General features: G+C 40.1%; 34 protein-coding genes and 2 pseudogenes across 50 annotated transcripts; 18 read left to right on the plus strand and 18 right to left on the minus strand.

The window, feature by feature from the left end:
- The first annotated feature begins 18,298 nt into the window (after positions 1 to 18,298).
- LOC115784110 (adhesion G protein-coupled receptor E2-like) lies at positions 18,299 to 25,329 on the plus strand. The gene is made up of 18 exons (XM_030735202.1): positions 18,299 to 18,572; positions 20,061 to 20,144; positions 20,452 to 20,592; positions 20,718 to 20,870; positions 20,968 to 21,114; positions 21,317 to 21,354; positions 21,446 to 21,550; positions 21,785 to 21,938; positions 22,133 to 22,255; positions 22,344 to 22,531; positions 22,637 to 22,798; positions 22,896 to 23,090; positions 23,330 to 23,547; positions 23,663 to 23,723; positions 23,813 to 23,904; positions 24,066 to 24,234; positions 24,319 to 24,408; positions 24,689 to 25,329. Exons 1-18 carry the CDS (start codon positions 18,542 to 18,544, stop codon positions 24,743 to 24,745), a joined length of 2,208 nt encoding a protein of 735 aa, XP_030591062.1. The 5' UTR covers positions 18,299 to 18,541; the 3' UTR covers positions 24,746 to 25,329.
- A 1,983-nt stretch (positions 25,330 to 27,312) lies between these two features.
- Positions 27,313 to 32,721, plus strand: LOC115785176 (adhesion G protein-coupled receptor E1-like). Its single transcript, XM_030736668.1, has 19 exons — positions 27,313 to 27,338; positions 28,165 to 28,248; positions 28,557 to 28,697; positions 28,823 to 28,975; positions 29,072 to 29,218; positions 29,421 to 29,458; positions 29,550 to 29,654; positions 29,889 to 30,042; positions 30,237 to 30,359; positions 30,448 to 30,638; positions 30,749 to 30,910; positions 31,006 to 31,200; positions 31,369 to 31,586; positions 31,684 to 31,744; positions 31,837 to 31,928; positions 32,042 to 32,207; positions 32,285 to 32,380; positions 32,484 to 32,562; positions 32,612 to 32,721. Exons 2-19 carry the CDS (start codon positions 28,185 to 28,187, stop codon positions 32,719 to 32,721), a joined length of 2,295 nt encoding a protein of 764 aa, XP_030592528.1. The 5' UTR covers positions 27,313 to 27,338; positions 28,165 to 28,184.
- A 19,944-nt stretch (positions 32,722 to 52,665) lies between these two features.
- ptger1c (prostaglandin E receptor 1c (subtype EP1)) lies at positions 52,666 to 53,897 on the plus strand. The gene is made up of 2 exons (XM_030736669.1): positions 52,666 to 53,520; positions 53,654 to 53,897. The coding sequence occupies exons 1-2, from the start codon at positions 52,666 to 52,668 to the stop codon at positions 53,837 to 53,839; spliced, it is 1,041 nt and encodes a 346-aa protein (XP_030592529.1). The 3' UTR covers positions 53,840 to 53,897.
- Positions 53,898 to 54,168: 271 nt separating this feature from the next.
- On the plus strand, positions 54,169 to 60,499 carry slc27a1a (solute carrier family 27 member 1a). Its single transcript, XM_030735203.1, has 13 exons — positions 54,169 to 54,558; positions 54,879 to 55,046; positions 55,135 to 55,529; positions 56,482 to 56,649; positions 57,273 to 57,342; positions 57,447 to 57,538; positions 57,617 to 57,726; positions 57,841 to 58,050; positions 58,140 to 58,266; positions 58,374 to 58,511; positions 58,931 to 59,095; positions 59,224 to 59,370; positions 59,462 to 60,499. The coding sequence occupies exons 2-13, from the start codon at positions 54,880 to 54,882 to the stop codon at positions 59,617 to 59,619; spliced, it is 1,947 nt and encodes a 648-aa protein (XP_030591063.1). The 5' UTR covers positions 54,169 to 54,558; position 54,879; the 3' UTR covers positions 59,620 to 60,499.
- Positions 60,500 to 60,602: 103 nt separating this feature from the next.
- On the minus strand, positions 60,603 to 63,375 carry trim35-13 (tripartite motif containing 35-13). Its single transcript, XM_030735212.1, has 6 exons — positions 62,974 to 63,375; positions 61,879 to 61,974; positions 61,551 to 61,781; positions 61,428 to 61,450; positions 61,238 to 61,356; positions 60,603 to 61,149 (listed from the first exon to the last, which is right to left on the minus strand). The coding sequence occupies exons 1-6, from the start codon at positions 63,373 to 63,375 to the stop codon at positions 60,611 to 60,613; spliced, it is 1,410 nt and encodes a 469-aa protein (XP_030591072.1). The 3' UTR covers positions 60,603 to 60,610.
- Positions 63,376 to 66,309: 2,934 nt separating this feature from the next.
- vac14 (vac14 homolog (S. cerevisiae)) lies at positions 66,310 to 69,750 on the minus strand. Its single transcript, XM_030735200.1, has one exon. The coding sequence runs from the start codon at positions 69,584 to 69,586 to the stop codon at positions 67,214 to 67,216; it is 2,373 nt and encodes a 790-aa protein (XP_030591060.1). The 5' UTR covers positions 69,587 to 69,750; the 3' UTR covers positions 66,310 to 67,213.
- A 16-nt stretch (positions 69,751 to 69,766) lies between these two features.
- Positions 69,767 to 72,587, plus strand: LOC115784119 (zinc finger protein 239-like). The gene is made up of 4 exons (XM_030735214.1): positions 69,767 to 70,223; positions 70,329 to 70,447; positions 71,099 to 71,204; positions 71,305 to 72,587. The coding sequence occupies exons 1-4, from the start codon at positions 69,947 to 69,949 to the stop codon at positions 72,198 to 72,200; spliced, it is 1,398 nt and encodes a 465-aa protein (XP_030591074.1). The 5' UTR covers positions 69,767 to 69,946; the 3' UTR covers positions 72,201 to 72,587.
- A 94-nt stretch (positions 72,588 to 72,681) lies between these two features.
- LOC115784125 (zinc finger protein 26-like) lies at positions 72,682 to 75,048 on the minus strand. The gene is made up of 4 exons (XM_030735226.1): positions 74,700 to 75,048; positions 74,373 to 74,509; positions 74,159 to 74,264; positions 72,682 to 74,074 (listed from the first exon to the last, which is right to left on the minus strand). The coding sequence occupies exons 1-4, from the start codon at positions 74,962 to 74,964 to the stop codon at positions 73,383 to 73,385; spliced, it is 1,200 nt and encodes a 399-aa protein (XP_030591086.1). The 5' UTR covers positions 74,965 to 75,048; the 3' UTR covers positions 72,682 to 73,382.
- A 1,188-nt stretch (positions 75,049 to 76,236) lies between these two features.
- Positions 76,237 to 78,002, minus strand: LOC115784126 (zinc finger protein 629). Its single transcript, XM_030735227.1, has 4 exons — positions 77,559 to 78,002; positions 77,405 to 77,465; positions 77,223 to 77,316; positions 76,237 to 76,979 (listed from the first exon to the last, which is right to left on the minus strand). Exons 1-4 carry the CDS (start codon positions 77,852 to 77,854, stop codon positions 76,291 to 76,293), a joined length of 1,140 nt encoding a protein of 379 aa, XP_030591087.1. The 5' UTR covers positions 77,855 to 78,002; the 3' UTR covers positions 76,237 to 76,290.
- A 279-nt stretch (positions 78,003 to 78,281) lies between these two features.
- Positions 78,282 to 81,111, plus strand: pgls (6-phosphogluconolactonase). Its single transcript, XM_030735246.1, has 6 exons — positions 78,282 to 78,385; positions 78,690 to 78,974; positions 79,081 to 79,188; positions 79,267 to 79,368; positions 80,052 to 80,192; positions 80,554 to 81,111. The coding sequence occupies exons 2-6, from the start codon at positions 78,711 to 78,713 to the stop codon at positions 80,698 to 80,700; spliced, it is 762 nt and encodes a 253-aa protein (XP_030591106.1). The 5' UTR covers positions 78,282 to 78,385; positions 78,690 to 78,710; the 3' UTR covers positions 80,701 to 81,111.
- Positions 81,112 to 82,702: 1,591 nt separating this feature from the next.
- Positions 82,703 to 90,183, plus strand: colgalt1a (collagen beta(1-O)galactosyltransferase 1a). The gene is made up of 12 exons (XM_030735204.1): positions 82,703 to 83,050; positions 85,525 to 85,635; positions 85,728 to 85,845; positions 86,385 to 86,519; positions 86,618 to 86,822; positions 86,928 to 87,047; positions 87,221 to 87,297; positions 87,415 to 87,521; positions 87,635 to 87,767; positions 87,843 to 87,970; positions 88,104 to 88,310; positions 88,514 to 90,183. The coding sequence occupies exons 1-12, from the start codon at positions 82,827 to 82,829 to the stop codon at positions 88,779 to 88,781; spliced, it is 1,833 nt and encodes a 610-aa protein (XP_030591064.1). The 5' UTR covers positions 82,703 to 82,826; the 3' UTR covers positions 88,782 to 90,183.
- Positions 90,184 to 90,968: 785 nt separating this feature from the next.
- On the plus strand, positions 90,969 to 103,704 carry gmip (GEM interacting protein). Its single transcript, XM_030735260.1, has 21 exons — positions 90,969 to 91,204; positions 92,412 to 92,502; positions 93,029 to 93,113; positions 93,384 to 93,423; positions 95,278 to 95,403; positions 96,596 to 96,657; positions 96,820 to 96,927; positions 97,010 to 97,090; positions 97,484 to 97,645; positions 97,838 to 97,975; positions 98,408 to 98,598; positions 98,894 to 98,976; positions 99,061 to 99,123; positions 99,249 to 99,329; positions 99,431 to 99,573; positions 99,660 to 99,836; positions 99,913 to 100,050; positions 100,329 to 100,528; positions 100,688 to 101,012; positions 101,596 to 101,698; positions 102,477 to 103,704. The coding sequence occupies exons 1-21, from the start codon at positions 91,159 to 91,161 to the stop codon at positions 103,112 to 103,114; spliced, it is 3,081 nt and encodes a 1,026-aa protein (XP_030591120.1). The 5' UTR covers positions 90,969 to 91,158; the 3' UTR covers positions 103,115 to 103,704.
- Positions 103,705 to 104,954: 1,250 nt separating this feature from the next.
- Positions 104,955 to 121,322, plus strand: lmx1al (LIM homeobox transcription factor 1, alpha-like). Of its 2 annotated transcripts, none has more exons than XM_030735225.1 (9): positions 104,955 to 105,055; positions 106,992 to 107,080; positions 107,910 to 108,099; positions 117,864 to 118,096; positions 118,638 to 118,801; positions 118,934 to 119,011; positions 119,096 to 119,216; positions 119,320 to 119,475; positions 119,634 to 121,322. In XM_030735225.1, exons 2-9 carry the CDS (start codon positions 107,020 to 107,022, stop codon positions 119,789 to 119,791), a joined length of 1,161 nt encoding a protein of 386 aa, XP_030591085.1. In that variant the 5' UTR covers positions 104,955 to 105,055; positions 106,992 to 107,019; the 3' UTR covers positions 119,792 to 121,322. The 2 variants fall into 2 exon arrangements, with proteins under 2 accessions (XP_030591085.1, XP_030591084.1); XM_030735224.1 differs by having other exon boundaries at positions 104,959 to 105,163.
- chchd5 (coiled-coil-helix-coiled-coil-helix domain containing 5) lies at positions 119,337 to 123,514 on the minus strand. Of its 2 annotated transcripts, XR_004020273.1 has the most exons (5): positions 123,396 to 123,514; positions 123,060 to 123,200; positions 122,805 to 122,956; positions 122,422 to 122,501; positions 119,337 to 119,470 (listed from the first exon to the last, which is right to left on the minus strand). XR_004020273.1 is itself a non-coding variant. In XM_030735257.1 (4 exons), coding segments are annotated over exons 1-4 (324 nt in total). In that variant the 5' UTR covers positions 123,398 to 123,514; the 3' UTR covers positions 121,704 to 122,472. The 2 variants fall into 2 exon arrangements, 1 of the variants encoding a protein (XP_030591117.1); XM_030735257.1 differs by lacking the exon at positions 119,337 to 119,470 and having other exon boundaries at positions 121,704 to 122,501.
- A 320-nt stretch (positions 123,515 to 123,834) lies between these two features.
- atp13a1 (ATPase 13A1) lies at positions 123,835 to 134,610 on the plus strand. Its single transcript, XM_030735192.1, has 25 exons — positions 123,835 to 124,329; positions 125,544 to 125,633; positions 126,127 to 126,390; positions 126,526 to 126,681; positions 127,544 to 127,613; positions 127,708 to 127,814; positions 127,912 to 128,041; positions 128,145 to 128,200; positions 128,346 to 128,472; positions 128,583 to 128,720; positions 129,095 to 129,215; positions 129,357 to 129,514; positions 129,803 to 129,978; positions 130,056 to 130,166; positions 130,264 to 130,389; positions 130,522 to 130,630; positions 130,744 to 130,937; positions 131,433 to 131,529; positions 131,631 to 131,815; positions 132,057 to 132,171; positions 132,278 to 132,474; positions 132,612 to 132,754; positions 133,402 to 133,513; positions 133,604 to 133,747; positions 133,841 to 134,610. Exons 1-25 carry the CDS (start codon positions 123,976 to 123,978, stop codon positions 133,949 to 133,951), a joined length of 3,591 nt encoding a protein of 1,196 aa, XP_030591052.1. The 5' UTR covers positions 123,835 to 123,975; the 3' UTR covers positions 133,952 to 134,610.
- Positions 134,611 to 137,900: 3,290 nt separating this feature from the next.
- On the minus strand, positions 137,901 to 154,416 carry LOC115784144 (protein FAM49A-like; annotated as a pseudogene).
- dsn1 (DSN1 component of MIS12 kinetochore complex) lies at positions 141,585 to 145,135 on the plus strand. Of its 2 annotated transcripts, none has more exons than XM_030735230.1 (11): positions 141,585 to 141,743; positions 141,994 to 142,030; positions 142,126 to 142,414; positions 142,528 to 142,601; positions 143,062 to 143,134; positions 143,235 to 143,316; positions 143,913 to 143,969; positions 144,080 to 144,151; positions 144,241 to 144,388; positions 144,725 to 144,812; positions 144,915 to 145,135. In XM_030735230.1, the coding sequence occupies exons 1-11, from the start codon at positions 141,640 to 141,642 to the stop codon at positions 144,995 to 144,997; spliced, it is 1,107 nt and encodes a 368-aa protein (XP_030591090.1). In that variant the 5' UTR covers positions 141,585 to 141,639; the 3' UTR covers positions 144,998 to 145,135. The 2 variants fall into 2 exon arrangements, with proteins under 2 accessions (XP_030591090.1, XP_030591092.1); XM_030735232.1 differs by having other exon boundaries at positions 141,599 to 141,743; positions 142,141 to 142,414; positions 144,915 to 145,129.
- On the plus strand, positions 149,751 to 181,763 carry pbx4 (pre-B-cell leukemia transcription factor 4). 5 transcript variants are annotated; one of them, XM_030735215.1, is made up of 10 exons: positions 149,751 to 150,688; positions 152,773 to 152,886; positions 154,385 to 154,458; positions 171,656 to 171,900; positions 172,380 to 172,570; positions 172,747 to 172,882; positions 173,113 to 173,269; positions 175,694 to 175,797; positions 177,476 to 177,562; positions 178,355 to 181,763. In XM_030735215.1, the coding sequence occupies exons 1-10, from the start codon at positions 150,504 to 150,506 to the stop codon at positions 178,442 to 178,444; spliced, it is 1,383 nt and encodes a 460-aa protein (XP_030591075.1). In that variant the 5' UTR covers positions 149,751 to 150,503; the 3' UTR covers positions 178,445 to 181,763. The 5 variants fall into 5 exon arrangements, with proteins under 5 accessions (XP_030591075.1, XP_030591076.1, XP_030591078.1 ...); XM_030735216.1 differs by having other exon boundaries at positions 175,727 to 175,797; XM_030735218.1 differs by lacking the exon at positions 175,694 to 175,797 and having other exon boundaries at positions 149,753 to 150,688.
- A 118-nt stretch (positions 181,764 to 181,881) lies between these two features.
- Positions 181,882 to 192,807, minus strand: lpar2a (lysophosphatidic acid receptor 2a). 3 transcript variants are annotated; one of them, XM_030735233.1, is made up of 5 exons: positions 192,742 to 192,807; positions 188,936 to 189,137; positions 185,761 to 186,498; positions 184,960 to 185,222; positions 181,882 to 182,039 (listed from the first exon to the last, which is right to left on the minus strand). In XM_030735233.1, the coding sequence occupies exons 3-5, from the start codon at positions 186,494 to 186,496 to the stop codon at positions 181,995 to 181,997; spliced, it is 1,044 nt and encodes a 347-aa protein (XP_030591093.1). In that variant the 5' UTR covers positions 186,497 to 186,498; positions 188,936 to 189,137; positions 192,742 to 192,807; the 3' UTR covers positions 181,882 to 181,994. The 3 variants fall into 3 exon arrangements, with proteins under 3 accessions (XP_030591093.1, XP_030591094.1, XP_030591095.1); XM_030735234.1 differs by lacking the exon at positions 192,742 to 192,807 and having other exon boundaries at positions 188,936 to 189,175; XM_030735235.1 differs by lacking the exons at positions 188,936 to 189,137; positions 192,742 to 192,807 and adding an exon at positions 188,649 to 188,698.
- A 4,643-nt stretch (positions 192,808 to 197,450) lies between these two features.
- On the minus strand, positions 197,451 to 230,691 carry brd4 (bromodomain containing 4). Of its 6 annotated transcripts, XM_030735188.1 has the most exons (21): positions 230,621 to 230,659; positions 227,441 to 227,470; positions 225,812 to 225,905; positions 209,257 to 209,632; positions 207,157 to 207,294; positions 206,923 to 207,058; positions 206,180 to 206,514; positions 205,657 to 206,040; positions 205,439 to 205,567; positions 203,997 to 204,227; positions 203,681 to 203,904; positions 202,961 to 203,283; positions 202,548 to 202,643; positions 202,075 to 202,467; positions 200,852 to 201,673; positions 200,628 to 200,734; positions 200,376 to 200,526; positions 200,146 to 200,276; positions 199,820 to 200,025; positions 197,683 to 197,950; positions 197,451 to 197,545 (listed from the first exon to the last, which is right to left on the minus strand). In XM_030735188.1, the coding sequence occupies exons 4-21, from the start codon at positions 209,482 to 209,484 to the stop codon at positions 197,477 to 197,479; spliced, it is 4,371 nt and encodes a 1,456-aa protein (XP_030591048.1). In that variant the 5' UTR covers positions 209,485 to 209,632; positions 225,812 to 225,905; positions 227,441 to 227,470; positions 230,621 to 230,659; the 3' UTR covers positions 197,451 to 197,476. The 6 variants fall into 6 exon arrangements, with proteins under 6 accessions (XP_030591048.1, XP_030591047.1, XP_030591050.1 ...); XM_030735187.1 differs by lacking the exon at positions 227,441 to 227,470 and having other exon boundaries at positions 230,621 to 230,690; XM_030735190.1 differs by lacking the exons at positions 225,812 to 225,905; positions 227,441 to 227,470 and having other exon boundaries at positions 230,621 to 230,691.
- A 2,844-nt stretch (positions 230,692 to 233,535) lies between these two features.
- pet100 (PET100 cytochrome c oxidase chaperone) lies at positions 233,536 to 238,030 on the plus strand. The gene is made up of 4 exons (XM_030735258.1): positions 233,536 to 233,645; positions 233,828 to 233,914; positions 234,031 to 234,063; positions 237,448 to 238,030. Exons 1-4 carry the CDS (start codon positions 233,619 to 233,621, stop codon positions 237,520 to 237,522), a joined length of 222 nt encoding a protein of 73 aa, XP_030591118.1. The 5' UTR covers positions 233,536 to 233,618; the 3' UTR covers positions 237,523 to 238,030.
- A 2,114-nt stretch (positions 238,031 to 240,144) lies between these two features.
- Positions 240,145 to 249,551, plus strand: stxbp2 (syntaxin binding protein 2). 2 transcript variants are annotated; one of them, XM_030735209.1, is made up of 19 exons: positions 240,145 to 240,242; positions 242,378 to 242,427; positions 242,513 to 242,594; positions 242,826 to 242,902; positions 243,012 to 243,087; positions 243,180 to 243,283; positions 243,450 to 243,598; positions 243,688 to 243,772; positions 244,337 to 244,467; positions 244,609 to 244,716; positions 244,834 to 244,891; positions 244,994 to 245,059; positions 245,514 to 245,594; positions 247,112 to 247,253; positions 247,425 to 247,531; positions 247,627 to 247,725; positions 247,824 to 247,909; positions 248,636 to 248,793; positions 248,885 to 249,551. In XM_030735209.1, the coding sequence occupies exons 1-19, from the start codon at positions 240,206 to 240,208 to the stop codon at positions 248,962 to 248,964; spliced, it is 1,776 nt and encodes a 591-aa protein (XP_030591069.1). In that variant the 5' UTR covers positions 240,145 to 240,205; the 3' UTR covers positions 248,965 to 249,551. The 2 variants fall into 2 exon arrangements, with proteins under 2 accessions (XP_030591069.1, XP_030591068.1); XM_030735208.1 differs by having other exon boundaries at positions 240,146 to 240,242; positions 248,633 to 248,793.
- A 1,256-nt stretch (positions 249,552 to 250,807) lies between these two features.
- LOC115784108 (uncharacterized) lies at positions 250,808 to 256,468 on the plus strand. The gene is made up of 15 exons (XM_030735201.1): positions 250,808 to 251,013; positions 251,389 to 251,500; positions 251,593 to 251,684; positions 251,785 to 251,928; positions 252,064 to 252,208; positions 252,390 to 252,550; positions 252,809 to 252,985; positions 253,144 to 253,285; positions 253,435 to 253,604; positions 253,701 to 253,853; positions 254,080 to 254,233; positions 254,325 to 254,476; positions 254,869 to 255,039; positions 255,365 to 255,403; positions 255,491 to 256,468. The coding sequence occupies exons 1-15, from the start codon at positions 250,963 to 250,965 to the stop codon at positions 255,935 to 255,937; spliced, it is 2,310 nt and encodes a 769-aa protein (XP_030591061.1). The 5' UTR covers positions 250,808 to 250,962; the 3' UTR covers positions 255,938 to 256,468.
- Positions 256,469 to 256,622: 154 nt separating this feature from the next.
- On the minus strand, positions 256,623 to 274,192 carry LOC115784092 (myosin heavy chain, fast skeletal muscle-like). The gene is made up of 42 exons (XM_030735178.1): positions 274,155 to 274,192; positions 269,806 to 269,933; positions 269,384 to 269,442; positions 269,038 to 269,258; positions 268,752 to 268,895; positions 268,506 to 268,662; positions 268,388 to 268,415; positions 268,192 to 268,303; positions 268,020 to 268,112; positions 267,874 to 267,937; positions 267,674 to 267,772; positions 266,644 to 266,747; positions 266,413 to 266,551; positions 265,966 to 266,084; positions 265,699 to 265,848; positions 265,444 to 265,614; positions 265,046 to 265,352; positions 264,778 to 264,857; positions 264,600 to 264,687; positions 264,393 to 264,510; positions 264,156 to 264,279; positions 263,935 to 264,071; positions 263,578 to 263,833; positions 263,131 to 263,373; positions 262,815 to 262,991; positions 262,565 to 262,710; positions 262,385 to 262,475; positions 261,901 to 262,290; positions 261,660 to 261,786; positions 261,378 to 261,496; positions 260,903 to 261,099; positions 260,639 to 260,822; positions 260,395 to 260,560; positions 260,176 to 260,300; positions 259,739 to 260,047; positions 259,439 to 259,642; positions 259,180 to 259,305; positions 258,892 to 259,062; positions 258,690 to 258,794; positions 258,512 to 258,607; positions 258,278 to 258,409; positions 256,623 to 256,732 (listed from the first exon to the last, which is right to left on the minus strand). Exons 4-42 carry the CDS (start codon positions 269,239 to 269,241, stop codon positions 256,712 to 256,714), a joined length of 5,823 nt encoding a protein of 1,940 aa, XP_030591038.1. The 5' UTR covers positions 269,242 to 269,258; positions 269,384 to 269,442; positions 269,806 to 269,933; positions 274,155 to 274,192; the 3' UTR covers positions 256,623 to 256,711.
- A 7,167-nt stretch (positions 274,193 to 281,359) lies between these two features.
- On the minus strand, positions 281,360 to 296,372 carry LOC115784102 (myosin heavy chain, fast skeletal muscle-like; annotated as a pseudogene).
- Positions 296,373 to 298,219: 1,847 nt separating this feature from the next.
- On the minus strand, positions 298,220 to 331,906 carry LOC115784094 (myosin heavy chain, fast skeletal muscle). Its single transcript, XM_030735179.1, has 41 exons — positions 331,814 to 331,906; positions 310,920 to 310,964; positions 310,609 to 310,831; positions 310,375 to 310,518; positions 310,132 to 310,288; positions 309,936 to 309,963; positions 309,736 to 309,847; positions 309,553 to 309,645; positions 309,401 to 309,464; positions 308,788 to 308,886; positions 307,969 to 308,072; positions 307,740 to 307,878; positions 307,206 to 307,324; positions 306,943 to 307,092; positions 306,690 to 306,860; positions 306,296 to 306,602; positions 305,840 to 305,913; positions 305,664 to 305,751; positions 305,457 to 305,574; positions 305,217 to 305,340; positions 304,998 to 305,134; positions 304,646 to 304,901; positions 304,208 to 304,450; positions 303,923 to 304,099; positions 303,694 to 303,839; positions 303,501 to 303,591; positions 303,005 to 303,394; positions 302,455 to 302,581; positions 302,207 to 302,325; positions 301,870 to 302,066; positions 301,602 to 301,785; positions 301,346 to 301,511; positions 300,771 to 300,895; positions 300,349 to 300,657; positions 300,062 to 300,265; positions 299,855 to 299,980; positions 299,527 to 299,697; positions 299,310 to 299,414; positions 299,131 to 299,226; positions 298,882 to 299,013; positions 298,220 to 298,344 (listed from the first exon to the last, which is right to left on the minus strand). The coding sequence occupies exons 3-41, from the start codon at positions 310,810 to 310,812 to the stop codon at positions 298,327 to 298,329; spliced, it is 5,814 nt and encodes a 1,937-aa protein (XP_030591039.1). The 5' UTR covers positions 310,813 to 310,831; positions 310,920 to 310,964; positions 331,814 to 331,906; the 3' UTR covers positions 298,220 to 298,326.
- Positions 318,010 to 361,736, minus strand: LOC115784095 (myosin heavy chain, fast skeletal muscle-like). The gene is made up of 41 exons (XM_030735180.1): positions 361,690 to 361,736; positions 332,038 to 332,067; positions 331,728 to 331,950; positions 331,487 to 331,630; positions 331,244 to 331,400; positions 331,045 to 331,072; positions 330,845 to 330,956; positions 330,662 to 330,754; positions 330,510 to 330,573; positions 329,792 to 329,890; positions 327,639 to 327,742; positions 327,410 to 327,548; positions 326,894 to 327,012; positions 326,641 to 326,790; positions 326,388 to 326,558; positions 325,994 to 326,300; positions 325,541 to 325,611; positions 325,365 to 325,452; positions 325,158 to 325,275; positions 324,918 to 325,041; positions 324,699 to 324,835; positions 324,347 to 324,602; positions 323,911 to 324,153; positions 323,637 to 323,813; positions 323,385 to 323,530; positions 323,192 to 323,282; positions 322,703 to 323,092; positions 322,353 to 322,479; positions 321,289 to 321,407; positions 320,932 to 321,128; positions 320,664 to 320,847; positions 320,411 to 320,576; positions 320,160 to 320,284; positions 319,742 to 320,050; positions 319,455 to 319,658; positions 319,248 to 319,373; positions 318,990 to 319,160; positions 318,756 to 318,860; positions 318,577 to 318,672; positions 318,329 to 318,460; positions 318,010 to 318,127 (listed from the first exon to the last, which is right to left on the minus strand). The coding sequence occupies exons 3-41, from the start codon at positions 331,929 to 331,931 to the stop codon at positions 318,110 to 318,112; spliced, it is 5,811 nt and encodes a 1,936-aa protein (XP_030591040.1). The 5' UTR covers positions 331,932 to 331,950; positions 332,038 to 332,067; positions 361,690 to 361,736; the 3' UTR covers positions 318,010 to 318,109.
- LOC115784096 (myosin heavy chain, fast skeletal muscle-like) lies at positions 345,628 to 361,814 on the minus strand. Its single transcript, XM_030735181.1, has 39 exons — positions 361,610 to 361,814; positions 361,369 to 361,512; positions 361,126 to 361,282; positions 360,927 to 360,954; positions 360,727 to 360,838; positions 360,544 to 360,636; positions 360,392 to 360,455; positions 359,921 to 360,019; positions 355,603 to 355,706; positions 355,371 to 355,509; positions 354,439 to 354,557; positions 354,174 to 354,323; positions 353,921 to 354,091; positions 353,527 to 353,833; positions 353,074 to 353,144; positions 352,898 to 352,985; positions 352,691 to 352,808; positions 352,449 to 352,572; positions 352,220 to 352,356; positions 351,868 to 352,123; positions 351,432 to 351,674; positions 351,158 to 351,334; positions 350,906 to 351,051; positions 350,713 to 350,803; positions 350,224 to 350,613; positions 349,874 to 350,000; positions 348,808 to 348,926; positions 348,465 to 348,661; positions 348,197 to 348,380; positions 347,947 to 348,112; positions 347,696 to 347,820; positions 347,274 to 347,582; positions 346,986 to 347,189; positions 346,779 to 346,904; positions 346,521 to 346,691; positions 346,304 to 346,408; positions 346,125 to 346,220; positions 345,867 to 345,998; positions 345,628 to 345,664 (listed from the first exon to the last, which is right to left on the minus strand). The coding sequence occupies exons 1-39, from the start codon at positions 361,811 to 361,813 to the stop codon at positions 345,647 to 345,649; spliced, it is 5,811 nt and encodes a 1,936-aa protein (XP_030591041.1). The 5' UTR covers position 361,814; the 3' UTR covers positions 345,628 to 345,646.
- Positions 361,815 to 385,123: 23,309 nt separating this feature from the next.
- On the minus strand, positions 385,124 to 398,751 carry LOC115784097 (myosin heavy chain, fast skeletal muscle-like). Its single transcript, XM_030735183.1, has 39 exons — positions 398,529 to 398,751; positions 398,288 to 398,431; positions 398,045 to 398,201; positions 397,829 to 397,856; positions 397,629 to 397,740; positions 397,446 to 397,538; positions 397,294 to 397,357; positions 396,823 to 396,921; positions 394,275 to 394,378; positions 394,043 to 394,181; positions 393,104 to 393,222; positions 392,839 to 392,988; positions 392,586 to 392,756; positions 392,192 to 392,498; positions 391,739 to 391,809; positions 391,561 to 391,648; positions 391,356 to 391,473; positions 391,114 to 391,237; positions 390,885 to 391,021; positions 390,521 to 390,776; positions 390,085 to 390,327; positions 389,811 to 389,987; positions 389,560 to 389,705; positions 389,367 to 389,457; positions 388,878 to 389,267; positions 388,635 to 388,761; positions 388,387 to 388,505; positions 388,036 to 388,232; positions 387,768 to 387,951; positions 387,518 to 387,683; positions 387,267 to 387,391; positions 386,844 to 387,152; positions 386,549 to 386,752; positions 386,342 to 386,467; positions 386,084 to 386,254; positions 385,879 to 385,983; positions 385,700 to 385,795; positions 385,454 to 385,585; positions 385,124 to 385,251 (listed from the first exon to the last, which is right to left on the minus strand). Exons 1-39 carry the CDS (start codon positions 398,730 to 398,732, stop codon positions 385,234 to 385,236), a joined length of 5,811 nt encoding a protein of 1,936 aa, XP_030591043.1. The 5' UTR covers positions 398,733 to 398,751; the 3' UTR covers positions 385,124 to 385,233.
- A 13,038-nt stretch (positions 398,752 to 411,789) lies between these two features.
- Positions 411,790 to 423,092, minus strand: LOC115784098 (myosin heavy chain, fast skeletal muscle-like). The gene is made up of 39 exons (XM_030735184.1): positions 422,874 to 423,092; positions 422,619 to 422,762; positions 422,286 to 422,442; positions 422,098 to 422,125; positions 421,907 to 422,018; positions 421,722 to 421,814; positions 421,579 to 421,642; positions 421,393 to 421,491; positions 421,214 to 421,317; positions 420,976 to 421,114; positions 420,742 to 420,860; positions 420,489 to 420,638; positions 420,239 to 420,409; positions 419,845 to 420,151; positions 419,359 to 419,429; positions 419,182 to 419,269; positions 418,963 to 419,080; positions 418,709 to 418,832; positions 418,492 to 418,628; positions 418,143 to 418,398; positions 417,713 to 417,955; positions 417,408 to 417,584; positions 417,160 to 417,305; positions 416,967 to 417,057; positions 416,471 to 416,860; positions 416,151 to 416,277; positions 415,157 to 415,275; positions 414,803 to 414,999; positions 414,535 to 414,718; positions 414,282 to 414,447; positions 413,908 to 414,032; positions 413,486 to 413,794; positions 413,196 to 413,399; positions 412,989 to 413,114; positions 412,660 to 412,830; positions 412,461 to 412,565; positions 412,282 to 412,377; positions 412,032 to 412,163; positions 411,790 to 411,833 (listed from the first exon to the last, which is right to left on the minus strand). Exons 1-39 carry the CDS (start codon positions 423,075 to 423,077, stop codon positions 411,816 to 411,818), a joined length of 5,811 nt encoding a protein of 1,936 aa, XP_030591044.1. The 5' UTR covers positions 423,078 to 423,092; the 3' UTR covers positions 411,790 to 411,815.
- Positions 423,093 to 426,215: 3,123 nt separating this feature from the next.
- xab2 (XPA binding protein 2) lies at positions 426,216 to 432,243 on the plus strand. Its single transcript, XM_030735199.1, has 19 exons — positions 426,216 to 426,347; positions 426,613 to 426,761; positions 426,924 to 427,047; positions 427,160 to 427,357; positions 427,793 to 427,927; positions 428,030 to 428,194; positions 428,361 to 428,505; positions 428,589 to 428,740; positions 428,880 to 428,999; positions 429,083 to 429,214; positions 429,637 to 429,768; positions 429,904 to 430,017; positions 430,103 to 430,265; positions 430,383 to 430,573; positions 431,082 to 431,204; positions 431,302 to 431,473; positions 431,624 to 431,750; positions 431,880 to 431,983; positions 432,080 to 432,243. The coding sequence occupies exons 1-19, from the start codon at positions 426,312 to 426,314 to the stop codon at positions 432,139 to 432,141; spliced, it is 2,544 nt and encodes an 847-aa protein (XP_030591059.1). The 5' UTR covers positions 426,216 to 426,311; the 3' UTR covers positions 432,142 to 432,243.
- A 2,195-nt stretch (positions 432,244 to 434,438) lies between these two features.
- camsap3 (calmodulin regulated spectrin-associated protein family, member 3) lies at positions 434,439 to 459,269 on the plus strand. The gene is given in 23 exon segments (XM_030735259.1): positions 434,439 to 434,912; positions 441,524 to 441,544; positions 441,547 to 441,600; positions 441,603 to 441,672; positions 441,674 to 441,714; positions 441,717 to 441,781; positions 448,151 to 448,291; positions 448,552 to 448,638; positions 450,359 to 450,391; positions 451,204 to 451,342; positions 451,424 to 451,563; positions 451,664 to 451,748; positions 451,872 to 451,914; positions 452,006 to 452,065; positions 452,330 to 452,372; positions 452,374 to 452,399; positions 452,491 to 454,603; positions 454,717 to 454,841; positions 455,148 to 455,440; positions 455,537 to 455,630; positions 455,947 to 456,071; positions 456,166 to 456,284; positions 456,952 to 459,269. Coding segments are annotated over 23 exon segments (4,350 nt in total). The 5' UTR covers positions 434,439 to 434,779; the 3' UTR covers positions 457,252 to 459,269.
- Positions 459,270 to 459,510: 241 nt separating this feature from the next.
- Positions 459,511 to 464,277, minus strand: nr5a5 (nuclear receptor subfamily 5, group A, member 5). Its single transcript, XM_030735210.1, has 7 exons — positions 464,070 to 464,277; positions 463,139 to 463,254; positions 461,726 to 461,867; positions 460,663 to 461,420; positions 460,360 to 460,479; positions 460,128 to 460,275; positions 459,511 to 460,031 (listed from the first exon to the last, which is right to left on the minus strand). The coding sequence occupies exons 1-7, from the start codon at positions 464,167 to 464,169 to the stop codon at positions 459,784 to 459,786; spliced, it is 1,632 nt and encodes a 543-aa protein (XP_030591070.1). The 5' UTR covers positions 464,170 to 464,277; the 3' UTR covers positions 459,511 to 459,783.
- A 1,729-nt stretch (positions 464,278 to 466,006) lies between these two features.
- Positions 466,007 to 467,845, minus strand: soul5 (heme-binding protein soul5). Its single transcript, XM_030735252.1, has 7 exons — positions 467,754 to 467,845; positions 467,568 to 467,627; positions 467,362 to 467,443; positions 467,148 to 467,268; positions 466,633 to 466,769; positions 466,368 to 466,531; positions 466,007 to 466,230 (listed from the first exon to the last, which is right to left on the minus strand). Coding segments are annotated over exons 1-7 (666 nt in total). The 5' UTR covers positions 467,756 to 467,845; the 3' UTR covers positions 466,007 to 466,130.
- A 2,767-nt stretch (positions 467,846 to 470,612) lies between these two features.
- Positions 470,613 to 473,815, plus strand: LOC115784136 (retinol dehydrogenase 8). Its single transcript, XM_030735245.1, has 7 exons — positions 470,613 to 470,764; positions 471,953 to 472,110; positions 472,206 to 472,367; positions 472,465 to 472,644; positions 472,736 to 472,829; positions 472,992 to 473,175; positions 473,298 to 473,815. The coding sequence occupies exons 2-7, from the start codon at positions 472,014 to 472,016 to the stop codon at positions 473,505 to 473,507; spliced, it is 927 nt and encodes a 308-aa protein (XP_030591105.1). The 5' UTR covers positions 470,613 to 470,764; positions 471,953 to 472,013; the 3' UTR covers positions 473,508 to 473,815.
- A 370-nt stretch (positions 473,816 to 474,185) lies between these two features.
- On the minus strand, positions 474,186 to 503,673 carry notch3 (notch receptor 3). Of its 2 annotated transcripts, XM_030735177.1 has the most exons (33): positions 503,428 to 503,672; positions 502,021 to 502,093; positions 491,464 to 491,606; positions 491,031 to 491,366; positions 490,360 to 490,482; positions 490,045 to 490,278; positions 489,804 to 489,959; positions 489,517 to 489,702; positions 487,922 to 488,035; positions 486,336 to 486,449; positions 485,240 to 485,473; positions 484,163 to 484,273; positions 483,864 to 484,056; positions 483,532 to 483,677; positions 483,037 to 483,270; positions 482,785 to 482,937; positions 482,429 to 482,657; positions 482,118 to 482,319; positions 481,854 to 482,010; positions 481,573 to 481,757; positions 481,335 to 481,467; positions 481,001 to 481,258; positions 480,777 to 480,889; positions 480,134 to 480,663; positions 479,715 to 480,041; positions 479,484 to 479,623; positions 479,177 to 479,399; positions 478,945 to 479,035; positions 478,684 to 478,852; positions 478,266 to 478,570; positions 477,995 to 478,142; positions 477,767 to 477,864; positions 474,186 to 477,666 (listed from the first exon to the last, which is right to left on the minus strand). In XM_030735177.1, the coding sequence occupies exons 1-33, from the start codon at positions 503,486 to 503,488 to the stop codon at positions 476,191 to 476,193; spliced, it is 7,395 nt and encodes a 2,464-aa protein (XP_030591037.1). In that variant the 5' UTR covers positions 503,489 to 503,672; the 3' UTR covers positions 474,186 to 476,190. The 2 variants fall into 2 exon arrangements, 1 of the variants encoding a protein (XP_030591037.1); XR_004020272.1 differs by lacking the exons at positions 474,186 to 477,666; positions 477,767 to 477,864; positions 477,995 to 478,142; positions 478,266 to 478,570 and having other exon boundaries at positions 478,807 to 478,852; positions 479,177 to 479,287; positions 503,428 to 503,673.
- Positions 503,674 to 533,110: the final 29,437 nt, after the last annotated feature.

Below are 533,110 nucleotides of genomic sequence, written 5' to 3' on the forward strand. Positions count from 1 at the left end.
TCTTCAATGGTGAATCTTGACATGCAGGAATTCAAGTCAAATAGACAGCTTAAAAAGTCAAAGACCCTTTTCTATGATGTATGTAGGTTGTTGAGGTTGTAAAAAAAATAGATTCTCAAATAAAATGAAAAGGTAGTTCAGTTAAAATTTACTCAAACCCACATTAAAGTGTTATATTTTAATCTGGGGGTGGAGGTGAGGTCTAGCTCTTTTCAGTATTCACTATACATTAGGTTCAAACCATGAACTTGCATTAAAGGAAAAAAGAGAACCTGCACAATTATTATACAGAATTAAATTCTTGCATAGAAGAACACAGCCTGCAGCACAGTGGTTGTTGATGATGTTCTTCTTAAAAGGCTGTAACAGTGTTTATGTACCCACCACTCTGCAGGGCATTCTGTTAAACTTGTGCACCACAAAATTCTCCACCATCTCACTGCACTCCTCAAATTCAGACATTTTAAATTACAAATGTGATAGAATTGTAAAAAAGAAACAAAAACAGGAAGATCACCTGATTACAGGACCCACAATGGGCCTTTTACTGTAACTGATACACCCAGCATGCACCTGTCGAACAGCATCACATCGTGGGCGTGTTTGATTTGGTTAAAATAGCGGTGGTTCACTCAGTCAGGAGCTCTGTCCTCCTGGGGCTAAAGACACAACAACAGCTTCTGCTAATGAACTGGCTCCATTTTGTTCCATGTTTCCAGAAGACTAGCTCAAAATAAGCAACTCAAAAGGAGTCACAGAATGAGACTATTGTTCATAATAATAATAATAATAATAATAAACCTTTCTCACAGTAGTAAGAGCATATGGGATTCATTAGTTCCACCTGCTTCCTTTGTTGTTGACATAAAAAAAAAAATATCGGACATGAAGTGTCATGTTGAGCTGAGCAAAACAGTATTACACAGTGTTTAAAATGAAGCACTGTAAATATTTAAATATGATTAATATGCCATATCTGTATAAAGAAATGCACTTACAGTAGGGTTGCCTGCAAATCAAATTGCTCAGTATGATTAGATAAATGTCTTGGTGCAAGACTGTGGAGGAAGCTGTAAGTTTACAGTTCTTGAATAGAGACCCTGTAAATTAGTAGTCAGCTTGGGTAATGGTACTTAACAGTGACATGCTGTGTGAGAATCTCAGTGCATACTGTCTAATAATCCAATGCAATATCCAAACTAACAGTCTGAAAGAGTCCCCTTTGGACCTGGGTGGTTAGAGGGGGTGTTAACATAAAACGTGGTTTTATCATTTGCCTGAAAGCAGCCCTCTGGCTTTAGAGCTTTACATGTAAACCAGCACTGTGTTTAAAATACTTAAGTCAGCATATTTAAGAGTTTTCTTTAAACTTGCTGAATATGCTGAGTTAATGGATCCACCTTAATTTCCAGCCCAACAGCACTAGTTAAATTGTTTTTTCTTTCCACTGTGCACTTGATAAGACTAATTCTCAACACTGAAAATTATCTTTCATCTAATATAGTCTCTACTGAGAAATTGACTGGCCTAATCTGCACCACCAAGTAGAGTTTCAATCTTTTTTTTAAGGCAATCAAACATCTGAATTTCCCCAGGCATAAGAGATGCATTATTGCATATAGCAAGATCCATAGATTGTGAGAATAAAAATGCATGGTGGCACAGAAGTCAGATTTGGACCAGATATTTAAATACAACAACTGAAATGATGCACGCCAGATGTCTCCAAGATTTGCAACTTAATTTGCCAGCCCAGTGAATGAGTAGTGGGGGGGAAATGAGTAAAAGTGTAGTACCTATATTTCTCCACTAGATTATGCAACTTCACCGTGACAAAACATTCACACTGAGCACTAACACGCCATTTTGGCACTAAGAAAATTTTGGACATGTTTCTGTCCAGACAGAGCAGATTTAAAGTATGTTTTAACAATAATGATGATATTTTCTGTCTGTAAAGTCAAGAAAAAATTACCATGTTTCATCATAATTTGATTTGTTTTGACTTATTCATTAACAATCGGCGAGTATTTGGGTGACTTTGCTGGATTAAACATAAATGACTTTTAGGAGCTTTTCATACAGCAGAGATCAAATGACTGAAAGAACAGGATAGTAAAGCATACATTTGCTTAATAAAATGCAACTAAGATCTTCTTCTAAACTTATTGTTTCCTCCCTCTATGTCATTATTCTGCTTTTCATCCCTTTTCTTCACTTTTAAATTTGCATTAATTTCACCAAAAGACCAACAAGCACAAAAAGAGATTATGTAACAAACCGGAACACAAGCTGCAACCAAAAAAAGTTTCCTAACTTCCCCCCACCCCTGATATCAGCACTTTATAAAAGCTTAGGTCGTACAGTAGGTGTGAAAAGATGGTGACACCATGAGCACACTTCCTCTATATACATGAGAGCTATTTTTTCACAGCTATAAAAGGAAAAGTCTCTTTGCACATATTGTGACACCAGTCAGTACAGAATGGCAGCGTTGAACGCTGCATTCAGAAACTCTGGGACTCATTATGAATAGCCTTTCAACATTTATTCATGTCAAAATTACCCACATGTTCTAAGATTAACACTAAATCAAGTTGTCAACCGTACAAACGTAAAAAAAAAAAAATGAAAGGAAGTCAGGATTAGACCTGCCACTCAGTCCTTGTATGTACAGCTAAACACATAGACCGTGATACGAGCTTTAAAAAAATAATGATCAAACTATTAGCCTAAGCAATTAAATGAAAGAGTAAGCAATGTAATTTCAGCAACATTTTCACAATAAAATGTGGGTGAAAACGTAAGTTATTTGGTGTTTTAGTGGTTCATTTAGAGGTCTACATGTGCCGAATTCCCCAGTTGTGATATCTATTTAGTTGCTAACCTCAACCACATCCTGTGTGTCATAGGTTTGATACTGCAAGGCTAAAAGTGATGAAAACAATATTGACCCTGTACTTTTACTATTACTTTTTGAAAAAGAAATGTGAATAGTTTTAGAATGATTTTTTTGTTTGTTTGTTTGTTTTATTTCCTGAATGCATGACTTAAGAAAACAATTTAATACAAAGAAAATACATATTCTGTTTGCCTAGGTTTAGTGTTAGGGTCGGGGTTGTCACTGATGGTAACTCGACACCTCAGAGAACCAAAAAGAAACAGATTTTGAGACACCAACAAGCTATTGAATTGGTTACATTAAATGTTACAGTTTTGCCTCTCTTCTGTTACAAGTAAGGAGTAGAAGGGTTGTTTGAACAAAACGTTCTTGTAGAAGAAGGAAAGCAGAAGAGAAAGGAGGAAGTGGAAATTTAACAGTAAAGCCATTTTTAGCATTTTATTTACACAGACAGCTACAAACTGGGATATATGGTAAAAATGTATTTTTATTTCATGAACATTAAAGCAGTTAGATAAAGGAAACACATCTGAACACCAGAGGTGGGAAGTAACGAAGTACAAATACTTCGTTACTGTACTTAAGTAGATTTTTCAGGTATCTGTACTTTACTTAAGTATTTATTTTTCTGACTACTTTTTACTTTTACTCCCTACATTTTTACACAAGTATCTTTACTTTCTACTTCTTACATTTTCAAACAGACTCGTTACTTTTTAACACGTCAGAAGAAGTTTGCATTTCCGGTCAGTGCGCCGTCAAACATCAAACGATCTGAGCCTAAACGGAGGAATAATAACACATTAGAGACAATCGTACTGGCGTATCCTCCATCATCGGGGCTTATCTCGTACAAAGGGATTAAATACGCAAACCCATATAATTAATGTATCATTTATAGCGCTATAATCAGGGGTTACAGCGGGCCGGACCGAGTCCGTAAGTTGCGCTGCGGCACATAAACAGCTTAGCTAGCGCTACTGAAGAGGAGCGAGCATGAAGGGAGTAACGTGTGGCAGGTAAATGCAACGTTTCTAAATGCTCAACAAATATCAGCAAACACACAAAGTGTGTGCAGTTTGTTACACAGCTAGCTAAAAGAAGAGCTGCTGTATTTCAGGGAGAGCAAAGAGAGAGAAGTTCACTCAGAGATGGAGAAAGAGGACAGGAGAGGAAGAAGAGAGGTTAGAATTAAAGGTAAGGACTGGAAAATAAACTGAAGTATGCTGACTTTGTGTAATTCAAAGATTCTATGAAAATACTACAGTTTAGGTTAGCTTGTTGTACTGTATTTACAGTAAAGCTCTGTGTTGGTGCACAGAGACTGTGTTCATGGTCAGAGTTACAGGTTACATCAGTGCAGCAGAGATGAGTTTGAATCAAAGCTGCTGATGCTGAGATTCATTCACTGAATCCAACATTTCTACAGCCTGTATGCTGTCAGTGTAGGGGATGGAGATCAGCTCAGAGAGCTGTGAAATACTGGGTTACATCTTTGTGAGTTCACTTCATCCACACAGAGCAGTAAACCTCAGAGCAGCAGCAGCAGGTCAGCTGATCACAGCCTGCACACCAACATCATTTACTGCAGCTCACAATAGAAAGTTGTGATTCTTCTCCCCATGCAGAGACACTACAGCTGATCTTAGGGTTCCTCCACCTTCTGAATCCCACTGTAACCCCTGAGTATCCTCATGTTGGTGTTTAGGTGGAGACACAGTCACCCTCTACTATGGAGGACACAGAGAACAGAGCTGTGTTTAAATTCCCTTTCACAGTTTGTGTCCTACATAACAGTTTCAAGCTGAGTGCATTCATTAGAATTAAAATTTAGATTGGAATAACGTTTGTATTCTCATGTAATATTATTTTATATTATTACAATAATATGTAATGAGGTTCGGTTAGTTTTACACAAAAATAGCTTGTAGAAACATCCTCCAAAGAACTACTTTTACTTTCTTACTTTGAGTACATTTCAGAGCCTGTACTTTTTTACTTTTACTTAAGTAGAGAAGTTGAACCAGTACTTCGACTTTTACTAAAGTATTTTTTAACATAAGTACTTGTACTTCTACTTAAGTACAGAATGTCAGTACTTTTGCCACCTCTGCTGAACACTAAGACACTGTTTTAACTTCTCATAGTCAAACTTTTTTGATTAAACTACATTGTGCTCATCTAATTGTCACTGCAATCTAGATTGTTAGACCACGTCACACATGGCACTAACGGTGATCACAGAGGGCTGAAACAAGTAGAAATATTTACTGTAAAAACATCAACCTGATTAATGTTGAATTATTGTTTGCCAAGCTTTTTAACTCTGTGTTATCAAAAATCTTTGAAGATCGATAATGAATTAACACAACCATTTCCTGACTATGCTTATTGTTGGCCCAACTTGCTATAACTCCCTTAGTCAAATCAACAGATTATATTGCACTCTTACAATCCTGGGATATACATCATGAATGAACACATCAATTCGAGTTGCGCCAGCAAATTACCTACAGTTGGAAATCTGGTTCGTCCATTCAAGGGAACACATGGAATCAATTCCTTTGACAAGAGGAACAAACAAGTACGTAAAGTAAATACTAGAACACATTTTCTTTTGAATATAAACAGCAATTATTTTTGAAATATTACGTTTTGGTCCTCTAGTTTTATTCACGCTATCAGATTACCAGGCAACTGTTCCCAGCTGCTAACTGCTTTTAAATGCCGGTAGAATTGCAACCACATAAAATAGAGCAATAATTTATAAATAAATAAAACCAGAGGACTTACACTCACATATAATGCATTCAGTGTGTCCCAGAGCACTGTATATTTCCTCTAACACAGTGGTTCTCAAATCCAGGCCTCGTGGCCCAGTGTCCTGCAGGTTTTAGATGTCTGTCTGCTTCAACACACCTGAGTCCTGAGTCCTGGAGGCCTGGATTTGAGAACCACTGCTCTAACAGGTGCGCAAAAATCTCGAAAGTGCTAACAACAGAAGCATGTAGAGCTGTGGCATTTCTGTATCTACCATAATATGTAGATACAGAAAATGGTTTTCAATTTCTTTATGGGTTGGTGCACTTTTTAGCTACCTTATGTAGTTACTATGGATTTCCTTCATACATATTATTATAATTAGGGTTCTGAGGATTCTATTAATGTATAGTGAGTTGCAGTATTCCACAAGATTGTTCTACAGTATGTATAACTGTAAAGATATGGTCTGGTCATGACACAAACACCCACGTAATCATAACACAAAATGGTTGGTTTGTATAACCATGCGTCCTTTTTTTTTTTTCCCCCCACACAATTTTGAATTTCGCATGCCTATAGCGAACCTATAGAGCTCATCTTGAAATAGCAAATATGTTTGGCACAACAGTGCATTCAGATCACAATTCTGTTTGCAAGATCTGCCAGACATGACAGGCTTTAAAAAAAAAAAAAAAAGATATGGTCTGGCAGACTTGTTCTATTATAGGTCTTAAAGGGCTACACTCCTCCACCTCAAGTGGCGACTCATCCCTGAGCACTCCACCCTTTTTTGGCTCAGGGCCACGGCCTCAGACTTAGAGGTGCTAATTCTCATACCAGCCACTTCACAATCGGCGGTCAACTGTTCCACTGCGAGCTGGAGGCCCCCACCTGATGAAGCCAATAGGACTGCATCATCCGCACAAAAGCAGAGATGACCTTCTGAGGCCACCGAAGCAGAAGCCTGTCAAAGGGCAGCCCTGGTGGAGTCCAACACCCACTGGGAACAAGTCTGACTTATTGCCGGTGACCAAGCTCTCATTCCGGTTGTACAGGGACTGAATGGACCCCAACATCAGGTCAGACACCCCATACTCCAACAGCACCCCCCACAGGATATCCCAAGGGATGTGGTTGAATGCCTTCTCCAAGTCCACAAAACACATGTAGACTGGATGGGCAAACTCCCACGCACACTCGAAAGTCCTCGTGAGGATGAAGAGCTGGTCCAGCGTTCTGTAACCAGGATGAAAACTGCATTGTTCCTCTTGAATCTGAGGTTCTACTAGGATGGGATGTAAGGAAAAATTACATCTTAAAGAAGGTCCCCATCTTTAAGATGTCATTTTTTTAAATTACAAAAGAAAAAATTTAGTTTAAACTGTAGTTATGTTGTTATTTTAACACAAGATCACTGAAAGCTAGAAGGTGGGTTTAAAAATAAATCTTTTTCTTTTTCAGTGTTAGAATTTTTAACAAATAGTTTTCCAGCTTCCTTGACATTTGTGCTTTGCTTGGCAACAGCACTACAAACCCTCACCTTTCTGAGCTGATCCAATCAAACTTCACTACCATGATTTAAGACAAATCAATCAATCAATCAAAATACTTATTATCCTCGAGGGGCAAATTGCAGCCAACAGCAAGAATAAATAAATGAGTAAAACAATCAAACATACAACACATACAACCAAGGACACAATCATCTAAAAGAATTCAAAATGTTAATAGTATTGAGAATAAATGAGAATTCAAATCTGTTTGTTCTGCAGTGTGGCAGAGAGTACCTCCTTCTTGAAGGCAATAACTGATACTTTGAGGACAGGGGGTGAGTGCTGTCACCCCGAATCCTTTCTGCCTTTTGGGCGGCTCTGACCCAGTTTCACAACGTTCTCTAACCTTCTTTTGTTCTTGATGCTCAGAGAACCAAACCAACAGATTAAAGAAAAAGTTCAAACAGGCTCAATAAAACAAGAATAAAACATTTTCATAAAAATGTTATCCAAATGGTGGAAAATGAGAAAAGAAGGAAAAGCAATGGATACTTCCTGAGAAAAACAGTTGGTGTAATGTGTGTTGCTTGAATTTGCTTAAGCTACATTATATAGGTTATGTTGCTGTGCTCTTTAATACACCAGAGTCATGGTAGTGAGCTATGCTTAGCTAAATCTACTTTCAGCCAGATAGAAACTAAATGTACAGACTAGGGTTTGATTTTCACGTCTACCTCAATTTCTTCCCAGCAACAGCAACGTTTCCCCGCCCACACACTTACACATCTAGAAAGTTCTAGATCAGCAATCAAGTAAACAAGAGCAGCATGAAACTCAAGAGACAAATATCACAATGTGAATTTTTTTTTTCTGTAAATTAATACTTTCCTTATGTTGTGTAACAGGAGTTGTGGGCTTTGTTTGGAGAAGAAAGTACAAAATGCGGTTCTTCAAAGATGGCACAGACAATAGCTAATGGTAATAGCAAGTTCATTTAGCAAATTAGTCCGGGTACTAACAGAGTCACAGACATGCATTTTCTGACTGACCCATTTATCAAATACGATTTGATTTTTAAACCATTTGTTGCATAAATCATCAGCAGTTTTACTGTTTTTCAGGTTAGGATTAGATTAAGCATTTAGTATTTCTCCAATTCTTTTCCCTGAAGTGCAAAGTGTCACATTATGTCACCAAAATGTGATTGATCAGTTTGAATGTTGGTTCTAGAAAAAAATAATTATGTTGCTGTAGGAACAACACCAATACTGACACAGAGATATCAGACTGTTAGTGGGACCTCCGTTTAGTGATATATTTTTTTATTGCCCTGTTTGTCCTTCTTATTGAAGTTACCTGTTCAATAATAAGTTAACTCGCATTTTTCTCTGTATAAATAAAGCCAGTCTGACCTGTCAGATATTTTGAGACTTGTTTGACTGTTCAGCACACTTTGGAGCTGATGCTTGTCTTCTGTAAAAGGAATATGCAAAGGCATGGAAAAACACACTTCATTCTTTAAGGACCTTTTGCTGGACCTGCTCCCATCATTCCACAGGTTTGATGCTGATTCGATATGTAATTTATGTTTCTTACTGCTGTCTTATGGTTAGTATTCAGACATTTTTACTGCTATCACCTTATGAAATCCTGTTCTATTGTTTGTCTTTTTACAAATTTGTTTAACATAAAAAAGAGTCTTGGTGGTTGTGGCCAGTGTTGTCCTGTTTTCATGTTTCATGTTAAAAACAATTTCAACCCAATTTCAAAAGGGTTGAAATTGAATTAATAAAGAAAGAAGTGGCAGAGTTTAATGGTTTAATGCACTCTTAGCAAAAAATATTGATTAGACTTCTCTTAAATAGTGTGCACCAAGGGTACCTCAATCTGCTGAGATCATGCAACGCCTGTGTAGATGAACAGATGATTACCTTCACAGGCTGGTGTCCTGTATGGCAGCTTGTGCCAGGGAAACCAAATCCCACAACTCCAGGGCTCTAGCTTACACAGTATCCATATAAAGGAGGGTGGGTGCTGTCACTTTGTCCCTACTCAGGCTGTTCGAAAGCTGGTATCTCCTCCTCCAAGCTGTCACCTTCCTGCTCTAATGTCTAGACCTCCTCCACCTCATCTCCTGAAGGCTCTAACTCCCCTTCCCCTTCTGCCTCTTTCAGCCCTCTGCTTCCTGAAGTATGGGCATAGGTTGAAAATGGGAGGTAGTGAGTCCTGTTGTCCGCCACAAAGGACAATGAATAAGACTTTTGTTTTGAAGGGGTTAAAATGATTTTACATTTCTGAAATCTTAAGAATCTCACATTGAAGAAACAAGTTGATTTTTAGTGACGCAAAAATAATATCTGTAAAAAAAACGTATTGCTAAACTTCCCTTGTTGCATGAAATGCGGATGCTACAATTTCCAGATTTTGAAACGAAGGTTAATCTGCTCTGTTAAACACACACCCACAAATGTGGCATCAGCATAAAGCGCAGGATGTCCTCAAGAATCAAATAAATGGCATAAAGCGTGCTTAGCGTGCAGGTCTCAGACTCAGGCCCCCTACAGAGGAAAAAAATGAACCGCTGGGTCTTAGGAGGCTATATTCATCAGTGTAAGACACAGACACGAAACCAAAACATTCAGACTCCATTTTGACCTCTAGGTTCAGGGTAGGTCAGGAAGTTGTTGAGACAGCTGGGCCACATTCAGGTCCCTCCTCATTGTTTGAGAATCCAGAAAGAAACTAAGAAAAACAAACACAACTAACACAAAACACACAAAATTCTGTAATTATACTAGCTTGTTATGGGCAGGAAGGTAACAAGATAACAGGATAAGCCCTGGATGCTTGCCAAGATCATTCTTGGTAAAAATCACTCTGTGAAAAAGAAGCCAAAATTAAACAGTACTGTAGGAAGACAGTCAGCCAACTCAAGTGGAACAGATTCAATGCTTGAATACAAAGTATGTACGAAGGCACGCCTGAGCTCTGAACTCATTACTGCTCATGTGGATTTTCCATGTTAGGCACAGATTTGATTGTGGTATGCAAAATATCCTCCCTCAGAAACATCCTTACCCACAAACCCTGACATTGACCATAATTGGTACTGTACATGCGGGCTAGGTACATCACATTAGTACTCAGGTGTGTCCCCTTGTTGCACTGACATGCTTGATTTTCCATTAAATATCAGATACTTTCAAGTTTTTTGTGAAATTGTATCGGTTTTGTTTCAATAAGATGTAGTGCTCCCAATTTAGATCTGTTCTGTGTACACCTATTAACTCATTATTGTAGGCTAGGTTTAATTATTGAAGAATTAAAAAAGAGCTTAGCCAAATTAATTTGGCTAGGGTCCACCAAATATTTGTGTGGGTCTGTAAGATGATCTGTGCATGCCTGTTATTTGTGAGCCTTTATTCATCCCTGCTATGGCATACCTGGATTTGTAAAAGAGAAACACACACATCCAAAAATTAACCGGGGTGCTGGATCCAAGCAAAACTCAATAAAAAAAGGAGGAGGTCCACACACCAAAGAGCTCCTACTGTAAACCTGGATACCTGGATTTGTAGCCATTTCTGTAAATACCTCACATCATGTTTTGTGGGCTCAAGCCCATTGAGGAACAGGGTGTTGAAACTCAGTGCCTCTGCAAGTTGCTCACTTAAAAAGTCCTCATTGTGTGGGTCAACTCTCATTCCATGTATTATTCTTCATTTTCCCATGTTTTTGAGAACCTCTTTCATGCTGCTGTCCACACATTCAGTGTAGTGGATGAACACAGAAGGTGATAATTTGCTCAGTTTCAGGACTGAGCCACTCTGCCATAGTCTACCAGAGGTCGTGTGTGTGTGCTGTTTCTATTTTTGTTGTAACAGGTTGGGGAAAGGGAATTGAAGAACACACCTCTCTTCTTATTCTTACGGGGTGGCTGTGGCTCAGGAGGTAGAGTAGGTCACCTACTAATCAGAAGGTTGGCAGTTTGATTCCTGGCTGCTCTGGGCTGCATACCAAAGTATCCTTGGGCAAGATACTGAACCCCAAGTTGCTCTCTGATGCAAGCATTGGAGTGTGAATGTGCCTGAATGGTAGACAGTAAGCACTTAGCTTAGCTTCAAATGGAAGTGCTTGTTTGAATGGGTGAATGCAAACGTGTTGCATAAGCGCTTTGAGTGTTCAGTTAGAGTAGAAAAGTGCCATATAAGAACTAGTCCATTTACCATTTATTTCTCAGCTTGTATATCCTCAGTTCTTTTCCTCACCGCCTCTCCAACCAGTGTCAGTACCTTCACCAGAAATGCAAGCAGAAGAGGTGAGGAAGAGACATGAGGAGAGAGAGGAGTCCAGTCAGCATCATTCTAGTGATACAACATCTTTATTTTAGAGCCTCATTTTAATGTGATGCCAATTAAAAGAGGTGTTGCAAATTTGTATCATACTGTATGTCCATTGTCTTTTCCACTGCTGTGTCTCATGATCTCTGAAAGATGAGAATAACATCACTCATAACCAAAGGTGGCAAAAGTACAGCCATTCTTTACTTAAGTAGAAGTATAGACACTTGTCTTAAAAAATACTCTGGTAAAAGTTGAAGTACTGATTCAACTGCTTTACTAAAATAAAAGTGAAAAAGTACATACTGTTAAATGTACTCAAAATAAGAAAGTGAAAGTAGCTCTTTGAAGGACGTTTCTACCATTATGCAAAGCTAACTGAACCTTGTGCTAAATTAATGTAATAATAATAATACAATGTTATTATATGATAATTCAATCTAAATTTGAATTCTAATGCATGTGTTCAGCTTAAATCTGTTATGTAGAACATGAAGAAGCTCTATTTGCTGTTAACAACATTCTAGAGGGTATCTCTGCCTAAAAATTAGTCTAATCAGGGGTTAAAGTGAGATTCAGCAGGTGGGGGGAACCCTAAGATTGGTTATAGTTGCGTGAGGAAAAGAATCACAACTTTCTATTGTGAGCTCCAGTAGATTTTCTTTCTGTGCAGGCTGTGATCAGCTGAGCTGTGCTGCTGCTGCCAATCTTTGTTGATTTACACAACTGAATTCAATGAGATGTGACCCAGTATCTTGGCTGATTTTCATCCCCTACACTGACAATATACGGCTTATAATTTCTTTATACTGACAGTTTACAGCTGGTGTAAAGGTTGAATTCAGTGAATTAATCTAAGCATCGTCAGCTTATATTCAAATTCATCTCTGCTACACTTGTAACATAACTCTGACCAATAACATCACAGCTGCTGTGCAACAGTCCAACACAGAGCTTTACTGTACATGTAAATTCATCACATAACAATAAACTAAGTTCAGTAACGAAGTACAGATACTTCGTTACTTCCCACCTCTGCTGATGACAACTTAAATATTTCCTTTTACTAAGTGTCACAGTGTAAAATGTACAAATATCCACTGTTTTTTGTCACAAATGGTGAAGCAGAGAAAGTTTGATCACATACTTGATCATCTTAAATAACTAAAACTTAAGAATACAAAGAAATGCTCAGTTTATAGTCCTTGTGATTTATATATTCCAGCTTTTTTGTTGCTCTTTTTCTATGCAGCACAGGTAAAACCACTTACAAACGCATACACCTGTACCTCCTCAGTCATCACTTATCCAGCAAGCCTCCTCTGCCCTCCAGATGCAAGACATACTCTAAAATGCCAAACTGAAATTAATTTTGGGTCTCAAGATACAGAAGCGATAGGAGCCACAAAATTGAGAAATGAGATGAGGCCTCTGACATTAGGTAAATGGAATAAACAAATTGGCTGGGATTATTGTTATTTGGTTCCTCCTTGTTGCAGATTTTCTGATGGTAGTCAAAGTAGCCCCTGACTAACTAGCATGTTCAAATTCATACCATAGATGCATCCACATCTGAGACAACTTAGCTGTTACCATAATAGTGCCAATCACAGAAAGTGGCAGTACTCTCAGTGATTTATATTTATTATGATTTTAGCATTTCTTAATCCTGGTTCTTACCTAGACATTTTCAAGTGACTAAGGCTCATATGCACCCCATTGAGATCTACTGAGACCTGGTAATTATGTGAGCTGTTGACTTCCAGGGGATTTGTGCCACCTACTGCCAAGTTGCTGAGGGGTGGCACTGGCAGCTGACTGTTTTTCTTTTTTTCAGTCACTGAAAGCATCTTTTCATGCTTTAGTTTAAAAGTAAATGTGATCCAATCCAAATTCTGCATTTGCAAGCTGCTAAAGGGAAAGTTATTTTAGTTCAGTTTTTTAACCCTTGGAAAATTATGGGCATTGACAATAGGACCTGTGTGTTATCTTGGTGATTCAATGTTTGGAGAGTGACATGTTTGTGAGATGTTCAAATCAGCTAAATGGTGTGCCGGAGGCAGGGTTTGTTGTGTCTGGCACCGCTTGTTTCCTTGTATCATAATAAATAAGGGTAAATTAGCATGAAGGTACTGAGGAAGACTCTGGTTTGGGGGTATTCTGATGTCCCTGAGTAACAGTCCTGTGGTTCAGAGTGAGGGCTAAGAAGTGAACTAACGGCACTATTTTGAAGGGGTCTTACCGTGGTTACGTGTGCTCTGTGGTTGTGAATCCAGCATGGTGGACAGAGGACAGCGGGGAATGAGACCTCTTGGTCTTCTGCTTTCTGACTGGCCGACCTCTACTCCTGGCCCTTACACCCCTCGGCTTCAGCTACAAATGTCAGTTTCGCACCACATTTACCACACGAAGTGTGGCAAAAGCCAAAGCTCGCAAATTTGTGAATTTGTGACTCGAGAGCAATTGGGTAGTTTTATTGATTTGAGGGATTGTAATCACAGCGTTTGGTTCTAAGTAGCAAACAAAATAAATAAATATGAGTCAGATTTGAATTAAAAGTTTGCAGCTTTCAGTTTATTGTATAAATATCAATCTGCACATTTGTGAATTTTTCTGTAAATTTAGAACACGTGTGTGAAAAATGTTACAAGTGAAAACAAAAGTTCGAACTTTTTCTACACATTTTATTTTACACTTTCTCACATTTTGCAACACATTTACCTTCATAGATTCTTGGTGTCATCATCATAAATGTACACAGGGTTTCCTGTTGTTATTGACAGCCATCTTCTAAAAACAGCTCCAGATTCCCATCTTCATCAGCTACATTTTAATTTACTCTGTGTTTTTAGTCAAACCCAACACTAATGCTTAATAACCTGCCTCACCAAACAGCTAAAGTACAAGCAACTACACAGTGGCTGAGCTGTAGTACAGAAAGCTGCACTCAAAGGTGCAACGATATGGTAATTTAAATATGACAGGATGTTAATTAGTTTTGCAGGAACTTACTGATGTGGATTTTTTTTTTAAAGATAGCTGTAGCAGTAGTTTCTCCAGACTGAATATGAGCTCTTTGATTATTTACAGTAAGGGCCCAATATCTCAGACCTGACTCCACGCTCATTTAATGTCTATTACTTTTTAATTTACACTTAATTTTGTTAGAGGGAGCACTAGAAAGAATTTGTTAATTATCTTACTAGCTGAAGAAATTAATAACTTCTTGTTCAGAGAAATTCTCAGGCAGTGTTTTTTTTTCTTCTTTTTTTTAAATAGGTTATGCTAACATCAGATCATTTCCATGTTTCTCTTCATGCATCCTGTGTGGTATCCCAGTCCCTAAAGGCCTCCATGCTCCCAGATGTACAAAGCTCAATTTTCCTCACTGTTAAAAGTGTTCAGCATTTCTATAATAACCCTGCCTATCAATGTACTTTAGAACAGCGTTGAAAATGACCTTGTCATTGTCAGCTGGAAACAAGTCTGAAAAATTTGCAGTTTGTTCTGTTTCATTAGACTGCTATCACAACATGATGCCATTTCCTCCGATTTTCAGAGCTAAACTAACAGTGGTCCTCCATGGTAATCGGAACATTCGGGGTAGTGAACCCCAAACTGGGAGAATGGCTCCAGCAGATTCCAGGAACGTCATCCAAGATCCCTGTGCAGAAGAGTGAAGTCCGGGGAACATTTAAGATACTGCGCAGGACCTTCAAGCTCCTAGGCCATATCAAGTTGGCTACAAAGACTGCCCACAGGGCAACATATGTATATGTATATGTGTGTGTGTGTATATATATATATATTAGGGGTGGGACTCAATTAAAAAAATTAATCTAATTAATTAGGAGCTTTGTAATTAATTAATCGAAATTAATCGCATTTTAATCACATTTCAATATTTAACATGAGAAATATTAATTTAAGATTGGTTGATGAATGAATCAATATACATAAGCTTAAACTTCAAAATATTGTTTATTTTCCCAGCAGTCTACTACACAGACCAACGAAGGGTGGAAGTGCTCCTGTGATAAGCAAACTCCTGAAATTAAAGTTAAGCATATACTATTTACTGTAACTTTTTCTCCTTTTTGTGGTTTAATTTTAAGTCTTTTATTGAAAATAAGCTGTTAAAACAAGCATGACACATTTCAAAATCAAGGAATACAGCTGAGCAAATGATTAATTTCCAACTATATTAAGTGAGACATTATTGTTGAATAAATCTATCCAGTTACAATGCTTAACTTTAATTTCAGGAGTTTGCTTATCACAGGAGCACTTCCACCCTTTGTTGGTCTGTGTAGTAAACTGGTGGGAAAATAAACAAAATTTTGAAGTTTAAGTTTATGTATATTGATTCATTCATCAACCAAACTTAAATTAATATTTCTCATGTCAAATATTGAAATGCGATTAATTTCGATTAATTACAAAGCTTGTAATTAATTCGATTAATTTTTTTAATCGAGTCCCACCCCTAATATATATATACACAGTTTATCACAAAAGTGAGTACACCCCTCACATTTCTGCAGATATTTAAGTATATCTTTTCATGGGACAACACTGACAAAAAGACACTTTGACACAATGAAAAGTAGTCTGTGTGCAGCTTATATAACAGTGTAAATTTATTCTTCCCTCAAAATAACTCAATATACAGCTATTAATGTCTAAACCAGCAGCAACAAAAGTGAGCACACCCCTAAGAGACTACACCCGTAAATGTCCAAATTGAGCACTGCTTGTCATTTCGCCTCCAAAATGTCATGTGACTCATTAGTGTTACTAGGTCTCAGGTGTGCATAGGGAGCAGGTGTGTTCAATTTTGTAGTGCAGCTCTCACACTCTCTCATACTGGTCACTGAAAGTTCCAACATGGCACCTCATGACAAAGAACTCTCTGAGGACCTTAAAAGATGAATTGTTGCTCTACATGAAGACTGTTATATAAGCTGCACACAGACTACTTTTCATTGTGTCAAAGTGTCATTTTGTCAGTGTTTTATATATATATATATATATATATATATATATATGTGTATGTATGTATGTGTGTATTAGGGGTGGGACTCGATTAAAAAAATTAATCGAATTAATTACAAGCTTTGTAATTAATTAATCAAAATTAATCGCATTTTAATTGCATTTCAATATTTGACATGAGAAATATTAATTTAAGTTTGGTTGATGAATGAATCAATATACATAAGCTTAAACTTCAAAATTTTGTTTATTTTCCCACCAGTCTACTACACAGACCAACGAAGGATGGAAGTGCTCCTGTGATAAGCAAACTCCTGAAATTAAAGTTAAGCATCATAACTGGACAGTTTTCTTCAACATTAATGACTCACTTGTTATAGTTGGAAATTAATCATTCTCTCAGCTGTATTCCTTGATGTTGAAATGTGTCATGCTTGTTTTAACAGCTTATTTTGAATAAAATAATTAAAATTAAACCACAAAAAGGAGAAAAAGTTCGTTTTCCGTTTAACCAGCTGCTTTTACACAGCTGGGCTTCACACTCACGGTTGCTAGGCGACATGAGCTACGCAGAGGTGACGGCAGGTGACGCTGATATGAAGGCCAGCCGCTCACTTCCTCCCTTTGCGGTCTTCGTGGGCTCTGAAGGAAGTGGGCCGGGTCCTTCGCAGGATGCGGCCCCTGAATTTGGACATTGTGCGTCGATATAATCTGTATGCCTGGAACTCGTGCACTGAGAAACGTTCCACGGTGCAAAGTGCATTAAAATGCGTTAAAATTTTTAATTCGTTAATTTCCCCGTAATTAATTAATCGAAATTAACGCGTTAAAGTCCCAGCCCTAGTGTGTATATATATTTATATATGTATGTATATATATATATATATATATACACACACACACACACACATGTGCAAAGAAGAAAAGAACATCAAGTTCCCTCACAGAGTTTCCAAAGCTATGTTTCCTGCTGTTACTCAGAATGCAGTGTAACAGGAAACTCATAAAGATTTTGGTTTGTAGAAGCAGATGGTATATTTTTGGTGTTGTCATTCAGTACTGTATGCATTTATCCATGGCCCTAGTGCTTAATCTGTCCTTTTATTGAATCAAAGTGCAGTAAGCCTCCACTCTGGGAATGGGAAATTAAATACAGACTATATACTATGTACAGGAAACAAAATAGTAGAAGCCTTCTTTGTTTAATTCTTTCTAAATAAAGCTAAATGCTGTTACCATTGTTATATTGTGTAAAAAAGATGTGGTCAGGGGCAAAAGCTATGTATATGTCATCATCATAATCAGCACACTGTGGGACTATGGTAGGATATGCCAGCCAGCAGGACACTGTAAAACAATAACTAGCCTCACAATCTAAAGTCTTAACCCCCGTCTGCCCCCAGGGTACACTCTGTGTAACTGAGGAGAAAGATCGAATGACAAGTGAGCTAAGGCAAAATGAGAAACATAAATTATCAGTGTTGAGTAATGTAGAGTAATGTAGAGTATTGGTCTGAAATCAAGTGAGCTGTCATAAATACTGGGCTTCCTCTGTCACCACACCCCAACAAAAACAGCAGTTCCTAAAAAGAAAGCTTCTGGTTTTACTCCCATAGAAAAAACCTCTGCGTCAGAGGCCCAATCTTTTGTGTGTGTGTGTGCGTGTGTGTGTGTGTGTGCAAGTGTGTGTGAGTAAGAGAGAAAGACACACACACACAGGGAGAGAGAGAGAGAGAGAGAGAGAGAGCCCTCCCACCTCAAATTTAGTCATCTCAGTGTATCACTTCAGCAGTCAGACAGGCAGATAGAAGGGTTAGGTCATTCTATGAGATGTGTGTTGTTGGAGAGGGCTTCAGTCATTGAGTTATTTGTTTGCTGGAATCAGCATAAACTTTAGCTACTTTGGGTAGATTTATATACATTGTTTTGGTTTTTTTTTCACTTCACAGAAGAGGCTGGGACCACCTAAAAGTAGATAATTCTCAGGTTTACGTCTGCATTGGTTTAACTTTCTTTAAACAGATAAGGACTCTGTTTGCTTCTTCATCATGACAGGAAGATGGAACCTTCTTGTACTGGGTGAGTCACATATGTCACATATGTAGAGATGGAAAGGAAAATATTCTGTTTGAACAATGTTTTAAAAAGGGGGGAAGTGGGGGTGACTCCAGGATGACATTTTAGACAAAAATTACCTGACATTTTCAGTTAGCTAGTGGACTGATTGTTTTGTTGCTTTGTTTAGCTGCTTATTATTGAGATAAAGTGCCAGTACAGTGTCACTGACAAACTTTAAGTGAAAAAATGTTCTTTCAATTTTTCTCATTTGTTTTGACTCGTTTCTTGCATCCACATCTTCTAAGTTATAATGGCAAATGTCAGCTGTGTCATGAGACATCACAACCATGTCACATGCCTACAAAAGGGGGCCAGCAAACAAATTACATTCATGCTATAAAAGCCTAGTTATTACTTTCTCATTGACACTGACTGCTTATTGTGCTATACATGAAGTCTTAATTCATTCCTGTCACCTGGTAGATATTGCAAACATTTCGATAATCATTTCTGAACGTAGAGTGACAGGGTGGGATTGCAATTGTTCATTAGACCATAGAGAGTGGTTAGTACTACTGCCTCACAGTGAGATGGTCAGGGATTCAAACCCAGGAAGGGCCCATTTGTGAAGAGTTTGACTGACCCCCTTGTGCATGTGCATAAGTTTTCATAAGGACCTGTAGTTTATCTTCCCATTAAAATACGTCAGCTCAGGGCCCAGGACACTCTTAGAAAAGAAATTCTCAGAAGTTTCACTGGTTAAAAACTAATCTTAAAGTGACCATTTCACATAATGTTTCTTCTCCCCATCTTACACCATCGTTTAATAAAGTTATATTTAGTTATCTTGAAATCCTTTTGTAGCATTTAGCGTTGTTTGAACTTCTCCAAGGATATTTTACTGAGTCTAATTAAGTCAGAAAACAAATGGCAAATTTTTGCTGTGTCTAGCAACCAACAGTTTAAATTGCCAACAGTTGTCTCTCAAGGGAAAATAAACTGTAAAAACACCAACAAAGATGGTGTTTTTACAACCCCCAAAAATGACAAGATGTGATATTCCTCATCAGATTGAGCTTCCTAATTAACAATAAATGGGTTATTTGTTTTAAAGATTACACAAACCTTCTTTGTGTTTTTAAACAGCCAACTTTATATTAGACCCATGGAGTCATTTAGGAAAACTGACACTCTCGCAGATGTAATAAAATTTTATTTTTGTGCTATGCATGTAATATTTCCTCACTCATAGGAAACCCAGTTCTCCAGACACCAATGTGCTTTTCATTTTGAATTACATTTCAGATGCAGGAACAATCTGAGGAAATGAGGACAGAAAATGAGGGCATTTATTTTTGCTGCAGAGACTTTTTAAACTCACAACAATTTTGGTTCAACTTAAATGATAAAATTTTAATAAGAAAAAACACAAGAATGAATCAGAATAGATTCATATTAAAGAGGTACTGAACTACACTATAGGCTGACAGTTCTCTGCTTGTTTTTCAGTTCTTTTCCTCTGCCTAATCATGGGGCATTCAGTACCCTGCCCTGATGGATTTAGCTGCAATACGAAGAAAACAGTTTTCACAGGTATGAAAAAGAAACTTATCTAACACTTAACCAGTAATGGAAAAAATGCATGTTGGTCAATGTGTGCATCTTCTTTTCTATTTGAATATAAATATAATATAAATTAAATATATAATGTAAAATTTGTTTAATGAATTTTATGAAATAATATAAAACAAACACAAATCTGTAACCTTTCTTTCACTGCTATCAAACGTTTGATTTTCTGATTTTCAGGCCATTTTTATTTTTAGGTCCATATCAAATTCATATTGAAGCACATATTTGAGCAAATACATCATTTCACATTCTTGTTTCATGATTTAAGACATAAACGAATGTGAAGATTACAACCCATGTGGAGATAATACGATCTGCAAGAACACAAATGGGAGCTACTACTGCCAGTGTCAGGATGGCTTTAGGTCACCAACAGGGGAGGTGAATTTTACAGATGGTGGATGCAAAGGTAAGTCATCTTCAGTTAATGAGGGCAACAACTCTGGTTGGTTTGGAGAAAGTTTGTCATGGTGTCATTACTTATGTAAATATGGAAGTTCTGTTCCTTTTTTTCTCTTTCTTTTTTGATTAAAGATATCCAAGAATGTTTGGAAATCACAAACATCTGTGGACCTAACGCCAAATGTAACAATGCAATCCCCTATTACTTGTGCATCTGTAACGATGGATTCATTTCTACCACTGGGAAGAAAAACTTTAGTCGTGATGAAAATGCTTCATGTGAAGGTAAAATGTTAGAGTGATCTATTCTGTGTTTAAGATGATGGCTGAGGTTTTTTTTTTTTAATCTCAGCTCCTAAATGTCTTCTTCCTGTTCATCTAGATATTGATGAATGTCAGAGAGAAAATGTCTGTGGTCACAATGCTTCCTGTATAAACACACGAGGCAGCTATTACTGTGTCTGCAATGCTGGCTTTGAACTAAAATCTGGCAGATTCATCTTCTCAGGGAATCTGGAGCAATGTGAAGGTGAGGGCTGCAAGTATGACATAATGCACCAAAATATGTATCATATGTATATTTAATTGGATAGAACAAAATTAATAGATCCATATTCTTTCATAAAATGACGAGCCCCTCATCTATTTCTAACTAGTACCCTTCCCAGCAAATGCTTACATAATGGATATAGTTACTGGCAATTTTAATTAATCAATCTTTGTTTCCTCAGCATTAAACTGTGATGTTTTCAAAGACATGCTGGAAGAGGTAACTCCACACTACAAAGCATCAAAGTTCAGCATATATTAAAAAGCATTTCTCACATTTTTGTTCCATCCACCATAAATCTCATTCCTAGAAATTTCCCATTGTGAAGCAGCTCAAAAAACTCTATCTGCAACTCACAGAGAGCAAAAATCAGAACCAATCTGATCAGATGAGCTGGAAGGAAGAATTCCTGAAGGTACCACTAAATTTAGTAAACTATAATCCTATGACAAAAAACAACCCCTCAAGTTCCTTGAAATCAGGGCAGAAACAGGATGCTGTACCTTTTTCAAGTTTTGTCACCTGGTATTCAGATGTCTCATAGACTGTTTATGTTGACTGATGGTAATATACAGCCTGAATGTCTGCATCAGCCTGACTCTGTTTCCTTTTTCTTTTGTTTCTCATGGTCTACTCTCCTGGCCTGTAGACATTGTTGTCTGCGATAGATGAGTTCTTGTCCAGTGGTGTCCTCAATGACAAAAGGAAAGTCTCCACCTTTCTGGATTTGGTAGAGACAGCTCTGAGGCTAACTGCTCGCTTCATAAAGAGTCCAGGGGAAAACAGAACTTCCACTCACACAGGTTCGTAAAAATTAGCATAAAGTAAATCAGCAGATTTTTTCAGTATTAGTTTATTGCTCATTATTGAAAGGTAGACATGTTTAAATATAACAGGGTTTTCCCAACAGCTTGTACATTTAATTTTAATTACCTTTTCTGCAGCATTATTAAACAAGTAATGCAAGTTTAAAAACTTAATCATTTATCTGTTTCAGAGCTGGAAATGGTCACACATAAGGGACCTATTATACCCAAAGGAAACACAGTCTTATCAACTAAGCATGCTAAGTTGGATATCCAGATGGAGATAGCTGCTGGAGATCCCGCCGATTATCTTGGTAATGACATGCCAACAAATACCACATTTCTAACCAATGTCATCAGGTTATTGTCCACTCCGACAATATTCTCCTGTTATTGTTACAGGCTTTTCAGCAGTGTCCTTGATGAGCTATTCAAACCTGGAAAACTCTACACAGTTCTTTGATGGGATGAAACCACAAAAGAACCAGAGCTTTAAGATAAACTCCAAAGTGGTCACTGTCACTGTCAGTAACAGAAACACAAGCCACCTCAAAACGCCAGTCAAACTAACTCTGTACCACCTACAACAGGTAAAGGAGAAGCTATTTCTCATGTTTGCAGATTGTGTTATAATCCTTTTTGTCAAACAGGTATGGCATAATGGTCAATATCTCTGGTGTATATTTGTTTAACAGAAAACTCAAATGCACAGCTGTGTGTTCTGGGATTCCTCACTGAAAGGAGGATCATGGTCTGATCGTGGCTGCAGTGTGGTGGAGTCAAACCTGAATTACACTGTGTGCTCCTGTAACCACCTGAGCAGCTTTGCTGTACTCATGTCCCTCTATGAGATTGAGGTTACAACTAATTATTCATACCATAGTTCAGAATTTATATTAGTTTAAACTTAAGTCCATTTTCATCAAATAATGTTACCCTTCCTTTCCACAATAGAATAAGTTTGAGTTGCAGCTGATCACCTGGGTGGGCCTGTCCCTTTCACTGATTTGCTTATTCATCTGTATCCTGACGTTCTCGATGATCCACTCCATTAAAAGCCCAAGAACCACCATCCACCTGCATCTCTGCATCAGCCTCTTCATTGCAAACCTTGTCTTTCTAGCAGGCATCTCTCAGACAGCAAACAAGGTAATATTAACTCAACATGCCATCAACATGAATGTGTAAGTAGAAGTTTCTGCCACATTCAAATAGAGCGGAGAACTAGACACTAAGTTACAGCAAAGCTACCGAATGATTCATGTGGGTGCTGAAGATATATATACACCATTTTGGAATTTCTCACTATTTCTTTAACCTCATTTTATCCCATTATTCTTGCCCCCTATAACTGCTGTCACCCTGATCCTCATCTGTTTCCCCATTAGGTTGGCTGCGCAGTGGTAGCAGGGGTTCTGCATTTCTCCTACCTGGCAGCATTTTGCTGGATGTGTCTGGAGGGCATTCAACTGTTCAGGATGGTTGTCCTCGTCTTCAACACCAACTTCAAAACCCTCTACATGATGGCAGGTGGCTATGGTGTTCCAGCTGTTATTGTTGCGATCTCTGCCATAGCTAATTCTGAGGGATATGGCACTGAGAGATAGTAAGTTTCCTCTATTCCATCTGCTGATAGTCATATTGCTCTATCGTTAATTCAAGTTTGAATTTCTGGTTATATTAGCAAACAGCCTGCTGAAAACTCTTGATGTGTATTTCAGCTGTTGGCTAAATCTGGGATTAATTTGGAGTTTCTTTGGCCCTGCCTGTGTCATCATCATTGTAAGTATTTAGGAAAATAATTGATCTAAAGGATGTCCAAAATAGTGACTTTAGTTATTTTTTTAAGCCTCTTCTCTTTTGTCTTCCAGATAAACATTTTCTTCTTTCTTATAACTGTGTGGAAATTAGCACTTAAGTTCTCAAGTTTGAACCCTGACCTTGACAACCTGCACAAAATAAAGTAAGTCACAACTAAACCTCAAGCTGCCCACTCTAAAAAAGCCATGTGGAAAGCATGATGTCATCTACTACAGCCTCACCCACATACCTCACAAATGCAATTTACTGCTTCACCCAAGTACCTCACAAATGACATGTATGTCTCTTTGTTGCCTCCTGCAGGGCATTCACCATTACTGCAGTGGCTCAGCTGTGTGTGTTGGGAATCATGTGGATTTTTGGTTGTTTCCAGTTTGAAGAAAGCACTATAACCATGTCTTACCTGTTCACCATTTTTGGCAGTCTTCAGGGTGTTATGCTCTTTGTCATGCATTGTCTGTTTTCCAAACAGGTTAGTCATATTTCTCTCAAGAGTAAAGAAAAGGGTCTGCTGCCTCTAGTGATGTCCAAAACTCAAATTCTGTTCTGATTCTAGGTGAGAGAAGAATATGAAAACATCCTCACCAGATTTTGTGTGCCTCGGAAGAAGAGCTACAAAGAGTTCAGTTACTCCAGCAAAGCTCAAGTAAGCAGCTCCTTATACTGTTCCTGTGAGTGTGTGTGTGTGTGTGTGTGTGTATGTGTGTGTGTGTGCGCGCGCGTGTGCGTGTGCGTGCGAAGTTAAAACAAACATTTTGTATGCATATTGATAGAATAGCTTAATAATTTCATCTTTAACACTTTCAAAAAGGAAGCCTAATTCTTCCCCAGGAGTTGGAGTCAGTAAAATAGTAACCTGTCCTATAATTACACATTTGATGTGTTTTTCACAGCTGATTGAATTGCCCCCTTTTTGTCATCCTCAGGGATCCAAGAGCACTCAGGACACGGGAGAGTCTCATATTTCAGAAGCTAAACAGTGACTTGGGGGTAAAGTCTGACTTGCTGGAGACTGGTCTTTCAGTCACTGAGACATATTGACATTGCACTTACCTGTATAGCCGGGGCGCCTGTTTGCTTCACTGAAAAATTTTGTAGATATTATCTTTCTTCACTATGTGTGAGCCTTTGCATTTTAAGTTACTGCACTATCTATTAAAATCATTACCACTTGCAAAGTCCTTATAAATGAAGCATTCTGTTAAGGTTATCAAACAAGCAGTGATGTGAGAAGTTTTGGAAAAAAGTAAATCTACGAATATTAAAAATATTCACATATGGAAAAATGTTTTCTTATTATGATAATACTGTAAAGACCTGTTGTATCAGGTTAATCTAATGATGCTCATTCTGTAATTCAGGTACTTCATTCAATGAGCAATATAGATACATTTCCTACAAAGCACTTTCTTTGACCACTGTCTTCAAGCTATTAAAAATGACCTACAATAAGAGGACAATTATGAAACAGAAATATTTTAAATGTACAGTTGCATTGCCAAGCAATTTCCCTGTGTTTTCATACTTGACTGCACCTCTGCTCTATGTTTACTATGACAATATTTTAGAGGATTGTAAGATGAGTTGGGGGGGGGGGGGGGGGGGGGTGGGGGGGGGGGGGTATTACAGTTTATTTTGTTTGTTTTTGTTCCAGTTTGCATTTTACTTCTCTATTGGTGTAAATTGTTTAAAATTGTGGTCTTTATTAAGTTTTGCATATTTTCTCCTGAAAGCTTTAACATAAATAAATATTCTTATATACTTCATGTTTAAGGGCTCTGGATAGTGATTTTAAAATTATTGCATTTGATATGGAGAATGAACTAGCAACACACACCAGAAGGACAACCTTTTATTATTATTATTATTATTAATATTATGTCAGAATACAAACATCTAATTGAATATAGCTTAACGTTAGCCACCACTACATAACATAGGCTACAACTTATGGTGCCATTTTCCCATGTTTACCATGTAATTTCAATGTCTTTTCTGAAATGAGGAGTATAATTTACCTAAATATATTTAATTAGTAGAGAGGAGACAATACTCTAAGTCATTTTTAGTCATTTTTATGCATTTTAGAGAAAAAGGCAAATAATGTTTCCCCGTCATAGATTGTGATACACTGTAATATTGGTACACATGGTGTAGTCACTACTGTACTGCAGTACTGTCATATTACATGAAGTGCTGTCCTGTCTTTCCTGCATTGTTATTATAAATGTAAAACAAACACACACACACACACACACACACACACTCACAGCTGCCCCTGGGTCAATAAACGGAAGTCTCAACAGGTGCTTCCACTCTTTATTTCCAAACTTCATTATGCACCATGAAAACTTAAAAACAGATACAAAAAAAACAATCACTTTATTTACAATACATTATCAAAAGGAAAACTTACAACTATAACAAAAACTCAAGCCACTTACAACAAGGCAAACGTACCTCGTTCCGTCACCGAGGGGTGCTATATTACGGGGAGACATCATCTGTAAGGCTGCCCGTCACCTTAAGACTAATAATAAAACAATAAAATCCTTAAAATACAACACATGCAATTTAGAAAAGGGGAAGATACAAATTCAAACCGATAACTCACCAAGCAAACATCCAACCGAGGAAAAGGAAACCACGGGGAAACCGGACACCACGCCACACCAAACAAGCAAAATGAGGCAAAGCATGCCGACAGAAAGCAGCTCAGGACCATCAAACCTAATTTCTTCTTCGCAGGTCCTTCACCTCCTCTCCAGCACACACACCGCCTCCCATGGCCACTCCAAGACAATTCGGTGTCAGTTACACACACACACACACACACACACACACACACACAGTACCAGTATAAGGAGCTGCTTACTTATGTGTCTATTTTTGGTTTCTGTCACAAGCATTCAGAAAAGCAACAGATGTGCCTGATTCTGCTGGAAGTTTCTTTCTTCCTTCCCACTTTTATCAAGTGCTTGCTCATAGAGGGTCATTTTGATTAGTGTGTTTTCACTGGAATTAATGTATGGTGTTAACCTTTAGTATAAAGCCCCTCGAGGCAACTGTTTGTTGTGATTTGGTGCTATACAAATAGAATAGAATAGAATAGAATAAGGAGAAATTACACCAGAACTTGTGTGGTGGATTCTGAAGTGCTGCCTTACTCTTCCTGCAAAGCTACATAATCTCACAAAGTAACCATATATAGTCCAAAAGGTGTGAAATAGAAAGAGATAAACATGTCAGCTAGTCAGCATAGTGACACTTTCAGATGTTAATAGTTGATAAAAAAAATTTTGAAGGGAGGAGAGAAGACACAGACAGCCAGAAAGAGAAAACGAGGAGGCCATTCTGTGTAATGTGAGATATTCTTTAAGTTCCCAGCATTTTTATATCTATGTTTTTCTGGTATTGCAGATATATTTTTACTTTACAATTCTTTAGTTAAAGAAGCACTTTCAGACAATCTGAAAGTAGATAATTTCCAGGTTTATATTTCTATTGATTTAATCATCTTTATAGAGATTTGGATACTGTTTAATATGACGAGCAAGTGGATCCTCCTGATACTGGGTGAGTCATATCTATCATACATCTGCACAAGGCTAGGAATAGAAAAATATTTATAAAAAGATAAATGTTATGTGCCTTGAGAAAGAACAGTTACATACAAACCTTTAAAAGTGTTTTGTACGTTTCCCATATGAGATCTAATCTAAGATCACAATTTTTTAAAAGTGATATTTTACAATGGCTATCTCAGTCAATTACAAGTGGACCAAATCCTAGTAATAGAGCAGTACAAGCACATGTGTTATATGTCCTATAAATGAAATGAAAGATCACCTTCCACAACGAGTCTGTCTAAAACCTCTTCTTCCTCCTCCTTGAGTACATAATTGCTTCTTTCCATGTTCAGATATGATAGTCGCTGAGTCATGATTCATTGCTATCAACTGACACATAGTTTGTCAATTTATCAGAAATCACAAAGATTCTGCATTTAAAAAATTAGGATTATGTCAGACCCACATGACCCTATATGAAAGATGCATGTGGGTCTGACAGATTTGATAGTGATAGAGCTCAGTTCAGATAAAATAATTATAGGAGGTGATTTTAGCATCCATGTAGATGCTGAAAATGACAGCCTTAACTCTGCATTTAATTTATTATTAGACTTAAAAAGTAATTAATGTCAGTTATCTCATTAATAGCTTTATACAACTTTGGCTACTGTGGCTCCTCTGAAAAAGAAAACCAAAAATCAGAAGTGCTTGACTCTGTGGAATAACTACCTAATTCTTGAAACTTCAAATAGTAAAGCAGTCAGGTTAAATTCATATTAAAGAGGTACTGAACTACACTATAGGCTGACAGTTCTCTGCTTGTTTTTCAGTTCTTTTCCTCTGCCTAATCATGGGGCATTCAGTACCCTGCCCTGATGGATTTAGCTGCAATAGGAAGAAAACAGTTTTCACAGGTATGAAAAAGAAACTTATCTAACACTTAACCAGTAATGGAAAAAATGCATGTTGGTCAATGTGTGCATCTTCTTTTCTATTTGAATATAAATATAATATAAATTAAATATATAATGTAAAATTTGTTTAATGAATTTTATGAAATAATATAAAACAAACACAAATCTGTAACCTTTCTTTCACTGCTATCAAACATTTGATTTTCTGATTTTCAGGCCATTTTTATTTTTAGGTCCATATCAAATTCATATTGAAGCACATATTTGAGCAAATACATCATTTCACATTCTTGTTTCATGATTTTAAGACATAAACGAATGTGAAGATTACAACTCATGTGGAGATAATACGATCTGCAAGAACACAAATGGGAGCTACTACTGCCAGTGTCAGGATGGCTTTAGGTCACCAACAGGGGAGGTGAATTTTACAGTTGGTGGATGCAAAGGTAAGTCATCTTCAGTTAATGAGGGCAACAACTCTGGTTGGTTTGGAGAAAGTTTGTCATGGAGTCATTACTTATGTAAATATGGAAGTTCTGTTCCTTTTTTTCTCTTTCTTGTTTAATTAAAGATATCCAAGAATGTTCGGAAATCACAAACATCTGTGGACCTAACGCCAAATGTGACAATGCAATCCCCTATTACTTGTGCATTTGTAATGATGGATTCATTTCTACCACTGGGAAGAAAAACTTTAGTCGTGATGAAAATGCTTCATGTGAAGGTAAAATGTTAGAGTGATCTATTCTGTGTTTAAGATGATGGCTGAGGTTTTTTTTTTTAATCTCAGCTCCTAAATGTCTTCTTCCTGTTCATCTAGATATTGATGAATGTCAGAGAGAAAATGTCTGTGGTCACAATGCTTCCTGTATAAACACACAAGGCAGCTATTACTGTGTCTGTAATGCTGGCTTTGAACTAAAATCTGGCAGATTCATCTTCTCAGGGAATCTGGAGCAATGTGAAGGTGAGGGCTGCAAGTATGACATAATGCACCAAAATATGTATCATATGTATATTTATTTGGATAGAACAAAATTAATAGATCCATATTCTTTCATAAAATGACGAGCCCCTCATCTATTTCTAACTAGTACCCTTCCCAGCAAATGCTTACATAATGGATATAGTTACTGGCAATTTTAATTAATCAATCTTTGTTTCCTCAGCATTAAACTGTGATGTTTTCAAAGACATGCTGGAAGAGGTAACTCCACACTACAAAGCATCAAAGTTCAGCATATATTAAAAAGCATTTCTCACATTTTTGTTCCATCCACCATAAATCTCATTCCTAGAAATTTCCCATTGTGAAGCAGCTCAAAAAACTCTGTCTGCAACTCACAGAGAGCAAAAATCAGAACCAATCTGATCAGATGAGCTGGAAGGAAGAATTCCTGAAGGTACCACTAAATTTAGTAAACTATAATCCTATGACAAAAAACAACCCCTCAAGTTCCTTGAAATCAGGGCAGAAACAGGATGCTGTACCTTTTTCAAGTTTTGTCACCTGGTATTCAGATGTCTCATAGACTGTTTATGTTGACTGATGGTAATATACAGCCTGAATGTCTGCATCAGCCTGACTCTGTTTCCTTTTTCTTTTGTTTCTCATGGTCTACTCTCCTGGCCTGTAGACATTGTTGTCTGCGATAGATGAGCTCTTGTCCAGTGGTGTCCTCAATGACAAAAGGAAAGTCTCCACCTTTCTGGATTTGGTAGAGACAGCTCTGAGGCTAACTGCTCCCTTCATAAAGAGTCCAGGGGAAAACAGAACTTCCACTCACACAGGTTCGTAAAAATTAGCATAAAGTAAATCAGCAGATTTTTTCAGTATTAGTTTATTGCTCATTATTGAAAGGTAGACATGTTTAAATATAACAGGGTTTTCCCAACAGCTTGTACATTTAATTTTAATTACCTTTTCTGCAGCATTATTAAACAAGTAATGCAAGTTTAAAAACTTAATCATTTATCTGTTTCAGAGCTGGAAATGGTCACACATAAGGGACCTATTATACCCAAAGGAAACACAGTCTTATCAACTAAGCATGCTAAGTTGGATATCCAGATGGAGATAGCTGCTGGAGATCCCGCCGATTATCTTGGTAATGACATGCCAACAAATACCACATTTCTAACCAATGTCATCAGGTTATTGTCCACTCCGACAATATTCTCCTGTTATTGTTACAGGCTTTTCAGCAGTGTCCTTGATGAGCTATTCAAACCTGGGAAACTCTACAGGTGACTTCTCTGATGGGACGAAATTGCAAAAGAACCAGAGCTTTAAGATAAACTCCAAAGTGGTGACTGTCACTGTCAGTAACAGAAACACAAGCCACCTCACAAAGCCAGTCAAACTAACTTTGCGCCACCTACAACAGGTAAAGGGGAGAAGTTATTTCTCACGATTGCTGTTTCAGATTGTGATAATCACCTTTGCCAAACAAATAATACCAGTTGACCAATATCTATGATGTATATTTGCTTACAGGCAAATCATACATCCCACGTCTGTGTGTTCTGGGATTCAGAGGAAGGAGGATCATGGTCTGATCGTGGCTGCAGTGTGATGGAGTCAAATCTGGAATATACTTTGTGTTCCTGTAACCACCTGGGGACCTTTGCTATATTCACGGCTTTCTATGAGATTGAGGTTAAAACTGATTAACCATAATGCTTAAACTTTGGAATTTATAATAGTTTAACAATTAATCCACTTTCATGTATATTCATTCCTTTTCCCAACAGGACAAGTTTGAGTTGCAGCTGATCATCTGGGTTGGCCTGTCACTTTCACTGATTTGCTTACTCTTCTGTATCCTGACTTTCTCAATGATGCACTCCATTAAAAGCCCAAGAACCACCATCCATCTGCATCTCTGCATCAATCTCTTCATTGCTAACCTACTTTTTCTAGCAGGAATTTCTCACATGGTGAATCAGGTAAAAACAGGGTTTGCTGCTCAGATGAAAGCAGATGTAGATTTTAGTTGTAACTTGGATGGTGTTGAAAACTGAGGAAAGGATCAGAAGCTGTGGCTATTTTTCATTTAGCCACTTTAGCTGGTTTCCAAATCTAGTCAGGTAACATATCACCTCTTTTCCCATTAGGATGGCTGTGCAGTGGTAACAGCAATCCTGCATTTCTGCTATCTGGTGGCATTTTGCTGGATATGTCTGGACAGTGTACAACTTTTCAGGATGATAGTTCTTGTCTCCAATGTCAACTTTAAAATGCTTTATATGATGGCAGGTGGCTATGGAGTGCCAGCACTTATTGTTGCCATCTCTGTCTTTGCTAATTACCAGGCATATGGCACTGACAGATAGTAAGATTCCTCTATTCAACCTACTCATAATCCTATCATTTTATCATTAATTCATCCTTGAATCTCTGTTTATTTTAACTCTTAATATGCATTTCAGTTGTTGGCTAAGCGTGGGATTCATTTGGAATTTTTTTGGTCCTGCATGTGCTGTCATCATTGTAAGTATTTAGGAAAAAATATTTAAGTTAAGCAATGTTTTAAAAAAAAATAGCTACAGTTATCTTTAAACATAAGCTTGTTTGTTTTTCAGATAAACATTTTCTTCTTTTTCATCACTGTGTGGAAGCTAGCACAGAAGTTCTCAAGTGTAAACCCTGACCTGGATGACATACACAAAATAGAGTAAGTCACCAGTAACCCGCAAGCTGCACACAATTCAATTCAGTTCAAAGAGAGAGAGGTTATACCAAAGATACCAGCAAATAGCCTGCATGTGTCTTTGTTGTTTCCTGCAGGGCATTCACCATTAATGCAGTGGCTCAGCTGTTTGTGTTGGGCAACGTGTGGATCTTTGGTCGTGTGCTGTTTCAACAAAACCGTACAGCCATGTCTTTCCTCACCATCTTTGGCAGCCTTGAAGGCGTTACACTCTTCATTGTATATTGTCTCTTTTCCAGTCAGGTTAGTCATGTTCGTGATGAAGTGAAGAACAAGGTTGTTGTCTCTTGGTAAAAATTCATTTATATCCTGATATTTAGGTGAGGGAAGAGTACAAATGCATCCTGTCCAGGATTTGTGCTCCTTGGAAGAAGAGAGACACAAAATCTTGCTACTCCTCCTCCAGAAAAGCTCGTGTAAGCAGATATTTATGCAAATTAACAGCACAGCTTAACATTTGGTCTGCAGTAGCACTGCCATAGACTCAGTGGGGTTAAGTTCATGAAGTTTCATTTTCAGCACCTTCAAAACTTGACTGTTTACCATTGTTTGGAGAACATGAAGGGCAACAGCTTTGAAGTGGATAAAAACTTTGCTTGTATGAAAGATGTTGTTTTTCATGACTGTCTTCATTTTGACATCCTCAGGTTTCCGTGAATGCCAAGGATACAAGAGTCTCATATTTGAGGAGCTAGACAGTGACCTGGGACAAAAGTCTAATTTGCTGAAGAGCTCTGCTTCAGACTTTCAGACATAGTGCTTTCACATTTGTAGTCAATGTACAATACTGCTTTCTGCAATTTTCTCAAGTCATTATTTACACATCTTTGTCAAATAATACAGCGTGTAACTCTTTTTTTAGTGTTTCATATCTGAAGAAATATATACAGCATGAAGGTCCTGGTAATTCTTAGCTTTTAATGATTTCTATGCAGTGTTCTTTTCCAGGGTAGAATGATTGTATATTGTACATTTTTAATAAGCAAGTTGCAATTTGACCAGATGCTATTGGTAGCTATCAATAAGTTGGCTGGATGTTTAACCACTCTTCTTGGCAGAATTGGTAGAGTTCATTTAAATTGGTTGGTTTTGTGGCAGAGACAGAGTTCTTAAAGGTCACAATAGGGCTGAGGTCAGGACTTTGGGAAAAATATTTCAGAAGATTAATCGTTGCCTAATTTTTCCATTTTAAAACCAGTTTTGATGTGTTTCGGGGATCATTGTCCTGTTGGAACATCCACTTGTGTCCAAGTTTCAGTCATCTAGATATTTATTTGAGGTGAAGTTGAAGAATTTGGAGGTCATCCTCCTCCTTCATTATCACATCAATTTTTTGCCATGTAGCGGTACCACTGTCAGAAAACCAGCCCCAGAGCATAATGGTACCACAAGTACACTTGGCAGTTGTTACAGTGTTATTATGCCAACTAACTCAAGTCTTGGTGGTTTCTGGATTGTTCCTGAATATGCTAACCAATTTCATCTCATCTGATGGTGACTGTTTAGGTCTTCTTCCAGACCTTGGCAATGTGGTAACACAACTGAATAACTTGTTCTTGTGTGCAATTATTTGAAATGATCTTTTTAAGAAGATTAAAATGTTGCGTGCCTTGAGAAAGAACAGTTACATACAAACCTTTAATAGCTTTTTGTACATATTTCCCATATGAGAAACAATTTCTGCATTTTTGTTGCACTGTACTTGTGAAATATATAATGACAATGAATTGATTAAATTGAATCTAATGTAATTTTTTAAAAGTGATTTTTTATGATAGCACAGATCTGCACATCTAAATGTTCAAGAATATGTTATACATATGTATAACAGTCATAGTGTAATGGATCATTTTGCATGTGACTCATACAATTAAAGAATGTTTGACAGTTTTGACCAGCAAGTCTTGTGCAAGTAATTTTTTTGCAAACTGCAGACAGTTGTATATACTCTTGCACACTGTCAAGATAAACCAGGATAAGACTCAAACTTGACAGATAACCATCTGTGACAGTGAAGTCTCAAACCAGAGAGTTCTGTCGATGTGGAGGGGGATTATCAAGTTCTGGAGTGCAGTGCATCAGTCACCAAGTAAAGAATGGCTGAAGAGGTTTTGGGAAAACCATAAAGCAACTGAAACAGGAGCGAGCCATAGCTAAATCTGCTTTTACCAAGCAAGCTAACTTCCTGAGCAGAGGAGCTCGCAATATGACTGAGATGGAAATGCGAGTGGAGTTTAATAGGCTCACCTCTGAAGCAAGACACATCAGTGAGGCTAATGAGGACTACAGAGCTGGTCTACTAACAGACATAGAAGCCAGAGCTGATAAACATGATGACGTGGAACTTGATGCGCAACAAGAAGCTGATCTGGAGAAAACTATTAATGACTCTGAATTAAGATTGGAGAAAGTGAGGAAAATAGTTTGATGCAACTTGTGGTCAAGATATGGTCAAGAAGAGCCCAGCACTGCAATTCAGGAGGCAGAAATAGCTTGTGATGATGCTGCTGCAATAAATGTCTCAGTGGTGAATCAAAGTGCATATGAGACACAAGTGACCTTTGTGGAGAAGCTGATCCAAGATGCAATTAAAATCCTAGTAGCCTGGGAAATTTGGATTCCAGCAGAAGACAAAGGCAGTGTAGAAGGCAGAGTAAAGCATCTTAAAGCAACAGGTAATAAATTTCAAAAAAGGAGGGCACCTGGGTGGCATAGTGGTGAAGCCGGCGACCACATACACACGCCGCGTTGCGGTGGGGTGGCGCGGGTTCGCGTCCCGGCCCGTCACCAATTTGCCCGCGAGTCTTCCCCCGTATCTTTCCCCCATTTCCTGTCACTCTCCACTGTAGACAAAAGCCGCTATGGCCAAAAATGCAAAAAAAAAAAAAAAAAGGAAAGCAAAGTTTGTCAGAGCACAAAGTACTGAAGAAGAAAAAAATTGATTTGAAGCAGCTCAAGGAGCCACCTCAAATATGGTGATCACTCAAGCCCATTGTCAGATTGAAGCCCATTAGTCTTCCCAAATTTTATGGTTGTAAGAAAAACTTCCAAAGATGGAGAAAAAACTGGGAAACTCTGCAAAAGCAAGGAGAGCCAACCAGTTCAGGTGAGGTTAAAAAGTCCCAATTAATAGAGAGTGTGGATGGAAGAATTTGTTGTGAATTGCACTTGTCAACATACAATAGAGCTGATGAGATATTCCAAGTACTGGAAAACAGATATGGAAACAAGTCCACTAATGCGCTGGAGATAATTGAGGAATCTGAGAAGATTCTAGTCCTGAAAGTTAACCAGCCAAGAAAAGTGATTGACTTAATACAGGCAGTTGAATAGGCCCTAATTGACCTCACAGAGCTTGGAAATGTTGGAGATATTAAGAACCCCCTGGTCACTAAGTCCATTGAGAGTAAACTCCCTGATTCTTTAAAGAGAGACTGGTTGGTCTTCATGGGCAATCCTGCAAATGGAGTTACCCAGACAATCATTTCGACAGTCTATTCAAGTTTCTGAAAACACAAGAGGAAATACTGGAATGACTAGAGCAGCTTGGAGTAAATGAAAAACAGACTGAAAAGAAATTGGAAAGGTTAACATGCCCTTCACTCACACTCCAAGGAAAAACCAAGGGTGGCTTGTCTGTGGAGACACAAAGCATGAAGAGAAAGTGTTCTTTTGCAGACAGTTCAAAGGCATGAAAGTATCTGAGAAGCTTGATGTTTTAAAGAAGTTACGAGCATGCACAAGGTGTTTGAGACATCATGAAGAGAATGGTGGATGTATCTGTGCAGGAAGACTGTAAAAAGGAAGCTCCTCAGATCATCATTGCCTCCTCTGTCCAAAAGGAGAATCCAGGAGGAATGATATGGATAAAAACAGGAGAAAATCCAAGGTTACAGAGGAACAAGAGAGAAATGGCAGAAAAACGCAAAAGAGCATTCTCAAATTTGGCTGCATCCACAAACAGCACCAGAAGTGAAACCCCTGGGCTTATGGAGAACTAAAAGAGCCACCTGTTATCCTGATGTTGTTGGAGGTCACTGCTAATGCAGGCCAAAGAACTGGAACCCTAATTGATTTGGCTTCAGACACCAACTATACCTCACCTCAAAGGTGAGAAGATAACATTAATTGTCCATGGAGTTGGAGGAATGGCAATAAAAGTCAAAACAAAAGGATACTTTTTAAAAGTGAGAGTTAAAACTACAGCAGGAACAGAAAAAGCACACCAGCTCATCTGCTATGGTCTCAATGAGACTGCAAAAGTGTACAGAGTTATCCAGCCACAACAACTAAAGAAGTTCTTCCCAGAAATTGACTTGGAGGATTTAAAAAGAACAGACATTGTTGAACTGCTCATCAGCCACAGAGAAGGCTAACTCGCACCACAAACAATCAAGGTAGTGGGAGACCTTGTGTTATGGGACAGCCCTCTTGGAAAAACTGTGGGAGGAGCTCACCCTGATCTCTGTGAAGAAATGGATGTAGCAGCACAAAGGTCAGAAACACACTTTGCTTGCTCCATGCAAACAGCTGCGGTGAAATATGAAGAAGTCAGTGTCATAACCCAGGGAGGGCCGGTCTGTGTTTTTGTGTTTGTGAGTCGTTGGCTGTCCAGCAGAGATGGAGAGGGGTTTTCAGGCGTCTCCACCTCTGGGCAGATACGTGGGCGTGGCTCCACCACACCTGTGATGGATCAAGGCATCAGGTGGAACTACTTAAGCTGCCAGCGGACATTCACTCGTCGCTGGATCATTGACTACTTCCAAGTTAGTGTCGGCTCCTTCGGTGACTTCCTGTCGTGTGTTCCCAGACTTACCTGTTTTTTCGCTTTTCGCCTTCCCCAGATCTCCGTGTCGGCTCCTGCCTTCGCTCCCTGGAAATCCTGCTCTCCGCTCGCCACGCCGTTCCACGCCGTGCCACCGCTGATCCTCGGGACCGTTCCACCTGCCTGCTCACTCACCTGCCTGGCCTCTCCTCTCCCCTTGGCCTCTCTGTCGCGCTCGCCACCAGCTGTTTCCCACAAAATCCCGGACCTGCTTCCCTTCACACATTCTCACTACCACTGTAAATAAACTTGCACTCTGCTCTCATCAGTTACCGCCTGTGTGTCTTCTCCTTCTCAGTTGTGACAGAATGATCCAGCCACAATCGGACACCGCGGAGGCTGATCCCATCAGCAGGACTTTGGCCAACCAGGAAGAGACCCTCCAGCGCCATGACCACATGCTTCGCCTGATCACAAGCCAACTCAGTGCTACCACTCAACACCTGGCTGACTTACGGGGTATGTTGGAACCCACTGTGTTATCTGCCATGCCTCACCAGCCCGATTCATCTGCCCCGCCGCCGGCACCGTCGGGTAGTGTCAGCCTCCGCATCCGAAGCCACCGGAACACCGGAGAAAGCCCTGCCCACTCCTGAGGTATTCCATGGTGAGCTAGGGAAGTGTGGAGGATTCTAACCCAGTGTTCACTAGTTTTCAGACAGCAAAGACTCGCCTACGCTTCAGACTGCGCAAAAATTGATTTATGGTCAACCTGTTCCGGGGAAGGGCGGTTGGAGTGGGGCACGCTGTTTTACGAGGTAACCCCGACCTGTCTTTCCCCACTTTCCTGTCTCGCTTTAAAGAAGTTTTTGACAAGGGATCCTGCCCCGAGGCTGCGGCTCAGAGATTGGTCAATCTGCGGCAGGGCAGACAGCGTATGGCGGATTTTTTCCGTGGACTTCCGCATTCTCGCCGAGGAAGCCGGCTGGGAGGAGAGAGCGCTCAGAGGAGTATTTTTGAATAGCATTAGTGACGACCTCAAATATGAACTTGCAACCCGCGATTTACCTCTTTCTCTGGAGGCGGTAATTTCACTGTGTATTCGGCTAGACGATCGCCTGAGAGCACGGCGGACCCCGGGCAACTACGACTCCCAGCATGCCTTTCACCGCGCTGCTTCCGGTGACCGGAGAGGATCCCCGGAGGATGACGCCAGGCGCACGGCGACTCCTGGTGGCGCGGAGGAGCAACCCATGCAGCTTGGACGGGCCAGATGTCTGCTTTGGAACGACGACGGAGATGGGAGGCAGGGGAATGCATGTATTGTGCAAGATGGGTCACTTCATCGCTTCCTGTCCTGTCGCCCAAAAGGTCGTGTCCGTCAGTAAAGGTGGGGGGTACTGGCGGGCCAACTTAACTCTTGTTCCTCCCTGCCGAGATTCACGCTCCAGGCAAAGCTTGAGCTTCCCTCCGGTTCCCACACGGCGTTGGCATTAATAGATTCTGGGGCTGAGCAAAATCTTATGGATTCCGCCCTCGCCCAGCAGTGGGATGTTCCATCCATAGCCTTGCCCACTCCGCTCCGGGTCTCGGCACTTGACGGCGCTGCTCTCTCTGTTATCACTCACAAGACCCAGCCACTCTCCCTCACCCTGTCGGGTAACCATTCAGAACATTTGTCATTTTTCTTTTTTGATTCACAACAGACTCCCATCGTCCTTGGCTTTCCGTGGTTACAGTTGCATAACCCCCATATCAATTGGACAACTCGAAGCATCGCAGGGTGGAGCGAGCGGTGCCACCAGCATTGTCTCCGGTCCGCACGCCCTCTGTTAACCGCTCGTCCACGCCCAGGGGGGAGACAAAATCCGATCTGTCTGGGGTGCCCTCAGCCTATCACGATCTGGCTGAGGTGTTCAGTAAGGACCGGGCCGTCTCTTTGCCTCCTCACAGACCCTACGATTGCGCCATCAATCTCGTGCCTGGGCTCCCTATCCATCCAGCAGACTCTCTACAGCCTTTCTCAGCATGAAGGGATGCCATGGACCGGTATATTACCGAAGCCCAGGCAGCTGGCCTCATTCGGCCCGTCCACTTCTCCCATGGCCGCTGGATTCTTCTTCGTGTCAAAGGAAAGACAAGTCTCTCCGCCCCTGTATTGACTACCGGGGCCTCAATGCTATCACTGTTCGTAATAAGTATCCACTGCCACTCCTCACCTCCGCTTTTGAGCTCCTACAGGGGGCGACCGTCTTCACTAAACTGGACCTCCGGAACGCCCTATCATCTCGTTCGCATACAAGAAGGAGATGAATGGAAGACAGCTTTCAACACCCATCTCGGTCACTTCGAGTACCTCGTGATGCCCTTCGGGTTGACCAATGCCCCGGCAGTGTTCCAGGCCCTCGTTAACGACGTCCTTAGGGACTTCATTAACCACTTTGTGTTCGTTTACTTGGATGACATCCTGATTTTCTCTCCCTCGTTGCAGGAGCACAGGAAGCACGTTTCGGCTGGTGTTGCAGCGGCTGTTGGAGAACCGGTTGTTTGTGAAAGGAGAGAAGTGCGAATTTCACGTTGAGTCTGTCTCCTTTTTGGGTTACATCATTGGAAGGGGCGACTGGAAGCTGACCCGGTTAAGGTTACAGGCGGTTCTGGATTGGCCCGAGCCATCGGATCGGAAACAGCTACAGCGTTTTCTCGGATTCGCTAATTTCTATCGCCGCTTCATTAAGGACTTTAGCACCATCACCATGCTCTTACTTCTCTCACCTCTCCCAAGTTGCCTTTCAGGTGGACCTCGGCTGCGGCTGGTGCTTTCTCTTTTCTGAAGAATCGGTTCGCCTCCGCTCCGGTTCTCATCCAGCCTGACCTGTCCAGGGCCTTCGTGGTGGAGGTGGATGCATCCGACGTGGGAGTGGGGGCAGTCCTTTCTCAACAGGCCACAGGTGGCCTTCGACCCTGTGCTTTTTTTTCCCGTCGCCTCTCGCCAGCTGAGCAGAACTACGATGTGGGGGATCGGGAACTGTTGGCCATCAAGTTGGCTTTGGAGGAATGGCGGCACTGGCTGGAGGGCGCGACCCATCCATTCCTGGTGTGGACGGACCACAAGAATCTGGCATATCTCCGGTCCGCTAAGCGCCTTAATGCGCGACAAGCCAGGTGGGCCTTGTTTTTCACTCGCTTCAACTTCACCATCTCCTACAGGCCTGGGTCAGGAATGTGAAGCCCGACGCCTTATCTCGACAATTCTGCTCCTCGGACCACTCTGCCCAGCCGGAGTTATCGTGCCTCCCTCCTGCGTTGTCGGCACCCTCACCTGGGAGATCGAGTCCGCCGTTCGAGCGGCTCTCCAGGCCGAACCAGACCCTGGCACCGGACCCCCCCAATCGCCTCTATGTGCCCTCCCAGGTTCGGGCCCGGGTTCTGCAGTGGGCACATACAGCTAGATTCACCTGTCATCCCGGAGCTAATCGCATGGTCTCCTTTCTCCAGCGCTATTTTTGGTGGCCCACGCTGATCAAGGAGACCGTGAGTACGTGGCAGCATGCAGTGTCTGTGCACAGAATAAACCATTGTTGTCTTCTCCCTCTGGTCTCCTTAGGCCGCTGCCTACTCCCAAGCGACCATGGTCCCACATAGCGCTGGACTTTATCACTGGCCTCCCTCCTTCAGAAGGGAATACCGTTGTCTTGACCATCATAGACCGTTTTTCCAAGGCAGCTCACTTCATCGCCTTGCCCAAGCTTCCTTCCGCCCTGGAAACAGCACAACTCCTGACCAACCATGTCTTCCGACTACATGGAATTCCTGAAGATATAGTGTCCGATCGGGGGCCCCAATTCACATCCCGGGTGTGGAAGGCGTTCTGCGAATCCCTCGGAGCTAAGGTGAGCCTCTCCTCTGGTACCATCCACAGACCAACGGCCAGACCGAACGTGCCAACCAGGAGTTAGAGGCAGCTTTGCGGTTGCGTGGCATCTTCCAATCAGGCCACCTGGAGCTCTCATCTACCTTGGATTGAGTACGCGCACAACTCTCTCTCTTCCACCGGCACGGGCATGTCCCCGTTGAAAGCTGCCTCAGGGTTTTCAACCACATCTTCTTCCTGCCATCGAAGAGGACCTCACCATTCCCTCAGTCCAACATCACCTTCGTCGCTGTCGTCGGGTATGGAAGGCCACCCACGCTGCTCTTCTCGGACCAAAGAGCGGAACAAGCGGATTGCTGATCGCCACCGGACCCCTGCACCAGACTACCAGCCGGGTCAGCAGGTATGGCTGTCCACTAAGAATGTTCCAGTACGTGTGGAGTCTCGGAAGCTCGCTCCAACCTTCCTTGGGCCGTTCGAGATTGAGTCTATTGTCAATCCTGTGTCTGTCCGTCTAAAGTTGCCTCGTAACATGCGCATCCCACAACGTCTTCATGTTTCGCAACTCAAACCTGTCTCCTCCAGTCCTTTGTGCCCCCCGTCTGGTTCTCCTCCCCCCGCTCGGATTATTGACGGCCAGCAGGTCTACACTATCCGTCGCCTTATGGACGCACGTCGCCGTGGGCGCGGGTTACCAGTTTTTGGTGGACTGGGAGGGCTACGGTCCTGAGGAACGGTCCTGGGTGTCCCAGGCTAACGTCTTGGATAAAGGCATGGTGCGGGACTTCCGGAGACGGTATCCAGAGAAGTTTCGGTCGCCTGGAGGCTCCGTTGAGGGGGGGGTACTGTCATAACCCAGGGAGGGCCGGTCTGTGTTTTTGTGTTTGTGAGTCGTTGGCTGTCCAGCAGAGATGGAGAGGGGTTTTCAGGCGTCTCCACCTCTGGGCAGATACGTGGGCGTGGCTCCACCACACCTGTGATGGATCAAGGCATCAGGTGGAACTACTTAAGCTGCCAGCGGACATTCACTCGTCGCTGGATCATTGACTACTTCCAAGTTAGTGTCGGCTCCTTCGGTGACTTCCTGTCGTGTGTTCCCAGACTTACCTGTTTTTTCGCTTTTCGCCTTCCCCAGATCTCCGTGTCGGCTCCTGCCTTCGCTCCCTGGAAATCCTGCTCTCCGCTCGCCACGCCGTTCCACGCCGTGCCACGCTGATCCTCGGGACCGTTCCAACCTGCTGCTCACTCACCTGCCTGGCCTCTCCTCCTCCCCTTGGCCTCTCTGCTCGCCGCTCGCCACCAGCTGTTTCCCACAAATCCCCGGACCTGCTTCCCTTCACACATTCTCACTACCACTGTAATAAACTTGCACTCTGCTCTCATCAGTTACCGCCTGTGTGTCTTCTCCTTCTCAGTTGTGGACAGTCAGAGCAGGATGCATAGCCGTTAGCAATGCTTGAAACAGCAAAGCTCCCAGTGTTTGCTCCTTGGAAGAGGAACAGAGAATTCTGGAAAAGGATAGCTATTGTTGATGACATTTTGACCTCTGACAACGACCCAAAACGGTTGAAAAAAAAAAAATGCAAGCAAAGTTGAGGAGATCTGCAGGCTGGAGGATTCTTTCTGAAACCACGGGTTCTATCAGGCCAAAGTGGGAGGCAGGAGGATTGTCCAGATGTACCTTTTCCATCACCTAAGAAGAAGGTCCTGATACTCCCTAACCAGATGAGAGAGGAGGATAATAAGACCTTAGGAATTGGATATTTGCTGAAAGAAGATAAATTATATGTGATGACCACAATCAACTTCTCAAAAAGAAGAAAGAAAAATGAGATTAGGCCAAGATTGTGTGAAGAGGATGTGAAAGAAAAACACCACAAATCCCCTCACTAGGAGAAGGAGCTCCTCAGCCAGGTAGCTGGCCTCTATGATCCTATTGGCCTAGTCATACCCACCAAACAGACAGGAGCCATTCTTGTCAGGAAAGCTTTCCAAGAAGCTAGAAGTGGAGGTAATTTGGGTGACACTTGGGATCAACCACTGGGAGAGGAAGCAGTCCAACTGTTCCGGGAATATGTGCGCCTTGGCCAAATTATGTTCCACAGAAGCCTGACCCCACCTGGGTGGATTGGAAAACCTCTAGGAATTACCTTTTTCGATGGAAGTGACAAAAGTTATGGTGCTATAGTGTACTTCAGATGGGAGACAGCGCAAGGAATCCAAGTAAGACTTGCGGAATCCAAAGCAAAACTTACCCCCCGCTAGACCAAAAAGGAGACCCAGTCAATGCTGAAATATGTGGGGCAGTCTTTGCAGCTCGACTAAGGAAATACATTGAAAAGCACAGCAGGATGGAAATTCATGGATGGTACCACCTACTGGACAGCCAAACTGTGCTGGGAGCATTTCACCGTGACATTTATGGGTACCAGACACTTTTGCAAACAGAGTTGGGTAAATTCAAAAGGCTGGACCTGTCACAGATTGGTGGTGGATACCAGGAGACCTCAACATAGCAGATAGTATTACAAGAGTAGCAGCTCCTGAGGACCTTCAAGAAGAATCAGTGGCAAAATGGGCCTAGATTTCTCTACCAACCTATCGAAGAGTGGCCAGTAAAATCGCCTGATTAAATTTGTCAGAGTTCTTGCATGGGTGAGAAGTACTGTTGCAAAAATGGAAACTCGTACTGGGGAGCCAGGATCTGCACAGAGGTTAAGTGAAAATAAAACTCTCAAAGGAAGAAGCCAAACAAGAAGCCAGCCAAGCTGTACTGACCGTTGCAGAGTGTGAGGATGCACTGAAAGATCTTTTCCTTGCTGCACAAGAGGGTGCTACATTCAGTGACACCAACCTTAACAGACTAGTTGTGGAAATGCCAGCAAGTTATGGGTGATCTCCCACCAGAGCAGACGCAACCAGCAAGACCATTTGAATACACAGCAATGGACCTATTCAGGCCCTATGAAGTGAAAGATGAGACTTGTAAAAAAGTGAGACTAAAGGTGTGGGGCATCATCTTCTGCTGTATGGCATCCCAAGCTATACATGCAGATCTTGTAAGCGATCAGTCAACTTAAGGGTTTTTGCTAGCCTACCAACGATTCACTGCTCTAAGAGGACATCCAAAAAAGCTACGATCAGATGCTGGGAAAAACTTTACTGGAGCTAAACCTGCTCTTGCTGACCTTTATCTGGTTTTAGACCAGCTGGATAAAGCACAAATCCAAAACAAAGTCATAAAACATGGGACAGAATGGAGCTGGAAAATCCACCCTGCAGACTCTCCTCACAGGAATGGAGCTGCTGATGCTGGGGTAAAAGCTGTCAAACGGGCACTGCACAACCTAGGAGGAGATGGAGTTTTTACATGGCAGCTAACCTGGCAAATGAAAGACCTATAGATGCCAGAACTCAAAGTTGTAAGGACTCCATAACTTACATAACTCCAAATTCTCTTCTGCTTGGGAGGGCTAGACCAAGAGGTGACCAAGAGTTATTCATTCAAGAGACTGAGACTCATCCAAGCTGAGGTGGATAGATTTTGGAAAACGTGGAGTCAGCTTGCTGGACCAAATTTATTAATCAGAAGTAAGTGGCATTCAAGAGAGCGAAATGTAGCTATTGGAGACATCATTTGGCTTGCAGACCAAAATGCATTAAGGGGTCAATACAAGCTCGCAAGAGTGGTCGGTGTGAACAGTGACAAGAAAGGAATTGTAAGAGATGCGCGTGTAAGAACCTTCCCAAGTTACCCGGTGCCTACTGTGAAGTCTGGAGGACAAGCAAGCAAAAAAAGCAAAGAAACCTGCAACCAAGATACCTTCTACAATCCTTCACAGAGACATCAGGCGTATAATTGTCCTAATGCCAGTAGAAGAACAAGGAAATCTACACTAATACAGAGTCAAACTGTGGAATATGCTTTAGTTTTGACCTCCTTGGGTTCAAGAACCAGGAGGTCAAGTGGGAGGTGTCAAGATAAACCAGGATAAGACTCAAAATGGGTTTACTGACCACCCGGTTGCAGTGCGACTCTCACTGAAGCAAGCCCTCCTGTTACTCCATTCCCTGCCTCTCTCGCAGTAGGTAATTCCATTCACCTGTGCAGCTCACTGTTTCACTTACACCAAGGACAAAGACCTGCAGCTCACAGCTCCCACAAAAGACACCACTGGTATGGTAAAATGTTCATTTAAATAGACAATATTCTTTGGATGAATGTAGGACAAAGTTAAAGTTTATTTAAGGAATATTTGATAATGTGTGTTACTACTTGCACTGAATATAATTTATATTTAAGAGATATTTTAAGGCCATCTCATTAATTGATTGAACATTAATTCATGAATGACCCAGATAAATTTTAATCTGCAGAACTTTTTTATTTGAGTAAGATGCAATAAATATTTAAATGTGTAAAGTTAAAATTGTTTAATGGACCAAATGACTTAAGAAAAATGTTTAGAGAAATAAATGTTCATCTTGCTAAAAGTAGTGCCTTTATCAATCATGTATTTTAAAACAAATCTTTTTCAGGGTGCAGTGAATTTGTTATAATTTGATGTTTAATGTGCATGTCTGTTATCTGTTATCTATAAGACTATAAGGTTATCAGCTACTCGGCCCTACTCATCCATTAATCCACTTGCTCATTTGCCACTACACCTAATGCTTGCAGCTCTTAAAACTGAGTTGAGTTGTCCCAGCATCCTTTTGTGTGGAGCCAGCCTTTTTCAAGTTTGGGCAGGAGCTGAAGGAAGTTTTAAAAAACTTGACACACACACATGTTAATACATAATTACAGTACACTGAATCCTGCATGAAATAACCATGCAGGATTTAACCCTGTTAAATGTGGAGAATTTATTTTTTTTTTTTTGCACTCCTGGCAAGAAAGATGACATGCTTCCTGAAGGGCAACAATTATATCAATACAAGCTGCCAGAAAGCTGTTTTTCCAGTATATCAAAAATTTATCCACAATCTGGATCCAGGGCTCAAACTCTGGCATGGCAGATCAGACTCATTGCCTTACAGCAAGATAAGTGGAGTGTGCTGATTACACTGTAAATTTTTGGAATTTGGTGGAGAAAACAGATTGGGAATAGAAAGCCCCAAATGCCACCTTTTTGGATGGATTGAATGAAACAATGAAGAGTGAATTAGCTGCTAAACATCTGCCTACTTCCCTTGTTTCTCTTATCTCAGTTTGTACAAGGGTTGATGATCAGTTGGTTTCCGGCAGTGTTTCCCCAGAGGGACCGGAGAGAAGAGTAAATGTGTTGGAGGAAAATGTGGAGCAACCCATGCAGCTTGGCTGAGCATATCTCTCTCCCCCTCTGAGAGGTCCAGAAAAATTTCTGCAGGTGAGTGTAATGTCGTAGGAGAGGACACTCAATTGAAACTTGCCTGCAGCAGCCAAAAGACAATGCCCAGCAGCAATGGTGGGCAGGCAAGATTAAAGAAAGCTCTCTACCAAACTTTTTCTTCTGGCTAAAATAACTTTTCAGTTTGTTTCCTGCTCTCTCCAAGCATTAATAGATTTCAGAGTGAAACAAAATTTTTTTTGGACCATAGTTTGGCAATTGAACTGAACATCCCACTTGAGGAACTTCCTTAACCACTGCAGTTAAACAACTTTAAATGGAACAAATCTTCCGGATATAATATTCCAGATATAATTCACCATACTGTGCCAATTACCCTCTTGGGTAATAATTCAGAACAGATTCAATTTTAACTGTTTGTACCACCCAACACACAGTCTAGGACATCCCTGGCTAAACAAACACAGTTCACAGATAGACTAGTCTCATAGCATTTCCCATTATTATCGGTGTTGTCTTAAGTCAGCATCTCCTCCCAGCAAATCTGTTCCACCACCTGTATTATCTGTCAACGTTTACTTAATGTTTCGCAAATGTGCAGATCATTTTCATCTATACCATGTTAGTTGTCCAGAGAGCTGGATTCAATTATCTTAACATCATTTCAAGTTAATTGTTTTGTCAGTAATAAAATGATTTTAGCATCTAAAGTTTTATCATCTCAGTAAAAGCTTCCTACTTTTCCACATAAACACGGTGGTGATATTTTATCCATTATCTAACAGCACCAATAATTGTTGCTGTTAGATGTCTCATCTTCCAACAATACATTTTCTCTTCTGTCTCCTCCACTCCTTTGATCTCGTTTTTCTGCAGGTTAATTTGTGCAGCTTGTTTAATGTCAAACCTCTATAGTCACTAACAGCATGGCTTCTCTACCTGTCCCTCCTGCACTTTCCTGCTCGGTGTGTCAGTGTGTTTCACTACTTCTCGACTTCCATTAATAAGAATGATACCTGTTATCAATGTAACCTGTTTGTGCCTGGGATTGCTGAACATGAATGATGAGCTCTTGTCCAGTGCAGTTCTCAATTATAAAAGGAAAGTTTCAAACTTTCTGGACTTAATGGGAAATGTTCTGAGCCTCATAGGACTCTTCACTGCCGTTTCAAGGATTAATATCTAGTCCACTCACACAGGTTAAACAGAAAGTAGATCACTTGATTTTTTTTTTTTTTTTGACCATTTGATAATTAGAATTCAGCAAGCAATGCATGTTAAGAAAAGTTTGTCTGCTTCCAGAGCTGGATATGCTTGTTCATTAGGGGCCTGTTGTACCCAAAGGAAATGCAACTTTATCAACTAAGCATGCTAATTTGGACATCCAAATGAAGATAGCTGCTGGAGATCCTGCCTATTACCCCAGTAATGGCATGCCAACAAATACCACATTTCTAACTAATTTCATCAGGTTATCACCTACTCCAATTATATCTCCTTTTATTGTTACAGGCTTTTCAGCAGTGTCCTTGATGAGCCATTCAAACCTGGAAAACTCTAAAGATGGCTTCTTTGATGGGATGAAACTATAAAAGAACCAGAGCTTTAAATAAACTCTGACATGGTGACTTCACTGTCAGTAACAGAAACAGAAGCCACCTCACAAAGCCAGTCAAATTAACTTTGTACCACCTCATGAAACAGGTAGGAGGAGGAGGCTATGACTCATGTTTGCTGTTTAAGAACACCTTTGCCAAATAAGAATGGCCAATATCTCTGTTATAAATTTAACAGACAAATCAAGCAAATATGTGCATGTTCCGGGAATCCTCAGAGGAAGGAGGATCATGGACGCAGTGTGGTGGAGTCAAAATTGGATACTTTGTGTTCCTGTAAGCACATGGGGACCTTTGCTATAGTCACTGCTCTCAATGAAATCGAGGTTAAAACTGATTAACCATATTTAAACATACCGCTATCGCATTTTTGTCAAGACATTTTTGCAAGTGAATTCATTCATCACATAAATAATTTCAGAAAAATATTTCAAATGTTTTAAGATTTCATATCCAAAGAAATGCAAGCTTTGGACCCAAATTATGATGTTTTTCTATGGACTTTTTTTTTTTTTTTTATCCTTAAAACACAATTAAATAATTTGTAAATCAAGGATATTTTTCAAATACAATATAGACCAAAAAAAAAAAGTCTAGTTGTTAAACTGACAAATTTGATTGTTTGTGAAAAATAAGATCGTTTTGAACTTGATCCCACACATTGCAAAAAAATAGGAGAGGGGTAAAAAAAGATTGAAGTTGTGTAACGCTAAAAACTATTGCAGTAATTATTCTCCTCAGTTCTGCAACACTTCCAGTGTTTATAAAAGAGGAAATGCAAAACATTAAATTCAAAATGAGTCTCATTAATGAGCTCTCAGAAAATAATTACTAGTTCAATTTCAATGACATTTTCCTTCTTTCCCTCTCCTGTTTCCTGTGCCTGAGGGTTCAACTTTAAAGACTAAAACAGCTATACTTACAGAGGAAATGGGAGACTGTCTCCGCTTCCTTCCTGTTTATGTGAGATCACAGATAAGGTCTCAAAAACAACTCAGAATTGGTTTATGAATGATGGTGTTTATCATTGCAAATTCCTTGTTTAGAAATTTATAAAGCTAAGAAGCTTCAATATCAATGTTTGTGCTTTCCTCTTTGAACATATTTAAATATTATTTTTAGATCTAAAATATCAGGCTGTTCAGCATATGGCAGCGCACCTCTGAAGTGCCATTCCAAACTCTTCTGATGATTTTTGTCTGGCTCAGGTGATGTTGGATTTTGAGGAATAAAAGTTAGAAATGTCAATGTCTGGTTATTTTCCAGCATTTGGGTTGACACTCCTGAAATGAGAGATCCACTCTGATTAGCAGTAATCAGTAGATTGAAGGACATGTCCATATGGGGAAGGACAGCATGCAGAGAGAAAACTGTTTGTTTGTTTGTTTGTTTGTTTGTTTGTTTGTTTGTTTGTTTGTTTGTTTGTTTGTTTGTTTGTTTGTTTGTTTGTTTGTTTGTGTGTGTTGGGGGGCTGAACTAGGCAGGAGGAGAAACTTTCAGAAGGGCAAGAAAAAAATGAGGGAGGGGAATGAAAGCAATGTCTATAGGCAATTGTGATAATACTGTGATGTGGCACATCAGACTGCTGTGCTAGCAAGAGGCACATTCATCTTCCTTCATTTACTTTGAGATATCCCAAACAGTCCGGTTTTCATCCGGAGTCATCTGAAGGTAAGTTACTGGCAATTTACTTCATAGAAATAATACCATATGTCTAGACGCATTCCTCTCGACTAAAACCATTAACAGGGGAACAGTGGCCAGACCATGTCAAGGCATTTTTTATTTTACCCGAAAAAAAGAACTGAACAAAAGAATCAAAGCCTCGCTTGGTTTTAAGAAACAGAACCATAATCTATCCATAGTAAGCTGAATCCTCTCTGAAAACTTTATTTCATCACTAGTGACATCTTCCCAGTACTGAGTATAACCCCTAAATTCCTTCAAAGCATGTAATTCCTCTAATTATCTCAGGCTCAGTGAAGCTGAGATTATTCATATTCACTAAAGTTCTAGTTGATCTTTGTTTTTTGTTAATCTGTCACCTAAAACTTCAACAGTTTATGTATAAATAATACAGCTAAATCAGTTGTTTAGTTTAAAATGAAATGGATCCTGATTTTTTTTTTTTTCCTGCAATTTCTATTTTTTTTTTTTTCCTGTTACATGCAAGCGAAAGAAAGTTTGCATAGGAATCTATATGTAGTCGTGAAAAACTATACACCCCATGATTCAGTGGCTTATACAACCACCTTCAATTAAAAGTAATCGTACGACTTTATCACTGTCTCACATCATATTGGAGCAATTTTAGCCAACTTTACAGCACTGCTTCAGTTCATTGAGGTTTGTGGGCATTTATTTATGAATAGCTCTCTTAAGATCCCACCACAGCATTTCAGTTGAGTTGAGGTCTGGATTTTGGCTGGGCCATTGTAATACCTTGATTCCTTTCTTTTTCAGCCATTCTGTTGTAGATTTCCTGGTGAGCTTGGAATCTTTAGAGCTTGAAAAAAGGCAAATGGACTTCTTTAGGTTTTTGAAGATGTTTAAGACTACCGTGGTCTGGATGACTGAGAACCTACACAGACATGTGTTTGGAATCACTGAATGACTCAATTTAGGCCAAGCTTCAGGTGTTCAATAGATGGCCTCATAGAGTGGTATGCAAAAGTTTGGGCACCCCTGATAATTTCCATGATTTTCCTTTATAAATCATTGGTTGTTCGGATCAGCAATTTCATTTAAATATATAGCAGATGAACACAGGGATATTTGAGAAATGAAGTGACATCAATATTTGATAGATCCTCCTTTTGCAGAAATAACAGCCTCTAAATGTTTCCTATAGCTTCCAATGAGAGTCTGGATTCTGGTTGAAGGTATTTTGGACCATTCGTCTTTACAAAACATCTCCAGTTCAGTCAGGTTTGATGGTTTCCGAGCATGGACAGCCCGCTTTAAATCACACCGCAGATTTTCAATAACGTTCAGGTCTGGGGTCTGAGATGGCCGTTCCTGAATGTTGTACTTGTTCCTCTGCATGAATGCTTTAGTAGATTTTGAGCAGTGTTTAGGGTCGTTGTCTTGTTGAAGTATCGAGGCCCCGGCACAACGGGTCTTTGCCCCGGTCTTTCACTGATTCTGGAACATTGTTCTCAAGAAACTGCTGATATTGACTTAAACCCGTGCGACCCCTCAAGTCCACAGCACCTTATTCCAAATTGAAGCTGGCTTGTCCAAATGTGCTTTAGCAAACCTCAAGCAACTCTGTTTGTGACGTGTGCGCAGAAAAGACTTCTGCGTTACTCTCCCATACAGCCTCTGCTTGTGCAAAGTGCGCTGAACAGTTGAATGATGCACAGTGACACCATCTGCAGCAAGATGATGTTGTAGGTCTTTGGAGCTGCTCTGTGGGTTGACTATGACTGTTCACGCCATCCTTCGTCTCTGCCTATCTGAGATTTTTCTCTTAACTAGCACTGTGCCTGTGGTCTTCCATTTCCTCACTATGTTCCTCACAGTGGAAACTGACAGCTGAAATCTCTGAGATAGCTTTTTGGATCCTTCCACTAAACCGTGATGTTGAACAATCTTTGTTTTCAGGTCATTTGAGAGTTGTTTTGAGGCTCCCATGTTGCCACCTTTCAGAGAAGATGCAAAGAGGAGAAACACTTGCAATTGGCCACCTTAACCCTTTGTCATAATTGGATTGACTTATGTAGGTCAAGGGTCAATGAGCTTACAAAACAAATTCCAATAATTAGTGCTAAAGGTATTCAAATCAATAAAACGACAAGGGTGCCCGAACTTATGCACCTGCCTAATTTTGTTTAATTATTGCACACTTTTTGTAAATCCTATAAACTTCATTTCATTTCTCAAATATCACTGCGTTCGTCTGCTATATGATATATTTAACTGAAACTGCTGATCCGAACAACCAATGATTTATAAAGGAAAATTGTGAAAATTATCAGGGGTGCCCAAACTTTTGCATACCACTGTACGTGACTCTAGAATACTTTGGTATACAGAGGTGTTCATTTTTGATTCACTGACTGCAAAGTGCCCAGGTCCTGTGGCTGCAAAACAAATACAAATCATCACCTATCCACCACCGTGCTTGACAGTTGGTATGAGGGTTTTTTGCTGGTATGCTGTTCTTGGATTTTGCCATTTCAACATGCCTTGTCAAAGTTGTCTACTTTAGTCTCATCTGTCCAAATGACGTGCCACATCAAAGTGGAGATGTGAGACCAAACCTAAGCCATGTTGTTTGTTTTGTTTTATGTGAGAGAAGATAGGCCTGGCAACTCTTCCAAGCAAGTCACATTTGTTCAGGTTATTTTCTAATTGTACTGTCATGAACTTTAATATTTAACATGCTCACTGAGCCCCATAGAGTCTGATATATAGCTCTTAAACTTTTTACTATTTCTCTGAGCTTTACGCAGTCTGAATATGGGGTACATTTGCTGAGACACTCCTGGAAAGATTGGCAGCTGTCTTGAATGTTTTCCTCTTGTGAATAATCTTTCTTACTGTAAAATTGTCAAATTGTTTTAAAAGGGCTTTATAATGCTTTCCAGATTCATGGGGGATGCAATTTGACTTGTCCTGAATCTAAAAGTTGAAATGTAACTAAATATCAAATTCCAAAACAAAGAAAATTTGTTGTGTAAAGTTTTAACTAAATTGACAATTATCTCAAAAAATAAACAATTTTACATTTAAAACAATGGCACCCACCTTTTCTAACGGACACACAAAGTGAGGCATTATTCTAATAGTTTGGCCAAAAACTAAAGTACAAGGAGAAATGGTGCAGTGAGTTACACAGTCAAACAAGGTTTTGTTAAGCAGAGATTGAGCTCCCAGAAAGACTAAAAAAAAATTAATGAGCAAGGTGATGTGACAGGTGAAAAGCTGAAAAGTAGAAACAGCTTGAAAAAGGAGAAAAGCATTTTTGGGTTTTTTTGGGTTTTTTTTGGCATGTCTGTGATTTAGTTGAGAAACCTTTTAGATGGCAAAACAGTTTGACATAAAGGGCATTAGCTAAAAAATTGTAGACTTTAACTAATGCATGTTTTGTAACTTTTCCTGTAATTTTCTGTAGATGTCCGTGAAGATGATGACCACTTGCCAGCCCAATCAGACATGTCACCAGCCAAACTGTAGCACCGCACCTCCCATTCAAGATTTGGGCTTAGCAATATCCTGTTTCACAATGTTATTTGGCACCATCTCGAACCTTGCTGCACTGGGCATCCTGGCTAAGTCCCGTCTCAGATTCTGCCGCCAGTCCAAAGCGCCATTCCTAATTCTAACAGTGGCTTTGCTTTTGGCTGACCTAGGAGGTCATGTGATCCTTGGTTCCTTTGCAATGTATCTCCATATAAGTCGCAGGAACAAAATAGAGGCATTACAATCCAGCGTGACACTCTGTAATGTTTTTGGAGCAAATATGGTGTTTTTTGGCCTGTGCCCTTTGCTGTTTGGTTGTGCCATGGCAGTGGAGCGCTGTGTGGCCATCACTAAACCTTTTCGTGTTTACGTTATTACAGTGGCTCATGTGGGACGGGTCATGTTATTGCTGTCCTCTCTGGCACTTGTTCTGGCAGTTCTGCCTTTATTTATTATGGAGACTTATACAATCCAATATCCATGCACCTGGTGTTTTTTGCGTGTTACTTATCCACATTGTGATGCTGACAATTACCCGGCTTTGATTTTCTCATGTCTGGGTCTCTCTGCGCTCACCCTTTCACTGTTCAGCAACACCAAGAGTGTTGCTGCATTGATGCGGGCCAGAATGAGGACCCTAAATGCTAAAACAAATTCCACAGCCCGCTGTGCTCGTCGTGTATCATGTGCATCATCATCTTCACTGTTTTTTTCATTGGACGTGGAGGTAATGGTGCAATTGGTCGTCATCACTGTCGTTTCCTGTGTCTGCTGGAGCCCTTTCCTTGTAAGTACTGCTTTGATTATTTTAAAGATTTTTCTAGAACCATTCAGATATGCTGTATTTTAATATTTGATTAATAAGTGATACAGAATAAATAACACAAGTGATTATTTTCTCCCTTTTTTCTACATTGTAGATTCAAATTATTGTGATGCAGTTCAAGCAAAGCAGAACCTCATATCAAGAGCAAGAGAGATTCATTCATCTGGCCCTACGTATAGCCTCCTGGAATCAGATCTTAGACCCTTGGGTTTACATCTTACTCAGGAAGACAGTGCTCTTTAGATTTTATGAACAGAGACGCACACTGACAAGAAAATAGTTCCGCAGTTTGCATTAATTATGTTACTGTATAGTCTGTATAGAGCAAATAGATACTTTCCCTTTATCCAACAAGCCTATAGCTTATTTACACAAGCAATTGGTGAATAAGAGATGGAAACGGACTTAAACTACATTTCACAACATTTAGTTAGTAGTCTGTACCGGTTCTGTCATCAATAGCAGCCACTTGCAGGGTGGACAATGGGGCGGTGTTAGTTTGGGCCAATCAAAATTGAGAAAAGCTTGACGAGCAGTGAGTTTAACAAATGGCCGAGCTACTGGAGAAGGTTAACGCCCGTGGTGGGCGGTGCTCCTGTGGCAGCGACTCTATTCAATATGGAGTACAGAAAATAGCAGCATTCAGCTGGAGTTTGACTGTTCTCGTTGACATTTGTGCCGCTCGGGTACAAATGGTACTTTTTGTCTTATAGCGAAGACGCTACTGGACTCGTTAACGTATGTTTGAGATATTTATAAATATACTTTAAATAAACTAATAAATACTTGTGCACAACTACGTTGTGAGTAGTAAAAGTGTGGTAAAGAAAAAAGAAAACTACGGATTTTCCTGAAAACGCGTCATTGTGGATCTTCTCGTCGCTCCCAACAAACAGCTGGAGGACGATTTGAATTAACGCTTGTTTTCAAAATAAGTGTGCCCACCGGCGGGGTTATCGGGTGAAAGGTCACTGGTACTTCTGTCTAACTGACCTGTAGGTAAGTTGTGCCTTTTAAGTTTTAGTAAACATTGGTTTCCTAAATTGTGTCTGTCTGTATAGACTGCTTAAGTTTTAGCCAAATTCCCTGTAAAAACTTAATATCCGCTTAGGACTGTACTGTGTTTTTTTTTTTTTTTTTTTTCCCTCCAAGTTATAAACTGTAAAAGCTCCCCGTGTACACTAGTGTGTAGCTGCTTGTGTGTATCAACCCCGCAACTGTAGTACTTTAAGCCTCCTGAGTGGAGTTCATGTAGGCTTTAGCTCAAGCCAGTTCTTTTTGTTTAAAGCCCCGTGTTTCTCCTTTTACACTGTGACAAGAATGCACAATGCAGCGAGTGTTTCAGCCTCTCTGGGGTCCCTGGGACTGTGTCGTCTCTTCGGGGTGTCCTGGCCCTGGAGTCTGGCAGCAGGCCTTGGGATATATCTGGGAACAAGAAGCTGGAAATACTTCTACATTGCAGCACGCACAGCCAAGAGAGACCTCAAGTAAGTTAACTACATCTAAATAAAGTTGTGATGCATATGGATATACATCTATGTGCTTAGATCTGCTTTCTCCTCTCACACCCCTCAGTGGCCTGTATGTGCTCTTGAGAGTCAAGCTGGCTTTATGGCGCTACATGCACGGTGGAAGCAATATTCCTTCCATTTTTGCCCAGACAGTGAAACTCCACCCAAATAAACCAGCGCTCATCTATGAGGCCACTGGGGAAGCGTGGACCTTCACCCAACTGGACGAGATCTCAAATGCAGTGGGCCATTGGGCGAGAGGTCAAGGATGGGCCCCCGGAGATGTTGTGGCCCTTTTCATGGAAAGCCGGCCATTGCAGGTGGCCCTTTGGCTGGGTTTGGCTAAAGTTGGAGTGGAGGCTGCGCTCATCAACTTTAGCCTCCGCTGTGATCCCCTGCTGCACTGTATTGGGGTGTCAGAGTCACGGGCGATTGTGTTTGGAGCTGAGCTTGCTGACGGTAAGAATGTGTCAAACAATGTAGATCATGAAATGAGCATTCGTCTTTCTTTTCTTTTTTTTTATTTTGCATAAATGGAGCAGTTTAAATAAATCTGTTATAGTATTATACTGTATATTCTTATTCTGCAAGGCAGATGTGTGTTGTGTTTGCATCCACAGTACAACTAGCCTCAGCTACAGATTTCAGGTTTGATATCTTATCTGTAACAGTACAGTAGATGGTTATCTTAGATGGTGACCCATTGTTAACATTTAAGTTGTTTGTAAAACAAACACTGATAATGACAGTGCCTCTGAAATGTAATGAGTGGGACCTGTTGTTGGTGCCCACACTACCAGTGAAATCGTCTTTGTGAAGTTAGTTAGCACAGTGTAAACCCAGCTTATAAAAATAAAACACAATACCTGATATAAATTTGGCTGATCCATCCTTCAGTTGTGCATCCTTGAGCCCCCTTATAGATGTTTTCTAGTGCTATTTTTAGATTGCTCAGTGGAAGTCCCTTTCTGACCAAGTGGCATGGATCCCATGAGTCTCAAACTTGCACAGAGACAAAACATGCAGGAAATTTTTGGCTGCACCAAGACAAGCATATTCCAGTGATTAGGCTGTCTGCAACTTTGTCTACTATACCAAAATGGAATTCAAGTCAAAGGGCTGCTGGTTTGACATACTGGAGGAGATCCAGCGAGCTTCACAGAAGGCCAAGTTTTCAGAACATAAGTTTTTAGTATCAGTCTAAAAATAGCACCTGTGCTGAAAGTGGTGAATTACTACCCAAGGTTATGACCTTGAAGTAGTTAAATTAAAATCAGGTATGGGTGTTGCACAACTTCATGATCACACCCCATAGTAACAACATGTTCTGATGCACTTTAAGAGAGTCTGAACTGACCTGATCTGTATCCTCTTTTTATATATAACTTTTATTCTTCTTCCCGAATGCCAGCCATGTCGGAGGTCAGTTCCACTATCAGTCAGTCCATGGTACGGTTTTGTACAGGAGACCTCAGTGCAGAACGGCTGGCCTGTCTTGCTGCTCAACCTCTGGACCCTATTTTAGCTGCTGCACCTAAACATCCCCCTCTGCCTTGCATTCCCCCCAAAAGCATGAATGGTGAGTACTCAGCTCTGACTCTGACACTTAATCTGTATGTTAATGAGTGACTCTATTTCAGATACCTTCTTAAACAATTTCCTTACACTGTGTGTAGCTGTTAACCTTTGGTTTTTGGTTGATTCTGAATTCCAAAAGCGTATGCTTCATAGTAATTCATTTTTCTACACCACTCTCTGGTTTCTCAACTAAAATTGCTTTCCAGTAATTTTATATCTTGAGCCTGATAAAGAAAATACTTGGCTAATAATGTGAGTCATTTTATGACTTGTATTCATTTTTCTTTAGACAGCTGTCTGGAGCAGATAAGAATGACTTGCCTGCAGGATACTGTCTGGATATTAATAAATCATTTCCTAGACCAGTGGAAAATCTGTCTTAGATGAATTAAAATATAAGTCAGCATTAAAGGTGTGAGCTTCAGATACACCTTACATAACAATCCAGATGAAATTACCAAGAAAAATATTAGGTTAGGTAGAAATGATGACTGCATTTTAATGTGTTTCTAATGCCTTGGTTTTCTAAATGCCATTCTAGCAATGAATTAAACACTGTCCAGACACGTGCATGTATTCTAAATTTGCAGGGTGCATTTTTGCTCTATTTATTCTCTTTTGTAGACCGCCTATTTTATATTTACACCTCCGGGACCACAGGATTGCCCAAGGCTGCCATTGTGGTTCACAGTCGGTATGTTTTCTTTTAAGGACCACCAAAAAAAAAAAAAAAAAGTCTTTCTTCAAAGATATAGCAGTTGACATTTATTTGAGAATCTCTTTGTTTTTCTATGACAGCTATTACAGAATTGCTGCTTTTGGGTATTTTGCCTTTCGCATGCGCCCCGACGACATTGTCTATGACTGCCTGCCTCTCTATCACTCAGCAGGTATGTGATGCTAGTCTACAGCTTTTGATGAATACAGTTTCAGCTTCTAGGTTTGATCAAGCTTTCTTTTCTTGCCAGGTAACATTATTGGAGTTGGTCAATGTCTGATCCATGGCCTCACTGTTGTAGTGAAGAAAAAGTTCTCTGCCAGCCGCTTCTGGGAAGATTGTATTAAGTACAATTGCACTGTAAGCACCTATTGATTTCATCACTATGACATTTATTCAAATTATTATTCATTTATTCAAAAACATTCATTTTAAACAAGACTTTTGTTTTTTTTTTTTCCCCCTCCCTTGTAGGTGGTGCAGTATATTGGGGAGATCTGCCGCTACCTCTTGTCTCAGCCAGTGCGGCCAGCTGAGAAGCAACATAAAGTTCGGCTTGCTGTGGGTAACGGATTACGCCCCAGTGTTTGGGAAGCCTTCATGGAGCGTTTTGGGGTGGGGCAGATTGGCGAGTTCTATGGGGCAACTGAGTGCAACTGCAGTATCGCTAACATGGATGGCAAGGTGAGCAACTGGCATGTAAATTTACATGCATGTCATCACTAATACAAAATGTTAATTGCATCAGAGTTTAGCTAGTTCTGTCCTGCTAGGTGGGAGCCTGTGGATTCAACAGTCGTATTCTCCCCAATGTGTACCCCATCCGTCTGGTGAGGGTTGATGAAGACACCATGGAACTTGTTCGAGACAGCCGTGGCCTCTGTGTGCCTTGCCGCCCTGGTAATAAACATTTATACTGCAATTATGACTTTGGTTAATGTATTTTTGGACTTTAACTGGGACTAGTCATCTTAAACTGCACAGTTATAGTCCTCCGTGCCTTACAGGGGAGCCCGGCCTTCTGGTAGGCCGCATCAACCAGCAGGACCCATTAAGGCGTTTTGATGGCTATGCTAATCAGGATGCCACAAAGAAGAAGATAGCTCACAATGTCTTCAAAAAAAATGATTCTGCATATTTATCAGGTTAGAAATCATTTTTATTTGACTAACCTATGAAGAAGTCATCGTCTCTTTCTTCTCAACAAACATTTGTGAAGTCTGTTCAGTCCGTTTTGGCAGGAACCGGGTTAAGTTGAGTGTCTGTCATGTTTGTCATTCAGATCAGCTGTTGTCATTGCTCTCTGTTGCTTGGCAAAATCATCAAAAACCCTATACAATGATGATGATGTCTCACAAAAGCCTTTGATAACAAAGTTTATATATAAACATATATTGTGACATGCACCTTTGCTACCTCTGATATAATGATACAATAAACCTGAATGTTTCAAGTGTTCTAGATGATTATTATTATTCACAAAATCTTGGAAGTTTAAGCAACTCTTTCATCAGTGCTGAGTAGGTGTAAAGCTGGCAGTTACTCTGCTTTACCTTCACCCCAGGTGACGTTCTAGTGATGGATGAGCTGGGCTACATGTACTTCCGGGATCGCAGTGGGGACACCTTCCGCTGGCGAGGGGAAAATGTCTCCACCACCGAGGTGGAGGGTATACTTAGTAACCTTCTGGGTCAAACTGATGTTGCAGTCTATGGTGTGGCAGTGCCGGGTAATTTTTTTTTATTTATTATCATTAACTGTCTTTAGCATTACATTGGGACCATGTAGTTTCCCTTTATTGCATATTGATTTTGGAAAAAACTCAACACTATAACCATTTATACCCATGGTCACCAGGTGTGGAAGGTAAGGCAGGCATGGCTGCCATTGCAGACCCCACGGGGACCTTTGACTGCAGCAGTTTCTTGCAGAATATCCAACGAGCTCTTCCTCCTTACGCTCGCCCTATGTTCCTGAGAGTCTCCCCACATGTTGACACCACAGGTAAACTGTTCCTGTAGCTCTCCTTCTATGCTATTAATGATGACTTCATATGAAACAAATATTTACAATGTATCTCAACATTTCTGTATAGGTACATTTAAAATTCAGAAAACCAGGCTGCAGAGAGAGGGATTCGACCCACGACTCACAACTGACAAGATCTACTTTTTAAATGCCAGAGCTGCACATTACGAGGCCATGGATGAGGAGCTATACAGTTCCATAGTAGAAGGAAGAATGTCTTTATGACCTGGAGATCGTACCAGGGCAATCAGGGTGCCTTACTTAACCAGATTCTGTTCAGAGAACAAGTAACATGCATATGGCTGTGTCTGCGTCAGTCAGCCTTGATGCACCACAGTCACAGGGAATAGAGTTGAGGGGGCTACTTAAAATAGAGAGTACTGTTACAGATGATGTTTTAACACTGTATAAGTAACACACCAGGACATGATGTGTGGGCATTTATTCCTTTTAATAGCTTCTTTTTATATTTTAAATGAAAACCTCATAAAGCCTCTAAGCATCACCACACATAGAGTGGATACCTCCCACAAATTTGGAGTAGAAATGTTAAAGTGGATAGGAAATAAGGGTAGTGTCAGGTTAAACTTTCTTAAAACTATGCTGCAAGATTAATTCTGTATAGGTTTAAACAATACTATTGTGTTATTGCTGTGTGTTTGAATGAGGCTAAGAGACCAGACTTCAACATGCAGTGTATGTGGCTACTAGATCAAACACTAACCATAGAATCTTAGATATTTTTAATGCAATGGGAAACTAATCCTACTTCTCGAACTTCTGAAGACTGGCACTAGTTTACAAATATACCAACATTATTGTTGTATGTGCCTTTTATGAAACTCAGATCTGTATTTAATGACTTTTTTTAGGCGTATGCTCAAATGCTCGTGGGAAGAAGTATTTTCTTCATGCAATACTAAGTCATGTCTAATGACTGTCTTTATGTAAAGAGTCTCATTAGTGTTATAATGTATAGTTGTAAAGATTGTGAAGATATTTGCAATAATGGATCTATTGATATTACTTTTCTGTTGTAACTCAAATGTTTTAAAGTGTGTCTGTTTCAAGCAATTTATTAAAAACTCTTTGGAGGTTGCTTTAATATCCTACTGTAACCTGGATCATTATTACGATCTCTTGCAAAAAGAGAGACCATTTCTTCATGATTTTTTTTTTTTTTAACATAATTTTGTACGTTTGTCGTCAAGTTGAATTACTGGTCCGTTGATAAGGATATCCTTGTGGGTATAATTTTCAGTGGATGCTCTTTGCAGGCAGTGCAAAAGTAAGGAAAGGCTCTTGGTGTGACAACATTTGTGAAGGTGTAGAGAGGTGTTCTCTCTCTAGGGTCGTAAAAGGTCACTTTACCTCGGTCCATGTCTAAAACCACTCTTATCACATCAGGCTTCTTGGTCATGTTGAGTGGCTCCCACGGTGCTGTGCAGGCCTTATGTTCTCCATTGCGAAACCTTATAGTCCAGAATCCCTCTGCTGGTGTTAGTATGTGTTTACCCTTCCTGTTGATTGACTCACTGGCTACTCCCACCACCCAGTAGGTGTTGTCATTCACCTCCATATCCCAGCTATGGCGTCCAGAGGAATAGCCCTCAGCAGCCAACATCTCAGCACTGACATCAAAGCGTTCTGGGTTGTCTGGCAGCTTGAAAATCTGGGTAGAGTTCTGCACAACTGTGAGATCCTCAGAGAGGATGAAGCAGCTAGCTGCTGTATTGGGATCCAGAATCACAGGATCTTGAGGGAGTAAGTTAGAAGTTGATAATGTGACAGAAAAAAAGTACAACAGTAAAACTGGCAAGCAATTTTTTTCGGTGAAACTCACTGTATTTAACTATCTTCTTCATCCTCTCCCACACTTTGTATTTCAGAGAGCCCACGTGCTTGGCCACATCAATCAGAGCACCATAAATCATTTGGGGATCAGGACAACTTTGCCAAGTTCTGAAAAAAATACTTGTGCAGTTAATTTGTGAATATTGTCAGTAACCCCAAATAAATGTGGTAGCACTTACCTTCTTATTGTTTCCTTGTATTTCTGAAAGTAAAATTGAAGAGAATAACTTATCACATGATACCTATAAATATATAGAAAGTTCCCTTTACAGTCAGCTTCTCATTCTAATTGCCTGCTCTACCTTAAGAAATGGGATATCTTGAGTTGTCATCTCCTGTTCAACTAATTTGATGGTGTTGGAAATAGATGCTATTTCATCGCTGAGCTCCTCAATCCTCTGGTTAATCATCCGATTCTTCTGATCCTCCTCAGCCTTTAAATCACAAAGTCTGGCAGCCTCCTGCTCTTTAAGGAAACAGTGAAGGGCCTCAAATTCCTCTTTGATCTGTGTTTCAGTATGTTCAGCTTGGTTCTGGAAAGACACATGATTGATGAGTAATCATTGCTTTTACGCTTTAGCTCTTTTTGAAGTTCAAAGCAACATTTGGCACTGATGGAACTGACAATACCTTGACATGTTCTGCCATTTCCTCACAGTCCATTATTGCCTTCTTGTACAGCTGTAACTTCTCTTTCAAAGGGAAGAGTGCACTCTTCAGTTCCTCCTAAAAAAATTTTTTAAAAAAGGTCAAGGACAGGACATCAACTCTTTAAAACAAGGTCGCTCTGGCAGGTGGCCAAGCTGTCAACACAATGTGGGGCTTTCAGCTGCTGCATACCCTTCCATGGCAGCATTCCATGTCAATGCAAAGCCGCACATTACAGCAGCATCAGTTTTAAAGGACAAATCTCTGCAGAAGGATTTATTTCCCTGGTAACACAAGCAAAATCAAGCTTAGAGTCCAAAATAGGAATATAATATAGCCTCCCATAGATTTTTTTTTTTTTTTCCAGATAAGTACTAAATGTTTCCTGGTCTTGAGACTAAGCGTAGGAAGACAGGAACAGAGTTAATGTGGTGTCAGAGAAACTGTGTGGGAGTCGAGTTTCAGTTTTTTCAGCACAGCAATAGCAACAGTAAACCAAATATATAAAGCTATTATTAGAATGTTAATAAGCTCTGCCACAAAAAAAAACCTTCACACATAACGTATCAGCATATCAGACTCAGAGAAATACAAAAGGAAACTAAGAACTAATGAAAAATACAGCAAATTATTTTTTAATGTTGACAAGATTTAATTTAAAATAATGCTCTGGTGCAAAGTGTCACATTTGCTGTTTATGAGATGATAAATAGTCTTTGAGGTTAATTTGATAAATCTGAAAAATCTGCAAACTAAAGGGTCAGATTGTTAATTCAATTCAATTTTATTTCTATAGCACCAAATCACAACATCAGTGGCCTCAACGCACTTTATATTGTAAGGTAAAGACCCTACAATAATGATTGTCAAATTAAATAAATCATATTTTAATTATAAAGGCTTAACCTCACTATTGTTGACCTTAGGTTGCACTCAGTCAAGACTGTACACGTGTAAGTGTAATTTACTTTGCAAACACTGTTGCTAATTGTTCAACAAACATTTTGTCATTATTCATTCCATCATTTGCAGATAAAAATAATTTTTCACAAGGTCCTATGACCTTAACATGCCTACCTTGCAGTCATGAGCACCTTCCCCAATGGCATAGAGCCGGTGCCCAGAGTGTGCAGCTGCTTTCCCACACAGACCACAAATTGGCTCCAAGTCTTCCAGACAGAAGAGTGTGAGCTTTTCTCCATGCTCTTGACAAGCCTCTGGGTCATTCTTGCTTCTGTCCTTCTTGAAGGATTCACAGGCCTTCTCCAGCACAGTGCTCACCACTATTTGATCCATGGAGGAACGGCGCCAGCACAAAGGACAGTAGTGTGAATCCCCGCTGTCTTGTGTGTCCCAGCTGTCTTTCAGACAGGCTTTACAGAATTTGTGTCTGCAAGTGAGCACCACAGGCTTACTGAGAATAAGTCCACAAATTGGACAGGAAAGGTCATCCTCAGTATGAGCACGTCTGGTGGCCATTCTTCTTCACACTGCTTTGACGATATAACAGGATTCAAAGCCACTCCCATGTCCCTGGAAGGCTACTTCATCTTAACCTCAGAAATAAGTGTTAATGTCTCAGCTCACACAGGCATGTTGTGTTGTGTTGTGCATGCATATTGCACGTTATCAAATAAACACCACCCCTCAGAAAAAAAAAAATCACTTTATTAAAGCGATTTTATCTATTCAGTTGGCCACAAATAATATAATCCCAGGGATGACAGAAGGGAGCATGGTGATGATAGAATAGCTGTACCCTCGGTGAGCTTCTCATTACACTTATGTTATTATCACTTCTGGTTATCTGAGAAGTTTCTGAAGTCTGTGTGTAATAAAAGAGGTGACAAACAATGTCCAAAATAAGACTCAGGGTGAAGGTATAAATAGAAAGAAGTTGTGGCCACTGGAACATTTTTTCACTGTCAAGTTTAGCTTTGGACGTGATTATTTTAGTAAATGATACATCATATTTCCATATCCCTCATGGTATCCCTTATATTTCAAAAGCAAGTTGTGTATACAGTCGCATGGCTGTCCTGAAGGTTGATTTGTCCATTTTAAATATATATAAAAGTAAGCTGACCTTGTTTGTACTGTAACCCAATCATTTCTTGTTATAATGGCTGCTTCACCAAAATAGGTTGAGTGTGTTGATGGGAAGAAGGTGCAGGGAATATAATATTGCCATTTTAGTCTGATTACTGACATTTATAGATTTCCTTGTAATTTGCATTCTAATTATTATGATAGTGGGGTATATGTTTTGGCCTGAAAATGATTTTATTTCTTCTTCAAGTCCACATTTCCCTATAAAGCCTCCTAATGCATTACAGCAAACTATGTGAACTTTAAGATTAATTTGGTCATGAACGTATAATGAAGAGAGTGAAATCTTATTTTAAGCCACCCGCCCTCCTGTTGAGCTGCCAAAGTGAAATTTTGATTTGTGCCCATGCCAGTACCAGGGCAGCAGGTCAGACACTAATAGTAACATCCAACTGACAAGAGCCAACAGACCCAACCCAAACACACACATAGTGTGTATATATATGTTACAGCCATGTTAGATTTATGATGGCTCTGTAGAATCATGTTTCAGCTGTTTTCAATGACCCTCACTTGAAAATGATTTCTAAATGGATGAGATCATATTAATTAGGAAAGTACATGATTACTGCTTTGCTCTGGGAGTTTATGTTTTTACTCACATGATGAGGCTAAAAGATATTACAGTTCACAGACTACTAAGCCATGGGGAGGATCATGAAGTGTTTTAGCAACTATTGCAAATTGTATGGGTTTTCTATTTTTTCAGGAGGAAAGCCAGTCCTATAAAGTTACATTCTGTATTTGTCTTGACTAACATTGTAAAAGAAAGCAAGCTAATCCATCAGCACATTTGGGGAATTTCCATTTTCATTCTTCATGTCTTACAATCCTTACATTACAAATGCCAGCTTTATGGGATACACTTGTGTCCCATAAAGGCCTGATCTGTGGCACATACAGCACACAATCTCCAGATCAGATACACAGAGCAGTAAAAAAGCCACGTGCTTCACACGATTCGTGGGAAAGGCCAAACGTGTCTTTAAAGCAGAGAGGACACTTGCAGTTAGCAAGGCTTTTCCACGTGCATTGCAAGAGGAATCATCCATGCAGTACAGACAGGTTTTTCCAGGTAGTAAGATCTGCATCACTGCTGGACTTTTTATACCCTTGCAGCCAAAGAGAGCTGAAGAGCCTGGCTACAGGGTCTTTAGTTTCACCATAAATTAACACATATTAAAAGAAGGCTTCAAACTAGGGTAATGAAAATTGAAAGGATGCACATATTAAATGAAAATATCCCCCTTGTATATATGTGGTGGAGAAAAAAAAGCAATATGAGCCACAATGATTAAGTGAAAAGTGTTTTTAAGTGGCCCTGCAATATACTGGCAACCTGTTCAGGATGTACCCTACTTCTGGCTCTATGACAGCTGGGATAAGCTTCAGCCCCTCTGTAACCCTGAACAGGATAGATAGGATATTTTTAAGTGACTTTAATTAAAAAGTGCTGTTCTGCAGCCTTTAATTGAGATGCTGCCGGCTTTCAGTGAAGCACAAAGATCAGACAAAATTACTTTGGCCTCCAGTAACACAGGAATCTTGAAGTCATTTTTGACCAGGATATGTCCTTTAATGCACATATTAAACAAATATCTAGGACCATTTGTTTTGCATTTGCACATAAAATTAGAAACATTCTGTCTCAGAGTGATACTGAAAAGCTAATTAATACATGTATTACATCTAGGCTGGACTATTTTAATTCATTACTATCAGACTGGCCTAAAATCTCCCTGAAAAGCCTTCAGCTGATCCAAAATGCTGCAGCTAGAGTACTGACAGGGACTAGGAAGAGAGAGCATATTTTTCCCATGTTGGCTTCTCTTCATTGGTTCCCTGTTAAATCCAGAACTGAATTTAAAAATCCTTCTTTTTACATACAAGGCCTTGAATCATCAGGCCCCACCTCATCTTAAAGACTTCACAGTACTGTACCACCCCAATAGAGAACCTCGCTTTCAGATTGCTGGCTTACTTGTGGTTTCAATGGTATTTAAAAGTGGAACAGGAAGCAGAGCCTTCAGCTTTCAGGCCCCTCTTCTGTGGAACCAGCTCCCAGTCAAGATTCAGGAGACAGACACCCTCCTACTTTTAAGATTAGGCTTAAAATTTTCCTGGATCAGGTGACCCTGAACCATCCCTTAGTTACACTGCAATAGACCCAGGCTGCTGGGGGTTCCCATGATGTACTGAGTGTTTCTTCTTCACTCACCTCTTTTCACTCTCTGTGTTACACACACACACACACATACTAATTTTTGATATTATTTTATATTTTATTATTTTTAATCACATGGCTATAGTTTAATGTATGAATTTCGAGGGGAAAAAAATGAAATGTTTCTATTCACATGGTCCACTTTAATAATTTTCACATGGGAATGACAAAAGTGCAAAAAATAAGGCAAACATCAATAAGAAAACAGAATGAACACTGTACCAAAAAGCATAAGAAGGAAATGGAATTAAATGCTGAAGGTGTGTAAGTTATCTGATCATTTGAAACAGAGGGGTGCCCATACATGGGTCTACCCGCAACATATACCATTCATCAGTTCCTTCAAGTTTAACATCTCAGTTTAGCTCAGTCAACACCCAACAATTTCATTTCTTTTCTGCCTAAAGTCAGATTAAGGCCAACCTGAACACGAGCTCTAGTAGTGCTGCTAAACAGAATATATCATAAAAATGCATTAACTCATATGGAAATTGAATTACATAAGTGCACAATTTAACTCTGAGTAAATTATTCAGTTAAATGATTGTCAGTTTAACATGAAACATTGCAAATGTTTAATTTACCTTTAAAAGAAAAGTCGGCTGACAGGGTATGAAAGGAACTCAGAATATGGTCATATTGTGACCAGTATTAGATGACTGGTGAACAACTATGTACATTTTCCATACTAAATTTACACAGAACAAAGTAACTATTAATTTGCCTTGTTATAGTGAGACATGTATTAAATATGCATTCTGCTTAAAATCATAGACATATCAGAATTAATTTTTTTATCTTTTATCTTAACCCAGTGTTTTACTGTGTAACATTTATAACTGTACTTACTATTTATATACTATTTGGCTTCGGTAACACTTCTTATCTTCCCCAGTACAACCATATTGCTATTTCTCTGCTTGACATTTGTCTTACACTTTCTTCTCACTGCCTTCAATCAGAGGTCACTATGGCATAATAACTTCACATCAGCTTCCTGTCAGGGTGATCAGAGGCGCGTCCAGAACGCTGGTGTCGGACCTCAAGGTGTTTACTCTGGACACGGTCAAAATGCTGGAGCAGCTCGCTGTAATCCACCTGAGAATGAGAGGCACGTCTGGAAGCCACTTGCTGTTTAGAGTCCATATACTTGGATTCATCTACAGTCCTCATGAGCTCTGGGTTGGGGACACAACTCAGGCGATGGGAGAGGAGCTGAAAGGCCTGGCTCTGAGGCAGCAGCATCAGCAGACCATACAGTGCCTTTATCAGGTATGGGTTGTTCTCCACATCAAGGAGCTGCAGACGCAGGTATGTAAAAATGGGGCTTTCGATGAGCTGTACAAGCTTGTCAACCTCCATCAGAAAGTCAACCGTAACCTCCAGATTTCCAAACTTTTGGATCAGATCATAAGCATGCTTGTAGTTCTGTGTGAGGAAACAAAGTGAGACAGTGGCCACAGGGTTGTGGCACCAGGAACGATACAGGCAGCAAAACAAAGTACAGCTCTCCTGAGTGTGCAGTTCTTTCAGCTGGTTGCGCAACTCAAAGAGTTCAGCAGAGGTGAGCAGAATGGTGTTGAGTGTCTGAACCATAGTGGAGGCAAATTTAAGGTCCTCCTCCTTCAGCAAGATGTCAGCCATGGAGTGGAAGATATTCTCTGCATGAAGCAACAGACACAACTGTCTGATGATGAAAGCTCCTCTGTTCTCCAAAAGCTTTCTCTCCAGACTGAAACGCTTCAGCAGGTTGATCATGAACTTGTAAAAATAGGAATTCATGCTGGGAGTAGAGGGGGATGAGTCCACTGCCTTGGATCCTGTGCTGGGCTGCTGTCCAGGCTTCACACCCTCTGGCACCTTGAGCACCACCTTATTGTCAGTGCTGTCACAAGAGGAAGCTTGGTCTGTTTGGCCAGCAGGGGATGATGCTATCTCAGCTAAGACTTCCAGATCCTTTAGTATGACCTCATCTGACTCATCAGACAGGGTTTTTAGTAGCATGGGAAACAGACTGTCTGTGTGGCGGAACATTTTGCGTGGTGTCTTGATGTAGAGGTGATAAAGCCATTTAAGCACAGCTATGCGGGTCATCATTCCAGTGGAGGAGTCATGAAGGTGGCGATCCAACACCTGAACAATGCCATCCAGGTCCAGAGTTACTTGAGGCCTATCAGCAGTTGCTGGTGTGAAGAAACTAATATTACTGAAATCAGCAGACTCCTGAGATGCATTCAGCATATCATTGCTGTCTGTTTCCGTTTTGGGCTTGTCGTTTTCCTTGGATGGTGACTCTGTGCTTCCACGTCTTTCTTCCTCCTCTTCTTCATCATCTTCAGGAGTCACCAGTTTCATTAGACTGTGATTACAAGCACTGGCTGCTTCTTTTGTATTCTTCTTTCTGTCATCATAGGAAAGGCAAGGCAGAACTGCAGTCAGGATGCCAGAAGAGTATGGAAGCATCACTCTGCCTGCTAGCTGGATGAACTCCCTCATCCATGTCATAGCTGTCAGCTGGATCAGATCATTTGTGAGTTTGGTCTCATCGGCAGCCTGGCAGTGGATGACCAGTATGTTGGCCATCTCAGCAAATTTCACAGTGGAGGGAGTCTTCTTAATCTCCTTTAGAAACTCTCCCAGCACAACCTCACACATCTTTCGAATCTCTTTGCTATTGTCTCCCATGATCTGGAAGAGCCCATCCAGGATCTCAGGGAGATAGTCTAACAGGTGGATGTCTGGCACAGACTCCAGAACATGAATCCAAGAAATTATAAACTGCCTGGCATACTGATTATTGGAATAGATTCTCTCTCTTAACAGTGGAACAAATGCCACTAAGTCAAAACTGTTGCTTTCAGTGACTATGTCTTTCAGTAGTCTATCCAGGAGTTCAGATCCACTTTTTACATTTGGGTCAGGATCTGCTGCAAGTTTACTCAGACCATCAAAAAGCAGGTTGAAGTGGGGAAGCACAGCTCCCCTGGCTACTTTGACTATGTTATAGAGGGCCTCACAAGCATAGTAGCGCAAACGACTGTCTGAGTCATTGAAGCACGTGAGTACAGGCTCAATGAGCTCCTTCAGATACAGACCCGAATCTTTTCCGAGGGCGATGGAGCAAGCTGCCCGTCCAATGAGACCCCCCTTCCGGCTGTGAGGGTGCTGTGAGAGGGCAAACTCCGAGGCTAAAATCTGGATCACATGCCTGATTTGAGTGGCGTTGTTCTGAGCCACAAACTCCCGCACCAGCTTCTCAATCTCTAGAGCTGCGACTTTCCTCTTTTCGTACAGTTTATCATTCAGCGCCCGGACGATGTTGGGCGTCAACGGCGAAAAGTCTTTCTCTGTGTTCATATTCGCGGCTGCGGTTGTCCCGGATCCGGTCTGCTCAAATCTACGATGATGCGCGAGAAAACGTGTTGTATTTATGTCAATTTAGTGAAGGAAAAGACAGCAGTTTCTGCTTTCATTTGCAAAACCAGGAAGCGTACTAATACAGCGCAGCTGACCGGTTACATCCACCGGAAATACGTCACAGTTGCAACATTTATTTGGGTCCCGCTTTGTGTGTGTACCGTTACCTCAAATTAGCTTGATTAGCTACGCGTCCAGCCAATGAGCGTTTTCATTTTCTTTGGTTGCTAACGACTTCGCGCGTTGAATTTTAAGCATACTTTCTTAAAGCTGTTTTTGTCGTAGCCACCATCAGCAGCGATGGCGAGCCGCCGCTCTTTTCACTCGCAGCTCTCGTCCATCATGGAGACGATGGCCAAGTCTGCCCTGAGCCAGGTCTGCAAACTGGTGGATGAAGACTCGGCTGAGCTGCGGCAGGAACTGTCTCGGCTCCTGTTTGCAAATTCAGCCCTGGCAGAGAAAGTAAACAGCCTAGAGTGCGAGCTGACTATAGTGAGAAGCGACGCTCCTAGTTTGTGTAAAAGTTATCGCAGCGTGGGTGTGCAAACTGTGTGCTTCAGAGATGAGGAGGCTGCTGGTAGCTGAATTTCTTAGCAAACGCAGATCTGATTTGGTGAACACCGTCGCTCTTGTATTTCATTGGGTGTTTGTGTCATGCTTTTATTGTTTGACTTTTCTTTAGTGCCTGGACCTCCCACCATAGAGGGGATCTTTGGAAAAGACTGGTGCATGAATCTGTGGAAAGACAGAGACCCGTACAGTCTGCAGAGATACACAGATTCACCACAGTCTCCTGATAAGGTGAGAGCAAAATCGGGAGTGAAGTATTTGATGTTTTCATGGTTATGATCAATTAATAACTGTGTTTGTAGACACACAGATAATACATGGATTTAAATATACAATAATGATCACCAGAGCACACAAGACTGTCTTCACATTGTTGCAATATGAAATTCTGTTTACGCATACTGAAAAAAAAAAAGATATTTTAATAATAAAATGTAAACAGAGTAATGGTAAAATGTAAAAGTATTACCAGTACAATTGGAATCATACTGGAACATTTATATTATTAAACAAAATCAAAACACATGCATTTCTGCCAGTGTTTTCTAGAGAGGACTGTAAAACACCTTTTAGTAAAAGGGCAGTCAGATATTTCTTGCTAAGCAGGGCGTACCTGTGCAAAAGTCCTGAACCCTCATAGTTACATGATTAACTGAACTGCTCTTGTTAATTAATGTGCATTGCCCCTTTTAAAAAAAAAACAAACATAAGCATTTAGATATATCACATTAAAGGCTGCATCTAATATTTTCTTTTTTTTTTCTTTTTGCTTATCAATAAGTAAACTTCATCCTTAGTTAGAACTGATAAAGCGGAGCCATTACAAAACATGTTGCTGTATGAAACTACAATTTAAGACAGGATTTTTTTTCTGTTTTGTAGTCTGTTACAGAAATAGCCGACCAAATAACTATGACTGAGATCAAAGAAGAGGACTATGAAGGGGATGCTGCCAGTAGCTGCCAGCAGGAAACACTCAACACAGAAGGTAAGTTATGGAAGAAGAACATACCCAGGGGATTACACCCTCCAGATGTAGCAGCTTTAGAAGCTTTTTGATTGTTTGAATTTTTGCTTTCATGCAACAGAACATGAAGACAGCATGGCTGAGGAAGTGGAGCAACTTTCAGTTGATTACATGTTCGATGGCAGCTCTTGCAGCCTATCCTTTGATCAGGATGGAGAACAGGTTGTGTCTACAGATGGTCTTGAAGAACCACCTGTGCAGATGGTATCCATCAGTGATACAGAAGAAGCTTTCAGCACTCATATCATTCCAATCGAGGAGGATGATGATGATGAGGAGGAGGATGATGATGTTCAGTTTGTTCAAGAAAGTCAGCAGAAGCCAACAATAAACACTGCAATTGGTCCCAGCCATGACGAGCAGGAAACAATGCCAGAAGACAGTACAGAAAAAAACTCTGCTCTGGAGAAAGATTCACACAATGACTTTAATGTTCTTAATGTAGAAACTTCCAGAGATCAAAACAGAGAGCGATTTACTTGTCAAATATGTAACAGGACATTCTTTCACAAGGGTACTCTAACACACCACATGAAGTCACACAAGTCAAACTTTTGCAGCATCTGTAAGCAACATTTTCCTCACAGAAACAAGTTAAACTCACACAGCTGCCTGCCTCCAGTTCCCTCTCACAGAGTCACTAAGTCATGCGAGTTGTGTGGGAAGAGCTTTGCCAATCCATCGGCTCTGAGGATTCACTATGTTGTCCACACAGGAGAGAAACCCCACAGGTGCAGCTTATGTGGGAAAGGGTTTACCCAGAAAGGTAATCTGAAGTGTCATCTGCGCATCCATACAGGGGAGAGACCATTTCGCTGTGTTAAATGTGGGAAGACCTTCACACAGAAGGTGAACCTCAACCATCATTTAATGGCACATATAAATCGAGAGGTTGTAGGAGAGAGGCCCATAGCTAGGAGACATGTTAAGAACATGATCGCAGAAATCCGTCAGTAACAAACTGAAGTGCAGGATCAGCAACTTATTAACTTTGATGCCTCTTGTACTGTACTGCATCTTGTACTTTAGCATAAAGGTAGTTAATGTCATGTCTATGACATGTAGTCTGTAGTGTTGTGCTTAAAAAAATCTTGTGTGGGGAAAATATTTTAGTAGTTCAGTGTTTTGTCTTTACAATAAAATTCAAATGTTCACACTGTGATATAATTTCTTACATTTAATTTCTCCTTTTGAATTTTTTTTGGGTCTAAAACTGAAGTTGGACTTATCAGTTTGTGTCTTTTCATATTCTACTTGAATGAACCAAGTATGTGTAACAAGACGTTGTGAAGGACATGCAGATGTGAGTACAAAGGGGAGAAGTATGGAGCCTTTCTTTCTTTGGTAAGGATAATTCACTGAGCTGGGTCAGCATAGACCATTCAGGGTAAATATTACAGGAACATTTGTGCTAAATCTCTGTTTAGGCATTAAGACAGTTCAACACAATAAAAATATTTATTGCAAACAGTAACACTATTTAAACTTGACCAGTTTTTGCAACTTATTCAAATATATGACCAACACATTTTTTTAATACCAATAAATTCTTTTTCAAAGAAACAAGCATCCACACTGCCTAAAAATTAGTCAAGGCATATGTGAAATATAAAACATGACACAAACTGATTTACTCCATTTCTACTTTGATTTGAAGAGGTAGTTTGACGGTTTATGCTACATGTGTGCAAATCAAAGAGAACCTGTTTAAAGTAATTCTTTTGGCACCATCTTAGACAAGCCTTTTGTGGTCTGAAACATGAGGTATGTCGACATGTTATACATGCATGGATGAAAAGGCAGTGAATTTTTTTTTTTTTTTGTTGGATTTTTTTTGCAATGGATTAGAAATTATGTCTCATCTCTGATATTTCCTTAAGCATGATGTGAAATGTCTTGAGGACTGCGACCAGTCAAACTGAATCCCAACAGTCCATTAAAAAAAGGGACATATTTTCCATACTGTTGTTGGCTGTTGCTGAATTTGCCTTTGTAGCAAAGCTAAAGGCATGCCAAATAATGAGCAGTAATGATACCCATATGGGTACTAAAGTTGGCTTTGTAATAGAGTGAGTATTATGTAATAGAATACAATATATATATATATATATATATTTTTTTTTTAATCCATGTTGAGGTTTAAATAGACATGTTGGCAGATGAGCCACCGTGTGTGGCACTGAGAGCACTTCTGTCAAAAGCTTCTGGTTTGACTGGCAAATTGAAACACCGGTGGTGATTTAAACCATACTTGTATGCGTAACATTTCCCACAGTCCACACAGCTATAAGGCTTTACACCCGTGTGTGTCCGGATATGAATATTCAAAGAGCTTTTCTGAGAAAAACTTTTTCCACAATCTGGACAGCTGTACGGTTTTTCACCTGAGTGTACACGTTGGTGCAGTTTCAGGTATGTCTTCTGTGCAAACCTCTTTCCACACACTGAGCAGCTGAAGGGCTTCTCACCTGAGTGTCGCCTAATGTGGACTTTCAGGCTGCTTAAATAGTTGAATATTTTTCCACAAAATAAACACTCAAATCGTTTGGTTGGCTTCACCGTTTTTTCCTGAAGGGTGAGTTCTTTGGTTGCACTCATGTGGATACTGTTCGTATAGTCTGAGTATTCTGTGGCAACTGAAGGAGGATTTGTGTTGTCAACCAGCGCACTCATCGTTGCATCGTCTATTAACTTGTCCATAATTGTTGGCTGTGTGCGTTGATGTATTTCACTGTCAGACGTCATGGAGAAGTTGTTCAACTCCCCAGAGTGAATTTGCAGATCATCAACTGATCTTTGAAGCATGCTGTCCTCTTCAAACATCCCAACAACTGTCAAAAAAAAAAAGATAAATACTGTAAAAACACTCAGGATTATAATGACTTGTGTTTGGTTTCTTTTTAATATGCACCTACTTTTTCTGTTATCTGTGAGCCTCCTCTGCTGTCCAATGGGATAATCATCATATGTCTCCTCCTTGACAAAAATTAGATCAGGTTCTCTTTCCATCATATTGACTCCCTACCAACAAAAAAGTGACAAGCAGGTATGAATGCAACACTCACTCAGTAAGCTCGCTACATGATAGAAATGCAAAAAGTAAACCAAGATTGTAAGCAATTCACCAACCGGTGCTCCCATGCTGGTCGTAGCAGCAATCTCCACTGGTTCTCTTCTTTGAGAGGGCAGCTTCTCTTCTCTCCACAGGTCCATGCACCAGTCTTTCCCAAAAACTCCATCGATGGCTGGAGCAGATTGATGTTGTTCTGGAAGAAGACAGACACGTAAAATTGGGACTTATTACAGAATGATGATCACCAGTACACACAGCATTAACGCAGCTGAGATGATATGCGATAGAGCTACTCAGTCTACTGTAACGCTAGCTTCATACTATAAATATCATGCAGGATGTGGAAGCCCCCTTGTATGCATCAGTCTGCACCGATTTCTTACCTGCAGGATACCGGCGGCTGACGCTGTTGTTGACATGTTCAGGGTACGTCTGTGCCTCCCTCGCTGCTCTCAGCTGGACCTCCAGTGAGTAACACCTCTTCTTCAGCGCCTCATTCTCCGTCTTGTGCAGAGATATCTCGGTGTGAAGGACGGAGGAGCACTCGTCAGCCAGATTGCCTATTTCGACCAGAGCCGCCTTTGTTAGCTTGTCCAGAATCGTGGCCAGCTGCGTCCGAAAACTGCGGTTTGCGGTGTCGCACATCATTTCGTCAGAGAAGCTCGGTATTTGGAAATACTGACAGGATTCCCGACGTAGCAACGCAGCTCCTTTAATCAAATCTGAAATGTACAGCTGTGCCGCAAGGGATTGTGGGAACACGCTTTGCCCCCCCCAAGCAGCTAAAGACAGCACACGCTGCAAAAATAAACACGACTTTAAAATACGTTTTCAACAGATACCGATGTTTTATGTGCTTATTATATCTGCATATGTGATAATAAAGGCATTTCTTCAAAAACAGACCCCCCCTGCCAACCTCTGCACTGCACAGTCCATGTAATCAGCAACTCTTCACTGGCAACTGACAGCTGTGAATTTATATACTGCGAGCAAAGTCTAAACAAATACATTTATATTTTAGTTTTATTCTTACAGTGTCTCTGCTTGTTTATAGTGTATAGTTCAGTGCCATGTTTAGCGTGTCACTTAAAATTTGCAGCACAACTTTCTTGCCAACACAATAAATATTGATATGAATTTCAACATATTATTACTATGTATAAATATTGATTCATTTATAATGTGGTTATTACAATTAACAGTACCAACTGAGACAATTGTATTAATAGAGCTTTTTAAACCACTCTACTGGAATTCCTGCCCTCTAGTGGTAACAATGATGAACTTTCGCATCCTTAATTTTGTATTTACAAAGATTAATATATAAATCTAATTTTTGTTGTTGAGTGCCTTGATAATATAGGTGGGAAGCACAGTGATGCAGTGGTTAGCACTGTTTCCTCTCAGCAAGAAGGTCCTGGGTTGCACTGGTTAGCTGGGGACCTTCTGTGTGACGTTTGTATGTTCACCCTGTGCCTGTGGGGATTCCTTCCACGTACTCTGGCTTCCTCACAGTCCAAAGACATGCATGGGTTAGATTAAGTGGTTGTCTGGTTATCTGTGCAATAGACTGGTGACTTGTCCAGGGAATGCCACACCTTTTCTATGACAGCTGGGATAGGCTACCAGAGAAACAGAAAACCTTTTGTGTGTGTGTGTGTGTGTGTATAATTAAAATAAATAAACACATCATGACATAAGATGTTCTCAGTGGTGTAGGGAACTTGCTTTTCTGTTGAACAGGTCACAAAATTCAGTTATAATTCAAGCAATGTATTTGGCTTGGAGACTTACTTATGTTTTTCCTGACTTAAAAATGTAGTTCAGAGTAAAGATTTATTCAGAAAACACAGTAAATGCATAAAAAATTTGAAATCATTTGAAAAGCAACTGACCAGAACTCAATACTGGAGCAAAGTTAACTTTATTTTTCAGGAAAAAGAGAAGTTACATATGGTGGTGGTTTGTGTTTTAAGTGGTTCCATTTACAAATGTTCCACTAAATGTTGGTGCACTGGATTCACTTCCATATACGTTTAAAGTAGGATCTAGATGTACTGCAAGATGTTTTTTGAGATTACAGTTCTTTGTAAAGCCCTTGCCACATTTGATACAAACAAAGGGTTTTTCTCCAGTGTGTGTGCGCTGATGCATATCGAGCGTGCATTTCTGAATAAAACCCTTTCCACAAACAGGACAACGATACGGCTTCTCCCCTGTGTGCGTGCGCTGGTGTGTGTACAGGTGTCCTTTTTGTGCATATCGCTTTCCACACAGCGTGCATCTGAACGGCTTCTCCCCAGTATGGCTTCTCTGGTGTATTTCAAGCTGACTAAAGCATCTGAAGCTCTTGCCACACTGCAAGCAGCCAAACCTCTTAGCAACTGAGTTCCTCAAGTTGTGAAGCTTCATATTCCTGAGCACACTTAAGCTTTGGGAGGTTATATTTTGAGCCAAGCTTTTCCCAACTTCTAGGGTTGTGTCTGCAGGTGTAAGCTGTGGATTCCAGTGTGTTTCCCTCCTCGTCGTTTCACTGAGAGATGAGTGGGAGCTCAGAGTCACAAAGCTATCAGTAAACAGAGGCTGCTGGTGGTCTGTTATGGGTTTGGGATGCTGCATCACATTTGGACTCTTCTGGGTGTCTGTGACTGTTTCTCTTCCTGTTGAAAGCAGATGTACATATGAAAATTCAATTTTATTTTTATAAAAATGACCTTGATGATAACAGATTTCACAATTATGATAAATCAGTCCAACTGCAATGAGCATGAAGGTACTCTAGGTAATTCAAAGTCCTTTTAATGGCACAAAAACCTATTGTCCTGGCTTATGATTTGTGCATGTATTTTACATACTGCTGTGCAACCTAAAATAATAAATAAATGTATAGTCACTGTTCTTACGGGTCCCGTCTTGTTCAGTGTTTCCACTGTCCACCTCAGATGGCTCTTCTTTCACCACTATCAGTTCTGGCTGCTCTTTGGGTGGGTTTGGAAGCTAATAAGAAAAAGGCACCTGTTACAAACACTGGACCCAGAACAACAGGCTATGATAACATAATAATGTATGGTCACTGCAGACTTACTTCTGTTTCACCTTGATGCAAACTGCCTGTCTCAGTAGAGAAACTTTCCCACAGGCTTTCACTAGGATGCAAAAACATTAAGAATAAACACACGATGCCAGGAGACGACAGCAAGCGCCTAAACGCCATACTACACAAGAATCAACAAGCCTACCTTTTAACTGAAGGTCTTGTCGTTTCATGCTCCAATACTCCGTTTTCCAAACCGTACCTTGTAACTAAGCACGCTTCTGTCGCATCCTGCCTACCCCCCTGTGCGATATAAAGCAATTTCTCCATCAGCTGCAGTTTCTCTGTAAGCGAGGCGATTTCGTTTCGCCCGCGAGTTATCTCTATCTTCAGCATCTTCGACTCAATCTCCACCAGTTTGCTTATTTCCATTACAGCTGTTTTGGATAACGCATCCATGATGGAGACGAGCTGTGTCTGGAAAGAGAAGACTGTCGACATGATTTTGTTTTTGGTTTTTTTCCTGTGACACAGCAGATGCACGCGAATGAGTTGTTGCTGTCACGAGGTCTCAATGGTCACTGTAAAAATGTTGCAATGTAACGCAGGAGAAGAGCTGTGTACGTATGCCTCCGAGATGCGCGTGAGTGTCGCTCCAAAACTCGAATGGGCTCAAGTAGGTGCAGTGTTGCCACCTGTCGGTTGGGAGGAAACATTGCAGTCATACACAAAACTAGAAAATCAGCTTTAATATTGACAAATATTCCTCGTTTGACATCGGCATCGGGGCTAGGCGTTGTTCTCTAAAAATTCCCAAAACCTCCGCGGTTATTTGCTCATTAGAACTTTGTTTACTTTTTAAAAACAATAGTTGTTGTTGGGGACTACATTAACCACAATGCAGCGCGGTATCAGCCAGAATGTAATTGGCGGGTGAAAACTCGCTTCAGGAAGTAGTGCGCTGAATTACATTTACCCATTTGCCGACTCAAAATACTCATGATAATCTGCTGTTGAGACTGCAACTACAAGGTAAAGTAATTTCGCTAGAGTTAAAGATTGGCATGCGAGTCTAATTGGTTTAAGATGTCAGGAAATAATCACTGCTTCTTCCTCCTGACAGGTGCTCTTGCATTAACCTGTTGTGGTTAGTAGCTCTTCTTTTTGAACAGTGTAATCACAAGAGGAGCCAATTAAGTTTTTTTTTAAGCCAATTAAAATTAAATATATAAACGACTATGTAAATAATATTTACAGAGATATCGTGGTGACTTGCAAAACTGTTTGGTAACTGACTTCCTTACATGTTGCTCAATTTTTTTTTCTCTCTTGTCAGTCCTTCTCACACAGCGCTGTCATGGCTGGAAGAAGAGTCCTGGTCTTCCCCTCCTCAGCTGAGCTCGGTCCAGTGTTGGCCCACCTGGTGACTTCACGGGCTGAGAAGGCCATCAGCTCTCATAGCAGGTTCACTCTGGGTCTCTCTGGAGGAAGCCTTGTGTCCATGCTTAGCAAAGAGCTGCTCGCCCTGTCAGAGCTAGACTGCAGCAAGTGGGTTGTTGGTTTCTGCGACGAGCGACTGGTTTCCTTTGATGATCCAGAGAGCACCTACGGACTGTACAAGGTTTCTGTGGATTCCTGTTTGTTTGTTGGCTTGTGTTGTGTTAACATAAATGTATCTTGTTCTGTTACGTTTGGATAAACTGCAAAACCTTTCTTCTTTTTTACAGAGTCAGTTGTTTTCCAAGATCAACATCCCTGATAGTGGGATCTTAACGATTGACTGTTCTCTGCCAGTGAGCGAGTGTGCTGAGGATTATACACGTAAACTGAAAGAGGTACATATCAATCAAAGGCTTTCAGATTTTAGTATCTGCAGAATTTTTAACACATTATTTTGCTGCTAAAACACACAGGCTTTCCCAGGTGATGACATCCCTGTGTTTGACCTATTGCTGCTGGGTATGGGGCCTGATGGACACACTTGTTCTCTCTTCCCAGACCATCCTCTTCTGGAGGTGAGGGGCACTGCTTTAGTGAACAGTCGTCTTCTACAATAGACATCTGTTGAATTCTTATAAAACAGAGTGAGTGCAGACACAAAATTACAGCTTTTTTGGGAAGGAATGATTCATCCATTCGTCTATGATCCTATAAATTCTGTGCTCGGATGTGCTCTTAGTCATTAAAATGCAAGAGATTGGGGAATTTTGTAGTTATTTTGTATAAAAGGCCTATCAAACACATTATTTGACCTAACTCTGGCACAGCATTTGCGGAGGCATGTCTGAGTTTGCTTTTAGATGTGGTTTCCTAATTAGCTAGTCTAAAAGAACAATGTCTCAGCATTTTTAAAGTCACTCCCTTGACAGTGCATGGATAATCATTGGGTTTTATGATGGCAAAGCTTGGATTTTATGGTCTTCACTGTCATCCCTCATTAGATGTGTGAGAAAATCTGCTTCATGTTACATTATCCACTTTCCCAGACAGGGATTAAACTTAGAGTTCAACTAAAATAAAAAATTTAAATGAATATTTCCAGTGGAAAAATGAATGATTTTAGCTTAATTCATGTCTGAGAATCTGAGTCTTCATGTTTGATAGTTTGTATGAAAATGTACGCGTTGGTTGTGGTTCTCACATTGTCACTTTTTGGTGCAGTGATTAATGATTGCCTTTGGGTGTACCCCATATTCAGGAAACCAAGAAGATTGTGGCTCCTATCAGCGACTCTCCCAAACCACCACCACAACGTGTAACTATGACTTTCCCAGTGGTGAACTCTGCACGTTGTGTGGCTTTTGTATCAACTGGAGGAAGCAAAGCGCCAGTTTTGAAGGTAACACTTTGGGGCATTTACTGAACATGCACATTTCGAATTCTTAACACCCTACTATTTCCGTAACACAATAAATAAACGTTGACTAGGTTGATACACATGTGACAAAAATGAGACACAATAAGAAACGAGGGTCATTCGGTTAAGTCGAATGGTCTGGGGAAATGCTGATAGAACTAAAAATAAGCCAAATATATGAATATAAGCACAGATTACTGCTTTTATTCATTTACAACTGACAAAGAATTTTTTAGATAGCAGTACCTGTATAACCCACTAGCCCATCATAAATACAGTTCATACTACTTAGTTTTGTAATAGTGTTATTGTAACACATGAATCTTTTCCTTGTTATCCGCAGGAAGTGCTGGAGGGTAGAGAAGGTTCAGCATTTCCAGCAGCACGAGTTGTACCAACCAAGGGCGAGCTGTTCTGGTTTATTGATGACCCGGCAGCTGCCTCCTTAACTATCCAGGTAGAGAGGCTTGGCTCAGGAGCCAAACTGTAGAGCTGTCTGCCTAATGAAGGCTGGAATTCAGCATTATGTTAAGACCTCAATGAAGAGTCCGGAAAATAGTACAGAACATTCCTAAATAGGTGAGGTAGTCAGTTGAGTTTACAGGTATGATCACACAAAAATTAAGCACCCTGTAGTAACACAGCACTTACTGGATGTTTGTGTGTGTGTGTGTGTGTGGCTGGCTGTGGGGGCAGTACTGCTGAGGTACCTTTATTAAAGTTTAAACTCTTCTTCCATTCAAAATGCATGTTGCTTATCATTCCCTGTGCATAATAATCCATCTGCAGACAATAGAAATTTCATTCAGTTGTTCAGCAATATATTCAAGTGTGATGTAGAAGCTTTTGATTAAAAGACATCTGAGTAAACTTTTATATAATAAAGCTGTCTTTTTCTTTCTTTTGGACATGTTTTTTTTTAAGCATTTCAAAACATGGCTGGAGGGATATCAACATTTGGATTTTCTTGACTGTATGAATGTTTAATGAAAAAGTCAATTAATCTGACCAAGATATTATATCAATTTATTGTAATCATCTGTAAAACAACAAATTAAGTTATAAACCTGCAGTACTGTTGAAAAGGTCTTGAACCACCCCTCATTTCTTTAAATTTGCAAAGATTTATTGAAACATACAAATATAAGTTAAAATATAGTATTTAAGGCAAAAACAGAGTTTGTACAATTCTAAAGAGCTTGAAAGTCAGTATTTGGTATGACCACCTAAGATCCCCAACAACACTGGCTGAAATGCAGCCCCAGACCATGGCAGAGCCTCCACCATGTTTTACAGATAGCTGTCGACACTCACTGTTGCACCTTTCTCCTGACGACAGCCTCTGTACTGTTAACAATTTGAACCAAAAATTTTTAATTTGTATTTCACTTTGTGAGACCTGTTGATGGTAATTTTTTTTTTTTTTTTTTAGTCCAGTTCTTGTGTAATGTGGCATACCTCAGCCTAAGATTAAGACCCCCTCTCCAGCCTGTGAAAATTTGTGGGTTGGGCAAAGAGGTGGTAACAAAATATACGTTTACAACTAGATTGAATACAGATGAGCTATACAAATTTCTTTTTGTTAAGAAAACTAAGGTCTCTTGACATCTGCAGTAAAATGCTAAAGATGTTCTATCAGTCTGTGGTGGCAAGTGTGCTGTTCTAGTCAGCAGCCTGCTGGGGTGGCAGCATCAGAAACAAGGATGCAAGGAGACGGGACAAACTAGTGAGGAAAGCTGGCTCTGTAATCGGAGCCAGACTGGACATGCTGGGGGAGATGGTGAAAAAATGCACACTCAAGACTTTAGAAGCCATCCTGGTCAGCTCTGATCACCCACTTTATAACATCTTTATGGTACATGGTTGTGAAATGGAGAGATACAGAAAATCATTTGTACCCACAGCCATCAGGCTTTTCAATTTTCATTCACATATGAATTTCCCTCTGGGATCAATAAAGTTACTCTTATTCTCTGTAGATAGTTTTTTAGCCCTGCCACTTCTTCTGTCTAAAGATACAATAAAAATTCTTTGCTAAGTTGTCTATTATGTATCAAATGGTTTAACAAACAAAAAAAAAAACATTCTACTGAAAATGTTCAAGTACAAGGACTGGACCGAAAATGTGTGAAAAAGGAAACAATGTTGGGATGTGTTCTTAGTTCTCCAGGCTTTCTGAAGCCTGGAGAACTATTGCTGAAGACCACTTTGAAACATTACATTAAAGTCTGTCTCCTTGGAAGCAAAATATAATATATATAATATGAGTGCTGGCCCAAGACCTTTGCACAGTACTGTATAACATACAGTACTGTATTTGGAACCTGGGTGCTGCTTATCAAGCATCCACAAGCAATTAAAAATGAAAACGTAAATTGTGCATTTGTCCTTTGTGTTTATTGTGCTGCGGGGCCTGCATTAAACCATCCCCTTTAACGTCTAAGCAAACCCCACCCCTCTAGAGCTCAACCTCACACTGCTTTTGCATCAGGGGCTGCTGCACAGACTTTGCCTGTCTGTGATGACGGCACAAAGTGAAGAGACAATTTTCTATAGCTCATCACGGGCCACAATCAACCTATAAATTATTATTATATTACACAATTTGTTGTCGCAATGCGCCGCCTCGCTGGCCTCACCGCCGCCCTGCTCCTCCTGCTCCTGTCCTGCTGCAGTCCTGTCCGGGGGTATTTTGCGGAGGAGCGCTGGAACCCCGAATCTCCGCTCCTCGCTCCCCGGGTTCTTCTTGCCCTCATTTGCAGAAACTCCGAACACTCCTTGCCGTATTTCCTGGGTACTATTGAGCGCCTCAACTACCCCAAGGACCGTATGGCACTATGGTAAGTTGTTATTGGGAAATGTTAGATGTTGCAGGCTGTTAAACAGCTAAAAGTGAAACTAATTCCAGTTTTTGTCATAGGTCTCTTACTGAAAAATATCCAAAGAAGAATACTTTTCTGATTGATTAATGAAGGGGAAGAAAAGGGGTGGACCCGCAGAGATTGACGGGATAACAAAATGGCTTTGAAAACTAAGCGAAGTTGTGTTGCGCAGAGTTCATTACGGATTAAAAAGAAAGAAAGAAATGTCGGAAAAAACTCAACAAGCATAATTACAGGAACGAACGAAAGGAGAACTCAAACAACGAGCATAAAAAGGAGTAGGCAGTATTTTTTAAAGTCAGAGGTGGGGCCAGAAGCGAGCACATCTGTTCATTAGAGTAGTCGTGTATTGTATTGATCTGTATACGTGGAGGGGAGGGAACGACTCAGCTTTGACCACGAGGGGAGCTGTATGAGCTCACAAAACCTACCAACGTGAGTCTGCTGTACAAGCATGCATACGGGTGATACATTAAAGTAAATCCCAACATAAAGTGTTTGAGCAGACTGTTCTCCCATAGGGATGTTTCGTCTTAAGATAACGGTGCTGAGGCAGAACAATGAATTCATTTGTAGTAACATATTATAGCCACCGGATCCCTTCACCCCCTCACAGGGTTCAAAGTTTTCCCTTTGTCACCCATCTTTAGCTTTAAGCTTATTCCATTTTCTATGTACCCATGCCCATATCTTGTACTCTTCCTGACTGCTAGTTAATCTTTTATTCCCCTCTGTTATCCTGTAATAAATCAGTTACATTTTACAGACCGGAGATCTCATCTGACAAAACAATTGTCCCTATTTGTGAAAGTTTTTCTGACATTATTATATGTGAAACAGACCACCTAATAAGGACATTCTGCCCAGTTCATCTATTATAATCCTTTACAATTGAATGCTGAGGGAAAAAAGCTGACACGGTACAGTTTGATCATTAAGCTTCTTCTACATAAAGGCCACCCTTACATATTGACTCTGCATGATAAATGATTATGAAGACTTAAACCCAGTTCTCAGCAGTTTTAATGGTTGACATATGTTTCTCTGACATATGGTTGACATATGAAACATATGTTTCTATTGACCACATTTTAGACCTAACATCTTTGCACCCTCTGGCCTAAATGATGATTTTTCCAAGCTCATTTTCTAGTACTTATGCAAACTCATGTTATAAGCAATTTAGTCATCTGTCAGTCAAGCTCAGGCAAAATAAGTAGGTGAAGGAAAGATGTTTCTTACCATATACCTAATGAACATGCTCCAACAGCCCACCCGCACTTGTACCCTCAGTGCTAAGCTTTGAATGACTACCTGAAGGGCTCAGAGAGGTGTGGTCTTCATTCACTATCCTGACGAACAAGTTTCACCTCATCAAGGAGCTTTATATAAGAGAGTGTGTTAAATTCCTTTTTTGTTTAGTAGTGTGCAAACTCTTCTGGAAATATATTGCCGGTAAGAACAGTCTTGTTTGACACACGAGAAATTACATCTGTAAAAAGCAAACAACTGCGTGATGTTTATATAAACACATACATGTTGTATACATTTAGCTGGAGCCTTTTGCAGCTGTAATTGAAATCTTTGGTGTGTTATGCCTGCATTTCTACTCCACTACAGAAACGATTGCTGAGATGGAAGTGGCAAAATGGAAGTAGGGCAAAACTATGTTCTTTAATAAACATTTGTTTTATCTGAGCACAAAAACTAAAAACTTTGTAATTTAGATTGTGGGGAACTGGAAGGATGGGGTAATGAAAAAAAAATACTTCAGCAAGGAGCTGCAGTGTTTACACAGATCCATGGGGACTTTTCATCAGAATCTTTTCTAGTACTAATCCAGTGCCAGAATGCAAGCACAGCTGGCTGTAGAGAGGTGTGTTGTAGCAGCAAATACTTTTGGCCTACATGTCCAAGAAATGAAGGCTGCTGGAATTTGTGCTGTTCTGTAGTATCATTTCTTGGCTTTTCAGATTTAGATCAAACATGCAAGCAGTCTAACTTGGGTTCATTTGCCTCACACACAGCCTTAGTCAGTTTAAAGGAGTTCCTTCCTTGTCTGTTGCTACAGATGTTTCACTTCTGCAATGTTGTTTCTGTTCTGTTAATATTTCCTTTATACACACCTTCTTGATGTTGACCTAAAGTGTTTTTTTTTTTTTTTCTTTTTTAGGGGAGTTGTTTACTTTTGTGCATTTTGTGATGCTGGTGTCACTTACACTTCCCACAGTTTGTATATAATGCCTTTACAAAAAGTGAACACAGGACTATTGTTATTTGATTCTTGGTTTTGTCCTTCCCTCATGTCTCAACATGAACACAATCTGGCACCAGGCCTTTTTTCAACCACTGTTACAGTTTTCCTCTTTTTATCTAGGTTGTTGATGAATACACTTCTTTCTGAGCATTTACATTTCTTTGTATATTGACAGGGTAGCAACAGATCATAACGAGGACAACACCACAACCATTCTGCGTGACTGGCTTGTAAAGGTACAGAACCTTTACCATTATGTGGAGTGGAGGCCAAAAGAGGAACCCAGGTTTGTTATTTTAAAGATGAAATTACATAGTGCTCAAAGAGCTCACAAAGCCCACGATATCAGTTTAATTAACATTTAAATGTCTTGTGTAGAAATTATGACGATGAGGAAGGTCCAAAACACTGGACAGATCCCCGTTACGAGCATGTTATGAAGCTTCGGCAAGCAGCGCTGGAGTCTGCTCGTGAGATGTGGGCAGACTTCTTTATGGTGGGTAAACAAAACTACTCTTTACAGTTACAAAAAGAAAGAGAAGAACGCTCAAAATGTTTATTATAAGCACTGAGCCACGCTGTTTTTAACATTCAATAATTAAAGCATAAGAAAAAGTACAGAATTGAATCCAAAACGCCACCAAAACTGTAATTTAAGAGGGATACAGACTGTTAAAACTTTATCCAGTTATGTTTCTTATGGTTAAAGTTCATCTTTCAGTCTAGTTCATCTGGACACGTGAATCTTAAATGCACATTTCTATTTGTATTCCCCAGCCCAGCCCACATTGTCTAGATTCAGCAGGGTATAATTCTGAACTGGAGTTCATCCAAAATTGCAATAATTTGTGCTCTTAATTTTACATCAGAACTTTCTCTCTTAAAAACAGAATTGTGGTCAGGGATCACTCAGTTTTGTTGCCTCATTTAACCGACATGAGTTGTTAAGCACTTCTTCTCAAGAAGTTAGTGTATGGTTTCCTCTGCATACACCTTGACTCTTCACAATCCCTTTTTCTTATGTGCCTTGTGTAGCTAGCAGATTGTGACAACCTTCTCATCAATTCCAATGTCCTCTGGGAGCTCATGAAACAGAATAAGACCATCATTGCTCCCATGCTTGAATCTCGTGCAGCCTACTCAAACTTTTGGTGTGGAATGACTTCCCAGGTACTGTCATGATCACTGAGAATACTTGCTTGTGTATGTCAGATGTTTTAAAAATGCTCTAAACTGCTATAAACTGCTAACCAACTCTCATTGTCCAGGGTTACTATAAGAGGACCCCTGCCTACATACCCATTAGGAAGCAGGCACGGAAGGGCTGTTTTGCTGTTCCTATGGTGCACTCCACATTCCTAATAGACCTCAGGAAAGAGGCCTCCAGGCAGCTGGCCTTTCACCCACCACACCCGGACTACAGCTGGGCTTTTGATGACATTATTGTGTTTGCATTCTCTGCTCGGATGGCAGGTATTTTGACAATTTCTAGCTGAAATCCTAAATATTTGTCAGTGAACCTTTTACCCTAGATAATGTAGCTCCAGATTAAGTTTTTCTGTCCTGTATTCTCTGTAGAGGTTCAAATGTTTGTATGTAACAAGGAGACCTATGGATACTTCCCTGTGCCACTACGCTCCCACAATACTTTGCAAGATGAAGTGGACAGCTTCTTACACACCATGTTAGAAGTTAATGGTGAGTGGCCTGCATTCTGGCTTAGAGCTGTACTTTTGAAACCCACTCACACTTTTCCACTGGCTTTAAGTCTTAATCTGCTTTCTGCTGCTTTATCTAATAATAACTTTCAGCATGAGTTTCTATATATCATTTATACCATTTCTGCATCCATCTTCCCTCTGACTATGTAGTACGAAATCCCCCGGTGATGCCGTCCAAATACATAAGTGTTCCTAGAAAACAACCTGACAAAATGGGCTTTGATGAGGTAAGAAGTGATGTGAAGATGGAAACTGCAAAAATGGCCAACTATCCATTTCTGTGCTGAAATCCTCCCCCTGCTGTTGAAATCTGTAATTACACTGACTGGCTCCACTTTGTGTAGGTGTTCATGATAAACTTGCAGAGGCGGAGTGACCGCAGAGAGCGTATGCTGAGGGCATTATACCAGCAGGAGATTGCTTCTAAGGTTGTTAATGCTGTAGATGGAAAGTAAGCGAACTCTGTCACCAGATGCTTTTCACTTATTTACTATTTAGTAACCACAGCTCCTTTCCGCTTCTTATTATCATTTTGTCACAATTCTACTTCTCTCTCTATTTCAGAGCAATGAATGTGAGTGAAGTTCATACTATGGGCATCCATATGCTTCCTGGATACAGTGACCCTTATCATGGTCGTCCACTGACAAAGGGGGAGCTGGGATGCTTTCTTTCCCACTATAACATCTGGAAAGAGGTAAACCAAGAAGCCAAGTATTTGAACATTTGCAAACCAGACAGATGGGTGACTTAATGATGTCTCTGGCCTTAGATTGTGGAACGAGGTCTGCACACATCTTTAGTGATAGAAGATGATTTGCGCTTTGAGGTCTTCTTCAAACGTCGCTTGATGAATTTAATGAATGAGGTGGAGCATGAAGGTCTAGATTGGGATCTCATGTAAGTTTTTACTTCTGTCTTAATGATATATTTTACTCATTGGTACAGAGTTTGCAAATTCTTATAAGCATTCCTTTCTCTCTTTGTGCGTGTGTGTGTGTTTTTTGTTGTTGCTGTTTTTCTTTTCTTTTAGTTATATTGGTCGAAAGAGAATGCAAGTGGATCACCCGGAGAAAGCAGTGCCGAATATACATAACTTAGTGGAGGCAGACTATTCATATTGGACACTAGGATATATGATATCGCTACAGGGTGCACAGAAGCTTTTAAAAGCAGAACCACTGAAGAGGATTTTGCCAGTGGATGAGTTTCTTCCTATCATGTACAATAAACACCCTGTGTAAGTATTAACCCCAACTAGCCACAGAATATTGTGTGAAGATTGATGAGAACTAAAACTGAATCCATGTTACAATGAGTTTGAAACATAACAAAATACTAAAAAAAAAAAAAAAAATTCTAAAGGCTTTCTTACTGCACTGCACTTCTGCTCAGGAGTCTTATCTTTTTTTTTTTTTTCCCTTGACCTTTCCTCTTCCCCAGATCTGATTATATGGAACAGTTTGAAACCAGGGACCTGCTGGCATTTTCCGCAGAGCCTCTCCTTGTGTATCCAACCCACTATACAGGCGACCCAGGATACATCAGTGACACTGAGACCTCCACTGTGTGGGACAATGACAAGATCCGTACAGACTGGGACAGAGCACGTTCAGGGAAAAGTCATGAGCAGGCTGAAATCAGCACAGAGGCCCAGAACTCAGATGTGCTTCAGTCCCCTTTGGACAGTACAGCACGGGATGAGCTATGAGAGAAAGGGACCAAGAGCCTTGGAAAAATGTAAAGGTCCATAAAACACACCACCTTGGTTTGTAATCATGTTCCATCTTTGACAGTTTTGATTTTTGCATCATAGCAGGGATGTGGTATCAAAAAAAATATAGAACAATTTAATTTATCAGAAGTGACAAGTTATAAAGGGACCATGTATGTCATGTTTTCTATCGTGGTCAGTTTTTAACTTTATAAAAGGCACTAGACTTGCCATTTGGAATGGCATTTGCAGTACCCACCTCCTGTCTGTCATACAGAAATAAAAATGTGTACTGATAAAGAATTAAACTGGACTGTTGCATTTCAGTGACACTAATTTGACATTAGACTGTGAAATGTGTTTTTGTCAAGGCTACAAATGAACTTGGCTACAACAACACTGACTCCACGCCACAGAGCAAAATTAAGGTGTTTTAAATCAGCCTATGCAAAAAGTTGGAATTGGCAGTACTGTAGAGACTTATGGCAAAATTCTATCAAAGTGACAAAATTCAGAATCATAGATTTGCAGGAATACTGAGGCAAATATAACACAAGTGCATTTTGTTGCTCATTTTGTGTTTTATTTTTTATTTTGTTTTGTCCTGCATGTTTGTTCTGCAGACTACTCTGGTAATTCCACAAACCACCTTATGATGCATACATGAGACGAACCACCCTACAAAGTATAACTCTAAAAGGGTTATACCACTGGCCCACATCCGAATGCACATCAGCCTCTTCACTACCTCTCTTCCACAGATGCGGTGCTGGTACCAGTCCAAGTTCTGCTTTGGTTTCTTGTGAGAAAGAGCACACATTTAGATAATTTTGGGAACCAAACCTTACATATCCTTACGTAGCTTATGATTATGTAGCGTTATGTAGTGAATTTAGGGTATTTTCCATGTGAATAAAATTAGTGCACCCAGGCTGGCCACTGTGGGCTGCATATATGAATAACCTGTGAATTTTTTGTGGCAGCCCTTCTCATTACCACTGATGTCCATTGTTCTAATTTTGGGACCATCAGTTTTGTGGTGGTGTGAATGCGTTTGTCTTTTTTTTTTTTTTTTTGGTGGAACTCCGTGAAACTGGTTCTAGATTAAGCACCAGCACTGCATTGGTGGAAAAGGGCTACACATTGAACTGATCTGAGATGGAACTGCAAACTGAATGTTGAACACTTTGAGTTGGGTAGTCTTGAATTGTCTTATCATAAGAGAAGTGCGGATCGTTGTGCTTCTAACAGTATACTCATTGTGCCATGGTTTCCCTCATCATATGCACAGATTACTGGAGAAGCTGATTTCTATGGAGTACTGATGGGAGCTATTCACTCACTAATTGTGCACAAAAATGTTAATGGTACTGGTGCCAACAAAAAATAAAATGTTTTATTTTTAAGACTTCTGTCATTATATGCATATTATTATATTGGTGTAACCAATTTTCTTAATTAATGTTCACTGTGTAAATATTAGTTATGACATGTTCATTGTAAGTAATGAAATGTTGTATGTGGCATGGTGTGGTATGATTTACTGTAGCCTATGACACAGTAGCATTTTCTCATCATTGACACATTGTGTCCTCTGACCTGCATGCAGATTGGCTCATTTACATCTAATGCATTGTAGTCACTGAAAAACACATGGCGTACACTAGCTGCTAACTTCTAAGTTGATTATTTTTTGGTTTCCTTGAAGATGTTGCTCAACTGACTTTCTGATCTAGGTTTTAAGTGCATGTGCAGATGTAGCATATTTAGGAGTATATTTTGGTCTTAGTCATGCTGTAGCAATTAATATTCAACTGCACTTAATGTAGAGTCCAGGACCTCATTAGAGATTATTTAAAATGATCCAAATTAGGCTGAATTAGGTAACTTAAATTTGCACTGAATCAATGTCTTTTGAAGAATCAATTACACCTATCAAGTACTTTATTTAGCATATACTATTTTTTAATGGATTGATTTTACCAAGTTACATATTCTGAAGTATAATTATTACATTGCAGCGATACATCCAATATTTCTTGACAATGCAAACTTATCACAGTGGTACCTTTTCACTATATATGGTTAGACAGCGTAGGTGGGGCCTCCAGTGACTGTAAGATATGCTTCCTCTTCCCCTCGATGATGAAAACACTGGCCAGCCTTCACTCTACCAGAGGAAGATCAGTTTTAAGAACTTAGATATCAGCAACCTTGGAGCTCGACTTTATGTCACTGTGTTTAAACTACAGCGCTGATTTCCTACCATTTCAAATACGCTGTGTTTTACTGTGTACTGTATAGTTTGGCCCTGATTCCAAATTATGTTTGAGAGGTGTTGGTAGGGCCTGCCTGCTGTGGAAATAGAGCAGAAATGGATGAAGATTTAGTGGTAAACAAGGATTCTACTCAAGGCACAGGTGAGCACAAATAAAGTAGATATGTGGTAAATTTGAGTAAGTGGTGACCTTTACTCTTAATATCAGCTTACCCTCCGTGTTTAAATGAAACTTAATTTTTTTTTAAGTTTGCTCTTAAAACTTTGTACCATTGATGGATATTTTTCTTGATTTGCAAAACTGACTTTTTAACAGATGAATATTGTCTTGGTTTGTGTTACTGGAAATCTGCTGACAATAGTGTAGCGCCATTATGACATGGGTATTCATGTGGGTGCATGCAGACACTGCATGCATAAAGTGCCTTTCAGAGAGTTTCTGTTGCTGTGCGGCATCCTTCTTGTTAGTGAACTTCCTGAACTCTTTTTTTAACTCCATTTGACTTCTGTTTTTTTATTCAGCAGAATTGACCTCCCAAATAAGCCAAGACTGTTAGCTTATGATGTCTTTGGGACTTTTGTGGCATTTGGCAACACTTTACATTTAATTAGAAGCTAGACATGTTTGCAATACACTTGAAACCTTCTATTCAGAAGCTTTTTGCTTGTGTAACCTCAGTTCATGAATATAACTATTACACATCTTGCAGGTAAACAGCAAACAAAACAGTCAAAGTTAAGTGCAACTGGACTGCAAAACTGTTCAAATTTTGCTGAAACATCTTACTTTCCTGTCAGCTCTCATTCTTGAGCTGAAACACTAGTGGTGTGAAAAACAAGGGCTCTATGTTCACGATGGGACGTGACAAAACTGCAAGCAGGATGTGGTTGACCAAAATGGAGGCACCTCTGAAAAAAAAAAAAAAGATTTCTTTTTTACATTTGTTACACCTATTGTAAATTATCAGTGTTCAACTTTCTGCTATGTCAGAGGGTTAAAAGCTGTTAGCATGCAAGTTTTACCAGCAAAATGCATCACTTTTAGTTCACATTCAGCGCAAATGCTGTCAGATATGATTTTATGAGAAACTACGTTTGATTTTTTTTCTACTGTACTTTTAGTACAGTTATCTTATTGTATGTTTGCAATGTACAAAAAGTTGGCATATACTAAATTTTCATTTGATCTTTAAGTTTACACAGAATATTGGTGGTGTGTTAAAATATGCATCTCTGTATAGTTTGTGCTGGGCGGAGTGTCACATTTCAGGATCTCTGTACAACATAAACACAATGGTAAGACTGTCAAATTGTTTTATGTATCTTCGCTTTTTCATTTTTCTTTTCAGATGTAAATAAGGTGCATCATAAATCTGAAACCAAGAGATACAGTGAGATCTTCCGAGATTTTGATAATCTTGATTTATCCTTCCTCCCTTCGTAAGTATTACCTCAAGCATCTCTTTTCTCCTGCATCACTCTGCTTCTCAGAAAAACAGTGATCAGCGAGCTATTATTTAAAATGCTCCAGAGCTGGCTAATGATAAGAAGCCCTGAAGGAATTAATTATTAATTTATTTTTCAGCAACTGACTGAGTTCATCAACATGAACTCAGTCAGTTATGTGTGATCTTTTGGTATATTTTTCTAATTCAAGCTTTTAAATAAATGTAATTTCCCCTGCCAGCATTGCCATGTCTCTCTTAATCTACCTTGAGTCTGACTCAGATTTTATGAGAAGCACTGACTGAAAACTGCTTACTTTTCCAAAAAATTACAGCATTTATTTAAAGCAGAGTTGCAGCAGTGGATATAGTTCAAATAAATGAACCAAACCTTAAATTGTTCTTAAGAGGCTTGTTTGTAGTACTAAAAAGCCCATTAACATATGCTGGTAGTATATTTCTTGACAAACTGTTGTTTGACTGTTTATGGTTTTCTCCAAATACATTCATTCTGTGTTCAGTTCAGGGGATGATCTGCTGGCAGAGATTGACTCCAAGCCCATCTCAGCAGAAAGTGCAGAGACCACAGAGCAACATGATGTGACTGTAAGAAATAAATGCCTTTAAAAGTAATAAAAGGCCTACTTAAGCCTGTTATTTATGTTCTTGTATATGTCAAAGTTTAGCTGAGACTTATTTTCTAAACTACTGCTTCCACTGACAGTAGAAACTGTCTATTTTTTTGGGGGGGGGGGGGGGGGGGGGGCAACTTAGAGAATATTAAATATAGATTTTTAGGGGATTAGTTGTGCTTTGATAGACTTGTAAAGTAGAATCAAATTTTTCCACCAGTTTGAATATGCATTTTGTCCACAGATATGTGCTGAATCCAATGACGTGGATGGAAACCAGACAGGTATGATTTGTGTAACAGAAAGGCTAAAAGAGAACAAATTAGTATGCCTTTGTTTATATGCACTTTGGTGTGGGTCAGTGTATGTTTGGCTGTTCTAAACTGCAAAGCCCTGCTTTTATAAAATCAATACAGCATTCCTTGATATTGTATGTCAAGCAAACTATTACTGAAGTGGTTTATTCACCTGCTTACCTTAGCACAGACCATTCTGTGACTGATAGGATGGCATATGCTGCCTGTGACACTTAATAAATAATCTTCTTCAACCTTTATTTATTCTCTCATAATTAGCTGTGAGTTGTAACCGTCCCCCTGTAACAAGATTAGGATAAAGGGACAGGATTAAAGCAGGGGACAGCTGCTCTCAGTTTTTACATTAGAGACCAGAGGAAAACACAGTTATACAGAAATCTTATGTTACATAGTCTAAGGCATAAATATAGGGGAGATGGAAATGTACTAGACTTACTCATAGTCTACAGCAAGACTTTGGGCTAAGTGCACAAACTTCAGTTTGACTCAAATTATAGGAACATGGTAAGATAAGAAATTACGGAGGCTTACAGTGTTAAAATAAGAAGTGGGCAATATCAAACTTATTCTTGCACCATAGAAATTCTTCTCAAGGACACCTCTCCCAACCTACCTTAGCCTACTTGTTCTCTCACACGCCAGGAGGTAAACCTGACTCAATGCTCCTCTAAAGCCTGTCACTGCAATCTGGACTTGACTTGGATAATCCTCAATCCAAGTGCTTGAGCTCCAACCAACTGATTTCTGAAAGTGCTCAGAGCTGTCCCTAACCCAGAGCATAGAGAGGAAAGGCTAAGAGAGGTCACCCTTAGCACACAACCTAACATATCTCTGGAATTGCATGTTTCATTTTTTTTTGGACTGTGCTTGATGACAGAAGAAAGTATGGTTGGATTTTTTTTCCCTACCACTCTTAACTGGATTTGGCAGCTATCTAAAAAGGGAGGAGCAGTATAAAATCTGCGTGTCTAAGTGAGGAACTTGAGAAAGTTTTCTTTCTGGTGTAACCTGCGTGCTTATTTTGAAGCACTGCACAGTGGACTGTTAGAAGAAGTGAAAGTTGTTAAAGTGCATAAAAAAGAAAAAATTATAGCATATATTTGCAAATGTTGTGCTGGAAGTGGAACACGGTGAGAAAGGGAGAAACAGAACATAATGTGGGGAGCTTTTGACAGACCATGTGACTGTTACATATACATCATCCACCCTGTATTGGTGTGACTCACAGAGGAAGAAGACCAGTTGTCATTAACGCCCAGCCTGGGTGACCACAGTAGAGCAATAACAACATGCTGGTATGTGTTCTCACAGCATGGCTTGTGTTTCTGTGAACAGGTGTGAGAGGGCGGGGCCAGGCACAGAGGGGAAGAGGGGAGAGGAGGGAAGTTATTTGGAAGCAGTTTGTTTTGGGGCCGTCCTCTCTCTAGTTACATCCTTTTTGTGTCAACTGTGAGACACAGGACTGATTTCAGATTTTTTTTTTTTTAACAAACAAACTAAAGTATATTTCAGTATACGTGCTAGAGTTTGCTGTCACCTCCTGGAAACCACAGGACCTTTACTCTGAGGAGCAGCTATGACTTGCCATATGAAGTCATTGTTTCCTATTTTGGGTTTGTTCTTTTTTTTTCTGGCATTTGATTTTTGATCATTTTTAACTTGTCACTTTGAAACAGATTGAATGTTTCCTTGAGATTAAGGGCTATTTAAGTTTTTCTGGAGAGTCGAGCTGTAGGGTGTTGCCCCATGGATACAGTGTGATTCCTGGGTACAGTTTCAAGTGCAAAGAGCCTATAGTTATGCTGATGTACTCCCTCACAGTCCAAGAAGCAGACTTGGCCCTCTGTCGCTGTGATGATGGAGTGGAGACAGCATTGCAGTACGCCAAGTTGTGGTGCCGGTATGCCAAAGACCTTCTTGCCTGGATGGAGAAGAGAATCAGCTTGGGTAAATACACAACTGAGTAAAGGAAATAGTAGTGTAACATGCAAATTATTGTCATATCGTAGAGATGGTGTATTTGAATATAAACTGCACTCAGAACAGGAATAGTTGGGTTGCTTACAAAATGCTAATGTGTGATGTGTACAATATGGAATGAAAATAATTTTTTCCACTGTGAAGTCACTAGTCTTAGAACAGTGCCAACATTTATCGGAGAGAAGACTTTGAAGAGTGGATTGTTGCTTCGTTTCATCCATCAAGAAAAAAAGATCATAATATGTGAATGTTTGAGCTGGTAGCACCAAGTAATATGCATTACCTCCCTGCATTATTTCTCTCAAAGAGGATGTAAGCTTGTGCAGTGTTCCCAGAAAGCTACACACACACACACACACACACACACACACACACACACACACACACACACACACACACACACACACACACACACTCACAAATAAAAAGGATTAAAGAGCAGATTAGCTGAAAAGAAGAGGGCAATAAAAGACATTGCATGCCTTTAGAGTGCATACTGATTACCCCTGAATCTTTATAGATTCCCAGCATCCAGACAGTGATGTCAAGGATATCGATTCTATTGGTATTATTCAAAACACACAGCAGCAGTTACCAACCTCAAGTGTGTAAGGACATGAGTTAGCTAATGGTAACAGATGAGTAATGCTGGGTGAAGCTCAGCCCCAAAGTAGTGATTACACATAGTAAAGCAACACATTGAGTTTGCTAACAGTATGGCGCCCATTGCTCAAAGAGAGCAGTCATGAGTGAGCACATACATTCAAACCGAAATCAACCGGGTTCATTTCCTGTTGCAGTTCTTGAACTGATGCAAAATGCAAACCACAGGTATTTTTAACCAAATTAATTCCTCTTTTAAGATCAAAATAGACACAGGTCAGATATAACCATACTGCAAGTTCTAGTTAATCTGGAGATGTTATCTGAACTTTCAGTAAACATCAGGGATATAAAAAGACTTGGAAGCTAGGTGATGTCACCAAGTTTGACCAAATGGAGCTCTTAGAATCAGTTTGAGGCTACCCACCAGTAGTGACCTTCAGTATTTGGGAGAATTTCAGCAGATTCTGCTTGTCTTGTTTTTGATCTTGAAGTACCATAACTTGTGTTAAATGTAAGTTAAAGAAAAAAATTTGGTAATTTTTTTTTTTCACAGAACAAGAATTTGCAAAAAATGTAATGAAGACAGCTGAAGGGGCAAAGATCAGTGTACAACAGGTATAGTTTTGTTTACTGGATACTTGACAAAACCTGTGACAGTGATTGCCACAGTACATTACAATTAGTTATAATGGTTCCCAGAATAGATTGTGTGGCAGTTCCCTTTCTTAGTTATATTTACTGTATGAAACCTGTCTAAATTTGGTCTTGTCTATACAGGAAATGATGCCATTACAGTCCATCTACACACAGGCTCTAGAGCAAGAGATCAAAAATGGACTGAATGCCAGAAGGACCTGTGATCTGCTGCATAGTCGCTGTTACCAGGTATAGAAGTCAATTAAAGCATGCACAACCTTCTCTGTCTTTTATACAGAGATGTGTTAAATACAGTTTCTCTGTCCCAAAGGCCTTGGCTGCAAAGAGAAATGAGATTGATCAGTGGCGCAGAGAATTTAAAGAGCAGTGGGCAAAAGAACAAAAGAAGATGGTAAGTGAATAATCAATCCTGGTATTGGTTGAAATTAAGAAGAGTTTATTGCACTGTTGGCTACCTTGTTGGTACCTATAAAAGTCATGTTAGCCTGCACATGGACACAGTAAAATTGCCATCATAATCACTACATTTTGTCTCAGTCTCCTCTGTCTGCATATTTTTATTCATCTCACATTAGTATCTGTGTGTAAATTGTATAATCCATGATAGGTATACTTGTTCGTATGTTCTGTATGTATTATTTTGAAACAATGTATATGTGTTTTGTCTGTTATGGATGTAACCAGTATGTTTGGCATCTTGTATGTTGTGTTAAAATTAGTGTCAATAATAAACCAAACTAAACTGTGTTTTTCCCCTCTATGTATCACTGTTTCTTGTTTTCAGAATGATGCAGTGACAGCTTACAAAAAGGCCAGGCACCAGTACTTCCAGCGCTGTGATGAGCTAGAAAAGGCGAAAGCTGTCTCTGCTAAAGCTGCAGATGATATAGTTGGAAGCAAAACACTAGATAAGAGGAGGAAGTCTAAAGATGAGGCCCAGAGTAAGGTGAATGAATCTCGTTAATGCACTAAATACTGTATAATCTAAAGTTCTAAATTTTCAATAGACAAAAAGTATATTTTTTGGTATGCTTGTAATGTCTCATAAGACAATAGAAAAAGAGGAAGACACACACACACACACACACACACACACAGATTGTATAGCTCCTCTCAAGTTTTCTTTCTGTCTCCACAGGTGTTAGAGGCAGAGTTGGTGTACAAACAGAGTGTAACTGAGGCAAAGATCCACCAAGATGAGTTAGTGAAGGCCAAAGAGCGAATCATTTCACACATTCGCAAGCTCATCTTTCAGGGAGACACTGTGCTCAAGGAGGTCAGTATTTAACAAAAAACAAGTGAGAGTAAGTTTTGGTATAAATATGGGATTATAAGGTGTCTTGGGAAACTAGACATACATTTACAGGATCATCAGATAAGAACAGTTTAATGGTTGAAGAGAATGCCGCAGCCTTAGTACTAGTTATTAATCAACTTCTAAGTTAATTAATACAAATCTTTCCTTGAAAATAATAATCTAACCAAACAGTGATTTATGTTTTGCATCTTTTTTTTATTCAGTATAAAGATTGTAAAAAAATACCATGTTTTACTACAATAAAAGGTTCATTTTAATCTTTTTTCTTCTTTTTCTTTTGTATATGAAAAGAAAATAGCAAGCAGAACGCTACTCTGAAATTTTACATCACTTTTGTTGATGAAAAAAATTGAAGCATTGTCTCCACATCATGTCTTCTCTCTGCATCAGGTCACAGTCAACATGTTCTACTTCCAGCGCCAGCAGGCAGAGCCTGTTCCCCTTTGCTATCACAACCTGGAAGAAACGTGCAGGGCCCAGGAGTCTGGCGTGCCCTATCTCCAGTACATTCTCAACAAGCCTCGCCATGAGCAGGGTCTCCAAAAATTTACCTTCCAGGAGTATGTTCCTCAGGGTAAAGGGTACGTTAAAGGGCCTAGCTGCTGCTTCTTTTTCTGTGATGTCTACTGCAGATAAAATATATGGTATATTTTTAAATAACAAGGTGAATATTTATGAAAATCTGTCAGTAGGCATAGATATAGCTTAGTGCCTATCCTTGCTAAAAATAGGATAGACTTTTTAGTTTATATATATATATATATATATATATATATATATATATATATATATATATATATATATATATATATATATATATATAAATTACCCCTTTTCTCATTAAAATAATTCTTTCAATCTGTTTTTTATTTAAAGCAACAAAAGAAAAACTGGCACTCTCAGCTCTCTATCAGACTCACTCATGACAGATGATAAGGATAGACGATCCAGTGATTGCAGTAAGGGCTCCGCATAATTACACTTTTATATATTAACAAATTAATCCTTCTCTTTAATAATATTTCTGTGTTGGTTCACTTCAGGGAAAATCGGGTATAGTGACAGTGAGAGTATCGGAGGCAGCTCGGAATCCCTGTCCAGCCCTGGTAGGCACAGGCATACATTTTTTTCTCTAACTTTCTATTTACATGCATCTCAACACCTTGTGGAACTTAACATGTTTCATTTTCCTTGCACTGTGTTTTTGCTCTGTGGGAATATATAACTGAAGCTAGGAGGCAGGGTAAAACCGCATCCACTCTGACAGTGTCATCGGACGACCTAGACGACCGGGATGCAGTTTCAGAATCAGGTTTTTTACCTCCTTTTCCTTTCATAAACAGAATATGTTACAAGAGTATTTTTTTTTTTTTATCTGATACCCATAAATCTATCTTCTCCACCTCCCTGCAGAGTACACTGATGGTCAGCCAGTCAAAGTGCGACAGATTTCTCGAGCTGCACTGTCTCATCGACTCAAGAAAATGAAAAGTAAAATGGTCAAATGCAAGCAGTGTGAGAACTACATTGTTGTCAGTGGGGTTGAATGTGAAGAGGTATGATTCCACGTTTGACAAATATATTGTAACATGGTTTCCCTGAGATCATTAATGAGATCTGTTCTTTCCTATCACACATTCAGTGCGGCCTGGCTTTGCACAGGAAGTGTATGGAGGTGTGTCAGCTAGAATGTGAGCACAAGAAGGGATCTGTCTTTGGAGTAGACCTCTCTCTGCTGCCACGTGACAGGCCAGATGAGGTGCCCTTTGTAGTGCTTCGCTGCACATCTGAGATTGAGAGCCGTGCTCTCTCTGTCCAGGTATTATTTATCCTCACACTGGTTGAAACACATTGGTTGTCAAATGTGAACAGTGATCTAATAATCTGTTTTTTAGGGGGTGTATCGTGTGAGTGGATCCAAGCCTCGCATTCAGAAGCTTTTCCACACCTTTGAAACACAAAAAGAGCAGGTGGACCTCTCAGACCTCTCACCACATGATATTACCTCTGTCCTTAAGCACTTCTTTAAAGAGGTACAGGAGTCATTTAAATATGAACATTATTGCATTTGTTAGGCTGACTGTAAGATAAATTAGTGTTTAAGATATGATATACAGTACAATTCAAAATTTTAGACAAAGGTAAAGTAAGAACGTTTGCGATCTGTGTTGCATGCTTCAGAATGAAACTCATTTGAGATGGATCAAATCTAAATATCTAAAGTTACTTAATGTTTTGCACAGTTCAAGTTAAGTTCAATGTAGGTTTTCTCTCATATCTCAGTGAATATTTTCAATATTATCTCTTCCAGCTCCCCGAACCCTTATTAACATTTGACCTGTACAATGATTTCATCACGGTGGGAAAAGCTATTCAGCACCTGAATGATGGGGATATGTCACCAGAGCCTAAGGAGATCATGGACATCATTGACAACCTGCAAAGGCTACTAGAGAAACTTCCTCCATATTGCTACAGCACCTTGCAGCACACTTTGTCTCACCTTCAAAAGTGAGCATGCTCTGGGACAACAGACCTCTCTAGTTAAACTTGGCCTAACCCTTTTCATAGATTGCATTTGCTTAATTGTACACTGGAGCAATGACTTTGACTTCTATGTCAGATTTTACCTGAGCTTTCCTTGAATTTGTCTCCTGTGTGTTTTTACAGAGTTTCAGAGAACTATGAGAACAAGATGTCTCCCAGTAATTTGGGCATTGTTTTTGGGCCAACGTTATTGCGCCCTCTAGTGTCAACAGACATGCCAATGATTGCCCTCTTGGAGACCAACTACCAGGCGGTGCTTGTTGAGTTCCTCATCACATACCACGACAAAATTTTCGGCCTGCAACAGGGATCCCATACACCCCCTCCCCCACCCCCCACTGCGCCTCTGCCAGTCACCCCTCCCAGAGCTTCCTGCCCTTTGGATGGGGTAGTTTATCCAGACTCAGAACATGAAACCTCCTCCAAAGAGCGGCCACGCTCGCTAGAAGTAAGTATTTCAGTGCCTTCCAGCTCAGCATTCACAACTTATTTAAAGAGCTCCTTTTTCAAAAGTCACCTTCATTTTAAAATAAATCAGCAGCAGTTGCTTAGCTTTCACACCATGCTGAGAGAGTATGCACTTACCTGTTTTTTTAAGCGCCTTAGCACTTGCCAACTTAACCTCGCGTTTATTCCATTAGGATTAACAAGATCCTCACGAACAGCTACTGCATTTCTCCTGCTTTCTGTGCTCTGAACTGCATAACCTTCTTTCTAGCTTTTATTTTGCACATTACACTGCTCTTTCTTGTAAAATAAACAAATAAATAAATAAAATTTACTTAATTGTGGATGTTTACCTAGGCTGCAACTAATGACTTAAAAGCACCAAACTAATATCACCTCTCTTTAGGGGAGTAATACTACTCAATCTGTTCAAAAAGGCTTTCATTTGGTATATTACATTTGTGCCAGATTAAAAAATACAGACTCATCCCAAGTATTCATCCCCCAGTAGGAATCATATAATGTAGTGCTGTAGGTTTAGATGTGGTCTTAAATCCACCACTCAACTTGTGTCATTCCAACAGAGTCGAACAATCAAGAGAGAGTCAAGCGAGGGTTATATATCTGACAAGTCTTCGTCCAATGAGGCAGTGGACCAGCTCAGCACTGAAGCCAATGAGAGAGCAGGTAGGCGAGACATAGTGATAGAGAAGTTACTCCTGACTAGAGCAGGTCAGCAAATTAATTAATCCATAGTGTTTATGTCCTGTGAAACTTAAAGATTTAGGAGTTTTAAGTTGCCAGTACAATGAGTTATATCTTGTCAGTTTGTAGTTTTGCTACTTGAGGGTATTTAAGCAAACGTTTTGGAGATCTTGTAGGTATTACCAAACAGCTCCCAAGTTGTTTACTTTATTTCTCCCGCAGAGGTGGTTTGTTCTAAATTACAGTTACGCAGTAGCTTAGTTTCCGAGCATGAGATACTTTGGGTGTAAAATATGTTTGTTTTTTTAATTTCTTTAAAAATTAGACTTGCTTTTCATGTCAGTTCTGTAAAAACTGGCTGAATCCAGTTGAGGTTTTGTTAGGGATAGTGTTCACAGTATTAAACAAATGATGTGTGATTTTAATTATAATAATTTCTCGTGGAAAATTCTTGCCTTGAAATTTGAGTTTTGGTAAAAATTTTGACAACACACTTACAAAATTAGAGTTTGGGTTTTCTGGGTTTGGAAAGTCAGGCTCTAACCTTTCTCTGCTTGCTGTACTCTCGCTGTGTTTCTTCTCTGTGACTACAACAGCAGCTTCAAGGCTACTCACTTCAAGTCAGTGCTGTATATACAGTAGTTTTAGTCTGCTCTGTATAAACAGCTTATGATAGTTTTTGCAGCATTATAATCAACAACTGGTGTTTGAATTACTTTACTTTGTAAATAAAATGCCTGTCCTCCTTCTCCTATAACAGTCCTGGCTATGAGAGAGGTATCAAGTGATCCTCAGTATGAGTCGGTAGGAGAAGCTACCTCCGATTTAGGGGTCCAGCCATACTACCGTTTCACCAGACAGCCTGTGAAGTATCACCGACATCATAATCCAGGAACCCGAGTCTGCAACCCAGGTCGTGTAGCCAGACAGGCTGCACCTCAAGTGAGGAGCCACACAGGAAGTGCAGACAGCAGCCGCAGCTCCTCTCCAGAGCCAGGGGCACAAAGACTCTCCCAGAACATAGATATCCACTATGAGAACACTCTCGAGCCACAGCAGGTCACCTTTGCCACAGAGAGTAAAATGGATGTCCCACCAAGCCCTCGTGAGGTTGTGCAGTACATGCTGGGCCTGGACTCTATGTTTACACCACATTCAGCTGCAACATCATCGGGTACAACACAGCCATCTGCTAAGGAGGTGACAGGAGGGTGTCAAACAGATCACAATATTAATCAGAGCAGTAATAAACAGAGTACTGGACAGAGTCACAACCTGTGTCAGTCACCTAAGACAATTCCTGTTGAGAAAAATATTACCTCACCAGCCCAGAAGATCCTGTCTGGTCTAAAGCTGAGACGCAGCCACTCAGGGAAGGATGAGCAGCTCTTTGTCTGAGGAAAGATAAAAATCTGCTGACGGTTCACTGAAATGCATTCACACACAGCAGAGGACTTTGTTAATAACAACAGATGCTTCTATAAATATTACTGTTATTATGCCATTATTATCAATAGAAAATGTTCACATTTTAGGCTGGAACACAAAACTTAACTGTCTTTAGTAACAAAACCTACTGAACTAACATTTGAAACACAGGGAAAAGTTCAGTCCTGATGCCTGGTTGGATTACCACTTAATCTTCTTTAGATTTTGATCTTCTGATAATCCAGCAGTTCACTAGGCAGACCAAACACAAGATGTTTATTATTTTTTAATTAGTTCTTGTGTTTTGAATGTAATTAGCAGGTGAGTTAAGAGATATAAACTAACACCCAAGTATAAATGTTTTTTCCTGAACAAACTGCAATGAATATTGTTGTAAGATAATTCTGTTTTATATTTGTTGTGCTTTTCAAATATTTTCAAATGAAAATTTTTGTGGTCCATGAACAAATACATTATTTTGCCAAAATTATTCACTCACCCATCCAAATCATTGAATTCAGGTGTTCCAGTCACTTCCTCAGTTTGAAAGAATGGGTCGTTCTCAGGATCTCACTGAATTCCAGCATGGTACTGTGATAGGATGTCACCTGTTTAACAAGTCTAGTTGTGAAATTTCCTCACTACTAAATATTCCACAGTCAGCTGTTGGTGGTATTATAGCAAAGTGGAAGTGACTGGGAACAACAGCAACCCAGCCACGAAGTGATAAGCCACATAAAATCATAGAGTGGGGTCAGCAGATGCTGAGGCCCATAGTGCATGGAGGTCACCAACTTTCTGCAGATTCAATCACTGCAGACCTCCATACTTCATGTGGCCTTCAGATTAGTGCACCAGTGCATAAAGCAAGGTCCATAAAGACATGGATGAGTGAGTTTGGTGTGGAAGAACTTGACTGGCCTGCACAGAGTCCTACCTCAACCCGACAGAACACCTTTGGGATAACTTAGTGGATAACATCAATGTCTGACCTCACAAATGTGCTTCCGGAAGAATGGAAGAAATTTCCATAAACTCACTTCTAAACCTTGTGGAAAGTGTGTTGAAGAGTTGAAGCTGTTATAGCTGCAAAGGACGGGCCAAAATCATATTAAACCCAATGAATTAAGAATAGGATGTTACTCAAATTCATATGCATGGGAAGGCAGATGAGCAAATACTTTTGGCAATATAGTGTATATGCCTTCAATGATGTCCCCAATCTTAACACTGATCAGTTTTAGTTCAATGCACCTTTCCCGTTTTAACACAAGGGGGCGGTCTTCTCTCAGTATGTGGGAAAAGCATGCCAGACACAATAGTGAAAAAAGCAATAAACCTTTTATCTTTAATCGTACCACTCTGTGTTTGGACATGCCACTTTTGAATTCAGCCAGCCTTTTAATGCCTAAACCTGTTTCATTTTACAGTCTTCTGTAAGTAAGTGGAGTGAGGCAACATTGTGTGATGTCTAGGAGTAAAGTGCCATCATCTTCATTCGGCTTTGTTCTTTTTATATTTTTTACTCCAAATTTAACCAGTTTTGGTGTGTAATACAGCAAAACCTTAAATATGTTTTCCCGTATGGAGGGAGCTGATGTGTCACCACAAGTTGTTTCACCTTAGCTGTGCCCTTTTAAGTCTCCGTGTAACCTTGAACAGAATTGTAAAAGATCCTCCCCATCTGAGTTATCAATAGGCTGTATTATCACTCATCTTCCCTCATCATTTTCCGCACCTTCTCCCTCCCTCGTTTTCTGTCCATCTCCTCCCTCTGCGCCTTTTTACGCACAAAACAAATCAGAGCGCACACACGGCTCCCGGAGAAAACTGGAGAGACAATAGGCAGTACTTCGGATCATCATGGTATTTGGATTTTTACCGTAGGCAAGAAGCTCGGCGCTTTGTGAGGTACAGGTGGATAATCTGCGATCGCGTCTGTTCATTTACTAGTCGAAAGTTTCCCCAGGTTTTAATGTTGCCAACCGAGATTTCAGGAGGAGTGTGTTTCACCTCAAGGTAGGTCTCCGCAACTCAAGAACAGGTTGTCAGTGAAGGCGGACTTGTGATTTCCAAATAACCGTGTTGCTTGAATTTGATGTGTTTCTTGTTCCAGCTGCAGCGCGTGCTTAGGTTCAGCATTGTTAGGTATCTTTTTACAAATACATGAGATAATAGATTAAATCAGAGTGACCATGTTATCTGATAAGTTTTATGATCTTTGATTTGATATATTGGCACAAGCCTGTAAAATAGTCTTAAAGTATGATGTGAACGACAGCCAACTTTGCTTAGGAAACTGTGACGCTTTTAGGGGACAAATATCACATTAGTTTTCAGCAGTTTTTAGCTTGATTCGAACAGCAATCACACCCACAACTCAAATTTGCCTTTTTAAAAATTTTTGATAGCTCGAGGGATTTGACTTTTCCCAGTTTTCAGCCAATTATTACACGCTGTTTATTTATTAACAAATCTCTGAGAATAGAAAGGTTGCTTGTTGCCATTACACAGAGAGAGGGTTCTTAGCATTACTTGGAACAGTCAACTTTAAAGAAAGATGTGTTCATCCTCATAAATATGCCAGTTATATTTTCGTTAATTGTAGCTCCAGGTGTCTCACGGGAAATCCGGGAATCGGTTTTATTTCAATAATGATGATCAGGGTACCGGCTTTTTGCGTCAACGTATAATTATTGATCTTTTACACAAATGTGTCATAAATATATTCAACCCGCAATTAGGAAAAGTGCCAAATCAGATTAGTTGTATTTACATAAGTCATTTGGAGTTATCTGATTACTTAATTTTCTAAGGCAACAGCCCATTTTATAGTCCCTGTGTTTTACAGGTTCACCTTACAGACCCCACCCCCGCCCCCAAAAGTAGAAGTCAGTAGGATTCCTTACACTTACCACAATGACAATAAAATAGACAAATCTAGTGTTATTCATTTAAAATATAGACTATCATTGTATCGTTGTACATTGCACAAAATACTAGAGTCTGATGACACCAGTACTGAGAAACATCTGCGTGCAGAAAAATCAAAAAAAGTTTTCGTCAGCGTTTCCAAAACTAATCTGAATCTTTCGTTGTTTTTATTTATTTTTTTCTGTCTTCTTTAATTTTGGTTTATTTGTTAAAGGAAATTAATAAAATACAAAATGCCCTCTGCTTATTTTAAAGCTACACCTGTCATAATCCGTTTTGCTCTAACGGGTCAATTTTACAAATTAGATTTACTGTAAAGAATAAAATTGCACATTTTACAAGAAACTTGATCACCTATATGGATTTAAAATAATTTCAACACAAAAATTAAACCAGAGATACACTATTTTTGCTTGTATAACAAATAGAGCTTACATATATTTTTTTAAGCTTTTTTTTAATTATAATTTAAAAACAATAAAATGCATGATGTTTAAAAAAAACTAGCTTGCACTTTTTAATAATATAATATATAATGCATACAGTTATGGCTGTGTGCTAATTGATAAGTTCGTAATTCTATGTTCATATGTAGTTCCTTTCATTTAGAATTTTTGTTATAAGAGAAACGTGTTTCAAATTTTCTGTTTTAATCAGTTTTTTCTGCATTTAATGAGCTGAATGTAATCCAAGCTCTGTGCGTGTGTGTGAGATTCAGTCTAATTTTAAATCATGTCGACATAGATTGTCCTATAAAATAATAATAATAATAATAATAATAAACAATTTTTAAAAATCCAGGTGACTGCTTTGGCCTGCACTTTCTCTTACTAATTCCCTTATTTTGAGGTTGATTTATTGCAGCATGGTTCCGCTGATATCTTAGAGAGAAATTTTTCATTTTTGTCTCTAGCGATCACACTGAGGGGAGGAGAGAAGGGATGAAAACAGAGGAGAGCCAGCAGTCCTGTCTGCAGCAGCCTCCATCCTCCACGCCTTTCGGTAAGTCTGACAACAGACACACTCTCGATGAATATAATAAATGTTATCACAAGTTGAACGTTTGTAATTAACTTATCATTTAAAAAAAAAAAAAAGACCACAAATAAAATTACCAAAGCATATGTTCATGTCCACTTTATCCGCGGTTTTAAGTCCTGAATGTCTTTAGGAATATCCTATAGACATTCAGGACTAAGTTCATATTAGGAGAATATATTATTTAAAAAAATATATATCCATGTTGATGCAGTCTCAGAGCCATCACAACATTAGGCTATTGTGGGAATACTGAACCTACCATATGAGAAACAAAACATAAAATCATATTCTATCATATTCTATAACATATGACTTATGTTACCCTGACCTCAGAATTAAATTAATATAATAATAGCAACAACAACCGACTTTACACTGTCAACACCTTTCGAGTCTAATATGCCAATATGAATGTAAATATTTCAAGCAGCTCATGCCCATAAAGTCGAGTTAGGAATGAAATAAATATCCAGATGTTCTTAATTTTTAATTGAGAAAATTAATATCAAAAACTGGGGTCGCCATAAACCTTTTTTCCTAAGTATGTGTCTTTCATTTTGCATCCATGCTAAAGAGGACATCAGTTTTCATATCCTAGATGACAGGAAGCATATACACACGATTTGGTATATTAAGCAAAATGTGTTTTTAGTGCCTTATTGATGACCGTGAAAATTTAGAAGCAGGCTGTTTTTTATTTAAGGCTGGAGTCACTGCGGAAACTTGGCCAGTATCCTGACTTTGGTCTTCTTTCAATCTCTCTGTCCATGCTCTGATATGCTCCCTTCAGGTCCAGAGTACAGAGGAGGAGGTGAGGTGTGTGCGGGCTGCGAGTCTCCCATCGCCGACCGCTTCCTGCTGCGCGTGAATGAGCGTTCCTGGCACGAGACCTGTGTCAAGTGCGCCGTGTGTTTAAGCGCGCTCACTGGGACTTGTTACAGCCGGGACCGCCTGCTGTATTGCAAGCACGACTATGAAAAGTAAAAACACACACACACACACACACACACACACACACACACACACACACACACACACACACACACACACACACACACACACAGTTCAAGGATAACATGGGCTACAAATTTAGGTTGGAAAATTTCCAGTAACTAAAAGAAGCGTTATCTCATGCTGAAAACAAATTCCATAATCTGCAAAAAATATACAGTCGCACAATAATTGCAACAGTTAACTGTATCTCGAAATGTAATTTTTTTTACTTCCCAAATGTGTTACTGCACGTTCACTTACGGAGACTATTTTAGACATTTTAGTTTCACTCAGTAAGAAACGAGTTAAAGTGATGTCACCCAGTCTCCTTATGTGACTTTAAACTGCTATACACAAAAAATGTGACACACTAATCTAGTAAGACGTGCTGATGTGATATGATTGTTTCTTGTTTTGTTTTGTTTTTTTGTTTTTTTTTTGTTTTTGTTTGTTTGTTTGTTTGCTTGTTTGTTTGTTTTTTGGGGGGGGGGGGGGGGTTCAAGTAAAACTTCTGTTTAAAACAGATGAGGAACATTATATTCTACATCTATTGAAAGTCTCCTGTTAGACTTAACAGCATCTATCAGTGTGCCAGCAAAAGATGCAGTACAATGTTAATCACTGTAAGAGCACTTGTCATTTAAATTCTGAAAAATTAATGTAGGTGTCAAGAAAGAAGATTATTTAGAGTGTACAAATGACCTGCACATAAATCAGTCCTCACACTGAACAAATCTGGTTAAATAATATTAATGAAACTTTAACGACTTAGCTGGAGAAGGCAGAGTTATGAAGGTGAGAATCATAAAGTAGGAAATATATGCTGCATGTTGTACCAATGTTTGAAAAAACTTCATGAATTTCTAAAACAGAAATTTATGTAATTACCAACTAAACATGTAGAGGCCTTGAAATTGACAATTTTATCAGTCCCACACTATCATTACAGACAAGGATAGATTTGTGTGTCAAACCCAATTAATTTCAACATACCCAGAGGTTCAGTGTGCTTATTATTTAAACTTTTATGTATTTACCAACACCAAACTTTAGATGTGAAATTTGACCTCATGTATGTATCTAAAACTAAGATTTGCATTACACTTACATAGAATATATTCATTTTTGGTAGCAGTTTTAGTAGATTATTGTTTCTTATTTATTGATCAAGACTTTTCACAAAGGCAAAAACTGCCCTCCCAAAATTTAAATTCTTGCTTTATATGACTATTTCCATCGTGTTTAAGTTCATAATCTTATTTGAACCAACACCCATTGCCACTGCTATTCAGTATCTTACAGTACAGCATCTGGACACACTACATTACAATATATTGCAATTTAAAAGTTATGTTTTGTGTTTGATGGCTCTCTCTATGTACATTTTTGTGGCCACTACATTTTTACTTTGGCTGCTTGGTGTGTGCTGCGGTCAGTGGGTGTGCCTGCAATGGGAGCTCCAGGGATGGACAGCTTAAGGACAAGTCTGCAGCTTGTTATCATTGTTATGAAAAGTGTCAGACGGCATCCAGCAGCACAGACTCTCCCACTGTACCTGACATCTGGAGGAGAGAGAGAGAGGGAGAGACAGGGGAACTGTGATGAAAGCCCATTGTGTGATGTCTATCTGGAAAAATGAGTGGAAAACGTGGCGGCAATAGCTTACCATAAGTGAAGAACTGGGCTCATTTTCAGTGATGGAATGAAAAAGTATATTTGCTCTCATTGTGTAATGACTGCAATTGCAGACCCAAATTAGCAGTCAGAGGCTCATTCACTATGTTGTTGATTTAGTCCCCTATACATTGCATATGCCTTGTTGCCTTGTTGTGTGAGTCGGTGCCAGACTTGGCACGCAGTAATGCCTGTGACCTTCAGCGGATAGGCAACAATGTCTCCTTGTTTTCCCTGCAGTCTGTCCATCAGCGCCTTACACTACACAATCCCCCACCACCACCTCCCACAACCATCTAGAGCAGGTGTGTGTGCTGTAACAGATAACCATGTCCAAGAATTTGGAATGTGCATAAGAATCTTAGGGGAATTTGTCTAATTATTAGTGGATACTTTCTTTTGACCCTGTGTTTGAGTATCAGTTTGATACCTGCGTCAGACAAGAAAAGGCTCATCATTTCAGTGATGTCACTGCACACTGATGAGTTTACTTTGTCAGAAATTCTAAGGAATTACTGACAAAGTAAACTCATCAGTGTGCAGTGACATCACTGCACACTGATGAGCAGTGATGTCACTGCACACTGATGCAGTAAACTCATCAAAGTAAACTCATCAAAGTAAACTCATCAGTGTGCAGTGATGAGTTTACTTTGTCAGAAATTCTAAGGAATTAAATTAACTGAATTCACTGAAAAATGTGTGAATGGAATACATTAACAGAAAGGCAGCATCTTACAGGCTTTTAAGCTCATACTGGGATTTTTATTATTGGGGTGCTTTCCTTGTGCAGATCTCTGGCTATTCCTGAATATAAAAATGAATTTAAAAAATGTTTTTAATTCATTTTTTGCTTTGATTACATCACACCAGACAAAGACAACAAAGACAAGCAGACCTCTCCTCGATGACTCCTTAGCAAAATCTAAAGGCACTGTACTGCTGTACTGTACTGGACTGCTACTCTGATCATCTGTTTGCGTGTGCTTGTTTGTTATATTTTTTTTTAATATTTGAAATAGAAACAAATATAAAATTGATTTGTGGGTGGGAATATATTTTTAATTACTCTAGCTGGTCTTCATGAAAAAAAAATGCAAATTCAAATGAGAAATCTAATTTTCAAATGTGACCCATCCTCCACCCTGATTCATGTGGACTTAACTGCCTCCAAGGCAAAGGTTTGTTCAGCATTTGCATGTTTAATGCTTTTGAAGGATACATTGCTTCAGAATTGTTCTACTCTGATGATCAAAAGCCAATGTAGGGTTTCAAAGTTTCATGATTTTTTTTATTTTATTTTAAATGGTTTGGGTGAAATCGTAGTCTGCATATTTCTGGGAATGCACGTTATCATTCACGTTAAGTATTTGGACATAAATTAGCATGTCATTGCCATTCATTAAGAATAAAATAAAATAAAATAAAATAAAATAAAATAAAATAAAATAAAATAAAATAAAATAAAATAAAATAAAACTGGAGGTATGCCTTTTCAATAGCGCCGGTTTTAAATTTCCCTGGTCTCAATCTGTTATGGAAATGAGGGGATTTAGACACAATAAACTCAAGTGCATCTTGTGGATTTTTCTTGTGGATTTATTTTTGTTTTGAAACCTTGAGAAATTCTCTGGAACTCCATCCTGTTATGGACCAGATGTTCAGCATGAGGCGTTAGAATAAGTCTTCCCTGCACACAAATTCCCTTAAGGTTGTTTTCATGCACAGGCACAATACATTGCATTTACTGGCACAATGGACAGAGTTATAGAAATCTGGACAGAAAAAAAGTTTACATCTGAGGAAGTGACTGTTTTCTAAAAATCTAAATGAAATTTTGGACTTTTCTGACAAAATTATTAACAGTAAAGCCTGCCAGTTGTATATTAGCACAGTTTGCTTTAAACTAAAAACAGACCTCTTTAGAAGTTACAGGAAGATGAAATAGCATTCTGATTGAAAGCTGTTTAGCAAATGGACAAGTAGAAATAATGAGCACCCTCATTCTGTGCTTTTCAAACAGGCATGATCTTATAGCTGGCCCTTATGATTCCTTGTCAAAGTGACGAGTATAAGACCAGTGTTCTCTCCTCAATAGTACTGAGCCCAAACAGAACTGAGGGTATTCTGGCTGTGAGAAGCCTACAAACTCCCTTGAAAGCCACATAAAGGCAGCTCCAGCTCTTTGAAAAAAAGGTCACAAGGGTGGATATTCACTAAAACCTTGAGTTTAATACCTCACGCTGTGGGGTGGAGGGCACAGAGACTACATCTAAGTTTACAAACCCTCTCACCACAGACAGAGAGGGGGAGGCCCTGCCGCCACAGTTATGGAATCATCCTCTGCTGACCAGGAGTTATACGTGAGTCTAACACTTAATGACCTGAAAGAGTATCCTCTCAGGTTATAGTGCATTTATATGAGTGAACCTCTAAGTCTGAGGATAGAAATTGCATCTTTTACGCATTCTCTCTTCTATACCTCCACCCCACCAACCATTTCTCTCCCTATCTCTCTATCCTTTACCTCATTCATCACTGTCTGCTTTGTAATAATATTTCTCTATTCCAAACCTCATTTCCTTCTTGTTGAGATTGATAGCAGCGATGACACCAAACAGTTTATCTCCCCGTTTATCCCTTGTTTTCTCTTAATCGCACACCCCCCACCCCCCCAGTGCCTCTTTGTCTCTCAGGAGGGGAATAGGAGGAGGTGGCAGTGTGGCTGATTGGGTACAGTGCTAATTGCCCAGCTCTCTCTGACTGTCCTGTTTTGACAGGTCTGATACTGGGCTGCAGGGAAATACTATTACAGATAATTATGCAATAATATGTCAGAGGGAATACAAACCCTTATTCCTATCAGCCTAACTCTTTTTAATGAGTCACTGTTGATAAATAAAAAATAAGTCTGAATACTGAAACTTTTACAATTTTAAAACATGTCAACCAAAATAGAGTTTAATATTACTTGCTTATTTGGTTGCAACTATGAAAATACCTTTATACAAAAAGACTTCAATCATCTGTCTTTTTAGGAACCAAGTCATGTCTGCATGGAGGTGGCAGCAGAAATCTGAGCAATTTTAGGTTAAATAACTGAAAATTTCAGCTCATGGAATGAATCTTCAAAGGAAAGGAAAGTTTATAGCTCAGTGTGGGTGTAGGTAAATGTAGCTTCACTTAAAGCTGTACGTAATATAGGCATGCAATTCTGAAAAGTTGAAGCACTCCTCTCTCACCCAAGAGTCTTATATTAGCTACACCTGCAGCTCAACAGATGATGGCTGGAGACTTGCCAGATGAGAATAAAGTGCAGATAGATGAGTTTTTGTGCTTTGATTGTGTGCTGTTGAAAAACAGTCTGATTTGACAGTATAAAAGAAAGAGCATCAGGGAGAACTTTCACTGATGGAGAAAGGGTTTAAAATGGGTTAAAGAAGGTAAGGACAAGGTGTGTGAGAGTTTTAAGGATGGAACAGCCTCAGGCTGGGGCAGATTTTTGCCTGTGTATGTGTGTGTGAGATGATGGTGATGGGGTGGAGGGTGGGGGTGGGGGGGTGGGGGGTGATATTGCCACTGTTTTTGCATAATGTGAGATGAGACCCCATCATCTTTCCTCCCCCACAACAATTTTATAACAGACAGCTAATAAATGTTTCATGGCAGAACAAGCTGCTCGCCTCAGCTTTATTAAATCTGAGATAATAAAAGCAGAGAGGGAGAGGAAAAAAAGAGAGTGCGAATAGGGGGTCGCACCAGAGAGGGAGAGATAGGGAGATCGGCGTAGACTTCTCGCAAATCGACCGGCTGTATCTCCTGTTTCTGGGGCAACGGGTCTCGCTGTCCCCCGCCACCCCCTCCCTGCTGCTTCCCGCTCCGCCAGAGACAGACAGGAAATGAGAAACGGGCAGACAGGATATTGCGTTCTGGTGGCCTGGGGATTAACTGTTTTATCTAAACTAACACACACCCACTCACTCACGCACACAAACACACATCTATATCCTGACACATAGCATTCATTCTTGGTAGCATCAGGTGTAGCTCACAGCCGCACACCCAGAGACACATATCATGCAGACTATGCACATCATGCAGGTATTTGGTTGTTACTTTACACAAGTTAAGGCTTGAATATTATAAGCATCAGTGCTGTTCTCATGTAGCGCTGGTCATTACCAGTGTGAACAATTTACTGCAAGAGTCACAACATGTAACTTTATAACTGTGAGAGTGCCTTTAAGGATATAACTGCCTCTAAAGATATATTCCATGTACTGTTGACCCTTGTGTCCATTAAATAACAAGTATTATATACATGTTGCACATTTTTCAGAGCACTCATTGACCTTGTTACTTCACTGATGCATGGATGGATGTGGTGCACAGATGCAGCATCTGTCACTGTTTTATTGATGTTTGTACCCAGGCACCTTATCTATGTTTACACTAACTGTGCATATTTGTGTTTATATGTGCATGTGACTGTATATATAGCAGTGTGCATGCAGGCATGACTTTACTATATATATATATATATATATATATATATATATATATATATATATATATATATATATATATATATATATATATATATATATATATATCTTTAAACCTGTGTATTTCTCTATGAGTGTGAGTGAGTGGTGGCAGGGTAGCAAGTATCGTGGGGAATGCTGGGAGATTTTAATAACACAGAAGCAGTGCAGGGAGATTTAATAAAAGGAGATGATGTGATTACTGAACCCTGGCTCTGAGCCATTTTGCTTCACAGAGCAATATCCGCCAAAAGTGCACACACACAATTCCACAAAAACACACACACACACACACACACACGCGCGCGCGCGCGCACACACACAGACATCTAAGAAATTGATACTAAACACAATACAACTTAAAACTAAGATTGATGCATATCATTTGTACTTTTTGCATCTATAACGTGAATCCTCTATTATACCTTCATTGTCACACACTACGATCATATATGTGGGAATCACAAGCTAGTACATCTAAACCTCTGCTTATCACACCTTGCGAGTAAGAGATGCATCTTAAACTATAGGTCAAAAATTAAAATGAGTGACTGTGATGGATCTTTGATGAGCCATGCTTTCAAGGTGAAAGTTAAATTTATCCAAGTTAGGTTCTTTTGGTCTTGCTTATGTATAAATGACCCAAACCTACTGCAATAAGAGAAACTCCATAAAAGAGGGTTAGTGTAACCAAACATGTACCTGTATAAATATTCATCAGTTATGAAAGCAAGCGCAACAACTGCAATTGCTCTGAGACACATACATATTTATGGAATGATTGTATTGCAGTCCAGACAATGTCATGCTTGTCACAGCTCACAGGCAAAACAATGCCACATGACACAGCTTAGGGAGGTGATGAAGATTCTGTTATGCTGTTTGTATGCCTGGGATCTGCAATAAACAAAAGGAAAAGACCTGATTATACCAATACTTACAATACAGCACCTTTTTCTTCCTCTCTACACTTGATCTCGTAATCAGTGAGCTTGTAATTAGCCATGCCCCCTAACCCCTCCAAAATCCATGGCATTGAGCATAAAGTTGCCTAGAGCCAATCTTCCTGATGTTTTTTATATCGCAAGCTCTAAAGGTTGATCATTACCTTCAGCCTTTTGTGAGCACTTGCATCTCCATTCTTTTCAGTCATGTATATATCATATTATTACTTAATTAAAGTAAAGCCCTCTAAATCCAAAGCAAAGGCTTTTTTTAAACTATCCATTCTCTAAGCTTCCAGCACAGCTGTTCCTTAATATACAACAGCTGTTTGACTCCTAATTTTCACTTTTTTTTGCAGTGTATGAATTAAAAATTTAAAAATTAAAAAACAAAAATAACTATATAACACTCAGCACATACCAGGAACACAATTTTAACAACCACAGCATAGAAAGTCTTTATGCCAATTAATGCTTCAAAATAATGCATTCAGATACACTGACAAATTTACTCAAGCAGTGGAAGCTGCAGTGTGTGTGGCCGTGTTTGACTAAAATCTATAAATCCTGTAAAGTTAAATTCACCTTAATCGTATGACTGCTCTCTATCCGTCATGCCTGTAGTGATTTTTTTTTTTTTGGAAGCTGCACCCTGGTCAGGTCCATGTGTGAATGATACTTCTATTAGAGGGATTATACTGATCTACTTACAGACCCCCCTCTGTGGCAGTTGCCCCAAGTTTCCTTTATTTGCCATGTTGAGTAAATTCCTACCGTGCTGTGTACACCCCTGATTAGGGAGTGTGGGACTTAACCACCAACCTCATCAATCTTATGTCAAGCAACCCTGACGATTCTGTTTTGTTGTTTTTTGTTCCCAGTGAAAGGAAGTATTTGAGATGCTGAGAGTAAGGCAGTACAGAGCGTTGTGATGATTGTGCTTTTTGTGACATACATGATCTATACCACATACTATGATTGACATGTGGGTTATGGCAGGAATTTTACAGTGGAAGCCTCTTTCTAAAATGCAATGTAACGTTACTGCAGCAAAGTAATTTAAAGACATTTAGTCAAACACAAGTTCCTATCATAACAGTCTTTGTATGGTTGCTTATAGGAATATTGTGTTTGCTTTATGATGTTAAGTTAGCGACACTGTCATTTGGGGAATTTGGGGAGCGTTTGGCAGATGGATTGAGAAAGATTAGCTGTAGCAGCTGCGTTTGGGACAGAATCACAGATTAGGCACTCTAATGTGCAGACCTGGCTCCTTCTTTACTCTCCAGATTTGGGCAGCAACACCTTCCTATCACTCAGTCAGGGAGCGTCAACACTTCAGTCTTCATCCCTTCTTCCCCCCATTGCCTCCCTTCTTAACAGGGTTTGTGTTTTGTTGTGGTGCTATTTCTGTATCCCATGAACCTTTATCTTTTTTACAGCCATGCTCAGGCTTCCTGTTAACTCTTCCCACTGAAGACTTGTAATGATGCTCCAGTGTATATAAAATATTTCTTGAGCATAAATGTTTTGCACCATCACCATGATGATATGGTGAATGTGGGTAACTATCCAAGACCAGGCTAGGTTTACTGATACTCGATGGGTGTGTGTGTGTGTGTGTGTGTGTGTGTGTGTGTGTGTGTGTGTGTGTGTGTGTGTGTGTGTGTGTGTGTGTGTGTGTGTGTGTGTGTGTGTGTGTGTGTTTTAGTGTGCATAAGTGAGAGGAGAGAGATTAACCCCATGCTATCCCCAATCCCTGGTTATGAGTTTACAGCGTCTGTCTGGCCATCTCACTGTTTAAACAACAATCTAATTAATCCTGTCTTTATTAGTTTCAGTGAACTGGGGAGGCAGGCTGGGAGGGCATGAGGGAGAACTGGGAATGCTGGCAGAAAGTACTAAATACTGAGGAGGGAAGGGGAGGAAAGCAAGTGCAAGAGCAGGGATTTGAGAGGAATTTAATGGCAAAGATTTGAGCCCTGTGAATAGAAATAAGGATGTGCAAGAGATTGTCATGTGGGAGAGAAAGTGAAGGGTTGTAACATAGCACAGGAAGAGAGATGGAGGGACAAAAGAAGGAAAGTGGTCATGGGGGAAAGTAATAACCTGAGAAAGACTGTTTTAAGCTTTATTCATTGAGCTAAATACGTAAATTGTCACCAGTATATGGACAGACTGGAGTTCACTCCACCAAAGAGATCTTAACATTTAAGGATTTCAATGGGGAAAGATTCACAACAGACTGCTCTCTTATAAGAAGCTAACTACTGCCCCCTACTGCCAGAATATAGAAAATAAAAAAAATAATAATAATACAGACTACTGTAACCCATCTTAACAGATGTTCACCTTGTTGCACTGTGAATTGGGTAATGCTTATACAACCTTTAATTAAGAGACTATGCTAATCTTCAAAATCATTGGAGCTGAGGGTAAATGTGTCAGAGCTTCTTGTTTGCGCCTCAGCCTTTAATTAATTCACTTCTTATTCTAAGTTGCTATACTGTTATCATTGCCATGTTTTATAGTTTATGTAGGTATCCATAAAATTATAAACCATATATGTATGTTTCTGAACCCCTCCAGGCTGTTTGTAAGAAAGTGCAGTGCCTGCTTGCAAGTCATTGGACGTTCTGAGCTGATAATGCGTGTGCTAGGCCAGGTGTACCACCTGGGTTGCTTCAGCTGCTGTGAGTGTGAACGCCGGCTGCAGAGAGGTGATGAGTTTGTGCTGAAAGAAGGCCAGCTGCTCTGCCGCATGGACTATGAAAAGGAGAGGGAAATGCTGGCTGCTATTAGCCCCACACCAACTGAATCAGGTAAAGCAGGTTTCTTCTGAGGGTACTTTGATTGAAAAACACATAATGAAGGTCAAAGTTACTTTTCTTGGGAAAATTATTTTTTTTTTACACTTATGCATTTAGACCAAATCCATAACTTTTATCCACTTTAAATCAGTGAACTGAAGGAAAATTCTTAATATTTAAGGCAAAGGAGGTTTAAGTCTCAAGCTTCTCCCAAAGTCAGGAAGTATGAAATATGTAGACAATCCCTAAATCTCAGGTTTAAGTGTGTTGTTGATCACTGGGGTGATATACAACTCAAATGCTTAGTTAAATAATTATAATGGCATAGCTGAAAAATGTGGCAATAACACCTCAATTTTAAATAAAGGCACCATTACTGAATTTCAAATAGTGCCACTTCTATAGAAATGTTTTGATTTGCAATTGAGGATAGTTTTCAGCAGTGAACCTCCAGTGGAATGGAACAAATGGGTACTGGACACCCTAGAGACAATTTTTTCAAATGTTACTACTCACAGGCAGTTGGTCTGATTGTTCTGCTTACCTTGCTCAGTAAAAAGTGAGGATGAAGATGGTGGAGGAGGCTCTGGTGGGGGAAAAGGCAGTGATGAAGGCAAGGAGCACAAGCGTTCAAAACGACCACGCACTATCTTGACCACACAGCAGCGGCGCGCTTTCAAGGCCTCCTTTGAAGTGTCAGCCAAACCATGCCGCAAGGTGGGTGGATCAGCTTGTCTTGTCGGTATGCCACAAGATACACCTGGTCATGCCTTCCAAACTTCATGGGGCTGTGGTGTTTGACACTGCGAAGTTAAGATTTTAAAAATAATTAAAAACTCTTACCTGTAGGTGAGAGAGACGCTGGCTGCAGAGACTGGGCTGACAGTGCGTGTTGTGCAGGTGTGGTTTCAAAACCAGAGAGCCAAGGTAAGGTTTTATATATTTCCTGAAGACATGTTTGATTTAGGACAGAAAGAGGAAATTCATACAGTGTGTGCTTTTGTGCATTAGATGAAAAAGTTAGCTCGCCGACAGCAACAGCAGCAGCAGCAGCAGCAGGAGCAAGAGCAGCTAGGAGGCACCAGGAGGGGACCAAGCAGAGGGGGCCGTCAAAGCAATGACGACAGCGAGGGTAAGAGCTTTGAGTACCAGTGCAAAACCAAGATAGAAAGAAAGACAGAAGGACCGCTATGGTTAAAGGTTTTTTGTTTTTGTTTTGTTTTATTTTTACATAGATGGATCTAGTACCCACGGCATGGATGGGATGCTGGGATATCCATCTCTACCACGTCAGCAGCTTCTTGCTCTGGATCCCAACATTTATGGTGGAGAGCCATTTCGACATGGGCTTACGCCACCTCAATTGAATAGCGAGCAGCTCCACTCCTATGGTATGACAAGAAGACAAAGCTAAAAGTTTAAAAAAAAAAAAAAAAATGTCTTCCCACCTTTATACTTAACAGTGGGATTTTTGTTTCTAAATTTTCTTTGCTCTAACTAAACACTATTCCACTTTAGCTGTCCAAACTCTCTTTCCTTTTGACTGCAGACTCAGAGACAGTGTTCCATGACCTGGACAGCGATGGAAGCCTTGGTCACCTTGGTGACTGCCTCTTAGCAACAGGGGAGGGCGGTCTCCTGGCAGGGCGAGTGGGAAACCCCATCGACCGTCTCTACTCCATGCAGAACTCCTATTTCACCTCCTGACCCTTATAAACTGTCACTCGTTCCCCTCCTGTTTCACCTTTCACCTCAGAGATGCAGCTAATGGAGTCTCTCCATCAACATGCCTGTGGGACCATTCTCCATGAAACACCCTTCAGCCGAACATGCTTACGAGCTTTTATCACAGGCTAACATCACCACGAGTTAGACATAGTCATAATATCAATTTGCAGCAGATTAGCTTAGTGTTCTCACATCTTTCCTAGATAAGAATCACATGCTGGAAATACAGACACTGTAAATGTCCAAGATAAAGGACCTAAGTTTATTCTGCTGTATTTACGTAATGTTTAATGAAAAACATTTCATGGCACTTTCCAACAAAAAAAAATGAAGAAACTTATCATACCTATCAATATGTATATCACCAAGTACAGACAATAATTGGTTGTTGAAAGTGAATTCATCAATCAAATCACATATAATTAGCAGTCCTGGCAGGTCTGATGGGCAGCTGAGGGTTTAAAATAAATTAGTATATTGTATTACTTTTTTTGTTTTGCCAGGACTAGTTATTGTGTGAATGACTGCACCATATACAGCACTGTATATGGATTGGAGTACAGTTTTGCTCTCAGGTTAGTGTGTATGTTTGTGGAACCTGAGCCACAACTCAGGATATTGTGCTGGATAGGAGGACAATTTAACTTGCCCAGTGACTTCAAGGACAGAGATTACAAAGAAAAAGAAACTAACTTTGTGAAAAATGAATATTTCAAACTGTATCCTTAGTTTTTCATAATGCATGACTGGTAAAATATGGACCAAAAAAATTGAGCATTTAGCTAATAACACTACAGGGTCATTTCAAGAGCCTTATGCGGAAACAGGGTTATTTAAGTGATTATTGTTTTAGTTTTCCTTACTCTTTTATAATGTGATCATTCAAAAACAGTGCAGCAAATTTCAACTCTTTGGTTTATAATTCCCCAAATTAAGGATAATAGGCACATGAAGGTACTCCAAATGTAAATGTGTGTATGACTGTGTTATAATTAACTGTTGTAGTCACAAACTGTAATAATTTCCTTCTCAGAAAGTCACATTAGGTAGGCATTTTGTATCTTATGATGTGATAATCAGATAATATTTAAACTGTAGCATGATATTTATGTGCCACAAGTAGGTATGAAGAAATAGCCTCCAAATTCAAGTTGGATAGCAAGTGTTACAGAAGGCATCGGGATCAGAATTACAAAGTGGTGCAGAATAAAATAGGATTAGGGTGAAACTCTTTTCATTTAGAAGCCAGTAATTGGCTACAGCCTGTGTCATTCCTACACGACATTATGTTTGACTCTGATAACTGACTCATGGTGTTTTTAAAGTGATAATATTGTGAATGTAACTTATTTGTGCAGTAGATGAGATCTTATCTTACTTTTTTGATCAGTGACTGCCAGGTGATGTGCTTTGAATGTAATGTTGCCGTATCTTCAATACAATCTGCGGTTTCGTCTTTGAAGTACACTTGGCTTATTTGTCCTAAATACAATAAATGATGACGCATTTATCACTTGCTCAAATGGTATGAACCAAAGATACACTTTAAAGGAAAGGAATCTGTTTCCCTCAGTCTCTCCACTCAAAACTTTAATAACTCAACCAGAAAATGTCTGTTCTGCTTAGTGGTCACAGGGTTCATAACTCAACATCCTCCCTCTGTCTCTTTCAGTTGTCCTGCTGATTAAAGCTGAACAGCCTTCTCCTTTCTTCCCAGACTCCCTATTGCTCAGTTACTGAGTAGCCAGGAGAGTTTGTGTGGGAGCAATACATTCCAGTTTAATATTTGACTCTGACTCAGACCTGGAGAGGGCAAGGGTGGGAGGAATAGGCACAAGAAACAGAAACAATGGAGGATGACAACTCCAGATGGGTATTAGAAGTCTAAGGTCATTTTTTAATGAAATAGTTCAATAAAAAAGCAGTACACACCTGAGTTTCTCACATAAAGAAGCATAAATCATATTTTTAAATGCCAACAAGACTTACATGAAAAGTTAGCGAATGATACAGCAATGAAATATTCTACAAGAACCATCTAACCCACAGTACTTTGGCATCAATCTGCTATTTTTGAAGTTAGTCACACTGAGCCACATTAAGAAAACAGATACAGTGCTGTGAAAAGGTGCCCCCCTTCCTGGTTTCTTTTTTCATTTTTGTCACATGTTTCAGATCATCAAATAAGTTTAATATTAGACAAAGATAATCAGACTAAATATTAAATGCAGTTTGATCTGATACACACCAGAAAGTCCACCTTTGAATGGCTCAAAAAAAAAAAAAAATTTAGATTTTGGAGTGGCCTAGTCACAGTCCAGACTTAAATCTGATTGAGATGCTTTGGCATGACCTTAAACAGGCTGCTCACACTTGAAAACCCTCAAATGTGGCTGAATTAAAACAAATCTGCAAAAATGAGTGGACCAGAATTTCTCCACAGTGATTCATTACCAGCAATTGCAAATGCTTCATTGCAGTTCTTGCTGCCAAGGGTAGCACAACCAGTTATTAGGTTGGAAGGGGGCAAATACTTTTCCATAGCACTGTATTCTATCAGTCACTGTACATACAGCAACATGGCTGGGATGCATTTGAAACCAGCCCACCTGTGGTGGTGTGGAGACAGGTGCTTTCAGGTAATGGAGGACGTCTTAATGCTAAGATGGCTGAGATACCGGATTTGTGGCTGGAAAAAAGAAAACGAATATTTTGCTTTAGTTGTCAACATACCAACATCTCATGCAATATTATTACTATTTTTGCAAACATGGTAACCCTGTGTGTTTTCAAATGTTTTGTATTATGATGCCCAGTGGACGCATGAAAAACCAGCATACACAAGCCAGTTTCATAAAAGAAACACTCTTCCTCCTTCAAGAGACAAGGAGAAGGCTTAAAAACATGCACGACTAAATCGCTTAAATTTTAACTGACAGCTTGTATACATGTTACTTTAAGATGTGTATGGCCAGTTTTGTGAAATACTTACCCACTCCACTGAGGTCCACTGTCTCTGCACAGCCCAGAAAGCGAGCCACATGTGGTGAGCAGGAGGCAGGTTTGTCCTGGTTTTCTCTCAAGCAGCGCTCAAACTCCACAAACTCCTTGGAACAGTCCTGCCTGATCTTCTGGATCACCGGGCTTAACACATTCAGGGGTTAGATTAAAATATGCCTTGAAAATATTTACAGGAGGATGCCAGACTCACATGGGTGAGAATGAGGGAACAAATAAATGGACTTACTGTGATGATGTACACTGTGCAACCTTTATCTTCAGCTCGTGACACGTCTGCTGCCATGTTGATGGATTGGAGGCCACACATGACCCATATGCCTCCATTTCTTTATGGCAGTACTTTGCAGTTATATCCATAGCAGCTTGCCTTAAAGGTAACAGATGTATTCAAACCAGTGCACGAGTATGGATAAGTACTATGGTCCGTGTGTGTGGTAAATCGAAAGCAGTATAGTAGTTTCCTAAAGGGTGCAGCAAATACTTTGTAATTATAGTTACATCTACTTCTGTATTTAGGAAATATAACGTATACATTGTGTAACTGATTATTTAAAATTCTTACATGTTGCTGTTTTATGGTGTTTGAAACGAAGAAGCTGATCAGCCAAGGTTATACCACCGGTACTTCTGCATGTGGAACAACGTCTGTGAGGGAACAGCGATGTGCACGCCCACTACCATTTCATTTGATGGAAGTAAAATGTTTCTATAATGTTATTGGTTCAGGTTTGCATCAGTCACCTACTCTGGCTACTCGCTTGCAATGGCTCCCTTTCATTAAAGGGACAGCCACTTTTCGATTTAGCTACAAGTGAAATCTGCAGTTTGCCAGATAGACCTCTTTATTTACAGTCGTTATTATGTTTCCTCTAAACAACTCATTTTAAATGCATTTCAAGACAAAAATTTAAAAAATAAAATAAAAAAAATCCCGGTTCAATCGTGTTGTGCCAGCTATAACATTACGTGTCTTTGCGTGGTTACGTATGCGGAAGCCACGGTCGGGGGAACGAGCGATTCAGTAAACGGGCTCTGAAGGCAGAACCTCGTACTGTTCCTTGTGTAGAGTCGTATTTTCAGAGGCTGCAGTACGACGGGTGGTGGTGGATGATAGAGGGGGCCAGAGGGGTGAGCACAGTACAATGAACGACACCAAGAAAGACGGGAGTATGGCTGCAGACAGAATCCGGGGACCGGGTGAGCTGCAAATGGCCCCCTCTGTGAACCATAACCAGCATGACAGCAGCACCGGCGATGAGCTGGTGAGCTCGGTGACGCTGTACAGGCGAAGGCCCCGACTGCTCCACGGCACTGTGCTCCCGTTTCTGACTGTTCTCTACCCAGGCTGGCTGTATGTATGGCTAGCAGTGTACGGTGCCTCAGAGTATCCGGAGGCAGGCCTCCTGGCGTTAGCTGCTATCGGGATCGCGCACGTCCTCACAGCGCTCTCCGGTTATTGGTCTGTGCACGCGCACTGTTGGCTCACTTGTGCAAAGGTAAACATGAAAAAATAATAAATACACTTTAACAGCCTGCTGCTATCCCGATAGAGTTCACTGTCTTACCCTTCTGTGTTTTACTCTGATGTCAAAGGTCAGGGATATCATGAACTCAAGTACAGGTACAGACTTGATTTCGTATCCGAAACCAGCGAAACAGGACAGGTTATCTGGGATATAATCACTGCACTTACGCATGAATTACCAAACTTTCTCCTCACTTCTCTCACAAAAGACCATTTTAAATTTTCACAAAACATTTTTACCTTCGTTTAAAATTGTAAGCATATCTTTGGACGTTGTAAAACTGGTGTAAAAACCTATGTGACTTTAGTTTAATTAATACTCCTTTCAAGCAAATCTTACCAATGGAAGATTTTGTAGTACTGACTTGTTAGTGGTAGTTTACAAGGGAAAATTTCATGACTTAATAGTAGGATTGACACCTATAATTGGTGGCTCAGAATGAGCCTTTAGGAGGTGACTATGCATGTGAGTGAGGTTACCTTATTTCACAAAAAGATATGCACAATCTGGTTATTTTTATCCATCTGACAATTAAAAATGGAACCCCTTTTTAACTGAAGTGCTTAAAAAAACGTTTTTTAAAGTGTGATTTTCATTTAGATCTCTGTAAAACTATTCTTCCATCCATTCATTTTCTTCCACTTCCAGGGTTGCAAGGGGGCTGAAGCCTATCCCAGCTGTCATAGGGTGAAAGGCAGGGTACACCCTGGACAGGTTGCAAATTTTAAAACCTCGTTGGTAAATGAAATTAGCAGAATTAGCATGTTATCGTTTTTTTGTTTCTTTGGTTTTTTTTGGTTTTTTGCATTTAGTAAGCAATTGCATAAGAATAGTTTTCATTTACAAAATGAAAGTATATCTGTCAATAATGTAATCAACTTTTGTAGTCAGACATAAAATTAAGTATGTTTTCACATTGGGATCCTAATATAGCTCACTGGGTTGAATCAGCCCTGAAGCTATTTATTGTGTGTCTTGCCCCTGTTCTCTCCCCAGCTTTCCTGTGTTTCCTCTCCACTGTCCTAACACAACACAAAGGCTAAAAGCCCCCCAAAATGTACTATATATATATATATTTCACATTCTGCCTGAAATTCATGTTGTCAGGGCATGCCTTATTTGAGAGGGAGTTCCCTCTCAAATAAGGGACACTTCTAAAGTCTGTGAATTTTGTGTTTATGCAGGAACCAGACCCGGTAAAAGCAACGCTGGCAAAGGTTATGCCTACCCCCAACAACGGGTCTGCTGAGCTAGTAGCACTACAGAGGGACCAGGTCAGTTCACAAAATTTAATCCTGGTATCACCAAAGTTGTATGATCTGGAGCATGTTCCCTGTTGACAAATCCCAAGATTTTGATGCAACACTGTCTCCTTTATCACCAGTGCTACTTATATTTGAATCTTATGGGCAAGTATTTGTTCTTTCTTTAGGCAAGGACAATAATTTAAATGACTTACAGACTTTAAATGGGGAAGTGCTATTATGCTGTCGCTGCAGTCTTGACAGAGTGCTCAGGGTTGGGTTCGCTTTTATACCAGGTTCACTGGTGACAAGCCATTTTCAGTTTGTAGGGGAAAGGGCACCAGATTGTTGGGTCTTTGTCTAAAATATTCCCCCATTTGAAAAGATTAAATAGTACATCGACACACTTATAGAGATTTGTTCATTTATTAATTGTGAAGTGCTATATATGAGCTATAATTTGACATGACATAAAAGTGTAAAGAATATTTTACAATTTACAAACTCTTATTCTGTCCCACAGGATGAAAATGGGGAAAGAATTCTATCTTTTGAGTTTCAAAAGATCCGCTACATCTTTGACTACAAAGAAAAGAAATGTTTCCTTCCAATAGCATTTCCCATAAGCAACCCAATGGGCTACTTTCAATCCTGGCGTGGCTACCAGGAAGAAACTGAGCTCAAAGCTGCAGAAAAGCAGTATGGCACCAATCGGGCTGAGATGGTTGTTCCAGATTTTCTAGAGCTCTTCAAAGAAAGGGCCACAGCTCCCTTTTTTGTTTTCCAGGTATGTCTGTATGCATGCGGAAGTATTAATAATTTGACTGGTTTTATAGTTAAAAAAAAAAAAGAAAAAACAAGTTAGCATATACCAATATTATCTGCTTTTATGTATAGTTATGTTTTTTCTGCTATCCATCAGGTATTCTGTGTGGGGCTCTGGTGTCTGGATGAGTACTGGTACTACAGTGTTTTTACACTGTTCATGCTGGTGGCGTTCGAGGCCTCTCTGGTCCAGCAGCAAATGAGGAATATGTCAGAGATTCGCCGCATGGGAAACAAGCCCTACATGATTCAGGTAGCATTGATGGATTTTATCACTTTGTATAATGTTTTTAAAGTTATAAAAAATAAACCCATTATCTCAAGTGCAGCGGACAAGCCAAAAAACCCTGCAAATAACCCTGATTATCTTGTAATGTGTCACCATCTAAAATATATTAGACAGTAAATGAACAGTCGGTTCTTATGGTTAATGTGTTGGCTGTGGGATAATACGAAGTTCTAAAGACCTGAGTTATTATAACCTCCTGAGACCTGAGCTCCTGTTTGTGATGCATTTTTAATTTCTCCTAGATATTTGTGATTAGATGGACCTGATATGTATATAAACTAAGCTTCCTCTTTGAACAGGAAGTTGTATTTTGTTACATAGTTGTTACATACTTTTGTGGGGAAAAAATGTCCTCAGATGTGGACAGTGGGATTATTTTATAGCATAACACAACTAAAACAACATGACTTAACAAAGTATAGAACACTATTGAGCAGAACGAAGTATAAGGTGCAGCAAAGCCAAAATGTAATTTCTCTGTATGTGTACGCAGGGTCTCAGGAGGTTAATAACAGCCACTTAATCAGTGGCTAGCAGGTACCGACATTGGTCTGACAAGGGACAAATCATGAACTAGGGTCAGGGTGTTGGAACATATCTGATCCATCGTTATTTTAACCTTTTGTAGAGTTCTAGCCTTGGTTGAGTCAAGCTTTGGTGGCATACTAAACACCAACAAAATATTACTCAAGGGTTGTTGTAATGTTTTGGCTGATCAATGCATTTCCAAAGTATTTAAAGCAGCCCATTAAATAATAATTTATAATAATTTAATAATTTATTAAATTTATTAAATAATAATTTAAATACATTTGTTCTGTAACAGGTATACCGCAACAGGAAATGGAGACCTATATCTAGTGATGAACTTGTCCCTGGAGACCTTGTGTCAATTGGTGAGTGTCCAGTCAATGTCTTCATGATTTCTCATCACAAAAATCTGCTTTATTCTGTTTAGGTGTGGTTAAATGTATATTCTCTACTTTCTAGGACGCTCACCACAAGACAACTTGGTCCCATGTGATGTGTTGCTGCTTAGGGGCCGTTGCATTGTGGATGAGGCCATGCTAACTGGAGAATCTGTGCCCCAGATGAAGGTTAGAAACATATGTAAACAATTACACTGTGTAATTTTTCAAAATGGCATTTGCCTTTGTGTGGCTCAATTAATTGCTAACAATATGTGGTGATCAGGAGCCAGTGGAGGACTTGGACCCAGAAAGAATTCTGGATCTTCAGACAGACTCTCGCCTCCATGTCATCTCTGGTGGGACAAAAGTGGTTCAGCATACGCCCCCTTTAAAGGCCAGTGCTGGGCTCAAACGTAAGTCCTAATTCCTCATTTCATTTATCTGTAAGCAATAGCATGTGTTTTGTATCTTTTTAAAATGAGGTGCATACTTTAAAGTCTTCTTCTTTATGTGCAGCTGTAGACAATGGCTGTGTAGCCTACGTACTGAGAACAGGATTCTACACCTCTCAGGTCAGGAATCTGCTTAATGCATTCACATTTTTATGCTTCTTTATCGTTGCCATGAATTTTAATTCTAGTTTTGATAACATTTTAAAATCCATGTTGTGTCAGACGTGAAACTTTATTGACTGTACGTTGCCAAACTTTCCTCCAGGGTAAACTGTTAAGAACCATTCTCTTTGGTGTGAAGAGAGTGACGGCAAACAATCTGGAGACCTTCATCTTCATTCTCTTCCTTCTTGTGTTTGCCATTGCAGCAGCTGTTTATGTGTGGGTTGAAGGTGAGGGGCCATGAATGAGCTCAATGAGATTTAACTCATAGCTAACAACTGATGTTTCTGGAATAAGTTGTATCTAAATAATGAATTTATGCTTTGCATCACCATGTTAGGGACCAAGGATGTCAGCAGGAACCGATACAAGCTCTTTCTGGAGTGCACGCTTATCCTCACCTCAGTGGTTCCACCAGAACTCCCCATAGAGCTTTCTCTAGCAGTTAACACATCTCTTATTGCCCTGGCTAAACTTTGTAAGTCTGTGTGTGAGTCACTTCTATTTGCTTGATGAATAAAGATATGCACTGCAGCCTTATTATCAATCAGGAACATAGCTAAATCAGGTTGGTTGGATATTAAACTAATTTTATGATGCCAGTTCCCTAGCAAAAAAGTGTATGTCATGCCTGATTCCACAAGTCCACAGTTGTGAGTATGCATGTGATATGGACAATCTCTTGCTGTCTGCTACATGTGAGAACAATCTGGACATTGGCTGCAATTACTCTCAATTCTCCCAGTATTGTTCAGGACTCATGTATTAAAATGAAGACATGGAAGGGTTAGCTAATAATGCAGACCTTGTAACAGCAGTGTTTCTTTCAAGTCTTCTTTTTCTACTCCTCAGATGTATTTTGCACAGAGCCCTTCAGGATACCATTTGCCGGGAAAGTGGAGATTTGCTGTTTTGATAAAACAGGAACACTCACCAGTGATAGTCTGGTAGTACGAGGAGTAGCAGGCCTTAGGTAAACCCTTCATACGACTATTGCTGTTTTGCCATTGCAGCAGAGATTGTGAAGCACAATCACAAAGCATACTGTGCTATGCTTTAGGTTGGTAAATATTTACATACATTTACATTATGTGGAGCTTCTGTTTTACAACAGAGAGGGGAAGGAGGTGATGCCTGTATCTGAGATTCCAGTTGAGACACACAGGGTGGTAGCCACCTGTCACTCACTGGTCACTATGGATGATGGACAGCTAGTTGGAGATCCACTAGAGAAGGCCATGCTGACTGCTGCTGAATGGACCCTTACAAAAGGTACCGGGAAAAAAATCCCCTCAGATGTACAGTGTTGGGAAACGGCTTGTGTGTGACAGAACATTTATAGTGTATAGTCAATTTTTTGTTAAGTAATGTTTCCCAAATTTGCACGTGTTTCCAGTTTGCATTTCAATATGTCAGGTTCCATCAAACCTGTTGTGTTGAGCTTGTCGTCTATCTTAGAGCTGTGCTGTTTTTCTGACCGTTGCACTTTCACAGCAAATGTTAGTATTTGGGTACATCTGTCCTTTACAGCACAATGCTAACTCTTGTGTCTTTGACCAGATGAAAAGGTATTCCCACGAGGCATCAGAACCCAGGGTCTTAAGATCCATCAACGTTTCCATTTTGCCAGCGCTTTAAAGAGGATGTCTGTCCTGGCCTCATATGAGAAACTGGGCTCCACTGAACTCTGCTACATATCAACTGTCAAGGGTGCTCCAGAGACACTCAGAGGAATGGTACATGCTGACATCCTTAAAAAAAATTAATATCTTGTAGCCTAATCAAGTCTATCCTAACATGGCTGTGATTGTAGTTTGCAGAATGTCCTGCAAGTTATGACCAAGTACACAAGGAAATGTCACGAGAAGGGGCTAGGGTGCTGGCGTTGGGCTACAAAGAAATGGGACACCTCAGTCATCAGCAGGTTCTTATTTTATTTTCCTCAAAATGTCAAATATTGTCTTATCTGAGAATAAATTTGTTTGAAACTAACTAGATTTTTGGGGGTGGGGATCACATAGGTTCGGGAGATGAGTCGTGATACTCTGGAGTGTGGCCTTCATTTTGCTGGGTTCATGGTTGTGTCTTGTCCACTCAAGAATGACAGCAAGGCTGTCATCAGAGAGATCCAAGAAGCTTCTCATCATGTAAATAAGCAGATGATGCAAAATTGCATAAATGTACTCAGCACTGTTTTTAAGATGGTTAATACTTCGCTCTCTCTCTCTCTCTCTCCCCCCCCCCCCCCCCCCCCTCCCTCCCTCCCTCCCTCCCTCCAGGTTGTGATGATCACAGGTGACAACCCTTTAACAGCATGCCATGTAGCAAGAGAGCTCCACTTCATCCAGAAAGAACACACACTTATATTACAGCCAAGCTCTAGTCAAGGTAGGACAAATATTACTTTACAGAATTACATGTGTCACTCAAATAATGCCATAGGTGTTTTGGCCAAGAACACAAAATGCAGAGTTATGTATTTAAATTGTTCTATTTTCCAGGTAAATGGCAGTGGGAATCCATTGACGGCAGCGTGTATGTGCCACTGCCCCCTCCATCCATTTCTTCTTTTGTACGTGAGTTTGACTTGTGTGTAACAGGAGAAGGGCTTGCCAGATTGAGCTGTGATCCCCAGCTACTCCACACCCTGTTGCCTCACATACAAGTGTTTGCTCGTGTCAGTCCAAAACAGAAGGTAGGTCATTAAGCACCTACCCTTAATGGTGTTGTGTTTCATACTTTTTTTTTTTTTTTTTTAAGAGAAATTTATCTCTGGGTTACATTTAGTGTGCCATTCTGTGCGTTTTTACAGTCATGGGAAAGTAGCTAAACAAGTTTCCCAAAAAATGGAGTTGGATAACAGAAAATGGTTACCTATGTCAAGCTGCAGTGCTCAGTGTGTCAGGATTTTTGTGAAAGAGTAAAACCGTATTTGTTTATTAATAGTAATAAGAATATTACAGTGGGATCCATGACAGAGTACAGGCTGGTGGTAGTTTCAGTAGTCTGCATTAACAGTACAACCAAAACAGAGGCATAGCACCTGTTTTTTTTTTGTTTTGTTTTTTTTTATTGTTTTGAGAGGTAGCTGGAACAAATCTGATTAGATTTCTCCAGGGTTTGTTGAAATGGATTTTAGAAAATACTGACAGTGAATGTAACAGTACTTTATCCATCCATTGTGTTTTAGGAATTTGTGATCACCAGTCTGAAGGGGTTGGGTTATGTGACACTGATGTGCGGTGATGGTACAAATGATGTGGGAGCTCTCAAACATGCCCACATAGGTAAGATTCATTAGCTACCATAACTGAGTTACCATTTATGACACCATCAGACTGCAATGATTACCTTTTTTTTTTTTCCTCTTTCTTCCCCTCTCCCTCAGGTGTTGCACTATTGGCCAATGCCCCTGAGCGCATGCCTGAAAAAAAGAAACGGGGCAGAGAAAAGGAGTCATCCACATCAGAAACCAGACCTTTACCGCCTGTCAGTTCAGGAGCCAAGCTGAGCTCCAGGGCTGCTAGACAACGGGTGATGGCCCAGAGAGAAGAGCAGCTTGCAGCACAAAAAGTGTGTGTCTGTAATTTGTATATAATACAAATTACTCTTCTTGAAACTCATTTATATTCATTAGTCTACTGAATGTGGCATGCTTGTCTGACCTGCTATTCTAACCTTTTCTGTAATTATCTATCTTAGGGGAATTAAAAAAAAAAAAAAAGCTATTCCTAAAAAAAGATCATTAACTTGCATTTTATTTGAATAAGAGTTGTAGTACACTGGTCTTAATGTCAGGATTTTTCTGGAACAGGAGAGGATCAGTCAAGTCTTGCGGGAACTTGAAGAGGATCAGGTACAAGTAGTGAAACTAGGTGATGCCTCGATTGCTGCCCCCTTCACTTCAAAACTCTCTTCCATACAGTGCAGTAAGTTACACGTCCTTGTGATTTCAACTCTTGCCATAGTCAAAAACGATCGAACCATAAAGCTGCTTCCAATTTCTGAAACCTTTCGCTTTGTGTTTGCCCCCAGTCTGCCATGTAATAAAGCAAGGCCGTTGCACTCTGGTAACAACACTCCAGATGTTCAAGATCCTCGCTCTCAATGCTCTAGTGCTGGCCTACAGTCAGTCTGTGCTCTACCTCGAGGGAGTGAAGTTCAGTGATTTCCAAGCAACTCTACAAGGTCTTCTTTTGGCTGGATGCTTCCTCTTCATCTCTAGGTCAAAGGTGAGAATTTATATGGTTAAAAAAAAAATGACCTGATTGCTCTCAGAACATAATATTTAAAATTTTTTCTTCTAACATTTGTCTACTGGTTTAGATTACAGCCAAACTAAGAACCTCTTTTCCTTCTGTTTATCCAGCCACTGAAAACATTGTCTCGAGAGCGGCCCTTACCAAACATCTTCAATCTATATACAGTGTTGACTGTGCTCCTGCAGTTTGCTGTTCACTTCTGCAGCCTTGTGTACCTGTACAAAGAGGCGCAAAGCAGAAGTCCACCCAGGTAAATCAGAGAGAGAGAATGAGACCAAAAAAAACCCAACTCACTTCTACGTTTATGGTTTACAGTTTTCAGACATGGTTTGTCCTTTAATTCTTTCACAGATATATTTCAGATGTACATTTGGATTACATCTCATTAGATTATACTGTTTTTCTTTCCAAAAATCAGATGAAACTGAATTTCCTATCAGTAATAAGTACTTAAACTGGGAAATTCAGTCATGTTACTTCACTTTTTACTTTCCAAAATGCATGTTATAGAAGTGAATATAAAATGTTTTAATTACCTTTTAAAGAGCTTACTGCACAAGTCTTCAAGCTACTCTAAAGAGCTTCTAAATTTTAGTAAGGCACTGCTTATCCTGAGGTGCTCTGACCACTCTTCTTATATGTGCTAAAGACTCAAAATGGCAATGTGTTCACTGTAAGGGCTGTAAGGGACTCTGGAACAGCTTTACTGAGGATCTCTTTTGCCTTTTAAACACATTTTTACCATTTCACATATCCTGGTTTAAGCTGCTTACCTTTGATTTCAGTTTCAGATTTACACCTCATTATCTTATATTGTTTTATTTTATAGTTTTGTAATGTTTCATTATTAACTTTTTTTTTTTCTTTTTCATTTTACTTGTCTCCTCTCTTTTGCAGAGTGGACCAATTTGTAGATCTGTATAAAGAGTTTGAACCAAGTCTAATTAACAGCACCGTGTACATAATGTCAATGGCCATGCAGATGGCCACCTTTGCCATTAACTACAAGGTATTTATCCTTAATACTATTAATAGTTATTATCTCTGCATTTTTAAAGTGTTTATATAAGGCTCAAAGCTTTGTTTTTGTGCATGATAGGGTCACCCCTTCATGGAGTCTCTTAGTGAGAATCGACCACTACTGTGGAGTATCGCTTTGTCAGGTTTAGCAATTGTGGGACTTCTTACTGGATCCTCCCCAGAATTCAATGAACAGTTTGCACTTGTAGATATTCCAACTGAGGTGAGCTGTCATTATTTTACCATGCATTGCTTTGTTTTAATATCCTTGTAGTAATGACATACCTCCCAATCTAACCTGTCTATTTCCTTGCAGTTCAAATTTATCATTGCCCAGGTTCTGGTGGTGGACTTTGTTGCTGCTCTGCTGGTGGACCGTGTCTTGCAGTTCCTGCTGGGCAAAGGAACTCTCAGGCTGCCTTCTTAAATTCAGTGCCAACAGCAACTACTGCCTTTACCACCCAAACTGTAAAGGGAGAGATGATGTTGGAAGGGGAAGAAAATGAAAAGCTGTTGTGAAAAACACGGGACAGCTGAGACAGTCATGGCGTACAATACAGCACACTGTGTATCGCTTCCTTTGTCCTCTCTGCCCTCCCCCTTAACCATTTGTGTTTCTGTATTTTCATCAACTCTGTGTTGAATTGTTTTAATTCTTTTCTTTATGACTCGTTTTTTTCACATTTTTCTTTCCTATCTGTTCCTCACCACTGTTACAATACGCCATGAAGACAGCAGTATTGAGTGGAGTGTGAGACTGTGCCAGCCCAGAGTGAAACACACAGGCACAAAAAGGGGCATTCTCCAAGAGAATTGGGAACGTGTTGTGGATTTTTTTGATTCCCCTCCTTGATTTTGTAAAAAGTGAAAACATCTTTAACAGACTTATAAAGACTTAATACAAATTATGAGGTCTACCACGTGTTTTGTCAAGGATGAGCATGTCCAACTGGTTAGGAATAACCCTGTTCCTGAAGATAGGTAAGTGAAACATCCTCAGGGTACAATGTAAATGTACAAAGAGAGACTTTATTGAAACCATTTTTTTATGGGATTTAAGACACTGACCAAAAAAAAATGTGCCATTTCACTGAGCTTCAGCTGATCAAAGATGAGTGGAAGCTTATGAACTTTTTGTTTACTTGCTGACAAACATGTTGTTATAGAAGACCACCCATATATAACTTTTCATCTTAATATGAAGTTACATAAACTTTCGATGATCAAAGTCAAGCATCTTCAACAAACTGCCATTCTCAAAAAATATTTGATTGCACTGTGAATCAAGTACAATACTAAGTACTCAAAGAAATGGCCCTTTACTGGGCCATGAAATCTAAAATGTACTTAATAATGACTTTCCTTCAGTGATATATAAAACTACAAAAAATATACAATCACAGCTGTCTGAAAAATTGGCTTTAGCTTTCCATCAGCTGATTTTCTGCTCAACTAATAGAAAGAGACATATATTAGATTTAAACATGGTCAGTAGTAATCTTCTCATTGCCATGGTTTTATAGTTAAAAATGAATATAAGCCCTAAATAACTGTATTTGTGTTTCTTAAACTTATTAATCAGGGGACATTTTAGCCCTTTGAAATGTAACTTATAGTCCAACTATTTTTGAAAAGCACTTTTTTTAAAAAAAATTTGGAAAAAAAATCTTTGGAACTGTTGAATTTGTTTATATTTGAATTTTAAGCATTTTGTATTGTTTTGTTTATGAATTTTGCATACAATTTAATATATTCTTACCACACATGTACACTTGGTTAACATGAAGGAGATTTTGCGATTATTATAATACATTACAACCAGGGCACAAGAGACCTAAAATTGAACTGTTAAAAAAAAAAAAAAAATGAAAAAGCTTTTTCATACACCACAGTGGAGCAGAGTTTCACTAGAAGTACTAGATAAAGACTGGAGTGTCTGGGAGGGAAATGTTGGTTCCATTATGGTATATGGTTTGCTACAAACAAAATCTGACTAAATGTTTATATATGACTAGATGTGTGGGAGAGGGGTGGATGCAATTTAAAATAGCTGAAACCTAATTTGCTGAATCAGCTTAAACAGCTGAAAGGCAAAATGGCTCAAATTCTCAATGAAGTGCCTAAATTTAACATAATTTGATGAACAAGCTTAATTGCAGAAAAAAAAATTAACATCACTAACTGCCTGCTTCATGTGTCTGAATTTGAATCCACCAATTAAAAACAAGCAGCTTCAAGCTATCTTCAGAGACAGAGACACAGAAGAAAATCCTGCTGATCTACCCATAAACAGCAGGTTACCACACAAAAACCTTTTTACACTAGTATGAGCACAAGATGTTACTGAAGCAGGACGTTGCAGTACCAGCACGGTGCAATATTTAATCTCCAGGAAGCAACTTTCTCCCGCTTTTCTGTTGATTTTCAGTGATTTAAATGATACTATGGGCCTATTCCAGGAAGCAGGTTTAGCTAAAAAAAAAACTGGTGGATCTGACCTAACTTGATCGTAGGTTAGGTTCTCAGGTTTTATCCAACAAACTCTCTGACTCCTCCCCTCCTGTTGCACCTGATCTACTTGTCTGACACTCCCATTCATTCCTTATTCATGAAGTTGCTGTCAGAGCGTCGGGAGCGAATTCATATGCAGATGTTTATGTTCCTACAAGCACTGAAATCCCAGTTAGATGTTACATGACAGTCATGGAGACAGCAATGCCACGGATTTATAATGAGCTCAGCTGTCAGACAGTTATATCACACTGATCTGCATGAAGCTTTAGACAGAACACACTGATCAGTGATCAATGATCAATCATTGGTGCTGTAAAAGGTCACAGGTGGAAAAAAATGTCTGGATCCTTGAGATGATGTGAATGTTTGAGTGAAGATGAGGCTGAAATTATTTTAAGACTTCAAAACTGAACTGAATGGATTTAAAATGAAATGCTGTCAACATGAAAGTGATGGTGTCTGAAATTCAGAGTATGAATCTCAACATATTTTCCAGTGAAAATCACCTAAATCTGTGATCATAGGCTCCATAACAGATCAGTAAAAAAAGTCTGGATCCACCTGCACAGCAGGAGGATCCAAACGGATCAGGATCATGTATTCAGACTAGATAAGGCCCAGATCCAGTTCAGGCTCCAGTCATTTCCCAGCTCATCCAGTGCAGATCATAGTGGTCCATAATGGCTTCATTTTTCCAATACGATCTGCATTATTTAAAATGTCTCATCCTTCCAAAACTGTACTGAAACATTTAAAACTTTTAACACTAACTCAGTGAAATATCTCTGCTGTGGCTGTCAGCGAGCTGTTATCTATCAGTGAAGCTGATCTTAGATCAGATTAGAAACGGTTAAACTGGAAATATTAAAGTAGTTTTTCTGTAAATCTCATTTTTATCCAGTAATGGCAGAAATAATAAAATGCTCCATTAAAAAGTTAATAAAGCAGGCTGCTATTCCAGCAATAGATTCCATTTGCACTGAATAATTATTTAAACAATTAAATGGTCATAAACTGAACTGTCATAAACAGCACAAACTCCACATTTTTAGCTTCACTTTCTGTCTCCTGCATTTTGTCCGTCAGGCTGCAGCTCAATAATTAGATTTGATGAGTCAAATGTAAAATCAGGATTCAGCTTCATCTGATGGAAATTCAAGTTGTGTAAATAACGACAGCAGTCAGAAATTTTTTATAACAAACTTTTATTCTGCCTATGATGATGACAGAGTCGGTCAAGATGATTAAAGAGACTCATGCTCCACACTGACACGTGCGATCCTCTATCCATCGTATTCAAATAGCGGCTCTGCTCTTTATTTACCCTTTGCCATGGTGAATCCTGGTGTCAGCGCTCCACTAATGATGGCAGGGGTGCACTCAAACTGAAGTTCTAATGTGTACAGGTGAGGATTCAGGTGATTCCTCACAGGAATCATGTTTTTAAAACATATTTGCTGAGTCTCATATTTGGTTGTATAGAAATATAATTTCTAGGACATTGAAATCAAATTAAAATAAATTTAAAAAACTAATTATCTGTAAATGTGTATATGTTCATATATACTGTATAAGAAAGAAAGAGAATTTAAAAACTAAAAGAGCTGAAATTCTTCAGTGAGTGATGATGTCATCACTCTGAAAGCTTCCAATACAAATTTCAGAAGCCGTCTAGTTCATAAAACTTAAACTGTCACTGTTTGAAAAATGGGAGCAATATCAAAAATATGAGTAATACCTGAAACAGCTCAAGGTCTTGAGATCCTTTTAAATAATGTAAACATATACATCTTATCTGAGGACAGAGCCGTGATCATCTTCATATCTATTTATATATATATTTATATAAGAAGGAGCAAATATTACTGGAGCATCGCTCAGATGTTCTTGGGAGTATTCTCGTCATTCAGGTGTTTTGTGGTGAATCTGAGGAGGAAAAAAGAAGATCAAAGTGGGACATTAGTGCAACAACAACAATGCAGTCTGAAGATCAAAAAGTCCACCAACATCAGGTCCAAATTTCACATTCCATGAGGTCTTCATTTTTTGTTAAATAGGCCTGACTTTTAAACTGAGAAGAATAAATTAGCACAGCCTGCTAACAGAGTAATGACAGTTTCTAATCAACCCAGTGTGATATCATAATAAGGAGCCTGGGAGGTTAGAGACCAGCCAGTGTCCAACTGGATGTTTGCCTCCAACAGAAGTGTGAAAATGTTTACTATTTGCCCTTACCTCGGCAGAAGCGCATTAAGATATACAACTTCCAAAATGGATACATAGCATGAGTCATCAATAAGACTGCTGTCAGTATCTTGTTTATAATCAGAATCAAATAGTAGCAAATCCACACAAGAATACTCATTCAGAATCCAAAGCAGAGTTCTTTAACCTACTTGAGTGCATTCAGGAAGCATTCTACATTGTCTGCTGGCTGATCCTTCAGCACTTTTATGCAGCCTTTCATCTGAAAACAAATCAATATTGTCAGCAAATCAAAAGCTGCAAATCCTACTTTACTACTGTGTGTGTGTGTGTGTGTGTGTGTGTGTGTGTGTGTGTGTGTGTGTGTGTGTGTGTGTGCGCGCGCGCGCGTGCGCACATCTTACATCTATCTTGGAGGACTTGTTGGAGGCGCTGTTGGGGTGGACATGGTCGTACAGAATGATGACTCCAACCATGACTCTCATGCAAAATAAAAGAGTGTCCTCACTGCTGAAACAGCTTGAATACTCTCTAGATACACAGAAAGAGAGAGAGAGTAACGAGATTAGAGTAGAATCACAAAATCAGACAGATGTATGTCTACACTGTGGAGATATGTGTCTAAGCTGGTGTGCAGATTTATGAATGCGTGTGCTCATACTGTGTGTGAAGACTGAACCAGTGTCCTTGTAGTCTTTATACATCATCAGGGCTCTCAACCAGACTTTAAGATGTTCTCTTTAAATGAAAATGATTCAAAGTTGCAGTTTTGGGAAGCACATGGTGTCAGTTTGTTTCTTATCAAGGTGAAAAAACTGGATGGAAAATGTTGCTGTGGGGACAGAGATTTAAGTCGCAGTTGCACTTTTGAGTTATTTTTTGAACCTTTAAGGCTCATGAGCATGTTTCTGACTGTGTGTGTGTGTGTGTGTGTGTGTGAGAGAGAGAGAGAATCCTAACTCACGGTGTCTCTAGCATGACTTTACAGACTGAGGCAGTCTGTTGTGTTCTCCAGTGGAAGAGTCTTGTTCTGAACAAAGTACAAATCACATAATATCACAAAGGCTTGTGACTGATGGTTATTGGTAATGAGCCAGCAGTGGTCGTTACAAATATTTTCAGACCTGAAATACAAATGGAGGCTGTGGAATAAAAGACCAACTTTAGGCATTAATCTCTAGCCATGATTCTGTTGTGCAGCAGATAACATCGTATGAACGTGTAGAAGTCGACTTTAGAAGTCTGCAAGTCAGTATTTTATTGGATTTATTTATTTATTTATTTTTTGCAAACAGGGGTGTGGGGTGTCACAGTAAGTAAGTAATACTGTTTGTTTCAGTCACGTGTCGTGGATGGACCCCTTACACTCCTCACTGCTTAACAACAAACAAGCTCTCTTAGTCAGACTGGTCACAGTCATGTGCTGTCAGCACTCTTACCTCTGTCACAAAGTTTGTGGATGCATTGCTGAGTGTTTTCAGCATGGGCGTGGCCTCCGCGTAGGACAGAGACATCCTGTTAGCCATCTCATTGTTGACTTCACTCTCAATGTCCAACTGTGGGTGCAGAAACAAACAGGAGGCTCCAGTTTTACTCCACATTGATGGGTGTCATGTAGCCTTCAATAAAGCTACCGAGCAGAACCATCTAGACTGCAAACATCAGGTCAGTTACCAGGTTTAGTTTGGAAACCCAAATCTGATCAGTTTGTTCTTTTTCCTGACTCTGGTTAAACAATTAAAAAAAAAGTGTCCCCACTCTCTTCATGTGTGTCCTGTTTAGATTGAGTATGCACTCAACACACAAATAGATCTAAAACATGAAAGCTCACAACTCACATTCATGTTGTTTATCTGGTTTCTACTGATGGTCCTTCTGTAGTAGCTGAAGTCATTCTGGATGGCAGGATTTCTCATCTAAGAGAAAACAAGTGGGCAAGTTAACATTTAGCCATCACATTTGCATACACAAATATTTTATATACAGTATGAGTCATGACTTATGACAAGACTGAGTGTGTGTATGAGTTTAAAGCAGTATGCATCATGTATACTCCAGTTTCAACAGGGGACTTCTGATTTACAGGAGCATTGTTGGGGTAAACATCTCAGGCAAGAGCTGATTGTTATCTTTAGTTATTGCTGAACAAAATGAGATGCACCACAGAGTGCTTTTGTCAAGTAACATGGATTTAATTTAAAAATAATATTGCCAGCAGTTAGGAAATGCCATAAGAGACTGAGCCGGTTTAAAAAAGCATGAACACATTACCCCAGTCCTGTCATCCCTTCACTGGCTCCCTGTCCGTTTTAGAATCGATTTTAAGATTTTATTGCTTACTTTTAAAGCCTTAAATGGACTGGCACCTTTGTATCTGTCTGAGCTGCTTCACTGTCACACCCCTGTAAGAGCTCTGAGGTCATCGAACCAGCTGCTCTTACAGAGGCCTAAAACTAGACTAAAACAGAGAGGTGATCGAGCTTTTGCAGCAGCAGCACCAAAGCTATGGAACGATCTACCTCTCCATATCCGCACAGCTCAGACGATACACACATTTAAATCTCTATTAAAAACACATTTCTTTCCTTGGCATTTGGCTGCAGTGCTACCTCCTTTTAGATGATTGTTTTATGGTATTTTTATGGTACTTGTTTTAAACGTTTTAATTTTTAATTTTCTTATGTTATTTATTGTTCTTAATGTCTTTATTTATTTATTTTTATTTTATTATTTTATTTATTTATTTATATATTTTTATTTTTATTTAGTATAGTCCTTGGGGTTACAGATCTTGTACAGCACTTTGGTCAACGTCGTTGTTTTAAATGTGCTTTATAAATAAACTTGACTTGACTTGACTTGAGCAAAAGGCCTAAAATTCTGAAGTCACAAAGCATTAAATCCTCAGCTAAACATCAGAAATCTAACCAGTGTGTACAAAGAAGGCCATGTCTGGAGCTGAGCTTTTGAAATTGGGCAACCCTAGTATGTCGAGGTTGATCGGAGGGGTCAGAACTTGTAGCCTGAATTTCTACATGACCAAGGTACCTCTCTAGACTAACATATGTCACTATATTATAGGCGTCTTATGAAGCCTCATATTTGACTTCTCTTTGATCTTTAGTGTGTAAAATCTTCCGACACATCAATTTAGGAACATGCAAAATATATGCCCTGTGACTAGATATGTTTTGTGTCTTACACGGAGCCTTTGCATTTCCGGTGCATCACGTACCTCCTAATGGCCTCACAAAGTTAAACATTTTTCTTTTGTTTGCAGAAAAGCAAAACTTATTGAATTATATTTATCTCTCGCGTGACTTTTGAAATAAATATAATTCCATAAAAAAACATTGCGATATCGTCAGTGTATGTTAGCGCCACAATACATTTCCCATGCTGCTTAGTTCCTTTGAGGGGTGTGGTTTGTTGGGCGCGCTGTGTGAAGAACGATTTGAAATAAAAATGGCGGAAAAGGATTTGGAAGTTGGATACGACCGGTATGTATCTTGCTTTTTAACGGCTGACAAGCAGTTTTACCGTAAACAGGTTTTGATGAATTAAGAAAATGCAGTATTTGTGGTTAAAGGTTTATGACCGATAGAGTTTTGCTGAAAGAAAATCACTGTGATCTGTGGTTGCTTTGGAATTTAAACGTGCGAGCGACATTCTTAATAGAAATGTAGCTAAATGATGCTAATATTTTGTATATGTAACGTTTACTTGTTCATTCGCAAAATTTTCTCTCAGCTGCGGAAATGTCGCCTTCGTTGACAGTCAGAATGAGGTAAGGCGTTTTTAACTTAAATTTAAGCTAATAAGATATCAGTGAATCATAGATGTGTGCAGCAGAGGGCCATTCGTTCTAAATTTAATGTTCAGTTTCTGTATACCAAGGCCAACCCAGGGAAACAGTCATCGAAAAGATGCTCCTCCACAAGTCCCGGCAAATGTCCCCCACCCAAGTCTCCCCGTACCGATGTGATATCACCCACAACGGAGACACCCGGTGTAGCAAAAGGGCAGCAAGACACAGACGTACAAGAATTGCAGACAGAAAACAGTGATGGATCTACAGGTTCCTCTGTCAGCCCCACTGCACACAGGAAATCCTGGAGGAGGGGTACCATGAGCCGAAGATTTCTCCATGTCCTTCCCAAGCCATATCAGGGTGAGATGTGAGAATTTCTGCCGATTGTAATCGGTAAAGTATGTTCATGAAGTGTTTTTTGTTTGTTTGTTTTTCTCCCACAATATAAGTACTTATTTCTGTGTTTACCACAGCTTTGTGTGGAAACATAAGTACATCCTTGTCACAGCATGAGAGGCTCATGAAATTAATGGAGGCTTCAATGAAGGTATGACCATAAGTACATTAACTGTAACGAATTGAAAATTTAAATAACTAGGAGCAGTGCTGCTTTACTGTTCATCTCACCGCTAAAGCTTGGGGGGGGGGGGGGGGGGGGTTGTCTTTGTTTTTTCAAACCTACCACAGATTTGGAAAGGTGAGTGATTAAATTGATAAATAAACCCATTTGTGTTACTAAATGGCAGGACCATTTGTTATTGGCCATAAACACTAAAACATTCAAAAAGGTTTGAAATATATAATGATAAATGTGAACTAGCAGATTTTACACATTAATAATAAGTGGTAAGAGCAAATTCTCACATTAACTGAAACAGATTCAAATCATTCAGCATAAGAAATGGTAAAGTCACAATTGACTGCAAGAGACTTGCTTGCATTACGTTAGTGGGACACATGCAGTAAATCGCCAAGGTTCTCTGTCTAATCACCTATTTTATCCTTAGTTGGTGATAGGAAGAACTCAAAATCAGATTCAGTCGGTGCCAGAGGCCTCACTGGAGACTTTTCAAAAACAAGGTTGGTGGTCATTTGATATGCATTGCACTTAGTGCTCTTTAGTATTTTATGATGCAGAAATACTTATTTCTCTTTATGTTCCTGGCTTTTCTTGGTATAGTTGAGCACATCCAGAAAGAGTGGGGTTTCCTGGCCAAAAGCACGCGTAGTGAACCACATCAACAACCTTGTAGTGCATCCAGGTATTGTAGTTGTTTTTTTAAAAAAAATTTTTCTTTTTTTTTTCGTTTTTTTACCTCCACCAAGGAGGTATGTTTTTGGTAGCATTTGCACATGTTTGTGCGCGTATGTCGTTCTATGTAAACATGATAGCTCGATGCTTTAATGTCTGCCTTTCTTTCAAGTTGACCCCAGAATGTGTTATATCTTTAAAGAAATTGCTGTCAAAAGAAAGAGAACAATCTGCCTAGTTAGTTAGAAATATACTGTATTATATAATAAGCTCAAGATATTCATGTTCATCTATTTACAAATCAGTACCTGTTATCCATTGCCCACTTCTACATAATGTTTGTGTAATCAAAGTAAACATATGTCATGCTATGGTTATCTGATTTTTACTGCACTGCAAACTTAAAGTGCATTTAAAAGGAACAAAGAAAACAAAATAAATATATACAAAGTACAGTACTATTCCCTTTAAAAGTAAATGCTGCCCTGGCAGAGGTTTTCACTCTGAGTGCTTCTTGTTTGTATCAGTACTCTTTATGGGTATATTAATAATTTCTTTGTTCTTGCCTACTGATTATGGTGTATTTTTGCCTCTGTTTGCTTTCAGATCTAGTAACCCTGCAGTGGAAAAAGCCATGGAAAAATACCGAAGGGCCATTAACAGGCATGTTGTTCTTGTTAACTTTATGCCCTTCTATCCATTTATTGACATTAATTACCAGACAGGTACAATAAAAACAACATTAAAGTTTTCAACTATCCCTTGTGTTTTAGGCTCCAGGCTGAAGGTGAGTCTTGGGAGGCACTGCTGAGCAAACACCAAAACAAAGCAAAGGAACTGGAAAGGTGAACATGTTTGTTCTTGTTGAGGAAGACTATCACTGCTGGATTAATTCTCTTAAGTTTTTTAGTAATCTGCTCTTTATTCATTGCAGGAAGGTGGAGCACAGCCAACAGACAGGTTTATCACTAGACCCTGCATCAGTGGCCCAATCCTCACAACACTTTTTCATAGAGAGTAAACCTGACTACCAGACTGTCCTCTATAGACAGCAACCCCTGCTTCACACAGTGTCCATAATTGTATGTTGGAATTTTTTATTATTACTATTGTCACTCGAAAACCTGAAAAATGTTAGCCACACATCCTTGATTAAGCACACTGGCAGCTTTTGAACTTGACATATAAACTTTAACTCTTAATGCTGCTTAGATTTCATTATGATCATTAATTATTTATGATAAATAAACCCTGGCAAGATTGTAAGAACCTTTACATGACTAGTCAGATAGGAAGGCATCAAATCAGTTGCAAACCTCTTAACTTCAGAAGTATTTTGATTTGCTTTATAAATGCTATGTAATCAAGTATTCATTTTGTTTTGGTTTGGGTTTTTTGTTTGTTGTTTTTGCTTATAGATGGATACTCAGTGCAAGATGGTTAGAGAGCTTCTGTCCATCAAAACACACTCACAGTTATTGGTGAAGGAAACAAGTGTCCGACTGGGTAATGGTTTTATTTGTCTTTACTTTTTTCTGTAGAATCATTTTGGCGCATTCATCAAGGGTATGGTGAATTAATTGTCAGTATGATTTCTTTTTCTATCAGCGGCAGAAGCGGGATTCCAAGATCTTTCATCCGACCTGCTCAGGAATCTTATGGCAGCACCTTTATCCTCTGCAACTACATAGCCACTCTGGTGAGAGGCAATCATAAGCAGTATGGGACTGCCTGTATAAATAAAGGTTAAATTTAAATAAAAAAAAAAGTATATCATGCAGTGGACCATGGCTTTTTTCAGGGTTCCCGCGGGGTAGTAAAAGGTAGTAAATTAAATGAAGTCAAATTAAGGCTAGTAAAAGGTAGTAAACAGAATTTGACTTGGTAGTAAATTTTTCATCACCCCTTCAATATATTTTGATCTTTCCATTGATATAGACTTTTTGTTTTAAGTTCGTTTAACTATAAGATCTGTATAGAAATATAACTACTCAGCAGGACCTGAGCTGACGTTGACGAGCGGTTCCACTGTCCGATCTGCTGTGCGCATGCGCGGAGTCATTTTGCGCCTCGTCATGGGAAAATGTAGTTTTCACAACTTTGGCTCGATGACCCGGCAAAGACTGGCTTAACCCTCCGGAGTACACGGACGCGCTGGCGCGTCAAAATGACCGCCGACTTTAGATGACATAGCATCGGGACGCTGCTGCCATGAATCGAAAGTGCAGACTTCAAACTATGTACCAGTTTTTAAATGACGTTGATAGGCCAAGTAAAACCAGAGTTATGCCCAATAATTTACGTCATACTTTTTCCTGTATATTGTCTTCACCTTCGATGCGCGTTTTGTGCAGAAATAAACGGCGAAAATGTGAGTTTCGCTAACAGGAAGTGCTTGCTAATAAAAACAAAACAAAATAACTCCCGACAACCCCTTTCCTATTGGTGGAAAAATCAACCAATCAGAAAATAATAACATAATAATAATAATAGCATCGGTAACACGATGCATTTGGGTGCATTTGGCTGCTGCGGAGCAGGTGAAAAAGTGGTAAAAGAGACATTACTGGCAAGTTTTGCCTGTGATGGGCCCCTCAGTCTTGTGGAGGACAGAAAGTGTTTTTTGAGGTGGCATAAATAATTTGTGTAGCATCTTAATGTGAGTCCTGATTGCTCTGCAAATAGTTGTACACAAAAACACCTGAGGCCTTTCCTGCATTTTAATGTGAATAATTGTATTTAACTTTATTATTTACTATACTTTTACACAAGTTTTGCAAATTTACAACTTATATTTGCATTTTAATTGTAAAAAGAATTCGTTAAGCATGTTTCTGATTTTTACAGTAAAAAAAATTACTTTTTTTCTACTCTGAATTTATTTTTTTATGTGATTGTAAGTCCAATGTCTTAATACAGTATGTCAGAATGAAAGAATAACTGTACAGTCACACACATGAGGTCGTGCTGGGAAAAAAAATAAAACAAACAAGGCAAGGTAAACAGTTTCTAAGGTCAACTATGAAGCTAAAAACAAAAGTAGTCAAAAATGGCCAAATATACCCCAGACCCCAGAGGGTTAAGCCGGTCATGGGGAATGATCGAGAGGCGTTTTGTAAAGTATCCAGAAAAAATATAAATTTGACATGAAACAGTGTGACGGCGATTAAATCACATCGAGCATCCACCATTCACCAGCAGCGGATTTGCACCTATGGAGCAGATTCCTATTTTGTTTTTTGGTGCTACACAAAGCACTGCAACTGCAACCTCAAGGTCAGCTACGAGCATTGCCGTCACACCTCAGCAGCAAACCAGTATTCCAAGATTTTATTGGAAAATAAAATAATCGGCTTGTGAAACTTGAATTTCATTGCATTTTGTTTATATTCTTAAAAAAACTAATTTAGATAGATTCAACTCATTGTCATTGTGCGCACAAGGCACACAATGAAATGATTGTTCCAGATCACTCATCCAGAGACGAGCATCTGCGGTCATGCAGCCAGAGCCCGGCACTACCGTTAGGCAATGTGATTTAAGTGTCTTGCCCAAGGACACAACGCAGCACAGGGACAGGGACTCAAACCGGCAACCCACTGGCTGCAAGACAGGCGCCTACCTACTGCGCCACTTTTTTAAATGTGTTTGGAATATTAATGTGTATGAGGTCTTAGTCAAGACAAAGTCACAGTTACACCTTCAAGTAAGTGGGATACAGTTTTGTCTTTGGTGAGAGATGGGTGATCATCTTACATGGCTTAGTGCTGTGAATCCACCGCTACCCCAAAAAAGGCTGCTGTTCGATTTCATCCTGGTAGTAAAAATATTTTAGAGGTAGTAAAATTAGGTAGTAAAAGGTAGTAAATTTAACTCTAGGATTCCTGTATAAACCCTGTTTTTTGACTTGAATTTGATGCTTGTATGTCTCTTTGTTAATTTAACCTGTATGTGATTTTTCTTTCTTTGATGTCTTGCTTTATAAAAAAGTAAACTTCTGTTTTCCAAGTCAAATAAAACTTTAAGTCAGTAGGAGAAATTGTAGTAGGCGTTGTCCAGGTAATGCTTGTACTTGACCAGCAGATGGCAATAGCTGGCTATATTAAATTGTGATATGCTTGTTGAATGGCCAGGGCCGATTTTCCTGTTAAGGTTTTAAAAAAGTGCATTCTCACCTGTAAAACCTGTAACTGTTCAGACGAGACTGCTGTCTCATAAGAAAAACAGAAGTTTGTGAAACATTGCCACAATCCTGCAAAATAAAGGTTACCGCTCAAAATAAACATGAAGAAATTCACACCTCTGGAGCTGATAGCCTGTCTGAGGTGATTTGTATCAAAGTCAAAACTAATATTACCTTTATTAAATGAAAAGTAATGAGGTATATTTGATGTGACATTTTTGAAGTGGTTTGGCTATTACTATGTTACACTAATTATTCTCAACAATAATAAAAATAATTCAAGTATACATGGTGTTCCTAAAAAGCAAGTCTGTCAGTAAACCTATGCAGAAATGAGCTACATTAGCAGTATTAATTTACTTGCACTACAGGAAGGCACTTAATACACGTGGAGTTTCATCTGGAATTATTCAGTTCTGTTCATATGCTCATCCTCAGTCACATCTATTCTCCTTTCGATGCCGCATCTATTTCATCAGTGTCCCCTGACCATTCGGGAGGAGGCCCCTCCCCCACAGTGACTCACCCCCAGCTCTTGCGTTTGGCTTGGTCACTGATGCAGAACGAAGCTTTGACATTGTACCAGTCAGTCAAAGCTTTGTTCGCTGTCTCTCCAATGTCTTGGACTCATTTACTCATTAATGTTCATGCTTAATTTGCTTCTCTGATGACTACAGCAAGAACCCCACCCCCCCACCTTTGCCAGTAATAAATAAGAGTAAATGACTTCCTCTGATTTGCAGTTGTGATCTCCAGCACGGAGTATGGTGAATTTTCCATGTGAATGTATTCAGGAGAGTGATGCTTGTCCCTGTGCTCTCTAGCATAGGAACAAGCAAAGAGAAGACAAGTGGGGTTGTGACCGTGAGAGCTGTGAGTAAGGGAGGACGGTGCACAGCAGGAGAGATCGATTCTTATTTAGATGAAAATGAGGCTTGATGCTTGTGGGGTGAGAGGAGGGCAGCTTTAGCATCCAAATGAATAGAAGTTTCACAGAAATGATCCTTAAATGAATGACCAACAATAAAACACACAAAGTTAACAAAGCCAGTGACAGTCTTTTTACTGTCAAGGAAGGTCTCCTGACAGTGACGGAAAATGACTTTAGGGGCCAGTCACTTGTATGTGTGTATGACACACTGCTGCTTTCAAAAAAAAAAAAAAAAATCAGTAACTGGCATGATAGAAGTGTTTGATTTTGGTGCAGTGCCAGCTTAAAGATAGATTTTATAACTAGTTATACAGGTTTACTTATTGTTTGTAGACTACTATTAGAAGCAAAACGAGTTCATTGACCTGTTATATATTTGTTATTCTGTTTAAACCCAAAAGTTTATATGGTTGGAGGTCTGGTTGTGAAAAAGACAACTTTGTAAGAGCTCCACTGTGTATAACCCACAAGAAGCCTGAACTATGACTTGTACTGCATGCACATGCAAAGACCAATTACTGTGTAGGTTTACTGTATACTCTATTCTTGTTGTCTCTAACTTTAGATTGATTAGCTACAGATTGTGGTAGATGGATGGTTGGAGAGTCAGCATAAACCACTGCCAGTTTGGTCTATAGTCCCTCATGCACACCCATCATCTCTTCTCAGTATAGCAAAGCTGGCTGCAACTCTCCTCCACATCCATTCAGTCAGCCATTCGTCTTGGAAAGCTGTCTCTCTGATCTGAGTGATAAACTACAGCAGAATTGCCCAGTTTGCAAAAAACAAGGACACTTGTTTTCAATCTGCTGTCAACATTTTCATACTGAAAACTGATGGGTTGTTTCATTCATAGGGGGTTTAGGACAGTGATATTTTAAGCTGGGGCTGTTCTGTTTTAGGATTTAATATTGCACTTGAAATTGGCATACATATATAGACATAATTTAATTGACTTTTAGGCATGCCTTGATACAGTGTGACACCAGCACACAAAGAGCAAATAATTCTTTTAGTTCACTTATTCATGGGCAAGAATAAGCTGTGGCTTTTCATTAGCATGCACCTGCATACTTTGCTCTTGGTCTACCAAATATAACATGGGACAATCACTGAGGCTGCACCACCTTATTTATTTATGTACCACCTTATTATTATTTACATATTATGTGTACATCAGTGTGTACAGTACACCATCCCTGCCATTTAAAAGTGTGATTTTACCTAATGTAAAAAAAGAAGCGTTAACCAATTACAATAGGACAAGCAGTTCTGATGACGTAAGGGGCTATCAATTTGTAAAGGTCGTGTATGAGATGAGCTTGGTCACCTGAAGGAATAACGCAGTTCTAGTATTTGGAAGTCTGTGTTCTAAATATAATGTAGTGGTGTAGTGGGGTTATCTATATCATTAGCCTTCTTTCCTGTTGTAGTTTATAGCCTGCCAACGGACCCACCCGCTAGCTCGCGCTCTGTGGTGCTATGAGTTTAATGGTCAAGGCGACTCACACCACTCGCGCAGATAAGAACATCCCACGTACTCGCGCGACATCAACAACAATGGCAAACCTTAGTCTGTTTTGGTAGGAGATTTCTGATTGGAGCTACACGATCTGAAACTCTCTATTAATCCAGTTTAATTTTTTTTTTCTTGAATTGACGGATATTATTTTAATACCAACGTGTCTGTCTGTGGTTTTATTATTTTTTTTCCCGCTTTACATTTTTTTTCGACAATGTGCGAGACGCTGCTGGCAAGCTCACACAATCTGTGCATGTGTGTCCCTGCTGCTGCTTTTCTGCTGGGCTACGGCTACTAACCTAGCTGCTTTTCACTCGGTGGTTAGCTAACTTTAGCCTGGCCGCGTTTATTGACTGGAGGGGAAAAAGACAAGCGAATGTAAAGCGTATTTGTATAGTCTGTTTTATGACAACAGCCCCCAATTATTTGCTGATCGTCATTGTCGGTACCGTAAGAGGTGTTGTATGATTTGTCGTAGAAAATACTTTGCTGGCTAGCTAATAGGCTAGCTATTTGTGTGTATTCTTCGACGGAGGAAAACGGCGAGTTTCCTTTGAAAGTATGGATGACCAGACCAGGATGATGACGGGTCTCACCGGACTAGGTGGACTACCACAACCCGATGTTGGTGACCCAGACTCGGTCAGAAAACAACAGTCCCTCGGTCAGCCTCAACAAGACATTGGGGATATCCTACAGCAAATAATGGCCATCACTGACGAAAGCCTGGACGAAGCACAGGCCAGGTAAGACAACCGAAGAGCCATTTTCCACACATGATAGCTAAGCTAAAGTGAGTTGTATGTCTTATTTTTGGGCTCAAGCGTTTGTGTGAAACGTTCACGTAAGGTAATGCGTAATTGCAACATTAATGCAACTTTATGTTACAGTGTATTTCGCAGCTAAACCTGTAACGAAAAAGTAGATTTAGTTACAGAATGTCTCTTGAGCACTCACATTACAGTGTTGTAGTTTGTAAGAAGCTCTTTGTTACTTTAGATTGGGCTTTTTTGCAAACTGTGGTTTGTATACATGCCCATATGGTTGAACGTTGCAACTCTATCGTTAATCTTAACTGGTTTGTCAATTAAGTATCAGATTAAGAACTATCATTTGTGGGTCAGTCGTAGCCGTTTGAAACGCAAATGTAGACACTTTACTGCAGCGTTACCTGTACTTCCGTTTTATGGAGTAATTGGTTTTGAAAGAAGTAGAATAAATAGTTTTTAATAACTCTCACATATATTCCACTGCATCATAGGAAAATATATAAAGCAGTGGCGCCGATTGTCAAAATGATCAAGAAGTAAAAATGCTTTTTAAGATGGTGGATGTTTTGCAAGTTGCTACGTTTAAGTAAAATGATGTCTTTTCTGGTCATGATGCCAAAGCTTTCATACATTTTAAACAATACTATACTAAATTAGATTACAATAATTATCAATGTGTATCTGAAATGATGTTTACATCAAATTAGTGTCAGTAAAATTAGGTATTGAAGTGCAAATGAGTGGATAAATTAAGATAAAGGATTAGTCAATTTTACAGACTAGCCAAGTGACAGCAATTACTCTTTGAAATGATGCATCACATAATGTTTGTGTTAGAGGTATCTTTTTAGGCATGATTCCTATAGAAAGTGTGTGTTGCAGTGACTGACTGACCCACATTCATTTGCCATGTGGCTTGATGAGCACAAGGTCAGTTTCAAAAGAAGCGTCAGTATTTCAACAATAGACAAGCGTCCACTGCAAGACTGTGGCCACAGTGTGATGTGTCATTAGCTAGTGATTTTCCACCCAACATTTGACCACCTGGTTCTCTTAATTAATTCACTCCTCTTTCACTCCCTCCCTCCCTGGTGTTCATCCTTTTCATTGTGTGCTGGGTGCAATCAATTCTCCTATAATGTGTACGCGAGTGCAGCTGTCCGCAAATCGAGTTTCTATTAATGAGATGGTGGTGAGGGGGAGGGATGATGCTATACTGGCAGCTTATGATCACTGGGATATTACCTTTCTTCACTAAAAGTTGGATGACTTAATTGGGCCTCATTTCATTAATGGAAATAGTTTTACATTACTGTATTTCTTGTTTAGGTTTCATTTTTTTTTTCTCCCCACCCCATTTCTTCAACTTAAAATTTTTGCTGAAATTTAAAAAGGGTTGAATCATTCTCTGTAGGATAATGTATAAAATAAGTATTTATATTTAAAAAGGCAATTCTAGTGTTGGAAATCGTGTAACACAGTTATTTTGAGGTGTTAACAGTGTTTTCTGCAAAACAAATTAAAGGTGTGGCTGCTTGCGGAAGTGCCAGAGGTGTCCCTGCCTGTGTGCTTGTATTGATCTAAACTCCTGCTAATAACAGTCTGGCAAATATAAGGGAATTCTGAAGAGAAAAACATCTTCAGAACAGTACGCTCAGCATTAGCTGAAAGTCTGGCTTGCAGTAAGTGTGTATTTATTTGGCTGTTTTCTAATTTACATCTCAGGTAACAGACTAAAATATAATCAGATTTAGGCCAACACGGACCATGTTGATACACATAGATTTGCTATTACGTAGCAGATGCCATGGCTGTTATCAACATAATTCTTAACTCTGACAAAGTTTGCCACCCACACATCATCACACATCGTTCCTTCAGTTATGAGCCACTAATTACTGTGTGAGGGGGCTGTCATGTGATCATGACATCCCTGTCATGCAGGGTGGCAGTGTGTTGGGATGGGGAGTGGCCAGGGCAGTGCAAGAACTCGGTGTTGCAGAGTACACTTCCTGCGCACCATCCACCCTCATCCTCTCACCCTGTTGCCATATGTTCAGATACTGGCCAGAGGAATCGCCGGCGCATTGGGGTGGATCAGACGACCCCACAGAGGGAGGGAGAGCAGGGGGGGGCATGGCAGGGGGTGGCCTGCCACTCAACTTCCAGCACAGGTCAGTACAGGACCGCATGAGCACCCCCTTCTCCCCCTCGTGCTCATACCCACCATGCTGAAGGCAGCCCTCCCCCCAACTCAAATCCAGCAGTGACTGAATTGGTAGATAAAATTACACATTTCGTGCTAGACACATAACTTACACACATAACAGCTTGCACAGTAGGTGCACTATTTTCTAGTCCCCTCATTAATACTGCAGTGAAAATTCACAACTGGAATTGGTGTTGAGGTCAGGTGTAGCCCAATCATATTCATCTGTGGTTGTTATGAATGTGTCATCAGTGATGTTGTTTTGGAAAGAAATGCTTTATTTTTAAGGGCGATCACATTTCATGCACATTAGTAACAGAGGCTTCATGCTGATTTTGTTGTTTATCACCGAAATTAACTGTATATTGCACATGTAATTACATATCAAAGTTGTTGTCATTGAAACCAGTTTTTGCTCTAAATGGTGACTGAGGTGATTTGTGGAACTCCGCATTGAACACATATAAATGGATTTATTAATTTTTAGGACTAATCATTAAAAATACACAGGGTGCACGAACTTACAGTGGTTATTACAAGATAATTAAATATTGCAAGAGCACTGAAGGGGCATTATGAACACCTCTATGATCATCTCAACATGATTAACAGGGCATAGTAGTGTATTGCTTTCTTACTGAAATTAACATATTTTTGTTAATTATAGAAATGTGAAAAATATATACTTTTGAACTATAGCTCCATATGTGCCCGGCAACTAATAGACTCACTGTTTCTGCTTTAACTGGTGTAATTGTACACTCTCAGTACAACAGTTTATATAAGAGACAATAGTGTAAAGTCATTTAGGGTTGAAGTAGTATCAGGGTTTATCTCCATCCTTGCAGTTTTTTAATAAGCTGTATGGGTGTGTGGGTGCATAGATGTTTTTTTTTTTTGCCAGGAAATTCTGTTGCAGAGGTGTTGTGATTATTTGATTACATTGAAGTGTATAAGTTTTGCCTTATCTCATTTAAGTGCTGTTAGCCTGTCTGGCAATAAAGAGAATGCCTCTGATTAAATTAAAATTGCATCTTAATCCTAGTCATCTCTATCAACTCACTACTTTCATGGAACAAGTATTTCTCTAAGAGGTAGAAATTGGATTAGTGTGTATTAACTCTGAAATCTGGTGCTCAGTAATGATGACCTTGAGGTTTGGCATCATTACCTGCCCCATAGTGCAAAGCATTCAAATGACAACATTACTCTTGCTAGTTTGGATTGATGCATCAGGGATGTTTTTTTTTGCACTGACAAAGGCATTTGGCTACTGAAAATGCCTTTTAAACAACATGACTGTCCTGCTGAGTTGCACAACATTCTTGAAATGCTCTTTCCTTAATACATACGGCTCTTTTACCTGTTTTATGGAGGAGGACATGGAATGCCTTGAGATGGAGGTCTGTTTATTGTAATCCTCCTCGCTCTCTCCCCCTCTTATTCCCTCTTCTCTTTTATAGGAAGCATGCCCTGAACTGTCACAGAATGAAGCCAGCCCTCTTCAGTGTTCTCTGTGAGATCAAAGAGAAGACGGGTAAGTTTCTACTTCACTTCTTCACTGTGTTCTCCACTCCGCACGAATTAGCATAGTGTTGAAATATGGTGTGCCTTTCCTCAGGTTCCCCAGTACCGAGATACCTTTTTAGTAGTGCCACGCACAACTGTATTGGTATTATTCATTGCCAGTTATTTAGCATATAGCATTGTGTATGTTTTGGTTCAAATATGCATTTGTGTTTTATGTTTTGGTCTTGTATTTATAGTAGCTCATCTTATTTTTGGCTACTTTCCAGACTTCACTCTGAGCAGCTGAAACTATTCTTAGTGGATTAGTGCCTTTGAAACTTGAGTCTGACAGCAGAACGTTTTGCAGAACACGCTAACAACTGTTATCTTAGACTGCAACTTGGTTACCAATTTTGAGTTCTAGTACCACAGTACTGCTTAGCATTTTTACATTTTGACAAATTCCCATCTTAAATAGTGAACATTTCTGACAAAATGTATGAACCAGTGGCTCTCTCAGTTGATTTGATGTCAGCAATTTTTGTTATATTAAGGCAGGCAGGGGGAAGACCTGCAACCACTAGTACAAACCACTATACCACATTTAAATAATCAGACCTGTTCCAGATAGAAAGCTTATGCACAGCTGTTCAAAAGCTGGCAGATATGAAAAACTTCACAGGGGCTATTGCCTTACAGTCAAATTGTTATGCTATTTCAGTACAAAGATTTTCTTCCCTACACCACTTTATAAAAACTGCTACACCACACAATGTAGGGTAATTGTGTATTGGGAATAAATTGCTATGCATGTAAATGCAGTACCCTTACCCAAACACAGCATAAAAAGCTACTACTGTGACACCATCTTAAATAATAATGCTGACTTTCAAATAGACATAATCAAATGGAAATTATTACGTATGTACCTGTGTATTCATAGTAAACATACGGCTTATTCTCATCTTGTTAGCTATTCCAGTCAGCTATCTGACAGATTTTAGTGTTGTTCAAAGGAGGAGGCCAGGGATGGATGGCAGATTGATGGTTATGTTAGTGTGAATGGTGTGGGTTTTTGAATCCTCTCCCCCTGACTCCCTCTGTCAGTTTCTCTCCCTTCTTATGTTCTATGTGTTTTTCTCTCTTTCGCTGTCCCTTCTTGTGTATCTTTTAAGTGTAATCCTCTCTTGTTCAAATACAATTTGAAAATGCTGCACTGCTGCCTGTTGTGGCCCTCTGTCAATAATGTATTATTGCTCTCCAGTGATTGGAGAAAAGTAAAGGCTGGCTTGAGTGAGTGGGGCAGGGTACACTGTTTCCCAGGCAACCAGTGGTCTTATTTACCCTAATGCCATTCACTTTGATTTTCACATTTAGTCTCCCAGCAAACTACAGCGAGGGTCTGTGAGTACTTGTACAGTAAGCTGAGCAGAAAAACAGACCAAGGCATAGAGGCAGGTTAACAATAGATTCCTGCTTGAGGTGAATATGCCAACAATGAGATATAGAGATCTGTGGCTTTGCCTGTACTCTGCTGGCCATCTGCCACAAAGTGCTCTCCTAACTGCGCTGTGTACCTGCTTTGACATTTCACTGCTACTCAGACCCCCTGTAGGCCCCATTGTCTGCCTCTGGAATGTGAATTGACTTCTCTTCATTGCAGCTTGTGAAAGACCCAGTCAGTAGTCCTTTAGTATCTCCACCGATTTTCTGCAGTGTTTTCTCACTAACAAACATACACTTGAGTTGGCACACCCACATACACACTGTCTTCCTTGCACATATACTCGCACACCAAACAGGGATAAAAGCGAACTCAGTCTTGGGTCTACTCCTACTGCCTCGGTCTTGTCCTCTCCCCCTCCCTCCCTCTGCCTCGCTCCCATTCTTGAAAGAGAAGACTTGCTCTGAACTCGGGGCTTTGATATGGTAATGTAATGGTGGTGGTGGAGGAGGGGAGGTGGGGCATGGGGGATGGGAGGTGAATTCCTTTGAGTGCTGCAGTTGGTTAGATTGTTTTCATTGTAAAGGAAATGTTCTGCGCAAATGCCAGTATCCCCCACCCTCCCAGCGACAACCACCCCAAAACACCCCACATTTTCAACAGTGCATGCGTTGTCCTGAGCTTGCACATTAAACAGGACCTCAGTCTGTGTGAAATGTGATTCTTGGTAATACCTTTTTAAAGATACACTTTAAAAATGAATTAAAGTACTTGGAAAGAGACTAGAAATTATCAAAGTTGAGAGCCAGTGGCTTTGCTTCAACTCAGTTCTGTTCCCCCTTGCTCTCATGGGTATTTGCTGTAAAAATAGCTCTTGGTGCAATGGGACAGCTTATGCCAAAATCTCTCACAAGCTACTGCAGTTCACTCTCAGAAGTTTTTTTTTTTTTAATTATTCAGTTCGGGCATGTTTCAGGCATTTCTCCTCACTTTTATGCATTCCTTGTGCTTTACACATGACAACAGTGAATCTGTCACTCACTCTGTTTTGATAACCTTCTCAAGTCCCTGTTTTTCAAGTATGAACATTCACAGTTGTTTATTTTTGGAAATGTTTTAAATAAAAACAAAAATAGAGTTTCAAGTGAAATCGAGCTGTATAGTTTTTAGGCAAGGAGACTGCACCGGCATTATGAGCTTCTCACTCCTCCAGCTCACTTGGACAAATTCACACCCCAGCACTTGCAACTCTTCTTGATAAGCTGTCTGATAAACAACTCTGTGGCATAATGCCATGAGCTAGCTGTTTACAAATGGTGGCAAACTAACTAGCATCCTATCTGGCTAAGACTGAAATTGCTGGCTGTGTGTTGCCCCTAACCGAGTCACATTTCTCAGGATATCCATGCATCTATTATCCACTGTTATGGACCATCTATCCCTTCAGCAGCAACAGCAAGGATTTAACAGCAAGGCCAGTAGCCAGTGCGATGCTAACTTGAGCCAGTTGGTTCCTCTATTAGGTGCCCAGTTGTGCCAGTATTTCAACAATGTGTTAGGGGAACTGGTTAATTGCTGTTTGGCTCTACCACATGTCCAGTCCCATCTCTCTGCACATTTTCTGGGTTATTTACTTTTTTGAATAGAAGACACATTGCCTCATTTTTAGGTGTTTTTTTTTTTTAATTCATATCAATGTTTAATAATTATGAAGCTTTTTAAAAGAAAATTGGTTGTTGTCAGCAAACACCAGCTTATTGTTGAATCCTTAAGTTCCTTAATGAAATTATTGTATGACATTTATTCAGCTCACCCAAGTCTTTGCATTAAATACCATTTCTGAATCCAAACGAACCCAGTTACATATTAAGTGAATTACTACCTGCCTGTATTTGTAAAAACGGTAAAACAACACCATTAAGGTGCCGTTTACACGAAGCCGTTTTCACTGGAAACGGTGTCGTTTTGATGCGTTTCAGCCTTTCGTTTACACGATGGCGTTTCAGAAACGATCCGCGTTTACACGAGGACATGTGAAACGATGAAAACGATGTAGTTCCCATGCCAGGCCACAAGTTGGCGTTGGTTTTCTCTTTGCAGTTTGTTTACGCAAGACGCGCATGCGTGGAGTGACACAGTAGGTAGTGCGGCAAATTGTTCATTACTTACAAAACGGCCAATGTGAGAGGTTTTGTGTGGACAGATGATGAGGTTGGATCGCTGCTGCACACAACGCTGAATTACAAAACGGTAAAAACACAGGAAAAGCATAAGAAGCACTCGTGAATCCGCGAGTACTGTTTATCAGTTTGCGCGTGCGCGAAAAACTGGCCGTCGCAACCATAGTGCGCATGTGCGAGTCGAGCGTTTTCAAATCACCCCGGTTTCAAGTGTTTACACGAAAACGCAAGCCGGTGCGTTTCTGAAACGCTCCACTCTGGACCCCGTTTCTGAAACACATCGTTTTCACTCTGTTGTCGTGTAAACAGAAGGGCGAAACGCATCAAAACGACACCGTTGTCGTGTAAACGCAAGGCCGAAACGCATCAAAACGACACCGTTTCAAAATGAAAACGGTCTCGTGTAAACGGCACCTAAATGTCACATGTAGTTGTTACATGTTTATTCGCCACCAACATAAACACCTTATAAACTTGAGAAATCTAACTTCAATTTGCAACACTTTCTGTTGTGGAGCTGGCCATGCATAAAATTTAACAACAGAATGTCACACAGTGGTATAATCAAGTTGGTAATATTCCCAAGGGATTTAAGGGAAAATCCCTTTCAGAATCACATGAATGATTTATATGTTTGTATTCTACAGACTGAGTACAGTTCTTCAAAGTCTAGTGAATCACATGCCTCATTAAAGAGACTTAATTATTATTAGTTTTCAGAGAGCCCATTTTTGAACAGAGCCATAACATTTTATGAGTTGTTAGGAACCTGAGGGAAGTATTTTATTATTTTTTATGAGGGGAAGAATGCAATATTTTAAACCCAAAAGCATGAAGAAGATAAGAAATTGTTTGTGGCTAAAATGTAATCTAGATGAAACTACCAAACCTATATTTTCAGTTTTACCATCAGGCAATCCACCCCTGTGCTGTCACCAACTTCTCACTTGATCAAAAATCTGGGATTTCTCTTTTAAAGAGTTTATTCCATAATTACATTCACTATGCAGTGGTACAGGACTATCAGATTGGCTTTTCAGGAATCTGCTTTGAATTGTGTTGTCCTGCCAGTCAATTGTTTTTTTTTTTTTCTTTGCCCTGCTCGTTTGCAGAAAGGGATGAAAAAAGATAAGGTTGTGTGTTGAGGGGGTGCAGGAGCGATACAGGGAGATTGATGAGGCAGTAAGAGCAGGAGTAATTACGCGGTGTCCATTCCCCAAGCCAGATTGGCAGACGGCTAATATCACACAGACCCCTGGCCCTGACAGACACCCCCACCCCACACATACATAGCCCAACTCTAACTGGAGAGTCAGAGCACCCCAACCTTCAGCAGGGGCCTAATGGTGTGCAGGCCAGTGGATTTTCCAATGTGTTTTTTCTGAAGAAGATGGGATTCTGACAAGGGTTGTCACCAATGGGAGTGGTTTATCTTTGGTGGATATGAGAATTTTCACTAGTTGGACAGCATTATCAGCATGGATTGCATAGTTATGTGTGCACTTCCTTTTTTTCCCAGCCTGATCCCAGTTTGAGTTACACAATTTACACATTATTGCCAGAACAGTGGGTTTATTAGAAGAGTTGAGACCACTGGACAATATGGAACAAGCATTTGGCCATATGCTTCACTGTTAAAACTGCTATGGTTACTTTATGTTTGAAGCCAGATAACCAGCAGAACTGCAAGTTGTTTGCTCTAAAATTGTTAAGGGTTACTTACTAAAACAGAAACACTTGTAATTACGTACATACTGGTGATAGACCCTGCTAGTCCCCAGAATAGGTGTTATGCCAAACAAGGTAACCCATCAGTGTTGGTTGAGGATCATTAGCAGGGAAGTCTCCTACCTCTCATTTGCCCTCCCTCTCAGCATGCGTGCACCTCACTTTTCTTTTAGGGTTTGCTCTTAAAGGAAGCCGGCATCTCTTTAATTAAAGATATGTAAATGTGGTCTCAGCTGGATTGCACTAGTTTGGTGGTGGTGGGGTGGGCGAGTGTCTGAGCCCAGCTCCTAATCCTGACTAATTAACAATTAATTACAATTGATGGGTGCCTTCCACCCCTCTGCAGCAGTGCTCATTGCTGTCCCAGACAGTATGTTTGTATATTTCACACCATGTCATAAATGCAGGGGAGAAATAGAAACATCAGGGCTGGTGGAGGGAGGGGGTATGCTTTCCACCCCAAGATTAGCAATATGCATTGGGTTGCTGCCTTCATTAGTGTAGGTAGTTATTGTACAATTGTTGGTTAATGTACATTTAAGCCATATTCAGGGAGCATGATTGGTATGTGTTTCAGTGTCAGTTTGTAATGTAGATTAATCTTTGTGTGCGTGTAGGTTAACAGACTCAGTCGATAGTGCTGAAAAAAAGCCACTGCTATATTCTTATGACCAGCCATACATATTATAGGCACAGTAGTTTTATTCCTCACAAGGCTGGAACTTTGAACCTGTTCAGACTAACCATGTAGCCTCACTTCGTTCTAGCATCATCTGACTGTGTCATAATGCTTGTTCACTTGTTATAAATGGGCACTGCTCTTCTGATCTATCGCTTAATTGCCACCTAATTTGCATAACAGTGCAAATTAACGACCTCTCAAATGAGCGTTCATTTTTCACAAAGTCTTTAGGAGCTCCTTAAGAGTCTGTGCTAATGAGCACAGGAGGCAGCTGGCCTGATGAGAGTTGACTGGGGAAAGATCCTACAGTGCTATAACAAGCCTCCTGCTTAGGTGCTCTTCGTCATCCTCCTCTTCCTCCTGTGACATTTGGAAATTTTTTTCTTCCATGTCTGTCTTTTGTTATATACAGAAGTGCATTGGACTCAGGATATCATATTAGAGAATTGCTCAGTTATGCTTAATATGCACTTTTATACATTACAAATTTTAGCTATTACCTAATTGCCAATAAAATGTTGTATAGAAAAAGATCTTGTATCATTCACTTTTATGGCAGTTTGACTTATGTTTTGTCAAATGACCAGCTGTGAGCAAATACCACTATAGTCACTGCAGCTCAAAGTATGCATGCTTAATGTCTGTGTTATGTGGATGAGCTATCTGGATGACCCCCCCCCCCCCAAAAAAAAAAAAAAAAAATTATGAAAATGTACAATAAAAGATATTTTGTGATGAGATTTGGGTAACAAATAAGACTATTTCCAAATTTCAATAATTTTAGACGTTCATCATGCCGCCAGGATGATGAACGTCTGATAATTCATTAATTTAAAAAAACAACACATTATTGCGCTTTATTGTGCTTTTACAATGTAATTTTACAGGTGTTCCTTGAACTTTATACTGGTATGGAGCAAGGTTATTATAGTTAATGAAAACGAGCAAAATAATGAAAACTAAAATTGAAAAAGACATTGTCGTTAACTGAAATAAATAAAAACTATAATTAGGAAAAAAAGATAACTAACTAAAACTGTATTGTAGGTTACTAACTAAAACGAACTGAAATTATAGATAAAATGACCTTTGTTTTTGTTTTCGTTATTTTATTTAAAAGCCTTGTGGATTTTTTTCCGCTCTAGTAGTTTAAGCTGGGAGCGTCATCAAGCAACTGTGCGTGTGCATGTGCATGTGCGTGCATGCACCGCGCTGGTCCGCAAAGTAATGGCAGCGGTCTGCCAAGAAAGCAGCAGAGTCCCATAAGGGGTTTCTTTGAATATGATAGAGAGACAGATAGAAGCGAGTGTCTTGTGGATGATGAAAAATGTGCGGAGCACTTCTTAAGGGGAAAAAACACCAACATCAAAGTCCACCTGAGAAGTGCGCACAAGGCATCTACGGAAAGCCAAAGAGGGGGAAAAAGTCCCAGTCTGCACTGCATATAAAATACCAGCATGCGCAAGGTAATTAACATACATAATCCAGCTACACAGGCATAATATGTTGGCCACTTGCGTAGGTTGTGTACAGAAGCCGCAAAGACCCAGAAAGTCTAATTAGCGAGCATCTAACCAAGCTAGCTCTCTGAGCAGCTCCAAAACAGTACCCGCTTCATGTAGTGGATAACATCAGGATGCAGCTGGATTTGAGCTTTGATTCCTTCAAAGAGTTCAGTTTGTTTTTGTCAAACATTCACTGCGTTCTGATGTTATACACCACATGTAGGTGTTGTTAATCTACTGCACTGACGCTGAAGTTTATTGTAGAGTTTAGTGGGTTTTGGAGTTTGTCTTTATGTTTCTCCCTGTCGATGTTCATCTGTGTCTTTGATATTACACACATTTATCACGTAACGCTGCTGTCTTGTGAACAGTTGGTTGTTGAATAAAAATTTTTAAATGGTATCTTTTGTCAATTGTGTTTTTGTTTTGTTTTTTTATTGCACAATAGTCACTCTTGCACCTTGAATCTTGCACCTGACAAACTATGAAAAAAGTAAAACTAATACTAAAACTAATGAAAACTAAGCATTAACCAAAACTAAAAATTCATAAAAACGAGTAAAACCACTCTGAAAACGAACTAAAACTAACTGAATTAGAGGGGGGAAAGTAAAAACGAACTAAAATTAAACTATAATGTAAAATCCAAAACTATAATAACCTTGGTATGGAGGTAGCCAAATAATAAATCATATGCGATGTTGAAATTGGACTGGGCAAAACAATGAAATCTGGACACCAAGACAGTTACAGGCAGCTGTTAATGGTTCTTCCACAGGTTCATCTGTAGAAACGTAGAAACTTCTAGGTATGATCTGTGATCTCTTTCTGTACTCTTCATTCAAGCTAAACTAAGCTGTGAGTGACTTGGGTAGGGGCTAAAATGCACCACTGTCAAGGAAAGGGCTGTGCTTGATTGATAACTCAAACAAAACGAGAGCTTTGTGTTGATGATGCAAAAAAGCAAATGTTTATCCAGATTATCTTGTCTTCATAATTGTTGGAAGCCAAAATTGTAAATAAAATTCAAATCTGAAACATTGTCCAGCCCTAACTCACAGGTTAAATTTTAAATTGAAGTTGGGTCAAAATTATATTTCTAAGGCATGTAAAATATGCTATATATATATATATATATATATATCTATCTATCTCAGGGAAATTATTGTAATTATTCACCTAAACTACACATATTGATAGATGTAGAGAAAAGCATTGTTGATCTTTCATTAAATAACCACGCAATTGATATCCCTCAGTGTTTGTGTTGTATTTGTTGTTGTCTTTGCTCAAGTGTCCAAGCCTCTCTGTTTAGTTAATTAAGGGCTGATTGATGATGTGTTGGACTGAAGTGTTGTGTTTGCCCAAGGTGTGAATTCTCCAATTCACACGTTTGTAAAATCACAGTGTGTTTACTTTGAATGCTTACCTGTGTGTGTGCGTGTGTGTCAGAGTGGGGGGCTGTGTGCAACAGGGCTCTGATGAACTACACAAACAGATGCTGATTAGTGTGAGCTGCTTAAAGTAGAAATGGACATATGGATTGGGCTCATTAAAGCCCCATTCAGATGTACACTCCTTTCTATTAATCTGATGGCATCTGAACGTGTCAGTTTCATGTCTGAATGAACACCCTGGTCACTTAAAATGTAAAAGCTGAAACACAGTCTTACTAGGGGCCTTGGAATTTTTGTGAAAACTCTTAAGTTTTTTTTTTAACCCCAAAAAGAGGGAAACTGGATTATTATTTATTTTATTCCATAAAAGAGTAAACTTAAACTCGGGGTCAGGTGCTGGAGTAATTGTTAAAGAAAGCCTGTCAGTGAGCAGGTTAGTTTTAACAAAACCAGACTCTTTCTTTGTCCTCCACTTCTCTGCTCCTGCTGACAGCTGATATCCAACCACAGACACATTGAAATTGTGATTAAATGTTAGTCCACTTTTTTGATTAGTCTCAGTTATACACAGCCACAGGCGACGTTCTTGGGACGTTGTGGATTTATTCTTAGCTCCAAAAAGAAAAAAAGGTTTATAACACAGCAGCTGACATTAAAGCAGTTCCCAGGTTGTCAGTAAGTAACTCTAGACTGTATCATTTACCATATTTTGCTGTTTCACTGTTTAATGAATCATATCTACATAAAGCTTTAGACACATAAGACACTCGTCAGTGATCAGACATGTCATGTTGTGACAAAATCAAACCAAATCAATATATCTTATTGAGTTACAGGTAAATGAATATATTTAAAAATGTAATTAGTATGATATAAGCTATTAAAGGTTCATGACTGAATGGACTTATTGAAAAGAAATGTAATGGAGTGAATTTTCACTCCATTACATTGTACATTGGTGTACAATGTAATGGACATTGGTGTTTGTACATATTGTACATTGGTGTTTACCTTTAATCTCTACTCCTCCCTTATTCCTAGGGCAACTCTTTAAAAAATTGCTACAGGTATTCATTGGGCAAATCTATACAAAATGCTGCAGATGAATTTCAGATTTTTGACTTTATTTTGTACGATTTTTTTTTTTTTTTTTTTTTTTTTTTTAATTTTCAAGAAGTACTGTAGATTGATTGACTTCAGTCGCTACTCCTCCCTTATTTTGTTGGCCAATTCTTCTGAAACTTGGGATGAGTATTCATTAGGCAGAATGCTCCAGAGAGATTTTAATTTATTTACTTTTTAACAAATTTTCAACATTTGTAAAAAATACAAAAGTTTGTATCAGCTCAATGATGACATTAGTTTCCATTCCAATATATCAGTATTTCCCAAACTTTTCACAATGAGTACCACCTCAGAAAATATGTGGCTATTCAAGTACCACCATTATGACTGGTATAAAAATTGATTTCCGGTGTTTGCCAGGAAATGATTCCCTGTATTTAAACTGTTGTAAATGACTTGCTGACCTATGTGATCTGTGAAAAATGTAAAAAAAAAAAAAATCTCTCATGAGTTATATCAAGTTATTATGAGTGAGAAAAAACATTTTTGTCATTAGGTAGAAGCTACTTTTACATATTCTTTAACATTTTAATTGACATTAAAAATGTATTTTAAAGAGAAATCTGGCCAAGAGGGCAGCAGAAATGACAACAGATATAACCTTACAGTTCTATAAAGGTATTCAAAGTGGCCAAAAAGGACTGGATTAATTGTTATGTAGGTACAATAACACAGTCATAAAGATATTTTCAAAACCGGTAATTTCTTCATTTTATATAGAAGTCATTCATAAATCCTGTTGACCTCACTCTTTTTACCAATAGAAGCGAACACATTACACATAAAAGTGCTTAGAAATGTCAGAAATCACTTTGACAGATGATCACTTTTTGGCACATTATTGGTACCTCCCAACCAACATGTGGTTATTACGGTAATTTTACTCATGCTGTCACAGAAAGCCCACGAATTTGCTCTTTTGTCCCTCCACGCACACACAACACATATTTCAAACGTGTCAGCGGCGATATGCTCGCTTAGGCTAGCCTGTTACCTGTTTAGCCTGTTGGATGGTGTAAAAAATTTTCAGCAAAGACAAAACCTAGTTTAAGCTAAATTTCACTGATCACGTTGTTCAGCATTTAAAAAAAAAAAAAATATATATATATATATATATATATATTTTTTTTTTTTTTTTTTTTAAAGAGTTATTTAATCTTAAAAAAAAAAAAGTCATGGAGACTTCCTATGTACTACTAGAGAGAGTGGTACCGCCAGTGGTATGCGTACCACAGTTTGAGAAAGACTGCAGTATGTCACATATTGTACAAGTGGAACACTTGATGGTGTGGCTCTATAGGCCAACAGGTCTCTTGCATCAGCTTGCCTTCATATTTCTAGCTAGGATTTAAAATGCAGGATCTGCTCTCTGTCTTTTTTTTTTTTTTCTCCTTCTCATTACCCATGCAGGAACTCAACTGTGGGTGAGATATACTCAACAAATTTAGATCAGCTTTTCTGGAAGTGAAATCGCAGAGTTCAGGTTTAAGTGAAATTCAGAGTTCAGGTTTACAGTTTGTTAAGCCTGCTCTCTGGAAGAGGCCACATGTTGTATCTGCTAGCATTTCTTCTTTTCATTATCTAAAATGCAGGTTTGAATGGATAAGCATAACAGGGGACTTATACTTATGTGTTAAATCTACACCGCAGGTATGTTGTAACCGCAAACCCTACTGAAACCCTACGCTGTAAGCTGATGTGCACCTCCCTGGAAATGTAACTACACTCGCCGTGTCCACAGTTTGCACAGGTACAATTGCTAGCAACGGCACTGGCCACTTGCGTAGGCTGCATCGTAGGCTCTAGAGTTGATTTCCCACAGCAGGATAAATTAAGCGTGAAATGATGTACTGATATAGGACTGTCTCTCTTTGTGAGATGCTCAGCTCACTAAAAAACATGATTATTTTGGCGAGGGATTTTTATTAATAACATCCTAATATTTTCACAACTTACATCTAGCACTGCCTATTAGGTTTAGTAAGTTCAAATTTACTTAACATTTGCTTTTACTTAATGAATAATTGAAGTAGAATCCAATCTAATTGACACTTTGTCAAAGAAGCCAATGGTGTGGCTGAATTTTGTTAAAACAGATGAGTGTAAACTTTGCAAACAGCTGTTTGCATATCAACAATCAAAAAAAAAAAACATAGCCTCACTTGTATGAGTTAAGGTGAACCTCTAACTTTTGTCTTGATGATGTGAGGCTTTGAGTACAAACATTGCTGTATGTGTGTGTCACATGCCAGTGGCAGCCACTGTTCACAATCTCATGATGGAAACTGTTGAACTTATTTCTCAGAACATGAGGCCTGTTAGTGTTATTCCTCAATAGTTCTTTTGCTGGAAACACCAGTTGCTATTTTTTCAGAAGTCATATGAAAATAGACAAGTACAAACTGGCCAGTTTGACTTCAGTATAAAATGCCAAGATTGAAATTATTTAAGGCAAATGTGCCACACATACAATGGCTCCCTGTCATTGTTGGTTTTATTTAAATGAAACTTGATATAAGTGTAACATATGGCTGAATGGAGGGGAACATGTCATCACTTTAACAGATTCATGAACCCTGTAATAATATGTATCAGAAAAGAGCCAAATTTACCATATCCTGCAAAACACTCCATTTTTTGGAAGAATAGATATTTTTTTGTGTAGAACTACATTGCTTTTCCTTCTTTTTTCCTTTTTGTTTGTTTTTTTTTTTGTTTTGTTTTGTTTTGTTTTTACAGCATCCATTCAGCAAGAAAAAAAAAAGACATCAGGAAGTGATTAATTTTTAATGCTAGTCTTTACAGTTTGAATGTAATTTTTCCATCTGCCTAAGGGACAAATTTGTTCACACGTCTTATTTTTTTTCCTTATTGAGCAACCCTTTTCAATTTTTTTCAATTTTTTTATTTTTTTTTTACCAAAATTGCATGGTAAATCAAAATGCTTCATGCACAAAAGAACTTAGTTGTGAATTTTGGCATTAATCATTCATTATAACTTATGGTTTTGTAATAAAATAGCTTTTGGCATCAAGGCCACTAGTTGTGATATTGGCTTTCAATATTGCATTTATGGATAATGATCTGAATGTAATTAAGACAAAGTTTGTATTTTACTCGATGTATTGTAAAAGACTTTAATGAAACTGCTCTCTTTAACAGTACACCTCACTGTTTTTTCTGCAGAATGAAAGTCAAACTCATCCAACACCAGATAATTGGGAGTCAGTTCCAGTTTCATCAAACTTATGTTTACTGTGCTGTTCTTTAATAAATTATATGTATCTTTTATGAAATCAAGTCAGTCAACCTGGAGGATTTTCAGCTGCTGTTTGGTGTCATGCATGGTTCAAGCAGAAGTTTATTTTTTCCCCTAAGGTATTGTTTATTTTTCCACTTCATAAAATGGTGAAAGAGTAGTTTTAATATAGGTAGATTGGCCCTACTTCTTATTTTCCTTCAGTGTATTTGAGCTGCACGGGTGCTATTTTATCTCTTGCAGTCAGTTTTGGTCTCTATACATGGGTTTACCTATCATAACACCAGAGCTGCTGCTGAGATTTGTTTCTGCATTTTTATAAGTCAAATTTGCATATTTATGTAGCAACTTTTTTTTCATTGTAAAAAAAAAAAAAATCTTTCTGTGGGCCATTCTCTTTATCTGAATTCTCTGTAATGAAAGGAAAAACTGATGTTTTCACAGTCCTATCTTTTCTCCCTTTCTGGCTCTCTCGCTCTGGCACGTCTGTACTCTGGATTCTGTATATTTGTGGCCCCTGTCTCTTTCTCTCTCACACACACATCTTCTCCTGTGACTCCTTTTTTCAATTCTCCTTGGTTCTCCTTCTACCCTCTCTCCTTACCTTTTTTCCCCCTTTTTTCCCTTCTCTATCCTTCTCTCTCTCCCGCTCCCTTGCTCTCTCCCAGTGAAAGGCTGAGAATACCCAAGGGAGCTGATGCAATTAAAATGCTAATCCTGTCTGTCTACAGAGAGAGGGAGAAGGAGGGGGGGGCTGACAGCATGAGGGATTGCGGCTCACATGGAGAACTCGACTGAAATGGAGAACAGGGGAGGGGGGGGGCACTGGGGGAGGTGTCGGGTGGGGGTGCGCTGAAAGGGAGGGGGAGGGGATGTGTGTTGGGGAGACAGAGTGAAAAAGGGGATGCTAGCGAGGGAAAAGACAGACAAGGATAAAGCTTGTGCTGTGAGCTGAGCAATGATATACTGATTACGTTTAAGCCTTATCTATGCCTATGTGTGGAAGGCATTACAGTTAATGTACAGCGCTGCACTACTGGTTAGGTTGTTCACCCTTACCTGCAGCACTTCATATATTGTGTGTTGTGTCTGCACAGCACACCATTTCCACATTGGCTGTGCAGAAATGAGAATGATTATGTATGCAGTGAAAGCCCAGCTGGATACCCTGAATATTTCATAGTATGTGTTGCTCGCTTCGTCTCTCAATACCACACCGCCCAACTTGGCTGGTAACGTGTGCATAATAGTGTGATTTCTAAGATCTTTGAATGCAGGCTATGGGCCTTAAGCAGTCTTACTACTTTTTTTTTTTTTAAGGGGAATTTAACTATCATTACTTATAGCACTGCTGCGTTTTAGCCTGTCAGTAATAGACCCAGTCCAGTATTTGATCAAATGGAAACACTGTTTAGGTTCTAATATCCAGCCAGTTTTCAGACATGTAAAATATTTATAACTCATATATCCAGTTTTGAGGAGGCCTATTGTTAGTTTCAGAGTCAAGGACTTTCTGTATTCTTTTTGTGATTTTTTTTTTTTTTTTAAACATATCTGTGTCATATGGTTCTCTTCTGTGTGGCATCTTAACTTATCTTAACAGATGCTATAATACCACTAGACCAGTAGACTGTGCATGAGTGCGATTCTGGGTAATCACAGCTTAATTTGAGTAATTAGGGGAATGTAGGGGCATTAGGCTACAGCTGGGGGCCATAATGAGTGGGGGCAAAAGGGAGGGAGAGAGGTGAGAAGCTTCAAGAGCCACAGTTGCCCCTCTTCACTGTAGGTCAGTTGTACATTTCAGTAAATGGGCTGTAAAGAACAAAACATAACTACATATAAACAAACTCTTTATAAGCATACTTAAACTTAAGCCAATATCAGTGTTGCCTAAGCATTAGTTTAATGGATACAAAAGATATTTTGTCGTTGATATGCAATTTGGCTATACTTCACGTGGTTAAAAATTGTACAGATCATCCGTGAATTACAGAAAGAAAGAGAGAAAAAGAGGAGGGAAAGAGATGGGCGAATCAGGGTCATTAGTTCAGGCGACTGGGTCTGCTGCATTCCTGAGCCCTGAGATGGGGGAGCAGCAGAGCAGGAATGTGCCTTGGAGAGAGAAGAGACCTAAGCAGAGGGAAAAGAAAAAGGCAAGAAGGAACAAGAAAAAAGTGAGGGGTAGGAAATGGGGAAAGTTGGACACTTGGCTACTTACGGCCTTGTAAAATGGTGGAACAGACTCATTTATCAAAATGAAGTTATGAAAAAAGGAGGGAAAAAACTCATTTGCTCCATCGCACTTGGAAAATTTAAGCAAAACTGTTTTTGTCCTCATTTCTTCACATCTGTTACCCTAGACTACAGCTCTACTCATTTGTTAGCTCTGACTTCTCCACAGCTGCGTAAAACTTGTTTTTCATTGTGACCCTTAAAGACTCACAAGTAAAGATTCATAGGACTCACAAGATAAGCTCTGAATGTGTGAGTTCAACCACCTTTTGAACTTTGATACACTTTGACAAACTAGCATAATCCTTAAGGAGTACAAGTACCTAATGCCTCTCAGTTTTCACTGGGATTAATCTTGTCATCCATATTGGTAGCTTCTGTCTCATCCAAGATTCTGCTTGATTTCATCACTGTTTTCAGTTAGGTTTTTTCATTTAGTCTGCAGTTACAAAGATCAACATAAATGTGGGCATAGTATTGTTTTTATATGTGACTATGAACCTGTTTCTACAATCATAATGAGAAAAAAAAATCATTAAAAAAATATATATATAAATTTAATTTAAGGGGGGGGTCATCTTTAAATGCCTTGATTTCTGTGAAATTCTTTATAATTCTTTATATATTTTTATAGTGATGAAAAACATAGAAAAGTGAGGGTTTTTTTTTATCATTTATGCTTCAACAATTCAGTGGCTGTTTAAAAAATATTAACAGATTTTTTTTCCATTGATGTCAGACATTTATCACAGTGGTTGCCACATTTTTCTCATTCACTCAGTGAATCACTGCAATACAAAAATGATCTGTAATTCATACATTAATGTACTGTATCTGATGTCTCAAAAATAAGATTTTCCAAATAACTGGATTGTTTGTAAATACTGTGCTCAAGACATTACATTTTGATGTCAAGTTTCTACTCTTACTTTCTGAAGTTGAATGATTGAGAGGCAAAAAAAAGGGCAAGTGCAATTGAATTTAGTTAAGTGTTAAAAGCTTCAGGCTCTCAAGAAAAGATGGCTGTCTAGAGTTAAAACTTTTCTGTAACAAAGGTGTCTTTAAGGGAGTGAGTGTGTGTGTGTGTGTGTGTGTGTGTGTGTGTGTGTGTGTGTGTGTGTGTGTGTGTGTGTGTGTGTGTGTGTGTGTGTGTGAGGGGGGGAGAGAGATGAGAGCATGGCTGCAGGCTGACAGAGGTCCTGGTATAATACAGTGGTGGAGAACAGCGACTGATAACTATACTTATGGCCACTGGGGCTCATAGTGACAGCACATGCACTCCTATTACTGGTCCCATGCCTCATGCCCTTATCTCTGGCAGTGTGCCACACAGAGACCACAGTGCCCTCTGCTGTTGATTTAGAGGAAGTTCAGGCTTATTGAGAATTCAGTCAGGCATTCATAGCTATGACTCAGGGGAGAAACTTGTGACTGGGTTTTGACAGTACTGCACTTCTTTGAATTTTAGCAGTGATAGATTGTCTTTCTGTGCATTCCTATAAGCCACAGCATGTTCCTTGGGAAATTGTGTGGTCTGTCACTTTTAAAACTTTTTTTAACCAACAGGTTTTCTTAAATCTAGATGAGTTGTAGTTTGGGCAGGTGTTTTCTCATACAGGTAAATGCTAACTTTACCTGTCTAAATGCTGTTCCCACTTGCTTATCTCCAGTGCTGAGTATACGAGGCGTGCAGGAGGAGGACCCCCCAGATCCCCAGATCATGCGGTTGGACAACATGCTGTTAGCAGAGGGTGTGTCGGGACCAGAAAAGGGTGGAGGATCAGCTGCAGCGGCTGCAGCTGCTGCAGCAGCAGGAGGCTCGCCCACCGACAGCAGCATCGAACACTCAGACTACAGAGCCAAACTTGCCCAGATCCGCCAGATATATCATTCTGAGCTGGAGAAGTATGAGCAGGTTTGTGCTGAATGTACTTAAGGGGCATGCATATGTGGACACATTCTTTGTGTGTACACTATAAAACATTTTGGCAACCCTTGACAGCAAGAAGAAGAGCATCTTTGTTTAGTGTTTGGCCAAACATAAGATAAAGGAAAACCAAGATAAGTGTGTGGAACTGCTCATCAAGACTAGTGATGTTTAATAGAGTACATGTGACAGTGCATACGTATGGTGTGCACAACAAGTGTCCAGTCTACTTTTCTAGTAATTAGATACAGAAAGCATGAACTGGCCCTTATTATGTGACATTAAGGCTCTAATTTAATTTTTTAAACAAATTTATGTATTTAATAATTACAATTAAATAGTGTTATTCAGAGGAGTCTGACAGCTGAGGCCTCAAAACTATCACACTGTGCAGAGTTTGTGCTTTGTCCTTCTTTTTACAATAGTATTCAACTACTCTCTCTCTCCCCCCTCTCTCTTTGTTCCAGGCCTGTAGTGAGTTCACCAACCATGTAATGAACCTGCTGAGAGAGCAGTCTCGCACACGGCCCATCTCTCCCAAGGAGATTGAGCGCATGGTGGCCATAATCCACCGCAAGTTCAGCTCCATTCAGATGCAGCTCAAACAGAGCACCTGTGAGGCCGTGATGATTTTGCGCTCACGCTTCCTTGATGCCAGGTCTGTCTGTGTGGGTCTATCTGGCTACTGTCTATTTGTCTGTTTATTGTCTGTTTGGCTGAATTGATCTGAGAACTTGGAAGTCGTAGTTTTATCAGATGTACATTCCAAAGATACTGGTCATTATCTCAATCTCTCTTTCTCTTTGGCTCTTTCTCTATCTGTCTCTCCCTCAGACGCAAGAGGCGTAACTTTAACAAGCAAGCTACAGAGGTGCTGAATGAGTATTTCTACTCCCACCTTTCTAATCCTTACCCTAGTGAGGAAGCCAAGGAGGAACTGGCCAAAAAGTGTGGGATCACGGTGTCTCAGGTGACTTGCCAACATAACTGTTATCCAGTATAGAGAAGATACTGTAGCTGTTTTATAAGAGCAGTGGTTATATGGTTATTAAACCTAGGTGTCTATACTTAATTTAAAAGAACTAAAACTATTAAGCTAAGCAACTCACATGATTTTTTTTTTCTTGTTAAAAGTTTTTTTTTTTCTTTCATTAAGGGTGCACAGCACATAAATGCATATGACATCTGTCTGGCCCTCAGGTCTCTAATTGGTTTGGCAACAAGAGAATACGTTACAAGAAGAACATTGGTAAGTTTCAGGAGGAAGCAAACCTCTACGCAGTTAAAACAGCGGTGGATGCAGCCAATGTGTCAGCGCAGGCTAGCCAGGCTAACTCTCCAGCAACGCCCAACTCAGGTACCACATGCTCAATTTCTTCTACCTGCAGGGGCTGCCCCTTCTTATTAACAGGCTTCACTTCCTATACACAAGCTTTTGTTCTCGCATAACTGAACCACAGAACGAGTGTATAGTGGCTTGATAGTTCAAAGGAAAAACCACACTGAAAACTGCAAATGAGCTCTCACTCAGCTACCACACTGAGTCTTTGTAGTTCTGTGAAATTATCTTGTAGAAAAAAAATTATATATGCTGATACACATTAGATTACTTATAATAATCAGTATTGTGGCAGCAAGCCAGAAGCCAAAGATAGTACCCAGTACATTAGTATGTTCTCAAGGTGACACAGAAGTACATTTAGCATTTAGAAAATTTGGACATGTACCTACAGCATTTTTTTTCAGAGAACCTTGCTTATCCCAGTATTTTACAAGAAAGTATTTGCTTGTATTGTTTTCTGAGAAGTTCCTTCACCAGTCTGTTTAAGTGATCATATTCTGCCATTCAGACATAAATTACCTTTTGATGGAATGAGCCACAGTACTCATATAATATTATGAGCGAGATTTGACAGGATATAAAATGACATAACGCATTAGGTTAGGTTTTATTACCACAGTTGCTGTATTTTTATAGTTTTTTTTTTTTATTAAAATATGTAGTATGTAGTATATGTAGTAATGGAAATGCATCCATACAAACTTGGGTAAACTTTAGTAATTGCATTTAACAACTAGTAGGGACAGTAGTAAACTGTAGCTTATAAAACATGACTCTAATATTAGAGCTCACCTGTCTGAAGTGATGTATAAAATGTAATTTGCTGTTAGAAACTGTCTGACCCTGTCTCAATATTTGAGATGATTTATTACAAGTATTTAGGGAAGTTACTGCATTTTTGCAGTGTGTATAAATGGAAATAGTCGTGGATGGTTTCTTCTGCTGTCTGATGCTGCTGCTATACAACTGAGAAGAAAGACTTCTAGAAATAGCTGGATGCACTAAACTAACTTCTGCTACTGGTAATGTTTTGTCAAAATCCAGATTTTAGTCATAACCTTTAATCTTAGATTTTGTTAATCTGATCTGTTAGACTCTGTCTTCATTATGGAAAAGTTTGGGCAGAGTGTGGCCATGAGACAGAGACTGAAAGCGGGTGTTTAACAGCAAAAGTTGTTTATTTTATTTTATTGCTGGCATGCATTATCTAAAACTATCATGTCTTTTTAGTGGAGCAACTCATGATGGTCAAGCAACATTCATGCAGTCTGTTACTGTGACTCTGTACATTTTTGCATCATGTTGGAAGTTTTACTTCATTCATAAATATACATACATAAAGCCTGACTTCATAAGATTGCCATTGTGATTTTAAGTTTAAGGCAGGGGTGCCCAAACTCCCGGCCCGCGGGCCGGTTCCAGCCCTGCCCCTACTTCCGGTCAGCGAATTGATGTCAAAAATAACATACAATTTGGCCCTTTAAGTTACTTTTTTGACATTTCGCTTAACCCTAATTGGAGGGGAAGGCGAAATGTCAAAAAAGTAACTTAAAGGGCCAAATTGTATGTTATTTTTTACATTAATTCGCTTTCCAGAAGTAGGGGGTGGAAGTGGCCCGTGGGCCGAGTTTGGGCACCCCTGGTTTAAGCTGACAAAAATGCACAGACACAAAGCTAACAGTTCAGATGCTGTCAGCCAGAAAGTAGAGCATATTAGAAAGGTGTTTTCTTGACACACTGACATTGAAACAAATGATTCCCATAATTCATTAGGCTTCTTGTTTAAAAAAAATGTTTAAAGCTTTCAGTGAACCACAACAAAAGCAGTTAAACAATTACACACATATGACATATGTGTCTATATGATATAGTGGTCTCAATTTACAAAGCAACCTTAGTGGGCAAGGTAGGTAGAGGTTTTAATTCATTTAATCACTTTTTTTCTTGGGACTTCGGTGCACTGGACCATAAATTCTCCTTTGAGCTTCAACATTTGGCTTTATTTCTTCTGATAAAACACAGTCATGGAATAAATGCGTGTGTCTGTGTCATCATTTCCATCCAGACTAAAATACAGTACTGGAGTTTTCAAATTTAAACTGGGCCCATTGCATTTTCAAAAATAAACGGTGCTGAAATACCAGTTTAGTGTGGACATTACACACAAAGATAACAAAACCCACATGTTTGAAAGCAATAGTCTATTGGTGTCAGCGTACCCTAAGTGAACATGTTGCATCAGTTAGTGTACACGACATACGTATGCTGAGGAGAATCTTCGTTTTAGGGTTTATAAAAATTAGTTATTTAAAATAAGGTCACTGAAAACTGTAACAGTGACCCTGATTTTTCAAAGCGTTGTCCCTGACCAGTGGTAACCTTTTGATTTCATTGCACTATGGTGGGGCTGATTAGCTATTGGATATACATTGCCTGCAGGGTCACCAGGGTCATTCAGCTTGTCTCACACAGGCGACACCTACCTTGGCCTACGTTCCCTCAACGGGGAGGGTCTCAACATCGCCCCTTCTCTACAGCCTCAGGTATGCATTGAGGACAGCTGTGCAATTGGCAGTTGCCCTCAATGCTGTTAACCTAGCCACCCCACTTCCCCAGATATCTTCCTTTAGGCTAGCTCCTTTTGACCTCTCCTCAGATCCTGTCCTGACTTTGTCTTTATCACCAACGACTCCTGCCCCACACAAACAGACCATTCTTTGCTATGTACAGGAAACCTTGAGGCACTTTACTCAAGAGTTTGTTTGTTTGTGACTACTGAAATGTATGTTCTCATTACCCTCTGTAGTTAAATGTAGTCCCTATTACATATTCAGCAAACATAGAACCAGGTTCAGTATGGAAACACTGTAGGGCCATCAAGGTTCTTCATGATGTTGTCTTCATGCAGATGGAATATTCCTACAAATCCAGGCTGGGGATTGATCCTATAGTCCCTCTGGTTAATCATCAGTTTCTTTACCTCTAGGTTGTCCTGTATTTCCAAGTGTATCACAGCATCCTGCCTTTTTCAGTCCTTGTGTCCCCCAAATGTTTCAAACGTCCCATATCTCTCTATAAAACCCATTTCCCAAAATGTTGGGACACCATGTAAAATGTAAGCAAAAACAGAATGCAGGGATCTGCAGATAATTTAAGCCCTATATTTAAATGAGAATAGTACAAAGGCAGCATGTCAGATGTTGAAATGGAGACAGGGTATGTTTATGACTGTTGCATCACCTCTTCTCCAGTTGCTGTAGTTTTGAAAAAGAATTGTTTACTCATTTGTGCTTGATATAGTATTTCAGTTGCTCAACATTTCAGGGCTTCCTTTGTTGTATGTTTTGTTTTATAATCTGCCAGGTGTTTTCAGTGGGTAACAGATCTGGACTGCAGGCAGGGCAGGTCGGCATCTGGACTCTTTTATTATGGAGCTATGCTGTTGTAATGCATGCAAAATGTGGTTTGGCACTGTCGTTCTAAAATAAACAAGGCTTTCCTTGAAAGGGACACTGCTTGGATGGAAGCATATGTTGCTACAAACATGTACATATGTTAATGACTTGTTGCCAATCAAACCTATTAGTTTATGGGATTTTCCATGAGGTTTTCTTGCCCTTTTACTGTATTTTGTTACTCTGTGCCAATAAAAATCTCAATTACAGTATTCAATATGTTGTCTTCATATAGTTTTGCAATTATTTAAATTCTATATAAGTGAAATCATTGCATTCTGTTTTATTTGCATTTTAGACAGAATCCTAACATTTTGGAAAATATGTTGAATTCACACCCACACTCATGTAGATGCAGAAGAACTTTCTTCACTGTGAATTGTTTTTGTTATTTGTTTGTTTAAAGAAGTGTCATTGTATTGTTTTGGCTGGATCCACAGATTTCTTCTGTTCAGGACTAGTATATAAATAGGTGCAAGACTGCCTTTTGGCTTCAGCTGCAGTCTTTCATTCAGAGCATAAGTGGTTTAACAGTCATGAAGTTGATTGGTGAGACACAAATTTTAGTGCTCACACTGAAACAAGATAGTAGAGGAGCTTTATTTTTGAGTAACACAATCTGGTTCTGATGCATACAGGAGAGGTTTGTGGATGCTATAACTTCCCTGGTCATTCTGTGGTCGTCTGCATAAAAACAGTGATTTAAATATTTGTCTAATTGTGCTAAAGTGTGTGTGTGTGTGTGTCAATGTTTTGCTTCTGATAGGTGGATACCCTGCACCCTGTTACACACCTGACGGGCGGCTATGAGGAGTTGTCAGGTAGTGGCCTCTACACCCCTCATCGCCTGGATGTGAGTACCAACTTAAAATTCGTCATGTGGTGTAGCTCATCAATAAGTATTTGGCTTGTCAGGACACCGAGCTGTAGAGTGCTCTTATTAAAGTATATAACAGTTTAATTTTGAAATTGTCCACTTTAATTTTAAATGTGTTGATGAAATCCAAGCACTTTTCTTTGTGTTTTAGTTCCCTTTTGTTTTAAAGCTGTTACTTGAGGCTAAAAAAATATGATTAAATCTAGTCGTGTAAACTGAAACATAAATTTTGCAAGTGCATGGTTTAGGCTTCAGGCAGGAAAACTAACAGCAGGGAAAGGGAAAAATTTTTAACATAGTGCTATGTCCTCCAGTCTATGGGGTTGTCGGTGCTAGTAATTTTTGCAAATGTGTGTGGAAATTTGTGAAAGTCACATTTTTCAAAAAATGATATAATTTCTCTATTTATGTATTATATTATGACATTTGTAGTTTTTAAATTAAACAAAGACTAAATGTTTTGCAAATATTGCACTCTTTTTACACTTTAGAACAGGTTTGTAACTTTACTTCAATAATACCCTCAAAGAAGCAACCTGCTGCAATTGTAAGAGACTTTAAACAGGGTAGAGTTGTGGAAAACATGTTTTGGAGGTATGCAACTGGATTTCTGAGAAACTTGAATTCAGTCAGGAAGCTGCAGTGCTATGTTTAACAGGTGAAATTTTTTTCTTGAGGGTGCATTCTTTGAATAGTAAGCATAAATGTAGCTGATTTAGATTGCTATTTATTTTCACACAGAATCTTCACTTCTGTAACTTTTTGCAGGCTAACAGCTGGCAGGACACCACCAACCCCCCCTCGGTTACCTCCCCTCCCGGTCCTCCTGGCAGTGTCCACTCTGACACCTCCAACTGATTTGGTGGCTCTTCCTGCTATCACTTCAGTCCCACTGCAGTTTGCTCCGACTACCATCTTCGGTCCCCATTTTTTTCACTACTTTTTTGTCTCTCAACTAGATGGCCACACGAGGCTGTATTTGCATTTCATAAACACACTGTGCTGGAACACAGGACAGCTGAACAGTAGGAGGACTTCTCCATCCAGCTCCACTCTTATGCTCAAAGCTTCATAACTCAGAATGGAAAGGGGGATGGAGTTTACTGAGGCTGAGAAAACATGCTCTATTAAGGACTTTTCTGAAGACCACTCACACAGCTGTGTAGATGATCATGATGTCTGTACATTATGTGTATATGCACGTTAACTTCACACAGTACTCACACAGTTTGTTCATGTGCTGGTGACCTCTGCACTTAACCCTTTGCTTTGGAAAACTGTGTGTGATTGCCTGTATCTTTTGAAGCCTTGGCATTTGACAGCCAAACTGTTGATACGGATCACCAGGGAGCTCTGCTCACCTTGCTCGTACCAAAGTGCTGCCCCAGTAGTTGTCAACACATCTGTTCCTCCAAGATCACCCTCTGCCAACTCAACACAAGACACTGTTGTATCTTCCAGTGCTTATAGCTTGATGTTTCATTCTGTTGGAGATTTCAAAGACCCTTCCATAACATAAACTTCACAACTTTACAGTCGTTTTCATATTGAGCTGACATAAAAGATGTGTCAAGCACAAAAGTTAGCATCCTTGTTATGGGTGTCTCTACCTGTAAAAGGGTAGTTAAGGGGATCACTGTTCTAAACCAGGCAGGACAAGTGATAATAGGGCTGATGAGAAAAGAAGGAAAGGGCAGAGAGAGGAGAACATCTTTGGTTGAGTGGATGTAACTAATAGCCCTTTTTGTTGCTAACCAATAGAGGGTGTTGGTAGATGGCTTGTAGACTTTACTTCTTGCTTTCTGTCCACTAGTTTATTTGATTGTAGGCTATTTTCTAATGCTGTTTCACCAAGAATGCACCAGCCACCACCAAAAATTTGCTCAATAAAGCATCTAAGTGATGATAAAAGAAGGGTGGAAAGAGTTTGGGGCATTGATGTGTTATTGGGACAAAAACGTGTCATGAAAATAGAAACGTGACTGTCTTCCATGCATGTAGGACTTCTAGGCGTGATATTGTTTTCATTTAACCTTCCAAGTTTTTAGCTTCATTTTTATTAACAAAAAATAAAGGGTATAATTATTACAGTCAGACCAAAAAGGAAAAAAGTGCATCATGTATTGCTATGACGTGTGTGTCTCTGTGTGGGCGTGTGTACAGTGTTCTTGGGATGTCTTAGTCAAACTGGCTGGTGCCCTCTGACCTTTGTAAACCTAGAGACTGGGTGCTTCCACCAGCCGATGACACACCAGACGGGGTTTCGCTGAGATCTTCTTCCCCATCTTCAAACATTTAAGCTTGTGAGCCTGAGGCAACACACTACAACCGTCTGTTGTACCAAAACCAAAAATATCAAGTCCAGTAATGTAATAATGCTACTCTGTCTCTAAAGTTGGTGCACAGCCACCTTCTCAGTTTTAGGAGAGGAGGGAATTATATTTGTATCTGTGTCTCTGTGTGCTGTTGTCATGCCTCAGTTGATTTGATTTTTGGGGCTTTTTGTTGTGGGGCTTCATGGGTGGGGTGAGTAGTGTTGTATCACACTTGTAATTTGATTGTGAGCATAGAAGGAATGCTCTCCTTTTTACCCATATTTTAATATCTTCTGGTAAAACCATGGTTATTTTATCTTTAGTTATATGGCCAATTGGGCAAGGGCTTCTCTCTCTCCTCTGTTACCAAAAAAGAGGCAGTCCTGGGTGTAGCAAAACTCTTAACCCACATTTAAGATAACCCTGCAACATTTTGGGTGATTTTCATTCTTTGGAACTATTTTATACATTAGCTATTATGTGAATAACAAAGCATTTTTGATAGTAAGGTAAAGCCTTATGAAGATTTAAGTGTCAGTCAAGACTTTGTTGAAGCATATGTTACAGAACAAAACTTGAGCTTGAACGCTGATCATGTGATATCCCCGAGTACTTGTTTTGTTACTCATTGCAGTTCATATGACTGTATCTTATAAATAATGTTATTGCCACACCAAATTATCACGCCCCCGCCTTTTTCTACCTGTTGTAATGGATGTCACTGTACAGTTTGTGTAATGTTTTAGTAATTTTTTTTTTTTCGTATATAAGTTTTAATGTTTGGTTGAAATGCCTGTTTATTTTTGGCCTTTGTGTCACAGGATTCACAATAATTATCAGTTTGAAATATTATTTAGGTCTTTTGTTACATAACTGGGTTGAAATGTATGCTATACAGATGTAACATTTGGTGCTGTGGAAAGATAACCGTATGAACTGAGGTTAACATTTTATTTCGTATATTGATTTATGGACCCACTTCTTAATCCTCTCCAAGTTTCCTCATTTATACAGTCACTTTTCCAGATATTCAATGCTAAATTTTTACCTTCTCAAAACATTCCAAGAAACAGAAAATTGCAGTTTATATAGTGGCAAAAGGAGCTTTGACATTTAGTAAAATGTGTGAAATTGTTTCTCTGAGCATTAATAAGCATCTCAGTTGAATCTAAGGTGCAGATACCACATTTATCAGTAAAGAAAACATGCAAACAGAAGCTGATGCTTTTCATATTTCACTTTAATGCAAAAGTTTTCCATTTAATCTGAAGATCTGAACTTTGTGTGCCACACTTGCCATTCACCCTAAAATGAGTACAGCAGAAATATACTTAAATACAACAATGCTAATACATACATTGCATATCCCCGTTATATATTACAGTAGTGCTGTAATGTATAAATAAAATACCAAACTCAATCATATTTCTCTCAATTATTTTTTGGATTTTGTGACTAAATGACTTCCACAGCACCAAATGGCTTCTTAACCCTTTGATTTCTTTGGTTTTATTAGTATATTTGTATCTCCCTTCTTTCCCTTGTATTTACCCCTCTCTCTACCTCTGTCTTTCCATTTCTCTTGTATATAACCCCCACTGTTTTCAGACTTGTGAGTCTGTATGAACTCCTTTTATACCTCAACTTTAGAATTGTTCTAGAAAGAGTAAAACAAAAACGAAGAATATGACAAATTGTAGTGTTCTTATTAGAAATTAATAAAATGATTTAGTGTGAAATTTTTTTTTTTTTTTTTTTTCCCCCCAGTATTTGATTTCAGATTTTAGGAGTGTTTCATTTTATAATTTGTCACAAATGCTCTTGTGATAGTCAAATGTAATAAAAGGAGAGATTGCACCATCTGATGATTGTGAATCTGTTAGTTTCGTGGTGACTACAGAAAACACTAGTGAGGAGATCTTTTTGTAACGAATAAAACCCAAAAAATTTATTGAGTCTTTAATTCGGATCAAGCCTTGCAGAAATTAGCTGTCTAGCAGAATAAACATATACATCTTGCTTATATTACAGTATTTTTGAACTACCATTGTAACCTGGACACTGACCAGGTGTTGTCTTTTCGTGTTGTCATCCTAACACATGGTCTCTCCTGACTTCAGGTCACAGTCAAGATTTCCCTATAAGAAAGAAAATAATTTGAATGTAACATGACAGAAAAAGTAGGTTTTGAATTTCAAGAGTGTCAGAAAAGTACACTGCTCAGAAAAATAAAGGGAACACTCAAATAACATCCTAGATCTGAATGAATGAAATATTCTCATTGAATACTTTGTTCTGTACAAAGTTGAATGTGCTGACAAAATCACACAAAACTCATCAGTGGAAATCAAATTTATTAACCAATGGAGGCCTGGATTTGGAGTCACATGCAAAATTAAAGTGGAAAAATACACTACAGGCTGATCCAACTTTGATCTAATGTCCTTAAAGCAAGTCAAAATGAGGCTCGGTATTGTGTGTGGCCCCAACGTGCCTGTATGACCTCCCTACAGTGCCTGGGCATGCTCTTGATGAGGTGGCGGATGGTCTCCTGAGGGATCTCCTCCCAGACCTGGACTAAAGCATCCGCCAACTCCTGGACAGTCTGTGGTGCAACGTGACGTTGGTGGATGGAGCGGGACGTGATGTCCCAGATGTGCTCAATCAGATTCAGGTCTGGGGAACGGGCGAGCCAGTCCATAGCTTCAATGCCTTCATCTTGCAGGAACTGCTGACACACTCCACCCACATGAGGTCTAGCATTGTCCTGCATTAGGAGGAACCCAGGGCCAACCGCACCAACATATGGTTTACAAGGGGTCTGAGGATCTCACCTCGGTGCCTAATGGCAGTCAAGCTACCTCTGGTGAGCACACGGAGGGCTGTGCGGCCCTCCAAAGAAATGCCACCCCACACCCTTACTGACCCACTGCCAAACCAGTCATGCTGAAGGATGTTGCAGGCAGCAGATCGCTCTCCACGGCGTCTCCAGACTCTGTCACATGTGCTCAGTGTGAACCTGCTTTCATCTGTGAAGAGCACAGGGCGCCAGTGGCGAATTTGCCAATCCTGGTGTTCTCTGGCAAATGCCAAGCATCCTGCACGGTGTTGGGATGTGAGCACAACCCCCATCTGTGGACGTCGGGCCCTCATACCATGCTCATGGAGTTGGTTTCTAACCATTTGTGCAGACACATGCGCATTTGTGGCCTGCTGAAGGTCATTTTGCAGGGCTCTGGCAGTGCTCCTCTTGTTCCTCCTTGCACAAAGGCAGAGGTAGCGGTCCTGCTGCTGGGTTGTTGCCCTCCTACGACCTCCTCCATGTCTCCTGGTGTACTGGCCTGTCTCCTGGTAGCGCCTCCAGCCTCTGGACACTACGCTGGCAAACACAGCAAACCTTCTTGCCACAGATCGCATTGATGTGCCATCCTGGATGAGCTGCACTACCTGAGCCACTTGTGTGGGTTGTAGAGTCTGTCTCATGCTACCACGAGTGTGAAAGCATCACCAACATTCAGAAGTGACCAAAACATCAGCCAGAAAGCATAGGTACTGAGAAGTGGTCTGTGGTCCCCACCTGCAGAACCACTCCTTTATTGAGTGTGTCTTGTTAATTGCCAATAATTTCCACCTGTTGTCTATTCCATTTGCACAACAGCATGTGAAATTGATTGTCAATCAGTGATGCTTCCTAAGTGGACAGTTTGATTTCACAGAAGTTTGATTTACTTGGAGTTATATTGTGTTGTTTAAGTGTTCCCTTTATATTTTTTTTTGAGCAGTGTATATTATTCTAGGGTCTTTACCTTACAATATAAAACACCTTATAAATAAAATTTAGCTGAATTTTATAATCACATAGACTCAAATTTTACATTTACCAATTCTGTGCAGGTCTTCCCCTCAACCACTTTTACAAGACCAGGATTAAAAGAAGATTTCTCGGTACCTTATCAGGGCTCTCTTCCAGAAAGCAGGTTTACTGGAAACTCAAGTTGATCCTAAGATGTGGCAAACACTAGGTTTTCTGTTCCAGAAACAGCTAATTACAAGTAACAGACTAAAGCAAACCTGCTCACTGGCAGGCGTCAGTTTCTCTGACTCCTCCCCCATTTGCATGAAGCAAAACACATTGAAGATTCATTTGTTGTGTTGTAATCAGTCACACTTATGAAAAAAGTCACAGTTTGCATGTTGTTTGGAGATGATGTAAATATTTGAGGGATGATGGGTGAGCTAAAACAGATCCTAAAACTGGATTAAATTGTCCTTTTTAGCCATAATGTCACACAATTCCAGGTGGCTGTGGCTCAGGTAACAGCGCGGGTTGTCTACCAATTGAAAAGTTGGTGGATCAATCACTGACTCTAATCTGTGTTTAACTATCCTTGGACAAGATACTGAACCCCAAGTTGCCCTTGATGCATCCATCAGTCTGTGTGTGAATGGTATAGATACAAGCACTGTATGAATGTGTGACCAAGTAAATAAGACTTCTAGTAGAAAGCACTTTGAGTGCTCCAATTGAGTAGAAATGTACCATACAAGTCCCAGTCCATTTACTTTTTTCACATTCATTTCTCAGGCTAATGAAATAAAACTGGAGGCTCTGCTCCTTATTTACCGGTTGCCATGGTGAATCTTGATATCAGAAAGTTGGCTTTCATATAAACATAGTCACAGTGGACTGAACTGACACTGATCAAACTTCTGAACTGAAACCTCCGAGCACAGGGTTAGACTCCGATTTTGCGGAACCTGCTATGTGGAACAAGGCCCAGAACAGGAAACCCAAAAACGCTTTTATGCATTATATTAGAAACTTGCATGTCCAGCAAATGAAAATGAAAACTTGCATGATTCACTGAAAGGAAGTGTGAGAAATCTCAAATTGAGCCAGAAGCAATGAGCAATAATCTGAAGTTGGAACAAAGTACCACAAATATTAATATAAGCCTGTTTTAAGTGCTTTGAGGGTCTAAAGTTTACATTTCACAGGTTGCACCACCAGGTCAAAAATCGTCTGTGTAACAGTAATATGCTAATAAGTGAGGGTACCTCTGGTATTGAAGTGCTCCTTCTAACAAGTGAATGTTCTCTCTGCTGAGGAGCACCTCTCCGACACAGACAGCACAGAATCCACTTGAACGTCTTCCGCATCTCGTCATCCCGCAGGGAATAGATGATAGGATTGACCAGAGAGTTGCACTCGGCTATGACCAAACAGTATTTCTCATAGTGGCTGGCATGACTGCCTTTACCCAGTAGTCCATCCAGTAAGAGAGTCACGAGGCCGGGTGTCCAGCAGATTACAAAGGCACCTGCAGAGATGTGGACTGTTGATGAGAACCGGAAAGACTCCCTAAAGATGTGATGTAATATGACACCAGAGTCTCTTGGGTCATATTTTTATCTCGATTGCTTAGTTTCAAGGCTAGCTGCCAGACAAACATATTTACCTCCAGGAGATGAGTCACCTGAAGAAAGAGGTTTACTATGACGAGAAATGCACTTCAGTTTTACTGGAAAGTCCTAACAACGTTTCAGCTTAAAAGACCAGTAATAATCAGGCATGATCTGACAAACAAAAGCTGCAAAACTGGTTGGTAGATGGCAGGGTGTACACACGCGAAGCATTATAACTCAGATCAGTGAGATAAAGCACACCAACAATAGTCATCTTTACTACAAAAAACAATCCTGAAAGTTCACATGAAACAGTGAAGTAAAATCAGGTAAAGCCATTAAACTTTGCTGAGTAACTCTGAAAATAATGCTGCCAATAACTGCAAGCATTTTAATATTTTGTATAGTGCACAAGTGTATTTTAAGAGTGCTTCTAAGTAAACAGCTTCTCACCCAGAACCATGGAGATTGTTTTCATCAGGTTGACAATAGCCTGTTGTCGCATCTTGGAGGTGTGTTGAGACGTGTTCTCACTTTGGTATCTCACATAGATGAAGATACGAGCGTACACGGCCACCATAATGAAGAAAGTGAGCAGGTTGAGAATTGCCCAGAAGACAAGGAAGCGGCGGCTGTAGAGCGGCGCAACAGTGGAGCAGTCCTCAAGATCACACTCACAGTTCCAAAATGTCGGCACGAGGCCCATGATGATACCTATGGCCCATATGCAGACTATCAATAACACCACACGCCGCTTGGGCATATTGCTGTGAAGCTGCATGGTGATGATGGTCTGGTGTCGCTCCACAGCTACAGCAAGGAGGTTGGCAACAGAGGCTGTGAGGCTGATGTCAATCAAAGCCCCACGGACATACCACTGCTGCTTGGTAAGTGTTCTGGTCCAGGGGCCTGTGTTCAACATCAGGTTGGTATAGGCAATACCTGCAAACAGATCTGCTGCAGCCATGTTGCCAAGGAGGTAGTAGATGGGAAAGTGGAAGCGGCGGTTCATAAAAATGGCTACCATCACCAGCAGGTTGGCCAGGAGTACAATAACACATACTGTCAAGCCCAGTCCAATGACAATATAGTCCCGTGTATTCCATCCCACACTGATCTTCTTAGCCACAAGGTTGTAGAAGAAGGTGACATTGTGGCTGTAGTCACAGGTATTACTTTCTGTGGCCATACCTGCAGACCCAAAGCAGATGCTGAAGGATAATACAAGAAGTGAGTCAACAGGAAACAAAGAACATTTCAACATAAAGTACTGTGCAAAAGTCTTAAGCAACTCCTCTCTTTATATTTTGCTAAGAAAACAGAAAATGAGATCAATAGGCTTATTGAAACATATGCAAACATAAATGAAAACAGTACATAATTGTACAAACTTTGTTTTTGCCTTAAGAGCTTGAAAGTCAATTTTTGGCATGACCACCTTTAATTTTTCAACACAGCCTGAACTCTCTGAGGAAGCTTTCTTCTAATTCCTTTAAGCAGTCTTCAGGAAAAGTTCTCCAGGTTTCTTAAACGACATTCAAAGCTCTTCTTTGGATGTTGGCTGCCTTTTGTTCTGTTCTCTGCCAAGATGATCCCACACTGCTTCAATAATGTTGAGGTCTGGGCTCTGGGGAGGCCGATCCATGACTGATAGTGTTCTATTGTGCGTTTTTCTATCTGGGTATGCTTTTACTGCACTGGCAGTGAAGCCTTTGCCAATCAGCTGCTTTCTAAATGGTATTGCATGATGGATCAAAATCTGACAGTACATATCAGTGTTCATAATGCCATCAATTTTGACAAGATCCCCAACACCACTGACTAAAATGCAGCCCCAAACCATGAAAGAGCCTCCACTGTGTTTCACAGATGGCTGTCGATACTGTTGTACCTCTCCCTTGACCTCTTCTGTGCGTGTTGACGATGATTTGAACCAAAAATTTCAAATTTGGATTTATCGCTCCATCAGACCTGTTGCCACTGATGTTCAGTCCATTTCTTGTGTAATTTGGCATACCTCAGCATTTCTTCTCAGCTTTCCCTCCTTAAGAATGGCTTCTTCACCCTTCCACTGAGACCATTTCTGATGAAGCTTCAGTAAACAGTAGATGATCAACTGGTCAAGAGGTCCTGTGTCAGGTCTTCCCTATTTCTTAAGGACATGACTGTTAGATACTGTTCATCTGCTGAAGATAGTTTTTAAAGCCTGTCACTTCTTTTGTTTTCCAGTTGTCCAGTTTGCTTTTCTTTTTTTCTTTTGTAAGTACACTGCAAGCATCAAGATGTGCCACATTTTCCTCTAGTATCTCTTTAGGAATCACATTTTTGGTGCAAAAATACAATTTTATGCTTGTCAAATTGAGTTATCCTTTGCATTTTTTTTTTTTTTTTTTTTGTAGATTCAACTAAAGAAGTGGGAACAAATTGTGTTTTTGGCACAGGCTGTTAGTAACAAAATGTCTAAAGATACAATTTTAAAATTGGTTCTTTGCTAAGTTTTCTATTGTAGACTCAACACTGGGTCATCCAGTGAGTTATGTGAATTTTTTAGGCTTAAATAATTCATTCAATTCAGCATTAAGCTTAACAAAAACATTCCTCTGAAAATGGTCAGGTAAGGAAAAAGCAACCAATGTCTAAAAACAAACTTTGAAAGACGTTTAGAAGAATCACTGCTTAAATCTGCCTCCTTGGAAGCAAAATATAAACAAAGTGGCTCAAGACTTATGCAGTTCCCTTTTCTCAGATATGAAACTTTTATAAACTTTACGTTATAAAAACTATAAAACAAGAATTTGCTTTTTCTTACACACAAACATTAGAAGGAAATAATGTCCAGAACTCAGGCATGCAGGCAGATCATTTCTCAGAATCTACATTGTTATAACGGTTTCTGTTTACCAACACAAACCTATATTAGTGCATCATATATTTAGCATTAAACAGTAGTAGTTATTGTAGTAAAAGTCGGTGCTATACGTGCGTAATGTACATTTGCAGCTGGAGGACTTCTTTTTCAAACACTTCTGTGGTAAATATCATCCGTTATTTATTTTATTTATTTATTTGCCTTCATTAGTTTTTCTTTAGTTCGTTATATCAGAACAGCGAACTTGAAATGAAAGTGTTTTTTTTTTTCTTTCTCACTGCTCTCACTTTCATACTCCGTGAAACTGCACTTCTTTCTTTTTTTTAAAGTCCGTGTCTAACTCGTGGTACACCGAGCAGCGACGTTTCTACATCCAGAGCTGGACTGGATTGGAAATTGTCTCGTGGACGTGCAATGGTTGAGAAAAAAAATTAATAATAATATATATATTTTTTAAAGTAGTAGGAACTACGTTACGGGGAAAAAAATGCGCAGGTTATGCGCGTTTGTGCGCACACGGGTCGTGTTGTGAATCCAGAGTTTCAGGTGTGCGTCTAGCGTTTCATATTCTGGTCCTCTGTCTGGGACAACAACAGTTGGGATTAAAGGATATAAAAGTGGGAAAGTAAAATATTCCCGTTAATACAACGTGTTCAGACCTGAAGTGAAGTTAGCTATGTGCCACTGATACCCGCCTGTGTCACTTAATCTCATGCAGATTTTGCTTACAAATGAGAAGTTTAACAAAATGAAATTTACCGTCTCTTTTAGCGCGTCCTCCATTCAGACAGGTCCGATATGAAACAGGAGGTGTTAGGTGCCATCGGAAAAAAACAGAAGATCCTTTGGTTGGCTTCACCGTTGACTGTCCACGCCACGCAACATGTTCAAGCCGACGCCTTGAAAAATGAGGATCAGCTGGACCTGACGGACAGGTATCAGCGCTGCCTCCACGTACAGCCTGAAAAGTCGGACAACACAAACTTTGTTTGTGGATAAATCTGAACTAAATTTGAAGTAGGTAGCTTTAGCATCAACTGAAGTGTTTGATCACTTTTTTTTTTTTTTTAAAGTTAGTCTTTGGGGGGAGGAGGAAAAAGCTGCCCCCAAAGAGTCGGTGCTACATATGAAGCAAGCAGTGACTTGTTAATCGGTCACGAGGCCATCCAGTAATTCAGAGGAAAGGGAGAAACAACGCAACTGAGATTTGACTGAGATATGGAGAGGTTAAATTCTTAATTTGCAGTGGCAATAAATACACTGGGGGAAGAATCTATAGCGACAACAACACTGTTGTTAATAACCTGGACTAAATGATCGTTTTAGCGCACCTTTGTTGATAGAGTATTTGTGTTTTTAGGTTATTTAATTTTGAAAGTATTTGTACGATGCTTGTGTTTGATTGAATCGCGAAAGTTCACTGACACTCAGTGTCCGCGGTGATGGGCTGTAGCCGGGGTTATTATCCCTGCACCATCATAATGTTGCTCCAGGTCCAGAAATGAAACAGATCCATCGCGCTGATGTAATGTAAATGTAATGTAAAAGTGACCACCTGACTCAAATGTCAACTTTAAAACTGTATAGTATCAAAGGTAAAGATTTGCACAAAGTGGGTGGATCTGTCGTGTTGTGTACTATTCTGTGCGTCCACAGATCCGTGAGAAGTTTGCCCTCAGGGCTTTCTGAGGAAAAAAAAAGTTGTCTAAGCCATGTTTGCGAAAGCATGTCTATAGACCTAAATTTTGCTGCTTAAATTTAACCACATTACAAATGAAAACTGTCAAAACAAATGAGTCTAAAAGCAGTGAGTCAGCAATGACTTTTCACACAGGATCCAAACCCCAGACTCTCAGGTGAAACTGATCCATTTATCTACTCTGCTCCTCACACTGTGCTGCTCTTTAAATCATCAAACCTGATTACATATCTTCTCATAATCAGTTTCAAGGTGACAGAATATTTTTGTCTTTTTAAGTCTGTTTGTTTATGACTGTATCTGAAATCTCCTAATCGATGTTCCTCCAGGACCATCATCGCAGCTGACCGTCAATGTTGTCATGTTATGACCAGAAATGCTGTCAGATATCAAGATACGCCTCACAATCCAAATGGGTTTCCATGCAAAGTCCAGCACCCTGAAACTCTGGAAAGTTAAGGGAGCGCCTCAGGCAGCAGAGAATAGATGTGATGATGAGGAAAATGCAATGCTGTAAAAGACTAAGCCATTGCATGCAATGTATAACTGGCAGATTTGAAGAGGTGACTGACATCAATATGCCCTACCAGTGGCTAGGAAAAGCCAACCTGAAGAATAGCACAGAGAGGCAAGTATAGCGCCGCACACAGGACCCAGGGTGCAAGCTGCGCAAATAAGGTGTCCCTAGGGGACACAAGACTAAAACATGCTGAAACATCTGGTTGGACTTCAAGCAGCTGCTGCAAGACACAGCGGTCTCTGAATAAGCGAAAGGGGCAATCCCATTTGTCCCGGCTGAAGGAAGAGCTGGAAGAGATGTGGAAGGCGATGTCCTGTGGTAGAGTAGATCCTGTGGTAAAATGAGCAGTAGGGTCTGAGATCTGTATAGATGAGTGTAGTAAGATGCTCTTAAAGTGTAATATACACAGTAAATGTTATGATTGTATACAGAATTTGGAAATATTAATCACTTGGTGCAATTTCTTATTAATTTAATAATGCATAATTATCATTAAAAGCAAAGACGGTGGTAGAAGTATAGTTCGGTATTATTGATAGAAAAGTCGCCAAGTGGCGTTGCTTGCTGTTTTCTGCCCTCTTGTGGTCATTTGCGGAACTGCGTTGGCCTATGACAACTGGGATAGGCTTCAGGCCTTGTGGCCCTGAACTGGATAAACGGAAGTAAATGGACGGACGGACTGTGGCGCATTTCATCCATTATAATCTAGCAAACGTCACGTTATAAAGTGAGCATAATTATTTGAATATTTACTTTTTATACTTTTAAGCGTTTTACTAAAAGAATGTTTATGCTAGAATAAATCACTGCTGTATGAGGTGAGCTTTCATCCAGAGGTAGAGCCTTGAGTTACTAGATTTGGAAAGCAAAATGGCATTACTCATCAGCTCTGCAGCATTAAACTAGTCAACTGTTGCTGATTTATATAACAATCACATTGACAATTCAATGTACAGAGATGTATAGACTGAAACGAAAGGCAATATTGATTTTATAGGTTTGTTCTTACGTTATTTCAGTAAACAGTCCCATACTGTCGCTGTATATATATCAGTGAGTGTAGAAAACGGAAAATTGTATACATTTGTATGAATGTGGGACCAAAATGAAATTATGTCGATTAATTTAACATAATAACTAATAAATATAACTGGATAAATAACAATCACATTTACGAAGATTTATACAATTAATGATTAGCTTTTATAGCATATTTATATTTGTTTGTTACTGTTATTTTGAAATTAAGTACCGGAAATGTTAGGCTATTCTAAATTTGTATTGACGGTTAATTTATGTACGACCATGATGTAGTTCCTCATGTTGACCGCCAGAGGGCAGTGAATGTTCAAATTAAACATACGGCATAGGTGTTATCTTTGACAACACCTTAGGAAACAAGTGAGCAGCCAAAAGAACAATAAATATAGAGTTCATCTATAGTGTAGTGGTTAACACACTCTTGCCAAGCCAAAGACTGCTGATTCGACATCAGACGGAAGTATTCTTTTCAATTCAATTTTATTTATAAAGCACCAAATCACATCATGCAGTCACCTCAAGGCGCTGTTTGTACAAATCCACTTTGGGGTTGTCTCCCGTAAAGATTCTGACAAATCAAACAGGCGGAGCGACCCTCTGTGACAAGCGAGCAGCCCAAAGGAGCTTCAAATTTAAAATATAAGTTGATAACTACAAATCAAATGCACAACAATTTATATAGTTTATTAGTTGATTTCACCGAGTTGTCTACTAATTTTATTTTGAAATTAAGTTACGGAAATGTTAGGCTATTCTAAATTTCTATTGACGGTTAACTGATGCGTTACCATGATGTAGTTCCTCATGTAGACCGCCAGAGGGCAGTGAACGTTCAAATCAAACATACGGCTCTGTTATCTGTAACAACACCTTAGGAAACAGGGACCGTTGAATTAGTGTCATTTACAATAATAAACATTCACTACCCTCTGGCGGCCAAAATTAGGAACTACAGCACATTAAAACGTCAAACTACCGTTAATACTATTTTAAAATATGCTAACAATTTCCGGTAATTAATTTCAAAATAAAATTAGTAGACAACTCGGTGAAATCAACTAATAAATTCGTACAATTCCCCCAAAGGGGGTTTGTACATTTATTATATTTATTGTTCTTTTGGCTGCTCCCTTATTTTAGCAATCCAAACAAAAACAGTTATTACGGCGTGTGTCAGTCCATTAATACAGTTTAATACGCTTCTCTAGGAAAAATCTGCTAGAAGTGACCTAAACTTAAAAAAACTTAAAAAATATATATTAATAACACAGCTTAATAACTGTGATGCGCTTCTCTAATAAATACCTGGTAGAAGGGACCTCAACAGCAATCTTTATTAACATTTCTGATAATCGCGTTGAGTCTGACTTGTTCGTCCTGACTGTAATTACGCACTGCGACTAATTTATACGCAGTTCATTAATGTGACTACTAGAGGGCACGGAAAAGGACTACGTTGGTCATCGATTTTAGAATCAAGTCAGACACAATACCATATTATCACTTCCGACTGGTAACTTCAAAATAAAACAACCTAAGCGTCTACTTCCTAATATTAGTAAACTGTAAATAACGAATTAAAAATTATCAGTCTAGGATGAGCGGATGAGCTGGCAGCTTGGGTTTGCATCCCGACCTGTGGCCATTTGTCTTCCCCATCTCTCACTCTTTCCCCACTGCACACTGTTGAATAAAGCCACAAAAGGCCAAAATAATAATAATAAATCAGTCTAAAGAAGCCGTAGGTATCATTACAGCAAGAACCGTGGGAACACTGCTTCTCCAGTGTTAGAGTTTCACTTTGTTACAGTAATCTAGTCAGTGCAGCATCTCCTTAGCTTAACAAACAGTTACAGCATCCTGCAACAGCAGGTGAAAACATGCTGATGTGCACCATCAACACTATATTGCCAAAATTATTTGCTTGTCTGCCTTCACATGCTTATGAATGCGGGTAACATCCCACTCTTAATCCATAAGGTTTAATATGATGTCAGTCCACCCTTTGCAGCTATAACATCTTCAAATCTTCTGGGAAGGCTTTCCACAAGATTTAGGAATCTTTGACCATTGTTCCAGAAGTGCATTTGTGAGGTCAGACACTGATGTTGCAGCGGTACTGCGAGGCCTCGCTCGCAGTACCGCTGTAATTCATCCCAAAGGTGTTCTACCAGGCTGAGGTCAGGACTCTGTGCAGGCCAGTCAAGTTCTTCCAGACCAAACTCACTCACTTGGTTTGTGCGCTGGTGTGCAGTCATCTTGGAACAGGAAGGGGCCATTCACAACTGTTCCCATAAAGTTAGGAGCATAAAATTGTCCAAAATGCCTTGGTATGCTGAAGCATTAACAGTTCCTTTCACCGGAATTAAGGGGCCAAGTCTAACTCCTGAAAAACAACCCCACACCACAATCCTGCTGTCACCAAACTTTACACTTGGCACAACGCAGTCAGGAAAGTACTGTTGTCCTGGCAAACCCAGCCTCATTCATGAGATTGCCAGAGAGAGAAGCATGATTCATCACTCCCGAGGACATGTCTCCACTGCTCTAGAGTCCAGTGGTGGTGTGCTTTACACCACTGCATCTGACACTTTGCATTGCGATTAGTGATGTAAGGCTCGGATGTAGCTGTTTGGCCATGGAAACCGATTCCATGAAGCTCTCCACGCAGTGTTCTTGAGCTAATCTGAAGGCCACATGAAGTTTGGAGGTCTGTAACAACTGACTATGTGCTTCAGCATCCGCTGACCCTGCTCTGTTATTTTATGTGGTCTACCACTTCATGGCTGAGTTGCTGTTGTTCCCAGTCACTTCCACTTTTGTTATAATACCACTAACAGTTGACTGTGGAATATTTAGTAGTGAGGAAATTCATGACTGGACTTGTTGCACAGGTGGCATCCTATCACGGTATGATGCTGGAATTCACTGAGCTCCTGAGAGTGACCCATTCTTTAACAAATGTTTGTAGAAGCAGTCTGCATGCCTAGATGCTTGGTTTATACACCTGTGGCCATGGAAGTGATTGGAACACCTGAATTCAGTGATTTGGATGGATGAGTGAATACTTTTGGCAATATAGTGTAATCAGAGAAAATGCTAAAAGAACTGTTACAACAGCAGTTCTTTTCAGAGTTTTTGTTCATACCTGTTAGATCTTTTCTTAATGCAGAGCTCAACATATAATCATACACAATTTAATCATTTTCATACATACAGGAGAAAGCTACAATAGAAAAAAAAATGCATCCTAATCTATTTTACGCCAAGTGTCACAGCTACCTCCTGTATTCCTGAAATTGAAAAAGAAAGAAAGAAAGAAAAAAAACCCCAATATTGACCGACCTCTGTGCGTGGGAAAATCAGGGTAAAACTTGCATCAAATATAACACATATACAAATATATATAAAGAGCACTACAAATCTTGACCTGTAGATTTTCTGTATCAAAGTATTGTTACTATTGTTTCTCTGCCTGCAGCTCCCTGTTGACACTGAGCTGCACACCAACTCCAAGAGACATTTCATACAGTAAGAGTCTGAAAAGGGCAGAATTTTGTTTATTTTTTTTATTTTCTATAAAAAAAGAGATGAGTTTATTCAATGAGCATAACAGACTTAATCAGAGACCTCGATAGACCACTCACATACAATAATCGAGGAAAATGTCTGAACAAAAACCCCCAAACAGAACAAATGTAACACAAAATAAGATACCTGAATAAAGCAAACTCTGGGCTGAGCTGCAGGTCAGCACATTCTCCATAAAACTCATGGCACAGTTATTGTGAGAAAGAAAAAAAAAAAGGAATGACATTTTTTTTTACCCTTTCAAAACCAATCTAATAATAAAATTATATAGTTATATATGGTGGACTTCATAGAAATTAAAAGATGTGACTCAAGCACAGAAACGAGTTCTCCTGAAGTACTCGCCATCTTTTTATTCTCCTCATTAACAGACTGCTTATCTACATCGGGAAACATCATCTCCCTGCACCACACACTAAGAAAAAAAACTGAACCAAAACACACACACACACACACACACAACCATCCAAATTTACACAGTCACACTCACAAACCAGACTCAAACGCTAGTGTGGCGACACTGAAACAGATCTATGTAAAATATGCTGATTGAACAAAATGAGAAAGTAGTTGTCAGGTGTGTACACTCATAGAAGTCCAGCTAAAACTAACTTTAAAACCCGAATTCTGGTAACGGGTAAATTATAAAACGCTGTCTTTTCCTTTTTTATGACTTTTGTCTTTTTTTTCCTCCCCCTCTTTTTTTTTTTTCCTTTTTCTTTTTTATACACAAACTCCTTCAAAAGAAAAAAAAAAAAAAAAATCTCCCACCCCACTTAAATATTACACCGCCCACTGCTGACTCGCCCCTTTCTAAACCCCGTCAAAGTGTAATATAAGCCAACAAGAACTGCAATACAATACAGGCACTGGAGAAAAAAAAAAAAACACCATAAGAGACACGCAGAGAGGACGAGAGGTGTTCGGATTTCAGCCCGTCCCTGCTCCAACAAATGTCCCCGAGAACAGAATTAGAAGAATCACATCCACAATTTTATCAAACAAGAACAAAGAGAGAAATCAAAACTGTTTTTTTCAGCATTTTCCATTTCTTGACTTTTGCAAATCATTTCTTTTTAGTTTATACTGTCGACACTGTGCCCTTAGTGAACTAGATTCAATGTGAAAAAAACCAAACAGGGAGCTCTTTCCGGTCCTGTCAACTATTTTACTAACCTGATTCAAGGAACAGCTACAGAAAGGTGTTTGTCTAATTCCCCTGATTGTCCCCTTCTCTGCCCTAATCCTTTACGCAAGATCAGAGGGAACACCGAGGAGGGCTTGACTGATCCAGTAGTGACTGCTGTGATCCGGCCAATCGTATAGACTTCTCCAACAGTATGTCTAAAAGTGTAACACGAACGATGGTGCAACATATGTAGTGAAAACTCCAAACTAAAGCTTAGAAATGACCGGACTCTCGCCCTCTTCTGCTACCGGTTTCCTACTGTAGCTCTCAATTAAAAATACAAGGCAAGATGAAAAAACCCTAACTGACTCTGTCTTTGATAAATACTTGCTGAAACTATGATAATGCATATATTAAGGGGGGGGGTTTCCACTAGCTACCAAAAATGTTTTAGGACAAGTAATTTAGCATAAAAGATATTGGGGTTGTTTGGCATAGATGTAGCTGGCGGAGTGTGTTGGTGAGAAGATTCAAAGAGGAAGGAGAAAAAAAAAAAAGATTCAAAATAAACAGTTATTGTAGTATAAGAAAATACTTCTTTACAGTAGATACTAGATAATGAAAAAAGGTCTGCACTGCTCCTAGCCTTGTCTGCAAACGTTATTGGTTTGTCCGTGTGTGCAGGCCACAGAAGAAATGGTCAGTTTAGGAAAAAGAGGTGTAAGGCAAACTGTACCTTCTCTGCTGAGAAATATACATGATTTACAGTATGGAAGCCCCCCACCCCCACCCCACCCCCCCAAAAAAGTTCATATTTTCACTTACAAGAAACAAAACAGAACATAAAAGTCCAGTCTTCTTCTTCACCAACTCAGACATCTGGCAGTTTCTCAGTGTCTCTGCAGTCTGTCCGAACATTATCAGAGGGATGTCTTCACGCTTGCAGTTACTGTTGTGCCCACAGACACACAAGCACACACTGTAAGAACCAAGTGTGACAAAGGCAACACTGCTAACAGGGGTCCGCTTTCTCTGCGATATCAGCCAGGTAATGCTAAATATCCAGGAAACGGCATCCAAAACAATGAGACTCATCCCCGTGTGATATGTGTGTGTGTTTAGTCCACATAGGCAAACCAAGCTGTGACCGCCCGTCCAGTGTTTGTACTCAGTCTCAACAGGACCCGTCACGTACAGTCCGTGTCCCTCCGTGGTGCATGGTTGCCAGATTCTTATTTTAGTGGAAGTTTACATAATCTATTTTTCTATTTGTTTTCTATTATTTTTTTTTTTGCAGTTTCGTTTCAGTTGCTCTTCTTCTCAAAACAGGTTCTCCTCAAAGATAGCCATTAAGTCACTTTGGAAGTTCATGTCAATAGTTGCTGCCATCTGGAGAGAGAAAAGAACAACAGCCATTAATGCTCATTGCTATTGTTGATGTTCAAACAGTTCACTATCTTTTGTATTACATGGTAGGTAGTACTCCAAAGATGCAAGGAATGTTAAACCTAGGAGAATCATCTCACCGCTTCTCGTCTCCTCCTCTCCTGCTCTCGGCGGCGGGCTAGCTCCCTCTGTTGGTCTAACTGGTTCTGTGTGGTGGGCTGAGGCGGTGTGGGAGGCTGAGGAGGCTGCTGAATGGCGGCCGGCTGAGACTCCTGCTGCACTGATTGCTGTTGCTGTTGTTGTGAAGGAGCCTGAATGTGCTGCTGCTGCTGCTGCTGCTCAAGACGTCTGCGAGGCTCCTCATGCACCCTTCTGCTTGTCTCCATGACCTCCTCTTCATCCCGACCTCTGGAAAGCATTCAGAGCAATAGTCAAACGCTCAGCATGTGGCTGAAGGGGGTTCATACCTGCCTTAGAGATGTCCTCACATGTATATGTGATGTTCCCTCCTGGGTGTTTCACATGAGACTTAAAGCCCATAAAAACAAGATCACCATAAAAAATTACTACAGGCATGCATATAATTTTATATAAGATTGTTTTATTTAGAGAAAACCTGCCGCTAAGTGCAGCTAGGCTTTAAATTTGGGATGTGTTTAGGAGAAAAGATTTTGATAAGGCCCCCGTTTGTTGTTCCTTATTACTGAGCAGTTCAACATCTAGCTAAAAAAATTAAAAGCTAATTCTGTGGCCTCTTGCATGACAAACAGAGGGCAGAAGCGGAGGATCGTCACACTAATAATTAATAATATTCTATGATAACCTTGTCAAATTTTAGCACTGTTGAATCAACTTCCTCTGCTTCTGTGGCCCTTCAGTTCACTTTTACTTCTCTGTGGCTACTGTAGTCATAAAATATGGCCACAAGAGGGCACACAATATCATATTATAGTCTAGGAATTCACAATTTGTATTAAACATCAAGCAGCCCAAATAGATATATGCAGCCATTCAAATGCATTTTGCATATAATTTATGCTGACAGGGACTTTGGAGAGATCATATTTCTCCCATACTCACGTTTCTTATACACTTGTATTGACTGCTTTTTTTGCATTTGCGCAATATTTCTAAAATAAAAAAAAAAAACATCCTGTCTCAGAGTGATGCTGAAATGCTAATTCATGCATTTAAGCTAGACTATTGTAATTCATTATTATCAGGCTGTCCTAAAAGCTCCCCGAAAAGTCTTCAGCTGATCCAAAATGCTGCAGCTAGAGTACTGACAGGGACTAGAAAGAGAGAGCAGATTTCCCCCTCATTGGCTTCTCTTCATTGGCTCCCTGTTAAATCCAGAATTGAATTGAAAATTCTTCTCACATACAAGGTCTTGAATAATCAGGCCCCATCTTATCTTCAAGACCTCACAGTACTGTATCACCCCAATAGAGCACTTTGCTCTCAGACTGCTGGCTTACTTGTGGTTCCTCGGATACTTAAGAGTAGAATGGGAGGCAGAGCCTTCAGCTTTCAGGCCCCTCTTCTGTGGAACCAGCTCCCAGCTTGGATTCAGGAGACAGACACCCTCTCTATTTTTAAGATTAAGCTTAAAACTTTCCTTTATGATAAAGCTTATAGTTAGGGTTGGAGGGCCACTCCTGAACAGGAGTGGCCCCATAATGCACTGAGTGTTTCTTTTCACTCTGTTTATACACCACTCCACATTTAATCAGTTATTATAAATCTCTCTCTCTTTTCCACAGCATGTCTTTTGTCCTGCCTCTCTCCCCTCAACCCCGACCGGTTGCAGCAGATGACTGCTCCCCCGAGCCTGGCTCTGCTGGAAGGTTCTTCCTGTTTTCCTTCCCACTGTCGCCAAGTGCTTGCTCATAGGGGGTCGTCTGATTGTTGTCTCCCCCGTAGGGTTTTTACCTTACAATATAAAATACCTTGAGGTGTTGTTGTGATTTTGCACTATATAAATAAAATTGAATTGAGTTGAATTATTAATGGTCCTGTCAGCATCACACAACTTAATAATTACAGTAACTTAATTTAATGTCTGTTGGGTAAGCTCCTCCTTCTGGTAGAAATACGATTTCTTTAAGGACCACACTGCTATAAACCTGCACTGATGCAGTAGTCTGTCACACATTTTATATTCTGTCATAATTTAGCTTTTTTAAAGCAGAGATACAATAAATATAGGACATGAATCTCATCTCAATTATTGTTGCTTTTTGTCCCCTTGTATTCCAGTATTCTTGAAAATCTCACCGTAGTTTGTCCTGCTCTCTGCGTAGCCTGTCTTTTTCTGCCTGCTCAGCTTGGGCCTTCAGGGCCTTCTCCCTCTCTTCTTTCTCCCGAGCAGCACGACGGAACTGTTCAAAACTGTCGCTCGAAGATTTCACTGCTGATAATGGCGTAGACGTGGATTTTTGTGCCAGACTGGCCCATGAGCCCATATTCTTCAGTTTCACCTCCTGAGGAAGCACAGAGAAATCAAATCAAAATATTGCTGCCAGATGAAAACTTTTTTGGGGTCACATTCAAGATATATAGGTGTATGAGTTAGTTTTAAAAAAACTTCCTCTTGCACCCACCTGTACCTTTTTGGGGGCAGTAGGGGCCTTGGACTCCTGCTTGAACTTATCCTTGTCTTGCAAAGAGGTGGGTGGCCCGCTGGGCTCAGAGGAGCGGATGACAGGTCGCGAGCTGTCCATGGACTTCACATCTGCTCAACACAGGCATAATCAATATCCTGTGCACATTCTCAATACTTAATTGCATTTTAAGTCAAAGGAAATACAAAAAGAAGTTCAGGAGATCTTACTCTGTTGGCTGTGGCTTGGTTGACAGGGCTTGCTATCCGGATGTTTATGATGATCTGGTCTCATTGCAGGATTAAATGGCTCCCCTCTCATCACTGGTGATGGAGGAGGTTTCTCTTCCTTTAACCCACCTTGGCTCCCAGGGGCCCTTTGCTGCATGGCAAGCAAATGGAGTCAACATCAGACTTTATTTAGGCCTTGCACTCCACTCTCCCAATCAAAAATTGTTGCCAACCTGATACAAAATTTCTAACCTTTTTGGGCTGCATGTTGTGAGGTGGAGACTGGTGAGACACAGGAGGATACTGGTGAAGTTGCGGAGAATTCATCAAGAGAGGGGATGGGTTGTCCCTCATATGACCTGTCAACAGTAGAAAGGGAAATAAACCTTCTGCCAACATGATTAATTTGCAAAGAACAAAATGCCCTAATAATCCAAGTAACACAATATATTTCTGTCCAATTTTGTCAGACCAACCCGTGTTGTAAGGGTCAGCCTTGGCTGGGCGGGGGGAAGGCTGCTCTTGCTGCTGCTGCTGCTGTTGCTGGATGATCTGCTGTGTTTTATTGGTGGGCATAGACACTTTGTGTTGTGATCCCTGGGACTGAGCAGCGAGTCCAGGACCCTGTTGGTAGTTCACTTGCTGCTGCTGTGGTTGCTGTTGTTGTTGCTGAGTGTGTTGCATATGGCGGGCATGGTGTAGGGGAATCTGTTGGGGAATGGTCTGATGTGATGGGGCTGACTGAGCCTGGGACTGAACAGGGTGCTGGGTAGGAGGCAAGGCAGTCTGAGAGGACAGCTGAGATTGTGTCTGAACAGACTGTAGGAGGGAAGGCTGTCCTGGCTGTTGCTGTTGCTGTTGCTGACGGGCCTGTGCCTGGAGCGATTGCATGGACTGCTGGGTCTGACGTGTTTGCTGAAACTGCTGTAGGTATAATTGTACTTGGTTTATTGGCGTTGTAGATCCTGGCTCTTCATCATCCTCCAGCAGCATCTGGGGAGGCTGAGAAGACAACAAGCCTTGGGGTGTGAGTGTTGGGGGGGACATGGGCCGTTGGTGCAGGGGTTGAGTAGAGTGAAGGATCTGAGGGGGGAGCTGGTGTTGTGGTGGCGGTGGTGGTGGTGGTGCTGTTGACTGGGGCTGGGGCTGGGGCTGGAGCTGGACCTGCTGTTGCTGCAGAGCTGGCTGCTGCTGTTGCTGCTGCTGAGGTGGCGCTGGTTGCTGAGGGGGCTTAGGATGAAGTGGGGCTGCCTTGTGACTGGGCCGAGAAGGCTGCTGAGGCATGGAACTGTGTAAGGCTAAAGTTAGAAGAAACAAAACATTATTAGTATGAATTTGTTGACAAAAATAAAATTTTTAGCATATGTGCTCTATTGGAACATATTTAGTCTCATCTGCCAATAAGTATAAAAAGATAAAAGATCAAAATTTAAAAAATCTAATATTCAACAGTTTGTGGAACAAATATTAACTTTATTTTCAAAAGTTAGGAGCAGAATACTGAAAACTGTAGCTTTAAAAAGAAAAAAAAAAAAGGTGAACTACAAATAGTCTGATCATTTTAAAAATGGCATCACAACTGTAAGACTGCAGGAGCCGTTAGTGTACAGGGAAAGTGCAGCTGTATCTTCAGAATTAATAATCTAGATAACTATTAGTACTGGAACTGCCAAAGACCAGCCCCTGCATAAAGCCTTACCTGGAGATGGGAGGACGGAATGCTGGTTGAGGAAAGGATGTGTCTCAGGGGACACTGGCCCAGCAGAATGAGTGTTGAGATGAGGAGGTACAGGTGAGGAGGAGGAGTTGCCTGCGTGGTGGGACATGTGCATGATGGGCTGGCCGAAAGGTGGCAGGGAGTCGAAGCTAGTCTCCAGTAACTGAGAAGACTCCAGAGCAGCAACAGGGGGTGCCATGAAGCCTGCAGGAGATGGCTGGTGGTGGTGGTGCTGCTGCTGCTTCATCTGACTGCTGGACTGAAGGCCTACTTGAGACTGATGTGTAGCCTGAGCAGGGCCAGTCTGAACATGAGAATGTGTCTTCTTCCCCTCCTTTGCAGACTGGTTCTTCTTTTTCTGCTGTTTTATCATTCCTGGAAATATAAACATGTAGATTTGGTGCTTTTTCTTTTGGAATATGGAAATCTGAAAGGTCATATTTGCAGTAACTCACCTGGCCCCTCAATTTCACTGTCTGAGCTGGAGCCACTGCTCTCTGAAGAAGATCCAGTCTTTTTAGAGGTAGCTACGGACTCCACAGTCTTCTCGACTACAAAAACAACAAACATGTTCATGCATTTCCAGATTCAAGCACCAAATTTTTTTTTTTACTAACCCTTCAGTAAATGGCAAATAACACACATCTCCCCTTGCTGATTTCATACAATAGTTTATTTATTGTTAGAAATGCTTACTGTTTTCTTGCCCAACAATAAAGATTAAGAAGAGTATGTATCAGTGAGTGCTAGCATTCTGTTTGTTCTCATATATGTAAACACTGAACATCTGATGCATTATTTAAAGATCTGGAGTACAGTGCAATGCTTTTTAAAAATTATAATAAATATATAATATACAGCGACTTACCTGAAACCCTTTTCTTCTTGCGGAGGCAGGAAGACACATATCTCTCCAGCTCACGCAAAGTGGAAGGCTTTAGCGTCTCAAAGTCAATCTCAATCTCATCAGGGTTTGAATTTTTGAGTGAGGGCTCTCTGGACTGGATAATATGCACTACGCGGCCAAGCTTATCACCAGGAAGCTTGTTGATGTCCAAACTTAGCTGCCTCTTCTCCTCGTATGTCATAGGTTTGCACTTTTCCCCTGTTACTGATGACCCAGTGGCTCCTAGGTCATCCTCCACACTAGGAACAGGCTGTAAGTTGGCAGGTTTCATGGTCTCCTTTTTGCTACAGAGGCAAAACCCAAAAAATGTAATTTACTAATTTGCAACACTGAATAGCCTCTATTAAATTAGTAGCCTTTTACAAGTGTTTTACATTTAAAAACAGATGAGCCTAAACAATTACAGATGAAGAACAAAACTCTAAACACGCATATATTTGTGTCCATTTAAAGTTACCAACAAATAATCTTTGAATACAACAATCAACCTTTTAAGACTTGTACTTTACAAGAACATATGTAATAAATGTCCTTGAATAACAAAGCCTCTCAGGACTTATTTAAAACATAAGAAGCAGTACGCAAAATAGAGTAAGGGTAATAAAGGACTGTGAAATACCAAGCTGATTATTATTATTATAAAGTTTTTGTTCAACTTTTCGGAGAAAGTTTAATACCAACCCGGGTTTCTTCTTGGGAACAATCTCTTTGTTGCTATTGTTACTGGTCTTATTTTTCTTGGACAGCTGTGAAAGAGGTGTAGCATCCTGGATCTCATCGACAGGCACGCTTCCTTTCTTTTTATGCTTATCTTTTTTCTTCTCTTTCTTTTCCTTTTCTTTTCTCTTTGGTTTGCTTGCTTGTGGTTGGGAGAGGGCAGCCAACTGCTCGTGGACAGCCTTCAACTGTATGAAGAAATTAGAGCAGTTCTCAACAAACGTTTACAGGGTCTGGAAAACAACTTTGGCACTACCTTGAAATTTCTCTAACCACTGACCTGTTCCTGCAGCTCTGCCAACCTCTGGGCTCTTTCCTCTTCAGAATCATCAGTGGAAGACTCAGACTCAGAGGAGGAGTCACTGGAGCTGTCTGAAGATGAGGCGACGTGGGCCAGAGGAGGCTGAGGCTTAACAGGGGCAGGGTGATGAAGTGCAGGAGCAGGGGCAGAAACCAAAGGCTTGCTTTCTGGTTCATCTGGCATCTTGGCAAAGCGCATTTCAAAGACATCCTTCAAAATAAAAAGAAGCAAATATACTATCAAAATCAGCATTTACACACACACACACACACACACACACACACACACACACACACACACACACACACACACACACACACACAAATTACTTGGGCACGGTGCTGAGGTATATTGGTACATTTGCCAAATTTTTTTTGGGCTAGTCCCCTCCCTGTTATTTTAAAGGTCCTTCCTTTCTGTCCTTTTTAACTAGCTCACTGGCAGGGAGGCTACTGTGGCTACCATTGATTTATCTCCAGAGATTCCAACCATGCACTGCTGCATGTACTCTATGTCCACTGTCTTGAACAGCAGCTTCCTGTCCAACTACAGGATGAGACACTTACTGGAAAAGCAGATGATTATACTACTCTTTCTTTGTTGTTTTTTTTTCCTTTTTGCAGAGGAATACTGTTTAAAATATCAAATAAATAAATGAAATAACTTGAAAGGCTAGTGGTATACTGGTCATTTAATCACAGTTTTACTACAGAGTGTGTGGTTTCCTCTATGAATGGAGCAGCCATTACAGCCCACTGACCCTCCTGCATTTATACTTTGTCCAGTCAGATTGTAAACTGGTTTATCCTGGTAATGCTTCATTAACAGGTTAGGGGCAAACTGTATACAAAGTGTGTACTTCCTTTTGTGTGCAAACACACAAACACCCCCCCCCCCCCCCCCCGCCCCCCCCAAATAAATAAATAAATCAGCGGGAAACAATGGCACTTGTCATGTATTTGTGGTATTTGTGTAAAAACAGAATAAAATAAAATTATAACAACAAATATTAACACAGAGTTGAGAGAAAAACTGACTGAGCATTTGAAAACATGACCAAAAATGTAAAAAATTCTCAAACAGTTAAAAAAATAAACAAAAAACACTGCAAACATCACCTCTAGGCATGGAGTGAAAAAACGTGATTTTAAGGAAAAAAAACAAAAACCTAAAGTTAAACAATAGTTAAGTTTCCTAAAAAAAAAAAAAAAAAAAAAAAAAGTGTGTTCTACTGTACACAGTATTTTTATGCAAGTGTTCCATACAATTTGTTTAAAATTGATTTTTCTGTGAAATATAATCAAAAACAACAATGGGAGCTAAACAAACTGCTCTTAAATGAGATACTTTAAGACTAATAAAACTCTACTAATATTCTGTCTCACTTCTTTTTTAATATAACAATAATGACATGTACGTACCTGTAGTTTGCGAGCCATGGCTACCACCTCATGGTCTGGTGGATTATATTTGTAACAGTTGGAAAACATTAATCGCACATCAGCAGCAAATTCCTGGGGATCCCGGTATTGCCTGTTCTCCAGCTTGGCCTATTAAATACACCAAGGGGAATTAATTACTTGCATTGCAAAAAAAATGCACCCGCTTCAGTTTCTCTGAAAATGTGTTTTCTGCACACCTTAATGCTGCTGAGGTCCATTGGATGTTTGATGATATCATGGTAATCGTGTAGTCCCAGTGCATCCACATCAACTGGTTTGTAAAATGGCCAGGCATAAGCAGCATGTTTCTTGGACAGCATCTCTCTAACCAGACTGGCACAATACCCCAGCTGATCCTGTGGTTTGGGGCTATGACCTCCACTTGGTCCGCTCAGTCCCATCCCCAAGCCTATGTGATGCTGAGAGTCTGGAGCCTCCTTTTTCATCAGTTTCGTAGGCCGAGTACTCTCTCGCCTGGGTAGTGTCTTCCCAGACTTGGATTCTGCTGGTGATGACTCACTCAGCTGGTCGTTTGCAGTAGGCGTTGTAGTGTCTGCTTTCCTTTTTTGGCTTTTTCTTTGCTGGATAGCAGTAAAATAAATGAAAAGGAAAGCAAATTAATTGATTATTATAACTTATCTACATATGTCTAATACTCCCAAGCATGGTTAAACATATGCCTTTCTGTCCAAAACATATCACTGTATCAGGTCTACTCACTTTGGTCATGGAGATCTGCAGCATGGGGGCAGTGCTCTGGATGGATGCTGGGGGAAGAGAGGTCTGAGCAGGGGTAGGCACAGAAGTCATTACAGGAACTTGAGGTGGGCATTCTTGCTGGCCCAGGGAGTAGGGAGCTCCAAGCTGTGGGGCATGGCTGGGTAACGTTGGGGGCACATGACCTGGCAGGGCCTGCATCAAAGGCTGGGGAGGTAGTGAAGGTGGGCCCTGCACTGGTCCACGAGTTTGGGGTCCTATTGGAAGGGTTGACAGACCACGTGTTTGAGGAGTTGCAGACAAAGGATCAATGATGGCCCCGGGTTTCAAGTTCAGACCTGTGAGAGAACAAAACACTTTTTCTCTCATGACAGTTTGGGATCAAATGCTGTTGTTGCAAACAAAATTACAAAGAATATCTGGGAGTTTTGCACACTCTCGGGTCTTAATAATCAAGTTCTGGTCCAAATAAAGGTCTATCCATGTGCACAAAGAAATGAAAATACACATAATACAGCACTATATTGCCATCACAATATAGTGCTTACATGATTACTCAGGGCTTAGAAAAAAACATGTTGATTCATTAACCTTTAAAAAGAGAAGAAATGTGTCCTTTCAATAGATGCATTTCCTTGAACCTTTAATATAATTCAGCTAAAAAAAAAAAGAAATCCGTAAATAAAGGGTGAGAACTAAACAATCTCACAGAGAGCAGCTCTAAGAAAATGTACTAAAATCCATACCTCCTTCTCTCCGGCCCCGGCCCCGTCCCTTTCCTGTCATGACAACAATCTCAGTTTCTTCCTGTGGCATTTCTGAAACTTTCTGTAGGAAAACCTTCTCAAGAGCCTCAGCCATTAACACTATATCATCTCCAGGCTGCAAAGAGAGAAACACACTCTTAGGTAAAGCGGAACCATATCAGCATTACTGGAATATTATGATTAGAAAAAGGCTGTGGGGTACAACTATATTACCTTGTTATATATGTAGCAATTGGTAAACATTGTGTTGAAGTCTTGGATACATTCTTGGGCATTCCAGTAGTAACTATTCTCAAGCCTTTTCTTGATTGTTCCCATGTCCATAGGATTTTTGATTATTGTGTAGTAGTCCTGAAATGTTGGAGAGAAGTTGGTCAGAAAGAATTTTGGAGAGCACACTTTTCAATTCTTGATTCTTTACTGGTATGAAACAATAATGAAACACTGTTAATGAAATTTAACAGAGCTGGTGGTAGATTCAATTGTGTTCTTGCCAGCATAATTACAAAAAACATCTGTGAGTTATGCGCACGCTCTTAAGTCTTTATAAGTTTAAATCACGTTCTTTTCCAAAGTAAATCCATGTGCATGCTGAAATAAAAATAGGCAATTTAGTGGTACAGACGCCAAGTAGGACTGTTTGATTGGCAAAATCATAATCACAATTGTTTTGGTAAATACTGAGAGTCATATTATTTAAGATAACTACTCAGGGTTTGGAAAAATTGTGGATTCATTAAACTTAAAAAAAAAAAAAAAAAGGGAAGAAATGTCTTTTCCATTAAACTTTAAATATAATTCAACTGAAAAACAAAATAAATTAAAGCTGTAAGCACTGACGTTAGGGTCCTCACACCCAGGCGCACATCTAGTCATGCTGCTGTTCGCGGTCGCTACAGTCAGGAGCGTCACGGGTCACCTGACTCATTTTAGCTCAGTAGGCTACTCAGATATTGTGTCATTCAGCCACTGAATGTCTCCTGTGCCCACTAGGTGGCGTGGCAAGTGCCCATAAATTACATGTCATGCTGCTGCACCCTACAATGAAAATTTTATGATCATGGGATGAAAATGATAAGTCTACTGCTCATTTCCTGTTCCCATTAGATGTCGCTACAACTATCATTGAATGGTGTCACATGGATCTTTTCGGGGTGGACCTTTATTACGTGTGAGAAGTTTGGGCCAGAATGGATAATGTATGTGTGAATGACAGCAAATAAAAACTTCATGGCGAATGATCGAAATAAAAACTCACCAGTTTCACAGTTTAGATTCACCTATACCTTTAGTTTAGACTGACCAAATATGAGGTTGATCCCCATTAAAACCCTAGGAGTAGTTAGAAAAATTATGATGGCTGGAAATTGGTAAAATTGACTAATTAGTTCAAAATAGGGGACTTCCTGTTGGGTGTAGGCATCCCTCCAAAAGGATTTTTTTGTGCGTCTTGACGTGTTACTTACCAAATTTCATATATGTACGTGAAATACACCGGCAGGGCCTGAATTAAAGCTGGCCCTGTAGACCCATTTTGTGTGTGCAAAGTTTCATGAGTTTTCAAGCATGTTTAGGACACCAGAAAGGCAATTCATTTGTCAGAATAATAAATGGGGCGATTACAATAGGGCCTTCACACGCTCAGTGCTCGGGCCCTAATAAATGAACAGAACTAAGCCTGCCACAATCTGGAGGGAAGTGAATTTAGACTTTTAAAGAGGTGCAAAACAAAGGCATGTGAAGAAGAAACAGCCTTTATTGTCCCACAGAGGGGAAATTTGGGTGTAACAGCAGCCGCAGTTATTATAAATATAAATAAAGATATAATAATTCACACTATTCACATATTATTATATGTGCTGAAAGGTAAAGACGAAAGAACAGAATATAGCACATTAACTATTTAATCTGTTATCTTGTTCTCATGTTTGGTGAAAGACAAAATTATAAGTGAAATTAAAATTTGATTAACTGCACTGTCCTAAAGCCAAGGGTGATATAGTGTGTGTTTCTAAGATGACTTTGTACTGTCAAAGGACAAAAGCAACAATCTAAATTCTAAAAGGAAGAAAAGAGCCTTAGTATCTCATTCATGTACATAATGCATGACTGCTGTGTGCAGAGCTATGCAGAGAAGAGCTCTAGTAGGTTTGCATGCATTTATAAATCATAGCAAATTACAATAAGGTAGTAGGGAAGTTGGCTTCTGCAGATGCTGGGCTGACCTAGTGGCAGTTTGTATGAGACCTCTGATCTGTCTATTAAAGCTTAAAGGAGTGCAGCATTGTATGGTAAAACAAAGCTAATACTTACAGGCAGGTTGAGTTTGACTGCATCCACTGGTGCATGAAAAGGCCAGGCAAACTGGTGCTTCCACAGGGTTTTCACCACCACTTTCAGCAGGTACTGCAGCTGATTGGTCTGGCGCTTTGGCCTGTTGGGATTGATGAATTCTGGGGCTGTGGGGTTGGACAGTTGATGGACCTGCCCCTGGCTGCTGCTGCCGCCCGACATCTGCGCTGTGTCCAGGCCGTCCCCCATTCTGATAAGGCAGGGCGTGGGCTCGGGCCCCGGAGCTGGAGCAGGGGCAGGGGTAGTGGTGTTGGCAGGACACCAGTTTAATCTTGGCCCCGGCACAGACTCCACTGACAGAGCACCGCTAATCCCATTGCACTCCTCACTGGACTCTCTAGGGAGAGAGAAAAGCACTGTAATTAGCAAGACCATAAACAAAATCTTAGTTAAATTTAAGGCCTTTGTTACATAGCCAATAACAACATTTTATTAGAATAATACTTCAAGGCAAAGTTTAGTTAGACCCTTTATACCATACTTAATATAATCAAATAAATAAAAGAACTGCAAAGGCTAGTGGTGTACTGGTCATGTAATCACTACACAATATGGTGGTTTCTTCAAGTCTGATTGTGAGCAGTAATGCTTCATTAATAGGTTGGGGAAGAAATATCTACAAATCCAGCAAAGTTTATTAAATTACTATCACATTAGTCTGTGTGACTTTGAAAATCTGGCTCTGAAAAATAACATATTTTTGATGGCCAGTGAATTAAATGATTTTTTTGTAAAAGTCTTTCATCACTAAATATGTTCAATAGTTTAACTACCTTTGCATAACAGAAAAGAACATATATTACCTGTAGTTAATTACAAAGATTTGGGGGGGGGCTAAAGCACAAACGGGTGTTGTAGACATAAATTAAACTGATTAAAGCACAAATTTAAATTTGACCAAAGCCTCTCAGTGGCATAATTGCAGTTCTAATCAAAGTGCTTGCTGAATTATTTACTACATATTAAACCCTCATAACTAAACAAATGTTTGAACTGAAACCTAACTTCTCTTTCAAACTCTTCTTCACCTCCAGTTTTTATGCAGCTACTTTTGGCTGGTTTTCATGTTAAACTGACAACAGTATTACAAGACTGTACAATCCTGAAATTATCCTCACATTTAATCAACTGTGAAACTGTAAAAAGTTAAATGCAAACTGGAAATGGATAAGGCTCACTTTCAAAGTATCAGCGCTCCAGCCAATATGTTTCAAAATGTGGATCTTTTGCTTTGAAGGTCAGCTAGTAGTTAACGAGCATTTGCAGACAAACATGAAAAACAACCAGCAACCAAAGCAATCACTGGGAGGTTTTTTAATGCAGCACCTTTGGTTGTTTGTATCACATATGAATTGTTCAGTTATAGAAAATTACACTTCTAAAACCTTCTCAGCTTTTCTTTTTTCCATATTTATCTCACTTTTCTTTTTATCTATTTTTGGTCTGTGTACACATAAGAAAATTGTCCCTAATTATATGTAACCAAGGTAGCAATAGATACAATGTAAAATACACCTAGAGCTGCAACTCATTAACTAATCTACTGGTTATTTTGTCAGTAACACAGCCCACATCATTTAATTTCTTTTATGGTTTCAAACTGTCAGTTAAAAAATATGATGTTCTAGTGCCACCAACTCACAAATTTTCCTCTTAACTAATAAATGAACAACACAATTCAAATGAATAAAAAATGCCCTGCCTCAATTGGCACAAAAATGTTTTTCTATTTGTTAATAGAAATTTAATTTCCAAAAAGGCATCCCAATCACAGGCAGTAATTTATGACTGATGATATAAAGTGTTGATTATGGCTTACAATATAAAAATAAGTACCGTCTCTTGCTCTCTCTCTCAAATTGTTTCAGTTTTGTTTTCACATGGGTATTGCTGTAGTGGACCTTTGTGTTCCCACTCGGTCTCAAGACCTGGGAGTGCTTGGGGATGTGGGTGGGCAGGAGTGGAGAGCAAAGGAGCGTTAGTGACATCTGGCAGCCGAGGGACTGTCTGTTCCACCACTCACTCTGTCCTACATAATGTCCTCTCCCAGGCAGTCAGGGGCATTACATTGAAATTACACACAAAGGCTGTTAAGACAACAGCATGGCTAAAAAAAAAAAAATAATCCAGAAATTACAGAGTAAAAATAGAACAGCAGCAGCATTCTGGGGGAAAAAACGCTGATCATTAGGTTGTGTATTCAAGCCTCTACTAGAAACAAGCCTTCCAGTCTGGTACTCTGAAATCCACCCCCACAACAAGGGCCTTCAAAGATAAACACACACCACTGTATTAATCTGTGACTAATCTCATTCTTCATGAGTCAGTTTCTGAGAAGAAGGAAGCAGTTTGCACCACACATGATCACTGTGTTGGCCTCCAGAGTGGAGAATCTGAGTAACTGCCAGTATGTTGAATGACCACAACCAATCACACATGAAAAGAAACAGTACTGGCACACCTGAGATGGTACATTTGTAGCTGGAGGCAAATACCATATAAATAATAAGTTTATTTGATCTTTATTGTGATGTCACATTAATGTTAAAAATACATTTCATTAGCTTCAAACTCACATTTTTATAGGGTCATTATTTTAACTGTGAGAAGAGACAACAAGGTGACATTCACAGGTGGGCAGGCCTTCACAGGTGGGCAGGCCTGAACAGGTGAGGTAAGATTGAAATAATCGTTGACTAATCGACTAATCAAAAAATAATTGACAGATTTGTCAACTACCAAAATAATCTTTAGTTGTAGCCCTACTTACCACCAATACATTTATTAAACTACAACATTTCAGTGCTATTGACTTTCATCAGGTACCTGACTGTAATTTGCGAGAGTTGCATTTAATTGTTTTTGTGGAATATTTCCTCCAATGCACCCGTCACAGATATTTTAAATTAGTAGTGGCACATAATAAAAATGAAATTAAAAAATATTTTCTATCCGAGCTGTTGCATCTTGGGTTGAGCTTTTTAAGCAGTTGCTTACAGCCCTGCTGTGTCACCAAGTAACCACATATTTGCATATTTTACGAAGCATTGTATTTTTTTTTTTTTTTTTTGAGGATGTTAAAGTAGCTGTCTTTTCACTAAATCATCATCTGAGGCTGAAAGGGGGCTGTCAGACATGTCTGAGCTTGTCTTGTGTGCTAGGGAAAGTAAATGGCATCTATAATCAATGATATCATGATATGATACTTTTATATCATTTAAAAATCACCCAGTGATCTTTTGCTTGGTAGGCAAATGTGTAAACTACTACACTAGAGCCACTCCTGGCAGCTGTGAATTGTAGAACAAAAGTCAAACTCATTGTAGAGGACCTTTTGCACACCAGAATCCCACACAAACTTTTTTCTGCTGTTTCTACACTGTGCTCAGACTCAGAAAAAAAATACAGCTGCACTGATGCTGAAAATGCTGTTGAAGGATGTTAGTAGAGCATTATGAATACTGACACAGTTCTAATGACAGCTATTGCACAACACTGTAAAGGTGTTGGTACTATTATTTTTGCTTAATTTCAGAGCCTGCATTATCTTCAGTACATTTCTACTTTTATGTTTCAAGCAACCTTTATGTATATCTAACTGACCTCCAAATGAGGGCTGAACAGCACTCATTGTCAAAGACATGAAAAAAATATTTACTTGGAAACTCAAACGCCATCAACTTCATATAACATTGGCAGAATCAGGTAGGGACACTTTCCAAAGTTGTACTTTCTCACAGGTAGCACCTAACAGGAGGTAGTCTGCTTCAGCAGCATTTTCATTTATGCAATTATTAATTTGATTTAGGTGAAGGAGCTGCCTTAAGGGGAGCTTGCAGGAAGCAGAACACAGGAAGCACGCTCACTCAATGTGAATTCACTAAGTGGTTACCTGCTCTGTTCTCACATTAAATCAGCACAATCTGGCATCGTGCAGACTGGAAGACAGCAGGCAAGTCAAAGAAGTTTAGCGTGTGATTTGACTGCAGCCAACATTTGCATTCTCACATGCACCTCTGTCAGGCAGTGTCTTGAAAAGTTGAAGGCTGCAGTGCTTCCCAGATCTTCCCAGATGCAAAGCAACTGAAAAATAATATTAATACATTCACTGCAGTCCTGAATTTTTCTAAATATTATCTATGAGAGTTCCTTCTGTGCTTCCTTCTGAATGGTCTACTCAGACACATTCAACTATTTTTTTCTTTCACACAGCCCCTATCTGGCTTTATATTTATATATTTATATTTACGTGTCCCTCATCATCATCACTAGACATGCAGTAAAATGTATGCATTTAAAGAAAATGAATCCCAAGTTTGAAAGCAGAATGCCTACACAACAACTGAACACCCAAATAGTCTGGCCACACTCTAAATGCCACAGGAAAATAATTCACCTAGTAAAACCAGAATAACAACATTTGGGTAAGTTATCAGGAAGTGTGGGTAAGTCATGAGAAAGATCAGTTTGTCCTCACTGTCAACATGACACAGTTACAATTAGAACTGTAAACAGGTGGGTGACATGCATTTGTACAATTTGCCAAAGTGTCTTCTCTATACACTCATAAATGAATATTAGTCTCATATTGCCCCATTAATTAATTTCACACTTTGCATAACTTTTTTGGATACAAGTGTCACAGTACATGTCTATTGACAATGATGTCATTCATGCTTATGTCAACATGAAGAAGCCTTTTTTTGTATTTAACATGAAATTGTGTTAGGATGGAGGTAGGTGATATACCTTAAAATTAGGGGTGTATTCTTTAGGTCAACTGATGAATATGCTCATAAGTGTTTTGAAATGTTTTTACAACTTTAAAGTTGCCCAACCTGAGACTGCTAGACCTGATTTATTTAATGTTTACATTAACTTAACTGACACCATGGCTAAGAAAGAATGACCCCTTTCTATGAGAACAGATGGCCAATAGGTCAACTGTAAACATTAAAAACAGCAGTTTGCATATCACAGCTAAACAACCAAAAGTCTTCTCTAAAAATGGTTGCCTAATTTGTCTGCTTTAAGAATGCAACTTATTTTGTGTGTTAACAGACTGAAAAATATTTGTTTGGTCTAGTAATAATTTTTTATAAAGTAGCCACATCCAGCAACAGCTCTGAAACCTGAAGGTTCTTGGAATCTGATAGCTACTACAGTTATGTTGTTCAGTTATACATAATGTATAGTAGTCAAGAATTCAGGCTAAATGAAAAAGCTGGAGGGAAGATGAAGATGAAGCAAGACAAACAAGAAGCAGTGAAGGATGAATGCATTTACCAGAAACATGGGCAGGTATACCACAGATGGCTCATGAAGTCGTCTTTAAGAATCAAGTTTTATATATATAATAAAAAATAAATAAATTAATTTAAAAAAAAGTAGACAAATGAACCTCCACTCACTGGCCGACAATGCTGCACAGAGCAAAGCATCCTTTTATACACATAGATACAGGCTGACAGTGCAGAACAGCTCATTAAAAATCAGCAATAAGCACACCAATAGTGGCAATAATTGACATTACAGCACTGTAACAATGGCAGGTGTAAACAAACTTAACACACAGACAGATGTAAGATGGGAGAACAAGAATAACACCTCCTTAAGATACAGAAATCTGCAGTACAAATATACTAGCAAACCCCTGTGCTACACATGGGAGAAAGGGAACATACTCACACTGTGATCATTGTAGTACGATTTAATGAAGTAATACTATCAAATATCTGTGCTGCTGCCACTGATGCTAGTTTGTCTGGTGCCTATAATCTGCTGGTCCTTGGTGTTCCTTAATATTCATTTTCACAAGCATGAATGCTGACATGAAAGCTCAAGTCTAACTGATAAAGTTCATGTTTTGCATGTAGAGTTTACACATATTTTGTTTTTCTTGTGTATCTTCCACTCTTTTTTGTGGATCTGTGAGAAAAATTAAGATGCAAGACTGTCCCCCCATTGCCTATCTATACAAAGATAGATGGGGCTTAGCTATTAAAGTGACTCAAGTGTGTAACCTTAATTTGATCAAGCTCATGTGTTCCAACAATAATAAAATCTTAATGATGATACTTGGCTAGCCTGCAAGTTTCAGCTGACACCACATTTGTGAGCTCATAACAATACCATGCATTATTTGTTTACTCTTTAGAAACTACTGTGCTATGAGCATTAACTTTTCATTACTGTTACTATTTATTACTGAGAAGGCTTTCCACAAGGTTTAGTTATGTGTTCATGGGAAATTTTGACCATTGTTCCAGAAGCGCATTTGTGAGGTCAGACACTGATGTTGGACAGGGAAGGCCTGGCTCGCAGCACTGCTCTAATTCATCCTAAAGATGTTCTACAGGGTTGAGGGCAGAACTCTGTTCAGGCCAGTCATATTCATGCACAGGAAACTCACTCATCCATGTCTTCATGGTCCTTGTGGAACAGGCCCCAAACTGTCCCCACAAAGTTGGGAGCATGATATTGTCCAAAATGTCTTTGTATGCTGAAACATTAAGAGTTCCTTTCACTGAAACTAAGGGTCTGAGTCTAGTTCCTGAAAAACAACCCCACACTAAAATCCCGCTATCTACCAAACTTTATACTTGGCACAAGGCAGTCAGACAAGTACTGTTCACCTGGCAGCCTCCAAACCCAAATGGAGAAGCATGATTTGTCACTTCAAAGAGCACATCTCTGATTTTACGTGGCCTACCACTTTATAACAGAGCTCTCATTGCCAATTGTTTCCACTTTGTTAAAATACCACAGATCACTTGAATATTTAGCAGCAAGGAATTTTCACAACTAAATTTGTTGCACAGGTGGCATCCTATTACAGAACCACACTGGAATTCACTGAGCTCCTGAGAGCAACCCCTTCTTTCACAGATGTTTGTAGAAGCAGTCTACATGCCTAGGTGCTTGGTTTTATACACCTTTGGCCATGGAAGTGATTGGAACACCTGAATTCAACGATTTGGATAGGTGAGTGAATACTTTTGGCAATATAGTCAGGGTTCTAGCCAGCGGTTGATCGCCTGCACCATGCTGAGGTTGCCTTGAGCTGGGCTGAGACCTTCACTTCACTTTGCAATATTTTTCTGGTAATTTATAAATTTCACTCAAACGGGTAAGTATGCTGATTGCTTTCAGAAAGCCATAATGTCATGTAAGACCTTTGACTCAAAAAGGTCCAAGAGAGGAACGAGCCTCATCTAGTCTTTTTAAAAGCTCCTTTGTTGCACATTTCTTGGCATCTCCAATTCTTAAAAACCATAAGGCACTGTTATTTAATAACAGTACAATGATTTGGTTTGTGACCTGCTGATCATTTGCACTCAACGAGACAGAAACAACAAACATGGACAAGGTTTCTGTTCTTTGTAATTTAAAACACCGCAAGTGCTGTTGGCCAAAAATTTGGGAAGGAAACCTGCTCGGCCTGTTTTGTCTGGTTCCCTTTACATTTAAGAAGGAACCAGTAAAGTGAACTAAGTAAAATAAAGCTTTTATTTGATCGACCCTTTTTTTTTTTTTTTAACTTTTTTTTCACCTATATAACTGGCCTTAAAACATGAATGACAGATAGTGTTTCCCACAGATTTATATTCAATTTGTGAAGGGAGTGGGTATCCCTCTGTAAGTAAGTACGTACAAAAAAGGCACCTGCCTTTTCTTAAATGATCAAAAAGTGCTGATAATAAGTTTCTCCTTTCTCTGTATCAGACAGGAGAGTGTCCTGGATGACCACTTGATAGTGCTAATGGCCGCATCCGCTTGCAAACTGCGATCCACTCCAATAGCTAACAGTTGTAATTCTCAGCACGGTGCCATGCTGGGTGATCAGCCATTGGCTAGAACCCTATTGGAGTGCAGCTTGCAAGAGCAGAACAAGAACTACTCCTGTAGTCTAAGACAGTGGAGTTGCGAGTCTGTTTAACTGTGGGAGGGGAACGCTAGAACAGCAGCCAACAAACCTGCCAGTAAGATCAACACAAGGGAATGGGCTGAGACTAGCCAATTATGAACAACTGAACATTCAAAATAAGAGCAAAGGGGGTTGTCCACTAGTAAACTGATTGTGGATGGCATCGTAGAGATGAAAAAATAAAAATGCTAAAACCTGTAACCAAATATACCTTGGCAGACCACACAATTGAAGTCTATGTGCAGGACACGCTGAAATAGGAATAGTACAAATTAGTTTATATATTATTTTATTTTCTTATTCTCCAGTCAATGATTTATTTTTTTTTTTGATTCACTGATTTATTTTCCAACAAGTCACAACACAATCATATTTGGCCAATCAGCTTTCTAATTTTTACAATGCCAAATACACCACACAGACTATGGGTTCTCAGAGGTTTTGATGACAGAGAGATTGCATATGAATAAGGGGCGTATATGAAAGCTTTGTTAGTATTTGTAATGTATCTGTTGTGCTGTTTAGATTTTTTTCACCAGTAAGGGCTGATTTAAACTTCTGATGTGAATTTTTGTAAAGCCCATAATGTAACCTACGCAAGTGGTCGAAGCTGTTGCCAGCATTCACTGCACGTGGTGTTAATTGCTTTGTACCTTGTGACTTTTTTTTCCCTACTGGGTTCCCTCTATTTGTTGTGCTCAATTTTTGCTTTTTTGTTTTGGTTTTTTGAGGCAAATGTATTTGTCCCTCAAGTTTTTCCACACTGAACATTCCAGCAGTTTCTGCAATCTCCATTGGCACCACCATGAGAACCCTAGCTTTAGTCAAATGCAAGAGAAAAACTAAGCCCAAAGCCAGGTAGTAATATTCAGTTACACAAAACGCAATCACTACATCATGTAAGACAACAACCTCTTATTTCAAGACCAGTTATAAATGCGGCATATACACAAAACAATGCCTGAAAGAGGCCAGTTCCCTTTTCCTGACATAAAGCGTGAACATCCAAGGTACCAAAACATACCAAAACCTACACATTTGGATTCTGTAAATAAGCAGTCTGGATATAAAGCCAGGAACAGCTCTCACAGTTATTAACCTGCATGTCTTCATGATGAGTGCTTATTTTAATGAGGGCCAAGGCCACAATAAAAATTCAAATAAATCATTCTCACTAATGTTTAATTTTCAAATGATATCCCTGGGCAGAGGGATTCCACTGTTTGTTACGATTAGTTGGGAAAGTTTTGGATCAGTCAGTCTTGCTTTATATACACTGTGGTGACACTTGCGCTGATAGATGACATAAGGACATCATGACTTGAAAAACCAGTGATTCAGTCACATTTTTATAAATAAAAATTCTTGTTTTTCAGTGGGTGATTAGAGGGCAGGATAAGAGGCTTATTCACATACATTTTAGATTGAGTGCAATTTTCTCCAATCTCATTGTACATCCTGTATAATGACAATAAAGCCATTCTATTCTATTCTATTCTATTCTATTTTAAAAGGGGACACTGTGCACAGGTGTGCATATGCACAACTTTTTTCAATCTGACTTGTTTTTGTGGGTGCCATTTTCAGCTTTTTTTGGTTTTGTTTTGTTTTTTGCTCTCATATGATTATAGTTTGGATACTACACACTTCTTATAAATGACATCCAAGATCTCTGTGCAGCAAATATGGCATTAAAGCCAAATGTTAAAATACAAATTATGCTAACTAAACATGTGATCAGATTTCATTAATATTAAATAATATTAAATATTAAGAAGCATTTTCTTGATTTTTTTTAGCTTGATTTTTTTTTAGCTTGATTTAAAGTTAAGTAACACTTAACACTTTGATGTCAACAGTGCCATGACATTCAACTTGTCTATTAAAGAAATTTATATAAACCAGTTTGAATCACCCACTCTGCTGGTTTAATGGAAATATTTGCATGCGAGACTAATCAAGTCTGCAAGTCCCTAACACAGGTCAATCAAGAAGCTTACTTCCTGTTGCTACATTGTTTACACTGCTATTGGGTCTGGAATAATAGTTGACCTTTGACCTGGACCGCAGACTGCTGTGGAATTTTTTTCTTGAGAGGAAGTGGTTCTGCTTACTTTGGTGGGGGCTCCTACATGTGGCATCACTGACTGTCCTACATAAAAAAGTCAAGCACAACACAATGCAGCAAGACATTAGTGCCCCCTATGAAAGTAAGCTATTAATCATTTATGTATAGAGGTGGGGGCAATTTTAAGCAAAAAGGCCTGCAGATTCCACTAAAAACCCTCACTAAGTGTTAGAATCCTGACCTGTGTTGCCTGAAAGCAGGAAAATAAATAATTAATTGAACTACACTGGCAAGGCCAAGAACACCACTCCAGCTCATACACCAACCTTTTCAGTCTTATACAAAAACCAATGCCAGCTCTTCTCCAGGAAGCATCTCCACTCTAATGCTACTGTCTGGTGTCAGCTAATTTTCAGGTTTATACTGATTTCACTGATATTTTTTTTATTATTATTGGTCTGTTTACGCTCTTGTTACCTACTTCCTTTAATTTTCCTTTCAATTAGCAAAATGAGAAATATAAGTATATTTTTATTTTATAAAACTCAACTGTATATGGATTTACTAAGTTTCAGGTTGGGTCTAAATGTGAACAAAAGGGGATTAAGCAAAGAGGAAAGGCTCGTTAGTCCTCTTAAAGTCAAATATAGACTAAGGTTGTTTAATTATAGCAAAAATTACAACCATAATTATTTTGGTCACTATTGTAACTCTGAATATTTAAAAGCATTATTCCTTACCTTAAACATCACATAGTTATTAAAGGTTTAAGAAAAACATTGCACACAGTGTAAATGTTTTAATAGTTACTAATGATAACCTTTATCCATTAAACCATTGTACAGGGGACTTATGCATGATAACGATCGTTAACTGGCATTAGCTACCATTAGCTTGCCTCTATCTCATCCATTGTTGTGTTGTTTTTTAAGTCTCATACAAATTACGTCAAGAGACTACTGCCCGCGTTGCTACATCGACTCCACCCACATTGAGATGGTGCTTAATTACAGCAAAACAAAACCGTGGCGAGTTGTGCCGAATCGAGTTGACCCATGCTAAGTAGGTACTAATGGAAATGCGGCATTAGGTGGCACCAGGCCGCAGCAGGCAACTGTACAGCAACCTTAGGGTGAACAACAGAAAGCCAACTGCTACCACAAACTGACCAGGAAAAATACCAGAAAAAATCCAGAGACAAAAGGAGCTGCAAGTGTAGGTTTCAATTAAGGAACCCTTGAAAGGTTTGCTTCCTATAAATGGATCTTCTTGACTGGCTCTCTTTAAGTAATTTTGGAGTTGTACTCATCAACTCAATTTGAACTTTTAGCGCACCGCTGTAAGGCAAACATGTGCACTTGATTTATAGCAAAACAATTAAGAGATCCACATCAAAGACAAACATAAAAGATTGTTTTTATTTGTTTTTTTCCCCCAAATTATTTGCTTCACATTATATTTGACAGCCAAAATTGTAACTGAGATTAATATCTGATTAATCACCCAGCCCTAACCTAAGTGAGTATATGTACCAAAAATGAATGAGATAATCACCAAGGCACATGACAGTTAAATGATGTTTCATAAGGAATAATTAAAGAATAAAGAATAATTAAGAATTTAAGTGAACACGCATTACACTTGAAACAAGCCATAAACAAACATGATAACTTGATTGATTGATTGATAACTTGCTGCCAATTCAACAAGAAAAAAAAAGAAGTACACAGTATGTCCAATTGGTATAGTGCTCCCTTACTGAAGTAACTCTGGAAGATGGCTCAAAAGAAAAAACAAATGTTGCCAATGTTTCTATGGTAACGATCCAACACTTTTTGGCCAATGCACTGTATTTTTACCCTAGCTGGTTCCAAGTGCTAGTTTTGGATGTTTACCAATTTAACAGTAACCAGCCATAACCTGTGCTTCTTCTGTTTCAAGACATATAAAAAGACAAACAACTTGGTCTTTGTTTACATTTGTTCTATGTGTTTTTGAAATACAAGTCATGTCTTTTTAATAATTCAATGAAAGGTCACACATACAAAGTTGTTCCCCCTGTGCTGATTACAAGGGTTTGCTACATGAGTCATAAGCACACACACCGACTGAAATAGACTAACCATGAGTCACACGTAACAGGAAAAGGCAAGAATAATGTTGTCTCTTTCAAGTTACACTTCCAGCTGGTTAGGATAAGCAAGCCAAACCCTGCCAGGAATCAAGAGACATTTCTACTACTGTCTCTCTCTCTCTCTCTCTCTCTCTCACACACACACACACACACACACACACACACACACACACACACACACACACACACACACACACACACACACACACACACACACACACACACACACACACACACACACCTCCAGTCTTCCTCTGTACTCCCCCTTCCTTTCTCTCTGGCCAGGAGGTAGGTTCATGGCTTCTGACTGAAATCTGGATACCAGTACTATTTATAATAACACTGAAGCCTCTAAACCTCCACACAGAATTGCGGTGCTCTGTCCCATAAAACTCAAGACAGTTTGAACCACATGATAGTCCCAAGAACCATAACTCCAGGCTGTCCTTATTGTTTCCTACTAAACTTCTTAACTGTGTACTCAAATTGATAACACTTTGTAAATATAAGATTGTAAAGACTTCATTAAGTATCAGAGAGAAAAATGCAAAATCGTCTACATAACCAGATAACATTACCTTTTAACAGAGACTGAATGCGCAATTTTTTCCAGGAGGGTATCCAGTATTTGGAAATCCAGTAAATCGTTTGACTTGGCATGCATCTTGTAATCCATTTATGAACTTCACTAAACAGAAAGAGAAAGCAAAAACCAAAATAGGGCCCAGAAGAATTACAGAGAAGTTCGTTTTTCCTTTTGTTCCATCCAAAAAAACAAGTAAGATTTATTCTTCAGGCTCGAGTATGTATCCTAAAATCCCACAGAACACAGTGAGTAATCCGTAGTGTAGTCCAAGTGGAGTTTGAGGGTGGCTGTTCCAGGAAAAAAAAGTCCCCAGCCTGGAAACAGTAGGTCCAGGCGGGAGGACAGGCTGTTGGAAACCTACAGCCGGCAGGGCTGTGTTAGCTGTGTGAACCGGTCCTCTCTCTACCCCATCCCCCTCTCAACAGTACAACAGCCCAGTTGCCAGAGGCTCTTCGTTCCATTGTGTGTCCTCTCCAGGGCCTCCCCAACTTAAATGGTCACAAGCAGCAAGCAAGATGTATACAAAAATGAGAGGGGAAGGCGAAAGAGAGGAGTGAGTTCTAATAAAATCCAAGAGAAACACTTTATTCCTTTAGGTCCCGCTCTCACCCACTCTAACGCAGGCAGACCAGCATGCAGTTACTCAACAGTAAAAATGGCTCAACTGCTTCCTCATTCAGCAAGCCTCAGCCCAGACACCCCTCCCTCCCTCCCTCCTACTGTTTGTTCATTCCACCCCTCCCCACTTTCCCCATCAATGGCTTGAGGTCCATCCTCTCTCTCTCTCTCTCTCTCTCTCTCTCTTCCCCTTCTAGTACACCTTTAAGACCCCACCCCCTTCCTGTCTTTTTCTCAGTCCATTTCATTATGCTCCACCCCCACACACTCTTTGCCCTTATAGTAATCTTGCGTATGACTTCCCCCCACCAGTCTAAGGGACTCCTTTATCTGTACTCTATCCTCTCCCCATCTAGTACTCACATTGATATTGTGGCAGAACTACTATTTTTTTTTTTGGGGGGGAGAGGAAAAAACAATTTGATACTGTGCTAGATCTATGACGCAGACTTTGTAGTCCTAGTGAGTGGCTCAAAAGGGAGATAAACTCATGACTGAATCAGAGCTTGAATTTAAGTGCAGGTTTGCAATTATTGCACATAACTTAGTTCATTCCCATAAACTTTGCCCTTATATTGTGGAAAATTCCTGCAAACACTGAGAATATTAGATGAGATAGCATCACTGCAAAAAATGGGACGGCTTTCTGAAAGCGCTGCAGGAGTGGAACTATTGGAACTATTGGAGCGTTCCAGCTGAAGTTGGAATTTCTGATTTCTCACTCAGAATTTTCAACTGGAACACCCCCTCAAGTCAGGATTCCAACTTGGAAAGTCAGAGCAGCCTCTCCAGCCCCTAACTTACCAATCCAGGATGGCAGCTGTGCACTTAAACATTTGTGAAATTGTAAAACTTTAATTCTGTAAAGCCACTGTTGTGTATTTGTGATTCCTTAAATAAGTCATAAGCAGATCACTGACCAGGCTCTATAGACCCTTTTACTGTTTGTAAACAATGATGACGTAGGTAGCGATGCGCACACATTTTGGAAACGGAAATACGGCGGAGTTCAATAGCGTTTCAATCTACGAGAAGGGATTATCAACGAAAGATCGTGAAAACTACCTCCAAAAATTAATTTTGACCACCGGCAACTGACTCCGATCCCTGTGGTACGTTCGCAAGTGGCCCAGTATCCGTGGGCGGATATATATGTGTATTTGGTGGAGAAACCCAGTGTATACACCAGAGAGAAGTTGCAGCACACAAGTCACTGGATGCTTAGAATTATGTTGTTTGTGGCTTTGTACTGAACGCCAAATATCATGACGTAAACTCGGAGTTTTGTGTCCGTAGTCCCCTGGAGGTGGTTATGACCCTCTATTGATCATGTGCGTGAACACATGTGCCCAGGTGTGAAGGGGGCGTGGGTCATATTTAATCAGTGGTTTCAGTTGAAACCAATTTAGGACTCCGCTCCATTGTTTCCTGTGGCCTATTGAGGTCACTGGAACAAGGGTGTGAATCGGGGTTGAGACGTCTGGGAAGGGAGCTCAGGACAGCACTGTAAGCGGGGGAAAGTTGGTGACGTAATCCACCTCCTCTGTTCAATGATGGTTGTTCACAGTGGACATAGATGGCTTCTTTCACTCCTCTTTCAATAGACATGATAGCACATGATCAATAGAGGGTCATAACCACCTCCAGGGGACTACGCCCACAGGGGTTTAAGTACTTGGGTCTCTCCACCATTTGGTTGAGAACTGAAGAAGCCTTTCGGATGAGAGGTGAAACGTCTTCAAGAAACAAAAAGAAGTCCAGTCGCCTTTTTCAGCTCCAGAGACCAATATACCCAATGTATTACCTGAAGCAAGATGACCCCTGACCTTATACTTGTCAATCAATTTTAAGTCTCATATGCATGGAAAGGTAGACACTTTCAAAACTGGTTAGATGTCAAAACACTGACATCAGACAAGTAAAAAAGCCTCTGTGCAAAATGACTTATGAGTGCAATGCAAAATGTCTGTTTTTGCCAAATAAAACAACCAGCAGCACTTTAGTGCAACAATCAGACAATGATAGTGTCCTCACAGACTCACTTCCCAGTCCACGTGCCATATGCACCATTCCCAGAGACAATACAGCAGCTGCTAGAGTGACAAAGCTCCATAACCTACACCGATACAGAGAAGGCCAAACCAATGGCTACAACACTGGAAGGGTGGGGGAGATCATATTCAGTCACAGCAAAGAAAGAAGGGAGGGAGGGAGAGATGATAGAAGGAGGAAGGGGGAAAGCAAAAGGACAGGCTTGCATTTAGACTGGGGGTTGGGGCAACAGAAGAGGCAGCAGCGCACACGGATTCTGTATGAAAGTCTGAGAGTGCTTCCATTAATCATCAGAGTACTGGAATGGCCAAAATCTACAGGGACCAAAAATGGAGAAGACATGAAACAGGCAATTTTCCAACTTGACAAGGAGTTATGTACACTGAGTTTAGAGGAGATATTCCCCCCAAAATACAAATAGAAAAAAGATGGCGAAAGAGCTACTTAGTAGTAACAAACTAAAGCATTTTTTGTTATTTGGGGAATTAATAATCGAACAAAGCCTGCCTCTGCAGTAAAATGTTGCATTTTATACCCAGAAGTCCTCATCAAATCATCTTATCATTCAACAGCCTAGCTACAACAAGCATTTCCATATCTTTTAACTGTAATGTACAGGCCTGCATACTGTTTAGATTAGTACACAACACTACTGAGTTGAGATGCACTAGTTTGTCAGCTGAAACAGTTTTTTTTTCTTTCCCTGGCATAAAGAGGGGGTTAACTAAAAATAAAATCCGTATTAGTTCAGAATTTCATTTCATGTCATCCCACCTAGTCAATCTTCTACAAAATCTGGGCACGGAATGTTTAATTCCAATGTAAGGCTACTTTATATATGAAGTTTGCTCTGTTATCTTAGACTGCTACTTAGTTTTAAGCACTTAGGTCATGACACAGGAATTTTGGTGGAGAAAATGTATCTTCTGCCTTCTAGCTTCTGCCACTGTGCCTGGAGAACTATATCTCTTGCAAACATTGTTTCTCTTTGCATGTGTACCCCTAAGGCCTGATTTGGACTTCTGCATCGGGTCTTTGCATGGCCTATGTACATAACCAGAAACCCCTCTGAACCCTACATTGTAACCTAGGATGTAGCCTGACGTGAACTTCTCGATAAATTTAACTAACCGTTGGGTCGACGCAGCCCACAAGGATTGCGATTGGCCTGTTGAGCATGGTCAATTCCTCCCGTCCATTTCCAGCTACTCTTTTGCCGCAGTTTCTGAACAGTGAGAGAATAACAATCAGGAATAATAATCAAAGCATCGATATAAGGACTCACAAATGTCAAGCAAATTCCTGGAGGGAGACTGCTGAAACTATCGGAGTGGATGGGAGGGAACGTACAAAAAAGTGGAAAAACTAGAGGGACAAATATATCTGCACCCAAAAAAATAAAAAAAATAAACTGACCACGGCAAAGAGCGAGGACCAAGGATGGAAAAAAAAAACCTAGCATTTTATTTGTTTCTATTGGCTGGCACTGCATGTAAAATTGTGGGACATGACCACACAATAATTAACACACAATGTATCGTGCACAACCATAAATGCTGGCAGCAACGTTGGCCACTTATGTAGGTTACATACTTAGGCCCCTCAAAGACCTAGAGCAGAAGTCTAAATCAGGCCTAACAGGTACTCTGAAGTGATGCAATAGTTGGGCATTTTCATTCTACTTGGTTTCAATAGATGATGGATCCCTATTTGCAAGTTGAAGTAAAATACACATTTTTTTCCTATTTGGATCTGCAAAGTTATTGGTCCTTTGCATATAGATTCCATAAAGCATTTGTCTGTTCACTTTTTTTAATGCTAAAATTAAGAGCTATTATTACGGCTTAAATGATTAGTATTTTACTAGTGTTCACACTTTTGTATGGAAATTGCCAGTGCTGTATTCAAATGTTTGACCAATCAATATACACTTAAGCCTGGATCAATTACATCACCCAAAGTTTCTTTCATGCTGACAAAATTGGCTACTCCATAACAGGAGATTTAAAATCTACTAAAAATGAAGTTCTACAAACTAAAATGGTCTCCAGTTTATGTAATGCAGACCCTGAAAAAAGGGGTCCCCACTGAACTGCAATATTTATTATTTAATATTTATCTATGAAAAAAGTTTCTGAGGTCTCAAAATACTTAATGTCTCCAAGGTAGGCATAACTACTGTTCTGCTATTATTTTACACTAACCTCTGGAGAAAAGCATTAACAGACTTATGGATAAATATGGGTACTGATAAATAGTGTCAGCATTGATATTGGTATAAAATCCCAACAATACTCATCCTTGGCTGCAATGAACTACTCCATGCCACTCTGCCAGTATTTTCTGTTAGAAATAAATACAACATGGACACACATCCTAATACCTTATTTCACAAGAAGGGAGTTTTCTCAAATATAAAAAATATCCTAGATTAAATAATCAAGTAATCCTCACCCCCACACCCCCCCCCCAAAAAAAGAATCTCTACCTTATACCTTCAAATCTTTTGAAGTTCACTGAAATTAATTTATAGATTTTTTCCAGTTAAGACAAAAATAATTACAGATTTTTGATAGATTATACTAATACTTTCCTCTTCAACCTTACAACATAGAGAACGTCTTAATGGTCTGAGAAAAGCTTACTGCAAACTACCTGCTTAGCACCAAACAGCTTGAGACACTGGCTAGCTGATCATCATAGTGGAGCGCAAAAGACACGACACCAACCACCACCACCACCACCACCACCACCACCTACCTAACAATTCCTCCATGAGTCGGAAGAGACCTAAAAAAGCAGAAAGACTGCAATTACTGGATGTACATCTACCAGGTAGGTGGTGACTAGGGTTGCAACGATTCCTTGAGTAACTCGAATAAATTGATTATAAAAAAATCCTCGCCACAAATTTATTGCTTTAACGCTTTGTTTAAACTCTGCAGCAATCAGGTGTCTCCACGTAAGTGGAGCGTTTCACCCACATTAGCAGCAGTTCTTCATTTTCAGCAGCCCCCAGTTTTTCAACAAAAACACTGATAACACAACAGCAGCAGCTGTTTTACGTGCAGTCTGTCTGCACACGCATGGCATGCGCAAAGATGTGGAGCTGTTACTGAGACGTGAGCGCAGGTGGATTTTTTCCAAAGCAGCAGCGCATTTTCCTGTAACCACTATTAAAACCTGTACTGGGAAACAGCTGAAGGAGCCCCTCATCAACCACCTGATCAGCAAGTGTCAACGTGAAGAAAGGAAGACTTTGTAGCTGCTCCCTCCACCGCTGTTTGTTTCACACAGCAAAAAATCTGCAGTTAAACTACGGAAGTTATAATATGCAGTGTTAATAAGACTAACATATTTCTTATCTGATTTTTTGATTAATCTATGGAATAATTGATTACTAAAATAATCAATAGTTGCAGACCTAGTAGAGACATGGAGATATAACTGCTTTATGTGTAAACTGTTTGCCATATCAGTTTAAAGGATGATGTTCAATCTCTGGAGCTTGAAAAAGGCGACTGGACTTCTTTTTGTTTCTTGAAGACGTTTCACCTCTCATCCGAAAGGCTTCTTCAGATGAGAGGTGAAACGTCTTCAAGAAACAAAAAGAAGTCCAGTCGCCTTTTTCAAGCTCCAGAGACTACTATGACCTGGATGACTGAGAATCTACACAGACACGATGATGTTCAATGCCGTGTTCACAACTTGTGAAGCAAACAGTTTTCACACTACCCAATATACAACCATCATCAATGCATCATCATTCACAAATTTCATTTATGCTCCCCTGCCTAACCTTATGAGCAGTTCTGTTGAATACTGAACTCCAAGTAAATCAAGATATTTTATTCCATACTACAGACTTAAAGGTAAAATTCATAACAGACGTTAAAAAAAAAAAAAGTTAACACAAGAAAGAGCATGTTTCTTAGCTATGACATTTCTGCCATTTTTTTGTGGACTGCATAAATGAAGACAACAGATATAGTTACAGATGACAAAGTGCTATGACAGACAGCTATACAACCAAATAATAAGTTGCTTTGACATGCAATGGAACAGTGAATAAAAATCTAAAAATTATATGGGTGACAAAAATAAACCTCTACATCAAAAATTACCCCCCCCCCCCCCCAAAAAAAAGAAGCAAAAAACACTGGTTGTCAGGAAACATTATAAAGTATTAATATTGTGTATTCAGTCCCAATATGACAAAGTGTAATAAACTGACTAACCCAAAAAGTTAATGTTGTAAGCTAATAACATTCCTGCTAGTGATTCAAAAGAAATAAATGAAGGAGATACATTTTGTTTGCTTCCTCATTTGTTCTCAAAACCACACTCTCGTTTTCATCTAGGGGTCATTTACAACTAGGCCAAGGATGTTGTTACCATGGCAACTAAACCAGAAAAAATAGGACCCAAAAAGGTGCAAGAAAAGTATGTTCAGCTCTGAGAATATATCTGATACTGACTACCTGGTAACGCAAAGGACTTTCACCCAGTCTTTCATTGCAAATGTATGGTGCAGTTGATCAGTTTAGACAAGGAAATTTAATTAAGAGTAATTTGATCAATAGTTCAGCCCTGTGAACTTGTTTGATTTACTCATTACTCAGTAACTAGCCTTTGACCCAGCTGATCCTATTTATTTACACACAAGATGTAGACAATGGGAACACCCCTTAGGTCTAAATGGTGATAAGTTAATCATAAAATCTACCCACGGTTTTTATAGTATCCCAATAGGTAAAGATCAAGACAACAGCCTGACAGCACACTGCTCAAAGAAAATGTAAAGAAAATCCATACGTGATAACCAATAAGCTAGAGCTTTAAAATTCTTCATTAAGATTAAGATTTAAGATAGTGTTTATTCGTCACATGCGCAGTTATACACAGTACAATGCACAGTTAAATGTATTTTGTACCTGCAACCATATATACACACACATATAAATAAGAAGAATAAAAATGACTTGATGATTAGTCACCTTTAGGGAAAGAAGCCTGTCCAAATAACCATTTTTAGGTTATTGCCTTGTATACCGTCACCCACATGAATCCCTAAGTACTACAAAAATTAAAACTTTTTAAAAATCAAATGCCAAGTTTCACGTCTGTAAAGCCTTAGAAGGATTAGCTAAGTAACGGGCCTCAGCATGAGCAATCTCTGAAAGAAACCAGTCGGATGAATGCCCCTGCTTTTTGTCTATAATACTCAAACACATCTGTCTGGGATGGCAACTATTACCAGATGTGGTGAATAAAACGAAAAAATGCACAGTAATGACTGCTGGCGAGCAACAATCGTCGAGGAGCCAAGATCCTAACGTTAGGCCATAGGGCATAGATAACTGCCTGGGTTTCGTAATGGACGTCAGTGCCATGCACAGCATAACATAAAACAGTCGAAGACGAAGGCTTTTTGTTTCCGAGATCACGGCAGCAAGCTTAGGAAATGTACATTAGGGTTGTGTTTTTTAGTTATCCGCTCAACTGACCGCATTCCCAGCAAAAGCCCCAGTCAGTGTGCGCCATCATCACCGTCACGGCGTCACCGTCTCCCACAACACAAGACAGTCGACAAGCAAACTAGCAATAGATGCAAAACACGGTGGTCGCATCATTATTTATTGAAATATTTTTAACGTAATTGGGGCCAGCAGTGGGTGAGACAGACAATGAGTGTCAGACAGACACACGATGTAGGTGCAGTTATTGTGTCTCTTAATACACAACTACCAACTAGCTTTAGCTAGCAAGCTAGCTACCAAGAACAGGCCGCCGTGCAGGAGAACGGTCTCAGTGGGCGCCGGTCATCAGTGCTATCTCTCAGGCCTTCTTACCGCTGTTACCATGTCTTTTGCCGGCTACTCATTCAGTTGACGCAAATAATATGACTGGCACAACAATGTTTCAAACAACAGCGTTTACCTGGATTTATCAGGTTGCCAGGGCGCGCGGGATCTTTCTCTCCGAGGATCCTGAACACCTCTCGTTGTTGATGACGTCACGCGTAGGTCTTCAGATGAGGACGTAAAGAGCGCATCACGGACATCACGGACTGCAACCTCAGCGTCAACTGGGGAGATCCTGCATGTGTCGCCCCTGATCCCATGCAGACCGCGTTAGTAAACTGTTTTTCCTGTACTAGTAGCATGCTCCAGGGAAACATGCTGTCCAATCCAGCTACGGTTTGTTAATGATATTTACTGGAAACAAACAAAACAAAATTGATGAAGTTATAAGGGTCAAAGGTCGTTCTAAGAAATAAGATTAAATTGATCCATAAATTCTATCCAGTTAATCATTTCTTACAAAAATTAAAGAATGAAAATTTCCAGAAACTTGTTCCTAATTATTTTGGGCTTGTTATTTTACATATGGGTTGTGGAAGAATGTTTTTATAGCCGATAACATCTTTTCTAAATTTGCTCTTTACTACAGAAATATTATATTTGGTTGCTGTGATTATTGTGACCATAATGCTGCTGATTTTATATTATTAATCTTATGGTTCTTCTTGTTGGTTCCACATTCTCAACTGTAAAATTATGAACAAAAAGCCAGATTTTTTTTCTTGTCCTGCTGTAACTCAATGATTTGTTTGTATGCTTTAACAACATATGGATATTCTGTTACCTTTCTTGGTTACTTAAAAGTTTCAAATAAAGCTTGGAAAAAAAAATGCGTCAGCTGAGATTTTGCATTATAAGGAATAGATTATATTAAGGGTTGAAGCTGCAACTAAATGTTGCTTAAATAAACTTAAATTTGTGTGTGGTCCATTATTTCTTTGCTGTAACGATGCTTCTGCAGTAAATCTTATACCATTGGAAAGCCTGTTTATTTCCCCTTAAATGGTGCCACATTTGTAAGGAAAACGCATTTGTAGGTTGAGTAGCAGAGTTGGGAATGTGGGCTGCGCCCATAAAGAATGTGCCAAATTTTCTCTCCCAATGTCAAACAGCTTATTCTGATGCTGACTCTTGTTTGGTGTCATTTATTGGATTGGATGATTGAAGTTTTAAGAAACAAGACATATCAGCAATTTAACAATTTATTAGCTTGGCTGTTTTAAATTCTGTTCCACAAAAACTTTAACATTGGCCATAATTCAAGAATGACGTGACCTAGAATGTTCAAATTCACAACATAGATGCATCTTCTAAAATTCAGATGAGTTTGAATCTTGGTATCCTTGACCTAAGTGTAAAGGTCAGAGGTCAAGTTTTTCTTTTTTAAATCTTGTAAACGCAATAAATTGAGAACGATCTCACCTAGAATGTTCAAATTCTAACCATAAATGCATCTACTAAATATCTCGTACAACTTTGAATCTCAGTGACCTTGACCTCAAGGTAAAGGGCAGAGATCAAGTTCCACAAAAACTTTAATGTTGGCATTAACTACAGAACGATGTGACCTAGGATGTTCAAATTCACACTATAGATACATCTACTAAAAATCTTGGATGAATTCCAATCCCCTTAACCTCAAGCTAAAGGTCAGAGGTCAAGTTTTCTGATGCGTTAACTCCAGAATGATCTCACCTATGCTGTTTAAATTCACACCATAGATGTATACTGTTCAAACTAGACCCATCAAACTTCACACACTTCTTCACTTACTTCACTATAACAACAATTTCAGCAATTTCCCTGTTACAAATGCCAATTTTTGGCACCCACTCAGCGGTGCTCATGTTCAGCATGTAGCATGTAGTAGAACCATATACAGCCACAATAGCCTGGTACCTCCTCCTCATGCTGGTCACCAGTTCAGTCACACACTGCTGGGGGATGGCATCCCAGTCTTCAACCAGCATTTGTCAGCCGATGTGGTTGTGTTGGTCTCTTTGGCATGAACAGCATACCCACACTGATCCCACAAGTGTTCAGTGGGGTTGAGATCAGGACCGCAGGCAGGTCATTCCATCCCCTCCGCTCCCAAATTCTAGTGGTAATCTCTGATAAACCCTCACTCTGTGGAGGCAAGTGTTGTCATTTTGTTATTAGCAATTGTCAGCACCTGGGGTAGCAGAAACTCAAAACAAGAGTCAATACCAGCATAAGCTGATCGGCATTGGCAGAGAAGATTTGGCAAGTTTTTCACAAGTGCAAACCAGATATTCAACTCTGTTGCTCAATTCTTACACATGTGGCACCATTTAAAGGATATAAACAAGCTTTCCAACGCTATAAGATTTGTACTGTCAAATGTTATGTTGCACTGTGCAGTAGTCAAATAATTTAGTAATTTTCACAGCTCATCCATATGTCTGTGTAGATTTTCAGTCATCCAGGTCATAGTAGCCTCTGGAGCTAGAAAAAATGACGAATGGACTACTTTCATCTGAAAGGCTTCTTCATCCACATGGCATATTTGCAGGCGTCAGAAGATAAATTGAGCAGAAAACTACTCATGATGTACCATTTTGCCCCCACCGTTCAGTTTTATTTGTGTAAAATTAGAGTTACTGCTAAACTACCACTATCCACTGCTCAACCTTTTAATTTTTAAAACTGAAAAGTGAATTTTTATTTTTGCATTACAATCACTATTCAGGTCGGACTAGTTAACATTATCTGAAATATCTGCTTGGAAATATTACCTAAAATTGACTGATAAAACTGCATCTGAACAGAATCGGTAGTTTGGAGCCCCTCTGTGGACAACCCGAGTTTATCATACAAACGAAGTGCGCTGTAAAAGTGTGTTTATTTAAAACAAATTTTATGTTATCGAGAAGCCAAAATGTATAATATGCAGTATATTACAGTATATGTAGCTGTTAAAAATATTCTTTTACTACCCAAACGCATGCGCCATGGCTTTCTAATGCTCGACGCCATTAACCCGGAAGTAGTTTCAAGGTCTTTGCTTATGGAGGAAGTTTAGGTAACGTCGCTTATCCATAGTCAGCGTGAAAATGGGTGTTAAAATAGAGTTGTTTCGAGTAAGTATGATGTATTTTATAATAAGGCTGTGGACTTTTGATGTTTTTAAGGTCTGAAACGTAAAACATTCTAAGTTGTTGGTTTTCTTTCGATCTAGCTAGCCGTTTTCATTATGCTAACATTATGGGTACAGTTTTCACTCTTAAGTTAAAGACTGGTCTGTGTTATTTGTTTTGAGCAGATGATGCTGTATCTCTCCTTTCCCGTGGCCATGTTTTGGATCTCAAACCAAGCAGAGTACTTTGAAGAATATATAGTGAAGAGAAAGGTTAGGAAGTCGTTTAAAGTTTTATGTCATGGATATCAGTCCTCTCTAGATAAGTATTCTTATTAAATATTCTTAATGTTTGTGTCTTTCTCTATGCCTTTTTTTACGGTATACAGAGGGAAATTTTCCCCCCTGACGAGGTCTCGCAGGTAAGAACTTGTTTGCTGTCAACACACACCAAGAACTGTATTTTTCATATCAGAATTTAACGCATTTAGGAATCACTCACAATGTAGGCTGGGAAAAAACAAGTTAATTGCTGAATTTAATAACTTGTAGAACCTGAATGGAAAAAAATATATTTTAGCATTGTGTATTGATGTCTTTAGGTATTTTGCTATTACTTTGTGGTACTTTTCACCTCTATAAGGATTCTATGTTATGATCTTTGGACAAGACCCACTCTTAGGGAGTAACAGGAGTCCTGAATTTTATAGGGGCTGAAAAACATCCTTTTCTTAAGTGCATAAAAATGCTTTGTAACCTTTCTCATGTTGTGTATCTGTAATGATTCTTCTAGGACCCTGTGAACATTTCTGTGATTGAGTCATGGTTCACACCAACCAGTCCTTCTTGAGATGTGCAGAATTAGTCAGTAACTAGACTTTGTGTGCTTTTATTTATAAGGAGGGGCATCTCACATTCAGTCTCGTTCTAAGTTAGACTCAGTCACTGCATACACAATTGTGTATATCACTTTCTATAGTTATATATTGCACTGTAATATTAATTTGACATCTCCTACTTTAAAAGATTATGTAGGCAGAAGATGGATTTTTTTTTCCCCCACCAAAATTCCTGTATTGTGACCAAAGGGGTTACAGTACATGACTCCAAATAACTTTTGGAAATGTTGCTAGCACAGACATTCAGATACTTTTTTCTAGTCTGGACTAATGATGACTGAGTGTGTGAAAAGGAAACTAAATTTTATGAGTAATCATTGCAAAAAAGTCTTGTTTACAAATAGCAGCGCATTTGCAAACTTTACTTGTACTGTATTTGTACACTGAATGCTAGTGTGTAAACTGCATTTACACACTGATATTCAGAATTTTGTCAAACTACAATCCCGGGTCCTAAAAAGTTTGGATATTGTGTAAAATAAAATTGAATAAAAATTGAATATGATGATTTGTATCATAAAACCATATTTTGTTCACAATATAACTTAGAAAACATATCAAATGTTTAAACTGAGATATTTTACTAGTTCATGAAAAATAATAGCTCATTTTTATTTTGATGGCAGCAGCATGTCTCAGAAAAGTTGGGACAGGGGCAACAAGGCTGGGAAAGTAAGTGGTACTAAAAAGAAACAGCTGGAGGAACTTTGTGCAACAAATTAACATTGGCAGCATGTATCATCTGAGTAAAATGGATCTCAAATTTGTGGAATAGTAATGTTTAAATAATCTTCCTTTAGGTAAAATTGCAAATACTTTGAATATGTCATCATCAACAGTACATGCAGTGCACACATTCATACTCCAATGAACATATCGGAGAGCAACTTGGGGTTGGAGGATACTTTGGCATGTAGACTGGAGCAGCCAGGAATCAAACCACCAACCTTCCGATTAGCAGATGACCTGCTGTACCTCCTGAGCTACTAAGTGAATCCAGATAAGAAAAATATTTCCTTGGTATGTTGAACCCGCTTTATAGTACAGGACCCCAGACCTTTCACCAGTTGAAATCATTTGGCACATCATGTGACAGAGACCCAGGACTCTTGAACACTTAGAATCCCATATAAGACAAGAATGGGACGACATTCTTCTCCCAAAAGTCCAGCAGCTTGTTTCCAGATGGACTGTACAGACTGTTAAAAGAAGAGGGAATGCTACACATTGATAAACATTGCCCTGTCCCAACTTTTTTAAGACATGTTGCTGCTATCAAATTCAAAATAACCTTTTTTTTTTTTTTTTTTTTTTTCTTGGTGGTACATTTTCTCATTTTAGGCATTTGATATGTTTTCTATGTTGTGAATAAAATATGGATTTATGAGATTTGCAAATCATTGCATTCTGTTTTTATTGACATTTTACGTGCTTTCCCAAGCTTTCTGGAATTCGGGTTGTAATTAAAAAAATTTTTTTTTTTTAATTTTTAAATGTATGTCTTAAATTAAGTCTCTGGAGCTTGAAAAAAAGTCAACTGGACTTCTTTAACGTTTCTTGAAGATGTTTCACCTTTTATCCAAAAGGCTTCTTCAGTTCTAAAACCAATGGTGGAGAGTCCCAGGTATTTAAACCCCAGTGGAGATTGTTCCCTGAAGGTCTTTGTTGACCCACTAAATGTCGTTAAATCGCGGGGAGCGCTGAGTCGTTCTGTATGGAAACGCAGCTTATGTGCATAATCACATGTGCCAAAGAGTGAAAAAGGCCTGAGTCATTACAATGAGTGGTTTCGAGTGAAACCACTCATTGACCTATTGAGGTCACCTGAAGAAAGGTGTGAGTGGGGGTTGAGGTACCTGGGAAGGAAGCTCAGGACTGCATTGTAAATTAGGGACAGTTGGTGTCATAAAAAAATTAATTTGTTTCCAGTGAACAGCTCTTGAGTGCTACCAAAAACTGAAAAATCGTGTCAATTTCATAGAAAAGAGGCCTTTTAGGCAAATAGGTTAATTTGCAGTTTTCCTGCAGAGATTGAAATAGATTTAAAAAAACAAAAACTTACAGACCCTTTATCTGCTCAAAGGCAGGTTATGGAACAAACTATTTTACTATGTCTTCTGATGTGCTATATCAACAATGTACATTTTGCTATCAGTATTGGAAGAAAAGGCAACTAGCAAAAGTGAAGCATTTATGGTTGGTCAGAGATTTATTCTATAGTCAGTTAACAATCCAGAGTTGCAGAAGAAAAGAACTTGACCAGCAGAGCCTCCAAACTTTAACCACATTGACCTGGTTTGGTATGAACTGGACAGAAGGGTAAAAGCAAAGCAGCCTACAAGTTTTTTTGTTGTTGTTTTTGTTTTAAAATTGTTTTCATTTAGGGCAGCATGGTGGCATGGTCTTAGCACTGTTGCCTCACGGCGAATAGGTTCTGAGTTTGAATCCGCCTTAGCCGGAGCCTTTTTGTGTGGAATTTGCATGTTCTCCCCGTGTTTGTGTGGGTTTTCTCTGGGTTCTCCTGTTTTCTCCCACAGTCCAAAGACATGCATTTACTGGGGTTAGGCTAATTGGTGATTCTAAATTGCCCATAGGTGTGAATATGAGTAGTTGTCTATCTGTGTTGGCCCTGCAACAGGCTGGCGACCTGTACAGGGTGTACCCTGCCTCTCGCCCTATGATAGCTGGGATAGGCTCCAGCCCCCCTGCGACCCTGAACTGGATAAGCGGAAGAGAATGGATGGATTTACATCTTGAACCAACAGTTGTATTTTTAAATATTTATTTTTGTCATTAGGTCATGTCTTTGAACTGTTTAAAAAGAACTGTGTTTTTACAAAGCCTGTTTAGAACTACTGCTGCACAGCACTTTATTTGATGATAGTTGTTCTGTATATCTATTTTCAGAGGAAAGAGTTGGAGGACTTCAAGGAGCGAATGCGTGTTCGTAAGGAACAGCGACTATTGAAGTCTGAGAACTGAAGATTACATTCTGCAGAAAAGGATTTCCCAGTAGGAGTTCCTATTAGCAATGATGTCGAACTGTTTGGCAGTGAGTTTTGGGGCCCAAGAAGACCAGTTGGACTGGAGTATAGCCATGTCATGTTGGAAATCTCTGCTAGATTAACTCATCCCAAAGGTGTGCTGGGCAATAATTATTCATGCCTAATAAACTTATTGTGCTTTTATTTTCATGCAGCTTTTTTCTCATGGAATTTTTCAAATGTTAGAATTGTTATTTGAGCTGCTGTGATTACACTGTCATACACTGTCAAAATAAATATTGAGCTGTATGTCAGGTTAAATCTATTGTTGTATTATGATTTATTTACAAGGTGCAGTGCCTAAAGTGTTTTCACCTTGTTGTTGTGTTTTTGTTTTGTTTTGTTTTTTTAGTGTTTTTTACAACATTGTATTCCAGGAGATGGAATTATGTCATAGGTGTTCACACTGATGAACAGAAATAAATATTAAATGTTAAACCATTCTACATAAACTCCTTTCAGTTGACCATAAAAACACTTATTGTATACTGAAGTATTTGTCACTTTTAAAATAATATTTAATAGAATAAACCATGGTATTTTTTGCTGCATTGGATTTTATTAGTGTGATACAAATTTATATCAAGTCATAGTTCACCTACAGAGTGCAGCAACTTCATCTTTTGTGGCTTTTATTTTTTGATATATATATATATATATAGCCTCTTTCCACTCAGACATTAGTGTACATACATTATGAATATTTCTCAGCAACAGTTTTATTACAAGAGTAGAGTTACTTTTTTTTACATCGTAGAGATGCTGAATATCTTTATGATCACTTTACAGATGCAGTTTTATCAAAAATTCTCACATCTTGAGGCAAATTGTAAATTTGGTCAACCTCTTGGGCTTGGAGGTGCAAAGAACTTTTTTCCTTGTGTTTCTTGGTAGTTGAATTTTTTTGGTTTAAAGAGAACAAAGAATGGTATCACAGAACATATGGTATATGTTGTATATCACAACATATGGTATATCACACAGAACATATACCATATGTTCTGTGTGATATACCATATGTTCTGTGTGATAAATTAATCAAATCAAATTTAACATTTCTTACAAGACACAATGCACTAAGGCGGAGTCAAAAAATGAAAACAAAGGGTGGATGGCAACAAAATACATAACCTGGCATAAAGTAACTACTGATGAAATGAGGTACTTTCCAGTTAGGAAACTGCTTGTAGAATGATGATAGTTGGGGATTTTTGTTTAAGTGGTTAGAATTTATAAGTCCATTTTCCATGAATCACTCTGTGGGTGAGAATTTGCACTGATTATGCACATATTTAGCACATTGTTTTTATTTTTGGTTTCTTACTTATGTTTTATGTATTAAAATAAAATGGGTAACAATAGCTTTACGGCAGCACGGTGGTGCAGTGGTTAGCTCTACTGCCTCACAGTTAGAATACCATCTGGATGGCCTGGATTCAATTCCACCTTGGCCTAGGCCTCTCCCTCTCTGTGTGGAGTTTGCATGTTCTTCCCGTGCTTGCGTGGGTTTCCTCCCACATTCCAAAGACATGCAATTGCCCATAGGTGTGAAAGGTTGTTTGTCTCTCTGTGTTGGCCCTGCGACAGGCTGGCGACCTGTTCAGGGTGTACCCTGCCTCTTGCCCTATGACAGCTGGGATAGGCTCCAGTGACCCTGAACAGGATGAGTGGAAGCGAATGGATGGATGGATGGAATAGCTTTATATGAAGATGCATCTTATGTTATCCAGCATTCTTATTCTAAGGTGATGCCACCCACAAAGTGACTACTGATTTGGACTGGACTTTCCACTGGACCTGTGGGAGATATTTTAGCTTCCCTTGCAACACTTACAGATTGTACATCTTTAGGAAAGGCTTGATGCTCTAGTGAACCATATTTCCTTAGAGGATTGTTTCTGTACTGCCCAGTGTTTAGTTACCACTTATTTTATTAAGAGGTGAGACTTGTTCTCACATCCTGAAGATTTTAAATCATAAATCATTTTGAAGGAGATGTATCAAATGGAAATGGGATCTCATGAGTATAAATATTTACTTCTGAGAGAGCCAGCAGCTGAACATTTCATCAGTGGTGCTGAAGTGCTGACACATTTCCCCCTTGGCTCATCAGATCATACCCTCAAATATATTTGGCAGTGCTACACAGCCAACAGGCTGTCTCACAGCTGTCTCCTAACCCACTGGCAAGAGTGTGTGGATTTCTTTCGTACAACTGTTTAGCTTTTAAAACTGTAATTCATTTTTAAATCCAAGATTCAAGCAGTAAGTGCTCTTCCCTTTGTGACAGTAGATGTAAATGACTGAAGCCAATCAATGGTATGTTGATATTACTAACGTATGGAACCAACAAAACGACCATAGAAAGGCTTGCTAATGATATTATATCCCATTGTTTAAGGCTAAAATAACTCAGAATTAATGCAGTTTAGGATGTTCCTACATGTTTTATTTTTTTAAAACCATATAACCACAAAAAACAAAAACGAAACACAAACACAAACAAAAACGAGACTCTTGTAATGGCGTCCTTTTGACAGTAGGGTGCAGTATTTTGCTTTTTAAAGTTTCGTGCTTCGACCATACGGAAGTGACCGACTGTCCAGAACGCTGCTGTCAAGATGGCACCGAGTGGGCTGAAAGCTGTAGTCGGAGAAAGTAAGTGACATATTCATTGTATCTAATCTATCAGTTAGACTCAATTGGCTGTTTTTTGAACGTTTCTCGCTGTATTTTGAAAGAACTGGCGTTCAATTTATTAAAGATAACTGTGTTGTGCATGACGGTTCACAACTGTTTTCTTCCTGCTTCACTCCTAATCTAATGTGGTAACGTTACCAAAGGAATTGATGTTATCGTTTTAAAAGGCACGTATGTTAACTACTATTATTGTGTTTCACGTGTTGGTAAAAATATTTACTGACGGGGAATTGTTTTTTTTATTTTTTATTTTTGTGACAACAGCCAGACCTGAAAGCAAAAAGTGGTGACGTTAGTGAAGTGTTGACAGTCCAAGTTGCAGGCTGACGCACTCTAGCTAATCTGAAAGGAAGTCTAGTAACTTCGCTTGTGATTATGCTAAATCATCTGGAACATTTAGGTTGTAATGCTTCTACAAGTCACAACTTTTGTTACAGATAACTTTTAGAACAGTGTGTTGAAAGCCCCCCGCCCCAGGCTCATTTAGTAATACGTATTTGTAGGCCTACATGTGATAATGTTCTATTATGTTAAGTGTTTACATTGTTCGCAACGGTTTCACTGTATCAAATGTTTAAAGATATCCGAGACTGTAAATTTTGTTCTAGTATAGAGTAGCACTGCAATGTGAACAGATTTTTTTTTAACAATAATACATTTTATTAATTAATTTTAATAATAATTGATCATTTCTGAAACCAATCACCTGTGTACTGAAAATACTTGAGTAAGACTGGCTCTATTCACCTCGGGGAACAGACAGCACTGATTTGCTTATTGTTTGTACTAGACAACCCATTTGTTTTTGAGTTTGGGTTTACATGGATTCATCTCACATTTCCACTAATGTGACATGCATCCCTTAAACAGTCTGGAAAAAGGAAGAAGTGCTGTCATGTGGCCTTCTTTTATGAGTTATTATCTCCTATCCACACAAACTGACCCACTGGAGTATGCCTCACCAAAAATACAAAGTCTCATTTCAATATTGGACTCGGAGCAGTGACAGAATAAACCCTCATAAGCAAGTTTCCATACAGATTTGGTACATTTTAAGATTTAACAAACTTCTTCCAATGAATCATCTTTTCCAGGTCTCTGTAAGAGGGGAAAAACAAACAAACATTACAAGCCAGTGATGAAGATCACAGTTGGTCCAAAAACCTCAATTCTTTTCTTTCTCTCAAAAGTCCTGATCCAGATTAAACATTTATATTAAGTATCCACCATAACATTCAGGAACCCTACCAGCATCAAAGTATTTTACACCAATCATTGCGAATAGGGAACACAATTTTTTTTTTCTTTATGAACTTCCATAACAAGCGAATTATATCAATTATCAAATTAATTAATGGGAAAACAGTCGGTCTTAGGGAGTCACAACTATGTTTTTACATAGTTGTGACTCCCTAAGACCGACTGTTTAAATGGGTGGTTAAACAAGGAAATGATGACATCACATTAGTGTAGTTGTACTTTTTATATTTTCTTTCTTTTGTGCCTTAGTTATTTGTTATGGGATGCAAGGAACCCTTTTGAGAACAGTAAAACACAGCATGAAACTCTCAGCTTGGCTGTTTGTTTTACCAGATGCACCACACCTTGTGCTTAGGAAGTCACAGGAACAATTATGCTTCTGTCTATATAAGACCAGGAAGTTGCACCCAACTGAGTTTGCAACTGTAGGTGTTGAATATGCGCTGTTGTTGTTGTTGTGTATGTGTGTGTGTTCTTTTTTTTTTTTTTTTCTTTTTTTTTTAAAGTTCCTGTTTTCTGAATTAGCCATTTTTGAGAGTAGAGCTGACCTCTGGCTTTTATCATTGTTAAGTAAACAAAAGCCTTTCAGTGAAGGCTTCATTCAGTGAAGTTCTTTGGAAACTGTCACATATGCCACACTTCATGAAAAGCATATATTACCAATGAATGCTGCAGCAAAACTCTAGAATATTGTGAATCATGTTTCTCAAAGTATTTTTTTATCATTATTTTACTTTTGTTATACAAACACTTTTTTGTGTGCTGAGCTAGATATATTCCTTCAGAGGTTATTGGTTGTTCTTGTATCAAAAATCAATCTTTTTCATCTGCAGAAATCATCAGTGGTGTAATCAAGAGTGTGAAAAAGGATGGCGAGTGGAAGGTAATGGAAAGTACAAAAGAACAAATTTCCCTGACTTTGTTGCACTGAATTCATAACCACTGTGTAGCCCATGTCTTTATTGTAGGTTCTCATTGTGGATCACATGACCACACGAATTCTGTCCTCATGCTGCAAGATGTCTGAGATTTTGGCAGAAGGGGTGACCAGTAAGTATGGAGATAATTCATATTCTTTAAAATGTGGCAGAGTTGCATGAATGAGAGATTGACAGGTATTTATTTATTTTTACTGTGAATAGTATAGCTGTTGAGGTATAAAATGTGCCAACTTAATTCCCTACATTTTCTACATATAGTATGATCTGCTGCTATGTCACATCGCTCTGTTACACCCTTAAGTGACACTGAAGCAATCTTACTTCCTTTTCTGTTTTTCAGTTGTGGAGGACATCAATAAACGCAGAGAGCCCATCTCCAGTTTGGAAGCCATTTATTTAATTACTCCATCTGAAAAGGTTATCTGTTGTATTTTGTTTGACAGAGTTCCATCTTTTAAGGTTACAATATGTTCAAGATTTTTCTCACGTGCTTAATATTTTAAAGGTAAATGTGTTTTAATTACAGTCAGTTCGTGGTCTCATTGGTGACTTCAAAGATGCAGCCTTTACATACAAAGCAGCACACATCTTCTTCACTGACAGTAAGAGTGGGAATAATATATGGGAAATGTATTTAACATTTATTTTCAGACTTCCAGTGGAAAATACTTTAAAAACACTTTTGTTTGTGTAGCTTGTCCAGATGCTCTCTTTGCTGAGATTGGGAGATCCAGAGTTTCCAAATTTGTCAAGACTTTAAAAGAGATCAATGTTGCTTTTCTGCCATATGAGTCTCAGGTGGGTAAGGTGTCAGGTGTCTGTAGCTCCTGAATGCTTCCTTTTGTTCTGCAATTAATCAAAAAATTTGTATGGCATAAAGATAAATGTTTCCCAAACCCACAAGTGATCATAGTAATATTCTCTGTGGGTTTATCACTATGGGCTTTTCCTCTCATCCCTGCAGGTTTTCTCGCTGGATGACCCAACCTCCTTGTACTCCTTCTACAGTTCTCAGGCAAATGAAGCAAAAGATAAAATGCTGGAAAATGTGGCAGAGCAGATTGCGACACTGTGTGACACTCTCAAGGAGTACCCTGCAGTTCGTTACCGCAAGTATGGAAGCCTTGCATGAGACTATATAGAAGTTAGTTTCCTACTGAATTTATTTGCCGATTTAAAGTTGCATACCACTTTATTTTTAGGGGACCTGAGGAGAATGCCAGACTGGCTGAAGAGGTCTACCAGCGCCTCATTGCTCACAAAGCTGAAAACCCAAGCATGGGAGAGGTTGGAAGTACTTTGTCTTCACTCACTTGAATTCTTACATGCTCTGCTGTATCATTTCAAATCTTTCATGAAAAATCGTGAACAAGGTTTTTAACTACTTTCTCCTGCTAAATCTTTCTCATATAAGAGAATAAATCTCTGTTGGGATTCTGCAGCTCTTCGGCTTAACAGGTTGTGAATATTTCTTTGGTTTCTGGGATTTATTTCCTGATGATTATTTTTCCTCATACTTTGCTGGACCTGTCCTTTTTTCCTTTTTTCCCTTCTCTTCTGTTTTTCTTAGCTGACATTTCCTTGCTCCTGAGATGAGCCTTCACAGGCATGTATTACTGTTCTCTTTTTGCCTCTGTGCATGTCAGGCACATTATCTCAGTATGCTGTTCACATTTCCTTTTTTTTTTTTTTTTTTGCATCTGGCATTGTTACTAAATTATGGTAATTGCACTGCATGATGTTGGAACATATTATTAACATGTACTTTCAAATAGACAATTTATTAAATAAATCTGTTAAATCAGATATTCAAAAGTATCAGAAAATAGCCTTAATTTTCATTGTGTTTAGGGTCCAGATAAGGCGCGATCACAGCTAATAATTGTTGATCGTGGATTTGATCCCATCTCACCTGTACTTCATGAGTTGACCTTCCAAGCAATGGCTTACGATTTGCTTGACATCAAACAGGACATCTATAGGTTAGTGAGCATCTAACGTTACACTAGCTACTGTCTGGTTTGTGTCCTCTCTTTGGCATACCATTTCCTCATAGTCATTTGTGAGATTATTTATTTATTTATTTATTGTGTGTTTCTGATTTTTTTTTTTTTAACATTAAGTTATCAGACAACTGGCATTGGGAACGCAAAAGAGAAAGACGTGTTACTTGATGAAGATGATGAACTCTGGGTTCAGCTCAGACACATGCACATTGCAGATGTCACTAAGTATGTTTGTCACAGTAACATTTCTATGATTATTAAAATTTGTTTGCACAGTGGTATTGTAATCCAGTAAGAGTTTTCCTTTACTGGGCATTCTAATTTTCCAATCCATTTTTGCAGGAAGGTGACAGAGCTTCTTCGCACATTTTGTGAGAGCAAGAGGATGTGCACTGACAATGTGAGTGTTATGTATATTACTGCTTCAGGTGTCCATGGTAGAACATTAATACTGTTTTTGTTTTATGCTGGCATTTTGGTGAAAATGTTACTTTTTTTTCAGGCCAATATAAAAGATCTGTCTCAGATATTAAAGAAGATGCCGCAGTATCAGAAGGAGCTGAGCATGGTGAGTTAGTTAAAAAATACAAAACAAACAAAAATAAATCTGTTTAACTTGTACTATCATCATTTGTTTATTGTTTTCCTTTATCCGATTGTAAAAGTCATCTCTGTTCAGTTTAGCTAGGATTTTACTGATAAGAATAGTGAAAAAATTTTTTTCCAAGATTTTGCACATATTTTATTAAGATGCATTTCTGATGATAAATTGAACATGGTTTAGACCACAGTTTTTTATTTTGTCTCAGTAAGCTTTCAAAACCAGGCCAAAAAAGTTGCCCACATTCTAGTTGTAGACTGACCATCATGACAGGACTCCCCAGAAAGGAGCTGGGGTAGCTCCAGAAATCAGAGTTGTCAGTCTTGCTTATATTTCAAAATGGTCTTATTCCTTTTTATATATAATGTTATATATCTTAGGCAATCATTAGTAATGAATTTTAATGCAATTTCCTTTACAGTACTCCACTCACTTGCACCTAGCTGAGGCTTGTATGAAGAAATTCAAGACCTCGCTTGACAAACTTTGTGAAGTGGAGCAGGTTAGTATCCCGTGTACAACTGAATGTTTTGTATTTAGAAGTTTGACTCTTCTAGATGAACACTTTTTTTTTTTTTTTTTTTACCAATGCATTTTTTTTAATACACTGTGGAAGTCCATTTCTATCTTTTGTAATCAAAAAATGTAATCAAAATGATGATGATAATCTCTATATGTGAGGAGTTTGGCACCCTAGTTGAACCTGATATATATTTTTTTTAACATGAATTATGATGCAGTGCTGCCAGAACAGTCTGTAATAATTCTATCACATAGGAATAAACTAAAATGGCACAATGCATTACACTGACTGAGTATCTTAGACCGAATGCCTAACATGGAATTACTACATCCACTCATCACATCAAGTGACCTGAAATTGACAGTGTCTTTGTAACTCCTATGCTCCTCTTCTTCTGCCATTGTGATCTGTTGATATTTATTCAAGAAAAATTGTAATATTTCATAAGAAGCTTTATTCTGGGCATTAACATCAATGTGTAATGCAGAAGATGGTGTTATGTCATTTTTGTAAGTTTGTGTGCTCTCTCTGGCATACCAAAGGCATGTAATAACACAGATGTACCACTTGGTACAGTAGAAGTCCTTCCATCGGCCAGAACCAGGAAAGAAGCCAGAGTCCAGACCAGAGCCAAACCCCAGTGGTTTAGTTTTATGTGCCAGACATGCCTTGTCTCCCTGAGGGGACACATTCTGCTATATCTAGTCCAGAATCAGATGAGTGACAAGCACATGGGAAATTATAAGCTATGCATGGCTGTGGCATTATGAGGTGCAAGTGTTAATGGAGCCTTTTTGTATGAGTAAATCACTCAACTGCACTAATGGATTGTCGGCATGTCTGAAAGCTGCCTCTTTAATCCGTTGGGCATGTTTTGGCTCTTAAGATGTACCGTATAAGCCAAATGGCAACAGTTCTATATCTGCTGTCGTTTGTTCTACATTGTTTTGAAACCCAATACAAATGCATGTGTGTAATGTTGTAAACAAATTTATCTTTCAGTTGCTCACAATGTTTGCGGATGGTGTTAACAAGGCTTAGTCCATATTATGTTGGGAAATCACAGAGTACCCAGGCGGCCATTCATTGAAGGATTACAAAAAGGGAACTCCCAGAGCTACACATAGCTAGTACAAAACCCCAAGTCAACCCCAAGTATTCAATATTTATCAGTATTTTGACATAACTATATATATATGTGTGTGTGTGTGTGTGTGTGTGTATAAAACAGAAATTACAATTTCATCGAGTAAAAAACTTCTACACTTCATCTAATGCCAGCGGTAGTTAAGTGAAAGCAACGGAGTAATGGTGCTATTGCGGTAGTTTTGCAGCAGTATCGTGGTCATGAAGGAGAATACATGGTAAGGGAAAAATGGAATAAAGTGGTATCATTCTCCTCTGTTAACTGCCTTGTGGGATGACTGTCAGCTGATTTAAGTTGATGATTAAAATTTCAATAAAAGTTGATCGTAAACTACGGTTGTCTTCCACAGGACCTTGCAATGGGAGCAAATGCAGATGGGGAACCTCTAAAAGATGCCATGAAGAGCATTGTTCCTGTGCTTCTAGACAATGACGTTGGTGCCTATGACAAAATCCGCATCATACTGCTGTTCATATTCCACAAGAAGAAAGGTGTGCTCCTGTCGCAGCTTTTTGTTTGGCTTATTAAAATCTAATTTTAAACAGTAATTTTGTTTTGTGCAGAAGCATGCAGGTGCAACTGTTTATCAGGGAACCTTTGTTTACAGTGACAAAGATCATTATAGCAAACACTTTTTTCATTAAGTCTGGTTGTTAATTCAGGAATCGGGGAGGAGAACCTTGCCAAACTCATCCAGCATGCAAACATACAAACCGACAAAAGCATTATTTACAACCTGCAGAACCTGGGCTGTAATATTATAGCTGGGGTAAGTTGGAATACAGTCTAATGTTGTGGAACTGTGCTTTTTATTATTATTATTATTTTTTAAACAGAATATCTTACATACGTATTGTTTTTCAGGGTCGCAATGCTGGGAAAACACTGCCAGATCGTAAGGAGCGCACAGAAAGCACGTACCAGCTTTCTAGGTGGACACCCGTCATCAAGGACATCATGGAGGTATTCATGCTTAAATGACATTTCAGATGTCACTGGCAAACCTGCACATCTTTGTTCACATCACAACTTTTTATACCATCTGTGTTTCTGTACCACAGAATGCCATAGAGGACAAACTGGACAAAAAGCAGTGGCCATTCATTGCTGAACCTGCACCCATCAACACAACTCAGACTGCAGTCAGGTGGGTGCAGAAAACAGAAAAGTTACATTATGAAAATGCACATTGTTACTTTTTTTAATGTTATAGTTCACAAATATATAGATTTATATGAAGGAAAACAGTTGATGACTAATTTACAAGGAGGAATCCTTAAGTTTGTCAAGCTAACGTTAGTTGGAACATTTGCCCAGCATTTTACTTATATATATTTATTTATTTATTCATACAGCAACAACAATTGTAAGTGGGATAAATGACAGATAATGTTATGAAATAAAAGCTTTTATCCCTTCAAATGAGTTGGAGTCAAGCTTTTGACAAAGTGAAGTAGAGCTTAAAGGGGAAATTTCAGACATTTTTGAATACTCTATAATCCTCTAGGGAATTCCCATCATAATGATGGTGCTTATCCAGACCAGATCTAGCTTTACTCATAATCTGTAGAATGCACAATGCTTTCTACTTCTTTTTAAGCAAAGTGCAGAATTAACAATTAGTAGTAGATATAAATAGCTCTATAATATAGTCTGTTAATATAAAACTTAACAGTTACTGAAAGGATTTTTGCATTCATACTTATTCATAAAGGTGAATTTCCTGACAGCACTGTATCAAAAAGAAGTATTGTATGACAATTGGATTAACTGTTGTTTGACATAATTAATGATAGATCATTAATAACTTGCAGAAAGTGAGGTCTAGTTTTAGTAATAGTTATATGTTGCTCAATCATTTCTTTTACAGCAGTGCACGTTTTGGACACTGGCACAAAAATAAATCTCCAACTGAGTATCGCTCTGGCCCTCGGCTGATTGTTTTTGTGATTGGTGGCGTGTCATACTCTGAGATGCGTTGTGCTTATGAAGTCACTCGAGCCACTGATGGGAAGTGGGAAGTGCTGATTGGTAAGCAATTGCTATTGAAGAACTGATGATTGTTGAACCTGACTGTTGAACCTCTGTTTAAATCTTTTGTTTGTTTGTTTTCCCTTGACAGGATCATCTAACATCCTGACTCCAACCAGTTTCCTCAATGACTTGAAGACTTTGGACCAAGTTCCAAATCCTGATCCGTAACTCCCAAGTCAGGAATAAAATACTGGAGTAGGAGTCTGGAAATGATATGTTGCTGGTATACTGTTTAGGTTCTGACATCACCAAGGATGTTAGATGTAGCCATGTAAGGGAGCAGTTGTGATTATTCTATTATAGAGTGCGCTTTGCTTTGTAGTTAGGTGGGCTCTGTGTACTGTTGTGATTGAAATTGTATTTAAATAGTAAATTAAACAATATTTTGATTATTGTACTATTCATATTTAAACTCTTAATTTTGTTCTAATTGCCTAGTTATGTAGTCATAAATTACACAATTGCTACAGAAATAGAACACCTCATATCAGATTTCTTAATTCAAGTATATTTTAGCTGCACACAGTGGAAGCACATATTGTATATAGATTTACATTAAGTAGGTAAAATATATTCTCCCTCTAGGCAACCCCTCTCCCTTGTTTAAAATTTTAAACGTCTCAGAAATAATGTCTCAACTGCTGTGTTATCTGGCACATTTACTAGATAATTTAACATATTGCTGGGAGTTAGAGTGGTGGGTGCTTGTTTATTTGTTGTTTGAAAATGAGCAATAAAGGCAAAATTCAGTTGAATTTTTCTTGATTCTTTTCCATAGGACTTTCAGTCTACATTTATATGCTTCCTTAATATTGTTTGGCTAAAAAAAAAAAAAAAAGTACTAGAAAATACTAGACAAGTTTGCTAGTATACTCTGTATACATTATATGGCCAGAAGTATTAACTCACCCATCCAAATCATTGAATTCAGGTGTATAAAACCAAGCACCTAGGCATGCAGACTGCTTCTACAAACATTTGTGAAAAAATGGGTCGCTCTCAGGAACTCAGTGAATTCCAGCAGGTGTAATAGGATGCCACCTGTGCAACAAGTCCGGTTGTGATATTTCATTGCTACTAAATATTCCACAGTCAACTGTTAATGGTATTATAACAAAGTGGAAGTGACTGGGAATGATAGCAACTCAGCCATGAAGAGGTAGGCCATGTAAAATGACAGAAGGGGAGTTAGTGGATGCTGAGGTACATAGTGCACAGAAGTCACCAATTTTCTGCAGTCAACCGCTACAAACTTCGTGTGGCCTTCAGACACTGCATAGAGAGACTCATGGAATGGGTTTTTTGCACACCAGTGCACACCAGTGCACACCAGTGCACAAAGCATAGTCCAAGACACTGATGAGGGAATTTGGTGTGGAAGAACTTGACTGGCCTGCACAGCATCCTGGCTTCAACCCGACAGAACTCCTTTGGCACGAATTAGAGCAGAGACTTTGAGCCAGGCCTTCTAGTCTAACATCAGCGTCTGACCTCAAAAATGTGCTCCTGGAAGAATGGTCAAAAATTCACATAAACACACTCCGCAACTTTGTGAAAAGCCGCCTCAGAAAAATTGAAGCTATTATAGCCGAAAAGGGTGGGTTGATATCATATTAAACCCTATGGATTAAGAATGGGATGCCACTCAAGTTCATATGCATTTGAAGACAGATTAGTGAATACTTTTGGCAATATAGTGTACATAACTAAAATAATTAAAATCTCTTAATTGTTCTCTTTGGCACACACACACACACACACACACACATATATATATAAATATATATATAAAATGAGAAAGTGGGTCTTCAAAATGTAAACATGAACTTTAAATAAAGTGTTGGGTCAGGAAGGAAAGCATGCATACCTACCAGGAAAAAAGATCATCCCTCTCCATGCTGAGGATTATGTTTTCATCTGGGATTACAGATGGTAATATGAAGAACAGGGCAGGCGCTGAGGTCTTAATGGCAATGGGTTAATACTGGGGACTAAACTATTAAAACCCTTCTTCTGCTTCATATCCAGTACACATGGGGAAAAGCATCACTCTGTATCATTTCTTTTATGCATATAATAGTTCAACAATATTCCAGTTGTAGAAGAGCTCTTTTATAACACTTTTTGCATCTAGTTTGGAGTTGGGGTCTTTTTTTTTTTTGAATAATGGCAGCTACTGGAATGGATTTGAAATCAGAACCTTCTGACACTGTGCTGGTAGGACGTCTGCAGTGTAAAACTGATTTCTGTTCTCTTGTTCCAGTTATAGAGGGAGGTGTATAGTCATTAGATTTTAGACAGAAATTTAATCTTAATTCTGTAAATTAGTAAAAGTAATTCATATTATTGTTTTAGTTTGTGATAGATGCATCTATTAATGTGATATACTGTAATTATTTTGATTTTGATGTTTTGTTAGATTTACTGAACCTTTATGGAGATTGGAAAGAGCTTAGCCATTAGAAATAATTCTTTTTACATTAAGATTTACATTTGACCTTGAACCAGAATGGCTCAATAAAAGCAGTTTATGTTGAGAAACTATAACATGACAGTCAGTTGTGTCATTTTTAAAAACTCCATGTTTAACAGGAATCCCCAGAACTAGAGCAGATTCTGGACATAATGAGTTACTCAAAGCGTGGACGAATGGACGAACAGTGTTGCTCTCTAAGTCCTGCTAAAATGCACACTACACCTGCAGGTTGGGATGGTGCAAATATCATGGTACGGTGTATAGCCACTTTTTTTTTTTTATAGCTTGATTATTGATTGCTTTGTTCCTACTTCCCACAGGCTCAAAAGATGAGAGGTCCTCCCATACCTTGGTTAAAAAACAGGGACAATACCTTGACCCGCATTTATCATTGCCTGGATTTAACTACCAGGTACTAGACAAGTGACTGCAAAATGATGAGGCATAGTCCTGTACAGATAGGATAAATTAATGATATAAGTCAACTCCAAAATATGACCTGTTTTCCTCAGGAAACTGGATGCAATAACCATCATGCCTCTGCACCTCATATCTCTGTGACTGAGAGTCGTCCAGATAGAAACAGGAAGCATCTGTCGGTTCCAGTCAACCAATTACAGGTTCCTTCTCAACGTGAATGCTCAAATTCTATAAAGGTCTGTTCTATTCAAATGTGTTATTCTGGTAGTAATTACTACAGATTTGTTCTGTTGACTTGTTTAATTCCATATAAGCACAAAGTTCACCAATTGTTTGAAACCTTTTACTATTTACTATACTAACCTAAAAAGTCAGAATCACTTGATGAACAACTAAACTTCTTGGAGATGATTACCGATGGCCAGCGTGGACGCATGGAGGACCAGTGCTGCTCATTGGATCCTAGCAAGAGTGCTCCTTGCACACCCAGATACACAGAGAGAAAGCCTGTTGCAAGTATGTTAAACATTGCAGAAAATTCAGTAATGCTGGGCATTTTAATAAATAACCATCATTTAAAATGTCCTTTTCTTTAGCAGTTTTGAATCTGACTGAACTTGAGTGCTCCAGTTTCAGACAGGTTGAATATTTATATTAAAAATTTGTATTATTTTATTGCTGTATTTTTTTTTATCAGTTTCAGATCCTGAAATGTTCTTCAATCTGCTGGCTAACACTCAGAGCCAACGGCTTGACGACCAGCGAGTGTCTCTTCCATCATTACCAGGATTACAGAATGAAAATGTGAATTCTACTGCCGATTCAAGCTACTTGTGTTACATGGTCTCTAAAGTTCAAGTAAGGAATTTTCTTTGTTAAACAAGAAAGTAAGAAGTACCAAAATGTTGCATTGAAGATGTTGACTGTTTTCATGGGAATGTCATATTAAAACACTTAATATGAGATGTATTTTCCCAAGCTTTGAAAGTGCCAATATGTAATTTTTAATATGTCAGCCCAGCTGACAGAGTGGCTTTCTAGTTAAGTTTAACAACATTCTTTTAGGCATTTATAGTTGGCCTACTGATCAAAAATGCTGGCCTGATACATTTTCAGGACTCCAGAATGGATGACCAAAGGTGTTCATTACCTCCAATCCTACCCCCAGAGACACTGTGCTCATCAGACAAGGATCAGCGTAAATCTGGATTGAGCCCGTCATGTTCAGACTCCTTCAACTCCCGTTCAAACGTAAAACGACCAAAAAGTAAGGATGAAACATGTCAAAAACAGGTATGTCCTCAAGTCAGTGCTATCACGTTTAACTCAAAGAAATTGCATTAAATGACATTCGCACTAAACAATGAGGTCTTGTATGCCTATTTCTTTTCCATGTCATTTATGTTTCTCATTATTCATTGACTCAACTAAATTCACATTATCCCATCTAGCTCTTGACTCCAGCTGAACAGGAAGATTTTTTTACCTTAATTAGTAATTCCTACCGTGGCCGAATGGATGAGCAGCGATGCGTTTTAAATGCTACTCCTCAGTCCACACCCAACCATTTCAGTCAGAGTGAAAACCCCCAAGGTCAGAATACAGAAAGTTTTCATTCCTGATTTTTGCATTTCATGTTTTTCCCAATGAAAACTTAATTGGTTTTGCATGTTGTTATACAACACTGTGCACCTTTCTTCATGAAGCTAACGTTCATTTTTTCCCTAACATCCAATGCCCAGATTCTGATAATTTCTTCAGCTTGCTGGCGAGCTCTCAGGGTCGACGGCTGGACGACCAGAGAGTGTCGCTTCCTTCATTACCTGGGATACAGAATGGAGGTACCACATTAACACCAACTGCTGCTGAGATGGATGCAAGCTACTTGTGTTACCTGGTTTCCAAAGTCCAGGTTGGCCCCATACATAGCATTACAAAAAGTTAATAGTTTTTGTTTCTTTGTCAAGTATTTTTTGCAGATGTAGATTTATCAGTTTGCTTTGATCAGGGCTCAAGGATGGATGAACAGAGATGTTCTGCACCCCACATCTTCCAGAGTCTGGGCTCCCCTTCATCACAGTGTGAAGTGTCAAGTGCATCTGGTAAACCTCTTCAGAGGTCTACCTCCTTAAACCGTGCCAAAACTGAACAGCGTTGGCAGGTCATTGTTCACATACCACATATCGTTCATCTTATAGTTTCACCAGTTCTTTTCCATGCCCTGTAATGTTATAACTGTTAATAAAAGTTAAGTGATGGATTAGAAGGTTTATCCTCCAGTCCAAGAAATAATGTGGTTATCATGATTATTTAGTGGTACTCACTGTTTGCTGTTTTTTGAGAGTTGTCCCACTTCTTATGGCTTATCATTCTGTAAACCCTTTTAGGAAGCTTCTGCCGCTGAACAGGAGCAGTTCCTTAAAATGATAAGTCGTGTACAAAGTGGACGCATGGAAGAGCAACGTTGCTTTTTACAACCCAGCAGAAGCACACCTTCCTCACCTACACACAATGGGAGTGCTTTAAATAATGTACCCATAGGTCCGAAAAATGCATAGTGCCCTTGAGGCCAGATATATATATATATTTGAGATGTCAGTCAGATGTCATAACTCTTGCTTCTTCGTCACAGGTGCAGAAGCTGAAGCTGAAGCATTCTTCAAAATCATCACCTCCAGTCAGTCACGACTAGATGATCAGTGTGCTGTACTTCCCACCCTGCCAGGGATAAGTGGAAATTCTGAAGGAAAAGAAATAAGTAGACATACAAAGGCTGAAATCCCAGTAAGTTACACAACATCTAAATTAGTGGTAGTATGAAATTTAAGAGGAGTGTAGAAACGTGTGATAAATGCCATGTAGCTCTCTCTGTATGTCATACTTGGAAAGCTCCCGATTAGTGTTCAACCATTAAATTAATTTGTAAATGACCCATTATGTAATTCTTGGCCTATCTCTTGTAAGCCTTGACTTGTGTCTACAGTTCTGTAACTAGATTATCATGTCAGACATTTTTTTTCATGGCTGCAAATTCAGATACAGCTCCATCAAAAACATGTTATTATCAGTAAACAGCTTTAACAACATCCTACCATTGATTGTATTTTAATAAATCACAGCTATAGTTGCAAAACACTTGGAAGTGCAGTAGTCTTGTCTGATTTTTGTTCTGCAAGGTCTCTCCACCACCACAGATCACAGTGGCTAAATGTACACCATCGACTTCAAAGAAGAACTGTTCCAGACCTACGTCACAACCTCAAATGGCTTGTGGAGAGTCCGGCTCCACCAAGGCCTTACCCAGCTCTGCTTCATTTGTCCCTGAGAAGTCTAATTTCCCAGCTAAGGTAAATTGTTCACTTGTTCAGTTTTCATTACATTCAAGTGTACTGTGAGGAAAAATATATAATATCCAGAAGCAATGTAAACACACAAGTAGATTACAAGAATTTACCAGTCTTTCTAATCTCTAAAAAAAGATCTAACTTATTTCCAGCTTTTAGAATTTTAAATATTCAGTTCTTCAGTTTTATGTTTCTGTTTGGAGTAAATGGATCCTTCTTTCCTGAAGCCTCTTAAATTTGAAATACAAAGACTGAAATCCCAGCAAATGAAAACTGATAATAGATGCTGAAACACTGTTAGAGTTCAATGACATGTGACATGTTGCAGGTGACAGTGAGTGTATCCGTGAGCTTCACACCTCAGGAGGTAAGCTGTACAATAATTGATTACCCAAAGGTATCGCCTTAATAAAAGAAGTGCTTTCAATACTTACTCTACTTTTTTCTGACAAAGGAACAGAAGAATGCCAATGAGCCAATTACATTTCCAGAGGTCTACCTAACTCTCGGAGCCCCAGGGGACAGCCTTGTGATCCCTCTGAGTCCAGTATGTGGCAGACCCCTGTCCTTTGACTTAAACCTTGTTCCAAAAGAAGATGTTAAGTCTAGGCGTCACTCTCCAAGCCATTCCAGTCCCAGAAAAAAAAACTCAATGCCATCTCCTAACAAAGGTGCAACCAGTAAAGCATATCCTGTAACTGCAAGCTCACATGAACAGGGCAAACTTACCAACCATATCAATCCAGATGTAGAGCACTTCTCCCTGGCTCAGCAAGAGAAAGAAATGGCTCAACAAGGACAAAAAGGGAAAGGGGACCCTGGAAAGGGCCGGGAAAAGGCACAGCAAGGAAAGGGAAAGGGGGCTATAAAAAAAGATATGAAGAATGGTGGCAATAAATAATAATGTGTTAAGCCACATTGTAAATTATGTAGTGAGAAAAATTATGGGATATAAATGTGAAAACAATCATGAACAACAAAATTGTATTTGTATTTTTAGAAATTCTTGTTAGAAATTAAATGGATTCTATTTTTATTGGGTAATTTGAATGATACTCCTTTGCTAGCTAAATATACAGTACATACCGTCTATTATGTTTTGAGCGTTGCAGGTTTTCCATTATATAAATGCAGTATATACTATTCTATTTTTTTCTGTCAATTATAATTGTAATCTTAAATTAAACCACTGGTCTGGTAAACTGTGTGAAGGTGTAAACCCCCCCCACCCCCACCCCCCAACATGATTAAAAAAATCCCAATTAAAAACAAAAATACCAAAAGTAAATGAGCAATAATTAATTTTGGTCTGACTGAAATGGTTAAATACAGTTATATGTAATTCTTTTTAAATGAGCCTTTATTGCCATAGAAGAGACAAGACAGGAAAGCGGGGGGAGTGACCAGGGGAGGACCTACAGTGCATGGACATGGGGAGGATTTGAACCTGGGCCTCGCCATTTAGCCTCGAACCATATGGGTCACATGCTCAAACCAGTGAATAGAACTGGTACCCCAGTTTTATGTAATACTTATCTAGGATAACTTGGTCACATAAAGTGGAATATCTCAAGGAAACACAACACTTTAGAATTTTTCAACATTTATTGAAGATTTACAGAGAAACATGTTCATATTCTATGAACTTTTAAATGCTGCAGCCAGATTGTTTTTCTTATTCAGCAGAGTCGCTTCCCTGAAAGCAAGAGAGAAATATATATTACATGGAATCAGTGCATGTAGGGATATATTATAGTCAGTCTGTGATAATAGATAAAGTATAGGGAAAATTTATGGTAGGATACTTAGGGTGATGCTTGGATTTGTCATCAGCAATAAAATGGAAGTGTGCCCTACAAGTTGGCATTAACTTATCTACTTTTAGAATTAGAAAGTAAAAATCAATATTCAGATGAAAAACACCAGTCAGGTATAAGAAGAAGAAGAAGAAGAAGAAGAAGAAACAGCCTTTATTGTCCCACAGAGGGGAAATTTGGGTGTAACAGCAGCCGCAGTTATTATAAATATAAATAAAGATATAATATAATGTATAACATTATGACCACCTGCCTAATCTTGTGTTGGTCACCCTATTGCTGCCAAAACAGCCCTGACCCATCAAGACACTAGACCCCTGAAGGTGTGACGTGCTATTTGGCACCAAGATGTTGGCAACAGATCCTTTAAGTCCTGTAAGTTGCGAGGTGGGGCCTCCATGGATTGGACTTTTATGTCCAGCACATCTCACAGATGCTTGATTAGACTGAGATCTGGGGAATTTGGAGGCCAGGTTACCACCTCAAACTCATTGTCCTTGTGCTCCTTAAACCATTTCTGAATGATTTTTTGCTTTGTATTTTTCAGAAAATGTAAACCTTTATTTAACCAGGAAAACAGATTAAGAACAATTTCTTATTTACAACTGCAGCCTTGTAGCAGGGTGCAGTATCCTCCTGAAAGAGACCATAGCTATTTGGGAATATTGTTTCCATAAAAGGGTCTACGTGGTCTGCAACAATGCTTAGGTAGGTGGTACGTATCGAAGTAACATCCACATGGATGGGCAGGACCCAGAGCATTGCCCAAAGTGTCACACTGCCTCTGCCAGCTTGCCTTCTTCCCTTAGTGCATCCTAGTGCCAGGTGGTCCTGACCATCCATGTGATGTAAAAGAAAAGGTGATTCAAACCGGGATACCTTCTTCCATTGCTCCGTGGTCTAGTTCTGATGCTCACGTGCTGATTGCAGCTATGCAGGCCCAAACTGTGATGCACTGTATTCTGACAACTTCCTATGAGCACCAGCATGAAATTCTTTGGCATTCTGAGATACAGTAGCTCATCTGTTGGATCGGAGCACACGGGCCAGCCTTAGTCTCCCACCTATGACCCTGTCACTGGTTCATCACTGTTCCTTCTTTGGATCACGTTTGATTGATGCTGACCACTGCAGACTGGAAACACCCCACAAGAGCTGCAGTTTTGGAGATGCTCTGACCCAGTTGTCTAGCCATCGCAATTTGGCCCTTGTCAAACTCACTCAAATCCTTACCTTTACCTTTTTTCTGCTTCTAACATATCAACTTGGAAGACAAAATGTTTACTTTCTCCCTAATATATCCCACCCACTAACAGTTGAAGAGATAATCAATGTTATTCAGTTCACCTGTCAGTGGTAATAATGTTATCAGTGGATATGCATATGGTTAAGATGAAATACTGCCAAAGAGAATAAAATACCACCTTTCCAACTTCACGACTCTTGGCTCTCAGCTTATTGACCTGGGACTCAGCAATGTCAGCGCGCTCCTGAGCTTCCTCTAGCTCATGCTGGACCTTTCTCAGTCTGGATATATGTGTGTTCGCCTGCTCTTCCTGGAAGGATTTTAAGTTATATTAGTTATTAATGATAATATTATTATTGATCATTAACTCCAACGGTAAATGTCACATTATCAGTTAATGCAGGTCACTTACAGCTTCCTCAGCCTGTCTCTTGTAAGCCTTGACTTTGAGTTGCAGCTTGTCCACCAGATCCTGAAGTCTGATCACATTCTTCTTGTCTTCCTCAGTCTACATAGATAATAACTGTTATTTAAGTGTGTAAGCAGAAGTAAAGAGTAAATATGCTTGTTTTTGGCAAAATAAGATTTACCTGGTAGGTGAGCTCCTTCACTCTCCTCTCATATTTACGAACTCCTTTAACAGCTTCAACTCCACGTCTCTGCTCAGCTTCGAGTTCAGCTTCCAGTTCACGCACCTTTAATGTCATGATAAACAATCAGCTTTGCATGAATGTGATGTAATCAAAGCGTTATTTTATATTTAAAGCAATAGAATTTATACACAGTTCATACCCTGGACTCCAGTTTCTGGAGCTGCTTCTTGCCACCCTTCATGGCGAGGTTCTCTGCCTCATCCAGACGGTGCTGTAGGTCCTTGACTGTGACCTCCAGGTTCTTCTTCATCCTTTCCAGGTGAGCACTGGTGTCCTGCTCCTTCTTCAGCTCCTCAGCCATCATGGCAGCCTAAAATAATTTTTTCAATTTAATCAATTCATTTAATAATCTATAATAAACTTTATATTATGAATACAAGGAAGTGACGCATTCAACAGAACAGAATAGTTAGAGATTTAAACTCACATCAGTGATAGCCTTTTTGGCTTTGTCCTCGGCATTTCTTGCTTCCTGCACAGCATCATCCACCTCACTCTGGATCTGCACAAAATCAGCCTCCAGCTTCTTCTTGGTGTTCAGAAGGCTGGTGTTCTGAAGGTTTAGGAGAAATTGTGTAGTGTAAATATGTTGTAAGTTAACATATTGTATATTTACAGTAAATGTATAATGTATTTATTAATTCACATTACATTACATTAAATTTCTCTTGAAGCTAAAAACAAACCTGAGAGTGAAGCAGTCCAACGCGCTCACTGGCATCTACCAACTCCTGCTCAGCCACTTTGCGTCCTCTCTCTGTCTGCTCCAGAGCGACTCTCAGCTCCTCAATTTCAGCAATCATCAGACCATTTCTGCGCTCCACCATGGCGACCTGCTCCTTCATGTCTTCCTGTCCTCTGACAGCATCATCAAGGTGCAGCTGGGCATCCTGATTAAATAAATAAAGAAATAGGTACATGTTCTATTTTTTCAAATGATCTAAAAGAAGTAAGAAACAAACAAACCAAACGATCTACAAACTCACCTTAAGTTGTCCCTGGACATTCCTCAGTTGTTTCTGGGCTTCAGCAGCCTGCCTGTTGGCATGGCTCAGCTGAATCTCCATCTCATTCAGATCTCCCTCCATCTTCTTCTTGACTCTCAGGGCATCATTCCTGCTCCTGACCTCAGCATCAAGAGTGCTCTGCATGGAGTCAATCACCCTCTGGCTGTTCCTCTTGATCTGCTCCATCTCCTCATCCTTCTCTGCCAGCTTCCTGTCAATCTCACTTTTGACCTGGTTGAGCTCAAGCTGAACACGGAGAATCTTGGATTCTTCATGCTCCAGAGTGCCCTGCGAGAAAAGTAAGCTAAGTACCAAGTGACTATTCTTGCATGATACTGAAACATATTTGATATCAGCAAAATAAATATCAGTGTTAAAGAATCATCAAAAAAAATTGTTTATATAAAAGTTTAAACCTCAGCTTCTTCAAGGGCAGTCTGAATTTCAGCCTTTTCACTTTCTATGGCTTTCTTGGCCTTTTCCAGCTCATGGATGCTCTTTCCAGTTTCACCAATTTGTTCAGTCAGATCAGAAATCTCCTCTACACAGTAAATACAAGAAAGATTAGCAATCTCATTCTTCACAACAGGTGATAAATCGTTATCTGTGTTGAATGCAGATATCAGTTGACATACGCTGCAGATTTTTGTTCTCTCTCTTCATGGTTTCCAGCTGATCCAGAGCCTCTTCATAAGAGTTCTTCATCTTAAATAGTTCTGTGCTGAGAGAACGAGCTTCCTTTTGGGCTCCTTCCAACTCTGCCTGGCTCTCCTCATACTTCTGTTTCCATTCAGCTAAGACCTAGAAGTATATAGGTTGGAAATTTAGTTTGGGACTGGTTTAGTATTGTGTTGAGTTATTGTGTTTTCCACCACTTACCTTATCAAAGTTTCTTTGCTTCTTGTCAAGGTTGGCAGCCAGAGCATTAGCTCTCTCCACATCAATCATGAGGTCCTCCACTTCACCCTGCAGCCTCTGCTTGGTCTTCTCCAAAGATGCACACTTGGAGTTCACAGCCTCAATGGACTCCTCAGCCTCCTGCAGGCGCTGGGCAAGCTTTTTCCTGGATTGGGCAAAGATTTGCTTATATTAATTCTATTAAAATACGGAACCTTTATTCATAAAAAAGTATAAAAACTATACTTGGCCTCCTCCAGCTCTTCAGTGCGCTGGATAGCATCAGTCTCATATTTGGATCGCCATTGAGCCACCTCACTGTTGGCCTTGGACATTGCTCGTTGCAGTTCGGCCTTGGCCTCCTGCTCCTCTTCAAACTGCTCTCGGAGCAGATCACAGTCATGACGGGCTGCCTGAAGAGCATGAGCCAGGGCGTTCTTGGCCTGTGTTTTAATTATAAGAAGTTTTACCTAATAAATGGCTTTTCTTTTCTTTTTCCTCTCAGTGGGAATATTGAAAAAGCATAATGTTGTTACAAGTGCAAAAATCTAAAAGTTGCTCTTTGATCATACTGATATTTAAAATAGGATCACTGCCTTTTAAACTTTAAATTAAGGAACTTGGATTCTGTGATGTGCCCACTTGCACCATCATTTTGCAGTGGTCTGTTAAAATGTATGTAATGCTGGACATAATACTTCTTTAGTATGACATTTGGTACCTTCACTTCCTCCTCAATATGTCTCTTAATCTCCTCAATCTGTTGAGTGTAAGCTTGTTTGCCTCTGGTGAGCTGGGAAATAAGTGCTTCCTTCTCCTCAAGCTGGCGAGAAAACTCACCTGGACAAAGCAGGTTAAAGAAAAGTAGTCTTTTCATCACATAAAAATCACAATGTGTTTTAAACACAAAAACCATCATTGTTTTGAAAAATATAAAAATAAACAGTTTAGAACAGCTACTAATAAACATACAAGTAAACATTTTATATCTTTGGATACACACCATTTTCAGTTTGTAGTCTTGCCCTCTGTGCACCCATGTCATTAAGTTGGCGAACATTCTCATCATTTTTGGACTTGATTTCACTTAATTGGTCTTCAAGAGTTCGGCACATTTTTTCCAGATTGGCCTATAATTGGCAAATAATTGTCATAACTCAAATCAGTGGAGATATCACTACTGTCCTCTTTCATTATTTAGATAGCTACTCAAATCTTATTTTTTTTCTGAAAATATTGTATACCTTTGCTTTAGCAACAGCCTCCATGTTGCTGGAGAGATCATCAATCTCCATCTTGTACTCGCTCTTCTCCTTCTCCAGCTTCTGCTTGACACGCTGGAGGTTGTCAATCTGCTCTCCCAGCTCTGCAACACTGTCAGCCTGCTTCTTGCGGAGAGCTGCTGCTGTGGCTTCATGCTGCAGAGTTGCTTCTTCAAGATCACGACGCAGTTTCTGGAACTCAGCCTCTCGCTTCTTGTTCATCTCAATCTGAGCGGCTGTTGCTCCACCAGCTTCCTCGAGCCTCTCGCTGATCTCCTCAAGCTCCCGGGAGAGGTCAGCTCTCTGCTTCTCTACCTTAGCCCGAGCAGCCCTCTCAGCCTCAATCTCCTCTTCCAGCTCCTCAATACGAGCCTTGATTTGATAGAAATAACATGAGTTAGTCTAAAACACCATTACATGTTGTTTTAGACTAACTGAGTGTAATATTCATGTAAAATGGCATTACTTGGAGTTCCTTAATCTTCTTCTGAAGCTGAGCACCAAGGGATTGTTCATCTTCGATCTTGCTGAGGAGCTGGCTGATTTCAAAGTCCTTCCTGCAAGTAGAGAGCAAAAAGAAATGTTTCTGGCAGTTCTTCTGAATGTGAATGTAGTAATTTTATCAATAACTTATTTGTCCTCTTACTTCTTGATTTTTTCCTCTGATTGCTGCTTGTCATTCTCCAGATCCATTATGGATTCCTGGGCCAGTTTCAGATCTCCCTCAAGCTTCCTCTTGGCTCTCTCAAGGTCCATGCGGAGCTTCTTCTCTTGCTCCAGTGAGCCCTCAAGCTGTAAGACAATGACAGTTGATTTGAGTGGTTTGAAAGACAATCATTCAGTACCAACAGTCTTTTTAATAAAAAATAAAAGCATCATGATAATAGTTTTCTTACATCATCAACTTGCTGTTCCAGCTTTGTCTTGGACTTGGTCAGAGTGTTGACTTTGTCCTCCTCTGCCTGGAGATCATCCAGTGTTTGCTGATGGGCCTCTTGGAGGGCTTTCTTCTCCTTGGTTAACTTGGCAATTGACTCATCCTGAGATGCCATCTCCTCTGTCAGGTTTTTCACCTGAAATAATGTGTAAATATTAAGTGATATTTCTTCCCAAAATAGAATAAATATTTGAAAGTTTCATCAATGTTGTGGCTTAAAAAGGCACAACATTAATGTTTCTTTCAGGTAAGAAGACTATCAGTATGAACTGAACCTTGTTTTCTGTGGCATGCTTCTCCTTCTCCACTTTGGCCAAGGTGAGCTCCAAGTCATCAATGTCCTTCTTCAGCTCAGAACATTCATCCTCCAGCTTCCTCTTCTTGGCAGTCAGCTCAGCATTGATTTCCTCTTCATCCTCCAGTCTCTCACTTGTCTCTTTGAGTTTGGCCTCCAGCTGGATCTTGCTCTTAATGAGCCCCTCACACCTTTCCTCAGCATCAGAGAGATTCTCAACTTCCTATAATACATGTTGAACAGACAATAATATCTTATTTAGTGTTGTCATGTAGATTGACATTTGCTAATTATTTATTTTGTAAAACTGCACTGTTGTTATGGCACATACACAATTAGAGGATGAGAAAAGTGTGTGGCCTTTTTATATCTAAGCCACATACATGAAATATAGATGTTAGATAGTCACAGTTTTGTTTCTACTCACTGCAGCCACTTGAAGTTGCAGGTCATTCTTCTCCTGCAGCAGGGCCACCATCTTCTCCTCCAGTTCTTTCTTCTTGGCCAGGGCAGTAGCCAGGTCTGTCTGCATCTTCTCATAGTTCTCCTTCATCTGAGCCAACTCCTTTTCAGTCTCAGCACTTTTCAGAAGAGGCTTGATCTTGAAGTACAGATGCATCCATGGCCAGTTCTTGACATTCATGAATGAACGGATGTTGTACTGGATGCTGAAGATAGCATCTCTACAAAAACAACACTAATTACTATAATTTATTAAAATGTTTTTGGTTAACATCACATTATATTTAATTGGTAATTTCATATATTGGTTAGAGAATCATACCTCCTCTCCATCATCTTAACAAACTCTTTCCTCATGAGGAATCCTCTGCAGAGAGCCTGAGTCATGGTCACCAGCTCAGCCAGTTTCTCATCTCTCATCTCCTCAAGGGTACCCAGCAGACCAGCTTTGAAGAACACCTGTGTTGATGTGAAACAAATTAGTCACCAGTTCATATGTATACAGCAAGAGTTTGTAGAGGTCGTGATAATGTCAAAGTTTACCTTAGTGTGACCAAACTTGTACTGTGTGTGATCCACATCAATGGAGCCAAGCAGCTTCTCTGAAGCTTTCTTGTTGTCGATGAACTGTCCCTCAGGGATGACACTGGCATTCAATACTTTGTATCTGCAAGAGAGAATCATGTTGTTACTTAGATTTTTCTTCCATCTTATATAAGTTTGCTCTTTACAATAACAATAAAATAATTTTGGCTTGCTAATATAGTAATGTGCTGTCACCTCTGCTTGAAGTCACCATAGAGGATTCTGCTGGGGAAACCCTTTCTGCAGATTCTGATGCCCTCCAGTACACCATTACACCTCAGCTGGTGGATGACCAAATGATTTTCCATGAGACCTGAGAGTTGAAAATTCATATAATTTACAACATTCATTTATATCACTGTGTAACATTTTGTGAAATTAGTATGACTGTGCACTTTTTACCTGGGGTCTTTGTCTCATTGGGAATCAGGCAACGGACAAAGTGAGGATGAGTGCTCCTTAGGTTGGTCATCAGCTTGCCCAGATTCTCCTGATGGGGAATATATTTAAACAAACCTCAGCTGCAAAAATAATCCAATAAATTTCAATAAGATCTTGATTTTTGTGGTGGTTCAAATACCCTGAAAAGAGCTGACACAGTCTGGAAAGAACCACCCTTCTTCTTTCCACCACCCTTCTTGCCACCACCACCAGAAGCATCTGTTTTCCAATACATTTATATAATTAACAGAACTTAATATATAATGTTATAGTGACTGTTACAGACATTTAATTTCTAAATAATATTTCAACCAAATATTTAACTTGATTCAACTTGATTTCCTAGAGGAAAGACATTTAATTAGTATTCACAGATTGTTGTGTTTTTTACATTATTAACTTCCTACCATCAGCTGAAGCATGGGATGCATACAGGAAGCACAGCAGTTTGTTTGAAGACTTCTGGTAGAGCTGAACAACTGAGTCATTCAGTGGGTCCTTGTTCTTGTCCAGCCAGCCAGTGATATTATAGTCCACTGTACCGGCATAGTGAACCAGGGAGAAGTGGGCCTCAGCCTTGCCCTTTGCAGGCTTTGGCTTCTCAAATGCCTTGCTCTTGCCAAGATGCTGATCATACAGCTTGTTCTTGAAAGAAGTGTCTGTAGCTTTGGGGAACATGCACTCCTCTTCAAGAATGGAGAAGATGCCCATTGGCTGAAAAGACAAGTCATATTCCGGAAAAATCAATATTTTAGGACCTAGTCAGAAACTGGCATTTTAATCCTGACTGGTGAATTTATCTTACCTTCTCGATGAGCTCAATGCAGGCAGCCAAGTCCATACCAAAGTCAATGAACTCCCAGTGAATGCCTTCTTTCTTGTACTCCTCTTGCTCCAGGACAAACATGTGGTGGTTGAAGAACTGTTGCAGTTTCTCATTGGTGAAGTTGATGCAGAGTTGCTCCAAGCTGTTGAACTATGGTAATAAAAATGTGTTTAATATCATGACAAAAATCATATTTTCCGTAAATCTGATCACACGTTTTTTTTAAATACTCACATCGAAGATCTCAAATCCAGCGATATCCAGCACTCCAATGAAGAACTGTCTGGGCTGCTTTGTGTCCAGCATCTCATTGATACGGACAACCATCCACAAGAACATTTTCTCATAGACAGATTTGCACAGAGCCGAGACAGCATTGTTGACCTAGAAGAAGAGAATTCAACACTCATCTAACCTCCCAGATACTGCTGTAATATAAAGGTATTTTAGAAGTTAAACTGTATTTACAATTTTTTATTCTTTTAATTTTTAAAAAATTACCTGTGGGACAGTCTGACCTTTGGTCACAAACTCATTGCCGACCTTTACTCTTGGGTAGCACAGAGCTTTCAGCATATCAGCTGAGTTGAGACCCATGAGGTAGGCGATTTTATCAGCCACTGATTGGGAAAACAAAAATGTTTCATAATCTAACAAAGGAATATCAACACTATGAACTAAACTAAAACACATTAATAGCAGTGCTAAAGTTCTATCTTGCATTTTATGAAAAAGTATAGACAGGTCCCGCCACTAACTCTGTAATACTTATTTGATGTCAATTTATCTGTTTGGGACTGCTTAATGATATGGATGTCATCATAGATCTAAAAGTTACTATATCTTTTTACATATCAGAATGTTAAATCACAGACTTTCATTCTGTTCAGTATGGTTTAATGTGAATTACTGCATGAAGATTTAATATTACAAAATGAATTCAATTACCCTCAGTGCCATCAGGTTCAGCCTGCTCCTCACGCTGCTTCTGCTTGAATTTCATGTTGCCATGATGCATCACAGCACCGGTCAGCTTGTAGATGCCTATCTTCTCATCGGCACTGAACCCTAAGATGTCAATAGCAGTCTGCAAGGCAAGCACAGAAAAACCTTTAAAAAAATTGTTATTCTAACAGTGTGCCTTTATTCTACACATTACCATGTGTAGAATCAACTTACATCTGTTGCAATGAACTCCTCCACGTCATTGATACTTTTGACTGTGATTTCACCTTGACTGATCATTGGATAGTCATAAGGATTTGTGGTGATTAGAAGAGCCTCTAGAAGAAAGCAGAAGAAATGCATAAGTACGACATGTTTATTTCCTTTGTTTTTTTTTAAGTGTGCAAGATTAGTGAGTGACATAATGATTTATTTAAAACAGAGAAGAAAGTGACATGTTTAATCTGCTGGCAATAAGTAATTTAAATAATATAAGGAATAAACAAGAATGTTTATATACATTTGCATGTGTTAGAGCCCTGACTTCAGTTCAGGAGATGAGGCTTGAAGTGAGAAGAAAAAGTATGAAGTGGAAATGAGGAAGCAGAGAAAGCAGTGGTGGTGGAGTAGAAAGACATAATGAGAAAGAGATTATAAAAATACACCTATACAAATCTTAAACAGTCGTATATAGTTTGAAAGAGCTATTTGTTACCTTTAAATTGAAAGTAACTTATAAGGTGTACTACATATTTGGCCAGTCTTTAGTCACATATATAAAATGCAATTAGGCAGAATATCGATATCCATCTTGGCGACTGTATTCGAGATGTTGGGGCAACATGGCAGGTTCCGCAAACTGGCACCAGCTGTGAAAGCCGCCATTGATTAGAATTGATTCATTCTAAGTACATGAGACTACACCAGTTTATTACACATTAATCAATGCATATTTATGAGTACAATATTTTTTTGTATTAAATAACATTAAAAAATTACTTACTCTACCTTTAAGAATTATTGTTGTAGATAAATGGATTCCATATTAAGTCAGTACATTGTGTTTTAATTAATGCAGATAATTTTTTCAATGATAAGTGTTCTGTTAATAAATTTCCCCAAAATGTTATATTGATTATGCTTCTTGACTACCAGGTCAAGAGGATTGTTTTATTTGCAATGACAAGGGCTATGGACAGTAAATTCCTGGATGTTTTGCTTACTTATATTTATTAATTTTGTATAGTGTTATTGTGTCACATACCTAGGAGCTCAGACTTGTGCCCAGTCATCAGCTGATAGAAGATATGGTAGCTTCTCTCAGCAGACAACTGGAATGTGACACGGGATTTTTCCAGCAGATCTGTGAATATTTGTTGGATAGTAAGTGCGATGATCAAACAGTGTAAGACAACACATTTATACACTACTATTAAATACAAAAGGGAGATAACTATAACTTACATGTTTCAATATCAGCTGAGGCTAGCTTTCCAGTGGAGCCAAAGTGAATTCTGATGAATTTACCCTGAACAGTCACCACAAAATGTTAGACTGGATATCAGCAGGAGTAAGAAAATTAGGTGACCGTCCAGAACATGAATACTTACAAAACGAGAGGAGTTGTCATTCCTCACAGTCTTGGCATTTCCATAGGCCTCCAGCAGAGGGTTAGCTGCAATGATTTGATCTTCCAGTGAACCCTACACAGAGACATTAAACAGCTATAGAAAAGTAGCAGCAACATCACCTGTGGAAAAGGTATTCAACACACAATTTTACCTGCATTTTTCCATGTGCTGACTCAGCTTTCTTAGCTCCAGCTACTGCAATTGTTGCAAAATACTGGATGACACGCTTGGTGTTGACAGTCTTCCCTGCACCGGATTCTCCACTGGGGAATTAAAGCATGATGTACTTTACATTATAATTTTCAACTTCCTGAAAAAGTGTTCTTGTAATGCTGTATTATACTCACGTAATGAGGATAGACTGATTCTCACGATCTAAAATATAAGAGTACGCTCACATTAAAACTATAGTTGATATTCCTCATTGTCCCGTAGACCTGAATCTTGAATTAGCTTTGATCTTACCAGTGAGCATGAACTGATAGGCATTATCAGAGATGGAGAAAATGTGTGGTGGCGCCTCAATCCTTTTCTTGCCTCTGTATGCCACGACAACACGAGCGTCATACACAGGAAGCCACTTGTAGGGATTCACGACGACACAGAACAGGCCTGAATAAGTCTGTAATATCAAAGATACATAAACATAATTAGATTTGATACTTGGGATTTAAAGATTCAAGCACACTATATTATAAGGTTGAAACTTACATAGATCATCCATGATGCAAAACGCTCTTTGAGGTTATACAGCACGGCGGGCTCATTAAGATGGGTCATCATGGCCATATCCTCGATTTTATCAAACTTCGGAGGATTCATAGGGTGGATGTCATCCTCTTTTACAGTGACAGTCTACATAGGAAAAACAATAAAGTAAACAATCAAACAAAAACAAACAAAAAACTGACTAAAATACTACATTATGTAATGCACAAAATTCATCTATTTCCTAAGAAAGCTGAGGAATTTTTTTTTTTAAGCACCATTTACTTACCTTTCCTGCAAGTGTCTCAACTGTTGCTTTGCCACCCTCTCTTTTGATGAGTTTACCTTTGACATACATCTCATCAGAATCAGTCACAAAGTAGGCTGTTTTGGCATCAAAAGGAGTGTTCTGAGCCTCTAGCCTCTCTTTCTCAGGCTTTCGGAGGTAAATGGCCGCAGGGCCATAGGCCTCCATCTCCGCGTCTGTGCTCATGATGGAACTTTAGGGGGCTGAAATTGAGAGGTTGATGGATTTAGTTTCTCTTGCATTTGTTTTCATAAATTTACTATGGTGTTGGGTGTCAGATTAAACATGTGAATTGTGTGAATATCACTGAAAATACACTATAATGTACCTTTTTTAGTCAGAAGATGGAAACTCTCAGTTCTGTTGCTTGGACCCTACTAAAAAAAACTGTAAAATTCAGATCCCTGTTAGTTTCAATATATGTACATTTTACTGTCTAGCATCATATTTGTCTGTAGAATTTGTTATTTAACAAGGTTAACAATATTATTACTACTATAACTGTTATTCCAATCCATCCATCCATCCATCCATCCATCCATCCATCCATCCATCCATCCATCCTTTTCCACTTATCCTGTTCAACAACAACAACAACAACAACAATAATAATAATAATAATATTAATAATAATAATAATAAAAGCTGAATAGTTTTAAAAACATTAAAATTGGCAATGCCAGAGATGCCAAAGCTGTGATAAATTTGTGTTTCATAATATAAGTAACTGAAGTTAATACTTGTACTTACCTGAGTTGGAAGCCTACCAGCTGCTGACAGAGACTGAAGCACCCTCTTTTATAGAGGGAGAACTTTTTTCATTAGTAGGTGTGCCTTGCTTAGTTTGGTCATGTCTTCTTGTCATGTTGCTGTTAATCCTGTAACAGCGACAGTTGCCGTGATTAAACTGCTTTGCAAGCACATTTGTAACAGAAGGTATTTCCTTGTCGCCAAACTTGGCAGTCAAAGGACACAGTGATGATGAAAGATTGTAAAAAAAAAAATAGCAAGAAGATATTTTACATTTTATAAAATATGATGTACAAGGTGTCTTATTGTACATCTCTTAATTTAGATGCATACACTACTGTTCATATAAAAGATAAATTAAATCTATAAATGAGCATTATTTATCTATTTTTTTGAGTAATGCATTTTTTTTTAAATTATTATTTCCAAATGTCAATGGTGTACAGTTGCTGTTCACACAGGTCAGATTTGTGGGGGGTGTGGGGGGCAACAAGTCAACAACTGTTCCATGAAACAGGGTCAAAATATTCCATGTAGGTCCACTGATACAAAAACATTTTAGTTTCAACAGAGTATGAACAGATTAGTCGGTCTTTTTCTCTCTTTCTTTTTTTCTCATCTTTCTCACTCTTTCCCTTCTAAAGCATATTAATATTTTTGAACAATTTATTTTTCTATTATTTTAGTATTTAACAGTACATCATCAGATGTAACCATGTAACTTGTAGAACAGTTGCTGGGCATGTATCAAAGATTCTAACCATAGAAAATATAGTCTTATAATATTGAATTAACATAAATGTCTGTCACGTTCCCGTTTCTCTACACTGTTATTATTAATCATCCTACTGGAACATGCCATGACACAGGCCATGGGTTTGGAGAAGCATGTAAATGTCACTGGTGTACAGTTGCAGGACAAGCACACATCTCAGATGTCTGAGATGAGACTGAGCGCCATTCCATAAAAGCTTAGGACAGATTACATATCGTCTTGGAATGGAGTGGATGAACAGTTGCCATCTAGGATGGGATAAGACCCAAAATAAGACCTGTGGCAATAAACAAGATTTTAGAGATGCCAGAACTGTAATAGTAACATGAAAGAAAACTATATAAAGGACAATTTTTAAATCTAAGGCTTAGCTTAATAGTAAGTTAATAAAGGTAAATAAATGACAATTATGTAGATGTCTTTTCAAAACTGATTTTGTTTGTTTTCTTTCCTTTTTGTATTTAGCCATCTTTTGTTCTTCAAAAGAGATGACCTTGAGGTATGTCATCTATACAACCTCAATCAGGTTTGCTACAAGCGTGTTGCACACATGCTTTCCAGGTAAGGTCAAATGTCTTCAGTTTTTATTTTCAGTCAACCTAAATAGCATGTATCCAACATGCTGTTCAAGACATAACAGGGTCAAAGGTCTTTGTCATTCTTTCAATCAGCTTGCCCGAGGTAAATCTTTGTATTCATGATTTTAATATATAGTTATGTTTTAGTACTATTTCTCAGTCTGCATATATCAAGCAGTCATGCAAATATGAATCTCTCCTTCTATCTAAGTTAATTTATCAGCAATTTTTTTATTTACTAAAACAAAAAATGTTTTACTATTGGTAAATAAAGATGTGTGCTGGGCTACTTTGAATACACATCGTCTCTTACCTCTGGTGACAAAATGTAACAGCTGCTACAAATACACGCAATTGACAAATTACAGGAAAAAACACGGATACTTGATCCAGTGACTTTGTTCTGCTTTGGAAGCTATTTTGCTAGCAAGGTTTGGGTCACCTCAGGGGGAGGGGTTGCATTGTAAATCACCACAAAGTTGGTCTAAGTGATCACCTTTATCCAGTGATGAAACATTTATATCCTGATGGGACAGAATGGGAAGTGTCTTCTTCCAGGATGACAATGCCAAGAGGTATGCCAAGAGGGATCTGTATGCCAAGAGGGATCAGCTAATGGTTTGATGAGAGTGAAAATGATATGAATCACATCTCAACTCAGTGGAATAACTATGGAAGATTTTAGCCATCAATAAAACACCAAATGAGACAGTCCTTTTAGTATTCTATACAGTTTAAACTCACCTAACTAGGACATAGCGAATAGAAAAAGACTTTTTTTTTCGAGGGTGGAGATGGGTACATGTGGAGATAGACTGTAATAACTAACATTCTCCTTTGTTTGTCCTTGCAGATGCTTATAGATGACCCCCTGCACTAAGCCCTAAATTGAGATAAAACATGGCAACCATGTGTGGCAAGGAGGAGCCTAAGAAGCTTTAAAAGGGTGTTGCATTCGACAGGGTGGTAACACTGGGAGAGCTATAGGGAGTGTGGTTTTAGCCCTCTGTTTTCTTTCTTTGATTTTAATTCTTGTTTTATGCTTTGAAAAAAAAAAAAGCACAAACGGAACAGGGGAACATTTCGGGCGCTCCCTTTATAAGGCTCAAATTTCAGGTGATTCTGTTTCACAATGTAACTTAACAGTCTAACATGAAATGCAATAACTTGTGAAGGGGTACAGAAATACAAGAAGGAAAAAGAAAGTTTGAGGAGGTGAGACTAATTAGCTTTCTGTGTGTGCTTGTCAATGTTTTTTGCACAAGACCATAAGCTAATACTAATTAGCATGCATGCTGGAACTAGAGGTTTCTTCATGTTCAAATAATCCTGATTATATTGTATATATTGATGTTTTCATCATTTATGATCTGTTGTAAGATGTACAGAGGTACAGCTGTAACTGTGCTTGCCTTCTTGCAGATGCTCAGAATGTTTCCCATGAAATTAGAAAAACATTTCAGCTATTTGAATGAGAAAAGAAACAGATAACTGCAGCTTGCCAAATGAGTCAGTTATTCATTAGAGACACACTGACAGCTGTGCTGAAAGGACTATAACTCCTGTATGTCATATGATATCTTTCTGCTGTTGGGTATGCGCACTACAATGCCCAAGCTAACCCCTAAAAAGTATTGGCTCACAAATTCACAACCTGCTAGTGGACAGTGATCTCATAAATAGCATCTGTCCCAGCGTCCACCAACACCTGTGCTTCCTGTGCTGCCGAACACAAGAGCCCCTTTATCTGCTGATAATTAATCTTCCCTGAATGCAGTATACAGTTACAGCCATGTCCTTCACATTGTAATGTTTAGTTGTAGCAGTCACCACAGCTGTGCCACAAATGAAAACAAAGCATTGAGGAAAACAATTTTCTTACATTATACACTCTTCAAAGATACCACAATAAAAAAATATTGATAATTAATACAATGATGAGGAACATTGTACTAGTTATCAGTCGTTTTACAAAAAACTTGTGTTTTACTAAATAGTTTCTTGTGCTAATTTTTAAAAACACATTTAATAAAATCTCTCTGACAAGAACTCTTTGAATGTGGCTTTGTAAGAAAAACGCTGCAGTATCAAGAAAATCTTTAATTAATGTGAACATATAGCACATTTTTTCAGATTTTTAACATTTTATGAACTCTGTATAACTATCCATCAGATGTTGTCTACTACTTAGTCTAAGACTGATACTCTTCTTAAATCTCATTGGAGCACTTCAGTTACTACTAGCCTATGTGACCTTTGATGTGAGCCTGGCCTCATTTCAAGTAAGTCACTCAGCGCTGTGTTTACAAGTCTCTGTTGGCAACAAATACTGGCCATAAATTTTAAGCGCTATTAAGATTCCTATTAATTTGTCCTGACTGTTGCATGGCTGAGCTTTCATAACACTGACCATACTGGCCAACAAGTAGCCACAAGAGATTACTTGAATTCTTGCAATGATTTTCAGCTTGTACTAAGCCAATTGTCATTCCAGAACAGTGAGTGTGTTACTGTTATGAGTGCCTTTGACTCCCTGTTAAGTCCTGCCGCATCCTCAAGCAATAACCTGACAGTGGTTACAGTTGAGAAAGTTTTTTATTACAGACTGTTTTATTTATGTTTAACCAGTTCTTCTAATAATAATAGTAGATTGAAAAAACAAACAAACCTGTTCTTTCAAGCTACCCTGGGAAATGTGAGTCTAGCAAATTGTGATTTGCTGAAAATTTGTTTCAGTGTATTAAATTATGAAATGATTAACCCATGGCAGCATTAGATTAAAATCTTTAGCCATCAGCAAAAGATGTGTGTACGATTCTATTGTCATTATTAGCAACCATCTAAAAAGTTACCATTCCAGATTCACCACTTTTGATTCTCAGCCTGTTGACCTGGACCTCAGAAATATCAGTGCATTCTCTAACTTCTTTGAGCTCAAGCTGGACATGTAAGTGTTGGCGTACTAATCCTGTAAAAAGGTTTACAGTAATACTCACTTGTTTTTCACAGGAAACGTAATTGTTCCAGCTTTGACAGATTCTGAAGTCTATTTTGATTCTTCTTGTTGTAATGAGTCGACACAGATACAGCACCGTAAGTGAAAGAAAAAAAAATCAACAAATTTGATTTTAGTTTTCAGTTTCATCATAAATTATATGATAGGTGAGCGCTTTCACACTCCTCCTGCATTTGCAGTTACATTGAAAGCTTGTTTCTGCTCAGCTTCAAGTTCATGCACCTGTGAGATACAACAATAAACAAGCAATAAAAAAAAAAATAACAGCATCATTTATACATAAAGTGCATATTCTTTACTCAAATTGCTTGAGCTGTTTCTTGCCCCTGTTCATGGTGATATTTTCTTCATCCCCTTGTTTAAATGATGACCTATTTTCTAATTACAGCTTAATTTGAAAGCTGGTAACTAATTATTACATTATCACAAATGTATCATAACTGTAGCCTGCAGTTGGTTAAAATGAAAAATATAATTGAGGCGAAATCTTTACAGGATCATTGAATGTGCTAAACAAGGATATTATTAAAAGTGAAGGTTTAGAAAAAAAAAAAAGTTCATGTAAAGTTGATGTTTTATTTTTTATTTTGTAACTGTGATACAGTCCATTTTGTGTTTGCCATTAAAATTGTCTTTGTCCCTGACAGTTTCCTGGTAAAGGTCGGGTCTACAGTGATTCTGAAGCTATTTTCTCTGCTAACACAAATTATATTGCATTGGTGAGTTAATGCCCAACATATGGTAATAGTTATATTAAAGTGCAGTTTGTCTTTGCCTCAGTTAACTTGTGCTTACAGCATTAACAAATTAGTGCTTTGATACTAGCCAAATACTAAATTAGCCTTTTCACACATCAAGTGTGCCAGCTGTTAAAATAAACAAAAATATATCTGTTGGAGTTTGATAGAAAGTGACTTATCTGTTCTGTATACTGGTGAGTTCACAAAATTGTTTTATAATGTATATATCCATGACTGTATATTTAAAACTACACTTTAGCAATTTCTTTTTGTCTTTGGTGCTTGTTTGCTGTGTGTATGCATTAGATATTTGAATTTGGTTTTACAAAATGGATGAAATTACTTATAGGGAATTTATAATTTAAATTATTATATAACTATATATATAAATATAAATTATGGAACATAAAGCCAAATTATACTTAAACTATATTATGAGATCAGTAATGTATATTTTTTTCAATAAGCATAAGTGTAATTAAATTGTAACTTTACTCATAGGTCAGGTTTTTGAGTTGGAAATCAGAGATATAGTATTAAGAAACCTTGTGGTGTCCCAGCTTGCATGAAGCTGAACCATATCCTATGTACCAGAAGTATGGTAAGACCAAACTGTTCCTCAATAAGGATCAAATAAGACCAGATGTCAGTAATCATTTTGGCACTCTCCTCAGTGTCACATATGTACAATAGCGCCCACCAGAGTTCAGGTCTTTTCATTCAGCCTGGACATGTGAGTGACGTGTGTTGGCCTGCTTCTTTTGGGAAGGATTTACAGAGGTACTGACTTGGTGGACCCAGCTGAAGCAAATTTGTCATGTAATTGTAGTTGACTTACAGCCTCTTGAGCCTGTCTCTTGTAAGCCTTGAATTTGAGTTGCAGATTGTCCACCAGTCTGGTCACATTATTCTTGTCCTCTTCTGTCTGCACAGAACAAGAATTGTAAGTGAAATGGAATTTACACAAGAAATTAACTAATTTTTAGTTAGATAATAAATCACCTGGTAGGTTAGTGTCATGTCCTGGGCCGTTGGCCCAGCGTTTTGTGTTAGTTTATTTCCTGAGTGTGTCCTCCCAGTAGGTTGATGTCTTGTGTTTCCTAGTGTTGTGATATGTCTGCGTCTCTGTCCTGAGTCTGTGCCTGTTGTTTAGTCAGTATGTTCCTTGGTTTGTCACTTCCTGTTTATTTTGACAGTCTGGTTTTCCTGTGCTTTGTGTTCAGCTTTGCTTCCCCTGTGTAATTAGTTTCATTTGCCTCACCTGTTGTTCCCTGCTGTTTCCTGATTACCCAGTGTGTATTTAAGCCCTCAGTTTCCATGTGTTCCTTGTCGCGTCGTTGATGTTGTGTGCCCGTGTGTTCCCTGTGTTTGACCGTCGTCTCCCTTCCAAGATTTTTGTATTTGTTTTTCCCCTGCTTAAATAAATCCCTTTTAAGTTACGCTGACTTCTGGAGTCCTTCGTGTCAGCCATTCCTCGCCTGTTTCCTCCCCGGCCATGACAGAACGACGCGACCAGACTATGGACCCCGCGGATACCAGGAGCCCCTCCGAGCAAGAGGAAGTGATTTTGGAGCTCATAGATCTCTCCAGGAACATCATTCATGCCACTGATGAACCCCGTCAGATTATTCAGGCAATTTTCTGCTGCAGACTTTTTTCTTCCTCCACTTGGCTCCTCACCCATCCTGACACTGCCTCCCTTGCCCATTCCATAATCATGCTCCGGAAAAACTTACAAGCTAAACTGTATAATATTGGTCGCCCTGTCCAGGGCAAAGACACAACCTTTTTCCTCCAAGCCATCACTAATTCACCTCTCCTGCAGCCGGTCATCTCACCTCCGTCGTCTCCTCCGCACCACTGCAGCTCAGCACCACAGGCGCTGCCTCGCTTTCCGGATCCGCCGTCATCCCTTCAACTCACCTCTCCCACCTCGTCATTTTCATCCTTTCACCCACAGCCCACCGCCTCCCCAGACCTCTCTTGGCTGCCAGATGATGTGGAGATTATTGATTCACCTCTGCTGGTGGACATCCTGGATGCTGAGAATCGTGCTTCCCACTCCAACAGAACGCGAAGGAAGCAGCGCTCCCGGCGTCGCCGTGCTCCTCCCCAGCCACTCTCGCCTCAGTCAGCTGTAGCGCCTGCTCAGTCGCAGTCTTCCCAGTCAGCTGTAGCTCCAGCTCCCCCTCAGTCGCAGTCTTCCCAGTCAGCTGTAGCTCCAGCTCCCCCTCAGTCGCAGTGTTCCAAGTCAGCTGTAGCTCCAGCTCCCCCTCAGTCGCAGTGTTCCAAGTCAGCTGTAGCTCCAGCTCCCCCTCAGTCGCAGTGTTCCAAGTCAGCTGTAGCTCCAGCTCCCCCTCAGTCGCAGTGTTCCAAGTCAGCTGTAGCTCCAGCTCCCCCTCAGTCGCAGTGTTCCAAGTCAGCTGTAGCTCCAGCTTCCCCTCAGTCGCAGTGTTCCAAGTCAGCTGTAGCTCCAGCTCCCCCTCAGTCACAGTGTTCCATGTCAGCTGTAGCTCCAGCTCCCCCTCAGTCGCAGTGTTCCATGTCAGCTGTAGCTCCAGCTCCTCCTCAGTCGCAGTCCCAGACCCCTCAGTTAGCTCCAGCTCCCTCTGTTCACCCTGCTCCAGCTCCCTTAGCTCCAGCTTCCCCTGCACCTGTACCTGTTCGGCGGGTGGGGGCAGCCACGGACGGGCTGACCTCGGCACTCGCACCTGTTCCGCGGGTGGGGGCGGCCACGGCCGGGCTGACCTCGGCACTCGCACCTGTTCCGCGGGTGGGGGCGGCCACGGACGGGCTGACCTCGGCACTCGCACCTGTTCCGCGGGTGGGGGCGGCCACGGACGGGCTGACCTCGGCACTCGCACCTGTTCCGCGGGTGGGGGCGGCCACGGACGGGCTGACCTCGGCACTCGCACCTGTTCCGCGGGTGGGGGCGGCCACGGACGGGCTGACCTCGGCACTCGCACCTGTTCCGCGGGTGGGGGCGGCCACGGACGGGCTGACCTCGGCACTCGCACCTGTTCCGCGGGTGGGGGCAGCCAGGTCCAAGCCTTCGCATCGGTTTTCTGTGTTAGCTGCAGCAGCAGGGTCTCAGTCAGCTCTAGCTCCAGTCGCTCTCCCTCGCCTTCAGTCAGCTCCAGTAACTCTTCCTCGGTCCCCAGTGTCAGCTGTTTCAGTGCCCTCTCAGTCAGTTCCCTCAGCCCCTGTCTTAGTTCCTTCGGTTTTGGTCCCAGTTCCCTCAGCTCCTGCTCCTTCTGTAGCTCCAGTAGTGTCAGCTCCCTCTCAGGCCCCAGTGTCAGCTAGCTCTCGGTCTGTTTCCACGCAGCCAGATCTCCCTAGCTCTCGGTCTGTTTCCACGCAGCCAGATCTCCCTAGCTCTCGGTCTGTTTCCACGCAGCCAGATCTCCCTAGCTCTCGGTCTGTTTCCACGCAGCCAGATCTCCCTAGCTCTCGGTCTGTTTCCACGCAGCCAGATCTCCCTAGCTCTCGGTCTGTTTCCACGCAGCCAGATCTCCCTAGCTCTCGGTCTGTTTCCACGCAGCCAGATCTCCCTAGCGCTCGGTCTGCTTCCACGCAGCCAGATCTCCCTAGCTCGCGGTCTGTTTCCACGCAGCCAGATCTCCCTAGCTCGCGGTCTGTTTCCACGCAGCCAGTCGTCTCCCGGCCTGCTTCCACGCAGCCAGTCGTCTCCCGGCCTGCTTCCACGCAGCCAGTCGTCTCCCGGCCTGCTTCCACGCAGCCAGTCGTCTCCCGGCCTGCTTCCACGCAGCCAGTCGTCTCCCGGCCTGCTTCCACGCAGCCAGTCGTCTCCCGGCCTGCTTCCACGCAGCCAGTCGTCTCCCGGCCTGCTTCCACGCAGTCCCCTGCACCTCGGCTATTCCCCGAGCAGCCCCTGCTGCTCAATAAAGCAGCAGTGTGCCCTGTTCCGCGGTCCCAGCCTACGCATCCGGTGCCTCACTATGTAGGCCCCGTTCAGCCCATGGGCTCAGCTCAGTCCGAGCCGATGGGGGTCTCCGCTCAGTCCGAGCCAGGGGGTCCCGCTCAGTCCGAGCGCTCCGCGCCAGAGGGTCCCGCTCAGTCCGAGCCGATGGGGGTCTCCGCTCAGTCCGAGCCAGGGGGTCCCGCTCAGTCCGAGCGCTCCGCGCCAGAGGGTCCCGCTCAGTCCGAGCCGATGGGGGTCTCCGCTCAGTCCGAGCCAGGGGGTCCCGCTCAGTCCGAGCGCTCCGCGCCAGAGGGTCCCGCTCAGTCCGAGCCGATGGGGGTCTCCGCTCAGTCCGAGCGCTCCGCGCCAGAGGGTCCCGCTCGGTCCGAGCCTATGGGGGTCTCCGCTCAGTCCGAGCCCGGGGGTCCCGCTCAGGCCGAGCACTCCGCGCCAGAGGGTCCCGCTCAGTCCGAGCCGATGGGGGTCTCCGCTCAGTCCGAGCGCTCCGCGCCAGAGGGTCCCGCTCAGTCCGAGCCGATGGGGGTCTCCGCTCAGTCCGAGCGCTCCGCGCCAGAGGGTCCCGCTCAGTCCGAGCCGATGGGGGTCTCCGCTCAGTCCGAGCCCGGGGGTCCCGCTCAGTCCGAGCGCTCCGCGCCAGAGGGTCCCGCTCAGTCCGAGCGCTCCGCGCACGAGGGTCCCGCTCAGTCCGAGCCGATGGGGGTCTCCGCTCAGTCCGAGCGCTCCGCGCCAGGGGGTCCCGCTCAGTCCGAGCCGGTGGGGGTCTCTGCTCAGTCCGAGCGCTCCACGTCACCCGAGGGTTCCCCACCAGAGCCCGGGGTCGCCCTTCTCCGCCGCCGCATGCCCCGCGGTCGGCCTCCAGTGTCTGCTCCCCGTCGCCGCCGCCGCATGCCCCGCGGTCGGCCTCCAGTGACCCCTCCTCGTCGCCGCCGCCGCTGGGAGCGCGGTCGGCCTCCAGTGACCCCTCCTCGTCGCCGCCGCCACTGGGAGCGCGGTCGGCCTCCAGTGACCCCTCCTCGTCGCCGCCGCATGCCGCGCGGTCGGCCTCCAGTGTCTTCTCCTCGTCTCCGCCGCCGCCGCTGGAAGCACGGTCAGCCTCCGGTGCCTGCTCCCCGTCGCCGCCGCCGCTGGGAGCGCGGTCGGCCTCCAGTGACTCCTCCTCGTCGCCGCCGCCGCTGGGAGCGCGGTCGGCCTCCAGTGACTCCTCCTTGTCGCCGCCGCCGCCGCTGGGAGCGCGGTCGGCCTCCAGTGACTCCTCCTCGTCGTCGCCGCCGCCGCTGGGAGCGCGGTCGGCCTCCAGTGACTCCTCCTCGTCGTCGCCGCTGGGAGCGCGGTCGGCCTCCAGTGACTCCTCCTCGTCGTCGCCGCTGGGAGCGCGGTCGGCCTCCAGTGACTCCCCCTCGTCGTCGCCGCCGCCGCTGGGAGCGCGGTCGGCCTCCAGTGATTCCTTCTCGTCCTCGCCGCCGCCGCCGCTGGGAGCGCGGTCGGCCTCCCTCGTTGGGACTTTGCTTTGTGGCCCCTTGGCCTCTGCGGCCTCCTGAACTGTGTGTTTTTTGTTTTGGATTTCCCACTGACTCCCCTGAACTGTGGACTGTTTTTTCCCCTGCTGTTTTTGTTTTGTCATAGCTCCTGGACTGTTCCTTGTTTCGACCCCCTGTTTTGGACATTGGAGCTCTCCGGCCTTGTGCCGTCGCTTTTTGTTTCATCCGGTTGTTTTTTTTGTTTTCTCATCCCCGTGTTTTTGCTCTGGTTTTTGGACTGTATTCAGCTTGTGCCATTGCTTTTCTTTGTTCGGTTCCTTGTGCTTATTGTTTTTTGCCCTTGTGCTCTACCCTTGCTCCAGTGCTTCCTTGTGTTTTTGGGTTTGTTCCTGACTTTGTTTGCTCCCTGTCTGTTTTTGTTTCGGGCCCTCCTTCCTGGTCCCCCGCCTCCCGCCCTGGTCTGGTTTTGTTTCTTGTTTTGGCCGTCGGGAGCCGGCCTTTGAGGGGGGGGTACTGTCATGTCCTGGGCCGTTGGCCCAGCGTTTTGTGTTAGTTTATTTCCTGAGTGTGTCCTCCCAGTAGGTTGATGTCTTGTGTTTCCTAGTGTTGTGATATGTCTGCGTCTCTGTCCTGAGTCTGTGCCTGTTGTTTAGTCAGTATGTTCCTTGGTTTGTCACTTCCTGTTTATTTTGACAGTCTGGTTTTCCTGTGCTTTGTGTTCAGCTTTGCTTCCCCTGTGTAATTAGTTTCATTTGCCTCACCTGTTGTTCCCTGCTGTTTCCTCTTGCCCTGATTACCCAGTGTGTATTTAAGCCCTCAGTTTCCATGTGTTCCTTGTCGCGTCGTTGATGTTGTGTGCCCGTGTGTTCCCTGTGTTTGACCGTCGTCTCCCTTCCAAGATTTTTGTATTTGTTTTTCCCCTGCTTAAATAAATCCCTTTTAAGTTACGCTGACTTCTGGAGTCCTTCATGTCAGCCATTCCTCGCCTGTTTCCTCCCCGGCCATGACAGTTAGCTTCTTTACTTGCCTTCATATTAGCAGATTCCTTTAATGGCATCAGCTCCACATTTCTGTTCAGCTTCCAGTTCACACACCTGTGAGATACAACACATATAAACCCTAACGATTATTCTCAAATGTCACCATACTTCATGTGCAGTTCATACAGTTCATACACCTCACTCAGTACTGGGGATTATATCCAGATTATATTGTTCTGGTCTGTTGTTACTGTTTTGTTTGGTGTCGGTTATCTGATTGGATGATTGAATTCTGAAGAAACAAGACATATTGGCATTTTAAAAAATTTATTCATTTAACAAAGAGAGTCAATGTGGAAGAACCATACACAGCCCCAACAGCCTGTCACCTCCTCCTCATGCTATTCACCTGCTTGGTCACACACTGCTGTGGGATGGCATCCCGTTCTTCATTTCCGTCCTCTTCACTCCCAAATTCTGGAGGTAGTCTCTAAAAAAACCCTGCTCGGTGGGGCGAGCATTGTCATCTTGGAGGATAGTTTGGTTCCAAACTGTGGAGATATGGGATTACCACTGGTTGCAGAATCTCGCATTAAAATCTCTGCATTGAGATTGCCTCCAATGATGACAAGCCTGATTGTCGACACCTGGGGTATCAGAAGCTCAAAACAAGTGTCAATAGCAGAATAACCTGTTTGGCACTCAAAATTTCAAATCTGTTCTACATTAATATTGACATAGCAAAATAGAGATTTCAGTATACTGAACCAATAAAAACAAGAAAAAGAAAGCCTTTTTGGCTTTCTCCTCAGCATTTCTTGCTTCTTGAACTGCATCATCCACCGCACCCTGAACCTGGACAAGGTCAGCCTCCAGCTTCTTCTTGGTGTTCAAAAGACTGGTGTTCTGAAAGTTTAAGAAAATATATTTATGATAAAATAATGGATTATTAGATTTTATTCATGGCATCTCAGTTTTTTGCTAATAACTTCTGTGTGTGGTGAGGTCTCACTAATTTGGGATGCCTGAAACAGTTCGAGCCTGGTAAAACCCAGTTCAACCATGATGACCTGTCTTCTGTTGGCGCTTTTGTGATATTCATTTATGAAAGGCCTCAATAACAGCCTACCTGGCTGTTGATTGGTATGAGAAGCTGTGTAAGGATTAGAGCTTCAAAACTAGATGACCTTGCCTGCTGTAAAATGTTGAAAATATTGATGTCTCCTGTTTGATACCAAGCATTGTTCCAAAACATCTGCATATAGAAACTCTAGTCTAATCATAATATCTACAACAGCATTTTTGTTTTATTTTTATTTTTATGGGTCAACATTTATTTTTTTATTGGTTTATTTATTAAACTTCAGTTGACTTCTGTATTATTTTATGTTTATTTTTTCCATTCCTGAAATGTATTAACAGTGGTCCACATATGTAAAGCATAGTGTAACTTTGTTTTAAAAAGCAACATCTTAAGAGTTTTTATTACATTATTGTGAACTAGAAGCACTCAGAGAGCGCAAACCTCCACCAAGGCCATAGGGTCACTGACGCTGTAATACGTGTATCTAAATGCTGTGAAATAATGTTTCATCTTTCCCAGACAACAATAACCCCCTATCCCGCAATAGTGAAGAATCCTTAAAAAAATTGCTGAATCCAGATCGTGATCCGGATCACCGCCAAAATTTAATCACTTCTTCCTCTTGTTATTTCCAACTACTCCACAAAATTTCATCGAAATCCGTTCATTACTTTTGGAGTAATTCTGCTGACAAACAAACAAACAAACAGACAAACAAACCAATGTGACCGAAAACATAACCTCCTTGGCGGAGGTAATAATAATAATAATAATGTAATGTATAGTAATGAATACCAACCTGAGAGTGAAGCAGTCCAACACGCTCACTGGCATCTACCAACTCCTCAGCCACTTTGCATCCTCTCTCTGTCTGCTCCACAGCGGCTCTCAGCTCCTCGATCTCAGCAACCATCAGACCATTTCTGCGCTCCACCATGGCGACCTGCTCCCTCATGTCTTCCTGTCCTCTGAGAGCATCATCAAGGTGCAGCTGGGCATCCTGATTAAATAAATAATGGAATAGGTACATATTCTATTTTTTCAAATGATCTAAAAGAAGTAAGAAACAAACAAACCAAAAACAAAAACTCACCTTAAGTTGTCCCTGGACATTCCTCAGTTGTTTCTGGGCCTCAGCAGCCTGCCTGTTGGCATGGCTCAGCTGAATCTCCATCTCATTCAGATCTCCCTCCATCTTCTTCTTGACTCTCAGGGCATCATTCAGAATCAGAATCAGAATCAGAATCAGAAGGTTTTTATTGCCATATGGGTGAACAGGTTCACAGCATTAGGAAATTGCTGCGGTACTTCGTGCTTACAGAAAAAAACAAATAAGTATAAAAACTATAAGACAATATACAAGTATACAAATTGCAAATATACAGAGATATTAGAGCTATAACTATAACACAATATTACAAAATTACAAAATATACAGTGCCTGCTCCTGACCTCAGCATCAAGAGTGCTCTGCATGGAGTCAATCACCCTCTGGCTGTTCCTCTTGATCTGCTCCATCTCCTCATCCTTCTCTGCCAGCTTCCTGTCAATCTCACTTTTGATCTGGTTGAGCTCAAGCTGAACACGGAGAATCTTGGATTCTTCATGCTCCAGAGTGCCCTTTGAATAATTAAAACAATTGCTATTAAAGATCACTTAATAATTAATTAATACTGAATTGTACAGGAAAGCACTGATTTGATTTATTTCTTATTTATTTGTTTATATTTCTTTTTTTTAACAATATGTATAAAGCATTACCTCAGCTTCCTCCAGTGCTGCCTGGATTTCTGTTTTTTCAGTCTCCACAGTCTTTTTTGCTTTCTCTAGTTCATGGACATTAGAAAATTAGAAAAAGAAACAAAATTATTGTTATTACCTTCCCTCTAGATCTATATTATTTGACATTTGTCCTAAAATTATGGGTGCATATGCTGCAGGTTCTTGTTCACTCTCTTCATGGTCTCCAGCTGATCCAGAGCCTCCTCGTAGGAGTTCTTCATCTTAAACAATTCAGGGCTGAGACAAAGAGCTTCCTTTTGGGCTCCTTCCAGCTCTGCCTGACTCTCCTCAAACTTCTGTTTCCATTCTGCCAGGATCTGAAATTATTTAGATTATTTAAAAATATTAATAACAGAGAATTTTTGATATTTTCTTTGGGCATGTTATGCTTTCTATCAGTTTATGTTATCAAAGTTCCTCTGCTTCTTGTCAAGGTTGGCAGCCAGAGCATTAGCTCTCTCCACATCAATCATGAGGTCCTCCACCTCACCCTGCAGCCTCTGCTTGGTCTTCTCTAAAGAGGCACACTTGGAGTTGACAGCCTCAATGGACTCCTCAGCCTCCTGCAGGCGCTGGGCAAACTTTTTCCTGTTGTCAAAAGAATTTTGAATCTTTTAAAAAGCAAAACATTTGATTGAAACAAGCTTAAACAATGAAATGATCAAGACTTACTTGGCCTCCTCCAGTTCCTCAGTGCGCTGGATAGCATCAGTCTCATATTTGGATCTCCACTGAGCCACCTCACTGTTGGCCTTGGACATTCCTCGCTGTAACTCAGCCTTGGCCTCCTGCTCCTCCTCAAACTGCTCTCTGAGCAGATCACAGTCATGGCGTGCTGACTGAACAGCATGAGCCAGGGCGTTCTTGGCCTAAAACATAGCATTAAATGCATGAAATTGAAGGAAATGTAATGATCAGAATTGTGCAAACCTGCTTGTACTGTACACATACATTTAACGAGGTTATTCATTTTATGCATTGACTAAAAAAAGCAGAAGAGGGCTCATAACCAGGGGACTTTGCATTTCATGGTCAGTACCTAAACTGTCAAAGTTAGTTTTTATTTCTTCCTTAAGGGAGACAATCAGAGGATGAGAAAAGTGTGTGGCCTTTTTACATCCAACCCACATACATGAAATCTAGATGTTATATAGTCACAGTTTTGTTTCTACTTACTGCAGCCACTTGAAGTTGCAGGTCATTCTTCTCCTGCAGCAGGGCCACCATCTTCTCCTCCAGTTCCTTCTTCTTGGCCAGGGCAGCAGCCATGTCTGTCTGCATCTTCTCATAGTTCTCCTTCATGTTCTGGAGCTCCTTCTCAGTCTCAGCACTCTTCAGAAGAGGCTTGATCTTGAAGTACAGTTTCAGCCATGGCCAGTTCTTGACATTCATGAATGAACGGATGTTGTACTGGATGGAGTAGATAGATTCTCTAAAAACCAAACATGAAAGTGTTACTTTGAATGTAGTGGGATCTTATTGTTAGAAAAGCAATCCAAAATAAAACACTTGTGTATACTAGTATGATAATGTTACCTCCTCTCCATCATCTTAACAAACTCTTTCCTCATGATGTATCCTCTGCAGAGAGCCTGAGTCATGGTCACCAGCTCAGCCAGTTTCTCATCTCTCATCTCCTCAAGGGTACCCAGCAGACCAGCTTTGAAGAACACCTATTTTATCATGTAAAAACATACTGTAGGTACAAGCACAAATGGACAGTAGTTTTTATACCCATTAATGTATTGAATTGTACCTTAGTGTGGCCAAACTTGTACTGTGTGTGATCCACATCAATGGAGCCAAGCAGCTTCTCTGAAGCTTTCTTGTTGTCAATGAACTGTCCCTCTGGGATGACACTGGCATTCAATACTCTGTATCTGCAACAGAGAATTATGTTGCAGATTTTTCTGCCATCGCGTCCAAGTTTGCTCTTTACAATTACAATGAAATAGTTTTGGCTTGCTAATATAGTAATGTGCTGTCACCTCTGCTTGAAGTCACCATAGAGGATTCTGTTGGGGAAACCCTTTCTGCAGATTCTGATGCCCTCCAGTACACCATTACACCTCAGCTGGTGGATGACCAGGTAGTTCTCCATAAGACCTGAGAGTCAGAAATTTATATAAATTCATATCTGTCTTTGCATCACTCTTTAACTTTTAGTGCAGTTACTATGGTTGTGGGTGTTTTACCTGGAGTCTTTGTCTCATTGGGAATCAGGCAACGGACGAAGTGAGGATGAGTGCTCCTTAAGTTGGTCATCAGCTTGCCCAGATTCTCCTGTAGATCAGCATCACTGGAAAATAGGTTAATAATATTTAAACGTGAGTTTAAAATTTTTCCTAAAATGTAAATCTATACAATACTTAAACGTGGATTTTTAAATTGTTTTTGTAAAATATAAATCTATACATACTCTGAAAAGAGCAGACACAGTCTGGAAGGAACCACCCTTTTTCTTACTACCCTTCTTGCCACCACCACCACCACCACTAGCCTCTGTTTTCATAAACAGTGAATTTTATTAGAGGGACTGTATAAAGATTGTAATAGTGTAGTGTTTTAACTATTAAATGCACTGCATTGAGCAGTAACTTAAAATGTGTATTAGGTACATCTAAATGTACCTCATATAAAATGTTGAAACACACGAACTGATCACTTCCCTCACAGTAAATGGTTTCACAGTTGTATGGATTTTTCAGACTATACATATAACAGTTATTAGAGAGATGTATATCATCTGTACTGGACACTGGAGTTTTTTTTTTTTTGATTACTCAGATCACTCTTATTTCTTACCCTCAGCTGAGGCATGGGCTACATACAGCAAGCACAACAATTTGAAGACTTCTGGTAGAGCTGGACAACTGAGTCATTCAGTGGGTCCTTGTTCTTGTCCAGCCAGCCAGTGATATTATAGTCCACTGTACCAGCATAGTGATCCAGGGAGAAGTGGGCCTCAGCCTTGCCCTTTGCAGGCTTTGGCTTCTCAAAGCACTTGGTCTTGCCAAGATGCTGATCATGCAGCTTGTTCTTGAAAGTTGTGTCAGAGGCCTTGGGGAACATGCACTCCTCTTCAAAGATGGAGAAGATGCCCATTGGCTGAGAACAAGTTACACATTATTTTAAAATTTCAAGGGAGGCAACATTTGCATCTACACATACTTTTCTTCCAGAGTAGCAGCTTACCTTCTCAATAAGCTCAATACAGGCAGCCAAGTCCATACCAAAGTCAATGAACTCCCAGTCAGTGCCTTCTTTCTTGTACTCCTCTTGCTCCAGGACAAACATGTGGTGGTTGAAGAACTGTTGCAGTTTCTCATTGGTGAAATTGATGCAAAGTTGCTCCAAGCTGTTGAACTGTAATTACACAAAGGTATTTAAATTTATCCTAAAATTGTTTTTTTTTTTTCAAAACCACTTTTATATTTCTCAACTGCTCACATTGAAGATCTCAAATCCAGCGATATCCAGCACTCCAATGAAGAACTGCCTAGGCTGCTTTGTGTCCAGCATCTCATTGATACGGATAACCATCCACAAGAACATTTTCTCATAGATAGATTTACACAGCGCTGAGACAGCATTGTTGACCTAGGAGAAGAGAATTTATCATTACACAAAACCCCATGAGTACAGCTATAATGTCTTAGATTATAAACATAATATGGCATTATTAGCAAGATTTTTCTTTTAAAAATGTAATTTTTTCTTTTAGTCTTTTTTAAATTACCTGTGGTACCGTTTGACCTTTGGTCACAAACTCATTGCCGACTTTAACTCTTGGGTAGCACAGAGCTTTCAGCATATCAGCTGAGTTCAGGCCCATGAGGTATGCAATCTTATCAGCCACTGTTGGGGAAAAAAATACCCCGACAGTCCATATCAGTAATACTCAATAAATATACATTATTTCAAAGATTATTTCCAATAAAAATTTTTCACAATGAAAATTATATTTTTTGTCAGTTACCCTCAGTGCCATCAGGTTCAGCCTGCTCCTCACGCTGCTTCTGCTTGAATTTCATGTTGCCATGATGCATCACAGCACCGGTCAGCTTGTAGATGTTTATCTTCTCATCAGCACTAAAGCCCAAGATGTCAATAGCAGTCTGCAAAACATAAGCATGAAATCAATATATTTTCTGAAAATGAAAAGAGATTTATGGTTTAGGATAAGAATGCAAAGTCAAATGTGATTTTACATCAGTTGCAATGAACTCCTCCACATCATTGATGCTCTTGACAGTGATTTCACCCTGACTGATCATTGGGTAGTCATAGGGGTTGGTCGTAATTGAAGAGCCTCTAAAACCAGAAATAAAGTTCATCATGTTTTGCTGAGATATTGCTTATAATACGTTTAAAATTCAAATTCACATTTCCTATTAACATACCCAGGATCTCAGGCTTGTGGCCAGTCATCAGCTGATAGAAGATATGGTAGCTCCTCTCAGCAGACAACTGGAAGGTGACACGGGACTTCTCCAGCAGATCTAAGAATAACAAATTCATTTGGAGAGTGCAGACATGAGACATCACAGACTAAGATTTTAAAGTTAAGCCTACAGCATGGCTCATACATCCATTTGTTTTTTTAGCTTATCCGAACACAATCATTGGTGTTTTCTGAACTTTTTCAGTTCTGTTACATTATAATTAAGGTTGGTGATTCACAGTATGCCTGATCCTTTTCTTCTTATACTATAAATGTTGTGTCTAGCTGAAACATATTCCTATATATAATTACACACATTATAATGTGTGTAATTATATATAGGAATATATATGGCAGGAAGCATTGCCAGACCAACAGATGGCAGTCAGTCACTGCATCATATACATTATCTTTGCTCTAAACACCCTGTTCTCATTCATACCTGTGCATCACCACAAAATTGCTTCTACTTAATGTTAATTACACCAATCTCTGGTATATAAGTGTAAGTAAGTCTTACATGTTTCAATATCAGCTGAAGCCAGCTTGCCAGTAGTGCCGAAGTGAATCCTGATGAATTTACCCTAGAGAGGCAGATCTTTATTAGCATTACCTTTTATGAGAGGAAGTCTTAAATGTCTTAAGGAGTTGTCATTTCTCACAGTCTTGGCATTGCCGTAGGCCTCCAGCAGAGGCTTGGCAGCAACAATCTGCTCCTCAAGTGAGCCCTGCAAGAAGATATTGTAGTTATGTGAGCTGAACTTCCAAAAATGATCTTTTCCTGTCACAAAATAGTTTGATCCTTAATCATGAATCTACCTGCATTTTGCCAGGTGTTGGCTCAGCCTTCTTTGCTCCAAGAGCTGCAATTGCTGCAAAGTACTGAATGACACGTTTGGTGTTGACAGTCTTTCCTGCACAAGATTCTCCACTGGGGGACACATTGTTAAACTTTGGTATTTTAAAATTTACACTATATATTTATACTGCACACAGATTTGTAATCTACTCACGTAATCAGGACAGACTGGTTCTCACCATCTAAATTCAAAACATACAAGCTTCACATGAGTTCTGCTTTCATCATTTTTTGAATCTTGAAGTTAGAATTAAATTGTTTAATTTATTAAAGTACCTAAGTGTTAACAAACTATTTTTGCAAAAACACAGTGACCATTTTTTAAGAAGAAGCCTTTAATCTGTATTTAAAAGTTAAATTTGTATTTAAAAGTGTTAATAGTTAACTGATCTTTACCAGTGAGCATGAACTGATAGGCATTGTCAGAGATGGAGAAGATGTGGGGTGGAGCCTCAATCCTCTTCTTTCCTCTGTATGCTGCTACACATACAGCATCATACACAGGAAGCCACTTGTAGGGATTGACGACAGCGCAGAACAACCCAGAGTAGGTCTGTCGTGATAGAGGATAAACTATATTTGAATATGTACAGACCAGTATGATATTTTCATTTCACTCACAGCAAAGTGAAAACCTACGTAGATCATCCATGATGCATAACGCTCTTTGAGGTTAAACAGCACAGCTGGCTCATTAAGGTGGGTCATCATGGCCATGTCCTCAATCTTATCGAACTTTGGAGGGTTCATAGGATGGATGTCATCCTCTTTCACAGTGACCGTCTGGAGTGAAAATAAAGATTAGGTACACAATGTCATCTTTCACAATTAGGCTCAGTATATTAAACAGATAAATAAATAGATTATTCATCTACCTTTCCTCCTTCTGTGTCAACGGTGGTTTTACCACCTTCCTTCTTGGTAAGTTTACCCTTGACATACATCTCATCAGCATCTGTCACAAAGAAGGCCGTCTTGGCATCAAATGGAGCAGTCTGGGCCTCAATCCTCTCCTTTTCTGGCTTGCGGAGGTAAATGGCCGCCGGGCCATACTGCTCCATCTCCGCATCTGTGCTCATGGTGGCACTTTAATGGACACTGAAAATATGACCGACAAATAAATCTTGTGTTTATTACACAAGCCACAAATAATCTCCATCACTCTTGTTATATGGAATTTACCTCTGCTGATGCAAACAGAAATTCCTTGGTTTCCTGCATATGTCAAGGTGCTATAAAATAAGGTTAAAGGGAGATCAATGCAAGTTTTACATTGTTTTGTAAGTATTTTAAATATTTCAATAATCTACTAAAAAAAACCCAAATGTATACAAAAATGCAGACATTAGTAAAATAATTGAAGTAACTGAACACCACAGCATGCAATTTTCTAACATAATTAACACATATAATAATGCAACAGAAACACTGTAGAGGAATATTTTAATGTACTCACCTGCTTTCGATGCCTGTCAGTTAGAGCAAATGTCCAGAGCTGCTGCTTTTATACACAATGGCTGCGCTTCCTCAGCATTTTGCTCTCTACTCAGTTTGGCCAGGAATGTCTGACACCTTGCTGCTTGATATTGATATGACCAAAAATATGTTATTTAACATATTTCATTTTCTACATATGCAATTAAAAATTTACAAAGGTTTATTAAAAGTGCATGTACAGTTGAGTTGTTGTTTTAAATAAAAGGACAAATACAGAATTATACAGTCAAGTGTATATCACACTAATTACATTATACTTGAATTGGATCAAAGTTTTTTTGAGTTACTCAAATGTGTCTTTCCTAATACAACAGAAATATAGCAAAGCTATTCTCACAATCAATATTGCTGAGTGTCTTAATGAAATAAAAATGATGCCAATGTAATTTGGTTCATATATTTTTGAAGGCTATTATGCTCATAAATACTGAGCACACCAGTAATTTCCACAATATATCTAGTAAATTACAACATTGAATGGCATAGTTTGTGGGTTATTTATTGGATTAAATGTTGAAGGTAAACTGATATTAAGTTGACACAGTTTATATTAAGCTCCTGTGTGTCCTATAATTTAATATCACAGCCAGTAATGAGTTTTAAATTTGGAGAAGTCTTGAAATGCCACTGGTGTACAATTACAGGACAGAAACATCTTAGACATCTGAAATTAAATTCACGTCAGAGTTAATGCCAGACAAGTATTATATATCGCTCCTGGGAAGAGAGTTTAAGAAGGACTGCCAGCTCAGATATTTAATAAAACTGTTTGTTATAAATACCATTAATGTGTTTCTGTGAGGGAAAACATATGCATGCAGTTTTTTAGTTTCAATTTTGATGTACCAAGTAAGTGATAAATAATTTAAAGAAGAGAAAGCCTGGGATCATAGCCAGGATAACCATTCATTTCCAAGTTTTGCACATACTTGGCTTAATATTTGCAGTCTTACCAGCAGGTCAGGAGGTATTACTGTGGTTGAAAATAAATCTAGCAAAGGGAAGGAGGAGTAATCTGTGCTTGGCATAAGACAAAGATATATTTATAGGACACATTTAGATATGTTGTTAACAACATATCCCAACTTCAGAGAGATTTATTGTCTCACCTTATCTATTTATCTTATCTATTTAAGTATTTTCATGAAAAAGTATGTGTGTATAAGGTAAGGTAAATCCATTTTAATGTATCAAGTAAAAAATGCTGTGTGTGTTCAGTGTAATTCCTAGAGTTGGTAGAATTTCAAGAAAAGTGCAGCCAAGCAAAACAGGAAAATGACTTATTTGCTCTGTTTTTTTGTTTATAAACCCTGGTGTTACAGAGGAACACATTAAAAACAATGCAGCCTAATGTTGCAGTGTTTTGCTAGGTGTACAGTATCAAGTGTTTAATGTCTTATTACATTTGTGAAATACTACCATAGTCCGACTGTAGTCATAGTTTTATGAGCAGATATGAGTCACTTTGAGAGAAATGAAAAAGAGAATGAGAAATTTCATAAGTAAGATGGAACCACTAACGCTCCCTTAGGAAACACAATATAAATGGCTACTGTACTATCACCTGCTACCTATGGAGGCCACTAACAAGCATGTAGTTTACATTTCACTAAATTCTCATTCTTTTTTTTAAAAAACGTTTTACTTACAAATCCAGTCATAAGGTGTCTCTGATACCTTCAGCATTCACAAAGCCTTACACGCTTACGAGACAAAGAGAAGTTCCTTTCATCACAGTAAGTGTGAGGTTATGGTTTACTCTGAAATCAAATACTGTGCCACAAAGACGGATCTGAGGCCAAGCACTGTTAAATCCTCCTGGGTAATGACCTGTAAGAGAATCACTATGACCACTAACCATGTGACATTAACCAGTCTGGCATTCTGGATATGTGACAATGCATGATGAAGTGAATAAAGTCCCGGTCACACAGGCCTTGAGACTGGTGGACACATGATGTAAGTGCACTTGTACTGCAACATCATAGTTTAGTATTTTGCAGCAGTTCAGTAATATTACTGTGATAATGTTCAAGGATTTCATGTCTCTTTTCTTCACAGGACCAAGTCCAGTTAACACAGGGTTCTGGGACAGGTAGGTGTTTTTCAGGTTACAGAGTCAGATAATTAGATTCTGATTTCATGCAGGTTATTTATACTCATATGGACTGGGTTATGTGTTAAGAATGAAAGGATATCATATTGTTTGATGAAAATGAAACTTATCAACCTACAGAGGGCTGAATTCAAAGACACCCCAAAAAAGTGAAAAGTTTTTACAGCAGGCTAGTCCTTTTTGCTAAAATTTCATTGCAGCAACTCAAAATGGTACTCAGTAGTTTGCATGGCCCCCATGTGTTTGTATGTATGCTTGACAATGTTATGGTATGCACCTAACGAGACAGTGGATGGTGTCCTGGGGGATCCTCTCCCAGATCTGGACCAGGGCATCACTGAGCTCCTGGACAGTTTGAGGTGTAAACTGCCAGCATCCATACGGATTGAAACATAATGTCCCAGAGGTGTTCAATTGGATTTAGTTTGGGCAAGCATGGGGGTCAGTCATTGGTATCAATTCCTTCATCCTTCAGGAACTGCGTGCATGCTCTCACCACATGAGGCCAGGCATTGTCATGCACCAGGAGGAACTCAGAACCCACTGCACCAGTGTAGGGTCCAAGGATTTCATCCTGATACCTAATGGCAGTCAGGGTGCCATTGCCTAGCCTGTAGAGGTTTAAGCATTCCAGTCCCAGCCATGCAGAACAATGTTACAGGCAGCATAACATTCTCCATGGCTTCTCCAGACCCTTTCACGTTTGTCACATTTGCTCATGGTCGATCTGCTCTTATCTGTGAAAAGCACAGTGCACCAGTGGTGGACCTGCCATTTCTGGTATTCTATTGCAAATGCAGCAGTGGCCTACTGGAGGTCACTGGCAATGCTCATCCTGTTCCTCCTTGCACAGCGGAGCAGACACCGGTCCTGCTGATGGGTTACAGCTCTTCTGTGGTACTGTCCAGCTCTCCTAGAGTAACTGCCTGTCTCCTGGAATCTCATCCATGCTCTTGAGATTATGCTGGGAGACACAACAAACCTTCCGCTAATGAAATATATTGATGTGCCATCCTGGAAGAGTTGGACTGCCTGTGCAATTTCTGTAGGGACCAGGAATCTCCTCATGCCACCAGTAAACCCTAGCCAAATGCAAAATTTGTGAAAAAACATTCAGAAAAGATGAGGGAAAAATGTCAGTAGCCTCCACCTGTGAATCCATTGATGTTTTGAGGGTTGTCTAATTGTTGCCCCTCTAGTACACCTATTGTAATTTCATTAACACCAAAGCAGCTGAAACTGTCTTAACAACCTCCCCTGCTACTTATCTGACCAGATCAATATCCCAGAGGTTTAACGCTATACTCAGATTAAAAAGTGTTCCTTCAATTTCTTTTTCAGCAGTTTATTTTCATCTTTCCCTTTCTCTTTCTCCACTGCAAGAACCTAAAATAATGAAAATGTCTTTTAGTTGCATCCCATCTACACTAACATTGTTACTTTGACACTATCAATTGTAAATATGAATGTGTACCTGAACTTTGAGTTTTGAATATTTAAGGAGAGACTTTATAGCTATAATTTACATAATATGCTATACAATTTTTAATAAAAAGATTTAAATAATTCAAATTAAGTCACTGCAACACCCCAACCCACCCCGCCCCCACCCCGCCCAACTTTAAAACTGATCACTGACAAAAGTTTAGATTTCTTTTTCCTTCTGTTATCTATGTGTGCTTAAGGTAAAAATGTTTACTTGTAACACCATTAGCCTATGTATGTACGGAAGCCTGACATTTGCTTTTATAAAAATACATAATCAAAAATCTCTTTACATTTAACATGAGATATGCTGTGGAGGCGTATCAGATTTTGTGATGACAGTGTATAATTTATTTGATGACTTGTTCTCCAGTTCTCCAGAGTCCTGCTAATGACTTCTATATTTGACTGAGGTGTGTTGAAGCAGAGACACATCTAAAACCTACAGGACAGGGGCTCTCGAGGCCTGGAGTTGAAGAGCCCTGGTGTACAGCATATTCAAAAATAGAAAGGCACTAGCGAGTGTGGCCTTATGTGTCAGTAAGCATAAACAGATGACAGAAGCTTCTGGAGCACATATATGGTAGTCCATATGCCTCTGAGGGTGGGTGATTTAATTGGTAATGTATGACTTATTCTAAAATGTGGCAGACACAGCTATTTGTCTATCAAATTAATTTAGAATGTATTGCTCATACAGAAAGTGTTTGAAGAAACTTTTGGGTGAAATACATGTTTTAGCTTTGCTTTCTTATGGTAACAATAGCATTTTGTTTGTAAGGCTTTCTGTACTGTCCATGTTTGGCAACAGTTCAAAAATGCTTTGTTTCAAAGGAGCAGAGGTGGCAAAAGTACTGACATTCTGTACTTAAGTAGAAGTACAAGTACTTGTGTTAAAAAATACTTTGGTAAAAGTCGAAGTACTGGTTCAACTTCTTTACTTAAGTAAAAGTAAAAATGTACAGGCTCTGAAATTTACTCAAAGTAAGAAAGTAAAAGTAGCTCTTTGGAGGACGTTTCTACCTGCTATTTTTGTGTAAAGCTAACTGAACCTTATTATATATTATTGTAATAATATAAAATAATACATGAGAACACAAACGTTATTCCATCTAAATTTTAATTCTAATGAATGTACTCAGCTTGAATCACAAACTGTGAAAGGGAATTTAAACACAGCTCTATTCTCTGTGTCCTCCATAGCAGAGGGTGACTGTGTCTCCACCTAAACACCAACATGAGGATACTCAGGGGTTACAGTGGGATTCAGAAGGTGGAGGAACCCTAAGATCAGCTGTAGTGTCTCTGCATGGGGAGAAGAATCACAGCTTTCTATTGTGAGCTGCAGTAAATGATGTTGGTGTGCAGGCTGTGATCAGCTGACCTGCTGCTGCTGCTCTGAGGTTTACTGCTCTGTGTGGATGAACTGAACTCACAAAGATGTAACCCAGTATTTCACAGCTATCTCAGCTGATCTCCATCCCCTACACTGACAGCATACAGGCTGTAGAAATGTTGGATTCAGTGAATGAATCTCAGCATCAGCAGCTTTGATTCAAACTCATCTCTGCTGCACTGATGTAACCTGTAACTCTGACCATGAACACAAACACTGTGCTCCAGTCCAACACAGAGCTTTACTGTAAATACAGTACAACAAGCTAACCTGTTTATCACACACTAAACTGCAGTATTTTCATACAATCTTTGAATAACACAAAGTCAGCATACTTCAGTTTGTTTTCCAGTCCTTACCTTTAATTCTAACCTCTCTTCTTCCTCTCCTGTCCTCTTTCTCCATCTCTGAGTGAACTTCTCTCTCTTTGCTCTCCCTGAAATGCAGCAGCTCTTTTTTTAGCTAGCAGACACACTGTGTGACAAACTGCACACACTTTGTGTGTTTGCTGATATTTGTTGAGCATTTAGAAACGTTGCATTTACCTGCCACACGTTACTCCCTTCATGCTCGCTCCTCTTCAGTAGCGCTAGCTAAGCTGTTTATGTGCCGCGAGCATAACTTACGGACTCGGTCCGGCCCGCTGTAACCCCTGATTATAGCGCTATAAATGAGACATTAATTACATGGGTTTGTGTATTTAATCCCTTTGTACCCGATAAGCCCCGGTGATGGAGGATGCGCCAGTACGACTGTCTCCTATATGTTAATATTCCTCCGGCTCAGATCGCTTGATGACTGACGGCGAACTGACCGAAAACGCAAACTTCTCCCTGACGTGTTAAAAAGTAACGAGTCTGTTTTGAAAATGTAAGAAGTAGAAAGTACCGATACTTGTGTAAAAATGTAGGGAGTAAAAGTAAAAAGTACTCAGAAAAATAAATACTCAAGTAAAGTACAGATACCTAAAAAATCTACTTAAGTACAGTAACGAAGTATTTGTACTTCGTTACTTCCCACCTCTGCAAAGGAGGCATAGTATGGCATGCTTAACTTATAGTCAGTATGTTTACATTATTTTCTCAGGTTTCACTTAATTTCAGAGCAACAGGAATGAATGATTTAGAGATGATTAACTTAAAAAGTTGGATTTTTCAGGATCGTAATGGTATTACAACAGTAACTCAGTTTTCACACTTGCACTGCTTTGAAATTTAAATTCACTTTCACAAGCTAACTGTGGATTTCTCTCTCTTTTTTGCCTTGTAGTTTCAGCAGTAACTGAATTACTACTCAGTAATGCAGCAATGCAGCTGTGGGAAGCTCACTATCCAGACAAATAGTTTGTTTGGTCATTTTATTATCAACCCATGTGCTGTTCAGTCTCAATGATTTATTTTTTTGTAATTGCACTAGCATGTTCAGCTTAATTTGAGTATGAAGTAGAGTGTATTGAGTTTTTCCTAATAATGTAGTCTACAAGTAGAACTTTAATCTAAAGACTCTAAATGGTGGACTGTTGTACAGCTTTTCATAAAATTGAGCAATATGTTTTATGACAACTGTGGGCACAACTTTTAAAAGTCCCAGAAACATAAAACCTATGTAAACTATTTTATATAATCTAGATGAATATAATATAATTTATTCTTGAAAGATGAACAATTCTTTTTTTCCCCATTGCAGTACATGATGTCACTGCTCACTGGGTTGAGCAGGTGACATCATGTACCAAAAGGCTACTGCAGGAGCCCAGGTTTGATTCCACCCTATTTCCTGGGTGTCATCCCCCAACTTTTTCTGCCTCAAGTCCTGCCTACTCTACTGTCCTGTCGAAAAGAAACTTAAAAACAAATGAGTATCTACAAATGAGATTTATTTTGTGTTATGTATAATACAGAAAGTATTTTTTAATTGTTAAAAAAAGGGGTTGTTAGTTCTTATTATCCAATCATCTGTATAAGTGATGTGACAGTGGGAATTAATTGTGGTTAATATTTTGCCTGTTATTTATGCTTAATGATGGCTCTTATTTTCTGCTCTGTAAAATTTGGTACCTTTTAAAGATAAAGATAAAACTAGAACACTAGGAGGAACACTCAGCAGTGTGGCTCTCATTTGACAGTACAATGTCCTATAAGTATGAATCATGTTTATTCTGAAGAAACTATTGTGTTGAACATTGTATTTCCAGGTGTGACTTATGTAGTCAAGAGAGTAAATAATACATAACAAATACAATTAAATCATAATGAAAGCGTTTATTGAATTAATGCATCACAAGCAGTCAGTTCAACAGCTGGTTCATATTTTATGAACACTGTCAAAAGGTTTCAAAAGGACGTCTCTTATTCAGCACTTTCACCCTGGAAAAAATCATGAAAAATACAATTATTCAAGACATACAGAATTAACAACATTTGCACAACGTTCACTACTCTCTTCTCCTGACTACCTCACTGTGCTATAGTAGTACATTCAGTAAATCTGGTACATAACTCCCCGCTGTTCAATAACTGGCACTTGTGCAATATTTTGTATATTTTGTATATTTGTTACTTTTATTTATTCCCCTGTAAGTCCTTGTATTTGTTTGATATGCATATACATACTGGTTTTACAGTATTTTTTCTTATTTTCTTGTTTAAGTTCAAGGCACTGAACTGTGGCAGCTGCTACATTTTCGTCATACTCCGTGTTTGATGACAATAAAAACTTTCTATTCTATTTTTATTATATTCTACAATTTATCCCATGTAGTTTTGCACAAGCATCTGCACCTTCAAAATCAAAGGTGCAAATACTAGCAAATAAATACTGTACTAAACACTATAAAGATCTTCTATCAAACAACACCAGTGAACAAAGTAAAATTTTGTGTAAAATGTGTTTATATAAATTACCTTTCCAACATCACGACTCTTTGCTCTGAGTTTGTTGACCTGAGATTCAGCGATGTCAGCACGCTCCTGAGCTTCCTCCATCTCATGCTGGACCTTTCTCAGTCTGGACAGGTGGGTGTTGGCCTGTTCCTCCTGTTCAGTGTTACAGTATGTTGGATTTAAAAAAAAATATTTGATCACATATGTTGGATTCATTTATGCCATTAAGTTGTGCTTCCCATCTGTAAAATCACACAACATTTTACTCACAGCCTCCTCAGCCTGTCTCTTGTAAGCCTTGACTTTGAGCTGCAGCTTGTCCACCAGATCCTGAAGTCTGATCACATTCTTCTTGTCCTCCTCAGTCTACATAGATAACAAACTGTTACTGATGGCAAGAGAAGAAAGAATTTAGGAACCTGTGAATATTTAGATCAATGTGTAATTACCTGGTAGGTGAGCTCCTTCACTCTCCTCTCATATTTGCGGACTCCTTTAACAGCATCAGCTCCACGTCTCTGCTCAGCTTCAAGTTCAGTTTCCAGTTCACGCACCTTTAATGCCATGACAAATAATCAGTTTTAAAAAAATATGAGAGTACAGATAATGAAATCAAATTTTTTTCTTATACATAAAAATTTGTTAAACTTTATATACAGTTCATACCCTGGACTCCAGTTTCTGGAGCTGCTTCTTGCCACCCTTCATGGCGAGGTTCTCTGCCTCATCCAGACGGTGCTGTAGGTCCTTGACTGTGACCTCCAGGTTCTTCTTCATCCTTTCCAGGTGAGCACTGGTGTCCTGCTCCTTCTTCAGCTCCTCAGCCATCATGGCAGCCTAGAATTATTTTTTCCATTCAATCACTTCATTTAAAAATGTATAATAAACTTTATGTTATCAATACAGCCTAAAATGTTGGGCAGTGTTGCCATTATTGATCAAGCATGAACAAAAATCTTGCATAGAAAAGAAGGCTCGTAAAGTAATAACTTACATCAGTGATAGCCTTTTTGGCTTTGTCCTCAGCATTTCTTGCTTCTTGAACTGCATCATCCACCTCACCCTGAACCTGGACAAGGTCAGCCTCCAGCTTCTTCTTGGTGTTCAACAGGCTGGTGTTCTGAATAGGACGACAATATTTTAATGATGTGATTCTCAGTTTCTGATGTCACAAAGGTCTTGTATAGTAATGAATACCAACCTGAGAGTGAAGCAGTCCAACACGCTCACTGGCATCTACCAACTCCTGCTCAGCCACTTTGCGTCCTCTCTCTGTCTGCTCCAGAGCGACTCTCAGCTCCTCGATCTCAGCAACCATCAGACCATTTCTGCGCTCCACCATGGCGACCTGCTCCTTCATGTCTTCCTGTCCTCTGACAGCATCATCAAGGTGCAGCTGGGCATCCTGATAAGAAACAAACAAAAAGAACAATTAACATTGTAATCTCTTCGTTTTTTCCTTTTAAACCAAATGATCTACAAACTCACCTTAAGTTGTCCCTGGACATTCCTCAGTTGTTTCTGGGCCTCAGCAGCCTGCCTGTTGGCATGGCTCAGCTGAATCTCCATCTCATTCAGATCTCCCTCCATCTTCTTCTTGACTCTCAGGGCATCATTCCTGCTCCTGACCTCAGCATCAAGAGTGCTCTGCATGGAGTCAATCACCCTCTGGCTGTTCCTCTTGATCTGCTCCATCTCCTCATCCTTCTCCGCCAGCTTCCTGTCAATCTCACTTTTGACCTGGTTGAGCTCAAGCTGAACACGAAGAATCTTGGCCTCTTCGTGCTCCAGAGTGCCCTTTAAATCATTTAAATAGTCATGTTAAAAAATGTAATTAAAACAAATACTGGACAAAAGGTGTCTTTATTCATTTCATAACTAACAAAGTCATGTTTTATAAAATCCATTACCTCAGCTTCCTCCAGTGCTGTCTGGATTTCAGACTTCTCAGTCTCAACAGTCTTCTTGGCTTTTTCCAGCTCATGGATGCTCTTTCCAGTTTCACCAATCTGCTCAGTCAGATCTGAGATCTCCTCTACAGAGCAAACACAGCCAAGAGTTATAGTACTGAGAGCTGATATATGCAAATATTTTTGCCACATACACTCCTGATCAAAATCTTAAGACCAGTTAAAAAATTGCAAGAATTTGCATTTTGCACTATTGGATATTAAGAAGGTTCTAAGTAGAGCTTCACAATGCTGAAAGAAGAAATTGGCGCAAGGGACAAAAACTTTTGAGCAGGGAATTTTTTGAAAACTGCATTTACACTCAAACATGATTTTTTTCAGCTGATCAAAAGTTAAGACCATAGCCTTTAAAAGCGAAAAGCTGTTCAAAAATTTGGATTCCATGTCATTTTCTGTCAAATATTTAAACTGTCAAGACCTCCTGATGGCAAAAGCAAAAATGCTCACTGACTTTGAATGTGGAAGGATTGTTGAAGATTTTGATCAGGAGTGTATCTATAGCAAGATAAACTTACGCTGCAGGTTCTTGTTCTCTCTCTTCATGGTCTCCAGCTGATCCAGAGCCTCTTCATATGAGTTCTTCATCTTGAACAATTCAGTGCTGAGAGAACGAGCTTCTTTTTGGGCTCCTTCCAGCTCTGCCTGACCCTCCTCATACTTCTGTTTCCATTCAGCCAGCACCTATATTTATATAGATTTATTAAAGCATTAGTTATTATTATTATGGGTGTTTCCCTCTTCTGATGATACTGGTTTTGTTTAAAACTTTACCTTATCAAAGTTCCTCTGCTTCTTGTCAAGGTTGGCAGCCAGAGCATTAGCTCTCTCCACATCAATCATGAGGTCCTCCACCTCACCCTGCAGCCTCTGCTTGGTCTTCTCCAAAGATGCACACTTGGAGTTGACAGCCTCAATGGACTCCTCAGCCTCCTGCAGGCGCTGGGCAAGCTTTTTCCTGTTGTCAAAAGATTTTTGTATTTGTTAAAAATCAAAACATTTGAAAGAAACAAGCTTAAACAATGAAAAGATCATGACTTACTTGGCCTCCTCCAGTTCCTCAGTGCGCTGGATAGCATCAGTCTCATATTTGGATCTCCACTGAGCCACCTCACTGTTGGCCTTGGACATTCCTCGCTGCAACTCAGCTTTGGCCTCCTGCTCCTCCTCAAACTGCTCTCTGAGCAGATCACAGTCATGGCGTGCTGACTGAACAGCATGAGCCAGGGCGTTCTTGGCCTTTTGAACACACAATCAATGTCAGATGGACAATTTTAATGATCAAATTAGAAGAAATGTTTGTGATGATTGCTAATAAACCTTTTTATCATTTGGTTAGTAAGTGCAGTTATATTAAAGAAGATATAAACAGTTCAAACCTTCACTTCCTCCTCAACATGTCTCTTCAGCTCCTCAATCTGCTGAGTGAAGGCCTGCTTGCCCCTTGTGAGCTGAGAAACAAGAGCTTCTTTCTCCTCAAGCTGACGAGAAAACTCACCTGTAATTAACACACAGGTATTAAGCCCAGTTTGTTTAATGTCACCCACTGATTGATTGTAGTTCTAGGTCACCTATGTGTATCTAATATTCCCACTGACACACTATTTTTTTGTTACATGTCACTTACCATTCTCTGTCTGAAGTCTTGCTCTCTGTGCATTAACGTCATTCAGTTGGCGAACGTTCTCATCGTTTTTGGCTTTGAGCTCACTTAGCTGATCCTCGAGAGTCCTGCACATTTTCTCCAAGTTGCCCTGTCAACAAGTTTTTTTTCTTTAATTTAGAAACAAGATTTATAGCATTTAAATATAGAGGTTCAATCTGGGATAAATAAAGCTTTGTCATAATAAGTATGTGTGTATATGTAAATGTGGGTATTGACACTGATATATATATTTATGTATATAGTGCTTATGTATATGTGTATAGTTTTTTGCTATTTTATTTTATTCTATTTAATTTTAGTTTTTAGTTTAGTTATTTGTTCTTACTCATCCTTTTCATTTTTTCTCTGTATTGAGCTGCTGTAATGCACAAATTTCCCCGTCGTGGGATTATTAAAGTTTTATCTTATCTTATCTTATCTTATGTCCATGTTAAAAGTTCATGAATATCTGCTTTTAAAGTCCTGAAATGTGAAAGACGAGAACTCTGTTGTTTATAAGCAATGTCCACACCTTTGCTTTAGCAACAGCCTCCATGTTGCTGGTGAGGTCATCAATCTCCATCTTGTACTCGCTCTTCTCCTTCTCCAGCTTCTGCTTGACACGCTGGAGGTTGTCAATCTGCTCTCCCAGCTCTGCAACACTGTCAGCCTGCTTCTTGCGGAGAGCTGCTGCTGTGGCTTCATGCTGCAGAGTTGATTCTTCAAGATCGCGACGCAGTTTCTGGAACTCAGCCTCTCGCTTCTTGTTCATCTCAATCTGAGCGGCTGTTGCTCCACCAGCTTCCTCGAGCCTCTCGCTGATCTCCTCAAGCTCCCGGGAGAGGTCAGCTCTCTGCTTCTCTACTTTAGCCCGAGCAGCCCTCTCAGCCTCAATCTCCTCTTCCAGCTCCTCAATACGAGCCTAGATTGAAGTTTAATATTAATAGGGCAATCACCTGGAACCTACACAGAAGCATGTTTTTAATAATAATCAACAATATTAATGATTACCAGCTTATTAGTGATACCTGAAGTTCCTTGATCTTCTTTTGAAGTTGAGCACCAAGGGACTGTTCATCCTCAATCTTGCTGAGAAGCTGGCTGATTTCAAAGTCTTTCCTTGATGCAGAAACCAAGAGAGGTTTTACCATCACAGTCCATATGATTGTTGGAGCACAATGTGTGAAAAGAGCATTATTAACAACAATTAGCAAACCCTACTTCTTGATTTTCTCATCCGATTGCTGCTTGTCATTCTCCAGATCCATTATGGATTCCTGGGCCAGTTTCAGATCTCCCTCAAGCTTCCTCTTGGCTCTCTCAAGGTCCATGCGGAGCTTCTTCTCTTGCTCCAGTGAGCCCTCAAGCTGTAAGACAATGACAGTTGATTTGAGTGATTTGAACAATCTTTCCATAAAAAATAAAAGCTTCATGATAATAGTTTTCCTACATCATCAACTTGCTGTTCCAGCTTCGTCTTGGACTTGGTCAGAGTGTTGACTTTGTCCTCCTCTGCCTGGAGATCATCCAGTGTTTGCTGATGGGCCTCTTGGAGGGCTTTCTTCTCCTTTGTTAACTTGGCAATTGACTCATCTTGAGATGCCATCTCCTCTGTCAGGTTTTTCACCTGAAATGTTGAGTAAATATGATAAAGATTTGAAAGTTTCACATGGCCTAAAAAGGCCACAACATTAATGTTTCTTTCAGCTAAAAAGACTATGAACATGAACTGAACCTTGTTTTCTGTGGCATGCTTCTCCTTCTCCACTTTGGCCAAGGTGAGCTCCAAGTCATCAATGTCCTTCTTCAGCTCAGAACATTCATCCTCCAGCTTCCTCTTCTTGGCAGTCAGCTCAGCATTGACTTCCTCTTCATCCTCCAGTCTCTCACTTGTCTCTTTGAGTTTGGCCTCCAGCTGGATCTTGCTCTTAATGAGCCCCTCACACCTTTCCTCAGCATCAGAGAGATTCTCAACTTCCTATAGTACATGTTGAACAGACAATAATATCTTATTTAGTGTTGTGTTGTAGATTTAATTATTAATTTACTAAAATTACAGTTTTATTGTGACACATACACAATCAGAGGATGAGAAAAGTGTGTGGCCTTTTTACATCCAACCCACATACATGAACTATAGATGTTATAGAGTCACAGTTTTGTTTCTACTTACTGCAGCCACTTGAAGTTGCAGGTCATTCTTCTCCTGCAGCAGGCTCACCATCTTCTCCTCCAGTTCCTTCTTCTTGGCCAGGGCAGCAGCCAGGTCTGTCTGCATCTTCTCATAGTTCTCCTTCATGTTCTGGAGCTCCTTCTCAGTCTCAGCACTCTTCAGAAGAGGCTTGATCTTGAAGTACAGTTTCAGCCATGGCCAGTTCTTGACATTCATGAATGAACGGATGTTGTACTGGATGGAGTAGATAGATTCTCTAAAAACCAAACATGAAGGCATTACTTTGAGTGTAGTGTGCTCTTATTGTAACAAAGGTGATCCAAATTAGAACACTTGTGTATGATAATGTTACCTCCTCTGCATCATCTTAACAAACTCTTTCCTCATGACGTATCCTCTGCAGAGAGCCTGAGTCATGGTCACCAGCTCAGCCAGTTTCTCATCTCTCATCTCCTCAAGGGTACCCAGCAGACCAGCTTTGAAGAACACCTATTTTATCATGTAAATAAATAAATAATGTAATGGAGTGCAAATGGACACTCTTTATGCCTATAAATATATTGAAATGTACCTTAGTGTGGCCAAACATGTACTGTGTGTGATCCACATCAATGGAGCCAAGCAGCTTCTCTGAAGCTTTCTTGTTGTCAATGAACTGTCCCTCTGGGATGACACTGGCATTCAGTACTTTGTATCTGTAAGAGAATTATGGTTTTACTCATTGGCATTTCAGCTTTTATTATGATGTTCTCCATAATAGTTTTTCACATCAACTTAAACAAATCTATTCCTCCTAAACTGAAATTGTCACCTCTGCTTAAAGTCACCATAGAGGATTCTGCTGGGGAAACCCTTTCTGCAGATTCTGATGCCCTCCAGTACACCATTACACCTCAGCTGGTGGATGACCAGGTAGTTCTCCATAAGACCTGAGAGTCAGAAATTTATATAAATTCATATCTGTCTTTGCATCACTCTGTAACACTTAGTGCAGTTAGTACACTTGTTTCCTTTTTACCTGGGGTCTTTGACTCATTGGGAATCAGGCAACGGACAAAGTGAGGATGAGTGCTCCTTAAGTTGGTCATCAGCTTGCCCAGATTCTCCTGTAGATCATAATCATTAGATAATATGTTAACAATATTTAAACATGGATTTTTAAATAGTTTTTCTAAAATATAAATATATACATACTCTGAAAAGAGCAGACACAGTCTGGAAGGAACCACCCTTCTTCTTACCACCCTTTTTGCCACCACCAGCAGCCTCTGTTTTCAGAAACAGTGAATTTGATTAGTTAGCCTGAATAAATATTGTAAAGGTGTAGTGTAGTGTTTGATGAATGACAAAATTCAGGTGTCTTAAAAAAGTGTAACAGGCAGTTTCATACCTCTGAAAATAAACAAAATGTTCCTCATCTAAAATATCAAAATACACAGTGATTACATCCCTTACAGTAAATCTTATTTCAGTCACTGTCTTGTAGCTTTAAAAGAAAATAATATATGAGGTATTTATTAGAAATGCCTTTTTACAAATGTGTGCATTTTTCACACTATAGATATTAGTCTGCAGTATGCACATCATAGTTATATCATCTGTACTGGATACTGGAGTTTTTTGATTACTCAGATCACTCTTATGTCTTACCCTCAGCTCCGCCATGGGCTGCATACAGCAAGCACAACAGTTTGTTTGAAGACTTCTGGTAGAGCTGAACAACTGAGTCATTCAGTGGGTCCTTGTTCTTGTCCAGCCAGCCAGTGATATTATAGTCCACTGTACCGGCATAGTGAACCAGGGAGAAGTGGGCCTCAGCCTTGCCCTTTGCAGGCTTTGGCTTCTCAAAGCACTTGGTCTTGCCAAGATGCTGATCATGCAGCTTGTTCTTGAAAGTTGTGTCAGAGGCCTTGGGGAACATGCACTCCTCTTCAAGGATGGAGAAGATGCCCATTGGCTGAGAACAAGTGACATATTATATTAAAATTTTAAGGGAGTGAACATATGCATTTACATGTACATTTCTTCAAGAGTACTTACTTACCTTCTCAATGAGCTCAATGCAGGCAGCCAAGTCCATACCAAAGTCAATGAACTCCCAGTGAATGCCTTCTTTCTTGTACTCCTCTTGCTCCAGGACAAACATGTGGTGGTTGAAGAACTGTTGCAGTTTCTCATTGGTGAAGTTGATGCAGAGTTGCTCCAAGCTGTTGAACTGTAATTACACAAAGGTATTTAATTTCATGGCAAGACAGTGTTTAACTTGAAAAGGGCTGAGGTATTGTTCAACTGCTCACATCGAAGATCTCAAATCCAGCGATATCCAGCACTCCAATGAAGAATTGTCTGGGCTGCTTTGTGTCCAGCATCTCATTGATACGGACAACCATCCACAAGAACATTTTCTCATAGATAGATTTACACAGAGCCGAGACAGCATTGTTGACCTAGAAAAACATGTTTTTTTCACAACAAGGACAATAATAATAATAAGAAATGGTGATATATCAAATTGCAAATATTTAAAATGTAATTTTTTCTTTTAGTCTTTTTTAATTACCTGTGGTACCGTCTGACCTTTGGTCACCATCTCATTGCCGACTTTGACTCTTGGGTAGCACAGAGCTTTCAGCATGTCAGCTGAGTTCAGGCCCAAGAGGTATGCGATTTTATCAGCCACTGAAGAGAAAAAAGCACAATCCATACTACACTGTGGTTACACAGCAAACTGTCAGATCATCTATACAGGAAGGAACAGAGCACTGTGTATTTTCTGAGGAGGCTGTGGTTTCTTAACATCTGCAGGAAATTCCTGGAAATGTTTTATCACACTGTCACAGCAAGTGTCCTGTTTTACACCGTGGTGTGCTGGTGGGAAGCAGCAAATTCAGGAAGGACACATACAGGCTAGACAAACTGTTGAAGCGAGCCGGCTCTGTGGTCGGCATGAAACTGGGCTCCCTTGTGACAGTGGTAGAGAAGTGGACTATGGACAAACTGCTGGACATCAGGGATCTCTAATCTACATTATTTCAAATGTTTTTTCCACTACAGGAAATCTTCACATTGAGAATTATTTTATTTTGTCAGTTACCCTCAGTGCCATCAGGTTCAGCCTGCTCCTCACGCTGCTTCTGCTTGAATTTCATGTTGCCATGATGCATCACAGCACCGGTCAGCTTGTAGATGCTTATCTTCTCATCAGCATTAAAGCCCAAGATGTCAATAGCAGTCTGCAAAACATAAGCATGAAAGTAACATATATATTCTGAAAATGAAAAGAGATTGATGGTTAAGGATAAGAAAGTCAAATGTGATTTTACATCAGTTGCAATGAACTCCTCCACATCATTGATGCTCTTGACAGTGATTTCACCCTGACTGATCATTGGGTAGTCATAGGGGTTGGTCGTAATCAGAAGAGCCTCTGTAAAACACAATAACCAACATGAATGAGATTTTCTCAGGATATTGTCTTTAATGTTTCCAGAGGTGGAACAGGAGGCAGATCCTTCATCTATCAGGCTTCTTTCCTGTGGAACCAGCTCCCAGTTTAGATTCAGGAGAACGACACCTGCTATACTTTACTTTTTTTATGCAGTTAATAGTTAGCCCTCTATGGCATGATTTTTTATCTTAGGAGGAAAAAAAAGACTTCCATCCCAGACAAAATCTCAAAACCACACCTACCTCAAATTCATTGGTCAAAGGCTCAGGGTGCTGGGAGACTTGCAATGATTCCCTGAATATTTCTTCTCCACTCCCGTCTTTTTACTCTTGATTTGTTTGTATGCCACTACTGCATGCCCATTAATTTGGTCTAATCTAATCTTTGTCTCTTTATACCCTCTATTTCTGTCTTCTCTTTCCTCTCTGAGCCTGGTCCTGTCTGAGTTTTCACCTTTTTTCCTTTTTTCTTTTCTTACTTCCCATCTTTGCAAAGTCGTTATTAATCTGAAATTGTCTCATTGCCTGTTGGTGTTTTCTCTCTGATAATGGTTTTCACTTTACAATATAAAATATAATGCTGTATAAAATTTTATACTGCAATAAATAAAATGTAAATCTATTAATGCTAACATGGCTGTAATTGAATTCAGTCACATCAACTTAATATCATAAAAAAAATGAAGTTGTCATACCCAGGAGCTCAGGCTTGTGGCCAGTCATCAGCTGATAGAAGATATGGTAGCTCCTCTCAGCAGACAATTGGAAGGTGACACGGGACTTTTCCAGCAGATCTAAGAACAGATTCAGACATTCATGACAGAGTAACATGTTATATCAAGCTGACAGCATGGATCATTCATCCTTCCATTTTCTTATCTTATGCAAACACTTACTTTTTTATACCACAAACATTATGTGGAGCTGAAATCTGTTCCTACATATAGTTACACACATCATAATCACAAATTTTCACTGCTGCCAGACCAACATCACTTCTTAGCTCCTGGTCATATATATTAGCTTGGCTGTGACCACACTGAACTCATGCATATCTGTACTTCACCACAGTATATAAAATTCTTTATACTTAGAGTTAAGTACCCCATCTCTGGTACGTAAGTCTACGTATATCTAATCTTATGCTTCAGATGTATTGTGTCCAACTGAATACATAAAATTTGAATTTTTTCTTTGAATGCAACAGAAAATAAAACTATTTTCTCATAGCTTGAATAAATTTGATTGCATAATTAAGTACAATTTCTAGCACAGATAACTGTAATTTAAACTGTGATTCAAACTTACACGTTTCAATATCAGCTGAAGCCAGCTTGCCACTAGTGCCGAAGTGAATCCTGATGAATTTACCCTGGAGAGGCAGATCTTTATCAGCATTACCTTTTATGAGAGGAAGTCATAAATGTCTCTCTTTCATTATCTCACTCTTAGTCACTTACAAAACGAGAGGAGTTGTCATTTCTCACAGTCTTGGCATTGCCGTAGGCCTCCAGCAGAGGGTTGGCAGCAACAATCTGATCCTCAAGTGAGCCCTGCAAGAAGATATTGTAGTTATGTGAGCTGAACTTCCAAAAATTATTTTTTCCTGGCACAAATTGTTTGATCCTAAATCATGAATCTACCTGCATTTTGCCAGGTGTTGGCTCAGCCTTCTTTGCTCCAAGAGCTGCAATTGTTGCAAAGTACTGAATGACACGTTTGGTGTTGACAGTCTTTCCTGCACCAGATTCTCCACTGGGGGACACATTGTTAAATTTCAACTTTGGTATTTTAAAATTTACACTATATATTTATACTGCACACAGATTTGTATTCTACTCACGTAATCAGGACAGACTGGTTCTCACGATCTAAATTAAAAACATAGATGCTTCACATGAGTTCTGCTTTCATTATTTCTTAGATAAGCTGAGGACTCATTCATTTATTAACTAATTATCTGAATAGAAATTGACTATTGTAATAAACTGTGAGTGTTTAATTTGCATTTGAATGTTTTAATTGTAAATTGATCTTACCAGTGAGCATGGCCTGATAGCCATTGTCAGAGATGGAGAAGATGTGGGGTGGAGCCTCAATCCTCTTCTTTCCTCTGTATGCTCCTACACATGTAGCATCATACACAGGAAGCCACTTGTAGGGATTGACGACAACGCAGAACAACCCAGAGTAGGTCTGTCGTTATAGAGGATAAACTATATTTGAGTATGTACAGAGCAGCATGATATGTTTATTTCACGCACAGCAAAGTGAAAACCTACGTAGATCATCCATGATGCATAACGCTCTTTGAGGTTAAACAGCACAGCTGGTTCATTAAGGTGGGTCATCATGGCCATGTCCTCAATCTTATCGAACTTTGGAGGGTTTCTAGGATGGATTTCATCCTCTTTCACAGTGACCGTCTGGATAAAAATTAAAGTTTAGTTACACACATACACATTTGGGCTCTCTATATTAAACAGATAAATAAAGCACATAGATTATTCATCTACCTTTCCTCCTTCTGTCTCAACAGTGGCTTTACCACCCTCCTTCTTGGTAAGTTTACCCTTGACATACATCTCATCAGCATCTGTCACAAAGAAGGCCGTCTTGGCATCAAATGGAGCAGTCTGGGCCTCAATCCTCTCCTTTTCTGGCTTCCGGAGGTAAATGGCCGCCGGGCCATACTGCTCCATCTCCGCGTCTGTGCTCATTTTGGCACTTTAATGGACACTGAAAATATGATGATCAACACATAAGTCGTATTGTTTTTCTATAACCCACAATTAAACCCCATCATTTTTTAAAAAATGTAATTTACCTCAGCTGATGTAAACAGAAATTTCTTCGTATCCTGTGTATGTCAAGGTGCTATAAAAACAAGATTAAAGATATATCCATGTAAATTTTGCATTTAATTTTAAGTATGTCAAAGATTTAAAAATATGTTAAAATGCAAAATGTTTAGAAAAATGTGGAATTAAAAAAATAGTTGATGTAACTGAACACTAAAAGATTAATTAACACATATAATAATAGAGATATGGTAGAGGAATATTTTACTGTACTCACCTGCCTAAGATGCCTGACAGTGAGAGCAATCGTCCAGAGCTGCTGCTTTTATACACAACTGCTCTGCCTCTTCAGCATTTGTGCTTCACTCAATTTGGTCAGGAATCTCTGACACCTTAATGCTTGATATTGATATGGTCAAAAATAAATTAATTATCATATTTCACTTTCTATATATCTAATGAACATTTTGCAAAACTTTATTAAAAGTGCATGTTCAGTTTAGTTCATACTTTAACTGCATCAAGAATATTTATATATAACTCAAATACTTCTTTTCTAATACAACAGAAAATACATCTAAACTATGTTGACAGTCAAGAGAGCTTTGTTCCCTATTAAAAGAAAATGCCAATGTAATTTGGTTTATACATTTCTACCATACCATGGTTTTTTATGAAGCACTTTAAAACAACCACAACTGACACAAAGTGCTGTACATTAAAACACAAATAAATAACAATTAAGTTAAATTAAATTAGTTAGTTTAAATTAAAAAAAAAAGTTTCTGAAAGTGATTATGCTCATAAATATTGAGCACAGCAGTAATGTCCACTAAATATCTAGTGGTAAATTGCAACAGTGTATTGCATGGTTTGTGGATTATTTATTGCAATAAATCTTCAAGGTAAACTGATATTAAGTTGACACAGTTTATACTGAGCTCATGTGTGTCATATTAATTTAATATCACAGCCAGCAACGAGTTTTAAATTTGGAGAAGTCTTGAAATGTCACTGGTGTAAAGTTACAGGGCATAAAAGTCTCAGACATCTGAAATAAAATTCAGGGTCAGATTTTCAGTTAATGCCAGCTGAGTGTTATGTATCTCTACTGGGAAGACAGTTTTAGGATGACTGACCAGTACAGATAATTTAATGTAGAAAAATGCTTGCTACAAATACCATTTGTGTGTTTCTGTAAGGAAAAGAAGATACAACCTTTAAGTTTCAATTTTGATGTACCGAGTAAATGATAAATGATTTAAGGAATGAAAAGTCTGGGATCATAGCCAGGATTAACTTTCATTTCCAAGTTTTGCACATACTTGGCTTAATATTTGCCATCTTAATAGCAGGTCAGGAGGTACTATCATGGTCGAAAATAAATCCAGCAAAGGGAAGGGGGAGCAATTTGTGTTTGGCAGAAGGAAAGGATATATTTATAGGACACATTTAGATATGCTGTTCACATCATATCCCAACTTGAAAGGGATATATCATCTCAATTAATTATTTTCTTTATTAATTTTTATGTTTTACTTTTCAGATTTATTTTGCTGAAAAAGTATGGATGTATAGGTAAGGGATCAAGTATAATATGTTCAATATAATTTTAGTTAGGCATAATTGCAAAAAAAAAAAATATATATATAGAGTAGACACATGATTAAGGAGAAGCTACAACCACAACAGGAAAAATATCTGACTTGCTTTGCTTCTTTTTAGCCCTGCCATTACAGAAGAGCACATTACAGTCAAGGCAGTCTAATCTTGTAGTGTTTGATAGATGTCGAGATATCAAATGATCAACGTTTTTGTCATGGATCTGTTGTCCAGCATTGAGTTTTTTTTGGACTTTAAAGTTTTGTTAATTTAATTCTTTGTGATCTTTGGTTTGTTTGAGGTTTATATTTACTTCATGTATTCTATAATGTACTTAGTTTTGTTTCTAGTTCCCAGTTGTTTTAGTGTTTGGTTCTTCCCTCAGTGTCCCTTCGTCCTGTGTCAAGTCTCCTGTGTTAAGTTCTTTCATTTGTCTGTTTTCCCCTGTTTTATTTGTCTCACTTCCTTTTTTATATCGAGAGTGGTATTCTCTGTCCATTGCTTTTAGTTTTGCTCCTTGTGTCTTATCTGTTGTTCGTAATTGAGACATGGGGTGGAGTTGGAGATTCATCTTTTTTTGGTGAACCTTTCCATGTGACTTCTCCAATACCAACACCCCAAGATGCATTGGAAGCGGAAGCGGGGTGGCTTTGGTTTTTAAGAACTGATTTAAAGTTCAGATGTTTCAGTTTGGTTTTACGTCTTTTCATATCACCATATCACATCTTTCTGTGACGAGAAGCAGGCAGCACCGAAGGAGAGAAGCTGGAAGGCGGAGAGTCAGGTGACAATGTGAAGCCGCTGAGCCTAATCCCTGGAAGCTCGGGCGGCGGCTGAGCGGCTGTCACGGCGTGGCTGTCGTGACGAGGCTGGTGAGTGAAGCAGGGGCTGCTGAGAAGGGGAGCATGGCGAGCAGCGACGCCGAGGTCCCTTTCCCCAGCTGGGACCCCCCAAGGCGAGGTGGGATCCATGGAACGCCAGCTCGTCCTCCTGATTAAACCACGGCTTTTCCCACTCTAAAGCCCGCAGGTAAACACTCAGGGCTCACTGTCGCTCAAACCAGATTGAGTGTGCTGGGTCCATTGTATGTTCGCGTCCTTCTGTCATGTGTGAGCGGTGTGGCGAGCAGGATGGACCCAAATGCAGAACTCCGAAGGCAGGACTGAATTAAAGTGATGATACAAAACTGAGGTTGATGAAGTGACAGCAAAACAGGAACAAAACCACACCTTCATGAGAGAAGACGTGACAAGGAACAGAGCAAACACAGGGGCTTAAATACACACAGGAGGTAACGTTGGGAAACAAAAAACAGCTAGGGAACACAGGGCACAGGTGAATGGAATCTAACAAATTAAACAGGGGAAGCGAAACTAGACATGACACACAGGGAGCACTGGACTATCAAACTAAAACAGGAAGTGCAGACTAAACACAATGAGGAAATAACATGGACAAGAGGCCAATAACTAATAAACGCTGAACACCGAGACGTGGAAAGGGAAGAAAAGGATATAAAACCCTAACTAAACTCAAAACCATAACAACCTGAAGACCCATATGAAAGAAACCAAATAAACATAATTAGAGATATAACAAAACATAACCAAAAGAACACACAAAAAAAAAAAAAATACAATTTAAAGCTGTGTTTTCCTTCTTCCTTTTCATCCCTGGAAAACTGGGGAAAGAGTATTGCATCTCTCCAAAACAGCATCTTTTATGCTTTTAAATCAAAATTTGATGGTCAACTGTGTCAAATACAGAACTGAACTCTAATAATACTAACACAGAACAATCTCTTGCATCAGAGACCATTAAATTGTTGTGCTCACGTTTTTTGTAGGACAAAATGTGCTACAAAAACACGGAGAGGCAGGGGAGTGGACGACCGGAGCCAGAAAAAGCCCACCCACTCGGAGTTCCTTAAACTCAGGCTCGGGAGGGTAGCGGCGTTGCTGGGGACCTTTCCAGAATGCCGGTCCTCCGAAAGCCAGGCGAGAGCCGCTGTACAAATCCATATCTGCGGGGTCCATACTGGTCGCGTCGTACTGTCACGGATCAGCTGTGTGGCAGGCAGGAAGGAGGACCCCAACGCAGGATACGCCGGACAGGTAGGAAATAACTCTGCTTTATTAGGCAGGGCTAACAAAGGCACGAACAAAATCAACACAGGGAAAAATGACAGAGGCACACAGCACAGGGAAACGAAGAGCAAGACGAGGATAAGACAACAGGCACTGAAAACACGGGGCCTAAATACACAGGAGGATAACGAGGGAAGTGGAAACAGCTGGGAACACAGGTGACGCTAACTACAAGGACAGGACCACAGAAAGCAAAACTGAACACAACAGACAGAGACAGGACAACTATCAACATAAAACATTAAGTAACTTCAAATCAATCAAATCTAATCAAATCAAATCAATCAAATCAAAATCAAATCAAGGTTTATTTGTCACATACCTGGTCATACACAGTACAACTGGCAGTGAAATGCTTTTGTGACTTACATAGTACACACCGACTTGACACCTGACGATATGACAGAGGGATAACTGACACCAGCACAACAGAACACAGGGGAACAGAAACAGTGAACCCATAATAAAACAGAAGTAATTGTTGACCTTAACAATTATTGGCCTATCTCCAACCTTCCTTTTCTCTGTAAAATCTTGGAAACAGCAGTGGCCACCCAACTCCAGCAACATGGCTAACCATAACCTCTATGAACCTTTACAATCTGGTTTCAGGGCAAACCACAGCACTGAGAATGCACTCATTAAAGTAATGACCTTATTATTGCTGCTGACTCTGGCCATATCAGCCTCATCTTCCTGGACCTCTCTGTAGCTTTTGACACCATTTCTCATACTATCCTTCTTACCCATCTATCCAGCTAGCTTGGTCTCACTGGCACTGCATTCTCCTGGTTTCAGTCCTGCCTCTGCAACCGTATACAGTTTGTCACAGTGGGAGGCTGCTGCTCCACCTCTGCTCTAGTTAACCATGGTGTGCCTCAGAATTCTGTGCTTGGATGCCTTCTCTTCACCATCTACATGCTCCCCCTTGGTCATCTGTCGCCATGGTCTCTGTTTTTATTCCTACACTGATGACACTCAACTCTATCTTAGTACCAAACCCTCCTCTCAGCTCCTCCCTCAATCCCTTGTCAGTTGTCTGCATGAAATCAAAACCTGGATGTCATTTAATCTACTTAGTCTAAACAGTAATAAAACAGAGCTCTTTGTTGTGCCCCCCCAAAGTCCTACTTCATAAATTTGGAGACCTACTCATTGATGTAGATGGTTCCCCCACATCACCTTCACCAGATATTTACAACTTGGATGTCATCTTAGACTCCACTCTTTCATTCAAGAATCATATCAAATTGGTCATTAAAATGATGAACATCTCTAGACTCCGGCCTTTACTTACTGATTCTATAATAGAGACCCTCATCCATGCTTTTGTCACCACCTGGCTGGACTACTGTAATGGGGTCTTGTTCGGGATCTCTGGCAAAAGCCCTTGACAGGCTCCAGTATGTCCAGAATTCAGCTGCCAGGTTTTTAACCCACACTAAGGTCTGGCAACACATCACCCCCACCCTTATTAAGCTACATTGCCTCCCGGTAAAGTCTTGCCTTGTGTACAAGATCCTTCTCCTCACTTACAAATCCCTCAATGCACTGGCCCCTCAGTATTTGTCTTACTTCTTGCACCCATACAAACAGCCTCAGACACTTTGGTTTTCAGCCATGGGTTTGCTTTTTGTCGCGGACCAATCTCCATACCTTTGGGGACAGAGCCTTCACTGTGGCAGCCCCTACTCTCTGGAACTCTCTCCCTTCTCAGTTTTGCAATATCCCATTACTGGACACTTTTAAGAAACTGTTGAAAAATCATCTGTTCAAAAAGGCCTTTAATTGCTAGTTTGTTTGTTTTTTGTTCGTTTGTTTTTTTTGTCCAGCATCCTTGGGTTTCTTGAAAGGTGCTATATAAATTTAAGTTATTATTACTATTATTATTATTAAGACCCTGAGATACTTAAACCCCTCCACTTGGGGCAGTAAATCCATCCTGAACTGGAGTTGGCACTCCACCCTTTTCCAGCTGAAGACCATGGCCTTAGGCTTAGAGATGTTAATTCTCATACAAGCCGCTTCACATTCGGCTGCGAACCATTCCAGTGCGAGCTGGAGGCCATCACCTCATGAAGCCAAAAGAACCACATCATCCGCAAAAATCAGAGATGAGCTTGCCTGAACTTGCTGCTTCTCATTGAGGGCACACTGGTTCTAGAGCCATGCTTTGAGGGGAGCCCAACTATATCTTGCCGGTATCTCTCAACCTTATGCACTAGCTCAGGCTCCTTCCTCGCCAGAGAGGTGACATTCCATGTCCCAATACCCAGCCTCACTTAAAAATGCTATCCAGAAATATATAATCAAATAAAATACTAATTTATACTATGTATAATATTGGAAGCATTTTTTAATGGGTAAGGAAAAAAAATGTTAAAAATTTTGTGTTAAATCTGGACTCATCAGACGACATGACCTTCTTCCATTGCTCCAGAGTCCAATCTTTATGCTCCCTAGCAAACTGAAGCCTTTTTTTCCGGTTAGCCTCAGTGATTAGTGGTTTTCTTAAGGCTACACAGCTGTTCAGTCCCAATCCCTTGAGTTCCCTTTGCATTGTGCATGTGGAAATACTCTTTCACTATTAAACATAGCCCTGAGTGCTACTGTTGTTTTTTGTCAATCTGATTTCACCAAACATTTAAGTGATCGCTGATCACGATCATTCAGGATTTTTTTCCGGCCACATTTCTTCCTCGAAGACAATGGGTCCCCACTATCCTTCCAGTTTTTAATAATGCGTTGAACAGTTCTTAACCCAATTTTAGTAGTTTCTGCAATCTTCCTAGATGTTCTGATCCATGCCAATGATTTGACCCTTCTCAAACAGACTGACATCTTTTCCACAACCACGTAATGGTCTTTTGACATGGTTATTTAAGAAATGAGAAGCAACTCATTTCACCAGTTGGGTTTAAATAACTTGCTGCCAGCTGAAAGATAATTGCCCATGCAGTAATTATCCAATAGGAGGCTTGTATCTATTTGCTTAGTTAAATCCAGGTGGAAACTTTTTTTTTTTGGCCAGGCAGTGTATGATGATGTCTGTGATTGTAAATCCATTAAAAGCTTTTTTTCTCGACAAAAAAAATACTTGATTCATACTTTGTCTGATACTGAAATCAGTTTTTAATGGTTAAGGAAAAAATGTTGAATAACCCAATTATCACTGATGCTGATGCTAGGGGGAACACTCAGTATTAGTGATAAACCGGATGAATTGTTGTCCTCATTTGACAGGACAATGTCCTGTAGGTATGAAACATAATTATTCTAGGGAAAGTACTGTGTTGAACCATTGCATTTCCCAGTGTGACCTTTGTAGAATAGAGAGTAAATTGTACTGAATAAACATCATGAAACCATAATGAACAAATTTATTGAATTAATAGATCATAAGCAGACAATTCAACAGCTAATTCATATTTTATGAACACTGTCAAAAGGTTCCAAAAGGATGTCTCTTATTCAGCACTTTCACCCTGGAAAAAAACATGAAAAATACAATAATTAAACACAGATTATTAACAACATTTAAAGAATTTACCCCATGTAGTTTTGCACAAGTATCTACACTATCTTCTATCTTCAATCCAGAGCGAATGAATAATATAAAGACCTTCTATCAAACAACACCAGTGAACACAGATAAATTTTGTGTAAAATGTGTTTACATAAATTACCTTTCCAACATCACGACTCTTTGCTCTGAGTTTGTTGACCTGAGATTCAGCAATGTCAGCACGCTCCTGAGCTTCCTCCATCTCATGCTGGACCTTTCTCAGTCTGGACAGGTGGGTGTTGGCCTGTTCCTCCTGTTCAGTGTTACAGTATGTTGGATTTTTAAAAAATATTTGATTACATATGTTGGATTCATTTATGCCATTAAGTTGTGCTTCCCATCTGTAAAATCACACAACATTGTACTCACAGCCTCCTCAGCCTGTCTCTTGTAAGCCTTGACTTTGAGCTGCAGCTTGTCCACCAGATCCTGAAGTCTGATCACATTCTTCTTGTCCTCCTCAGTCTACATAGATAACAAACTGTTACTGATGGCAAGAGAAGAAAGAATTTAGGAACCTGTGAATATTTAGATCAATGTGTAATTACCTGGTAGGTGAGCTCCTTCACTCTCCTCTCATATTTGCGGACTCCTTTAACAGCATCAGCTCCACGTCTCTGCTCAGCTTCAAGTTCAGTTTCCAGTTCACGCACCTTTAATGCCACGAAAAATAATCAGTTTTAAAAAAACATGAGATAATAGACCAAAAAGGTGGAGTTTATGTGATAAAATGTTAAATCTTATACTTAAAACAATTGTTAGCCTTTATATACAGTTCATACCCTGGACTCCAGTTTCTGGAGCTGCTTCTTGCCACCCTTCATGGCGAGGTTCTCTGCCTCATCCAGACGGTGCTGTAGGTCCTTGACTGTGACCTCCAGGTTCTTCTTCATCCTTTCCAGGTGAGCACTGGTGTCCTGCTCCTTCTTCAGCTCCTCAGCCATCATGGCAGCCTAAAATGTTGGGCAGTGTTGCCATTATTGATAAAGCATGAACAAGAATCTTGCATAGAAAAGAAGGCTCGTAAAGTAATAACTTACATCAGTGATAGCCTTTTTGGCTTTGTCCTCAGCATTTCTTGCTTCTTGAACTGCATCATCCACCTCACCCTGAACTTGGACAAGGTCAGCCTCCAGCTTCTTCTTGGTGTTCAACAGGCTGGTGTTCTGAATAGGACGACAATATTTTAATGATGTGATTCTCAGTTTCTGATGTCACAAAGGTCTTGTATAGTAATGAATACCAACCTGAGAGTGAAGCAGTCCAACGCGCTCACTGGCATCTACCAACTCCTGCTCAGCCACTTTGCGTCCTCTCTCTGTCTGCTCCAGAGCGACTCTCAGCTCCTCGATCTCAGCAACCATCAGACCATTTCTGCGCTCCACCATGGCGACCTGCTCCCTCATGTCTTCCTGTCCTCTGACAGCATCATCAAGGTGCAGCTGGGCATCCTGATAAGAAACAAACAAAAAGAACAATTAACATTGTAATCTCTTCGTTTTTTCCTTTTAAACCAAATGATCTACAAACTCACCTTAAGTTGTCCCTGGACATTCCTCAGTTGTTTCTGGGCCTCAGCAGCCTGCCTGTTGGCATGGCTCAGCTGAATCTCCATCTCATTCAGATCTCCCTCCATCTTCTTCTTGACTCTCAGGGCATCATTCCTGCTCCTGACCTCAGCATCAAGAGTGCTCTGCATGGAGTCAATCACCCTCTGGCTGTTCCTCTTGATCTGCTCCATCTCCTCATCCTTCTCTGCCAGCTTCCTGTCAATCTCACTTTTGACCTGGTTGAGCTCAAGCTGAACACGAAGAATCTTGGCCTCCTCATGCTCCAGAGTGCCCTTTAAATCATTTAAACAGGTTAAAAAATGTAATTAAAACAAATACTGGACAAAAGGTGTCTTTATTCATTTCATAACAAACAAAATCAGCTTTTATAAAATCCATTACCTCAGCTTCCTCCAGTGCTGTCTGGATTTCAGACTTCTCAGTCTCAACAGTCTTCTTGGCTTTTTCCAGCTCATGGATGCTCTTTCCAGTCTCACCAATCTGCTCAGTCAGATCTGAGATCTCCTCTACAGAGCAAACACAGCCAAGAGTTAGAATACTAACAGATGATATATGCAAACAAAAGAAATCATACCAATAGATGTCACAATATTAGTATCATATGCATATGAGCTATAGCAAGCTAAACTTACGCTGCAGGTTCTTGTTCTCTCTCTTCATGGTCTCCAGGTGATCCAGAGCCTCTTCATATGAGTTCTTCATCTTGAACAATTCAGTGCTGAGAGAACGAGCTTCTTTTTGGGCTCCTTCCAGCTCTGCCTGACCCTCCTCATACTTCTGTTTCCATTCAGCCAGCACCTATATTTATATAGATTCATGAAAGCATTAGTTATCATTATGGGTGTTTCCCTCTTCTGATGATACTGGTTTTGTTTAAAACTTTACCTTATCAAAGTTCCTCTGCTTCTTGTCAAGGTTGGCAGCCAGAGCATTAGCTCTCTCCACATCAATCATGAGGTCCTCCACCTCACCCTGCAGCCTCTGCTTGGTCTTCTCCAAAGAGGCACACTTGGAGTTGACAGCCTCAATGGACTCCTCAGCCTCCTGCAGGCGCTGGGCAAGCTTTTTCCTGTTGCCAAAAGATTTTTGTATTTGTTAAAAAGCAAAACATTTGATAGAAACAAGCTTAAACAATGAAATGATCATGACTTACTTGGCCTCCTCCAGTTCCTCAGTGCGCTGGATAGCATCAGTCTCATATTTGGATCTCCACTGAGCCACCTCACTGTTGGCCTTGGACATTCCTCGCTGCAACTCAGCTTTGGCCTCCTGCTCCTCCTCAAACTGCTCTCTGAGCAGATCACAGTCATGGCGTGCTGACTGAACAGCATGAGCCAGGGCGTTCTTGGCCTTTTGAACACACAATCAATGTCAGATGGACAATTTTAATGATGGAATGAATTTTGCATCCAGTGCTGTGTGAAGAAAAATGTTTATGGTGATTGTTTAAAAATTTTATAATTTGGTTAGTAAGTGCAATTACATTAAAGAAGATATAAACAGTTCAAACCTTCACTTCCTCCTCAACATGTCTCTTCAGCTCCTCAATCTGCTGAGTGAAGGCCTGCTTGCCTCTTGTGAGCTGAGAAACAAGAGCTTCTTTCTCCTCAAGCTGACGAGAAAACTCACCTGTAATTAACACACAGGTATTAAGCTGAGCTTTATGTTCCCTATTGGTTGGAGTTTTAGGTCACCTCTATGTGACCAAAATATTAAATTGTGTAAACCTGATGAACCCACCAACAGACTAGTATTTTTTTATCAGTCTTTGTACTGGTATTTTATTAGTATTTTACTAGTATTTCTGTTTTTGGTAGCATTTGCATGCATGTCATTCATTGTGTCTGTAGACACGATAGCTCAAAAAGTTTGTAATGAATTCTGATGCAACAGTGTAAGGGTGTAGAGTGGGGTCATGTTAACAATCCATTAAAATTTGGCTTACATCCACCAAGCTCTTCAAGGTCAACTTAATGATTTATTGGTTGAAAATGGACAAAAAGCCTAATAACTTAGAAACTGATTCTTACAAGTTTGGTGTGTATTGTGAACATATAGAAAGTGGCATGTAAAGACATTATAAAACTGTAATGTCACATTTGACCTCTGACCTCTCCTTCAAGGTCAATAGATTGATCTGAAGGTCAAAGTGATAGCAATGCTATACAGAGATATTTCGAAATATATTTCTTTCTTCCATTGTTTGTATTGACAACATTTAGGCATATAGGAAATAATATATGGGGATTCTAAATATCATGTCACGTTGGACCATTGACCGCTCTTTAAGGTCAAATAAGGTAAAATTTCATAAACTGTCTTTTGTCTTTAAAATTCCGGTTAAAATTCTACTGCATTTGTTGTATTTGCAACATTTAGGAATTGAAACTGGTATATGGGGAGTCTAAATATCACATTATGATTTGCATCCAAAAATCATGTCACATTTTACATTTTACATCTATATATGTTGCACTTGTTTTTACTGCACTAATTTCTTAAAGTGCACATAAAGAGAAAACGAAATGAAGATACACAAAATTCTCAGACTGAGTGTAATTTTTGGTCACTTACCATTCTCTGTCTGAAGTCTTGCTCTCTGTGCATTAACGTCATTCAGTTGGCGAACATTCTCATCGTTTTTGGCTTTGAGCTCACTTAGCTGATCCTCAACGGTCCTGCACATTTTCTCCAAGTTGCCCTGTCAACAATTTTATGTTTTATTTAGAAACAAGATTTATAACATTTAAATATAGAAGTTAACATTTGTACATTAAATTTGAATTTTTCCTCAAATCTGGGATAAATAAAGCTCTGTCATAATAAGTATGATGATGCCCATGTTAAAAGTTCATTAATATCTGCTTTTAAAGTCCTGAAATGTGAAAGATGAGAACTCTGTTGTTTATAAGCAATGTCCACACCTTTGCTTTAGCAACAGCCTCCATGTTGCTGGTGAGGTCATCAATCTCCATCTTGTACTCGCTCTTCTCCTTCTCCAGCTTCTGCTTGACACGCTGGAGGTTGTCAATCTGCTCTCCCAGCTCTGCAACGCTGTCAGCCTGCTTCTTGCGGAGAGCTGCTGCTGTGGCTTCATGCTGCAGAGTTGATTCTTCAAGATCGCGACGCAGTTTCTGGAACTCAGCCTCTCGCTTCTTGTTCATCTCAATCTGAGCGGCTGTTGCTCCACCAGCTTCCTCGAGCCTCTCGCTGATCTCCTCAAGCTCCCGGGAGAGGTCAGCTCTCTGCTTCTCTACTTTAGCCCGAGCAGCCCTCTCAGCCTCAATCTCCTCTTCCAGCTCCTCAATACGAGCCTAGATTGAAGTTTAATATTAATAGGGCAATCACCTGGAACCTACACAGAAGCATGTTTTTAATAATGAACAATATCAATCAATAATGATTAGTGATACCTGAAGTTCCTTGATCTTCTTTTGAAGTTGAGCACCAAGGGATTGTTCATCCTCAATCTTGCTGAGAAGCTGGCTGATTTCAAAGTCTTTCCTTGATGCAGAAACCAAGAGAGGTTTTACCATCACAGTCAATATGATTGTTGGAGTGCAATGTGTGAAAAGAGCATTATTAACAATAATAAACAACTCCTACTTCTTGATTTTCTCATCCGATTGCTGCTTGTCATTCTCCAGATCCATTATGGATTCCTGGGCCAGTTTCAGATCTCCCTCAAGCTTCCTCTTGGCTCTCTCAAGGTCCATGCGGAGCTTCTTCTCTTGCTCCAGTGAGCCCTCAAGCTGTAAGACAATGACAGTTGATTTGAGTGGTTTGAAAGACAATAATTCAGTACCAACAGTCTTTTCAGTTAAAAAAACAAAAGCATCATGATAATAGTTTTCTTACATCATCAACTTGCTGTTCCAGCTTTGTCTTGGCTTTGGTCAGAGTGTTGACTTTGTCCTCCTCTGCCTGGAGATCATCCAGTGTTTGCTGATGGGCCTCTTGGAGAGCTTTCTTCTCCTTTGTTAACTTAGCAATTGATTCATCTTGAGATGCCATCTCCTCTGTCAGGTTTTTCACCTGAAATATTGATTAAATATGAAAAATATCTGATAAATATTTGGAAACTTCAAGTGGCCTATAAGGCCGCAAGAAAGCCTATGAATATGAACTGAACCTTGTTTTCTGTGGCATGCTTCTCCTTCTCCACTTTGGCCAAGGTGAGCTCCAAGTCATCAATGTCCTTCTTCAGCTCAGAACATTCATCCTCCAGCTTCCTCTTCTTGGCAGTCAGCTCAGCATTGACTTCCTCTTCATCCTCCAGTCTCTCACTTGTCTCTTTGAGTTTGGCCTCCAGCTGGATCTTGCTCTTAATGAGCCCCTCACACCTTTCCTCAGCATCAGAGAGATTCTCAACTTCCTATAATACATGTTGAACAGACAATTATATCTTATTTAGTGTTTTTGTGTATATTGAATTATTAATTCAGTAAAATTAGTTTTGTTATGACACATACACAATCAGAGGATGAGACACCCATGTGGCCTTTTTATATCTAAGCCACATACATGAACTATAGATGTTATAGAGTCACAGTTTTGTTTCTACTTACTGCAGCCACTTGAAGTTGCAGGTCATTCTTCTCCTGCAGCAGGCTCACCATCTTCTCCTCCAGTTCCTTCTTCTTGGCCAGGGCAGCAGCCAGGTCTGTCTGCATCTTCTCATAGTTCTCCTTCATGTTCTGGAGCTCCTTCTCAGTCTCAGCACTCTTCAGAAGAGGCTTGATCTTGAAGTACAGTTTCAGCCATGGCCAGTTCTTGACATTCATGAATGAACGGATGTTGTACTGGATGGAGTAGATAGATTCTCTAAAAACCAAACATGAAGGCATTACTTTGAGTGTAGTGTGCTCTTATTGTAACAAAGGTGATCCAAATTAGAACACTTGTGTATGATAATGTTACCTCCTCTGCATCATCTTAACAAACTCTTTCCTCATGACGTATCCTCTGCAGAGAGCCTGAGTCATGGTCACCAGCTCAGCCAGTTTCTCATCTCTCATCTCCTCTAGGGTACCCAGCAGACCAGCTTTGAAGAACACCTATTTTATCATGTAAATAAATAAATAATGTAATGGAGTGCAAATGGACACTCTTTATGCCTATAAATATATTGAAATGTACCTTAGTGTGGCCAAACATGTACTGTGTGTGATCCACATCAATGGAGCCAAGCAGCTTCTCTGAAGCTTTCTTGTTGTCAATGAACTGTCCCTCTGGGATGACACTGGCATTCAGTACTTTGTATCTGTAAGAGAATTATGGTTTTACTCATTGGCATTTCAGCTTTTATTATGATGTTCTCCATAATAGTTTTTCACATCGACTTAAACAAATCTGTTCTTCCTAAACTGAAATTGTCACCTCTGCTTAAAGTCACCATAGAGGATTCTGCTGGGGAAACCCTTTCTGCAGATTCTGATGCCCTCCAGTACACCATTACACCTCAGCTGGTGGATGACCAGGTAGTTCTCCATAAGACCTGAGAGTCAGAAATTTATATAAATTCATATCTGTCTTTGCATCACTCTGTAACACTTAGTGCAGTTAGTACACTTGTTTCCTTTTTACCTGGGGTCTTTGACTCATTGGGAATCAGGCAACGGACAAAGTGAGGATGAGTGCTCCTTAAGTTGGTCATCAGCTTGCCCAGATTCTCCTGTAGATCATAATCATTAGATAATATGTTAACAATATTTAAACATGGATTTTTAAATAGTTTTTCTAAAATATAAATATATACATACTCTGAAAAGAGCAGACACAGTCTGGAAGGAACCACCCTTCTTCTTACCACCCTTTTTGCCACCAGCAGCCTCTGTTTTCAGAAACAGTGAATTTGATTAGTTAGACTGAATAAATATTGTAAAGGTGTAGTGTAGTGTTTGATGAATGACAAAATTCAGGTGTCTTAAAAAAGTGTAACAGGCAGTTTCATACCTCTGAAAATAAACAAAATGTTCCTCATCTAAAATATCAAAATACACAGTGATTACATCCCTTACAGTAAATCTTATTTCAGTCACTGTCTTGTAGCTTTAAAAGAAAATAATATATGAGGTATTTATTAGAAATGCCTTTTTACAAATGTGTGCATTTTTCACACTATAGATATTAGTCTGCAGTATGCACATCATAGTTATATCATCTGTACTGGATACTGGAGTTTTTTGATTACTCAGATCACTCTTATGTCTTACCCTCAGCTCCGCCATGGGCTGCATACAGCAAGCACAACAGTTTGTTTGAAGACTTCTGGTAGAGCTGAACAACTGAGTCATTCAGTGGGTCCTTGTTCTTGTCCAGCCAGCCAGTGATATTATAGTCCACTGTACCGGCATAGTGAACCAGGGAGAAGTGGGCCTCAGCCTTGCCCTTTGCAGGCTTTGGCTTCTCAAAGCACTTGGTCTTGCCAAGATGCTGATCATGCAGCTTGTTCTTGAAAGTTGTGTCAGAGGCCTTGGGGAACATGCACTCCTCTTCAAGGATGGAGAAGATGCCCATTGGCTGAGAACAAGTTTCATATTATATTAAAATTTCAAGGGAGGCAACATTTGCACCTACATGTACATTTCTTCAAGAGTACTTACTTACCTTCTCAATAAGCTCAATGCAGGCAGCCAAGTCCATACCAAAGTCAATGAACTCCCAGTGAATGCCTTCTTTCTTGTACTCCTCTTGCTCCAGGACAAACATGTGGTGGTTGAAGAACTGTTGCAGTTTCTCATTGGTGAAGTTGATGCAGAGTTGCTCCAAGCTGTTGAACTGTAATTACACAAAGGTATTTAATTTCATGGCAAGACAGTGTTTAACTTGAAAAGTGCTGAGATATTGTTCAACTGCTCACATCGAAGATCTCAAATCCAGCGATATCCAGCACTCCAATGAAGAATTGTCTGGGCTGCTTTGTGTCCAGCATCTCATTGATACGGATAACCATCCACAAGAACATTTTCTCATAGATAGATTTACACAGAGCCGAGACAGCATTGTTGACCTAGGAGAAGAGAATTTTGATTTACTTTTCTCAATAATAATAATACAATAATATCTGTTCATATGTCAAAATGCTAATCTTTTAAAAATTTTCTTCTAATTACCTGTGGTACGGTCTGACCTTTGGTCACCATCTCATTGCCGACTTTGACTCTTGGGTAGCACAGAGCTTTCAGCATGTCAGCTGAGTTCAGGCCCAAGAGGTATGCAATTTTATCAGCCACTGAAGAGAAAAAAGCACAATACATATTACACTGTGGTTACACAGCAAACTGTCAGATCATCTGTACGGGAAAGAAGAGAGCACTTTGTACGATCTGAGGAGGCTGTGGTCTTTTAACATCTGCAGGAAACTCCTGGAGATGTTTTATCACACTGTCATAGCAAGTGTCCTGTTTTACACCGTGGTATGCTGGGGGGGGGGGGGGGGGGGGGGGGGGGGGGGGGCAGCACATCCAGGAAGGACACATATAGGCTAGACAAACTGTTCAGGCAGGCTGGCTCTGTGATCAGCATGAAACTGGGCTCTCTTGTGAAATTGGCAGGGAAGTGGACTCTCTAATCTACATTATTTCAAATGTTTTTTCCACTACATGAAATTATATTATTTTGTCAGTTACCCTCAGTGCCATCAGGTTCAGCCTGCTCCTCACGCTGCTTCTGCTTGAATTTCATGTTGCCATGATGCATCACAGCACCGGTCAGCTTGTAGATGCTTATCTTCTCATCAGCATTAAAGCCCAAGATGTCAATAGCAGTCTGCAAAACATAAGCATGAAAGTAACATATATATTCTGAAAATGAAAAGAGATTGATGGTTAAGGATAAGAAAGTCAAATGTGATTTTACATCAGTTGCAATGAACTCCTCCACATCATTGATGCTCTTGACAGTGATTTCACCCTGACTGATCATTGGGTAGTCATAGGGGTTGGTCGTAATCAGAAGAGCCTCTGTAAAACACAATAACCAACATGAATGAGATTTTCTCAGGATATTGTCTTTAATGTTTCCAGAAGTGGAACAGGAGGCAGATCCTTCATCTATCAGGCTTCTTTCCTGTGGAACCAGCTCCCAGTTTAGATTCAGGAGAACGACACCTGCTATACTTTACTTTTTTAAATGTGGTTTAATGTTAGCCCTCTATGGCATGATTTTTTTATATTATCAGGAAAAAAAGAAAACAATTTTAACAATTGTTATTATAACAAACATCAAATGTGAATGTTTATCAATCACTGGCTTAGAGATTAGGTGCACTGTGCATTTGTGTTTCTGAATTTGAGTACTAAAGCTCATATGGGCCTGACTAGGGTGAGGCTTTCTGGTGGAAAGCCAGCATGGTGGACCTGCACCCAGAGCCTGAGTAGTTGGAGAACACCTGGTCCTGAGGGTGGGAGGGTTTGAGAAACTTCATGTGCTTGACGGCCCCCATTGGCTGTGCTGTGGACCACCATCCTGCGACAGGGGATTTGTCATAGGACAGCCAAGACAGACAGGGTATTTTAGTCTCACTGCTGAATGGTCATACCCAGGGGGAAGTGCCACCTCCACCCCCCCACCGCTCCATGCCAGAAGCAGGACCCCAACCAGGAATAAAGGCGAGCCTGCAGGGTGCAGGAGCCAACCGCCTGAAGGCGTAGGCAAGGGGGCCAAATTCCAAGGCCCATATTTCCAGACACCCATCTCCCAAAGATTCTGGAGACCATGGATTCGTCTGGTTTATCCCTTTAACAGGCTCCATGCACAGGGTTAAAACAGACCATGCTGTGGCCCTGGCTCAAGACTGGTGCTCACCATCACCTGGTGATATTGCCACTATGGTGCCCCAGCACGGTTCCTTTGATTGTCTTACTGTTGCCTGGGAAAATTGCTGCCACAAGACCCTAGCAGGATCTCTGTCACGTAGAAAAACTGGATCCCTGAACTCCAGTAGGCCCTGGGGACCCACACCCTGCCTTGCCCTGTGGAACCGCAAGCCAACTACCAAGAACCCTGACCTCCAGCAGGCCCCGGGGGCCCACATCCTGCTTTGCCCCTGGGAACCACAAGAGGACCACTGGAAACCTTGACCTCCATCTTTTTCTCTTCATTGACAGACTCATTGTCACCAGACAAGACATCTGTCTGATGACAATTAGGAATCATAAAATTAGAGCTGGTCATAGCCTAAATGATGGATCATGTTCCGTACTGCCACAGAACGTTTGTGTATCCATTTCCAGTGAGTAATAGTAGATAATAGAGCAAATAGAGCACATCTCCATACATGAGCATAAAATTTTTCAAACAAGTGGTCTACCTGCACAGTGTTGCCCTGAGGCAACGACTGAAACACTATCTTCACTCAATCAAATATGCTTTTTTTACATATTCATGCATATTACGGATATTTTTTGTGCAATGTTATTTAAATTTATACATGTTGAAAAGTGAAATTTATCTGACCTTCTGCTGGCAGTGTGTGCAAGCTGGCTATGGCCCCAAAAAGGACTTCCACCCCAGACAAAAGCTCAAAACAACACCTACCTCAAATTCACTGGTCAAAGTCTTATCATCAGACGTTGTGAACTCCTGATTTACTTAAAAAAATTTAGGGGGGGGGGGGGGGGGGGGGGGCAAGGGGTCAAAGGCTCAGGGTGCTGAGAGACTTGCTATGGTGTACTGACAATTTCTTCTCCACTCGCCTCTTTTCACTCCTGATTTGTTTGTATGCCACTACGGCATGCAATAAATTTGGTCTAATCTCTCCTGTAGTTTTTCCTTGCCTCTTTATACCCTCTATTTCTGTCTTCTCTATTTCTTTTTCTCTTCTCTGAGCCTGGTCCTGTCTGAGTTTTTTCCTTTTTTTCTTTCTTCCCATCTTTTCTAAGTGCTTGTTCATTGGAAATTGTCTCATTGTCTGTTGGTGTTTTCTCTCTGATAATGGTTTTCACCTTATAATATAAAATATAATGCTATATAAAATTTAATACTGCAATAAATGAAATGTAAAACGATACCCAGGAGCTCAGGCTTGTGGCCAGTCATCAGCTGATAGAAGATATGGTAGCTCCTCTCAGCAGACAACTGGAAGGTGACACGGGACTTCTCCAGCAGATCTAAGAACAGATTCAGTTGGAGAGTGTAGACATTCATGACAGAGTAACATGTTATATCAAGCTGACAGCATGGATCATTCATCCATCCATTTTTTTAGCTTCTGCAAACACAGTCATGGGGATGCTTTGAACTTTTTCAATTCTATTTTGGTTTAATAATACCATTGGTGAGTCACAGAATGCCTATCTTCACCTTCTTATACCACAAACATTATGTGGAGCTGAAATCTGTTCCTACATATAATTACACACATCATAATCACTCTGCGTTACACCAGGAAGTGTTGCCAGACCAACATCACTTCTTAGCTCCTGGTCATACTGTATATATTAGCTTGGCTGTGACCACACTTTTTTCATGCATATCTGTACTTCACCACAGTATATAAAATTCTTTATACTTAGAGTTAAGTACCCCATCTCTGGTACGTAAGTCTACGTATATCTAATCTTATGCTTCAGATGTATTGTGTCCAACTGAATACATAAAATTTGATTTTTTTCTTTGAATGCAACAGAAAATAAAACTATTTTCTCATAGCTTGAATAAATTTGATTGCATAATTAAGTACAATTTCTAGCACAGATAACTGTAATTTAAACTGTGATTCAAACTTACACGTTTCAATATCAGCTGAACTCAGCTTGCCAGTAGTGCCGAAGTGAATCCTGATGAATTTACCCTGGAGAGGCAGATCTTTATTAGCATTACCTTTTATGAGAGGAAGTCATAAATGTCTCTCTTTCATTATCTCACTCTTAGTCACTTACAAAACGAGAGGAGTTGTCATTTCTCACAGTCTTGGCATTGCCGTAGGCCTCCAGCAGAGGGTTGGCAGCAACAATCTGATCCTCAAGTGAGCCCTGCAAGAAGATATTGTAGTTATGTGAGCTGAACTTCCAAAAATGATTTTTTCCTGGCACAAATAGTTTGATCCTAAATCATGAATCTACCTGCATTTTGCCAGGTGTTGGCTCAGCCTTCTTTGCTCCAAGAGCTGCAATTGTTGCAAAGTACTGGATGACACGTTTGGTGTTGACAGTCTTTCCTGCACCAGATTCTCCACTGGGGGACACATTGTTAAATTTCAACTTTGGTATTGTAAAGTTTACACTATATATTTATACTGCACACAGATTTGTATTCTACTCACGTAATCAGGACAGACTGGTTCTCACGATCTAAATTCAAAACATACAAGCTTCACATGAGTTCTGCTTTCATTATTTCTTAGACAAGCTAAGGATTAATTCATTTATTATCTAATTATTTGAATAAAAATGAATGACTACTGTAATAAACTGTAAGCTTTTAATTTGCATTTGAATGTTTTAATTGTAAATGGATCTTACCAGTGAGCATGGCCTGATAGCCATTGTCAGAGATGGAGAAGATGTGGGGTGGAGCCTCAATCCTCTTCTTTCCTCTGTATGCTGCTACACATGTAGCATCATACACAGGAAGCCACTTGTAGGGATTGACGACAACGCAGAACAACCCAGAGTAGGTCTGTCGTTATAGAGGATAAACTATATTTGAGTATGTACAGAGCAGCATGATATGTTTATTTCACGCACAGCAAAGTGAAAACCTACGTAGATCATCCATGATGCATAACGCTCTTTGAGGTTAAACAGCACAGCTGGTTCATTAAGGTGGGTCATCATGGCCATGTCCTCAATCTTATCGAACTTTGGAGGGTTCCTAGGATGGATTTCATCCTCTTTCACAGTGACTGTCTGAATAGAAATTTAAGATTAGTTACACAACGTCATCTTTCACAATTAGGCTCTCTATATTAAACAGATAAATAAAGCACATAGATTATTCATCTACCTTTCCTCCATCTGTCTCAACAGTGGCTTTACCACCCTCCTTCTTGGTAAGTTTACCCTTGACATACATCTCATCAGCATCTGTCACAAAGAAGGCCGTCTTGGCATCAAATGGAGCAGTCTGGGCCTCAATCCTCTCCTTTTCTGGCTTCCGGAGGTAAATGGCCGCCGGGCCATACTGCTCCATCTCCGCGTCTGTGCTCATTTTGGCACTTTAATGGACACTGAAAATATGATGATCAACACATAAGTCATATTGTTTTTCTATAACCCACAATTAAACCCCATTATTTTTTTTTTATGGAAATTACCTCAGTTGTGAACAGAAATTTCTTTGTATCCTGTGTATGTCAAGGTGCTTTAAAAACAAGATTAAAGATACATCCATGTAAATTTTGCATTGATTTTTGAGTATGTCAAAGATTTAAAAATATGTTAAAATTCAAAATGTTTATAAAAATGTGGAAGTGAGAAAAATATTTGATCAAAAGATTAATCAACAGATATAATAACAGAAATATGGTAGAGGAATATTTTACTGTACTCACCTGCCTAAGATGCCTGACAGTGAGAGCAATCGTCCAGAGCTGCTGCTTTTATACACAACTGCTCTGCCTCTTCAGCATTTGTGCTTCACTCAATTTGGTCAGGAATGTCTGACACCTTAATGCTTGATATTGATATGGTCAAAAATAAATTAATTATCATGTTTCATTTTCTATATATCTAATGAACATTTTGCAAAACTTTATTAAAAGTGCATGTTCAGTTTAGTTCATACTTTAACTGCATCGAGAATATTTATATATAACTCAAATACTTCTTTTCTAATACAACAGAAAATACATCTAATTTATGTCAAGAGAGCTTTGTTCCCTATTAAAAGAAAATGCCAATGTAATTTGGCTTATTCATTTCTGAAAATGATTATGCTCATAAATATTGAGCACAGCAGTAATGTCCACCAAACATTTAGTGGTAAATTACACCAGTGTATTGCATGGTTTTTGGATTATTTATTGCAATGAATCTTGAAGGTAAACTCATATTAAGTTGAAACAGTTTATACTAAGCTCATGTGTGTCATATTAATTTAATATCACAGCTAGCAATGAGATTTAAATTTGGAGAAGTCTTGAAATGTCACTCGTGTAAAGTTACAGGGCATAATAGTCTCAGACATCTGAAATAAAATTCATGGTCAGATTTTCAGTTAATGCCAGACAAGTGTTATATATCTCTACTGGGAAGAGAGTTTAAGGATGACTGACCAGTACAGATAATTTAATGCAGAAAAATGTTTGTTACAAATACCATTTGTGTGCTTCTGTAAGGAAAAAAAAAAGATACAACCTTTAAGTTACAGTTTTGACATATTGAGTAAGTGATGAATGATTTAAGGAATGGAAAGTCTGGGATCATAGCCAGGATTAACTTTCATATCCAGGTTTTGCACATACTTGGCTTAATATTTGCCATCTTAATAGCAGGTCAACAGGTACTATCATGGTCGAAAATAAATCCAGCAAAGGGAAGGGGGAGCAATTTGTGTTCGGCAGAAGAGAAGGATATATTTATAGGACACACTTAGATATGGTGTTAACACCATATCCCAGCTTGAAAGAGATATATCATTTCAATTAATTAATTTTCTTTATTCATTTTTATGTTTTACTTTTCAGATTTATTTTGCTGAAAAAGTATGGATGTATAGGTAAGGGATAAAGTACAATATGTTCACTATAATTCTATTTAGGCAGAAATGAAAAAATAAATAAATCAACACAGAGTAGACACATGATTAAGGAGGAGCTACAACCCAAACAGGAAACATATCTGACTTGCTTTGCTTCTTTTTAGCCCTGCCATTACAGAAGAGCACATTACAGTCAAGACAGGCTAATCTTTTAGTGCTTTGCTAGGTGTACAATATCAAGTGATCAATGTTTTTGTCATGGGCCTGGATCTGTTGTCCAGTGTTGAGGTTTTTTTGGACTTTGAAGTTTTGTTAATTTGATTCTTTGTGATCTCTGGTTTGTTTGAGGTTTATATTTACTTCACATATACTATAGTGCACTTAGTTTTGTTTCTAGTTCCCAGTTGTTTTAGTGTTTGGTTCGTCCCTCAGTGTCCCTTCGTCCTGTGTCAAGTCTCCTGTGTTAAGTTCTTTCATTTGCCTGTTTCACTTCCTGTTTCATTTTGAGAGTGGTATTCTCTGTGCATTGTTTTAAGTTTTGCTTCTTGTGTCTCATCTGTTGTTCTTAATTGAGACATGGGCTGGAGTTGGAGATTCATCTGTTTTTGGTGAACTTTTCCATGTGACTTCTCCAATATCAGCACCTCCAAGATGCATTGGAAGAGGAAGCGGGGTGGCTTTGGTTTTTAAGAATTGATTTAAAGTTCAGATGTTTCAGTTTGGTTTTAAGTCTTTTCATGCCACTGAATCTGTACTACTGAGGGTTTTTAATGATATTCTTTTAGGGACTATGTGATCCTAGTTTTACTAGATTTAACAACTGCTTGTGATACAGTGAATGACAGTATTTTAATTTCTTGTCTAGAGCATTGTACAGGTATTCATGTTCTTATGTTTAGTTACTGCCTGTTACCTGCCAGCAATAAAAGCTGTGTTTAAGTTTTCTTCCGCCTCCGAGTTCTACATTTTGGGTCCACTTCATGCCTGCCTCACTACTGGATCATGACAGTTGTAATCCAGCCTCTACTTAAAATATCAAACGTTGATGCTAAGTGGCTTATCTCCACATTGTCATTCATTTCAAGAGTGATAGAAAAAGTTGTCATGTCACAACTGCTGCCTTTCCTGAGATACTAGAACCATTTGGGCTTCAGAGCTGTTCATAGCACTGAAACAGCTTTGTTAAAAGTGACCAGTGACCTGTAACTCACCTTAGATTCAAGTGGTAATGTAGCCCTGATCATGTTGGACCTTAGAACTGCTTTTGATATCGAGGCTCATAACATTCTCTTGGCTTGCCTCAAACACTGGGTTGGTGTTAAGGGTACAGCTCTTCACTAGTTCAGTTCCTGTCTTAAGGACAGGACTTCCTTTGTGTCTGTTGATCTTTTTTTTCTCATCCTCTGCCCTTTTCTTGTGGGGTCCCTCAGTGGTCAATCCTGGGCCAGTCCTCTTCTGTTTGTATCTGCTTCCACTTGGTATTATTATTGTAAGACATAACTCCTTTCATTTCAATGCCGATGACTGACAGCTTTACCTTTCACCTCATCTCAGGATTCTCTACAGCCTCTATTTAACATAAAAGATATTAAAGGCTGGATGACTAATAACTTTCTCCAGTTAAACAGTGACAAAACTGAGGTTATCATCTTCAGTCCATCCAGAATTAGACGTGCTTTTGCTGGCAATTTAGATCATCTCACCCCATATTTAAAGCGTCATGCAAAAGAGCTGAATGTCTTTTTCTGACTCAGAGATTTGCTTTAACAAACAAATTTGTTCTGTTGTCAAAATAGCTATTCACAATTAAGAACCATTGCCAAATTCAAATGTTTTTTTGTTTTTTCATCATCTGGAAAAAGTAATTCATGTCTTTATTGCTTCTTGTCTGGATTATTGTAACTCCCTTTACTTTGTGTCTTTTAACACATTTGCAGGTGGTGTGGAATTCACCAGCTAGACTGCTAATCACTCCACCCCAGTCCTAGCCTCGCTGCATTGGCTTCCTGTTCAATATAGAATTCAGTTTAATTTTATTTTTAAGGCAGTTTTTACTGGCCAGGCCCCATCTTATTTTTACTGGTCCAAACTAAATGAGGACCGCTAACACCAAAGAGTCTGGGGACAAGGGGAATGACCTGCCCATCACCGGGGTGAGGTCACTGAGGTGGTTAAACAACTCCTTGGTGGCAGGGCCACCAGGAGATTCGCCCTGAGTTCCTGAAGGCTCTGGATGCTGTAGGGCTGTCTTGGTCGACACGCCTCTGCAACATTGCGTGGAGATCTGGGGCAGTGCCATTGGATTGGCAGACTGGGGTGGTGGTCCCCATCTTTAAGAAGGGAAACCGGAGGGTGTGCTCCAACTTTCGGGGGATCACACTCCTCAGCCTCCTCGTTAAGGTCTATGCCAGGGTGCTGTAAAGGAGGGTCCGCCTGTTAGTCGAACCTTGGATCCAAGAGGAACAATGCGGTTTTTGTCCTGGTCGAGGATATTCGAGTGTGCGTAGGAGTTTGCCAAACCAGTCTACACGTGCTTTGTGGTCTTGGAGAAGGCATTCAACCGTGTCCCTCGGGGTATCCTGTGGGAGGTCCTGGGGGAGTATGGGGTGTCTGGCTCGTTGTTGCGGGCCATTCACTCTCTGTACAATCACAGTGAGAGCTTGGTCCGTATAGCCAGTAATACGTCCGATTTGTTTGCTGTGGGTGTTGGACTCCGTCAGGGCTGCCCTTGGTCACCGATTCTGTTCATAATTTTTATGGTCAGAATTTCTAGGTGTAGCCAGGTGGCGGAAGGCTGCTTCCTTGGTGGCCTCAGAGTCTCATCTCTGCTCTTTGCAGATGACGCATTCCTTTTGGCTTCATCAGGGGGTGACCTCCAGCTTGCAGTGGAATGGTTTGCAGCCGAGTGTGAAGCAGCTGGCATGAGAATCAGCACCTCTAAGTCTGAGGCCATGGTCCTCAGCCAGAAAAGGGTGGAGTGCCCTCTCCGGCTCAGGGACGAGTTCCTGCCCCAAGTGGAGGAGTTCAAGTATCTTGGGGTCTTGTTCACGAGTGATTGGAGAAGGGAGCGGGCGATCGACAGATGGATTGGGGCTGCTTCTGCAGTGATGTGGACGCTGCACCAGTCTGTCATGGTGAAGAGGGAGCTTAGTGTAAAAGCGAAGCTGTCAATCTACATTCCTACCCTTACCTATGGCCACGAGTTTTGGGTAGTGGCCGAAAGAATAAGATTGTGAATACAAGCGGCAGAAAGCAGTTTCCTTCGAAGGGTGGCTGGCCTCTCCCTTAGAGATAAGGTGAGGAGTGCGGTCATCCGGGAGGGGCTCAGAGTAGAGCCGCTGCTCCTCCACATCGAAAGGAGCCAGTTGAGGTTGCTCGGGCATCTAATTAGAATGCCTCCTGGCCACCTCTTGGGTGAGGTGTTCTGGGCATGATCCCACCGGGAGGAGGCCCCGTGGTAGACCCAGGAAACGTTGGGGAGATTATATCTCTCGGCTGGCCTGGGAACGCCTTGGGGTCCCTCCAGATGAGCTGGAGGAGGTGGCTGGGGAGAGGGAAGCCTGGGCTTCTCTGCTTAGGCTCCTGGCTTCGTGTCCTGGCCCCGGATAAGCGGAAGAGAATGGATGGATGGATGGAAGTTTGAAATTTTAGGGATACAACAGTATTACATCAACAGTGACAATTTTATGTCTACACCTATTGTGCCTTCAAATTCATTTTTTTTTAACCCTTTCATTTATCACGGGGACGAGGGGGATGATTCGCCCATCACTGGGGTGAGGTCACTGAGGTGGTTAATTAACTCCTTGGTGGCAGGGCCCCTGTGGTGGATGAGATTCACCCTGAGTTCCTGAAGGCTCTGGATGTTGTAGGGCTATCTTGGCTGAGACGTCTCTGCAACATCACATCGAGATCTGGGGCGGTGCCATTGGATTAGTGGACCGTGGTGGTGGCCCCCATCTTTTAAGTAGGGAGACCGGAGGGTGTGCTCCAACTATTGGAGGATCACGCTCCTCAGCCTCCCTGGTAAGGTCTATGCCTAGGTGCTGGAAAGGAGGGTCCGTCCGTTAGTCGAACTTCAAATTCAAGAGGAACAATGTGGTTTTCGTCCTGCTCACGGAATGCTGGACCAGCTCTTCATCCTCTTGAAGAGGTGGCTTAGTGGTGAAGCCGGCAAACACATACACATGCCGCGGTGCGGGCGGTGCGGGTTCGAGTCCCTGCCTGTTGCCAATTTTCCCGTGTGTCTTACCCTGTATCTTTCCCCCATTTCCTCTCTCTCTTCCCTGCCAATAAAAGCTGCTGTGGCTAAAAATGCAAAAAAAAAAAAAATGTTCAAGTGTGCGTGGGAGTTTGCCCATACAGTTTACATGTGTTTTGTGGACTTTGAGAAGTCATTCCACTGCGTCCCTCAGGGTATCCTATGGGAGGGCCTGCGGGAGTCTGGGGTGTCTGGCCCATTGTTGCAGGCCATTCAGTCCCTATACAGCCCCACTGAGAGCTTGGTCTGTATTGCCAGCAATAAGTCTGACTCATTTCCTGTGGGTGTTGGACTTTGCCAGGGCTGTCCTTTGTCACAGATTTTGTTCATAATTTTTATGGACAGAATTTCTAGGTGTAGTCAAGTGGCGGAAGGCTTTCGCCTTGGTGGCCTCAGAATCTCATCTCTGCTCTTTGCGGATGATGCTGTCCTATTGGCTTCAAAAGGTGATGGCCTCCAGCTCGCAGTGGAACAGTTCGCAGTCGAGTGTGAATTGGCTGGCATGAGAATTAGCACCTCTAAATTTGAGGCCATGGTCCTCAGCCGGAAAAGGATGGAGTGCCCACTCTGACTCAGGGACAAGTTGCTGCCCCAGGTGGAGGAGTTCCAGTATCTTGGGGTCTTATTCACAAGTGACGGGAGAAGGTAACTGGAGAATGACAGACAGATCGGGACTGCGTCTGCAGTGATGTGGATGCTGCTCCTACGTTGTCCCCGGTATATACATCAAAGCTCCCTCTTCAAGTCTGTGTGCTTAGAACATCATAATTCCTCTATACTGCCTGACGTACACTTGGATAATGTCATCCCTGTACTGTCTGGCAGGTGCTCCAGTAGGCAACAAGGACTTCATTGCAAATCTAAAGGGTGCATCCTGAGCAATTTACATCCTCTGGCTTGCATAGACAGCGCCATTCCGGTCACATCTGCCTCATGATCAGCTCTCAACAGTGCATCTTTCATGCTGCTGAATGCCCGTTCACTCAACAATAAAGCACTACTAATCCACAATATCATCACTAACAGGAACTTTGACTTCCTTTTCCTAACAGAGATGTGACAAAATCAACAGTTTTTTTTCTCACTCAATCAAGCCACTCCCCCTGGCTTTGTGTACATTCAGAAACCTTGCTCCAAAGGTCTTGGTGGTGGGGTAGCTGCAGAGGTGGCCAAAGTACTGACATTCTGTACTTAAGTAGAAGTACAAGTACTTGTGTTAAAAACTACTCTGGTAAAAGTTGAAGTACTGGTTCAACTTCTGTACTCGAGTAAAAGTAAAAAAGTACAGGCTCTGAAATCTACTCAAAGTAAGAAAGTAAAAGTAGCTCCTTGGAGGATGTTTCTACCTCTTTCTTACATCTTTCTCCATCTGAGTGAAGTTATTGCTCATTCTTTGCTGTCCCTTAAAATACAGCAGCTGTTCTTATAGCTAGCAGACACACTGTGTGACAAACTGCAGACACTTTTTTTTGTCCTTTACGTTTTCAGTCATTTATTTTCCTCACTGTTCCGGTGTTGTGCCAAAAAGTGATCGTCTGCCAAAAAGTGATTGCTAGAAAATGATTGCCCGTATTTAAACTGTGTAAATGACTTGCTGACCTATCTGTGAAAAATATGTCAAACATTTCTCTCGTCAATGATATCAAGTAATTTTGAGTAAGAAACAACATTTCTGTCACAAGGTAGACGCTGCAATCAGTTTTTGGCAGTGACTTTTATATATTCTTTATTTATCAGGGTAAAAACTGTGATCGGTCAGATTTTAAAGAGAGATCTGGCCAAGAGAGCAGCAGAAATCAGAACAATTATAACATTACACTCTATAAAGATTTTAAGTGACCAAAGAGGACTCGATTTATTATAATGTACGTGCAATAATGCAGAGTCATAAACATAATTGAAAAACAGGTCATTTCTTCATTTTAAATTTAAGCCCTTCATAAATCCTATTGACTACACTCTATTCACCAATATAAGCAAAGACATTACACATAAAAGCACATAGAAACATCGAAAATCACTTTATGGCAGACGATCACTTTTTGATACAACACCGGAAATGCAAACGTTTCTCAGAGGCATTAAACCTAAAGTAACAAGCTTGTTTTGAAAATGTAATAAGTAGAAAGTACAGATCCTTGTGTAAAAATGTAGGGAGTAAAAGTAAAAAGTTGTCAGAAAAATAAATACTCAAGTAAAGTACAGATAGCTGATAAATCTACTTAAGTACAGTAATGAAGTATTTGTACTTCGTTACTGTCCACCTCTGGTTAGCTGTTATACACCGAGCCGACATCCTGGTTAAAGAACTACCACTACCTAGTATCACCTCTTTTGAGAGTCTTGTTGTTACTCTGGCTGGATCCACACAGCTCCAAACTGTCCTTATCTACTGCCCCCCTAAAGTCTCTACTTGCTTCATGTCTGAGCTGTCTGAGTTTCTTACCTCTATCAGTTCCAATGTCTCCAGCCACACTCCTACTTGGTGACTTCAGTATTCATGTTGACTCCAATAGCTGTCAATTCCTCTCTCTGTTGGACTGCTTTAATTTCACGCAGCACTTTAAAGTTCCCACTCACTTCAGAGGCCACACATTGGATCTAGTTTGCTGTAAAGGCATAATCCCTTCCAACCTGAAGTGCCTGGACCTTGCTGTCTCCCACCACTTTGCTGTCTGCTTCTTTGTTCCTGTACCTCTGCACAGGCCATGTGCCAAATGGACCATCACAAACAGGAAGATCAAGACTATTAATGCATTGGCCTTGAACAACCCATTTGGCCTCTGACCTCCCCTCCTCCCAATATCAAGGCTGATGGGCTTGTTGACCATTATAACTCTGCCCTATGATGCAGCTTTAACTCCCTTGCACTCACCAAAACCCGGACTGTCTCTTTCACCTGCTCTGCCCCATGGTTCACAATAGAACTCCGTGTCCTAAAGACCACCTGCCACCGTCTTGAGAGACTATACAAAAGATCTGGTCTCACTGTCCATCTAGAGCTGGGTTGGGCAAACTTTTTGGCTCTGGGACCACAATGACCTTTTGAAATTTGACAGACGGGCCGGGCCAGCACCAGATGCATACATATCAGAATCAGAATCAGAATCAGAATCTTTATTGTCATTGTACACAGAAGTTGCACAACGAAATTTAAAATGCATTCCTTTCTAGGTGCCTCAGACAATAAATAATAAAATAATAAAAATATGAGTGATAAAAATGATTACTAAAATACAGTGCACAATAGTAAATTAACAGACGAATCTAGCCCCAATACACACACCAACGCACGCACACAGTCAGCACTACCACCCCACATCACTGTCCAAACCACACAGAGTTCAGTTCAATGATAGCCCTGGCATAAAAGCTGTTCCTCAGTCTGTTTGTTCTGGCCTTCATTGTCCTGAAACGTCTGCCTGATGGCAGTAGCTGAAACAAGGAGTGTCCAGGGTGTGAGGGGTCCTGGAGGATGTTCTGTGCCCTCCTCTGGCAGCGGGCATTGAACAGTTCCTGGAGGGAGGGCAGGGGACAGCCTATGATCTTTTGAGCCGTGTTGATGATTCGCTGGAGTGTTTTCCTGTCTGCTGCTGTGCAGCTGTTGAACCACACGCACAGACAGTAGGTCAGGATGCTCTCTACACAGCAACGGTAGAAGGACACCAGCAGATTCTGGGTCAGATGGTTGCTCCTAAGAACCCTCAGGAAATGCAGTCTCTGTTGGGCCTTCCTGACAATGCTGGTCGTATTGATACTCCAGGTCAAATCATCCTGCAGATGTACTCCCAGGAACCTAAAATCTGAAACCAGCTCCACTTCATCCCCCTCGATGAACAGAGGTTGAATGACATGTGTTGTCCTCCTAAAGTCTACTACCATCTCCTTTGTCTTAGTGGTGTTCAGGATCAAGTTATTCTCACTGCACCACCTTGACAGCCGCTGCACCTCGTCCCGGTATGCTGACTCATCCCCGCCTGATATGAGCCCCACCACAGTGGTGTCATCCGCAAACTTAATGATGCAGTTACTGGCATGTATGGAGGTGCAGTCATGTGTGTAGAGGGTGAAGAGTAGGGGACTCAGCACACAGCCCTGTGGAGAGCCGGTGCTGAGGCTGATGGCTGAAGAGAGGTGGGGACCTACTCTTACCCTCTGGGAACGGTCTGTCAGGAAGTCCTTGATCCAAAGACAGGTGGAGCGTGGTATCCCCAGATCTGACAGTTTAGTCACCAGTCTGCCAGGAAGGATGGTGTTAAACGCCGAGCTGAAGTCCACAAAGAGCAGCCGAGCGTAGTTCCCCCCCTGCTCCAGGTGAGAGAAGGCAGAGTGGAGGGCCGTGGCAATGGCGTCCTCTGTGGACCGGTTGGCTCTGTAGGCAAACTGGTGGGGGTCTAGTCTGGGAGAGAGACTGGAGATGACGTGAGCCCGGACAAGCTTTTCAAAGCACTTCATAACAATTGGTGTTAGTGCTACTGGCCTGTAGTCATTCAAACCTCTGATAGTGTTCTTCTTGGGGATGGGGACGATAATGGAGGACTTCAGGCAGGAAGGGACAGCAGCCTGGCTCAGGGACTGGTTAAAAATGCTGGTAAAAATACCAGCCAGCTGAGCCGCACAGACCTTCAGTATCCGTCCAGAGACACCATCGGGCCCCACAGCTTTCCTGGGGTTCACAGTTTCCAGCATACGCCTCACCTCTTGCTCTTGCAGCCTGAGGATGCTGCTGCTGCCTGCTGAGGGATGTTGGATGGCTGTCTCTGATTGCTGTACCTCAAAGCGTGCAAAGAAGCTGTTCAGCTCCTCTGCCAGATTGATGTTACGCTGATCAACTAACAGGCTGGGTTTGTAGTTCAAAATATGCCGAACCCCTTGCCACACCTGCCTGAAGTCGTGGCTCTGGAAACAGTCCTCAATCCTCCTCTTATACACAGCCTTGGCCTCCCTGATGCCCCTCTTCAAGTTGGCTCTGGCAGCGCTGTAAAGCACCCCATCACCAGCTCTGAAGGCGATGTTCCTTTCTCTGAGTAAGCTCTGCACCTTTCCATTCATCCATGGCTTTCTATTTGGAAAAACCCGGATATTCTTGTCCACAGTTACAGTGTCGGTGCAGAACTTGATGTAGTCCAGAACAGCCGAGGTATACTGCTCCAGGTCCTGGTGCTTGAATACGTCCCAGTCAGTTGTTTCAAAGCAGTCCTGCAGCTGTTGAGAGGCACCTTCAGGCCAGGTCTGAACAGTCTTAGATGTAGAAAGAGCAGTTTTGCTGAGGGGGGTGTATGCTGGAATCATAAGCAGGGACAGATGGTCTGACTGGCCCAGATGTGGCAGTGGCACAGCCCTGAAACCCAGCTTGATGTTAGAGTAGACTTTATCCAGTGTGTTGTTCCCTCTTGTAGGGCATTTAACATGCTGATGGAACTTGGGTAGAACAGTCTTTAAATCGACATGGTTAAAGTCTCCTGCAATGATGTGTACAGCCTCAGGATATCTGCTCTGTTGACTGCAAACCGTGTTATGTAAGAGACTAACAGCCGAGTTAGCATTAGCATCAGGGGGAAGATAAACAACAGTGATCAAAACAGCTGTAAACTCACGGGGCAGATAGATGGGCCTGCATTTAACAGTCATGTACTCCAGGTCCGGAGAGCAGTGGCTGTTCACAGTCATACTGTCTGTACACCAGCTGTTGTTTACATACAAGCACACACCCCCTCCTCTGCTCTTACCGGAGGTCCGCATTCTGTCATGCCGGTGCGTTGTCCTGCCGGCTAGCTCGATGGCTGCATCAGGAATGGATGAATGAAGCCAGGTCTCAGTGAAGAGCAAAACGCAGCAGTCCTTCACGGTCCTGTTTGTAGCCACCAGCAGTCTCAACTCATCCATTTTATTCGGGAGTGATCTTACATTGGCGAGGAAAACACTGGGTAACGGAGGTCTATGAGGCCGTTTACGTAGCCTCTCCAAAACGCCAGCTCTGCCGCCTCTTTTCTGCCTCCTTTCTCTGCGCCGTCTCCGTCTGCGACCCCCCCTCACAGGGATGATGAACCACAAAGAGCCAGGTGGTCTGGCGATGTCCACCGGGATGTTGTGAGAGTGGAGGAAGTCAGCCGTAACCGCCTGCTCACTTTGTGCTCCTATATGTAGGAGTTCGTGCCGTCTGTATGTTATAATGTCCGCCCGACATAATGGTGATGTGTTGAGCCACAGTTGAAGCACACATAACAACATACACAATTTCACAGAGCACCGAAAAGGAGAGCACTGAGCCGCTGCGACTATGCGCGCCGCCATCTTGAAACATAAACATAAAAAAAAGGCATTACCGTGTTAATACTGTTAATGTTAATAGTGGGAACAGTGTTGTTTTTGCCAGTGCATCAAAGTCTGGTGTTAGTTTTGTTGTACAGTAGCAATTCTCAGAATCCTTGACATCAGTCATAATTATATGATTTAATTTGGGCAATTCTGTACCAATCTTCGGCGGTCTGGATTAAAAAGACCAACGGGCCGGGTCAGCCTCGGACACTGGTTTTCAGCCATGGGTCTGCTCTTTGTCGCTCGCACCAACCTCCATACCTTTGGGGACAGAGCCTTCAGTGTGGCAGCCCCTACTCTCTGGAACTCTCTCCCTTCTCAGTTTTGCAATACCCCATCACTGGACACTTTTAAGAAGTTGTTGAAAAATCACCTGTTCAAAAAGACCTTCAACTCCTAGTTTGTTTGTTTTTTTGTCCAGCATCCTTGGGTTTTGTGAAAGGTGCTATATAAATCTAAGTTATTATTATTATTATTAAGACCCTGAGATACTTAAGCTCCTCCAGCTGGGGCAGTAAATCCATCCTGAACTGGAGTTGGCATTCCACCCTTTTCCAGCTGAAGACCATGGCCTTAGACTTACAGATGCTAATTCTAATACCAGCCGCTTCACACTTGGCTGCGAACCATTCCAGTGCAAGCTGGAGGCCATCACCTCACGAAGCCAACAGAACCACATCATCCGCTAAAAGCAGAGATGAGCTCGCCTGAACTTGCCGCCTCTCATCAAGGGCAGTTCCAGACTGGAGTCCACACTGGTTCCAGAGCCATGCATTGAGGGGAGCCCAACTATATCTATCTCTCAACCTTATGCACTAGCTCAGGCTCCTACCCCACCAGAGAGGTGACATTCCATGTCCCAATAACCAGCCTCACTTAAAAATGCTATCCAGAAATATATAATCAAATAAAATACTAATTTATACTACTGTATGTGTAATATTGGAAGCATTTTTTAATGGGTAAGGAAAAAAATGTTGAAAGTTTGTGTTATCCAACCATTTGTTTAGTTGATGTGACAACAAGAATAATTGTGGTTCTGAATGAATATTTTGTTCATTATGATGCATTTATGTTTACATTTTTTTAGTTTCTGTGAACTGTTGTTCCTTTTAAAGGTTAAGCAAACCCTGCTTTCACTAATGCCAAAAGCTAAGAGGAACACTCAGCAGAAGTGCGTCCCCATTTGACAGGAAAATGTCCTGTAGGTTCTTTTCCATTGTCAATATATGATGTCTGTGTTTGTAAGTCCATTAAAAACATTTACAAATAAAATATTTAATTCATATGTTGTCTAATACTGAAATCAATTTTTAATGGTTAAAGAAAAAAAATGTTGAATAACCCAATTATCACTGATGCTGATGCTAGCATGCTAGCAACTCAGCATTAGTGATAACCGGATGAAGTGTCATTTGACAGGACAATGTCCTGTAGGTATGAATCATGATTATTCTAGGAAAACTACTGTGTTGAACATTGCATTTCCCAGTGCAACTTTTGTAGAATAGAGAGTAAATTGTACTGAATAAACATCATCAAATCATAATGAACAAGTTTATTGAATTAATAAATCATAAGCAGACAATCCAACAGGTAGTTCATATTTTATGAACACTGTCAAAAGGTTCCAAAAGGATGTCTCTTATTCAGCACTTTCACCCTGGAAAAAAAAAAGAAAAATACAATTATTAAACACATAGATTATTAACAACATTTAAACAATTTATTCCATGTAGTTTTGCACAAGTATCTACACTATCTTCTATCTTCAATCCAGAGCAAAGAATAATATAAAGATCTTCTATCAAACAACAGCAGTGAACAAAGTAATATTTTGTGTAAAATGTGTTTACATAAATTACCTTTCCAACATCACGACTCTTTGCTCTGAGTTTGTTGACCTGAGATTCAGCAATGTCAGCACGCTCCTGAGCTTCCTCCATCTCATGCTGGACCTTTCTCAGTCTGGACAGGTGGGTGTTGGCCTGTTCCTCCTGTTCAGTGTTACAGTATGTTGGATTTTTTTTTTTTTTTTTTTTTTTAATATCTGATCATATATGGTAGATTTGTTTAAGGAAGTTGTGCTTCCCATCTGTAAAATCACACAACATTTTACTCACAGCCTCCTCAGCCTGTCTCTTGTAAGCCTTGACTTTGAGCTGCAGCTTGTCCACCAGATCCTGAAGTCTGATCACATTCTTCTTGTCCTCCTCAGTCTACATAGATAACAAACTGTTACTGATGGCAAGAGAAGAAAGAATTTAGGAACCTGTGAATATTTAGATCAATGTGTAATTACCTGGTAGGTGAGCTCCTTCACTCTCCTCTCATATTTGCGGACTCCTTTAACAGCATCAGCTCCACGTCTCTGCTCAGCTTCAAGTTCAGTTTCCAGTTCACGCACCTTTAATGCCATGACAAATAATCAGTTTTAAATAAATATGAGAGTACAGATAATGAAATCAATTTTTTTTCTTATACTTAAATAATTGTTAAACTTTATATACAGTTCATACCCTGGACTCCAGTTTCTGGAGCTGCTTCTTGCCACCCTTCATGGCGAGGTTCTCTGCCTCATCCAGACGGTGCTGTAGGTCCTTGACTGTGACCTCCAGGTTCTTCTTCATTCTTTCCAGGTGAGCACTGGTGTCCTGCTCCTTCTTCAGCTCCTCAGCCATCATGGCAGCCTAAAATGTTGGGCAGTTTTGCCGTTATTGATCAAGCATGAACAAGAATCTTGCTTAGAAAAGAAGGCTCGTAAAGTAATAACTTACATCAGTGATAGCCTTTTTGGCTTTGTCCTCAGCATTTCTTGCTTCTTGAACTGCATCATCCACCTCACCCTGAACTTGGACAAGGTCAGCCTCCAGCTTCTTCTTGGTGTTCAAAAGGCTGGTGTTCTGAATAGGACGACAATATTTTAATGATGTGATTCTCAGTTTCTGATGTCACAAAGGTCTTGTATAGTAATGAATACCAACCTGAGAGTGAAGCAGTCCAACACGCTCACTGGCATCTACCAACTCCTGCTCAGCCACTTTGCGTCCTCTCTCTGTCTGCTCCAGAGCGACTCTCAGCTCCTCGATCTCAGCAACCATCAGACCATTTCTGCGCTCCACCATGGCGACCTGCTCCCTCATGTCTTCCTGTCCTCTGACAGCATCATCAAGGTGCAGCTGGGCATCCTGATAAGAAGCAAACAAAAAGAACAATTAACATTGTAATCTCTTCGTTTTTTTCCTTTTAAACCAGATGATCTACAAACTCACCTTAAGTTGTCCCTGGACATTCCTCAGTTGTTTCTGGGCCTCAGCAGCCTGCCTGTTGGCATGGCTCAGCTGAATCTCCATCTCATTCAGATCTCCCTCCATCTTCTTCTTGACTCTCAGGGCATCATTCCTGCTCCTGACCTCAGCATCAAGAGTGCTCTGCATGGAGTCAATCACCCTCTGGCTGTTCCTCTTGATCTGCTCCATCTCCTCATCCTTCTCTGCCAGCTTCCTGTCAATCTCACTTTTGACCTGGTTGAGCTCAAGCTGAACACGAAGAATCTTGGCCTCCTCATGCTCCAGAGTGCCCTTTAAATCATTTAAATAGTCATGTTAAAAAATGCAATTAAAACAAATACTGAACAAAAGGTGTCATTATTTATTTCATAACAAACAAAATCAGCTTTTATAAAATCCATTACCTCAGCTTCCTCCAGTGCTGTCTGGATTTCAGACTTCTCAGTCTCAACAGTCTTCTTGGCTTTTTCCAGCTCATGGATGCTCTTTCCAGTCTCACCAATCTGCTCAGTCAGATCTGAGATCTCCTCTACAGAGCAAACACAGCCAAGAGTTAGAATACTAACAGATGATATATGCAAACAAAAGAAATCATACCAATAGATGTCACAATATTAGTATCATATGCATATGAGCTATAGCAAGCTAAACTTACGCTGCAGGTTCTTGTTCTCTCTCTTCATGGTCTCCAGGTGATCCAGAGCCTCTTCATATGAGTTCTTCATCTTGAACAATTCAGTGCTGAGAGACCGAGCTTCTTTTTGGGCTCCTTCCAGCTCTGCCTGACCCTCCTCATACTTCTGTTTCCATTCAGCCAGCACCTATATTTATATAGATTCATGAAATAATTAGTTATTATGGGTGTTTCCCTCTTCTGATGATACTGGTTTTGTTTAAAACTTTACCTTATCAAAGTTCCTCTGCTTCTTGTCAAGGTTGGCAGCCAGAGCATTAGCTCTCTCCACATCAATCATGAGGTCCTCCACCTCACCCTGCAGCCTCTGCTTGGTCTTCTCCAAAGAGGCACACTTGGAGTTGACAGCCTCAATGGACTCCTCAGCCTCCTGCAGGCGCTGGGCAAGCTTTTTCCTGTTGTCAAAAGATTTTTGTATTTGTTAAAAATCAAAACATTTGAAAGAAACAAGCTTAAACAATGAAAAGATCATGACTTACTTGGCCTCCTCCAGTTCCTCAGTGCGCTGGATAGCATCAGTCTCATATTTGGATCTCCACTGAGCCACCTCACTGTTGGCCTTGGACATTCCTCGCTGTAACTCAGCTTTGGCCTCCTGCTCCTCCTCAAACTGCTCTCTGAGCAGATCACAGTCATGGCGTGCTGACTGAACAGCATGAGCCAGGGCGTTCTTGGCCTTTTGAACACACAATCAATGTCAGATGGACAATTTTAATGATGGAATGAATTTTGCATGAGAAAATGTTTATGGTGATTGTTTAAAAATTTTATAATTTAGTTAGTAAGTGCAATTACATTAAAGAAGATATAAACAGTTCAAACCTTCACTTCCTCCTCAACATGTCTCTTCAGCTCCTCAATCTGCTGAGTGAAGGCCTGCTTGCCTCTTGTGAGCTGAGAAACAAGAGCTTCTTTCTCCTCAAGCTGACGAGAAAACTCACCTGTAATTAACACACAGGTATTAAGCTGAGCTTTATGTTCCCTATTGGTTGGAGTTTTAGGTCACCTCTATGTGACCAAAATATTAAATTGTGTAAACCTGATGAACCCACCAACAGACTAGTATTTTTTTTATCAGTCTTTGTACTGGTATTTTACTAGTATTTTACTAGTATTTCTGTTTTTGGTAGCATTTGCATGCATGTCATTCATTATGTCTGTAAACACGATACCTCAAAAAGTTTGTAATGAATTCTGATGCAACAGTGTAAGGGTGTAGAGTGGGGTCATGTTAACAATCCATTAAAATTTGGCTTACATCCACCAAGCTCTTCAAGGTCAACTTAATGACTTATTGGTTGAAAATGGACAAAAAGCCTAATAACTTAGAAACTGATTCTTACAAGTTTGGTGTGTATTGTGAACACATAGAAAGTGGCATGTAAAGACATTATAAAACTGTAATGTCACATTTGACCTCTGACCTCTCCTTCAAGGTCAATAGATTGATCTGATGGTCAAAGTGATAGCAATGCTATACAGAGATATTTTGAAATATATTTCTTTCTTCCATTGTTTGTATTGACAACATTTAGGCATATAGGAAATAATATATGGGGATTCTAAATATCATGTCACCTTGGACCATTGACCGCTTCTTTAAGGTCAAAATAAGGTAAAATTTCATAAACTGTCTTTTGTCTTTAAAATTCCACTTAAAATTCTACTGCTTTTGTTGTATTTGCAACATTTAGGAATTGAAACTGGTATATGGGGAGTCTAAATATCACATTATGATTTGCATCCAAAAATCATGTCACATTTTACATTTTACATCTATATATGTTGCACTTGTTTTTACTGCACTAATTTCTTAAAGTGCACATAAAGAGAAAACAAAATGAAGATACACAAAATTCTCAGATTGAGTGTATTGTTTGTCACTTACCATTCTCTGTCTGAAGTCTTGCTCTCTGTGCATTAACGTCATTCAGTTGGCGAACATTCTCATCGTTTTTGGCTTTGAGCTCACTTAGCTGATCCTCAACGGTCCTGCACATTTTCTCCAAGTTGCCCTGTCAACAATTTTATGTTTTATTTAGAAACAAGATTTATAACATTTAAATATAGAAGTTAACATTTGTACATTAAATTTGAATTTTTCCTCAAATCTGGGATAAATAAAGCTTTGTCATAATAAGTATGATTATGTCCATGTTAAAAGTTCATTAATATCTGCTTTTAAAGTCCTGAAATGTGAAAGACGAGAACTCTGTTGTTTATAAGCAATGTCCACACCTTTGCTTTAGCAACAGCCTCCATGTTGCTGGTGAGGTCATCAATCTCCATCTTGTACTCGCTCTTCTCCTTCTCCAGCTTCTGCTTGACACGCTGGAGGTTGTCAATCTGCTCTCCCAGCTCTGCAACGCTGTCAGCCTGCTTCTTGCGGAGAGCTGCTGCTGTGGCTTCATGCTGCAGAGTTGATTCTTCAAGATCGCGACGCAGTTTCTGGAACTCAGCCTCTCGCTTCTTGTTCATCTCAATCTGAGCGGCTGTTGCTCCACCAGCTTCCTCGAGCCTCTCGCTGATCTCCTCAAGCTCTCGGGAGAGGTCAGCTCTCTGCTTCTCTACTTTAGCCCGAGCAGCCCTCTCAGCCTCAATCTCCTCTTCCAGCTCCTCAATACGAGCCTAGATTGAAGTTTAATATTAATAGGGCAATCACCTGGAACCTACACAGAAACATGTTTTTAATAATGAACAATATCAATCAATAATGATTAGTGATACCTGAAGTTCCTTGATCTTCTTTTGAAGTTGAGCACCAAGGGATTGTTCATCCTCAATCTTGCTGAGAAGCTGGCTGATTTCAAAGTCTTTCCTTGATGCAGAAACCAAGAGAGGTTTTACCATCACAGTCAATATGATTGTTGGAGTGCAATGTGTGAAAAGAGCATTATTAACAATAATAAACAACTCCTACTTCTTGATTTTCTCATCCGATTGCTGCTTGTCATTCTCCAGATCCATTATGGATTCCTGGGCCAGTTTCAGATCTCCCTCAAGCTTCCTCTTGGCTCTCTCAAGGTCCATGCGGAGCTTCTTCTCTTGCTCCAGTGAGCCCTCAAGCTGCAAGACAATGACAGTTGATTTGAGTGGTTTGAAAGACAATAATTCAGTACCAACAGTCTTTTCAGTTAAAAAAACAAAAGCATCATGATAATAGTTTTCTTACATCATCAACTTGCTGTTCCAGCTTTGTCTTGGCTTTGGTCAGAGTGTTGACTTTGTCCTCCTCTGCCTGGAGATCATCCAGTGTTTGCTGATGGGCCTCTTGGAGAGCTTTCTTCTCCTTTGTTAACTTAGCAATTGATTCATCTTGAGATGCCATCTCCTCTGTCAGGTTTTTCACCTGAAATATTGATTAAATATGAAAAATATCTGATAAATATTTGGAAACTTCAAGTGGCCTATAAGGCCGCAAGAAAGCCTATGAACATGAACTGAACCTTGTTTTCTGTGGCATGCTTCTCCTTCTCCACTTTGGCCAAGGTGAGCTCCAAGTCATCAATGTCCTTCTTCAGCTCAGAACATTCATCCTCCAGCTTCCTCTTCTTGGCAGTCAGCTCAGCATTGACTTCCTCTTCATCCTCCAGTCTCTCACTTGTCTCTTTGAGTTTGGCCTCCAGCTGGATCTTGCTCTTAATGAGCCCCTCACACCTTTCCTCAGCATCAGAGAGATTCTCAACTTCCTATAATACATGTTGAACAGACAATTATATCTTATTTAGTGTTTTTGTGTATATTGAATTATTAATTCAGTAAAATTAGTTTTGTTATGGCACATACACAATCAGAGGATGAGACACCCATGTGGCCTTTTTATATCTAAGCCACATACATGAACTATAGATGTTATAGAGTCACAGTTTTGTTTCTACTTACTGCAGCCACTTGAAGTTGCAGGTCATTCTTCTCCTGCAGCAGGCTCACCATCTTCTCCTCCAGTTCCTTCTTCTTGGCCAGGGCAGCAGCCAGGTCTGTCTGCATCTTCTCATAGTTCTCCTTCATGTTCTGGAGCTCCTTCTCAGTCTCAGCACTCTTCAGAAGAGGCTTGATCTTGAAGTACAGTTTCAGCCATGGCCAGTTCTTGACATTCATGAATGAACGGATGTTGTACTGGATGGAGTAGATAGATTCTCTAAAAACCAAACATGAAGGCATTACTTTGAGTGTAGTGTGCTCTTATTGTAACAAAGGTGATCCAAATTAGAACACTTGTGTATGATAATGTTACCTCCTCTGCATCATCTTAACAAACTCTTTCCTCATGACGTATCCTCTGCAGAGAGCCTGAGTCATGGTCACCAGCTCAGCCAGTTTCTCATCTCTCATCTCCTCAAGGGTACCCAGCAGACCAGCTTTGAAGAACACCTATTTTATCATGTAACAAATAAATGCATAAATAATAATGTAATGGAGTGCAAATGGACACTCTTTATGCCTATAAATATATTGAAATGTACCTTAGTGTGCCCAAACATGTACTGTGTGTGATCCACATCAATGGAGCCAAGCAGCTTCTCTGAAGCTTTCTTGTTGTCAATGAACTGTCCCTCTGGGATGACACTGGCATTCAGTACTTTGTATCTGTGAGAGAGAATTATGGTTTTACTCATTGGCATTTCAGCTTTTATTATGATGTTCTCCATAATAGTTTTTCACATCAACTTAAACAAATCTATTCCTCCTAAACTGAAATTGTCACCTCTGCTTAAAGTCACCATAGAGGATTCTGCTGGGGAAACCCTTTCTGCAGATTCTGATGCCCTCCAGTACACCATTACACCTCAGCTGGTGGATGACCAGGTAGTTCTCCATAAGACCTGAGAGTCAGAAATTTATATAAATTCATATCTGTCTTTGCATCACTCTGTAACACTTAGTGCAGTTAGTACACTTGTTTCCTTTTTACCTGGGGTCTTTGTCTCATTGGGAATCAGGCAACGGACAAAGTGAGGATGAGTGCTCCTTAAGTTGGTCATCAGCTTGCCCAGATTCTCCTGTAGATCAGCATCATTAGATAATATGTTAACAATATTTAAACATAGATTTTTAAGTTGTTTTTGTAAAATATAAATATATACATACTCTGAAAAGAGCAGACACAGTCTGGAAGGAACCACCCTTCTTCTTACCACCCTTTTTGCCACCACCAGCCTCTGTTTTCAGAAACAGTGAATTTGATTAGTGAGACTGAATAAATATTGTAAAGGTGTAGTGTAGTGTTTGATGAATGACAAAATTCAGGTGTCTTAAAAAAGTGTAACAGGCAGTTTTATACCCCTGAATATAAACTAAATGTTCCTCATCTAAAATATCAAAATACACAGTGATTACATCCCTTACAGTAAACCTTATTTCAGTCACTGTCTTGTAGCTTTAAAAGAAAATAATATATGAGTCATTTATTAGAAATGCCTTTTTACAAATGTGTGCATTTTTCACACTATAGATATTAGTCTGCAGTATGCACATCATAGTTATATCATCTGTACTGGATACTGGAGTTTTTTGATTACTCAATTCACTCTTATGTCTTACCCTCAGCTCCAGCATGGGCTACATACAGTAAGCACAACAGTTTGTTTGAAGACTTCTGGTAGAGCTGAACAACTGAGTCATTCAGTGGGTCCTTGTTCTTGTCCAGCCAGCCAGTGATATTATAGTCCACTGTACCGGCATAGTGAACCAGGGAGAAGTGGGCCTCAGCCTTGCCCTTTGCAGGCTTTGGCTTCTCAAAGCACTTGGTCTTGCCAAGATGCTGATCATGCAGCTTGTTCTTGAAAGTTGTGTCAGAGGCCTTGGGGAACATGCACTCCTCTTCAAGGATGGAGAAGATGCCCATTGGCTGAGAACAAGTTTCATATTATATTAAAATTTCAAGGGAGGCAACATTTGCACCTACATGTACATTTCTTCAAGAGTACTTACTTACCTTCTCAATAAGCTCAATGCAGGCAGCCAAGTCCATACCAAAGTCAATGAACTCCCAGTGAATGCCTTCTTTCTTGTACTCCTCTTGCTCCAGGACAAACATGTGGTGGTTGAAGAACTGTTGCAGTTTCTCATTGGTGAAGTTGATGCAGAGTTGCTCCAAGCTGTTGAACTGTAATTACACAAAGGTATTTAATTTCATGGCAAGACAGTGTTTAACTTGAAAAGTGCTGAGATATTGTTCAACTGCTCACATCAAAGATCTCAAATCCAGCGATATCCAGCACTCCAATGAAGAACTGTCTGGGCTGCTTTGTGTCCAGCATCTCATTGATACGGACAACCATCCACAAGAACATTTTCTCATAGATAGATTTACACAGAGCCGAGACAGCATTGTTGACCTAGGAGAAGAGAATTAAAATTTATTTTTCACAGTAATAATAATAATAATAATAATACAATAATATATGTTCATATGTCAAAATGCTAATCTTTTAAAAAATTTCCTATAATTACCTGTGGGACAGTCTGACCTTTGGTCACCATCTCATTGCCGACTTTGACTCTTGGGTAGCACAGAGCTTTCAGCATGTCAGCGGAGTTCAGGCCCAAGAGGTATGCGATTTTATCAGCCACTAAAGAGAAAAAAGCACAATACATACTACACTGTGGTTACACAGCAAGCTGGACTGGACATGCAACACAGATCATCTGTACATAAAGGAACAGAGCACATTGTACTTTCTGAGGAGGCTGTGGTCTTTTAACATCTGCAGGAAACTCCTGGAGACATTTTATCACTGTCAAAGCAAGTGTCCTGTTTTACACCGTGGTGTGCTGGGGGGTGTGGGTGGGGGGGGGGGGGGGGGTGGACGCAGCACATCCAGGAAGGACACATCCAGGCTAGAGAAACCGATTAGGTTGATCGGCACTGTGGTCGGCATGAAATTGGACTCTCTCATGACAGTGGCAGAGAAGTGGACTATGGACAAACTACTGGACATCATGGATGATGCCAGTCACCCTCTGCACACTGTCATCAGCAACCAGAGGTGCCTGTTCAGTGACAGACTGCTTCTTCCCAAGGGTAGGACTAACAGACTGAAAAACTCCTACATCCCTCACATGATCAGACTGTACAACTTGGGGGTGGGGGGGTAACAAGAGGACAGAGGGGGCGGGGGGAAGCAGCAGGAGGAGCCTGACCACAACACAACATAAACAAATACCTGCCTGTTTTATTATTTATTTATTCATATGTTTGTTTATCGTGACTTCTGCTGTGTTGTGGGCCAATATCATCTGTAAAAGGTGCTAGTGGAACTTTAATTTCCCTGACAGAATCTTCTTAAAAGGATTAATAAAGTTTTATCTAACCTATAATCTACATTATGTTTTTTCCACTACAGGATACCTTCACAATGAAAATTATATTTTTTGTCCATTACCCTCAGTGCCATCAGGTTCAGCCTGCTCCTCACGCTGCTTCTGCTTGAATTTCATGTTGCCATGATGCATCACAGCACCGGTCAGCTTGTAGATGTTTATCTTCTCATCAGCAGTGAAGCCCAAGATGTCAATAGCAGTCTGCAAAACATAAGCATGAAATCAATATATATCCTGAAAATGAAAAGAGATTTATGGTTAAGGATAAGAATGCAAAGTCAAGTATGATTTTACATCTGTTGCAATGAATTCCTCCACATCATTGATGCTCTTGACAGTGATTTCACCCTGACTGATCATTGGGTAGTCATAGGGGTTGGTTGTAATCAGAAGAGCCTCTGTAAAACACAATAACCAAAATGAATGAGATTTTCTCAGGCTATTGCCTTTAATGTACCCAGAAGTGGAATAAGAGGCAGATCCTTCATCTATCAGGCTCCTTTCCTGTGGAATTGGCTCCCAGGTCAGATTTGGGAGACAGACACCCTCTATACTTTCAATATTCAGCTTAAAACTTTATTTTTTTAATCAGCTTATAGTTAGGACTGGACCAGGTGACCATGAAGCATCTTTTAGTTATGAAGGGGTTCTATAGCACATGTGTCAAACTCAAGGCCTGCAATTTTATTACATACTGCCCGCGAGATAATTTCATATGGTTATTATTAATGGCCCGCCGGTAAATAGCACTCCCAGCACTTATACTACAAATCCCACAATGCGCTGCAACATCTGCCACGCAGGCCAAGATCTGTACATTAAGCCATTTTCGGTGTTGCCAGTGACACACTGATAAGTGATCGGTCGATATAAACATCGGTCAGCACTTTTTACAGCGACATTTAAGTTAGTCTGACCCCCCAAAAATGGCCAAACTAAAAGTGGAAAACAGGGATTTTCAAAACAGGAGAGGAGCTGATCGCTGACATCGGAGGTAAACCATCTATCTCTTTTCCCTGCCTGTGATGTGCGGGGAGAAGAGCGGATTGGTCCGACAATGTGGGAGAAGATGCAGAGGGAGACCTGCACAGGTGAGCTGACAGTGCATCACTGCGTCAAACACCAGGAAACTGCGCAGCAATGTCCTGAAGACAGAACGTGACATAACACAGACAGTGAATTTTATAAGAGGCAAAGGTTTAAATCACCGGCAGTTTCTGTCTTTTCTGGAGGAAATAGCTTCTGAATTTGGTGACGTGTCTTATCACACAGGTGCGATGAGCTGCCTGAGGAAATCTATCAAGTTCATGGAAAGTAAAGGGTAAGACTCAGCAGGGCTCCGGAATGAAAGGTGGCTGTGTAATATAATGAAGCATCTTAATGCTTTAAACCTGCAGCTTCAGGTACGGGACCGCGTGATTACGCACGTGTATGACGCAGTGAAAGCTTTTCAAGTCAAGTTGCACCTTTTTTTTTCTTTTTTTCTTTTTTATTTATATAGCGCCAAATCACAACAAACTGTCGCCTCAAGGCGCTTTGTATTGTGGGTAAAGACCCTACAATAATACAGAGAAAACCCAACAGTCAAAACGACCCCCTATGAGCAAGCACTTGGTGACAGTGGAAAGGAAAAACTCCCTTTTAACAGGAAGAAACCTCCAGCAGAACCAGGCTCAGGGAGGGGCAGTCATCTGCCGCGACCGGTTGGGCTGAGGGGAGAGAAAGACATGCTGTGGAAGAGAGCCAGAGATTAATATCAATTAATGATTAAATGCAGAGTGGAGTATAAACAAAGTAAATAAGGTGAATGAGAAACAGTGCATTATGTGAACCCCCCAGCAGACTAGGCCTATAGCAGCATAACTAAGGGATGGTTCAGGGTCACCTGATCCAGCCCTAACTATAAGCTTTATCATAAAGGAAAGTTTTAAGCCTAATCTTAAAAATAGAGAGGGTGTCTGTCTCCCGAATCCAAGCTGGAAGCTGGTTCCACAGAAGAGGCGCCTGAAAGCTGAAGGCTCTGCCTCCCATTCTACTCTTAAGTATCCTAGGAACCACAAGTAAGCCAGCAGTCTGAGAGCGAAGTGCTCTATTGGGGTGATATGGTACTATGAGGTCTTTGAGATAAGATGGTGCCTGATTATTCAAGACCTTGTATGTGAGGAGAAGAATTTTAAATTCTATTCTAGATTTAACAGGGAGCCAATGAAGAGAAGCCAATATGGGAGAAATCTGCTCTCTCTTTCTAGTCCCTGTCAGTACTCTAGCTGCAGCATTTTGGATCAGCTGAAGGCTTTTCAGGGAGCTTTTAGGACAGCCTGATAATAATGAATTACAATAGTCCACCCTAGAAGTAATAAATGCATGAATTAGCTTTTCAGCATCACTCTGAGACAGGATGTTTCTAATTTTAGAAATATTGCGCAAATGCAAAAAAGCGGTCCTGCATATTTGTTTAATATGTGCATTGAAGGACATATCCTGGTCAAAAATGACTCCAAGATTTCTCACAGAGTTACTGGAGGCCAATGTAATGCCATCCAGAGTAAGTATCTGGTTAGACACCATGTTTCTAAGATTTGTGGGGCCGAGAACAAGAATTTCAGTTTTATCTGAATTTAGAAGCAGGAAATTAGAGGTCATCCAGGCCTTAATATCTTTAAGACATTCCTGCAGTTTAACTAATTGATGTGTGTCATCTGGCTTCATTGATAGGTAAAGCTGAGTATCATCTGCATAACAATGAAAATTGATGCAGTGCTTTCTAATAATACTGCCTAAGGGAAGCATGTATAATGTAAATAAAATTGGTCCTAGCACAGAACCCTGTGGAACTCCATAATTAACCTTAGTGTGTGAAGAAGACTCCCCATTTACATGAACAAATTGGAGTCTATGAGATAAATATGATTCAAACCACTGCAGTGCAGTACCTTTAATACCTATAGCAAGCTCTAATCTCTGTAATAAAATGTTATGGTCAACAGTATCAAAAGCTGCACTGAGGTCCAACAGGACAAGTACAGAGATGAGTCCACTGTCAGAGGCTGTAAGAAGATCATTTGTAACCTTCACTAATGCTGTTTCTGTACTGTGATGAATTCTGAAACCTGACTGAAACTCTTCAAGTAAACCGTTCCTCTGCAGATGATCAGTTAGCTGTTTTACAACTACTCTTTCAAGAATCTTTGAGAGAAAAGGAAGGTTGGAGATTGGCCTATAATTAGCTAAGGCAGCTGGGTCAAGTGATGGCTTTTTAAGTAGAGGTTTAATTACAGCCACCTTGAAGGTCTGTGGTACATAGCCAACTAATAAAGACTGATTGATCATTTTTAAGATTGAAGCATCAATAATTGGAAAGACTTCTTTGAACAGTCTAGTAGGAATGGGATCTAATAAACATGTTGCTGGTTTGGAGGAAGTAACTATTGAAGTTAACTCAGAAAGATCAACTGGAGCAAAAGAGTCAAAACAAATACCAGCAGTGCTGAAAGCAGCCGAACATGAAGAATAATCTTTGAGATGGTTATAAATAATTTTTTCTCTAATGTCTAAAATTTTATTTGTAAAGAAATCCATGAAGTCACTACTAGTTAACGTGAAAGGAATACTCGGCTCTACAGAGCTCTGACTCTTTGTCAGCCTGGCTACAGTGCTGAAAACAAACCTGGGGTTGTTCTTATTTTCTTCAATTAATGATGAATAGCGGCACAGATGCAAAAAAGAAATTTATGCCACTTTCCATGTTGCCAAAAACGAAATTCAGACTAGGTCTCCACTGCTATGTTTGCAGCTGTGCTTTTTGCGGAGAAACTGGACACACTGCGCAGTTTACGCAGCGTTTTTCCGACTCGGAAGTGCAGAAATTCACATCACAGTTTTTACCTGAAAAAATCTGCAAATTTTCAGCAGCTTGAAATATTCTCATTTTCCCTGATGTTATTTTTGAAGAAAAATATGATTTTTATATTTTATTTAATGTATTGAGAAAAAGTTGCTGTTTTCTGACCATTCAAGTTCGTATTGCCGATTTAAATATTTTCAGTTTTAGACTGTTCAATAAATGTTAATCCTCTTTGGCTTAGACTTGCAATTTTGGCCCATCCTGTGATTGAGTTTGACACCCCTGTTCTGTAGGCTCAGGATACTGGGAGACTTGCTATGATGTACTGAATTTCTTCTCCACTCCCCTCTTTTCACTCCTGATTTGTTTGTATGCCACTACTGCAAATTTGGTCTACTCTCTCCTGTAGTTTTTTCCTTGTCTCTCTGTGCTCTCCTTTTCTCTCTTCTCTTTCCCCCCATCACAAAACTGATCATGATAAATTGCTGACCCTCTCTGAGCCTGGTCCTGTCTGATTTTTTTCTTGTCAAAATTAAGTTTTTCATTACCATCTTTGCCAAGTGCTTGTACATCAGAAATTGTCTCATTGTCTGTTGGTGTTTTCTGTCTGATAATGTATGGTTTTCACCTTACAATATAAAATATAATGCTGTATAAAATATAATACTGCAATATAAATCTATTGCCTTTAATATGTGCTGTACAAATAAAATTTAATTGAATTCAGTCACATTCAGTTAATGTCATAAAAAATCGAAGTTGTCATACCCAGGAGCTCAGGCTTGTGGCCAGTCATAAGCTGATAGAAGATATGGTAGCTCCTCTCAGCAGACAACTGGAAGGTGACACGGGACTTCTCCAGCAGATCTAAGAACAGATTCAGTTGGAGAGTGTAGACACGAGGGATGACAGAGTAACATGTTATATCAAGCTGACAGCATGGATCATTCATTCATCCATTTTCTTAGCTTGTGCAAACACAGTCATGGGGGTGCTTTGAACTTTTTCAGTTCTATTTTGGTTTAATAATACCATTGTTGAGTCACAGAATGCCTGATCTTCACCTTCTTATACCACAAACGTTATGTGGAGCAGAAATATGTTCCTCCATATAATTACACACATCATAATAGCTCTGCATTACACCAGGAAGTGTTGCCAGATCAACATCACTTGCTAGTTCCCTGCTCACATATATTAATGTGGCTGCAATCCATTTAAGTGAATAATTAAACTTACATGTTTCAATATCAGCTGAACTCAGCTTGCCAGTAGTGCCGAAGTGAATCCTGATGAATTTACCCTGGAGAGGCAGATCTTTATTAGCATTACCTTTTATGAGAGGAAGTCTTAAATGTCTCTCTTTCACTATCTCACTCTTAGTCACTTACAAAACGAGAGGAGTTGTCATTTCTCACAGTCTTGGCATTGCCGTAGGCCTCCAGCAGAGGGTTGGCAGCAACAATCTGATCCTCAAGTGAGCCCTGCAAGAAGATATTGTAGTTATGTGAGCTGAACTTCCAAAAATTATTTTTTCCTGGCACAAATAGTTTGATCCTAAATCATGAGTCTACCTGCATTTTGCCAGGTGTTGGCTCAGCCTTCTTTGCTCCAAGAGCTGCAATTGTTGCAAAGTACTGGATGACACGTTTGGTGTTGACAGTCTTTCCTGCACCAGATTCTCCACTGGGGGACACATTGTTAAATTTCAACTTTGATATTTTAAAGTTTACACTATATATTTATACTGCACACAGATTTGTATTCTACTCACGTAATCAGGACAGACTGGTTCTCACGATCTAAATTAAAAACATACAAGCTTCACATGAGTTCTGCTTTCATTATTTCTTAGACAAGCTAAGGATTAATTCATTTATTAACTAATTATTTGAATAAAAATGAATGACTACTGTAATAAACTGTAAGCCTTTAATTTGCATTTGAATGTTTTAATTGCAAATTGATCTTACCAGTGAGCATGGCCTGATAGCCATTGTCAGAGATGGAGAAGATGTGGGGTGGAGCCTCAATCCTCTTCTTTCCTCTGTATGCTGCTACACATGTAGCATCATACACAGGAAGCCACTTGTAGGGATTGACGACAACGCAGAACAACCCAGAGTAGGTCTGTCGTTATAGAGGATAAACTATATTTGAGTATGTACAGAGCAGCATGATATGTTTATTTCACGCACAGCAAAGTGAAAACCTACGTAGATCATCCATGATGCATAACGCTCTTTGAGGTTAAACAGCACAGCTGGTTCATTAAGGTGGGTCATCATGGCCATGTCCTCAATCTTATCGAACTTTGGAGGGTTCATAGCGTGGATTTCATCCTCTTTCACAGTGACCGTCTGGATAGAAATTAAAGATTAGTTACACAACGTCATCTTTCACACTTGGGTTCTATATATTAAACAGATAAATAAAGCACATAGATTATTCATCTACCTTTCCTCCTAGTGTCTCAACGGTGGCTTTACCACCCTCCTTCTTGACAAGTTTACCCTTGACATACATCTCATCAGCATCTGTCACAAAGAAGGCCGTCTTGGCATCAAATGGAGCAGTCTGGGCCTCAATCCTCTCCCTTTCTGGCTTCCGGAGGTAAATGGCCGCCGGGCCATACTGCTCCATCTCCGCGTCTGTGCTCATTTTGGCACTTTAATGGACACTGAAAATATGACCGAACAAAATATAAGTCATATTGTTTTTCTATAAACCACAATTAAACCCCATAATTTTTTTATGGAATTTACCTCTGCTGATGTAAACAGAAATTTCTTCGTATCCTGTGTATGTCAAGGTGCTATAAAAACAAGATTAAAGATACATTCGTGTAAATTTTGCATTGATTTTTAAGTATGTCAAAGAACACTAAAAGATTAATCAACACATATAATAACAGAAATATGGTAGAGGAATATTTTACTGTACTCACCTGCCTAAGATGCCTGACAGTGAGAGCAATCGTCCAGAGCTGCTGCTTTTATACACAACTGCTCTGCCTCTTCAGCATTTGCGCTTCACTCAATTTGGTCAGGAATCTCTGACACCTTAATGCTTGATATTGATATGGTCAAAAATAAATTAATTATCATGTTTCATTTTTTATATATCTAATGAACATTTTGCAGAGCTTTATTAAAAGTGCATGTTCAGTTTAGTTCATACTTTAACTGCATCGAGAATATTTATATATAACTCAAATGCTTCTTCTCTAATACAACAGAAAATACATCTAATTTATGTCAAGAGAGCTTTGTTCCCTATTAAGTGAAAATGCCAATGTAATGTGGTTTATACATTTCTGAAAGTGATTATGCTAAGAAATATTGAGCACCGCAGTAATGTCCACAAAATCTCTAGTGGTAATTTACACCAGTGTATTGCATGGTTTGTGGATTATTTATTCCAATGAATCTTGATGGTAAACTCATATTAAGTTCATACAGTTTATACTGAGCTCATGTGTGTCATATTAATTTAATATCACAGCCAGTAATGAGATTTAAATTTGGAGAAGTCTTGAAATGTCACTGGTGTAAAGTTACAGGGCATAAAAGTCTCAGACATCTGAAATAAAATTCATGGTCAGATTTTCAGTTAATGCCAGACATCGCTCCTGGGAAGAGAGTTTAAGGATGACTGACCAGTACAGATAATTTAATGCAGAAAAATGCTTGTTACAAATACCATTTGTGTGCTTCTGTAAGGAAAAAAAGATACAACCTTTAAGTTACAGTTTTGACATATTGAGTAAGTGATAAATAATTTAAGGAATGGAAAGTCTGGGATCATAGCCAGGATTAACTTTCATTTCCAAGTTTTGCACATACTTGGCTTAATATTTGCCATCTTAATAGCAGGTCAGGAGGTACTATCATGGTCGAAAATAAATCCAGTTAAGGGAACGGGCTGCAATTTATGTTTGGCAGAAGAAAAGGATATATTTATAGGACACATTTAGATATGTTAATGCCATATCCCACTTTGAAAAAGATACGTAATCTCAGTTAATTATTTTTCTTTATTCATTTTTATATCTTACTTTTCAGATTTATTTTGCTGAAAAAGTATGGATGTATAGGAAAAGGATCAAGTACAATGTGCTCACTAAAATTCTAGTTAGGCAGAATTGGAAAAATCAAACAACAACAAAAAAAAATACAGAGTAGACATATGATTAAGGAGGAGCTACAACCAAAACAGGAAAAATATCTGACTTGGTCTGCTTCTTTTTAGCCCTGCCATTACAGAAGAGCACATTACAGTCAAGGCAGTCTAATCTTGTAGTGCTTTGCTAGGTGTACAATATCAAGTGATCAATGTTTTTGTCATGGATCTGTTTTTTGGACTTTGAAGTTTTGTTAATTTAATTTTTTGTGATTTCTGGTTTCTTTGAGGTTTATATTCATTTCACATGTACTATAGTGTACTTAGTTTTGTTTCTAGTTCCCAGTTGTTTTAGTGTTTGGTTCGTCCCTCAGTGTCCCTTCGTCCTGTGTCAAGTCTCCTGTGTTAAGTTCTTTAATTTGTCTGTTTTCCCCTCTTTAGTTGTCTCACTTCTTTTTTTATATTCAGAGTGGTATTCTCTGTGTGTTGTTTTGCTTCTTGTGTCTCATCTGTTGTTCTTAATTGAGACATGGGCTGGAGCTGGAGATTCACCTTTTTTTGGTGAAGCTTTCCATGTGACTTCTCCAATACCAACACCCCAAGATGCATTGGAAGAGGAAGCGGGGTGGCTTTGGTTTTTAAGAATTGATTTAAAGTCCAGATGTTTCAGTTTGGTTTTAAGTCTTTTCATGTCACTGAATCTGTACTACTGAGGGTTTTTAATGATATTCTTTCAGCTGCAGACTCTGGGGACTATGTGATCCTAGTTTTACTAGATTTAACAGCTGCTTGTCATACAGTGAATGACAGTATTTTAATTTCTTGTCTAGAGCATTGTGCAGGTATTCATGTTCTTATGTTTAGTTACTGCCTGTTACCTGCCAGCAATAAAAGCTGTGTTTAAGTTTTCTTCTACCTCTGAGTTCTGCTTCATGCCTGCCTCACACTGTAAACCCAGATTTTGATTCCACTTAAAAATATTGAGTTCATATTACTTAAAATTGCCTAGAATGTGAACATTACTTGTTAATGCTGAGTAGACTGTACTTTTTGATGGTCTATCTTATTGTAATCATGTGTTTGAGTTCAAACAAACTTAATATCATCAAGTTTTGCACCTGCTAAAAATCTAGTTTATACCAGTTTAAACAGACTGGATCAACACACAGCTGTATGGTGGGATGATGGTTAGCAGTGCTACCTCACAGGTAGAATGCCATCTAGAAGGTCTGGGTTCAATTCCGGTTTGGCCCAGGCCTCTCGCTGTTTGGAATAGTAGACATTTGGTGTTTTTGTTCACAACGCTCTCTCGTATAGTTTTTTTTATTGTTCCATGGACAAATGTTATTTGTAAATGTTAATATACCAGCATTCAGCAGGGCTGAGTTTTATCATGTTCATTGACCAAATTTTAAACAGACACAATTCAACACTGTAAAAAATATTTGTGTTACTGGGCAGCATGGTGGTGTGGTAGTTAGCACTGCTGCCTCACAGCTAGAATAGCTATCTGATAGTTTGGGTTCAATTCCACCTTAGACCGGGACTCTTGCTGTGTGGAGTTTGTGTATTCTCCCTGTGTCTGTGTGGGTTTCCTCCCATCTGAAGACATGCAGTTACTGGGGTCAGGTTAATTGGTCTCTCTAAATTGCCCACAGGTGTGAATGGTTGTCTGTGTCAGCCCTGCAACAGGCTGGTGACCTGTACGGGGTGTACCCTGCATCTTACTGCCTTGTCAGCTGGGATAGGCTCCAGGCCCCACCACCCCCACACAATCATGAAAAGGATAGGGGGAATTGATTGATCAAAAGACTTTTTTTTTAATGAACTATAAAATATAAGTTTGGTTAATTAGAACATACAGTTTAGTTCAATTGAAATGGAGTAGTGCTTACTTAACAGGCTGAGTTAAATAGACTGTTTCATTACTTAAAAAATTTAAGGCAATGAGTTACCTTGGTTTTTTAAGTAGATTCAACTTATCCGAGCTTACAGTGCACTACTGGATCATGACAGCTATAATCCAGCCTCTACTTAAAAAATCAAATGTTGATGCTAAGTGCCTTATCTCTACATTGTCATTCATTTCAAGAGTGATAGAACAAGTGGTCATGTCACAACTGCTGCCTTTCCTGAACTTAAATGAGATACTCGAACCATTTGGGCTTCAATGCTGTTCATAGCACTGAAACCGCTTTGTTAAAAGTGACCAGTGACCTGTAACTCACCTTAGATTCAAGTGGTAATTTAGCCCTGATCATGTTGGACCTTAGAACTGCTTTTGATATCGAGGCTCATAACATTCTCTTGGCTTGCCTCAAACGCTGGGTTGGTGTTAAGGGTACAGCTCTTCACTAGTTCAGTTCCTGTCTTAAGGACAGGACTTTCTTGTGACTGTTCATCTTTTTTTTTTCTCATCCTCTGCCTGTTTCTTGTGGGGTCCTTCAGTGGTCTCTTCTGGGCCAGTCCTCTTCTGTTTGTATCTGCTTCCACTTGGTATTATTATTTTAAGACATAACAACTCCTTTCATGTCTATGTCAATGACTGACAGCTTTACCTTTTACCTAATCTCAGGATTCTCTACAGCCTCTATTTAACATAAAAGATATTAAAGGCTGGATGACTAATAACTTTCAGTGACAAACAGTGACAAAACTGAGGTTATCATCTTCAGTCCATCTAAAATTAGATGTGCTTTTGCTGGCAATTTAGTTCATCTCACAAGGTAGCTACAGCTACCTTAGCTCAGGAGGTAAGTTGGCTGTAATGCGTCTCATCTGGATTATTGCAACTCCCTTTATTTGTGTCACCATTTGCAGATGGTGCAGAATTCAGCAGCGAGACTGCTAACTGGCACTAAAAAAATAAGAGCCTACCACTCCAGTCCTAACCTTACTGCACTGGCTTCCTGTCCAATTTAGAATTCAGATTGCTTACATGTCCTAAGGTCATGTCTCGAGCAAAAATGTGACAGAACATTTGCAATTGCTGTGCCACGGTTGTGGAATCAGTTACCGCTTGATTAAAAAAAAAAAGAAAAAAAGAGTGCACTCTATCTCTACTTTTAAGTCTAGCCTCAAAACCCACCTTTACTCTCTGACCTTTCCAACCTTCCTTGAGTTTTTGGGAAAATTAATTGCTCACCCCTGTACTACAGGGAGCCAGCTCATTTGTGGAAACTATAGATCTGAATTTACTAATATTTCTTAGGTGGAACAAACAGGATTTGGAGAGCTTGGTTACTTGGGTATCAAAGGACAGCAACTGATCAAAGGTAACCCCTACATTACATGTCCACATGGCCACATTTTTTAGGGGCATCAACCAGAACATCTGTCTTTTCATTACTGAGCTGCAGAAGGTGTTTTGCTATCTAAATCCTGACAGCATTAAGACAGTCAGCTAGTGTAGATAATTTATATAGCTCAACAAGTAGTTGAAGATCATCAGAACACACAAAAAAAGGTAATTGATATTAAAACTTTCAATAATCTGTCCCAGGCATAGCAGATATAAAGCAAGGGCCCAAGAACTGAGTCCTGTGCAATTCCAGAGGACAGAGAGAAGGAAACTGACACAATGTCTCAAACAGAAACAGTGACATTTGTTTGTATAAGATAGAACTTGTTAAGGTGGTACCTGAAATAACCAGGTTAGAGGTTCTGCATGTATGGGTATTAACCTATTAGATATTTACAGAAACTGCTTAAGCCAGTGGAGTAGGTTTGCCTAGCTCTACTGCCTGCTGATCCAGATGCTGACCCCACTATCCTCTGCTGTCTTGACCTACCAGCAACCCCAATAGTTAAGTGTAATCAGCAGTCACATCTGGTCACAATAGCCCTCCTCATATGATCTGGTGCTCTTGGGATGATGGCTAGGTGATTTTTTAATGGCCAGGAAAAACAGGCCTCAAGGATCTACAGTATTTACATTTTAAGGCCTAGAGTGACCTGTAAGATCCATTAAAGAGTTATAAAAAGGTTATATTCCAATGGAAGATTCTTTAATCGCTGCTTGAAATAATCCAAATGGAAAAGGTAACAATCCAGTACAAGATCCTACAATCCCTTTTAGGATATAACCAACCAGGCAAAAATAAATGAAGAAGAAAAAACAAAAAATTATAATACAATTTATAAGTTGCTGGAAGATGGTTAATTCTCTGTAGCTCCCCATTGCAATTTAAAGCTGTGGACTTCTTCAGATGTTATCTTCCTTTTCATTCCAGGGAAGCCAGGGAAAGAACATTGTATCTCTCCAAAACAGCATTATCTATGCTTGTTATGACTCTTAATCAGAATTTGATGGTCAGCTGTGTCAAATACAGACCTGAAGTCTAATAATGCCAACACAGAACAATCTCTTGCATCAGACACCATCCCTTGGTCACCAGTGCTGGTGTGCACATAGTGCAAGATGCATTGAGCCCAATGCCGCTAGGATTGAGGCTGGTCGAGGGAACTAAGCCTCAACAAATTCTTTGGAATGGATGGAAAATGTAAGTAGTTATGAATTTGTGTGGAGAAGTTAAATGGCCTATTTAAGATTACAAAAACTGTTCAGAAATCATCAACTTGTACTGTTTTTTTTTTTTTAAACTTTGTTTGTTTTGTGATATTTGTCATAAGTTTGATGATTGGATTAGATGTCCAACAAGTTGCATTTTATTTAGCTACCAGGTATGCCTTTAGCGACTGGTATTGATTTGACATTGACCCTGCATGCCATATGAATGAACTCACTTGAGCATGATTTGTGGTTGTAATTTTTGAAAAAGGGGAGAAAAGAGGGGTAAAGTTAAAAAAAAAACAAAATACAAAAAGAAAACAACCTCTATTTATCTTAGTAGAATGTGGTTAACTCGTATATTATGATATGAAATGATCAATCAGTGAATGTTACCTGACAGTGCTCTCATTCAGGATTGTTTGATTTTCACCTTTGCACTACGCCTTACTGTGGTCATACTGCAATAAAGCAAAGGATGGAAGGCTGCCCTCACTATTTTTAGAGGCTGGGACTCTCAGTCTCTCTCCAAGTTTGTCTGTCATAGTCTGCACACATCTTCTGCTCTCCCCTCCTCCACTGAATGATTCACTGTGTGGGTGGCTTAGTTTGAAAAATAAGAACTAAGAAAAAACTAAATGAAGACCACTAACATCAAAAACAAGAAGATAGCAGGTCTCTCTGGTTGAATAGTAGGTAACAGGGTGCAGACCACTGCCAGTGGAGGGAGGTGTATAGCATGCAGGTGCTGTGAAGTCAATGACATCTAAACCTAATGAGTAGCAGCCTGGCTTACAACCCATCAAGAAATGAGAAGCTGGCTTTAATATTACAACTTTTCTTGAAGTCATCAGGCAAGAGACATACTTGCAGTCATTTCTAAAGTATAGCCAATAAACTGACTTTCAAAAAAAGTACGAAAAAACTTTTTTTGAAGTAAAATTTTAAGAAATTGAAATTAAAATGACTTTTAAGAAAGACAGATTTCACAGGCTTGTGGGAACCCTGATTAAACAGCATCAAAATTACAAAAATACATTGTGAATTATCATGTCCAATGTAAAATAACATGAAAAAACAGGACCTGTTAATAAACATAAAATTGTCATCTTTTTAAAGAAAATTAGGTATTAGATATTTCAGTTGGGCATGAGATGTGCTGTGGGGGAGATATCAGATTTTATTAGGGGCCTGTATAATTAATTTGATGACTGCCCACATTTTCAGTTGAAGAAGGCTGTACAGCATGATCATAAATAGAAAGGCACCAGCAAGTGTAGCATGACAGAGTCTTCTAGGGAACATATAAGGTGGTCCATGTGCCTGTGTAGTTGGCTGGGTTAATCAGTGGAAGAAACTTGCATGTAAGCATGTTTTAGCTGTTCTTGCTTGATGAAAACTCAAAAAATGTTTTGCTTCAAAGGAGATATAGTATGGTATGCTTAACTTACTGTCAGAGGTCAGAGCAATAGGAATTAGTGATTTAGAGAGAAATAAAATAAAAAAGGTTGAAATTTTAGGGATACAACAGTATTACATCAACAGTGACACAGTTTTATGTCTACACTTATTGTCCCTTCAAATTCAGCTTTTTTTTTAACCCTTTCATTTATCATGGGGACGAGGGAGATGATTTGCCCATCACTGGGGGGTGAGGTCACTGAGGTGGTTAAACAACTCCTTGGTGGCAGGGCCCCTGAGGTGGATGAGATTCACCGTGAGTTCTTGAAGGCTCTGGATGTTGTAGGGCTGTCTTAGCTGACACGCCTCTGCAACATCACATGGAGATCTGGGGCAGTGCCACTGGATTGGCGGACCCTGGTGGTGGCCCCCATTTTTAACCCCCTTAACTGGTCGCTCCAAAATCACCAAAAACGCCCGAAAAAGCATACCCAAATTAAATCAGCTGCTGTTCCTGAACTCTTTGGAGTACATGCAAAAGCTTGGTCTCTTTGTGAAGAAGACAAGCTATATTTTTCATTTTTGCAGTCAAAAATGCTGTAACTGTAATGAGTATGTAGCTATTAAGTTTTGAACAGTTTTTATATAACTACACACTGAGTGTAGAAGGCATGGATTGGAAAATACAATGAAACTGTAGAATGAAGTCTTTTCAACGTGTATTACAAATTTTATCAAGATAGCACAAAAACCTACTGTTTTGTAAAGGTTTTTGTGTGTTGATCTCAGGCATGGTCTCACATGTGCCATTTGGAGACTCCAAGGGGCAAATGTCAGCCAGCCTTTGATATACAAACTTCAAATGGCTGTAACTCCTCAATGCCTCAACATACAGTCATCAATGAGGGCTCTAATCAAAGATACTACCCTGAGGAATCCTCTGCTATACACAAATTTAGTACAAATACAAGTACAAATTAATTATAATTATAGACATATAAATCAGAGGTTGCCCTAATTTGTAAAAGAAGGAAAATGTTAGGCCTTCATTCACAAGCTCACAAGCTTCACAATGCATTTCAAGTTCACATTACATACATATTTGCATCTAAACGGCATATAATACGAGGACGAGCTGAGAACAAAAAGTTACACATACCATGAATCGCCTTCAGAGTACAGCTGTTCATTTGTGGGATTTTGCAGCGATAAAACCGGTCGAATCAGCGACAAAATCCTCTAATAAATAATCCACTCTCGTGAGTCATTTAGTCACTTCACTGAATAAATATAGTCTGTTTTTGATGCATTCTGACAATCCGTTGGCGAGAAAAAGTATTGTAAACACTTTACGCATAACGCCACACACACTTTTACTTCCTGCTCAGTTTCACGCATGGAGGACGCACTGACTACGCAGGGAGTTTATACATTCATGTGAAAACACACCCCATAGCGCCATATACCCATGTGTCAGGAATTTTATTGGCTATACAGCTGTGGTTTTGAATTTTGGGTCAGAGGTGACCAATCAGAACAATTGGAGAACATTTGGGGCATGTCCAGAGAAGTCACATGACGCTGTCTGGTTATTATTGGCTCTGGAAAACCCATTTCATAACATGATTGGCCAAATAAGGTGTCAATCCAATTCTGAGGGTCTAGTCTGTCATATAAAAGCATCATAAGTTACTGTGACACTATGAGGCTTCAAATTTGGAAAGCACTACAAACGGCCCGCGGGCTCCCTGGTAAGTTCTATGCCTAGGTACTGGAAAGGAGGGTCCGTCCATTTGTCGAACCTCAGATTCAAGAGGAACAATGTGGTTTTCGTCCTGGTCACGGAATGCTGGACCAGCTCTTCTTCCTCTTGAGAATGTTCAAGTGTGCGTGGGAGTTTGCCCATGCAGTTTACATGTGTTTTGTGGACTTAGAGAAGGCATTCGACTGCGTCCCTCGGAGTATCCTGTGGGAGGTGCTGCGGGAGTATGGGGTGTCTGGTCCGTTGTTGCGGGCCATTCAGTCCCTATACAGCCCCAGTGAGAGCTTGGTCCGTATTGCCAGCAATAAGTTGGACTCGTTTCCTGTGGGTGTTGGACTTTGTCACAGATTTTGTTCATCTTGCCATCTTGCTTCAGGCCTGCCTGCCTGCCCTCCTGAAAGAAGCATCACATCATTCCAGCCATCTGCCTCTCCCTCTGGACTTTGTTGTGCTGCTCCCCACATAAGCTCCACCTCCGCTGCCTCCTTACATAGAATAGAATAGAATAGAATGGAATGCCTTTATTGTCATTATACAGGATGTACAATGAGATTGGAGGGCCACTCCTGTTCAGTGCCATGTAACAGAAAATCAAACTCTCTAAATGAAAATAAAAATATTACAAAAATATTATAATCTAGTATAATCAATATGATCAAGAGATATACAGAAAATAAACAATGTGTAAAACATACAAAAAATAGAATGTATAAAAATTAGGGGTGGGACTTTAACGCGTTAATTTCGATTAATTAATTACGGGGAAATTAACGCGTTAAAAATTTTAACGCATTTTAATCGCACTTTGCACCGTGGAACGTTTCTCAGTGCACGAGTTCCCGGCATACAGATTATATCGACGCACAATGTCCAAATTAGGGGCCGCATCCTGCGAAGGACCCGGCCCACGTCTTTCGCAGCCCACGAACACCACAAAGGCCGGAAGTGAGCAGCTAGCCTTCATATCAGCTGCTGTCACCTCTGCGTAGCTCATGTCGCCTAGCAACCGTGAGTGCGAAGCACAGCTGTGTAAAAGCAGCTGGTTAAACGGAGAACGAACTTTTTCTCCTTTTTGTGGTTTAATTTTAAGTCTTTAATTCAAAATAAGCTGTTAAAACAAGCATAACACATTTCAACATCAAGGAATACAGCTGAGCGAATGATTAATTTCCAACTATAACAAGTGAGACATTAATGTTGAATAAAACTATCCAGTTATGATGCTTAACTTTAATTTCAGGAGTTTGCTTATCACAGGAGCACTTCCACCCTTCATTGGTCTGTGTAGTAGACTGGTGGGAAAATGAACAAAATTTTGAAGTTTAAGCTTATGTATATTGATTCATTCATCAACTAAACTTAAATTAATATTTCTCATGTCAAATATTGAAATGCGATTAAAATGCGATTAATTTCGATTAATTAATTACAAAGCTTGTAATTAATTCGATTAATTTTTTTAATCGAGTCCCACCCCTAATAAAAATATATACATACATACCTACATTGGTGCATCTGTACATTGTAAGAAAGTAAATGCGTGTATACATATAATAATGAAGATGATGAATATTGCACTTGGTGAATGAATATTGCACTAGTGAATGAATACTGGATATTACACAATATAGGAATGTTAGATATTGTTCAGTATGAATGATATAATATTGCACAGAGATGTGGGTGTTGCACAGTTACAGTGGGTGAGTGTGTGAGTTCAGGGTGGTGATTGCTCTGGCGAAGAAACTGTTCCTGAGTCTGTTTGTTCTGGCTTTGATGCACCTGTAGCGCCTGCCAGAGGGCAGCAGGTCAAACAGGTCAAAGCCAGGGTGTGAGCTGTCCTTGATGATGTTCCTGGCTCTGCTGATGCAGCGGGAGGTGTAGATGTCCATCAGGGAGGGGAGAGGGCAGCCAACGATTCTTTGTGCTGTCTTGACTACCCTCTGAAGCCTGACCCTGTCTGCCTCAGTGCAGTGTACATTCATGTAATGCTTGCTCCAGTTCATAATGCATCTCTCCTTCTCCCTCCATCTAGACCGGCCCCTCGGCATTTAAATTGCTTATCTCAATATAGTCCTGCCTCTGTCCGTGTCTGCACTTGGGTTCACCTTTGCTGTAGTCCTGGTTGTGACACTGACGTGCTCTTGGATAATGTCATCCTCTCCGTACTGTCTGGCAGGCGCTCCAGTAGGCAACAAGGACTTCATTGCAAATCTAAAGGATGCATCCTGAGCAATTAACATCCTCTGGCTTGCATAGACAGTGCCATTCCTGTCACATCTGCCTCACAATCAGCTCTCAACAGTGCATCTTTCATGCTGCTGAATAGGGCTGCAACGATTAGTCGACACTGTCAACAATAATCGACAATAAATATAGTTGACGACGAATTTAATTGTCGCTAATAGTTGTTTATTATTACTGGTGATTTTTTTTTTAACATAGTGAGACATCTTCCTGTCCGTCAATCTCTGGCGAGCTTCACACATGCGCAATTCGGTTGTTAAGTGATGACGTAGAATTCCATTTCCGGGTCCAAACTGTCACGTGATCAATTGCCGCAATGCTATGTCCCTGGTTGTTTTAACTTGAAAAAAACACTCAGCTGTGATTTTACCGATGAGAAAGAGAAGCGGAAATGGCTGCAGTTAATAAGGTATGTTACAATCATCTTTAATAATGACCAGTCATTGGTTATACCATTGCTTTTTATTTAGAAGCATTTGGGCCCGGAAATGACGTCAGACTTAAAGCCCGGCTAGCATTCAACGGCACGTTTAGTGATGGGGGATACTGGTGAAACTGTGCCAACTTTGTTATACAGGGACGAAAAAGTACTATACAGTGAACCCTGGTTATAACGCGCTTCACCTCTCGTGGCCTCGCTGTTTCACGGATTTTTTAGTGCAGTTTTTTTTTTTTTAATAACTTTATTTATCAATTTTCACAGCGCATTCTTTACAGCATTCAAGATTTATACATCGCTGTCCACTCTAATATATAAAACCCATACATGAAACAAAAACAAAACAAAAAAAAAAAAGAAAAAAAAAACACTCACAAAAAGCAAAAAAGACAAATGAAAATGCAAAAATGTGTTCTCTTTACAGCCAACTAAAAGGATATATCAGTAGTTTAGCTATGATGGGGTACTCATCCTTAATGTTTCCATGTATTGTACAAATGGTTGCCATGCCTTAACAAATCTAGCAGTTGAACCTGCCAATGTGCATCTCTTTTAGTGCAGTTTTTTATGCTTTTTTTTTTTTTTTAACAGTGTATGAAAGTGCATCGTGTTCTGCGTCCTGATTGGCTGTCAATCAATCTCCTCCGTCCCTCGTCTCTGTCCAGTACAGAATGTGTTCGGCTTGAAAACAGGTTTTGATCTTTGGTTTCGTTCTATAGTACTGTATAATAATTGTAAAAAATAAAGCTGACTACTTCGTGGATTTCGCCTATCGCGGGTTATTTTTGGAACATAACCCCCGCGATAAACGAGGGTTCACTGTATTTCTTTTTTTTTTTTGGAAAAATGGAACATTAAAGTTATATCAGCAGCAAACCTGATTAAAAGTTTTGAATGAAGTATGTGTTTACTACCACATTTTAAATAACCTTATGCAAAATGTAACAGCTGATAGCTAAATAAGTGCCATTTCATAATTATGTGATTCATAATCCGATTAGTCGACTAATCGTTTCAATAGTCAATGACTAATCGACTATCAAAATAGTTGTTAGATGCAGCCCTACTGCTGAATGCCCATTCACTCAACACTAAAGCACCACTAATCCACAATATCATCACTAACAGGAACTTTGACTTCCTTTTTCTAACAGAGACATGGCAAAATCAACAGGTTTTTTCTCACTCAACCAAGCCACTTTGTGTACATTCAGAAATTTTGTTCCAAGGGTCGGGGTGGTGGGTTAGCTGTTACACATCGAGCCGACATTCTGGTTAAATATCTACCACTACCTAGTATCACCTCTTTTGAGAGTCTTGTTGTTACTCTGGCTGGATCCACACAGCTCCAAATTGTCCTTATCTACCTCCCCCTAAAGTCTCTACTTGCTTCATGTCTCAGTTGTCTGAGTTTCTTACCTCTGTCGCTTCCAAGTCTCCAGCCACACTCGTGCTTTGTGACTTCAGTATTCATGTTGACTCCAATAGCTGTCCATTCGCTAGGGAATTCCTCTCTCTGTTGGACTGCTTTAATTTCACACAGCACATTAAAGTTCCCACTCATGTCAGAGGCCACACATTGGATCTAGTTTGCTCTAAAGACATAACCCCTTCCAACCTGAAGTGCCTGGACCTTGCTGTCTCCCACCACTTTGCTGTCTGCTTCTTTGTTCCTGTACCTCTGCACAGGCCATGTGCCAAATGTACCATCACAAACAGGAACATCAAAACTATTAGTGCATTGGTCCTGAACAACCTGACAGCAACCCATGGTTGATGGGCTTGTTGACCATTATAACTCTGCCTTATGATGCAGCTTTAACTCCCTTGCACTCACCAAAACCCAGACTGTCTCTTTCACCTGCTCTGCCCCATGGTTCCCAATAGAACTCCGTGTCCTAAAGACCACCTGCCGCCAACTTTAGAGGCTATACAAAAGATCTGGTCTCACTGTCCATCTAGAGCAGGGGTGGGCAAACTTTTTGGCTCTGGGGCCACACTGACTTTTTGAAAATTGACAGACGGGCCGGGCCAGCACCAGATGCATACATATTAAACATAAACATTAAAAAATGCATTACAGTGTTAATACTTACATTTACTTTTAGTGGGAACAGTGTTGTTTTTGCCAGTGCATCAAAGTCTGGTGTTAGTTTTGTTGTAGCAATTCTCAGAATCCTTGACATAAGTCATAATTATGATATGATTTAATTTGGGCAATTCTGTACCAATCTTCGGCGGGCTAGATTAAAAAGACCAACAGGCCGGGTGTGGCCCACTGGCCATAGTTTGCCCACCCCTGATCTAGAGGCTTATAAAGACCAGGTGAGGTCCTATAAAGATGCTCTTTCCCAGACCAAAACTCATTATTACTCCTCTCTCATCGCATTGCAGATTGCTGTTCTCCACCATCAACTGGTTACTTCACCCCATTGATCTACCACATCTTTCAAATCCCCCTGACTTCAGTCACAAGTTCCTGGACTTTTTTCCAAGAAAAAGTTAACTCTATTCATCGACACCTCCTGGCACCTGTACATCCATTGCTGGATCTCATCCCCCCTGCTCCACATTTATCTCACTGCTCCTTTTTCTCCTTCTCGTCTGTAAATTCCTCCCAGATTATGAAGTGGATATCTTTGGCTAAAGCCTCCACCTGTACTCTCGACCCCATGCAGACAGCGTTGGTGAAGACGTGTACCTACTCTATGCCCCCTTATAGTCAATATCATCAACTCTTTGCTGGAGTCAAGAGTGGTACCCTCCAGCTTTAAAACTGCCTCAGTAACTCCAATTCTCAAGAAGCCAGGTCTTGACCCTGATGACCTTAACAATTATTGGCCTATCACCAACCTTCCTTTTCTCAGTAAAATCTTGGAAAGAACAGTGGCCACCCAACTCCAACAACATATGGCTAACCATAACCTCTATGAACCTTTACAATCTGGCTTCAGAGCACACACAATGACCTTCTTATTGCCGCTGACTCTGGCCATATCAGCATCCTCATCCTTATGGACCTATCTGTAGCTTTTGCCACCATTTCTCATACTATCATTCTTACCCATCTATTGAGCTATCTTGGTCTCACTGGCACTGCACTCTCCTGGTTTCAGTCCTACCTCTCCAGCCATACACAGTTTGCCACAGTGGGAGGCTGCTGCTCCACCTCTGCTCCAGTTAACCACAGCGTGCCTCAGGGTTCTGTGCTTGGACCCCTTCTCTTCACCATCTACATGCTCCCTCTTAGTCATATCATCTATTGCCATGGTCTCTGTTTTTATTCCTACACTGATGACAACTCTATCTTAGTACCAAACCCTCCTCTCAGCCCCCCCCCCCCCCCCTCCAAATCCCTTGTCAGTTGTCTGCATGAAATCAAAACCTGGATGTCATTTACTCTACTTAAGCTAAACAGCAATAAAACAGAGCTCTTGGTTGTGGCCCCCAAAGCCCTACTTCAATTTGGAGACCTACTCATTGATGTAGATGGTTCCCCCATCTCAACTTCACCAGATGTTTACAACTTGGGTGTCGTCTTAGACGCCACACTTTCATTCAAGAATTATATCAAATTGGTTATTAAAACAGCTTTTTTCCACCTTATGAACATCTCTAGACTCTTTACTTACTGATTCTATAGCAGAGACCCTTATCCATGCTTTTGTTACCACCTGGCTGGACTACTGTAATGGGGTCTTGTTCGGGATCTCTGGCAAAACCCTGGACAGGCTCCACTATGTCCAGAATTCAGCTGCCAGGTTTTTAACCCACACTAAGGTCTGGCAACAAATCACCCCCACCCTTATTAAGCTACATTGGCTCCCGGTAAAGTCTCGCATTGTGTACAAGATCCTTCTCCTCACTTGCAAATCCCTCAATGCCCTGGCCTCTCAGTATTTGTCCGACCTCTTGCACCCATACAAACCTCGGACACTTTGGTTTTCAGCCATGGGTCTGCTCTTTGTCACTCGCACCAACCTCCATACCTTTGGGGACAGAGCCTTCAGTGTGGCAGCCCCTACTCTCTGGAACTCTCTCCCTTCTCAGTTTTGCAATACCCCATCACTGGACTCTTTTAAGAAACTGTTGAAAAATCACCTGTTCAAAAAGGCCTTCAATTCCTAATTTTTTGGTTGTTTGTTTGTCCAGTTTCTTGAAAGGCGCTATATAAATCTAAGTTAATGTTAATAGTGGGAACAGTGTTGTTTTTGCCAGTGCATCAAAGTCTGGTGTTAATTTTGTTGTAGCAATTCTCAGAATCCTTGACATCAGTCATAATTATATGATTTAATTTGGGCAATTCTGTACCAATCTTCGGCGGTCTGGATTAAAAAGACTAACGGGCCGGGTCAGCCTCGGACACTTTGGTTTTCAGCCATGGGTCTGCTCTTTGTCGCTCGCACCAACCTCCATACCTTTGGGGACAGAGCCTTCAGTGTGGCAGCCCCTACTCTCTGGAACTCTCTCTAGAGCAAAGTTGTGCAACTGTGCATTTGATTGGATATTTTCCAAGCTTGTCCCGCCCTGTCCCAAAATTAAATGAGTTCTGATTGGATGTCGTCCCCACCAAGGATTTTTGTCTCGTTTTCATTCGTTGACGAAAGTGTTAGTTAATTTCGTCATCGTTTTTCTCCTTTTAGGTAGTTTTAATTTAGTTATTGTCCCGTTTTCGTCATGAAAAAAGGGTCGTTGACGAGAACTATGACGAAAATATTTTGTCAATGAAATTAAGACTGCTGGGCTGATGTGTTTGTAGCCCTTACTGATGAAAAAGAGCCCGGTAAAGTCTCGCATTGTGTACAAGATCCTTCTCCTCACTTGCAAATCCCTCAATGCCCTGGCCTCTCAGTATTTGTCCGACCTCTTGCACCCATACAAACCTCGGACACTTTGGTTTTCAGCCATGGGTCTGCTCTTTGTCACTCGCACCAACCTCCATACCTTTGGGGACAGAGCCTTCAGTGTGGCAGCCCCTACTCTCTGGAACTCTCTCCCTTCTCAGTTTTGCAATACCCCATCACTGGACTCTTTTAAGAAACTGTTGAAAAATCACCTGTTCAAAAAGGCCTTCAATTCCTAATTTTTTGGTTGTTTGTTTGTCCAGTTTCTTGAAAGGCGCTATATAAATCTAAGTTAATGTTAATAGTGGGAACAGTGTTGTTTTTGCCAGTGCATCAAAGTCTGGTGTTAATTTTGTTGTAGCAATTCTCAGAATCCTTGACATCAGTCATAATTATATGATTTAATTTGGGCAATTCTGTACCAATCTTCGGCGGTCTGGATTAAAAGACTAACGGGCCGGGTCAGCCTCGGACACTTTGGTTTTCAGCCATGGGTCTGCTCTTTGTCGCTCGCACCAACCTCCATACCTTTGGGGACAGAGCCTTCAGTGTGGCAGCCCCTACTCTCTGGAACTCTCTCTAGAGCAAAGTTGTGCAACTGTGCATTTGATTGGATATTTTCCAGGCTTGTCCCGCCCTGTCCCAAAATTAAATGAGTTCTGATTGGATGTCGTCCCCACCAAGGATTTTTGTCTCGTTTTCATTCGTTGACGAAAGTGTTAGTTAATTTCGTCATCGTTTTTCTCCTTTTAGGTAGTTTTTTTTTTTTTTTTTTTTTTTTTTTTTTTTTCTTTTTTTTTTTTTTTTTTAGCCTGTCATGTCTGGTAGATCTTGCAAGCAGAACTGTGATCTGAATGCGTTGTTGTACCAAACATATTTGCTATTTCAAGATGAGCTCTATAGGTTCTCAATAGGCTCTTCTTGTTGTTGTTTTAACCCTTTATTTTATTTATCTGAGTTATTTTTCCACATACTATGTAACAGCCAGAGCTGACAGGCTGAAGAAGAGGAAAATAAAGAGAAGAAAAAGGGAGAGAGAAAGGGAGCAAAAAAAAAAAGGGGAAAGAGCACAAGTCTATTAATCAGATACTTCATCACTTTAACATATAAAAAAAAATACTATCAATACTTGCAAAAATAAATTTGTGTGTGAAAAACAAAACTAACAAAGCATGTTACGCACACCAACAATTTTGTTGAGTTGTGATTGAGTGGGCGTTTGTGTCTGTGTCATGTTTGTGTCTGTGTCATGGAACGTACTTACCAATGAGGGCAAAACGCTGCAGCTCCACCCATCAGAAGCCAGAGGCAGGTACGGAAAGCCCCCAGAACCCCAGGCCACCAGCAGCCCACCACGGGCCAGGAAGACCCCCGGCCACTCAGTCCAAAGACAACCGCACACCTACCCCAGCAGACGGGAGAGGGTGGTCTCAGACGGAGCCCCCCCAGTCGAGGAGCGAGGGCTCCAGGGAACCCAAGGCGATGAGAAGCCAGCCCCCCCCCAGCGGCCAGCCCCCTGCACTGGCCGGCGGCAGGGCTCCCGGGCCCACGGCACCCAAGGACCGCCCGACCCTCCACAGAGCCCCCCCCCACGCCGAAGAAGCCAACGCAGCCCCGCACCGCACCCCCAAGGGGGGCAGGCCAGTACCCACGCCAGAACACCCAGCCCCACCCAGGAACCCCGAGGCACCCCCATCCCAGGGGGGTAGGGGGGAGGAGGCAACCAGCAAGGAGCGGCCAGGAGGCAAGGCACAAGGCCCAGACCCAGGTCCAGCCATACATACAAACACACCCAGACCCCCGTGTACACATTTATACACAGATACTCATACATGCCCATACATACTTACCCACACACAGATATGCCATACATACACATTCACTCACCCACCCATACTCACGGAGACGGTGACAAATACACAAAGACACACATTCATCCATAGCTACCCACCCTCTGAAGGCGGGGCAAGTGGAAACCACCCCAGGGCCAACAGCGACCCCAGGACGCCACCAGCCCGGTCCCCAAGGAACCACCCGACCCCTACCCCGGGCGAGACGCAAGAAATCGGGGTGTAAGATGACCCATCCACCCCTCCTCCTCCCCAACTTGTAGGTCTATGTGTTAATGTTTGTGAGTGAATGAGGTGTATAGGGTGCAGTTAAAATTGAGGGGACAGTTATGCCACAAGCGCCAACTGTTGGTCGTCAGCGCTTGCCCACACTGCCCCCCCAAAACCCTCCATGTCTAAAGTGCAAATAAAATTTGGAGACAGACAGTGACGAGGATCCGAGTGGGGCCACCTCAGCGGCCCATCTCATCAACCTCTGAGTAACATGCCTGCCCCAAAGGTCCTATGTGTATCAGGGTGTAAGTGTGTATGTGTTGTGAGTTATAATGACTAAAGTGCAATTAAAACGGAGAGGCAAGTGGTGGTGCAGCTCTCCACGTGGCCTCTCCATCCTACATCTGTGAGTGATGTGTATTCTGTGTGTGTGTGTGTGTGTGTTTGTGTATGGGGAGGGGGAGGGGGGGGGGGGCATATGACCAGGAAAAATCCTGGAAGAAGAGAGCCAGCTGGCCGCTGGCTCAATAGGCACCCCGACCTCCCACACCCCAGCACAGGGCAGGGGGAGGTGAGCCCGGGGCCGCGGTGACAGCATCCCGGAGCACTGCAGCACCCGAGGTTGGCGCCCTCGCCCCCACCGCAGAGGGCGGCCCGCTCCTCCTAGATGCCCATTCACTCAACAATAGACACAAACAGGCGACAGGACATACTGGCCTGGGCATGGAAATGCAGTGCCCAGTCCCCCCCAACCACCCCACCGCGGCCCCATCCCCCACCCCACCCCCCTGCAATGCAGGCACCCCAGGGCCCCAAAAGCGTAGACCGGACATCCCGACGTCAGGCCAACCCACCCCACCCGGCGGCGCGGCCGGGACAGCAGAGGCCCCCCCCGCGCCAGGGGGGGCCCACCGGGAGCCGGCGCGGCCCCAGTGCCGGGGCCCCAGACCCCAGCCCCCAAGCCATACAGGGAAGACCAGCCAACCGACCGAGGGCCGGCACCACCCCCCCAAGCACCCCGCCCACACCCCAGGACCGAAGGCAGCACCATCCAAGCCCCCACCACCATCAACCAGGACAGGCACACAGACATCACCAGAAGGTCGCCCCAGGACCCCAGCCCCAGGAGGCTACCAGCTACCCAGGCCCCCGGAGTCCCCCCCCACCCCCCCACAAAGCACATCAGGAGCAGAGCCCGCAGCCCACCACCCCCACTAAGTAATGGAGCTGAGCAGTGGGAACCAAAGAGAGTCAAATTCCTCCAATTTGTTTTTAGAAGAAGCAGACATTCTCTCTAAACTAACATGATCTACTAATAAATTTCTGTACTGAGTAATACATAGTTTATTTTTTGTCTTCCAGTTCATGAGGATCATCTTCTTAGCGATGCACAAGGCAGTAAGAACTATGTGTGATATATTTAACTCCATAATTAATTCACTGACATCACCTAAGATGCATAGTCTGGGGGAAGTTGGGATATGACAGCTAAACCATGTGGATAGATCTTCACAAATCCTCTGCCAAAATCTCTGAACTGGTACACAAGACCACAGAGCGTGTAGATGATTATCCTCTGAATTGCTTGTACAGTGGGTGCATATGTTTGAGTGTGTAAGGCCCATTTGGAACATCCTTTGTCCAGTGTAGTATGTTCTATGGAGAATCTTATATTGTACAAGTTGTATTTGGGGTCTTTTAGTCATTTTGAAGATATTTAAACATATTTCTGTCCATAAATTTTGATCCAGGTTGACAGAAAGATCACGCTCCCATTTTGTAATTGGGAGGGAAACTGAATCATCAGTTTTTATTAATAATTTATATAATTTTGATAACAATTTTGGGGTACAGAGGTTAAGAAATTCTGTTACCCAAGTAGGCATTTCTAGATTCAATTGATTAAGGTTAAATCTTCCCTGTAGGACGGACTTAACTTGTTGATATTCCAGAAATCTACCGTTGCCAATTCTATATTTTGATATAAGTTCTTGGAACGTGATAAAATTTCCATCTTGGATAATATGTTCTAAGTTATTTATACCCTTATCACGCCATAACGGAAAATTCAGCATTTTCTTTTTCTGACAAATATCTGGATTGTTCCAAATGGGTGTTAGTTTACAGGGGATGAGTGAAGACTTAGTTATTTTTAAAAATTCCCACCAGGCTGTCAGAGAGGTATTTATACTAAGGACTTTATAGCAGTTATGATGTTTAATACTGGAACTAATGAAAGGTAAATCTGAGATTTTTATTTTTCCACAAAACGCCTGTTCTAGATCCAGCCATGGGTTGTCTAATGAGTTGGATTTGATCCACTTTGAAATATACTGCAATCTACTGCTTAAGAAATAGTAATAAAAGTTTGGTAATTCTAGACCTCCACTGTGTTTTGGCTTTTGTAAAGTTTTTAAGCTTATTCTTGACGGTTTGTTTTTCCATAAAAATTTTGAGATGTTTGAATCTAGTGACTTGAACCAAGGAATAGAAGGTTTATTAGGGATCAATGAAAATAGATAATTAATTTTTGGTAAAACCATCATTTTAATGGCAGCAACTCTCCCCATAAGTGATATAGGTAAACTGTTCCAACGTGTGAGATCATCCTCTATTGTTTTTAATAAGGGGATATGATTTAATCGTACCAAGTCTGAGAGCCTGGCGGAAAAATTTATGCCTAAATATCTAATATTTCCTGACTTTAGTGGGGTCCTAGAGGTTCTCTGGAAATTACAATTCAGAGGCAAAACTGTTGATTTACTCCAATTGATAGAGTAATCAGATATAGATGAGAACTTATCTATCAGTGTGATAGTCTTCAAAAGAGAGCCTTGTGAATTCCCAAGGAAAAGTAATACATCATCAGCATAAAGGCTAAGTTTATGGTCCATATTTTCAGTTTGAATCCCTTTAATATTTGCATTTTGACGGATTGCTGCTGCTAGCGGCTCAATGAAAATTACAAAAAGAGAGGGAGAGAGTGGGCAGCCCTGCCTAGTGCCCCTCTGCAGACTGAAACTTTGTGAAATGAGATCATTTGTCCTAACACGCGCATTCGGAGAGCTGTGTAGTGTTCTGATCCAGTTTATAAAGGATGAACCGAATCCAAATTTTTGCAGAACTGCTAGTAAGAATTTCCAATTTACCCGATCAAATGCTTTCTCTGCATCTAAAGACACGATTGTCGTCTCTAATTTGTTAATAGAACAATAGTCTATTATATTTATCAGTCGACGTGTATTATTGGCTGAGTGCCGACCCTTGATAAAGCCTGTTTGATCTGGATGTACAATAAATGGAGTAATACTTTCTAATCTTTTGGCAAGGGCTTTGCAAATTATTTTAAGATCTACATTAATGAGAGAGATTGGCCTGTAGCTGGATGGGAGTGTGGGGTCTTTGCCTGGTTTAAGAAGCAGGCTAATGTTAGCAGAGTTTAAGGTTGGAGATAAGATGTGGTCATTCTGAATCTGAGTTACCATTCTGAAAAAAATGGGAGCTAGCTCAGACCAAAATTCTTTATAAAACTCGGCTGGAAAACCATCTGGGCCTGGGGCTTTATTATTTGGGAGATGCTGTAGGGCTTCACTAAGTTCAGACAATGAAAGAGGTAAATCCAGAGCTGCAGCCTGGCTGTCATTTAGTTTTGGTAGATTTATATTATTAAGAAATTCTTCAATTTCAGTATCAGATGGGTTAATCTGTGGTGAATATAAGGCTTCATAGAAGTCTCTGAAAGAGTTATTTATTTGTTGTGGGTCATGAGTAATAATACCAGTCGAGTCTTTAATAGAAAAAATAGCTGTTTTTTCTTTATTCAGTTTTAATTGCTTGGCCAGGAATTTTCCAGATTTATTTCCATGCTCAAAGTTTTCCAAACGCAGCCTCTGCAACATAAATTGTGTCCTTTTATCAATTATTTCATTTAGCTCCAGTTTCAGTTTCCTCAGGCTGATAATTGTATGTTCTTGTGGTGAAGCGGCATAAGCAGTTTCTAAAGATTTAATTTTTTGTTCTAATTCTAACACAAGTGCTTTTTCTTTATTTTTCCTATGCGAGCAGTAAGATATTATTTTGCCAGGATTTTTGTCTCGTTTTCATTCGTTGACGAAAGTGTTAGTTAATTTCGTCATCGTTTTTCTCCTTTTAGGTAGTTTTAATTTAGTTATTGTCCCGTTTTCGTCATGAAAAAAGGGTCGTTGACGAGAACTATGACGAAAATATTTCGTCAATGAAATTAAGACTGCTGGGCTGATGTGTTTGTAGCCCTTACTGATGAAAAAGAGCCAGCTCCTGTCATTCACTTCAAAGAACCAGCTCTTAGAGCAAACGTTCGCGACCGACCATCACTGTCTGCACCTGTGGCCGCGCGAGCGCTGCTGTGCTTAATTGTGTAAAAAAAAAAAAAAAAAAGAAGAACTTGTCATCACCGGCCGGTTCAGCCTGGAAACGACCGGATGGCCACCACGCCCCTGCCTGTATGTATGAATCATGATTATTCTAGCGAAACTACTGTGTTGAACATTGCATTTCCCAGTGTGACTTTTGTAGAATAGAGAATAAATTGTACTGAATAAACATCATGAAATCATAATGAACAAGTTTATTGAATTAATACATCATAAGCAGACAATTCAACAGCTAGTTCATATTTTATGAACACTGTCAAATGGTCCCAAAAGGATGTCTCTTATTCAGCACTTTCACCCTGGAAAAAAACATGAAAAATACAATTATTAAACAGATAGATTATTAACAACATTCAAGCAATTATCTCATGTAGTTTTGCACAAGTATCTGCACTATCTTCTATCTTCAACCCAAAGCAAATGAATAATATAAAGACCTTCTATCAAACAACAGCAGTCAACAAAGTAAAATTTTGTGTAAAATGTGTTTACATAAATTACCTTTCCAACATCACGACTCTTTGCTCTGAGTTTGTTGACCTGAGATTCAGCAATGTCAGCACGCTCCTGAGCTTCCTCCATCTCATGCTGAACCTTTCTCAGTCTGGACAGGTGGGTGTTGGCCTGTTCCTCCTGTTCAGTGTTACAGTATGTTGGATTTTTTAAATATTTGATCACATATGTTGGATTGATTAATGTCATTAAATTGTGATTCCCATCTGTAAAATCACAAAACATTGTACTCACAGCCTCCTCAGCCTGTCTCTTGTAAGCCTTGACTTTGAGCTGCAGCTTGTCCACCAGATCCTGGAGTCTGATCACATTCTTCTTGTCCTCCTCAGTCTACATAGATAACAAACTGTTACTGATGGCAAGAGAAGAAAGAATTTAGGAACCTGTGAATATTTAGATCAATGTGTAATTACCTGGTAGGTGAGCTCCTTCACTCTCCTCTCATATTTGCGGACTCCTTTAACAGCATCAGCTCCACGTCTCTGCTCAGCTTCAAGTTCAGTTTCCAGTTCACGCACCTTTAATGCCATGAAAAATAATCAGTTTTAAATAAATATGAGAGTACAGATAATGAAATATATACATAAATAATTGTTAAACTTTATATACAGTTCATACCCTGGACTCCAGTTTCTGGAGCTGCTTCTTGCCACCCTTCATGGCGAGGTTCTCTGCCTCATCCAGACGGTGCTGTAGGTCCTTGACTGTGACCTCCAGGTTCTTCTTCATCCTTTCCAGGTGAGCACTGGTGTCCTGCTCCTTCTTCAGCTCTTCAGCCATCATGGCAGCCTAAAATGTTGGGCAGTTTTGCCATTATTGATAAAGCATGAACAAAAATCTTGCATAGAAAAGAAGGCTTGTAAAGTAATAACTTACATCAGTGATAGCCTTTTTGGCTTTGTCCTCAGCATTTCTTGCTTCTTGAACTGCATCATCCACCTCACCCTGAACTTGGACAAAGTCAGCCTCCAGCTTCTTCTTGGTGTTCATCAGGCTGGTGTTCTGAATTGGATGACAATATTTTAATGATGTGATTCTCAGTTTCTGATGTCACAAAGGTCTTGTATAGTAATGAATACCAACCTGAGAGTGAAGCAGTGCAACGCGCTCACTGGCATCTACCAACTCCTGCTCAGCCACTTTGCGTCCTCTCTCTGTCTGCTCCAGAGCGACTCTCAGTTCCTCGATCTCAGCAACCATCAGACCATTTCTGCGCTCCACCATGGCGACCTGCTCCTTCATGTCTTCCTGTCCTCTGAGAGCATCATCCAGGTGTAGCTGGGCATCCTGATAAGAAGCAAACAAAAATGAACAAAACCAATTAACATTTTAATCTCTTCGTTTTTTTCCTTTTAAACCGAACAATCTACAAACTCACCTTAAGTTGTCCCTGGACATTCCTCAGTTGTTTCTGGGCCTCAGCAGCCTGCCTGTTGGCATGGCTCAGCTGAATCTCCATCTCATTCAAATCTCCCTCCATCTTCTTCTTGACTCTCAGGGCATCATTCCTGCTCCTGACCTCAGCATCAAGAGTGCTCTGCATTGAGTCAATCACCCTCTGGCTGTTCCTCTTGATCTGCTCCATCTCCTCATCCTTCTCTGCCAGCTTCCTGTCAATCTCACTTTTGACCTGGTTGAGCTCAAGCTGAACACGAAGAATCTTGGCCTCCTCATGCTCCAGAGTGCCCTTTAAATCATTTAAATAGTCATGTTAAAAAAATGTAATTAAAAAAAGTAGTAGAGAAAAAGCATCTTTATTCATTTCATAACAAACAAAGTCAGCTTTTATAAAATCCATTACCTCAGCTTCCTCCAGTGCTGCCTGAATTTCAGACTTCTCAGTCTCAACAGTCTTCTTGGCTTTTTCCAGCTCATGGATGGTCTTTCCAGTTTCACCAATCTGCTCAGTCAGATCTGAGATCTCCTCTACAGAGCAAACACAGCCAAGAGTTAGAATACTCAGAGCTGATATATGCAAACAAAAGAAATTATACCAATAGAAGTCACAATATTAGTATCCTATGCATATGATCCATAGCAAGATAAACTTACGCTGCAGGTTCTTGTTCTCTCTCTTCATGGTCTCCAGGTGATCCAGAGCCTCTTCATAGGAGTTCTTCATCTTGAACAATTCAGTGCTGAGAGAACGAGCTTCTTTTTGGGCTCCTTCCAGCTCTGCCTGACCCTCCTCATACTTCTGTTTCCATTCAGCCAGCACCTATATTTATATAGATTCATGAAATAATTAGTTATTATGGGTGTTTCCCTCTTCTGATGATACTGGTTTTGTTTAACACTTTACCTTATCAAAGTTCCTCTGCTTCTTGTCAAGGTTGGCAGCCAGAGCATTAGCTCTCTCCACATCAATCATGAGGTCCTCCACCTCACCCTGCAGCCTCTGCTTGGTCTTCTCCAAAGAGGCACACTTGGAGTTGACAGCCTCAATGGACTCCTCAGCCTCCTGCAGGCGCTGGGCAAGCTTTTTCCTGTTGTCAAAAGATTTTTGTATTTTTTAAAAAGCAAAACATTTGATAGAAACAAGCTTAAAAAATGAAAAGATCATGACTTACTTGGCCTCCTCCAGTTCCTCAGTGCGCTGGATAGCATCAGTCTCATATTTGGATCTCCACTGAGCCACCTCACTGTTGGCCTTGGACATTCCTCGCTGCAACTCAGCTTTGGCCTCCTGCTCCTCCTCAAACTGCTCTCTGAGCAGATCACAGTCATGGCGTGCTGACTGAACAGCATGAGCCAGGGCGTTCTTGGCCTTTTGAACACACAATCAATGTCAGATGGACAATTTTAATGATGGAATGACTTTTACATCTAGTGCTGTGTGAAGAAGAAGTGATTGTTTAAAACCTTTCTGTTGTTTGGTTAGTAAGTGCAGTTATATTAAAGAAGATATAAACAGTTCAAACCTTCACTTCCTCCTCAACATGTCTCTTCAGCTCCTCAATCTGCTGAGTGAAGGCCTGCTTGCCCCTTGTGAGCTGAGAAACAAGAGCTTCTTTCTCCTCAAGCTGACGAGAAAACTCACCTGTAATAAACACTCATGCATTAAGCCCAGTTTGTTTAATGTCACCTACAGAATGTTTGTAGTTTTAGGTCACCTCCTTTTGACAACTATCTCCACTGACATACTTGTTTTTTGTTACATGTCACTTACCATTCTCTGTCTGAAGTCTTGCTCTCTGTGCATTAATGTCATTCAGTTGGCGAACGTTCTCATCATTTTTGGCTTTGAGCTCACTTAGCTGATCCTCGAGAGTCCTGCACATTTTCTCCAAGTTGCCCTACAGCAGCAAAATGTAACATATGTTGTAGATTTCCTTAAGTTCAAAACTGGAAAATTTATTAATTACAGTTCATATTTCTGAGCATGAAAATGAAAAGTAAATCAATAATTCACCTTTGCTTTAGCAACAGCCTCCATGTTGCTGGAGAGATCATCAATCTCCATCTTGTACTCGCTCTTCTCCTTCTCCAGCTTCTGCTTGACACGCTGGAGGTTGTCAATCTGCTCTCCCAGCTCTGCAACACTGTCAGCCTGCTTCTTGCGGAGAGCTGCTGCTGTGGCTTCATGCTGCAGAGTTGATTCTTCAAGATCACGACGCAGTTTCTGGAACTCAGCCTCTCGCTTCTTGTTCATCTCAATCTGAGCGGCTGTTGCTCCACCAGCTTCCTCGAGCCTCTCGCTGATCTCCTCAAGCTCCCGGGAGAGGTCAGCTCTCTGCTTCTCTACTTTAGCCCGAGCAGCCCTCTCAGCCTCAATCTCCTCTTCCAGCTCCTCAATACGAGCCTAGATTGAAGTTTAATATTAATAGGGCAATCACCTGGAACCTACACAGAAGCATGTTTTTAATAATGAACAATATTAATCAATAATAATTAGTGATACCTGAAGTTCCTTGATCTTCTTTTGAAGTTGAGCACCAAGGGACTGTTCATCCTCAATCTTGCTGAGAAGCTGGCTGATTTCAAAGTCTTTCCTTGATGCAGAAACCAAGAGAGGTTTTACCATCACAGTCCATATGATTGTTGGAGCGCAATGTGTGAAAAGAGCATTATTAACAATAATAAACAACTCCTACTTCTTGATTTTCTCATCCGATTGCTGCTTGTCATTCTCCAGATCCATTATGGATTCCTGGGCCAGTTTCAGATCTCCCTCAAGCTTCCTCTTGGCTCTCTCAAGGTCCATGCGGAGCTTCTTCTCTTGCTCCAGTGAACCCTCAAGCTGCAAGACAATGACAGTTGATTTAAGTGGTTTGAAAGACAATAATTCAGTACCAACAATCTTTTTAATAAAAAAATAAAAGCATCATGATAATAGTTTTCTTACATCATCAACTTGCTGTTCCAGCTTTGTCTTGGCTTTGGTCAGAGTGTTGACTTTGTCCTCCTCTGCCTGGAGATCATCCAGTGTTTGCTGATGGGCCTCTTGGAGGGCTTTCTTCTCCTTGGTTAACTTGGCAATTGACTCATCCTGAGATGCCATCTCCTCTGTCAGGTTTTTCACCTGAAATATTGAGTAAATATGATAAATATTTGATAAATATTTGGAAGTTTCAAGTGGCCTATAAGGCCGCAAGAAAGACTATGAACATGAACTGAACCTTGTTTTCTGTGGCATGCTTCTCTTTCTCCACTTTGGCCAAGGTGAGCTCCAAGTCATCAATGTCCTTCTTCAGCTCAGAACATTCATCCTCCAGCTTCCTCTTCTTGGCAGTCAGCTCAGCATTCATTTCCTCTTCATCCTCCAGTCTCTCACTTGTCTCTTTGAGTTTGGCCTCCAGCTGGATCTTGCTCTTAATGAGCCCCTCACACCTTTCCTCAGCATCAGAGAGATTCTCAACTTCCTATAATACATGTTGAACAGACAATAATATCTTATTTAGTGTTTTTGTGTATATTGAATTATTAATTCAGTAAAATTAGTTTTGTTATGACACATACACAATCAGAGGATGAGACACCCATGTGGCCTTTTTATATCTAAGCCACATACATGAAATATAGATGTTAGATAGTCACAGTTTTGTTTCTACTTACTGCAGCCACTTGAAGTTGCAGGTCATTCTTCTCCTGCAGCAGGCTCACCATCTTCTCCTCCAGTTCCTTCTTCTTGGCCAGGGCAGTAGCCAGGTCTGTCTGCATCTTCTCATAGTTCTCCTTCATGTTCTGGAGCTCCTTCTCAGTCTCAGCACTCTTCAGAAGAGGCTTGATCTTGAAGTACAGTTTCAGCCATGGCCAGTTCTTGACATTCATGAATGAACGGATGTTGTACTGGATGCTGAAGATAGATTCTCTAAAAACCAAACATGAAGGTGTTACTTTGAATGTAGCGGGCTCTTACAGTATATATATATATAAGGAAGGCAATCCAAAATAGAACACTTGTGTATGATAATGTTACCTCCTCTCCATCATCTTAACAAACTCTTTCCTCATGACGTATCCTCTGCAGAGAGCCTGAGTCATGGTCACCAGCTCAGCCAGTTTCTCATCTCTCATCTCCTCAAGGGTACCCAGCAGACCAGCTTTGAAGAACACCTATTTTATCATGTAACAAATAAATGCATAAATAATAATCTAATGGAGTGCAAATGGACACTCTTTATGCCCATAAATATATTGAAATGTACCTTAGTGTGCCCAAACATGTACTGTGTGTGATCCACATCAATGGAGCCAAGCAGCTTCTCTGAAGCTTTCTTGTTGTCAATGAACTGTCCCTCTGGGATGACACTGGCATTCAGTACTTTGTATCTGTGAGAGAGAATTATGGTTTTACTCATTGGCATTTCAGCTTTTATTATGATGTTCTCCATAATAGTTTTTCACATCAACTTAAACAAATCTGTTCCTCCTAAAGTGAACTTGTCACCTCTGCTTAAAGTCACCATAGAGGATTCTGCTGGGGAAACCCTTTCTGCAGATTCTGATGCCCTCCAGTACACCATTACACCTCAGCTGGTGGATGACCAGGGAGTTCTCCATAAGACCTGAGTCAGAAATTAATATAATTTCATATCTTTCTTTGCATCAGTGTGTCACACTTAGTGCAGTTATTACACTTGTTTGGTTTTTACCTGGAGTCTTTGTCTCATTGGGAATCAGGCAACGGACAAAGTGAGGATGAGTGCTCCTTAAGTTGGTCATCAGCTTGGCCAGATTCTCCTGTAGATTTTAGCATCATTAGATAATATATTAACAATATTTAAACATGGATTTTTAAATAGTTTTTCTAAAATATAAATATATACATACTCTGAAAAGAGCAGACACAGTCTGGAAGGAACCACCCTTCTTCTTACCACCCTTTTTGCCACCACCAGCCTCTGTTTTCAGAAACAGTGAATTTCATTAGTGAGACTGAATAAATATTGTAAAGGTGTAGTGTAGTGTTTGATGAATGACAAAATTCAGGTGTCTTAAAAAAGTGTAATAGGCAGTTTTATACCCCTGAATATAAACTAAGTGTTCTTCATCTAAAATATCAAAATACACAGTGATTACATCCCTTACAGTAAACCTTATTTCAGTCACTGTCTTGTAGCTTTAAAAGAAAATAATATATGAGTCATTTATTAGAAATGCCTTTTTACAAATGTGTGCATTTTTCACACTATAGATATTAGTCTGCAGTATGCACATCATAGTTATATCATCTGTACTGGATACTGGAGTTTTTTGATTACTCAGATCACTCTTATGTCTTACCCTCAGCTCCAGCATGGGCTACATACAGCAAGCACAACAGTTTGTTTGAAGACTTCTGGTAGAGCTGAACAACTGAGTCATTCAGTGGGTCCTTGTTCTTGTCCAGCCAGCCAGTGATATTATAGTCCACTGTACCGGCATAGTGAACCAGGGAGAAGTGGGCCTCAGCCTTGCCCTTTGCAGGCTTTGGCTTCTCAAAGCACTTGGTCTTGCCAAGATGCTGATCATGCAGCTTGTTCTTGAAAGTTGTGTCAGAGGCCTTGGGGAACATGCACTCCTCTTCAAGGATGGAGAAGATGCCCATTGGCTGAGAACAAGTTTCATATTATATTAAAATTTCAAGGGAGGCAACATTTGCATCTACACATACATTTCTTCAAGAGTACTTACTTACCTTCTCAATAAGCTCAATGCAGGCAGCCAAGTCCATACCAAAGTCAATGAACTCCCAGTGAATGCCTTCTTTCTTGTACTCCTCTTGCTCCAGGACAAACATGTGGTGGTTGAAGAACTGTTGCAGTTTCTCATTGGTGAAGTTGATGCAGAGTTGCTCCAAGCTGTTGAACTGTAATTACACAAAGGTATTTAATTTCATGGCAAGACAGTGTTTAACTTGAAAAGTGCTGAGATATTGTTCAACTGCTCACATCAAAGATCTCAAATCCAGCGATATCCAGCACTCCAATGAAGAACTGTCTGGGCTGCTTTGTGTCCAGCATCTCATTGATACGGACAACCATCCACAAGAACATTTTCTCATAGATAGATTTACACAGAGCCGAGACAGCATTGTTGACCTAGGAGAAGAGAATTAAAATTTATTTTTCACAGTAATAATAATAATAATAATAATACAATAATATATGTTCATATGTCAAAATGCTAATCTTTTAAAAAATTTCCTATAATTACCTGTGGGACAGTCTGACCTTTGGTCACCATCTCATTGCCGACTTTGACTCTTGGGTAGCACAGAGCTTTCAGCATGTCAGCGGAGTTCAGGCCCAAGAGGTATGCGATTTTATCAGCCACTAAAGAGAAAAAAGCACAATACATATTACACTGTGGTTACACAGCAAGCTGGACTGGACATGCAACACAGATCATCTGTACATAAAGGAACAGAGCACATTGTACTTTCTGAGGAGGCTGTGGTCTTTTAACATCTGCAGGAAACTCCTGGAGACATTTTATCACTGTCAAAGCAAGTGTCCTGTTTTACATCGTGGTGTGCTGGGGGGTGTGGGGGTGGGGGGGGGGGGGGGGGGGGGGGGGGGGACGCAGCACATCCAGGAAGGACACATCCAGGCTAGAGAAACCGATTAGGTTGGTCGGCACTGTGGTCGGCATGAAATTGGACTCTCTCATGACAGTGGCAGAGAAGTGGACTATGGACAAACTACTGGACATCATGGATGATGCCAGTCACCCTCTGCACACTGTCATCAGCAACCAGAGGTGCCTTTTCAGTGACAGACTGCTTCTTCCCAAGGGTAGGACTAACAGACTGAAAAACTCCTACGTCCCTCACACGATCAGACTGTACAACTTGGGGGTGGGGGGGTAACAAGAGGACAGAGGGGGCGGGGGGGGAGCAGCAGGAGGAGCCTGACCACAACATAAACAAATACCTGCCTGTTTTATTATTTATTTATTCATATGTTTGTTTATCGTGACTTCTGCTGTGTTGTGGGCCAATATCATCTGTAAAAGGTGCTAGTGGAACTTTAATTTCCCTGACAGAATCTTCCTAAAAGGATTAATAAAGTTTTATCTAACCTCTAATCTACATTATGTTTTTTCCACTACAGGATACCTTCACAATGAAAATTATACTATTTTGTCCATTACCCTCAGTGCCATCAGGTTCAGCCTGCTCCTCACGCTGCTTCTGCTTGAATTTCATGTTGCCATGATGCATCACAGCACCGGTCAGCTTGTAGATGTTTATCTTCTCATCAGCAGTGAAGCCCAAGATGTCAATAGCAGTCTGCAAAACATAAGCATGAAATCAATATATATCCTGAAAATGAAAAGAGATTTATGGTTAAGGATAAGAATGCAAAGTCAAGTATGATTTTACATCTGTTGCAATGAACTCCTCCACATCATTGATGCTCTTGACAGTGATTTCACCCTGACTGATCATTGGGTAGTCGTAGGGGTTGGTTGTAATCAGAAGAGCCTCTGTAAAACACAATAACCAAAATGAATGAGATTTTCTCAGGCTATTGCCTTTAATGTACCCAGAAGTGGAATAAGAGGCAGATCCTTCATCTATCAGGCTCCTTTCCTGTGGAATTGGCTCCCAGGTCAGATTTGGGAGACAGACACCCTCTATACTTTCAATATTCAGCTTAAAACTTTATTTTTTTTAATCAGCTTATAGTTAGGACTGGACCAGGTGACCATGAAGCATCTTTTAGTTATGAAGGGGTTCTATAGCACATGTGTCAAACTCAAGGCCTGCAATTTTATTACATACTGCCCGCGAGATAATTTCATATGGTTATTATTAATGGCCCGCCGGTAAATAGCGCTCCCAGCACTTATACTACAAATCCCACAATGCACTGCAACATCTGCCACGCAGGCCAAGATCTGTACATTAAGCCATTTTCGGTGTTGCCAGTGACACACTGATAAGTGATCGGTCGATATAAACATCGGTCAGCACTTTTTACAGCGACATTTAAGTTAGTCTGACCCCCCCAAAAATGGCCAAACTCCATCCATCCATCCATCCATCCATCCATCCATTCGCTTCCGCACATCCTGTTAAGGGTCGCGGGGGGGCTGGAGCCTATCCCAGCTGTCACAGGGCGAGAGGCAGGGTACACCCTGAACAGGTCGCCAGCCTGTTGCAGGGCCAACACAGAGGGACAGACAACCTTTCACACTCACATTCACGCGCTCATTCACACCTATGGGCAATTTAGATTAGCCAATTAACCTAACCCCAGTAAGTGCATGTCTTTGGAATGTGGGAGGAAACCGGAGTACCCGGAGGAAACCCACGCAAGCACGGGGAGAACATGCAAACTCCACACAGAGAGAGGGAGAGGCCTGGGCCAAGGTGGAATCGAACCCAGGCCTTCCAGATGGTATTCTAACTGTGAGGCAGCAGTGCTAACCACTACGCCACCGTGCTGAAAATGGCCAAACTAAAAGTGGAAAACAGGGATTTTCAAAACAGGAGAGGAGCTGATCGCTGACATCGGAGGTAAACCATCTATCTCTTTTCCCTGCCTGTGATGTGCGGGGAGAAGAGCGGATTGGTCCGACGATGTGGGAGAAGATGCAGAGGGAGACCTGCACAGGTGAGCTGACAGTGCATCACTGCGTCAAACACCAGGAAACTGCGCAGCAATGTCCTGAAGACAGAACGCGACATAACACAGACAGTGAATTTTATAAGAGGCAAAGGTTTAAATCACCGGCAGTTTCTGTCTTTTCTGGAGGAAATAGCTTCTGAATTTGGTGACGTGTCTTATCACACAGGTGCGATGAGCTGCCTGAGGAAATCTATCAAGTTCATGGAAAGTAAAGGGTAAGACTCAGCAGGGCTCCGGAATGAAAGGTGGCTGTGTAATATAATGAAGCATCTTAATGCTTTAAACCTGCAGCTTCAGGTACGGGACCGCGTGATTACGCACGTGTATGACGCAGTGAAAGCTTTTCAAGTCAAGTTGCACCTGCCAGCGGCACAGATGCAAAAAAGAAATTTATGCCACTTTCCATGTTGCCAAAAACGAAATTCAGACTAGGTCTCCACTGCTATGTTTGCAGCTGTGCTTTTTGCTGAGAAACTGGACACACTGCGCAGTTTACGCAGCGTTTTTCCGACTCGGAAGTGCAGAAATTCACATCACAGTTTTTACCTGAAAAAATCTGCAAATTTTCAGCAGCTTGAAATATTCTCATTTTCCCTGATGTTAGTTTTGAAGAAAAATATGATTTTTATATTTTATTTAATGTGTTGAGAAAAAGTTGCTGTTTTCTGACCATTGCTGTTTTTCTGACCATTTTCTGACCATTCAAGTTCGTATTGCTGATTTAAATATTTTCAGTTTTAGACTGTTCAATAAATGTTAATCCTCTTTGGCTTAGACTTAGACTGTGTTTGCAATTTTGGCCCGTCCTGTGATTGAGTTTGACACCCCTGTTCTGTAGGCTCGGGATACTGGGAGACTTGCTATGATGTACTGAATTTCTTCTCCACTCCCCTCTTTTCACTCCTGATTTGTTTGTATGCCACTACTGCAAATTTGGTCTACTCTCTCCTGTAGTTTTTTCCTTGTCTCTCTGTGCTCTCCTTTTCTCTCTTCTCTTTCCCCCCATCACAAAACTGATCATGATAAATTGCTGACCCTCTCTGAGCCTTGTCCTGTCTGATTTTTTTCTTGTCAAAATTAAGTTTTTCATTACCATCTTTGCCAAGTGCTTGTACATCAGAAATTGTCTCATTGTCTGTTGGTGTTTTCTGTCTGATAATGTATGGTTTTCACCTTACAATATAAAATATAATACTGCAATATAAATCTATTGCCTTTAATATGTGCTGTACAAATAAAATTTAATTGAATTCAGTCACATTCAGTTAATGTCATAAAAAATCGAAGTTGTCATACCCAGGAGCTCAGGCTTGTGGCCAGTCATCAGCTGATAGAAGATATGGTAGCTCCTCTCAGCAGACAACTGGAAGGTGACACGGGACTTCTCCAGCAGATCTAAGAACAGATTCAGTTGGAGAGTGTAGACACGAGGGATGACAGAGTAACATGTTATATCAAGCTGACAGCATGGATCATTCATTCATCCATTTTCTTAGCTTGTGCAAACACAGTCATGGGGGTGCTTTGAACTTTTTCAGTTCTATTTTGGTTTAATAATACCATTGTTGAGTCACAGTATGCCTGATCTTCACCTTCTTATACCACAAATGTTATGTGGAGTTGAAATATGTTCCTCCATATAATTACACACATCATAATCACTCTGCGTTACACCAGGAAGTGTTGCCAGATCAACATCACTTGCTAGTTCCCTGCTCACATATATTAATGTGGCTGCAATCCATTTAAGTGAATAATTAAACTTACATGTTTCAATATCAGCTGAACTCAGCTTGCCAGTAGTGCCGAAGTGAATCCTGATGAATTTACCCTGGAGAGGCAGATCTTTATTAGCATTACCTTTTAAGAGAGGAAGTCTTAAATGTCTCTCTTTCATTATCTCACTCTTAGTCACTTACAAAACGAGAGGAGTTGTCATTTCTCACAGTCTTGGCATTGCCGTAGGCCTCCAGCAGAGGGTTGGCAGCAACAATCTGATCCTCAAGTGAGCCCTGCAAGAAGATATTGTAGTTATGTGAGCTGAACTTCCAAAAATTATTTTTTCCTGGCACAAATAGTTTGATCCTAAATCATGAATCTACCTGCATTTTGCCAGGTGTTGGCTCAGCCTTCTTTGCTCCAAGAGCTGCAATTGTTGCAAAGTACTGGATGACACGTTTGGTGTTGACAGTCTTTCCTGCACCAGATTCTCCACTGGGGGACACATTGTTAAATTTCAACTTTGGTATTTTAAAGTTTACACTATATATTTATACTGCACACAGATTTGTATTCTACTCACGTAATCAGGACAGACTGGTTCTCACGATCTAAATTCAAAACATACAAGCTTCACATGAGTTCTGCTTTCATTATTTCTTAGATAAAAGGATGAATTTGTTTATTTGCAGTCATAAGTGCTAAGAAACTAATTATTTGAATAAAAATGAATGACTACTGTAATAAACTGTAAGCCTTTAATTTGCATTTGAATGTTTTAATTGTAAATGGATCTTACCAGTGAGCATGAACTGATAGGCATTGTCAGAGATGGAGAAGATGTGGGGTGGAGCCTCAATCCTCTTCTTTCCTCTGTATGCTCCTACACATGTAGCATCATAAACAGGAAGCCACTTGTAGGGATTGACGACAACGCAGAACAACCCAGAGTAGGTCTGTCGTTATAGAGGATAAACTATATTTGAGTATGTACAGAGCAGCATGATATGTTTATTTCACACACAGCAAAGTGAAAACCTACGTAGATCATCCATGATGCATAACGCTCTTTGAGGTTAAACAGCACAGCTGGTTCATTAAGGTGGGTCATCATGGCCATGTCCTCAATCTTATCGAACTTTGGAGGGTTCATAGCGTGGATGTCATCCTCTTTCACAGTGACCGTCTGGATAGAAATTAAAGATTAGTTACACAACGTCATCTTTCACAATTAGGCTCTCTATATTAAACAGATAAATAAAGCACATAGATTATTCATCTACCTTTCCCCCTAGTGTCTCAACGGTGGCTTTACCACCCTCCTTCTTGACAAGTTTACCCTTGACATACATCTCCTCAGGATCTGTCACAAAGAAGGCCGTCTTGGCATCAAATGGAGCAGTCTGGGCCTCAATCCTCTCCCTTTCTGGCTTCCGGAGGTAAATGGCCGCCGCGCCATACTGCTCCATCTCCGCGTCTGTGCTCATTTTGGCACTTTAATGGAGACTGAAAATATGACCGAACAAAACATAAGTCAAATGTTTATTACACAACCCTTAATTAATCTCCTTCATTTTTGTTTTATGGAATTTACCTCAGCTGATGCAAATAGAGATTCTTTGGTATCCTGTGTTTGTCAAGGTGCTAAAAAATAATATTAAAAGTAGATGCAAGTTTTACATTAAAGATTTCAAAATGTATTAAAATACAAACCATATAGAAAAATTTGGATGTCAGTAAAATAATTGAAGTAACTGAACAATATAGGATGCAATCTATTAATTAACATATATAATAACAGAAACATGGTAGAAGAACCTTTTACTGTACTAACCTGCCTTAGATGCCTCTCAGTTAGAGCAAACCCCCAGAGCTGCTGCTTTTATACACAACGGCTCTGCCTCTTCAGCATTTGTGCTTCACTCAATTTGGTCAGGCATGTCTGACACCTTACTGCTTGATATTGATATGGTCAAAAATAAATTGATTATCACGTTTCCTTTTTCACATTTGGAAGAAAATGTATGTATACATGTATGTATGTATGTATGTATGTATGGAATTAACATTTTACCAGGCTTCTTTAAATTGCATGTAGTTTAGTTATTTTACAAATATAGGATTATACAGTTAAATATAATGTCAGATTAAGTACACTTACACTTAACTTAAACTCCATCAACAGTATTTTTGGGTAACTCAAATCCTTTTTTTTTTTTTTTAAATACAACAGAAACATATCAAAACTGTCTTGACAGTCAATATATCTGTATTCCCTATTGAAAATAAAAAAGTCAGTGTAATAGATATATTTTTGAAGGTGATTATGGTCAGAAACAGCAAAATAATATTGCTCATAACATACCTAATTATTAATTATAAAGTGCACTGCATGTTCCACTCAATTTTCAGATTCAAATAACATTAAGCTGACGCAGTCTGTACTCAGTGCATGTGTGTCCTATAAACTTTGATATGATAGCCAGCCAGTAATGAGATTTAAATTTGGAGAAGTCTTGAAATGTCACTGGTATACAGTTGCAGGACATAAACATCTCAGACATCTGAAATAAAATTCAGGCTCAGACTTTGTGGTAAAGCGAGACAAGTGTTGTATATCTCTTGGGACCAGAGTTTAAAGATGACTGACCAACTCAGATAATTTAATATTAGAAAAATGTTTGCTAAAAGTCCCAGTAATGTGTTTTTATAAGGCAAAAAATAAAGCTACAGTGTTTGGTTTTCATTTTTGATTTACTGAGGATGTGATAAATGATTTAAGGAGAGGAAAGACTGGAATCTTAGCCGGTATTAATGCCTTGTTCCAAGTTTTGCACAGAGTTGGCTTAATATGTTCCATCTTACCAGCAGATCACAAGGTAATAAGGTCAAATATAAATCCAGCAAAGGGATGGAGGAGCGATTTCTGTTTGGCATAGGAGAAGGATATATTTATAGAACACATTTAGAATGTTAACACTATTTCCCAATTTGAAACAAATATATCATCTTGATTTAATTCCATCTAAGTTTCTGTTCAAATTTCAAATTTATTTTACTAAAAAGTCTGTGTATAGGTAAGGTAAGTCCACTTTTAAAGATCAAGTACAATGCACTGTGCATATTCACTATCATTCCTAGAGTCGGATACAATTACAAGAAAAGTGCAGAGTAGACACAAGGGATTAACAAGGCGCTACAACTGAAATAGGAAAATGACTGCAGTCAAGTTGTTGTGCTTTGCTACATGGTGTTATGATGAATAGGCTTCGTGTGCTTGCTTATTTTCAAGGTACTCTCAGTTTGGTTGTTTTAGGGTTCCTTTATTCATAATTTTACTGATAGTTACACTCATAAAATGTTTGGGTGTAATAACTCAATTTTGTGTATCTAGAACCACAAAATCAAATAATTCAAATCCAGATATATTTTTCCAATTTACTGTGCTTAATGTTGTTTTAGTAAATGCAAACTGATTAAATTAGTAATTTTAGCTAAAATGAGTATAAATTTCTTAGTTAACTCATGTTAGTTGTACTTAAATAATTATGTATGCCTCAGTTTTGTTTTCTACCTTTAGCTTCATTAAATGGTTTATTTCCTACATGTTAAAATTATGGTCCATTTACTTATTAGCATTATTAATTGATTTTTTCTAAACAAAAACAAGAAAACCAGACAAAACAATTAAACAACTCAGACTTTAATATGCAACATTTAACAATAACATCTTTGAAAAAAAAATGCAGTTTTCACAGATAATACCATTCCTTCAATAAATCAGGTATTTGTGAAATATACATTGCTTTTCTCACCAGTGGCTGTATTAATATTTCAATCCTTCACTCATTTGCTTATCTTGATCATATTGGCCTGGGTTAGCCGTGATAGCTCATGTAATGTCTGCTTTTATCTTGTTGAGTTTGGTTTATAATTATAATAATCTACTTTTCATTTTTGATTATATCAAGTGTGAAATGAGTTTTTACGTGTATTCCAACATAAAGTTAATGGAGTTACCTTTTTAAAAATATCTATAAAATGTTTTTGTTATTAAAATATACTGTTAATTATAGATCTTATCAAGTACATACATATTGATCAGATATGATTCCACATACAATTATGTATTTAATGAATATGGACATTGAAAGAGTTGCACTTAATAAAATTATAGCTTTACTTTGTACAATAATGTCATAATACTGCTGTACTATGGTGTAACCCAGTAGAGAAAACAACTATTTCCCTCATTTGTTTTAATGTACACATTTTATTTTGAAAAACACATTTTTGAAAAAAAAGAGGAAGTGGTGATCCTCTCTTGTTTAATTGACATCCTATTTAATCTACCTGACAAAACCCCTGTACAAAAAAATTACAAAAACAAGTGGAAAGGGAAATTAAAATTGCCAAGAAAAATTATAAGAACAAAGTTGAGTGCATTCTCAAAACGGGTAAATCTCAGCCTGCTTGGGAAGGGGTGAAATCTGTTATGGGGTTGAAATCAAGGAATCTGAACAAGTGTTCAGTTTCCTCCGTGGCAAAGCTGATGCTGAACAGTCAGCTGAATTCAATGATTTTAGCGATGAGCTAGTAGTTTTTAGGAATTATGTTGTTTTACCCATATAATTTTTTAGCCAGATCATGAGTGAGGTAAACAGGAACAAGGATTCAAAATTATTTCACAACATAAAAGAAAGGAAGAGTCCTGGTCCTGATGGATTGGAGGTCAGATCCTTAAGAACTACTCTGAGCAGCTGGCCGACATTTTTTGTTTTATTTTTTCAGCATCCCTCTCGATTCACAGTGTCCCTCACATTTGGAAGGACTCATTGATCGTTCCTGTACCCAAAGTTAATGCTCCAAGATCACTAAACAACTACAGACCAGTTCAGGCTCACTTCATTTGTTATGAAAACATTTGAAAGAAGTGTAAAAAAAAAAAAAAAAAAAAAAAGCATTGTTGACTGTAGTTCAGACTGATCTGGATCCCTTACAGTTTGCCTATAGGTCTGTTGGGGGATGGATGCTATTAGTACCTTGCTAAATGTGACCCTGTAACACCTGGAGGGTACTAGGAGCTTGGTGCGACTGCTATTTATTGACTTCTCATCTGCTTTTAATTGTTTCCAAGCAAATATTTTAGGAATAAATTCTAAATATCAGTCCCAGACTAAAATGTGGGTTGTTGGACCTTTTAACAAATACGTCACAATGTATGAGAGTCAATGGTGTTTTATCAAATGTTCTTTAATCATTCACTGGATCCCCTCAAGGTTGTGTTTTATCACCTCTTTTACTTGTTGTATATACAAATGGTTAGAGCCAGCACAATAGGCATCACAAAATGATTTGCTGATGACTCTGCTGTCCTCTCTACAGTGAGCCATGGAGACTCATGGCCCAGTGGTTGATGATGTTATACAGCGGTGTAAGTCTTCCTTCCTTGATATTTCTCCTGTAACCTTCAATAACCAATTAGTTGAGGTGGTTAATCAGTATAAGTAACTCGGCACCCTGATTGATGATAAACTCACATTTGACCCACAGGTTGATGAATAGAATAGAATAGAAACAGCCTTTAATGTCCCGCAAAGGGGAAATTCCAGAGTACCAGCAGCAACAGATATAAAGGTTCACACAAGAAGTCCTTAAAAATGTTAAAAACAGTAAAATTTAAAATAAAAAAAAATAAAAAAAAAACAACTTTGACAATGGCATTAATAATAATAATATACAGACTATATCGGATGTGCAACTGAGTGAAAAAGTGCAATAACAGCAGAATGTTATTTAAGAGTAAATAAGAACAGAGTAAATGATTGTGCAAATGCCAACACTGATGTAATAGCTATTGATTTTGTTGGGAGCAGTGATGGTTATAAAGTCTTACAGCTGCTGGGAGGAAGGATCTGCGGTAACACTCCTTTGTGCATTTAGGATGCAACAGTCTGTCACTGAAGGCGCTCTTCAGTTCAGCAACAGCTTCATGCATGGGGTGGGAGACATTGTCCATCAATAATGTTATTTTGGTCCTTCTGTCCCCCACCACCTGCGCTGGGTTGAGAGGACCAGAGACACACAGAGCTGGCGTTCCTGATGAGCTTATCTAACTGCTTTCTCTCTGCTGTATATAAGCTGCTGCTCCAAGATACTACAGCATTGAAGATGGCTGATGCTACAACAAAGTCATAGAAGGTCTTCAGGAGCTCCCCCTGCCCTCCAAAAGACCTCAGCCTTCTCAGCAGGTAGAGTCTGCTCTGACCCTTCCTGTAAAGTGCATCAGTGTTGTGAGTCCAGTCCAATTTCTTATTCAGGTGAACACCCAGGTACTTATAAGAGTCCACTATCTCAATGTCCACTCCTTGGATGTTTACCAGTGTTAGTGTGGTGGGTCTGTGCCTGCGGAAATCCACCACCAGCTCTTTAGTTTTAGCAGTGTTAATCAGGAGGTGGTTTCGCTGGCACCAGTCCACAAAGTTCTGAGTCCACTGTCTGTACTCTGAGTCAACCTCAACTGTGATGAGGCCAACTATGGCAGAGTCATCAGAGATCTTCTGTAGATGGCAGCATGGGTAGTTGATGGAAAAGTCTGCAGTGTAAAGGGTGAAGAGGAATGGTGCCAGCACAGTTCCCGGTGGGGCCCCTGTACTGCAGTGTGATGCAGCGATGCAGTGTGCAAGAAAGCAGAGATTTTTTTATCGCAAGCTCCAAAATTTTTATGTTGAGCATACTTTTGTGAGAATGTTTTATCTTTCTTTTATAGAATCCTTGTTAACTTTTTCTCTAATGTGTTGTATGGGCATTTAAATTTGATGAATAGAAATCTTCTTGCTAAACTATGCAGCAAGATTGCAGAGGTTTCCCTGAACAACCTGGGGGATATGTACAAGGTCAGGGCCCGAATAAAAGCCCATCCACCCCAACCCCACCCCCACCCCCAAGGCCCTATGTGTATAGTGATGTGACATGAGCCATAATAACTATAGTGTAATTAAAAAGCAGGGGCAGGTCACTATGCAGCTACGTGAATGGCCCTACCCACTGTATCCCCCACCCCCAAAACCCTACGTGTGTGACTGTGTTTGAGGGAGTGGAGGAATAAGGGTCAGAATACATAAGACAGGGAAGTAGAGGACTACCTCTCAAAGAATGTCATTTACAACCCAGCACCATTAGAATTCCCCAGAGAATACCAGTAGCGGATGATCTGGAACTGGCATCCCGTTCTCTTCTCTTGATTCACACAGGTTCACACAATTTAAGGGAAAGAAGACCACAAGACTGCCAACTGCCTGCTGAAAGTGTTCTTCTCTTTTTCATCTTTTACTGGGATTTATCTTGCAGAGACATCTGTTGAATTAAATTTAAAAAATGAACAAACAAACAAAAAATACTTAGTAATCAGTGACTAAACTTGGACTTTAATGCAAAATATGCTTTTTATATATTCCAACAAACATGTAAGAAGACAACAAATTGGTGGAAATTTGCAAAGAGCATGTTTGTGGTTATTCCTGCATCAGAGTAGTGTGTCTGTCCAAAGAGGTTAGGTGAAGTGGTAACTCCAAATTATTGGATTTTTAATAATTCATGTGTCATTTGGCATACCTCAGCATCTTCTGTAGACTGTTTTTTAGTCCTACCTTTTGTTCTTTTGCTGCTAGTAACAAAGTGCTTAAAGATACAATTTAAAATAGGTTATTTGGTAACTTGCCTGTTATGTGTCCACACAACACTGGTTCATCCATTGATTTAGATAGCTTTTTATGCTTGAATGATTCATAGGTCAGTATTAAATGGCTTAACAAACAGAAAACCCCCAAAAAAAGCCTATCTGAAAATGGTCGGGTACAAGAACTGGATTGAAAATGAATGAAGAAGCAGCCAATGTCCAAATAAAAAGTTTTAAAGACCTTCAGAACGCCTGGAGAATTATTTCTCCATACCACATTAAAAGAGATATACTGTACCAACCAGTCAAACTTTTGGACACACCTTCTAATTCAGTGGTTTTTCATTATTTAAAAATTGTCTGCATTGTAGATCAATATTAAAGTCATCCAAACTATAAAGAAATACATATGGAATTATTTAGTAAACAAAAAAGAGTTAAAAAAACCTCTTGCTTAGATGACAGCGTTGAACTTTTTTTTTTTTTTTTTTTTGCGTTGAACATTTTGGCATTTTCTCAGTCAGCTTCATGAGGTAGTCACCTGGAATGGCTTTCAGTTAACAGCTGTGCCTGTCAAGAGTTAATTTCTTGCCTTCTTAATGTGTTTGAGAAAATCAGCTGTGTTGTGAAAAGGTAGAGTTGGAAGACCAAGAGTTACCTCTGTTGCATAGGATTTTTTTTTCTTCAGCTCCTCAGCAAAGATGGACTCACTTTTCTTCTCTCCCCAGCCCTTCTTTTTTATCCTGCTTTACTGCTTTGCTGCTTAAAGCCTCTCTTCACAAAGCTTCCGAACTAGAATTTATAATTATGGATCTGGTCAGCTGGTCTCTCAATGCCATTATTTTGATCAAATTTTCACCATGAGGAAATTGGGGAAAGGAGAACCCTATTCCCTCTTATTCAATTGACATTCCCGGCTGACTACGTTATGGATTCCTGTGTGAGTGGAAGATGACGTGCCTGGCCGTACTGTTGATGGAGGACACACACATTCGGCTTATTGACACTAGGATTTCTCTGAATTGGACCTGGAGACACCTGGCTTGTCATTATAATTCAGGAAGTCTGGGCAGCTGTTGGGCCGTGGTAAGGCTGCTTATGACGAGTTATGCAGAAAGGTACAGACTCAAACTCAGACTCAGTATATCTGGAGCTGATTGGAGGGATTAGATCTTGGAGAGGTACCTGTTTCTGCACGACGAAGGATTGAACAAAATGATTCGGATGATTGGACTGGATTTTTTTTTTTCGCCACTGAGAGGTACCAGAAAGACTAAAGGCTGCCAACAAATTAATCAGTACAGTCTGAACCAAAACAAGTCGTAGAATCAGGAATTTGGCTCCCTGGCGGCCTTGGACTGCCGCTTATCTCAGTTTTCTCCTGGATGTTTTGTAAACAGATGCTCTACGCCCCCGCCCTCCTGTCCTCTTCTGATCTGTGTTGGACTGATCTCCCTTGACCTAGCTGCTGATGAACATTTTTCCACCTCTTATCAGAACTGGTAACCAAGCAGGGGAGTTGACTCAGCCCCACAGTAGCCCGATCCCCCCTCTCACCTCTGCTGGCTCCCTTCCATCCCTGTCCCCTCCCCACCCTACTGCTCCCATGCTATATCCCTTATGTGCTTACTATGCAGAGGTTTTTTCAACTTCATACTGTGCCCCAATTATGGGGCAAATTATAAGATGATTTTTTCCTCACCTGTCCTATTGTTTCACTTTTTTTCCCTCTTATCTCTTAAATGGCAGTGCCTGTGACGGCAGCAAGGCCACGGAACACTTATCTCCTATGTTTGTCGATTGTTTGTCTTTGTTTCTTGGATAGAGTTTAAGTAGCACACCCATCTCAACATCAACTGTTTAGAGAATACCGTGTGAATCTGGACTTTATGATTGAATTGCTGCAAAGATGCCACTTCTAAGGAAGAACAACAAGAGGAAGAGAATGGCTTCGGTCAAGGAACACAAGGAATGGATGTTAGAGCAGTGGAAATCTGTCCTTTGGTCTGATGAGTCCAAATTTGAGATTTTCGGTTCCATATGCCATGTCTTTGTAGGATTTAGAAAAGGTGAGTGCATGGTCCCTACATGTGTAGTTCCCACCATGAAGTATGGAGGTAATGTGATAATATGGGGTGCTTTGCTGATGACACTGTTGGCGATTTATTCAAAATCCAAGGCACACTTAACCAGCATGGCTACCAAAAGATTCTGGTTTGCTCTTAGTGTTTTTCAACAGTATAATGACCCCAAACACACCTCCAGGCTATGTAAGGGCTATTTGACCAAGAAAGAGGGTGATGGAGTGTTGCCTCAGAAGACCTGACCTGAGATGGTTTGGGATGAGTTAGACTGCAGAGTGAAGGCAACTGCTCAGCACCTCTGGGAACTCTTCAGGACTGTTGGTGATGATGATCTCATGAAAGTATTTTCTACCATCTATGGGTATTCCTTATTGCTAGATAAAAGCATTTATTTCGTAGACACAGTAGAAGCTATCTTATGTCAGCAGTGTGCTGCTAAGTTTAAATCAAACATTAGGTGTACAGCATTCTTGGGAGGAGCTAGCAGAAATAGGCTTGTACTCAACCAGAGGATTTTAACACCTTGAAAGACTTCACACAAAGACTGCCCATAGTATTCCTCATAAACCCATATGTAAATAAAACAGCTCAGAAAAATTGAGTAACATCAGTAACACAGATGTTCCTTTATACTATGCCAGCCACTTGGTCATGGTGTTCCATGTCTGCCCTGCCTGCTAGCATTTTGCGCCCTGCTGTTATGTGCTGGATCATCTCAGGGGCATCTCTGCACAGCCTGCATCTGGGGTGGTATGTATGCCTGGTGTGGTAGATAGGCCCCAGCCTCTATTGATCTTGTGCATAGAACTTGTATCTTGGCCCTGTGAACACTGTATCTGTGCTGTCTGTTACTCTAGCTTTGTACAACCACTGGTAGGATTTTTTGATATCCGCCACTTCTTCTGTCTGCTGGTGGTATATGCCACGCAAGGGCCGGTCTTACATGTTTGTTCCTGTTCTTGCTCCTCCTTTTCTCAGGTTTCTGCTGCCTGAGGTATTCACTAAGCACATAATCAATTGTGGCCATCTTTCTGATGCACTCACGGATCTTTGTTGTTTCATCCTGGATAGTGGTTCTGACATTCACTAGACATCAGCCTCCTTCCTTCTGCTTAGCATACAGTCTCAGGGTGCTGGACTTGTGGTGAAACCCTCCATTCATGGTAAGGAACTTACTTGTCTTGATGTCATTGGCTTCTCTCTCCTCCTTTGGCTAGCTTATTATCCCAGCAGGCTGTTGTTCTTCCCATTCAGCTGATTTCTCAGGACTTGCCTTACTCTCTGCAGATATTTGCCAGTTCTAGCTTTCCTCTGGCCTCTTCATGTCTCCCATTTGCCTGTGGGATTCCGAATGTAAAAAGATTACCTTCACTCTCGTTGTTACATCCGACTACACTTCTCCAGTCTGAATGACATTCCAATGGCATTGCTATAGATCTTAGTGGTGTGGATCAGTGAACTGATGTCTCATACACTCCTGGCATACAGCTTGATGTCGACCATCAGGAGGTGGTTAATGTTTGCGCCATTCCGTAGTCGTATCTGTAGCCAGTCTTGTTGATGATTTGCCTGTGGGAATTCAAGTCTATGCAGAACAGCAGTGGGGACAGCCCATATCCTTGGTAAATTGTGCAACTGTCTTGATGTTGGCCTCTAGTGTTGTTCTCCACATCCCCCTTGAATTCTTGATGAAGGCTCTTAGGATCTTCTTGATCTTCTACAGTTCTAGGCATTGAGTTCTAGGCTTTGTTGTAATCAATCCAAAGGGTGCACAGGTTGGTCAGTCTGGCCTAACAGTCTCGAGTGACTGTTCTGTTTACCAGTAGCTGATGTTTTGCTCCACTGGTGTTTTGCTCCACTGGTGTTACTGCCAATTCCTTTCTGGGCTCTGCTCATGTATTGAGCCATGTGTCTGTTCATTTTAACCACTATCATGCCTGACAGGAGCTTCCATGTTGTGCTGAGGCAGGTTACTGGCCAGCAGTTGGATGGGTCCAGTCCATTCTGGGGATCCTTGGGGATCAGGGCTGTCCAACCTTCAGTTACGATTCTGGGTGTGTCTTATCCATTAGCAGCTGGTTCATTTGTGCTGCCAGGTTCACATGGAGTGCAGTTATCTTCTTTAGCCAGTAGGTGTAAATTATGACAGTGCCTGGTGCACACATTACATGGTTACTGGGTCCTGTTCAGGAAGGTTGCTGTGGTCTGCTCTTATGTGTTGCATCCTTCTCCCATATGCTCTTCCAGTATCACTCCATTTCCAGCCTTGGTGGGGGGCTGTTGTCATATTGTTCCCCTGCCACTGAGAATACACCTTGGATGGTTCAGTGAAGAACAACTAGTTTATTCTCCTGGCTTCTATGTCTCTGGTATACCTCTTCAAGTGGTTAGCCAAGGCTGTGAATCTTTCCTTAGCGGTTTCTAAGGCCTCAGGTAGGGACAACTTCTTGTACTTCTTAGCCACTCCTTTATCAATGACACCTTTCTGCAACTCTGATGACTGGCTAACTTCCCTCCATGCTGCCTTGACCTTAGCCTGTAGTTTTCTTTTGATTGTCCTTCATCTTATAGCCAAGCATCTCAAGGATCACTGTTGCTGTGGTATAGATCAACTGGTTGGTTTCAGTGATGTCACAGTAGGGATTGTCTGTAATGCTGCATTTACATCTTGTAGTAGTCTTTCAGAGGTTACTTCATGTAGTCTTGGCCTTGACCTTGACCTGATGTTCTGGGTCCCCCTTGCCATAGCATTTGTGCTGTATCTCATCGGTTTCTAGTTGTGATAGCAGTTGCTTCATGTGGATATTGGAACGCTGAGCTACTAGTTGTTTCAATGTTAGTCTAGATGTTGGGTGTTGAAGAATCCATAGATCCCATGTAACCCCTTTCCCTGGGGGTTACATTCCAACAGTTCCCTATTCTCGTCTCTTGCCCACTTAAGCCTTGTTCCAATAGCCCACTTATCATCAGAATGTCCTGCATCATTAACACCCAAAATGGACCTTGTTAATCTGCCAGTATGGCTTCAATTGTATATCTGTCATTCATATATATATATATATATATATATATATATAGTGTGTGTGTGTGTGTGTGTGTGTGTGTGTATATGTGTGTGTGTGTGTCTACATACATATATTAAAACTTCAAATTTATGTAAGAATTAAAATGTTTCCAAATCTATGTTTATTCTTAGACTTAGACACACACACACACACACACACACACACACACGCACTCATATATATCAGTTTACTGGCTTTAATTACTGGTTGCTTTTATAGAAATGCACCATCATCAACTTTAAATTTCTTCAGATTAATATGGGCATGAGATGTGCTGTGGGGGAGATATCAGATTTTGTTAAGGGCCTGTATAATTTGATGACTGCCCACATTTTCGGTCGAGGTAAGCTGCACAGCATGATCAAAAATAGAAAGGCACCAGTAAGTATGGCCTTATGTGTCAGTAAGCATAAGCATACGACAGAGGCTTCTGGAGTACATATAAGGTGGTCCATGTGCCTGTGAGGTCGGCTGATTTAATCAGTAATGTGTGGCTTCTGTTTTAACCACATCCACATGCCCTGTTTTTCTATGTGGCAGACACAGTGATTTCTGTATCAAATGAATTTAGAATGTGTTGCTCATACAGTAAGTGTTTGAAGAAACCTTTGGGAGATATGCATGTTTTAGGTTTGCTACCCTAACATGGAAATTTTGTTTGCAAGTATTTTTGTACTGTTCATGCTTTGTTTCAGGGGAGATATAAAATGGCATGCCTAACGTACCACACATAGACAAGAGTTAGTGATTTAGAGAGAATTAACTGTAAAAAATCTGGCTATTTTAGGGTTATAACCTTTATGTCTACTCTTACACTGCCTTGAAAATCAGTCTTTAAAATCTAACTGTAGATTTCTGTCTACCATCCCAGAGCAATGCAGCTGCAGGAAACACTATCTAGACAAAAGCATGTGATTACAGCACTTGTTGAATGTACCCATTAAAGTTTGGTAACAAGATTCATTTGGACATTTTATTATCAACATACATTTACTGCCCTATCTGAAAGAATATTTTTGTAACTGTAAAAAGACTGGAAGAAGTCAAAATCAGTCATTTACAGCTGAATTTGAGCATGAGGTATGTTTTATTAAATTTGTGCTAAAATGTACTCGAGGAGTAGAACTTGTAACTAACTAAAGACTCTAAAGGGTGCAGTGTTGTACAGAGATGTTTTTAATCTAACTGATGCAGTATGATTTATGACACTGGAAACAGCTTTTAAGACTCTATCCAGAAATATATAATTTATGTAATATACAATCTAGACCAATATAACCTGATATATTCCCAAAATATGTGCAGCTCTGTTCTTTTACATTGTCATTATATAATGATGTCTGTGTTTGTAAATCCATTAAAAGCATTTATTATCTACAAATAAAATATTTGATTCATACTTTGTCTAATACTGAAATCAGTTTTTAATGGTTAAGGAAAAAAGTGTTGACAATTATCACTGATGCTGAAAGCTAGGGGGAACACTCAGCATTAGTCATAACCAGATGAAGTGTCATTTGACAGGACAATGTCCTTTAGGTATGAAGCATGATCATTCTGAAGAAACTATTGTGTTGAGCATTGCATTTCCAAATGTGACTTTTATAGAATAGAGAGTAAATGATACTAAAAATCATTAAATCATAATGAAAGAGTTTATTGAACTAATACATCATAAACAGTCAATTCAACAGCTGGCTCATATTTTATGAACGCTGTCAAATGATTCCAAAAGGATGTTTCTTATTCAGCACTTTCACCCTGGAAAAAAGAAATCAAGAAAAGTACAATTATTCAAGACATATTAACAGCATTTGCACAATTTATCCCTCCACTATCTTCAGTCAAAGGTGTAGATATTAATAAATGAATACTGTACTGATGACTTTAAAGGTCGTCTATCAAAGAACACCAGTGAACAAAGATAAATTTTGTGTAAAATGAGTTTATATAAATTACCTTTCCAACATCACGACTCTTTGCTCTGAGTTTGTTGACCTGAGATTCAGCAATGTCAGCACGCTCCTGAGCTTCCTCCATCTCATGCTGGACCTTTCTCAGTCTGGACATGTGGGTGTTGGCCTGTTCCTCCTGTTCAGTGTTACAGTATGTTGGATTTTTTTTTTTTTTTAATATCTGATCATATATGGTAGATTTGTTTAAGGAAGTTGTGATTCCCATCTGTAAAATCACAAAACATTGTACTCACAGCCTCCTCAGCCTGTCTCTTGTAAGCCTTGACTTTGAGCTGCAGCTTGTCCACCAGATCCTGAAGTCTGAACACATTCTTCTTGTCCTCCTCAGTCTACATAGATAACAAACTGTTACTGATGGCAAGAGAAGAAAGAATTTAGGAACCTGTGAATATTTAGATCAATGTGTAATTACCTGGTAGGTGAGCTCCTTCACTCTCCTCTCATATTTGCGGACTCCTTTAACAGCATCAGCTCCACGTCTCTGCTCAGCTTCAAGTTCAGTTTCCAGTTCACGCACCTGTAACAGGTTGATAAGTAAAAAAATTAAGGTTTTAGCACTGAAAAAAATTCAAAATAACTATTTTGAGCATTTACACTGTATCAGTTCATACCCTGGACTCCAGTTTCTGGAGCTGCTTCTTGCCACCCTTCATGGCGAGGTTCTCTGCCTCATCCAGACGGTGCTGTAGGTCCTTGACTGTGATCTCCAGGTTCTTCTTCATCCTTTCCAGGTGAGCACTGGTGTCCTGCTCCTTCTTCAGCTCCTCAGCCATCATGGCAGCCTAGAATTATTTTTTCCATTCAATCACTTCATTTAAAAAATGTATAATAAACTTTATGTTATCAATACAGCCTAAAATGTTGGGCAGTTTTGCCATTATTGATCAAGCATGAACAAAAATCTTGCATAGAAAAGAAGGCTTGTAAAGTAATAACTTACATCAGTGATAGCCTTTTTGGCTTTGTCCTCAGCATTTCTTGCTTCTTGAACTGCATCATCCACCTCACCCTGAACCTGGACAAAGTCAGCCTCCAGCTTCTTCTTGGTGTTCATCAGGCTGGTGTTCTGAATAGGACGACAATATTTTAATGATGTGATTCTCAGTTTCTGATGTCACAAAGGTCTTGTATAGTAATGAATACCAACCTGAGAGTGAAGCAGTGCAACGCGCTCACTAGCATCAACCAACTCCTGCTCAGCCACTTTGCGTCCTCTCTCTGTCTGCTCCAGAGCGACTCTCAGCTCCTCGATCTCAGCAACCATCAGACCATTTCTGCGCTCCACCATGGCGACCTGCTCCTTCATGTCTTCTTGACATCTGAGAGCATCATCCAGGTGCAGCTGGGCATCCTGATAAGAAACAAACAAAAAGAACAATTAACATTGTAATGTATTAGCCCCCCCCCCCCTTTAAACCAGATGATCTATAAACTCACCTTAAGTTGTCCCTGGACATTCCTCAGTTGTTTCTGGGCCTCAGCAGCCTGCCTGTTGGCATGGCTCAGCTGAATCTCCATCTCATTCAGATCTCCCTCCATCTTCTTCTTGACTCTCAGGGCATCATTCCTGCTCCTGACCTCAGCATCAAGAGTGCTCTGCATGGAGTCAATCACCCTCTGGCTGTTCCTCTTGATCTGCTCCATCTCCTCATCCTTCTCTGCCAGCTTCCTGTCAATCTCACTTTTGACCTGGTTGAGCTCAAGCTGAATACGGAGAATCTTGGCCTCCTCATGCTCCAGAGTGCCCTTTAAATTATTTAAAGAGTTATGTTAAAAGATGCAATTAAAACAAATACTGGATAAAAGGTGTTTTTATTAATGTAATTGCAATGAAAGTCAACTTTTATATAATCCATTACCTCAGCTTCCTCCAGTGCTGCCTGAATTTCAGACTTCTCAGTCTCAACAGTCTTCTTGGCTTTTTCCAGCTCATGGATGGTCTTTCCAGTCTCACCAATCTGCTCAGTCAGATCTGAGATCTCCTCTATGGCATGAGAATAACAAGAAATTGTTTAAAATGGTGACACAAGATACACTAAGTAGGATTGTTTTGTACTCTTCAGAACAGAACGTACTTTAAAAATTTATAATTCAAATTTTAAACCGATCACCATCTTGCCAAATACAGTTTTCTTATAAACCAAAAATTCACATGGGTTTATATAGTACATTTATAGAGGTCAGAAAATAACCCTCATGAGATACAGTTTTAATTAAAGTAAAAGTGACATACGCTGCAGGTTCTTGTTCTCTCTCTTAATTGTCTCCAGGTGATCCAGAGCCTCTTCATAGGAGTTCTTCATCTTGAACAATTCAGTGCTGAGAGACCGAGCTTCCTTTTGAGCTCCTTCCAGCTCTGCCTGACCCTCCTCATACTTCTGTTTCCATTCAGCCAGCACCTATATTTATATAGATTCATGAAAGCATTAGTTATCATTATGGGTGTTTCCCTCTTCTGATGATACTGGTTTTGTTTAAAACTTTACCTTATCAAAGTTCCTCTGCTTCTTGTCAAGGTTGGCAGCCAGAGCATTAGCTCTCTCCACATCAATCATGAGGTCCTCCACCTCACCCTGCAGCCTCTGCTTGGTCTTCTCCAAAGAGGCACACTTGGAGTTGACAGCCTCAATGGACTCCTCAGCCTCCTGCAGGCGCTGGGCAAGCTTTTTCCTGTTGCCAAAAGATTTTTGTATTTGTTAAAAAGCAAAACATTTGATAGAAACAAGCTTAAAAAATGAAAAGATCATGACTTACTTGGCCTCCTCCAGTTCCTCAGTGCGCTGGATAGCATCAGTCTCATATTTGGATCTCCACTGAGCCACCTCACTGTTGGCCTTGGACATTCCTCGCTGTAACTCAGCTTTGGCCTCCTGCTCCTCCTCAAACTGCTCTCTGAGCAGATCACAGTCATGGCGTGCTGACTGAACAGCATGAGCCAGGGCGTTCTTGGCCTTTTGAACACACAATCAATGTCAGATGGACAATTTTAATGATGGAATGACTTTTACATCTAGTGCTGTGTGAAGAAGAAGTGGTGATTGTTTAAAACCTTTCTGTTGTTTGGTTAGTAAGTGCAATTACATTAAAGAAGATATAAACAGTTCAAACCTTCACTTCCTCCTCAACATGTCTCTTCAGCTCCTCAATCTGCTGAGTGAAGGCCTGCTTGCCTCTTGTGAGCTGAGAAACAAGAGCTTCTTTCTCCTCAAGCTGACGAGAAAACTCACCTGTAATTAACACACAGATATTAAGCTGAGCTTTCTGTTCCTTATTGGTTGGAGTTTTAGGTCACCTCTATGTGACCAAAATATTAAATTGTGTAAATCTGATGAACCCACCAACAGACTAGTTTTTTTTTACCTCCATCAAAGAGCTTGTGTTTTTGGTAGGGTTTGCGTGCATGTCATTCTTTATGTCTGTAAATACGATAGCTCAAAAAGTTTGTAATTAATTTTGATAAATCCTTGTAGGGGTGTAGAGTGGGGTCATGTTAACAATCCATTAAAATTTGGCTTACATCCACCAAGCTCTTCAAGGTCAACTTAATGACTTATTGGTTGAAAATGGACAAAAAGCCTAATAACTTAGAAACTGATTCTTACAAGTTTGGTGTGTATTGTGAACACATAGAAAGTGGCATGTAAAGACATTATAAAACTATAATGTTACATTTGACCTCTGACCTCTCCTTCAAGGTCAATAGATTGATCTGAAGGTCAAAGTGAAAATAATGTGATATAGAGATGTTTTGAAATATATTTCTTTCTTCCATTGTTTGTATTGACAACATTTAGGCATACAAGAAATAAAATATGGGGATTCTAAATATCATGTCATATTTTACATTTCACGTCTACCTTTTTCTCAAGTTGACCCCAAAATGCAATATATCTTTAAACAAATTATTTTCAAAAGAAAGAGAATGAAAATAATAAAAAATAACTATACTCAAAATTATGTCAAGTATATTAAAATAACAAAAGCCTGCATGTTGCACTTGTTTTTACTGAACTCATTTATTAAAGTGCACTTAAAAAGAACAAAGAAAACTAAATGAATTAACATAAAATTCTCAGATTGAGTATATTTTTTGGTCACTTACCATTCTCTGTCTGAAGTCTTGCTCTCTGTGCATTAATGTCATTCAGTTGGCGAACATTCTCATCATTTTTGGCTTTGAGCTCACTTAGCTGATCCTCAAGGGTCCTGCACATTTTCTCCAAGTTACCCTGTCAACAATTTTATATGTTTGATTTAGAAACAAGATTTATAGCATTTAAATATAGAGGTTCAATCTGGGATAAATAAAGCTTTGTCATAATAAGTATGATGATGTCCATGTTAAAAGTTCATGAATATCTGCTTTTAAAGTCCTGAAATGTGAAAGACGAGAACTCTGTTGTTTATAAGCAATGTCCACACCTTTGCTTTAGCAACAGCCTCCATGTTGCTGGAGAGATCATCAATCTCCATCTTGTACTCGCTCTTCTCCTTCTCCAGCTTCTGCTTGACACGCTGGAGGTTGTCAATCTGCTCTCCCAGCTCTGCAACACTGTCAGCCTGCTTCTTGCGGAGAGCTGCTGCTGTGGCTTCATGCTGCAGAGTTGATTCTTCAAGATCACGACGCAGTTTCTGGAACTCAGCCTCTCGCTTCTTGTTCATCTCAATCTGAGCGGCTGTTGCTCCACCAGCTTCCTCGAGCCTCTCGCTGATCTCCTCAAGCTCTCGGGAGAGGTCAGCTCTCTGCTTCTCTACTTTAGCCCGAGCAGCCCTCTCAGCCTCAATCTCCTCTTCCAGCTCCTCAATACGAGCCTAGATTGAAGTTTAATATTAATTGGGCAATCACCTGGAACCTACACAGAAGCATGTTTTTAATAATAATCAACTATAATAATCATTAACAGCTCATTAGTGTTACCTGAAGTTCCTTGATCTTCTTTTGAAGTTGAGCACCAAGGGATTGTTCATCCTCAATCTTGCTGAGAAGCTGGCTGATTTCAAAGTCTTTCCTTGATGCAGAAACCAAGAGAGGTTTTACCATCACAGTCCATATGATTGTTGGAGCGCAATGTGTGAAAAGAGCATTATTAACAATAATAAACAACTCCTACTTCTTGATTTTCTCATCTGATTGCTGCTTGTCATTCTCCAAATCCATTATGGATTCCTGGGCCAGTTTCAGATCTCCCTCAAGCTTCCTCTTGGCTCTCTCAAGGTCCATGCGGAGCTTCTTCTCTTGCTCCAGTGAGCCCTCAAGCTGTAAGACAATGACAGTTGATTTGAGTGGTTTGAAAGACAATAATTCAGTACCAACAATCTTTTTAATTAAAAAAAAGGATTATGATTATAGTTTTCTTACATCATCAACTTGCTGTTCCAGCTTTGTCTTGGCTTTGGTCAGAGTGTTGACTTTGTCCTCCTCTGCCTGGAGATCATCCAGTGTTTGCTGATGGGCCTCTTGGAGGGCTTTCTTCTCCTTGGTTAACTTAGCAATGGCCTCATCCTGAGATGCCATCTCCTCTGTCAGGTTTTTCACCTAACAGTTGCAGGAAAGACATATTTCAATTTAACTTGATGACAATTATTTGAGGAAGGAATGAATATATTTTAATTTATATTTTCTTTTCTTTCTTTTTTTAAGTTTCAGATATAGATAAATTTGACCTTGTTTTCTGTGGCATGCTTCTCCTTCTCCACTTTGGCCAAGGTGAGCTCCAAGTCATCAATGTCCTTCTTCAGCTCAGAACATTCATCCTCCAGCTTCCTCTTCTTGGCAGTCAGCTCAGCATTCATTTCCTCTTCATCCTCCAGTCTCTCACTTGTCTCTTTGAGTTTGGCCTCCAGCTGGATCTTGCTCTTAATGAGCCCCTCACACCTTTCCTCAGCATCAGAGAGATTCTCAACTTCCTATAATACATGTTGAACAGATATCTTATTTAGTGTTTTTGTGTATATTGAATTATTCATTTAGGAAAAATAGTTTTGTTATGACACATACACAATCAGAGGATGATACAGCTATGTGGCATTTTTATATCTATGCCACATACATGAAATATAGATGTTAGATAGTCACAGTTTTGTTTCTACTTACTGCAGCCACTTGAAGTTGCAGGTCATTCTTCTCCTGCAGCAGGCTCACCATCTTCTCCTCCAGTTCCTTCTTCTTGGCCAGGGCAGTAGCCAGGTCTGCCTGCATCTTCTCATAGTTCTCCTTCATGTTCTGGAGCTCCTTCTCAGTCTCAGCACTCTTCAGAAGAGGCTTGATCTTGAAGTACAGTTTCAGCCATGGCCAGTTCTTGACATTCATGAATGAACGGATGTTGTACTGGATGCTGAAGATAGATTCTCTAAAAAACAAAAATCAGAGTGTCACTTTTGCTGCAGTGGATGCATTGTAAGTAAGATGAGGACACTTGTGTATATTAGTATAATAGTGTTACCTCCTCTCCATCATCTTAACAAACTCTTTCCTCATGACGTATCCTCTGCAGAGAGCCTGAGTCATGGTCACCAGCTCAGCCAGTTTCTCATCTCTCATCTCCTCAAGGGTACCCAGCAGACCAGCTTTGAAGAACACCTATGTGCCATATAGCTTGGTTGTCAGTACACATGGACACTGGTAAATACAATTATGGCCAACACTATAAATAATTGTACCTTAGTGTGGCCAAACTTGTACTGTGTGTGATCCACATCAATGGAGCCAAGCAGCTTCTCTGAAGCTTTCTTGTTGTCAATGAACTGTCCCTCTGGGATGACACTGGCATTCAATACTTTGTATCTGCAAGAGAGAATTATGGTTTTACTCATTGGCATTTCAGGGTTTTTTTGGGTTTTTTTTTTGATGTTCTCCATAATAGTTTTTCACATCGACTTAAACAGATCTATTCCTCCTAAACTGCAATTGTCACCTCTGCTTAAAGTCACCATAGAGGATTCTGCTGGGGAAACCCTTTCTGCAGATTCTGATGCCCTCCAGTACACCATTACACCTCAGCTGGTGGATGACCAGGGAGTTCTCCATAAGACCTGAGAGTCAGAAATTTATATAATTTCAAATCTTTCTTTGCATCAGTTTCTAATGTTTCATGTAGTTACTACACTTTTAGTAGTTAGTGCATCCTTTTTACCTGGGGTCTTTGTCTCATTGGGAATCAGGCAACGGACAAAGTGAGGATGAGTGCTCCTTAAGTTGGTCATCAGCTTGCCCAGATTCTCCTGTAGATCATAATCATTAGATAATATGTTATCAATACTTAAACATGGATTTTTAAATTGTTTTTTCTAAAATATAAATATATACATACTCTGAAAAGAGCAGACACAGTCTGGAAGGAACCACCCTTCTTCTTACCACCCTTTTTGCCACCAGCAGCCTCTGTTTTCAGAAACAGTGAATTTCATTAATGAGTCTTAACATAAATTGTAAAGGTGTAGTGTAGTGTTTTAATGACTAAATGTACCTCTGTGAAGCAGCATTTGTCTTAAAGCAAGTGTAACAGGCAGTTTCATACCCCTGAATATAAACTAAATGTTCCTCATCTAAAATATCAAAATACACAGTGATTACATCACTTACAGTAAATGGTTCACATTTACTTATTTCAGTCACTGTTTTGTAGCTTTAAAAGAAAATAATATATGAGTTATTTATTTGAAGTGCCTAATTACAAATGTTTTTATGTTTCACGCTATACACATTAGTCTGCAGTATGCACATCATAGTTATTAGAAAGATGCATCTATACTGGATACTGGAGTTTCTGATTACTCCAAAGACTCTCATTTCTTACCCTCAGCTCCAGCATGGGCTACATACAGCAAGCACAACAGTTTGTTTGAAGACTTCTGGTAGAGCTGAACAACTGAGTCATTCAGTGGGTCCTTGTTCTTGTCCAGCCAGCCAGTGATATTATAGTCCACTGTACCGGCATAGTGAACCAGGGAGAAGTGGGCCTCAGCCTTGCCCTTTGCAGGCTTTGGCTTCTCAAAGCACTTGGTCTTGCCAAGATGCTGATCATGCAGCTTGTTCTTGAAAGTTGTGTCAGAGGCCTTGGGGAACATGCACTCCTCTTCAAGGATGGAGAAGATGCCCATTGGCTGAGAACAAGTTTCATATTATATTAAAATTTCAAGGGAGGCAACATTTGCACCTACATGTACATTTCTTCAAGAGTACTTACTTACCTTCTCAATAAGCTCAATGCAGGCAGCCAAGTCCATACCAAAGTCAATGAACTCCCAGTCAATGCCTTCTTTCTTGTACTCCTCTTGCTCCAGGACAAACATGTGGTGGTTGAAGAACTGTTGCAGTTTCTCATTGGTGAAGTTGATGCAGAGTTGCTCCAAGCTGTTGAACTGTAATTACACAAAGGTTTTTAGGTTTATCCTAAAAATTTTTTTTTCAAAACTACTTTGATATTTCTCAATTGCTCACATCGAAGATCTCAAATCCAGCGATATCCAGCACTCCAATGAAGAACTGCCTGGGCTGCTTTGTGTCCAGCATCTCATTGATACGGACAACCATCCACAAGAACATTTTCTCATAGACAGATTTGCACAGAGCCGAGACAGCATTGTTGACCTAGAAGAAGAGAATTTAAATTTATTTTTCACAATAATAACAATACTATAATATATGTTCATATGTCTAAATGCTAATCTTTTAAAAATTTTCTTGTAATTACCTGTGGTACGGTCTGACCTTTGGTCACCATCTCATTGCCGACTTTGACTCTTGGGTAGCACAGAGCTTTCAGCATGTCAGCTGAGTTCAGGCCCAAGAGGTATGCAATTTTATCAGCCACTGATTGATAAACAGAGATTAAGGGCTTTAAGGCAACTGGGAAATGTTCAGCTAGCCTAAATTGCAGTTTAATCTTTTGTGAATTAGTAGATTTGGTACATTTTTATATATTTACCCTCAGTGCCATCAGGTTCAGCTTGCTCCTCTCGCTGCTTCTGCTTGAATTTCATGTTGCCATGATGCATCACAGCACCGGTCAGCTTGTAGATGCCAGTTTTCTCATCAGCAGTGAAGCCCAAGATGTCAATGGCAGTCTGCATAGCACATTAAAAGATAATAATTAACATCTGTGATAGTTTTGTCATGCATGTATACTTTTGAAGTCTGAGAACAATTATCAACTGAGTCTTTACATCTGTGGCAATGAACTCCTCCACATCATTGATACTCTTGACAGTCACTTCACCCTGACTGATCATTGGGTAGTCAAAGGGGTTTGTGGTGATCAGAAGAGCCTCTGAAAGATCAGGAGAAATGCATAAATAAATGTTAATAATCTGCAGTAAAGATTCCATATTCTGTCAATACCTACCCAGGAGCTCAGGTTTGTGGCCAGTCATCAGTTGATAGAAGATATGGTAACTCCTCTCTGCAGACAACTGGAAGGTGACACGGGACTTCTCCAGCAGATCTAAGAATAACAATTCAGATTACAATGTGCAGCATGTATAACATCACTCAGTGACAGTGAACAGAATGTAAAAAAAAAAAAACCTACATGTTTCAATATCAGCTGAGGCCAGTTTGCCAGTGGTTCCAAAGTGAATTCTGATGAATTTACCCTAAACATATCAGATTTAAGTTAACAGTCATATTGATAGTTTGCTTTAGCATGTTATTCTTTGCTGTTTCAACACTTACAAAGCGAGAGGAGTTGTCATTCCTCACGGTCTTGGCATTACCGTATGCCTCCAGCAGAGGGTTAGCTGCAATGATTTGATCTTCCAGGGAGCCCTAGACAAATTATGTTACAATATATTTTGTATATTGTAAAGAAATACTATACAGACAATTCCCTGACTAAACTTCAAGGACACACATTATACCTGCATCTTGCCAGGAGTAGGCTCTGCCTTCTTGGATCCAGTCATTGCAATTATTGCAAAGTACTGGATGACACGCTTGGTGTTGACAGTCTTTCCTGCACCAGATTCTCCGCTGGAGGAAGAAGGAGATGACTTGAGTTTCATTGTGTCTTCTTTCATATCTGACATTCAGTTATTTGGTAACTACTCACGTGATAAGGATAGACTGGTTCTCACGATCTGAAAGAAACAATACCACACATGGTCAAAATACTTGAAAAAAATAAAATAAAATGTGCTATGCCCTGTTTTGTGTGCCATGTCCATTTGTATATCTTTATATTTTATGTATATTAATATGTTTCATATGTCCTTTTCTTAAAATAAAACTAAATCTTACCAGTGAGCATGAACTGATAGGCATTATCAGAGATGGAGAAGATGTGGGGTGGAGCCTCAACTCTCTTTTTGCCTCTGTATGCCACGACAACCTGAGCATCATACACAGGAAGCCACTTGTAGGGATTCACGACGACACAGAACAGGCCGGAATAAGTCTGGAAAGTGAATTAAGTCCACAAATTATATTGTGTCTGTACTTCACAGCTATGTCATTTCAATAAGTGCTGCCCACTACAGAACAGTGGAGAACAGAAAACACAATTATTTAATGCTTGTGTATTGTTAGTTTGAAATTAATGTTTGTTCTGATATAAATATGTTAAACACTTACATAGATCATCCATGATGCAAAACGCTCTTTGAGGTTATACAGCACGGCGGGCTCATTGAGATGGGTCATCATGGCCATGTCCTCAATTTTGTCAAACTTTGGAGGATTCATGGGGTGGATGTCATCCTCTTTTACAGTGAGCGTCTTTATAGGAAAAACAATAAAACAAAAAAACAAAGGATGAAGGATAAAATTAATCTGATCTGTTTTCCCAAGAAAGTTGAAGAGTTTCATTTTTTAGCACTATTCACTTACCTTTCCTTTAAGTGTCTCAACTGTGGCTTTGCCACCCTCTTTCTTGATGAGTTTCCCCTTGACATACATCTCTTCAGGTTCAGTCACAAAGTAGGCAGTTTTTGCATCAAATGGAGCAGTCTGGGCCTCAATCCTCTCCCTTTCTGGCTTGCGGAGATAAATGGCCGCAGGGCCATAGGCCTCCATCTCTGCGTCTGTGCTCATTTTGGCACTTTAGTGGAGACTGACAAGAGAAGGAGTTAGAATTACTTTGAGCATATTTAATTCCAAATCATTTGAATATACTATTTTGGGACATATTTTTAACTGATTGTTATTATAAGCATTTGGGAATTTCCTTATTGAAGACACATCTCACCTCAGTTTATCCCTACTGAGTGGCTCAGATCTGTTGCTTTTGAAGAAAAATATAGATTATAATGGAAGCAGAAACAAACTCAGCATATTTACACTTCTATGACCTACAGACTCAACAGCAGTCACATTGCATACAATTTTGGCCAAGCAATCTTTCTTGGTCCCATAAATTTTAACTCTTTTCAAAGCCTGACTAATCCATTCAAAAAATTTTGATTGTTTAAAAAAAAAAAAAATCACTCAAATTCATTCTAATTGATTGCTAAATCAATTGTTAAGTTATTGCAAGAAGACAGAATTTGATATTTCCTTTCCTTAAAGAGTACTGCATGGGGAAAATAGAACAAATAGTGTAAATTTGTAAATTTGAGTTCAATAAACACACAAGCACTGACCTGTTGAGGATGCCTGTCAGTTCTTTGAGCAGGCTGAAGCGGTTGCTTTTATACAGGCTAGAACAGCTTGGTCAGCAGCAGTCTGCCTCTCGATTTGGTCAAGCATCCCTGTCATTTTAAGACCCATCTTGCGACATCATATGTTTGCTCAGCTTTTTATGTTCCAGATTTTTATCTTGCTTAACTAACAAAATTGTTTTAATACAAGAAATTTTTTAAAAAAGTAATCAGTCAAGTATGATCAGAATTTTATAGCAGTAAAAGTGACACTGAAAATAAATAAATGGGCAAAAAGAACAGCTTCAAGTTCCTTTATTGCAATGTATGTATGTCATCCTCGCTGAATGATCAAATCACAACTATTTGGAAAGCGTGTAAAGAATCGATCAAGGGAGTTGTGCCCTGACTTTCCCTTTTAAACCCATTAACTCTTTGCCCTTAGAAAGATGCACTGAAATGTCATTGGTATTGAGTGTCAGAGCACGTCCACATTTCAGATATTTAAAATACAGTAAAATTTAGTGTTGTTCACATGTTTCTGAGTATGAAGAACAAAACAAGTAAGTGTTGTAACCAATCAAAGAAAATGTATTCATTTTATAGAGAATGCAGTTTCTTGTTAGTAATATAGTGCAATTTATTTTATAGATAAGCACTGGCCACAGCTTTAATTTGGCTCATAAGTCAGTAATATCTAAAGTATGTATTAAAATAGATGCTGTACAAGGAACATCATTTTTTTAACCACAATTTTAATAATAAAATATAATATAATTATAATAATAATGAATTGTTTACTCAAATAAAATTTGATTCTGACTTGCTTGAGAAAGATTTTTATAATTTTATTATGAGAGGCTGTCACTACTTACCCACACTATTAAACATGTTCTGAAGTACGAATGGGAATTAATTTTGGAGAAGCATCCATGTGGTGCTGGTATACAGTTGCAGTACGCTGGCACATCTATCCGAGTGGGACTTATTATAGGTCTTATCTCAGCCTGGTTGGGTAATGTTCTTCTAGTCCTTATAAGGCAATGTGTAATACCACTTGAACTTTATGGAAAAGGCCTCACATTCAGTTTTATTAGAGGACTATGAGATGTGCCAGTGTTCTGCAACTGTATACCAGCACCACTTGGGTGCTTCTCCAAAATGAATTTCCATTCCTGGCTGTGAACATGTTTAACAGTGTGGGTAAGTAGAGACAACCTCTGTCAAAGATCTTTATCCTTAGGCTACATTTGAGGTTGTTGCTGTTTTGGAAACTCAGTGTCCTTGAAAAACTATGTGACTCTCTTTTTGAGAGTCCTGAAAACAACTTTCAACTGCCCACAGGCCTCTCAGAGGAATTAACAAACAAACTGCATAATCACAGTTTTAAATATTTAACCTGACAGAGAACTGTAGCATTTTAACTGGGTTCACAACAACTTTAGATTTGAGATATTAACCATATATTTATTGAACATCTCTTTGTCCCATTTATTCGAGCACCTGTGCTGAAGCTATAAGACTTGTCAAGGGTTGTCATATCCCACTTCCACTGTACAGAGGTCTTTTGTCTGAACAATATGAACAAAAGCTATAAAATATTGTGACACATTTACTTGTGTAAAAAAAAAGAAGATTAAATAGCGGATATCCACAGGCCCCAAAGGTAAACCTCTTCAGTAACGTTAAAGGAGACAAATCTAAATACAGCAGACAGGTTTCCTCACTCTGATTTTCATATCTCCTTGTAAATTCATATTAGATACTTTATGTACAAACTGAAAAAATACATTTGAACTATATTTCTTTATTTAATCCATTTATTCCTTGATTGAACAAAAGGTCGTATTGAGACCGTGTTGTCTATCTATACTTTTGTACTGAAAGACAAATAAAGTTAAATGGTAATAGTAATTCGGTTTGTACTTGGAATAAAGGCTGTTATTTTTATGAAAGAAAAGTAGGCCTATATATTTTATTATACACAGTATGCAGCATTTGTTTTTAACTTATATAAAATAATAGAATAGTGATAAGATTTTCTTCAGATGACTTTAGATCACATAACTAATAATATTTTCAAAAGAAGTAAGTTAACAATTTGCCAGATGGTGTTTTCTTGCAGTAGTTTATTCCTGGGGTCCATAGAGACTCAAGTTGGTAATCATTTTACAAATGCACAGTAAAATATTGGTATAAGATAGCCTACAGTATGGCTGTCTCTAATTAGAGCCATAATGACCTGCTAATGTTTTGCATTGTACATATTTCAGGACTAACATTTGCCTTGTGCTGACAGAAAACATGCCACCAGCAGAACTTGGCCTACAGCCATTTAAAGAAAACAGTTACACTGATTGTTTAAAGTAAAAGACTAAAAATTGCCTGTGCGAAAAAGAGGGACTCTGTAGCCTAAATTCCAGATAAATTACAAGTAAGAAGACGTTTGACTTAAGATATAGATTTTATACTTAAAGAAATTATAAAAATGTCTTTCAGGGACAATGTACACAAAAGCACTTGCGAACTACAAACATTCCTTCATTTGTAGTTCTTTGGTGACTTGCGCATGCGTGCTCTGCCTCCGGAAGTTCTAGTGAGCGCTGCACGCCTTGAGTACGCAAGCTAGTGTTAGCTAGCTAAAGTTAGCAGAATTTTTATCCGGAACAGTCGTCTTTTCTGTGAAGAAATGAAGACATTAAACGGACAAACTGATGTCATATTTGTAAGTTACACAATACCGTATGTTGTACAGCATATTTATCAGTGTTTGTTGATAATAGGCGCTAGGTAGCGAGAATGAACTTTCTCTCCGATTCCAAGCTCATTTACCAAAACTTCCACATTAGCTAGAATACAGTAATGTATAGCCAAATACAACTGTGCTTAGACTTTTAAAATCCGGAACTTATCGTCATTATTTTATGAGTTACTAACAATGAAAAATCACCACCATATTAACACTGTGTTGTTTGATTTCTGGATGCTAGGAGGACGACGATCTACCTTATGAAGAGGAGATCATTAGGAATCCATATTCAGTCAAGTGCTGGATGCGTTACATCGAATTCAAACAGAATGGACCCAAATATACCCTCAATATGATATACGAGCGGGCTCTGAAAGAACTACCTGGCAGGTAACTAACAAGGGAACGTTACAAAGAAAGCGTGTGCAAAGAAAGCTGAAAAGCAGATAGCTACGGATACCTCAAACCCTACATATTATACATTATTGTATAAGATATTGTGTAGGAACGATTTCCCTAATGTCTAACCGCCTTCCCCACTTATTTTTGCAGCTATAAGCTGTGGTACAATTATCTGAGAGAGAGGCGAAAGCAAGTTAAAGGGAAATGTATCACTGAACCAGCCTATGAGGAAGTCAATAATTGTCATGAAAGGGCACTAGTGTTCATGCACAAGGTAATCCTTCCTATATGTCTTATTGTTTTGCCACGTGACTCTTAAAAATAACATAATATTTGGTCTGCGGGGACTTTGCTTGAAACTAACCACTTGTCTTTACTTAAACTAGATGCCTAGAATATGGCTGGATTACTGCCAGTTCCTCGTGTCTCAGTGCAAAATCACAAGAAGTCGTAGAACATTTGACCGTGCACTTCGAGCTCTTCCTGTAACTCAGCATCCACGCATCTGGCCTCTGTATCTCCGCTTTGTCCGTAACTTGCCCTTGCCTGAGACAGCCATCCGAGTGTACCGCAGGTACCTTAAGGTGAGAGCATAATGCACAACCTGAGGTCCGCACAGCAGTTGTCATTTAAGATGTCAAATAAAGTGATTTCTGATTTTACAGATTAATGTATTTGGACACTTTCACAGTTGTCAGTGTGCGTGATGTGTGTGAATGTACTCTATGTTGGAATCTCTAGCCTCTGAAGATTCTTAGCCAGGTCAAATACAATGGATTTTCTCTTTTAGTCTTTACAGTGTTTTACTAATTATCCAAAAGGCCTCGCAAGGATTCAATAAAGAGATCTAATGTTGATTAAGGAAAATTTAAAAGATAGACACATTTCCCAATAGTCCTATTCATACTACAGATAGCATTATTGATAAGGAATGCTGTTGATAGATTATGCTATGAAAATATTTATGCATGTATGTTTAATGTCTTTGAAATTTACTGTCTTCTCTTGACACCTTATAGCTTTCTCCAGAGAATGCAGAGGAATACATAGACTACTTGCGTACTATTGGCCGCTTGGATGAAGCTGCGGTGCGCCTTGCAGCTGTTGTCAATGATGAAAACTTTGTGTCCAAAGAGGGAAAGTCTAACTATCAAGTAAGATGGCATTCTCATGCCAGACACCTTTCAACACACCCCTCTTTTAAGCTAAGTGGAAAAATTATAAAAAAGTTTTTCTTCTGTTTTGTTTTTGGACAGCTCTGGCATGAGCTGTGTGATCTGATCTCCCAGAATCCTGACAAGGTGACCTCTCTGAATGTAGGAGCCATCATCCGAGGAGGCCTCACTCGCTTCACAGACCAACTTGGAAAACTTTGGTGCTCCTTAGCTGACTATTACATCAGGAGCGGCCACTTTGAGAAAGTGTGTTTCCTCGGAATAGCATCAATTTTTATACTTAGTGCAATTAACTAACTTAAAACACATTTCTGTTTTATATCAAGTTATTCAGGTTGACTCATTTGCATTAACATTATTTGTTGTCTGTGAGTTTGTCCAACTATGGCCACACATATTTTTATTTTCTCAGGCACGTGATGTGTATGAGGAGGCCATCCTTACAGTAGTCACTGTAAGAGATTTCACACAAGTGTTTGACAGTTATGCACAGTTTGAGGAGAGTATGATCGCCGCTAAGATGGAGACTACGGCTGAGATAGGGCAGGATGAAGATGGTGTGTATGTGTGCATCTCTTAATATTGATAACACTCTTTTATTTTGTCATGCATGCATTACTCTCTGTTCCTCTCTACCCAGATGACATAGACCTGGAGCTAAGACTGGCCCGCTTTGAGCAGCTCATAGCCCGGCGGCCCCTCTTGTTGAACAGTGTACTCCTGAGGCAGAACCCTCATAATGTCCATGAGTGGCACAAGCGGGTAAAATTATATGAGGGAAATCCACGACAGGTGAGTTTTAAGGATTTTTCTAAATGTCGTTTTTACTGGCACTGTGCAAAAGTCATAGTGTGTAAATTTCACAAAAAAGCAAACAGATGACACTGCCTTCATATAGTAAATTACTAATAAATAACCCTGTTCTCTGCAGATCATCAACACATACACTGAGGCAGTACAGACTATTGATCCAATGAAGGCCACAGGGAAACCTCACTCTCTCTGGGTTTCTTTTGCTAAATTCTATGAGGAAAATGAGCAGCTGGATGATGTAAGGCAATATTTAAACCTTATAAACTTCAGATTCTCTTTTTATTATTATTTATTTTAGTTTATTTACTAACTGTAACCCAGGCCAGGACGATCTTTGAGAAGGCTACCAAGGTGAACTACAAGCAGGTGGATGACCTCGCTGCTGTGTGGTGTGAATATGGAGAGATGGAGCTCCGTCATGAGAACTATGAACAGGCACTACGCATACTGAGGGTAACAGACTTGTCACATATTCAGGCATTATTACCGTTGCAAATAGTAAAATAACTTGTATCGTGTATACCCGATCAATTGTGCAACCATGTTCAGGAAGATGTAGTGAGCATCATTTGTTGTTTGGGAATATCTAGTGGCCAGTTTGAGAAACAACAAATCATGCAAACTGCTTCTTCATTTAAATGTCCTTTGAAATCATATTTTAGAAAGTAACACCTGGTAACTGACAGTAGTACAGATATTAAACTACAAGAAGAAGAAACATTTAGTGGAGACATCGGTTGCTCTTTCTGAACTTTTAGACATTGCACTGACATTGCACTTGTGATTGCGTGAAACAAAGCCATGTGCGAAGCCATATGACTGGTTGCATCATTTTTTTTAATATATGAAACATTTACATATTTGTATTTATTTAGAAAGCAACAGCAATCCCATCCAAGAAAGCAGAGTACTTCGATGCTTCTGAGCCAGTCCAAAACAGAGTCTACAAATCCTTGAAGGTCTGGTCTATGCTGGCAGACATGGAGGAAAGTCTTGGCACTTTCCAGGTATGTTCAGTAATTTTCTGTGAGCATCTACTTTCTCTGGCTCTAGACCAAGATACATATCACATGGCAGATACACTTATTTATTTGAAATTGGTCTAAGATGTTTAGTCAAAGCCTTCCTCTTTTTCTCCACAGTCTACGAAAGCAGTTTATGACCGCATTATTGATCTCAGAATCGCCACTCCACAGATCATCATCAATTATGCCATGTTCCTTGAAGAGCACAACTACTTTGAGGACAGCTTTAAGGTAATAATGTGTAACTAATTAACTAGACTACCATTTATTTTCAAAATACCCTTTTTCCTTGCTGATGGTAGTACTTTTTTTTTAGGCATATGAGCGGGGTATCGCTCTCTTCAAGTGGCCAAATGTTTATGACATTTGGAACACTTACCTCACCAAGTTCATTGATCGGTATGGGGGCAAGAAGTTGGAAAGGGCCAGAGATTTATTCGAACAGGCCCTGGATGGCTGCCCAGCCAAATTTGCTAAGAGTAAATATCTTTGCTTGAATTCCAGTGACAAATTTTGTATATTACAATTATGCTTTTTTATTTTATTTATTTTTTTCAATTATACAATGTACTGAATAACAATGGCTTTCTTTCCAGCTATTTATCTATTGTATGCCAAATTGGAGGAGGAGTATGGATTGGCACGACATGCCATGGCTGTTTATGAAAGAGCAACACAGGCAGTAGAAACTGAGGAGAGACATCTCATGTTTAATATCTACATCAAGAGAGCAGCTGAAATTTATGGCGTTACATACACCAGAGCAATCTACCAGAAGGCTATTGAGGTACAGTAGCATTTTCCTACCTCTTAAAAACAACTACATTATCTTATTTAATAATTGTTTTTCAATGTCTGAACTGTCATAAATGCAGGATCCACTATGAAGCAATCCTATAAAACTTAATTTTGCAAAATATCACATTCCTATTCTGTTGGAATACTGTAAATATCCCAAAAGTCATACTGAATTGAGCTGCATAGATACAGATTTTCATGGTGAAAAATCTAGAGAGCAGTCACCCTGTAGCATAAAGATTTTAAATTATTCTTGGTAAGTTGTTCATAATAATGGCATTTTTTGCCATATATGCAAACATCATGAGATGGTATGTACTTAATGATAAAAGAATAACTTTACTGTTGGACTAATTTAACTTCCCATCCGTTGTGTGCTGATAATCTGTTTGCCATCAATAGAATTACAGCAGTTGCATCCCTAGTTTTGTTGAATGTTTCTATGCAGTGTTCATACAGAGATGGTCATTGTATGGATTTACCGTTTGTTTATCCAGATCCTTCCTGATGAGCATGCAAGGGACATGTGCCTGCGTTTTGCTGACATGGAGAGTAAACTTGGTGAGATCGATCGGGCGAGAGCAATCTACTCCTACTGCTCCCAGATCTGTGACCCAAGGGTGAGAGGCTCCATACCATGCAGTCATTGTTTCTACATTTGCTTCAGTGCTGTTTATGTTTTACAGTCTGTCGTGAAATGTTTACGTGACCTTTCAGGTGACGGCTAATTTCTGGCAAACCTGGAAAGAATTTGAGATCCGCCATGGAAACGAGGACACCATTAGAGAGATGTTGAGGATCAAACGAAGTGTCCAGGCTACATACAACACACAGGTCAACTTTATGTCCTCTCAGATGCTGAAGGCCACAACAAGCTCCACAGGCACTGGTAGGAAAAGTGTATTCCATTTAGCCCTGATAACATGCCTTGTATGTGTTATGCCAGATATTTTTTCCTTTTTGTTTAAATTTGTGTTTATTATCTATTTATTTAACAAATGTTTCTGCATTTGTCCAACCGTTTGTTTTTGGTGTTTAGTGTCAGATCTTGCTCCAGGTCAGATGGGTATTGATGATATGAAGATGTTGGAACAGAAAGCACAGCAGCTTGCTGCAGAAGCAGAGCAGGACAAGCCTAAGCCCAAAGAGAAGATTCTCTTTGTCAGGTTTGTGCTTCATCATTTTTTTTTTTTTTAACGCAAAGTTAAAACCTTAAGTTCTTTTTAATATAACAGAACTTAATCTTTCAGAGGAAATCAAGACACAAATCATTTTGACTTGATTCACTTATGCAGGAGTGACACCTCTCGCAGTGAGCTGGCAGAACTTGCCAAACAAGCCAATCCCGATGAAATAGACATTGACGATGATGAAGACGATGAAGACCAAGGACCTGATGGTGAGTGACGGACACAGTATTTTCCAAAATGTTTGCTGTAAGCTTTTAAAGATATGTTAATTATGAATATTTGTTTTTTCCCTCTTGGCCTTACAGAGGTGCAGCTTGAACAGAAGAGCGTCCCTACAGCTGTTTTTGGAGGACTTAAAGATGACTGAACAATAATTTCCTCAAATTTGTCATTTTGAGTTCTGATCCATGTTATAGTCATTCAACAGAATCAATCATAAATGTTTAGTTTTATTCACTTGTATTTAGTGGGGGGGGGGGGGGGGGGGTGGCAACACGTGTTTGGTTTTTTTGTAGATTTGTGTGGTTTATTATACAATGATGTATAACTTTTGACCACATGGTGTCAGTCTTTCTCAAACTTGGGGCTCAAGATAATTATGCAGTTGTGTTTGTATTATGAAATACTTATTTGTGGTAAAATGACTGTAATTGAAACCTGATGCAATTGGACTTTTTTTTTATATAAAATGTAAGAAACAGTGAAAATGCTTTTGTTAACCTTATAAATGCAAAATCTTTCTCTAAGTTCTGCCCTAGGAAACCTGAGGGAGGAGCATAGTTTCTTCAGCAGAAAGAAGTCATTTGCGAGTGGAGCTGAGCATTCAAGCCTGGCATTGTTGGCTTGATAGGTGTTTTGTAATGGCCAGGATTTCTGGAAACACTTCCTAGTTTGTAGACAAATGTCACTATCCAACTCTTAATGCTGAAGTAGTACATGTAGTTTCTACACCTAACTTTGTAATAAAAGGATTTTATATGATTTCAGCAAACAAGTAAATAGTGATTTCTAAGAGTTGGGGTGGGGGGGTGGGGTGATAACTGCAGGATTGCTGGACTAATTTAAAGTTTGTAGGTACTGGTGTTATTGAGGGTCTACTTGTGATACATCTGTTTTCATATTGCCACACCCTTGACAGTACTTTTCAGTTGTACACTAGCAGCTCTGGCTGTGACAAACTGAATATCTAAAAGTGCGTTTGTAACAGAAGTGATAAATATCTTTAAAACTGCAGTAACATTCAGCTGACTGGAAAGATGGTTTCTTTTCAGAGTAGTACTTAACTGAAAGATGAGCTAAACTGCTTGCTACATTTGCAACCAGGTATAAGCACTCTGTGATGCCCCAGGAATGACTTTTATGATGAAATCCATCAGTGTTTGATAGAAAAGGCCTTATGCTTTAATTTGCTGCCACTGTATCTAAAGAGTTAAACATACTGAGTTGGGGAAAAAGTTCTGACTGGGAATTATTGTTTCTTTTATAATTAGATTAAAATAGCTGAGCAGTAATCCTCTTACAAAGTCACTGCAGTAGGGAACTTGAAAGGCTCTTGAAACTTTGTGCATCATATGACGAGGCACTCTTTAAGATTTGTTTTCCAGTGTAGATGGCAGCTGAAAACAGGACTTTAAAAACAGATGGAAAGAAAATCCCTTGAGTCTCATTATGAGCATCTAACAAAACAATTTTCCAAAATTAATTATACTTTTTTTTTTTTTTTTTTTTTTTTAGAAACTTATTTAAATAGGTTACAGTATGTTCTGTTTTTGTGTTTTGTGTGCCAGTTGCTTTAAAGAGGCAATAAGGTTAAAATGACCATACAGTAATCTGTAGATGGATCTACGGATATTTTACACCGCTGCAGCTCTTTGTAAGTCGATGGTTAACTGATGAGGACTTGATATGAGCGGTAGAGCTTGAAATATTTTTTCTAAACTTTTATGACTTTTGTATGTTAATGGGAAATTCAGGGGAGTACCAAAAAAAAGTTAATGGGTATGCCTTTCCTATTTTAAGGTACCTCATATGTATTGGATTGGTTCCATTGTTTTCTAAATGTTTGACTATAATATAGACCTAAATGTTCGGGACAGATTTGGAAAAAAAACATTTTGATTTATTTTTTTACGCATTTCCCTGCTTTATATCTGGTCATCAACGAGACACGGTTTATGACTAATGAAATTAGTTTCACATAAAAGCCAGAAATAAGGAAATTAAAGGTAGGGTAAGGTTCTGAGATAGAAGGCCACTATGTTTGTGTATTTATGTAAAATTAAATAAAACTCTGTGGACCTACTTTTCTCTGATTATAGTCGGGCCATTTATTCGTAGTGATTCTGAATTTGATAGTGTACTTATAGATTTTAGTGTTGGCATATACATATAAAAAAATAAATACTGTATTAAATCTACCTGATGACGCGGCAGTTTTCCAAGGTCATTAGCTGTTTGACTTTCCCACTCAAAAGGTGCCTTTTCATCCACCCGCTCGTGTGCAAGCAGATGCACCTGTAGCAAAAGCATCGCCACACCTCTACCTGCTGTAGCGTTCACATGGATGTCCCGCCCCTGTTGTTCAAGCTCATTTTCTATTGGACAGTGGGGTGGGAGAGCGATTCCACTGTGGAGCACCTGGTAGTCAGTCAACGGTAGGACGAAAGTAGAGCTGCGTACAGCGAGCTGACAGCACGGCAATGCGGACGAAGAAGGGCAAAAGCGAGGGGAATAGTCCGGTTTATAACAGCCCAGCGGGCCGGGGCTTCATAAGGCAAAATTAAGCAGGGACTTCGCCTTCGAAACCTTCGAGTAAAGGGTCTTAGGTGGTTTGGAAGCAGCTCCGGAGTGGATGTTTCCTGACAAAATCCTGAACCACATCCGTGTTCCTGGCCCCGGACGTATGGAATTGTCTGCTCTAAGAATGACCGCGTGAATATTTTTATCTGTCTTGTATCCTTTTTTTTTTTTTTGCCAGCGCCGCTTCCCATTTTTACAGACTCGCTATGGTGGACTCTCCTACCATGAGGAAGACTTTTGTTGTCCCAGACATAAAGCCATTGGATTTGTATGACTGCACTAAATCAAAAATATGCGCAAGTGTTGGATGGCTGTTGGCAAAGTCCTATGGCAGCACAGGTAGGTTTTAGTTCACACGGCAGGCCTGACTGTTATGTACAGAGGTTTTATTAAAATCATTTGTTGACTAACTGTGTTTATATGATGTTCAGCAGTGGAGCGAAAAACAATATACATGTAGGGGAACTGCACTGTGTGTAGTTCAGCGATTTTCAGCACAAAGAGGCGCATATGAAAAGAGGAGCAATGCACTGTATGCGTTTTTTGACACATGTCATTTGTCCTCACTCAATGGGTGGGCACATTTAGAGGTATGTGTGTCGGAGAAACGGCCTCCTCCTATAGGCCTTATCACGCTAGCCCATTTTGTCGCATTTCTAGCTGCCAGGCTTCAGTCAGAAATTGCAGGCTACAGTAGCTGCTGGGGATGTTTTTAATCCGGTTACACAGACAGGGCACATGGGGCGTATGTTTTTCCAGTATATCCTTCTTTCTCGTAGTGATGATGACAACCCCCATTACCCACAGTGAACACTGGTTTCTGCTGCATGTAATTTGGATCAAAAGCAGGCCATAGCTCATTGTGCACTTATGCCATATTATCAGGGGTTTTCTTTGCCTATCCTTAATCAGCAAAATTGAAAAAGCATCTGGGAAAAGCTTTATATTACAAAACACAACCCACAACATAAACAGAATTTGTTTTCTGTACTTAACACGTAGCCTATCATAAGACTTTGTTTTGGCTTATTTTCTTGAGGCAAATCGTCAGGTTTGACCCTGAGGTGATAACATGTCTCTTTGTTTCAGCACTAACTGGCGAAGATTAGACCTTGTGCAGCAGACACCCGACGAGCCTTGTAAAGAAAAAAGTCTTGGTTGTTTTCAAACGTTTTATTTTACTCAGAAGTTTCCTACACATAATAGTGTAATGATGTGTCGCTTTTTTTTTCTCTTTTTCTCAAATATATTGTGGGTACGTGTACTAAAACAAAGAACATACATTCTTGTGATGGCCTGGTGTTAAAGGTTAAGGGTTTTTAAATACAGACTTTACTAATTTTGGTCTCAAATAAGAGTGAGGAGATTTTACTGTAGCAACATGAGTTGCTTACTGTTTCAGGCAGGCCCCAGGTTTGGGACTCCAGGCTGCAGCCTGTGTGTACTCTGTTAAGCACCTCAACCACACCCTATGGTCAAAGTCACTCAATGCCAAGCTAAGGAATGTAAGGACAAACACTGTTATGATGTGGAAGTTTTCTTGTAATCAACTCCGTAGCCCTGCTAATTTTTCTGTGAGGTCAGGATGACATCATCTTGTCCCTCACTAGAAGCCTGGCTCATTAGAACAACAGATAGTCTGGCTGTGCTTGGCTGTCGTCTGGTGTTCAGCCTTTTTAGGTCAGTTATTCTATAGATAACAATAGATGACATTTTTAATCCCAATCTCTGCCATCAAAAATAGAATTTCCCATGGATGATGTAGCAGTGTGTACGTCTTTGCTCATGTTTAGCTAGATTATTTGAATAAGGCTAAGGGCTAACCATTTATGGAAACCAGCAAACACTTATTGATATAAGATTAATAAATGCATACATAAATAATCTAGCCTAAAATCAGTATCAGTGGTAATGATAATCAGCTTATGAAATCATATTTGTGTCTGCATAACAAATGTTTTAAAGATGGTAGTACAATGTCCAGAATGAAGCTCCCTACAAGATAGTTTCACTTTTACCCCAAGCAAACCCCCAGTGTTAAGTTAACCATCTTCAGAAGCATTTTAAGATAACCGTTTATTATCATGTCTAAACAAATCAGGTGGAAAGATAGACTTCATTCTGGCAATATGCAACATATTGGCTCAGTGGTCAGCACTGTTTTTCACTTCCTGGTTAAAAAAAAACTTCACATGCTAAAATATAGAGCTGCCAGGATCATTTTCCCCTCTCCTTTAGCCAAGGAAACATGGGATTGCATGTTTTAACTAGGAAAGCACCTGTAGTCATAGACAACTCACAATATTCACACTTTCAACATGCTCTGCTCTGCCCTGTGATATTTGGCCATCAGCGTTTACTTTTTAACGTCCACCATTACTGGTGACCCGGATGGGGTTCTAGTCACATTTGCCCTTTACATGGAACTTTACCCTTTGATTCCAAATGGAAATGTTATAATAGAAGAACTGTAAGGCCAAAATGCCTGAGTGTTAATTTGAAAGCTAAATATTTTCTAGTTTCTGAAAATTGTTTTGAAACTGGCTAAAATGCAATCTAACCCTAGTCCTAAGTGTTTTTTTTGGTGGATGTTAAGAAGTTAACAATGTGAAATTTTATTTTTTCTACTATACAGTACTCTGCAAATATATGTGTGTATACATTGGTGTATACATACACCAGTGAGAGTATTTTTGTATTTGAGAGTCTTGGGCTCCTTTTGTAATGTAGGACTTGTTATTTATGTCTAATATTTTCCATACAGGGTGAAAAAAAAATGGTTGGACACAAATGTAATTTATGATTTAGCCTTGACGTTGTGGTGGGAAATAAGCTGCCAGATTATGAGTATGACTCAAGCTGGAGTGGGACAAGAAACTCTTGATTTACCTGTTAAGGCTTGCTCTTATACAGTGACAAGTTCAAGGGCATGACACGTGTGCATTCTGTTGTTGAGGCTTCCTTCTGATCATTGCTAATGTGAGTTCTGTGTATTTATTATCCATCTCTGAATAACTGAAATCCTACCTAGGAAAACGCACTATGCCCCAGCCTAAATAACCTTCATGTAGCTACAAAATTACTAGACCATACTGAAATCCCGTTCGAGTGATTACTCAATCAATGTAACCATGGTGAATCAACAAGGGAGAAGGACCTGAGGAGGATGTTGACTTGGTTTTAATGTTTACTCAGACGGTTGGGATTCCTGTTCACTATATATAAAACTTTTCATGGCAAACCCATTGACAGAGTTACTAAGTATGTTTCACAATAAATTGATACAGCAAGAAAAGTCGATCTCAAAGGTCCGAGCAAGCTTTACAACAGTACAGACACATCTGGTTCCATTGGGGACACTTCTGAAAGCAGGATACTGATCCAGTCTTTCAGCATTGTACTGTTAGATGCCAAACATCCCAAGTATAATTGAGACTTTCTCTCTCTAGAATATGCTGCCCTGTACACTGGCCCTTTAATGCGGTTTAGATTTGCTGCCCATGTGATAGGATGTACAGGGTTTGTAGAGGTGGCCACTTGACGGTGAGTGGACCTGCGAAGCCACGTGAAGTGCCTCAAGTGTGCTTTTTACAATAGTAATGCAATAAAACAGTGTAACATTAAGAAAAGTTTAATGATAATCTCTCCTAAGCTATAGTTTATTATTGATGGTGGCATTAGCGTTTCACTTAGAACTAGGGGTCACGTGTAGGGTAGCATGTTATCATTGCCCCTCTCACCACTGCTAGGTTTTGGGGCAGCAACACAGTACCTGCTTTGTTCTAAAAATGAAAGCATATAATCATCTGTGTTTGATTCTTTCACCACATGATGATGTTTATTGTGTCATTTTTCCAGGAAGATTTTAAAAGCTAAAAACCAATTGCATTATTCTAACACATTTAATGCTGAGTTACTTATGATGTAAAAATAGTATTTTTGATAGGCTTTATTTATTGTCTGAAGATGCACGGATAAATTTCATCATTTGAGCTTCCTTCACGCAATAGACAGCTGCATATCTGAGCTCTTTTAAATTAGTTAATGTCTGCCAGAGTTCCAGCAGGGCTCCAGTAAGCAACCTAAACATTTAGATAATTATATCCAGAAGGTGATATTCACTGTTACTGTGATAACCTTAATGATTACGCGCCAGTGTAAAGTGAGAATTGTTGGGTGTTGAGGTCTTGTCTAACGTTTTCATTGCTTGGTTCAAATCTGCCTTGATTTTCCACCAAGCCAGCATTGTATGAGTTTGTGTTGCTTTGTGTCTGATTACTGTCAGACAAGTGTGGTATGCCTGTGAGATGACCAGCATGCTAGCTCAATCAGTCAATGAAGCAGAGGGGACACATGGTTCCTGTTATCAGCAGGCTGTCAAACAATACAGGTCAGTACAGCTTGTAGCTAATACAGATGAACTGACTTCAACCACAGTGACAAGCTCTATAAATTCCACTATTCCTTTTGATGGCAGTGCAGTTTTAATAAGTTTAAAAAAAAAATGCTTATAGCTCATCACTAAAATATTGTGCTGATCTGGGGATGAGGATTAAGCCTCTTAGTCAAAATCATTAATTGCTTGAATTACTCTTCCTAAAAGTAATCTTCCAGCTCACCAACTATGATAATATGTTTAGAAACTTTGCACCACATTTGACTTTTACCTTCTTACTCAGACCAGTCGATAAGCACTGACCCCATGAACTGTAAAGTGACAGAGAGGTCGTTGCTCCAGTTTTATGCCAACAACCAAGCACATGTTTTTAATCTAAATATTTTCCTGTGGGGCACTGATGTTAATGTAATAGTGGCATCACAATATGAGGCTTGGTTACAAGGTTTCCAGTTGGACATGCCTTTTGTTACCTTGTATTAATTTTAGTTTTTAAATTGGGGTGTGTACTTCACTAAATTATTGTTGCTATTTTCGTTGTGCATGTGCATAGTTTTGGACACCTGTGTAACAATTTACGGCCTCAATTTTCTAGCCACTTTGTTTCTGATATCTGACGCATAAAGTCATCATTCATGGACAGACTGTGTCTAGGGAAATCATTGTTTTATCGATCTTTCCCATCTCACTGAGTTGTGGCATTTGCATCCTGCTTTGCCTTCTGGGTTCATTTTTTTTTCTCTTCTACAATTTGCAGGGGACTTTTTTCTTTGATATACAATGAAATAATGCAGGACTGTTTTTATAGCACTAAAGTAGGCACAGCAGTTAGTATTTACAGCAACACAAACCATGTTGCATGACTGACTATATTGTCTGACAACTATAGTCATCATTGGGTGAGACAAAGGGAACAAGGCATTGACTAAAGGAGGCTGTTTTGTTTCGACATTGATGTCAGTGGATGTATTACTGATTATATAATGATACAGCAGTTTAGTGACACCTCCTTGTAATAATCCTTTGTCCCCTGTTAGGCATAGTCTACGGCTCTCATAAACACACAGTAAAGTTTTTCCTTTCTTTTTCCTGCTTGTATTTGAGCTAGTCACCCCCCCCCCCCCCCCCCCCCAGCCCCTTTAAAACAGCAAGTCACATATTCACATTGATTGCACACAGACACTGGCTGCTAGGTTTGCTGCTGGTTTAATCAGGATGCAAAGAAACCAGTTTTAAAGGGGTGTGTGTTAAGTGTGTGTGTGTTTTAGGATTAACATATAAAAGACACACAGCCATCATGATGCCGATCACTCATTTGTGTTGAAGCCTCAGGTTTGGTATTTTGGGTATGCCATCTTATTTATTTTTTATAATATTTTTAAACCAATGATTCATTGGATGAGAGGGTATAGCTGGAGAGATTTATGGGCGCACAATGGTGGAGCAGTTAGCACTGTTGCCTCGCAGCAAAAAAGATTCCTGGTTTGAACCCTGGCTGGGGCCTTTTGTGTGTTCCATGTTCTCCTGTGCGTGTATGGGTTCCTCTGAGTATTCTGGCTTACTGCCAAACTCCAGAGACATGCATGTTAGGTTAATTGGTTATGCTAAATTGGTCTAGGATAAGCAATAGATAAAGTGTATAAAATAAAACACTATTAACACATGGTTAATTGGGGCTTGTAGTTAAAGTGTTGAGTGGTCAGTAAGACTAGAAAAGCACTATAAATATGACTACGTTACATTTTATATAGTCCCAGCTAGTATCTTGCTTATTTAGCAAGGTGCATCCAGAATCCATTTTGTTGTGTAAATTGGATGCTATTTTTGGCAAGTGAAAAACAGAACAAGATGCCAGAGCAGCTGAATGTTGAACAAGAAAAAAAAAACATCCACCCCAGTGCTGTGAACATCACAAGTAGCTATAGACTAAAGCAATCTGTCTCAGAAGCTTTAAACATGTTTGTTTGTGGTTTGTAGTCTTACATTTTAACATGGAGGTCTATGGGGTTTGACTCACATTGAGAGCAGCTGCAACTGGACATTTGAAGAACTGCAGTTTTGTTTGGCGCTTTTATGGTTTGTATACCACACGAGTCACCACTCGTGTGGTATAGAAACCAGCTAGGTTAATCTGCCACTGAACCTGGCACTGTTCCTGCAGCTGCAAGAGAACACGCTTCTGATAATCATTGTAATGATGAAATTAGGCAAATCATAATGACGGACATGTCTCTCTAGACTGTACATAAAAGTCGAATGCAGCTTCCAGCTCTGAAAAGTGAATTTTGTTAGTGTATGCTTTACTGTGTGACTGGCAAGTCCTCAGTTTCATTGTCAGATCTTTTATATCTGGTTTGAAAAGGTAAGATGCAATGACAAAACACTGAGCTCGAGGGTTCACGAGAGGACTTCACTAACCAATGGATAATGCCATGTTTTGTTTGTTTTTTTAATATGCTTTGTATGCACTGGCAATATTGTTTGCACACTTCTGTAGTAGCCCCATTAGAAATTTTCTTTTTAACTCTGTATCTTTTTTTCCTTCTCTTGGTAGAAAATGTCCCTGCAGAGCTGCGTGACCCTTCTACTGTGACCAGTATGAACAGGAGCACCTTAAACCCCCAGTAACACGCCTCTGCAGTCCTCAGAGCTCTACTGTCGCACCTACAGTATATTACAGGGTGGTACTGCAACTGAAGCACAGCAAAGACAATGTCACCCTGCTGCAGCTTCTAACTCGGAGAGGCATGTCGCCAAAGATCAGGACACAGCAGTGACTGATGATGACCTCCGACATAAACCCATCAAAATGGTAAAATCATGGTACCGTTTGGGGTTGGGTGGTGGAAGGCTTATGTCTATACCCCAGGGACTGAATCCCTCCTGTCAGACCAGTTTCTGCTACACAGAGTCTGTAGAAAAGCAGAAGGGTTCAAGTCACTTGGTTTCTGATATTGGGGCATGCTGCGCTTTGATTTAGGGATTAAAGGGCATCAAAAAGACCCCCACTCATTCAGCCCTGCCCCCAATCCTCCTATGCTGCTGAAGCTCAATCCCAGAGCATGACTGAATACAGCTGCTAGCACTAGAGCAGTCATAGTGACATAAGCGATAATACTTTAAGGGTGTGTGAGAGGGAGAGATAATCTAGATACAATAGATGGTCTAGATCAGAATAATAGCTAAACAGTTCTGATGAAACATTAGATGCTGTGTGGTGAGAGAATACTCTGGGCTGGCTTGGTGAGTTAATCAAGAGAAACTGTTTATCCTCTTACTCTTGACAATACATTTCCTTCTCGCTTTCTTTCTTCCTGCTTGCTTAGTTCTTGTTCAAACATAAAGTGGTCACATGTCCTTCAATCTGACAACCTGCATGTGACTAATATTTTTTACAAAAAATATAGTCTGAAATAAGATGATTTTTTTTTTACAGGTGATTGTATATCTTTCATTGCCTCAGCTGACACAGCAGCCTTCCATTTAAGATGGTATTCTTATAATATTTCCTTTATACAGATATCATCCTTTTCACAGCATTACATACAATGAAAATTCCCAGCCCTCTAGGCTCATGTACGCACATGCTGTTTTTGAAAGCTAAGAAGGGACTACAAGCATTAATGAGGAAAATTGCGTTAATAGGGGAATGCTGGTGCTTCACTGCTGCTGTCTGCTGACCAAAGGGCAGACATCTGCTGATGAATAGTTGAAAGGGGGTTGATGCATCTGTTTCTTTTTTTTTTTTTTTTTAGCAAAACACGCAGGATTTGAGTGACCATTATGATCAGAACCTGATGATATTAAATTTAGATGTTATGTGGTTGTATAGATGCAGTAATAAAATCTGACCCAGTTAATGTGAATACTGTTTTTTCCTTAACTTAAACTTAGAACCAGATACATGCTCCACTTGCGCTGACTGTGAGATCACATGGTTGTCATATCAGATTGGTGCAGGACTTTCTTTTATAAACCTTACATGCTAGCTCTTGCAGGATTTCTGACAGGTATCACCTGCACCAATAAATGTGTGATTCACACCAAGGAACAAAAAGGAATTTAATGTCAAAATTCCTGAAATTACAAATGTTTTTTTCACTTGTAATGACTACAGTTAAAATTTCTACTGGGATTAGTAGATCCAGCAATAATGGCGTAATGACACAGGTCTCTTTCATATATGATGTTGCTGTAGTTTCTGAGCACACAAATGTCTCTCCTTGCCTGCCGTGTATCTTAGCTCTGAATGAGGTTTCCAGGTCGGGCAGCGGTACATCTTAGCTGTAAAGCCTAATCATTAAATACGTGTTTTGGCTGTTACCGTTAATACTGCATTTGCTGTTTGCTGCTTTGGTGTGAGCCTTCCAGTCGCTGTTTGGCTGCTCTTTGGGCTTGTCTGCTACTGACTGGCACTGCAGCTACAGTGTGTCAAGCAAAGAAAGTGGGTCATGCTGCAGCATTAGAAGGATGGAGCATCAATGTGGGTCTTGGCCAGTAAACGGCTTTGCAGCAGCAATCTGCTGCAGGACTGTTGTATATCAAAGCTTCACATATTTGTGTCAGACAAGATGGATAACATGGTGCATGTATTTAAAAGTATGTTGAGTCATGCTTATAGCTGATTGCACACTGCTGCCAGTTAATCTACATAGCCATCAACTGTTAATAACTTTTTAGGCTGTTATTGATAAATCACACAGCTTCATATTATTGCCGTGTGCTAATCATTGTGAAAATTGGCTAATGTGTAAATCCAGTGATTTAGGTTCATCATAAACCGCAAAGATACACTGGGTACTGGCTTGGTTTCATGCAATCAGCATTGGAGTAGAGCCTCGCTGACCTGATGCCTGTAATCTACAATGTTGGTACTATGATCAAAGCAGGGCAAAAAGCAAACCTAATTCATACAAAACTGTAAGTTAGTAATGATTCTCCTCTGCATAAAATGATGCTGGATTTGCTGTGTTTCCCTGTTTTTAGACTTTGACATGACTAAGTTAACAGATTGAAAAAAAAAATATATATATATTTAGGAAGACAGTAAATAGTCAAAGTTGTGACTCCCGTTTGTTTCTGAACTGTATGTAATTTGCATCCAGTCTAAAGTAAAACATATAATTTTAGGAAACAATAAAGATATTATTTTTTGTTTTTTTATGCTGGTTAAGTAATTAAGTACATATTTTCTGCATTAATAACTTAGAAACATAATGGCTACCTATACATTACACCTACACAGGAGCTTTCATGACATCCCATTCTAAATCCATAGGCATTAATATGGAGTTGAACTCTCTTTGCAGCTATAACAGCTTCCACTCTTCTAGGAAGACTTTGGGCAAGATTTTGAGTTGTTTGGGTTTTTTTTTTTTTTTTTTTCTTTTGGTAACTGAAGCATTAAAATTTCCCTTCACTGTTCCAGAGTCCAGTGGTGTACTGGTACCCAAGTGTCTATACTGGCTGGGGGCATCCTAAAAGAAAAATATTAGACCTCTTTGAAATAAGGTTCAGATCCTCCTGCTGCCTCCACCCCATTACTTGATGTATGTGTCCTACTGGTAACTGCTCTTCTGGTCCACCACTTCTGATGGTGACCCAGCCCCCATCACTCCTCAGATTGGGGATAAAGATCTTTGAAGATTAGCAATAATCTGCCATGCAGACTGAGTGCAATCATCCACTATTGCATGACATGCCAGAGATGACCACTGACTCACCAGGCACCTAACCTGCCTCCCTATAGCACACAAATTGGTTAAATTTGTTTCTGTAACAATTATTTTCATAATAATTTATTGATTGCTACAGAGATGGGATTAAATGTTGGTTCCTACAGTGCTAAAGTAAGCCATGCAGCCATAATGCAGCTAACCCTCTTCCTCTTCTCCTGTTGGTTTTGGATGGCAGTGACACTTTGTCTTAAATCATAGTGCTGCATTGGCAGGTTTCTGGTCCTGTGAGCATCAGTCAGCTCTTAACTGAAGTTAGATATAGTAGACTATCAGAAACACTAACCATCATCTTACACAATTGTCCTGCTTTGAGGCTGATTGGAAAATAATATGTAGTAATAAAACAGTTATGTTATACATTATACAGTTATACTAAATGACATTTGATTTTGCCTAAGTATGCAGTTTGCATACATATCAATGTCCATATTATAACCTTTCTAAAATCCCTTGCTGGGCCCCAGGCTTGTCTGATCCTCTGTTTTTCTCCCCATCGGGAGGCACCAAGCAGGGTAGGGAATGGGGTTAAGTCATATCTCAGACATAATCAGATTTTTCCCTCATCATAATCTCACTTAATGCTTAACAAGATGCCTTTTGCATTCTTTGTTTATCTGAGTTGCTTATATGGATATGCAAACAGATTTGCCAAATAACGCCATAAAATGTCATGTTTATAGGGTTAATTTATGGGGTATTAATTTTTCCTCTCTGTTTCACATTGGTTTGAGGGGGCCTGGATGTTTTTTGGAGTGGAGAGCTAGGATTAAGCCAAGAGCAGAGAGCAGTGCTGCAGTCAGGCTTGTACTGAGATGCATTGTGGGTCAGCTGGTTGGTTGTTATGGTGATCTGGCAGACTCAGTGCTATGCGTTTGAGTTGGTCCTCTCATTAGGGAGACTTGTGATTTAGCTTAGTGAGCTCTCCTGGGTTTGCAGTGGGACATCCCTAACATCCCCCCTCCTTTATTTCCTTCATACTGCATTTTTTTGCCATGAATTACCCTCTGCTCTCTCAGTAATTACTGTATAGCATAAAGAGTCAGCTACTCTCACTGGGTCTGTCATGCGTTTCTCTTCTTTCTTTTTCTTTTCTTTTCTTCTTTTCTTCTTTTTTCTCTGTCATTCTCTTTTCACACTGTGGTAATGGCTCCAAACCTTGATTACACACTGGGTGGCTGCAGTGCAAAATGTTATCGTTTTGTTTTCATTTGAAATCTTAAAGCACAGCAAATTTAGTGGTTGTCAGAAAACAGTGAACCAAATCGTTGATCAATATCCCAGTATTAATAATTAAAAAAATATATTCCATGTATCCAAATAATGGCAAGTAATGTAACTTGCATGAAATAATGTAATTGATGTTTAATGTTGTGGGCTGCTTTTGCTTGCGTTACACAGAACCATTCACAGGTAAAACAAAATCTTACGTTTCCTAAGATTATGCATTTTGGACTACAGAATCTTGTAAAAGATCTTATTATAATCACATTTTGAATTTATTCCAATTCCTATGCATTCAGAATTATCAGTGCCAAGTAATTGTACACTGAATCTCCATGCTTTTGGCTGGTTATGGGAATATTTCTTTCTTTCATGTTTCTCAGTCCTACAGTCCCTGTATTGTGCTAGAACACACAAGCAGTAACCCTAGTGCTGCCAACAGTGTTTGGAGGGCAGGTCACTCAGGGCCACACTGCTCACAGAGACAGACTGCAGCACATCCAGAGAGCTTTGCCCAATATTATCTGGCAAGCTTTTGCTGGCATCCCCACCCTGCCTGCCGGCCCCGGCACTGTATGTGTCCAGGTCAGCAATTTACATCAGGGATCAGTAGGCAGACATGCACACAGCTGGACCGCCAGTGCTCCCCATCTGGAGCTATACAAGACTTTGAATAAGGGTCCCTGTCCTCTGAAGGTGAATTTGTAAGCAGTGAAAGGAAGCAGGCACTGATTTGCACAGATTAAGATCAAAATTGTTGACTAGATTTTGAAGGAATGGCCCCACAGTGTGTTTTCAATCTGCCTTTCTCTGCTGGCCTGACTTAATTATTGTAACAAGGCACTTGTTGCAGTTGCCCAATAGTGGGAGATTGGGGCCCAACTATACTGTTGAATGGCAGATAAAAAATTTACAAATAAACAAGATTAATAAAGAATAATACACTGTTTACATTTGTTTACAAGTGTTTAGATTATTACATGCTAGCAGTCTAATAGTGCTGCTGGCAGTACATTACTCGCTCATAGTGGTGACAGTCGACAGAGTGGAAAAAAGTGACTGCATCAGAGCCAGAGTGGCACATTTTTAAATTGAACCAATTTATTGGCCGTTTGTTTTTAAAAATTGTACTGATACAATTATAAATATAGCCACTTGGCAGATCCCTAATCTTAATAACTGCAAAAAATGGTTAAGTGGGGGAGAAATTGAAGACAGGAATTCATGATATATTGTGGATACCCCCCCCCCCCCCAAAAAAATATATATTTGCATTCTGCTTGTATGAATAACATAAATTTAAAATAGTTAAACTATTATCATTTGCATCAATAACAAGGTTAAATGCATACAGTAGTGTTGTACTGTTTACTTTGCTATGTTTGTGCTGGAGGATATAAATAGAGCACAACTTCTAATAAGTTAACAGGTTTATAGAGTTAAAAGGTTCACTCTGGCTGAGCTGATAATGTTGCTGGTGCATTTTAACAGGCTTTGCCTATAAGAAAGAACACTGTTAATGTGCTCCAGCTATTAGCAAGTGCTCTATAATGGTCTCCTTAAGTATGAGTAATTTAAAATATTTGCGATGGATAAATATGTTTGAGTAGAAATGCTTTTGCTTGATTGTATTTGGGTGGGAAAAATCAGAGTAGGTTTTATAACCATTATGTCTGACAAAAATACATTCAGTCACAAGCACCTGTTAAAGAGAATGGTGTTCTTTGTTAAGCTTCCTGGTGATCTAGTTACAACACCTCATTTTGTCCTGCAGTCTCTTAGACATGAGTCACAGAAATATTTCACTGTGCAAAAGGGAAAGGGAAATAGCTCAAAGAAAGCAAACAAAGGAAAAGCAGCTGAGTTTATGGCTGTACTGAAAACCATGTGTTCTCCTGCTACAGGTCCAGTGCCTCTTTAATGATTTAATGAGGGTATAAACATGAGTCCAAAGTTCACCCACATCTACTGATGCCGTGTGCTTGCTTGTTGAGAGCTGTTGTTAGTTTCTGCTGATTCATAGCTGGCTTCTAGTGACCTCTGGAGGATGTTGTGGGTAAATACTGGTAATGATGCAGCAAACAGACGTGGCAAATGTATTTTGCTTTAAGAACTGCCATGCTAGAGACATGTCCAGCATTATTGTATTAACTGTAATTGATTAAAGCTGCCTGGCTCATTGTCCCACTTCCTTTTTTCCCCTCCCATGTGACTGGGTGAAGAGCGCTCATCTGGCAGTGATAGATGCCTTGATGGCAGTGGGAGCTATGGAGACAGTGACTGCGGTGAAGACATGTGGTTCTGCTGAGCTCCTGGGAAAAGCAGCTAGCTGGGAAGATGCTCTGCTTCATTGGGTTAATGAGGTAAGGAGCAAGCCAGAGAAAAACAATGTCTGTTTTCAGGAACAGACCTTTTGTTTTCTTTCAGAGGATAGTCTTTGTTCAAAGTTTACCTGAGCATTGAGTTGTAGATGACCTAGTGACTTCAGCTTCAGAACTGATGAGCTATAATTCTCTAAACTGCAGGGTTTAAAAAAAAAATTGTTTGTGTGACTGTGTGAACACTCAATACAAATTATTGACCCATGCACTGAAATGATTTTGTCTTTTTACCACGGTCTCAGTTGAACCGGAAGCTGAGAGAACGTACTGAAGGAGCCCAGAATGACTCGTCTGAGATCATTACAGAGCCCCAACCTGTTCAACCATCAGTGAGTATTGCATTAAATATCAGTGTGTTGGCACACATAATCTTGGTGGGATTATGTACTCAGGGTGGGTCTTTGTATTTTTTGTTTGTTTGTTTTTTTTTTTGGAAACTGGGTGTATACATGGGTGTAGCCAGCAAGTTTTTGCAATTTAATGACCTCAGTTTCTGTTGCAAATCAGGCAGAGTTAGGTGTAGCTTGGCACAACAGTCTGGACAGGTTTTGTAGCACTAGTCCACAATCAGTTTGAGCGTGGCTGAGCTTCCATAATCAATCACAGGTGCTCTGTTCACACCTTTTTAAAAGTAGCAGTGAAAGTGGATGAGGTCTCTAAGAAGCAGAAAAAACTTCCATCTCCACAAAGCACCTGAAGTTTGAAAACAAAAAATTCACACCTCAAAAATTTGATATCCATTACCAGTATGTGCTATAAATTGTAGAATGAATACAGTGGGGGAACTAATGATTTGATCCGCTGCTGAATTTGTAAGTTTGCTCACTTATAAAGAAATGAACATCTCTTAATTTTATGATAGTTTCATTTTAATGGAGCAAGACAGAATAGCAGCCAAAAATCCAGAAAAAAAGCACATTATAATTAACAACTCCCGTGCCTTCTCTGAATCATCTAGATGTTCTCTGGCAAACTAAGACAGTGCAAGTGCTTCTCACCAAGCTTCTTGCTGATGTTCTTGTAGCTCATTCCAGTCTTGTGCACATCACAATCTTGTCCCAGATGTCAGCCAGATGACAGCTCTTTTGGTCTTGCCCATAGTGGCGGAGAGGTTGGAATGGAACAAACTAATTCCGTGGACATGTGTGCTTTATGCACATAACGAGTTGAGATCAGGAGTATCTGTAACTGATTGATTGATTGTAATCTTTGCACCACATGGTCACATAGCCAATCTGTGGGAATCAGAATTCTGGCTGAATTGTCCGGGGTCAAATATTTATTCATTCATGACATGCAAATCAGTTTATAACTTTTATACAGTGTGTTTTTTATTTATTTTTCTCGGGATTTTTTTTATATTCTCTCTTCATTAAAATGAAACTATAAAAACTTGAGACTGCTAATTTCTTTCTTTGTAAGTGAGCAAACTTACAAATTCAGCAGGGATCAAACAATTATTTCCTCCACTGTAGATTAATTGGTTTTTTTTGTTGCTGCTGCACATGGATGAAGAGTACAGCTATCATCGTGCAAACATTTAATATAGGCCAATTAATAAAAATAAATTTGAATCTTAAAAAATTTTAAAACCCAGTGATTTGTCTCCTGCTCTGTGTGTTATTTTTAAACCTATTTGTGTATTTAAAAAAACGAGTTTACATGAAAAATATCAGACTTCATCCAGTGAGAAAAATCCTTCCTGCTCCCTGAAGCCATATTAATATTTAGAAAAATCACCCTGTTGGGGAACAAAAAAAGACCTCCATATGCTAAGCTCAGATTTTTGGGGTTGCTGCCTATCCTGATTACTTTCTTGAAATGAAAAGACAATCTTCTTGAAAAAGCAATGACCACTGCGTCCTTGTTTTAATATATCAACCAATGCTTGTTAGGCTTGGCAGAGCAAGGAAAGTAGTCGCAACTGTTTCTGTTCCTTGTCTAGTTCTTCAACTCTAGGCTTAATATGTCTCCTTGTGCTCCTGTTCTCCGTTCCCTGTTTTCCTCTTTCTTTATTTCCTGCCCACCCCCCACCCTTTTATCTGACAGTGTCCTACTCGCTGGTACTGGAAACTTGTTCCTGTAAGTTCCCTCCTTTCCTCTGCTTCCTCCCCTTGTCCCTCCATCCCTCCAGTGTCTTCATCAAAATTATCAGCAAATATCTGATGGTCAGGTTTGTTTGTTTTTCCCAAATGTGGTGTGAAAATGCATTGTGCATCACATCCTAATAAGCATTAAAATGCACTTAACATCAAAAATGTGATTGTTTGGGGCAGTGACAATGGTTCTAAAGACGTTCTTTGTGGACACGTGTGGTGCATGAATTGTGGTCTTTTTTTTTTTTTTCAAGCAGGCCTCTGAAACTCCCGTGTACAAGTCGTTCCTCAAGTGTGTGACAGAGTCTGTATGTGTTTATGGAGATTAACAGAAATGCCTCTAATCCACTGGCCCCTTCCCACAGTGGGCTGTTTTGTCTGTATACTATAGTTGTACCTGAAACATTTTCTCTCTTTCTGAGATTGAGTCTCTTTCTTTCATTCTGCCTCCTGAGACCGTCACTTGACCCACTTTCTCCTGAAAAAAAACTTTCTTCTGTCTGCTCCAGTTCAGTCACTCCCTCTGCATCTCCCATTGGTCCACTTTTGCTCTCTCCTTTTCACATAACTTTAGCATGACCTTTTATTTGCTCTCTTTGTTGCTTTTCATTCTGTAATTACCTTTGTTGTGTATCACCGTGTGTGCACACTTAGGAGCATTCACCCATGTTTGGAAAACCTTGGATAAGGGTTGATGATGATGGCATGAACTAATATTTCAAATTTATAAAATTACAGTTATAATCACAGGTCTGTGTTTGAATTTTTTTTTTTTTTTTTTTTTTTTTTTTTTAAAAGCTCCGCTACAGGAAGGATAAAATTCAGTCCAAACTAAAACCCACCTTTCCAGTAGTGAATGAAGTTAAGACCTGTCCAGTGGATGTGCTGTTAGCTGCTGTCATACATTACTATTGCCCTGGCCTGCTGAGACTTGAAGGTACCAACAAATATTGTAACAGAATATTTAAAAATTGAATTTAGAACTTAAGTTATTTATGACAGTTTATCTCTCTGTCAGATGTTTGCATGAAGGATTCCATGTGTGTAGCAGACAGCCTGTACAACCTGCAGTTCATCCGTGAGTTTTGTGACAGCTGTCTAAAGAGCTGCTGTCACTTGGCACTAGAGGACATGCTGTACACACCACAGGAACTTCAGGTACTTTCACAGTCCTGATCATTGGTGAACAAATGATAGATTAACACAAATACTGTGTTATCATCTTAATGCCCGATTTTATTTTCTGTGATTCGTTCAGATTAACTTGCTGAGCTTCCTGTCAGAACTGCTTAGCTGGTTTGAAGTACAAAGACCAGAATTTGTTCAGCCAATAGATACATTGAGTAAGTTTCACTGATTGTAATACTTTGTAAATATTGTTCAATCTTAACATTGAGACTGTTTTCCTTGTTTGTTTTTTTTTTAATATGTTTTACATAGTCTGTTTGTGGGTTTTCTTCTGTTAGATGAATCTACACCAGTTACACCAAGCAGTTTGAGTGATAACAGGTACACAAAAGCTTTCTGGTATGATTTTAGTCTAAAGGCATACTATTTAGACAATGCACTCATTTGAAGTGAAATATTTGTAACTTTGCAGTACCTCGCCCTCTATATTCAAGAAGCCTTTCCTCCCCATTTCCTCTCCTGCATCAGGTAGGATGAAGACTATGCCCAGCCATCATTACATCAAGCTACATAATCATTTACAATGGATTCACCTATTTCCTTCAATCCATGTTTGTCTTTTAGTTGTTTTGTGCAGTTTGATAGTCTTGTTTCCTATTTGGGTGGATATTTATTTGGATGGGTTTTTGAAATTTTTGTAAATGTTTTCCCTTTCATTTTGTGTGTTGGTTTGTGTGCATCCCTGTGTTGTTTGCATGCCTTTACATGTCTGCGTATGTCCCATTGTACTCAGGATCTTGACTCAGTCTACCTCAATGTCTCATATAGAAGGAGCTGGAAAAGACATGGAGCAAGAAACCTTTGAGGTAGGACCTTAATATTCTGAACCATTTTAAGCATTGTCTTTTGTTTGCTTTTATTGTGTTCATGTTTGTTTCTTTGTTTCTTTGTTTTTAGTCGACCTTTGTCAGCAGTATCATTCAGCATTCCTTTTGGGCTGGACAGCGACGTAGACATTGTGATGGGCAACCCTGTTATAACCCGCTCTGTGAGCTCAGATCAGCTGAACCCAGCTGGCCAAACTATGGCAAGGGTACCCTATACCCCTCCTGAAGACCTAAGTCATTTGCTTAGCAAGTCCCCTGGACCTAACGGTCCACAGAGAGCATCTTGGGCCACCCAGACTCCCACTATTCCTAGGTTGGCAGAGGAAAATGGCCTTGGGACAAGTGAAACAGGAGAGCTGCCCACAATTGAAGAGGCTCTTCAAATTATTCACAATGAAAGCAAAATGGAGCCTCGTTTACACCCTGATGGGGCTCCTGATGGCTTCTACCTCCACTCTCCTGATGATCCTGCTAGTTCTCGATATAACAGCAACTTAGCACCTATCAGCTGCTCTGCACCAACACGCTCAGGAATGATGTACCGGCCAACAGGAGAGTCCAGTGAACCCATACGCACCAGAAACACCTCTGAATGCTCACGCGATGATGACTCAGTTTTGAGAGATGGCAGTGTGGATTCAGATGCATCAGAAGACCTGCCTAAAGCCCATTCCACTCCATCAACACCTGCTGCTGCTGCTGCTGTTAGAGGTGGTAAGGAGGGGCCTGACAGTGGTGTGAAGATGACCAGCTTTGCAGAACGGAAAAAGAGGCAGATTACTGATTCTCCAAAATCTAGTGATCTATCTTCTCCTCAGATGACCACATGGGCACAGAAGTCTGAAGAAAGCCCCATCAAAAGCCCACAGCTGAATAATGAGATGTCTGAGTTGGGGGTTCGTCTTGAAGAAAAGCGCAAAGCTATTGAAGCTCAGAAAAAACGCATTGAAGCAATTTTTGCAAAGCACAGGCAGAGACTAGGGAAGAGTGCCTTTTTGCAGTTAAAGAAAGAGCATCGTGAGGATGAAGGTGAGGGGAATGGAGAGGATGGGCAGGTGAGTACCTCATCCACTGAAGAAGACCTCTCTCGCTTGACACTGGAAGAACGGCTAGCTCGAATTGAAATGGAAGATCAACAGGAACTAGATCACCCCTCAGTGGAAGATGAGGGTACTGTTAAAAGAGGACTTGGACTCAACAAGCAGGTCATTCAGTCCAAAGAAAAGGCAGGTACACCTGGGGAGAAGTACCATGGAACACCTGCTGAGAAAATGGTAGCTCCTTTAGGGGACTATAACAATGCAGTGTCCAAGCTAACTGCAGCTCTTAGCTCCCTGCAAAGTGACATGCAGAGGCTAACTGAGCAGCAGAATCAGTTAATGAAGAATAAATCTTCATCTTCCAATAAGAAATCTTGGGTTATTCCAGCCAGCCCTAAAACCTCCACTTCAGCCCCTCCACCTGCACGCCTGTCACGAGAAACCACTCGAGATTTAAATTCTGCCTCTTCCTCTCCGTCTCCATCCCGCAAAATGGCAAACCACACCAATCCTCCAAAATCTCCTCATGTCCATCGAAGAGCCCAGTCTGTACCTCCTAAAAGCCCAAAACACAGTCGTCCCTCAGATGCCAAGGTCCCCATCTTGTCGAGGGTTCTCACCCCACCTCAAAATGTAGACCGCATCCCCCATCTACGTCGTGTAAATCCCTGGCAATCTCAAGTACAGACGTCATCCTCATTCTCCATTGGTGACTCTGGTAGTCTAGATGAGCTGCGCTCATCGGGACCAACTCCTGTGCCAACACCTACGCTTACCCCAATACCAACTCCTACCCCAACTCCAGGTCCTGCTGCAGAGGATGCCCTGTCAGAAGTAGGGTCCAATGATGGACAAAGTATATTTAGCATGGATCTTGTGGTGGGGTCCTCACATAGCCCTCTGACTAAGAAGGAAGGGTTTCTAGGGGGAGGCTATAGCTCTGGTGCCCCATCTGAATGCTCCTTTGAGAGTGATGTCCCTGCAGGGATGCTGAATGGCAAACGCAGCAGCCTGATAGAGATCTCACTGTCTGCCTTGGGAGGAGGTGGTGAGGAGGACGATGACCAATTGCCTGATGCGTTCTCTGACTCAAGTGACCGGACAGAGGCAGAGAATAAAGCAGGTCTTGGTTTCTTTTTCAAGGTTGGTGACTGACACAGATTATCACAGTATGTAGAAAATGTGCTGTTGTAAAGTGTGTACATTCATGTCTTTTGTTTTTGTTTTTTTGTTTTTTTTTTTGTCTTTATTGCTAGGATGACAAGGATCGACCGGAGGATGAGATGGCACAGCGAAGAGCAGCTTTGCTTGAGAAACAGCAAAAGAGAACAGAAGAGATGAAAAGACGCAAACTTGAGCAAGAAAAAGAAAAGGAATTAAAGTGAGACCCATTTCTGTTAAAATATCTGCATTCATAACCATAATTCATCTTTTAGTTTAATCAGTTTTGTAAAGTTTGAACATCATTGATGTCAAGATTTTAAGCAGCTCATAATTGTTCTGTGTTTAATGAATTAAATTGTAACACCATAATTCTTAGTTTTCTGTTAGGAAGTGGGCCTGTAATGTCTTCCAAACTTCTAAATTTCTTTTATATTTTCATTAATGGTGGAAGGATATCTCCATTGGTGATGGGTCTTGTTATGCTGTGTCTTATAATGTTGTTACATCCTCTCTTCACTTGTAGCAAGCCCCAGTGGATGATCATTGAAGGCTGGGGCAATAAAAGTGAGGACAGACCGCAAACCCCAGGCACCCCTCCATCTTCACAAACTCCACCAGCAGACGGGACTCCTCAGCGCAGAGGAGACTTCACTAAACAAGAGTATGAGAGGAGGCAACAGCTGAAGATCATGGAAGATTTGGACAAGGTGCTAAGACAGAAACCCACTACAGTGCGTGGCGTCAAGAAACAGAGACCCAAGACTATGTTCAGAGATGACTCTGTCCTCTCTCAGAGCCCTGTCAAAGGTTTCATGGGTAAATAGTTCTGATATTAACCACTGAAATTCAGAATGTTTGTATTCCCCTTTCCTACACTCACATGTATAATATTTCCCCGTTTCCTACGTGTAGGCACTAAACTCAACAAGGTATACTCCCACTCATCTGTGAACCTGTCCTCCATGGCTAATGACTCTGGAGGCATGACTGTCAGGAAGTCTCCCAGGTAACCTGCAAATTGATAATGGCCTGATTTTATTTTAGTTTTTTTTTCTTAAATGCTTAAAGTGGGAAGCACAGAATTTAAACTGAAACTTTACCAAAATGTAGAAAATTTTCTGTATATAGTAGAACTGGACACTGATTTTTGATCATTATTGATATAGTTAGGTGAAGCTAAGCTATGTGTGTGTTCATGTTTCATTGACACCGATTCCAGGTGCTGTGTTGTCAGTGTTATTAGGTGCAAAGGAGCATACAACATAAAACATATACATAAAGGCTCAAGAGCTAAAAAGATGATGTTCCTCTTATTTCTTTAGCCGTTCACACTCTCCTGCCCGGTCACGGGGAAGGTCACCAGGACGAATTGGTCCACAAAATGGAGAGAAGGACTGGGAGACTGGCTCTACTATTTCCTCCCCAGCCTCAATCCCAGAATACACAGGTCAGTCAAATTTTCTACAGAAAAATATTGTCAAAATTACTCCAGCGAGCATTATTTTGTTTGCTTTATGACATTTGGAAATGTTGTCTTGCAGGACCAAAGCTGTACAAAGAGCCTAGCTTTAAGTCCAACAAGTTCATCATTCACAATGCTATCACTCGCTGCTGCCTGGCTGGGAAGGTCAATGAACCACAGAAAAACAAGATTGTTGAGGTAAGCCATCCTGGTGTGTCAGAGTCCAACAAAGAGATACACCCTAACTAGGCTATGCAACTCAGTTAAAGCCAGGTGTATACATTGTGCAGTTTGGCTCGTCCCAGACAAAAACTGCCCAACATGAAAGGACTGCAGTGAAGTTGTGTTTTCAAATTGGTGATACTATGCTGCATTTTAAAAAAGGATCAAGACGGCTGTTGTAACAGAATTCCAAATGAATGGGACAAAATTCTGAGAGTGTCAGAAATTTAGAATGATCATCTCACAATGTGACTGCTGCCGTGACCTACGTATCAACTAATAGGAATTCAGCATGCAATGATATGCAGATCATCTGGATGCTGGCACTTGTAAAAACAAAACAAAATAAACTGAAGATGGAGGTAAAATATACAATACACAATGTTTAGGATTGCAACAAAGAAACAAGTCTAGTTCAATTGTGGCAGAAAAACCTTTGTGTGATACAACCCCCAGCTCCCCAAGGAGAATGTGGCATTGGAAAAATCAGTTGGTATTATCATACAGCTTGCATGTGTCATGCATCCTACCCAAGTGTATTAAATCCATTTTGCAGTGTGGCCTGCAATGAATGAATGAATGAAATCTCAATCTGCAGGCATCCTAACATGGGTTTTTACTTTCTCTGTATCTCCCTCTTCAGGAAATGGAGAAGAGCGCAGCCAATCACTTTCTTATCCTGTTCAGAGATTCCAGCTGCCAGTTCAGGGCCGTTTACACCATGAACCCTGAAACCGATGAGATGGTGCGGCTAACTGGCATTGGCCCCCGCGTCATCACTCTTGATATGGTAGAGTCCATTTACAAGTACAGCTCAGACCGCAAGCAGTTCACTGTCATCCCGTCCAAAACCATGTCCATGAGTGTTGACGCCTTCACCATCCCTGGCTGCTTTTGGCAAAAGCGACCAGGAACACCCAAAAAGCTTGGCACTCCCAAATAAAGACTTACCCAAGACAGACAGATGTGCTTTTCAGGGAATCCACTCCCAACTCGACTTCTTATTTTCCTTAATTTTGGCCAGTGTGGCAGTTGACATTGTTTGTTATTCAGGTAGAATAACAGAAAACAACATGACTGACTTTGGACAGCTATCCGCCTGGACCCTGAGGATAATCCAGTCAACACTACATGCCAAGAGAATGGGCCAATCACCTACTCACTCAGCCAATGCGCTTAGAATAGTTTATCTCTGGCTTTACCTGATCTACCTAGATTGTAACATAATGCAACTGATTCTATCAGGATGACAACTTTTCTTTCCCTTGCCTCCTCATGCCTTGCCTTGCCCTGCCATGCCTGAGTCATTTTTGCGACTCTTAGGTGAGAAAAAGAGGGGACAACCACACTGCCTTTGCCCGCAAAACAGTACTTAGGGCACAAATAGTTCCCATCCTTCTCAGTTCTGCTTGCATTTGCCTTTTCTACTTCTAGGGCTCACTCTCTTTCCACTCTGCTGAGATAAGTGTCTAAGGCCTCAGTTTTGATAGGAGATCTCAGCTGAAAATGAATAGCAGGTAACATTGTTCCCAATGAATGTAGGGCACACACTTACCACTCATTCCATTCAGGGGTGTTTTTGCTGTTTGAATATACCATAGTGGGTGGTCCCTCTGGGATGCACTACTGTCATTGTCAGTGGACTTCCACACCTAGGAAATGCTTGTGCCACATAGTTTGTGAACTCCACTGAAACTCTACTTCAGCTGTAAACATCTGGATGTCTTTTTTTTTTTCTTTTTATACCATTGCCATGTTTTTGCTGGACAAAATGATTCATTCTGAGAGCTAAAAGAAAAATGAAATTCATGTGACTTTTTCCCCTCGTAACTCGTGTTTTCATTTTCAACATGTGATGAATTGAAATGTTGTCTGAGCTTATCTTGAAAAATAAACCTGGAAACATGAAGGAGGGCTTTATCGTGTTTATCTTGGATACAGCTCTTTGTGAGAATGATAATCGATGATTTAATATATACTGAATGCTGAATTTTTTTTTTTTTTTTTTTGACAATGATTTGTAAAAAGTTAACCTTTGTAAGCTATGAATAAGCTAGCCTGCTGCAAAGCATAAGTAAGATGTATGTTTGAATTGAGAATGAGTGAATGACAATGAATAGAAACTGAAACTGTTTGTCTTGGGATTAATAAATCCTTTAGGTCACCATGAGTCTGTTTCCTATTATATTATTCCCTGTTTGTGTCTTGGCATATAAACAGTTTTTTTGATGAAGGATCATTCCAGACTGTAACAGGCCTCATGTACCCCACAGTCTAGAGACTCCTTCATGTGTAACTGGAGGAATGTAAAATGCCAAACTTCATTTTTTTGCTCCTTTCCACACTATTAAGACTTTGGAATTGCTTGCGATGAGGTCGATATCACTACAAAACCTGTGGGGAATTTTTGCTTAGCTGTCTCTGCAACAGCTGTTGTGGTTCGGCTGTCATTTTTGAGATCACTGCCTCCAAGAAATGTGTGTGGGCTTGTTTTGTTTTTGCTTTTTTAAAATTAGATTCCATTATGGATGTAAAACAATGTTAAACAGTGGTGAGGAAAAAATGGTAACATGATTAAAAGTGTGTGTGTGGAGGAGTGCAAATGCAGATTTTTGTATTTATGCGTTAAGACTAGTACGTGGTAGTTTTTTTTTTTTTTTTTTTTTCCCTCTTCTGTTTTTGATTCAGTGCAATTCTCCCCTAGAAATCCCTTTTATCATTGAGGTGTATTTATTTGCTTTAAGTTAGTTGGTGCATTTGATGTTTAGTTTCAGGTTCTACCTTTTTATTTTTTTTTTAGGTTTAGATTATAAGTCATGTATTCATTTCATAGAAGTTGTCATAACATTGGTTTTCTTTCTCTTATGTTTTCAGATCTGTGCCAGCACACTATCTATGTTCATTTCATAAAGTGACTATCCTTGGCAACTTGACCAGATGAATAAAATCCATTTTAAATCATCCACATCTTGTTTTCATTTCCATGTTTTTTTTCTCATATTCATTTTTATTATTTATTTTTAATTGTAGTTGGGGCAGTAAGGAAATCTTTCAGGTAAAATCAGCTGAGAAGAGGTTTTCTTGCAGAGAGTAAGAAAGTGAGACTAATATGTGATTTTTAAAAAATTTTTTTTAAAGTACATACAGACATACATACATGTAAAAACAAAACCTTTATTCAATGATGCCTTTTTCTTTCCTTTTTGAACAGTTAAGCTCATCCTTATTACTGAAAGCATCGTGCTAGTTCATGGATTTCTCAAGAATACTGTTAAAGAAATTACTGGGCTGTTTGGCTGTGGTAATACTGCAGATAATAGAGACTTTGCCAAAGCATTGCATGGGTAAGCAAATACTTCTATTCACTGACAATCTGTGATCACATAGCCGGATGTGAAAGACATGTACCAAACTTTACAGCAGCATACTCTGGCTACTCTGTTATCACTGGAGTTTGAGTAGCGATAATGTCTTCTTAGCTGTGCTTGGTGTGCAGCATCTCTGTAAGTAGGGAATTACAGGGCAAATCTCCTTGAAGATGGCGCTGGTACAAATAGTCCTCAACTTGCAAGCTAATGCTGCGAACTTCAGGCAGCCGAAGAAGCAGCTGACCAAACTTGTCTGAATGTCCTGGATGACTTTGCTGAGTGTACTCCATCAGCGCCCTGTTGACTCTCTCCTGAGTCTGCTCCACCTGCCTGCGGTTATACACTGACTTCACATCTAGAGCAGAAAAAAAATTCCCACACCACACAAACATAATCAGTGTTGATCAAAAGCTAAACTGGATGTGTTCTCAACAACAACAAAAATGCTCACCAGGGTTAAATAGCACTAGGTATTTGAGACAGACAAACTCATGTCTGTCCAAATGGAGTGCCTTAAGTTTGGACACTAGGTCTTGGGTCCTCGATACCAGGCTGCTTAGTGTCACTCCTGCCTGGGAAATGATGGTTGATACCTCAATCTGCATCAGAATGAGACAAAGAATATGAACAGTATTACCTTTATTTCTTTGAAAAGATTAGAATGCAGCATTTTGTCCAGAAACCTGTTGTCCTGTGACCAGATATATGCAGCCTTCCTTGCCATAGGTCACTTGTCTACACAGGTGATCGAGTACCAGCAGCTCACTCCAACAGCTCTGCAACAGCACCATTTGATCTTCCACCTATTTGTAATAGTTCATATTTAGTTGCAAATTAAAGGTTATAATGGATAACTACCAGTAAAGAACACAACAAATTTAAGAGTTAATGCGACAGGTTTGCTCTAACAGCTAATTAGTCATTTCTAGTACTACCAAACTGTTATATCCATTTAATATGTATCCCACGTTTTAATGATTCATCACCTTGAGCTCCTTGAAGAGGGCACTGTTTCTGGCCCACTCCACAAGGCAGAACAGAGTCTGGTCAGCCATTTTGCACATGATGCTGAATGTATTCAGACAGTCATGTTTGCCTCGACTGGCCTGTTCTCTCTGAAGACTGGCCAGAACTTTGGCACACAGCTGGCTCTCATCCTGTTCACCCTCCAGGAGTTGACTTAAGAAGTTCGGTGTAAGACAGGCTGATGAAGGGTTGGTTGGAGTTTGGGTGGGAGTCTGGGAAACAAAGGTAGTTGAGCTTCTTGTTGAATAGGCTGGTGATTCTAGTGAACTTCTTGGTGTGAATAAAGTGTTTGGGGTTGAATGCACTGTATAGTTTACAGTAGCTGGGCTGTAGCTAAAAGGCATTTCTAGTTTCTCCTGGGGGTGTCCAGGGAAGGTGCAGTGGTACAGTCCAGTGTAAGGTAGGGATGGCGGAGTGAGACCTTTGAATGTGTTCACAGTGCAGTCCAGAGGCATGGGTTCACCTGACTGCCTCATGCAAGAAGGATACATGTGGGATTGATTGATAGCGTCAGAAGATGATGGATGACTAATGTGGCTGGTTGTCAGCTGAATGTCATCTGGAGCTTGGGGACCATGTATTTGTGCAGTTTCTACCTTAATCCTGTAGGGAGCAGTGTTTGCTTGGTGATACACCTTTTGCTGTTTCATTTGTCTGTCGTGGCGATAGAGAGGGCCAAATTTATTTCTGCCACCCCTCATACGATTTGCTCGGACCGCTAAGGAGAACATAAAACAAATATTTACTCTTAAACAACAAAATGTACAAGATAACAAAAAAAAAAAAATCCCATTACAATCCCACTCCATTTTGAGAGTTCACAATGTCTCCAAAATACAAAGTCATCATATGTAATATGGGTCACTGCAGGACTGGTTTATGACTTCTTAGATAAGTTTTAAGAGAGAAAAGAACACGTATGCGAATGAAAGAGAAAGCATGTTGCAACTGAGTGGACTACAAGTAGGTTACTGCAGCACGAGTGCATATTTCTGTGAATGAGGTGGTGGCAATGTGCTGTACCTTCTTTCTTCATGCCTACAGCCAAACACTTCTGAAAACGGCAGAATGGACAACGTTTCCTCTGAGAAAGGTTCATGGGGCACCTCTGTTGCTCTGCACAGGTGTAACGCTTGTTATTTTGGACTGAACGTTTAAAGAAGCCCTGCAAACAGAGAGAGACATTGTAAACATTCATTTTCTGGAGACCACCAACCAATAGACATCTACATAAACATCATTATTCTTGCAGAAGTACGGTACACATGTATAGCTTAATTTTGTGATGCTTTTCCAGCCTTTTACTGCAGCGTCTTTCAGTTGTTGTTTTTTTTGAGGAGTTACTCCTTCAGTCTCCTCATTAGCAGGTAAAATGCTCTATAGGGCTTAAGTCTGGAGATTGACTAGTCCAGTCTAAAACCTTCCACTTCCTGCCCCTGATGAACTCCATTGTAGTGTTGGCAGTGTGTTTTGGGTCATTGTCTTGCTGCATGATGAAGGATCTTCCAATCAGTTTGGTTGCATCTTTCTTTAAATTGACAAAAAAAAATGTTTCTGTAGCCTTCTGAGTTCATTATACTGCTGCCACCATGCATGACATCATCAGTGAAGATTAATGAGCCCATCCCAGAAGAAGCAAGCCCAAACCATGGCTTTACCGCCACTGTGTTTCACAGATGAGCTCGTATGTTTGGGATCATGAGCAGATCCTTTCTTTCTCCAAACTTTATCTTTTCCATCACATTGGTAAAAGTTAATATTTGTCTCATCAGTCCATAAAACTTTGCTCCAGAATTTCTGAGGCTTGCCTCTGTACTTGTTGGCAAATTCCAGCCTGGCTTTCCTGTTCTTCTTGCTAATTACTGGTTTGCATCTTCTGGTGAAGGCGCTGTACTTTTGTTCATACACAGTGATGAATTTCTTCTTCAGGACATTCCAAACGGTTGTACTGGCTATGGCTAATGTTTATGTAATGGCTCTGATTGATTTTTCATCTTCTCTCAGCTTCACGGTTGCTTGTTTTTCATACCACAGACAGCTCTCTGGTTTTCATGTCAGTTCCTCCTCTAACTATACATGCACAGTCTGCACGGGCAAAACCCAAATCTGAAACTGAGTGCAGACATTGAGCGCTATTTATTGTCTGAATAATCAGTGTAACAGGAGACACACGGGCAACCTGAGCTTTTGTCTCATATTCATCTTTTAATGTCAAATATTTTCAGTCTACAGCAAAAATAAAGAGATTGGCCTCACTGTTCCAATACTTTTGAAGGGGAGTGTATCTGTAGAATCAGATTGTAGCTATTTGGTGTTTACTGCATTTATGTTGGAATGATAAGTCACTTTGGTTTTCCAGTAAATAAATGTGAGGTGACTTATGGAGGCATAAGAGAATACATATTTTGCACAAACTGCCCAAAATGTATTCTTTACCTTGCAGCTCTCACAGGTGAGCAGTCCATAGTGGTATCCTGACACTTTGTCTCCGCAGACGGGACAGCGCTCCTCTGACTCTGGTCTGCTGTCTGCCTCTGTCTTTTGCTCCTGAGCTGGAGAATGGTAGCAGTAACATTTAATGGTAAGTTTAGATTATGACACAAGCTTCACCTACTGAAGGTGGTCAGCAATGTGGGATTAGCAGAAATAAAAATACTACTTTTTAAAATGTGTTTTTTTTTCAATAGTGTGCAAAGCTGCTGCTTAAACTGAATAGATTTTTCACATCAAGAATGATGAATTTCATATGCTGTAAATGAGCATATGTGATGTAAACTTGATGTAAAATCCTAGATGCCATGTTTACAGCAGTATAATATTTCAAGTCATGTAAAGATGAAGGATAACTAGCAGTCAGACATGAGTTAGAATTCTGTAAAACCCGAAGTGATTGAGGAGACTAGCGTGCTGCGCTGCCAAAATGTAAATGTGTCATCTAACAGGGTTTATTGCTCAGCTGCTGAGAAAACAGCAGGCAGGACATTCCCTTTGCTGCAGACAGCACCTTATCACTTATCACTGAGCTTGATTTGCTTGACCATGATCACAGATATGATCCTTATATAATATCCAGAACTATTCATGCTGTCCTCTGTATCACAGCAGGGAACCATTTTTAAACCTGTCCATTTGTTTGTTTTGTTACGGAAAATGTGGATTTTCAAATGGAAGTGACTACTGGCCTTCATGCAGGACTGCATAATATGCAGTACATTTGCAGACTCTGTTAAAACCTGCTTCAACTTTCATAGTGTGAGCTTTCTAACATAGGTGCTTTCACACAGAACTGTACTGTTTCAAAATATATGTTCTGACCCCTACACAAAATCCCACAATCTACTGATATCCACTTCCATCTAGTACTCACATGTTGATGATCCCTCCAAATTTATCAGATCCTCTGAGTGGTTACCAGGGTCGTGGACAAGAGGCTGGGGCTGGGGTAGATGATAACCAGGTAGGTCCATTTTGATAGTGGGACATGGACTCCACGGTCAGTCCAGTTTGAACTTCATTGTAGCAGAGATCAGGAGACCAGACAGACACTGCAGGTGGCAGGTGAGCAGGCCCAACAGCGGCAGTGGACTGATCTTGTTTAAGGCCCACATGTGGACTTTGATCTGCAGCGAGTGTCATAAAACCTCTCCTGATTGGCACTCCTACCAGCTAATCAGTCAGCAAGCAAGCCAGTCAACCGTCCATTGGAAAAAGTCACAAAGCCACCTGCTGGAATCTTACTGCAGTGAAATCAACTCAGTAGCACTGAACTATAAAATCACTGCATTCAAACTACAGACAATCAGATTTTATTTGTCAGTTCCTGCATTTTCTTATGATTTGAAGCTAATAATGCAGTGGCTTGGTGACTGAAGAGTGGATTCTAGCAGCAGTGTAAAGATACTCCAACAAGAGTCAAAATCTAATTTGCTGTCACTCGGAAATATGTGTATAAATAAGTGTTACCAGCAAGATGAAGATTAATTTTAAATTTGAAAAATAAAGAGAAAATAAAAAAAAATTGGCCTCTGTGAACAATCTTTTATTTAAGTAGATTGACACACTGGTTTTAACTTAGCAGAAAAGGTGTTTGGTCTTTCTTTGCTGTAATGCTTCTGGGCAATAAATCTTATACCGTTGGAAAGCTTTTTCATTTCCCCTTAAATGGTGCCTCACTTGTAAGGAAATACATTTGTGGGTTGAGCAGCAGAGTTGAGTATGTGGGTTGTGCCAAATCTTCTCTGCCAGTGCCAAACCACTTATTCTGCTACTGACTCTTGTTTGGTGCCGTTTACCGAATTAGATTGAAATCTTAAGAAATCAAATTGTCGTTTTAACAATTTACTTATTGAACAAACAGCAGAACCATACACAGCCAAAACAACCTGGCACCTCCTCCTCATGCTGATCCCCAAGCTTGGTCACACACCACTGTGGGATGGCATCCCATTCTTCAACCAGCATTTGTTGCAAGTCAGCCATTGTGGTTGTGTTGGTCACTCTGGCAAGAACAGCACACCCACGCCGATCCCACAAGTGTTCAGTCGGGTTGAAGTCAGGACTGCAGGCAGGTCATTCCATCCTCTCCGCTCCCAAATTCTGGAGGTAGCCTGTGATAAACCCCACTCTGTGTCATCTTGGAGGATAGAGTTGCAGAATCTCATCTCAATAGCTCTTTGCAATGAGATTGCCTCCGACGTTGACAAACCAGATAATCAGCACCCGGTGTACCAGGAGCTCAAAAAAAAGAGTCAATAGCAGAATAAGCTGTTTGGCATTGGCAGAGAAGATTTGACAAGTTTTCAACCCACATACTCGACTCTGCTGCTCAGCTGCTTAGTCCATCATAATGTGATTATTAAACTAATCATAGGTTTTTATGTATAGTGTTGCAAAATGAACATTAAAGGAACAATATTTCCCCCTGAAATGTAGTGGCACAAAAGAAGACTGCAATTATATTATCCCAAATTTCCAACTAGCATTCCAGGTGATGAGATGCCACAAAGCAGCAAAATGTGAAAGACTGTTTTAGTGACCTATATTCCTGAGCCAATGGCATGGCACCTGCATATTAGCTAGTAAAGGAGTCTCTTTATTTTTCAGTCTCCTCCTTCATTAATTTAATGGGCAGGGTTTAGAATTCTGGAAGCAATTGTGCAGCTTAGTAGTGCCATCTAGTGGCATTGAATAAAACTGAACAAGAGTGAGATTTGATCTTTTTTTTAATTTTTTCATCCAACGCTGTCACGGCAGCTGCTGTAGGATTACTCCACAAAGGTGAATTGATTTGAAACAATCAAGGAATAAATGCAAAAAAAAACTTTATTGAATGGAAGGAATGGAAGGACAAGATGGTGTTAAATTGCAGAGATACGGTGTATCAACTTATATTTTTGCATGGTGCTCACAATTTCCAGCAGAAAAGAAATTAGTTGGTTTCCTCACTGCTGCTGCTGCTTTCTCTACACACCGGCTCATCATTGGCAACAAACCAGACCTCGTTGTGCCGGTAAAACAGTGTCATTGGACTGCAGGACCACACAGGAACACAGACGCACACAAATTTACATTAGAATACGAAAAATCAGAGAATACTAAAAAAACAAAAGTTGCTGTGATGCTTTGCCATTTTTTTTTTTCCTTCTAATGATGGCGATTAGTTTACCTGTTATATCCAACACCAAAGTGGAATCCTTTTTTGTATTCTGCTTTGACTAAGTCAAGGGCATCGGACAGCTCTTTCGCTTTCTTGCTGTCAGAATAGGTCGTCATCCATCCTCCGTAGCTCTTCACATACACTTTCATATCTGGAGTGTCACTGATGTACACCTACAAGTCAGAAGAGCGTCATCATCTGCCATAGCTTTTTGCCGGATTCGTGGGGTACCACACGTTTTCCTACTGTTTGTTTTTGAGTTTGAAAAACTTACGTCTGGATTAGTAGGTTTGGGGGGATTTTTCTGATGTTCAGCTGGCAGCAGGAAACTCATTGTATAGACGCCCATTTCCCAAAATCTCTTGTATGGCATTTTCAGAATAACAGGACTGGTCATTTGAATTGTCTCTCCTGAGGGCAGACAAATATTTCTGAGACTGGTAACAAACAGCAAATGCACACACAAAACCTTTCTTACTAAAATATCGAGGAAAACCACCGGACGGTCTCTGCTCCCTGTTTATGACTAAATACAGTAATTATGTCTGGTCAAAGGCCATTTTAAATTTAGGTGTACCACATGTTCAAACAAAGGCTGGAAAACTACTTTAATGCCAGCTGTGGTATTTGGTACCTCTTATATGCTGTATGCAAATTGCGTATGTTTATCGTTATGCTCAGGTATCGTCTGAAAAGAAAACCCTTTTATATTTTATAATATATTTTTATAATATCTGTGTTGATATAGATAAATGAAAAACATAATTGAGTAAATACACGCATACGCACCCATGCTGTTGTCACCAGTGATGTATTTATACAGTCGATTAAATGCCGCTGGTGCTGCCATTTCCATGAGAAAGTTTTTCTCCTGAGTTGAAACCCATTTCACAGAGTCATAGTGACGCACCTGAAAGACACGAACAAACACATTTTTGCTGGCCTTTCTTTTCTATAGCTTTGGTACTCCTAAAATGTGAAAAGCTTTCCTTCTGACACTCACCTCGTATTCTGCCGTCTCACAAATCAAATTGAACAGGAGACACTGCTCTGTCTCAAAACAGAATGTCAACTCAGAGGAGTTGCTGTGAAATTAGGGAGGAAATGACTTTTTAAAGGAGATATGCACATCATTAGCAATAACTACCTGTTGACAGGTACTGACTAAAACTGTGATCAAGATCTTCAGTTCAAATTCAGCATTCTTACCCAACTCTGGCCTCAGCTGTCAGAGCCAACAGAACGCAAACAAGTCCTGAGACAAAAATCCTGAAGCACACATTTAAAATTAACTTACTTGTCTACAAACAGGACTTTATAACATTTTCACTTATTTCATGCATTATATAGAATTATTTGCTTTAAAGACCTTCTGGAAAGGAAAACTGTACTTACATCCTGACTGTTGAGTTGTCTGCTTTCAAAAATGGAGTGTTTGTAGTCTGGTCCAGAGCTCTGGTTATGAAAACTGACCACGCCCTACAGCTAGAACACAAAACATCCCACTGGAATACAAAGCAGTAACAAGAGAAGCTGGAAGGAATTATGTGCCAATGAAATGTTCTCCCCATGCCTGTGTGGGCTCTCTTTGGGTGCTCCAGCTTCCTTCCCACAGCCCAAAGACGTACAATTAGTGGAGTTAGGACAATTGGTGATTCTAAATTGCCCATAGGTGTGAATGGTTGTCTGTCTCTGTGTGTTAGCCCTGTGACAGACTGGTGACCTGTCCAGGGTGTACTCTGCCCCTCACCCTATGGCAGCTGTGATAGGCTCCAACAGAACCACAAGAGCACAAATAACAGCAAAAACAACAACAAATAAGCAGATTAGTTGATGATCCAGTGGCTGAATGCTGATGAGTAAAATTACCATTGGAAATAATAATTGTTATTAAGTGGACTTCATAATTGGCTCACACTTGAACAAATAGGGCCCCAAGAGTGCAACAGCACAACAGGTGGTGCTAATTGTGACAGATCAAGTGCAGCATTAGATCAAATGTTCATATCTAGTTCTAGTTCCCATGCTATACTATTTACGCCCATATTGTGAAAAAAATGTCTCAATTTATCCCCTTGGCACTGGTATATACAGACAGAGACAAAGACGTGACCTAGACGGAAATGATGGACCATGTGATAGTGTTTTGTGCCTTCGAAACACCAAATCCCAGTTGATTGTTCCCATTTACAGAAAATTCTTTTAGTCACTAGACAAAAAGTCCAGTCACACCCATGGAGGCACTTTGGTGCACGAGAAGGTTACATGGGAACTTTTCCATTATTATGAAATTGTTACTCAGATATGTAACAGCTGATTTAAATGAGGTGACAACAAATGTAAAATTTAAATTAGAATTTTTAGAAGTAATTAGAATTTGAATGATCTAAAAACTAATTCAATTCAATTTTATTTATATGGCGCCAAATCACAACAAACAGTCACCTCAAGGCGCTTTATATTGTAAGGTAAAGACCCTAAAATAATTACAGAAAAAACGACACCCTATGAGCAAGCACTTGGTGACAACGCGAAGGAAAAACTCAATTTTTACAGGAGTAAACCTCCAGCAGTCATGCTGTGGAAGAGAGCCAGAGATGAATAATAACTAATGATTAAATTAAGAGTGGAGTATAAACAGAGTAAAAAGAGATGAATGAAAAGAAACACTCCATGCATCATAAGAATGCCCCCCCAGAAGCCTATAACTATAAGCTTGATCCAAAAGGTAAGTTTTAAGCTTAATCTTAAAAATAGAGAGGGTGTCTGTTTCCTGAATCCCGACTGGGTGCTGGTTCTTCAGCTCCTTTTTCCTTTTCTTTAAGATAAGGTGGGGCCTAATTATATAAGGTCTTGGTTTTCCTAACTGTGAAAAGTCTAAACATCTGTCACGCAACAAGCAGTAATCCTAAATTGAACACATTCATCTGAATAGTACCATAAGCTTGCAGTACACACTGTGATATTTCCTTTCTGTTACCAGTCTGAAAAGGCCCGTCTGGTTCTGTAGACGTCTATGTTTGAAGCGCTTGAGCATGAAGGTTTTTTTTTTGTTTGTTTCTATGTGTGTGTGTGTGTGTGTGTGTGTGTGCAGCCCAGCCTGCACGCGCTGGCAGGTTTCACTTGCCTATGGCGTTTAAAGCTGATCTGAATGCCTGAACTCGGCCCAAACTAAACTGCATATTCCAGCCAATCTGCAGTTTGCCCAAGGACAAAATAGTCATAGTTTCACTCAAGCCTGTGTGTGAACCCTACAAATATATCACAGAATAGAATTTTATACTTTCAAGGACAAATTCAGGGATAGAAGTTAAAGCGTAAAAACAAACATAAAACAAATAAGTAAAAATGCAGTGATAATTAATGCGATGTCTTTGTTTTGAAACGTGCAGAAGTTGACATTTTAATTCAACCCAGCAATAGTACAGTCAGAGTGGGGTTTGGATTGGGCAATCTACCACACAGATGTGAATGTGCAACTGAGAGAGAAGCAAACTGTTGCTGTGAGCATGTCAGCTCAGCCAAACTGCAGCGTGTAAATAAAGACTGAAATTTAAAAAAAACTCACCTCACTCTCAGTTTAGTGTTTTGTCTGTCTGTGAGGAAACTTTCAAAAATAGATAATGTGCCTTCAAATAATAATTAAGAACGTATTTCCTGTTGTTATGCAACAGTTGTTAAAGTGTTTTTCCTCAATTTCCACGCAATCATTTCAAATTTTTAGTTCAGAGTTCTTCCAGTATAGTAAAGTCCTGCTTTTACATGTTTGTCATGCACATATTGCTGAGTTTGGTTCCTGCGTTTAGGTTAACAAAATTCCCTTTATGCTTTATGACACGCTGACTTTTTACTTGCACTTTGATTTCAACACAAAGAACTACTTTTATAATGACCTTACTAAGTGCAGTAACATGTTTTAAATATATACACAGAAAGATGTACACTTCTGCGTTTATTTTGTTTAAAGTGTGCCCCACAGTGGCCACAATGACGAACTGCAACACCACGTTAAATGAGTGTATGAATGTGGTATTTTCCACGGACTACAACGGGAGGACTAGATTTCGTTTTACAATACGACTTTGTTACCAAGTCATTTTTAGAATTAGACATAATTTATAATTGATTAACATTTTCAGGGTCATAGGGCTGCTGCAGCAACGACAACAATCACCAACCACAGTGTGGCTGCAGTTTTTAAAGGAGTTGTTTTAATCTAAAGAACTACAACTCCCACATTCTGAGACGGCCCGACTGACCGACCTTAGATAATCCCGGGTTTATGTAGCCATGTCCCATTCTTGTCTCTCCTCTCTCAATGGTACAGTACGAAGTTCAATGAGCTACTAGTTTATTTCAGCCGCTTTAGGTCCGCTGCTGTGAAGAAGGCGCCGCTCGCTCCACAGGTTGGTAAATTCTAGTATCACCTACAAGCAAAACTGCATGCATCCACGTCTCGACTTGATTGCGGTGAACTCGTCCTGCGGGGATTTACAGTGTCTGCTGTCGGCTGCAGTGATAGTTAATCTTTAGGTGTGGCGTCACTGCAAATTGTGTATCAAGTATTGTTTTCAGATGTTAAATCATTTTTCCTCTTGCTTGGAGATTTAATTTATAACTGCTTACCAATAACCTCTAAATCAACCTGATTTTAATATATGAAATATTAACATTCATTACACCACAGACTTGATTTCCAGAGGTGTTATTATATTCTTTTCAACTTGCAGGTTCTTGAAAGTGGGGCATTTATTATATGTCCTCATGCTAAGGAGACATTTTGGTTCTGTTCTGAAGAGGCATTGGGCTTTTGTAGGCAGATAAACATTCCAGCACACATTAATCTGATTAGAGCCAATGTAATCTTTGAACAAAGAACAAAGAGACTGGCCTCAATATTAATACTTAACCTCAGCCAGTGCATTTATCATGTGGATGCAGGACTCAAATTCAGACTTCAGGGACATAACAAAAAAACAAACCTTTATTTAGACAGCACAATAGTACAAAAAATGGTAGCCGATAAAAGTCCGTGAATATAACTAGGAAGCTCACTATGGAAGACAACAGGAACACAGTATGGTATTATAAGGAAGAGCAGCAAACTGAGGGTTTAAATACACACAAGGTCATTGAGGAAATGGGAAACATCAGGGCACACAGGGAAACTAATCAGGGAAAACAAGACCAGGAAAACAAAAATAAATGCAGCATACATGAGACAAGAGGGTTTCAAAATAAAACGTGAAAATTATAACAAGAGAACACAAAGATGGAGACTTGACAGCAAGATACGGGGAAATACAGGCGAGAAGGATAAACTAGGAATTAAATATAAAGCATAACTACAAACAGGAACCAGACTGCACAAGGTGACCTAAGAAAACCTGAGAACATAATCATAAAAAACCCAACCAGGAAATATTTGCTATATGTAAAACAATACAAAACCCAAAATGCCGTAAACACAAGAATCCAAATTTTGATCAGGTATTTTCCTTCCATCCATCCATCCATCCATCCATCCATCCATCCATTTTCTTCTGTTTATCAGGGTCAAAAATATTCCTTTAATAATATTTCTATTTTCTCAGCATTGTTTGACTGATCAGTCAGGTTCCTCCACCTGAACCTTGAGGTCAAAGGTCAACGAGCATGGTGACCCGAAGGGTGCTAGTGACTGGGTGTTCTTCTGGCATTGGCTTGGCTGTGGCCACACGGCTGGCCAAGGATGAGCTCAGACGGTTTAAAGGTCAGCCGGTCACTCATCTCATACAGCACAGTAGTTGGTAGAAGTAACCATCATTGCTGACAGTCAGTGTGTTCCTTTTTTTTTTTCTGAGGCAGTGGTGGCCACAATGAGAGATCTTGGGAAACGGGGGCCCTTGGAGAAAGCAGCAGGTGATTCCTTAAACAAAACCCTCGAAATCAAAGAGCTGGATGCCTGCTGTGAAACCTCCATCAAAAAATGTATCAACAGCCTGCCGAACAGACGGGTGGACATTCTTGGTCTGTCTTTGCTCTATCTTATAGACAAACTTTAAATGAATTTAAGATTTCTTTACAAGTATACAGTTTGCTAACATGGTGTGTTGTGTTGTTACAGTAAACAATGCTGGTGTTGGCATGATTGGGCCGCTGGAGTGCCAGAGTATCGATGCCATGAAGGAGCTCTTTGACACAAACTTCTTTGGTCTGGTGCGTCTGGTGAAAGAGGTGCTGCCTGACATGAAGCAGCAGTATAGTGGCCATATTGTGGTGATGAGCAGTGTCATGGGAATACAGGGTGCGTTTGTTTGCGCTAGGAAAAATTTCAGGAGACGCATGCAATTTAAGGAGACCTAAAAGCTAATGTCTTTCATAACATTTCCACCCAGGACTTCTGTTCAATGATGTCTACTCTGCCTCCAAATTTGCTGTGGAAGGATTTTGCGAAAGCCTGGCAGTGCAAACGCTGAAGTTTAACATCAAGTGATTACATGTCCTGAACAAATCCTTCAGTTTTAAAAATGCAGCCATCCCACAACTAAAACTTGAGTTATCAGTAAGGCACATTGGTAAGATACATGAAAACCTAATGACTGTGATGGGACAGTGGTCCTAGATTTATGTTTTTTATCTCCTTGTTACAAGGACAACTCTAGTGGAACCTGGACCTGTGGTGACGGAGTTTGAAAGAAAAATGTATGAAGCTGCTGAGAAGATGGATCTGTCAGGGACAGATGAAGAGACTGCCAGGATCTTCAAGGAGCTTTACCTCCCATACTCTAAAAAGATCTTCATGTCTTTAAGCCAGACACCAGAAGAAGTGGCTGAGGCAAGTGGTGACAAGCTTGTTTTTGTTTCACTTAAAAAGTTCAGTAAAATAATTCCTTTTTTTTTTTTTTTGTGAAAAATCATAAAGCGTGTTTTTCATTTTTTTTTGCTTTAATATTTCAGCAAACATTTAAAGTGATCACAGCCAAGGACCCTCCTCTGCGTCACCAGACCAACAGATTGTACATGCCCATGACTGCACTGAAGCACGCAGATCCAACCGGCCGACTGCCTCTGGACACGTTCTATAAGATGATCTTTAAACACGACCATGTATTCAATGCTACGCTTGGTGTTCTGCGCATTCTGCAGAGGAGGGCGGGAAAGAAATAAAGATTTTATTGTTGCTTAGATTAGAAGTATTATTCAGAAGAAGACAGTCCTTGAGTGTGATAGCTGGGACTTTATTTTATGATCTTTATATGATATATTTATAACATCCACCTGTAAGTCGACAGAGTGTCATTCTGAGCAACAGTATCTATAGCACTGGCCATTTTATCAGTCCAGTAGTAACTTTAAAAGTTGTGTTATGACTCACTTGTGTAATATTTGTGAACTCAACTGTCTAACAAAATTTCCCTCATTCCTGTAATTTTAGGTGAAACAAGAAGTTTTATTATACTGTAATGACAAAATCTTAATGCAAAACTATTAAAATTATATGTCATTATATAAATTGTATGTCTATGATTTATCCTATGACTTAACCAAAAAAAATAAATAAAAATCATCAAATACTTACTGAACACAAGGACTCAAAAATGTAGTTCCCTAAAGATTTATTATAAGTAACTTATTTTACATCTTTTGACTGTAGAAAGAAAAATGTAGAAAGGTTTTATGTACAAGGATTTTGAACTATTTTTAAGTATGTATGGAAATTAATGATAGAAAATATCTATGACTGTTCTACTAACATGAAACCAAAAAAAAAAAAAAAAAAAAAAAATATATATATATATATATATATATATATATATATATATCAGTCACAGCCTCAGCCTGAAATAATGCTAAATGAAGTACATTTTATTTTTGTCCTTTTTAGTACACAACAATCATTTTAGAAACATACGATTTCTCAAGCAGTGATCTACCCAGAACAAACATATTTACAAACAGAACTTGAGAGATTGAAATGTACAAAACACTTAGTGCGGCCTGGTAGAGAAATTGTAAAACAAGTTATATATAAAAATAAACAACAAATAAGCCAGAAAAAAAAAAATCTGTTTTCATTGTAAGTAGGATGTGAACTGGACTGTGTTTCTCAGGTCTGGCAGAACAGTAGCTGATTCTATAATGAACACAATAAACAATAAATGAAACATATACTTAGTCTATGACACACTAAAGTGGTGGCCAACTCATTTCTGTTCACGGTGTCACAAAATAAACATGCAAAACTTACTTTCATAAAATTCTACTATTATTGTCTGACTTTATGTTGAAATGCCCACAAAATGTTAAGGAAAGGATAACCTCTATTCAACAATGTCATGTGGAAATAAGAGAGTTGGTCATACATTACACTGGGTGTTAGCTAGATGACAAGAGTGTCATCTCAGAATTTTGTAAAAAGTTATAGGGCACAACACTACATGGTAGTGTTTTTTTTTTTTTTCTCTCCTTCGGCTCTACTTTAACAATCATCTTAAGATGTAACCACACGGCCCCTGGACTGATACTACTGTAGATGCAGGGGTACTCTCCCACTGCATGCCATAAAACATCTCCCTGAGGAGTGACAGCGCATAAGCAGTTACAGCCCAGTAGCCACACCCTCACGCTGACCAATACACTACCACCGACACTCCAAAGACAAGTAAGAGTGCCACTGAGATCCCAACTGCTACAGTCCATATAATCTGATCAGTGACATCACAAGCTTAACAAATTCTACCAGTCTGTGTTCTGTCATGAGTTGGATCCTACAGAACGGTACAGAATCCAGACTCAACAAGACCAGCAAAATGGAGGAATGTTTTGCAGGGAAGACTCATAAAATAGCAGCTGATACAAGCAAAGCTTAACATATCTGAAACGGTGTTTAAAAAAAAATACACAGAATATAAAACAAAGTAAAACATAACGGCAGTGAGCGGCTGATTTTATAGGCAAAACAGTTCTATTTGAAATGTTTCGTTTAAAATGAATATAAACATGCTTAAAAAACTGAACCTTATCAGGGCTGGCAGTACGACTGGCCAAACACCGGTGTGTCAGTAAGAAGCTACAAATGAAAGGATTAACTAAAACTTTACTCTGCTGATTCATTTTGAAAGGTGATAAAGAAATTTACCATGGATTAAATGCCACCCACATATCATAAATATCAATTTTGATCAAATGTTGTACTCGACACACACTTGCCTTAACGGGCTGGTCGTTCGAAGTGCTTCAGAGACACTCGTCTACATTCTTGTTCATAATACTCATATGGAAAACAATTATTTACCACAATTCAATTGAAGATATCACTACTGCAGAGCAATTCTTGAAATGTTTTTTTTTTTCTTTTTTCATTTGAACCAGTTTATCATCTTGGGGGTGACACTTTATATGAGAAGCTAGGACAGAGAGAAGCAACTAAAAAGTAGTTTAGATAGATAAAAACAATAAATAAAAATAAATGAATTCCCTTCAGCATTTCACTTTTCCTCTTATCTACTTTTAAATGTTTGTTAGTTTTTAGGAGAGTGTCCCAAAGTCTTTGAAATGAAAGACTTGGTTTTCTTCATATACTTTTTTTTTTATAATAAAAAACAAGTCCATCTGTGACAGAATTACTTCATTAAATTGTCTGCTGTTTTTTTTTTTCAGACAACACACATATCCCTTTACTTTTTTTTCTCTGCAAAAGTGACTAGCAGACAATCCTCATGACAAACAGTCAATCCAAATCCAATGAAAATCTTGGAAACAGGCTGACAGATAAAAACACAGACAGGCCCAAGAGCCAGTCCACAAATTCTTTCACCCTTGGTCCATTTTCAAGCAGAGGCTATGATCTTCATGCAAAAACCTGCATCTTGCCATTGGCCTCTGGAATTTGAGTAATTTGGGTCTGGGCAGGGACAACCACTGCTGGGCTGGGTGTGGAATCCGACCAATCAGAGACGCAGTGAGGAGAAGGACTGGACCAGTGCTCAGGAGACTCTGGAGAGGGCGTCAGGTAAGGGTGCTCATTGGGCAAACGAGGGTAATGCTTGGGTGTGGCATCCATTGTGGATGAATAGCTGTGCTGGGAGGGAGGGGTTGGGTAATCCTCCTTTCCTGCCATGCTACCACTAGGCTGGGAGGGGAGCGCCTGAGTGGGCTGGGCTGCTGATGTGGCTGCCTGTGGAGGCTGAGCAGGAGGCTGTGGCTGGGAGGACTGCTGAGGCATCTGCTGCTGGAAGAAGGATGGTGGGGCTTGTGAAGTCTGGGGTGTCGGTGGGGTGGAAGCCATGCTTTGCTGGCTGGTAATGTGATTAATGAGCTGTTGCTGTGGCTGCTGCTGTTGCTGCTCAGCAATCGAAGGCAACTTAACAGGGCTTATTGTGGGTGTGGAGATAACAGGTGTAGGCTGAAGCATGGGATTACGGTAGATCTGCTGTTGGTGCAACAGCATGCCTTGTTGCTGCATGGCTGGACTCTGAGGATGCATGCCTGCCTGGCTGCTCTGCACAATATTCACTACCTGCTGACCACACTGGGAGGAAGGGGGCATCCGGTTGTGCCAATCAAAGGGTACACTGACAGGACTTACCATGCCCATGTTTAGCCCCATCTGGCCTGAACTCAGCACATAGCCATGGTTGATATCTGAAGCCATAGAGACACGTCCCTGTAAGGACATTCCTCCACCTCCTAGATCATTGAGTTGGGCTAGAGACACAGCAAAGGGGCCACCTCCGTCTAACATGCTACCATGTACCATTGGAGTGTTTGGGACAGACACTGAGGAGTGGAAAAGCCCCGGTGACTGCATGGCCACAGGAGAAGTGGGGTTGGTGATGTAGCCAGCATTGCTAGCTCCCCCATGGGGTGAGTCCAGTGAGTCAACTGGGGACAGAGTAACAGAGCTCTCCAGTAAGGCACTCTGCATGTCCAGGGTTAGCTTCTTATTGCGGGCCTTCACTGAATCCTTCAGGCTAGTCGAATGCTGGCCTCCCAGGCTAGAACCTTTGGCCCCAGGGCGACGGTTTTTCTTACCCTGTGGGGTGTTCTTCAGATTAGGTAGAAAGGCGCTGGGAGGGCACATAAGAGGAGACAAAGTGTGTCCCCCAGTGAGGTGGTGACCTGCTCCCCCATGGCCCTGGGGGCTCCTCACTGTGTTATATTCATCAAGAAGCTGTACAATGTCGTGGTGCATACGCTCCTGAGCAATATCTCTTGGCAACCTGTCCATATGGTCTGTGATTTCTCTGTTTGCAAAGTGAGCTAGCAAAACCTTCACAGCCTCACAGCTGCCTTCACGGGCTGCGAGGAACAGAGGGGTTTCCTCCTGAAAACAGAAAAATAAATAGAGTTTGTTAGACAGAAACCCCTGTGAACGGTGAACTTGTGAAAAAGTGTGGTTAAAACAATATAGATGAATGACATACCTTGAGATCTTGCATATCTTTGTTTGCACCGTTCTTGAGCAAGGCAACAGTGGCATCCACATTGTTGACGGCAGCAGCCCAGTGCAAGGCAGATTTACCTAAGACACAACAAACAATTCAAATAAAGATAAATGCTTTCAGTGTAATAATGAAATAGGTTTCAAGGTTTCTTTATTGTCATATATATGTAAACATAATAAATAGGAATGTCTTCATCAGGACACTTACCCAGCTCATCGACTGCATTAACATCAGCGTGACAAGTGATGAGCTCCTCAACCATGCCCTCTACTGCAAGCCGTGCAGCCAAGATCAGTGCAGTGGAGCCATCGTACATACGGGAGTCAAGATCCGTGGCTCGATTTCTGATCAGAATCTAGAAGGGTGTGACAGATTGAATTTGAAATTCTGATTTATAGATAACACAAATGTACTAAAAAGATGTACAGCATTGCAAGGACTGATGTAGCACAACAAATAACCCGTATGTGTTGACTACCTGGAAGACACCCTGTGCATCTGCAGCAACAGCAGCATGTAGTGGGGTGCGTCCCGTGTTGTCCTGAGCATTGGCGTCTGCTCCAGCATCCAGCAGCCTCTTAGCAGCATCAGCACGGGCGTAGCGAGCAGCTAGGTGCAGGGCTGTCTCACCGGTGCGGTCTGTTTGGGCTGCAAGGGATGCACCCTGGTAGATTAGGTCAGAGATGATGTTTGCAGAACACTCCTCATTCTCCTCCTCTTCTGCTACCTCGGACTCTAAGCCACCTCCACAGAATGATGCCAGCATCAGAGGAGTAAAACCATCTGTTAGGAGATGAAAGCAGGCATGTGTGAGTTTATGTCTATTCACTCAAAAGTCACTCAAAATGACAGACAACAGATTAAATGGTAAAACTTTACTCTAGTTCACTACCAACCTGGACCTCGGACATTAACATCCATGCAGTCACTTTCAAACTCTCCTTGAGGTGGAGTGAGGGCCATGGTGGGAGGAACACGGATATCTGCGGCTGCAAGGTGGTGCTGTGTCCACTGTCTGCAGTCCACTGCATCTTCAGTGTCTGAGAGCATATTTGGCTCCTCAACCTGAAATTAGAGGAAGAGAATTTTTTTTTAATGCAAGCACACACGCACACTCTTGTGTGATATGGATATTGCAAATAACTTGCATAACTGACCTTGAGCCTTTTTGCTTCTGGGCAATCTGTGTCTATCCACTGGTCATTATGATCTCCAAGGAGAGATTCCTCCACAGTTTTTGGCATGTGTCTGTTGGCAGATGAATATGTGCAACAATGTAAATCCAAGAGAAAAATTTATTTAAAAAAAAGAAAAAAGTCTAAATTCTAAAAGAAATTCAGTCCCAACATCCCAACAATATGCGTTAGCATATTTGCACGAATAACTTACTTCATTCCCAGAGCATCCTGGCCCACAGGTTCTCTGCGGTTTTTGTTGCTGCTGGGCTCCTTCTTGAGAAAGAAGCCCTCAGGGAACCACAGAGTGCTGTGCTCTCTTTTTCTGCGAGCAATCAACATGCCTATCACAAGGATGACCACAAGGAAAACAGAAGCTATCCCCACCAGCATCAGATAGAACACAAATGGTTCAATGGGTTTAATGATCTTTTCACCTGTGGTGAGAAGAAAAGGAGTAATTACATATTTGTACCTCATTAGTCTTAGTTTCTTTGTGTGTATTAAGTAACCCTACTCACCACGGACTGCTTTTAGGGGGTAGGGGAACTGGAGCATTTCTACTGCTGACAGAGCTCCAAGGTACTCTGCAGCATTGTCAGCTGTAGGGAAACAGTCCTTTGAGCATAAGCGGTTGTCTATTTCTACATAGACTATCGAGCTACAGGAAGAGCAGAGAAGCAAGCGTTTAGTGCAATGTACAATCTACAGGAAAGGCTTTGGCTTTTATATTTACTGTATGCTTGACTGACCCAATGACTTCCTGATGAGGCTGCAGCTCCCGCTTGAGGCGTGTGTTTTCGCGGGTGTAAGGGAGGATCATGGCTTCTCCTTTGCTATCCAGTCTGAAGCGCACTGAAGTGTGTAGGATAGCACTTAATTTCTGAAGAAAAATTGTGCTGGTGCGGAGAAGCTCCTCTGGAGGCATTAGAACGACCAGCACCAACACACCATCGGCAAGACTTTCTGGAACTTTTGGTACACAGTCCAGGCCATCCCACCCACACTCTTCTGTGTTGCAGCCCTGGTCACATTCTCCATCAGCATAGTGGTGGATGCAATAGGTTTCATATATTGGACTGGAGATGACACAAACAAAAGGATCAGCTCAAGTTTTCTCAACTTTATAAATACTAAGAGGTTTCCTCTTAACAGGAAATGTAAAACTCACTTGCAAACTTTCTCCTTGCTTTTGCAGTCAAAGTTGTCATACAGACAGCTAGCGTTGTTACAGGACTCGTCACATTGGCTATTGTTGAAGACACGCCAGCAGTGAGGGTCTCCACAATTAGCCCAGGGGTTCACTGCTAGAGAGCAGTCACCGCCATCCCAGCGACAAGGTAATGTGTTACATTGCTTGTCACAAAAACCATCATTAGCTTTGCCATGACAGTCTGCCAGAGGGCACGAGGGGGCCGGTGGGTCAGTGGTTCTGCTGCGCTGCTCACACCGTTTACCTTGCCATCCACTGAGACACTGACAGTAAAAGAACGGGATGTTGGTCTCTTCAGTGCATATTCCTCCATTGCGGCACGGCATAGCTGAGCATCCTTCACTACTGCGATGCTGACACTGGGGCCCGCCATAACCTGGTAGGCATGTGCAACGAGCCCCTCTTGTGGTAAGTGAACAGCTACCTCCATTGTAGCAGGATAGCTCCCGACAGGACATGCTTCTTTCACAATTAGACCCCGTGTAACCCTAAGACAGACATAATTAATAGGCTTATTAATATATACTTTCAAATCAAGAATGCTGTAATTCAAAAATTCGGACATGAAATTAGGTGCTTTAACTCTTAAATTTACACTTACAAGTTGGCATGTGCAGGTGTATCCCTGGGGAGAGCTGCTAGCTATTGAACAGGCTCCTCCATTCTGACAAGGCTGAGACTCACACACGCTGAACCTACTCTGGCACCTCCGACCTAAAAGACAATATATTAATAGCTCTACAGCTGGAAAAGAATATCTGTTTGTACAATAAAAGAGCATTGTGACGGTACGTGGAGAAGGGGAATTGTTAGTAGCAGTCTAACCTGTGAAGCCAGGCTTGCAGACACACTGATAGTCATTGGGCAGCTGGATGCAATCAAGACTGTTGGAGGGAATGCAGGGGTTAGAGAGACACTCGTTTATGTCTCCTTCACATCTTTCTCCTGTGAAACCAGGGGGGCAGTTGCAACGATATCCACCCACTCTGTCCACACAGGTGCCATTATTTAGGCACTTAGGAGGAGCACTGCGCAGCCTCAGGTGTGGTGCACAGTCATCCTCATTGATCTCACAGAGAACACCTTTAAAAGGACAGATATACACATTTATTTTATAGTCACATAAGCATAGGGTTTTGTTTTATATGTGTTTACATACCCAGTGTACCAGGGGGACAGGAGCAGATGTAGTGCCCCACCAAATCAATGCAAGTGCCTCCATTCTGGCAGGGATGAGACTGGCACTCATTGATTTCTATCTCGCAGTCCTTTCCGGTGTAACCTGGCATACACTGTAAGGATATATCAATGAATTTTTGACAGCAAAAAATGAAAGCTGACTGTTTGAAATCTAACAACAACAAAAAGAACATACTGAAATAAAGCAACAGACTTACGTCACACTGGTATCCCCCCACATATCCCCTGCAGGTGGCGCCATTGCGACAAGGTTTGTCTTCACAGTGATCCACTTGATTTTCGCAATAGCTTCCAGTGTAGTCAACAGGACATTTACAATAGTGAGCATTCCTGGTGTTGACACAGTGACCACCATGGTGGCATAGTTCATCCGTCTGGAGCCCTAATTACATAGATTTGGGAGCAAAGATTACATCAATAACTTGATCACAAACTCAGACTGAGGTTGCACATCATCATGCACGGAAGATTAAAGTACCTCTTTGGCGAGCAGCTGCTTCACACGAGAGTCTAGGAATGTCACAGTAACGGCCAGACCAGCCATCAGTACATTCACAGATGAATGAGGCATCCTTTTGGCGACAGCGTCCTCCATTATTGCATTGAGACAAGCGCCTGCACCAATCAATTGGTGTCTGCATAAGCAAGAGAGAGATTGAATTGAGAATTTATTTGCTTTATTTGCCTGTAAAGATTGAAGGCCTAAACATGACATCTCAAGAGTGTTTTTGAGTATGTGTACCTGACAACGGTTGCCAGTATAGCCCTTGGGACAAGAGCAACGGAAAGAGTCCAGGGCATCCTGGCAGATGCCTCCATTGAGACAGGGCTGGGAGTCACACTCATTGACTTCATATTGGCAGTGGGAGCCAGTGAAGCCAGAGCGACAGGTACAGGTATATCCATTGACTTTATCTGTGCATGTCCCTCCATTGAAGCAAGAGCTGTGGGCATGTGAAAAAAATTTATATGTATTACTTTCATTTTATATTGTATTGTATAGGTAGTTTTTTTCCAGTTTTTTTCATTATATAGCTTTACACACACACACACCTTTCAGTGCAATCAGGGATGTTTGTTTCGCAGTGGATACCAGTAAAGCCAGGCATACAGGTGCAAGTGTAGGAGTTAACATAGTCTGTGCATGTCCCTCCATTTTTGCAAGGAGAACTGTGGCATTCATCGATCTCTAAAGCACAGCGAAGCCCTGTGAAGCCTGGCAGACAGCTACAGTGGTAGGAGTTCACACCATCTGTACAGGAACCTCCACTTAGGCACGGATCTAATAGCAAAAGAGAAAAAGATGTCTTCGGTCAAATACAGTATGTGTATATGAATTTGGTATTGTGTTTGACAGTAGCTGACATATAATAATTCTATAATAACTCTAAGTGTATGAAGTCACATACTAGGTAAACAGTCATTGATGTCTGTTTCACAGGTTAGCCCAGTATATCCTGCTCTGCAAGAGCACACAAACCCTCCGAGCGTGTTAGTGCAGGTCCCACGGTTTTTGCAGGGGTTTGAGATGCACTCATTCACATCTCTGTTACACAACTGACCTGTAAAAGAAGGGTACAAAAAGGTATGGTTGTGAGCTTCCAAGCAGACCATCTATGATAAACAATGAGATGCAATATTTGAGTACAAAATTTCCTGACCTTGCCACCCTGGTGGGCATTTACATTGATATCCCATGTAGTCTGGGGTGTGGATGCAGTCAGCATGATTGGCACAGGGGTTAGGAGAGCAAGGAGTAAGGACTTCAGCACAAGTGGGTCCACTGTAAGGAAGCTCACACAGGCAAGTGAAACTTGCCACACCGTCCACACAAGTGCCCTTGTTCAGACAGGGACTGGACTCGCATTCATTGATGTTCACCTGGCAGAGGTTACCTGTCAAAAAGATAAAGGAGATGAACATATAGTGGAATTGAATTTTCATTAGTCTGAGACTTTTTAATGTACCACTAGGGGGAGGTAGACAATTGTCATAGGCTAGAGAGAAAACTAATGGAAGACATCAGAGCGATCTTTTGGAAGATTTCTGTTAGGTTTAGTTGTTTCTTCTCCACTGCACGTGCTGTACATACATACTCCACTCTTTCTACTGTTCATTTGGATGTTGATGGTTCAATTACTAAGATGCCTTCTCACCTCTGAAGCCTTGGCGACACTTGCAGGTGAAACCATTGAGCTGATCGATGCATGTGCCAGCATTCTGGCAGGGACTTGGCAGACAGTCGTTCCTGTCTAGGTCACAGTTCTTTCCCACCCATCCCGGCTCACAGTCACAGCGGTAACTGGAAATACCAGAGTACAGTCAATAAGCCAAGAGCTGTCAGTTTGCAAGATTGAAATAACACTGACCTGATGTGTAAGTTATAGGATTAACCACAAGCTTGCTTAGAACCCATTTCAAGGTTTTACTTGGTATGGGGCCATTTGAATTACTTTAAAGGTTTACAAAAGCTGTTAACTGTTTATACCCGTTAATGTCATCTCTGCATGAGCCATGGACACATGGGCTGCTGCCACACTCATCCATCTGAGAGTAGCAGTAAGGGGGCTTAAAGCCCTCAGGACACAGGCAGTGAAATCCATTCTCTTCATCCACACATGTTCCTCCATTCCTACAGGGACTAGATGCGCACTCGTCTATTTCAACATTACATTTGGGACCTGGCAGGAGAAATGTTAGCCATAATCAGAGTGTTTTGTTACTATTTCCAGCGAGGATTTATTTGCTCTATCTCAAATTCACACTGCCATTTTCAGAAGGCCTTACCAGTGAACCCAGGTTTGCAAACACAGTCATAGCGGTTGATGCCATCTTTGCAGATGCCATAGTCACACGGGTTACTGGCGCAGTCATCGAAGTTTATCTCACAGTTTGTACCTGGATGGAAAAAGTTTTTATATTAGGATAATAGAAGCATTTTAACTGTTCTAGCAATGGCAGAAAATGTTTCACTACATTTCAGAACATAATTCTATAATATTATAATAAAATATAATAGTCATCATTATCATCACCACACACTCTAATTCTGTGCCAATTGCATCCACATGCTGCCTCCCAACTCTTCGATATCATCTAACCATCTTCTCTTTGGTCTCCCTTTCACTCTCTTCCCTTTTCTTGGTATCCACTCACTTGTTTTCTTAGCCCACTTGATGTTGCTAATTCTGGCAAGATGTTCTGCCCACTGTCCTCTCATTTTCTTTGCTCTTTCTATAATGTCCTTCACTTCAGTCTTGGATCTTATTTCTTTCCAATGCTCTTCTGAAACATTGGCAGCTTCTTCTACTGTTGTTTTGTGAGGGTCCACATCTCTACACCATATGCCATTACATACGTAAAAATTACTCTGTCCATGATCTTCCTCTTCAGGCACATTGGTATTTTCTTCTCTTTCAAAAAGTTGCTATATTTCTATCCTTACTTCATTTCCTTGCCAAGCATGTGTCTTGTGTCACTTCTTTGAGTTCTTCTCCATCTATCGCAACTCCTTTTCTTTGCCGTCTTCTTGCTATCTCATTGCACATTATCGTAGTTTTCTCCTTGTTCATTTTCATTCCATTTTTCTTTCCCTCCTCATCTAGATCTTCAAGCAGATCTTTCAGCTTTTTTTCACTCTCAGCAAACAGTATGATGTCATCAGCGAATCTAAGATTATTAATGGTCTCTCCGTTGATGTTAATGCCAGCCTCAATGCTTAGTCTTTTGAATATTGCAATGCCTTCTCTGTACTATATATAAATATGTATTTATAACATATAACAGTATTTTTAAAGTGAATAAATCAGTGGCTTAAATAAGCAAAGAACAAGCATTTGTTATCTCTGAAGATTTTTCTCTTACCCGAGGTTCCATGTTGGCATTGGCAGATGTACTTGTTGACCTGGTCCACACACTTGCCCCCATTCTGACAAGGGTTGCTGTGGCACTCATTTAATTGATTCTCACAGCGATACCCTGTGTAACCAGGATCACAGTTACATGTATAGCTGGCAATGCCATCTATGCAGGTACCATGGTGACATGGGTCGGGCTGACAGTTGTTGATGTTACTCTCGCAAAGTTTCCCCTCATAACCTACAAAGGAAAAAAAGCATAAATTACATTAACAATAAGGTACTTATCTAGTCACAATGATTCAAACTTTGCTCCCTGCAGCCCTGATATTTTCTGTTTTTCTCTTTAACATAACTGTTTCTTTATGCTTTTTTTTTTTTTTCATAAAAACTTCTACAGTTGGGCTTTTGACCATTTTGGTTTCCATATCAACGGTGTCTGTGTAACAGACAAGGACCTTGGTGTGTGTGGTATGTGTTTAGAGCAATGCTGAGATGGGCAAAGCACTAAAGAAGGGCCCTAAACAGGCCTCCCAGTCTTACTATTGTTCTCAGAGATGGAGGGAACAATAGACTGCGCCACGTCAAACAGGGCCACTTCACTCAACAGAAGGGGCCCAAAAACACAAGGAATACCAAGCAGCTGGCCACTGAAACAATGACCATGCTTCTCAGTAGGCATAGAACAAACGTATTAAATATCAATGTATACATGCAGACCAGCTTTACATACAAACTCTGTGAGAAACTTTACAGGTTGGTGGCTTTCTTTTGTAACACGAACATAACTAAATGCGAAGGAATGAAAGTTAAGATGCAGCATAAGGTGTTGTAAAGGGATTTAAAGATGAACAGATGTCAGGGTAATGACCAAGCCTCCTTTCTTGGCAAGTGCTGGTCCTCAGTGACCCCATGATCCTGAGACCGATGAGGGAAAGAGGGGGATTAGGGGCCTCAAGTCAGTCTGTTTGGCCAGCAGACACCCAGAGAAACTCCCCAAAACACTAAATGCTTAACAAAGACCAAAACAAGTGTTTAAGGCTCATCTGCTGCTCTGTTTCTGGCTCCTCTGTTCAGCAACTATTACGTAAAGAAGCACTTACCTTCAGCACAGCGGCACTCAAACCCATTGGGCCGATCATAGCACTTTGCTCCATTCTGACAGGGCGTGCTGGCGCACTCATCTATGTCAATTTGACACATGGTACCCGTAAACCCTGGGACATGCAAACATAGAGGTTAAGGGTCAGAAAGAAGGTCCAGCAAAAGGGTCCATGCTAAGGTCAGAGGGCAGATCTTCTCTCCTAAGAAAGCCAGAGGTCTTTGACTAGGTTAGTAATGTCTGGCTAAGGTAGGGTCTGAGACCTCGACTGGTTAAATACATGCTCTCTATGCACTTGGACAAGGGCAGAGCTGACCAATACAAAATACAATAGAAAGCTTGTGACCTTGAAAATATTTCAGAGGAAGGACTCACAATTAAATAATAAACCAAAATAATATTGTTATTGAATGGTATGGAATATTTGGACATGGACATGCAACTTATCCATCTTTGCCTTACTTAGGTTTTGGCACATTTTGTGTGTGAAAATGCTTATTCTACACTGGAAAGTGATGAAGACAACAACAACAACAACAACAATAATAATAATAATAATAATAATAATAATAATAATAATAATAATAATAATAATAATAATAAAAGCAACTAGCTTGAATAGTCTGAGAAACTGGGCAGGCTTGAAAGCACTGGGCACAGTGCCCAGACAGGAGTGAATTGGTGCATTGGTAACACACTGCTCAGTTGATTAACAGTGTCAGGATGGTCTGTATGTCGATGCTTAGGCTGGTAAAGGGGGTGCTGGAGGAGGCGGTGGGATTGTTTTCTCTTTTGGGGAGCCCCCCCACACCCCTCCGCCCTTCACTGCCTGCATCAGCTCCACCAGCTCAATAGCTAGATGGGGGGTGAAGGGGGGACGTCTGCCCCAGATGTAAATTGCGAACCTGGAAAAGAATCTCATTAGTGGGACTGCCCCCCCCCCCCCCCCCCAACACCACCATGAGGGCAGGATGAGGGAGGCTGCTGTCCCTTCTACATTCCACAGAGGAGGGAAGCGAGGGTCACAATGGTGCCTTTGTTCAGGCAAGGGGATAGGCAGACTTTTGGGCCTGGCTTTTTTATACAAGTGGTGGCTCTAAATACCCGCAGGCAAAAGTAGTGAGGCTGACCTCTCCTCCTCTGGTCCTGGGGACATTTAAACTTTGGCTTTCTAGTTTTACTGATGCTGTCAGTGTGTTGCAGGTGTTAACCAACACATTCTCACTCCCAAGGCTTTAGTGCTATTTTTTTCACAAGCAGGGTAGTGCTCCAAAAAAAAAAAAAAAAAAAAATCGTCTTTCCAAATCAGAACTAAGTATTAAAAAAACCCAAAAAGCTAGCATTAGGAAGTTGGAAAGCAGCATAAGTTGTAGAACTTTCACATAAAACAGGAGTTTGAGATCAGACTTTTTGACTTTATCTTTTTCAGATGTCTTTGGGATTCGCATGGGAACAATAACTACTTGAAGAGGTTTTGGAAAATATAATGGCTTGGGCCAAAAATACTAATCAGATGGTAGAAGATAGACTTATTTAATCTTTAATAAACCTCTCCTCATTTTTTTAGTTGCCTCAAAATAGCCTCACCTGGCTGGCATGTGCACGTGAAGCCATTGACCATATCCCGACAGATGCCGTCATTCACGCATGGGTTGCTCTCGCAGTCATCCACATCAATCTCGCAGTAAGTGCCCATGTAGCCTGGAAGAAGGAAGTTCAACTGGAAGTCAGACACTTCTTTTTATTGTTGTTGATCCTAATTCACTTTGCTCACTTTGGAGTAACGGTATGTCAGTTCAAGCCAGCATGGTGTGTGCATAATTCTGTGTATTCTGTGGGAAACTTTTCACACGTGAAGTTTTTACACTTGTTTACACTAAACCACAGCATCCTACTGAAATCTGAAATCACCACACCCTACTGTCTGTGGAGCATTGCTCCTCCCTGGGTCAGTATCCCATTCAGCAGATGCACGTTATGCCTTTTACATTAGGTCCTTCATTGAGGTGAAACAGAATGTGAGTCAGAGTCTTGCCCCTGTGGTGAGGCTAGCGTGGAATCAGAAATAATCAGCAGCTCCACATGAGCTTTGCCAGGCTGACTGACGATGAGGAGGGTGATGAGGAAGGCCCTGTCTCTGGAGGGGGGAGGGGGACAGGCTCTGGGAAAGAGCCTCTTTCCCTCTCTGTGTATATGAGGGGTGCAAAGTGGAGCACAGAGGGGCTCTATTGTTCCACTTCATTCCCACCACTCTACCACTCATTAGTATTCACAGCACACTCCTCCCCCTAACTGCTCGCCCTCTCTCACATCCAGTCCTATAGACCCAACTCCCGGCTCTAATTTGTATAGCTCCCCAAACCCCAGCATGCATGTAGGACTGTGCATGAGAGTTTCACTGTGTTTTTGTCCCAGAGTGTCAAAACTATCACTCAGTACAAACCAATACTCCATCTGGTGGTACAGTGCACTGAGAGCGGAGAGGTGCCTCCATAACCCCAGCGTTGGTGGAAATGCGTTACATAACACTAAACCCTGGCAGTATGGCAGCACTCTATATAGAGTTTCGTTAGAAGTCCAAGTTTAAATATTGTTTATATTTTTTAAATAGCGATTATTTAAATAATTGTGATACTCTGTTGGTTTAGATTCTGTCCCATGTGAGTGAAATTAGGCTGAATAGAGGTGTTTTCTATCATTTCATTGTCAAATATTAAGTACAATTTAAAGTCCTGTTGCACACAACAGTATATTTTGGTCACAAGTAACTCCCTTGGATGTTCAAACCTACATTGTACCAGTTAATGTATGTTCAGAGTTTGGCCTTAAAATTTGTTTTTTAAATGAAAATAGAAGTAGTTTTTCTGCTTACCTAAATCCTGAGCATAAGGTGTAAATTGCAAACGTGATTTATGTAACCACAGCTAGTTTGGTCTAATAGGCAATGTACCTGAAGCATTTTTTTGGACATACAGCAGTATAGAAATCATATCATATTCAACAGTTAAACCTTTGAAAGGAAAAATATTTCCAGAGTCAAAAATGTCACATTTTTGTGTGCGTATGGTTGGAAGAATGAAAGATTAAAATAAGTTAACTTTTTTGAGAACTAAAACAACAACAACAACAAAAACTCATTTTACTACATCATAATGGAAGACCTCTTCAAAAGGTCTTTCTACCTGGCATGCAGATGCAGGTGAACTCTCCAATGCGATCTAGGCAAGTGGCGTCATTCTGGCAGGGCATGGACAAGCATTCATTGATGTCAATCTCACAACGTGGGCCAGCATATCCCCGACCACACTGACACTGGAAAGACCCCTCTGTGTTCACACATTTTCCAAAATGCTCACATGGGTTTGCACCTGTTGATAGAAGGATCGCCGTATGAAACACACTCAAAGAAAGCTAGAGCTGAGAGCATACAACAACAGCACTGATGTTTGGCATAAAATAGCACACTTACCAATTGAACATTCATCCATGTCCTGATTGCAGGCACCCCCTACAAATCCAGCGGGACAGGTGCAAATGGCACGGCCATTAAGAGGGTTGGTATCACACACTGCTCCCTCATTGCAAGGGTTGCTCACACATGCATCATCAAGATGGCATAGCAAACCTACGGCAAAGAAAGAACACATATATCAGCAATTTATCATCCAGGATTAAAAGGGCCAAACAGGCAGACAGAAAAACCCACTTACCTGTCTTTCCAACGGGGCACTCACAGAAGAAGGATGCTACACGGTCATGGCAGGTGGCACCATTGAAGCAAACAGCTATTGCACAGTCATCAATGTTCTCACTGCAGTCATCTCCAGTCCAACCATTAACACAGACACAAGTATGGCCACCAATGGTGTTGAAGCAAGTACCCCCATTATGGCATGCATTGGGTTGCATTTGACACTCATTCACATCCTCAGCGCAGTATTGTCCTGGTGGGTAGGTGACATATGGGTTCAAACGTGATGTATACAAACATGATATCTATTTAAAGTTCATTTGAAGAGCTATACCTGTCCATTCTGGTGGGCACTGGCAGTTGTAGGTATTAACTCCATCTACACATATTCCTCCATTCATACACTTGTGACCTGGACAGTCATCCACATTGTTCTCACAGTTGTGTCCCTCGAATCCTGAGATAAATTTAGAGACAAATGAGTTGTGACACACACAGATACAGTAGCAAACACATGCTTCTTGCAGACCCTAACAACAGAAGGTGGTGAGCATTGTGGACAGTAAAAGGGTTCAATGCGTGTCTGATTGTTTACATCTTCCCACATAATGTCAGCAACAGCACTGACTCCTGCCTGCTTCAGAGGTCAAAACCCCCCTCTGTGTTTGCTTGTTTTATAATCTCTCACAGTTTCAATGACTTCCTCTCTGGCAAAAGACATTTCCTGTCAGCTCCCAGTGGGAAACCAGAAAGCCCATAAAATAAATTCCTTGTGTTGTGACGAGAGCAGAGAAGGGTGCAGACTGGCTGCCTCTAACTCTCCCACCAATCCATCCACTATTACAAGCTATTAATAGCAGACAGGAAGCTGACATAAGACAGAAGATATAAAATATCAGCAACAGCACCAATAGCTACGTCACTGGTTTGAGAAAATCTGTTTGCCTGCAGAAGTGGAAAAGCAGTTTGTGTGTGTTCTACTCTGCTGCTAAAGAGAAATTCTACCTGGTAGGCAAGCACACTCATAGGAATGGTCACTGGTCTGTCGACATGTGCCGCCATTAAGGCACTGAGATGGCGCGCAGGGCAAGGTGGACACCTCACATGTGCGACCGCTGTAGCCTGGCTGGCACTGACAGCGGAAGGAACCATAGGTGTTCATGCAGATTCCACCATTGAGACAAACACCGGGCTTGCGGCACTCGTCGATGTCATTGCGGCAGGTCTTTCCTTGGAAGCCGGGTGGACAGGAACAGTTGTAGTGGTTATTCCAGTTGACACATCGAGCTCCATTGGCACAGGGACTTGTGGCACAGGCATCAATGAGGGAGCAGTCTTGGCCTGGGAATTAAATAGTGAATAGAAATCAATTCAGTACTTTTGACTTTAACTTACAAGATCTGATCTTTCCAGTACATACGCATTCTTTTAGACATACCTCTGAACCCTCTCTGGCACACACAAGTGTGTTGTGGGATACCATTGACCACCTGGCTCTTGCACGCTGCTCCATTCTGACATTGTGATCGATGACAGGGATCCAGGTATTGACAGAGCGGACCAATGAATCCGGGACGACATCTATACACACACGTACACACATAAGGATGTGGCCTATAGGTCAAAACAGGTCACAAAACTGACAGACTAGAGCAGAAAAGACAGTGCTGCTAAATCATGGCAACTGTAGCCCAGTTTCCATCATCCTTTGGGTTTGGCAATCTGGACCCAGCGACACTTAAGCAAGTTCTGTTACCTTGAGTAATAGTTCTTTCCCTGGAATGATTTTGTTTTAGGATATTTTTTTTTTAATTTTATTTTCTTAAATCCTCCTGAGAACTGAGGAAAAAAGTATCTTTCGATTTAACTTTTTTTTGTGACCACTGCAGAGAACATAAGGCCTCAGCAGGATATTGCATACATGTAGAACAACCACAAAGAAAGAATAGAAATAGAATAAAAAGATGGCGTTGGGCCATGTGTGTTATTGACTTAATTAGTCACACTATTATTTTCAGCTGGAAAACCTAATTTTCTCAATGTCAGCTAACATTCTCCACTACTACAGTTTTTCCACACCCCGGTTCTTATTTCTGTTCCCATATATGAAAAAGAACACACCCAGAGACAGTCTGGAAATTTAACAACTGCCAACAAATACTGACATGAGGAAAAACAAGGCTGTGCACAGTGCTCTTGTATTGGATAGGAGAAACAGCTGTGGTGTTTAAATGAAATATTTAACTGTCCTCTTGGTGGCTGTATTCTAAGCACAAGTACACATTTCAGTTGTTCCTATTTTAATAAATACAGCTGTCTATGGTGATATTCATTTAACTATTCCAAAGGTACATTTTTAAGTTTCCAGTACTTGTACTGGGACTGAGGTGTGAGTACTGGCTATACAGGGGTGTCCTGTGTCTGAATACATCCTGTGCAGACAACGGTGGAGGACTAAAAACAAATTCTGCTCTGCAAATGTGCTGCCTTTTCTCTGTTCAGGCTGTGTAGACATTGCTTAACTTAACCTAAACATGCAGCACAAAGAAATTGAGATAAATATATAAACAGGGTTTCCCATTGCTCTTTACAGAGGTCCTATGGGAGTTTAGACAAGGTTTGGAGAACTAGTAACTCTACACCCACAGTGAAGCCCTTGTCTGGGGACAGGAACCCTCTTCAAAGAGACTGATTCTGATGGCAGGGCAGCGACAGCTGGGTTCTGGCCTACCCTCGGGCACTGTCATCTCTTTCAATAGAGAGGAACCCCTGGGCAGGATCAAAAATGGGCTTTCATCTGTTCTCTTTTAAAGGAGCACCCTTACTATACTTGTTTAGGTTTATCTTTACTTTTTTATGTGCACTACCACTGTAAGAAAAAAAAAAAAGAGCCTAAAATGTTCTCACTCCTGGCTAGGAGGCTGAAGCTGCTTCAAATTAGGCTGCGGAGGAAATGATCCAGAACTAGATTTTCTGTAAAAAAAAAAAAAGGATGCTTTGTTTTTGGCCAGTCTACATTGGTGGAAAAAAAAACAAAAAAAAAAAACAAAAAAAAAAACTTAAGGTTTCTCAGTTTTGTTTGATTTTTTTTCTCAAACTTTCCAAAGGCAGTTGTGAAGTAGTGGGCTATGCATGAAGGCACACGAGACTATCCACAAGAATGTAAAAAAGATGTTTCCAAAGAAACAGTTTGGCACTATATTGAATTTAATTGTTAAAATATTACAGGGAACTGACATCTTCCAACAATGCCAAGGCACTGAGACCTGTTCAGGAAGAGTGAAGCCATATTTAAGCGCCCATGTTGAGAGACAGATTTTGCACATTTACTACTCCTAAAGCCCCCATGAACACGAACTTTCCTTTAAACACATCTTGCTCCTCTCACGCGCTGAGAGGTCAGATGTTAGAGGGTCCCCTGTTTGATTGTGATGATAATGTCACTCAGGCTACAGAGTGTGAGGAGGGGCTACTCCACAGGAGAGATTGTCTTTAGAAGGTGCAATTGTAGAGAGAGATCAAGAGGAAACAAGAATAGTCTGGTCCAGCAAGAATGTCATGTCATATTTCCTGTAATCCCTGGTCCTTTGCTCTGAAAACACAGTACTCACTCCTAATGCACAACTCTTGTTGCCATAGTAACCTCACAGATGAACAAGCAAGCCTGACACCCAACCAATCACCCCCACCCCCCACCCATGGTTCCCATGGCTATTTGTCATGGCTTGGCTGGGTTTATTTAGAGGCAAATTAACTATGTCTGGAATCTAGGGTGTCACTAAAAATGAAACACAAATGTGGCACAAAGCAGTCTTTGAAAGGACTGATGAAGAAAATTGCTTTTAGAGCTGAAACATACAGGGACATACAACAACACAGACTGGCAGTCAAATTCTTCTGGAGCCATATTTGACTGCTGATGAAAACCAAAAAGCCAGAAACTTAACAGGCATTGTTCTTCAAAGATCATCACCACTCTCTTTGGCAAGAACTGGACTGAGTTATTCACTGCAGGAAGTAATGTGTCTCAAAGTGTACGTTTATATAGAGATGAAAATACTTATTTGGAATTAATGTGTTTTCAGCTATGAGAATAAAGTGTAGCTGTGTTAATTTGTGTGTGTGCAATAATATACAGGTATACAAGTGCATGTGTGGGTGGGCCTATAAAAATTACGATAGTAGTAGTGCCTGATAAATTATTTGTCCTCCCTTTCAAATGTGCACTGAAATAAGCAGCCAAAACACACATTCTTTTGTCTAGACCTGACTCACTGCCAACATGCTACTCCCATAACACACAAATCAAAGTGCTATCAGTGCAGAGACTGTGAGAGACATGCAACTTTGTCCTGGTTTAGTTTTCACATCACTATGAAAAGTCTTCTTATCAGGCTCTTTATAACCTTGTGAATTCCACTGCCTATGGGAACAGAAGGGCAGGATCTGCGCCTTTGCGTGAGCCCAACTTTAATTGTGGCGGATGTGAAAGGCAGGTGCAGTTTGCTCTTGTGCAATGAGCCCCTGAATCATACTTAGTGAGTGTCAACATCTGACCTTGGAGGAAGAGAGTACAGCAGATGAGGAAGAGGTCTCTGGGTGCAACAGAGAGACGGGCAGAGTGGGTGATCTCTTCTTGTCAACACATATGAAGGCTTTTACCAGCTGCAATACTGACACCATACAGCTGTCCACATCTGTCAATCTGGCTGTCTAGCATTTACCTCTTCCACCAGACTTTAAGCCAAAACAGTTGTGCTGTTTTGCCCATTGGACTAGCCCTGTAACCAACACACAAGGGCACGCGCGCACACACACACGCACGCAACACAATCCATTTTACATATCTCAAAAGATACGCTCACCCTTCACAAATACATGCATTAACAGTTCCTCCTAACAAACACTTTCAAGACTGTTAGATGGAGGCACCACTGCAACAAAGCAAACACATGCAACAATCACTACACACCCAAACACAAAGAAAAGAAACTTACAAACAACCTCAGGCTCTGGCTGTATCATGAATGCATAAAAGAGAAGATCCACTGAGGAAATTATATGAGAAAGAAAAAAGAGATAGCAGCTTTGTCAAACATTTAATGAAGTGCTTGAAGTGCAAATGATTAGAAAACATTTCAAATACAGGATTCAGTCAGTGTGCTGTGATTTCAGAGTTGTTCTTTATCCCGTATGGTGATCCCATGACTAAAATCATTTGATTTATGTAAGTTTTGTCACTTGTTACTTGTGTAACACAATGCCAGTTTTCCTGCTTTCTGGGTCACTGAAGCAGGGTAACCTGAGCTCATCCTCTTCTATACAATAGCGGCAACTCAGCCAGAGGTCAAAGGGTGGCTCACCTGTGAACAAAGAGGCTATAATCTCTGACACAGTTCATACACACAGTCATGCTCCACAAAACAACAACTATAAAGGATTCTTCCTATCTCAGGGGGCATTTTCTAAGACAAATGGAAAGGAAGAGAAACAACTGAACTATCATGTTTTGACTTGGGGCAACTTTTCACATTCTTTGTTGCATGAAAAAAAGCTAGTCTTACATTTTTTTTTTTTTTCCAAGTTTGAAGATGGCATAAAGACACAGTTGACTCTTTTGGAAAAGTCTTAAAACATTTTCTCAACACAGCTGCCCTATACCATCCCCCCTCTTTCCACAAGCAAGCAAGAACCAGCTCTCCTCCTTTATGAAGAGTCCATACTGACACCACACTGCCAACAGGAGCCCATCTCCACACCCCCCTCCTTCCAGCAACCTCCTCAGCTCTGCTCTCTCCAGCTTGGCTCCCTCATTTTCAGCAGAGCCAGATTGGGGGTTGGGGAATGTTTTGTGGTCCAAATAAAAGAGCTAAAGTAGTCAGAACTTCTTTGAATGAAAGTGTTGGGGGGTGGGGAAAGATGGTGGTGGTGGGAGGGGGGGCAGTGACCCAAACAGCTAGTCTTTCAGCCCTGGGCCGTAGCCTGGCAACAGTAACCCATGGTGAGACAGAGCCAGAGTGAGAAAAAAGTGGGGGTGATGGGAGACAGGGTTTCATAAGGACAGTTGGAGCACTTCAGAAGACTGATCCTCCTACATATGCAGGTAGCCCTGAGCGCTGTGCTGAGCCAATTCAGACTCATAATTAAGTACAATCATGTCCAAAAGGATGACTGTTTCACAGTCTAAAGGGCAAGGTTTGTTTCAACAATTGTACTTAGACACACAATGAAAGTACTGAAAGGTCCAGAAGCTTTCCAGAGCCCCCAAAGCATGAAAATTAAACATGTGACTAGAAGGACTTTTAACTTACTCCAGGAAACACAGTAATTAATCTGACTAAAAAGCTAGAAGGTCTAAGAGAATCCTTCACACTTCTGATAGCTTCTCACTGCTCGTATCTTAACAGTGAGAGGCTATCATGCATAATAATAATAATATAAATCCAGAATTCCAAGGAAATTCCAGACATTTCCTTGGCAGTGAAAACTACACATATCTATTGCACTGGGAGAATAAATATGTACTCTTGTTGCTAAGCGCTTACTAATACCGCTATAAAAAGGGTCAGAAATCTCGCTCACAATTCTTACTACTTCACACACTATCGAATCAGCTTCTAGTGTCACTCTGGAAGAATACACCCTCACATTTTTCAAATAGCAATGCATTTGCCCAAAACCACATTGCATGAATCCTAGGGTTGAGGTCTTTCAAAGCATTCTCTATTGAACTCAACCACAAAACCCCACCCAACCACCTAAACTGAACCAGATTTTTGGAAAACTTTGAAACTGGAAAGACCCCATCCCCATGTTAGAAAGATGAAAAAAGCACTACAATGACTTGTCCAGTGTTTTGTTTTAAATTGGCCTTAACAGGAAAAAAAAAAGTGTATCTTGCATTGAATTTATTTTAATTTCATGGAATTTTCTGCACAGTGGATGTGGATTAACTTGAACTGCACCAGCATCATTTAAGATTGATGACAGTAAATGTTACTTGCATTGACTGAGGCCAGTACAACCTCTCACGTGCTTACTGACCTCAAAAAATAAGATTTGAGACACTGCCAGTGGTTCTCAGTGACAAGCTAAGGAGAATGCATATGTTGCCTGAAAAAGCAATAGAGATGTTTAAAAAGGATGAAGTAATCAAACATTTAGTAAAACTAAAACACATGACAAAAATCCTGCAATCTAGTGGTCTTCCCATGTGGCAAAGTGTTTAAGACACCTCTGGAATGGATTTTTTTTTTTTTTTTGTAACTAAGAAAAGGTAAGCTTTAGTAAAATGCTGCCTAGCTGAAATCAAAGTGTTTGTATGAATTATGCTTAGTGGAAAAGTGAATGCCTTTTCCTGAATCCTTTAATGATGGACCCATCCCTTCCTCTGCTGACAGGGAGGGAGACACTAGGGAATTTTTTTGCTGGCGGACTTCAGTTATTCCAATCCGACCTGCCTGAGTGTCTCTTATGAAGTCATTGTCTCCTGGATAAGAACAAACAGCCAGGCAATGAGACTTCACATCCAGGCTTATCCCTACGTAAGCTTGCAGTTCAGACATACACAGACATCAAAAAGAACAATTTGCAAATTCCAGCAAGTTGCTTCAGAGGTAAAACCAACGTGTTACATATACACAATGTGTAAAGAGAGTGCATATAAATTTAAATTCCACATTCTCAGATAAAACTTCCAAGTTACAAGGTATAAAGCAAATGTAGAACAATGTGGCCATGTAGTGCAACGTGGAGGGATTAAACAAAATGAAGAATAAGATGAGAAGACAGAATTATGGAGACATGGGTGCAGTAAGTAAGCTGGTTAAGCTTCTCTGATAAGACAGGATGTGTGTAGCTGGGAGGTCAGAAGGCACCACTTCCTTTAAGGGGGCCTGGGAACCACAGCTTCCAATCTCCAGTCATGACCCAGAGAGGAGAAGGGACAACAAACCGAAATCTTCCTCACTGTGATTGTGTAACCTTTTTGTCAGATAGTACTCATCTCCTCATACATACGAACACTATCCTCTTGAGTAATTTGTCATTACTGTGTCTTCAGTTTTCCCATAAAATGACAAGACAATGGCTTCATCAGCCTGTGGTGACAGCACAAGAGTTATGGCTGTATTTGCCTCTAAAATGGCACCATAAAAAAATTGAAAATCAAACAAAAACTCTTCAATGAGGCTGCTGGAATACTCTCTGCATAGTCTCTGGCATTCCTAAAGGGGGTAGAAGGGTGAATGGATGGGAGGTAGCGACAATAACCTGAAAGCACCGGGGGAGACGAGGAATCTTGCTAAGCATTCCTTTCTAATCCACCATAAAGATACCAAAGAAAACACTAGCCCCAAGGTGCCGTGTACTAAGCCAATAATATAATCTGTCTCTTTGCTAGGGTCTGTCCGTAAATATGGGCTTTTCAAGAGTATGTTACCATTTATTAGTGAATTGTGTTCTTTTGAAAATATGTGTCCTATCTACTTATATGTGCTACATTTCCTTGAATTTCTGACTTTTAACCCAACCAGAGAAAATCTAAAACTTCCTTATTCATTTTTGCCTTCTGTTTTGCCAAAAGTGAAACAGCGTAGGCAGATACTAAGATTTTACTTGAGAAACAGCACTCCACAGTATCTTGACAGCCTGCTCCCTTTTAAAGTCAAAGGTGTCCTCCTTTATCATGTTTTAAGAGGCTGGGAGTTGCTGCAGGGTCATAACAAAACACCCACAATTTATATGCTAACTTTGCTACAGAAGCCAAGGGCAAACCATTTATAACACAGGTCTCAGACAGCAGAGAAGTTCCATATTTATTTCCATTCAGCTTAGCAGATCAGGGAGGAAAGAGCTGGTTGTAATCTGCGATCTGCCACTGTCTTGAAAGACAGAGGATGAGTAGCTAGTGCAAGGACGGCAGGCAGTGAGAGAAAGAGCAGACACAGTTGCTGCTGCAGTGTGAGAGAGGCAACATGTGCTAGAGGGACTGTGAGCTACCGGCTTCATTCCTCCACAAGCTTGTCTCTCACAGTATGGGGGCGACTGACTGCTCAATGGCAGCACCTGGCCCTATGCTTTCCCTTTGTCAAGATCTGACTTCACTGGATTACCATCACAACATCCACCAGCTGTCCTATATGCAGACCCCCCGCCCACACCCTCACTCCCTCCTAGCCAGCCTCCCTCTACCCATTCCCTACCCCCAGTCCAATCTCTCCAGCTGGATCCCCTCTGATTAACACCCCCCCCCCCCCCAATCTGCCTAATTATCTCTCCTCTGGCCATACTGCTGTAGCACTCTTCAAGCAGGGTGGAGCTGAGGCTGTTCAACTAGACTTCCTGACTGCTCACCTAGATGTTACACTTTCTGTGACACTATGAACCCTTCATTGTCAAGTTCAAAACTCTGGGCCTTTGTAGGATCATGAAGAATATTTATTGTGTATCAAAGAGAATAGTGTAGAGTAAACTACTCATCACCAGATAAGTTTTATTTTAAATCTGTGCCATGTTAAGTGCTGTTTTACAGAGCTGACATGTAAAATATTTATTTTCACAACAATCACTCAAAGCTGGTTTGCAGAAGTGCTGTTTCTAAGCATCTTCAGCTCTGGACCTGACATGAAAAACTATAATGTAATTTTCACCTTGTGGTCCAACTTCTGAGGTTGGACCAACATCCCACACAGCGCTTGAATTTATTGTTAAATATGGGCCTTTTTGATTTTGATGATGCAGTGGTTTGTACACTGGATTTGCACATTGGCACGCTATTACTGTATGAAACATATATATTTTTAATTGCATCGCATTGAGTCATGTTTTAATATATTATATTCAATAATTAGAAATAATGGAAAATGGCAGTTGCTGCCAAGATCTATTAAAAATTAGTACCTAGGACAGGAGCAGGGACATACACAAATGATTAACCCATTAAAACTAAAGCAATGACTGGCTTTTACTTAGTTATGTAAACAGCCGGAACTGACATTAGAAATTTGGTTACAAAGTTACCCGAGGAGGATGCCACTATGATCAGAGACACATAAAGAAGGAAAAAGATTTCACGCACTTTAAAGCCATAGTGTGAAAATAAGACGGATGATATGTTGATTTTGGAACAGTGTCTGGGACAGTAACAATGGCACCTGTCACAGACACTGTATTACAGTCACTTGAGAATATTTTTCCTGTAAGGAAAACAAATAGCACAATGGCACGACAATAAGGAAGGACACGTGAACTTTCTCTACACAAAATAATATGCCTTGTTCTGTGGAACAGCTTTGCTTTTTATGAAAGTGTTTTCTGCTGTTTTTCCAAATTCCTTTCAAATGCCAAAGCACATATCTGCCTCTGCATTTTGCTTCTTTCCACTCCACACTGGCCTCCCGTTGCTGTGGCCTTTCTTCTCTGCCTTCCTAAACCCTGTTCTGTGGTGCCAGGTTACAGCCAGGTATCTGGTGGAAGAAAGGATCTTTTCTCCTGTTTTGGATCTCCTGTTTCTGTAGGCTCCCAGGGGAAGGGGTGGAGTGGCTACACTACTCATAGGACTGGTCTGACCACTCTCATGTGGCCATGCTCCACTCTCCACTGCTCTCCCATACCATGGGACTCATTCTATGTTGTGCGGTATGATATCCGATGTTCACTTTCACGAGAAAAAGAATCTTATCCTTGTCATTTTTAGTGATTCTTGACACTGTAGCAGCATAATGATTACACATACACATCTCCCACACCACTAACATCTAATATATGAACACACACACATACACAACACAAAGGACTAGAGGAACAAAAGAGCAAACACAATCCCTGTGATGTGATTACACTTAATCTGGAGATTAATACACTTAGGCCAAACACTGAGAGTGTTGTGTTAATTTTTCACTCACAGTAGGTAAGTGTTACTTCTGTCCACACCACATGAAATTATACATTTACTCAATGAAAACCATTTTGGCCACAGCTAATGATTGAAATGTGGGTAGTGGTCACTTGTTTCACTTGCAGTCAAGTTACACATTGACTAGTGTGTAATGACTTCTGCTGGCAGTACAATAACTTTGCACAAGTGTAACCTTACGCACATCCCCACACACACGGTATATGCATGTGTGGGGATATGCTTTTGTCCTGGAAAGGTGTATTCATGGTATTGGATCAACTTTGGCCCATGCGGTAGAGTAAACCATCACCAATATACGTATAAATCTACTGTTCTAGAGGGATGCAGCTGGCAAACAAGAAGTTTTGTTTTAACAGTATCTCCTTTATCTGACTCCCCTCAGGCATATTTCCTAAATGACAGGGTTTTTTTTTCTTTCTTTCTTTAAAATGGCCCCAGGGTGAGACACTGTAGACTATTTAACTTGACTATTATAATAGGTTCCCACACAACCTCCCTCACTATCTAAAAAAAACCCCAAAAAACAAAAGCATTGTCAATAGATGCAAAAGCTCAAAATGCAGGCACAGATAGGAAATTAAGACAATTCATCAAAAAAGTTATTTTGTTTACAAAAAGTTATTTAAGGGTTTAAATAATACTAATTGCTAATAAAAGATAAACTTCTACAAATAAAAAAGGACACACCAAAATGACAATGAACAAAAAAAACCAGTGTCAACAAGTGCAACATAATGCTGTGATTTATGAATAACTGAGCCCCTTAACAGGTGCAAGAGATGACTGTATCAGCCAACTATTTCCAGACTTGTTGATGCCCATCTGTGTAGCTCTAATCAATTTGTTCTATCTTTCACTACTGTTGTGTGAGTGTTATAAATAATAGACAATAGATTATAAGAAGGGCATTTTTCACTTGATTGTTTAACACCAAGAATCACACTGGAAATCCGTTTATACACAAAACTTACACCTTTTATTTGAATGCTTCTCAAAAGCTGATTCTGGAAAGTGTTAGAGCGTTGCTGAAAGGAATGGCCCTCATACTGGTACATTCTTTAAATATGTTGCACTTACATGCATCGAAAGGGTGAATCTAAGCATGTCCCTCCATTTTCACATGGTCTGTATTTATCCACGCAGCGGGACCCTGTGGAAATCAAAGACATTTGTTAGAAAACCAATTCATTTTTTTTTTAATCTGCAAATTATCATAACCAAATTTACATAACTAATCTAAATTCGTTGTTGCAGATAGCAGTCCTTTGCCACTTGTTGCATCTTGCAGACACACCCGTATGGCTGGTGTTTACTTCAGCAAAAGCAGATAAACTTTTTCGTTTCCTTTATAGATATGCATGCAGTAATAGTGAGTTGCTTCTGCTTACAAATACTCTTTCTTGGAGATAGCATGTTTTCATGTCCGATTAAAGTTTAAACCACACACACACACACACGCACACACACACACACACACACACACACACACACACACACACACACACACACACACACACACACACACACAGAGTCTAAATTCCTCCTCCGCACTCTGGGTTTGGTCACTTTGCCATCAGACGTTTCCCACAGAATGAGGAAAATAAAACTTTCCAGGGGTTTCCGATGTAAATTCCAAAAATGTTCTGCTTATCTATACAGCAGTGCGTGATTTAATCACGCAGAGATAATTAACACGTGATGCGCTAACTTACGCCGCTGTCGTGTCCAAAAGTGACCATCTGCCAAGAAGTGATTGTCGGTATTTAAACTGCTGTAAATGACTTGGTGACCGATAATCTGTCAAACATAACTCATAAAAGATATCAAGTCATTCTGAGCTAGAAAGAACATTTCTGTCACACGGTAGATGCTGCAGCCAGTTATTTATGCAGGTAACAAGTCTCACTGAGTTTAAAACTTTTTTTTTTCAATTTTTTTTTTTTTTAAAGAGAGATTTCGCCAAAAGAGCAATAGAAATCACAAAAAGCATAACACAAAAGTTCTATGAAGATATTTTAAGTGCCCAAAAGGGACTGAATTGAATATGATGCAGAACACATAGTAGGTATAATGATACAGAGTCTTAAGGAAAACAGGCAAAATCTTGATGTTTTCTATAATTCCTTCACAAATCCTACTGCAGCCAATTTACAACCATAAACAAGGACATTAGACATAAAAACCACATTAAACATCGGCAATCACTTTTTGGTAGATGGGGCTTTAGAAGACATCAGCTTCGTTTATTTAGTAGTTTATTTAGACCAAATTCTGAAGACACTACTAAATAAATAAACGAAATGAAATGATGAAAAACAGAAACTTTGCACATAAGAGTACTCACTGGTAGCCTAGATAGTCAAGGATAACCTCATTACTTGGAACTGGCCGGTGGATCGGCTGTCCGGACAAGTCCAGTCAAGCCTACCAGTGGATATAAATCTGAATTGAGAGCTCAAGTGTTAAGTGGGCAAAAGGACTTACCTTCGCAGACATGCATAAACACTAAAAATGGCAAAAGAATCCATGGAATATTCCCTTCCATTTCGGTGGAAAAGTTTCCAGCGTTTCAAGTTGGGCTTTTAGTAGAAATACATCCTTTGTTAAGATCACATGAAAAGCTCCAAAAAGTCAGCCGGAAAGCGTAGCGTTAGGTCCAAATCCCGTAATATCCTCCGCCGCTCGGCCACGGCTGCTGTGATTCTCCTCTCACCTCCTAAAACTTTTGAAAAAGTTTTCCTTCCCGATCTGTCCCAGCGTTTGGGATTACTCCGCCTCCTCTCTCTTTCTCTCTCGCTCGCTCTTTCTCTCGCTCTCTGCCCCCCCCCCCCCCCCCCCCCCCCCCCCCGCACACACCAGTTTTATAATTCCCCCCCCACCCCCCTCAAATGTATGTAGGCATTGCAGTAATGACCTGATCTGCTTGTGGCAGCTTATGTAGGTCTGGGCTAAACCTATAAACAGTAGAGAACTTTCCTGGCATGTTTCATATTTTATATTGATAGGCCTTGCACAGTTGCAACTAATAGTCTAAAGAAGGCCAAAACTGTAAACAGCTCCCACACTTTTGAAATCAACGCTATCTTCTGAAAAGTGCTAATCTATAATTCTTTTCCAAAGGTCAGAGACCAACACCTGTGTTTACACAAACTTAAGGAGTCAGGTCAATACAGTCTCTTTTGTTTTTTGTTTTCTATGCTGGCTATATTACAGCATTGGGTGATGCACTGTGAAAGTGGCATAAATAAATTTACTGCAAATCAAATGTTTGCTCCATATCTAAATCTTAAACAACAAAATGCAAAACTCCAAGATTATGTCCATAAAGATGGGGCCTCTGTATTATGATAGCAGACAATAATGTGCCCAACCATGTGCGAGCATACTTGTTTGTTTTTGTGTTTACAGATGATGAACTGTAGATAGGAAAGTGAATAGTGTTTACATGGTAGCGGACAGATAGACAGCAGGCATTTCTGTTATTCCCATGGCCCGTGTAATGAACAGGGCAGATCAGTGCAGCTCTCTCAATTTAGTCAGCATCTCCTCAGCCTATGGCAGTGGACTTATTTTCTGCAGCCGGTTTATAGTACCACAGTTGTTCTTTTGCACAGAGTGGAGCTGGTTGCTTACAGAGACAATAGCCTTGATTTGAATCATAATAGCAGTCCAGCATTATGACACAGTTTCTCTCTGCAGGGGAGGGCAGCACACTAATATTCAAGCACACTGCCCTACACCACCACACCCCCTCGTCATCACTCTGCTTCTGGTCCTGGTCTTGAATAAATTACAGGAAAGGGTAGGACCATGAATGTAGCAGGCTGGTTTGGAGTGAAATTTGTGAGCTGTAGTGTGACATAATCTATAGGGGGTCAGTCAAAAGACCTTGTTAGGCCTCAAAGACACCTGCTTCATTAGGCCACCACGGTGGGAGGAAATTTGGCAATGCAAAGTTTTCAATAGCTGGATTCAGCTTTCTGTACACAAAGGCTTAGTCTTATAGTCTTAATTAGACTTTGTTTTAACTGACTGAAATTCCCCTTTAAAATCTCACCCATTTATCCAATATTACAACAGGAGACATATATCTCTGGCTGTGTCTCCAGCAGCAAGTGCAAACTAGATAGCAAAACAGACAGCAGTGTAATGGAGTTCATATATTTTCCAAGTAGGTGTAATAACCTGTGTTTTTATGTTTTCGTACCACTGTGAAATATTTCTTTCAACACTAGAGCTGTAGTAGCCACACTCCCAACTTACTATGCCAGGTGTTGATGGTATTTTGACTGGCTTCCAGTTGGAAGAAATCCCAGAGAGAGATTTTCATTGTGCTCAGGGTCGGGCAGTTGTATTTACAGTTTGTTGCTATCTGCGAACTCAAAGTCTACAAATGCCTCATGTGCTTCATTCCTCTGAAAAAAACTGAAGGACTTCATTCCCATGAAATTAGCTGCTGTCTTCTTCTACCAAATTATTTCACAACAAAACATAACGGTTTGATTTTGTTTTCAATCAAAATATTTTACGTAATCAAACAATGAAAGGAATAATTTATTAAATATTTGAGCGTGATCTAAACTGCACAAATTCATCTTTTGTTGTATAGCAGTAATAATTGTTAACAGCATAAATGTTTAATTATCTGTTACTTTTAATATACCCGTCTTCAGTTTATATTATTTTAATGATTTTCTAGTATTTCATCTTGTATTGTACTTTAAGCGATTCAGACCTGCTGAAGCCAACTTTGAAGGAGTGCTGTGTTAAAATTGTTTGTTTGAGAAGATTACAATGAATACCACTTGAGTTCAGAAAACAAAGACACTCTCTCTGATCTCATTAGTGGAGAAGTGAATGTTCCCAGTTCTTCCTTCTGGAAATATGACCGTTCCTTTATTGTTTTAGAAATGAAAGAGAAACGTGAGCTCAAGCTTGTTTGGACAATAATTTTAATAATTCTTAATCCTCTCAGAACTTTTACTTGTCTCTTTTGTGTCACATCCTGCTCATCTACTCAAGCACACACACACAAAGAACAAACAAGTCAGTGTTTTTGTTTGTACTGGGGAGAAATTGTGAGAGTAGAAGCCCTGGTGACAAAGTTCTCGCACAGGACTCAGGGGGAATCTCCAATCACACAAACAAAGATGTGACAGGTCAGGATTTATAACTCTGTTCTCTGTTGGAGAAAGAGGAGCACTTCTCTTTGAACACTGTTAACATTGCTTATAGTTAATAAAGATAAATCTGAAGAATCAGCAGTAATGCATTTAATTAGTAGATATTAATATACACATTTATTATAAAACCAACCTCTACCAACCTTCTGCTTTTGTATACCCAGCTCTGCAAAACACAGTCATTTTTTTTCCCTTTGAACATTTAAGACCCTGGGATACCCTGAAATATTGTGACACACATTGCCAACAGAGAAGCTTTTATTCAGAATTATGTGTGAATGATACTGTTTGTTTGCAGTGTCAGGAGTGAAAGCTGATCAAAGCCAGTTAAATGAAGACCAACTGCAATCAAAAAGCGAAATGATACGCTCACGCTACGCTGCCTCTTTCACAGAAAATGTCAAATGGAGTTGTCCTTAAAACCCTACAATACAGTAGCAAGAATTATCTATTAGTTTGAGTTGCAATATGTCCATAACTTTGTTCAAGTACTAATTAAAAAAAAAAAACACAGTCAGTTACATTGCATTGCTTTTGGCTGTAGTAAATACATCATTCGGACATTTAAGCGGATAAATATTTGTGGACTACAGTAATGACAACAGCAAAAGTTCCAGCAGTCACTGAAGTAAGTTACCAAAAAAAAAATCCAAAACAAAAAAAAAAAGGAGATCTTGGATGACTTACGCTTAAGAACCACTGACGTGCACAAAGGTGGAAAGCAACTTCAGCATCAGATGATATCAGATTATTTTGCCACTCTCCTTTAACATCTCTGTGCATGGCTGTACAGACAACAAACATACATAGACATAGACAACTACATATGGCGTTAAAAGATGCCTGTATGCTAACATGAAGACATGCTAAAGGGCAACTAGAGACTCAGGCAAAAAAGACTCAAATGCACGACAGTAAGAGCAGATTCAAAGTTAAAAAGGTATACTTTACTTTCAGCAAAAAAAAAAGGGTTCTGTAACAATACTTGGGCGATCAGTCAGTTCAGGGAATCAAATCCGGTAGCTGAGTGCAAAAACAAGTTAGACAAAAGTAGGCAAAGTCACATACACAAAGAGGGTAACACAAGAAGTGCAACGCAAGAACATTTGAGACATGGCATAAAGACAGTTACAGTATAAAAAGGTGACACACTGGGGCGGGGCAGGTAATGACAAGTAAAGCAGGGCAGGAATTGAAGAATTTCAAATGAGATGACAGTTAAGTATACAAAATAAAACAGGAAGTTGGGCGAAAATGACAACTTTCACTCAAAACACAGAATGTGACCTCATAAAGGTGAAATGGGGCAACTTGATTTGGCAATGTTGTGCTGCCTTTGGGCCTAGTCCCTAGTCCCAAGTTTATCTTACAGGATAGTGCCAAAAGAGCCCAGTAAGAGCCTGGAAAGTTTTATTTTCTTCATTCTGTGGGAAACGTCTGATGGCAAGGTGACCAAAAGTCTGAGATGAAGAGTTCGATTTGGAAAAAGCCAACAAACCAAACAAAAGGTTTCATCAGTCATTAACTGCACGGGATCACTTATCCTCAGGCCTGTGTCTGTTCACTAGGTGTATTCAGTAAAGACTCAAATTATCATGTGCGTTTGCCTATACTTGTGCCTTGTTCTTACCACAGTTTAGTGTGATCAGCTACCATCATCCTTTCATACTTGGTGGCCATTCATGACAAGCACGCTTCATATGATAGGGGTGCTAACAGGCAGTTTGTGTGGACACAGTGGACGTGATGACTTTACCACCCAGACCAGACTGATTTATGTGGGAAAAGCCCAAAGAGCACCCACAGAGAGTGTGGGGAGGATTAGAAGCCCCTCTACAAAACTGGTCACGGCCAATCAGCAGCTGAGACCCCCTACAGACAGACGCCGGGACCAATTGTAGTACAGGGTTCAGGTTGTTGATCTGAATCTTGATTTCGTTATTGCTTGATATTTGTACGATCTCAGTATGGATAAGGGCTATTTCATCTTCAACTTGACTGGGCTTCCAAGCACTGAAGAGATGCTTGGGACAGTTCTACTTCAGGCAGTCTCTATGAACACAAACCCAATGTAACCCCATAATGATAAAACTCTTTACTTCTCCTCTGCTTTTCCAGGATTCCACATTTTTGTTTGCTCTGCCACTTTTATTTTGTTTTATCAGTTTGTGATGCACAGTGAGCAATCAGCGAAGACATTCCTGTTCTCTGCTAATGTGTGCATTTAATTTGGAAGCTGTTCTGAAATTTATGTAATGTATTTACGTAATAACAGTCATTCAGTAGCTCTCTTTTTAGTTCTGTTTTCTATTGATTGCCATTGTGTTTTTGTGTCAAAATGTTTAACAGTATCTCTCTCCCTTTAATGTAATGTATTTAAATTTTTGTTTTTTACAAATACATGCTTTTCTTGTTTGGCTTTCTTCATATACAAGACATCTTGCTTTCTTACATTATGCTCTCCTACTCCACGATTAAATAATTTGCCAACAACCACTCAAAAAAAAAGAGGTTACTCTCTGTGTCCTCTTTCACCCTGATTCTATTCTCCTTATTCCTTCCACCCACTCTCTGACACACACACACACACACACACACAGAGTGGCTTAGAGGTTGGAGCTTTTTGCCTAAAGTAAACATACGTCAATGATGGATCTTTCTCTGGATTGTGGGAAAAAGTGTTTGACTTTCACACAAGCTCTCTAAACGGCTATTAAATCCTGTATGTGTACACATGCCGTGTTTCTGCAGAGAACAGGGACAGACAGAAAGGAGGAAAGAGAATTTTTACTCATGGTAGTCTTTTGTTCTCTGAAACACATGTTTCTTTGTAAAATTGGAGTCCCAGAAGGCAGTAGGACGAGACACAGGGAACTTATAGGATTTGTCTGAATAATATCTTCAAGATCAAGATTCTTTGCCACTAATCATGATAAGAGAGGTTTTGTCCCTCTCCTGTCTCTGTAGGCATCTGCATCCACACAGCAGTGTGCAGTAGACATCGGTGGAGGAATGTATTTCAGACAGCGCTGGAGACTGACCAGCTGGAGGAATTCAGAGCGCTGTGACTGTGCTTCCGTGTGAAATAGCTACTTAAGACCACTACGAACAGCTGCTGGACAGTGTCCCCTCTTCCCCTCTCTTCACCCCCCCCTTCTTCCAGATCCTTTCTCCCTCCGTGAGGCTGTAAATCTTAAAGAAGAACGGAGGTGTTGGGGACTTGCTGAAAGGGATCCAGGGACGATCCTGGGGTTTGGTGCAAAAGGTCAGGTCTGTATTAGCAGACCCTGGTGCCGGGACTTTGGGCTGATACTCACTGATGACCTGACACACACGACCAAAGCACTGTCCACCATGAATCTTCACTCTGTTGTCAGGATTTATTGAACTGGTGTAAGGAAGAGGGCACTGAAGTCCTGCTGCAACAAGTGGGATTATCTTAAAGAAAGGCAGAGGGTCATTTCAGCCATTTTACAAAACCATGTTCAAATCCATGTAATCTGATAAATAAAGCAGAAAATAACCTCAGTTTACACGTAGAATCGACGCAGTGACAGCCTTGAAAAGTGTTTCGTTTGGCATATGCTGCGACAAATATGTCGAATAAAAGACATATTGAGAAAAATGACTGAATTATAACTGCAACTGATCCCACATTAGCCTCTGAAAACCAGAAGAGAAAGACGTGGAGGGGTCCCCTGGTCTCTGTTCATCCTCTATCCCTCCTGAGTCAATTGTTGGGGAAGCATGGTGTCAACCCTGCGCCATCAATCACCTCCTTTCAGAGGAGGGCAGACAAGGCGGGGACCCGCCCCCCAGGACAGGGGGGTGGAAGTTCTCATGCCCTCCCCGCCTCCTGAAGCCCCGCGCCCCTACAGACAGAACTCCGACAGCTGGTCTGGCCATTAGGAGTAGGCCGAGACCTGAGGGCCCCTGCACAGCAGCAACAGCTGCCAGCCCACTGCCCCCAGTCACCCTACGAACACAGCTCTATAAAATCTGTATTAGAACAGCAATATATATTCATTCTTTTACATCCCTTCACAAAATGGCAACACCATATTTCATAATCAATCTAACCTGATCACATTTCTGAAAAAAAAAAAGAATTGATAATTTATTTGGGCACATGGTTTTGCAAATGTCATTTAATTTAAGGAAGCATCAGCTATTTATGTCTGGGCCCTTAACTACCATTTAAACAATTATGTCAACGCAGGTGGCTGTTTAGTTGTTTTCACATAATATTTTAATACTCTTCCCCAAGCTGAAGACAGTAGCAAATTCAAAGCCTAATGACCTTTATTTTCAAAAATCACAATATTCATTGTTCAAAAAAAATTCAAAAAAAAAAAAAAAAAAATCTTCCATCTAGAAATGTGAGGATCTTTGTTATCAAGAAGGAGACATTAAGGTATAAGACAATTGTTGTAAGAACATTCTGTGGTCAATTGCTTATTTATTATCTATTTGTTTTTTCACTCATCATCCAGCTGTCAATTATCTGTAGCTCTTTATTATTTGCAGAGATACAGGATGCTGGAGTTGGAGCCTGTCCAAGCTGGCAGTAGGTGATAGGAAGCTAAATTACTGACGTGTGCTGTATTATCCACTGCTTTCTTGATAGAATGTATTTTAACTCTGTGTGGTATCATTTTCTCCTTTGAAGATGCTTAAACCAAATCAAGCACCAAACTTATTAAACATATTTGTCCAGCCAGTTCGTCACGCAGGCTTCTTCATCAAAGCTCAATCATTTCTTCCAACAATGGAATCACTACAAGGTAATATTTACCACGCTGAGACTTTGTTTGTACTACAAATATGTCTGTGTATATGTGATTTCAGAATGAGCTTTCATTTGAAGATTGCTGTTTGCAAATGGGTGTTGAGTGCACTAAATGGATGAGTGTACTCAGTCTTCCGAGTTAACGTGTGTGTTCCAGGAGGGACAGAGAGAGCAGAGACTAGAGCGTTAGAAGAGATTACGCCACACTCCCTCAGGATGCTTGTTACTCATGCACTACTGGCAGCCGAGTGGTTCCCACACTTACACACTGAGGTGAAAGAGGCTGCACCCGCAGCCCCACCTGTGCCTTTTCATGTTGCAGCAGAGCCTTCCTGAGCCAGGATCTTCCTTAAGAAAAGAACAGGGAGAAAACGCTAAACCTGGCTAGTGTGCAATGAAAACAGCAGCCAGTGAGTAACATTTCTAGTATAACACTAAGGTATAATTACTACCAGATAGAACTAGAATGGGATAATTAGCAAGTAGCTTCTTTCCCTCCTGCACCTCGCTCCCCCCAACTCCATATACCATCTATCACACACTGCACACACAATAGCCTGAACCAAGTACTTTTACTAAAACCCTTCAATCTTCACATACTCTCAGAAATGTTATTGACTTCTGCTCCTGTGCTGTTGTCCAAGGTTTTGAAACCAAAATGTAGTTCTTTGGTTTTATGATCTGGTTTATCATGGTTGCTTCTACTGTATGATATCATGGCTTTGTACATGGATAATGCCAATTTATTTATATATGACATGAAATTGCTAATGCACCCAGCAACTGACTTGCTGCCAAAATTAACAGGGCATTAGCTTAGCTTTGTCAGCCAAACAGTCTCTGATCGCCAGTCCATGATGGAAGCCCCTGGCCCTTTCATCCAAGCCTTCTGAAGTGGTGTGAGATTACATGCACGGTTATAACTCCCATCATCGTCACATTGGGTTGGTTGGGGAGCAAAGCTAGATCCAGTGAAAGATTTCACACTCACACACTGCAACAGCTGCTGACCATTATTAAAAGTGGCCGCCTATACTCTGTGGTATTCTTAGGGAATGAAAGCAAGCATCAAGTCAAGATAGGGGGTGAATTCTAGAAATGGAAGGGTTAGTGAACACGATTGAAAGGTGCAGGCACATTCCTTCCTCATTCTGTGCCTGGCTTAGGGGCACACTTGAAAGATAAGAAAGGTAGTACTAAAATAAGACAGGGCACTGAAGTGTCTGAGGTCAATACGGCTTAAGTGCTGTGAGTGCTGGTTGTAGTTTCTTTTAAACACACCATACATAACTGCTGTGATAGAATAATGATAATATTCTATTAGGACATTATTGTCACACCCTTTTTAAGCTTGCTTCATTGAGATAGACGTCTGAAACGTATCTGTAGATTAAAATCATGCTTTTTTTTTTTTTTTTTTTTTTTTACATATATTAGGATTAATATTGGGATTAATATTGTGACTTTTAATTCTAGTTATTACTCTAGTTGTTACTCTTATTCTGTCAAGTTTGAGAGAAGTAGTATGGCTTGGTTGTGGTTCAGAGTGGGTGAAAGGAGTGGCTGATAGCAGTAGACATTCCACACCACACCATCCAGGGCCAGAGGAGAAAAGAGAGCTTGTAGTAATTCCACTTTTATTAAAACATATTGAAGAAAAACAACATGCTGGTCTGTGGCAGGGGGAGGAGAAAATCACCATGACAGCTGGATCCAACATCCCTCTCACTATCTGGAAGCTTCTGTGAATGTTTCATCTTTTTCCTTTCAGTCATTCCAGCTTTTCTTCCTTCCTACTCATCTTCTACAACTGCAACAACTGTTTGTCCAGTAGCTGCCCAGACACTGCTGGTCAATCCACTCCTTTATTCTCTCTTCCTCCATTTTGTCCCACTCCAGTTTGACCCACTCATCCTCCACTGCACTCAGTCAAGTTTATTCCTCCATCTCCAGTTCCGCTCTCCTGGCATTTCTATTAATTCCATGACAAATGTTTTGCTGTCTGGAACACATTTCTTTTTCTTTACCACCTGGGGTCCTGTAGCTTTAGGCAGTGTTACTAAGTGGATCCTAAACTGTGTAGTGCAAATCTCTCCTGAGTGACAACTACATCATTATTGGGGCTGGCTTTATTGTCTGGGCAATTTTACAACTATGCTTCTGGCCACACTAACCCCAGTGACCTGGTCACTGTCTCCCCAGCAACAAATGAAGGCAGTGTGATAATGCATGACAGAGGAGGTTTCACCTCAGGCTGACCTGATTATTGGGCCTGGGGCAGACACCATCAGCCTGTCACAAATAACAGACACGTTCAATTCCTCTGTTCATGCTATTTAGCTATCTTCCAATATTCATCGTCTGCATACGGCATGCAGCCCCCTAATTTTTCTAAGCCACCTGGCATTTCTAAAGGCATGTTATGGGGTCAAGAAGATATTATGCATAGCTATGTTGTACTGGATTATCCAGCATCCTGGCAAAAACTGGCAGTCATCTTCCCAGGATTCTTTGGAAGAGAAAAGCAATCTAGACAATCCAGACATTCCAGGGTCGTGTTGTGTTCTCTTGTACTCTCTAATTTAGGAGCAGCTGTCAGGCCCTGCAAGCCCTCCACTACCAAAGCTGGGTGGGGAGGTGGCGTGAATATGCCCTCTGTTACACTTTCCTGGGCTGCGGCTCTGACTCCCAGCAGAACAATTGCGGAAGGTAGGGTCAACAGTAGATTACAGGATAGGGAATAGTAACTACAGCCCTCACCAGTGAAAACAGAAGTCACCTAATTGGCTCTTCACATTTGTTCCACAAACAACAAAATTTTATGGAAATGATGGGATGATGTGGAAATGGTCTGTAGAGAGCCATCACTTGTATTTTACCACTTGTATTTGGAATGCTTGACTTTCAAACTATGTTTTAATATCCTTCAGCTTTACGGGAACCGGCTCAGAAAATCTTGATTCTTCAATCTTCCTCAGCTGGTGTTGGTGCAGCTCACATGTTTCCTTGGTAATTACACCATCAGCAAAGGCTCTTGCTGAGTTGTTTGATCTGAGATGGGCTCGTGCTGCTGAAGATTTGGACTGTTTTAATTTTTCAGCCCTGTGATGACTGCGCCATGTGTCATGAGATCCCATATCTTGGAGGCTTCTCACTGTGCCATGGCATCCTGCTTACATGGCCACGAAAATAAAACAGTGTCTCTGCTGTGTCAGTAAAATTTTATAAATATGTGAGAAATTTGGAAAAAGATCTAACAACTTTTAAAATTAAACTCTGTATTTAGTTGTACAATGTGTCATGTAAAATCATGATGTGATCCTGCATTTGGAGCAGCTCTGTGTCTTTAGGTGTGCTTAGTGGCTGAAGTTCTCACACTCTGGTGAACATGTTGAGACTTGAAGTCCCTGAGGGAGCCCAGATGTGGTCCATACTCTGCTCTGTACTAACCCCTAATTGCACTATTGGCTCCCTTATGGGACGTAATTACTAGGAAAATGTCTGTGATTCAAACTAGTGGATGCCAGTTCATTTATTTTCCTTAACCTCGTGCCCAGTGCACATGTACTTTGACACTGCATTTTGACAAAAACATGCCTTCATATATGCTATGAAAATAAAACAGATACTATATAATAAATGGTGTAAGGTGTGTCACTCACACATTTTTCAGTTTTGTGTGTAGGTGTAGTAATATATTTTGCCCCACTTGGTTCACACTACCAAATTCTTTTATATGTGCTGCATGTGCTGTTGTCAGGTATTATGATTTGCCCATCTGTCTATACTGGACTTCAAATCTATTTTTAGAACCTTGCAAATATATGGGACACGGACCTCTTCCTGCTTATCAGCAGACTTTGCGGTTGGATTTCCCACATATACTGTATGAGAAGGGCCATCTTGGGGGTCCTGACTTGTGCTCCCATGAAAGTGCTGTTTCAACAGCTTGTTTTAATTCCCCTGTTTCCTGCAGCACAAACAGGGTGGAGGAAGCACTAAAGCCCCTCACAGTACAATAAGAGCAGCCTCAGGGGCACAAGAAGGAAGAGGGTCAATGGAATCACAGTAGGGTTTGAAGCATGGGAGTAAGGGGGTTGCAAATAAGGGAATGGGAACCTACCCCCTCATATAGGGACACACACACACACACACACACACACACACACACACATACACATATATGTTTTCATGTGTAATTTTAATCCCATTGTGTACGGGTGATCTTAATAAAGCAGTGAGTTAAAGAAGCACTGAACTCTGGATCTGGTAAAATTTCCTAACAGAGCTAACCACTTTTCATTCAGCACAATTAGGCACCATTACCGTTGTGGTTGCAGAAATCAAGGCTGAATGAATGAATGCAAAGCGCTGTTTAGAAAATGATCACATCTGACATTCAGTAGGAAACATCAAAGGCGAACAGAATTTGGCAGAATCCTTAGGAATCCTTTCATTTATTTGAAACCAGAAAGTACTTCCTGTGATTGTAATGAAGAGGCCTAGGTGACGTATGGATTTCCTTGTCAGCACAACTATTGGAAAATACATTTTCCATCATGTCATTTCTTGGACAAAGTAGGGCTCAGTGGATGACTGATGGTGATAGCAATAGGGAAAAAAGCAATAAGCACTGCATTTGCACTTCTACGAGGACAGCTACATAAGAACAATTTTCTCTTTAAGACTGATGGAAGTAGAATAGTTTTTACCTTCACTGAATCCTTTGGATATGTGTGGCTTTCATTGTTAAGCAGTCTGGGTGTGGAGTTATTTGGACGCTTTGTCTTCTCTACACACATATGTGACTTATACCATGCCCCTGCCTTAACAAGGCTGAAACCTGTTTCATCTCTCTGTCCCACAGAGGACTGTGGCCTAAACACTGGCACGTTCAAAGCAACAAAAACTCCTAAAGTGACACACATTCAGGACACGCAATCCTACTGATGACAGAAACACATGCTCTGTTTGGACCAGGGGCTGGTTTTATGGCTAAGTGACTCAGCCTGGCACCCTGCAAAGTCTAATATTTTCCACTTTTCAGTCATGTCCAGCTCTTTGCATCCAGCCTTGCTGTGTCTCCTTCCCATACCAGATATATCAAAGCTAGGTTTCAGCAAATGACCTCTCAGTGTGTCTGAGCTTAACTCTGCTTCTCCAGATACAGATGGCAGGCTGTGTGTGTTTGTTTAGGCTGCTGAGCGAATGGACTCTGTGTGGGAAAAAACTACTCTCCGCTTTTGGATCGATGAGGGAGAGATAAGGGTGCACAGTGGCCTTCGGTGAATGCATGAAAATTCTTTTCCTTTGTGAGAACTTTGCTTCAATTTAGTAACATTTCCATAATATGAGAGGCAAAAAGTTAACTGGCTCCTCCCTCTGCCCCCATCCCAATCCATCCTGGAAAACAGCTATCCATACTGGAAAAAGTGGGGCAGCATTTTGGCTAAGGACCAGATAAGATCAGCAAGAATAACCTGTTTATACATGTTATGAAGACACCTTTGTGATAGTTATAGGATTATTAAACTTTGTGTGTCAGTATACAGTGATTTAGATGCTAGATGCTATATTTCAACCTTTTCCCCAAAAGTTTAACATCTATGTTTTTGGATTTTCAATCTTAAAGAGCGTGGTTGCTTAAGAGCACTCTTGTAGAGTATCAATACATTTAATATACAGGAAAAAAAAAAAAAAACAATGATTTGATATGCACATTTTGATGTCTTGCAGACTAGGATCCTGGTCTATTCTAATCAAAAACCCTGGATGACCTCAGAGGTGAAGGCACTTTTGAGGGCCACTCAGGAAAACTACATCGGGATGGGTTTTGTCAATTACAGTTCAACATTATCAGCTCTGACATCCTGGTGGAGAAGTTGGCTGACTTGGACTTACCCCCCCCATCTGCTCCTGGATCAAAAACTTCTTGACCAACCATCTACAGGTTGCTAAGGTGGGTTGGCTCTGCTCCTGCACCCTGACACTCAGCACCGGCTCCCCCCAGGGCTGTGTGCTGAGCCCCCTCCTGTATGCCCTCTACACATACGACTGTGCCCCCATCCACCCCTCGAACACTATCATCAAGTTCACAGATGACACCATGGTGGTCGGCCTGATCACGGGTGGTGATGAATCAGCCTACGGGGAGGAAATACGAGAGCTGGCAGGGTGGTGCATCAAAAACAACCTGAAGGTAAACACCACTAAGACCAAAGAGGTGGTCATTGACTTCAGGAGGCAGAGAGAGGACCATGCTCCACTTTACATCAATGGAGTATGTGTAGAGAGGGTAGCCTCCTTCAAATTCCTGGGGACCCACATTTCTAAGGACCTCATCTGGACTGCCAACACAACAGCACTGGTAAAAAAAGGCCCAGCAGAGACTCCACTTCCCGTGAGTCCTGCAGCAGAACCACCTGGAGGAGAAGCTGCAGGTGTCCTTCTACCAGGCCACCATAGAGCCAGTGCTCATGTACTGTGTGTCTGTCTGGTTTTCTGCCTGCTTTGCTGCAGACAGGAGGGCTCTGCAGAGGGTTACCAGGACTGCGAAAACGATCATCAGCTGCCCCCTGTCCCACCTGGAGAACATTGCCAGCTCTCGCTGCATTAGCAGAGCAAAGAAAATCTTGGCAGACCCCTCTCACTCTGGTCAACCCTCGATCAACCTGCTGCCATCAGTGAAGAGACTCAGGTCCCATAAAGGCAGGACGAACAGGATGAGGAACAGTTTTTACCCCTGGGCCATCAGACCCTTGAACACTATACAATAATACACAGCATGAACTTCACTGACTCACTTCTCACTTCTTCTTATGACTACCTCACTGTGCTATATTATTACATTCAGTATGGCTCTGTGTAATAACTGGCATTTGTGCAATATTTGGTATATTTTTATATTTGTTACATATTATTTCCCTATAAGCCCTTGTGTTGTTTGATATACATATACATACTGGTTTTACAGTGTTTTTCTTATTTTCTTGCTTAAGTTTTATAAGGAAAGGCACTGAACTGTGGCAGCTGCTACATTTTCATCATACTCCGTATTTGATGACAATAAAAGCTTTCTGTTCTATTCTATTCTATTGAGTAATTATTATTGCTCACAGAAATTCTAGTCCTTCAGTGCTATTTTACAATTTCATTGTACATGACATCAATCAACGCAAGGAATAATTATATAGGTGCCAATTATGATCTTTCTCTCTGTAAATGAATTGACATAAAACACTAGACTGAAAATTAGTATTTGCACTTCAAAAATCTATCCTTCCTTCATTTCCTTTTTACATTTTGACAGATTGATGCATGCCACAAGAATCCTGGAATTTTGGTGTCCCTGATTTTTGGTTCTTTCCCATCACTGCTTGTGTTTACTGTGGGAATCAAGGGCAGAGATAGGAGAATGTGTGAGAATGCTACTCTGCTATTCAAATGCATAACATTTAGATTAAAAGAGACTCAAACAGGGAAGGTGCCTAAACTACTTCTTCTTGTTTTGTTCTTTGAAGCCATTACCTTAATCACAAATCTTGTGTACTGTACACGTGTCAGCCTTCAGCTCCAATAACTCTCTGGGAACTCAACGGTCGATTGTGGGATAAGATAACAACCTGTCTATACATGATTTTCTATCAGCTTATCAACTCATCATTACCTCTCATCATGCTCAGTTTCTTAAAAAAACACTAATACACTTTCTTGCATATCACTCACTGCCTGATGCTGTTGTTATATTATGAGATTAACCACTGCTTGTTTTCTGTCTGAATCTCACATATCATCCCTGCACCCAGTGTAATAATTCTCCCAGGGTCTGATTTTCAGCCTTTGCTTTGCTCCTCTGTATCACAGGAATGAAGGTCTTCTCTCTGCCCAATAGCAAATATATATCACTTTTAAAAGGCACACATTCCAGTGCTAGCACCATGGGAAAACACATAGCAGGAGCAGAACATTTTTGTGAGTGAGTATACTGTATTAACAGAAAGAAAAAAGGCTGTGAGTTGGGGAAGGAGGGATTGGAGTAAAGAAAATGGAAAAAGGAGACTCTGAAGCCTAAAATTAAGAACATGTCAAAAGTGAGAAAACTAAATTGCGTGTTGGGGCGGTTTTAAATTAATATAGAAAGAAACCAAGTGACTAAAAAAGTCACAGTGATAGCATATGCACAGTGAGTGTGTCAGTCTCTGTTCTGGTTCCCCTTTGTGGTGCCTGAAGAGGCCCTGTGTGTGGTCTGAGTGGTTCCTGTCTTCGAGGAGTGAACCAATCTCAGACACTTCAGACTGCAGTCTCTCTCTCTCTCTCTCTCTCTCTCTCTCTCTCTCTCTCTCTCTCTCTCACACACACACACACACACACACACACACCAAGTGATGAGTGCAAAGAGAGAGAGGTCCAATAAACAAGGCCTTTTTGATCCAGCCGCAGCCCAGCAGCCTGCCAAGTTGCCTTTGTCTTAGAGAGGACACCACAGCCGTCACACAGACTGCTGTCTACCCACTGCTCTTAGCTGTGGTAAGGGGGCATCATTCACATGCTGCCATGCCAGAACCAGGAACAGAGAGAGAGAGAGAGAGAGAGAGAAAGCTTAAAGACAAATTGAGAAATAGTAAAGAAAACAGTCTCTCCTTGCACTGATTTATTGCACAACCAGATGTAAATGTCTGCATTTTTGCTGTTTTCAACACCCAGTGTTCTCAAACAGCTGCAGGCTGTTGTGCAACATTAAGGTGATTAGGCGACAATGATTTTTCAGAGCTATTGCACATGATCTTCATCACTCAGACAACCAATGCAATCCACTGATGTGGGGGAGCCACTGGAGGATTCAGTTTGCAAGCCTTTGCAAAATACAAAAATGGAAAAGCCAAACCCAGTAAATTTGATATTGGGGATAAGTGGAACCAGAGTACTTGAGCTATTGTTCCTTTAGACAGAATTTTAAAAAAGACACTGAGAGCTCATTGTTGTAGTGAGAGCTAAACTTTAAAGGAAAAAGACTTCTTCTATTGTAAAAGAGCAGAGTGTGCTTCTTAATTCTGAATGTGCTGCTCAGTTTTATGTATTTTTAAGATCTAGGAACATCAAAATAGTGTAGGCCAGACTATTAAATGCTGTGGTGTGTTTTATGGTATATGATACATATTTATCCCTGTAAAAATAAACCAAAAAAAAAAAATCCTACAACTATCATTAATGAAATATTTTCTGACAAAACAGGTCTGACTTTTCTGTTTTCTTTACAACATAAAATGGGTGAAATGTCCCTTTTTGATTCTCTAGATTTTGTGAACATCAGCTATGAATTCAGCCTGGCTGAATGCACCTTACCTCCCTGCCATGCACGCATTCACACAATAAATCTGGCCTGCTTCTTTAGTTTCAGAAAGCAGCACAGCCAAAGTGTCATATTGGATAATGGAAAAAAATGTTGAGGTAAAAATGTGTTTTATGCACCTTGAAGAAGCTGTGGAATGGCAGAGCAGTACTTATCTTAATTAATCATTTTGTAGTGTTGGTCTTCCAATTTGGGTTTTGTGTGTGTTAGATCATCCTGTTCCTCTTTAGACAAGAGGAAACTCTAAACTGAGCCCTGGATCAGGTGTGACCAGCATGCCCATTTCCCACAGTTGAGGCCCAGGCTGCAACAGCCAGATATCTGACACTAATCACCCATTAAAAGTATAATGCTCTTCTACGCCAGACTGGACAGAGCGACACTGGCAGCTGCAGCTACTACATCCAACTAATTCTAGGAACACAGCAGAGACTTCTCAAGAAGACTGGACAATTGTAGGTGGGTTTTCTTATTCCAAAGTTGTAGTGCAACTTTGCTGAATAAGAATTTGAGTGAGTGAGACTACAGACTCTAAAGGCTATATGAACAGAAAAAACAGAGGCAGTTGTGAGATTATCAGTGGAATAGAATGATTGGAATTTAAATTACAAGGTAATAAAATGGAATAAAGAGGATCATCTGGTTGTTGCTCTAGCATATATTTTCTAGAAATGGTCACTTCTGTCCCTCTGTGGACTCATCTTGCCTTTAGTGACCCTCTAGAGGCCGGAACTCATGCTAGCTTTGGTCACAGATTGGAATTAGGTTTAATAGCAAGCCAAAGAAAGTGCCATTCCATAGGCGTCTGCAAGAGGGGATGAACGTTTAGATAGGGGTTTCAGGGCAGTTACAACGCAGCACCTGTTAGGGCTCAGCTCAGGCCCAGGATTCTGTAGGACCCTGCCTGTGCAGCTGTGGGTCCAATCTGAACCTCAGCCAAGAGCGCAGGCCAGGACCGGCTCTGTCTCCTCCCACTGGCTTCTGATCTGACACCACACATAACAATGACGCTCCTCTGTGAGTACTTTGACCTCCTGCACGTCTGTAATCTAATGATATGGAATATGTTTGTGGTGATCTAGTAGGCCCTGGAATGTAACTTGCACAAGAATGCTCGGTTTTAAACCTTTCTTCTGGAGTTGCAGTATGCGGCTGCACAATTGTGTAACAGGTAGAATTTGTTTCAAAACATTCAGATGTTCTAACCTTCTTTTTTTTTTTTTCTCTTGCTTTCACTTGTCACTCAGCATACTGGAAATAAAGAGGAAGGCCATGGAAAAAAGTGAGGAACTAAAGAAAAAGCGAGTCAGACCAGGGTCTCTGGGGACTACATGTTTTGGACAGTTTAAATTACTATTGTAAATATCTCAAGTTAAACATCCACTGAAAACATACTAGTGAATTTTTTCCCACTCTCTTGAATGGAAAAATCTGTGCCCCCCAGCACCTCTCTCTCAGAGCTCTGGTCTCTTGAGATAGGGAATATTAAAGAGGCTAATGTGACTAGAGGGCTCTGGGCTGTCCTTCTAGGGCTGCCTGCTTTGAATGTCCATTTATAACCAGATTGGTCCAAATAAGCAGAGGAAGTAAGAGCTGCACTTTCCCACAGTATTGCAAGGGGACAACATGACTATTCCTTTATAGTTCATGACTGCATGGAAACTGCACTCCCACTAAGAGCTCAGAATGGGTGGACTGGTGGACCGTAGCAGCCCAGATAACACAGCTTGACCAACACAGAATCTGATTTGCTAACTTGAAGCCAACCATGCACACTGATAGTAACACTGCTGGACAGAATCACAGCAAAGAGCCATCGCTTCAAGCATAAAATTAGATTTCCACCACACAAATAAGAAAGTTTTTTTTTTTTTTAGTGCAATGCAAATAAAATAAAATAAAATCTTGGTCTAGGATATTATTTTATAATATAGCAATACACAATGTATCATGTGGTCTCTGGTTTTAAATGTGTTTTTTTAAGTCTTCACATTGGAAATCTGATGTAATTGGAGTGGATGCCTAAAAACGTGTGTTTGTTAAGGAGAACATTTAAATTTGACTTTGAGTTCTGTCACTTTTTATTAAGTTAGGGCATGATGATTTTATCCAGCTGCACTTTAAAATCATGACCGCTTTCTGGTCCAAGTAACAAAATCTGCTCGCCACCTGCTACAACCCACTTGTGCTCAGGTTTGTTCTCTAAGACAAAGCCTGGGTGACCTCCACATCAGTACATCTTATGTTCCCTTACTCAACGTGACTCTGCTGAGATGCCTCATCTGCATGCCTGTGTCTTTGAAGCCCCTTTTGTGCTTTTTTCTGCAGCAGGTCCATTTTGTGGGTATCTTATTTCTTATGCTACAGCTTGGGACCTGTGGCTGGACTGTGACATTTTCGTTCTGGTTTTTAAAACTTCTGTAGCCATACACTCTGGAGGGTTTGACCTCTCTATGTGTGTGAGTGACAGGAAGGAACGGAGTCTTTTAAGAGGATTTACTGTGAATTAGCACGCTGATTTGATGCTCTTTTTCATTGTGCTCTGTTCTGAAGAGGACAGACTGCTCTGGCCTCTTTACAGATGGGCAGATTGCATTTCACCGACTTTTTAAAAGCCATGCGCTCAACGGATATATTTTGGCAATGTCACCGGTCAGCTGTCGCATCTGTCAACCTCATATTTTTGAAGAAGCATTTTAAGAACATGAACATTCAAAAACCTCTCTGCATTATTTTTCCACATTTATCTTCTGTGTTTACTGACCCATGGCACTCTAACTTCACAGTCGTCACTCATTCACAAGGACAGATTGTCTGGCCACATCTGATATCTTAAAAGTAAGAAAGACTGTGTAAAACAGCACCAAAGCAAACTTTCCTGTGCTTTCAAATTTTCACCAAGCTCAGACTGAACAAAAGAGCACAATAGTTGCTCACTGGTGAAGTGAGCCAGCTCTCTCTAATCAGTTTGGAGGGCAGCTGTTTAGCAAAGACTTGACAGTTACCATCCAGCTGGCTCAGACTCTGGGAACCAGTGAGAAAGGCTAAGATGCACTTTATACCATCATAAGCATGCGCAGTCTCTGTCTCAGATGGGGTTTTTTTTTGTTTTTCTTTTTACTCTTCTCAGTATCTCTTTCGCTTTTCCTTCCAACACACAAAAAAGCAGCAAGATCACACTAACGTTTCTGACTTTTACCCCCTGGTTAAACTATAATCTGTGGTTTTGTTCCAGGCCTTCTTCCAGTATTTACAGCGTCATGTGGTTCAAGATTCCCACATTATAGGGAACTGCATGTGGTGTGGGCTGCATGTGCAGTTTCCTGCAGATTAACTTTGTATGCCTCCCTCGTTACTGTGACAGACTGAATCAGTCTAAAGTAAATAAGCATTCCTAACTTTCAACAAACCTATGGCCCCCTGAAAACCAAAAGCTCCTCTTGGTTGAAAGTGAGAGAATTCCACCAGGAGCTCTAAACTTCCCTCTCTCCCAGATCTCAGGCTTGCCTTCCCACAGACGCCCCAAGCTCAATGACTTTGACTTCCCACATTTAAGAGTGACTAAAAAAAGCATCTTCAAATTGCAACCATAAGCTGTGTCTCTTTCCCTCCTCCCACACACATGTTCTTACAATCCTGATGAGGGTCCTAAACGCAAGGGAAATTCTCATCTCCAGTGAAAAATGGTGTTGTATTTCCTACGTCATCTATCACTCTCTCCATTCTCAGCACAGCAATACTCTCGGAAAAGCCAGAAGTGTTGTTCTGTGGGATGCACATGGAATTGGAGCTTCCAGTGAGAAAACAAGGGAGGGAGGAAGACAGAAAAGGAGGGGGACACTTCTAGCTTACTTCATGAAGGTGGCAGTGATCTGTTCCTGGAGGGCATAAGACTTTGACTCCTCCAGTTGGTGAAGTCACTTCCTGTCGGTGTTTACAGGATGCCAAGAAGTTAAGTAACAGCATCACACAGCAGGAGAGAAGAAAAGGAAACTGAACTTTGTATATGCAGCCTGTGAAAGAGATTGAAATATATTTTTCAAAGTTTGGCTTTCATTGTGTAAGCAATTAATCTTACTGTGAAAATTTTCAAACTCTCTGTAAATGTATCTACTGTGCAAGCTTTATCTTGCTCTGTGAGTTTTTCTTAGGCGTGATGGTGTAGTTTGGAACTTGATCTCTGTGAGATAGTCTGACAGTTTATCCTTCACACTCATCCCTTCAGAGAAAGAGGGGGAATGGAGTGTTGTAGGTGTGTGTTATTGTTGCACTTTCAACAAATTCACGGGGCCTGTATGATAAAGCTGGCATCAAAGAGATTATCCTACAACCAAAGTCTTATCATGCATACCATGTGGTAGGCCCTCATCAGGGTTCATGAAAGCATATGCAAGTTTTCACATCTATCCCCAGCAGAAAGTACAGAGCTGAGGTGGAGGAAGAGTTCATGGTCAACAGCAAAGGTAACATGCACCTGGAGAGGTTGCAGTAACAGATTCAAGGTGGAATGCATAAGCACATTTACTCATGTACTGCACTGAAGGACATATACTAGTTTATGTGAGTATTCTTTGTTTGTTTGTTTTTTTATGTTAAACCGCTTTAGATTTCTATTCTTTTACCATTTAGAAAGAAACATTGTAATTTTTACTTCAACACCTCTACCTGACAGTTTTCAGTTTCACAATAGAAGAAATAATGATGTATTGAAATTAGCTGCACCATGACAAGCTGCAACAATGCATTAAACGTGCAACAGGCTGGTGACCTGTCCAGGGTGTACCCGCCTCTTGCCCTATGACAGCTGGGATAGGCTCCAGGCCCCACAAAGCTGAACTGGATAAGGGGATACATGAATTATACATATTTGAGTTATTTTTTCTGAAACTGTAGTACTTTTATTTATATTAAGATATTCGTCTGAATACATTTGTAGAACTGAATCTGTCAAATTAATCTAAGAGTGTATTCCCTCAGTTGCTAAATCCCAGTGTTTCTTAATGCATCATTTGGCTCTTGTTTATAGATTTGTTTATAAGCTAAAATATAGCTCTGAATAACTTTATTGGAGGTGAAAAGGTTAGCACTTTGATGGATATTTAAGTTTACCAGTCTCACTGAAAAAGCTGTGAGAGCTTAGTTTGTGGTCAGAGCATAACTGTCACCAGTCAAGCAGTATGTCACACACCACCGCCGCTGAAAGCTCCTGCTTCGTCTCACAGACTGTTTTCAACAACATACAACTCTGAGGGTCTTAGCCAAACAGAAATATTTAATAAAGTCTGTCATGCTCCATAAGTCACAATCCAAATGGCCCTTAGTGACCCTTTTATCTTTCCACCTCTCTCACACACACACACACACACACACACACACACACACACACACACACACACACACACACACACACACACACACACACACACACACACACACTCTAATGACAAATCTATTAGAGGTAAAGATCCAATGAGGTGTAAAGCATTTTCCCAGGCTTTTCTACATGTTAATTGCCTAATGAACATGATTATTGTCAAACAATCTGAGGAAAGCAAATAAATATGTTGATAAATTTTATATGACCCTGCTGAAAGATTAACAGCAATAACAATAAAAATTGAAAACAGATTCACAAGAAAGAGCTGTTGCTTTGAGTCTGTATACTTCCTGTTCCTTATATTGCTGTACTTGTATTCATTTTTGTATTTGTATTCTTCAGGCAAAAAAAAAATATGAACAAAAACTGAGATAATAGCCACATTCTTGGCCCTCTTTAGAAATGCTGTGAGAGAAACGTTTTCCCCGGGGTCTCTCCCATGACATTTCCCTCTGCTGAAAATGACAACAACTGTAAATCGCAGCTACAACAAGCTTCTAAGCTAGTCAGACACACCTTCTGCAGTAGGTCACAGACATGAATCTTTAGTCATAGCTAGATGGTTTGGTTTTGGTAAGGTTTTAAAATCCTAATGCAATGAATATTCAGGGTACAGTCACACACTGAGGCATGCAGACACGCTCACACCCCTCCTCCTCATCTCCCTGACATAAAGGCCAAAAAAAACTATACACGTCCTCTCTAGGGTTTCATTAGATGGAAAAACATAAAAGATAAATAAATGAACTAACCCCCAAATTGTTGTGCTTGCGTGGGAGACTTCAAAATGCTCCAAAATAGTCTTCTGTAACGCCAGAAGAATGAGGGTCTGCAACTTTTCACCATACATGGGCTTGTTCTCAGTTCTCAATTCCCTGCCGAAACCGTCCACCACAGTCACCGCAGTGACCGGGCTCCTGCCACAGACTGCTATGGCCTCTGCACATTTTCTTTGCGCTTTTGTTCTGAAGCATTTGCTTTTGTGTTTGAAAACACTCCATACATATGCAGCCACATTTGAGGACATGTGCAAACTTCCTTCTTGTCTCTTGAATAGTGTGATTGTCACTGTGTATATTCCTGACTGCAGTAGCTCCTGATAGACTAGCTGTGATGAGGAATGGCCCTGTTTCCAGACACAGAGATGTTGTGGGACAAACACTAAAATACACACACACACACACACACACACACACACACACACACACACACACACACACACACACACACACACACACACACACACACACGGAAAAGGGGAGAAGCGATATGAAAAGACAAACAGCAGCAGGTTGCACATGCATCGGTTTCTTGATAACAGGAGTAAATGTTTAAGGAGTAACCTGAGCAGTCATTTAACCACAGAAGAAGAAGTGAAAGAACACATAGGAGGCTGAGATACTCCCCTACGCCAGACCTTTTCGACAGTAGAACGAGTCACTCTTGCACACACACACACACACACACACAAATACACATCAAGTTCAGACACAGTTCCTTTCATCACCTCAACCTTGCTGTGGTGTCATTGCACCTCCTTTATAATCCACTTTGTTTATGTCTCTTTGAATTTATGTGCATGCAATGATGTGCAATGATGTATTTTTTTTTGTGGGTGCATATCAGTGCTACCAGTGCTTTTGCAAACATCACCCACCCTCTTTGAATAACATGTTCACCTTTCAATTAGCAACAGACAAATCCAAGTGACACAAACATATATAGTTCTAAATCCAACTAAAATACTTGTCTTGCTCAAGAGAATCAGTAGGGATAATCCTGTATTCAGAGACCTTCTGACCTCCAGACTTTTAGTAGTGTTGGCACGTAGCAGCAACTGTCAGCCCAGCATCTATGGGAGATCTGTGTTTAATTTGCAAAAGCAGGCCTTGCCAGAGGACAGAGAGAGAGAGAGAATGAAGGAGACAGAAGGAGCGGGGAAAATCAAGCCAGGACTTTTGTCTGTGTATTTAAATGTTGAGAGAACATTTCTGAATGTGTTTTTGAACACTGAAAAGGGTGAGTCTGGACATCTCTGAGATATATGCATGTGATGCGTACAGGCACTCTGAGACTTTTAATGGTTCTACTGTTAAAAAGGGGTGTGCAAGTGATTGTATCAGTATGTGCAAAAAAAAAGACAGGGAGTTACTGCAAAACTGAGTAATTAATAGTCTGTGTCTGTCTGCTGATTTCATTGGCACAGGTCTGTGCCCACAAGCCTGGGAGAATCCTTTGCTATCCAAGATTACCCAATTGTGAGTGCGCCCTATTACAAACAGCCATAGTACCAATCATCAGGAGTTGCTTGTAGCAAAACCATGCATCTACAGAACAACTAATCCTCACGGAAGGTTTTTCATGTTGAAATAATTGTTTTTCTCAGTTTCTTGGCTTGTGTGTACAGACTTGTGCAAGGGGGTGTGCCGAACTGGAAACTGGGGATGAAACTGACAGATAACGGTGATTTCTGTCAAGTTTTTCTGGTTCTGCTCAGTCACTGGGACTGTCAAGCTGAGACATGCCCTCTTCCTTCCAGCCTGGGAACCAAAACAGTGATGCCTGCTTGCCTAAGTGCTTGGCTGCTCTCACTGGGAGCTGTTCCCATCCTACTCATCTGTTTATTATTTTCCTGTGAGGGCTTGTGTTGTAAGAGGAGCAAGAAAGGGGGGAGTCGGGGATCATGTTGGAGGGAATATTCTCTTGTTTCATTGAGAATACCTCTAGAGACTGGGATCATGGATTTTTGAATGTGAACAGGTTATAAATATATCAGGAACCTGGGAAAGACATGCTGTCCAAAAGATTTGGTTAAAGACTGATCATGTAATCGTAAGCATTTCTTTTACTATTTGAAGGCAAGTGGTTTTGTGAGGTACTCCGCTAGTTGGCTATGAACAAGAAAAGGAGAACCCTAACCTCAAGAACCAGGACAATAAAAACATACAAGAGTGTCTCTATTTGCACTATGTCCTCCCACCACAAGTTTTGGCTGCAAGTTTCAACACCTAGTATTTCTACATGACTGATGATCATTGTTCATTTGTCACACTTGAGGTCAAGCTGACAGTTAAGTTACGTGAGCAAAACCCACAACAGCCAGCCAGTCTCAAACACAGATGCATTTGTGTATTCGTATGATGAGTGTAAGAAGAACTGAGTTGCTAGCTGTGCAGTGAGTTGTTTTCACTGCTGCCCTGAGGGCTTCTGACTGGAGTTTCACCATCAGCTGTGGGTTCTGTGTGCAGCAGAGAGTAGGCAGTGGGTACATCAGACCTGGGAAATGGAAGACCCTCTTTCTGGTCCCACACTGTCCACTCAAAGTCACATTCCAAAGGATGCTTTTCCCACCATGAACCAAACACGTTACTCTGTTCGTTCTTGGCAAATTGCCAAGGAAGTGGGCGATCACATGAGTGGGGTCCTGCCCAGTACTCATGGCAGACCTGACCTTTGGCAAATACCACAGCTAGGCCATTCTCCATAGGTCAGGGAAAATATGGAGAGGGCTCTGAGCTAGGAGAAAGGTCTGGTCCTTCTGAATTGATATACAAACAATTCATTTTGATTATATTGAAAACATTTGAATCTTCAGAGATTTTCATGACCAAATTCTAGAGAGGGACCTAGAGATGGAGCCTACAGTGCTGTGAAGTATTTGCCCCCTTCCTGATTTATTTTATTTTTCATTTTTTTTTTGCATATTTGTCATATTTACATGTTTCAGATCATCAAACAAATTTAAATATCAGACAAAGATAGCCCAAGTAAATACAAAATACAGTTTTTAAATGATGGTTTCATTTATTAAGGGTAAAAGACTATCCAAACCTACTTGGCCCTATGTGAAAAAGTGTTTGCCCCTAAACCTAATATCTGGTTGTGCCACCCTTGGCAGCAAGAACTGCCATCCCACATTTGTGATAACTGGCAATGAGTCTTTTTTACATCACTGTGGAGGAATTTTGGCCCACTCTTCTTCGCAGAGTTGTTATAATTCAGCCACATTGGAGGGTTTTCGAGCATGAACGGCTCGTTTAAGGGCATGCCAAAGCATCTCAAACAGATTCAAATCTGGACTTTGAGCAAGGCACTCCAAAACCTTCATTTAGTCTTGTTTTTTTGTTTTTCCTGAGCCATTCAGAGGTGGACTTGCTGGTGTGTTTCAGATCATTGTCCTACTGCATAATCCAAGTGAGCTTGAGCTTCAGGGCACGAACTGATAGCCTGACATTCTCCATCTGGATTTTCTAGTAAAGGGCAGAATTCAGAATTCATGGTTCACGGCAAGCTGTCCACCACCATGTTTGACTGTTTGTATGACGTTCTTTTTATGAAATGTTGTGGTAGTTTCAGGCCAGATGTAACAGCATGCAAACCTTCCAAAAAGTTCAACTTCTTGGGGATCATCAAGATGCTTTTTTGTTTTGTTTTTTGGGCAAATGTGAGACGAGCCTTTGCGTTCTTTTTGGTCAGCAGTGGTTTTCGCCTTGAAACTCTCCCATGGATGCTATTTTTGCCCAGTTTCTTTCTTATTGTCGAATCATGAACACTGACCTTAACTGAGGCAAGTGAGGTCTGCAGTCCTTTAGATGTTGTTCTGGGTTCTTTTGTGACCTCCTGGATGAGTCGCGTTTGGAGTCATTTTGGTAGGTCAGCCACTCCTGGGAAGGTTCACCACTATTCCAAGTTTGCTCCATTTGTGGATAATGGCTCTCACCGTGGTTCCTGGAGTCCCAAAGCCCTAGAAATAAATGTCTTTGTAACCCTTTCCAGACTGATAGATACCACTGACTTTGCTTCTCATCTGTTCTTGAGTTTCTTTAGGTTGTGGCATGATGTGTTGCTTTTTGAGATCTTTTTGCCTACTTCATTTTGTCAGACAGGTTCTATTGAAGTGATATCTTGATTCAACAGGTTTGACCGTAATCAAACCTGGGTGTGGCTAGTGAAATTGAACTCAGCTTCCTAAATCACAGTTAATTCACGATTCAACAAGGATGCGGAGGGCTTTGCATTTACTTGGGTTATCTTTTTCTCATATTATAATTTGTTAATTTGTTTGATGATCTGAAACATGTAATTGTGACAAATAGTCCAAAAAAAAAAAAAAAAAGAGAATATTTTTTTCACAGCACTGTACGGTATGTTTTTATAGAGCAAAATTCAAGTGCTGGAAAAAGTGGAAATATTTTTGATGTGCTCAAGAGCTCCTGAAGGACGATTTCGAACCTTTCATTTTTATTGTCAAGATTATCTGGTTTTCAAGAATGATTTCTTATCTTTTCAAGGTCTCCTACAAAATCTATCAGCATGAAGTAATGCCGATCATTTTTACTTCGAAGGATATTTTTTGATTTTGCATTTTCTAACACAAAACACACATACCGTAGGTTATTTTTTTATCACTTGTGTATAAACTGATTCCAAACAGTGATAAATTATACAGAAACTGTAATTAAAAACATAGCACATATAAGTTATATACATATTTTGGTCAAGTGTCCCCAGCTATCACAAAGTGCCCAATTACAGTGGCCTGTGGCAATGTGTTCATTTGACGTAATATGTGTGTTTTTGTGGTGACTGGAAACTGATGACGGGAGAACTCAGAAGAAACAGGAATACTCCACACAGCTGTGGCAAGTTGGTTTCAACTCAGGCCCTAAAAATACAGTATTTGAATAATATTAATATACAGTAATATAAAGCTTAGCTGAAATGTGCTGCTGCTGTTTTTACTGCTTTTATGTATATGTGTATAGTTTTTTCTATTCTATTCTATTCTATTTTATTTTATTCTATTCTATTTTAGTTCATTTGTTTTTTACTCATCCTTTTTTATTTTCTCTATACTGAGCTGCTGGAATGCGCAAATTTCCCCGTCGTGGGATCATTAAAGTTTTATCTTAGCTTATCTTATCTTTATAGACAAACACATCTGAATTCAACAAGATGTAAACAAATGTTTCACAAGCTATCTTGGCTGATTGCTGACAGTATACTGTTTATTCAGTCTTATATGGTTAGTATAAAGGTTGAATTCAGTGGATGAATCGAAGCATCATCAGCTTAAATTCACATTCATGCTCCTATCCTACATGTAAGCTTTAAATTTCCAGTTTATCAATTGCCACTGAGCAGTCCTTACCTTTAAATATAACCTCTCTTTTTCCTCTCCTGTTCTGTCTTCGTTCCATCTTTTTCCATCTGAGTGAAGTTTTCTGGCACTCTTTTCTCTCCCTGGGAAATACAGGAGCTGTACTTTAGCTGGCAAACACACTGTATGACAAAGTGCACACAAAAGGTTTGTGTGTTTGCAGCTGTTTGTTGAGCACCTGGGAAAGTTGCTTTTGAAATTACCTGCCACTTTAAAAAAAATGTTACTTCCTTTATGCTCGCTCCTCTTCTGTAGCCCTAGCTAAATGGTCAACTTATGGTCATCTGCACCAAAAATGCTGCTCTGGCTCACTTTAACCCCTGAATATAGCACAATAAATGATGCATAATTTTTATATTTTTGCTTCTTTGAATGCCATAAGCCCCGGTGACAGATGCACCATGTGTTATCGTTCCCTCCATTTAGGTTCAAATCAGTTTGATGTTTCACAGTGACATGAAATCAAAACTCTCCTCAAATGCGTGAAAACATGAAGAGTAAAAAGTACAAATATTTATGAAAAAATGTAGGGAGAAATAGTAAACTACCTTCTGGGGGGCAGACCTAGTAGCAAGTACTGTACTTATTTTTACATAAGAAAGCCTTCAAAATAACCAAAAGTTTTTTAGTTTTGAACATTTAATAAGAAAACTGTGAGTTTTTTTTTTTTTTTTAAGGTGCTGTTACGCAAACATGAATTTAGTTTTGGTAATTTTAGGTTTCAATGATGTTGTACTGAGTTTAGGGCAAAGCAAAAAAAATGTGTAATTTTGTCTCTCCATAGCAAGTTCTGCTGAAGGCGTTTTTGTTCTGAATCTTGATCTTGCAGCCATGTTTGCTTTCACTATAAGTTTGAACAAGAGCACAGCATAAGTCTTCTCCCTCAGGGTCCTTTTTACATGGCAACACTTCCCCTCCAGCAACCGAAACTCGGCTGTGCACAGACAAGTGAAGTTAATGTATGTCAGGCCTTGGTGTTAGTGCCTCAGGGGGATACACACCATCTAGTAGATTAGATAGAAGGAAGATGAAAGAGAGAAAACAAATCAGAGGCTAAGGTTGGAGGAAGCGAGCCATGCAGCAACAGCGTGGTGTGATTTTTTTTTTTTTGCACATGCATAAACCCCTGTAAACCTAGAATGTGAACATTACTTGTTAATGTTGAGTAGACTGTATTTTTTTATGGTCTATCTTATTGTAATCATGTGTTTGAGTTCAAACAACTTAATATCATCAAGTTTTGCACCTGCTAAAAATCTAGTTTATACCAGTTTAAACAGGCTGGATTAATGAGCAGCAGCATGGTGGC

The sequence above is a fragment of the Archocentrus centrarchus genome, chromosome 8 (genome assembly GCF_007364275.1).
Source record: "Archocentrus centrarchus isolate MPI-CPG fArcCen1 chromosome 8, fArcCen1, whole genome shotgun sequence".
Lineage (NCBI taxonomy): Eukaryota > Metazoa > Chordata > Actinopteri > Cichliformes > Cichlidae > Archocentrus > Archocentrus centrarchus.

Excerpts from the sequence above, each read along its gene's own strand:
- LOC115784110 (XM_030735202.1), top strand. The coding sequence starts at position 18,542 with ATGACAGGAAGATGGAACCTTCTTGTACTGG. Across the intron at positions 18,573-20,060 it reads ATGGAACCTTCTTGTACTGG|TTCTTTTCCTCTGCCTAATC; the intron begins GTGAGTCACATA and ends CTTGTTTTTCAG. Across the intron at positions 24,409-24,688 it reads GTTACTCCAGCAAAGCTCAA|GGATCCAAGAGCACTCAGGA; the intron begins GTAAGCAGCTCC and ends TGTCATCCTCAG.
- LOC115785176 (XM_030736668.1), top strand. The coding sequence starts at position 28,185 with ATGGGGCATTCAGTACCCTGCCCTGATGGATTTAGCTGCAATAGGAAG. Across the intron at positions 30,360-30,447 it reads AGATCCCGCCGATTATCTTG|GCTTTTCAGCAGTGTCCTTG; the intron begins GTAATGACATGC and ends TTATTGTTACAG. Across the intron at positions 30,639-30,748 it reads CTTTGCGCCACCTACAACAG|GCAAATCATACATCCCACGT; the intron begins GTAAAGGGGAGA and ends ATTTGCTTACAG.
- ptger1c (XM_030736669.1), top strand. The coding sequence starts at position 52,666 with ATGTCCGTGAAGATGATGACCACTTGCCAGCCCAATCAGACATGTCAC. Across the intron at positions 53,521-53,653 it reads TCTGCTGGAGCCCTTTCCTT|ATTCAAATTATTGTGATGCA; the intron begins GTAAGTACTGCT and ends TCTACATTGTAG.
- slc27a1a (XM_030735203.1), top strand. The coding sequence starts at position 54,880 with ATGCACAATGCAGCGAGTGTTTCAGCCTCTCTGGGGTCCCTGGGACTG. Across the intron at positions 58,512-58,930 it reads TGATTCTGCATATTTATCAG|GTGACGTTCTAGTGATGGAT; the intron begins GTTAGAAATCAT and ends CCTTCACCCCAG. Across the intron at positions 59,371-59,461 it reads CCCACATGTTGACACCACAG|GTACATTTAAAATTCAGAAA; the intron begins GTAAACTGTTCC and ends ATTTCTGTATAG.
- trim35-13 (XM_030735212.1), bottom strand. The coding sequence starts at position 63,375 with ATGGCCACCAGACGTGCTCATACTGAGGATGACCTTTCCTGTCCAATT. Across the intron at positions 61,975-62,973 it reads AAGGTGCTCATGACTGCAAG|GAGGAACTGAAGAGTGCACT; the intron begins GTAGGCATGTTA and ends AAATTTTTTTAG. Across the intron at positions 61,150-61,237 it reads GAAGAAGATAGTTAAATACA|ATCCTGTGATTCTGGATCCC; the intron begins GTGAGTTTCACC and ends TACTCCCTCAAG.
- vac14 (XM_030735200.1), bottom strand. The coding sequence starts at position 69,586 with ATGAACACAGAGAAAGACTTTTCGCCGTTGACGCCCAACATCGTCCGG.
- LOC115784119 (XM_030735214.1), top strand. The coding sequence starts at position 69,947 with ATGGCGAGCCGCCGCTCTTTTCACTCGCAGCTCTCGTCCATCATGGAG. Across the intron at positions 70,224-70,328 it reads CAGAGATGAGGAGGCTGCTG|TGCCTGGACCTCCCACCATA; the intron begins GTAGCTGAATTT and ends ACTTTTCTTTAG. Across the intron at positions 70,448-71,098 it reads CACCACAGTCTCCTGATAAG|TCTGTTACAGAAATAGCCGA; the intron begins GTGAGAGCAAAA and ends TCTGTTTTGTAG.
- LOC115784125 (XM_030735226.1), bottom strand. The coding sequence starts at position 74,964 with ATGATGTGCGACACCGCAAACCGCAGTTTTCGGACGCAGCTGGCCACG. Across the intron at positions 74,510-74,699 it reads CAGCCGCCGGTATCCTGCAG|AACAACATCAATCTGCTCCA; the intron begins GTAAGAAATCGG and ends GTCTTCTTCCAG. Across the intron at positions 74,265-74,372 it reads CGACCAGCATGGGAGCACCG|GGAGTCAATATGATGGAAAG; the intron begins GTTGGTGAATTG and ends TTTTGTTGGTAG.
- LOC115784126 (XM_030735227.1), bottom strand. The coding sequence starts at position 77,854 with ATGTCGACAGTCTTCTCTTTCCAGACACAGCTCGTCTCCATCATGGAT. Across the intron at positions 77,317-77,404 it reads TGCATCAAGGTGAAACAGAA|CTTCCAAACCCACCCAAAGA; the intron begins GTAAGTCTGCAG and ends TTTTCTTATTAG. Across the intron at positions 76,980-77,222 it reads CACTGAACAAGACGGGACCC|GAAGAGAAACAGTCACAGAC; the intron begins GTAAGAACAGTG and ends TGCTTTCAACAG.
- pgls (XM_030735246.1), top strand. The coding sequence starts at position 78,711 with ATGGCTGGAAGAAGAGTCCTGGTCTTCCCCTCCTCAGCTGAGCTCGGT. Across the intron at positions 79,369-80,051 it reads CAGACCATCCTCTTCTGGAG|GAAACCAAGAAGATTGTGGC; the intron begins GTGAGGGGCACT and ends CCCCATATTCAG. Across the intron at positions 80,193-80,553 it reads GCAAAGCGCCAGTTTTGAAG|GAAGTGCTGGAGGGTAGAGA; the intron begins GTAACACTTTGG and ends TGTTATCCGCAG.
- colgalt1a (XM_030735204.1), top strand. The coding sequence starts at position 82,827 with ATGCGCCGCCTCGCTGGCCTCACCGCCGCCCTGCTCCTCCTGCTCCTG. Across the intron at positions 87,298-87,414 it reads ACAAAATGGGCTTTGATGAG|GTGTTCATGATAAACTTGCA; the intron begins GTAAGAAGTGAT and ends CACTTTGTGTAG. Across the intron at positions 87,768-87,842 it reads ACTATAACATCTGGAAAGAG|ATTGTGGAACGAGGTCTGCA; the intron begins GTAAACCAAGAA and ends CTCTGGCCTTAG.
- gmip (XM_030735260.1), top strand. The coding sequence starts at position 91,159 with ATGGATGAAGATTTAGTGGTAAACAAGGATTCTACTCAAGGCACAG. Across the intron at positions 96,658-96,819 it reads CAAAGATCAGTGTACAACAG|GAAATGATGCCATTACAGTC; the intron begins GTATAGTTTTGT and ends TTGTCTATACAG. Across the intron at positions 97,646-97,837 it reads AAGATGAGGCCCAGAGTAAG|GTGTTAGAGGCAGAGTTGGT; the intron begins GTGAATGAATCT and ends CTGTCTCCACAG.
- lmx1al (XM_030735224.1), top strand. The coding sequence starts at position 105,120 with ATGTTGCCAACCGAGATTTCAGGAGGAGTGTGTTTCACCTCAAG. Across the intron at positions 118,802-118,933 it reads CAGCCAAACCATGCCGCAAG|GTGAGAGAGACGCTGGCTGC; the intron begins GTGGGTGGATCA and ends TCTTACCTGTAG. Across the intron at positions 119,476-119,633 it reads CGAGCAGCTCCACTCCTATG|ACTCAGAGACAGTGTTCCAT; the intron begins GTATGACAAGAA and ends TTTTGACTGCAG.
- chchd5 (XM_030735257.1), bottom strand. Across the intron at positions 122,957-123,059 it reads GCACAGTGTACATCATCACA|CCCGGTGATCCAGAAGATCA; the intron begins GTAAGTCCATTT and ends GAATGTGTTAAG. Across the intron at positions 122,502-122,804 it reads AGTGGACCTCAGTGGAGTGG|CCACAAATCCGGTATCTCAG; the intron begins GTAAGTATTTCA and ends TCTTTTTTCCAG.
- atp13a1 (XM_030735192.1), top strand. The coding sequence starts at position 123,976 with ATGAACGACACCAAGAAAGACGGGAGTATGGCTGCAGACAGAATCCGG. Across the intron at positions 126,682-127,543 it reads ACAAGCCCTACATGATTCAG|GTATACCGCAACAGGAAATG; the intron begins GTAGCATTGATG and ends GTTCTGTAACAG. Across the intron at positions 128,721-129,094 it reads TATTGCCCTGGCTAAACTTT|ATGTATTTTGCACAGAGCCC; the intron begins GTAAGTCTGTGT and ends TCTACTCCTCAG.
- dsn1 (XM_030735230.1), top strand. The coding sequence starts at position 141,640 with ATGCTGCTTAGTTCCTTTGAGGGGTGTGGTTTGTTGGGCGCGCTGTGT. Across the intron at positions 142,031-142,125 it reads TCGTTGACAGTCAGAATGAG|TTTCTGTATACCAAGGCCAA; the intron begins GTAAGGCGTTTT and ends TTTAATGTTCAG. Across the intron at positions 144,813-144,914 it reads GGAAACAAGTGTCCGACTGG|CGGCAGAAGCGGGATTCCAA; the intron begins GTAATGGTTTTA and ends TTTTTCTATCAG.
- pbx4 (XM_030735215.1), top strand. The coding sequence starts at position 150,504 with ATGGATGACCAGACCAGGATGATGACGGGTCTCACCGGACTAGGTGGA. Across the intron at positions 150,689-152,772 it reads CTGGACGAAGCACAGGCCAG|ATACTGGCCAGAGGAATCGC; the intron begins GTAAGACAACCG and ends CCATATGTTCAG. Across the intron at positions 154,459-171,655 it reads TGAGATCAAAGAGAAGACGG|TGCTGAGTATACGAGGCGTG; the intron begins GTAAGTTTCTAC and ends GCTTATCTCCAG.
- lpar2a (XM_030735233.1), bottom strand. The coding sequence starts at position 186,496 with ATGGCCACAGAAAGTAATACCTGTGACTACAGCCACAATGTCACCTTC. Across the intron at positions 185,223-185,760 it reads AACAATCTCCATGGTTCTGG|GTGCCTTTGTAATCTGCTGG; the intron begins GTGAGAAGCTGT and ends ACATCTCTGCAG. Across the intron at positions 182,040-184,959 it reads GGAGCACTTCAATACCAGAG|GGAAATCTTGACTGTGACCT; the intron begins GTACCCTCACTT and ends TCTTTCTTATAG.
- brd4 (XM_030735185.1), bottom strand. The coding sequence starts at position 222,100 with ATGGATTACAAGATGCATGCCAAGTCAAACGATTTACTGGATTTCCAA. Across the intron at positions 205,568-205,656 it reads TGGACCTCAGCAGCATTAAG|GCCAAGCTGGAGAACAGGCA; the intron begins GTGTGCAGAAAA and ends TGTATTTAATAG. Across the intron at positions 200,527-200,627 it reads ACAACATGCAGCCCAAAAAG|CAAAGGGCCCCTGGGAGCCA; the intron begins GTTAGAAATTTT and ends CTTGCCATGCAG.
- pet100 (XM_030735258.1), top strand. The coding sequence starts at position 233,619 with ATGGGTGTTAAAATAGAGTTGTTTCGA. Across the intron at positions 233,646-233,827 it reads TTAAAATAGAGTTGTTTCGA|ATGATGCTGTATCTCTCCTT; the intron begins GTAAGTATGATG and ends TGTTTTGAGCAG. Across the intron at positions 233,915-234,030 it reads AATATATAGTGAAGAGAAAG|AGGGAAATTTTCCCCCCTGA; the intron begins GTTAGGAAGTCG and ends TACGGTATACAG.
- stxbp2 (XM_030735208.1), top strand. The coding sequence starts at position 240,206 with ATGGCACCGAGTGGGCTGAAAGCTGTAGTCGGAGAAA. Across the intron at positions 242,428-242,512 it reads AAAAGGATGGCGAGTGGAAG|GTTCTCATTGTGGATCACAT; the intron begins GTAATGGAAAGT and ends TCTTTATTGTAG. Across the intron at positions 242,903-243,011 it reads TAATTACTCCATCTGAAAAG|TCAGTTCGTGGTCTCATTGG; the intron begins GTTATCTGTTGT and ends TTTTAATTACAG.
- LOC115784108 (XM_030735201.1), top strand. The coding sequence starts at position 250,963 with ATGGCAGCTACTGGAATGGATTTGAAATCAGAACCTTCTGACACTGTG. Across the intron at positions 253,605-253,700 it reads ACCTGGTTTCCAAAGTCCAG|GGCTCAAGGATGGATGAACA; the intron begins GTTGGCCCCATA and ends TGCTTTGATCAG. Across the intron at positions 254,477-254,868 it reads ATACAAAGGCTGAAATCCCA|GTCTCTCCACCACCACAGAT; the intron begins GTAAGTTACACA and ends TTGTTCTGCAAG.
- LOC115784092 (XM_030735178.1), bottom strand. The coding sequence starts at position 269,241 with ATGAGCACAGACGCGGAGATGGAGGCCTATGGCCCTGCGGCCATTTAC. Across the intron at positions 266,085-266,412 it reads TGAACCTGATGGCACTGAGG|TGGCTGATAAAATCGCCTAC; the intron begins GTAATTGAATTC and ends TTTCCCAATCAG. Across the intron at positions 258,795-258,891 it reads TCCAGAAACTGGAGTCCAGG|GTGCGTGAACTGGAAGCTGA; the intron begins GTATGAACTGTG and ends ATGACATTAAAG.
- LOC115784094 (XM_030735179.1), bottom strand. The coding sequence starts at position 310,812 with ATGAGCACAGACGCGGAGATGGAGCAGTATGGCCCGGCGGCCATTTAC. Across the intron at positions 306,603-306,689 it reads GCATTGAGCTCATTGAGAAG|CCAATGGGCATCTTCTCCAT; the intron begins GTAAGTAAGTAC and ends ACTTGTTCTCAG. Across the intron at positions 304,100-304,207 it reads AGCATGCCACAGAAAACAAG|GTGAAAAACCTGACAGAGGA; the intron begins GTTCAGTTCATG and ends TCAACATTTCAG.
- LOC115784095 (XM_030735180.1), bottom strand. The coding sequence starts at position 331,931 with ATGAGCACAGACGCGGAGATGGAGCAGTATGGCCCGGCGGCCATTTAC. Across the intron at positions 324,603-324,698 it reads GTTAAGATGATGCAGAGGAG|AGAATCTATCTACTCCATCC; the intron begins GTAACATTATCA and ends TTTGGTTTTTAG. Across the intron at positions 323,093-323,191 it reads AGAAGATCAAGGAACTTCAG|GCTCGTATTGAGGAGCTGGA; the intron begins GTATCACTAATC and ends ACTTCAATCTAG.
- LOC115784096 (XM_030735181.1), bottom strand. The coding sequence starts at position 361,813 with ATGAGCACAGACGCGGAGATGGAGCAGTATGGCCCGGCGGCCATTTAC. Across the intron at positions 360,456-360,543 it reads ATGACAACTCCTCTCGTTTT|GGTAAATTCATCAGGATTCA; the intron begins GTAAGTGACTAA and ends CTGCCTCTCCAG. Across the intron at positions 355,707-359,920 it reads CCACAAGCCTGAGCTCCTGG|AGGCTCTTCTGATTACAACC; the intron begins GTATGACAACTT and ends TGTGTTTTACAG.
- LOC115784097 (XM_030735183.1), bottom strand. The coding sequence starts at position 398,732 with ATGAGCACAGACGCGGAGATGGAGCAGTATGGCGCGGCGGCCATTTAC. Across the intron at positions 396,922-397,293 it reads TTCAGCTGATATTGAAACAT|ATCTGCTGGAGAAGTCCCGT; the intron begins GTAAGTTTAATT and ends ATCTGTTCTTAG. Across the intron at positions 389,458-389,559 it reads TCGGATGAGAAAATCAAGAA|GAAAGACTTTGAAATCAGCC; the intron begins GTAGGAGTTGTT and ends TTCTGCATCAAG.
- LOC115784098 (XM_030735184.1), bottom strand. The coding sequence starts at position 423,077 with ATGAGCACAGACGCAGAGATGGAGGCCTATGGCCCTGCGGCCATTTAT. Across the intron at positions 421,318-421,392 it reads CCACAAACCTGAGCTCCTGG|AGGCTCTTCTGATCACCACA; the intron begins GTAGGTATTGAC and ends CTGATCTTTCAG. Across the intron at positions 414,448-414,534 it reads AGCAGAGGAACTTTGATAAG|GTGCTGGCTGAATGGAAACA; the intron begins GTAAAGTTTTAA and ends ATATAAATATAG.
- xab2 (XM_030735199.1), top strand. The coding sequence starts at position 426,312 with ATGAAGACATTAAACGGACAAACTGATGTCATATTT. Across the intron at positions 429,769-429,903 it reads AAAGTCTTGGCACTTTCCAG|TCTACGAAAGCAGTTTATGA; the intron begins GTATGTTCAGTA and ends TTTTCTCCACAG. Across the intron at positions 430,574-431,081 it reads TCTACCAGAAGGCTATTGAG|ATCCTTCCTGATGAGCATGC; the intron begins GTACAGTAGCAT and ends TTGTTTATCCAG.
- nr5a5 (XM_030735210.1), bottom strand. The coding sequence starts at position 464,169 with ATGGACCTACCTGGTTATCATCTACCCCAGCCCCAGCCTCTTGTCCAC. Across the intron at positions 463,255-464,069 it reads TTTGGAGGGATCATCAACAT|CTCAGGAGCAAAAGACAGAG; the intron begins GTGAGTACTAGA and ends ACCATTCTCCAG. Across the intron at positions 460,276-460,359 it reads ATCTGGTCACAGGACAACAG|ATTGAGGTATCAACCATCAT; the intron begins GTTTCTGGACAA and ends ATTCTGATGCAG.
- soul5 (XM_030735252.1), bottom strand. Across the intron at positions 467,444-467,567 it reads ACAGCTGAGGCCAGAGTTGG|CAACTCCTCTGAGTTGACAT; the intron begins GTAAGAATGCTG and ends CTAATTTCACAG. Across the intron at positions 466,231-466,367 it reads TTTGGTGTTGGATATAACAG|TCCAATGACACTGTTTTACC; the intron begins GTAAACTAATCG and ends GTGGTCCTGCAG.
- LOC115784136 (XM_030735245.1), top strand. The coding sequence starts at position 472,014 with ATGGTGACCCGAAGGGTGCTAGTGACTGGGTGTTCTTCTGGCATTGGC. Across the intron at positions 472,111-472,205 it reads TGAGCTCAGACGGTTTAAAG|TGGTGGCCACAATGAGAGAT; the intron begins GTCAGCCGGTCA and ends TTTCTGAGGCAG. Across the intron at positions 472,830-472,991 it reads ACGCTGAAGTTTAACATCAA|GACAACTCTAGTGGAACCTG; the intron begins GTGATTACATGT and ends CCTTGTTACAAG.
- notch3 (XM_030735177.1), bottom strand. The coding sequence starts at position 503,488 with ATGGAAGGGAATATTCCATGGATTCTTTTGCCATTTTTAGTGTTTATG. Across the intron at positions 490,483-491,030 it reads TGAGTGTGCTTGCCTACCAG|GATTCGAGGGACACAACTGT; the intron begins GTAGAATTTCTC and ends AATTTATCTCAG. Across the intron at positions 484,057-484,162 it reads TTGCAAACCTGGGTTCACTG|GTCCCAAATGTAATGTTGAA; the intron begins GTAAGGCCTTCT and ends TTCTCCTGCCAG.